The sequence below is a fragment of the Neovison vison genome, chromosome 1 (assembly GCF_020171115.1).
Source record: "Neovison vison isolate M4711 chromosome 1, ASM_NN_V1, whole genome shotgun sequence".
Lineage (NCBI taxonomy): Eukaryota > Metazoa > Chordata > Mammalia > Carnivora > Mustelidae > Neogale > Neogale vison.
Genome location: NC_058091.1, coordinates 301,288,953 through 301,865,668, shown reverse-complemented (window position 1 = coordinate 301,865,668; position 576,716 = coordinate 301,288,953). Strand labels below are relative to the sequence as shown.

Genomic DNA, 576,716 nt, shown 5'->3' with positions numbered 1-576,716 from the left:
ACAATGGTAGAAATATTATATTAGCAGCAGACTTATTCATAGACACCTGGCAGGCTAGAAAGAACTGGCATGATATATTCAGAACACTAAATGAGAAAAATATGTAGCTAAGAATACTCTATCCAGCTAGGCTATCATTGAAAATAGGAGAGATAAAAAGCTTCCAGGATAAACAAAAATTAAAAGAATTTGCAAACACCAAACCAGCCCTACAGGAAATATTGAAGGGGGTCCTCTAAGCAAAGAGAGAGCCTAAAAGTAGTAGACCAGAAAGGAACAGAGACAATATACAGTAATATTCACCTTACAGGCAATACACTGACACTGAAGTCATATCTTTCAATAGTTACCCTGAATGTAAATGGGCTAAATGTCCCAATCAAAAGACACAATGTATCAGAATGAATAAAAAAACAAAACCCATCAATATGCTGTCCAGAAGAAACTCATTTTAGACCAAAAGACACCCCCAGATTTATAGTGAGGGGGTGGAAAACAACTTATACTATTTATTGAAAAACAATTTAAGCTATTATACTATGGTACAATTTATGCATGCTAATAGACATCAAAAGAAAGCTGGGGTGGCAATCCTTAGATCAGATACATTAGATTTTAAGCCAAAACTATAATAAGAGATGAGGAAGGACACTATATCATACTCAAAGGTTCTGTCCAACAAGAAAATCTAACTAGCTCTAATCATTTAAATATATATGCCATATATCTGCTCCTAACATGGAAGTAGCCAACTATATAAACCAATTAATAACAAAATCAAAGAAATACATCAACAATAATACAATAATAGTAGGGGACTTTAACACCCCCCCTCACTGAAATGGACAGATCATCCAAGCAAAAGAGCCTTAAATGACACACTGGACCAGATGGACATCACAAATATATTCAGAATATTCCATCCCAAAGCAACAGAATATACATTCTTCTCAAGTGCACATGGAACATTCTCCAGAATGATCACATCCTGGGTCACAAATCAGGTTTCAAGTGGTACCAAAAGTTGAGATCATTCCCTGCATATTTTCAGCCACAATGGTCTAAAGCTAGAACTCAATCACAAGAGGAAAGTTAGAAAGAACTCAAATACATGGAGACTAAAGAGCATCCTACTAAAGAATGAATGGGTCAACCAGGATTTTAAAGAAGAATTGAAAAAAATTCATGGAAACTAACGATAATGAAAACACAGCTGTTCAAAATCTGTGGGACACAGCAAGGCAGTCTTGAGAGGAAAGTATATAGTGATACAAGCCTTTCTCAAGAAACAAGAAAGTTCTCAAGTACACAACCTAACCCTGTACCTATAGGAGCTAGAGAAAGAACAACAAAGAAAGCCTAAACCCAGCAGGAAAAGAGAAATAATAGAGATCAAAGCAGAAATCAATGAAATAGAAGCCAAACTAACCGTAGAACAAATTAACAAAACTAGAACCTGGTTCTTTGAAAGAATTAATAAGATTGATAAACCTCTGACCAGACTTATCCAAAAGAAAAGTGAAAGGACTGAAATTAATAAAATCATGAAAGAGAAGAGACCACAACCACCACCAAAGAAATACAAACAATTATAAGAACATTCTATGAGCAACTCTACACCAACAAACTCAACAATCTGGAAGAAATGGATACATTTCTAGAGACATAAACTACCACAACTGAACCAGGAAGAAATAGAAAACCTGAACAGACCCATAACCAGTAAAGAGATTGAAACAGTCATCAAAAATCTCTTTTAATAAGCAAGAGCCCAGGGCCAGGGGGCTTCCCAGGGGCATTCTACCATTTAAAGAAGAATTGATACCTGTTCTCCTGAAACGGTTCCAAAAAACAGAAATGGAAGGAAAACTTCCGGACTCATTTTATGAGGCCAGCATTACCTTGATCCCCAAACCAGACAAAGACCCCATCAAAAAGGAAAATGACAAACCAATATCCTTGATGAACACGGATCCAAAAATTCTCACCAAAATACTAATCAATAGGATCCAACAGTACATTAAAAAGATTATTCACCACAACCAAGTGGGATTTATTCCAGGGCTGCAAGTTTGGTTCAACATCCATAAATCAATGTGATACAATACATTAATAAAAGAAAAAACAAGAATCATATGATACTCTCAATAGATGCTGAAAAAAACATTTGGCAAAGTACAGCATCCTTTCTTCATCAAAATTCTTCAAAGTGTAGGGATAGAGGCATATACCTCAGTATCATCAAAGCCATCTATGAAAAACCCACAGCAAATATCATTCTCAGTGGAGAAAATCTGAGATCTTTTCCACTAAGATCAGGAACATGGCAGGGATGTCCACTATCACCACTGCTACTCAACATAATACTAGAAGTCCTAACCTCAGCAATCAGACAACAAAAAGAAATAAAAGGCATCTGAATAGGCAAAGAAGTCAAACTCTCACTCTTTGTAGATGATATGATACTTTATGTGGAAAACCCAAAAGGCTCCACTCCAAAACTTCTAAAACTCATACAGGAATCCAGTGAAGTGTCAGGGTATAAAATCAATGCACAGAAATCAGTTGCACTTCTACACACCAACAACAAGACAGAATAAAGAGAAATTAAGGAGTAGATCCCATTTATAACTGCAGCCAAAACCATAAGCTACCTAGGAATAAACCTAATCAAAGAGGCAAAGAATCTGTACTCAGAAACCTATAAAGTACTCATGATAGAAATTAAGGCATACACAAAGAATGGAAAAACATTCCATGCTCAGGGATTGGAAGAACAAATATTGTGGAAATGTCTATGCTACCTCAAGCAACCTACACATTTAATGCAACCCCTATCAAAATACCATCCTTTTTTTTTTTTTCAAAGAAATGGGACAAATAATCCTAAGATTTATATGGAATCAAAAAAGACCCCAAACAGCCAGAGGAATTTTGAAGAAGAAAGCCAAAGTTGGTGGCATCACAATTCCAGACTTCAAGCTCTATTATAAAGCTCTAATCATCCAGACAGCATGGTACTGGCACAAAAACAGACACAGAGATCAATGGAAAAGAATAGAGAGCCCAGAAATAGACCTTCAAGTCTATGGTCAACTAATCTTTGACCAAGCAGGAAAGAATATTCAATGGAAAAAAGACAGCCTCTTCAACAAATGGCGTTGGGAAAATTGGACAGCCACATGCAGAAAAATGAAACTGGACCATTTCCTTACACCACACACAAAAATAGACTCAAAATGGATGAAAGACCTCAATGTGAGAAAGGAATCCATCTAAATCCTTGAGAAGAATGCAGGCAACAACTTCTTTTACCTCAGCTGCAGCAACTTCTTCCTAGGAACATCAAAGGCAAGGGTAGCAAGGGAAAAAATGAACTATTGGGACTTCATCAAGATCAAAACCTTTTGCACAGCAAAGGAAACAGTCAACACAACCAAAAGACAACTGACAGAATGGGAGAAGATATTTGCAAACGACATATCAGATAAAAGGCTAATGTCTAAATTCTCTTAAGAACTTATCAAACTCAACACAAAAAGAAAAAATAACCCAATCAAGAAATGGGCAGAGGGCATGAACAGACATTTCTGCAAAGAAGACATCCAGACCACAGATGTTGGAGAGGATGTAGAGAAAGGGGAACCCTCCTACACTGTTGGTGGGAATGCAAGCTGATGAAGCCACTCTGGAAAACAGCATGGAAGTTCCTCAGAAAGTTGAAAATAGAGCAATGACCCAGCAATCACACTACTGGGCTTTTATCCCAAAGATACAAATGTAGTGATTCGAAGGGGAACATAGACCCAAATGTTTATAGCAGCAATGTCCACAGTACCCAAACTATGGAAGGAACCTAGATGTCCATCAACAGATGAATGGATAAAGAAGAGGTGGTATATATATACAATGGAATACTACACAGCCATCAAAAGAAATAAAAACTTGCCATTTGCAATGATGTGCATGGAACTAGAGGATATTATGCTGAGTGAAATAAGTCAATCAGAGAAAGACAATTATCATATGATCTCCCTGATATGAGGAATTTGAATGGCAGAGTGGGGGATTTGGGGGGTTGGAAGGAAAAACGATACAAGATGGGTTCGGGAGGGAGACAAACCATAAGAGACTCTTAATCTCTCAAAAAAACCCCTGAGGATTGCTGGGGGGAGGGGGGTATAGAGACCATGGTTGGGTTATGGACATCAGGGAGGTTATGTGATATGGTGAATGCTGTGAAGTTTGTAAGACTGACGATTCACAGACCTGTATCCCTGGGGCAAAAAATACATTATAGGTTTACAAAAATAATTAGTAAAAAATTATTATATGTAGTTATATGTAAAGCCACTAATTATATGTAAATACAATATGTTTATTGCCACTAATTATATGTAAAAAAGGAAAGAAAAAAAACTTAGGAAAACACATTAATATACTTCAAAATTTACATTATATATTTTGCAGATTTAATTATAATTTTGTAATACAAATTGTCTTCTTCAAATTCCTTGTTTCTCTATGTAAGAGCAAAAGCTACGAGTGATCACAGTGTATCTTAATCTCTAATTGTAAATGTAGCACTTTGGTTAAATTCTTATAGGTGTAAGTATAGGATATGGCCTTCGTAACGCAGTGTTAATACATTATGGAGACGAGTCAAACTGACCAGATTATATTATCTGTGGAGGTGTGATTATACAACACATGGGTCTGTGGTTTTAAGTAAAATCACCATACATGTAACAGTCCCATAGCCAGAGTGAATCTGACACAGTGTATAATGTCAGGTTCCATTTGATATGTTGTCCACCACACTGCCTGAAGCAATAGGTTGTCTATTTTAATTTGAATGAAGCAATATATTAACAAGTAAGAAATTTTTCTTATTTAATGTTAATTTGGGATTTTTTAAAGATTTTATTTGCTTATTTGAGACAGACACATACACAGAGATAGCGAGAGAGAGCACGAATGGGGAGGAAGGGAGAAGCGGACTTCTCACTTCTGCTGAGCGGGGAGACCGATGTGGGGCTCCATCCCAGGACTCAGGGATTGTGACCTGAGCCTAAGGCAGGCGCTCAACTGACAGAGCCACCCAGGTGCCCAAAATGTTAATTTGGGATTTTTAAGACATCCAATTAAGTATGTTTAGCAGAGTGGGATTATGTGGAAAAAATATAATGCAGGTATGTAGAAAAGATAAAAAAAATTCTCCATAGGAAGAGACATTGATTATAAAGGAAACTTGTGGGTGCCTAGCTTAGATAACCACAGAGGAAAATAGAAAATTTGAAATAGTAAAGAGAATGGCATTGTAGATGATCAGTTGTTTACAGAATAGTTTTTGTTAATCTTTTCCAATAGGTTAATAAAGTGGGATTATATCAAAATTTGAAAAATTTAGGGTCTTTATGAGGTTATTTTCACATACAAAGTTGAACAACCAAAGAAAGTATAAATCCATAGAAATTATTGGAAGCAGCACTTCAGTATTTAATACACAAAGCATTCAAACATAAACATATTTTATCCATCAGAACACATTTGCAACTTTTGAGACTGATTATCTGAGATAATTTTTTATTGTGTCACATATGAATTTAAAAAATCTTATTTCAAACCTTGAAAAAATTGCATTGACTCCACGGCCTCTGCTGAGGCTGTGTTTGCCTCTGAAGTGAAGAAGATGCAGCAGGAGAACATGAAGTCCTGAGAGCAGCTGACGTTAGAGTCGAATGAGAGAGACCACGCCATCATGGTGGGTATATACAGGCCACCTCCCAGGGTGAAGAACTGAACCCCCGGCCATCTGGACTGCCAAGAGATTATGTTGCTACTGTTTCACGTGTGTTTTTCTATTAAAAGACTCATCCAGGCACACCTGGGTGGCTCAGTCGCTTAAAAAAAAAAAAAATTGCATTAATTTAAATTAAATTAAGTTAAATTCAACTCACGATCTGGCTACATGTTAGCAAAGAAAGCCATATAGAATGTATATATAATTATAGAAGTTGTAAGTGCGATACTTTTAACACAAAATCTACTTATTTATTTCATCCACATAAAAGTAGAGTGTTATTGAGAAAACACAGCACAAGTCTGAAATGAAGGAAATTGCTCAGATTATCGTGATCTGGATTCTTAAAGTATCAGTCTCCAGAAACTTGCCTGAGCAACCAACTGAAAACCAAAATAATCCAAACAATATGATTCTTTGAGTACAGCTTCTGCAACGACTTACGCAAATGAAGTTAGGGACTTGCTTACTGGAATCAGAACAATTGGTATGGAAGAGTTATACCTGCTGAAGATAACTCAAAGCTGAATGAAATAAAGACCATTTAATTTGAGCCATCAAAACAGCAATTTCCACACTGGAAAAATGCTCCAGGGGCACTTCCTCAGAAGAAGAAGCTTTTTCTTTTTTTCTTTTTTTCTTTTTTTTTTTTTTAGAAAAAGAGATAGCATGTGTATGCATTGTGGGGGAGGGTCAGACAGAGAGTGAGAGAAAATCCTCAAACATACTCCCAGCTGAAGGTGGCACTTAAATGGGGTCTCAGTCCCAGGACCCTTAGATCATGACCAGAGCTGAAATCAAGAGTCAGCCACTTTCACAGGCTGAGCCACCCAGTTGCCCCTAGAAGAAGAAACATTTTTCTTAACAGGGGAAGGAACCAGAGAGAGAAAAAAATGCTTTTCTTCCCTTCTTTAATACCATCTCACAAGACTCCAACTAAAAAGGAAGTTTAGACTCTGGACATCTTGAACTTTTTTGCACTTTTTTCTCTTAGAAGATTGCATATTAATGGGTAATTATAAGAGTTAATAACTTATAGTATAGTGTAGTAAAAATGCTTCCCTATAAAATGAGAACCAAGACAAATGTCTGTTTCTTCCTTAGGAACATTAACTTACCAAACAAGAGTACCCATTATGGAAGCTTTCATAAAATAATCTAATTTCCAGTTATCTAAGATTTTCTATAGAAATATAAGTCGTGTATAGAGTGTATCAAGGGCAGGACAATATGTAAACCAGGCTTAGTTTTCTCTAATCACTGCCTTCTAATTTGCCCCATGTCGTACTCTTTTCTCAACTCTTAAATATATCTTGAGTAGATTCTGAATTTGTTTGGTCATTTTTACATTTTTAGTTATAAGAATAATCAGATTTTTGTCCAGGTCAATCTATCTAAAATTCTACTTCACAACAAGTTAAAAGTAATTACCATTCCTTCAAGCTTAAGGGCCAGCAGAAGAATTTTGTAAGTAGTAAATAGAATTTATTACTGTAAATAGACATATAAAGATGGAGATATTAAATATGGATATATATATATATCTCCATAATCTATTATGCATTATTTAATCTGCCCAAAATTATTTACAAAACTTGATAGACATTCAAAGAAAACATTGTAAGCTGATATCACTTACCAAGGAGATGGTATTCAGCTTTTATTTTTAAGTAATCTCTAGACCAAACATGGGGCACAAACTCACACCCTGAAATCAAGAGCCACATACTCAACAAACTGAGCCAGCCAGGTACTTCTTAAATTCTAAGCTTTTACCAGTTAGGAAGTGGGATAGTTAGATTTTCTTTGAAAGTCCCTTAAAAAGGATTGTTTTTTAAATGATGTTTATTTCTGTTAAAGTTTATTTTAGATAATCATTTTTCTATCATAAACCAAGTTTATTTTCTTATATTAATATATTTTAAAAATTTCCCTTATTTTATTTTGGCCGTTGAGAACACTGTGCTTAGTGTTAATGGTCTACTATTATTTTGTTTTTTTTCCTCAGTTTTGAGTTAAAACAACTGATGAAACAGCAAAAAGAATTAAAATCTTTCAACTCCAAGGAGTTCTTGAAATTTCATCTATAATTAGTAATCATCAGGTTTATGCCCTATTCCCAGTGGTGTTGGTAGAACACCTCCTATGACCTGACTCCACTTCCTAAATTCCAGGAAAGGAATATTAGAGATACAGGTTTATTTTCCTCTGAAGATATCCCCGACAATGAATAATGTCAATGTAATTGAAAATTATAATGCAGGCACTTATTTAAACTGGGAATTAAAGTGACTGACAATGACCACCCCTTAAAGTTTAATATCCAGTGACAAATTTGATAGGAATCAATACAACAGGAGAACAGTCTTTCCTGATATAATTATCCCACTTTGCTGCAATTGCAGTGCATTTATAATCTTGCCTGTTTGTATGCTGTTAGAATTATGCAGGATGGCTTTACCTGAATTCCAATCAAGATTTTTTTTTTTAATTTCCACTTTTAAAATCTTCACATCAGCACCTGATTCATAGGATCTAGGAATAAGAATTTCATCATATGAGAAACTATCTCAGTAGGTATTAAAGAATGTTATAGTTACCTCCAGAAACACATACCAAATTAAATAAAGCCTATTGTCAGATTCAAGTCAGCATGCTATAATTTAAAACAAAGTGAACAATAAATGTCTATTATCAAGATGAAACTAGAGAATAAAAACCATTTTTCTTGGTTGATAGTTTTGTGCCTTTTAATTTTTAATTTAATGAGAGCTAAAATATGATCCTACTTTTAAGAATATTTGAGATAAAAGTGGATTTGCATAACCAGTCATGATCAATAGGAACATTACGTGCATTCCCAATCATTTTTTAACTCAAACTACATAAGGATATATTGTACTTAAAAAAAATGCAGGATAATAGATTTTATATTATAGCTACTGCAATTAAAATAAAAGCCAAAATAAATCCAGTGGCTGCATATCTTTAATGAACCTGCACATTAAGTCCTAATTAATAGTATGCAATAGACAAGTTTTAAGTCAAAATTTGAATGCTTTCTGTGCAGTAATACAGTTAAAAGAAGCATAAGTCTTTATCTCATGGCTATATTAAAAGAAATTAGTCTCATTCTTTCTTTTTATAGGATTAGAAAGAGCGGTGCCTATGATCAGACAAATTTCATTACAAATCTCTATTCTAGCCATTCAGTTTAATTTAAATTAAAAACAATGATTAAGACAATCGAATTGGGAAGTTTGTGGCTCAGTTGCCTTTTGGCTGTCTTCTCAACCAAGGAAATTAGAATGACTTTTAAAGTGAAGATAAAACTATCAAAACAAGATTAAACCTGGAATGTCAATTCACAGTCTTATGTACAAGGTCTCTATTAGTCTTTCCATCAGTTTCTTTTTTCTTTAGGTTTTAATTCATTCAAATACTATTCTTCAAATATATTTTCTTTTAAATTGAACATCTAAAGCCATATATTTTAAAATGTATTGGATTTGTAGAAATGTTATTCAATTGATAGAAACTAAAAAAATCCACAATGCATGTAATTTATTTTATATATAATTATTATACTAGAGAAAGCATGAAAAATTATTTATACACTTAAAGATTCAGGGTAGCATTTCTATATTTGTTCAGTTTTGGGTCCCCCCCACCTTCTTTGGGCATCATATTCTTTTCCTCCTAATATAACTTTTTGGTCAGAAAAGGAAGATGTATTTTATAGCCATGCTTGTATAGTTGGGAAATTTTTCCACTTTTCTGCAGTGAGACTCCAGAAAATTTTCCAGATTCTCTCTGCCCCACCCCAAACAATCTTCTTTAAGATAGAAATTTGGCAGAACACAAGCATAGAAATTTTAGTTCTTTTGATTTTTTTGAGTCATTCTTGTCTTCTCATCCATTTAAAACAGAAATGTTTTTTATATACATTCATATAATTTCTTTTTATTATAAGCATTATACAATGTTATTTTGGGATTTCTCAACTCTTCGGCTGTTCACATTTTAGTTTTTAGCTTATTTCATATCAATTCAATTAGATTTATGTAATATGCACTAACCATGGAAAATTCAATCTAGATTTACTTTTTGAAAGTAGTATTTTCAAGTGTTAAAATGTTTTAACCTATTTTTCCATATACACTTTGAAATGGTTTAATTCAATGATGTATTTGTTTTTTCTTTAAATTTTTCTTTCTGCTTTTTTCTTTATTTCTTTCCTTTCTCCTTTTTCTCATTTTTAAAAATACTGATTGATTACCTATAGTATCCCATATACTAATGTAGGCAATTGAGTTACAATGATGAAAAGAAAAGAAGCCCTTTCCTTTAAGAAGCTTTATTTTTCATAGAAAATGAAAGTAAATTGGCTAGATTATGGAAGGTCTTGAATTCCTGAAATCTGATGACAGTGGAAGTCACTGAATTATTTGTGGACTATATCAAAGCCAAGCATACCATGTTTGAAGTTTTGGGACATTATCAGCAGTGCCTACTTCACCTGAAAGGAAGGATAGGAGTTTAATAGTCCACCTGAGCCTTCTCAATGACTCTTCACTTCCCCCAGACCACTCTCCAAGCCAGTTCCAGCCACCAAGTAAAACACCCTAAGCAAAACCAACCTCAGCTAGCAGGCACAGGTGTGATCTTCTAGTTTGGTTTCTGATCAGCACTGGAGCTGTTGGAGAGTATACCTCAGCTGTAGTTGACCATACAGCAGGCTTGCTCTTTCAGGAAGCAATCTGGCTTCACTATAGCATCTAATGGAAGAACACAGTGACCATTATGTAGCTGAGTGGGGAGAACCCCTTTGGAAAGACATGTTTGAGATGATGGATTATGAAATCTATGCAGGATTAGAAATAAGGCTGGAGTGGGGTGCCTGGGTGGCTCAGTGGGTCAAAGCCTCTGCCTTTGGCTCAGGTCATGATCGCAGGGTCCTGGGATCGAGCCCGGCATCGGGCTCTCTGCTCAGCAGGGAGCCTGCTTCCTCCTCTTTCTCTGCCTGCCTCTCTGCCTACTTGTGATCTCTGTCAAATAAGTAAATAAAATTAAAAAAAAAAAAAAAGAAAGAAGGCTGGAGTGGCTAACACTGCAGTGGATGCCTTTCTCTCCCTAGATATTAGCTCTGCCAAGTATCTGAAGTCTCCCTACAGCTCTGGAAGGTGGGCACCCCAAGAAAAGTGATGAGTCAGCCTGTGGGGGTTGTTAAGTAATGACTCCTCCTCAGATGAAGAAACTCATTTCTTTCTCGCTTCAAAAACCTCTATTTTCTGGGGCGCCTGGGTGGCTCAGTGGGTTAAGCCGCTGCCTTCGGCTCAGGTCATGATCTCAGGGTCCTGGGATCGAGCCCCCGCATCAGGCTCTCTGCTCTGCAGGGAGCCTGCTTCCTCCTCTCTCTCTCTCTGCCTACTTGTGATCTCTCTCTGTCAAATAAATAAATAAAATCTTTAAAAAAAAAAAAAAAAAACCTCTATTTTCTCTCCTGCTCCCCCTACCCTCCATAAATAAGTAAATGGGAACAAGAAAAACACAAGAGAAGACGTATAAAAGGTCTGAGGCATTTAATCCTTATAATTCAATAAGTAGATGTGATTATCCACCTTTAACACTTAGGAAAACTGAGGGTCAGAGATACAGGAGCTAAGAATAAGTGGCCCGAGGCCCTCAGGTAATGAGAGACAAAACTGGGATGTGAACATGACTTTCAGGGACCCAAGACTTTGCTCAAAGCCATGACATTGAAAGTCCTGCACTTCCCAGCTCACCAGCTCCAAAATAGCGTGCAGTAAAAGTCTCAGGACAAGTTATGTAAGAAGCATTGCTAAAGGCATAAGGGCTGGACAGCACCTGTGTGTTGTCTTTTGTACAAGGGCCCTGAGAGTTTTCAACATAACTCTGCCAAGGTGAATGGTGTATGGGGATTTTAAAGTTGTTCAAAACATTCAGAAGCACATGGCTGTGCTGTCTTCCTTCCAGAGTAAATCCTTTATTGGCCAACCAATCCACAGTTGTTTGATAGGGCTGAGCACTGTACTAGGTACGTGGTACTAAACATAAATACAAAAGTATATAAGACATAGTCTCTATCAGTTTGAGGTGTAAGATCCAAATATTTCTCAGGAATTACTCAATGGTTAAAAAGTCAAATTCAGACTTCTCAATATTGTAATAAACATTCTCCAAAGTCAATATTTTAAAGAAAAACCTGCTATTACATTTATCATGGTATGAAATTCCTTCTTAGTAATATCAACTTTGTGTTATCAATAATAAGGTTAAAATTTTGCTTTCAAATTTTCTATTAAAGTTTACCTTACCTTCCCCTCCTTTGTACTTTTTAAAGATTTTATTTATTTGTCAGAGAGAGAGAGAGAGAGCAAGTAGGGGGAGAATCAAGCTTCCTGCTGAGTCTGATGTAGGACTTGACCACAGAACACTGGGATTATGACCTGAGCTGAAGGCAGACACTTAACTGACTGAAACACCCAAGCATATCTCCTCCTTTGTATTTTGAATAATGTTTTTTTACAAAAGGAATTTTATTTTTTAAAGATTTTTATTTATTTATTTGACAGACAAAGATCACAAGTAGGCAGAGAGGCAGGCGGCGGGGGGGGAAGCAGGTTCCCTGCTGAACAGAGAGCCCAATGCGCGGCTCAATCCCAGGATCCTGAGATCAGGACCTGAGCTGAAGGCAGAGGTTTGACCCATTGAGCCACCCAGGTGCCCCTAAAAAAGAATTTATAAAAGTTTAGGAAGTGGAAGGGCTTAGGTACAAATTTTAGCTAACTGTTTTCTGGCCAAAAGAGCTCTAGACTACTAAATGAAGCTAGCTACCTCCAGGCCATGTATATTAATGTTTTGTGGACAAATAAAGTACATTTCCATGAGGACATTACTGCCATACAGGAGAGTCAGAAACATGGAAAGCAGTGTCAACTAGACAGTTTTCATAGTAAAATCTAGCACCAACTCAGGGAATACCAAGGGAATAAGTGCTTCATGAGCACTCATTAAGCGTGACTGGTTTCCATGGGCTCACCTAATATGGCACCCTAGTTAAGTTAGGGTGTCCCTAGTTTCACTGTTATCCCTTTTAGTTAGTTTCTTTTAGTTTAGTTACTTTGACTTACCAAATCTGACCAAAGAGAAATTTTTACCAGGACTCAACTTGGACTATAACATCCAAACTATTATAGTTACTAAGCCGGGAAATTAATAAAATGTTGGCAATGAGTGTTGGTTGATTAGCTTTCTATGATAAAATACTACAAAAAATATGCATGCATACACACACACTTAACACTGGCTTATGAGCAAAAAAGGATTAAAGGAGAAGTAGAGAGCCTGGAAATTATGGAATTTATAGGATTAGAAAAATGAACTGGTGCTTGTAATTATGTGTAAAAAATTTTTGAAAAAGTGCTATTATTTATACAGACCTGATAAGACTCAGGATAAGACTAAGACTCAGGAATAAAATGAATTCAAAAGAATGGCTACTATGCTGTTTGTTAAGATACTTGATTACCTTAGTGTGGCACCCCAATAAATATTTCCATTGTTCAAAATGGATCAGGGCCAAAATCCTAAAGAAGACTGGTAGGCTCTATCTTCTTGGCTATACTTCTAATCCAACCCTGATTGGCTCAGTCTTCTGGGTTATACTCCCAGCCAAGTAACTGCCAATTTACAAGCTCAGAGAGAAAGATCTGAGTGCAACAACATAGGCTGTTACTGCAGATAACACTTTCTTATAGACCACTCCATTTAATGATTCTTTTTGTTTTGTTTTCATATTAACTTGTATCTTTTTGTTTGTTTCAGGTGTAGCTCTTACCCATACTTACAATTATTTTATGTATTTGTGTATTTCTTATTTTAACTGCCTGACCCATCACTCTGCATATTCTGTGAAGACATGGGCTGCTCTTATCACTGTGATCCTAAAGTCTAAAACATTTAGGTAGTAGATATGCAAAAATATTTGTTGAAGTAATGCCTGATTGAAAAGTTCCTCTCTTACACAGTGATATCTTTCACATATGAATGTGTATTATTAATATACATAACTCAAGTAGAAGCTGGCAATGTATTAAAAATTTTAATTGGATGTATTTAAACTTTATTTCCATCTATAGGGTTAAAGATCTCTAATGGCAGTGACCCAGTCTCATACATCTAATATTATCTGTAGTTCCATGCCCAAAGAACTTTTCAATAGTTTAAAAAATTGATTATTCTGACTCTGAAAATAAAGCTACCTAGTCTCTCTGATACTATATGCTTGCAAATGTTTTTATAGGATTCATTTTTTCTCACTGTCATTCCTAGAATTTCCACTGGAATGAAAGTGGTACATCTCAGTGAAGTGATTACCAGGTGACATGAAGAAATATTACATCTATTCTCAGAGGTACTTTCTTCATTGCTTCAGTCATTTTTTTAGGTCTTTATCATTCAGTGCCATTCTAAGTCTTTTGGGTTTCCAATCATTCCATTATGGAGCTCTGAATACTACTTTCACTAGGATTTTAGTCTCTGTAGAGAAACAAGCTGGTAGAATAATGACCGCTTATGCCTTCCTACGACATCACACAATCATTTATGGGCCACATCATCTCCACACTGCAGACCAAAAAATTTTTTATATATATATATATATATATATATATATATATATATATATATTTCATCTGGAAGTGAATTTTTTTTTCTTTCTGGTAAGATTCAGCTAAATATTATCAAATTTCTCAAGTTAAGTTGGTCTTGTTCTTACAAGAACAGACATATAAAATCTGAATCATAATACTTTTCACCATCCCTAAAATTCTGCATCTTTAGAGTTTCCAGCTTTGCACACATCGTTTCATGGGGCTTTCCCAACAGTGCTATGGGACAGATACAAGTAGCACCATTTGAGAGGTAAGAAAACCAAAAACTATAGAATTTAAGTCAGGTTTCTAAAATCATGCAATATCTATAAATTATGACCCAAACTAGAGAATTATGAATGAAATGCAATAATCTTCTTATTAGTCCATTTTGTGGCTCTGTTCATATTCTTTACGATAGGTAGACAGTCACAGAAATCACTACTGCTATCTTTTCTCAGTAATGGGAAAAGAAAAGCTTATTATTTTAATTAAGTAGAAGGACTTAGTATTTTCTGAAATAATTTATCCAAAATGGAATATTTTGTCTTAGTCAATGCAATATGTATGTCAATTAAATATACCCCCTCTGGGCAGAAATTTAATGAATTAGCTTGTTGGTCACTGTGTTGTTTTACTTTCTCCTCTGTGATTATGAAAGCCTGTGTTTCCAGTGAATCTCAGCCTTGACCCTTGTTGATCCCAATAAGCCAAGTCTCTACGTGGCCTGTTCAGTTACTTTTTTGTTTGTTTTGTTTTGGTTTGGTTTGGCTTTTTAAAGTTAAGTTAAATGTATGTAAAATTTGTGGTCATCAGAATAAGTGATATGAATGCACCATTGTAAAGAAGGTGTGTTAAGTCTGGAGAGAGCCCATATTGTACAGTTTCTTCTTGGGCCTGGTATTATATTGCACAGTAGAACCGTGCTTGGCACATGAAATATTGAAAATTAACTTAATTTTTAATTTATTTATATTAAATATAATCAAGTATTCTCTGCTGTAATGTCTGGTATTGCATATATTACAAACATCAAATTTTAGGAAATGGCTATGGATTTTAAGAATTGTAAAAATGGGGGTACCTGGGTGGTTCAGCTGGTTAAGCAGGTGCCTTCAACTCAGGTCATGATCTCAGAGTCCTGTGATTAAGCCCCCCATCAGGCCCCCTGTTCAGCGGGGAGTCTGCTTCTCCCTCTCCTTCTACCCCTCCCCATACTTGTGCATAATCTCTCTCTTTCAAGTAAAAATCTTAAAAAAAATAAATTTAAAGAATACATTGATTTAGGGGCATCTGGATGGCTCAGTTCGTTGAGGGTCTGACTCTTGGTTTTGGCCTGTGTCTTGATCTCATGGTCCTGGGATCAAGCCCTACATCCGGCTCAGAGCGCAGCAGGGATTCCTGATGCTTGATATTCCCCCTACCTCTCCCACTGCCCCACTCTCCACCTCTGTTCACTCTCTCTCTCAAATAAATAAATAATACATTGATTTGCTGGAGGGAGGGGGATGTGAGGGATGAGGTGGCTGGGTGATGGACTTCAGGGAGGGTATGTGCTATGGTGAGTGCTGTGAATTGTGTTAAGACTGATGTATCACAGACTTGTACCCCTGAAGCAAATAACACATTATATGTTAATAAAAAATTCATTGATTTATAAAATAACCAAATAACATCCTAAGGACACTTCCATATGCATGTTGAATACATTTTTGTGAATATGTTTTCTAATTTGTCATTTATAAGTTTAAGAAAACTCTACTTCCAAATTTTGGTCAAATGACATAGTGAGAGCACTCTTTCTGGAGAAATTACTCAATGAATTATAATTTGTTAAAACACTCATATATACACACCTATTTGAAATAAAACTTATCAAAAAATATAGAATGCTATAATTTAGACTCTCAACATGTCTATTTAGATGGAGATTTTATTGAGGCACGTGCATGGCTCTGTCCTTTAAGTGTCTGTCTTCGGCTCCAGTCATGATCTCCAGGTCTTGGGATCAAGCCCTAGGTCAGCCTTCCTGCTCAGTGGGGAGTCTGCTTCTCCCCCTGCCTGTTCATGTTCTCTCTCTTTCTCTCTCCTCCCTTTCAAATAAATAAAATCTTTAAAATTATTCTATTTTATTTTATTTGAGAGCAAATGAGAGAGAGAGGGAGCACGTGTGTGCATGTGTGAGTCCAAGCACCAGCATGGGAGAAGGAGAGGGAAAAGCTGACTCCCCACTGAGCAGGAAGCCTAATGTGGAGCTCAGTCCCAGGATCTTGGGATCATGACTTGAGCTGAAGGCAGATGCTTAATGACTGAGCTACCCAGGTGCCCCCCGCCCCCCCCAAAATGCTATGAACTTTGGATACATAAGTAGTTGTCAAGGCTTTGATAGCTATTAATAATTTATTTTTAATTAAAATATGTTAATCTATCAAAATTTTTTTAAAAATCCTAAATGCTCAATGTAATACACATGTCCTCTCTTCTTGAAATGCATCAACATGTCTTCTATGAAAAAATGTAATCAATCATTTTTGTCAGGCTTCATGTTCATAAATTTTCCCAAATGAGTTTAATCAATTGAAGAATAATGAGTTATATATTTACAGGCAACTCAGACAAAATCTATGTTGCTTAATAGTCCTCAATGAAAATAGTTTCATAGTTTCAACTAGAAGTTGTACCACCTATGTTGCCTCTGATCATTAACCTGTGGATGTTAGAAACAAATCAGCATGATAGACATTTTTTTTTTGACAGGAGAGTAGAGAATTCTAAAGATATAAACATCATTATTAAATGATGCTTCAATATGAGCATAGAAGTAAATATTAATGAGCTTTTTGTGAATAAGGGATTAATTTGCTGTCAAGAAGACATTACCTTCAGAGTAGGTAATGTCAAAAAGGCAGATTTATAGAAGTAAAAGTCTACAACATAGGCAAATACTTCTAATGTACAATTACATTACATTAATATTGACCACAGCAGTGTTAACTCTAGAGGGATTTTGATCCATTTTGATCACTAGCATTTGTGAAATAAGAAGTGTTGGCTAGTTATTACCTTGGCCTGTGTTTCTTCCAGAAAGCAATGTCTAATAAGCTTTGTGGGCTTCTGAATTCACTCTTGGCTCCTTTAGGGCTGTCTAAAACAAACCCTTAAGTCAACTCCTGCAACATGTAATGTAGATTCTTTTTTTTTTTTTCTTTGCACCTTGAAAGTTTGATGGAAGTTTTTATCTTTTCAAACCCAGATAAATGGATATATGCCCAGACCTTTGTACAAGTATTTTTTTAAGGGGTTCAAAAAAATCCATGAAGTCTATCCATGCATCAATACAGAAGTCCTGGATTTAGTGATTTTGGCTGTTTTTTTTTTTTTTTTTTTTAAACCTGTTCAGGTACTTAGTTATTGTCTGAAGTTTGACCTCCAGACTCAGCATGTGCTGGCAAATTTGGCCTTGGCACATGAAGCCATAGGGAACATGTGAAAACCATGGTACATAAAGAAGTCTAGAATGGACTTCCCTAAGCTGAAGAGGTCTGCACTTGCTTCAGGTTTGTCTTTTTGATGAGCAGGGACCAGTAGGATATAAAGTGACTGGGAAAGTATGCTTAATATGTTGTGGGGCATTCCAGTGTAACCCTTTTTCTCTGAGTCACTTTACTTTCTTTATGTTCTCTATAGCTAACTAAACTAGTGTAAGGAACATGTGTTCTCAGTGAATTTTGGGATAAATTATAAAACTAGGTCCACTCATACAGATTTTATGGTCTAGCAGAAACTTTTATATATAAGAATGCATGCTCTCTCAAATATGACTTTTTTGAAGTTCCCCTAACATACCTTGGAATGTAAAATTTAAGTTTATAATGATAGTATTATAGATATTCTTGTATTTCTAAGGTAAGATCACACTGCAATGTATTCAGAATGTATCTACTAGTTCTCAGACCTTCGTCCCATGCTAATGAAGGCTGTTTAGTCTAGAAGCATGATGAAATACTGAAAAGGGTCAGAGTACTTGAACCTGGCTAAATCCTGTTCTCTTTCCTGAAATCGGACCTATATGTAATGGGGACATGTTCTGGAAGTGAGATGGAGATGTATGGTCTTGATTGATTGAGAGGCCAGAGCAGCCCTTATTAGGTGTGTGTAAACTGTAGGTAGGAAGAAGAACAGACAATGGGTATCAGGGAGACTGAGTAAATAAAGGACAGCTAAGTAGGAGTGTGGGAAGAAATTGCAATTTCAGTAGAGAACTATTGATAATCTCATAAAAATGAGAAGGGGGAAGAAGGGGAGAGACAAAAGAGAGAACAAGAATGAGCAGTCACTTATTTCCCAGAGATAGTGTCTTCTGATTATGGCTTTCCAGTTTCCTTTTATGGATACACTTACTATAAAACATTTTTACTTTATACTCCTTGAGTCCATCTTTGTTTCTTGCAGTTGAGAAAAGAAATGTCTTACTAGAAAACAGAAAATGAAAACCATAATTTTACGAAATATTTTCCATTGTGTGCTGCATTTTTAGAGTACAAAACTGAGAAGCCCAAGTGAATTAAAATGGTATTTAAGGTAAATAATTTTAATAGGGTATCACTTATTAAAATGTTTTCCAGAAGAATGAATGCCACCATGACCCACACCATGGTAATTGCCTTAAGACTTCATGTTTGATTAGTAAGAGACTTATCTAGTTTTTAATTTCTTTGCTTTCTTTGAATCCTTGGTTTCATTTAATATATGAAAATTATAAAACTTATTGTATCGGATTCCAATTATTTCTTTATATGTAATATAATTATTTGGTTGTCTATTTTTATAGATTGATGGTATGTTTCTCACAGACAAGATGATCTAATTTATTTTGGTATGTGCAGAACTAGCACAGGGACTAGCAAACAGAAGATGCTTTTTCAGTATTTATTAGATGAATAAATTATTTGTCCTATTTGTAAATTTGCTAACACATTTTTATATACTCTCACTTCTAGGATTCATTTCAAAATATAGATTTCTCCACAAATAAAAGAAAAACAAGTTCCTACCAATTGAAAGATGGGTGTGAAGAGATGAAATGGAAAAGGAGACACACACATACCAGGAAATTCTTTTTATTTTCTGCCCACTAGGAAACTGGCAGTCATACTTAATTTCATTCTCCATAGGAGACTATATATTTTATTCCTTGTCTTCCTTCCTCCTTATAGTTCAACAAACAATGGATTTTGTGTCAATCACTCCTTAGTTGGAGGCTTTAGAAACAGTGTATAAGCAAAATTTTCATAAAGTATCCCTCCAGCTTAACTACTTCATATGTATATTTCAAAAAGAAATCTGGAAAATGCAATCTGTTTCAGTAGGATCAATGTTAAAAGGTTTAAACTTTTCCACTGCTACAAAATTTGAAAGAAGTAAAGAAACATGGCATCTATTCAAGTAATGACCAGGAAATAGAGCCTTTTTGGGGAAAGGAGGACTGTGTTGATTCTAACATATCAACAACTTATTTGGTAAGCATTTAGTTAAAAATTTATGTTAATTCAAAATGAGTAGCAATACAAATATAAATCTAATTAGTAACAGCATACTTTATTGCTATGCTGACTTATGCTAATTCTATTTTATTCTGTTACACTAGCGCATCATTATTAACTCCAAGCTTAATAAACTTCACTGGACTCTGTCTCTAAAGCTTAAGATGGTTAGAACAACAAAACAAAACAAATGACAACAGCAACAAAACAGGTAAGTGAATTCTTAAAATTCAGGAACACTTAATATTTAAAAATAAAACAATTATCTTAAAATTAGAATAGAAGATCATAGGTTCAAAGGAATTGTTTGAAAATTTTCTAAGTAAGGAAGATCTGAAGCCGCAGGTATACCACAAAAATATAATGATGGTAATACCCTTAACAGGGGAGCCCAGTGGCTTTGAATTCTTAATACTTACTTCATGCTGTTTCTCATGCTATCTTCCCAAGAGAAAACCAAAAGCTTCATATGGTCTATTTATTACATATAACACATATAGCTATAGCATGCCAGTAAATATAATTGGCTTTAGGAAAGAAGCCATTATGTGTAATGTTTGTCAATTTCCCTGGTGTAAATATTCTCATTGTTAAAGGCTGAATTGTGTGTTCCCCAAAAGATATGCTGAAGTCCTTACTTCAGGGATGTCAGAATGTGACCTTTTTTTTTTTTTTGAGATAGATTATTTGCAGAGGTAATCAAGTTAAAATGAGATCATTTTTTTTAAGATTTTATTTATTTACTTGACAGACAGAGATCATAAGTAGGCAGAGAGGCAGGCAGAGAGAGAGGAGGAAGTAGGCCCCCCGCTGAGCAGAGAGCCTAATTAGAAGTGTTTTTTTAAACCAGAGTATCCCACAATACTTTTTTTATTTTAAAAATTATAACATTTTCAAATATTTAATTCCTGTAGCTATGTTTGTTTATTTTTACCTCTTTTAAGATAGTATATTTAACTTAAATTATTCTTTTTTTCATTTCCTTTACTATATTTTTTGGAGTGTTTCACTTTCCCTGAATTTAGTTTGAAATAATTCCTTTTTTTGGCATTGGTCATAATAAACTTTTGAATTATTATTAATTTGACTTTCGTCTTTTTTATTTGCTAATAGCTTCTGGCCTTCTGCATGGTTAGATTTGACTCTGGGTGTCTTTCACTGTTGACTTTTAGGGGAAGGAAGGTAAATAACTCACCTTCTGCTTATGGTGACTCCTCCTCACTCTGAAACAAAATCCCCAATCACTCCAATTCCAGGACTCATAATTCACAGATCCTCTTTTTTTCTTTTATTTTTCTAAGATCTTTTATTGTTATCCATTCTTCCAAATTTAAAACAAATTTCAATTTCTTCATGAAGTTTTTTCTGATTATGCCAACTAGTATGAACCTCTCCTACCAAGATACATTCAAAGTGCATGCTCTCTTCCAGCTTTTATAGTATATGACCTTTTATTTTTACTTGTGTTTCTACTCTCAATGTTTTAATATCCATTTATTAAACATTTTTCCAACACTTAAAATTATATCTCAAAAGTTTCATTTTCAATCATTTGTTGTTGGTGGTGGTGATTTAATTTGTAGGCAACAGATCTTTGTGTTGCCCTGTATCATTTTTTGCATTACCTCCCCGGGTAAATGCAAAGGCAATGTCTATAGCTCCATGTTGATTAAATTTGTAACTCATGGTTTACTCATTTTATAGTACCTCTTAATAAATAATGGGAAAATATTGTTCAATCTAGGTCAGTTTCATTTTTGTTAAAAGATAAACTGAGGGGGGCACCTGAGTGGCTCAGTGGGGTAAGGCTCTGCTTTCAGCTCAGGTCATGATCTCAGGGTCCTGGGATGGAGCCCTGTATCCGGCTCTCTGCTCACCAGGGAGCCTGCTTCCTCCATCTCTCTCTGCCTGTTGCTCCGCCTACTTGTGATCTCTCTCTCTGTCTGTCAAATAAATACATAAAATCTTTTTTAAAAGATCAACTGAGATATATTAAAAATATTAATTTATTGAGCAGAAATCATTTCAACTCAGGCAGCATCCCATCTAGTAGATAAAGAGAAGCTCTGAGGGGCTGAACAAAATGAAAGACATTTATAAACAGAAAACTTTGTGGCAAGGAATTTATATAGGCAAAAAAGCAGGTTGGTTGTTACAAGGTTATTTTCTTTTAGAGACTGGCGGTAATCTATAAGGCAGATGACCTAATTAGTACTGTCCAGGCAATTCCCGAGATTTAAGATAGCATTTCTGGGAGAACAGAAACCACAATTAAGTGGTTTTGGATTGGCGATAATGGGGTTTAGCATAAGCGACTCCAGTTTGGACCTGTTGTCTTGCTTTTGACAGTAGAAAAGTTATATTTTTGGTGATGAGTTGCTACAAGGACTTTTAATAACTTTTCTACCTTTTTAGTAAATATTTAGTTTCTATGAATTATGATCAATTATAAGATAAAACATAATGATCAACATGGGAAATTTAGGAAGGTGTTATTATTAACGAGAAGACGTATCTAAATATTAAAAATAAGTAAAAAATGGCTAGTCAGAATGCCTGGGTAGCTCAGTCAGTTGGTTAAGTATCTGCCTTCAGCCCACGTCATAATCCCAGGGTACTGGGATCAGGTTTGAGTCTGGCTTCCTGCTTGGTGGGGAGACTGCTTCTCTCCCTGCTGCTTCTCCCTCTGCCTGCCACTCCCCCTGCTTGTGTTCTTTCTATCTCTCTGACAAAAAATAATATCTTAAAAAAAAAATTCCCGGTCAAAATGCAAATCTCTAGTTTTCTTTTTGTTTTTGTTTTTCCTATTTCAATTTGTAGTTATGTAGTTGGAAAACTAAGATTTTTTTTGAAGTAGCTTTTAAATGCAGAATTATTTGCTTTTTAATAAAGAAAAATAGATTTATCCTGTTTCACCATTAATTTTCAACTCAATGTAAAATTCCTTCAGTGTTAGCATATGTTTAATAGCAATTTAAATGAGAAGTGATTGAAAAATGCCTTTTAGTTCTCAGCAGAAACTCTTTCAAGTTAGTGTCCTAAAAGTGAGCCTTAGAAAGTAGCAGAAGTGTCGGTTTAACAATGTCTTCAGACATCTTATATTTTACATTATTTTTTAAAAATTTTAAAGGGTTTTTTCTTAAATTAAATTTAATTATTTTATTTAAGTAATCTCTACACCCAACATGGGTGAGAACCCATGACCGCAAGATCAAGGATTGTATGTTCTTCTAACTGAGCTAGCTAGGTGCCCCTATTTTATATATATATTTTTAAAAATATTATTGGCTTTTGATTAAGTTAAAAATTAAGTATAGCTCACAAAAAAAAAACATATAAACAATGTTGTAGGAGATCTAAACATAAGTAAACTCATCTATAGGTTACCAAAAAGGAACATATTAAAACAAATTAATAATACATGCAAATCAGAAAATTTTTATATCAGTTTTCCACATCATTAAGAATATCTTAAATAGAACAGCACTGCTCTCTCTTCCTGAGTACATGGTTGACTGAGCTTTTTTCTTTTTCTTTTTTTTAATCTCCAAGTAGATGTGTTTTTTGATTATAAATATCTTGAAGCTTTGAAAGAAGTAATAACCTGACTTTTCATCAGAGTCTCACTTCATTGCACTCATTTCTTTTTGCTTGGCCTTAAGATGAGGAGCTTAGACCTAGGTAGAAAATGTTTTCATTTTCTTATATTATGGTTTCTCTTATCTTTAATTTCAGGAACTGATGTAATTTTTAAATTGTCTTATATTTGTCTGTTGGAGATGTTCGATAATATATGTTCCATTCATAACTGAAACCTTAGTTTCTCTGTCTTGCAGATACTTGACATTGTAAATCCACATATTTCCTTAAAATTATAGTGGGCAGAATTTCTCTTTGGCTTTATTTTTAGATCTCTTTACAGAATGTTGGCTTATTCTTGAATATCTCCTGAAGTGACCCCTGCTTCTATGTTATTTATTATACCTTCTTGCAAATTAAATATATATATGATATATATGATCATATATATATATATATATATATATATATAGAGAGAGAGAGAGAGAGAGAGAGAGAGTTATGGAAAGAATGGGAAACAAAGCAAACTTGCACAAATTGAAGAGTACCCCTTTCTGATATGGTTCATACAAGGGCCAATGTTGGACTGGAATTTACCCGTAATTATTTTACACCTTGGCCAGGCATTAAGGTGCACTGAACCACATGAACAAATGACCCAGTCTTCTAAGTAATTATTTTGATTTAAAATAGACAATTTTATTGTTTCTACCACTGCTCAGCAAACAGCTATTACTACTGCTAAGGTGATCAGGTAAAACTGACTACCAGTATAAATAAGAGGGGCCACTTAAGAAAATGTCAGAAAGAAAAGGTATTCTTTCAATTTTGAGTTACTGGTCCTTATATATATAACTCTAAAATATAGTTAAATTAAATTCATTGAAAACTACTTTAGTCATTCAGAATTGCCTGAATTATGTACCAATATCGGGTTTTTATGTTCTTTATAAATATTTTCAAATTATTTATGAAATAGTAACTTGTCCAAAGGTCCAATAAAAATCTGTAGTCACTAAGTCTGGCATTAAAGTTTGGCATTTTATATTGTGGCTATTTAGAAGACAGTATTTTTAAATTATATAGAAACTGAGCCCAATATTCTAAATTTTATTCCCAATTCCGAAGGTACATATTTCAATCTGTTTCTTGACATCCCTCACTTCTTTATAAAATATATATTGTACCAGATTTTCTAGAGTCAAGCATATAGAAAACAAAACTCTTAATTTCTATTTTTTACACTTTTTGTGGTCTTTGTTCTTTAGAAGCCTTTATCTACCGACTATGCAGTGTACATAAATGGTCTTTACAACAGTATCTTCTCTGTGCTACAATAAAACTGAAAATCCTATGAGAATGGACAATAAAAAATAAATACACTTAAAGTATTAAAAATAAAGTTCATGGGCACCTGGGTGGCTCAGTGGGTTAAGGCTCTGCCTTCTACTCAGGTCATGATCTCAGGGTCCTGGGATGGAGTCCAACATCAGGCTCTCTGCTCAGCAGGGAGCCTGCTTCCCCCTCTCTCTCTGCCTGCCTCTCTGCCTACTTGTGATCTTTCTGTCAAATAAATAAGTAAAATCTTTAAAAAAACAGATAAGCAAAGTTCACAAACCAAAACTCTAATAGTGAATTCAGGAACTGAAGTGTTGCCCATTTGAAATTATTGACTTATTGACTTAGAATATTGCCTTAGAAATATTGACTTACTGACTTAGAATCTGCTAGATGTAATAAATAAATAAATATACATATAAATTATACTTTGCCTTTAATTTGAATTAACTCAACTACAAGGTATTTCAGTACATTCACATACCAACAAGTACTGAAAAAATGGATTAGTAAACCACTTCTACCTGAATAAAATCATAAAGGATGACTGAAGTTTGACTCTGAACAGAACAGAGATGAATATTCACATCACAGTAAATCATAAAAATATAGGAGTATGAAATTGCAATTTTTGAAAATTACAGGGCAAATTAGTATGCATTACAAAGAGGAGTAATGAAGTAATTAGTATAAAATGTCACAACATAAGGAATGCTGTGTGTAAATTGTAATATACTAAATAAATGTTATATATTTCTATTATTTATGGCAAACAATTATAGGCAAGATTAAATCAAATAGTTCAAAACATTTCCTTTTCATCTGAATTTAGTTTTGCTCAGGAGCAAATCTTGAGACAAAGATTCAGGTACAATTAGTTTACTGTGGAAGTCATTCCAAGAGAAAAGTAGGGGACACATGAAGTGAAAAGGGAGGTACAGGTAGTTAACAATGTGATACCAAGGAAATTAGCACCATGAATGACCGGGGCTTAATCCTGTGGAAAAACCAAAATATGTGCCTTGGAGTTTCTCCATCCAGTGGGTGAAGAAAGTAAGGATATTTCTCCACTGATCATAGGTTAAGGCATGTTCTTCAGCAAAGAGACACACACATGCTAGCATTTGAAATCAGTTCAATGACATACATTCTAAAGACCAACAGCACCTGAGTAGTACCCCTTCATTGCTGGCTACATGCATATTTATTGAATAAACATCATATAACTATTTGCTATACATACAACATTTTAGAAATAGAGAGGTCAAAGGGCTCCTGGGAGGCTTAGTTGGTTGTGTTGGACTCTTGATTTTGGCTCAGGACATGATCTCAGGGCTATGAGATTGAGCTTACATTGGGTTCTACCCTGGGCATGGATCCGGTTTAAGATTATCTCTTTCCTCTCCTTCTGCCTCTTTTCTTACTCTCTAGGTTGTGTACAAGCTTGTGCTCAATCTCAATCCAAAAAAAAAAAAAAAAAGGAAAGAAAGAAATAGAGAAATCAAGAAGTCAAACATAGACAAAAATAACATAGCAAAACAATTATATATATTTGCAGATTTTTCCTATATTGTTATCTTAAAATTATTTTTAAATTGAGGGTTATTTTTACAATTATTTATTTTGACATTGTAATAGCGTATTAACATATGTACTTGATTTCCTGGTAACTATTAGTTAAATTTCAAAAAATCTTTGAATCAAAATTATTTCTCAGCTGTATCACTTTCCAATAAAATCTTTTCCCCTATTTCATAACTTAGACTTTTTCATATAGAATATAACTTCTTTTATTTGCATCCATTCCCTCTGCCTACAGAATACTCATTCTCAAATCATTCCCATTAGTTGCTCAAATATTCAACCTAACTACAATATTCAGTGTAAAGACTATACAATATAGACAATGTGACAAGAAATAGAAATAAGTTTTAAATTATATTTCATATTCTTATGGAAATTTTTAATCATGATAGTTGAAATTTTAAAACAAATCAGTAGGCTTTTCATGTAACTGGAAGTAAAAACAAGACCAGATGATGTTTACATTTTATATAATGAGAATGCTTTCACTCAAAATTAATCACTATTTAAATATAATTTTATATTATTCAACATGACAGAAGCAGTAGAATTTTCAAAGGCATTACATTTTCTTAATGTGTAAACCCTAATCATTTAGTTTTTAAGAGTATACAGGTAAGGGAAATTTACCTTGGTTAACTTGCATAGAAAAACAATTGGTTAGAAAAATATCAGGTATTTTGCAGAATCAAAGAGACTGAAGAACCAGGATTAGCAAAAGGAAACATTGGGAAGCTCTGAAAGCTATGCATGAGAAATTACTCAATAATCCCATTAGGGAGTTTCCACAAGTAAGGAACTTCTGTTTTATTTGCTTCATCATTAAATCATTTATCTCACGATTAAAAATCCCAGGGCAATGAGTCAGATTGATCTAATTTAATTCTCACCATCTATTTATGTGAGGGCATTCAAAAATCTCCTCAAAAGGGAAAGTATAATTCTCCAGCAGGGAATCAGGCTACTCTTAGAAATATGAAGGAATGGGTAGATACTGGGTCATTGGTAAGCAAAAAATTTCATTACATGTAAAAAGAATTTGAATCCTCTTTTTGAAATTAAAGACTAAGTCAATCAAATAACCCTCAACTCTTAATGTAATAGTTTTAGAGTAAAGGGGCAAATTTATAAGCAGAAGCTTTTGTGGTAATTCACTGAAGTCAAAAGAGGATAAAGATAAATATCCAATATCCAAAACCTGTTCAAATGTGAGCCCATAGTACTGAGAGACATTGTATTGATTGAATCTATAATTCTATCATGGTCTTGAGAGTTAGACTCTTAAACTTTTGATTCTTTTTTGGCTTGGAAAAATAAATGGTCGATCCCAGATGAGTTATGTGCATTGTATGAAGAAAAATACACAGATCATGAAAGTCATCTCCCACGAGCACAGGGAAAAAGGGTTATGGAAGTGAGGATAGGGAAATTAATTTATGGCTTTTTTTTTGTCATTTCTGTTTTCACTTCTTTCACATAACCAATGAAAATATTAAATTTCTTTTTATATTACCATATTAAAAATGATTCCATTGAAACACATAGATATTCCTACAAATTTTATTTCTGGTCTTGAGATAAGCTGTGGTCAATTACAGAAATGACCACAAAGTTGTCATATTCTTGCATCACGACCTTTGTCATATCATGTTGCAGTTCATCTTCACAAGAGTTGAAATCCAGTTCCCAACGCATTGGACTTGGACATGGCTTACTTTGGCCAAGGAGACATTAGTAAGTGTAAAACAAGCAGAGATTTGGAAAGCACTTGCACATTGGACATTCTCTTTTGTTACTCTTGGGACCTGATGTCAACATGTGAATAACTCTGGGCAACCCTGATGGATGATAAAAGACATTTAGTCCAGTTTCACTTGCCACATCAACCGATAACCAGCCAAACTCTAGAAGAAGAGTATCTCCACTAAACCATCAGCTGAACACAAATCCATGAAAAAATGTAGTTTAGCCACCAAGTGATTCTAGATCTAACTGCCAACAAATAAATTTATGGGAGAAATAAATCATTATTGTTTAAGGCCACTATGTTTTGGGATGTTTTGTTTTACAACAAAACTTACTTTCCAAAATCTTTAGTGGGTTTAATTGTGTCTCCATAAAATCCATATCTTGAAATCCCAACTCCTAGAACCTCAGAATATTAACTTATTTGGAAACAGAATCATTCCAGTTATTACTACTTAGGATGAAATCATTGTGGAATAATGTGGGTCCCCAATCCAATATGACAGGTGTCATATATGAAGGGGAATATTTGGACATTGACATGCACACAGGGAGAATGTGCTGTGAAGATGAAAGCTGAGATGAGTTATGTTTTCTACAAGTGAAGGAACACAAGAGATTGGTAGCAAATTACCAGAAGTTTAAGGGAGATTCCTGGAATGGATTCTTGGTCAGAGCTCTCAGAAGGAAGCAACCCTTATCAGCATTTCATTCTCACACTTCTAACATTCACAGTGTTAACCACTACATTTCTATTATTTACGTCCACCAGTGTGTGGTACTTTATTATGGCAGTCGTAGCAAGCTAGTACACAAACGAAACAGATTTTAAAATAAATAAAATCTGAAAAATAAATAAATAAATAAATAAATAAAATTAAATAAATAAAAAATCTTGAAGATATTTTGGTTACTATTTCCTCTGCCCAGAGAATAATCTTCTCACTTTCCCTTGCATTCAAATTCTAGCTCAAGTGTTGGCTTACCTTCAATTGTTTGATCACATAATCTAAATGATCCTTCCTTCAGTCACCCTCTATTACTTTCTTTTATTTTCTCCATTATGCTTATCTCTAATGAAGCTACTTATAATCTTTGTTTACCTATTTTTTAAGTCTCCTTTAATCAAAAGTAAGCTTCATGGGAACAGACTCCTTTATTGTCTTTTTATTACTATATCCACTAGACTTAGCATATAATAGGTCCTTAATAAATATTAATTACCTAAATTAATATATAGATAAGCCAGAAAGCACTTAAATAAGTTATCGCATTATTAAAATTTTAACCTACATAAGATATTATCCATCAGATACAATCTTGAATAATGTCATCATTTGCATGGAATTTGATTATTTTCTGAGAAATATGTGTAGTATTTACACATAATTTATAAGTAATGGAGCTAGAAATATCAAGCTTTGGGTTTTTTGCTTTTCAACTCTTAGTGATAATCTTCTCTTAATCATTCAGAGGCACAAATATAGTCTCCAGAATAATTAAAATATGAATTATGAGGATATGAAAAGAGACTCTGATTGACAAAATTGAATCTAGAGAGTTAAAGTCCTCAGAGATGTCAGGAGAAGGGATTAGACCTTAACAATAAAATTAGAAAGTATATAGTGTAAGCAAAGAATAATCCTGTGCACCCCCACATTCTCACTAAGGTTGAATAAGAGAAACCTGCTGAAGAAAGTGAAGGGATGGAGGTGTTGGATTACACTGGAGAGAAATGTGAATGAAGTAAGATAGTAGGTACCAGAAGATGATGTTGAAAAAAAATGGAGTCAGAACTCCATGACAGCAGACAGTTACTCACCATCTGAGGCTATATTCTACTAGTAGGAAATAGAAGCAGTACTGTACATCCACTCATGTTCACATCTGGGAACACCACTTACCACCCAGACAGATGCACATTTCTTCCTGATATGTCATTTCAATGACATTTCATTGTTGTGTATTTACTCATTTACTTATTTTTAAAAGATTTTATTTATGTATTTATTTATTTGAGAGAGAGAGAGAGCAGGAGCAGTGGGGAGGGGCAAAGGATGCGGAAGAAGCAGACCCTGACTGACTGAACAGGGAGCCCAACATGGATCTCAATCCTAGGACCCGGAGATCATGACCTGGGCTAAAAGCAGATGCTTAATGGAGTGAGCCACCCAGGAGCCCCTCATTGTGGCCTATTTAATCACCAGTGATCTTTCAAGTAAAATCACCCTCTGTATTTATTTCTAAATGGACCTCTGTCAAAATACCTCTTAGAAAATACCACAAGGTATTTCAAGCATCTGCCCCCACATGAGTTGAACTCCTGGATACCCACAGGAGATATCATAGAGAAAAAACAAGCTTTTGAATTTTTTCTTTAGTTCTATAGATTTCTGAGTGGGTTGAGATAGAAAAAAAAATCTACAGGCAAATGCCATTAGGTTTCTAGTTCATGAGTATTAATTAATTGGGTACCACTATAAAGATGTCATTTTAAATAGATACTGATCCTCTTGGCAGAAAAGAAAGTCAGTCCTTTTTTTAAAAATATTTTATTCATTTATTTGACAGAGAGTGATCACAAGTAGGCAGAGAGGCAGGCAGAGGGTTAGGGTAAAGCAGGCTCCCCGCTGAGCAAAGAGCCCAATGCAGGGCTGGATCCCAGGCCCCTGAGATCATGACCTGAGCCAAAGGCAGAAGCTTAATGCACTAAGTCACCCAGGCACCCCTGAAAATCAGTGTTAATGTTTAGATACGCTGGTGGTCATTTGTGCTGCTTTTTCAAACAATGTAATCTTCCCTGGAAGTAGCCGTGTACATAAACCTCAACAAAAATAATGCATTCTATTTAGGGACTCAAGTTTATTCAGAAATATAACTCATGACACAGAATTATAGCTATTCCCTCTATATATCTTATCCCATTACCTAGAAACAAGTGCATTTTCACCAAAAATAATCCAATATGAAAAGTTGTAACCATACTTCACCTTAGATCATAGTTTAACTTAGGTAACTTAAAAATTACTATCCAAAATGAATTCAGTGCTCCAAAATCTCTATTTATTTTTTAAAGGTTTTATCTATTTATTTAACAGACAGAGATCACAAGCAGGCAGGGAGGCAGGCAGAGAGAGAGAGAGGGAAGCAGGCTCCCTGCTGAGCAGAGAGCCCGATGCGGGGCTCGATCCCAGGACCCTGAGATCATGACCTGAGCCAAAGGCAGAGGCTTAACCCACTGAGCCACCTAGATGCCCCTAATTTCTCTATTTTTTAAAGGCCTTTATATTGAAATTGTATATCACTATGACTATCTTTATTGGTTTCCCAGAACAAAGATTCATCAAGTGAAAGAAATATTAAAATCTTTTCTTCCTGAATCCAGATACACAGAAAGCAGTTTAGAGATTTTGTATGCATATGAAGAGGGATGCATATATTAAAACTCTAAAATTCAACGCATGTATATTACATCTATATATTTGTATATAATGTACATGTTATATTTGTGCATATATATAATCTATATAGATGCTATGTATATATACACACACACACACACATAAAATTCAATATCACCTCCTCTCTCAATTCCATCTTATAGGTTTTACAACAGATTTAATAATTTTATGACTCATTTTGGAAGGAGACATTTTATATTCAACTGAATTGGACAAATTTTATAATGCTTTGATATAATTCTGCTCAAAAATAAGTTATGAGGCATTATATAAGAAATGGCATATAAATTTGAATAACAGTGGGCTCCATCTGCTTGGATACTGCAGGCTTAACAGTAGAAACATTAACAGTAATCACTACCGTTTGATTATTGCTTATTAAATATCACTTATGTTTTACTATATAACCCAAGTAGAAATTTTTAAAAATAGAAGTAAAGGCTCCAGGATTTACTCAACTCACATGAGTTCATATACCTCCTCAGAGACCTTACAGTATTTGGGAAATTTTTGAGAGGATAGTTTTTAATTTTAGAGACTGGCTATACCAACATGAAAATTTAAAAATATATTTTTAGGTGTATATTAAGGTAGTATGTAAGAAATGACTGTTACCCATATTTCCTGAAGGTTAGCTACTTAGCCACTAAAAATGTAGACCTACTTTCCTTCAAACCAAATCGTATTAACAATCTTGTGTGTGAGTGTGTTTATGCGTATCTTGTCAGTCAAAATTTAAATCCTGTTGCTACTGTTTTAGGAAACAACAATACATTTTCTCACGGTTTTCTGTGGAAAGTGTCTTCTCTACTTCAGATTCTTCATCTTTAAAAATGTCTCCATCTATTTGCTTTTGTCCTTAGCATAGGTTATGAAAATTAAGGTCACACACACAATGCACATGTACTGATACAGATAAAAATAGATAGATATAAATATAGACACATGGTATTTTGAAGAGCACTGCTGTATATTGTGGCATTTTTGTTGGACAAACATCTCAGTATCAAATGCTATAGAAGTCATAGTTTAAATCTTGAATACACATTTATTATGGAGAGTATTATATATGATCTCCAAACTGATATTTGTATATCTTCAGCATTTGGATTAAAAAATGGTGTTACTTATCTGTTGCTCACTAAGATGAACTCAATTCACAACAATTTGAAAATTGTCAGTCTTTTCCCACTCTTTGTAGTCTGTAACGTTTAGAGTCCGTTGTATCCTATGTCCACAAGAATAAATATGTCTGCCATCTTTATAATGATAAGTAATAGGAAAATCAGTTATGATTTATTGCCCATTCCATTCTAAACAGTTAGAGGGCCTGTCAACACACATTCCTGGATTGCAAGTTTATCTTGCTAATGCATGTAAACAACATGTAGATACATCAAAACAAGTAGACATTGGAGGGAATTATAAGTAGAGGCGGTCTATCTTTTATGCTATTTTGAAACCAGGAGATTTAGCTAATATTTTCTTCCTAAAAAAATTCAGTGGAACCCCATTATCTACTTTAAAATACTGACATGAAGTCAATATATAGCCTTACTTTGTAAATAACTCCTGCAGCATGACATCAGATCTGACGGGAACCTGAATTAGGTAACAGCAATAGAGAATTAAGAAATGTTTTGATATAAAACAAGTAACAGGGATGTCTGGGTGGCTCAGTTGGTTGAGCATATGCCTCCCTGATTTCATCTCAGGGCATGATCTCAGGATCTTAGGCAAGAGCCCCAAAATGGGCTCCCCACTCAGCGGGGAATCTGCTTGAGGATTCTCTCTCCTCCTGCCCCTCCCTCCACTCACTCACATGCTCTCTCTCTCTCTCTCTCTCTAATAAATAATCTTCTGTACTTGGTTATAGTTTTGCTGCATTGCAGAAGGAAAAAGAGATGTTTAAGGCAAGTTCAAGATTCCAGGCTCCATAACTCAGTATGATAATGCTAGGCAGTGATACATGAATTGCTCTAATAATTGCATAATTTAGGGGGAAATGCATTGCTTTCATATTTGTGCAAACGTGAGTTTGGTTGGAAAAGAGGATCTCAATAAATAATATTAATTGACTTCTTTGTTCAGATCACTGTGCTGTGTCCTACCACCACTAACAGCATCACCAGCACTACTATAAAGAGGAGAATAGGTAGAAGCATATTTAAAAATTGAACATCTTTACAGAGGCTAAACAGAATGAAATTATGGGTTACGAGCAGCACCTGCTGGCATACCCTTTTGGCCTTTGAATCCAGAAATTAATCTATCCATATGCCCAGGAGTTTAGATTCTCTAGGAAAATGTGAGCTGCAATGGAATAAGAGGAAACTTACAGATTTAAGCCTACCCTAGTGACAGTCCATTCATTGAGAAGGGGCTGACCAAGACTGAGACCACTCCGCTAGCTGCAGCTGATACTTACAAAGCTACATCTTTACTTGGGGTGGCTGAAGGGTTGTCCTTGGAAACCCAGCCAAGCAGCAATATTCCTGGAAATGGTGGGCAAGATATCCAAATATAAAATATGTTTGAAAATGGGATTTGTCAGAAGCAACCATAAGATGGAAAAGGAAGGAAAAACAAATGAACAAAAGGGAACTTCCCACTCAAAAGAGCTTGTAAATGACATTTTTCTAAAAAAAAGAAGAAAAGAAATAGCCCCTAAAATCACGAAATATGATAATGATTTAGTTAAAAAATCTAAAACATGTTGGCAAAGACTTACACAAGTTGATTGTGGAATATATAAAAAATAGTAAAATAATAGCATCCATAAATATGAACAGTAAGTTAAGCAACACAGAAAGATATGAATCAAGAAGCAGATATCCAAAAAAGTGAAGAAATATTTTTATTGAAAAGAAATCCAACATATGGGCTATATTATCTTGTATCTAAACAAAATTCAGTTTTTTATACACGAGAGGATGAAATTGAGCTACTAACAGTTAAGTGCAGTATTCAGCATCATATGATTAGACTGACCTGAGGTAGGATTCCAACTCAGGAGTCACAGAGTCCAAAACTTGTGTTATTTCCAGTTCTGTTACCTTCTTGTGGCATAAAATTAAGTTGAATTTATAGGACCAGAGCTTATACATAGAGTCACCACATAGTTTTTGGAAAATACTGGTTAACAGGGTCTAGAAAATACTTAATAATGAGTAAACAAAAAGGTTTATTGAGTTCTACTTTCATAATGCCTATTCCAAGCCTAGGTAAGCAGGCAAAGGGAAATGGGAGCTATCTTGTATTCCTTCAGCCTTCAAAATATTTTGAGCTTTTCTCTATTCCAGCCACTTGGCTAAAACCTGGAAGACAGGGTTGGACAAAAGATGCAGTCTTTTTATGAGTTCACAGTCTCAGCAGGAAGGAAGATACTAATAAAAATAATTATAAAATAAGTTATAAATGTGTTAAGTATCATACAAAATACAAGAGGCACACAATAAGTCAGAGCTAGCTTGGATGAATTCTAGAAGGATTTGTAGTAGAAAATTGGGGTAAAATCGCACATAGGGGTTCATAAACTGTGTATTAGGAAGATGAGTCAAGGTGGCATTGATTCATAGTGCCCCTGGGACTTGTTAATAGTGTAGGGATTTTAGGACATATACAGTTCCCTTAGCATGATAAGTGGAGAGTATGATACACGAAGGGCAAGAGATGATTAAACCTGTCTTGTTATGTTAAGTTCAGAGAAGTATTGCCACGAGTTCTAGCTCAAAAAGGACTATGACTAATAGACCAGCTTTCTAAAACTGAGGAAAGGCATAAATGTTGAAGGAGTCAAAGTCAAAACCTTATGAACAAATGTGAATGAAATTTCTTCCAAGTTAGGTCAGCATCATGAAGTGCATTATATTAAAACACACACATACGTGCACACACAGATATAAAGGGAATACAGTAAACCAATTTGAATAAGAAATTAAGAGTAGGAAAGAATTCCTGTTGATTTTCTTTTGAAAGAAAACACTTTGGGAAAGGAAAATCATGGGTTGTAGCGGGACGGTGCAGTGGTGTCACAGACAGGAAAGAGAAAATGCAACACGAAAGAAGGGAGTTACATAATTTCAGCACTGTCATTATCTTTAGTTAGAAATTTGCAAAGGTGGCTTTTAAGTGAAAAGAAATTGGCCATTAAGGAATGGTGTAAATGATTGCATGTCTAAACAAATATTCCCTGAAGAAATCTCAGAGAGATTTCGCTGGAACAAATATTATCTTAAATAGAAAATTATTTCATGAGAAACTTTATTTGTCAAATAGTTTATCATCTTTCTCCTTTGCTCTTATTTTTCTTTTCTTTCCCTCTATGTTCCCTCTCACACATACCCACAAACATGCACACATATTCTAGATTCAAATGCATTGTTCTTTTTCACAATAGTGAGTCTTTGCAATATTTTCTCAGTCCCATCTTTCCTTAGGGAGCTTTCCTTAAAAGACTACTTCATGTGGTTTTTCAAGTCATATCATTATTATAAGATGTTCATTTTAAATAATATCAATTCAATGTTGATAAATGCATATTTTCATTTAATGGGAGTATTTGACTAATGCCTCCCAACCTAAAGTTATCTTAATGCCACGATGATAGGCAGAATGACACCCTCTCCCAAATGTCCGTGTCCTAATCCCCAGCACCTGTGGATATGTCAGATGGCATGACAAAGGGGAAATAAGATGGCTAATCGGCTAACTTTAAAATAGAGAGATTAGATGGTCTTGGATTTGTGGAGACAAGGAAAGAAGAGGATATTATCGGGGTGTAGGGATCCCTCTCCAGGCCACTCTTTCTAATCCATCACAGGCAGAGCAGCTGGTCCAGGATCTGATCTGGTGAGTGGAAAAGCTGGACCAGACTGACCTTCAAGATACAGAAAACTAGCTCTGAAGGGAATGAGGTGCTCTTCTGTTTTGATGGGAAGGTGGATGGTGACAGTGATATGGCTTGCAGGTGCCACAGAGGATGGAAGTGTTGCCTTTGTGGTAGCATGATAGGAAGTGAGGCTAGAGAAGGTTGCTAATACTTTATCTGAACCCAGCATACTGAAAGAACCCATTGCCCGGGAGAGGTAGCTGATGTGCTCCTTGTCTGGGGACAACAGGGCTCAGATGGCTTTCAGTATGGTAAGGCTCTGTGAAATGGTTGATTCGGGACTGCCCAATTCAAGGGAGTAGGGTAGAAGTGCCTAGGGAGTGCAAAGCAGTCCAGAGTAAGGGCTGGTAAGGGCAGGAGATGGGCTCAAGGAAGACTGCAAGCAGGGAGAAGGAAAACCTGGGCCTCTCTGGATCATGCAACTTAGACTTGGATTGGAGAGACAGGTTGTCCTGTTTGACTCTGCTTCCGGGGTGGAGAAAACTGCCTCATCCTGTCTATGCCTTGGCCTTCTCTGCTGGCCATGAAGCTTGTTTTGATCCCATAGATATTTGAGCGCAACTCCTAGGTCCAAATGACTCGGATTCAAATCCTGAATCTACTGCTTAGTAACCTTAGGAACTTTGACAAATTAGCAGATCTTTCTGTGATTCTAAATGAGGGCACAACACAATACCTACCTTATAATTTTGAACAGGAAGTTGGTTAATTTATACAAAGGGTTTAGAGTGGTATTGTTGCAGAAAAATAAAAATCAGACCAGCAAGAGACCCAGTGACACTCGGAGTAGTAGGAGAACTCGGGTTTATTTTATGCTGGTGGACCCAGATGAGCTCAAAATTCTGGGCATAGGATAGGGGGATTATATGGCTTTTAAAAGGGAGTGAAGAGGGGGCATCTGGGTGGTTCAGTTGGTTAAGTGACTGCCTTTGGCTCAGGTCATGATCCTGGAGTCCCAGGATTGAGTCCCACATCAGGCTCTCTGCTCAGCGGGGAGTCTGCTTCTCCCTCTGACCCTCTCCCCTCTCATGTTCTCTTCTCACTCTCTTTTTCTCTCAAGTAAATAAATAAAATCTTAAAAAAACAAAATGCAGGGGGCCTTGAGAACAGAGCCTTTCCAGGAAGACACTGTCAGGCAGGTACGCGGTAGGTGTCCCTTTCTGGTCAGTGAATCTGGTGCTGTGGCCATGGGGCAGATGTGAGACTAGTCTCTGCGGGGTGCTGACCATCATATAAGCACAAGACCACATTTGTAGGTTTTCAGGTGGAATGTCCTTCCTGCCAGAAGGTGGTGAAGGGGAGGTGAATTGTGTACTTGGAAAACGTCTACAATAAACGAAAGTGAACATATTGTAGAAAGAATATTTTACTCAATCTTTAGGATTCAATTAGTGGGAAAGCTACATGACTGTCGGCTGGTGCCCGCTTTGGAAAAGGATGTCCTGTCAAACGGCTTAGTGCTTTAGTGCTTTATGCCATTATGTCACATTTCCCTGGTACTCTATTTTGAATTAAAAAAAAGAAATAAGGAGATTATCATGGATTATTCCGGTGGGCCCAATGTAGCCATAAAAGTCTATAGTGGAGAGGGAGGCAGAAAAGACATGAAGGCAAAAACAGATGTCACAGGGATGCCATATGAGAAGGTCTCTAACCTCCCTTGTTGCCTTCAAGATGGAAGAGCATTACAGGATGCAATGGAGGCTATCTCCGAAGGCTGGGAATGATAAGGAGAGGGTTTCTCCCCTTGATCCTCCAAAAATAAACGAAGTCCAAGTGGCACTGAATTTTAGGCCAGTGAGGTTGCTAACCCACAGAACATTAAGGTCTGTTAAATCGGTGGTTAACTTGTAACAGCAGTAATAGGGAACTAATCCAACCACCTCAGTTTTCACAGTCTTAAAACACTCTTATCGTGATACCCTTCTTAATTTTGTTTTTATTCCATCCACAATTAAGAATAAGCAAAAGATAGGCTAAAATACATTTAAAAGGGGCGCCTCGGTGTCTCAATGTCTCAACTGAAGCCTCTGCCTTTGATTCAGGTCATGGTCTGAGGGTCCTAGGATCGAGCCTCACATTGGACTCTCTGCTCAACAGGGAGCCTGCTTCCCCCACCCCCCCTGCCTACTTGTGATCTATCTCTTTCTCTGTCAAATAAATAAATAAAATCTTTAAAAAATAAAATAAAATACATTTAAAAGGACAAATTTAGTATTCTACACATTTATGAACAATGGTACTTTTTTTTTTTTTAAGTCAAGGAAGGTCATGATCTTGTCTCCAAATATAGTAACATTATATGACCAACTGGGTAATCTGCCTGTAAATCTTTGCAATCATAGCAATTTAGGATAAAACTCCATGTGTGTAATATATGTGGTGTTTGGACCGGAAACTCAAAAGTGCTAAGAGGTTGTGGCAAAATGTAATAAAACATACAAATAAACCAAACAAAATCAACTGATGTCAGTGTCTCAATAGTCTTAAGTAAAATTTAATCTCAATCATTATGAGGTTTTGGGGTTTTTTTGTTTGTTTGTTTTTTGTGGGTTTTATTTCTATCCAGGTTTTGTGGAAAATGTTGAAGTCTGAAATATTTTTAACTGAAACAAACAATGTTATTGCTGAAATGATCATTGTTCAGAGCCCCAGGGTCCACACTCTACATCCAAGATGTATTCACACTGTGTGTGGTCACGTCACCCTTTCTCTTCATCCTCCTGAGTCTGCTAAACCTTGTTCCATTCCTTCACTCATTCAAATATTGTATTTGAGTTAATAGCCCAACAAATTTTGTCCTGTATATTCTTTGTGCTGGAAATACAGCCCTAAATGCATCTAAATTCCTTCCCTCAAAAGTTTTAGTCTATGGTTTTCTTTGAAAACTGGAACTTACTGTCAAGCATCTTCTGCTTTGTGTTCTTTTTCTTATTTTTTCTGAAAATGAGAGCAGGAGGGGGCGTGGCTGGAAAGTTGATTAAAAAAAACTAAAATCTAAATAAATTACTCTACCTCGAGTGAAATGCATTATATCATATTAAGTAAATCAAATACTTTTAGTAATACAAGTATACCTTGGTGAATATCTGATATTTACCAAGAATAATAAACTTCCCCAGCCTTTGAGAGATCAGTTTTGTTAAAAGACAAAAGACTCGACAGGAATGATTTATGCTTTGGGGTTTACTTGCCACCTATGAAACCTTATATTATAAATAAAAATACTTAAAATTTGTTTTTTTCTTTTATGATAAACATCATGATAAATTTTGATCAGATAAATTTATAAATAATTAACTTTATTATATTTGAACAAATGTGAGTGAGCCACTTATTTCAGAGATAAACTCATATCATTAAATACTTTAGTTATTGTGGGCAGTCTCTCCAACCATCCCTAGTGATTTCTGTACCCTGGATCCATGTCCTTGTGTAATACTCACACTTTGAGTTGGGATTGGACTTATTTGACAAACTTTTACATAATAGAACACCATAGAAATGATGGGCTAACATTTCTGAAATCAGGAAAAAAAAAAAAAGACCAACTTTCATCTTGGGAACCCTCTCATTTACATGAAAAGACAGAACAGAGAATGGGCAAGAGGGACTATTCAAAGACAGAAATGCTGGACAACTTCCCAGATTTTAATACAGAAATGAATCTTAGGTAGGATGGGAAATATATTAGTATCTAGACATATTTTATTGAAATTCCATTTAATGAATTGCAGTTGTTGGGAGGAGCAAAAGAATGCCGAATTTTGAAAAGGAAAATAAGAACAAAGGAAATTGGATCAACCTAAAAAAAGTCAGGGAAGGAGAAAAAAACAACCATTGGTAAAAGCAAAATTTAAAAAGAAAAAATAATTATATATATATATATATATCAATCAATACAACACATTCAATACCTATTTTAAATACATTTTAACTTAGATGTGTGTGTGCATGTCTGTTTGTGTGTTTAATTGGCCTAATTTAGACAGAGAATCACAGAGTGGCTTAAACACCATGGGAGTATCAACTCAAATGGTATTCTGCTGAATAATTCTCTTGTCCTTTAAATTCATAGTTTAGAATATATTTTTAAAAAGTATTTCAGAATGTTTTATATATTAGTAAATCCTGATTTGATAAAAATAGAAATAGAACACTATAAATTTTCAGAAATAAAAAGTAGAAATGCAAATAAAACTTTGGAATATTTATGCAAAGTCCTATATAGGACAATAATCAGCTTAACAGAATTTTCTAAAAGAATTATAACCTATAGTCAAATGGTATTTTTATTAGAATTAGGAGAACATGTTTATCATACAGTTAATAAAAATTTCCAGAGATTTATTAATTCTGAAACATATCAAATAAAATCCCAAATCCACATCTGTAAAAAACAAAGTGAACAAATCAATATATTAATAATAGAAGCTACTCTCTTCGCTTCTCATAATTGCCCCAAGCTAACAACAAATATTCCTCAGCGTGGTGACCCTGCTAACCAACACTCCCTTTAAAACTGAGAACAAATAAACTTTCTTACTATCAGCATACTTAGTTTTCTTTTGTTAAGTTTACCCAATGTAAGGAGAATTATATAGAAGTAAGAACTACAAGCATATAAGAAACAGTAGTTTTCATGTGTATCAGAAAACACAGAAGACATATTGGGTGGAAATATCCCCTTAAAAGCAACAACTGAAAAAAAAAATAATCTACATATAACCCAAATAAGAAATGTAGAATATTATATCTATATATTATACTCTATACTACTATAGAGTAGTTGTATAATTTTTTTTTTTAAAAATCACACTAACTGGAAGACCTGAGTAGCAAGCTTTACATTAGCACACAAATGATAGGAAATCAGAAGACTGCAGAAATTTATAAGATGCTGTGTTTAGTTATATAAACATTCTCAGATCGCTTGCAAGGTTTTACCCTCGTTACATAATTAACGTACATGAGGAGGCAGAGGTGGAAATGAGTTAGCTTAAGTGGGCGTTTTCACCCAGAGCTGAAGACATTACTAGGCCTAAGCACATGCACACAGCTTCTCGTTTGGAGCATCGGTTCAAGTTAATTTGGTTTACGGCTATGCTTTAAGGAAATGACGATCTTCAAAACAGAGATTAGATGTACTGTAATAAGTTCTTCACCGTAATTTAATACTTTCTAGGAGGATTTGATTCCCCATTTGGTTCATCTACAGATTCTGTTTATCAGGATGTAGGCAAGATTTTTGTAAACAAGCTGCTACCACCTCCACTGAATGAACTTTCAAGGGGACATTTGCGGGAATATTTATAGGTACAGAAATGCTCTGACAGAGACAGCGCTGTCTCTTCTCTGTAACTTCTCATCAAATGATCTCACACTGATATTCATGTGAATAGGCCTACCTTGTAAACCTCATGGAATAATTCTAAACCTAAGAACTATACAAATCTAAGAGTATTGTTGGATGGAACTATTCGAGACTAAATTTGACGTAGCATCTCTCGTATTTCAAAACATTCAAAACGCTTGATGTCTGAGAATAACATCTAAGGGAGAGAAAGCAAATGAGAAAGGCCTGCATGGGGCCCCGGTGGCCTTGACTCCTTCAATAACCTCCCTTCTTTTGTATCTATTTGTGGGGTCTATTTGCCTGGGTTGTACGTTCTTTAAAGGGGTGTTAACCTTACTGAGCAGATTAACTGCCTTCTTAAGACATCGATGATCCTTTATAAAAGATTAGCTTTTAGCTACTGATGAAAGAAGAAAATAAAATTGGACAATACGAGCCTCTGAATGAGCTTTAGAAGTAAAGAAAAGAAAAGAAAATGACCAATGGAAGTCATTTTAGAAATGTTACATTGAAAATACCCACAGGCACTGCCGGTGGAAATGTGTGGACAAGGTCTATGACTCATTAGAGAAGTCTGCTCGGAGCTCATGATGTAAAGCCAGAGCATATTTGTTATTATTTTCTGCTTTATTTACTTGTTCCAAAATAAGTTAATGCAACATGATTTGGGGTCATTACGAGGATAATTATGATACTTTATACTTGGTAAATCAAAGAAACTACTAATTAAAAAGGCACAGAAAATAGGCCCTTCCTCGTGTATTATACAGACTGTTGCCTTTTAAAATGCAAGACCCGACGAACAGAAAATTAATGTCAAAATTCTCTATTCTGATATTCTCCTGTAATTTAGAAAAAAAAAAAAATCCTTCATTCCATTTAACTGAGGAGAGGCAAACTTTTTTTTTTTTTTTTTAACTCCCTCAGAGTATTTTCAGCTTCAAATCTGTGTTTTAACCTGGACTTTTGGCTCTGAGTTATATGAAATGCTGCTCTTGGGCAAATGCTTGCACTGAAAATGAATTATCTCTTCTTTTTTATTTCAGTTCCCTTAGAGCAACTATTAAAGGGAAGAGGAAGAGAAAAAGTCACAAGGGTACTGAGTGTAAGAGCCCCTTAATGAGGAACCAGAGGAGGTGCAGGGAAGGGCTTAGCACTCGGAGGGAGGGGACAGTTTGTTTCACTGCACCTTGTCTGGAGCAAATGTTGGCGATTTCTCTTATGACCAAGCAATCTGGCAACACATTTGACTCAGGAACTCAGGCGTTTTGCCATGTAGATTGTTAAATTTAAGAAAAAAAAAAAAAACTGATGAACGAAGGGGAATGGAAGGAAAAATAAGAGAAGATTAAAACAGAGAGGGAGGCAAATCATACGAGACTCATAACTATAGGAAACAAAGTGATGATTGTGGGGGATGGGAGAGAGAAAGAAATCAGGCAAAATTAATAGGAAAGAAATTGGCAGAAAGGAATTAAAAGAAAAAAATTTTTTTGTGATTCCTAATAGTCAAGAAAAAGATTAGAAGGTCACAATGTCAAAACAACCAGCTATTTAAGAAAGGATTAAAGGCATTAAGGAGGGTATGTGATGTAAAGAGCACTGGGTGTTATATGCAAATGATGAGTCACTAAATTCTACAACTGAAACTAATAATTCACTATATATTAACTAACAAATTTAAATAAAATCATATATGCATACATACATATAAATATATTAACATATATGTGTGTATGTGTGCTTATGTATATATATGGTTAAAGTTGAAGAAAATTTGAAAACCTGTGCTTAAAAAACATTTTTTTGGGAGCCTGGGTGGCTCATTTAAGCGTCTGCCTTCCGCTGATGTTGTGATCTCAGGGTCCTGGGATCCAGCCCAGCATCAGGATCTCTGCTTACTGGGGTGTTTGCTTCTCCCTCTCACTCTCTCTCTCTTGCAAATAAATAAAATCTTTAAGAAAAGAAAGAAAGATTCTTTTTTTTTTTTTTGGTATATTCTGTCCACATGGAGAAATTGAAAGTAGTAAGAGTCTGTCTAAACAGTACAGTATATGTGAAACTAAGCAGAGGATTGGTCTTCTGAAAATAACAAAACACATAATAAGTTATATGATGTGATCGATACAGAGCTGGCAGAAAATGAAACTGATGTAGAAAGATAGAAAAGACGTTAGGGCTCAGAACGGATACCAAGAGAGAATTCTTGAGGTCTTTGATGCAAAAAGGTGGTTTTATTAAAGCACAGGGAGAGGACCTGTGGGCAGAAAGGACTGAACTGGGGTCAAGAGGAGTGGCCCATGATATACTTTCCAGTTGTGAAGGGATGAGAGATAGTCTAAGTCTCTAAGGGATTTTGGAAGCAAGGTTTCCAGGACCTTGAGGGGAATAGCTATTGTTAGGAAAAGGTCATGTATTACTCTCTAAAAATCCTTGGCCACGAGACCCTTCAGATGTACATTGATGGGTCATATGCTTGGGGGTTGACTGCCGACATGTACCTTGGGGGAGGGGTGGAGATAAAGGAAGATTCCAAAGGAATTTTTATATGTTAAAGGTAGACTCACGGGATCCTGGGCTGTCGGTTGAGATTGCCTTTTGCTCTTAGCGAAGTGTCAACATCGAGGGAGCTGAGTTCCTGGGGCAAGGTCACTCTGCCTGTTTCAATGACCTGTCAGTGGGCCGTAAGTAGTAAGGAAATTTAATTATTCTTTTGCCTGTTTCCCACATCAAAACTACTAAACTCTGACTTCTACCTCAGTTTTTTAAATCAATAAGTTTAAAAAAAAACCCTTATATTCTCCACATAAAGGAAGAAATGCAACACAGATGATGAAATCACAACTATGACAGTCTCCTGTGTGTCGGTGTGGGAGTATCTGTGCGTGGTGTGCTTCTCTTGGAATGACTGGGGTAGTTGACTGTGGGTGGTTATCACTGAACAGGGAGCATCTGCGAATAAACTTTCTAGTTAATACAGTTGTTGAACATAACCTTTGTTCGCAAATGTTCTAATCTTGCATTGTACTACATCATCTTTCCAACCTCGAGGTACCTGCTGTAGAAAATCCATGGGACCGGAGATGTGTACTGACACTCTGCACCATTTTTATTTTCCACTGGGCAGAGCAAGGGGAGCTAGTAAATCATGACTCTTAATAATTGTCTGCTGCTCCTCTGCGCTCAGGAGCCCTCCTTCTCCCTAGCATCAATAAAGGTGAAATGATTAGAACTGTGAAAAGTTAAAATAACGGTTAGCTCATGAGTACCATCTCTCAGAGTTCCACAGGGGTTCCTTTCCAGTTCATATTTCAAGGGGCCATTTTAGAAATTACTGTCAGTGTATAATATCAACATGCCACCGCACTGTGATGAATGGTCTGGCTTACTAAGAAACTGTACAGCATTATGAAACAATGCTGGTGAATTTTCTTTCACAAGAAAAGAACCATATTTTGTTTTTGTAATTGACACTGAAATACATGATGCTGGTGCCAAAGTTTGCCGATAGCAAGTTGCTCCATATGTTGGTTAATATTTCTGATATTTGAAGGCAAGTGATTTCTTTTAGATCCTAAAATGTACTTATTTCTAAACAATTAATGTACTTCTTGAAGTCAAATAAAATTCTTACATTTTATTGTCAGTCATAATTGTTCTGGAATAAATTATGCCAAGCACACTGTTCTTTCCATATCTGTTCTAAGGAATCACTTCTGGAGATTCTTTTTTTCTTTTTCTTTAAGTCTTTTTTTTTTTTTTTTTTTTTAGGAAAACACTTGGCTCACTCTTTTTCATATTTGGGAATTTGTAGAAAAAATTAAATTTTTGCTTCTTAAAAGGATTTTGTGAATGTCCATCTTATAAACTTAAAACTGATGCCATATTACAAGTAATAACCTGACCTGAAATTCCCTTAAATTTTGGTATTATCACCCAGTGTTCCCTAAAAGGATTCAGTTTAGACTTGAAAGTTACCTTCTCTTATCTCCTTTCCTATGATCATCTTGGTCATTGTTAAAGGATAGCTCTGAGCTTTAAGGACTTTCAGAAAATTAAGAAAAAGTTAATCTTTTCTTCATTTGGTAAAAGACTGAAGCAATGCAGAAAAAGATCTGGCTATTGTTAAGTATTACTGTTGAAAAAGAACAGTAGGTTTGTGAAACCCATTGTTTGCTTTGTACCTCTTGGTGTCCTGATCTCAATTCCAATATATTCCAAGGTATCTTAGTATGGTCTGTTCCAGAAAAAATAGTAGGCACTCCAAGGTCTGAGAGATATAATAGAAATTGTAAGCTTGAAGAACAAATTGATGATTTCTGAATTAACAGAATAGAAAAAGCCGCACAAAATAGAGAATGGCAAAACTAATTCACAGTCATTGATATAATGAATGATGGGAGAGTAACAAAATACTGGAATGGACTGTTTTATAAATGATTTCTAAGCTCTTACAACACGTTATAATGGTTAAATTTGTTAACTTATAACGGTTAAGCATTGTATTGGTCCACTCTAAGGATTCACACAAAATTAACCCAATCTTTAAAGAGGAAGATAAAGGCTATATAGTATAGGGATTTTGGTAGCCATTTAAAAATATCTTTAGTTTACTTTGTGGAGAAAATATTTGTAGGCTGATAGTAAAGTTGGCATAAGCGCATGTATTTTGAGTGTATATCTCTAGAAGTTTACTGACTGTTTTTAATTAGATAAAACTATTTTATAGTCTTGTGGTAAAAGGAAAGTGGTGAAGGTTATTTTTTAAAAAGTACCAAAAATGTAGAATAGTTAGAAAAGATTTTTGTCATCAAACATTAAACCAACTCACTAAACAATTTTAGCAAAAAGAGTATAACATTTTAGTGATAACAGAGAATAGTTTAGAGAAACAGAATGAAGTTTCCAAAATTAGATTCTAGTATGTATAGAAATTTAATATATGACAAGATGGTATGTCATCTCTATGGGATATATAATTTTGCTGAAAAAATAGGCCATGAATCTAGATAAACACATTTGTAGTTTTGCTTCATAGTATAGAGAGATCAATATAAATTGCATGAAAGATAAATATTTAAAAAGAATCAAGAATATAGAATGTTAGTGGGATAAATGCATATGCAAAGGGAGATAAGTAATCCAGAAGTAAAAAAAAATATAAAACACTGATACAAAGTTTTATACTTCTAAATTTAAACCTATTCCATTCTACAACTTCAAAACAAAGCAAATGGCAAGTATTTAACAGAGATAAAGTTTTGATAGTTATATTGTCCAAACACCTGCTACTAATTAAGAAAAAGATACAGTGTGATTAAAAAAAAAATTGGCAAAGGATTTGAATTCATGAAAGGGGATATCCAAAGAGAATCCCAAAGCTGGCAGTAGATTGAAGGAAGGATAATCTTAGAGGTTGCCAAAAAAATTGAATAAAAATAACAATGAAATGGATTTCCTTATCATTAAGAAAAACAAATAATAAAACCCAGTGCTTGCAGGAATATAAGAAATGTGGCATTCTCACACACTGCTGTTATGAATGTGCATTGGTAAAGTACTTTTTAAAAGCAATCTGATAGTAGCAATTAAAATTAAAATATACATCCATCAGTCAAAAATCCCACTTTATATGAGAAATCTATAGAGATGAAAGCATCACTATATAAAGTAATACAGTGATTATTTTGGCATCTTTTATAGTAGAAATCTGGGAACTTCTGGAATATTGATTAACAGGCAAAGGTTAAATAAAAAATGGTACATTTTAATGGAGAACATCATGCTGCTATTAAAAATAAGTCACATATATGTAAATATACATTTAAAAATATATTAAAATACATGTACAAATTCTGTGTACAAGGTGTATATTTACACACAGCAGGTATTTTTGTAGTATTTTATTAAGTGAGAAATAAGATGAGAGAAAATAATATAGACTGATACTATATTTATTCCAAAATTCATATATATACATATGAGAGAGGAAACGAGAGAGAGTCTTGACACCATTTACCAAAACTGTAATGGCTTGAGTGGCATAGGAAGAAAAAAAAAGACCATAATACAATAGATTTCACATCATTATGATGTTTAAATGTTAAATGTGCAATAATTTTATGAAAACATTGTAAATATATAAAAATATATGTGTGCATGGTAAAGACTAAAAACTGACATTGGCAAATAAAATGGTTGTCTGTGAGGAACTGGATTTCTTGTATAGGCCCTGGAAAACGTGCCCAAATTTTGTCAACACCTTGATTTCCGCTCAGTGATGCTCCATACCTGTGACAGAATGAATTTCTGTCCTTTTAAACCAGGAGGTGTATGTTAACTGGTTACAGTAGCCACAAAAACCAAATTTAGGCAATAACTGGAAATAACTTTGATTCAGAGATACAAGCCTGAAGGGATGGGTCCCATGGAAGACAGCCAACACAGTATTAGTTAATTAAAATAATAGCGAGTTTAACCACTGGATTTTATCAGGGTACAAACAAGACAAACCCCATTTTGTGGCAATAATAAGATATTTTCTTGATAATCAAACCTTGGGAAAGATGGTGACATTTACAGACGTGGGTTCAATTTGAAGTAATATCCATGCCTGTTACTAAAGTTTAGGTGCCCGGAAAATGTTTTGGGAAAAAAGATGTATCAAAGGCTTATGAGATATAGAAGTCATTGGTTTAGACTGGAATTTAGTAATGATTCTGCTTCCCAGGGTGATAATTGTCATAGCAAAGGCTCCTTCATAAACATATGTGATGAGTACGGACACCACAGACGCATGTTTTAAGATCCAAGACTAAGCCCAGACAATGCCGTCTACTCATGAGTTTGATGTTATCAATTTTTATCCAAACTGAAGGCTCCTGACTAGAATTTGGAAAGGGTGGTGAGACAATGAGATAGGATTTGTCATTTCGACAAAAATCTATTAATGCAGTCAGGATATTTGGGAATTTCTCAGCCTATATGTCATCTTGAATTATCTTGAGCTGAATTCTGTATCTACTGCTATCAACATGTGCCTCATACCTTGAAGTTTGATACTCCAAGGTCTACAATTATATCATTGTTCTGATAGTCATTTTTTGTTCTTAAAATACAATTATTTCCATCTTCCATGTGCATGGTCAAATTGTACTTCACTACGGGCACCTGAGTGGCTCAGTGGATTAAGCCGCTGCCTTCAGCTCAGGTCATGATCTCAGGGTCCTGGGATCAAGTCCTGCATCAGGCTCTCTGCTCAGTGGGAAGCCTGCTTCCCTCTCTCTCTCTCTGCTTGCCTCTCTACCTACTTGTGATCTCTATTAGTCAAATGAATAAATAAAATCTTTTAAAAAAAATGAACTTCACTTCATTTTTGAAGTTTGGTGTGATCACATGATTTGCCCTGAAAAATGAAAGATCAGCAGAAATGCTAATATATTTCCCAGATGGAACCTTGAGAAGCCACTGTTGAATTGCCATTAATTTAATTCTCCTGCGTAAGGAATCATGGATGCATGGAGTGGCAGGCACCTGAGGCTTGATCCTTCACAAAGAAAGGTGGAATAATGCTCCCTTCCACTCAACTCCACTCCCTTGATGCCCCAATCTAATATTGATGGATGTGTGTGAGCAAGAAAAAATGGATATTTTTTAATCCAGTGAGATGCAGAGTTTATTTATTATGGTAAAATACCTAATGTATGTTGAATAATTCAAGCTTAAGCATTTTTTGGTTTTATGTTATAACTATAGATTAATATAATTTTTATTTATAATTATATAATTTATTTTAGCACTTGGAAAACATAGTATCTTATATGCATATTTGATCTCAATCACAATCTTTTTAACAGAATCATGGTTTTTATTGAAAAACAGGCGTGGGATATGATTATATCTTCAACATCTTTTTTAAAACTAATTTATTTATTTATTTGACAGATAGAGATCACAAGTAGGCAGAGAGGCAGGCAGAGAGAGAGGAAGGGAAGCAGGCTCCCTGCTGAGCAGAGAGCCCCATGCGGGGCTCAATCCCAGGACCCTGGGATCATGACCTGAGCTGAAGGCAGAGGCTTAACCCACTGAGCCACCCAGGTGCCCCATCTTCAACATATTTTTTTACAGAGCCCTCAAAAAATAAAGAAGAAACTTTGGAAATGCTTTGTGAAATCAGTAGCATCACGCTTTTTAAAATGACTCATATCTATTCATTTCTTTTAATGAAAACAAAATACATACTATGCTCCAAGTAGATTGCTTTTAGTTGGAGATAAAGGTTTTGTAAAATTGCTTTTTATAGTGTATGTCATATGATGCAAAAAGAATATCAAAATATAAAAATCTCATTCCCAAATCTTTTTCTCTCCTTCTCCGTCTTTCTGTTTCTCTCTTCATACACACAACACACACACACACACACACACACACACACTCACACACACTCACACACACATATAAACAGACATATGTACTCATACATACGTTGATGTGGATCGGATCCTAAATTTTCTCACAAAAAAGGGGAGCTGTAAGATGAGGACCATCTCCATCTTGTTCACAATTTGAAGTATTGTCTAGGGCCTAGAATAGGAAGTAAGGAAAGATAGCAAGAAGAAAGAGAGAGGGAGAGGGAGAAGGGAAAGATGGTGGGAGGCAGGAGGAACTAGTTCGGATTCAATAAATCAGAATTCAGACAAAAGCTGGGTGGGAGGAAGATAGTTTGAGAATGCACAGGATTCCATTTGACACACAGGCACATATAGTCTTTTTTTAAAAGAATTTTACTAATTTCTTTAAGGTTATTCAACTGTAGTTAGATCCAAATTACAAAGCCTCTTCAATGACTTTAAAGTCTCAGGCCTAGTGTTTCTGGGAACCTGCTAGAGAGGAATAAATTGGATTTTACAAACAATTTAATCCTTCTTTATTCAGTCACATTCACAAAAGTTTCAAAAGAAGTGAAATGAGAGAAAGGTCACCCTTTCTACTTTCAGCCTCACGTAAATTTAAGTAATGAATGCAAAGATTAAAAATTAAAATCCAGCACAATTCCTGGATTCTATAATGTTTGATCTCCAACTTTTTTTTTTTATTTTACAGATTAACCTGTCAATATCTTCTGCTTCTAGCTATAGTAGCATAAACAATATAAATAATATACATTGGATAATAAAATGGTAATATAATGTACACTGAATAATTACTTGAAGAAATATATATATGATGTTAAACATCAAACATTTTAATAATACCAAATATATTTTTTGCTTTAGTGCTAAAGATATTAAAAATAAATTTTCCTTTAATTTTTTTAGGGTTTTTATTCATTTATTTGAAAGAGAGAGACTGAGAGTGAGAGATAAAACCCAAGAGTGGGGAATCCCTGAGGGAGAAGCAGACTCCCAGCTGAGCAGGGACCCTGATGTGGGGCTCAGTTCCATGGCTCTGGGATCATGACCTAAACTGAAGGCAGCTGCCCAACCGACTGAGCTACCCAGGCACCATTTTTCTTTTAAGAAGATATGACAGCATAAAAACTAAAAGTAAGCAATATGGAAAAAGGCTTACTATACTTTATATACTAAACTGCTAGATGAGAACTACCGAGTAAAAACAAATGCCATGGCTATAAAAATAGATAAATATGAAAGAATATTGGCTTTTATAACAGTGAATGGTTATTTCAAAACAAAATGAAAAATGTTCTTTTTTGAAATATCAAACTACAAAATTGTATTTACTTGTAGAAGGAATTTCTGATTCCCATGAATTGAAGCTCACTTCAAATTTGGACATATTTAATATATGACATAGATTATGTACTTAAAATTATTTCAAATTATGCCTCAATTCAAATGAAATTACATGCATTTAAAATCTATTCTTAAAAAACAAAATAGTCAGGTGTAAATCTAAATATAATATGCTAGCCTTTATGAAAAAAAATTATATCCATCACAGAATAAGTGTATGTGGTGAATTTACTAAATTTTACCAAAGACAGCCTGCTATTTATACATTTTTTAACACGTTTTTCATTTAAAATCATATATTGGAATTATTTCAAAAACCTTACACAAAGGGCTTCCTTATTCTTTTTAGAAGTTCATAGTAGTTTGTTTCTTGTATATGCTGCAAAATGTCAGTGTTGCAATTCTTCTTTGTTTTAATTTATGTTTTGTGGTTTGCTTTCACCTGACATTGTATGTCATTTCAGGTGCACTGACCTGACACCTGATATGAAAATTGCTATTCCTCCTTTTTTAAATCTCCTTTTCCAATATAATTTTGTCTGTACTTAATATATCATTGCTCATTCTTTTATTTTATTATTTTCTGAATTAATGTGTTTTAGGTACATCCCTTACACAAGACACAAATTTCAGTTTAGTCATGTTATTCAGTCTGAACAGAATTTTTTTTTTTAAGATTCTATTTATTTAAGAGAAAAGAAGGGAGAGAAAGAGAAGAGAGGAGGGGGAAGGAAGAGGAACAGAGGGAGAGGGACAAACAGATTCTATGCAGATCACAGAGCCTTCTGCAGGGCTGGATCTCACAACCCTGAAATCTTGACCTGAGCCAAAATCAAGAGTTGATTAATGAACAAAATGAGCCAAGCAGACACCCCCTGAACAGGAATTTAATGGATGGTTTAAACACCTTTAAATTTATTGATTATTACAGTATGTTTGTTCTTAACTCACTTAAGTTTTTATGCTGTTTTCTTTTTTATACAGTTTTAAACTTTAGTTTGCGACATGTTTTCTAGTGGTTAACTTTGTAATTTATCTTTATGAATCACTTTGACTCATTAGTATTAAGCTCTGTATTAGTTCTCTAATATGAACAAAGAACAAACATTTCCTCTAACTATGGTATATACATCATTTTTGCCTTTACAATACTTCATATTTTCATAATTCCATTACTTGGTCTTCAGCAGGAAAATATTTTTGATCTATCAATCAATGAACGTTAATTTTATTTTTCTTTTATTTGTGTTGATTACATAATTTATATGGAGCCAAGGTATACGGCAAATATTCTATTCTGTCAATTCAAGGATATATTTGTTTTAGTTTAATTTTTGCTTCTGTTAAGTGCTCTCAATTTATCTTCCTCCCACTCTACTTTTGTATTCAGTACATCCACCAAGGATGTAAAACATGAAAACAAAAAAAAAACTTTTTTGAAAAAACTTATCTAATTAAATCCAATAACACATGAAATGATAATACATCATGCCTGAATACAGTTTATTATGAGAATATAAAGTTGATATAATATCTAAAAATTAATCAATGCAATTCACCATTTTAAACAACTTTTCCAAAACCCATATGGTTACTTAACTGCAGATGCAGAAAGTCGTTTGAAAAATATTCGACATTCGTGCTTCACTGAAAAAAAAAAATCAAAAGAAGAATAGAAAGAAACTTCCTCAGCCTGATAAAAAACATCTAAAACAATCTACAGATAATATCACACGTAATGGTGAAAGAGGGAAGGCTTCCCACCCCCCTGCCATGCTCTGGGATAAGACAGGAAGTTCTTTCTTGGATGCCTGGGTGGCTCAGTTGGTTGGACGACTGCCTTGGGCTCCGGTCATGATCCTGGAGTCCCGGGATCGAGTCCCGCATCAGGCTCCCAGCTCCATGGGGAGTCTGCTTCGCTCTCTGGCCTTCTCCTCGCTCATGCTCTCTCTCACTGTCTCTCTCTCAAATAAATAAATAAAATCTTAAAAAAAATTAAAAAAAAAAAGAAAAAAAAAGAAAAATATTCGACATTCGTGCTTCACTGAAAAAAAAAAAATCAAAAGAAGAATAGAAAGAAACTTCCTCAGCCTGATAAAAAACATCTAAAACAATCTACAGATAATATCACACGTAATGGTGAAAGAGGGAAGGCTTCCCACCCCCCTGCCATGCTCTGGGATAAGACAGGAAGTTCTTTCTTGCCATTGCTAATTAGATTACATTAGCTTCCAGTCAGTACAATAAGGCATGAAAAAGAAGTAAAAGGCAACCATAATGGAAATAAAGTAGCAAAACTGTTTTTACTAACAGATAACATAAACGTTGTAGGAAATCTAATTGTATTTACAAGAAAAAAAAAGTTACTATAAGTAATAAATAAATGTAGCAAGGTTGTTGGGTAAAATATCAAAGTGCAAAAATCAGCTATACTATAAATAGCAGTAAGAAACAAATTTTGAATTTGAGACAACATAATTTACAATAACAACAACAGTTTTAAGTATTTGGGAGAAATTCTGGTAAAATATGGGGAAAATTTTGTATTTTGAAATTATACATTATTGGCAAAGAAATCAGTGACCAAAAAAAAAAAAAAGAAAAGAAAAGAAAAGAAAAGTGAGAGATATATTGAGATTCAATATTGTTAAGATGTCAACTGTCCCCTAATTAATCTCTAGATTCAACTCAATGCCATACAAAATCAAATACTTTTTTTTTTTTTCCAAAATCAAATACTTTTAACTATTCTGGTGGGGGACTAAACTGACAACCAATTTTTAAATCCATATGGGTTATAAAGGAGCTATAATAGTCAAGACAACTTAGAAGAAAAATACAAAATTGGAGGAACAACATTTTCTGACATTTTTTTAAAAGGTTTTATGTATTTATCTGAATATAGACTGAGATCATGAGCAAGGGGTGAGGGGTAGCAGAGTCCCCTCTGAACAGAGAACCTGATGTGGGACTTGATCCCTGGACACTGGATCATGACCTGAGCCAAAGGCAGATGTTTGACAGACTGAGCCACCCAAGTGCCCATAATATTCTCTGACTTATTAAAAATTCTAGACTTCTTTTTAAAATGTGGTATTGGTACAAATATAAATAGAATAAGGAAACAGAATGGAGAACCCCAAAATAAGTCCCAACATATATATACACATCAGATTTTTGATAAATATTTAAAGGCAATTCCGTGGAGAGAAGATGATTAACATCTTTCAACAAATGGTGATGGAATAAAGACCTATACATGTGCCATACTGAAAGCTTTGATCCAGAGATTATGCCATATAAATGTTAGCTTAAAATTGGCTGTAGAGGGACGCCTGGGTGGCTCAGTTGGTTAAGCAGCTGCCTTCAGCTCAGGTCATGATCCCAGCGTCCTGGGATCGAGTCCCACATCAGGCTCCTTGCTCGGCAGAGAGCCTGCTTCTCCCTCTGCCTCTGCCTGCCTCTCTGTCTGCCTGTGCTCGCTCTCTCTCCCTCTCTCTCTCACAAATAAATAAATAAAATCTTTAAAAAAAAAAAAAATTGGCTGTAGATCTAAATGTAAAGCTAAGATTATATTCATGTATGTACATATATATGAAGATTATATTTATAGGAAAGATTATATACAACATATGGGAAATATTAGTATATATATTTCCATATGTATCTTACTATGTGTGTGTGTATATATTTATATGGAAATTTTTGTAGGACCTTATCAATATTAAAAAAAGAAACTGTAATATCTTGAAAAAGAACAGTGGTTGCCTGATTAAAGGAGGGTGAGGGATATGCTTGCTTTTTTGTGATGATAGTTTCATTGGTGATACCATGTCAAGTTATTATATTATAAATTTAAATATATGTAATTTATTATATGCCACTTATATCTCAATAATGGTATTTTTTTAAAAGATTTTATTCATTTATTTGCCAGAGATCACAAGCAGGCAGAGAGAGGGGGGAAGCAGGCTCCCTGCCGAGCAGAAAGCCCGATGTGGGACTTGATTCCAGGACCCTGAGATCATGACCTGAGCCGAAGGCAGAGGCTTTAATCCACTGAGCAACCCAAGCGCCCCAATAATGATATTTTAAAAGTGAACATTAAAGACCTTCTCAGATGAAATAATATTTGGAAGACTAAGAGAATCCATTAGCAGGAGACTTGCTCTAAACTACACATATATTATCAATAGTTCTTCAGGAAGAAGGAATAGGATAACAAATGGAAATTTGAACTATGCTAAAGTTAATAGTGCTGAAAATGGTTTTAAAAAAAGAAGGTAAACATAAAATATATACTTGCTTATTTTTAATCTATGAGAAAAATCGTCTAAATTAAAGAATGTATTATGGACATATCACATAAGCAGAAAAATAAAAATAAAATTGCAAATACTGAAAGAAGAAAACAGACATTTGCTATTATAAACTCTTGAACCTAAATAAAATGTGTTACATTATTTGAACTCAGACTCTAACAAATTAGGGTGGTCACAATCCACAAAAACAGAAACATTGAGAAGAAATACTGTAGAAGAAAAAAATCAAGTATAATATGAAATCACAAAAACTGAGGAGAAAGAAAAAAAAGTCAATCAATTACATTTTAACTATATTTTTCAATTTTGATACAATAGAAGAGAGCCAGAATGATGCAATTCAAGGAAATGAGGGGGTGAGTAATAAGGAAGAAGAGAAGATGGTATAATTGAGCAGAAATTGATTAGCCTAAATCAAATATAGGACTACTTCCACAAAAAGAAGTAGGCAAGTCCGGACATTGCTAAAAATGTGGAGGTCTTTGTTTTTGTTTTGTTTTTCCTTTTAATTTGTGGGTTTTTTGTTTTGTTTGTTGTTTGTGTTTGTTGTTGTTGTTGTTTTTTGGAGGCATAGTGATGAGAAGACAACTGTTATTGGTAATGAGACAGATGGAAGAAAAAGAACAGGTCCTCCTCCAAAGGAGAATTAAAGTTTTCAGAGTTGATAATGCAAGGATTTGACACATTAGTAAGAGTAACTAAGGAAGAGTGGAAGAAGCAGGGGTACAGAGGGGAAGGTCATTAGAGACCAAGGAAGACTGAATAAAACATCTCATATGAGATGAATAAATGTATGAATTCAAATTATTATTCAAATATTAGTAATATGTAAGTATTTTACTTCTACTCAATTTATTTATCTCATTAGCCATAACCAGCCACAAGCAACCATATAAGTAGATTTTAAGGCAGGAAATAATGTAATTTTCAATTTTAAACTCAAATTTTCCATTCTAAACATTTTGCTTAATTTGTTATTTTGGCATAGCCCAATTTATAGATAAATTCATAATTTAAAAATGTATTATTCACTAGGAAAAAACAAACAAGCTAATTCCACAGAACTGAAGCAATGGACACCCCTTTATGGCAACTGTCACTTCCTTATTATAGTGTTCTCTTAAAAACTGTAAAGAAGAATTAAGGGAAGATACCAAACTCTCAGCTATACTAATTATTACCTTTGTTAGAAATAAATTATTTAAACACATTTTATTTTTCTAACATAAAATATATCTACTTGGCAAAGCTACTGTAAAAAAACATAGGATAACTCATGTAGAACTCTTGGCAAAGAGTGATCTTAAATACAAGTTAATCTTCTCATTCTTTTATATAAATAAATTAAGCTAAATTGTTTCTTTCTTTTTTTTTTCAGAAAGCCTGTCTAGTTCTAATATTTTATTATTGAAAATAATCACATAGAGGAGAGAGAGAAATGGAGAATATTAGAAGATACATATTTCCCTCAACAATGTTCCCCCCAAGTATAATACTCTAATACGATGTAATCAAAGAAATGAAATTAGCACCTTGAAATTTTGGTAGTGTTATTTTGTATATAGAAGCTTCAGGAATAAAATCAGTAAGTGAAAATGGTGTTACAGATTTTTTCTTTTCTAAATAAAATAAATCAAAACTATCTCTCTGTATCCAAGAATTTCATTTAAGAAGTATATATAATGAAAGATTTCAAAATATTTATTTATTGCTTAAATACCACATTCTAATACCTACTTTATTGAATTGATTAAAGCAATTTAAATCATCTACTGCTCACTAGGCCAGTGCGTTTTCTTCATGTTTATCCTGGGATTCCTGCCTCAGCTTTGGTCTTGCTAGCAGTATCCTACGTAGGTATCACACTAAGAGTCCTGGCACAGAATGTGATGAGAAGCAGTGCTACCAACGCTTAGAGAGATACAGCATTCCAAAAATCAGCAGAATATCCACGAACACTATGTACCTTGCATTTGGCAGTACAGAATGTAAGAACTATGTCTACCAAAATTAATATAATGGTGTATCATTTTGGATACCCTATTTAAACCAAATTTTCTCTGTAACAAATTTCTCCTAGATGTTCCTGGCTTACTAAAAGAAGAAAAAATATTTGAAAGTGGCTTTTCTTTACTATTTTATAATTTTCCTTATTCTAATGTTATGCAATGTAGTCATTTACTTACATAGACTTTAAGGTATCCAATAGACAAAATCTAAATTTAAGTATTGACTTTACCATTTAAAAACTTAAACAACACAGATATCACTTAACCTCAGGTGTCAATTTACTTAATCATAAAATGAAAATATGTAATTCTAAATGTTATTTAATTAGTAAATATGACAGTGCTAAATAAAGCTTTGCAAATTATGAGAATATTTAAAGATATTGTTAATAATAATATTAAACATGCAACAATATTCTATTTACTAAGGTGAATGTATAATAAATAAGATATGTCAGTTTCTAAAGTAAAATATTGGAATTTAGTCCAATCATAGTTGAACAATTAATAACAGGTAATAAATCTAGTCAGAGACTTGGAATATAAACTATATAAGTTAGCATATACTGAACATAGGCTACAAAGAAGTACAGGGTATGAAGAGACAAATTTGTTGGAACTGAAGTGAGAATTAGAACAAAACTAAAAATGCAAAGAGCTGACCTCCTCTGATAAATGTTAAATTTCCCAGTTTTTCTGAAAAGGAGAGTGAACTTATTAATAAAAATGGGACTAAGTGCATTTCAGTTGTGTGAAAATAGAAAATAAGTAGAAATAGATACTCAAGGGGCGCCTGGGTGGCTCAGTGGGTTAAGCTACTGCCTTTGGCTTGGGTCATGATCTCAGGGTCCTGGGACTGAGCCCCACGTCGGGCTCTCTGCTCAGCAGGGAGCCTTCTTCCCTTCCTATCTCTATGCCTGCCTCTCTGCCTACTTGTGATCTTTTTCTCTGTGTCTAATAATAAGATCTTTTAAAAAAAAAAAAATACTCAAGAAAATAGATTAATGTATTGTTTTTCTGTTTAAGCTTTATTCATTTATTTATTTGAAAGAAAGTGAGCAAGCATGAGAGAGCACAAATGGGTGGGAAGGGCAGAGGGAGAGGGAGAAACAGACATTGTGCTGAGCTGGGAGCCTGATGAAGGACTTGATCCCAGGACCTTGGGATCATGACCTGAGCCAAAGGCAATTGCTTAACCAACTGAGCCACCCAGGGGCCCTAATATATTCTTTTTAAAAAAAATATTTATTTATTTATTTATTTGACAATGAGAGAAATCACAAGTAGGCAGAGAGTCAGGCAGAGAGAGGGGAAAGCTCTCTGCTGAGCTGAGCATAGAGCCCGATGTGGGGCTTAATCCCAGGACGCTGAGATCATGACCTGAGCCGAAGGCAGAGGCTTAATCCACTAAACCACCCAAGTACCCGATTCTTAATATTAAAAATAAATATTTATTTGTCAAATGCGAATTTTGGTGTTCTGTTGACTAGTATCAGACAATGACAACACAGGGTATCCATTAGCCTGGATGAGCACTGCAATGTAATAAGGTCATGTTCTCCTTGAGAAAGAACTCATGAACAGCGATTCATCTGTTGCTAATAAGACATAAATTCCACAGAGAGCTGTGTATTCCTGTATGCATACCATGAATAATTTAGGTAGGAATCCAGAAATTAAAAGATCAGTAGAAGCTTGTGGTAAGAAGACATTCAGATGGCTACCAGTAATCCCTACCTCCTGATACTCAGGTTTTCATCTTGGTTTATCTCTCTTTTTCTCTTTCAGATCCTCTTTCTCTCTTCCTGGTGGAAGCCAATTGTCATGTTGCAGGATCGTTAGCTGCCATGTCATGGAATCGCTCTGTGCAGATGTCCAGGTAACAAGAGACTAAAACCAGCCAACAGTTTTGAAAATGAGTTTAAAAGTGGACAATTTCCCTCCGGTGGAGCTTTTAGATGTGTCCACAGCCCCTGCCAACACTATAACTCTAAAACCATAACAGACTTTGAGCCAGAGGGGACCAATGACACCTGGATTCCTCACCCTCAGAAACTGTGGGATAATAAGTGGGATAATAAGTGTTTGCTTTCTTAACCTGTTAAAAGGTGAGATTTTTTTCTTTTTTTGTACAGCAGTAAATAAGTAATACAACCATCAATTGAAACAAGTATATTTTTGATTTATCAATCCAGTGTCATAAAAGAGAAAGTCTTCTGATTTAGCTTCTTGCTGTTTTTCTCAGTATATACATCCTAGCTCTCTGTAAAATAGCAAGTTCTGTCTATGAAAATTTGGACAAAGTAGCACTGATCTGATAGGAACAGGAGCTGTGCATACAGAAAATCAGTGATGTAGAAACGAGGATACTAGCCTCTGTAAGAGAGGTTGAAGAGTTTATGCTCTCAGAGGATTACGGCAGACATCACTCTCTGAGAACATACCTTGCTATTCAAGCATTACGTGCCTCTTTACTTAGCCTTACACATCCCAGCTTTTAAAAATATCTTTAGTTCTAAATAATATTACTCACCAAAACATAAAACTCATTGTTAAAATACTTTATCCTCCATAAACTTAATTTTCTCTTGATAATTTAAAAAAAAGGGGGGACTGAAATTTGACTATTTAAAAGTAATATTAGTGTCATATAAGAATATCAATCCAAATGCAAAAAGTGAATTAATTTAGTAACCCTATTTTGAACCATACTACTGATCATAATATCCTTCTCTTCCCATTTGCAATTATCTTCAGCTTTGTTTTGAAAAATATTGTTTTATATTTTTCCTATTGAAGTGAAAAAAAATAATAAAAAAGGAAATTTTAAAAATCTACATATCAACTGCCACAGAACTACAGAATATCAGTCTTGAAAAGGCCATTTTTGGCAAGGAAGGTCACGAGATGTTGGCAAGCAGTAATTTAGAGTATATTAAATATCTCTGCTGATGGTAACTTCTCAGTAAGCAATCCGATCCATTGTTTTAATGTTTGGATTTCTCACCATTACAATAAAAAATATTTTTAAGTTTTAATTGGAAACTGCTTCTCTATAACTTCCTCATTTTACTCAGGAGGGTAGTTCACACTAAGTCTAGTCTCTTTTCTTTACTCTGGGCTTCAGCTAGGTAACACTGGTTTTGCATACTTTTTCTTCAAGAAAAATTGGAATCTTGGGAACTGAGGGCAATGCTGTTTTCCAGAGTTGGCAACCCCTGCAGATTTATCAAAGATTATATATATTTTTAAATTATCACATTATGCTTTTAATAGTGATGTGTAAATTTTAATGAGATAAGCTATGTTTCTTAGTACATTGTTGGCTCATATTATTACCGTCAAGTAAATGTCCCAGGTCTGTTTTACATAAATCACTTCTAAGATAACTTTTTTGGTGTTCTTGAACATGGTGGTTTGTTAAAAACAAAACAAAACAAAAACAACAACAACAAAAACCACATACACCTAATAAATAACATTGCTATAGATTCACATCAAAATTGAATTATCTGAGATTATGTTAATCTGTATTCAGTTTACACCCATGATACATCTCTCAAAACTGTCCCCCATTCAAATTATGGCTTAAATCCTTGGGTGATCTACTTGTCATGGGACATTTCATAGTCTTTTAGTCTAAGATGAATCTCCTTTTCTAATAATTTAAGTCTTCAACCCATTCAAGTTTGAATTTGCAAGCAACACTTAATTTACTTTTCAGTTAAAACCCTTGCCATCACACGAGGTCAAGCTTAGAATCATATCTGCTATTAATCACACCTGTACTCTGCAAGCATATCAGAGATTCTTTCTTCGGGTAACTCTCTTTGGATCTCTTTGTTCATATGGAAAAAAAATAGGAGTCAAGCAGAATAAAAATAAATAGAATCACTAGATAGTGGTCTTGAAAGTACTTCTAACAGCATATTAAAGAAAGGAAGCCAGTTTGAGGATAAGTGGGATTACTACATAAAGAGGGTGTAAATGAAGTTCTTTTACATTAAAGGAAGATTGCAAAGAGACTAAATAGATTTCTCTCAATTGCCTTGCCTGAGGAAAATGTCAGGGAAATTCTTGCACTTGGTAATTCCTTGAAATGGGCAATTAGCAGTATGATATTGGCGTGACAAGCTTTTGTCAGTGATTTATATTTTAACATGGATTAATCATTTATGTACTAAGTATGTCCAAAACACTCTTATTAAACCATCAAGTCTTTTTTGAAAATGTGTAACTCATATTATCTGGTACTTACTACTTGTTATCAGATTTTACAAGTAGAAGACATTCCTTTAGATTGTTTTTATTCCATCTCTGTGAGATGAAATGTCATAGATGATGCGAGCTTGTTCTAAGATGAGAATGTAGTGCAAGAGAAATGGTGAATGTCATTTCATTTAGAAATTACAAATAAATGACATTGTTTGTTATGAATCATGTTGTTATTTCTTGACTCTCCAGTCATTTAATTCATATCCAAGATTGTTATACTTACTAGTAAACAGAAATAAATGTCAAAATCTTGGTTCTCAAATATTCCTTATAGAATTTGCATTAATCTTTATGCTTTCTAGGAAAATTACATATAAGATTTTTAGTAAGAATGATCACAGTGTTATTAATGGGCACAGATGTGTACTGAATACTTTCATTGAGGGACAATTCTTAAGGGATCTCTTGTATTTCTGAAAATATTGTGAAGCAGCCTTGATAGTCTGTGTTCCAGACTATTTATTTCAGGATGTTTGTCTAGCAAAGAACATTGGAACATGGATATGATATCTCTTTCTGGAAAAGAGGGCATATTTTTGTTTCCTGATGAGGATAATACAAAATAAATGCCTATCTCCCAGGAAATATGGGGCAGGTTTGCATATAGCCCACCTTTAAATTGGGGTTTTCCTGAACACAGAGTTCCTCAGCTGTGACCCAACCCTATTGTGTGGATAGCATTCGGCTGAAGTCCTCTACATTGCCCCAAGTAAATCTAGAGGGGGGCAAGGGGTGCTGATGGGAACATGATGCTGCTGCTGCTTTCTGTGAGTAGTAGCGGTCTTTGTCGCTGACCCAGGTGCCTTGTGTTTTTCACTAACACTTTGAAACTGGGAAGCTGACTTGTCAGCTTACAAATTGGATAAAACCTCAAACCCTTCACAGTTTTGGGCAATTCCTTCTTGTAAGGATCTGTGCTGTGTTTATGTCTCAGTCTATACTTTGTGGAACCACATTATATAACAGGAGGATTGTATTTTGCCATGATACCAAGAATTCAGTATTCATCACCAAAGTATGGTATTTACTAAGACCTTAAGCTTTTTATCTTTCTGAAACACATCATTTTGTTATATTAAAACTTCATGATGTTTTATAGCTGGACAAAAGTTTTACATAAAATATCTAATTTAATCTTTCCTTAAAATCTGAGGAATATTGTCAAGTGCAATTTTTTGATAAGAAAGCAATGAGACTAAAAACTATAGAAACAATAGAGGAACAAAAGTCAACAAATGGTATCATCTGACATTGTGTGCCTTCCCGTTGCTATATATCACCTTGCTTTTTATTGTATAACTATATTTTCTATATTGTATATATAAAAAAATCGCCTAATATATGCCATTATAAAGTGATTCATGAAACCCTACACAAACTACATGATATTTTGAAATTATTTAGCCCATTGTCAGAGGCATACATGCTATTTCTGGAAACATCTGGTATTCATGAGAGTACAAGGTATTATTAAAAAATAAACAATTTTCTTTAAACAACAAACAAATGAATAATGTAATATCATTTAGTGTATTTTGAAATGAATGTAATGAAAACACTATATCTAAAATTAGTCTGAAGTAAATAAAACAGTAGATGGAAATAATTTATTCTTAAATGTGAAATTAAAAAATAAGAATATAGGCTCAGGTCATGGTCCTAGGCTCCTGGGATCCAGCCCCCCATCAGGCTCCCTGCTCAGTGGGAAGCCTGCTTCTCCCTCTCCCCCTCCCCCTGCTTGTCTTCATTCTCTTGCTGTCTCTCTCTCTCTTTAAAATCTTTTAAAAAAAAAAAAGAAAATATTGAATATAAAAAGTCCTGAAGTGAAAAAAAATGCAGCAAATTAACCTTAGAACATAGAAAATGTGATGTTATTAGAAAAGAATTAAAGAAAATAAAATGTGGAACTAAAAAGAAAAGGAGGAGGAGGCAGAGGAAGGGGAAGGAGAAATCAAATTTGCCTTTTTGACAGGACTAGTAGTATTTTTAAGATCTCAAGACACATTAAAAAATAAAATGTACAACTGTGATAGATAATTTGGGTAATATGAAATAGGACTATAAATTGAATATATATTAAGTAGAAAAACCTACTGAAAATAGATACAATGTAAGGGCACCTGGGTGGCTCAGTGGGTTAAAGCCTCTGCCTTCGGCTCAGGTCATGATCTCAGGGTCCTGGAATTGAGCCCTGCATCGGGCTCTCTGCTCAACAGGGAGCCTGCTTCCCCCCCTCTGCCTACTAGTGATCTTTGTCTGTCAAATAAATAAAAATCTTAAAAAAAAAAAAGAAAAGAAAATAGATACAAGGTAATTTCCAGTAATGTATACACGTATAAAACCTTCTCAATGAACACATAAAAACTGAATTTCCTTATCAATACTAACCAAACTGAATCAGCAGTTTAGTAATTACTGAAAGATCCATCTACTCAGTTAATTTTATGAAATGATCAAGAAAAAGATAGTTCCAATCCCATAAAACTATTCTAATGTACATAAAAAAGGAAAAGGCTGCCAGCTCACTTGATGATTTCTAGTATGATCTTTATCTCATATTGTCTAAATTGTTAATAACTAGTAATCCACCTTCAAGGTAAGAGAAGGAGGGGGAGGTAAGAATCAAAGGGAGGCTGTAAATCGTGGCTATCCCCTTTGATCATAAATGCTACACTCTACCCCGTACCCCACTGGACTCTTCACCTGACACATGGCCTGAAGAACATCAGAATAATGTCAGGAATGTACTCCATTCATTTCGGAATGTGTCTGCTGGAAAGATTTGCTCCCCATCCTTCTGGGTGAGAGATGACTATACAAGGAGTCTGGACTTACAAAATGTTGCCACAAATGGAATGTTTTAATTTCTTTTATTTCCAGTCTTAATTGGAGAAGCACAGTGGAAATGCTAGGGACAAAACTGTAGTGAATTTAGGTTTTGGTCCTGTACCAGGTGGTGGGTATTATAGAGGTCCGTAAACATATATTCAAAGTAAAGTTCTTTCTGTCAGAGCCAAAAATTAAGGCCCAGCAACAATAGGGCTTAGAGCTGGTTGTGGGGTTTTATAACATTAGGTTTCCCCTGCGACTGAATACTGTACTTCCATTAGTCTAATGGAACTCGAAAAATGAATTACCCTTTCTTATCCAACTATGAATCATGTATGTGTTTCTTCCTACATTTCCTACATTCACTAACAATTCCTGATACTCCATTTTGGGATATTTTCCATTTTCTGATTATTCTACACAGGCCACAGTGACTGGGCTTTTCATATTTTTCTTTTTTAAGATTTTTAAAATTTTATTAAATGACACAGAGGGAAAGAGAGAGAGAGAGAGAGCACAAGCCGGGGAAGGCAGAGGAAGAGGAAGCAGGATCCCTGCTCAGCTAGGAGCCTGGTATGGGGCTCAATCCCAGGGTCCCAGGATCATAATCTGAGCTGAAGGCAGACACTTAACCAACTGAGCCACTCAGGCACTCCAGGTTTTTCTTCTTAAGCCATAAGCTTCCTATTATTTTGTTTCTAAAATCTATGCTAAGGCTTCCTGTTTCAGTTTTCCATTCCCCTTGGATCTTTCCAATTCTCAGCTTATATATATTAGTATGTTAGGGATAGAGTTAACACAGAACTTCTTTTACTCTTTATATCTGGTAATTTTACTCATTTTAAATATGTGTTTTCTTTAAGAATTAAGATTGTTGCTTGGCCCAGGCCCACCTCTATGTTAATATCACTTTTATTTTCCCATAGAATAGCTAATCTATCTTGCTTGGACCTTACTCAAGAATGAACATACTTAGATTAGTAACTCCAATTCTCTTGGGCTTAGGCTGTGGTTATTAACATAATTAATTAAAATGAAGAGCTTCTATTTATTAAAGAGCCAGACCTGAAGACACCGAGCCTTGTATATATTCTCTAATACTCACACACACACAAAATATGTATTAAAGCATTGCTTGTCTCTCTTATCCATAAGAAAAGTGAGACTCCAAGAAATGAAATAATAGGAACATTTTAAATTACTTGTGAGCAGAGTCAATATTTGATTTCATATCCACTTGATTTTAAATCATATGCTCACTTATAACTATTATAACTAATATTTTGTTTTTCTTTTCATCTATAAACCATATACTATTACATACATCTTTTATTTTTCTATATAAAGATGGGACAGTCAGTTGTTTTTAGATATGTTTATTATTTTTAAATATGTTTGGGTATTTTTCAGAATATTTCATATGAAAAATATCTAGTTATAGGCTATTTTACACAGAGAGAAAATCTTTTCAAATTATACAAAAACTATTCTGTATGATGATTTTCATTGTCAGTAAACTACTTCTTGTTCTGAACTGTTTTTTAAACCATTAGGAGCTTTTACTCAGAATGAAATCAATTTCTAATATCATCACAATTATAATATTTTAATTGAGAAATAGATGAGATTTAAGCAAGTCTACTCCACCTAAGACTACTCTAATTTTTTATTATGACCTAAGAATCACACTAAAAATAATGTAATATTACTTTCAGTATCTATTGGTCTACTTTGATCTTATCTCCAGGAATAGGAATAAAGTTGTACAAATTCAGCATAGATTCCTTATAGAAATTTCTATAAAGGAAATTATCAATCAATGTTATCAGGAATAGTCTTAAGAAATCAGAAAATTAGACCATAAAAGTAAAAACGAGGGATAGACTTCAAGATCCTTTTCTAATATATATAATGCTGAATCAAATTCACTACAGATCTGCCTTAAGCTATGATAGGGTTATCCTGATAAAACCATCATAAATTGACAATGTCCTAAATGGAAAATGCATTTAGCAAACCTACCAAACATCATAGCTTAACCTAGTCAAGCTTGAAAATGCTCAGAATGCTTACATCAGCCTACAGTTGGGCAAAATCATCTAACTCAAGTCTTATTTTGTGATGTGTTGACTAATGTCATTTATTTCATAATGTACTGAAAGAGGAAAACAGAATGGTTTTATGGGATAGGTACAGATGGTTGTAAGTGTACCAGTTGTTTTCCCTTCTGATCAGATGGCTGACTGGGAGCTGCACTGTCTGCCACTGTTCGGCATCATGAGAGAGGATTGGGTCACATTATCACTAGTCTGGGAAAAGATCCAATTTCAGAAAGTGAAGCACAGTTTCTGCTAAAGAAGTATCACTTTTGCACCCCTGTAAAGTTGAAAAATCATTATGTCCAACCATTATAAGTTGAGGACCGTCTATACTCTTATTGCCCCCATGTTATTACAACAGTGCCACTGTAAAAACTAAATGTGTGGATGGTTTTTCTGTTTTCTGCTTAACAATTATGCCAAAGTCAGATACATTCAAACTTCTCTTTTGCAATGACATAACAGCAGTTGATTTTACATGAACCTCTTGATGAAATTGTTAGACTGTGTATAGATCCAATCACTTTTATAACTTCTGGAGAAACAGAGGGGTAAAGATGTCAATCTAATGTCATCTTCTAAATGATTAGACAAAGATACTTGCAGAAATTTTCCAGGTGTACCTTCCGTTGCAGTTTTCATTTCTCAATATTCCTTCTTACATCGAGGTTTAATGATAGATATTTAGAAACACAAGTTTGGAAACAGCATTCTGATATTCTCTTTAATATAGGAATCTAGAGTCTCAATTTAATATTTTTCCTTATGGGGCTGACCCATAATTATTTGCTAAGGAAATCTTTTGTATTTGCCGATAAGTATTCCCTTGGTTTACTTCTGTGATACGGTTGGATAACAGTCTGCTCAGGGAGAAGTAATGGTTAGACTCATCAACTCTCATTAGAGGATTCAATCATTCATGCAACAAATATCTATTGAGTGTCGACCATATGCCAAACATACCATTCAGTTCTCTTGTATTATATTAGTAAGTGAAAGGACAACAATAATTGCCCTTGTGAAGCATATAAGTAGTGTTGTAGAAAGTGAAAACAAAACACTATTATCTTGCAGCATGCAACATTCATCTCTAGATATTTCTCAAAGCTGATAACCTCAAAAATACAACAACACACTATTTATCAAAAACGTGGTAGAGAGAAATGGTTATATTAGTTTGCTAGGGCTGCTGTAACAAACTACTACAAACGGGGTGGCCTAAACAGAGCTGTTTTCTCTCATAGTTTTGAAGGCTAAAAGTACAAGATTGAGGTGTTAGCAAGATTGGTTTCTTGGCTTGTAGAAACATCACCTCATCTGTCTTTATCATCACATGGTGTTCTCTCTTTGTCTCCTCAGATTGGCTTCCTTCTATGTGTATCTGTCTCCATGCCCAGATTTCTCTTTTTTAGGATACCAGTCGTATTGGATTAGGGCCCACACCAATGATATCATTTTAATTTGACTGTATTTACAATGACCCTATTTCAAAATAAGTTCACATTCTGAGATACTGAAGTCAAGACGTCAGCATATGAATTTTCAGAAACACATTCAACTCATGGAAATGTTTATAGAAGAATATCTAAATGAGGATCGAGTCAAGCCACAGGCTTGTGCACTTAAAACACAGTCTATGCCGGGGTGCCTGGGTGGCTCAGTGGTTTAAGCCTCTTCCTTCAGCTCAGGTCATGATCTGAGGGTCCTGGGATCGAGCCCCACATCAGGCTCTCTGCTCAGCAGGGAGTCTGCTCCCACCCCCACCTGCCTTCTGCCTACTTTGATATCTGTCTATCAAATAAATAAAAATCTTTAAAACAAAACAAAACAAAACACAGTCTAAGCCAAACTTTCATCCTCCACCTCTCCCATTCCAGCCATAAAAACAACTTTTCCTAGAATGTGTTTTGACTTTATGGTATTATTCTACATGGAGGGAATTTTAGACATAAACATACAAATCCTTGTCATATTTACCACAAGGGGTTTCTGGGTTAGTTACTAATTATACAGTGGTGTCTACTGATACAGCTGTGAAGATCTACCTAGGACACTCATTAGAGGTCTCAGTGTTAACGATATTTATAAACTTAAGATAAATAATTGATAGGCCATAGACTTTTTTTAATTAAGGAAAATTTAATTCACATGATCAATGGTGATTCTGTCTTTTATTTTGGCTTTTGAAAACTACAGTTATATAATTGATTTGACTCTGAGCTATTTTATAGCAATATATTGACTACGTACTAAAATTTCTGCCTTTATTCTATTTTTGTCTCCTTTCATTGATTCCTATTTGTTCAACTATTTTTTTGGTCATAATTTAGTGTATGAATTGTGCATATTGCTCTTTTTGGGAAAAAAACAGCGTGTGTAAATAATACATTATTCTAAATAAAATCATAATTATACCTACATTTTATGACTAACATATCATGTTTTCATTCAGTAAACATATGAGAAGGAACTTATTTTCTGTTTGTAAATTAGGTGCATCTTCAAAATTTTATAACCCTTTTTATTGCAGCTTTCTTCTTTTCTATTTTCTTTTCTATTTTCTATTATCTATTTATTTCTTTTCTATTTTCATTTCTATTTTTCTTTTCTATTTTTTTCTTTTCCATTTTTTTCTATTTTTTCTTTTCTATTTTAAGTTATTTTTTCTTTTCTATTTCTATTTTTTTCTTTTCTATTTTCTATTTATTTCTATTTTATTTTCTTTTCTATTTCTGGTTTTGCTCATGGTTAAAGTATTCAACTTCCATTCCAAGTTTTTAACGGTTTTTTTTACTATTGTCTTCATTTAATCCAAATGAGATTTTATTCAGGACTGTGACAAAACAATATATATGTGCCCATCTCAATGGACAATATCAGAGAAGTATTGGAAAGTACCTCCTGCACATTCAAGGAGTCATTTGTCCAATAGCTTCTACATCATTTATATTATTTGGGACCAATGAGATGAATGGGTCTACTATTCAATTTTTTAGGCATCTATCTGTGTAAATCAGAAGTGTTTAAATATATCATGATGGATTATTCCTCAAAATTAACAATTATTAAGAAGGACAAGTAGAGAAGAGTAAACCTCTATTTTTGTTCTGCATATCATTTTAAATTATATCAAAACAAACTGAAATGATATTACAATCACATCAATGTGCATTATTAGATAAGGTCATAACCTAAACGATAAATTCTAAGAGTTAACAAATTCCCTAAAGGTCTCTTTTGTTTAAATTAACTTTCTATTTTTTAAAATTAACTTTTGAAAATGTGAAAGTAACATTCACCTACATATTCATTGTAAAAATGAGAATACAGTTATGAATGTCTGTATGTGTGAATGTCTATCTACATATATATGTATTTTTTTTTCAAAATACTAATAGCGCAAAACTACTAATTGCCTTCCTAGTAGCAATGATATCTTGTGATTATTCTTTTTCAAAATACTTAGATACAACTATTACTTTCTTTTCATCTATTGCATAGTTTCACTCTATTTTTATTTAAAATAGATTTGCTTTATACGGCATCTATCTTGTTTTTGTTTTTTAGGTTTTTGTTTTTTCTTTTAAGATTTTATTTATTTGACAGACAGAGATCACAAGTAGGCAGAGAGGCAGGCAGAGAGGGTGAGGGGGAAGCAGGCTCACTACTGAGCAGAAAGCCTGATGTGGGGCTCAATCCCAGGACCCTGAGATGACAACCTGAGCTGAAGGCAGACACTTAACCAACTGAGCCACCTAGACACCCGAGTATTTTAGGTTTTTGATTGTTACTTAATCAAAAGCAAAACCTATTCATGGTTATTATTGATCTATTCCTCTTAACCCAATTTTACTCAATAATCTTTGTATGTTTACTATTTAATATGCTTTCCTTATTATTACTATTCTTTTACCCTATTTTATTCTTGATCCAGCAAGTAATTCTAAAATGTCTATACTTCCTCCATTTCTAGTATATGGTAGATTTTTTTTTATCAAAATGCTAAAGTAAATACTAATCATGGCTGTCAAGAAAATACTTTTATTAAATTCTAAATCTCCAAGTCACAATCTCTCATGTGTTAGAATAACTAGTGATTTTTTTTTGTAAGCTAAAATCATGTTTTTAATTTGTCTTCTTTTTCATAATTCTTAGATTTCAGCTGAAATTATTATATAATTTCTTTAGGTTTAACTGTAAATAGTATAGCTTTTATTCACTTTTTTTGCCTTATTTTCCCTTTCTCTTTTAAGATCTTTTTTGATTTATTGTTATACTGACTAGACTTTTATTTCCCAATAAGTCAGTTTTTTAATTCTCCCATATTTGAAGTATTTTTCTTTGTCCTTCTTATTAAGACATATTAAAATACCACAGATAACATCTTTATGGGAGAGCTTTTTTTGCTGAATGAGCAAAATGAGGGGATATATCGTACACAAGAAAAAGGTTATCTGGGTAAGATAATGGAAATAATATGTGTATTCAAGAAAATTGGAAATGTCAATAAAACCTTACCCAGAAAAATTACAATGCACAACACAAAACCACAACAACATAAAGAGAAGTAAGAGGAGGAAAGACATGCAGAACAACTGCATATTCTATATTCCCCAGCCCTACCCCTATCCTGGGCTCCACCTGGAATGGGTTAGAGAAGCCAAGAACTCAGCAGGAGTTTTCAGGTAGCACTATGTGTATGTCCCCTACTCTCGATGACCCATCAAAGGAATACGCTCAAATATTTATACTAATTGCAATTGATCTGTTACTCCATTTTCCTGATGAGAAAACTAAAATTCAGAATTATTTAAAAACTAGCCCTGTGTCATGCAGGTGAGTAGAATACCAGGTATTCAAAGTAGCATTCACTCTTTGGAAAGGCATCATTTAATATAAACATTGACTTCTACAATGTCACATCACATGGTTTCAAACAGTTATTAACTTTCCATTCTTTCTTCAGAGCAAAGACAACAGTTGGTGGAAAATCTTTTATGTTACCCAGTGAGATCAGTAGCTTTCTGAATAGTTGGAAGTGTGGGAAAATACTACAACTAAAGGAAAGTAGCGATATGTGGTATAACATCAAATGAAATGTAAAAGCTGCTTGAAAAACTCATTGCAAAATATGAGAGGTCTGTGGATCTCTGCCTCCAGCTGGAAGAATCGCTTGAGGAAAAATGTGACAAAGAAAAACTATGTTTTCTGCTCCTTTTCTGCTCAACAAGTTCAAAACTGAAGCAAAGCCATTCTTAGGAGAGGATTCAATCAGGGAACATGTCAAAGATGCTTGGATGTAATCCCCTATTCCCACCATTCTTTCTTCAGGAAAAGTCTTCTATGGATGATACAGATTTGAGGCAAGGAGGCTGGGGAACATATCAAAAGATTTCACATGTCAATACATTGCTATTAAAACTCCAGATCTTACCAGCTACACATACAACTTTAAGAGATTGCAATAAAATATGTAATCAAGACTGAATAAATAATCATTTTTGTTAGGCATGCTACTATTCCTATTTCATATATATCCATATATATGTGTATATAAAACCATCTAGGTTGACACATAACTATTTACATAACTAATTAAATACACATATAGTCAAGTGGTAATGTAGTTTGACAAATGACTGATGTATTTGAAGATTAAAATTGTGAACTCGGGGGGCGCCTGGGTGGCTCAGGGGGTTAAAGCCTCTGCTTTCGGCTCAGGTCATGGTCCCAGGGTCCTGGGATCATGCCCTGTATCAGGCTCTCTGCTCAGCGGGGAGCCTGCTTCCTCCTCTCTCTCTGCCTGCCTCTCTGCCTGCTTGTGATCTCTGTCTAACAAATAAATAAATAAAATCTTTAAAAAAAATTGTAAACTCTGGGGTATGGAACATTACTTGGGATTTAGGGGGGAGAAAGTGCTGGTGTCTGAGAAGGTAAGAAGAAGGTAAGTTCTTTCTTCTTTGTTTAATTTTCAAACCAAGTCACCCTCATCCATGGGATGTATCTTTCCCTACTGAAGAAGGAACTAAATTATCTTACAATTCAGGACAGTTTGAGGATACTGATGAAAATGAGAGTGTAAAGGAGAAGTTCAGGAGAAGAGAACAGAAAAAGTAATTTCCACACACACACAGAAGTGGAGCCATGCATTTTATGGAATCTATTATTAAATGCCAGTACGGGCTGTGTTATAGAAAATGTTAATAAAAATTCACTGCAGACAGAACAGGTCAAGACGGCGGAGAAGTAGCAGGCTGAGACGACATCAGGTAGCAGTAGATCAGCTACATAGCTTATCTAACCACTGCGAACACCTACAAATCCAACAGGAGATGGAAGAGAAGAAGAGCGGCAATTCTAGAAACAGAAATTCGACTTTCGGAAAGGTAGGACCTGTGGAGAAGTGAATTCAAAGTGATGGGAAGATAGACCGCAGGGGAGAGGCTAGCTCCCGACAAGTGGCGGAACAATGGAGTACAAAATCAGGACTTTTAAAATCTGCTCCATGGAGGGACATTGCTCCAGAGGCTAAACCGGGGGGAATCCCATGTGGGGTCAGAGTAACCCCAGGTCCCGCGGGGTCACAGAAGGACCGGGGGTGTCTGAGTGTCGCAGAGCTTGCAGGTATTAGAGTTGGGAAGCCGGCTACAGTGACAAAGCAGAGGAGTGAGCTCTCAGCTCGGGGTTACCTTGAACCAGTCACAGGCTGGTGAGCTCAGACCATGGCTGGAGGCCATGGACACAGAAGCGACCCGGCGCTTATCTCCAAGTGCAAGCGATTGGGCGCTTTCTTCCAAGCGTGACCAGAGGCCAGTGAGACTGGGGCGGTTGGGTGCTTTTCTCTGAGGGCACACGGAGGAGCGGGACCCCGAACTCTTGGCTCCTCCAGGCCGGAGATTGGGAGGCCACCATCTTCATTCCCATCCTCCGGAACTCTACGGAAAGTGCTCAGGGAACAAAAGCTCCCAAAAGCAAACCCGAGCGGATTACTTAGGCTGGCCACTGGTAAGGGCGGTGCAATTCCACCTGGGACAAATACACTTGAGAATCAGTATAAGAGGGCCCTTCCCCAGAAGATCAAGAAGAAACCCAGCCAAGACCAACTTTAGTCACCAAGGAGAACAGCGGAATTCCAGGGGAGGAGAAAGCAAATCTTATCTAGACAAAATGACAAAGCAGAAAAACTCACCACAAAAAAAGAGAACAAGAGGGGGCACCTGAGTGGCTCAGTGAGTTAAAGCCTCTGCCTTTGGCTCAGGTCACAATCCCAGGGTTAGAGCCCCACATGGGGCTCTCAGCTCAGTGGGGAGCCTGTTTCCTCCTCTCTCTCTGCCTGCTTCTCTGCCTACTTGTGATCTTTGTCAGTCAAATAAATTAAAAAAAAAAAAAAAAAAAAAAAGAACAAGAGGCTGTACCAAAGGCTGGGAACCTAATACCTAATAACAATGTCAATACAGACATTGGTAATATGACAGATCTAGAGTTCAGAATGACGATTCTCAAGGTTCTAGCCGGACTTGGAAAAGGCATAGGAGATATAAGAGAACCCCTCTCCAGAGAGATAAAAGCCCTTTCTGGAGAAATAAAAGAACTAAAATCTAAACAAGTTGAAATCAAAAAAGCTATTAATGAGGTGCAGTAAAAAATGGAAGCTCTTACTGCTAGGATAAATGAGTCAGAAGAAAGAATTAGTGACATAGAAGACCAAATGACAGAGAATAATGAAGCTGAGCAAAAGAGAGACAAACAAATACTGGACCATGAGGAGAGAATTCGAGAGATAAGTGACACCATAAGACAGCACTATATTAGAATAATTGGGATTCCAGAAAAAGAAGAAAGAGAGAGGGGAGCAGAAGGTATATTGGAGAGAATTATTGGAGAGAATTTCCCTAATATGGCAAAGGGAACAAACACCAAAATCCAGGAGATGCTAAGAACGCCCCTCAAAATCAATAAAAATAGGTCCACACATCATCACCTGATACTAAAATTTACAAGTCTTAGTGACAAAGAGAAAATCCTGAAAGTAGCCCGGGAAAAGAAGTCTGTAACATACAAGGATAAAAACATTAGATTGGCAGCGGACCTATCCACAAAGACCTGGCAGGCCAGAAAGAACTGGCATGATATATTCAGAATACTAAACGAGAAAAACATGTAGCCAAGAATACTATATCCAGCTAGGCTATCACTGAAAATAGAAGGAGAAATAAAAAGCTTCCAGGACAAACAGAAACTGAAAGAATTTGCAAACACCAAACCAGTTCTACAGGAAATATTGAAAGGGGTTCTCTAAGCAAAGAAAGACCCTAAAAGTAGTAGATCAGAAAGAAACAGAGACAATAAACAGTAACAGTCACTTTACAGGCAATACAATGGCACTAAATTCATATCTCTCAATAGTTACCCTAAATGTTAATGGGCTAAATGCCCCAGTCAAAAGACACAGGGTATCAGAATGGATAAAAAAAACAAAACCCATCAATATGCCGCCTACAAGAAACTCATTTTGTCCAAAGACACCTCCAGATTTAAAGTGAGGGGATGGAAAACAATGTACCATGCTAATGGACATCAGAAGAAAGCTGAGGTGACAATCCTTATATCAGATCAATTAGATTTTAAGCCCAAAGACTATAATAAGAGATGAGGAAGGACACTATATCATACTCAAAGGGTCTGTTCAACAAGAAGACCTAACAATTTTAAATATATATGCCCCTAACATGGGAGAAGCCAACTATATAAACCAATTAATAACAAAATCAAAGAAATACATTGACAATAATACAATAACAGTAGGGGACTTTAACACTCCCCTTACTGAAATGGACAGATCATCTAAGCAAAAGATCAACAAGGAAATAAAGGCCTTAAATGACACACTGGACCAGATGGACATCACGGATATATTCAGAACATTCCATCCCAAAGCAACAGAATATGCATTCTTCTCTAGTGCACATGGAACATTCTCCAGAATAGACCACATCCTGGGTCATAAATCAGTTCTCAACTGGTATCAAAAGATTGGGATCATTCCCTGCATATTTTCAGATCACATGCTCTGAAGCTAGAACTCAATCACAAGAGGAAATTTGGAAGGAACCCAAATACATGGAGACTAAACAGCATCCTTCTAAAGAATGAAGGGGTCAACCAGGAAATTAAAGAAGAATTGAAAAATTTCATGGAAACAAATGATAATGAAAACACAATGGTTCAAAATCTGTGGGACACAACAAAGGCAGTCCTGAGAGGAAAATATATAGCGGTACAAGCCTTTCTCAAGAAATAAGAACGGTCTCAAATACACAACCTAACCCTACACCTAAAGGTGCTGGAGAAAGAACAACAAAGAAAGCCTAAACCCAGCAGGAGAAGATAAATCATAAAGATCAGAGCAGAAATCAATGAAATAAAAACTAAAAAAGCAATAGAACAAATCAATGAAACTAGAAGCTGGTTCTTTGAAAGAATTCATAAGGTTGACAAACCCCTGGCCAGACTTATAAAAAGAAAAGAGAAAGGACCCAAATAAATGAAATCATGAATGAAAGAAGAGAGATCACAACTACCACCAAAGAAATACAAACAATTATAAGAACATACTATGAGCAACTCTACACCAACAAATTTGACAATCTGGAAGAAATGGATACATTTCTAGAGACGTATAAACTACCACTACTGAACCAGGAAGAAATAGAAAACCTGAACAGACCCATAACGAGTAAAGAGATTGAAACAGTCATCAAAAAATCTCCAAACAAACAAAAGCCTAGGGCCAGACGGCTTCCCAGGGGAATTCTACCAAACCTTTAAAGAAGAACTAATTCCTATTCTCCTGAAACTGTTTCAAAAAATAGAAATGGAAGGAAAACTTCAAACTCATTTTATGAGGCCAGCATCACCTTGATCCCAAAACCAGATAAAGATCCCATCAAAAAAGAGAACTACAGACCAATATCCCTGAAGAACACAGATGCCGAAAATTCTCACCAAAATACTGGCCAGTAGGATCCAACAGTACATTAAAAGAATTATTCACCACGATCAAGTGGAATTTATTCCAGGGCTGCAAGTTTGGTTCAACATCTGCAAATCAATGTGTTACAATACATTAATAAAAGAAAGAATAAGAACCATATGATACTCTCAATAGATGATGAAAAAGCACTTGACAAAGTGCAGCATCCCTTCCTGGTTATAACTCTTCAAAGTGTAGGGATAGAGAGCACATACCTCAATATTATCAAAGCCATCTATGAAAAATCCACTGCACATATCATTCTCAATGGAGAAAAACTGAAAGCTTTTCCGCTAAGGTCAGGAACATGGCAAGGATGTCTGTTATCACCACTGCTATTCAGCATAGTACTAGAAGTCCTAGCCTCAGCAATCAGACAACAAAAAGAAATTAAAGGCATCCAAATCGGCAAAGAAGACGTCAAACTATCACTCTTTGCTGATGATATGATACTATATGTGGAAAACCCAAAAGGATCCACTCCAAAACTGCTAGAACGTGTACAGGAATTCAGTAAAGTGTCAGGATATAAAGTCAATGCACAGAAATCAGTTGCATTTCTTTACACCAACAACAAGACAAAAGAAAGAGAAATTAAGGAGTCAGTCCCATTTACAATTGCACGCCAAACCCTAAGATACCTAGAAATAAACCTAACCAAAAAGGCAAAGAATCTATACTCAGAAAACTATAAAGTAGTCATGAAAGAAGTTGAGGAAGTCACAAAGAAATGGAAAAATGTTCCATTCTCCCGGATTGGAAGAACAAACATTGTGAAAATGTCTATGCTACCTAAAGCAATCTACCTGTTTAATGCAATCACTATCTAAATCCCATCCTTTTTTTTTTTTTTTCAAAGAAATAGAACACATAATCCTACAACTTATATGGAACCAGAAAAAACCTCGAATAGCCAGAGGAATGTTGAAAAAAAAAAAAAGCCAAAGTTGGTGGCATCACAATTCCAGACTTCAAGCTCTATTACAAAGCTGCAATCATCAAGAGAGTATGGTACTGGCACAAAAACAGACACATAGATCAATGGAACAGAAAAGAGAGCACAGAAATAGACCCTCAACTCTATGGTCAACTAATCTTCGACAAAGCAGGAAGGAATGACCAATGGAAAAAAGACAGCCTCTTCAATAAATGGTGCTGGGAAAATTGGACAGCCACATGCAGAAAAATGAAATTGGACCATTTCCTTACACCACATATGAAAATAGACTCAGAATGGATAAAGGACTTCAATGTGAGAAAGGAATCCATCAAAATCTTTGAGGAGATCATAGGCAGCAACCTCTTTGGCCTCAATGTCAGCAACTTCTCCCTAGAAACATCACCAAAGACAACAGAAGCAAGGGAAAAAATAAACTATTGGGATTTCATCAAGATCAAAAGCTTTTGCACAGCAAAGGAAACAGTTAACAAAACTGAAAGACAACTGACAGAATGGGAGAAGATATTTGCAAACGACATATCATATAAAGGGCTAGTATCCAAAATCTATAAAGAACTTAGGAAACTCAACACCCAAAGAACAAATAAGCCAATCAAGAAATGGGCAGAGGACATGAACAGACATTTCTGCAAAGAAGACATCCAGATGTCCAACAGACACATGAAGAAACGCTCCACATCACTTGGCATCAGGGAAATACAAATCAAAACCACAATGGGATACCACCTCACACCAGTCAGAATGGCTAAAGTTAACAAGTCAAGAAATGACAGATGCTGGTGAGGATGCAGAAAAAGGGGAACGCTCCTACACTGTTGGTGGGAATGCTAGCTGGTGCAGCCACTCTGGAAAGAAGTGTGGAGGTTCCTCAAAAAACTGAAAATAGAGCTACCCTATGACCCAGCGATTGCACTACGGGTATTTATCCTAAAGATACAAATGTGGTGCTCCGAAGGGGCACGTGCACCCGAATGTTTATAGCAGCAATGTCCACAATAGCCAAACTATGGAAAGAACCTAGATGTCCATCAGCAGATGAATGGATAAAGAAGAAGTGGCATACATACACAATGGGATACTATGGAGGCATCAAAAGAAATGAAATCTTGCCATTTACAATGACGTGGATGGAACTAGAGGGTATTATGCTTAGTGAAATAAGTCAATTGGAGAAAGACAACTATCATATGATCTCCCTGATATGAGGAAGTGGAGATGCAATGTGAAGGGGTTGGGGGATAGGAAAAGAAAAAAAAATGAAAGAAGATGGGATTGGGAGGGAGACAATCCATAAAAGACTTAATCTCAAAAAACAGACTGAGGGTTGCTGGGAGGAGAGGGGACGGGAGAGGGTGATGAGGATATGGACATTGGGGAGGGTATATGCTATGATGAGTGCTGTGAAATGTGTAAGCCTGGCAATTCACCGACCTATACCCCTTGGCATAAAAAAACCTTATATGTTTATTAAAAATAAATAAATAAATAAATAATTCACTGCTGAAGCAAGTGGGAATTGAAAAATTTTGGTGGCTGAAGTCTAAAACCCTGACACTAAATTCAGTGTCATTCAGTGGCCATTCTGATGGTGATTGCTACAGGACAAGAGCATTAGAAGATGTAGCAGAAGTTGAATAATTCTATATAAAATGACCAAAAATGAGAAAAAATACCACTCATACTTAATCAGTATATAATCCCTTTTAAATGAATGTTGCTTGACAGTTAAAAATTAAACCCACTTTATTTTTTTAAAAGATTTATTTATTTGAGAGAGTGACAGAGACAGAGAAAGCAGGAATGAGAAGGGCAGAGAGAGAAGGAGAGAGATTCTCAAGCAGACTCCACACTCAATGCAGAGCCTGATGTGCAGCTGAATCTCACTACCCTGAGATCACGACCTGAGCCAAAACCAAAAGCGGGAAGCTTAACCAACTGCACCACCCAGGTGCCCCATTAAACCCACTTCATATATAAATGGTATATAATTACTGCTTCCTTTATGTAAATAACATCTCTATAATTCTCATTTTATGATATTGTTTCAGTAGTCATTTCTTTGTATTACAAAATTCTTTGTTTTTTCTGTTTAAAAATACTTATTGAACATTTATTATCTATTTGGAAACCAGAACTATGCTAAGTTCTTTAGCAAATAACCCCAAATTCATCATCATTGTTAAGATTCTAATAATGCCCAGAAAGGGAAAAGAACCTAAGCCATGTCCTTAAGAAGCTGCTGCCTTAAAACATCTTGCTTCTGTCATAGTGCAGAGCATATTTATAGTATGAAACCATTTCAAAAGACAGTAGGAGGATTTTCTCTCAGTTTAGAAACTCAAGAACTGAACTAAATTCCAGAAGCATGTACATAGTAAAAACTCCGAGTGACCTCTTAATACATCTTAAATTCCTAAATAAATGCTTGGCACAGAATGCTGTGTAGTCATTTTTATAAGATGTTTCTAACGCCTTCACATTTTTTTTTCCTCAGTGCTAAAATCCCAGATAGAAGCAAAACATGGCCATAAGCATATTGGGAGAAAAACACTGCCTTTACTAACTCTGTGGTTTCAAACTGAGGAAAAAAACACATTATTCTCTAACATGTAACTTGACTTTTTTTTTCCCCCTACTTCGTGCAGCACTGAAAAAGTAGCTAGGTCTAAACTTATATACTTTTGCTGCTGCTGTGCAGATTGGTTAAGACAAATACTGTTTTCTGAAGTGGGTTTTGGAGGGGAGGGGAGTAGGGGGTTGGGTGAGCCTGGTCGTGGGTATTAAGGAGGGCACATATTACATGGAGAACTGGGTGTGGTACATAAACAATGAATCTTGGAACACTGAAAAAAAAATTGGTATTAGAAAGTATTGGTGAGAAGTATTTGTGACAGTCTGCAATAGGAAGGTTTATTAAGAAGGGAGATGGTCTCTTATCTATATAAGACTTTTTCAGCGGGGTTTTAAAAATTCACATTTAATTTTTCTTTCTTCAGCAGTTTTAAGAAATTTCATGCCATGTTAATAAAATTACTGCCAGTTTCTTATTTTTTTAATTTTTAATTTTTAAAATTTTTTTCAGTGTACCAGAATTCATTGTTTATGCACCACAGCCAGTGCTCCATGCAAGATGTGCCCTCCATAATACCCACCACCCACCTTCTCACCTACCACCCTATCAAAACCCTCAGATTGCTTTTCAGAGTCCATAGTCTCTCAGTCTCCCCCCCTCCAATTTCCCTCAGCTTCCTTCTCCTCTTCATCTCCCCATGTCCTCTGTGTTATTTCTTATGCTCCACAAATAAGTGAAACCATATGATAATTGACTCTGCTTGACTTATTTCACTTAGCATAATCTCTTCCAGTCCCATCCATGTTGATACAAAAGTTGGGTATTCATCCTTTCTGATGGAGGCATAATACTCCATAGTGTATATGGATCATATCCCCCTTATCCATTCATCCTTTGAAGGGCATCTTGGCTCTTTCCAGTTTGGCGACGGTGGCCATTGCTGCTATAAACATTGGGGTACAGATGGCCCTTCTTTTCACTACATCTGTATCTTTGGGGTAAATACCCAGGAGTGCAATGGCAGGATCATAGGGAAGCTCTATTTTTAATCTCTTAAGGAATCTCCACACTGTTCTCCAAAGAGGCTGCACCAACTTGCATTCCCACGAACAGTGTAAGAGGGTTCCCCTTTCTCCACCTCCTCTCCAACACACGTGGTTTACTGTCTTGTTAATTTTGGCCATTCTAACTGGTGTAAGGTGGTATCTCAATGTGGTTTTGATTTGAATCTCCCTGATGGCTAATGATGATGAACATTTTTTTCATGTGTCTAATAGCCATTTGTATGTCTTCATTGGAGAAGTGTCTGTTCATATCTTTTGCCCATTTTTTGACATGATTATCTATGTTGTGTGTGTTGCGTTTGAGAAGTTCTTTATAGATCCTGGATATCAGCCTTTTGTCTGTACTGTCATTTTCAATATCTTCTCCCATTCCGTGGGTTGCCTCTTTGTTTTGTTGACTGTTTCCTTTGCTGTGCAGAAGGTTTTGATCTTGATGAAGTCCCCAAAAATCATTTTTACTTTTGTTTCCTTTGCTTTTGGAAACATATCTTGAAAGAAGTTGCTAAAGCTGATATCAAAGAGGTTATTGCCTATGTTCTCCTCTATGATTCTGATAAATTCCTGCCTCATGTTGAGGTCTTTTATCCATTTTGGTTTTATCTTTGTGTATGGTGTAAGAGAATGGTCAAGTTTCATTCTTCTACATATAGCTGTCCAATTTTCCCAGCACCCTTTATTGAAGAGACCGTCTTTTTTTCCACTGGATATTTATTCCTGCTTTGCCGAAGATTATTTGACCATAGAGTTGAGGGTCCATATCTGGGTTCTCTACTCTGTTCCACTGGTCTATGTGTCTGTTTTTATGCCAGTACCATGGTGTCTTGGTGATCACAGCTTTGTAGTAAAGCTTGAAATCAGGCAACGTGATGCTGCCAGTTTTGTTTTTCTTTTTCAAAATTTCCTTAGCAATTTGGGGTCTCTTCTGATTCCATAGAAATTTTAGGATTGTTTGCTCCAGCTCTTTCAAAAATGCCGGTGGAATTTTTATCAGGATGGCATGGAAAGTATAGATTGCTCTGCCAGTTTTTTAAATAAATTTTTTTAAAAATATAAATACTACTTATGCAAAATGGAGGAGTAATTAAAAGCAAGTTCTTGATCTCTAAAGCCCAAAGCAGTCAAGTTGTGCTTAAATAAGAAATGACACCAAACTCAGAAGGGAGAAAACTAAGGAATTACACTGTTGTAAAAGATTCATGCCAATGGGTAGAGCATAAACAAAAGACAAACCTATTGGAATCGAGTTATGGGTAGTGGGGCAGTGTGGGAATGGGGAGGAGATAGTAAGTCAAATGTAGGGTGAATACATTTTATCAGAGGTGTAAGTGTAAACCCCAAATTCTTGATTCTGTACTTTTATGGACATCCTTCTTTTCCATGTTGCTTTCTGCATGTGAGCTGCAGTAGGTCAAATTATGAAGTAACCCTTACTAGATATCTTATTAAGTGGGTCTTAGATAAAAGAAGCTATTTTACCCAGAAATAACTTCGAACTTAAAACTAGTAAAAATAACTTGTCACCATCCAGCCACAATCATTTCTGCCTAATATACAGAAACTTAGGGGTGCCCGGGTGGCTCAGTTGGTTAAGTGTCTGACTCTTCAGCCCAAGTCTTCATCTCAAGGCTGTGAATTCAAGCCCTGTGTGGGCTCCATGCAGGGTGTGGAGTCTACTTAAAAACAAACAAACAGCAGAAACAAACAAACAACAACAACAAAAACATGGAAACTTGGTATGATCCTCACTGAGAGAATGCAGGTAATGGACATATGTGAAATCCACCATTTGATTCCCTTGAAAATGCAGTTGACTTTTGAACAATGCAGCGGTTGGGGTATCGATCCTCTGCACAGTCAAAAATCTATGTATAAGTTTCAGCTCCTCAAAAACTTAAATAATAGCCTATATTGTCCAAAATGTTATTGATAACATAAACAGTTAACACATATTTTGTATATGTATTATATACTGTATTCTTAGAATAAGGTAAGCTAGAGAGAAGAAAATGTTATTAAAAAAATTATAAGAAAGAAAAAATACATTTACAGTCCTGTACTGCATTTACAGAAAAAAAAAAAAAAAAACTCCACATGTAAATAGACCAATATGGCTCAAAACAGTATTTTTCAAGGGCCAGTGTATTTCAGTCATCTAGGAACTAAAATTTTAAAGATTTGTCCATTTTGGAATTACAAAACCGTACTGTATCTTTTTGCTTTTAAACTAAACTGCCATAATCCATGCCTGAGTTGTTCTTTTTTTTTTTTTAATTACTTGATAGAATGGAGGTAATTGTGAAGCAAATGCACTCTGCAGACAGAATCTATAGAATTCCAAGCAGGTCTGTTGAAAAATTAAGCTCAATTCAATAGGTTGTGAGTGGAAAAGCTGCCTTTGAATTCAACATTATGTATATAAACTATTTATGTAACTGATTATATCATTTTCATATAAAATTCATCCAGTTGAATAACATCAATTTCAAGGTATTGTAAAACTGACTAAGCATTACTTTGAGAGTCTTGAACACGTATTTTGTTTCTTTCCAAATTTGGCTGTGCCATTTGGAGTTTTACACTTGATATTCTGTAAAATAAAATTGAAGCATCTTTAACCATCTGGTAGTTTTGTGGATAATTTAGCATAAATCCACTTGTGGCAGTTTATTTTAGAGTAGTTCCCATTAAATACTGATCTTTAAGTATTGGAACTCCATTTTTAAGTACAAATGTGTTGTAATTATATACCTCCAGTTGTCCGTAGTCTTTACTATAATTGAGGTAATTACAGTCAATGAAAAGATAATTTGAGACTCTTTATCATTATGGAACTGCTGTTGCCTACATGTGGTAGGTAAAAAAAGAATGGTTAACCAAAAGATCCCCAGTTGCTGCAACCAGGGGGATATTTGTGAGGAATACAAAGAGACGTTTTTTTCCAGGTTCTGCTCAATTTAAATTTGCTTTCTGGCTGGAAGAAATCTTGAAGCATTCAGAACCCTTGTATCTCTGTTAATTCTGATGGAGTGAGAGCTCGGAGACCACACCCATGGAGAGCAAGCAAGGTCATTTACAATGGATAGACGGCAAATTCATTGTAGGTTTACTCATAACTAGAGCAAAAACATTTAAAAGTAATGAGCAACAGAAAATCATTTGCAATATTAGTTTATTAGTTGAGGAATTTCAAGAGACAGTTATTTTTCCTTTAATAGAAAAGGAATGATTCAAGGAAATGATCAGTTTCATTTTGAATTTTTCTAGCAGCCTAGCATATGGAAGAACGGAACATAAAATACTGGGTAAGAATGACTTCAAACAAGGTTGAAATAAAACCCTTCATGTGATATTCCACACTAAAGCCTGGGCTTGATATCAGAACCACACTGCATACTACTTGTAGTAAGAATAACTGTATAAAATATAGGATACTAACACTTTTTACTATTAATAAAGATGTGGAAAACTCATCATTTAACTGTCTAAATATCTCAGACCTTCCGGGAAGCAGAAATAGGATGAGTAAGAATCCAACAACCCATGTCTTTCCATTAGCCTGCACACAATTTTGATATACATACATGTTTTTGTACTAGAGGGGGTCATGTCCATGCATACCTATCATATTCTCTCATTTTCAGCTGATAGATAGATGGATATAAATATCTACATCAATATCCCCTTTATAAATGCATCATAATCTTCTAAGAAATTGGAACTTTCTTTACCTATGAATCATTTGTTATTCTGCAAATACTCCTTACTACCTCTGGCCTCTAAAATTCTAGGTAAAAATACTTTGTATTAGACACAGATAAAATTTATATTAAACCTGCTGTCTCTCTTTAATTTGGTATTTTGAATTAAAAACAATAATAATAGAAATCTATTTCTTCATTAGATACTAGTCATTCCATAACATTATTGCTCAATATATGATATCCTTGCTCTGGAAATAAATACCAGTAGAAAAATAAAACATTTAATGTGATAAGTGTACAAGATTATTTTTATAACAAGCTAAATATACATACTATCAGTATATCAGAAGCCATTATCTATTTTGGAAATAATAATGCATTTAGAATTTAGAAGTACAGTGATTACACCAGTATAGTATAATGTGTATGTGTGTGTGTGTGTGTCACAGAGAATGTAAATGTTTTTTTGTTTTTTTTTTTAAAGATTTTATTTATTTATTTGTCAGAGACAGAGGGAGAGAGAGCGAGCACAGGCAGACAGAGGCAGAGGGAGAAGCAGGCTCCCCCCCAAGCAAGGAGCCCGATGTGGGACTCGATCCCAGGACGCTGAGATCATGACCTGAGCCGAAGGCAGCTGCTTAACCAACTGAGCCACCCAGGCGTCCCGAGAATGTAAATGTTTTAATGACTATTATGACCTCTGTATATTTTTATATTAATGATAAAAGTCTGCTAACTATGATTTTCAAACAAAGAAAATATTACTAATATGAGCAGAAAAAATAAGAGATGATATTGCAAATGCATTAGAAATCAGACTACCTAAGATTCTTACCCCACTTGCTATTGCCAGAAAGAGAAAGATACATACATATATAAATACATTCATAGAGACTTACATATTTAGACACAGATTTATGGATAAAAGTATATTGCTCAAAGTATCATTATCACACAATGTAAATAACAGTTATCTGTCTTCCTTTTTCCTATAAATTGTATCTCAATTAGAGGCTTGATCCAATTTTGTCATTATTTATTTTCTTAGCAAGTCACCTTCAGTAGATAGTATTTTGTTTCAGAAAGGAGGGACATGACAGCTAGATAGCTTTCTTTTGGTTAGTAACAGTTGATGATTAATGATAGATCTATTGAAGTGATTCAAAGTTGCATAACTCTGACATTCTTATAGCATTTTTTCTTTAATTTAGGCTGAAATATTTTGTAGAAATGTTTTTCTCATCAGCTATTATTTGGTTATTTATTTAGCCTTTTCAAATTTGAACCCATTCCTATTTTATAGATCTTTAGTAGATTTTTTTTTTTTTTTACAGTTTTCTTTCCAAGAAAAAGATTTCCAAGTAGACTCATTGCCTTTTGGTGGAAAATAGTATTTTGAGTACTTGAGGTCCTCATTTGCTACTTGGTTGATATTTTTCTGTTTGTTTGTTTCTTTGTTTTGAAAATGATTGAATCATCACACAACTTACACAAAAGAGAATTACATTGCAAGGACATCTTAAGAGATTTCGGAGGGTGTGAAAGCAAAGTCTTCCCCCTTTTCTCAAACAGGTTAAATTCAGCTGATTTTATGGTCAAGGAAAATGCCTCTCAACCTAGGATCAGTAGCCATCTACAAATAGGAATATTTTCTGGGACTAGTAAAAACAGGGGGAAGGTCAAGACTAAGAGAGGGGTTACCCATTTTCTAGTACATTTCTACCCATTTTTGGTACATTTTCTATGTACCAAACATACATTAACCTAGAGTTAGTAATATCAGAAAAGCAAGAGGAGGAACTCGGGCATATTCTGCTTGGGGCTACACTTCAATATGCTGTAATAAAAAAATCAATATGAAATAATTTAGGTGTGCAGAAAAGTTGCAAAGACAGTGCAGATAATTTCTATAGACTTTTCACACATTTTTTTTCTAATACCAACCACACTCAAATTGCACACACTTTGATTTTGAACACTATTGCTTATAAATCTTTTTTTTTTTCTATACTAAAATTTGGGATTTGGGGGGGCACCTGGGTGACTTAGTCGGTTAAGCATCTGAGATTCTTCTCAGGTCATGATCTCAGGGTCCTGGGATGGAGCCCCATGTTGGGTTCTCTGCTCATCCAGGGGTCTGTTTCTCTCTCTCCCTCTGCCTACCACTCTGCATGCTTATTCTCTCTCTCACTCTCATTCTCTCTCTCTCTCTGCCAAATAAATAAATAAAATCTTAAAAAAAAAAGATGTTGCCTTCTATCTAAAATAATAATAATAAAATAAAATCTGGGTTTTCTTCCATAAAAACACCACTGTAAGTGCTCATGGTATATGGAGACCATATCAGTATTTCAGCATTGAAAATTTATCATAAAATGTCAAAATGAACCTAATTTATATAATGAATGTCCTATTTATTTTTATCATTCTTTGTACTCTGTCTCCTTGTCTATGATAAAACTAAATACTTTATGTGGGCAGAAATCATTTATTAGGAAAGTTTAGTTAGTATAGTTTGTACATTAAAAATATTCACTTTCTTCCAATAATATATTGAAAAGTACACTCTTATGTCAAAAGGTAAAGTAATTATTTGGATACAATGTGCTGTGATACCATGGTTTCTTTATAGCTTTGTGATGTCTGCCATTTATCAGTCACTACTCCCTTTATGATAGCATGGTTCTTTGGCTTGTTTCCCAACTTTAGTTGGAATAGGGCTCAAAAAGTCTTGATTAAAGGGCCTATAATAAAGCCTGAACAAAGATCAAAGAATGAAGATACTCAAATTAGCAGAAGAAGTAGAATATCATGGTTTCAAATGGCTAGCAGTTTTGATATATTTTCTGGAAAAGCAAATAAATAAATAAGTATGGAATAATCATTACCAGAACAATTATCTTACGTACAACCTCTTTTATTTGAAATTATGGATTATTAAAGAAACAACTAATTGCTTTTCTGAGTAATTAGAGGTTAATTCATAAATGCTCTGATTATTTTTCTTTCCTGATGTTGTTCTTTGGCATGCCACTCTGACATACATGGATCTATGAAGATACATACAGAGTTTGTGTTTGTACATGGATATTTATTTGTGTATGTTTTATTATATTAAATTTTTAACCATACCTACATATCACCACCTTCAAAAGGAAAGTGTCATCATGGTAGTGATTGTTATCTGTGTGTGAGTGTAACTAAGAGAATTCTGTGACCCATTGCTTCTACCCTGCATACTGTGAGGATATTTTTGTGACACATTCAGATTTCCTTTTTGGTACCAACACCTATTTTAAGGATTTGCTTTTCTTCTGCTGGATATTATTTGATAATGACGGTATGTATATTTGCTCATATTTCTGAAAACATAGAGGAACAAAGGTGTATATTTTGCTTATGGTTAAATTTAATAATGAAGGAATATTCAAAATTATCTATGATCTAAAGGCTAATTTAATAATTTAATAGTCAATATGTTTGGTAATTTGCATTTTGAGGCCCATCATAGCAGTTGAAAATTTCCTCATGATAGAACATAATTACCTGCATTTTTAAAATGTCAAGTTCTGGGAATAATTTCTGTCAAATAACAGAACACAGTAGTGCTCGCTTCGGCAGCACATATACTTAAAAAAAAAAAAAAACAGAACACAGTAAAAATGATTTGATGAAAAATATTCACTCTTCTGCTATGTATCGACAAAGGGAATACATACTAATGGTAGAAGATGTGATCTTAATTGGTTATAGTTTTGTATTTTAATAGGATCCTGAAACCCATACTATAATCCATAACACACAAAGACTCTCCTATAAGTATTCTTTGAAGAAAGGTTGCCTAGTTTAAAAATTATGGGCTGATTTATAACTCATATTTTGATTTCAAGTTAGTCAACATTAATTATTATTCTCTTTCTAAAAGAAATGCTGAGCATATGTAAACATAGCCTGCCAGAGTCAGAAATCCAGGTTTTAAATCTCAGTGTTACCAAGGAAAAGCTGTAAATTCTTGGGTAATATTTTTTACCTGCCTTAATCCCTATAGTAAACATTAATACCTAACTCATCAACTCATTATGAAGATGAAGTGAAAAAAATCTACGTTGTAGAGTACTTAATTAGTTTTAAGAATACTTCACATGTCCCTTCTAATATCATTTGCAACTAAGTTTTGGAACCAGAGCACTCAGACTATTGACTCTTCAGCATGTGCATTTTGCCCTATTTAAAACCCTCGAAGAAAGTAGCTGTCTTCAAACACAGGTACCCAGTCCTGAGAACTGCTGTGTCTGAAACACCATAGTTACAATGCCATGGAGTCCTTCAGCTGGGGTCAGTAGGCTGTGTGGCTACATTCTTTGCACTGCAGGACTACCAGGTATAAGAAATATTCACTTAATCAGGTAAGAAAATTTAATAAAATCAATATCAAAATGCTCAAGATATAAAATTATAAAATATACTATGTTTAACTTTAAGACATGTAAAACTGTCCTGTCACCAATATTAGAGATATTTTCTAAGACATAGTCTGTGAAATTTTAAAGTTCCCCAAACATGACAATGGAATTCAGTTGTGAACTACACGTGTGAACAAACAAAATGCGATTGTGTATCCCAAAACTGACTTACTTGTACCTACCTAAAAACTGCATAAATTTTGGTATGCATGTGAAAAACTGGAGTTCACTTCTCACAAAATGGAACATATGTACTAAAAACAAGAGCAACAAATTCCAAATATTAAACCCGTCATTATTATAATTGAGGTAAATTCAAGGAAAGATTGTATTCAGCCTTTTTTTTTAAGGTTTTATTTATTTCTCCAATAAATAAAGAGGAAGGGGGAAGAGAGAGAGCGTGCAAGTGGAGGACCAGGGGGAGAGGGACAATCAGACTCCACGCTGAGTGCAGAGACTGATATGGGGCTCAATCTCACGACCCTGAGATCATGACCTGACCTGAAACCAAGTGTCAGACACTTAACCAACTAAGCCACGCAGGCACCCCCAGCATTTTTTGGTTATTTTTTCCTTATTAAAATTTATGTATTCCATTCTAATAAATAGTTTTGTCTGATGTTATCATGGAAGAATTTGTCAATATTGTTAATTTTCTTCAGGGTCATACACTTTCTTCTTCGTGCACTTACATTTTCCCAACATGCTCACTTGACTTTATCATGGGAAGTTTGTGAAAGACTTTTTGGAATTAAAGAGTTCTGAGAAAACTGATATAGAATATTCCCACCTGCACATAAGGTTTAGTGTCTTAATGCTCTCATAATCCATTCAAGAAGCTGAATTTGAGACATTGGCAAGTATCACTTCACTTCAAGGAATTATACTTGACATCGGATTGCACAGGTGGCAATGAGTAACTAATTATATTTCTCCTAACCTAATAAGTAATCATAGCTATCGAAGAACCACAAACCATTTACAGAAAAATGAAGTAAAAATTTCAGAACAGATTCACGTGTTTTAGCATGTGTAGGGATCAGAGATAAAATATTCACATCTGCCTATAAAATGCAGACACTGGGGGCACCTGGGTGGCTCAGTGGGTTAAAGCCTCTGCCTTCAGCTCAAGTCATGATCACAGGGTCCTGGGATCGAGCCCCACATCGGGCTCTCTGCTCAGCAGGGAGCCTGCTCCCCCCCCTCCCCGCCCGCCCCGCCTGCCTCTCTGCCTCCTTGTGATTTCTGTCTCTGTCAAATAAATAAATAAAATCTTAAACAAAAATGCAGACACTGGGAAATTAAATATCCGGAAATCTGGAAATGAGCATGTTAATGAAAAAGCTGAAGTTTGTAGGTGCACATCCTTAGGAATATCCATTCTCCTTCATGATACTGATTATTAGATGTTTCAAATAAGATACCTTAAATGGAGTGAAATCAGATAAGAATTTTTTTTTTTTTACACTTGATCTTAGCCAAAAGGCCGAGAAGCCATAATGTAGAATTTTTGAGGCATGAACTAACGTAGGGATCACACGCCTTAACCATTCTCTTAAAGTTGAGTAGACTTACACTCAGTGGTATTAACAGTCATGGCTTGTCATCAGGGAAATAGGACTAAATAGATTTGTTCTTTATTTAAAGTGTGATATTCTCTCCATTGCAACATGCCATTTTCATAAGATTGATTGTTTGCCAAGATAATATCAATCACCAGACATTTGGTGATTTACACCCTATGGCTGCTACTTATATTTGGAAGTGAAGTTAAAGTTAAACTGAAATAGTATTCAGAGAATGGAGTGCATGGTATGAGGAAGAAAAGGGGTTTTTCTTTAGCTTTTCACTTACATACCTTGTGAATTTTCTTTCATTCCTGACTTTCACTTTCCTCTCTAATAAAATTAAAAAAAGAATACATTAAAAATTAAAAAAAATATTTTCTGCCTACCTTAAAAGCTATTAATGAATGATATTTTTGTAAATTGAAAGAGCCTAGACAAATGTTATCTTTCAACAGTAATTTTTTTTTGCTATGATGATTATACGATGTTTCAGAGGACTAGATGTACCCTAACTTATTATAAACTAATGGCTAGAAGTATCTGGAGTCCAGGAAAGGCAAGTGAATCATAGAGTATTGAAAGCAATCTCTAATATGCATACACACATCCACCCACCCACACATACATATATAAACATCTATTTAATGAAAATTCTAATGAATTGAATTATACATGGGTCCATACAGAATTCCAAAAGACATATCATTTCTAATTGCATACTTCTACTCTCATTTCCTAAAATGAAGTCCTATGTTCTTCAGAATTGCCATTTCCCAACACTTATCGATTAATATGTTCCTCAGGGACACATAAAATGATGTCTCTTATAAGCTTGACTTCTTTGGGCAGAGAGCCAAGTTTCTTATTCTGTGGTTATTTAAGTGCCTTGAATTCCATTCTACAAATGTTTATGTAGCATGAGCTAACTGTAATGGATTATATCTAAATGAAACTAACACTGGTTGACAAGGGACTACTTTCTATCTCCTCAGCATGCTGTGATGATTTAATATCTACAAGTTGGATACTAAAGATGACAGTGGAGATATTCTTTATGGACATTACTTTTCATTGATAATGGAGATACTCAATACCTTATTCCATGCAGAACATAAAATTGTTAAAATTTGTAAAATTCTTGTAATAGTTATAAAATTTATAATTTTTGTACGACTTTGTAAAATTTATAAACTTTTTGTAAAATATGACTTTTTATTTTGTTCATTTTCCTGTTATATATGCAGTTGAACTTTAAAGCATTCCCATAATCAAAATGCCAAATTTTCTGCTAAAGGATTGTGTATGTGTCAAAACTTATAAAAATGAACATTTTAACATGTGAACTTTATTTTATGTAAATTATGCCTTAATTCATTTTTAAAACTTAAAACAAAATTATAGCTATTCAAAAAAAAGTTAATTTAAGTTCTCATGGTAGTTATTGACCAGGAAAATTTTTTTCTTTTTAAGATTTTATTTATTTATTTGACAGATGGATATCACAAGTAGGCAGAGAGGCAGTAAGAGAGAGGAGGAAGCAGGCTCCTCACCAAGTTATCCAAGGCGGGGCTCGATCCCAAGACCCTGAGGTCATGACCTGAGCCGAATGCAGACGGTTTAATCCACTGAGCCACCCAGGCACTCTGACCAGGGAAATTTTTTTAATGTAACTTGTTTTGCTTAAACTAAATAATTTCTTTAATTCATATAATATTTGGAGATAAAAACATAAACAAAATTAACTAATAGGACTAAAGAAATATCACACATGGCATTACATTATTTATGCTGATTATGAAGAAAGGGAAGGAATGAGTCTATACTTACCATTTTTCCTAATTTTTAGGTTTGGGATATTAACCAGGTCTACATCATGGGTTGTTAGATAGGAATTAACAGTAGCAAGACAAAATCTTTGTAAACCATAAGTGAGAATAAATAGATTCTGCTTTCCCAATAGATATTTATTTTTGTCCTTGAAGAGTTTCTTGTTTCATTGATTTATTGAGCTGTGTAAGAATGATTCCTTATTTTGATCTATGAAGGGTGAAATTAGTTCCATAAAGTTCAAAACAGGACACATTTTAAAAGCATATGTTAGGGGCACCTGGGTGGCTCAGTGGGTTAAAGCCTCTGCCTTCCGCTCAGGTCATGGTCTCAGGGTCCTGGGATCGAGCCCCGCATTGGGCTCTCGGCTGGGCAGGGAGTCTGCTTCCTCCTCTCTCTCTGCCTGCTTCTCTGCCTACTTGTGATCTCCGTGTGTCAAATAAATAAATGAAATATTTAAAAAATAAAAATAAAATAAAAGTGTATATTAATATTTAAACATGGCATACACAACTAGATGATGCATTTTTTTTCTAATGGCTATGTTGATCTATAGCTGTGCTATTTAATATAGTAGCCATGAGTCATGAACATGACTATGCCAAGTTAAACCAATTAAATTTAAATAAAATTTAAAATTCAGTTTCTTGGTTACACTATAGGTATATGTGGCTTGTGGCTACCATACTAGAAAATGTAGATTATAGAGATGTCCATTATTGGTGAGTGAGTATTATATTGAACAGCACCATGACATAGTATCCAGAGATAAGTTATCACAATTTTTGGTTATTCCAGTGCATTGTCAGTAGAACATCTGAGGGTGTTGATTAGAAAGAGAAACATATTAATCAATGCACCAAGTACAGAGATATTAGACACAGAGTCCATCTTTCCACCAAGGCAGAGTCCAAAAATGGATAGCAATAGCCCCCAAAGAATGGGAATATTGCTAAGGGATAAAGCATTACATGCATTTTGTGAAAAGCTGTTTAGAAGACACACCAAAAATTGACAGTTTGTGATAGGCTGCCTCCATGCTTACAGTGTCCCAAAAATCATCTTTCTACATATTATATGGAAATGTCTGACCATAAACATCGAATGCTGTAATTAGATGCTGAAGGTCACATTTATGTAGAATCCAAATATGAATTGCAAAGGAACTGATCCAGACTTTAGGTAATAAAAACAAGGCTTGAGAATCCTTATTTTTATTTAGAATAAATAACTTCTTTCATTTGTACTACACCTAAACATTGTTTATTTTTATTTTTAAGAAAGTTGTTCATTGGGGGGTTGCTCAGTAGGTTAAGCATCTGCCTTTGGCTCAGGTCATGATCCCAGGGTCCTGTAATCAAGTCCTACAGCAGGCTCCTTGCTCAGCCCTCTACCTCTGCTTTCTGCTCCCCCTAACTGTGCTCTCTCTATCTCTCTCTCTCTCTGTCAAATAAACTCTTTAAAAAATTAAAACATGGTTCATTTATCCCCATAAATTGTGTTTAGCAAGATTATTCATCTTTTTTTTTCTCCCATTAATAACTGTTCCTAGATTTTCTCAGGTGTTCTACTTGGACAGTCAAATGATCCCAAATAAAGGCAGGTTGTTTTTTTTTTTTTCCCCTATAATTCTTGTCATTAAAATATCTTTTTTTCCCCTTTCTTCCTTCCCTCTTTTCTTTTCCCTTTTCTTTCTTTCTTTCTCCTTCCTTTCTCCCTTCCTTCCTTTTGATCAGACCTTCCATATATTGAATAGCAGATTCAGTATGAGCGTCCTACTCTTGCTTCTAACAGATTTCACAACAAAAATAATCATTTCTATCTTTATTTTCAGTAATGAGGTTTCATTAAATTTCCTCTCCTGTTATTGGTTTTTCCTCAAAATTCTGGCCTCAAAAAAGCTGAAGAGAAAGAGAGTAAATAAGTCAGCTGAGATTTCCTTTGCCCTAATACTGGTAAAAAAAAACAAAGATGGGATGCAAACTCTCTCCTTGCACTCTAAGAACCAGACCTGAATTAAAAAAAAAAAAATTACCAAATAACAACGTATTAAAGTGGGCAAGTACTAATATTGAATTGCCCAATATAGTAGACACTGGATACATATGGCTATTAAACACCTGAAATGTGATCAGCACAGCTAAAGATTATATTTCTTTTTATTTTATTATTTATTTATTTATTTATTTGACAGAGAGATCACAAGCAGGCAGAGAGACAGGCAGAGAGAGAGAAGGGGAAGCAGGCTTCCTGCTGAGCAGAGAGCCAGACTCGGGATTTGATCCCAGTGCCCTGTGATTATGACCCAGCTGAAGGCAGCAGCTTAACCCACAGAGCCACCCAGGCACGCCCTATATTTCATTTTAAATGATGAAAATTTGATGGCTGAATCGAAATGTGCTTTAAGTATAAAACACAGCCATTTAAGAAATACAGCAAAATTAGGGGTGCCTATGTGGCTTAGTCGGTTGAGCATGTGACTCTTCATTTTGGTCAGGTCATGATATCAAGGTCCTGACACAGAGTTCACGCAGGCTCCATGCTCAGTGGGGAGTCTGCTTGAGATTCTCCCTCTCTCGCTTTTCCTCTGCACCTCCCACTGTTTGCATGCTCTCTTACCCTAAACAAATGAAATCTTAAAATACATATAGAAAAATTAAAAATTGTATTTTTATATTGATTGCATGTTGAAGTGGCACTTTGATATATTTGATATCTTTTATCTGTTGCATAAATAAAGTATGTTATCAAAGTTAAATTTACCTTTTCCTATAACTTGTTTTCAGTATGGAAACTAAAAATATATAAAATTGCATTCTTTATGTTCATGTAAATATATGGTATGTTCATATATGTCTTACTTTACCACTTCATTTCACATTATATTTCTCTTGGATAGCACTAGTATTAAGACAGACAGAAGAAGTAAATATGATATCCAAACCAAGGCAGTCACTGAAGCAGAGAGACTACATTTGCATATTAATAGTGTTGGCTATATTTAGAAAGATTCAAGAGGACTCACACAGAGCCTTCTAGAACTTAAAATCAGCAACAAAAACCACAATAAAAGCAGACAAATTTGAGGGTGGTTAGTTATCATCGATACCAATTTAATACCAAATTGAAGGAATATCTAAAAACTGAAATAAAGAATAGAAAAATAAATACGAAGTAATACACTTTTAATAACACATGTTAATAGAAATATTGTTATGATAATAAAAGGAGCAGACAGAAGAGAAAAATAAATAATGAAAGACAATACCCACTTGTGAGATGCAGAAATGCCCATGCTTTCCAATTGAAAAGCAGAAATAGTGATAAACAATGCAAATTTAGGCATTCCCCAATAAACATCTTTAATTTCAGAAAATCTGACAAGCTTCCATTTAAATATAATAAATTATGATAAAAACTAAACTATTTAGTATCTGAATTCTCACCTAAAACACTAAAACCTGGTTGAGAAGAATATCATGTAAGGTTGCTAATGGGGGAAAAAAATAAAAGCACCCATTATATTATATAACTAGACAGTTTTTTTTTTCTTTTTAAAGATTTTATTTATTTATTTGACAGACAGAGATCACAAGTAGGCAGAGAGGCAGGCAGAGAGAGAGAGGAGGAAGCAGGCTCCCTGCAGAGCAGAGAGCCCGATGCGGGGGGGCTTGATCCCAGGACCCTGAGATCATGACCTGAGCGGAAGGCAGAGGCCTTAACCCACTGAGCCACCCAGGTGCCCCATAACTAGACAGTTTTTAATATTAAAACATGACATCCCTTGAACTTAGAATGCATTTTGTTGTACACCTGTGGAATATTTAAAGTAATATTTATCAGGCCATTGTCTACAATTTTTTAAATATTTAAAAATTAAATACATATTGTCATATTCCCAGATCATAGTACAATGAATTTAAGAATAATAAAAAAAGAATATAAGAATGAATATGTGACCTAAAATTTTTTAATATTTAGAATTTTAAAAAATGTGTGGAAGGTAATTGTATGAATTATTTTAATGGATGAATATAGTAATGCATTATTTACAAATTTAGCAGGGATTTGTGATTAAAGAGTGTAGGGAGTACTAGTTTTATTTGTGCATTTGTGTATGTACACATATACATTCACCACATGAGGAAGCTAAGCGGATGAGATAAGAAGGTGTTCGTCATACCTTTTCTGGTAAAAGCACATTTTTACATGGATTAAGCAAGGAGAATGTTCCCAACATAAGCACAGGCTGTGCTAAGAATTTCCCCTATGAAGTGATTGTAATCAACTACTATGAAAAATAATTGTTTTATGACCCCCCAAATCCACCGTAAATGTTAGTTATTTAGTTATTTGCCATATCTATCTAACTGTTTCAAAAAAAAAAAAAAAAAAAAGGAAGCAAGTGACGACAAAGAATATATTCTCAAGCTAAAACTTGTTGGATATGGTTCATCATACCCTTTCATTTGTTTTTTTTGTTTTTTGTTTTTTTTTAATTTGATGGAATTATAACAAGTGGTTTCTTTTGAGATGGAGCTGGCATGGTCAGTCACTAGCCATTAGAAAATTGTTTTAAATCAGAGTTTTAAAATAAGAGTGTAGATATGCAAACTAATTGTCTTTCAACAAGGGAATATGGTGTTTTATTTAAAAAAAAAAAAAACAAGGGAACATGGTGTTTTATTTAAAAAAAAAAAACCTCTTTGTGAAAAGCACTTCAAATATTTGATAAAATCTGAAGACATATTTTTTAAAAGCACTGTTGGCAGACAATTGTATTAAGGAAATCCTATCAGGATCCAAGCAGTGAAAATGCATGAATCTATAAAGGTAAACAAGCCCTCCAGCTGGCAGTGGTCCTTTGGGTGTCTGTTCCCTACTGATGACCTGGAAGTTATTTTTAAGAGGAAGAAAAAAAAAAAACAGTTGAAAATTCAGATTAGAAACCTCATGAATCTTCTATTTCTCATAAATCTAGGACCAGGAATAGTGAATTGTCAATGATCACACTCTGAAGGAGAAAGAAATGAGAATAGACCACCCCAGTTCTAGATCTTTGATCCAGATCAACAAACTTCCCCTAAGAATGGGAAACATATGCTAGCCATAAAATGAGGTTGGAAAAGAACATAAAATGCAAGTGTCATCAAAGATTATTTAGTTTGAGATTGTTCCTGATTGATTGTAACTCTAGTACTGAATAGGACAACCACAATAAAAATCTTCCCTTAATCTTTGTATTGTATTTTATTAACTCATAATGGATCATTTTAAATTTAATGGTTCACAATAACAACAATCATTTCTTTCTCTCATAGATCTGCATATGGGTGACATTTTGGAGGATAACCTGTCTCTCTTCCTCACATATCAGCAAAGTCACTTCAAAGTCTGGAAGACTAAGGATTTTAGAAATAAACTAAAACTTTAAAAAATCAATTAATGAAAATAGATGCAATCAATATATTGAAATGAATAAAAGGACTTATTAAATTTATATCGAAAAATTAGTGTATTAAGAATAGCCACTCTTAGTTTTAGCTCTGGCATGTACAAATTTGGGGAGTCATTACTCCTATCCTTATAAAAAAAAAACAAAGAACAAAAAACAAAAGCTGAATAAACTAAAAATCCATAACTTTTCTTGGACCTAGCAGAAGAATGTGTCTTCAGGACAAACTGCCACACAGGAATGTAAAGAGACATGCAAACACACAGACTAACAGCCAAGATTTGCTTGTTTGGATGAGAAGTCACTGGAGTGTGAACTGGTAAGGACAGCCAGTTGGTAATTTTGACAAATTGCTAGAGGTTGATTGTGACTAGCATGACCATGAGAACTCCTGGGGGCTTAGTCTTGAGGAGCCCACAATTTTGTGAGTTTTATTTACAGGAACTTTATTAGGTTTTTTGTTTTTTGTTTTTTTTTTTTTACATCACCCAAGGACCAATAAATATTTCTTCCTGACTTTAGCAAGGTGAGGGGAAAATCAACCCTTGACAAATAAGCACAAAGGTTTTTTTGTGAACAAAGAAAAGGGGGTAGGGATGGCTTTATCATATCTAGGGGGAAAGAATTTACCTGATTCCATTCATCTCTAGGGCTCAAGAAGGGGGTAATCTAAGAATTTGGGGAAAAATCACAGCCCAAGGATGGATGACTAAAATGCATAGATTTAATCATGAAATTAGAGGACACTTCTCCTTCCCTACTTCTTACCACCATATCAACAGGGTTATACTATAATGACAGTGGATTATAACTAAAAGAGCTGCAAGACACAGATTCTGTTGAAGGAGGAGTTCAAGAGAACATGAAAAGTAAAAACAAGGGCACTAGAGGATTTTGAATTCTCTGGCCTGTGCAGGTAACAAACATTAAATGGTATCCAACTCCCGACCAGATTAATATAAAACTTCACACTAAAGGGCCACTTATCTGAATTTTGGATACCTGATTGGTCATGTCTGGTCTTTGATAAAAAATTACCAGACATATTGAAAGGCAAGCAAACACACAGTCTGAACAGAACAAGGAAGCATTGGAATCAAACCCAGATATGACAAAGACTTTGGAGTATAAAAGAATTATGGGTATTATGTTAAGGGTACTAAAGGGAAAAATTGACAGCTTATAAGAAAAGAAGGGCAATGTATACTGAGATTACCCCATGGGTATTAAAAGGATACCAGAGGAATATTATAAATAACTTTTCATAAATTAACTGAAATGAATCAGTCTCTTAAAATATATAAACTGCTAAAACTGACACAAGGAGAAAGTCAATTTCAATAGACACATGTATTAAACTTTTTAAATCAATAATTAACAATCATCCAGAAATGAAAGAATGAGAACTAATGGATTTTCCTGGTGAATTCTACTGAACACATAGGGAATCATTATAGCAATTCTTGGAAAACTGTTCTGGAAAACAGAAGTAGAGGGAAAACTTCAGAACTCATGAGTTCTACATTGTCTTAATACAAAAACCAGATACTGCAAGAAAGGAAAACTACAGAGTGATAGATCTCATGAATATAGATGCAAAAATCTTCAATAAGATATTAGCAAATCAATGCAACATGGTATAGGCAATACCACAATACAATTCTTGCACTAGCTGCCAGAGTTAACCCAGACTTTACAGGTACAGGGCACAAGACTGCTCTCAAATCAGACACCAACCTAAAGTTCAGGGGTCCCTATTCCACTTTCTTTTTTTTTTTTTTTTCCTATTCCACTTTCACTTTGACTAAATAGCTTACACGTTCTAGGATTCCCACAACCCTGCCAGATTTTATAATTTAGTAGAATAATGTACCGAACTCAGAAAATTCCCATGATTTGAATTGACATTTTATTATCAAGGATTCAGATTAAGAGACCGACAGGAGAGGTCTAGAAGGATCCTAAATGTGGAGCTATCAAGTCCTCATCCTGTTGAATTGGAACATATTCTCCTCCTGACTCATCAACGTGATCACCAACCAGAACGGTCAATTGAGTTTCAGTGTTTAGAGTTTTTATTGGAATCTCATTATATAAGTATGGTTGAATAATTGTCTAAGTGACTATATATAATGTCCAGTGCCCCTTCATTCCCCAGAGCTTGAACTGATATCACCTGGTTCAAAGATTGAATCATCAAATCACATGATTGGTCTTACCAGCATGTCACCTCCTATCTTTTCTCATGCTGAAACTTTCTGGAGGTCCCTCATAAATTACTTTATTGGCATTAACTAAGGCATGATCCCAGGGTCCCCCTATGAATAACAAGGCTCCTATCACTCAGAGAATCTCAAAACTTTATAAGTTCTATCTCAGGAACCCAGACAAAGATTGGACAATTTTTTTTAATCATAAAACAGTATAAAGAAATTACTTGCTATGACTTAGTGAAATAATTTCTGATTTCCAAGAATTGTTTCAACATTTAGAGAGCACAATGGAATCCTCCATATTAATAGGCTTAAGAAAACACAAATTATGTACCCATATCAATTGATGCAGAAAAAGCATGTGATAAAATCTGATATCCATTATGGTTTTCTTGTGTGTTCCTTTGGAGGGTGTTTTGCATTTAAATCTGTGAACCCTAAGCAAATAGATTTCCCTCCACAAGGTGGGTAGTTTCATCCAATCCGCTGAAAGCCTGACTGGAATACAAAGACCAACTTCTTAGAGCAAGAGGTAATTCTCCAGTAGAATGGTATGCTTCATCATCTGTATCCCATTGTTTCTCCTGAGTTTCCAGTCCGCTCAGATTTTGGACTTCCCAGCCTCTAATAATGACTTGGGTCAATTTCTAATAATAAATCTCCATACACACACACACATGCATATGCACGTGTACACACACGCATGCGGGCGCGCGTATACACACACACACACACACACACACACGCACACGCATCCTATTGGTTCTGTGTTTTTAGAGAAACCTGACTAATATGTTTATGACAAAACCCCCTAGCAAACAAGGAATAATCGGGAATTTCCTTAAGTTGATAAAGAACATTTATAAAAAAACCTTAACTCTAACATACTTAATGATGAGAAATTGGACACTTTCTCCCCCCAAAAATGCCAAAGCAAGTTTTCAAGGAATAATTTACATTTTCTACCTCAGTGCTTTCCCTACAAAGGTCTGCTTGCAATTTGACCCTTGGATAACATCTAAGAATTTAGATTTTGGAAGACATCTCACTGTTCCCTAACTGATAATAAGCATGGTTAATAGTACCTAAACTGTTTGTGAAAAAAAAATACATGCAATTTATTCTGAACACCTCCTTTACTTCTGGGAGTCTGGAATTTTGACATGTGTAGGCAGAGGATGCATATATGACCAGTCCCCAAATGAGCTGTATGCAATTACATTTCATACCTTTTCTTGCATCTAGGTAAGCTGTATAGCAGATCTGACCAAATAGGATATGAATGGATTGCCTGCTTTTCCATGAAGGCAGCTGGATGCAGAAGGTCCAGCATGTGATTTCAAGACCTATGGGACACCAGAAATATAAAATGGAAGGTGACCGGTTGCATGAATCAATGCCTGGGCAGATCCAACTACAGATCAGGAACACAGACTTTACTAGGCATGAGATAAAACCCTGATAAGCCACTGAGATTTGGACTTTTGTCTGTTACAGAAGATAGTATTTCCCTGACTTAACAAATAAAACAATCTGCGGAGAGATTTGTATCTTGGAAGGCTAATATTAAAAAATACAAGAATCTTAATTTCAGTGAGTTAGGTTTTATACTTTAAGTATTTGATAAGGTAGGTTAATAATGCCAAATAAAGCAAACAATTTGAAAAAGCACAAAGCTGAGAGCAGAAATTAGGAAATTAAAAAAAATATATGTTATACATTTGAATACCATTCATTAAAAGGGACAAAATTGACAAAATTCTTTCAAATTTAATAAAAAAGAAGCGGGGAGAGGAAGGAAAACATTTTACAACAAAAAGGAAATAGATGCAAATTCACTATTCAAAGGATAGTAAGAATATATGAGTATCTTCTGGCTAAAAAATTGAAAATATTTTAAAAAGATAAATGTCTAGAAATGTGTCGTTTTAGCCAAATTGACTGAAGAATTAGAAAAATCTTAATATTCCTATAAACATTAAATTGAGCCAAGAATTAAGAATCTCACTCTTTTCCACTCTCACTTCCCCTCATGTAGGCCCAGATTATTTTACAGATGAGTTCTTCAGGATAGCTTTATTTCTTCTTGCAATTTCTGTCCAGAAATTCAACCACTGGAAGCTTCCCTAAGGAGAGACCCACACTGAGTTCTTTACCCCATTAACAAAAATTTGCTTTCTGAAGGTCATACAGAAAGTGACAGCCATTAGCTATCTGTCCTAATTTGCTAGTCTTTTGTTTTAGTAATTTGGACAATATGAAGCATTTTCATTCTTCAAAGATTTGAGGGTTGGGGTTTTTTTTTGTGTGTGTGCTCTCTGTTTTCATTTGATTTTCCACACTGATCTTTGTCAGCCTCTGTGCATACTGGTAGTGTAAATGTTTTTATTTAAAAGTATGAATGAACAGAATGAAATTCCTGTCTTACTCTCTACACTGCTGCCTAAGGATGCTTAGCTCCCCAGTGCAATAGGAAAACATCTCTGACTCCATATTCTACCTCTTTCTATCTAGGTCTGGCTTTAATCTTCTTGGCATGGTCACTAGGATTTTCTAAAACAGTAAGTCACAGGAATAAAAGGCACAACATATGGGACATAATCAAAGATACCGTCATAGCATTGAATGGTAACAAATGGCCGCTAGGCTTGTGGTGAGCACACACTACATTGTACATCTGAAACTAATTTAACATTGTATCTCAACCATACTCCGGAAAACACCCAACAAACAACTCCCCTCCCCAAACACACAATTCTTTCTTTACTTCCTTTTCCTTATAGTCAGGTTCTGTTCTATGGTAATATTGTCACAACTTTTATTTGGGTGATTAAAAAATTCAGTTCCCTTATATGTAATGAATGTTTCCTACAAAAAAATTCAGTGTAGCCTACTTAGTCTGTTGGTTAGTCCTCTTTAAGAAATCACTGGCAAAAATCAGTGATAAAATGTGTGATGGTGTAACACTCTCAGAAAACTGTATTAATTCAATAATATTTTTATTTGTTTGTTTTTTTTAATTTCCTGAATAATTTTCTTGGAGTAAAGATAGAATGAAAATTTGAGAGAAAAATTCTTTTTTTTTTTTTTTTAAGATTTTATTTATTTATTTGACAGAGAGAGATCACAAGCAGGCAGAGAGAGAGGAGGAAGCTGGCTCCCTGCTGAGCAGAGAGCCCGATGCGGGCCTCGATCCCAGGACCCTGAGATCATGACCTGAGCCGAAGGCAGTGGCTTAACCCACTGAGCCACCCAGGCGCCCTGAGAGAAAAATTCTTTAACTGACAGAAAAGTAAGTCACTACTGATGAAGACTTCAGAGGGGTTTTTGAAAAGTCCTAGACATCAAATTTCCTTGTGGAAACAAAATAAGATTTGGAAGAGATAGAGAAAGATGTGGACTTTCATTATTTGATTGAATTATTTGACTTCTACCTTTCAGTGAACAGGAAGATGGGGCTATCATTTAATAAAGAGGGGTTGGTGTATTGTTGGGATGTAGAGGAAAGCTAAAATTTCCTCAAAATGTACTGTTGTTTCCAATAAGACCTGCATTAATATTCTTTTTTTTTAATTTTAGCATTTTATTTAAATTCTATCTAGTTAATATATATGGTAAAATTGGTTTTTGGTACATTAATATTCTCAACTTACTGTGTGTTAATGAAATATATTGACTGATATTAATTTCCTCAAAAGGAAGGTATTTTTTTAAATTTTTTTAAAAAGAATTTATTTATTAATTTGACATACAGAGATCACAAGTGGGCAAAGAGGCAGGCAGAGAGAGAGAGGGGGAAGCAGGCTCCCTGCCAAGCAGAGAGCCCGATGTGGGGCTCGATTCCAGGACCCTGAGATCATGACCTGAGCTGAAGGCAGAGGCTTAACCCACTGAGCCACCCTGGCACCCCAGGAAGCTATGTTTTATGAAAACAAATGTTTCTTTTCCTTTCCATTGAATATGAAGTTTTATTGTCTGGCAATAAAGCAGCCTTTAATAAATCATTTTTAATTTTATTCAGTGCCTCCTTAGGGACATTGTTCTTTGATTATAATAAGATGATAGATTCTCTTATCTACTGGAGATACAACAATATCACAATAATGTATAAATAATAATCAGCAACCAGTTTTTCTTGGGTTGTGGGTCAGATAGAGAAGAAAATAGAATTTAAAGGAGATGTTAGGTTTGCTTCTATATTCCAAATCATATCTATTCTATTTAAGAATTTGCAAGCACTGATGACATTAGACTGTTCATTATTATGGGTGTTTATTAATTATTCTATAATACCATAGTGTTATTGTACATGATAGAGTCCCTGCAATTTTCCTCAAAGAGTCCCAGACATCATAGAAGTGTTTTTCTTTGATCATGCAAAATATACTCCATGGCTATGCTAATGAGCTTTGTTTCCCTTGAATTTTAAAAGTTTTTATAAACTGCCAAATATCTTTTTACTAAACATTTTTAAGATTTTTTAAAAAAATCACAAGAACTCATTTTCACATTTTGAAATAATTATGTAATGAGAGTTACTGGTGTTTATAAAAATATTCTGAAACAGAGGTCAATAAAGTGTATGTATAATTTATAATATAATTTTATTAGTCTGATCTTATATTTAGATTTTTATGAAAGAAAGATATTAAGGGAAATCCAATCCATATAGTTAAATAGAGATCATAATTTCCTTTGTACTCTGGATGGTGAAAAGAAGGTCTGAACAGGCTAACATCAGAATGGCTCTGTTTTCTGGCCTCCTCAGATGGAGATTTTGCATCTCTGTGCTTACACTGTCATGAAAATATCCAAAAAATTTATTCCTGTAATATATAACTCAGGTCATAATTGTCTGAGGCCAGAGACTGGGGAAGATTGAGGGTGCAAAAAAGAAACAATAAAAATAAAATAATCAATTTGCCAAGAACTGCATTCATTTCTGTGTTTTTCTGTTTGTTCATTTGTTTACTTTTTTATTTTTTTGAAAGATTTATTTATTGGGGCACCTGGATGACTCAGTGGGTTAAGTACCTGCCTTTGGTTCAGGTCATGATCTCAAGGTCAGCAGGGATCTGTTTCTCCCCCTCTTATTGCCCCTCCCCATGTCCCACTCTTGATCTTGCACACACTCTGTCTCAAATAAATTTATAAAATATTTTTAAAAAGATATATTTATTTACTTAAGATAGACAGAGAGAGAGAGCGAGAGAGAGAGAAAGAGCATGCACAAACACAAGGAGGGGCAGAGGGAGAGGGAGAGAATCTCAAGTTGACTTCCTGCTGAGCATGGAGCCTATCTCCAGCTAATCCCATGACCCCTGAAATCGTGACCTGAGCTGAAACCAGGATTGGATACTCAACTTAGTCTCCAAGGCACCCTGCATTTCTGTTTTATACACAGAAGTCATATCTAGTACTCCTAACAATTTTGTGAGATAAGTGTAAAAATATTATTATTTCTGTTTTAAACTGTAGGAGAATTTAAACAATGTTTGACATTTAAACTTATACAAGTACTTTCAGTCAAAATTCCTAACGATGTGTCGTGAATTCTAGATTCTTAAACCTGAGGGTTTATTTTCCCTCTAATATTGTCCAGTTTCATGTTTTAACTCAAGACACTGAGTTGGAATTAAGAAAGTTGAGTTGTGACCTGGTTTTCTCAAGACAATTTGTCCCAGTGAATAATATCACTGTCCATATATATCATTGATTCTTTCAAACCAAAACTGAGACAGCTGAGACAGGTGGAACAGGTGACTTACTTCAGACTGGCCAGGTGAAAGAAAACGGTAAATGTTGGCAGGAAGCAGGGAAAGGAGTGCATATACTTGCATGCTTCAGAAATGATATTCTGAGGAGAATTTAATGAAATACAAATTCAAAAAATGTTAAGCACTGTACCTCAGCTTAATCTATTAGAAACAATTAAAAGTAATTTTTAATGTGGAGTTTTATTGATATGCTAATTGTCATATACTGTGACTGTGTGATCAGTATGAAACATGAGCAATAGGAAACAAGAAAACATAGCTTAGGGGATGAAATTTGGAAGATTTTCTTTTAAATAAAGGAAAGGGTATCAATCCAATTATAGTTGTTTTTTGAAAATGATAAGTATACTTTAAACATTTAAAACATGATATTGAAAATACTTTGCAAAGAATAAAACATTATTTTAATTTGATTTATACTTTCAAAGTTTCAGGACATATATTCAAAGCCCCTGGAAATATTTGAAATAAATTTCACTTGAACAAAATGAACAAAAATGACCCTCCTCCCTCCGCCCCCTGCTATCTTTTAAGAGTCTAGAAATGTGCAGTGTTTCAAGAACTACAAGACAAAAATCACATCATGGAAGAAAACCTCAAGCTCAAAAAGTGACTTTCACAGAGTATTTTTCTGAATGCAATTTTCTTTTATTACTTTTTGGTGAGGAAGAGCATGATTAGTGACAGAGGGAAAGAAAATGCGTTGAAAATCAAAACCCTGAAAATAACATGATAACTACTTTCTATTTCTGAAAAACATTTTCTTGGATTTGTTCTGAAAAATACATGAAATATAGAAATTGCTCAAACATAGCTATTCAAGGGCTTAAAAAAAAGGAAGTCAATGTGAAGAAGAAAAAGTGAGTAATAGAAGATATAAAAATAGGGATTTTAGCCTAAGCCTACCTGCGATATTAACAAAATTACTTAATCTTATGTTGTATCATGGCCACTTAAAAAAAATAAATCCAAATGTAATTTTATATATAATGAAACACTAGAGTTTTTGACATCTTTTGTGTTAAGTATTAAAAATAATTATTAAAAATGACCAATATAGTCTTAATAAGGCCGCAGTTCAGTCTTTGGTGTTAATTTTTTTTTTTAACTTTAAAATATTTTCTTTTTAAAGATTTTATTTATTTATTTGACAGACAGAGATCACAAGTAGGCAGAGCAGCAGGCAGAGAGAGAGGGGGAAGCAGGCTCCCTGCTGAGCAGAGAGCCAGATGTGGGGCTCGATCCCAGGACCCTGGGATCGTGACCTGAGCTGAAGACAGAGGCTTAACCCACTGAGCCACCCAGGCGCCCCAAAAATATTTTTATACCTAAAACAAAGATTATAGAAGATAGACACATTTATCCAGCTAAGAATAAATTCACATGAATAAATTCTGTTCTTAAAAGTTTATTTCTTGACCTCATTTTATTTTTATTATAATGAATAAATTGATAAAATAAAATGAATCCAACAATCAAACCTGAAATCTACATCACCTATGACTTCTTTTTTTCTCAAGATATATTCCTAAAATAAGTAGTTGTACCTTGGAAATGACTAACATAGTCTACTATTTCTTCTGTAGGTTTAAGTAACTCTGGAATCTTTCCTTATCTTCACTGAATAACAGACATTAATAAAAGTTTCAGATACCTAAAAGGAAAAGTGTGTCCACCATTGCTCTCTTGTTTGGGGAAAATAAACTCAATGACATTGGTTAAAGAATAAGTTTCATTCAATCACCCTAAATCTAAATCCAACTTTGCTTAACATTTTGCATTATAATTATTTCCCTGCATGAATCCTCTTTTCCATATACAGAATAATCTTCCTTTGTACATTTGTCTACATTGTCCTCTCTGCTTCTACCTTCTGCGCTTTACCATTCCCCTGTCCTATAGAGTACCTCCAGTTTTGCTCCATGTAGGCACAGTATTGACACAATTTAACATTGATACAATTTATTGCATTGATACAATTGTATTGATACAATTTAACATTGTATCCCAAACTATTTTAGAACACTTGCCACTTTTTGCTTTATATTATATTTTCTACAACTTTTTATATGTAGGCCTTACCTCTGAAGTGAGACTCTAATTTCATTGATGATAACACCTACCACCAAGATTTTTTTCACATCTCTTTCAGTGTCTGAAACAATATCTGAGATGTAGTGCATGATTAGAATTTACCCGATTAATAAATGTTAGAGTGAATTTCTGTTTGAAACTAAGGCATTTGACAAAGTACTTTGAAAAGAATAGATGATTTTAGAGTAAGAATTTGATGCATTTGACATATGAAAAATTGCCTTGATGAAATTATTTGGGTGACGCTAACTATTATGGTCCATTTTCCTACTTTCAAAGCTAATATTGCTGGGCAATAAGACTAAACCATTTGGTGATCCCACTTAAATCTATAAATGGCACATGCATTCCTCACAGGATATAATTTTGAGAGGCCTTAAATGCCTATTTTCTTCATTCACTTTCACCCAAAACTTTAAAACCGGATCATTACTGAAATAGATTTCATGCCTTTGTAGCATTGAAAGGTAAAGAACCTTCATTTCTGTAGACTCGCAAGTGGATAAATGTAATTTTTTCCTACTAGCCTAAGAGTACTTATTTTATTTTTTTTCTGTATCAGTGCCCCAAAGAAGAATGTGTTCTGTTATTCTCTCATCTCTATCTTATTTAAAAACAACAAAACTACATCTTTCATTGCTATAAGTCAAACTTAAGGACACAACTTTTGACATATTAAAGAGTGTTCCTATTCATATTTTCACTTTAAAATGTTGTATTTGGATCTTTGAAATAGAGAGTGGGCTGTGTTCTAATTTTATTTTCAAATGGTTGCGAGCTACTTTTGCCCATAGGGTTTATGAGATTTCTAATTTTACATTGCAAAAAGATTTACCTTCTGCAGATGAGGTAGAAACTAAAAGTTGAAATGGTTTGTTTCCTTCAGATAACATTTAATTTGCCTTTAATCCTAAAGGATAAGAAAAAGAGAGAGAAAATTTGAATTCAAGTCACATTTCTCCCAAGAACTATTCTGAGATTTCTTCTATTCTTGAAATTGAAAGCCAAGTCAGGTAATTGAATGTTATCATACCTTGAAGCTAAGTACAATTTCAGTTTGAAATATGGGATTCTTTCCTCTTTCCAGAATAATCAGCTTTAGAGTTGCAATTTTTTGAATAGCTAATCAAGCACTGTCCACGCTAAAAAGCAAAGAAGACTTACCCCAAAGTATTGGATATGGGTATGCTTCAGGTGCTCCAGGATACCTATCACCGTACTCAGTTAACTGGAACTTCTGGATGGCTGTTGAGATGAATGAGTCTATCTGAATTTTGGTTTGCTTTTCCTATATATTCAGCAAACCAAAAAGAAGACAACAGATCAAACATATGGCTGGAGCAGTAAGAACAAATTAAACAAATTGTGTACTTCAGCTTTCTACATGGCTAAAAATGGTGGACTCAATACACCTTCTTCTTTCTACCCATTATTTCTGACTATACTGTGGTGTACAAAGTAAGTCAAAGCACTTGTTAGTATTTAATAGCTGCACTGTATCCATTAAGTCCTCTTTTATAAAATTTGGATTTATAGCTAATAATTTTGTCCGCTCTTTGTAAGCACACTTGTGAGTCAGCTCTCATCATGGAGAGTTCTGAAGCTTAGCCAGAGGCTGGATACAAAATAAAGGTTAAAAACTGTTCAAAGATTAAAAACCCAAGCCTGGGTGGCTCAGCGGGTTAAGCATCTGACTTTGGCTCTGGTCATGATCTCAGGGTCCTGGGATTAAGCCCTTCATTAGGCTCTCTGCTCAACAGAGCCTGCTTCCCCCTCCTTCTGCCTACTTGTGATCTCTGTCTGTCAAATAAATAAATAAAATCTTTTTAAAAAATATCAATTAAAAACTGTTCATTAGCTTTCAGGTGAATTGTTTATATGTCGGGTACTAAGATTTTGTATACACCACATATTTGGAACATATCAATATTCAAGTCACTTTTTTGAGTATTCTTTTATTCTCCAAATATTTTTTTCAAGAAGACATATATGTTTCTACATGTGTGTATGTCTGTATGTGGTTATGTGAATGCAATTTTCCTCAGAATAATTTTTCTTTTTAGAGCAGGTTATAGGAAAGTTGTAAGTTAACTTTTTATAGAACCTTATTTTAAGGATAACTTTGCCTTCAATCTCCACTTCAGATCTGTTTATACAGATTTGTCATAGAAAAACTTTCTGATGATACATCTTCAGTGATTCCTGCAAGATCTATTAATTTCCCAGTGTTTGCAAAAAGAATACTTGGAATTCTTATAAAAAAACCTTAGATAAAAAAATTATCATGATTATATATATTTCCTCTAGCTAGCAGCTACCATTTTGCGTAGGGCCTATCTGTAGGAAATTATTTTATTAGAAATAAGGAAGTTGATTTCAAAGTTATATTTTATTTAGATCTATAAATATCAGCTAAGGCTTACAAAATGTGTTGTCCAAGACACATGAGTGATTCCATAGCTGATTCTATATGGAATCACATATGATTCCATAGCTAATTATCTATGGCCCACTAAATACTCAAGAATTGATATACAAACTCTTTGCCCACTAAAGTCTTAGAGAATTTTCTTCTGATATGGACAAACTGCAGTTCTTAAAACAAGATATTAAGTGCTAAGATGACTTCAATCTATTTGCAGAACTTCTATATATCATTATATTTTTTTCTTGACTCAAAGTGGTGGAATCTTAAAAAATGATATTTGATCACCTTTATAATAATGATGTAATTGTCTAGTTTCAGAGTTCACGTAAAATATAACACTTGGAATGACTTCATTAAAAATTCTAGAATAAATCAACACAGAAACATAGCATTTTAGGACTACAGAAGCTCCATTTTGCCTCCATAATATATTTAACATTAGGGACTTAGAAGCAATCCATTATCATTATAATGTATAATTAAAAGAGATGGATCGGAGGTGCTTTTTTCATATAATCAGGGAAATATTTTCATACTGAAAACCATGCAGAGGACCTTGGGTTTTATGCAAATGGTTAAATGTACAGATACATTTTCAGCTTTCAAACCTCATCTGTAACATCACCAGGTGAATATTAAGAAAACAAAACAAACAAAAGAAAATAAAATAATCTGTGAATAGTTTATGAAAAATCTAAATCCAAAGCCAAACTGTGGTGCAATGGAATTCCCAAACCTGACCTTCCTGCTCCCCTTTGCATAGGAAAGTCCTAACACTAGCATCCACAGTAATTCTCCACAAGTGTACCTTTCTTTCAGTGTGAGTGTGGTCCAACATTAGTATAATCAGAGTATGTGTCTCCAGAGGTCATTCCCCAAGGCCCCTGGGTGGTGGTGGTGGTGGTGGTGTTTTTTCCTGATAAAGCATTATACAAAAATGCACACCATTATGATATTAAAAATTGATAAAGCAGCATTTGGAAAGCTAAAATGTGATTAAAAAATTAAATTAAATTTTATTCCTTGAGCTTATAACACATATTGAGAATTATTCAAACTAAGCTTACTTATTTCCCATACCTCTCAACTGAAATATGATAGCACAGAGTAATTGTAAACAGAGGCAAAATTTAAAATTTTGCACATAGGTGGAATCAGAAAATGCTACGTAACTTTTGAGGACACTTGATTATGAGAAATTTAAAGAGCTAAGGAAAAACTCCTTCTTGAGATAATTTTTAAATTGTGGGTTTTAAAACTTCAATCTATTTGAAATACATCAATATGGTAATTTTTGGAGACTAGGACCATTATGCTTATTCTAAGACCAATAGTGACAACAGCAAAATATTATTTAAACCATTTTAGGGGGAAAAAAAACCAAGAAATTTGAAGAAAATTAGTTTATTTGGGAAAATATCAAAATAATTAAACGTGTATTATGTTTAGTTAGCAGTTGCTACACTGTTGAAGGTTTTATGAAATTCTCTCATGATAATATATTTTATTCAAAAATGTATGTAACTATTTGTCAGCTAACAGAATTAGAAAATTAGATAGTGTCTGCAAGCCTTTACATGACAGAACACTTTGCAATTGGCAAAGCACTTTTACAGATGCTTCTTGATCCTCACACAACCTGTGAGACAGGAGGGAAGTCTTTGCCATCTCTATTTTGTGGTTTGGGAACCTGAAGCTCAGAGACTTTGAGGCACGTTTCCAAGAATAATAGGGTGAATCTCCTATTGTTTTGCTTCAGTTATATATATTTTCCTGTAGATCCCAAACAGATAAGGGCTAAGCAGTCAGTGAGATGAGGACAATCTGAACCTGTGTAAGGAATAAAGGTAAGTCAATCCAAGGTCTACAAGATTTATGTAAATTGGAATATCATCTTTTCAGATTACATTGTTACCATGTGAGGTACATATTTTCAATGACCACTTGTGTTATATAAATAAGCAAATTAGACTGAAGTATAAACCAAGCAGCAAAATGCCCAACAACTAATTTTAGTTATTGGCATGATCAAAACTGTCGATGTAAATGTCTTAAAACAAATGGAATGGAACAAGTCATTGAGTTTCCAACGTTTTATACAGGATAAGGTTTGTGACTATATTTTAAATTGAATCTTTCCCTGACATAGAAGATTATCTGAGTATATCTTACTTAAATCATTCATTCTATCCATTAAAAAAAGGGGGGGTTCTTTTGTTAAAAGAAAGGAGGACAGGCAGGACAGAGACGATAGTCTCCGTGCTTCAGAGCGGTGCACAACAGGTGCGCAGAAGTTGCATACATTATAGTGCAAGCAGCAAATCCCCATGCTCCATCAATTTTGTATGGAGAAAAGAAGTGGGGAGGGCAAAAGAAAATGGTACATACAAGTCCATGATGGAGTGACCTGGTATACTGGATATACCTCGTGTCAGTCGAACACAAGACAATGCTAATAAGATCCGTCATAGTAACAGAGTATGGTTCTCAAGAGTCCACAGAAGTGGAAAAAGAGGTCCTGATTACCTGCATAAGCTTCATTTTGTGGTGTACCACCCCTAATCATAAGTGATTTTGAATCTTTCTGTTTAGTTTTGATTTTTGAAAATAAATCACAAAATATTGAAACAAATATCATTGTTTGGCTTAATTCAGGTATTCTTAATTAAACAGTACCACAGACTTTATTGAGCAATTGAAAATATACACAAGGAACAATAGCTTTTTCTCTGTATTTTTTTTTTTTTTAATTTGACTGTCTTCTGATTAAATAACCAAGTTTCGATCATGGAAAGGGCACTTGTTTCTACAGTAGCTGTGTACAGCTTGCTCAGTTCCAAGTACTGTCTCCACGTTTCTTCTTTGTCATTGTTGAGGTTGTATCTCCACTTGCTCAGGAAGCAAATTCTACAAGATTGCAAGAATTAACCCCCTAAGTTGTTCTTTCAGATTCTATTTCTCCATAGAGTTCAGCTAACTTTTTAAATTCAGGTCCCCAGTCTCCAAGGTAGTGATAATCCTGGTCTGACTGTGTGGTCGCTGAATCCAGTGAGCTGATAGACCCAGCCTCTGATCTCTGACCTTCATAAGCATAAGTCTGAAGAGAGTCATAAGGGGGGACGCTGGGGTCTAGGTCGGCTTCTGCCAGTTTTTGCTTGATAAATTCCTGAACATCTATACTTTCCAGGGTGGACAATGTCTGGTGTCTGGGGGTGAGTTTCACTTCGGGTCTGATATCTCTCCGATACTTGAGCTCCTCAGCGGCAGATGGGTTCCTCAAGGCTGTGATGTCAAAGGCCTCGGTGTCTTCCTCTCCGCCACCCTCATCATCATAGGTGACCACATTCTCCCTCACATCCTCCTCAGAGATGATCAGCGGCTCTTTTTTGCTGCGTCTCAGGGTGATAAAAAGTACTACAATTGCTGAAGAAAAATGGAAAAGAGGATGGAGAGTTAGAAAAAAGGATGGAAGTTCTTGGAGATTTGACATCAGCAACTACATTCTATTTAGGCTTGCACTGTAACACCATCCTGATCTCTGCACTTTCTGGATAACAGTTGAAGGGGTTTCTTTTGTTTGTTTGTTTTGTTTTCTTTAGGTTTTTCATTTGTTTGTTTGTTTGTTGTTTTAAATCTCAAGGAATGTGAAAATAATTTCTCTACAAGGCCTTGGAAATCACTGATCTTTTCTAGAAAAAGAATATTTTCATTTGTCAGGCCTATGATTTCAGGATTCCTGGCTCACCATGGTCTGTCATCCAGTCTGCACACTGAGGGAAACAGAGGATGGAAGAGCGCCACGGAATTTTGCCTGGGAGAATAACGGTGGGTGTTGGTCTATGTATAGATTCTAGGCAGATACACTAAAGGAAGGACATTTTAAGTTTCTGTCAAATAGGAAGGAGCCCGTACTTTAAACCCTTTCCTTTTGATGCTTTGTAGGAAACCAAAGCAAGAATATTTTACATGGTTGATTCCTTTTGTTCAGTATTTTTTAGAATTATATTATCAGGCATTAATAATTGCATATATCTCTCAAACTGCACAAGATGTTACTTTATTTGTACTTAAGTTTCAGAGGAATTTTTCAGATTACCAAATGTTTTTTACATAACACCTTGATTTAATCCTCACAGCAAAGTATGGGTTTCCTCAAGGAAACTGAGGCTCAAGAGAAATTCCATGAATAACTAAGATCCGACTCGAAAATCACACAAATAGCAGATGGAGGAACTTAGACGGTAGCCTACAACTTCTCACACCAAAGGTGATGAAGCTTCCGTTATCGTACCCCATTTTTCTTATTTCAAAAATATGGAACAAGGAACTGAGTTGGGCATGTGGATTATTACCAGTAATGTCACAACCATTAGATGAAATGATGTAAATGGATCTTGGGACAGTTGCTTTGGCTGTTTCTCAGTATTTTCAAATCTTTCTATTTGATGATACTAAGCCATTACTAAATAGAAAGAATTACCTTACTTCTACTTTGTGCTATTAGGCCCGGTATTCTTTATTTCAGCTTTACAGAATGTTCTTGGTCAGCTGAAATCTAAGTTTTATGGTAACAGTTATTGGGACATTGATATTTTAAACATTCTTTATAATGTGATAATCAAAGATGTACACTCAAAAGGCATGTATATATGTGTGTGTATAATGTGTATATATATGTATAACATGGATAAATATGCATATATAGAAACAGTTTAGAAATATACAGCATGTGACATACTTATGCTATATACACACATACAAATAAACACATACAGACATGTATTTTTATCTGAAATTCACGTTTCTATATTGTATTTTATCTATTTATTTCTGTATACTGTATTTTATCTGGCAACTTTACTGATAGGTATCTTTAACAAAACTTGTAAAGCGACAAATACCAGGTTAGTTATCCTCTGATAAAGAACAAAGCTGGTTCCCTAGAAATTGACCTTTTATTTCATACCTCTAAAAAGTAACTTTTCTTACTTTATCATTATTATTTCCTTGTTTCTCTTTATAAGTCAATGCATTTTATGCATATCCCTAAATGTTATAATAAATGAGCCTTGCCTGTTTTTAAACTAGATATCACAGTGTATATGAACTTCGAAGATGACCATAGAAAGTGGAAAAGGAGATTTTCAAGCCAGAAGTGCAAAGGACAGATATCAGAGAATTTACTATACATGGAAAGAGATGGTCACAATGAACTGGAAAATCTAATTTTGCAGAGAAAGGGCAAGTGAGACCTATAGGAATGAAGAAAAAATATATATATATATATAAATATATATATATATATATTAATATATATATATACACATCTGTAGAAAGGGCCAGAAAATCATCTGGAAGTGTATGGAATAAAAGGACTCAGTAATGGCAGAATTGAATGAAGGAGATTCTGGTAGACATGTGGAAACAGTGAGTCCTTGTGTCTGGAGTGATTTTAGAAAGCTGAAATGAAATGCAGATGCCATATGTGGCCCTGCTTCACCAATATTATGTTGTTCGTTTGTTTATTTATTATCTAAGATTTTTATTCATACATAATCTCTATACCCCACATGGGGCTCTGACTTGTAACCGCAAGATCAAGAATCACATGCTCTACTCACTGAGCCCGCCAGAGACCCCAAATATTATGCTATTTAAAAATAGTTTCTCAAACCTGCTACTTATACTAGAAGACATTATCTAATATAGTACCTTATTTTGATACTTTTGCTGATTGTAGCAGATATGTATCTAATACCTGACTATTTAAAGATTTACTTACTTATTTTGAGACAGAGAGAGAGAGAGAGATTTGGGGAGGGGGAGAGGTGAGGGACAGAGAATCCCAAGCAGACTGCCTGCTGATCATGGAGCTTGACATAGGGTTTGGTCCCAGGACCCTAAGATCATGACCTGAACAGAAATCAATGGTGGACCCTTAACTGACTGAGCCACCCAGGTGCCCCAATACCTTACTATTTATTTCAGTGTAAATGAAATGCTTAGCGCATTCTAATTCAATGTCCCAAATAGCATCCCTAATAACTCATTTCATCCCATTCAGAGGCTTTGATTTATCACCCATTATATATTTCTGCTCATCTTTATGATTAAGGAGGTTGTTCTAAATAAAATATCTATTTATACAAACAAATTTTTTAATAGTAAAGTGTCTTGCTTTTGTCAATAAACCAAGTTATTTTTTTAATGTGAAAATGATTGATTGATTTCAAGGGAGTTTCTGTGCATGCATACCAGGGAGAATATGATTAATATTATTATTAAAGTATGGAGGTAATTTGCATCTTTCACCAATATCAGTGCCCTGTTAGCCTAATGAGATACAGGGGGTAAAGCTGGAATTATTATGGCAGTTCATATTTACTTATTTTCTCAAATTAAACAAAATATTCCTGATATATTTTGATTCAAAACATAGATATTAGTTAAGTTTGAACTCTGAGGTCTCACACTATCTCTTTCCTAAGGATGGACAGTCATTTGCCAGTGACCACTGATTTCTAGATTTATTCCATATCTATTTAATGTATCAACATACAATTAACCATATAATCTGGGACATTTTTAAGAGTAAACAGGGAGGGACGCCTGGGTGGCTCAGTTGGTTAAGCAGCTGCCTTCGGCTCAGGTCATGATCCCAGCGTTCTGGGATTGAGTCCCACATCGGGCTCCTTGCTCGGCAGGGAGCCTGCTTCTCCCTCTGCCTCTGCCTGCCTCTCTGTCTGCCTGTGCTCCCTCTCTCTCTGACAAATAAATAAATAAAATCTTTAAAAAAAAAAAAGAGTAAACAGGGATTTCATTTATAATTGCTCTAGGACAGCAGGGCAAATATGGACATGTGGTCCCTCTATTCAAAGATAATTTTAGAGAAACTCAGAGAAGAATGTGGAAGCACTGATAATTAGGTGTGTTTCCAGGGAATTGCTTTATATTCATGTTTGTTCAGTCAATATTTATGGAGCAAATCGCACACAGTACATACTCTGTACATAATTCTTAAGTGGACTAACAAAAGAATAATCTCTGTAGAGTGATGATGTGGCATAACCTCACTAGGAAAATAATTTTTAAATATAGTTTTAAGTCAGCTTATGGTCATTAATAATACCAAACACCTTATTTTGCTTGATAATAATTTTTAATGTTTGAAAGCCAAACTAAACATTTGCCCCCCAAAAAATCCACAAATCAAATATATTTTAGAGGATGAAGGTAACAATTACATACACAGTTTTGAGAGTTAAGCTCTTTTTAAAAATGGCAGCCAAATGAGTATTTTCAAATGACTTCCCTCCCCCTCACAGTCTAGCAACCCGTATTATGTGAAACAAGGTACCTCTTCTTTTTTTATTTATTTATTTATTTATTTATTTATTTTTTTCCAATTTATTTATTTTCAGAAAAACAGTATTCATTATTTTTTCACCACACCAGTGCTCCATGCAAGCCGTGCCCTCCACAATACCCACCACCTGGTACCCCAACCTCCCACCCCCCCGCCACTTCAAACCACTCAGATTGTTTTTCAGAGTCCATAGTCTCTCATGGTTCATCTCCCCTTCCAATTTACCCAAAAGCACATACCCTCTTATCTGGGGAAGAAATAACTTGACAGAGCCATGGCATTATAAAATAAATGAGATGGAGTGCTTACTCCTTTGTTCAAAATTATATAAGATTTTCAGTATTTTGAAATTTTACATAATCTGGATTGAAATATTAAACTGTAGTGTTTGGGAGGATTTTATTCTAATGACTATTTTACTCTTGGTTAGTATATTTCTTTTCCTTCTCTTTGAGTTTGGTTAGGATTTTAAATTCATTTTATTCTCTTTATTTAAGAAACTTAAAATGAATTTACTGAGTTTTATTCATTTATTTTATTCATGAATGAATTCAAATTTAGGGAAACATTTTTGTATTTCCTTTCTCTTATCATTCCACTAATTTATTAATTTATTTATCCATGATTCCACAGTGCTCGGACTTCTAAGGGGTTTTGCATTTCCATAACGTGAACTGTCATACAGCTTGCATTTGAATACGTTATATACTGACTCCCAACATATTTCCCCAAAATACTTTCCATAGTAGTTTTTTTTTTTTTTAACCCATAAATATCACCTCGTTCTTTTTCATACCATCTTATGTTGGTACCAAGTTTGGCAGAAATGAGGTGGCCCACGTCAGGGAGATTACTTTTACTAGATCCTGTTGTGCTCTTGGTCATTCCAGTCAATGGCATTTCTCACTGGAACTTATTTTTGCAGACCAAGGGGAGCTCATGCAGTCATGTCAGATAGCTCAGCTGACAAACAGGTTGGCACGTGTCTCCACACTGATTGCACCTTTGTTCTTAGTCCTTCACACTCCTCACATTAAATTTACCCTGATCCTTATTGATCAGGAAATTTATATCCAAGAGTAGAAACAATCCAGGAAGTGGACGCATCTAAGTCACCTGCTTATCTATGGTGTGTGGACTGAAGGGCAGGTGACAGAGGCCTGATTCAGAGACTGACTCAGTGGTTTATTGTGCTAAGCTGTGATTTCTGTTTGCTCTGGACCATCTTACAAGGGATGGGATGGAGGTTGGGAAAGAAATGTCCGATCCCCAAAAGGGAAAAAGAACTCTTGTTATCCCTCCTCTAGCACCAAATTCTGATTGCATCATGAAGGCTCACCCTAAAGTCTCTCCCCTACATCCCATCAAAAAAGGGTATTAAAAAGGTAATTCTGACAAATCATAACCTGACTCACGATGTGCACATGTACCATTCAAAGTGAGGCCCACTTATTTTCAAGCACCAATTTCAGATAATTGGTATACACACATGCATGGAATCTATAAGAAAACTAAATAAGGACCACAAAATTTTATAGATGACTCTAAGGTTCTTCACTAGTTGATAGTTTATTTTTATAGAGTTGTAAATAGAAACAAGAGACCGTAGAGGTCGCCTGAGATCATACAGTTAATTAGCGGGAAAACCAGGGCTGGGTTCATATAAGTCATTTCCACAAACAGCTGATAATCAGAACACTTTTCAATATTAAAATATTCATTTCACAATTTGTTTAGCTGTTAGTTTTTAATGTTATTTCAGAATTACAAAAAGTTCCAAAATAAAGTTTTGCTACCTCTGCTGTTGCTGATCTTTTCCTTGGAAATTATGAGCTTGCCCATTAACAAACATTATTTTAAAATTACAGATGACTACATTCTGAGTCTCCTGGCTAAGTATCTACTGAATAAAAATAAAAATCCTTACAACTGTCACGAAAAGTAAAAATTACATTATAAATGGTTGTTTAAACCTGAAGTAAAAAAAAATGATTCTGCAAGCTTTGGATAAAACTGTAAAAATACATTTGAGTCTCAATAAAAATTGAAGGAGTAAACATATTAAATGGCACCTCTGTTTTATTAGTCCTCTGGGGAAGCATAAAATTTAGAATGCTCTCTTATTTACCCCAAAGGAGAAATGACATTTTTATAAAATCTATTAAAGGGAAATATTGTTTCATGCTATAATAAAATGTTATTTTACATAACATACCTTGAATATACCTGTATATTAACATTTTTAATTAACTTTTTAAGCCTTTACCTTAGTATACAAAGATGGTTTGATGGTGCTAGATGAAAACAAAAGGCACAGATAAGTAACGCCTCCAAATGAACTATCTTTCAAAATCAGGACTTTGGTAGACCTTATACTAGAGTCACAGGGTTCTATTCTTTTTGGTTTAGGATAGGAACCCTGGAGGGATCAATATTTGTACTTGCTTTATTTTATTTTATTTTATCTTATTTTCCATTTTTGTTTTGTTTGTGAGCTTTTGTTTTGACTTTCAAACAGAAAAAAAGTAATGCATAAATGTCTAAAGCAAATAACAGTTGTAACCAATTAATACATAAAGAAATAAAATTTAGAAAACCGGATTTTACTGGTTTCCTTCACCTTGCATCTACTATAAGACTATACCGCAGTGAAATACTTCCAGTGGCGGGGGGGCACTGAACCTCCATGCTCCACTTTGCTAAGTGCAATTGGTACGTTTGTTTTTTATTTTTTTAAATTATTTATTTATTTGAGAGAGAGAGAGAGAGATCATATGTATGGGTGGGGGAGGGAGGTGGAGGAGAGGGAGAGGAATAAGCAAACTCCCAGCTGATCAGGGAACCCAGGGTAGGGCTTGATCCTGGGATCATGACATGAGCTGAAGGCAGATGTTTAACCTTCTGAGCCACCCAGACGCCCCTAAAATTGTATCTAAAATTGTATATTTTAGATATAAATCTAAATCTACAATCTAAATTGTATCTCTAAAATTATAGATTTCAGAGATACAATTTACTTAACCTTAGATCAGCTTTTGACACTGTTCAATGCTCTGTCCTCTTTGATATACTTTTTCACCCTTTGACTTGGATGACATCATACTTTAATTCCTCTTTCTTCTCTGACGTCCCCTTCACGCTGTCCTGCCATCACATCCTTCCTGACACGGTGACCATGCTGGAACTCATCACAGCTCATCCTAGTTTATTATCTCAACAAAGTGCACCTCTGGTGCCCCTAGCTCAGTGGGGAACAGGGTCTACATTCAGCAAGAGATAGAAAGTTTTCTTTGATCCTGTGCTAACTCAGACAATATCTAATTTATCCAAGATCTTTGTTTTTTTTTTTTTTTAAATTTCAGGTATTTTGTTTTTATCCCTTGGAAACTTGTTCCAAGAAAGAGACACCATATCATAAACATTAGGCATTTGTTCACTGACATAAAATGATCAGTGCTGTAGTTTCAAATGGAATCTCAGGGACTGCCAGTAAATATTTTGTTAAAATTTTGATAAAAAATGCTCAGCCCGGCATCTGCGTCATATTATCCAAGATCACTTTTGATTTCACCTAAGACATCTTGATATTATCTACTCTTCACGTCTGTTCTAACTCTGCTAGTCCAAACTATGCTGAGAGAGACTGCTGTCCTAATTTCACTGTCTATGTGTTCTGCCTCCATTGTGAGACTTGTTCTCTACTTCATTTATAGTCATCTTTTTTCAGAACACAAATCTTATGATGGACTCTCTTCTTCTCTTGCTTTAAATGTTTCTTTATACTCTAGAATGAAGCCCAACATCTACCATGCTCAATGAAGCCCAAACTGGTTTTTGTTTGCTTGTTTTGCTTTTTTTTTCAATTTTTTAATTTTTTTTTTTTTTTTTTTTGCCTCAAACTGTCTTAACGCTGCTGAAATAACCATCCCACTTCTCAGCCTCATTCTACCTTCCTCTGCAGTCCTTCCATACTGGCCATTTGTCTTTACCTCAGGAACAAAATAAGGAACATCACTTGCAAAAAAAAAAAGAAAAGAAAAGAAAAGAAAAAGTCTTTCTCAACAAAGCATGTTGTATTTGTTTTTTTTTTATTTTCCTTCCATGTGTGAACAGTACTGAGAAACAAGCAAAAGAGAAGGTTGCTAAGAGAAAGCATCAAAGAATAGAGAGAACACACTGGGTAAGTAAGTATGTACCCACTTCGAACAATGAAACAGAAAGATTCCTTACATCTATTTCTCTTGTTATAGAAAAATCTGGATTTGTGGTCTTGCTGAAACAGCAGTTTTAAAGAGTTTATAGTAATAGCTTCAAAATATGGTCATGATAACTTAGACTGTGAAAATGATAATCCATAATTAGAGAAAGTGTCCTGTTTTTTATTAAAATGAAATATAATGCAAATCTCAAGTAAAAATCCTATTAAACAATGAAATTTAACATCTCTAAGGCCAAAATTATTTAGATTAGCACTTTAAAATTCAGCTAGCATTGATGATTAAGTAATATTTTTGACCAATAGAAATTGCTACAAAAAATCTATTTTTTATTTGGTGTTTAGATTCATTTTATTTATTTATTTATTTATTTATTTATTTTGAAAAAAGATTTTATTTAGTTGACAGACGGAGATTACAAGTAGGAAGAGAGGCAGGCAGAGAGAGGAGGAAACAGGCTCCCTGCTGAGCAGAGAGCCCAATGAGGGGCTCCATCCCAGGACTCTGGGATCATGACCCCAGCTGAAGGCAGAGGCTTTAACCCACTGAGCCACCCAGGTGCCCCTAGATTCATTTTAGAATGATATCAGTTGTGTTCTTTGAAATCTATTATAAGAGCCGTTTTAGTATGGTATTTAGAATTTTTAGTATGAATTATTTTTAAAATAGATCCTTCCCTAATATTTCTCTTATAGTCTATCTTTTCTTCTGATATTTTGACTTTTCACCCCATTTGAATCAAATTATTTCTAGATCAGCTATGGTATTGAGAAAGCTCAACAAGAGGAAGTCTGTGCAGTTCTATTTTGTGGTCCAAATTCTTGGGTTCTGTCAAAACGACGGACTCTCTCTCTCTCTTCGAATGCACTGTTGGCCCCTGTAGGGTACGGTCCGAATCGTCATCTTACAACGCTAGGAGGCTGGAGGACTTACCTAGGAGAATGACAACACACAGCAGAATAGCGATTAAGGCCCCTGTACTCAAGCCAGCCGAGGACAGGAACGCTTCCGCGTGGCAGGTCCGCACTCGCCCGTCTCTCTCGCATGCACAAACCCTGACCGTGAGGGTACTGCTGCTGCTGAGAGAGGGGATTCCACCATCAGAGATCATAATGGGGAGATAATACACATCCTGAATAGTTCGACTAAATCGCCTCCGCCTTGTCAGAATGCTGGCTGTGTTATCTATGACAGACATAAGCAAAACAAAATGTACTTAGTAAAGCCGCCATTCAAGATTCACATTTCCTTTAATGGATAAAATGGGTGTCTATGATTTTTTTTTTTTAATTTTAGTTTATGAAATGGACACAGGAACATGAAGGGACAATCATTAAAGCATGACTAATAAATGGTCTTAAACTGAGATAGTGACTTGGAAAAATTAATTGAGCCCAAACTAAAAGAGAAGGGGAAGAGTAGAAGAGGCGTGAACAAGCAGTCAACATTTCGGACATGGACGTAATACCAAAAAGATTTAAAAGACGACAGAGGGCTTCAAGCCAATGGGTCCTGGCCTTTGAGAAGAGACAGCGGTCCCCATCCCAAACCTTATGACTCAAGGTAAGCAACAGGAACAGACATCTCTATTATTAGCAAACTACTCAGGCGATGTTAATGTACAAAAAGGGGGGCCACTGGTATAGATGATAAATTACAGAGGTCAGATCAATTGACAAACTTTTTCAGACTTAATTGTGATTTGAATCGCTCTTGTTATAGTAGATGCAACATGGAAAGTTAATGATGAATAAAATAGTTAATTCCATTTTTATGTACTTTAAAAATACTATATATTACATTAAACGCCTGCATGATCAATCTATGGATTAAAGATTTTGATCTATCCACAAAACATCATAAAGGAGAAGATGTTAAATTTCTAATTTTTTAAGAAAAATCATTTTTACTATAAATAATAATTTAAAAAAAATAACCTAAAACCCAGAGCATAAATTGCCCAAAATCAAAAAGCTGGTGAATAATCAGGATACAACCTCAATACATTCTAGAACCCTGCTCAAAACCACAATGTCATACTGCCTTTTTACTCATTATACTGATGTTCTCAAGTGCACATAGTATATGGTAATCTTAGTATTGTTATTCCTCATTCCAGCAAGCCTGTTGACCAAAAGACCCTTTTGGTATATACTTCGAGGCGCTGCGCAGATTCCGGGCATGGAGTAGCTAGTTAACCTAGCTGTGGAGTATCACCTGGCCCTATGTTGCATCCTTCCGGAGCAGCAGTTCCTTAGTGACTCATTGCTCCAAGGTTATAAAGGTCTAGCCATTTCTACTGAATGTAGACATAGTGAATGGCAGGTTTAGTTCCACAGCTTTACTCTTGGGTCAGCGGTGAGGCATTAAATTTGCATAGCAATTCAATTTCTCACTCTGCTCTACCTTCCTCCTCTCACTGCCCCACAGATGTTGATCCCAAGGGCACACTCCCGTTAAACAACCTGCCCTCTAAATTCCAGTTCAGAGTTTGCTTCTGGAGAACCTAACCTGACGCAACACCTGTGAGTTAATTATCTTTCACTAAAAAGTAAGTGAATCATTACACAATGACATTTAGGAATTCTTTTATCTCGTCAATTGTTTTATTCTGAAAATTGGAATTCTGTTACATATGAGGATGTTTAAGATAGTCATGATACAATAACTTACAGCTATGCTTTCTTGATTTTACATGGCCAAATTAATGCAATAGAAAGATAAACTTTTCAAATATTCAATATAATACAGGTAGTAAAACACATGAATTATATATATGTATTCATAATCATAAACACACATACACATATGACTATATACATATGCTTATACATATAATTGAAGGTTTGTTATAGAGCATAAATAGCTAATAAGAAATTACAAAAGATTTTCTTACCCAGTAGAAAAGGAAAAAAAATAATGTATCAATTGTGTATTTTTTTTAAAGATTTTATTTATTTATTTGACAGAGAGAGAGATCACAAGTAGGCAGAGAGGCAGACAGAGAGTGAGGAGGAAGCAGCTCCACACGGAGCAGAGAGCCCGATGTGGGGCTCGATCCCAGGACCCTGAGATCATGACCTGAGCTGAAGGCAGAGGCTTAACCCACTGAGCCACCCAGGCACCCCATCAATTGTCTATTCTGAAACAAGTTGCGAATAGGGAAAGAAAAATAGCATAAATTCATCATGTGTTTTATATACCATTCAGTCACAAGCACTCTCCCAGAAACCTGAACTTTTGGAGGAAGCACATTTCTTGGCTATAGGATGTTGCATCATGGGTAATATAAACTTGCCTATATGTACAACTCTCTAGTCCAAGGCAAAGGTATGAACTAAGTGTTCACAGGCACAAACATGTTTGAGAATCTCACTGCTGGCCTCTGAAGAAGAGATGTAAGGTACTGGCCCTTGATTTCAATAAACAGAATTAATAATGTGTAGAATGACCTAACATGCAACAGTGGGTATGGACTCCCTTTTATGGCTCTCACCTAATGTTCACCTTATATCCTTAATTTGGAAGCATACTCTGTTTCAGAATAATCATTTGAATGCAATCAGAAATGAAGAGAAAGCCAGGAACTGTTTCTACTACACCTTAAGTTCTTAAATAGAAAGCTCTCAGATACAGAAACATAAAAATATACTTTCTTTCTTTCTTTTTTTCCAGGTGAAGTTTTGACTTTTGAAAGGAAAAGAGGATTCATGAAGCAAAGAGCTTCCTACCTAGAAAGATTTAGCTGAGCAGAATAATGAGCTCCTGAAAAGGGATACTGTGTACCTAACCGGAACTGCAAAAAATGTACTTGACTGAAAGCTCACTGAACTTGAACAAGGAAACTTTGAACTAAAATGAAAGAGGTAAGAAGATATATATGAATATGTATACATATATATATTACTTACTTTTATATTTAAATACAGAGAACAAAATTTGTCTTGTTGAAACTGAAAAACTTGTTGTCAAGAGCAACAACGAATCTCTAAACTTGAAGTACAATTAAAACAGTATACACCATGAAACAAGATGGGATAGGGAGGGAGACAAACCATAAGTGACTCTTAATCTCACGAAACAAACTGTGGGTTGCTGGGGGGAGGGGGGTTGGGAGAAGGGGGTTAGGGTTATAGACATTGGGGAGGGTATGTGCTTTTGGGTAAATTGGAAGGGGAGGTGAACCATGAGAGACTATGGACTCTGAAAAACAATCTGAGGGGTTTGAAGTGGCGGGGGGGTGGGAGGTTGGGGTACCAGGTGGTGGGTATTATAGAGGGCACAGCTTGCATGGAGCACTGGGTCGGGTGAAAAAATAATGAATACTGTTTTTCTGAAAATAAATAAATTGGAAAAAAAACAGTATACACCAACTTTTATAGAAAATATTGACTTCCAAGTGGATATAAATTAATATGAGCTGAATAAAGGGCAGCTATAGTAGGATGGAACATCTGTGAATGAAAAGTGCTAATTATCGATGCCAAATAAAGGACACTCTCTAAGAATGTGTACCTAAGTTTGTTTCTTCTAATTCTTAATACTTCGGATGAAGAGAGAAGCTCGTAGAACTCTTAGAAACCAAGCAAATATATTTGGTTAGGATTTAAAAAGACACTGAACAGCTAGCACAAAGACCTTACACTAAAACAATGTGCAACAAAGATGCATATTAGATGGCAAAAATTTCGTATAAGAGAGATCTTGAGTAACAGCAATTATTTTGCAATATATATCTCTGAAAGCAGGAGTAAGGCCACAGGGAGGTAAAACAAAACAAAACAACAACAACAACAAAAACTAAAACAGTCTTGGAATCATTCAATAAAGGTATGAGATATCTATGCATCTCCTTATTGAGAAGACTGCACTGGACTAATGTGTGTACTTTTGAGTCTACTAGCTTAAAAGTGCTACTTTACCCCAAAAGGTATTTTAGAAGACTTTGGAAAGAGAAAAAACAATTAGAATAATATATCATGGAAAGAGTCTTTGAAGCACAAGTGTGAAAATTCTACATGTCCCATATGAACTCAGGTGACCAAATGGTCTCAGAAATTGGCCAGAAAAATTGGGAAGCTCTCTTAGTAATTCATGTCTTTCTGAGTATAATCAGTACATTCCTGGTATTCCCATCAACTACATCTTCAATGTAATTTGGAAATAGCCTTGAATCTCTTTTAAAATAGATGACAAAGAATTTTTTATCTTAATATATAGTCTATTTCTTTCTCTTAAAAGGATATGGGCACATACAGGAGGAGGTAGAGAGACTGCTGTGCATATGTAACTTCTGAATCATGAAGATACTTTATTTTTTTTTAATTTTTAAAAAATATTTCATTTATTTATTTGACAGAGATCACAAGTAGGCAGAGAGGCAGGCAAAGAGATGGAGGGAGGGATCCGGCTCCCTGCTAAGCAGAGAGCCTGATGCGGGGCTTGATCCCAGAACCCTGAGATCATGACCTGAGCCAAAGGCAGAGGCTTAACCCACTGAACCACCCAGGCATCCCCTGGACACTAAAAAAATAATGAAAGAGGTAAGATTTGGAGTCCTTTGACAAGTGATCATAAGAATAAAATTCATTTTGGAGCTCTAAGAACTCCAGGGATTTTACAACTGATTGATAAGTCACAAAAAATATTTACAGTAAAATATACTGTTGAATAGATAGGTACACTTGCAAGCTTTCTGTTTCTACAGGGACAGAAGGCTAAAGAATATGATAATACAATGTAAGTTGCATATTAGTTCTGGAATTCAGACAAAAGTTTCTGACATTACTACTATGTATCCTATTTTTTGTTTATTTAACATTTTTAAAGATTATTTATTTATGTATTTATTTAGAGAAAGAGCAAGCAGGGGGAGGGAGAAAAAGGAGAGGGGGAGACCCTCCAGCAGATTCTGAGGGCGGAGCCTAATGTAGGGCTTGATCCCATGGCGCAGAGATCACGACTAGAGTCAGATGATGAACCAACTGAGCCACACGGGTGCCCTTTTTGTTTACTATTTTGAGAGATTTGAAAGATTCTAATCTCTGGTGCTACTTGTGTAAACTGTAAAACAATTTAAGTTAAAATAGGGATGCTTTTAAAATACTCCCTGGAGCAAAACAGATCCTATATTAAAGTCCAAAATTGCCTTATATCTTAGTAAGTATCAAAACTGTGTGTTCTTCAAAACTCTTTAATTATTAGACACCTATACACTCCCTGCCATTTCATAGGATTCTTTATTTGATAATGCAGGTATGAAGATATGCTGTATCTCAACTGTAGCCAACAGACTATTAAAATAATATTTCCAAACCCACCAGAACAACAGAAGTGTCTGAGATTCCCCAGATGTGGATCTCTAATTGAACTGAACTTTTTTTTTTTTTTTTTTTTTGATGTTTAAAAAAAAGTCTGAAGTGAAAGCTGGGGAAATGGAAACTTCATTTTTACAGACAAATAAATATGCATGACTTCATATTGTTTTCATTTATTTTCTGGCCTAGCAGCCATGAGATCCATTCATAATTTAGCTGTGATTAGGGCCCATGCATGAAACAATGCTCTTTTGCTTTCCTGTAAAACTTCTCTCACATAATAGGTACTTGATAAATAATGATTTGAACTACATTCAGCAGGAACTTGTCTTCTGTTATGGTTTCCTTATTATGTTGACCTGTATTAAGACATTAAAATGAAAATGAACCTGTATATCCTGTAACACTTTAGCGGCATTATTTCCTCATGCTCTCTATTTAATGTTCTTTCCTTCTCTCCTGCTTCCTGGCTTCCTGTTCTTTTAGCCTCGAATTGCCCTAATAGCCATTTTCAGACTCCGACTCTGCCTGTTCATTTAAGTTTGTAAACATCCTCCTGGTCTCACTTGAATTTCTGCCAAGCCACAAATGTATGATCCAATATGTCATTATGTTCCTAGTTTTCACCCTGAAATGTCGTGCCTTTGACCATCTGCCACACTCCCTCTTGCTAATCTTTAAACCCCAGATAAACACCACCATCCAATGTCTAAGGTTTCTGCTTTCAGATTCATAAAAAAAAAAGTGTGTTGGTAAAATAGTTATGACCATCTCAACTGGCTCCACCAAGTGTGTAGAGAAACTTAGACTGTGCTCTCAAAGGAGATTAGTAATCAACCTATTAATATCCATTCTTTATCAGATGCCTGGCCGTAGCTATTGTGTTTCTTTTGCCATTTTCTTTTGAGCTCTCATCGTCCTCTCACAGCAGGAAAACCTCTATCCCCAAAAGAAGCTACCATCTATTATCAACTTTCTAAAACCACATTTGAAACTGCTCAATTCCTCTTTGACTTTCATTACGTCTGTATCTACAAGACTATGTATTCAAGACTTAAACAAGAACATAAGTACATCTGAAGCAAAAATATGAATCTTGAAGAATATCAGCAAATCTGCTCATGAATAACACATTAATTTGTATAAGTGTTAATAACAGTGGAGAAGGTGATGAAAAAAAAAAGAAGTTTTTAGAATAGAAATCCTACCCAAAATTCAGAATAATTCATGACCGTATCACAATAATATAATACTTATATACTTATAGAGGTAGATATAAGAGTAGTTTATTAAAAAATATATACGGACTATAAGAGAAACCCTTTACCCTTTACTGATAACATACCTTTAACAGCTACTATTATTCTTAGCAGGGAATGGATAAATCAAAGTAGATGATACTATGTTTGGAGTCACTATATTTATAAACACTGAAGGAAATTGTAAGGAAAAATCCTCAGCTTTAAAAAGTGAACACATAATCCTATTTATGAAGTTGTTTAATGTTTCCCCTGCCTCAGGACAGACGGTGGAGTGCGGGACTCCTGTAGGAGACATTGTCTCCTTCCTGCCATGCAGGCAGAGAACAGCCCTCCTGTTCACAAACAGAAATCAAAACAAAGAGGCACGGAATGGCAGAACTAGTCATATTTTTATTTTTTCTACGTTTATGTTTTTGCTCAAAGAATAGGAGTTAGCTCTCCTTTTGTTGTCACTATGCGTAGGAGTGTAAAAAGGTGAGAGACGGTGGAGTCTATCAATTATTTTAGGAAAAAATACATAGAGACGTTAAAAAAATAAAGATTAAAATAGCTAAGAAGAAAATAACAGAATATTTTACCAACTAGAGCAAAAGGGCCTCTAAAACAAGTCACTGCTTTTGCAAGTCATGCCTCCCCATTTTGGGGTCAAGATGGTATGTGAACTGTTTGCCTTCTCGCAAGTCCTGATTTGAGTCTCTACCTTGTCGTGAAGGACAGTGTGATTGTATCGGGGGTGACAGCCCTCGTGTTAGTAAGGAGGACCGTGATCTGACTGGGAGGGAATGGAGATCCCTAGTAGAACCAAAACAGCACGTCTCAGCCTCACCAGAGCGCAGCTAAGTCCGAGCAAGGCAAATCTACCATCACATCCACTAAGGCTGTGTGAGGGGTCATTAGTAACTATATTCTGAGTTCAGACTATGGGTCTGTTATTTTATTTAGGAATGGGAGAAACTGCTAAATGGTCTCTGGAAGCCCTGTGGATAAAAACAGAATTTTAAATGGTCATACTCTGTAGAGAAATTAAGCACATTACACCGCCAGCTGCGAGTTCTCATTTGAAGGACAAAAATAAACTATGGGAGTATTGACTACTATAAAACTGATAATGCCAAAGAAGTACAAAATCTCTGGTGGTTCCCAGTATGTATCAGACTAAATAACCGCATTTCACTACTAACGGACCGTGAAATCTGAAAGAAAAAGCTCCCAAAAGACACCTTTTTGTTGTCATTGTTGTTACTTTTTACAGATAGGACTTTTTTTTTTTTTTTTTTTTTTTTTTTATTCATCCATTTGAAAAGGGAAAAAGAGAGAGAGCAAAGCAGAGGGAGAGGGAGAAGCAGGCTCCTGGCTGAGCAGGGAGCCCGATGTGGGGCCCAATTCCAGGACCCTGAGATCATGACCTGAGATGAAGGCAGAAACTTAGCCAACTGAGCCACCCAGGCTCCCCCCAAAGACACCCTTTTAACTTTTTAACAGAGTCAAAATTGAAAATAGTCCTCATGTTAAACTTAGTGTAAACTTAGACATCCTTTCAATCAAACCCAAATAGCCACAAGTAAAAACACTATTTTCCAGCATTGCCTTTTAAGTATTTTGCTAAAAATCATAAAACAACTTATAAATAATATTGCTGTCACTTTTAGAAGTGTAAATGAATATTGCAAAGAAACAATACAAGGTGATAAAAAGAAGGAAAAAACCAAAATCTTCCAAATGCTGCAACAAGGTGAAAATGAGAGTCTACAGATTCTTTTGTTTAGTTTGATTAAAATGGTAAGCTTCAGTGCAGCTCATTCATTTAAAAATGTGGTATTTTGACTCATTCATTTTTAAAGAATGTGAGTATCTACAAAAGTAGAAAATGCATGATCTAAAGAAGAAAACTGAGAGACAAATATGAAGAGTAGATGTTCTTGAAAGTAAATTATCAATAAAATTATGATAAGGACTTTCAAATTTGGAAGGCATTTAGGGCCCTGCAAACAGAGATATAAGTGTACATATAGTTATAAATGATCTCTTCCCCTAGTAAAACCTCTAGGATTTACAAATGCACTTGGCAATTAGAGTTAAGCCTAGGAATTAGGCTGGCAAATCTCCTTGCATCAAATAAAACCTAGTCCCTCAAGAGGCAGCATAAAGACCATGAAGCAGAACAGATTTACCTGCTAGACTAATGATAATTTTAGATTGGGGGATTCGATTACACTTTTGTATTATAAAATGAATGAACAAAGTTATTGTGTGCCCAGAACCCTGGTATAAACTTATTCTCACGGACTTTGTGACATTATGGCTTCAGATGTTTGGTTAAGAAGTGGGAATGAGGGGGCGCCTGGGTGGCTCAGTGGGCTAAAGCCTCTGCCTTCAGCTCAAGTCATGGTCCCAGGGTCCCGGGATCGAGCCCCACGTTGGGCTCTCTGCTCCGCTGGGAGCCTGCTTCTTCCTCTCTCTGCTTACCTCTATGCCTACTTGTGATCTCTGTCTGTCAAGTAAATAAATAAAACCTTAAAAAAAAAAAAAAGTGGGAATGAAACAATGGAGTTTTTGAGGCTAAAATGAAGTTCATTGGTTGCAATTTTAAGATTAGGTGGTTGGGGATGCCTGAGGTCTGTTAAGTTGGACTCTTGATTTTGGCTCAGGTCATGATTTTAGGGTCATGAGATTAAGACCTGCGTCTAGCTCTGTGCTTAGTGGGGAGTTTACTTGAGATTCTCTTGTTCCCTTTGTCCCTCCCCTCGGCCCCCTCACTCTCTCTTTAAAATAAATAAGCAAATCTTTGAAAAAATATAAACAGAGATTTGGTGGTCTTTGGAAAAATTTCATTTTAATCAGAAAGCATTTTTTGCTTTTCTTTTTTTTGTTGTTTTAGAGTAATGTACTTTAAAAATGTTGTGACTTAAATATTATCTCTTGAACTCTTCTTTTTTATTTTAAAATTATTATTGATATGTTAGTTAATGATAAATAAGGTCATTATTAAACATACTGTATATGTTGCAAAAAGAAAAATTAGAAATCCTTCACTTGGTTATTTTCCAAATCAAAGTCTTTAGTATTATTAAGTAAGGGTCCTAATTTTCCAAATAAATATTATAGATTTTGGTTAAATACAAAATTTTCTCTCCACCACCGTTTGGTATTAGAGCAACTAAAGGGTATATTTTCAAGCGTAGAGTATAGCACCGTGCTTAATACTTATTATGTGCTCAGGAGTGAATCCAATGCCTGTGTCTCTGCTTTGCCACATCTCCCCGACTAGATCTTCTAACTGTTGTTGCATTCTGTCCTCTCTACGCTGTCTCAATTCTTCATCTAATTGAAAAGTGTTCTGAGGTTCACTTTACCTGGTGGACCAGGTTCTATCCTGTAAGGTCAAATCATGTTCTATGTCTTTTGAACAATACAATCTTTAGTGATCTCCTTAAAGGAACTCAAGTGTCACTGAGTTCACAAGTTACATTTCATCACATCCTCATTTCCCCAACTAGATGGCAAGTCCCCCATAAGCAGGAGCTTTGTGTTTTAACTCCTAACATTCTGGACAGCTTAGATCACTCAGGGCCTTATCCACCACAGTCAACGCATGCCCCTTTACAGATTAAGTGGTAGGAGAAAACCAATGTTAATCTAAGCTGACTACAGGATTTCTTTTAGAGGGGCAAAAAAAATAAAGCTCATTCTTTCTAAGAAGAGAGAACAAGAAGGGTGATGAATAGTAACATAGTGTGAGTCTTCTATAGAATTCTGGAAGCCAGTGTAAATGTCAAACAATGAAATAAGCTGTGTGTGTGTGTGTGTGTGTGCGCGCGCGCGCGCGCGCGCGCGCGCGCATTTCAGGTGCTTTGCTTCATTTTTAAATTAAAAACAATACATAAGGGCACCTGGGTGGCTCAGGTGGGTTAAGCCTTTGCCTTCAACTCAGGTTGAAGTTAAATAATAAATAAATAAGGGCACCAGGGTGGCTCAGTGGGTTAAGCCTCTGCCTTCGGCTCAGGTCATGATCTCAGGGTCCTGGGATCAAGCGCCACATCGGGCTCTCTGCTCAGCGGGAGCCTGCTTCCCCCTCTCTCTGCCTGCCTCTCTGTCTACTTGTGATCTCTCTCTTTGTCAAATAAATATATAAAATATTAAAAAAAAAAACCCAATAAATTAGTATGTTCTTATTGAAAACATCCAAAGACCATTTCATAGACATTTCTTTTTATTTATTTATTTATTTATTTATTTGACAGAGAGAAATCACAAGTAGGCAGAGAGGCAGGCAGAGAGAGAGGAGGAAGCAGGCTCCCTGCTGAGCAGAGAGCCCGATGCGGGGCTCGATCCCAGGACCCTGAGATCATGACCTGAGCCGAAGGCAGCGGCTTAACCCACTGAGCCACCCAGGTGCCCCTCATAGACATTTCTTAAGAAGCATGTTTTCTATATTATCATTATTGCTCATACATGTGATTAAACTCTATACTTAAATCATTATTTCTGTTTGATGTGTAATTATATATTGTTCATTTTATACTTTGTCTCTACCTTTTCAGATATTCTTATCTTATTTTCATGGGACTGCTGATATTTTATTTCATGGGGCTGCTCCAAATATTTTATCCGTGGAATTTTATTATACTTGACAGTTTTTTAGATTTTTCTGAGGCATTCAGCATTTTAAAATACTCTTCCCTAATTGTCATACGAGAGATATCCTAATAAGAAGAGGATTATTTTATTGTAGTTCTTTTGTTCAAATGTCACTAAAAGAAGACCCACGGAGTATTAGCTTGTAATGCTGCAAATGAGCACGTGAGGACCATTTATACACCTTACAATTTATATTCATTGTCTGGAAATTGGTAAAGTTATTTTCTTATCTGTCAACTTAAGGAATTTCTCTGGCATTTTATGTATATACATATTCTATCAATCTTAAATATTTCTTTACACAGAGTAATTTATTCGGGTATTTCATATTATGGTTCCATCGATGTATTTCTTTTTTAGTTCCCTTCAACGTACCCTTTATAACTTGTAACACTTCCTATGTAATTTCAAATTCTTTATATTTTGATCTCTCTTCAGAAGTGTGAAATAGTAATGATTGTCTCCATATCTCCATTTTACAAAAGAGGAAACCGACACACACTGAGAATGAGGACGTGGCAGTGGTTTCACACATAATCCGCAGAGAACCCAGGTTCAAATAGAGGCGACCTATTTCCAGACTCTACTAAAACATTCTTCTTTGCTGCTTTTCCCTCTTATTTTTCTTAACAGATACTTACTTAAAATTTCCTCTCTGTCAGATATCATGGTAGGAGTTAGGAATACAGCAGGTAACTAAGTCAGACAAAAGTCCGTGTATTCCTGAATCTTACAGTCTAAATGGGGAGAGAACCCACAGTGTGGCAATGGCTGTCATCAGAAAGATGCCAGATATCATATAACCAGCTGTCATTAAAAAAAGTGGATCTGCTCTGATTGAGGTCTCTTGGGGACTGGGTATTGGGTGACTGAGGTGCTGGCCAATTTGCTCTTAAAGGCATTAACTTTTTCCTGTTATGATTCAGAGAATGGATGGAGTCACGGTTTCCCCAGACTGTGGTGAAGAGAGGGAAGTGACTGAAGCTTGATAAAGGAGAGAAACCAGGAGAGGTAGCAAAATGCCACAAGACTCAAGAGCAGGAGGTGCCTAAGGACATGGGCCCCACCTCACATGCCCCTTGAGAGTATGGGAAAAGCACTGTTCTCTGGGGCAGTGTTGCTGCTTCTTCCATCTTTCTGATTACTAATTCAGTCTTCAGCACTAGTTGAGTTTTTCTATCTTACCAGAAATTTTAAATTGGCAAAGTTTTCATGTGTCCACTCAAAAAGTCTGTATGCTTTTCTCTTTCTAATAGCAAATGCCTCCCAATGTATACCAACTGCCTCTGTCTTTCAACCTATGTGACCCTTGCAATGATTCCACTTAGGGAAGATCTTCGAGCTCCGATTCCCCGCGATTTCTCCAACATCATAAGAGGTAATGAGCAGATTTGGACCAGTATTTAAATATCTTCTTGTGAATCTCAACGTCACTCTGCTTTGGGGGTGACTTTCTGAATCTCTCCCCAGGCTAAGTTTATTTAGCTGCAACTAGTTAGCCCTAAAGATTTAGAAGAATGAGTTTGAAATCTATTTTTAGGCTACAATTTCTTTCACCTATTATTCCTTTCCGATCTCTGCTAAGCTCGGCTGTTTTTTCACCGTCCTCTGTCCATCCACATCTTTGGTACTAATGTGTGCTTTCAGCACATGGTACTTGCAGGAGAAAGGCTGCAGCAGACATGGGACGCAAAACCAGGGCAAAAGAAAGCCAGGGAAACACAAAATAATCATTTGAGGTGGCACCCGGCACGAAGTGACAATGTTGTTACCCAATACCACTTTCAGAACTTTTCCAAAGGGTCTTGGTTTTACTCAGTATATAGGATGGAGTTCTGAACCCGTTTCCATTCAATTTTAAGGAATACATATCTGCAGCATATCAGTGAATGTCCAGGGAGCCAGCATCTCTGTGATAATTAGGTTATTACTGAACAACATCCTTTCTTCCGAGCCCATTTTATATGCCAACTATTTGTCAAAATATTTGAAAAATAAAAATACTTGACCTCCAATGGAGGTCCAGGTAACATGGTGTTTGACTGACAAATACTCTTAGTGATAACAAAGAGAAAAGCCTGAACATCCCAGTGAAGTGTCTGCTTAAGGACATTCAGGAACTCCTGAAGCAAGATAACCAGATGGGGCAAGATTCCGGAGAGGGGAAGCCCATGAACGCAGGGCTGCGGATTACAACCCATTTGTTTGTACTAGAAACTAATGGGAAGATGGAATTCCAGCCTGGGGACAGAGAAACGAAAACTTTTTGAAGTCTCCTGGGCCTACAGTCAAATGGAAATTGAGGGGCCTTAAACACCTGGCTGACTTTCCCTAAAGACATTTGTTAAATTGGAAGTTAAATTGAAAGTTGAGCAGAAACCTGAAAGTCTAAGTGGAAAAGGCCTGGAATACAAAGAAGAGATTTCTGCCCCCTCTGTTTGTATTGGACAGGTAATCGTCAAAGCTGGGGACCAGGGTAACGGTCCCAGTACACGAACAAGCCCCCAGATGAAAGTCCTAGAATGCCATGTCCTAGCAACAGGGCAAGAGATTGACTCTGAACAAAACTACAAGTCAACCTTGACTTGGTTACCATAATGATTGGGTTACCATAATGATTGGGTTACCATAATGATTGCCTTCTCTCCTTGTGTATCCGAGAAAATGGTGACTAATCCCTGAAGAAACACATTGTCATGTGAGACTCCTACATCCATACACTACATGTGACATCTCACATACACACACACACACACATGCACACAAATTGCTAGACATATCAAGAAAGACCATGTGTCCCAGTACTGTTTCTCCAATCTCCTCGATGAGAAACCAAAACCTGTTATCTTATCGAGACACTACAGGTAGTTGACAATGATTGTAAAATCGTTAAGATTAATATATTTAAGAAATAGAGGAAAAAAGGAAGGACAGATAATTTCACTAGAGATTTATATCTGTATAAAAGGAAAAAAAATGCTATCAACCAAAGCAATCAGTGTTTGGGCTATGCTTTCTCTGAATGGACATCCTTGCTTTGATAGGACTCTTGTTTCTTTGAGCAGAATATTAGCTGCATACTGGTGTTTTCTACCACTATACTTACAGTGTATGTCACAGGGAATACTGAAAAATAGGCCCCAAACAAAGAAATTTTTACGTAAATAGGATGGAACATGTGAAGAGACATGTGTTCTCCAAGATCTGACTTGCTATGAGGACATTAGTGATATTATATGCTTGCAGACATCAACATGGGTGAGTTATCTGTCTCTGGACTAAGCTTAGCATACATACATGAGTACGTTATAATAAATAAATAAATAAGTGTTTTGTTTGTTTGTTTGTTTTTTAACAACACTTTTTAGCAGGAATTAGTTCGATGATGTATAAGAGGGATTGAGATTTTACCAGACTCAGGTGCTAACAGGTTAGCCTGTTACAGATTTATGGATGCTGCCAGAAGATACGTGGCTCCTGGGTCAGGCACAAAGCACTTCATTACTCATGTCAGAGTATCTAGGACAGACTCTCATTCAGAACGTAGAAGACAGCGTTAGAAGATGGCGGGACTGCCTTCTTCCAGAGCAAAAGCAGGCTTATTTATCACCCCATTATATAAATACGAGGACAACCTCTAGGGCCAAGGCAAACCTAATTTCCTTGTAGCCTCTTACAGAATATTGGAACTCCCTAGTTGAAGGTTCCTCTGTTGTTAAGCAAACCCACTGCATGCATACCATGCACCTGGGCTGTGCCATGTCATTCTCTGAGACTTTGGGGTTAGAGGAATCAGGGAAAATGTGAAGTTCATACTACTTCCCGTGCCATGAAAAATGAAGCATTTCTCTCTGAACCAGGAGTACAGAGCCTTGTGCCAGCATCCGTGAAACTGGGTCAAGATTCACTGCGTATCATGTAGGTAAGGTACAATCTTAACATAACGGTGTGAGGGCTCTTATGACACATTGTCAATGACGACTTAGTTGTTGAATAATTGACATTCCTAGATTTTGTTTTTATTTTTGACTAATGGGATGGATGTAACATTTACGCTATTGTCTTCTGTTTGTGTGTAACATCCTTAATAGTTTTGAACACATGTTCATAGGTTTATTTACTTTTCTGTTCTTTTTCCTCTGTTAATTATTTGTATCCTTTCGTTCTTTTGTTTCCTATTTGGAATGCTTACTTTGTTTTGTAAATATATTCATGATAGTAATCCTTACTCATTTGTAAGTATGGCTCTTTTACCCTAGGCTAGAACCTGTTTTTTTTTTTTTTTTTAAGATTTTATTCATTCATTTGACAGAGATTAGAACCTGTTTTTAAGTTTTATTTAGAAATTGTTTGGTGCAGGAATAATTTTAACATTATCACATTTGTTAATGTTTTATGAATGTGCTATTTGTGTCTTTTATACGAAATCCTTTCCTATCCCAGTTATATGAAATGAGTGCACTTCATTTTCCTCTAAAATTCTTAGAATTTTTCTTGTAAAAGTAGTTCTTTAATATATGTATAATATATTTTTTTGTGCATGTATTTGAGATACTCTAATTTTAGTTTCTCTAGATATAGAAACAGTTGGTCCATTTCTATGTACTTTTTGGATTGCCCTTTCCACAATGGCTAAAAATGCTACCTTTGTCTTCTATCAATTTCATATGTCTATATATAGATTTAGATATCTATTCATTTTATTTCAGTTCCCTCAATGTGTTCTCCTCTTTCTCTATTTCTGTACTTTATTTAAGGAGTCCTTCATTGTTTGGTGCTGGTCTCAGTCTACCAATAACCAATGTTGTGGCTGGACCAGAACTTATGATTCTTATGATTGCAAGACACTCTTCAGCAATAAACATCAGGCAACTTTGAAAAAAAAAAAAGACATTACTTACATGTCCCGAAGATTACACGGTACACTTGGGTCCACACAGAGAGGTGGAGGGTAGAGAGAAAGAGAATCTGTGTGTGTGTGGGGGGGCTTGAAGTTCTGTTGTTTGGGGGTCAAGGATAGGTCCTATGGTATGGGGGGCTCACTCTATCCATGAATTTAACACATAAGAGGGGGAATTTAAAAAACAAGGAGAGAGAGAGAGAGGGAGGGAGGAAGGCCCAAATTATCAGTTATCAAAATCAATTAAGGTGTCTAAAACAAAGAGTCTCGGGAGGCAGGGTGAAGAGACCCGGATCTTCATCTAGTCCTGTGGCTGGCAACATGTTTATTCCAGCGAGATCTCTTTGAAGTGAACGTCCCTTTGAAGTAGATGCCTCTTTGAAGTGGATGCCTTCGCAATGGATGTCTAAGTCATGCACTTGCATTACCAAATAAATAAATAAATAAATAAGAAAAAGAAAAAGAAAATCCAACTGTCTGGGTTTACACGCACTACATTCATCTTTATAATGTCTTGATTTCTGTTAGGATATGCCCTCTTTTCTTCTCTTTCTGATAGCTATGTATCTCCTTCATCTTTTTTTCCAATACTTTCTTGCTTTTTTAATTCATTTTCCATTTGCATTTTATTAACAGATTACTAAATTCAGTTTGTCATTAAAATGATATTGAATTTATAAATTAATATGAACATCTGAGCACTCTGATTCATTAATTTGGTAAATATATTTCTTGCATGGTTTTACATTTTTGGTAACATTGTTCCTTACATAGGATAAACTTGAACATTATATATTGGATTTTTTTTTCTATAATGATTCAGAAGGATTTGAGGCTAATTTATTTCATTTGTTTTTGCCATTTTAAATTGTAGCTGATTTATTACTTATCCATATGTTTTAAATATAAAAAATCTATGTATTTTGAGGTATTTCAAAAAATTGGCAAAGTATCCCATTATTACTTAAGATGTTTTTGTAGGTTCTCTTAAATTTTCATGTAGGCAATTTCATCATCAAGGTTAATCTTGTAATTTGTTTCTACTTGTTATTGTTCTCCATTTTTTCCTTTCTTTCTGAATCGAGAATATTCTGTACAATACTGCTTAGTTGTAGTGACTGAAGTTACCCTGAAACCAGAAGAATTGCTTCGATGAACCTATCAGAAATTGCTCATTGTTAGAAATGTAACCTAAATAAAGATCTTGTTTTATGACACCAAGTTTTGGATTTGTTTTGTTTTTCTAACAATAGTTGCTTCTTTTGAAGCAATAAGCTAACTATTTCTAACATTTTATATCAAACTCTCTATATCATCTTGTATTTGGTATATTTCACCTAAGCAGTACATACACACACATTTAAATATGAGATAGCTTTGATTAAAAATTATATTCAGTTTGATAATGGCTACTGTATGTTTGAATAAATATCTACTTTCTTCTATCATTTTCTATGCTTTTATTTTCCATCTTTTATTCTCCTTTCTGGTCTTCTGTTCTACTGATAAAATAAGTTTTATTATTTAGTTTTCTGAAAAACGTTTCTTGCTTTGGAAAATACAGATTTTTATGCTGTTAATTTTTAGTGTTTACTCTTCAAGTTTTAACATATGAAATGAAACATGAATTCTAAGATTTTTTCTTACATGTTATATTCTGCAGAGATCCTGAAGGCAAAGACTAATACAATATTTGCCAAAATGTCAGTAGTTAAATGTAAAAAACTTATTTTTATACATTGGAAAACGTCTTTAATAATGAGTCCTCCTTCATTCCTAATAGCTTACTATTTTTAACTAACTGTAGAGAAGGCTAACATTAGCAAATTATTTTTCATCAGCATTTTGACCAGATGATTTTTATCAACTTATGCTATTTTAGTTTTTTAACCAGGAATCTAGTTTACTAATTATTGGAGTTCCTGGTGGCAAGTCAATTAAACAACTGATTCTTGGTTTTGGCTCAGGTCCTATCTCTGGGTGGTGGAATGAGCCCCTCCCAGGCTCCACACTCAGAAGAGAGCCTGCTTAAAACTCTCCCTCTCCCTCTGGGCTCCCCCAACCCCAGGTTCTCTTTAAAATAAATAAATATAATCTTTAAAAATTTTTAAAAATCTAATTATCATTGCATTTTAATTATTTTTCATTTTCTTTTTGATAGTATAAATTTCTTTCTCTTTATCTTTGAGGCTTAATAGTTTTAAACAATCATATGCTAGCATAGATTTAATTTTGTGCTTGGCTTTGGTGTTTACGTTTATCATAAGGATCCATATACTTATATGAGTATATTCATTTTGGTATGGCTAGTCCATTTTTAATCTTGTCTTTACATAGTATTATCTGTAGCTGCCTTGTGTTTAGAGAAAAATCCATCTTTTATATGATATCATTATTCTCCCAAGGTTCCAAAGTGAGTATTTTATTTTTTTTAATCTATTTATTTATGTATGCATTTATTTATTTATTTCTTCATTTATTTATTTTTGGAGGAGAGGGGCAAAAGGAGAGGAAGATGGAGAGAGAATCTCAAGCAGACTCCACGCCCAGCATGGAGACCCACACGGGGTTCAATCTCACAACCCTGAGATCATGACCTGAGCGGAAACCAAGAGTCGTACACCTAACTGACTGAGCCCAACCAGGCACTCCTAAAGTGCATATTTTAAAAATCGTAATTTGTGGATGTAAAAACTGAAGCTTGGAAAGTTAGGTGACTTGGCTTATCTAGAATAATCAAGTCTGCTTTCATAAGCACATGTTTTCAGCTATGCGTTTGAATCTTTTCTTGAAATTGTTGTTATTCAAAAGAAGTTTTCCTGTGTTATTTATAATTTTATCAATACCCAATATTTTTTAAAAAATAGTCTTACACATAGATTAAAACTTCTTTATCCCTACACAATTGTCTAGAGGTCACATACTTGACATAGTATAGCTGGCTTAAGCATTCACTGATATGGTTAAAATAAATGTTGAAAAATTTACGTCAGGGGGCGCCGGGGTAGCTCAGTGGTATAAGCCTCTGCCTGTGGCTCGGGCCTTGCATCGGGCTCTCTGCTCAGCAGGGAGTCTGCTTTCTCTGCTCTCTCTGCCTGCCTCTCTCTGCCTACTTGTGATCTCTGTCTGTCAAATAAATAAATAAAATCTTTAAAAAAAATTACATCAGTACAATAAACCCTTTTAAAAGTGTGCATATATTTGAGGGGACCTCCTTACAACTAGTGATGTCAAATCATTGAATTAAGCCCTTTTGAATAGACCCATGTATTAAGTTCATAAATTCTCGATATAAATTTTTTAAGACTTCATCTACTTATTTATTTGACAGAGAGATAGAGAGAGAGCAAAAGTAGGCAGAGCGCAGGCAGAAAAAGAGGGAGATACAGGCTTCCTGCCAAGCAGGGAGTCTGACATGGGGCTTGATTCCAGGATCCTGGGATGATGACCTGAGTTGAAGGCAGTCGCTTAACCAACTGAGCCATGCAGGCGCCCCGGATATAAAAATTTTTTACAAAGAACTTTCAGTCACTAAGTGGGTCTCGACAATAGAAAATTCTCTTGTTTCTTTTAAAAATACTTTTGGAATTATACTTACATAGGTTAAATAAGTTGAATATAACACACCTTTAAATCCAAGTCAAATCTTCATGATTGTATCATCAAATTAAAATTACTTAAAATGTAAAATAAAATCTTTATCAGGATGGGAAAACATGGGGGGGCACAGGGTGGCTCAGTGGGTTAAGCCTCTGCCTTCAGCTCAGGTCATGATCTCAAGGTCCTGGGATCAAGTCCTACATCAGTATCTCTGTTCAGTGGGGAGCCTGCCTCCCCCTCTCTCTCTGCCTGCCTCTCTGCCTACTTGTGATCTCTGTCTGTCAAGTAAATAAATAAAATCTTAAAAAAAAAAGAGGCAAAAGAAACAACTGAAATATAAATATAGGGATTGAGGTGTGATTTTAACTGACCAAGACAGAAAGTTGAATGCTCCCCAAATTACACAATTATCTGAAATATGGGAAATATGCATTAAGTTTTTTTACATATTTCTCATAGTTAATTACATGAAATATATTTGGGATTATAGAATGGGATCTCCAAATGTATATAGATGTAAAGTGATAAATTATTATAATTTGTCATATAGAAACATGCACAAATATGTATTTCCATATAATATTTTATATTATAGTATATTCCATATAGTATTAAGTACCACAAATACTATATTCCATATAGTATTTCCATAGGCAGAGTTGACCATAAGGAAGTTAAAATAAGAAAGAAGAATAAGCAGCTTTGGATTTTCATATAAGCTATGTTATGGTCACATGTACAATTTGGTATCCTTTGTTATGATAATTTAAAGAAGCTAAGGAAAATGGACATAATGTTTTAGTGAGTTGAGATTTAGTGATATTATATATATAATATGTCTCCCTGAAGGTACAGAAAGGGAATTAAATGTTTACTCCTAAATGTACCCACCATTGTTTCTCTTACAGGATTTTGAGGCCAGTATTAAATTCCAAATAATAACATATTCAGATAAGCAAGATCAAAGATAGTTTTAGGGAAGAAGAAAGTTGATACAGATCAGAACACTGCACATATTGACTGATTTAATGCTTCCTTTATAGGAAGGTGGAGTTTTACGCAACCTTGAGAAATCTACCGAACACGGAACCTAAAACATGAGAATCTTCTCTAGTTACTAAATTATGGTGTTCTTTTTTCCTTCACACAATACAGAAGTTTAAACAAAAGCAATTCAAAATTTCCACAATATTCTGCAATTATGCATATTTTCTACCCACATTTTGAAAATATTCATAATAACAAGAGGAAATATAATTTGTACACCACATCTTGATAGCCTTGCTAATGCAAGATGAGTTCAAACATTGCATTTCCTTTCCTAACTGTCCCTAGGACATATTTTTCATTTTTCCTAATTTAAAATTTTTCTACCTCCTAGCAATTGCAAGCAACTCTCATAAACATGTTTGTCAGCTAAGATTTCTCTTAAAATTTGCCCAAGAGCATATTACATGTACATCTCTTGTTTAAAGGGATGCTTCTGAATAAGCTCAATGAAAGTTATTTGTACATATGGCTCAATTTTAAATACAAGCTATTCACAGATCATAACACATTAACATCAAACTGACTTTGAATGCTGATTTGCAAGCTGTTCATGGGTATGTACGCATAAAGCAAAACTGCTCAGGCCTATTCCACATGAAGTCAAAACAGATATCACATAGGTTAGAAAGTATATGTAAATCACGTTCACCTTCATTGTCCTTCAGAGTGAAGTTTGGGTTTATAGATAGGCGTTCATCAAGAAAAAAGTTAAACCTTGGTCCATTTGCAAAATCGTCTTTATCAGTGGCACTGATCGTATGAATCACCTGAAGAGAAAAAGCAAAGACTAAATAGGAAAATTAATTTGGCTTATTCTTTGATTTTAATTATATTATAGCATTTTTCATTGCCATCACAAAAGGATTTTTAAAAGACCCCTTTATCCACCCTGAGTCTTTTCGAATTCAAGTAATAAATGTCCCAGCTAACTGGCCTGTTCTTGCATGAGATTTTAGGAAACAGGTTATGGAACAATTTATAATCATCCACGCTTTATTTTCTAGCATAGCACCAACACTTAATTTTTTTTTTCTTTATCACCTACAGTACCTTGGGGCCAATTAACTGGAAGGTTTTGTAAGAACACCTGTTTGAGGAAACAGGAAGTATTGTTTGTACAAATATAAATATCCTAGTGTTCCTGTAGAACAGCTTTGTAGTGTATGTCGTTCTCAGTAAGTAAATGCAAAAACAGTGGAGCCGTGTTATTTTTACCATTTCAGGGGACCTTTGAGAGCATGACCTAGCCCCTCTATGTTAACATAGTTAAGATAAGAAATGTGAGACCCTAAAGGTTTGTGATGTGCCTCAAATCTGTTAAAATGGTAGCAGAAGCAAAACCAGACCACTCACAGTTTTATGAAATACTTCTCATATACAGTGCTGAGAGAAAGCAATTCTAAAATTTGGACTATGCACATCATGGAGCAGAGAAAGTTAGAATATATAAATGGCTATTCCAGGTGGCTTAAAAATTCCATAGCGGTAGCCATTACATTCTTAGCAAGGAAGTATCCAAACTAATATGCAAGATAATATTTTCCTCTTAAAAAAAAAATAATCCTAATGCGTAGGTGTCCTTTTTTAAGTCCTTCCTTAGAGAAACTAAAAGAAAGAGAGGGAAAAGTAGCCGTAAAAAGAATGTTTCCTGGGGTGCCTGAATGGTTCAGGCTGTTAGGCATCTGCTTTCGGCTCAGGTCATGATTTCAGGGTCCTGGGATCAAGCCCTGTACTGAGCAGGGAGCCTGCTTCTCCCTCTCTCTCTGCCCCTCCCCTGCCCCCTGCCCCTCTGCTCATGTTCTTTCTCTCTCAAATAAATAAATAAAATCTTAAAAAAGAGAGTGTTTCCTGCATGTGAAATATACTGTGTTCATTTCAAAAATTGCTATGATTTCTAAAAACATCTCGCTCAATTTCATCCCATTTCAATCTTTTCCAAGTGAAATAGTAGACCAATACGTACAGCAGGTAAAAGCTAAATTCCCTCCATGCATCGAGTCCATTAGTTGGCCAGGGAGATGAAGATGAATGTAAAAGTACTAAGAAGGAGTCATCAGTGACAGTAGGACCAGAAAAGCATGTGTCTTCATGAAGGGGAAGTGAAGAAAGTGCTTTAGGCTATATAGAAAGTGATCTATTTTATCCGTATCTGCATATGGCTCTCTATTGCTAAGAATGTATTCTCAGCAAGAAATTTAGGTAGAAGCTTCCCCCAACCCCCACATATCCCAAGAAGTCTCTATCATTCTTCTCTTCTTCACTTCACTTCAGACCATTAATTTTAAGATGTTAAAATCTACATATCTCCTTGTTGTTTGCTTTCTTTTTTGTTTAAATTATAGTTGGTCTCTGGATAGATTCTTTTTTCCCCCTTCTTATTGGCTTTGCCTTGATAGTAGAATAAATTGACGGATAATCAGAAGCAATTTGACAATCTTTCTTGAGTGCATGGAAAGCTCCATGGAGTTCAGAGCACGTGTAATCTGAGAAACATACCTACGTTCTCTACATTTCAGGTATTTAATATTTAACTGAAATAAAAATATAGTTTTCAAGACTCTCTTCAGGGTTAAATGAAATAGATACACGTTTTTCTTTTTGAAAACAAATGTCCTATCTCCCCTAATCCTTGCTCATTGTCATTCTCCAATGCACAATCCTATTTTCTCGATTATACCTCATAACCTATTAACAGGTTTGCAAATTCACTTCTTATTTTGGAATGTGATTTTGGAAGAGATCGGCAAAGAACAGTTAACTTCAACCAACTAAATTATTTTATAATTCCTCTTATGACTTCTTTAGGACGACAATTTTCTTCCCATTTTAAATTTTTACAAACAAGTTATTCTATTTGTTAAACACTGATATAATTCATAATATAGCTTTACTATTTTACTGTTATCTTTAGTAAAATACACTGTCCATTTTTATACAAGTAATTTCAAATCTGAATTTACCAGGAAGCTCGGTCACGGCAAATTTGTCTTCTCAAAAACTTCTTGATCTTGTTTCCATAGCAAATGATGAGCTGATGGCTGCACTTTGTTTATGAGTGAACCATTCGTCTTGAATTCCTGCAGAATGTGCTTATGCATCCATACTTATTCTTCTATAATGCTTCTGAAAAATACTTCCAGAAACCTAGAATGTTGCTTGGCTTTTATCTAGAACTTGGAGATACCCTCGTATCCTCTTGACGGGGAAAGGTCTATTTAATTTTTCTGTTTACTAATCACCTTTCCTTTCAGGAGAAGACAGGTTTCAATTTATTGTTTCCTTCGACTTTTATTAGGAAAACCACCTCAGAAGTGAACATGTCTGTGATTTTTAAAAGAGCAGATCTCTAGATAAGTGCCATGTATCTGTCCCCAATATTTTTTACCCTTTTGTCAGTTAGGATTTATCTACACTGTGCTACCTGCGCCCTCCATGTGTGTAATTTGTGGTAACTTGTGGGTGATGTACAGTCCATAACAATTTATTTTCTGTCTCTCATCATTTTAACTGAACTTAGATTTTTTTTTATCTTGTGCATATTATGTAATTAGTGCATAAAGTATTTGATTATTTTGAAAGATCTGAGAGAAACCCAGTCATAAATTTATTCTACTAAAGGGAGGAGGGAGTCCAAATTGATAGTTGGTATTTATTAATAATTACAAGCTGCAGTTTTTGGTAATGCTCATAATAATGATTCACTTTTAGCATAAACTAATTAGAATCAATGTTGTATTTCTTTTATCAAATAAATGTATCACCCTCTTTTTTTTTTTTTAATGTATCACCCTCTTTAAATGTGTTTTCTATGGTCTGTTATTTCTTGACTACTTTATTAAAGGGGGAAAACATCAAAGTAGTCAGTTTCACAGATATACACAATGTTAGGTAAATGATCTAGTGCAACTAAACATTTAAATTAAAAGAATATTCTATGGAACACATTGTATCTTATTTTCTTTAATGTAATTTAATTCTTTTTCCGTGTTCCAAAATTCATTGTTTATACACCATACCCAGCGTTCTATGCAGTACGTGCCCTCCATAATACACACCGCCAGGGTGTATCTTCTTTAAATTAATCAATGAATTTGCTTTATAATATAATCTCAAGTGGGATCATACATTTATTTAATAATAACACTAGTTCCTGTTGGTTCAATGAGTTGATCTTTGTAAAATCTTTTCTTTTTTTTTTTTTAAGATTTATTTATTTATTTATTTGACAGAGAGAGAGAGAGAGAGAGAGATCACCAGTAGGCAGAGAGGCAGGCAGAGGGTGGGGTAAGCAAGCTCCCTCCCAAGCAGAGAGCCCAATGTGGGGCTCGATCCCAGGACCCTGAAATCATGACCCGAGCTGAAGGCAGTGGCTTAATCCACTGAGCCACCCAGGCACCCCTGATCTTTATAAAATCTTGTTGTAAAATCTCTAGTGATCAAGGTACTTTTTTCATACAAATTTTATTGTTAGTAAGTGGACATGACGGAGGTAGGTTGATGTTAGGTAATATGATTTTCTATGATATATGTTGTGTTTCCTAAGTTTACTTTGTAATGAAACACATACACACACACACACACACACACACACACACACACAGGGGAAAGTCAATATCAGTAAGATAGAAAGAATTCCCGTTATTTATATTTCCATTTCTATGGGTAGACCCATCTCATTTATTATGAATTCACTTTACTTCGGGAACTGACTTCAAATTTCATGTATGCATGGTTTTCTTCTTAAAATTTCTTTCGTGCAGGGTAGTTAAAATATATATGTATGTATATATATATATAGAGAGAGAGAGAGAGATACACAAAGAGAGAGAGAGAGAGATCTATATAATTTTTACAGAATGGGAAAATTTATTAAGTCAGAGAAATACATTGTTGCAGTTCAGATATATTGATACCCGATTCAAGGTGAATTCTGCTCTTATAGGTGGTTTAAACTTCTGCTTCACAAAAGACACCATTCTCTGCCATGGCCACATGCTGTTATATTTAGACACAAAGCATCCATAATAAAGATGCCTGTAATTCTAAAAGCCATTGTTACAGCAAGAGGAGACATTGTACAGCTGGGCGATACAAATATGCTTCAGAAAACCTATTTCAACAAATCATTATTTAAATAGAGTTCCCTATTCCTACTCTGTATCAAAACACACAAAGTTTCTCCAGAAATGCTACAAACATAAGGTTAAATGAACCAAAGGTGGCAAAATTAAAGAATAGAAAGATTCAGACCATTTCCCTTGTAACAGGTTAATCATACAAATTGACCACACAGATTGACAATGGTTTGTTTAAATAAGGGTGTAATAAACAATATTTTCAAATGGCTTTTCATTACCTCAGTAACAAGTTTTAATTCATTTTGGTGAAACAAACGTTTAGAGAAACAGATACTTAAGCACATAAAGAACCCAAGTATCTTTTTTTTTTTTTTTAAAGATTTTATTTATTTATTTGACAGAGAGAAATCACAAGTAGATGGAGAGGCAGGCAGAGAGAGAGAGAGGGAAGCAGGCTCCCTGCTGAGCAGAGAGCCTGATGCGGGACTCGATCCCAGGACCCTGAGATCATGACCTGAGCTGAAGGCAGCGGCTTAACCCACTGAGCCACCCAGGCGCCCCAGAACCCAAGTATCTTAATGTGACATCTAAAATCATACAATATTAAAGATAGCAATGATGCTAACAATGAATACACTTTTTAAAGAGATAATATCCATAATCACATAAATAAATCTATATACATTAGATTTTAATCTCTGAAGAAAAGAAAGAAATCTCTGAAGAAAAGAAAAATACTATCTAAATGGCTAAGGGGACCCAGAAGATAAAGATATATTTCTGTCACAAATTTAGCCTTCTCTAAAAAATGGATTGGCTTCTCATGCCCGAGGAGAATAAAACAATCCACATTTAAAGGCATTTGAGACTCATCTAATCATATACTCAAAATTTTAGGCTTGGAAGGGCCCTAAAATTCTGACAATTTTCTTTATTTTAGAGATGAAGAAAGCATTTGTCGATGTCGCATAAATCATTTCTTAGAAATGCTATGAAGCTTAGGTGGTCAGTGTGGAGGGTAAAAACAGAGGGTCCCAGGCTAGCAAGTTGGCACTGACTGGAGAGGATGACCAGGAGAGAATGCATGAATAAGCTTTCCTGGGATCAAGAGGTCAATGGAAAAGGTCAAGGTCACTGGCCAATATGGAGAGAGTTCAATCTAGAAAACTAATACCAGGGTTTTAGATTTGGGAACACATGTGAACATTCACAGGAGAAAAATCAATTAACCCAAGAACAAGGACTGAGCGTTATTTGTCCAAATTTCAATGCTTTTACCTGCAAAGGTGGCTAGGACTAGCAGTATGTATTGTTCCCAGTACAGTATCTCACTCTACCCTAAACATTTTGAAATTACCTTGAAGTTAAAAAAATAAATAAATAAAAGGGGAAAAGAAATGTATTACATTTAAAAGAGAATATCTAAAAATGGTTGATGCAATTATTAGCTTAAGTTTGGATTTTTTTGTATCACATTTTAGATGATCTAATTTTGAATTCTCTAAATAACCTATGGATCAAAAAAAAACAAGATTCTGTAGGGGATTTATATCCTTGATAGATTCTGATATTAAAGTTACGTTTTATCATAAAAAGAGTAGAAAACAAATTTCCCTTTTGTCCTTTTCAATGCAATGTATTTTCACTATTATTCCATTTAAATATTTTAAATTTTTATTGCTTAAATGATTCTTAGCTTACTTAGGTGTCCTTATTTCTGATGGATTTTTTTTAAGCAATTTTTTTCCCTAGCAATGCTTTTGAATTGGTATCTTGCTTTATTTATTTATTTATTTATTTATTGTCATACTGAAAATAATGAGGCCAATCCTGTGCAAATTATTAAAACTTTCTTTGTGGCCCTGACACAACTGAAATAGGCTTCGGTAAATAAATCATTAGATATCTGTACTGAAAAATTCCTTCCTGCTTTTGAAATGGTGGTACAGAAAATGTTTAAGCTTCTGAAGTGATCATCTTAATATATTGCATAATATATATTAATACATATATTAATATATTAGTTGTTACATTTTATAACATAATATAATATAATATATAATCAAGTTCGTTCTTGCTACAAAAATACATGGGCAATGCTTCTCAGTACTATAATTTAAGACAAACTTTAAAATGAATTAAAGTAGTTTTGGATGGCGGTGCCTGGGTGGCTCAGTCTGTTCAGAGTCTGATTCTTGACTTTGGCTCAGGTCACAATCTCAGGGTTGTGAGATCAAGTCCCATGTTCTGCTCTATGTAGGTGTAGAGCTTGCTTAACATTTTCTCTCTCTGTTTCTGTGTGTCTGCCTCTCCCTCTGCCCTTTCCCCCCTCCAAATTTTTTTGAAATAAATAAAGTAGTTTTGGATGAATAGTCATTCTGGCTTGCCAAAGACAGTAAAAGGGACCATCTGACTCCAATGGACCTAGACCTTTTCTATCTCTCTAGATTCACCTGTGACAGACTTTATTTTTATGGTTTTTTTGTAATTTTTAAAAAAAGATTTTATTTATTTATATGACAGAGAGAGACACAATGAGAGAGGGAACACAAGCAGGGGAAGTGGGAGAGGGAAAGGAGCAGGCTTCCCGCCGAGCAGGGAGCCCTGATGTGGAGCTCAATCCCAGGACCCTGGGGTCATGACCAGAGCCAAAATCAGACACAACGACTGAGCCACCCAGGTGCCCCTACCTGTGACAGACTTTAAAGTGCTCCTCGTGGAATCCATGCCTCCCCATAGTCCCTTCTTCATTAAGTCTGGGTGTGACCTGTGATTTGCTTCTGACCAATAGAATATGGCAGAAGTTTTGATACATCCTTCACCTGATGACATTACATTTTACAAGACTGTTTTCTAACAGACTTTACAGATCTCTCCTTACTTGCTGATGAAATGGCTATTGAGGAAACCCATACATATAGCAAGAAACTGTGGGTGGGATATTGAAACTCCAGGAAACATTGAAGAGCTGAGGAAAATCCTGAAGCTCTGAGGTCTATAGTTGAAGCAAACATAATGCTACCAATAACTAGGTGTGCTTAGAAGAGATTTCAAGCCTCAGGTAAGAACTTGATCCTTATTGAAACCTTGACTGCAGTGTTATGAGACCCCTGCAAAGATCAAACTAAGCCATGAGCAGACATCTGACCTACAGAAACTCTGGGATCGCAAATAAGTATTGTGTGAAGCTGCTAAGTTTGTGTAATTTGTTGTAAAGCAGAAAAACACAACAAAACAAAACAAACAAAAAAACACAAATGTGTGTCCCCTTTCAGACTTCTCCTTTCTTTATGTGCCACAGCCACACTGGGCTTTCCTCAGAACTGCCACGCTCTTTAAGCTAGCTGCCATGCTACATCCAAACTCATGACCCCCCTTCAAGGTCTTCTCTGCTTCTTCTGCTGTCCCCACGTTCTTAATACATATAGACCCTTTCTGTTGTTCCAACCTCATCATCTCTTAGTACCAATATTACTCAGTGGTCACTCACATGTCACTCCTGCAGGCCTTCCAAAATGGACCAATCAGTCCGTTCTCCAGAACTTTGTCTCAAAGCTTCATTAGTACAAGAAAATTCAGTTTCCTCCTCATTTAATACAGGGCTTCACACAAAGCATTCAATATAATTTTATTGGTATGATAAATGTATGCATGAATGAGTTCATTTTTAGATTTATATTTGGGTTCTGGAGAAAATTTTTTTTTCAGCGATTCTCAAAAAAATCTATTTGGTATTCAGAAGAAAGCTTTAGAACATTATTTTCAGCTGAGCACAAAAATAACATTGAGGGCTTTTGAGAATTATACCCAAAAATAATAGAAATAGAGCTGCTTGTTTTTCTTCCAGTCCAATGATAGGAAGGAAACAATGAACTTACCTGGCCAGGCTTTGAATTTTCACAGACAACAATATCGTATTCCCTGGCAAGTTCGGGTGGATTGTCATTGACATCCAGAACTCTAATACCCACTGTGACATGGCTCAGCAAACCAGGATTGTCTGCAAAACACACAGGAATTTATTTAGTATTTCCATGCACATTTTAGAGGCTTGGTTTAAAACAAATCTCCTTAATACTGTAGCTTGTCACTAGCTCCATATGCTGCAACAGGACTTTTGGCAAAGGGCAACTTTATGATGGCACTCTCTGCTAGAATTCATTAACTTACAGAAAAATGAAAAATGAACACCAAGGCATGACCTGCATGCTAAAATGATTATTTTGTCATCCCAAGGAAATTACATGTTATTCAGGAGCTGGAGTGGGAGAAATTCACTGTATGCTGTCAGAGTCCAAGGGATGAACAATTGGTTTCATCATTAATCTAATAAAAGCATAGGAGTTGGTTCAAAAAAAAATTACATAATCTTTAAGAAGTTTGAGTTTTTAAATTTAAATAAATTTGGTAGAAATAAAAAAAATTGCCATTTTTGCACAAAGAATAATTTTATTCTTATAGAAAAATTCATGTAGTGTGGGATGTTAAGTCATACTTGGGGAGAAATAATAATTGAAATCAGAACTTATCATAGAATTAATATATAACTCTTGTAGATTTCAAAATTTTATAACTAACACCTTAAAATATTTCTTAAACACAGTCTTCCCATTTTTCAGTAATTTTACTAATTCTGAGATGTAAGGAAAAGGCAAATTTTCAGTTTATTTTACAAGTTAAAGCTATAAATGCAGAATTAATAACAGGAAAATTATATATATATAAATTTTTTATTACTGATGTTTTTGTCATTATTTTTAAAAGTCTAAAGTTAATGTTAAATAGACTAATTTTTAAAAGGATTAATAAAACAAAAGACCTAAATTCTAGATAAATTTATCAGTTTATCAAAGTCGAACAAGAGAAGGTATATTTGAAAAAAGGGGGTATGGATATATATAGACATATATAGATGATACTAACACTAGTAAGAACATGGATGGAATAAAAAATGCCATAGGTGTCTCACAAAGGAATAGAAAATCCAAGGAGTACTATAGTAATTAAAGAAAATCAAATTTCATTTAAAACATAATTTTTCTAAAGCAAAAAAAAAAAAAAATCAGGTCTGGGTTATTTTACCTAAAGTTAAAGAAACAGGTAATTTCATTCCTAAACATCTTTTTCCCAGAAAAATGGAGGAAAGAGGAAATACTGAGAAGTTTGTTTTCTGTGGGTTATGACCTGTTGGTATCAATACCAGACATTCTCACTCACGAGCTACTTTACATGTAAATAGCCTAAACAAAATGATAGCAAACCCATTCCACCGTTGCATTAAAAAACAAAACAAAACAAAAAAACTGTCTTTATCAGTTTAGTTCCACACTTGCTTCATTTAGCATCAAAGGAAGGAAGATACAAAGGGAAAGAAGATACAAAGGAAGAAACGAGGAAGGACATTTTAAAAAGGGTAAAAATTATTCTCATGTTTAATGAATTGAAGGATGGACAAACAAAAGTAATTAAAGGATGGACATACAGAAAAACCAAGAAATAGGATGTAACAGCCATACATGATAAACTCAATGAAACCTAGCAAAACAAACAAAAAAGACCAGAAACAAAAAACCTCAACAAATAAGTAGAAATGTGCTTTCTCCAACTGATTAAGGGTACATCAAACAAACAACAACAAAACTACAGTGCACATTATTCTTAATGGTGAAAAACTAAAGTTAATTAACAGAGCTCTAAAGCTCTAAGAAAGCTATAAATAAATCTACCAAATGATGTGATAGACCTATATGCAGAACATTTTATTGAAATGTTGTATAAGTTGAGTTTTAGACTTTGTTAAAGAAATTAAGAGCTGTATCATGTGTGTGCTTAGAAAGATACAATATCACAAATAAAACCAACCCTTCTGAACTGATGTGTGTATTCAATGCAATCTGTGGCAAATCCCAATATCCATAGAATTAAAAGTTGATTCTAAAATTTATAAGTACTTAGATTATTTAGTGTGTATGGAAAATGACAATAAAGCATACTTGCTGTACAATTTACCAAGGCTTATTATATGGTATTTGTGGCCTTACTCTTGTCAGAATATAAACATATCTCTTCTACTCTAAATGTCATCTATGATTTTTTTCATGTATTCTTGTGTTTCCCAACTAGGCACTTGCTCACCTTAACAGAGCAGACAAAGTAATCTGTTCTAGAAGCCTGAGACAAGAACAATTTTATTGGCTCTAATCATTAATATCAGCAGCCTTAATTGTCCCTGAATAAATTTCCCTCTGCTCATTTTCTGAGCAAGCAGAATTAGAAGCAACCTTAGTGAAGTTAGGAAAGAAAGGAAAAGAAAGCAAAAACCTGTTTTGTAGAAGATTCTGTAAAGACTACATCTTGAAGAAAGGCTAGAATAAAAGAACAGCTGGCATCTGACCACTTTCAACATTTTGCCTTCTCATTGTCCCCACTTGTCTTGCTCTGGACTGGAACGACCTTCCACGATTCCATACTGGGGTACAAGAGCCTCAGTTCTTCTAGATGGAAATAGATCCTATGTTCATCGAATATGATTTTATTATTCCAATGTATAATTACTCTTCCATAACTTACTGATTAAAAGCACAGCGTTCAGCATCAGAGAAATGCCGGTTTGTCTGTAGACCTACTACCCTTTGGTGTTCTGTGGGGGAAGCTGAACTGAATTTAACCTTGGTGCCGTTGCGACTAAATATCCTTGTGCCATGTCCTGCCAGGCACAGCCGCGGGAGGTACTGATGAAGAGTCAGGGAAAACAGAATGTTGGAGTAAGCTTCCTGTCATTACCAATGTAAATTGAATACCTGCGGTCTATTTACTAAGAGTAGCATGACGTCTAAAAATTGTGCCTTTAATTCCAAATAATTAGAAGCTGAAAACCCACTATGGCTTTGTATCCTTCTGCCATCTAAACTGCCTGCATTCTGGTATTTTCTGTTCAATAACTAGATAATTCTAAATTAGCAAACTGGCAAGTTCTTTTGGGTTTCTCTTCTTTCCCACATTCATCTGGTGAGAATGTTACCCTTCGAATGACAATAACTTTACCTATAAAATGTAAGCATTTTCAAGTGTGTTGGAAGCATTTTCTTCCGTTCTTGAAGTTCTTAATGAAACATTTCTATTACTACTATTGTTACTTTTATCTTTATGCTTTATTTCTAGCAATCAGGTATTTTTTTTAATTGGGGTATAACTGACATACAATATTATATTGGTTTCAAGGGTACAAGAACAACAAAGTGATTTGCCAATTACAGACATTACAAAATGCTCACCGTGGTAAGTGTCGTTACCCTGTGTCATCATAGTTATTATAATATTACTGATTATATTCCCCAGGCTGCACTTTCCATACCTGCCACTTATTTATTCTATAATTGGAAGTTTGTACTTAATCCATTCATTTGTATTGCCTATCCATCCTTCTGCACACCTCCTTCCTTTCTGGCAAACATCATTTTTTTCTCTGTATTTATGAGTCTGTTTCTGTTTTTCTTTGTTTATTTAATTTTAAGTATTTTTGAGGGCACAGTAAATAAAATATATTGCAATTAGACAAATTTAAATATGAATCCCCTTTCCAGCCCTCTAGGAACATGAAATTTGGAAAGGAATTTATTATTTTTATGACTTCACTACTTAATCTGCAATGAGTTATTTGACTTGGCAAATTGTGTTTTTGAGAAACAACTAAGGAAATTATGTAAATTTGAATCCTTTCTGAAGATCACAAACAGAACAGAAGCAAAAACAAAACACACAGCGTGCTGGCAGTCCTATACATGTGATTTCTAGCAGAAGCTACACTGTTTAAAAATCATCCATGTTTTTTACCCAATACCAATGTGAAAGCAGCTCACATTGCTAGAGTGCCCTCTATGCAGATAGTGATGCAGTGAAAGTATTGGTATATGTCATTCTGTGCAATTGCAAGTTTGTTGCTATGATATTGGAGGATATTCCCTGACTGAGGAAGAACCCATTTTATTCAGCGAGCTCATCTGAAAAGTCTGTTAGATGCATGCCACTAGGACGGGCTCTAGAGAACACAGAACGGTGAAATATACCACTCCAGCAGATTCCCCACTATCAATACAGAATGAAGAAAACAAATTAAATATTAATGTTTTTTCCAATTTGTTTTCTTCAGAATTGTGACTTAAGTGTTCAATTTATTTCCATCCCAAAGTCGTTATGATTTAAGTATTTCCCTCCTAACTCTAAATCATGACCATTGGTATATGTAATACACAGTTTACTAGGGAATGCAATAGATTTCTAATCTAAATATTCATATTCCAAATTTAGTATTAAGTGCTTCTTTAAATTTTTTTTTCAAATTGCAATTGACTTCCACAGTTTCCATCCTTTTTTTATTTTTTAAAGATTTTATTTATTTATTTGACAGAGAGAGAGATCACAAGTAGGCAGAGAGGCAGGCAGAGAGAGAGGGGAAGCAGGCTTCTCACAGAGCAGAGAGCCTGATGCGGGGCTCGATCCCAGGACCCCGAGATCATGACCTGAGCCGAAGGCAGAGGCTTAACCCACTGAGCCATCCAGGCGCCCCTAGTATTAAGTACTTTTAAATATTTAAATTTAGACTAGTGTAAATTTTCTTATCTATAAAATGTAGATTATTTTCCTCGAAATGTGCTTCCATTCTTTTCTTTATAAAAATTCAGTCAAAATGAAAATCCTCATATATTACAACAGAAATTGCAGTGATTATGAATTTAATTAAATAATCACATTTATATTTGTCTATGATTCATAAATGTCCATGCATACGAGGATGTTTCCAACTGTGTGTTACAAATGTGTTTATGTTGGTTGTTGGTTTTTTGTTTTTTGTTTTCTGGTCTGTGTTTCTTTGATTTCTATTAAAAGTTTCTTTGATTTCTAAAAAAACAAACAGAACTTTTATGAATCATTCCCCTGAACTGAAACTAGACCATTTCAAAATGCTAGGCTAATATTTTGTTTATTAACAAATATGTTTCTAATATTCCCTTCAATAAATAAATATATAAAAATAAACTTTGCAAATCAGTGCTCAGATGAAACTGAAATTTTTTAAAGACTTATTTATTTTATAAAAGGGGTGCTGCAGAGAGAGAGAGAGAATCCTGGAGCAGACTCCCCCCTGAGTGTGGGGCCCGGTATGTGGCTTGATCTCACCACATGGAGATCATGACCTGAAGAAAAATCAAGTATCAGCCACTTAACTAACTGACTGAGCCACCAAGGCATCCCTGAAAATTTTCATTTGACACTTTTTGTTTTGAAATGAGAGTGGTTTGCTATTTTTAACTAGTATTTTGAAATTTTGTACATAAAATCATATATTATTTTAGGGGAAAAAGTAAGATAAAATAACTAATAAATAATTGATAGTCCTTACTAATATGAGTGTTTAATCTATTTAAGAACTGTTTTATGGATAAAACCATCACAATGCCTTGTACAAGCCTGGTGTGCTGCAAATGTTGTTTTTCTCCCCCCCCCTCTTTTTTGTATCTTGTATAAATGTTGAGAAACCAAATATTGTATTTAAAATAATTTGTTATAATGGATAAGAATTCATATCTGGTATGTAAGAATTCATATCTGGTATGTAATTGATTAATTCTTAAATATTTCTTTCTTCTTGCCAGATAAAAAAATTTAAAATAAAACATTCTGTGGCATTTCTAAGATAAATTGAACTGACCCTGTACATTTTAGATCACCTATTTATTTTATAGCAGTTCAAAAAACCTGGTAGTTGTCTAGAAGCTCTTTCAAAAATTAGAGTATTTAGAAACACACCACCCCAAACTCAATGTATCTATGTGATTTTTTTGTCAGTTTGTTGTATAAAATTTTATTAATGGCCCAGTCATCATAAAGAACTCACTCTGAAGTGAATTACCTAAAAGGAGTCTCAACTCTTTTACAGTATTTTTTTTTCTTCCTTACCCATAAATCCTCCCCAAATTCTCCAAATGTCTTAGTAGTTATGCCTGAAACTAACATAAGTGGGAAGACTCAAAAGTTTAAATTGTGCTTTTGATTTTAGGAATAAAAATCTTTAAGTTAGAACCATAAAGTCAAAGTAATTCACCTCTAAGTGAAATTAATTACATCAGGATGATGTATTTGCTAATAATTATGAAAAAAATCGAAAAATAGTTTTAAAAAATCTGTTAAAATTGGCCCATTCAATTGCATGAAAGAACCCAACAAATACACCATTTATTTTCTAATTTTTGTGATAATTCAGTTTTTATAAATATTTTACATCTAAGTTTATTTATCTACAGTGTTTCTGATATCGAGTTTTCATCCTTATTGAGTTCCCACAAATTCAACTCGTGACCAACTATCATGCTATCCTTCGAATTACATTTGCAATCATATTTTTTACGCTGCCAGAAACTCACTAATAGAATGGACCATCATTTTGCATTTTTGGGGTGGTAAGCAACGTAAGGATAATAAATTTTTTCTTATCTGATACAGTCAGCATATGAAAGTGGTTTTGTTAATTTCAGAAAAATAACTAACATAAGACATCATTAATGAAATATCCTAATGTTTAATAGTTCAGCAATCTCAACTCTGGTGTAGAGATAAGGCCTTATTTCTGAGAATGGATCTGCTGCTGCTTGGGGTTCAACATCACCATTCTTTTAAAAAAAATCATACTCACTGCACTGTCGTTGGGCCCCAAATTTATTCCAAGTAAAGGATGAACAATAGTTTAAGCCCAGTAGCATTTTAATGAAATTCCCTGAAATATTATCATAGTCTTAATTTTCTCCTAAATTGCAATACTTTTTTTTGAAGCTAAAATCCCTTTTATCAAGTCTTAGGAAAACTTAAGCTTGAACTACATAAATCCTGATTCCATTATGCACATCTATGACATTCTTTGGTGTAACATTTAAATAAATTAAATAATTACAAAAATAAGGTTAGCAGGTTTTGAAATAGAATTTAAGAAAATAAACTTCAGGTTTGGGCCAGAAATAGCAACTGATACCAGACTAACCTGTGTTATAAATGACTATAAAACTGAAATTATATGAAGATACTCTTCTCATACTTGGGTAAACAGACGCTGAAGAACTATGATCCTTGAGAGAAAAGAAACCCAAAGCTAAATACAAGATCTCCTCCAGCTTTAATTACGTTCATTATAACCCTGGGTGATACATTCCAGGAAGGAAAGGCTGGTTGTTTAACATTGAAAAACCAGTGAATATAATTCGCCACGTGCACATAATTATGTTGAGAGATGCAGAAAATTGTAACAAAACATAACACCGTATTTGATTTAAAGATAAAAAAAAAAAAACACTAGTAAAGTAACAATGGGAGAGACTTTCTCAGCCTGAATAATTGTACAACAAAACCCTCTAACTGTCGTAGTTACAAGTGAAAGACTGAATATTCCAACCTTAGGATCAGAAAAACAAAAAGCAGGGATATAGCTGTAGCAATGCTCTTGGTAATCATATTAAAGCTTATAGTTAGTGCAATTAGATAAAGAAATAAATTTTATGCCAATTGCAAAGTTAGAAACAAATCTATATTTCTTCAGAGGTCATCATCCCTGCAGAAAAGATTAAATAATCTACAAAAAGCTGTTACCACTACTATGAGAGTTACCGATATTGTAGGCAACTTGTACCAATGCAAACTTATAGTAACATCTATTTCTACAACAATAAAAATAAACATTTAAATAAATATCAAATTTATATAACATGAAAAACATGAAACCAAATAAAATATGTTCCATATCTGTATGCTGAAACCTATAAATACTACTAAGATAAATCTAAAATGCCTAGTTAAGTGGAGACATATATTATGTTAGATAAAAGACTCAATATTTTTGAGACATCCACTCTCCCAAACATGAACTGTAGATTAATTGCAATACCAATAAAAAATTCTAACTGATATTGTTGAAGAATCTGACAAGCTGATTCTAAAATTTATCTGAAAATATCCCTAAATTAGTCCACACAATTTTGATAAAAGAATGAGGTTGAACTTAATTTTAAGTGTTAGTAAGTATCCACAATAATCAAGACAATGGTATTAGTATAAGACTGTGTGTGTGTGTATGTGTATGTGTGTGAATGTATAGTGTTATATAATATATGCTTATATGATTAGTGGTATATACAAAAAGAGAGAGTCCAGAAATTAATCAAAACAAAAATGGTCAAGTGTTAATGGACACAGTTGCCATGATTACTAATTGGAGAAATAGCATTTTTAACAAATAATGGATTCACTGGAAATTAAAATGTGAAGTACATTAAACTTCAATTTTAACATATATAAAATATCCCTCAAAGTAAAGCATAGGCCAAATTATAAAACTTTGAATTTTAACATATAAGAACAGATAGGATAAATCTTTTGCTACCTTGTATTTAGTAAAGAACTCCCTAAAATGTGTTCAGATTCATATACAAGATATTAAAACATCCTTTCTGGAACCGTTAAATTCTTATAATTTCAAGTAACACAAATGCTGAGACTTTAGGACAGCAAATAAAATTTTAGAAATTTTAGAACAAGCATATTTTAGAATGGAAATTTTCTGCATAAGATAAAATATATTAAGAGAGCTTTAACTCAAACACACATACTAATTTCTAGGTCAATCATTGATTATAATTACATATTAAAAATATGTTAAACATGCCTGCCTCTCTGCCTACTTCTGATCTCTGTCTGTCAAAATAAAATCTTTAAAAAAAAAAAAAAAGAAAAAGAAGAGAAAAGGGGCGCCTGGGTGGCTCAGTGGGTTCAAGCCTCTGCCTTCGGCTTGGGTCATGATCCCAGACTCCTGGGATCGAGCCCTGCATCGGGCTCACTGCTCACCAGGGAGCCTGCTTCATCCTCTCTCTCTGCCTGCCTCTCTGCCTCCTTGTGATCTCTCTCTGTCAAAATAAATCTTTAAAAAAACACTTTATTAAAAATATATATTTATGTTAAACATCCTTTTTGAAAAACATTTGAGAATACTTTTAAGAATATATTATATGCTCTTGGTATGTGTACCCAAGTTACATAAATGGAGAAGTTTTTCATATTTATAATAGAAAACATGTACAAGACATTTTGAATCAGCAACATTAATAATATATGAAGCTATAACAACTGAAATACATTGGGATTTTCAAGCATGAAATAAAATAGATTTATTTTCTCATCATAGTGAAAATGAAAGAACAAACCAACTACAGCTGTATTTCTTTTTTTTTAAATATTTTATTTATTTATTTGACAGAGAGAGAGAGATCACAAGGAGAGAGGCAGGCAGAGAGAGAGAGAGAAGGAAGCAGGTTCCCACTGATCAGAGAGCCTGATGTGGGCCTTGATCCCAGGACCCCGAGATCATGACCTGAGCTGAAGGCAGAGGCTTAACCCACTGAGCCACCTAGGCACCTGCAGCTGTATTACTTTACCTGAATGAATCGTTAAAAACACAGCATTGAGAAAAAAACTACAGAGAGTGTATATAACATTAACCCACCTATATATAATTTCCATGAGCCAAAGCTATAGTATATACAAAAATATAGATATATAAATGTCCAAAATGTATTTGGTAAAACTATAAAGAGAAGAAAGCGACAAATAATACTAAATTCAATATTGATGAGCTCTGGTTAGAATGAAGAAAGATGTAATAGTGAGGTGTATTTACTTATTTATTTATTTATTTGAGAGAGAGTGATTGAGAGGGAGCACCACAGGGATGGGTAAACGGAGAGGGAGGGCGACAGAAAGAATCTCCAGCAGACTCCATGCTGAGATCTCACTACCCTGAGGTCATGACACGAGCAGAAATCAAGAGTCTGATACTTAACCAACTGAGCCACCCACTCACTCTTAGTGAGGTATAGTTAAAGCTTATTTTTTTGAGGTGATGTCTCTTAAATTGGTGTTCATTTTATTATTTGGACTGAATATATGCTTAAGATATCAATATAATATACATATATTATAATCTAATTAGAAAACATTTGGTACAATTACTTCAGTTTATCCTATATGCATGTCTACATAAGATACACAGCCCTCATAGATGGATACACAACTTCATTCATTATATCAAGTCATGGTCCAATTTCTAGCTACACACAAATTTCACTGTTTTATTTATCAGTGTCTTCCTTAATGGGTTGCACAATTTGTATCTTTATAAAATTTTCTCTATTCTGAAGTCATAGTAATGTTATCCTACATTTCTTTTAAGATTTAATGTTCATCTTCTACTGCTGGAATTACTTATTTTGCATAGTTGTAAGGTACTTTCTTTGCAGAGCCAGATAACATAGCTCTGTCTTCACCTGTTCATTGAGGTGTCCATCTGTTCTCCCTTCTGACTTCCAAACAACTCTGTATTGTAGCAATTTGACTGTATGGTTCTCAGAAAACGTATCTTGCATCAACACATTTTTTAAAAAATTGCTATGTGGTTTAGTAAGTCATTAATGTCGATATATTTTGCTTTGTATGCTTGAAAATGATATGCCTTCATTTGAATAGACAATGGTATGCCTATTCATTAGGGGCCCCGGGTGGCTCAGTGAGTTGAACACCTGAATCTTTATTTTGTCTCAGGTCATAGTTTCAGGTCTCCGGATGGAGCCCTATGTTGGGCTCTACGCTCAACGTGGTGTCTGCTCCAGGATTCTCCCTCTCCCTCTGTCCTTTCTCCTGCTCACACTCTCTAAAATAAATAGAAAAAAAAATCTTTGAAAATGTTATGTATTCTTTAAATGTATTCATTATATTTTAAAATATAGGATATATGCATATAGTCAAATATATATATTTGTATTTGACAGATATTCAAAGTATCAAGTGTTTTTATTTTGTTCTATAAAACACTTTTATCATTACTGATTTTTTTGGTCTTTTTCATAAAGCATTTCTGAGAGAGATGTATTAGCAGTTTCTTCCAAGATTATGTTTTATTTTGAAGATAGTTTATTAGGTTCATAAGTTTCAAATGATTACATTACTCTTGTGACATATACTACATGTCAATATGACACGACCTTATCATGATAGCATTTTGTTTTAAAATATATTCTGTCTTCTATTAATCATTTTTGCCTGATTTCTTTCAGTTAAAATTATTATTCTTTTATTTTAAAACTTTCTTTATCTTTATACCCCATATGTACCTATTACAAGTAGCATGTAGTATGAGACGATTTTATTTTTCCTTACTTTGCTTCAGTATGGTAACTTTTTTTTTTTTTAAATGGAGGGTTTATTGCAATTATACTATTTGGGTTATTAATATATGTTTTTGTCACTTCATTGTGTACTTCCAATTTGTCTTAATATTTTTTATTCCTTCTAATATTATTTTCCAGTACTTTGTTTAAGGTTTTATCCTTGTTATGTCTTCTAATTTTAAATCTATATACTAAATTTATTTTCTTTTCTTATCCCAGAAATAGTAACATGCTTAGGTATCTCTGGAACATCTTTACTCTCTTTCTATACATTGCAATAACTTTTAAGTGCTTTAATTTGGATCAAGTTTCTCAAATTTATGCCTATACGTGAAGAGGATGAGGATGATGATGATGACAATGATGATGATACTTGTGGGTTTGATAATCTGTCAAATTTGATGTTTTGTTTTTACAAAGAAAGGTGTCCTCATGTGTACCACTTTCTCATTATTCCTTATTGAAGCTTATACCATCTTTTCGTGATAAATTTCTTATTTTTTATTAAATTATTTAACAACAGTGTATTTTCTCAATTTTGGTTGTTTGAAAGTTTTTCTGTATCACATATTTTATGTTTCTGTTGTTACAAAATTACTGAGGCCAACATGATCTAAAATGATTTGTAAGAAGTGTCAAATTTCTGATGGTAACGTTTTCACATTTTCATTCCCTTTACTCAGAAGTAAAGGAAAAACAGAAGATACGTATTACCTTTATCCTTTGTTTGGCAGTGTCTATATGTGTGTCTATCTTGAGTCATTCATTGTAAGTGACATGTTTTGGAATCTTAATTTATTTGGGGATATCTTATCTTAACAGTATAGGAAACAACAGATCAGTTGGAGGGCATGTGTAGAAAAGGGAACACTCTTGCACTGTTGGTGGAATGCAAACTGATGCAGCCTATTTTGGAAAACAATATGGAGGTTCCTTAAAAGGTGAAAAATAGAACTACCCTATGACCCAGCAATTGCACTCCTAGGTATTCACCCAAAGAATAAAAAAATACTTTTCCAAAGGAATACATGCACCTTGATGCTTATAGCAGCATTATCAGAAATAGCCAAATTACGGAAAGAGCTCAAATATCCATCAACTGCTATATGGATAAAGAAGATGTGGGGTGTGTGTGTGTGTATGTTTACAATGGAATATTAGTTGGCCATCAAAAAGAATGAAATCTTGTCGTTTGCAATGATGGGGATGGAGCTGGAGTGTATTATGCTAGGCAAAATAAGTCAGCCAGAAAAAGACAAATGCCATATGATTTCATTCACATGTCGAATTTAAGTAAGAAAACAGATGAACACGAAGGAAAAAAGAGAGAGGGAAGCAGACCAAGAAATACAGTCTTAACCACAGAGAACAAACTAATGGTTACCAGAGGTGAGGTGAGTGGGGGGATGGGCTAAATATGTGATGGGTATTAAGTAGGGCACTTGTGATGAGCACTGGGTCTTGTATAAAAGTGATGAATCACTAAATTCTACTACCGAAATAATATTTGCATTGTGTGCAATGAACTGGACTTTAAATAAAAATTTAGAAGAAGAAGTACATGGTACTACTTATTTAAAAAGGAAATTTTGGTAGTTCTCTGGATAATAGATTAGAAGAAGCTAGGGTTAAGTGCAAAGACTATTTTGGAAGCTACTGCAACATTCCAGCTGAAGGCATGGTGGTTATTTGGACGGGGATGGGAGTGATGGTGTTATGAAGTAGTTGACTTCTGGATATTTTTAAAAGTAAAGCTAATAGAGCTTTCTGATGAATTGGGTATGTAACATGAGAGAAAAGGGGGAGCCAAATATGACACTGAGTGATCTTCAGAAGCCATCTGGGCTACAGCCATCATTATTGAGATAGGTGATGCCTCTGGAGGAGAAGATTTAGAGAGAAATTAGATTTTGAGGAAACTATTTACATACAGAATTTTCAGTTTGAGAACTCTGAGAAGAGATTTTGGAGTGGTTAATATGGAATTCGGGGAAAAAGTGGATGCATATGTAAATTTGAGAGTCATCTACATGCAGATGTTATGGAAACTCATTAGACTGAATGAGATCATGTGGGCAATAACTCCAGATAGTCTAAGCTTTGGAAATCAGGATGCCCTACTAGTCAATGAATGGAGAGATGAGGAGGAACTAAGAAGCATCCTGAGACAGAAGAGCCAATGAAGGAAAAAGAGTGTCTAGAGAATGCTATGCCTGTAAGCCAAAGTAAGAGCCTGTTTCTTGAAAGAGTTGCCAATTGTGCCAAATGTCGCTGCTTTGCTGAGCAAATGGAGGGAAGAATTAGACTTCATATTTTGGAATATGGAGGACAAGTATAATTTTAGTGAAGTAATAAAGACAAGCCTTTGATGATTTTTTTTTGTTTTTTGAATATTTTATTTAAATATTCAAATATTTTATTTAAATATTCAAATATTTTATTTAAATATTCAGAAAGGAAGCACAAATAAACAGAACTGCAGGCAGAGGCAGAGGGAGAAGCAGGCTCCCAGCTGAGCAAGGAGCCTGATGTGGGACTCAATCCCAGTATCCTGGGATCAGGACCTGAGCCAAAAAGGCAGACGCCTAACAGACTGAGCCACTCAGGTGCCCCTGAGAGTGAATTTTAAAGAGCATGGAGACAGAGGGAGCAGGGTGTGAATATAGGCAACTCTTTCGAGAGGTTTATCAGGAAAGGGAATGGGATAATGAAGTTGTAACTGGAAGATTCTCCGTTTTTGTTTGCTTGAGTACATTTTATTTTCAGGTAGAATTAAGGTCTATTTTTGAAGACATAGGAATTATGAAGGGGGGAAATGAAGAGATAGGAGAGGAATTGACAGTTCCATGACTGAGTGAACAAGAAAGGTGAGGCTTTAGGATCTGCATGGAGTGGTGGGCATAAACATGGTAGGGAGACCTCATTCACAGAAGGAAGCCAGAGATTTATGGAAACTAATGCCCACAGTATTAGTGAGGCTGTTAGATCTAATGACAGGAAACTATGGAAACCCCTTTCTGATTGTTCTTTTTGATAAGCATTAGAGAAGGAAGATGACCTAACATATGTAAGGAAATTGGAAAAGATATTGGAAATTTGAGGAGCCAGGGAAACTATAAAAGAAATATCTAGCAATGCTGCATATAATTGTTTCAGTTATTCAAGTTCCTTATGAATGAAATAATTTGTTCTAATTCCTCCAGAATTTGATACTGAAATTGGGATAGTGCAATTTTTACAAACCCTTAATGTATCGGCATATTATATAAAAAGCATCAAAAATTAGAACATAGTATATAACATAATTACCTTACCCAAATTCTCCCCATGGGTAGAACTCAAAAGAGGTCTGAATAGCTTTGAATGGAATTGACCTGCACTAAAGATAAGAAATAAGCCTTGATGGTCCTGAGCCAATGTGAATAACCCTATACGTTTTGCCATCACTTACCTACTATGGTCTCATATTATGTATTAAATACAATTTTTAAAAACAGTGAATGGAGATTAGTTCAGGCCTAATTGGAGATATACATATGTATGTATGTGTATATATATATATATTTTTTTTTTGTTTGTTTGTTTGTTTGTTGTTTGTTTGTTTATTTGAGAGAGAGAGAGCAAGCAAGAGAGAGAGCACAGTAGGGCGAGGGGCAGTAGGAGAGGGAGAAGCAGACTCCTGGCTGGGCAGGGATCTGGAAGTGAGACTCCATCAACCCAGGGATCATGAAGTGAACTGAAGGCAAACGTTTAACCCACTGAACCACCCAGATGCCCCTGGAGCAATATTTGTAATGAGTGTCTGAAGTGACAACCTCACCCTGGATTGTAAATGAGGGTGAATGTAACCCAATTTCGGGTGCCATTCATTGTTACCATGTGGCAAGTAAGTACAGTCCTTGTTGCTTGTTACTATAATATAGCAACACTAAAGCAAAGGAGGAAATAACAAGGAAAGCGGAAAACAAAAACTCACAGAGAAATAGATAGGGACATAATCAAGGTAACTCTGAAACCTAATTTGCCTGAGAACTTTACAGGTATGTGGACCAGTAAGTTTCTTTTAAGTCTTAGAACAGATCGAATTATTTTTAGATATTTTATACTTACCTGTTACATGGCAATAAGTAACTAAAACACAGACATATACATTACCGATAAATACTCCATAAAAGTATTTAATTTCCATCATCTAAAGTTACAATTAGATTAAATTTGAAATTTATGGATACTAATCTTTGAATATGTTTGCGATGTTGCATAAGAATTGAGAAATAAACAAACAAGAAGGATTCAACAACTAAACAGGACTAAACATTGGTTTCTGGACTGAGTTATGCATATAGTTTGTTTAGAGAAGTGGAAAGGAGAGCTGAGGCAAACATCATAACAATGCAAAAAAACAAGCAGTGTTGTTTAATTCGTGAACTCTGGTAAGAGCCAAAACTTTCAGATCCATTAGAAGTATCAATACAGTAACAGCTCCCTGACTTTGGCTCCTTTGGAAATATATCTATCAGGCAAGCAGTGAACACTGAGCGTCCCATTTTGATCAGGATAAACTCTTACATATGGTGCACAGAACAAGGAGAAATAAGATATTTTAGGCAAAATGGGAAATATATATAATTTAGTGATCATTGAACTGTATAGTAAGTTACAAAGTTTTTGGGCAGTTAAGGTAGGTACAGAAATGAAGAACAAAAAGTATTCATGTATCTAACAGTTTGATATGTCAGGAAATGTTCTTAGTATTTGTGAATACTAGGATAAAGAAACACTAGACCTGATTTTTAGATCTGAGATGTTCACAATCTAGTAGACAGGAACAACATTACAATAAAATGTGATGCGCCATATTTAAACCTAATAAGTGATAAATGCTCAATTTAAGGCATGCATAAAGTTAGAATAAAGAGGGAGGAGTTGTAAAATTTGCCTGAGGATTTCACAGATGTTCTGACATGTGAAATAGTTCTTAAAAGTAAACAGAGGTTTGTAAAGCAGAACAGAATGAACAGAGGGCATTGAGAGATGAAAAGATTATACAATTATTCAAAGAACATGGCCTGTTTGAGTATCTGTGACTAAAAGTATGATATACATTTTTCTGAGAAATTAAGCTGAAAACAGAGAAGGCCAAATTTTATAAAGAAAAATTCAGTACATATGTGTATACCTCTGCCTTTGGTATTAGTACTAAATGGAGCTATGATATAAATTAAGTTGTGATTGGAAGTAATGTTTCTTAATAATAAGTTGCTTTAGAATCACTTAAGCCCATGGTTTTCAAGCTTTAACATTTATGAAAATCACCTAGGGAGCATGATAAAACCCTAGATACTATACTACAACAATTTTTTCTAAATCATGGTATGCCCAGATATCTGGTCAGGCACTTTTCTGTTTGTTTCTGTGAGGGTGTTTTTGAATTAAATTAACATTTAAACTGGTGAACTAGATGGGCATCTGGCTGGCTCAGTTGGTAAAGCACGTGACTCTCAATCTTGGGGTCATGAGTTTGAGCCCCACGTTTGGTGCAGAGATCACTTAAAATAATAAATAAATCATTTAAAAAATTCTAGATTGAAGCAGATTGTTCTTCACCATGTGAGTGGGCCTTATTCAATCAGTTGAAGACCTGACTAGAAAAAATACTGGCTCTCCCTTGAATAAGAGAAAATTATTTTGCCTGATTGCCTTTGAGTTAAGATAGTGGCTCTTTCTGGTTTTGGCTTTTGAACTTGACTGGGATATTGGTTCTGCAAAGTTTTGACTTCCCAGCTTCTATAACCTTATGAACCAATTTCTTAAAAAAAGAAAAAAATCTCTTTATTGGTTCTAAATCCTTCTAGATTTGAATCCTATTGGTTCTGTTTCTCTGTAGAACCCTGACTAATGTAGGTATAGTTGGAAACAGAAGGCAGGCTAACCTTTCCTCACCCTTCATCTCAAGACTGAATCCATGCATTATCCTGTCCATGAAACCTTCACTGATCCTCTTAGAGAGGCTAAACTACCATGACTTTATGTTTCCCTAGCCCCTAAAAACGTTGTCACAATAATTATCCATAGTGCAATTATCCATTTACCTTGTCTTCGGCATGAGCCTCTTGAACTCCTCAAAAGTGAAACAGGGTCCTCAATATCCCTAGTGCCTAATGTACGGCACGGCCTAGCAAGTATCAATTATTAATACATTTTGAGTGAATTTATCAATGTGTAGTTTAGGGTAGAAATGATAAATTGTACCATACCAAAGTCCTAGAAGGGTGGCTAAGAAAGTAGAAAATAACAAGTGAAAAGAGAGTGATTAATACAGTCAAATAGCACAGAGACATCAGGGAGAGATCAGAAATGAAAAATACTCATTGGATTTAGTGATTAGTAAATTATGACCATAAAGTCAACTTCTGAAAAGCAATGTGGATAAAATTATACATTATCTTGACCTTAGGCATAAATAAGGAAATGGAGGGAGATGGTAGCTATTTGCTCTGGAAAACTATATTAATAACGATTTATTGAGTGCCACTATTGTACTAGTGAGTCATATAAAAGAAAAAGTAAGCCATAGCATACAACCTTGAAAGAATATTTGTTATCCAGTAAAAAGAATAAGCTTTCATTTCTCTCTCTCTCTCTCCTTTTTTTTTCAAAGATATTTTAGGGTCATAGTAGGCAGAATTCTAAAGACAACAGAATAAGATTCCTTTCCTTGGTTATTCAACCAAACATGAATCTAGATACTGCTGTGAAAAGATTTTGTTAATGTAGTTAAATTCCCAATTCTATTCACTTTAAAATACAGAGATTATCTGGGTGGGCCTGACCTAATCAGGTGGATACCTTTTTTTTTTTTTTAAGATTTTATTTATTTATTTGACAGAGAGAAATCACAAGTAGATGGAGAGGCAGGCAGAGAGAGAGGGAAGCAGGCTTTCCGCTGAGCAGAGAGCCCGATGCGGGACTCCATCCCAGGACCCCGAGATCATGACCTGAGCCGAAGGCAGTGGCTTAACCCACTGAGCCACCCAGGTGCCCCAGGTGGATACCTTTCTTTTTCTTTTTTTCTTTTTTACTTTTTTAGAGAAAGAGCATGCATGTGCAGATGCAGGGTGGGGAGGGGCAGAGGGAGAGGGAGAGAGAGAATCCTAAGCAGGCTCAATGGATGTGGGGCTCAGTCCCTAAGGTCATGATCTGAGTGAAATCAAGAGGTGAATGCTTAACCAACTGAGCCACCCAGGCAGCCCAGGTAGATACATTTGAAAGCAAGACTTTCCAGCTGGTAGCAGAAGAGAAAGTCAAAGAGATTCAAAACAGCAAAAGGACTTGACACACTACTGTTTATTTGAAGGAGGTAAAAACCACATGAGGAGAAATGTAGGTAGCCTCTAGGAGGAGAAAGGTGCCCCAGCTGACAAGAGATGAAAATGGAGACTTCAAAACTAAACTCAAAAACAATTTTTTTATTAATTATTTTTACTAACATATAATGTATTATTCACTCCGGGGGTACAGGTCTGTGACTCGTCAGGCTTACACATTTCACAGCACCCACCGCAGCACATACCCTCCCCAATGTCCATAACCCAAGCACTCTCTCCACAACCCCCCTCTCCCCAGCAACCTTCAGTTTGTTTTGTGAGATTAAGAGTCTCTTATGGTTTGTCTCCCTCCCAATTTCATCTTGTTTCATGTTTTCCTTCCCTACCCCCCCAAGCCCCCCACCCTGTCTCTCAAATTCCTCATATCTGGGAGAGCATATGATAATTGTCCTTCTCTGATTGACTTATTTCGCTCAGTGTAACTACATCTAAAGGAAGTAGACTCAGGCAACAAAAAGAATGCACGTTAAAGCAGTTTCTTCCCCAGAGCCTCTAGGTAAGAGCCCAGCCCAGCTGACACAGGACTTCAGTCTTGCCAGACCTTAAGCCAGGAATCCAACTGAACCTACCTGAACCTCTGACCTACAGAAATCATGTGGTTATTTGTTACTCAAAACCAGAAATGTAACAGAAATTTCTAAATAGCTAAATTACGGATTACATGGAGGGAAGGCATGCTATCTGTAACAGAAACATTTCAAGTATTTATTTTTAAAAACTTTCTCCATAAAGAACTGTGATATGGGATAAGAATACACTTTTTACTTCTCTAATGAAAGGCAGTTTATTGAATTCATCTGATTCTTAGTGTCTTCATTAAAATTGTAGAAATAATCTTCTGCCACAGGATGAATTAATAATAAAATAAACCTCAATTAGTTAAAATATGTGACCCAAACCTGGTTTCAATGAATATCAGCTTCCCTTAATAGTCATATTAGGAAGAGCATAGATCTAGGAGCCAAAATATTTAGATTCATATTTTGTATGAGTCTCAATTTCCTTATCTATAAAATTAAAATAATATCTGTCCTCTCTATTTCAGAGATTTTTATTAGGATGATATTTCTGTAAAAGCACACAGTACAAAAACAAGATAGCAATCAGCTATGTTTAGTAGTAGCTGGGAAGGAGGAAGGATGTCAAAGACCAGACACATGTTTTCTGCCTTTACCATATGATTGGGCAGCTGAAAAGTCACTTGGACTTAGAGCCAAAGGATAAAAGAAAGCAGAATGAAACACCATGTAGGGGTGCCCGGGTGGCTCCGTGGGAAAAGCCTCTACCTTTGGCTTAGGTCATGATCTCAGGGTCCTAGGATCGAGCCCCTCATTGGGTTCTCTGCTCAGCAGGGATCCTGCTTCCCCCCCTCTCTGCCTGCCTCTCTGCCTACTTGTAATCTCTCTCTCTCTCTCTGTCAAATAAATAAATTAAAATCTTAAAACACCATGTAAATAAGAGCTGCACTGTATTTGGGCCCCACCTACATGTTCAGAGGCCCACACACTTTTTTATGATATCCCATATTCTCACATTGGTCCCTTAGCATGTGGCCCATTTACTTGAAGGAAGGGTTTTTTTTAATTTGTTTTTCTGTATACAGAACTCCTTTGTTTTTTATTTTCTCTTAAACCCTGCTTCATTGCTTCATCTGCCCAGAAGGGGGCACCTTTCTCTTACTTGCACAACACTCTAGGTAAGCCCCAAAAAAGTTCTTTGAAATAATAACTTCTAAATGTCATTCCATAGAACATCAAGTTCCTCAGAAACTTACATTAAGAAGAGTTTTAAAAACCTGATTTCAATTCTACAAAAGATAACGTCAAATGAATGAAGAAACAAGACGTAGTCTGGGAGAAAATACTTATAAAATACAAATCTGAAGGACTATTTTCTAAAATGTATAAAGAACGCTTAAAGTTTACTGATGAGAAAACAAAACCAAAATAAAGAGTGGGCCAAGGACCTTAACAGACGCCTCATCAAAGAAGACATACAGATGGCAAATAAGTGTATGAAAAGATGTTCCATATATATGTGTCATCAGAGGAAAGCAAACTAACGCGATGAGATAGCACTCTATGCCACAGGGTCACCCAAATCTGGGGAACGCTTACAACAGCAAAGGCTGGGGAAGATGTGGAGAAACAGGATCTCTCACTCATTGCTGGGGAGGATGCAAAATGCTATAACGACCCTGGAAAACACTTCATCAGTTTCTTACAAAGCTAAATATACCCTTACCATTTCATTCACTAATTGCAGTCCTTGGAGTACCTGAAAGAATTGAAAACTTCCGTCCATCTAAAAGCCTACACATGAATGTTTTTGCTGCAGTAGTTTATTCATAATTGCCCAAACTTGGAAACAACCAAGACATCCTTCAGTATGTATGCTATAAAAAGACATGGAAAATCTTTAAATGTGCTTGCTACTCATGGAAGAAGCCAATCTTAAAGGGTATACACTATGTAATTAAAACTAAATGACATTCCAGAAAAGGAAAAACTATTGTTTGAGTAAAAAAATCTGGTTACCAGAGGTCAGGGTAAGTAGAGATGGATGAGTAGTACACATGGGGTTTTTAGTGCAGGGAAAATAGTATGCATGATGCTATAATAATGAATACATACAATCACACTTTCATCTAAACACAGAACACCACAAAACTAACCAACAACCATTGGGTGGTTGTAACCTACAAACATTGGGTGATGATGATGTGTCAAAGGTGTGACAAGTACATCACTCGGGTGGACGGTGTTGATAATGGAGGGTGTAATGCACGTGTAGGTGTGGGGGCTATTTGGAAACTCTCTGTGCCTACTTCTTAATTTTACTGTAGACCTAAAATTGTTCTACAAAAAAAAAAAATCTTAAAAAAATCATTTATAAAAAACATCAAGTACATTTTCAAAACAGGATGTATTAGTAAATACTTTACTAGTGTGGCTGAATTTGAGATTAATGTTTACAAGCAACTGTATCTAGAAGGGCCCCCAGTGATGTTCAATAAGACACTTAAGACAAGCAGTCAGAGTATGAATGCGCACTTCCTAAGCAAGTCTCCAGCATGACTATAAAACCTTATCTACTGCTCATTCTTTCTACATAGCTATTTATAATCAGGATTAAATTATTTTTACTAATGTTTAATTGAGGTGTCCCTAAGGCTTTTTAATTTTTTTTAATTATCCTCTATATAATCCAGTACAATACGATCTACTATACTGCTTTATTTAATAGATGGGTATTAACCATTCCCCATATGCAGTACTAACAAAAAAAATAAAAATAACTTATTAAGTATATATTTAAGATGTGATTTAAGTAAAAAGGAGCATTTCCTTTGGTCATCATTGCAAATAATATAATTTTCATTGTATATATGAACTAATGTATAGTCACAAATTAGTTTCTATTTGATGCAAATATTATTTGGACTAAGATGAGATTTAGAAGCAATCTAAAGTATGGTTTCTGGTTGAAATACCTCTGGAATTACATTTGAGCTTCTTTTAAAGTAAGTTTCTGGTTTTTTTTTCCTCACAAATATCATTTTCTCCAGGGATTCTTCCCTTCAGTCTTCTATACACAGAGCCTGTTCCCCAATAGTGCATAATCTTTTCTGAATCTTTTCAATGCTTTTCCCATTTCTTGGATATATTAACCTATTAATTCCTTTATTTTTTTTAACTAATATTGAATCAGCACTTATCATTTGACAGTCATTTAATTGTCATTAGGTGACAAAAAGCATGCAATTCTATTCCTAGTCTGGTTATTTTGAAAATGAAAATTAACCAGAATGATCATAAATGAACCCACTCATGTATTCTTTATAACAGTCATTTAAAAGTAATTAGTTTATGCTTATTTTCAAAGAGAATATTATGTAGAAAAAATTATCTAAATGGAAGCCACTTGAGCTAATTCTGCAGATGTAAAAACATAAAACTATAGGCAGGTTATAAAAGGCTAGAGTAGTCTAATTATTGATTGGTAACAGAGGACATTATGAAAGTGCATAAACTATAAGGAGCTATCACCCCACACCCACTAGAATGAGTATAATCAAAAGATATATAACAAATACTCGTAATCATACAGAGAACCTAGAACCCTCCACTGCTTTTACAAATATAAAATGTAGCTACTTTGGAAAACAGTCTGGCAGTTCATCAAATAATTAAATACAGAGTTTCTATGTGACTGAGCTATCTCACTTCAGGGTATATACTCAGGAGAAATAAAAACATGGCTACAAAAAGTTTTCATATTAATCTCACAGAATTTCTTTTTTTTCATGGTAGGCAAGCAATGGAAAGAAAACACAGAGCAAGCCTCACAATTATGAGGCAAACCAGATACTTTAGACTTAGGGATGGGGTTGAAGTGTTCTGTGATGTCAACTTTCCACCGGTATGCTGGGATTAAAGTAAAAAAAAAAAAAATGAGATTTATTCATTGTATCTGACAATGAGTAACTGCACCTAATATGTTTTGTACACTCTGTGAGATGCTGGATGCCAGCACCACAAATAAAAAGGGTAAGAGTCCCACTCCTAAGAAAAAACTTGGCATAAATCTTTATGTACAAGTGACAAGTTTTTTTATGAGACAGAAAGTAGTTTACCATTTTCTGAGGCAGCCACTGTGATGTTGTACCATGGAGTTTCTTCTCTATCAAGGACCTTTGTAGTCCTAATAGTTCCAGTATTGGCATCAATGTTGAAACATCTGTCATCTTCAGCATTGTAGTCAATGAAGTACCTTGGGAAAAAAAACAGATAACTCTTCTTTTCACTTGATTATATAATGAACAAAGTGAAACTAGACAACAGCAATATTAAATCAGACATATTCAAATATTTAAATGTATATTTTTAGTTTCTGTGTTTGCTTCCTAAGATTTGCTTGGCAACTTTATATTTGCATAGAACTGACATAAATTATTTTTATCTGTTAACTCCTAATTAATGTCTAATTAAATTACTAATTCAAATTTTAAAAAAATACCTTTTTGAATTCCATGAATAGAACAGTTGATGATAGGAACATTGGGATTAATAACTAAATATTAGTAGGACTCTGGGAAGTCTGTAGTACTTTGGAAGAAAAAATGAAAATTCTCACTGCTATATGTGCAAAGTTTTTAGGAAAATAGAAGATGTCAGAGATTAGTTTATCCTGGAATTTCATTATAGCTGAGATTTGAAGATAAATAGAAGATAAAGACCAAAACATTTCAATTAATTACCATTGTATGTGCATCACCTAGCCCCCTTGTTGAGTGAGAAAATGAGAAAACTAAATGAGAGGTAGGTTGCATGACTGGCCACAAATCATCTTCCCTCTCCAATTGCAGGGATTTCTCTTGCCAGAATTTGCCTCCAGCCTACTTTAGCAAAGAGATGAGGCCTGAGTGTGTGTAGGTGTCAAACCACTAAATTGTACACCTGAAATGAATATCACTCTGTAAGTTAACTAACTGGAATTTTAAAACAACAACAAAACAAAACAAAACAAAAACAAACAAACAAAATACTTTTAAAATTCAGAATGAGATGTAAAGTAATTGAAAGTGATTATCATCATCGGAAATGATGGTGTCCTGTTCCATATTTGGGCCAAGGTTTCATAGGACTTTGCCTATTGTTTCTTATGCCTTGCCACTGACACAAAAAGAACATGCTGGAGTCAGAAGGAAGATGAGAGACACAAGGACAAAGTTGTCCCAGTTTAGGAATCCTATCCTAGAGGAGAGCTACCTAGGAAATGAACAGGTGCATGACTGAATGCACTGGAGTTAAGCACAGTTGGCAAAGGGCAGCCTACTTTAGCTGATCTTCAACTAACTCAGACACATACACTATGCTTATAAATTACTCATTACTTTTCTTTCTTTATTCATTAATTGCTTATTTCACTACCCCTAAGTTTTAGAGTTTTAAATTATCCAGCATTATCCAACAGTTTATTAACATAAATATGAATTAAAAATATAGCAAACAATTCATCATATGCTCTAGAAATGTTCCAAACTATTTCTAGAACTATCGAAGGAAGTGTTTCCTCCTTTCCTTAAATCTCTATTATTTCTCCCTTCTTCCTTAACCTCAGTGTAAGTAACATTTTATCTAGACCTGCAGGACAAAAATGAACTGATTAGGCACAAAGTACTAGGGGAAGAATATTTGAAATCCAGGAAACCAAAGTGAAAATATCCAAATTAAAGAAAGAGCTTGATTTGGTCTAGAAACCAATGTGACTAGGCTAAAAGGATGTGGTATGCGGCCAGGGGTAGGACAAGCAATCCATGCAGCACATGCTAAAGAGTTCTTATCTTTAAAAAAAAAAAAAGGAGTGGGGGAATTTTTAAACAAAGGAAATAACATACTTAATTATATCCTGGAAAAATCACAGTGGCTACTTTGGAGATTTTATTTATGTGTGAGAGAGAGAGAGCACGAGCTGGGATAGGGGCAGAGGGAGAGGAGGAGAGTCTCAAGCAGATGCCATGGTGAGCATGGAGGCTGATGTGGGGCTCAATAATCATGGCCTGAGATCATGACCTGAGCCAAAACCAAGAGCTGGACCCTTAACCAACTGAACCACCCCGGCATCTCTACCATGGCTACTTTGACTCTTAGATTGCAGAAAGTTAAAAGCAATTCAGAAAAGAAATGATGTCATCTTGAATAAAGGTGGGAAAAGGAAGAAAATGGACAGAACCATAAAAAAATAATGCTATCTACTGGATACAACCTACAGAACTTTTTATTGGATTGGGATTAGTAAAGAGTGGGGGGCGGTAATTACAAAGGACTCCATTTTGGTGTGTTTGTGTGTGTATATGTCCTCGATCTATCATGTAATTGATAAGCCTGTTTACTGAGCTGGATAGAGGTAGAAGAAAAAAACAAACAAATTTTCTCCCTTTAGGAGAAAAAAAAATGGGGAGAAATCAATGATTTTGACACACTGTGCCTTAGAAGCCAATTAGATAAACATGGAATAAAAAGCAGAGAACTGAATATGGGTGCAGAGTTCAAGCTCAAGAACAGCAACATGTTTTTAAGATGCATCAGCCTAAATTTAAGGTTGTGCGGATAGCATGGTTTCATCTGGGAGAGAACTGTAGGAGAAAAGCGAAATACTGGGTACTACAGCACTCAACCCTTTGAGCCTAAAGCATGTCAGCATTGGTATAAGACCAGGGGGTAGCAAAAGGGGAGGAAGATCCAAGGGAGGAGGCAAAGTGGGAATGGGTGGCACAGAAGCCAAAAAAGGAGACTGTTTCAAGTGAACAATTATAGTAAATCCTGTTAAGAGGTTGAGTGAGGTTAATAAGGGTTGATTGGATTTGGGAAGATAGACAGCATTAGCTAACTTGAATGGTTTCAATAGAATATAAACTGTTTTGTTTTTGTTTTTAACAGTGGATTCAAGGGTATATTGAATGTGAATGTATGAAGCCCAAGAGTCCAGGAATCACAATGCCATATCTCTCCTGGGTGCAATGTGTTAACAGAGTATGTAGAACATGGTGCTAAGGTGTGAAATATTATAACAACCTGTGACTACACATGCACATGACAGAAGATATTAATAACATCATGCAGGGCCAAACCGTAGAGCATCCAAGGAAAAGCCATTCAGTGAAAAGAACACCTTAAAGAGCTAAAATATAACAACCCTTGCAACTGTGTGATCAAAAGAAGAAACAGACCGTTTTGCATAGACTGTTCTAATAATAACTATATGCTAATTGAAGAAAGCTAAACACAAAGAAGGAATTTAAACAGGAAGAGGAAGAGGTATAAAGCAAATCCGATTCAGAGAAAAGACAGGATCCAGACACTGCAGAGAAGTGGGAAAGAGCAATGTCATTGGGCTTTCCCAAAGCATTAAGTCCTGGTACCCTGAAACTGATCTTGACTTGAGTTCCTATCACAAAAAATCCTTCTCGTACTATCAGAGTCCTTGATGCTTCTTCCTCTGCCCCTCATCCCACCTGTCCTCTCAATCTCTCAAATAAATAAATAAATAAATAAATCCTTAAAAACAAAACAAAACAAAAATCAGAGGCAAGGGCAAAACTAAACAAAACAAGGCTTCAGAAGTGGTTTTGATCAGTCTGGAAATACCAGCATTAAAGAGAGGTGCATTATAGATCATCTAAAAAGTATATAATTTAATAATTTTACAAGAGAGGAACAGTGAGATATCTTAGATCTGGCTGCAGAAGTGGGTGGTGATTTTCAGACCATGTTCTATTGGCTACTAGACTAGCAAGAGCAAAAGAGAAAGAGAAGCTTCCTGTTGTAGCTTGTACATAAAATACAGAAAGAATTTCTTTCCTTCAGCCATACGTTAATGCTCCAGTCAACATGACTGCCCCTACACATACTGTTACACTTGAATAAGAAGAGCTTGCTTTATTTATTTATTTTTAGAATTTATTGATTTATTGGACAGAGATCACAAGCAGGCAGAGAGGCCGGCAGAGAGAGCAGGGGAAGCAGGCTCCCTGCTGAGCAGAGACGCCCTCCCTCCCATGCGGGACTCGATCCCAGGACACTGAGATCATGACCGGAGCCAAAGGCAGAGGCTTAACCCACTGAGCCACCAAGGCGCCCAAAGAGCTTACTTTAAAATAAAATACACTTAGGTGAGGAATGAAGATGGGTTTAATCATATCATCTACTAAGCCAGTGAGAAATTGTCACTATTCCCTTTGTGGCAGCAGTGGCTCGAGGTGCATTTTCAAAGGCTAATACACAGACAGGCTCTTGAACATACATAGAAAGGGAAGAAGAATGTGTTGGGGCCCTTATCAAGAACAAAATTCCCGATTTTCCGATACTATAGAGACAACAACCTCTTAAGGACACTGAAAAACTTTCGTATTCTTTTTCTCCGTCTACGAGATGTACCTCCTGGCCTTGATTGATTCAGAATGCAAAGATGAACTCTATGAAAATTTGTCTCTACAACAAATCCAGCATATGTGTGAAAATGGTATTAAGTAATAATGAAATTAACACAGGTTTGTAAGCCAAGTAAATGTGATGCTTATAAATCTTTAAACCGCTTCTAAGCTCCATGACTTAATGTATCACCTCTTTGAATCTCCTTTGTAAGCAAAATGCAGATATGACCCACATCCTCATTTTACTGTGAGGATTAAGTGAGGTAATATTTGAAAGCATTTTATGGTGAAGTATCAAATGATGAGCCTTCATGGATAAATATCATTTGCTTTAGTGTCTTTTAGGAAGGTTTTTTTCTCTTGGAAACCTTGAGTGTATTTTGACAGGAGAGTTCACAAATAGTAAGTGCTGTTTTTTTGTTTGCTAGTTCTTTTCTGTTTTGTTTTCCTGGAAAAATGTTGTAAGCACAATAGGATCTGAATAAGGATTATTATTGAGTGAACAAGAGTCTCCATATAAATAGCATGAACTACTGTTTGTTTCTAAAAAAATCTATCAGAAAATGAAATTATCTGTAATTCTTTACTGGGTGCATACAAGTCATTTTTATTTGGAAACTATATGAGAATAAAGCTCTTTTGCTTTCACCATTATGTCACAGGTGTATGACTTTGCCTTATAAGTGAATTAATAAACTAATCAATCATTCAACAAATATAAAGAACCTGTTGATATCTATTATGAAGTTAATTAAGACATTCCATAGTAGCTTTTACTTCTTTTATATCCATTTTGGTAGAAATAATCAAGCCAATAAGTCATCATATTTCACTTAAAGCAATATGCTTCCAGATAGAGACAGTTTTATGGGTTACTAATATCCTTCATACATATTCCTAATATTGTATTTGAAATTTGTTAGTTTAGGAAACAAACTTTTTTTTTTTAAGAGTAAGTCCTTAGCTTACTTTCCTCTGTCATTGAGAGATACCTAAACACGGAAAAAAGGACAGATTAATTTATACTTCCCACGGTATTTCACTGAACTCATCATTCTGGATATAATTTTAAGATGTAATACAGTGATACTCGATAGTATACCTAGTTGATTTCTGGGACCAATCTATAGGCATATGTGGACAAAACAGTTATTATCACAGAGGAAATGTTGAGGCAGATACAAGGCTACTCTAATATGATGAGTATGACACACCATTAGATCCTTACCAGCACTCTATGTTCTGCGTTCTGCATGAAATAATCAACTAAGTAAACACCTATATTAAATGCTATTTGGGAAATTATATGATCGATGATCAATAAGATGCTCTCTCTGAGGAACTGGTAATCTTGTGGCTATCTAGAGTAAATGCAATTAAGTTTGTGCCAGCTCAGATTTGTCGGGTAGTCCTTAAGGGCCCTCTACCTGGACCAGTTTCCTATGCAAACATTACCTAATTTCACACTGGCACATGCATGGACCCATTTAGCATCAGAGACCTTCTTGCAATGTTGCCATCGTAACTTGTAATTCTGGGTTATCATTTTTATTCCTACAATTACTCTCTTTTCTGTCATACAACATATCCATCATCTCTTATTTCTGGTAAATATGTATTAACCCAATAAGTAAAGAGAAAATGTATTACCCTGAAATATGATGAAAATTCATTATTCAAATTAGAATTTATGGATCAACAAATATGCAGTCAAGTTATGGTCAGAGCAAACAGTCAATCCTAATGATGATTCCCTTTATTCAAGTATTTTCCTTAACAGAAGAAACTTTAAATGAATCACCCAGTTCATCATTTGGCATTCAATTTCCCTTTGATTATGTAGCTAGAAACTCAAGATAATTATGAGTCATGTTAAAGTGCACTGGAACGTTATTTTTCATTTCAATAATAAAATTTCAGTCCTCAGAGGAACCTATTATTTTCATTATACTCTGTCCATTTCACTATAAGAAATTAATTTAGAACTTATGTAATGGAAATCTATTTTTACAGTGAATTACCTAGAGAAACACCAGTTGGCTTAACGTATAGGAGGCCTCTTTCAGTCGCCACACTTCAGATGCTTGTAGATATAGAATGTGAGTGGCAAAGAGAATTTATTTGAGATTTTGCCTCCCAAACAGCAGCTTTTATAAGTTTTACTGACTATGATCAATAGATGGGCTAAAGTTTAATCAATATACACCCTGTGGGATATTACAGCAACTTAGCCTCATCTTTAATTTAACAAAAAGTCACACACCTACAGTATAGCTTAGATTTATTAAATGATTTAAGGTTCCCTTAGCTGACTTTGGGAATGCAATTTACTCCACAATCCATGTCTGAGAAAATAATCTTTCTGAAAACAACAAGAACAACAACAACAAACAGAAAAACATAAGGACCGCTTGCCACCAGATAGGGTGTATTGTGCTCAATAAAATGGGCAGCACATAGATCACACAGATTTTATAGAAGCTTTTTAACTTCCTGAACCAAAATCCTGATCCAGTGAAACAAAAATATCTAAAGAAGAAAATTCTCTGCACAAAAGAATTGTTTCCCCTGTTATCCATGCCTCTAAGTAACTAAGATATCACAAATGTTACTGCTCCTGAGTTCTAGAATGCTATGGAACCACGTTAAGCAATTACCATTTCTTTCCAAAGACTACATGCAAGCTATTTGGGTGTTTAGTTTCCAGTCAGTAGACTGGCAAAGCGTCACTAAGCCAGAGTTTATGTATTCATTCCAGGACTCAATGAGTTATGCATGTTAACTCAGAAAATGAGCTCTTCTGGGATCAGGACTGTGATTTGGAGTGGGTACCACCACACGCGAGGCTGTCAGAGAAATATGACCCCAAAGTGGGAAAAAAAAAATCTGCCAGAGTTTTTGTACCTTTATTGAAGCCTTAATAATAAGGTCATAATAAGTGACCTTAATAATTGAGTGACCTTAATAATAAGGTCACTTAATAAAGTGACTACATTCTCACCCAGTCTCTATGATTAGTTAGTGGTGTGAGTTACTCAGCCTTCCTGGTCTAAGATACCAGCATCTTTATAAGAACAGGGCTGTCTCAGAGGCACCTGGGTGGTTTGGTCAGTTAAGTGTCTGCCTTTGGCTCAGGTCATGATCCCAGAATCCTAGGATCAAGTCTAGCATCAGGCTCCCTGCTGAGCCTTCTCTCTCTCCCTCTACCCCTCGCCCCCTGCTCATGCTCTCTCTCTCTCTAATGAATAAATTAAAAAAATCTTAAGAAACAAAAAAGAACAGAGTTGTCTCCATCATCTTTCGGTCCCTTCACATTCTCAAATATCATATTCCCATGACATTTTACAGGTATTAGTCAATGTAAATGTGCTAACCGTATATAATATGATACAAAACACTAGTCAAAGACAAAGACTTCTGGCTTTAAACGGGAACCTGCTTTCTCTACCTCTGCCCTATTTGCATCAAATGTCTCAATGTCTCTAATGAATTCTGTCCTTTTTTTTTTTTTTTTTTAAGCCTTTAATTGTCAGAGAGCGAGAGAGAGCACAAGCAATGGGAGCAGCAGGCAGAGGGAGAATCAGGCTCCCTGTTGAGCAAGGAGCCCAATGCTGGACGTCATCCCAGGACCCCGAGATGGTGACCTGAGCCGAAGGCAGACGCTTAACTGACTGAGCCACCCAAGAGTCCCAAGTCGTCTCCTTTGTACCAGAAGACTATGATAGTTTTGATGAAGGTGGATTAAAACTTGGTATTACGGATCCAATTAAGATCTTCTTGACTAACAATGAAAAAACTTTTACAAATAAATTTTGTCTATAGAAAAAAAACTCATTATGTATCAGATGATATCTTTTTTTGATTTTTTCTTTATTTATCTGACAGAGATCAGATGATATCTTTTACATGAATATATTTGAGACATATCTTCTGGTAAGTTTTCATCTTCCTTTCAAGAATAGGAATCTTCTTAAATATGCAAACCTTCTTAAATATTTGTTTTTACACTACTTTGCAACTTTGCGACATGACCTTGTCATTATTTTGAAATATTTCTAATTGTTTGCTGTTATGGCATTCAAAATTAATGCAATATGCCTAACTCCCGTCTCATCATGAACTACATGAAAATTCAGAAATGCACAGGAAAAACAAGTATATCAAGACCGATGTAGTGAATACACTCTAAATGTTTACTCAGTGGAACTATAGCTAAACTCAAAACAGATTGAACCAAACACTTCTAATTCTCTGGAACTAGTCGTCGTCTTCTTCTTCTTCTTCTTTTTAAAGATATTTTAGAAAGTTTTTTTTTTTTTTTAATTTTGGCATATATTTCTAAATCTGATCACAATTTTATATATTATGTTAGCATGTAAATGGGCTATTGTTCCTAAATAGTGTCATGATGAACGTTTGACACAAGTATGCAACATATTTAATATTTCCTCTGATTGTTTTGAGTTTATTATACAAAAAAAACATTAAAAATCTTGACAATAAGTAAATGTATACATAAAATCATATTATGAACCACAGCAGAAAAGAAGTAAAGATGGGGGAAATACTTAGTAATATAATTTATAGTAAAGCCTTTCATCCTATGAAAAATATTGAGGACTTCAATGGTTTTCTTTTTGTTGTAATAAATTAAGTAGTATATGTCTTAGACTTTACAGTATGAAGAGACTCTAAAATTAAGAACAGTTTTGCTCTTGAGATGCTAGAGTTAAAATGAGACTTGACCTTCAGATCCCTCGTCCCAGTGTATTGAAAGACATCGCCACGAATACAAGATCCCGGTGACTGGCATTTAATTAAAGGCTTCCTAAACATGCAAAATGTTCATCTGCTTCCTACTTTATGATATGTGACTTTTGTAAATGCAGTTTTTATTGTTGTTGTCGTTGTTTGTAAGACATACGAGAGACAGCAGAATGTTGCTAAAAACAGGGTTTTGGGGGAAAAGTAAAAACAGATCTCAAATCTGAATCACTTTATCACTAAGGAAACTGGGCCAAATTACTTAATTTTCTGAGCCCTCAATACTTCATCTGTAGAATGGGATGAGTAATATAGAACTTTAGAGTTCTTACAGGACTTTTTGGCATGCTGTATAAAGCCCTTGGCCCACAGACCAAGCTATGAACAACCACTATTTTTAACAGTCACTTTCTAGAAAGCCCTCTAGCTTCTCATGTCCAGCATAGGATTGCTCATTCCTCAGTGCTACACAGGAAATTCCCGAATTCCATTTGTAATACACCAGCAAGTGAGTGTAGTCTGTTTAAATCAAGGTTTTCTTCAATGTTAGTAAATAGCCTGGTTCTGACTTTATTTTCAAAATAAAAGGTGATGATTACATTGCTCCAATTTGCACATTCTTGTTTGGAGTTAAAAGAGAAAGAAGCTAAACCTGGTATGCTCTTAGAAATCTGAGGAATCTTACTAATAGTTTAGAAAATTGAAACACAAAGACTGAAGTCAGAAAGCTTTGCACAAATGCCTGTTAAGACTCAAATTCCCTTTCATTATCAATTCTGCAAACTTGCAGTTAATTGTATTTCAGGGCACATTGCAAGGTACATCTTTTCAAAGTACGTTTCCTTAATTAGTACAAACATTTGGTCCCTGAGAAGGTGGAAGTATAGCTTGCTTTTCTGTTTATTAATGTTTTCTGTTTTTTATTCACTGTTTACACCTAGAGGCCCCTGTGAATGACACATTTTTATTAAAATCAAGAATAAATATTATGTAAATTATGCTCCCAAACAGCAGCTATAGAGTGTAGTTATTTGAAGGCAGCACTGGAAGGATTCATTTTAGTTTTCTAACCAAAACAAAATAAAAAGGATAATGCATTTGCTAATGGATTTTTAGGTCTCTTTATTAGCCTTAGGAGATAATATACCAATCATCTTTGCATCCCAGAAACTGGGAGAATGTATGTAACATAGCAGGTGTTCAATTAAAAGTTTCTAATAACATGGAACCATCAATATCATGGGACAATCAAGTATATATAAATAGTTTATTTTATTAAATGATGGTAGATGTTGAAACATCCACATGGCTGTGCAAGAATTTGAAACATACATAGTGGTATGTAATCCTCACAAATGTATTTTCTGTCCATGAAAATAATTAGTCCTCAGGTTTTACCAATGGACTACCCAGTTCTGTTTGCTCTGTCAGGGTTTCCCATTTTCAGCATTATCGATATTTTGGACCAGCGACTTCTCTGTTGTCTAAACATCTAAATTGTATGATATTCTAGCACCATCCCTGGCCTTGACCCACAGATGATAATATTCCTCCCTTTGTTGGCTGTGACAACCAAACATCTCTTGAGATACTGCCAAATATCCTCTGGTGTGTGTGTGGTGGTGTCCTTGGGTAAGACCCACTGTTCTTTGTGGAATAAGAGTTTTTTTGTGTGTACGTTGGGATAGATAGAATAACACGGAAAGAAGTTTGTGTCTGATCTCAATTTTTCCTCCCTTTGGTCTACCATTTTGGAATGGTATATTTTTAGATACCATTTTTGGAACTAGTCTTCTTCTTTTTTTGTTTTTTAAAATATTTTAGAAAGATATCTTTAAAATTTTGGCAAATATTTCTAAATCTGATCATAACATTTTTAGAATGTGTTATGTTGTAAAAATATATTGCAGGATACATCTTTAATATCAAACTTAAGTTTTCAAAAGAAACTCATCATTATCTATCAAATATTTCACATCAAACTAAGAGTATGAAATACTCTTTTCAAAGTGTATTGTCTCCTTTTGATTAAGGATGGCCACATTTATGTCTCTTATACAATGCTATAGTTTTTCACATTGTTAGAAGAATTTTACTTATTATTATGTGCCAAAAATATTGCTGAAATATGGCATTCCATGGAATAATGAAGCATAGAGGGCTTCTCCTTCATTTGATGACTAAACATATTGACTTATATTATTTCTATCCTTTAATCAGAGATCAATTTCTGTAGTTGGGTTTTTGCATATTATGTTGTATAGTTTGCCTATCCTGAAACTTCAAAAAAATGCTTAAATCTTGCTGTAAGTGTGACAGAGGGGTCGCGAATTGACAAGGTGTTGTTTTTATACTCACAGATGGAATAGGATTGTTGAATATACACATTAGTGCACAGAAAGTGGTTTCTGTCAATGCATAAGTACAGCAGGCATTTCTTTTTAAACTGAAATAATAATGCTTATATAAAAGAAAATTGAAACCCTTTATAAACTTAACATAGATGCCAAGAAGAATATTTGCCATAATTGCTTTTTTTTTTTTTAAGGATAATAAATGAAGAATCCGAGAATAAGGACTTGATAGGAAAAGCAGGCAAATTTGTTAAAGATTTCAAACTTTCTAGGGCCTTGGGATTATCAAAGGGTATAAACACAAGGTAAATAAAGAGCCTTGTCTATGCATCAAACCTTTGATTTTTATCATCATTGAGGGAAAAAAAGAAAAAGAAAACACCTTTCTGATCATGCAAAAAAAGCTTTCATTATCACTACTGCATGACATACCATGATAAAAAATATTGAGCATTTACTGACTGTGCTTGGCATATTATATCAATTTAAATTAATTCTATCAACGTATTTACACAACATCATTATTCCTTGATCATATATTTGAGATTCAGCAAGCTTGATTAACTAAAAGATGGTACAGTTAGTAGATTAAGAGACCAGAATTCCCACCCTGATCTTCCCATCTTCAGGAAGTAAGTACTGCTCTAAAATAGCACTCTCTGCTTCCTTGGACAAGTTAGAATTTATCGAGGGACTACTAGGTGCAGGCAACTCTACTTAGCATTTCATGAACATTGCTTGATGCATTCTCACAATAACTCGCAGAGATAGATATTATTATTATTATTATTATTACAGGTAAAGGTAGATGATTTCCTAAATGCACATAACTACTGTAACAGAACCAGGAGGCAGAGATGAGTATAATTCTGAAATCATTAGTTTGTACTATAGCTATATTCCTATCACTAAGGACTCAAAATTCTCTAGTTTATAGTTAAATATTTCTACATAAGTTTTCCATTCAATTACACACACATTTATTAAGTCAAATAAAAAATGTAATCTATGTGGTCAACAATATACAATTGATCCATGAAACACACAGGATTTAGAGGTGTTGATTTCCTCAACCCACATAATGCAGAAAACCCACGTATAAATTTTGACTCACCAAAAACTTAAATACTAAGCCTATTGGAAGCCTTACCAATAACATAAATGGTTAATTACCTTATATTTCAAATTTCATATTAGGTACTGTATTCTTACACTAAAGTAAGTTAGGGAAAAGAAATTATTATTAAGAAAGTCATAAGGAGGGGCGCCTGGGTGGGTCAGTGGGTTGGAGCCTCTGCCTTCGGCTCGGGCCATGGTCCCAGGGTCCTGGGATTGACCCCCATGTTGGGCTCTCTGCTCAGCGGGGAGTCTGCTTCCTCCTCTCTCTCTCTGCCTACTTGTTATCTCTGTCTGTCAAATAAATAAATAAAAATTTAAAAAAAGTCATAAGGAAGAGAAAAAATATTTGCAGTACTATTATTTAAAAATCCATGTATTATAAGGAAAAATCCATGTGTTACAAGCAGATCTGTGCAGTTCAAGGTCATGCTATGGACCGTCAATGGCACTGAAGGAGATAGCTACATGCATTCTAAATTTGACAGAAACCCATCGCTATAATACTCAGCCAACGACTCAATTAATATTCTAATTTAATCACCTTAATAAAAATAACATGGAAATAAAATATTTCACGCTTTATTTTATTCATTTTGAATTATTGTGAGAGGCAATAAAAAACTTTATATGTCTAAAAGATTAAGACATACCATACCTTACTAAGCTATTAGCACTGTCAGGATCTTGTGCCAAAACTGTGCCAACGACAGTCCCGATTTTGGCATTTTCGTAGACTTCCATGACATAGGAAGGCATGGAAAAGAGGGGTGGTTCATCCACATCTCCAACAATGATCTTCAGCATGGTAGCATCTTTAAAAGGACCCAAGTGAGAAAAGCGGAAATCAAGATGTGTATTTGCTCCTTCTATGGTGAGAGTGTATGATTTCTTTTTCTCATAGTTCAGTGGCTGTTGGGAAAAAATATATAAAATTTCCAATATTATGACTGCCATTACATTTCAAACATCTTTTTGCATTTTTGAAAACAAACAAATGCGGATAGATTTAAGTCAATCTATTTTCATTTGTCAACAGACTATGAAGTTCGTCTTCACAATAACATCTAAGTCAAAAATCATGAAAACTCAAGTCTGAATCAACTGTAATTTTTCAAAGATATAAATATGATGATAACTAGGAACAAAAAATATTTCTTATAGACAAACAAATACTGCCTTTTGGAAACTCACCTGGTAATACCATTTTATGTATTTGTTTTGTTTTCATATTCTTTAATATAATGTTTTTAACGACTTTATTTTTTAAATTATCTTTTTTTATTTATACCATTTGCTTTTTAGCTTTGAGTCCATATTAAATGTTTCTCATAATCGTTTTAGTTTTTGTCTTAATTTTTAAAGTAATCCAACCAATTTTTTTTTGTGTGTGTGTTAACAATATAGGTCAGAAGTCATGGATTTGACTTAAAATAATGAATAAAGTCATCCAAGTGTTTTGCCTGAAGGAACATATGGCCTAATATAGGATATAACACAGTAAGTAGACATTGATATCACTGTACTTAATGCCATAAGAATATTAGATATTATGAAAATACTAAAGATACAGAATCAGAAATAGGAGTCCCTGTAAACAACTAGGTATTATTTCTAAGAGAGTACTTTTTCATATAACTAAATGTATATGTTAGACTTAATGCATATGATAGACTCTATAACCTAAAATGAGCTCAGATTTAGGATTAGCAATGTCAAAAAATTTCATAGTGATGTTGGTGCAAAGGATCCAGACATCAGCCTTTTCAGAGCCTGGTGAAGTATCCATTGATGCTGGTCTTTCCTGATTAATATCTATGAGAAAAACAGAATATTTTTTCATCCCTGTGTCTGCCACTAATTTGACACTAGAATGCTCCAGTCTTGGAGCTTTCTTTCTTTAAAGATCAGAGAATGATTACTTCCTAAGGAGGAACTCAGTTTCCTTTGCACTAAGAGCCTAGGAGAAGCTCATTAGAAAAGGGATCCTTGGGCACCTGGGTGGCTCAGTTGGTTAAGCAGCTGCCTTCTGCCCAGGTAATGATCCTGGAGTCCTGGGATCAAGTCCCACGTTGGGCTCCCTGCTCAGTGGGGAGTCTGTTTCTCCTTCTGACCTTCTCCCCTCTCATGCTCTCTCTCTCTCTCTCTCAAGTAATAAAAATAAATAAATAAAATCTTTAAAAAAAATTAAAAAAGAAAGAAAAAGTGTCCTTAAAAACAGAACGATTACTCCTACTGATGATTACTTCCCTTATTTCTTCTGAACTACCTTGGAAAATTGGTCTTCTTAGAGACTGAAGATGGCATAAAAGGAAAAACAACTATTTAATTTCTAAATGAAATATTAAGAACCTAGAACCTATCATATATCTCAGGGACATGGATGAATTTGGGCCATTGCAATTTTTTTTAAGTTTTTAGAAAACAAAATAAAAATGTCAAAACAAATTAAAGACTCAAATTCATAAAAGACCATATTCATAAAAGACCATATATGTGTGTATACACACACACACACACACACACACACATATATATGTATACATACACATACAAATTTATATATGACAAAATACTGTATATTTTACATTTATTTTAAAGAAGGGTTGATTAGTTCTGAAGTTTATGACTCCATCAGTTGGGAATCATTTCTTTCCGAGGGAATTTAAAATATAAAATACAAAAGGATAAAATTATCCTTTTTCCTTCCTTGACTTCTCTCCTTGATATTAGTAAATAAGAATCTGTGTCTTGGGACACCGGGGGCTCAGTGGGTTAAGCTTCTGCCTTCAGCTCAGGTCGTGATCTCAGAGTCCTGGGATCGAGTCCCACATCAGGCTCTCTGCTCGGCAGGGAGCCCGTTTCCTCCTCCCTCTCTTTCTGCTTGCCTCTCTGCCTACTTGTGATCTCTCTCTGTCAAATAAATAAAAAATCTTAAAAAAAAAAAGAAAAAGAATTTATGTCTTTGACTAATTCAGCAAATCTCATCCAAATTTAAATAGCCTATTCTAGGAACAGTACCCACTTGCTGCCTATCAGGAATTGGGTGGATGGAAATGATCCTTGATAGGTGCAGAGGAGCATGGGCTGTCAGAAGCCAGGTATTTTATTTATGGAAAGCAACACTGTTGGCAGGTTTACCATATGTTTAGATCAATGTAATTTTTTAAAGTCAACCAGCTGCATCTGGGAAACTTTATAATGATTAAGGTTTTTTTCTTTGAACTTACGTGTAGGAGACCTTAAAAATAAAACAAAACAAATACCCAAAAAGCAAAACAGGATTAATTTACTAGTAATGCTTAACATCTCTTTTTCATTGTAACACAGGATTTCAAAAGTCATCTCCATTTATTCATTGGTGTAGGCTTTTACATCTTTGTGACTCTCAGTGAAATTTGTAGAGACAATTTTGGCCACCTCTACACCATCAAATATTATTATCAAGCTGTGCTCTCAATATGACAGGCGTCTCTTGGTTTGTTTAAGCAGGTCCCTTGGCAACATAGATGTCATTTATCTTAACACTAGCCTACCTACTGCTAAGGTACAGGCTGTTTATGCAGATGCATGGTTTCATGCTTAGGATTATCTAATATATATTTAACTACATCAAGGCAGGGATAATCATTTTGTAGGACTTGTTTACCACAAGACGGATGGCAGATGGATGGATTGGAATCCAGCTAGAGCCACCAAGGAATGAGAAGATTCTTTAAGTGGAGACAGGGACTTTAGAAGGGAATTAATTAATGGAAATGGAAATATTTAATAGCTTCATTTATGTAGAAAATCTGGCGGTGCTAAATTGCAAGTGCAGAAAAACTGGGAAGAAATTCCACCATGTATTCTTGGACTGTAGGATTATGTATAGCATATAAAGTATGGTAACTTTGTTTTGCATTAAATTGTAATAGTATATAGATATTGGATTAGGATTATTATTTTTGCTACTTCTGTAATTTTGGCAAAACTGTTCAGATACTCATCATCCACACAGTTTCAATAGATCTTCCAGTAATTCCCTACTAATCATTTAGTCCTGGGAAATTATTTAGAACTCTGCTTATATATCCATAGCTACCAGATTTTTATTTTAACCTAAAAATAGTATATCAAAAACTTTGTACCAGGAATGGTGAAATCTATTCATCTAAAGCCTGATTCTGATAAGAAGACAGTGAAGGGAAAATGATTAAAAGAAAAAAAAAAAATCGAGGGGCACCTGGGTAGTTCAGTCGGTTAAGCATCTGCCTTCAGCTCATGTCGTCATCTCTGGGTCCAGGTATCCAGTCCTGTGGCGCTTTCCCTGCTAGTAAGGCTCTCTGCTTGGTGAAGAGTCTGCTTCTCCCTCTCCTTTAGCCCCTCCCCCATTTATTCTCTTTCTGTCTTAACTAAATAAATAAAATCTTAAAAAAGAAAGAAAATTCGCCCAGGCTATTACTGAGTTACCACAGAAAGCAAAAACATGAAATGTCTGGTTGATAGCTTTTGTTTTTTATTTTTATTTTTTAAGCAATGCCTGGCTTTGCTTAAAGGTACCCCTGGTTGAAATTTTTTAAAACACAAAACATGGGGCACCTGGGTGGCTGAGTGGTTTGAGCCTCTGCCTTTGGCTCAGGTCATGATCTCAGGGTCCTGGGATCAAGCTCCACATCAGGCTCTCTGCTTAGCAGGGAGCCTGCTTCCCCCTCTCTCACTGCCTTCCTCTCTGCCTACTTGTGATCTCTCTCTCTGTCAAATAAGTAAGTAAAATCTTTAAAAAAAAAAAATCTAAAACACAAAACGTGTTTTTCCTGCCTTAAAAATAATGAATCAAAACCATATAAAGAATAACTCCATACGCATGAGGTATTATTTATGGACATGATAAGGGGTATATTATAACCAGAGACTGTTCATGAGAACAAGAAATATTTTTTTTCCAGTTCTACATTAAAATGTCAACTGTTCATGCTTTTAGGTCTTTCTGGCTGTTCGCTGACAACATTCAGAAAGAAATTATTAAAACACTCAAGCTGAAAAAAAAATGAGGAAAGAGTTCTTCCCCTTAGATCAATCTGAAGATTTTATGAAAGAGAAGTTGATAATTTGCTTACCCATTATCTACTCCATAAATTCTGCCTCACCAAAATACTTGGGGTGGGGAACAGAATTTCATAATTTAAATATAGTTTATTTCATTTAACGAAACTGCAGAACTATTTCAACTTTCTATTTTGGAAAACTGTATGTCTAGATTATTGGTTTAGTGTTTAATAGGTAAGCATAAGACAAAGGTATTCTACTGGAGGTTACTAATATAATACTAATGTTCAGGAATAAATATTCCAGGAATATCACCAAATTCTTTTTCATTTATACATTTGCTTTAGGTATAATTCTCTGCACAAGTTCAGTTGTGATTCAAGCTCTGTGACTTAAAAACACAAACTACCACATCAGCTCATACTTAACAAATGCTTTGCTTAGTTGTTGCCATATTTAGTGAGTTAAAATTATTTTCTGATAGAGTATGTGTCAATTATCACATGGGACATACTTAGTTAAGAAATTACAATTTATTTGAAATTAGAACTTAACTGGGTGTCCTGTGTTTTCTCTAACAATGTTAACCATGATAAATCACGACTATCATAGTTAATAACTAAATATATCAGAAATATAGAATTACCACAAATACAGCATGGATATGTATTGACAACCTTCAACTATAAAAAAATAAATAAATGAGTATTAACCATATGAAATTGCTGTTGTCAACAACGTATGACATACACAAAAAATAATTTTATACAATTCAGTGTAAGATATTTGTTTTTCTAACATTAAACTATCCAAACATTCAATTACACCTGTGATATGCTCTGTTTTATTGGAATGGTGCTTAGAATGATTCCACAGATACTCAGAAATGAGGTTGCTTAATAATTCTATTGGTCTGTTAGGTTTTTGAGTTAATGCATTAGTTTCTGAGGACTGCCAACAGCAAATTACTAAAAAACTAGGTGGCTTGACACAACATAAATTTATTCTCTCATGATACTGGGGACAGAGTCTGAAATTTGTCTGGGCTGACCTTTCGCTGGGCTTTCGGGAATATAACCCGCTCCTTAGCTGTCCCAATTTCTGTGACTGACTTAGCATTCCTGGGGAAGAAGACACCTGAGCATGGTTGGGAACTCAATTCACATTCTAGTCCAACCACTTGTTGCATGAGACCCCCAGGTTTGGCGTTCAGAAATTTCCACTCTGCAGCAACGGCCATAAAGATTTCTTCAGGAAAGACATAGATTTCAGGTAGCTCATGCTACAATCATATTGCTTAGATGAGGCATTCCCCAATATAATGTTGCCTTATTTTTAATGTTCCAAATCGTTTGCCTGTGATCCCCACATTTAAAGGACAATGCAGTTAAATATAAAGCCCTTGATTCCCATTGATTTTGCTTGTATCTGCTACATATTGTTCCACGCATGCCTAAAAGGAATTTCCCATGCAAAGTTTTCTCTGACCCTTCTTCATCTTTGAAAAATTGTCCCTCTTCTCTGTGAGCTCATAACAATTTAAGTAAACCTATACCATGGACATTTGACATCTTGTATTATAATAATGTTTCACATCTACTCAGTTTTCTCTAAGAGAAAGAATATTATCTAATTCATCTTCATATTTCAGGTATCTGGCATAATTCCTAGTACATCGGGGATGATTAATCACTCTTCCTCAATCTCAAACATAGCTATATTTAGAGTACAGAAAGGTGCTACTGCATGGTTTATATTTGAAGATTGAAAAATTTTTATATTATTTCTAAAAGATGCATAGCTGAAGCTTATGTGTGACCTAAACAATTAACATATACTAACTCATTTAATTATCACATTTCCATGATTTATAATTGTTTCCCATTTACAGATAAGAAAATCGAGGCACGGAAAAATTCAACTTTTCCAGGAGCCACAACCAGTAAGTGCTATGCATGGGATTTGACCTCAGGCAGTGGGACTCTAATTTGCTGTGTCCTGAAGCACTCTGCTGTATACACGGCCTGAAATCTTGAGTACATAAACAGTGTAATATAACATTCGAATTTGGTGACTGAAGATGAACAGATTTTTAGTGTAATATAACGTCCTCACCATTAAAAAATGCATTTACACATGTTTTCAAGTATTTGCTGTAACACTAAAAATGAATCGACAACTTCATTAACTGTAATTTCATTAATTCTGGCTACCAGAACTCGGAGTGCCTTTATAATTTCCTTAATTCACAGACTCACAGAGTTAAGAAACTTAAATGCTTTTCACACAAAATCGTCTCTCTCTTCTGTCCCTGGTAGAAGGGCTTATTCTGGTATAATTTTAACTTCCCAGCCACTGGGGCTTCTCTTACTTTTCCTTAATTATTGCTGAATATCCTAATGCAGTTCACTGTCAATGAGTTGACTCCAATTTTCATTTTAAATTTTAGTTTCTTAATTTCATCCTATTACTCCTAGTAATTACTTTTACATATCATTGCTCTCTCTAACTTATAAAATAATACTTTTTCCCTCTTTAATATTAACACATTTCACATTACTGTAGATAGTTATCATTCCCATCAATCATTTTCCAGCCAGCTCTACATATTTGGGACTTTTTAATTGTTTCTCATTAATCACTTCTATTCTTTATTAAATGGCACTGGTATATTCTTCCACTGGACTTACATAACCAACAGAAGTAGAAAGATACTGAAAACAGCATTTAGCCAAGCTCCTCTATGAATCCATTCTTCTGGGAGTTCAAGAAGGTCCTAAAATTATCTTTTTCATTTTTTCTTTTCTCTCTCTCTCTCTCTTTTTTTTTTTTTTTGGAATTAGAGACTCCTTATGACCCCACCTTGGTCCAGTTTCTATATTCCACTCTCATCTAGGTTTTATAATGCAAGAATGGGTGGATAATAATGGAACTGATAGCAATAATTTAACAGATGCAAACGTAACTTCAGTTGTGCCACAAAATGGTTAAATTTTGGAATGGTAACTGATATTAATTTTTGCTTTCTGAAAGAATGTATTTTAAATAACTCTGCAAAAAAAATTAAAAAAGGAGAATTACATGGATTTGAATGTTTCTTCAAGTAGACTTTCTTATTGTGTCATGGTTGGTGGTCCTTGTCAGAGATGTTTCCTGGATGGAAGATGTTCTGTGGAAACTAGAATACACGTATAAGCTTTCTTGTTATAAGTTTCTCTGTGCAGAAGAGTATAATGTTCATTCAATGTGTATAATTCCAAGGATATTTATATAAATCAATATTAAATGTTTCCTTACTATCATTTGAACACTTGACAAATAAATGGGACATTTTTATCTCAAATAACAAATACACATATATCTTATAATATATAAAGTACATTTATATATCATTTATATGTATTTTTTATACAAGCATATATGTTTGTGTGTTTCCATATGACCACATATGAAAACTTACTAATAGTCTACGGATATGAATAGCTTAACTCATCAGGATGTTTCAAAAGATTACCAAATTCCATCTAATGTACTAAATTATATTATAGATATATATATGTAAAAATCATCCAATTAACTTCCAAAGTAGTTTCAACTTATATCTATCACTTCATGGTCATGACTATATATGAGTAGAAAGAACAAAAGTTGCCCCAAAGTAGTCCTCTGTCAAAAGTCACCGCAAATACGGTAATAGATTCCACTGAATTGAAATGTGGACTCCTCTCTTTAGCAACTGGTTTACCAGGAGAATTTCTTTCCAGATGTTAGACCCTTATAAATATAAAAATAGCAGCTTGGACAAATTTTTTGATAATAAAATCCCTAATCAATGTTCAATTTTTGTAAATAGTTTATTAGACTTGGAAACCTATTTCTTCTCATTTTTTTTTTTAAGGTTTTCTTTTCTTGATTTTACTGGGGGTGAGTGCAGGGGGGGGATAGAGGCAGAGAAAGTCTTATGTAGGCTCTGAGCTGAGTATGGAGCTCCAATTTGGGGTTCAATTCCAGGACCCCAAGGTCATGACCTGAGCCAAAATGAAGTAAGATGCTTAATCGACTGCACCGCCCAGGTGCCCTAGAAATGTATTTCTTCTTAAAATAAAGTGTGTTCATGTTTGTCTTTGTGGGGATTTGTAATAGATTGGGATGTCTTATTCATTGCACTTTGTGACTCAGAGCCCCAAAACTTTACAATCCAAAGGCCAGAAAAATCTGATTCTTATTTTATCAGTCAATACAAAGGTATACTAAAGAAAAATTCAATAAACAGGATCCACTAAACAACCAAAAATGTGGTCATTTGGAAAAGATCTAGTATGGTTATAATTGAACATATTTCATATTTTTTCCTCCTAGCATTAACTTAAACTTTATAAAAATACTGTAACCTTTTATGTTTATCTGTGATCTATTTCAAATCATTTGTAAAATAAAATGATAGCAATCTTATTACACACTGAATAGTATGAAGCTTAAAAAATACAGTTTTCAGCTGCAAAATAGTTCACCAGCATTGGTTGTAGACATGCACTTACAGCATATGTAGATACACATCCGTGGTAATTATCAGTGCATTCACAGTGAGTTAATTAGAATAAGGTCTTCCTACTTTATAAGATTTAGCAGAGTTAAGAGGGATCTAGAATTGTTACATTTTCCATAGCAAGAACTTAGTGAAATGCCTACACTGATACGTAAAATAGAAAAGATAATCCAGAGAGAGATATCTATGACTGATATATACCAGTAAATGTTGAACGATAAAGACAATATTAAACTGTAACTTTGAAAAAAAAATCTTTTAGAGAAGAAGGAAAGAGAAGGAGATTACCAGAAACACGAGTGACAACATGCATATACGATATAATATAACAGAGTACTTATTTTGCATTCTTATAGGGAATTGGATAACATTAAATAAAGGACACAATAATAACTACATGCAGTGGTCTCAAAAGTGTAACTAAAACTTGGTGCATATAGGAGAGAAAAGGAAGACAAGGAGAAAAGTAAAAATTAAGGTATTATTGTAATTTTTTGGCAGACAAAATTTAGATCCCAACTTTCACCTTATTTTATCCATGTTTTTAGTAATCACCTTGTTAAAGTGCTTAAATAAGAAAACAACAGGGGTGCCTGGGTGGCTCAGTGGATTAAAACCTCTGCTTTCAGCTCAGTCATGATCCTGGGGTCCTAGGATGGAGCCCCGCATCGGGCTCTCTGCTCAGCGGGAAGCCTGCTTCCCCCTCTCTCTCTGCCTGCCTCTCTGCCTACTTATGACCTCTTCCTGTCAGATAAATAAATAAAATCTTTTAAAAAAAAGAGAAAGAAAACAGCAGATTCAAAGACCTGAAATTACACCACAGATCTTTCAATGGCAGGACCAAAATTTGTATTTCCTTTGACAGTGGAGATCATATTTTCCACCACCCTTCATTGACTTGAAGACCAAGTTTAGATATTTTCGCTTAAGATAATAGACACTGTCTATGTATTTAAATACATCTGAAGAAAGAAAATGATATTACAGATGGTATTTGCTGAAAGTCAGGAGTCAATAGGGTTGGATCCATCCTTGAATTAAAAAAGAAATTGGAAGAAGCGCTATAAAGAGTGCAAGCTGATATGGAGTCCGCAGGAAGAGAGCCTGCGAGAGGCTGCTAAGAAGCCTGTATCCCTAGCTACAGGGTTTCTGCCAGAGGAGAATGCATCAGCTTGCATTCGCCCTTTCCTTTTCCCCTTTCCAACCCAGTCAGGCTCCATTAAACAATGAATGAAAGTTATCAAAGTGTATTTACAACCTACCACACCATGGACCAGTGAATTCAACTTGGCAATTTTCTGATAAAGGAATGATACGGACAGGAATGGGCAGAGGCTCCTGCAAGCAGATTTAGAAAGCAGTGCTGATTTTGATCTTTGGGAAGATTAGCTGTTCTGCCTTGCTGGTTAAGGTGAGCTGCCTTAGAGGATTAAATAAGGAACAGATTTTAAAGGGCTGTTTGATCTATTTCCTGCCATCTGAATGAGTATCTTTTTTTTTTAATTTTATTTTTTTAAGATTTTATTTATTTGAGATGAGTGAGAGGGAGAGCAAGAGAGAAAGCAAGAGCTGGGGAGGGGAGAAGGCAGAGGCAGAGGAAGAAGCAGACTCCCCACTTAGCAGGGAGCCCAAGGTGGGGCTTGATCCCAGAACCCTGGGACCATGACCTGAGCCAAAGGCAGATGTTTTATCGACTGAGCCACCCAGGCGCCCCTGAATGAGTACCCCTGAATAAATTACATAGTTTATGTAAACTATTAAATTAAATTGCAAATATTTACAGCATACAATATATCGCAATGAAGTAACTCACATTAGTAATCTTAATCTGAAGGATTCGAAAATTAGATGAATGCAAACAAGAATGCATCTTGGAAGTGCAGACTACATTAAAAAATGGTGGCTCAGTGCTCGGCTCAAGTCATGATCTCAGGGTCCTGGAACCAAGCCTCGCATTGGGCTCTCTGCTCAGCAGGGAGCCTGCTTCCCCTCTCTCTCTACCTGCCTTTCTGCCTACTTAGGATCTTTCTTTCTCTGTCAAATAAATAAAATATTTTTAAAAATTCATGGAAAAACAGTGAGGGAAAATTTGAACTCATTAATTGTGGAGGTTATTTTGAATACATTCTCACTACCATTTACACAATTGAAACAAATTTCATCTTGAAAATAACTATTGTATGTTAATTAGATGTATGTACATGCATATGCACACAAACCATTTTGCCTTTGTTTTTCACAAACACTGTCAAATTGAGACCATGTAGGATTGTAAAATCCCCATTATTCTTAATTCCATGATATATACGAGGATGATTTTCAGATCCTTTATGTAGTTAAACCATCCATCACCCTCACTTCTTGCAAACATGTTGTAACTTTCCACTTTTCAAAGACCATAGTGCTCAATAGGCAAGAACTGCTCCCCTCCCCCACCTTCTGCACACCGGCTGTATCATTGCAAGCTTATCAGCAACAATTTACTTTCCACTTCTGTTGGATTTTCTCAAGAAAGGAAGCATATCATCATAGGTTATTTCTTTCTACCTGTGATCAAGATTCTATACAGGGTCATCTTTACCCCAGTCCATCTTTTTAAATCAATTATCCTCTCATTAGTATGCTCAGTTTCTTGTCTCTATTGACTTTTACTCATCTGCGTAGAAACACATATTCAGTCTCTCCACTTACAACTATAATCCTCATTTTATCAAATTCTCATTTGTTTGGTTGTTCGTTTTTTAAAGTTTTTTTTTAAAGATTGTATTTATTTATTTGATAGAGAGAGAGAGTGCATTAGCAGGGGGCGAGGCAAAAGGAGAGGGACAAGAAGACTCTCCACTGAGCGGGGAGCCCAAGTGGGGCTCAATCCCAGGACCCTGAGATGACCTGAGCCAAAGTCAGATGATTAACTAAGTGAGCCTCCCAGATGCCCCTCTCATTTATTTGTTTTACAGGACTTCTTATTACAATCTCAGGAAAGAAAGATTAAAATGATAAAGTACTTTTTAAAAGATTTTATTTATTTGACAGAGAGAGAGATCACAAGTAGGCAGAGAGGTGGGTCGGGGGGGGCGGAAGCAGGCTCCCCGCTGAGCAGAGAGCTCAATGCAGGGCTCTATCTCAGGACCCTGAGATCATGCCTTGAGCCTAAGGCAGAGGCTTTCACCCACTGAGCCACCCAGGTGCCCCAATGATAAAGTATTATAAGTGAAGACATCAATATTTTACATAGATTAGAGATGACTACTCTTCTATATTTAATCACTCTAAAATCTACTTTGCAGCTCCCTTTTGTAGCAACTGAAAACAAATTAATCCTTAATTTTAATCAATATAAAATGATATTCATTAGAAGAATAAAATTGTATACAGTTCAAATAGAAAAATATATACAAAACACACAAAAATTATGTAGCTAGCTAAATGATAGATTGATAGATACATAGGTAGATGGATGGGTAGATAGATACAGGTAGATGATGGATTCACTTCACTGTCTATGGTAGCACATCAGGATAAAACTTCTCAGCCTATGTTTTGAATACATTCTACAGCAGAATCATTGAGAGTATTTGTTAAAAAGACCAATTCCTCAGCTCCACTTCAGTATTTCTGAATAAAAATATATGAAGGTAAAGTCCAGAGATAAGAATGTTTCTAAATTTCTAAGTTGAAATAATTCAATATTTAAGATACACTCCATTAGGAGTTATATTTAAATTCTTTGCTAATTTTCTGTGTTCCACTTCATTTTTTCAAGGACATAAACATATTGTACTCTAAAATCAAAAAGGTGATAGATAGATTTAGTCCACTGACAAATAAATTCTTAGCAATAAAAAGAGTCAGGAGGAGGTTAATGGTTCCACTAAATCTGTCTTGATGAATCCATTACTGTCCAAAAAAACCCTCTCCCAGTGAGTGTTAGCTAACATGACGGAGATTTTTACATTGGTTAGAAAAGTCTCTTAATGTTACTTGGATTAGTACAACATAGAATAATGGCATTAATAGAACTGGCAAGCATGATAAAGCTGTTATCTAAAAACAAGATGGCAGACACATTCACAGCATATTCCACAATAGATCTTCCCACTATTAAAAAAAAAAAGAAAAAAAATATATATATTTTCTAAGAGTGGCTCCAAAGAGGCAGACACGGTCATAATTAAGATGTAATTAAATGTTAAAGAGGAAATAGTTAACATTTTTAATGACCTGACAATATGGATAATTGACACCAATGTGGATCATTCATGGAAAACTGGGTGAATTACCTAAATCAGAGAAAGTATGTTCTTTTTACCTTCTTTAAAGAAAGGATCCCTTCTCTGGTCTCTTTGTCAGTGGAGATGGAGAATATCCCAATACCATCACCGTTAATGATAGAGTAGGTCATGTCAGCATTTGAACCAGTGTCTGCATCGTTTGCTTTGATTTTCCCAACAGCTGAACCAACTTGAGCTGACTCAGGAACATACAGCTGATAGTGTTCTGAAAAATATTTCATATTAAAATCATTTGATGGTAATACGGTTCACAAAAAAATGTGACAAGGAAAAGACATGAAAATGGTTAGACCACATATTCAAACAAACGTATTAAGTAATATATAAAATGGATATGCTTTCAGATTTTAAATATTAGTAAATTCTGTAGTAATGGAATACTAGATTTACACAAACTTTAAAACATATGTAAAATAACCTACATAAGAAGAATTTGCAGATATCTTAATATAAAATATTTTATTAGCTCTACATCCCTAGGCAACAGAACAAAAGACAAGGGAGATCAAATTTGCATTCTTATGTTGAGCAAATACTAAATTAGTCAAGTTCTAGTGTAATCCCCAATGCATTTCTCCTCTCATACAGCATGTGAAATTAAAATATAAGAGTTTGAAAACCTGAAATTCAAAACTTGAAATTCAAAGTGAAAACAAAGAAAAGAATATAGCATAACTATAAATGTGATTATTATTCTGATCAATAGCTTAATTTAGTGAAATGTATAAGCCATGACAAAGAGAGATAGTAAATTTATTTATGTATTTAATTGCCAAATACTCTAGGTCAGCTTCTGGAAAGAACTTGGAGTGGTTTTATAATAAAATCATAATTAAAACAAAATTACTAGAATTAATAGAAATAATGACTAAGTTAAAGAATGAGAAAAATAAATATAACTACATAGGATGATATAGTATTTGTGATTGAATTAATTTTTACCCTATATATATTAAAACACTATTGATTATGTAAACATCATGATATGATATGCAAAAATATATTTTTCAATATGTTTTGATATTAAATGTTTACATTGAGCAATTTAAAATTTTTCAGTCTGTCCTGATACTAAATTTCTTCAGAGAGAGCTCAGAACTTTCCTTATAGAAACTTATGAATTAGATATTAAGAAGCATAAATGGTCATGTTGTTACCAACTGTTTTATTGAAAAATTAGAAATATATCTATTGAAACAACTTATTTGTTTTAGCAAATCTAAGTAACAATGTAAATAGCAGAAACCTTGAATTAAAATGCAATTGTATAAGTGTTTCAACCAAGACTAAAAGAATGGTGATTTAACATCATACATGGATATAATTAGGCTATACAGATAAATGAATGTAGAGCTTGTATGAAAATAATTTCCCTAACCCAATATTTTGTTAGCTATGGTATGACAATATTTTTTTAAGTTAATATATCTGGTAAATGTGTGGAGTCCTCTCATTTACTTCTAAAGATACAATTGTATGTTTTAAAGTGCTACATGGGGATACCAGGGATTGATTTATGTATCTGTGTTTATTCATTATTCAACAAAGAGTTTTCCCAGTTCTCCTCTATAAACATGTGAGATGCTACCTGACATATTTTTAGCTCAACAATCCTCACCAACTTAACATTTCCTGGGTAGACTGCCCTTTTCTGTGAAACACATGATCCCCTAACCTTAATCATGTGTTTTTATCAGGATTTGTCAATTGACACCTCTTGATATGTTTAATTGGCCTGTGAAGAGTATAAGGTCCCAATTTTACAGGACCCCACCTTTCTGCTCTCAGTTGATTTGTGAAAGGATAGGCAGTTGACTCACCATGATCCAAAGAGAGTACATTCCCCAAAATGTTGGTACTGGAACTAGGAAAGAACTTTGATCTCTCTTTGTTGGCAAAGCTATGAAATGTTGGAAGGGACTTTGATGAGGTCATGTTTCCAAAATTCATGTTAAAGTACCTAATCTCAGGGCACAAATTCAGTAACAGAAAGAAGCCATGATTTTCAGGATATTTGTAAATATCATAATGTTCCTAGGCAGTTATGCATAACTGTTCTCTTAAAAAAAAAAGGGGGGGAAATAAATTAGACTGTATCTCTTATCTTCCAGCCCCTCCGGTAGAAAGGCTAGGATGTCAAGATCCTAGTTGCTAAGTAAGGTCTCTAAGTTACAGCTTAACTTTCCACAGTTCTATAAGCCTTCCAAAGGACCCTCAGCTAATTAAAACTGAGGTGATACACTTGCAAGCAAATGAAGTCTTAGTTCAGAGAAATAAGTAAGCAAATCACAAAATTATTATGACGGTAGTGTTACAAAGCAGGTTGTTTTTTGTATAAGTTGTCATAAAAGATCATATCCTAGATAACATTTAGATCACATCATATAAGAGGAAGCATCTCCTTGGAAGACAATCATGTTCAGGGAAAGAGCTGATACTTATTGATACATTCTAGGAATTGCAAGTATAGTAATTCTTCCACATTCACCATGCTCCATTAGACAAATTAGTATATATTAAGATTAATATTTAAACACTTATACACTCTCCATATAGTTGAGAACATGTGAACTGTAAACTGTATTCAAAATGTCTCCTAATAACTAACAAAAAATAGCTGATAGATAAGATTTATTTATAAATCAAAAGAAGTTTAGGGTATTTCTTTTTAATTTCTAAGGCCTGAATAAACAGCCAAGTACCTAAAAAATGCTATAAATTCCAGGAGAATAAATATGATGAGGCTCTTTAAGAAAATATATACTGTATATGTATATAGTATATAGCTTATATATATTTTTATGTTTACATATTTATATATATTTATTTATCAAAATTTAAAAAAATATGTATAGAAGAATGGTATATTGACATCATAAAAGCTGTAACAGTAAGCTCATAGCTTAACATCATATTCATTGATGAAAAATTGAAAATCTTCCTTCTCAGATCTGGATAAAAGCAAGAATGCCTAATACTCTACTTCTAGCCAACACAGTACTGGAAGTTTTAGCCAGAGAAGTTAAAAAGAAAAAAAAATAATAAGAGGAATCCTATTAAAGAGGAAGAAGTAATATTTCTGTTACCAGATGACAAGATCTTATAGGTAGAGAGCCCAAAGACTAACACACACACACACACACACACACACACACACACACACATATTACTATTAGAATGAACAAGTTCAGTCAAGTTGCAGTATATAAAATCAAAACACAAAAATCAGCTGTCTCTGTACATTAACAACAAACCATCCAAAAAGGAAATTCAGAAAACAGTCTAATTTGCAAAACCATTAAAAATAATAACATACTTAAAAAGAAATTTAACCAATGAGGTGAAATGACTATGTACTAGAAAATACAAAACATTGATGAAGGAAATTAAAGGAAATATGAATAAATGGAAAGACATCTTGTGTTTAAACATTGGAAGACTTAATACTGTTAAAGGGTCCATATTACCTAAAGCAATCTACAGATTGGAGCTGTGCCATTCTAATCACAATTCCATATGTGTTTTTCATGGAAATAGAAAAACAAAACAAAACAAAGCATCCTCAAAATACAGAAAATACAGAACTACAAAATACGGAGAATGAAGCAATTGAAAAAAAAAAAAAAAGAACAAAACTAGAAGCTTCAAATGTCCTGATTTCAAACTATATTACAAGGCTACAGTATTTGAAACAATATGACATAGCGTAAAGATACACATATAGCCCAATGAAACAGAACAGAGAGCCCAGAAGTAAACCCAAGCATAGACAGCCAGCTGAACTTTGATAAGAGTACCAACATTAAACAACAGGGAAAAACAGTTTCTTCATCAAATGGTATTGGGAAAACTAGATATGCACTTGCAAAAAAAAGGAATTTGCCCTCTATATTACAGCACACACAAAACCAACTCAAAACATATCAACAATTTAAATATAAGGCTTGAAGATTTGAATTCCTGAAAGAAAATATAGGGAAAATCTTCCTGATATTGGGTTGGCAATTATTTCTTGGATATGATATCAAAAACTCAGGCATCAAAGAAAAAATGGATGAGTGGGTCTACACCAAACTAAAAACTACTGCACCGTATAGGAGACAATCAACAGAATGAAAAAGCGGCCTACAGAATAGGAGAAAATACCTGTAAGCCATTTATGTGATAAGGGGTTCATTTCCATAATATACAAAGAATTTCAAGTCAAGAGCAAAATTTAAAATTTTTAAATAAAAATAAAAGAAGAAGCCATTACAAACTGGCAAAGGATTTAAGAAGACATTTCTCCAAAGAAGACATTCAAATAGCCAAAAATTATATAAAAAGATATTCAACATCATTAATTATTAGGGAAATGAAAAATAAAAACTACATGTAGAGATCACTTCACACCTGGTAGAATGACTATTATCAAAACACAAAAGACAAAAAGTGTTGGTAGCATTATGGAGAAATTGGAACCCTTACACTGTTGGTGGGAAGGTAACATGTGGTGCAATAGCTATGGAAAACAATATAGAGGTTCCTCAAAAATTAAAAACTAGAACTATTATATGATCCAGAAATTCCACTTCTGTGTACATATCCCCAAAATCTGAAATTAGAATCTCAAATAAATGTCTATATTAACATGTTCTCTGTAGCATTATTCACAATGGCTGAGATATGAGAACAACTCAAGCTCCATTAACAGATGAATCAATAAAGAAAATGAATAAAAAGCCTCTCTAATAAGATAAGAAATACAAGCAATTAGGAAAATAAAACCTGAGTGTGTGTGTGTGTGTGTGTGTGTAAAAGGGGATATTCTAGTGAGAGAACTGTAGGATTAATAGAAGAGGAAATTAGAAATGTATATGTAACATATATATAAGATTAATAGAAGAGGAAATTGGAAATCTATATCATATAATATTATATAGTAATATTATTATGTATTATATATCATATGCATTATAACATATAAGAATAATATATATTATATTGCATATATTAATTGATATAATATTTAAAATATTATAACAAAATATGATATGTATCTTATGAATTATATATATTATATATAATATATCTCATGATAAAAGGAGATTAAATCAATGACTTTGGATGTCTCTGATAATAAAGATCACAAAGAATATCAAAAATAGACTTGCTATAAATTTAATTTCAAAGAAACCAAGAACTTTGGGACTGGGTTCCTTCTAAAGAGCCTAGTGTTTTATTTTATTAATGTCTGACATAAAGACAACATTCACATGTACCTTTGCAACTTTAATCCAATAAATACCATTATGTGTCACATTTTTAATATAGCTTAATTAACCATGGGAGGAAATATATTGAATTATCCCACAATAAGAAAAGATATCAGACAAACCTTATTCTAAATACCAATTCTAACAAAAATGCTAATACCATTTATAAAGATATATAATATATAGTATTACCTTTAAGAATTCTGAAAGCTGAGAACCAACAATCCATAAACAATTAGATATTCTCATTTTTGAATAATAATAATAATTACATCTGAACCTTCATTTACCTGTTATTTATCAGAATTGGCATTCTTTATAGACTTGAAGTACACTTGGGAGAAACTTTAAAGGGTATGATTCAAAATGTAAATCTTTGACTAACAGCCTGAAGCTTTGCCATTTCTATCCATGATGTGGCTCAGTTGCATAGAAGGAGTCAGTTTACTATTTAGGAAAAAAATTCACTTTTATTTAAATAAGATTAACAAAGGCCATAATCCCTAGAATCTTGGAATACATGGTGAATGACCTTTTGCCTTTCATATTATTTTTACTCTGTAATTACTCCCTCTGGGGGAAAAAAAAATACCCATCTTGGACAATTTATAGCACAGCCTAATCAGCACTTCTACAGTTGCCAAAATATCCCTTAGAGTACTCTGCTCAAGTTCACGAAAAGGTTATATGCTGTGTAACATTATACATTTCCGAGAGGATGAAAAAGGATTAAAAACCTCACTGCACTTTCATCCAGGCATATAGGCATATGTATATAGGTGTATATCCATATATGCTTACACACAGTATGGGATTATAGATACAAACACATGTTGTATGAAGGCGTATCTCTGTTCCATTTCTGTATTAGTGGGAGACAGAAAGAGAGACAGGGAAAGAGAGATCACGTGTTCAAGTCTCTGAAACAAATTATATAATTGGATATGTAACAACATGCACAAATTTAAACCAAATTTAAACTTAATTTTTAATTCTTTCTATTGAAATTAAGGACCAAGTTTTTCCCAGATCCCTCCTTTCTATTATAGCATTCGTGAGAGAAAATTTATCATATAGTGTCGGGGACCGCCTCCGGCCGGGAAAGTCCCCGCCATTACAAGATGGCGCTTGGCTCACTGCCAGCAAAATATGCTGCAAGTAAACACCGAACTTTCTGGTGAAGCCCACCTGAAGGAGGACATAGTCATTGGCTGTTTCAAATTTAATCAGTATAATAACAGGACTCTCATTGGCTCTCCCCATTGTTTGGCCCCTTATTGGTCATCCTGACACACATAAGCTAAGAAAGTTGTCGAAATAAAGAGACGAAGCATTAACACCATGCCAGGCTGGTTGTCGTTCTTGCGGGCCGAGGGCAACAAATGGTGCCGAGACCCGGGAATAGTTAAAGAGTAAGTAAACCTTGCAAGGAGAAAAACCGCAGGTAAGCGGGGAAGGAACCACAATTAAAGTGGTGGCAATCTTGTACAAGACCGCAATAAGAAGCGGGCGGCCATAGAGCCGGGATTTTCTTCCGCGGTAAAGCGGGGAGTAAAGGTCGACTGAAGTATATGCGCGTAAAAAGTCAATGTGTTGGTTAGTGTCTTTAACGTCTGCGTCTGTTGTCTTTGTGTTCATAATGGGATCTGAAGTACCTAAAGAGTGGTCTTCTGCCTCAGAGGGGGGTAGTTCTAGTGAAGAGGAAGAAGAAATGTCAGGGGAAAAGTTAGACCGTAAAATGTACTCCAAGTTTGAACAGTTGAAACTGTCGACTCCAGCAACGCCTAGTGCCCCTCCGCCGTATAATCCTATGGCGTGCCAAGGAGCTTGTAGCTGCTGCACCACATGCGGTAGTGGCAGGGCTTCGAGCTGGAAAGATCATGACCTGACCTCTGCCTTTCCAGTTTTAGAGGACCAAAACAACCAGCGGTATCATCAGCCTCTTGATTTTAAACTAGTTAAGCAATTAAAGGAAGCAGTCATGCAGTATGGCCCTCAGGCAGCCTTTACAGTATCTCTGTTGGAGACCATAGCGGGAATGAACTTAGTCCCTGAAGACTGGGGTAATCTAGCCCGCGCAACCTTGTCAGGAGGGCAATATCTAGTATGGAAAACAGCCTGGCAAGAATACTCACAGGACACTGCCCGCCGTAATGCAGCGGCTGGAAATCCTCAGTGGGACCTAGAAATGTTAATGGGAATGGGACCGTACATGGGAAAGCAGGCCCAAATACAATACAACCCTGCAGTGTATCTGCAAATAGCTGCGGCGGCCACTAAAGCATGGAAAACCATTCAAGGCAGTGGGGATTTACAGGGTCAGCTGTCTAAGGTAATACAAGGACCAAATGAGGCATATGCTGATTTTGTAGCGAGGCTGATGCAAACAGCTGGTCGAATATTTGGGGAGGTAGAGGCAGCCATGCCATTGATAAAACAGCTGGCTTATGAGCAAGCTAATAAGTGGTGTAAAGAAGCCATCAGACCTTGGAAAAGCAAAGACTTGAGTACATATATTAAAGTTTGCAGGGATATCAATGACAGTGTTATTCAAGGGCAGGTTATGGCTGCAGCTATCACTCAAGGTTTACAAGGATTACAGGGAGCTCAACAATATAAACATAGGGATACTCCTGGAGTTTGTTATTACTGCAAGGAGCCAGGACACCTTAAGCGTGAGTGCCCAGAGATAAAGGTGTCTTATCAAGAGCCTAAAAAACCAGGTATCTGCCCAAGATGTGGGAGAGGTGCCCACTGGGCAAATAAATGTCGCTCAATAAGGGATATACGAGGAAACTCTCTGCTTCCAAGAGGGTCAAAAAACGGGAAGGGGGGCCCCACACCCCAGGGCCCTCAAATGTATGGGGTGCTCCAACAGGTGGCTCGCTCGCATTATCCGCCGACGAGCCAAGGCGAGCCACAACAGGGAGTGCAGGATTGGACATCCGTGCCACCACCAGACTCATATTGACTCCAGAGATGGGGACCCAGGTAGTCGAATCAGATTTTAAGGGTCCATTACCTGAGGACACCGTGGGCCTCTTGCTAGGACGGAGCTCCACGGCGTTATCAGGACTCATTGTTCACCCCGGAGTTATAGATGCTGATTATAAAGGAACAGTGAAAATCCTGGTATCTTCCCCACGTGGAATTACAGCTATTAGTCCAGGTGATAAGATAGCTCAGATCCTGGTATTGCCTAGTTGTCACAAGCCTTTTGGAAGCCATGAGGTTATGCGGGAACAAAAGGGGCTCGGTTCATCTGGAGCTCCTCTAGCATGCGTCACGCTAGGCATGGAAAATAGACCCCTTTACTCTCTTTGGATAAGAGGCAAGAAATTCATAGGCTTATTGGACACTGGAGCGGATCGCAGTATCATCAATGAAGCTGATTGGCCTAAGGATTGGCCTATGCAAAAGGCTGATCAAACACTTCGAGGATTAGGGATTGCTCATAGCCCCATGTGCAGTGCAGCTACACTGCCATGGAAGGATGATGAAGGCCACCATGGACTTGTGCAGCCATATGTCCTTAAAATTCCCATTTCACTGTGGGGACGGGATGTTTTGGCCCAAATGAACCTGAAGTTGACTACAGAATTATTCTATAGTGAGGAAGCTCAAGCCTTAGTGACTAAGTCTGGTTATCCTGGAACGGGAGGCCTAGGGAAACAGCTGCAGGGCACTCCTGAACCTACAAGAATAGGTGGGCCGGGGCTGGGTTTTTCTTAGGGGCCACTGAACCTCTAAAAATTCAATGGAAAAACAGTAAACCCGTGTAGGTTTCTCAGTGGCCCCTGCCTAAAGAAAAATGTGAAGCTGCCCACACGTTGATAAAAGAGCAACTTGCCGCCGGGCATATTCGGCCCTCCACATCACCATGGAATACGCCTATTTTTGTGATTAAAAAGAAGTCCGGGAAGTGGCGATTGTTACATGACTTACGAGCTGTTAATGAAAGGATGGTGGCCATGGGAGCAGTACAGCTGGGGCTGCCTTTAGTCTCAGCCCTGCCCTCTGGTTGGCCCTCTGTGCTAATCGATGTTAAAGATTGTTTCTTTTCCATCCCATTGCACCCCGAGGACACCCAATGTTTTGCTTTCACAGTACCTACCATTAATCATTCTAGTCCGGATCAACGCTATGAATGGGTGGTATTGCCTCAGGGCATGGCCAACAGCCCTACAATGTGCCAATTATATGTAGATCAAGCCCTGAAGGAGGTGAGAACACAATTTCCCCCACTCATTGTGTATCATTATATGGATGATATTTTGCTGTGCCATAAAGAAGAACAGTATATTGAGAAGGCCCTTTCCTTTCTTTTCAAACATTTTGAGAGATTCGGATTACACATAGCACCAGAAAAGGTCCAAATGACGCCCATTAAAGAGTATTTGGGAACTAGGTTAGAGAATACTAAAGTCAGACCTTTAAAGATAACCCTGCGGACAGATCACCTAAACACATTAAATGATTTTCAAAAATTGTTAGGAGATATCAATTGGTTCAGGCCCTACCTAAAACTCACTGATCAGGAATTGTCACCCTTATTTGAGACACTTAAAGGAGACCCTAACCTCACCTCTCCTCGTCAGTTGACTGAGGGGGCAAAAGCAGCCATCAGTTTGATCCAGAAAAGGCTGGAAGCTGCTCAGATAGACAGAATTGACTATTCCAAACCTTTGCTATTTTGTGTCCTTGCCGAAAAACGAGCTCCCACTGCAGTTTTTTGGCAATCTGGCCCCATATCATGGGTTAGTTTGGCCCACTCTCCAAGGAAGGTCTTGCCTTGGTACCCAAGCGCTGTTGCGCAAATTATACTTAAAAGGATTAAACTTAGTATAGCAGCGTTTGGTAAACAACCAGATACTACAATAACACCATATACGCAGGAACAAATAAAGTGCCTAGCAGCCTGTGATGATGACTGGGCCATTTTGATAACTATAACATGCGCTCAATTTGATAACCACTACCCATCACATCCATGGCTACAGTTCAGTTTATCCAATCCAATCATATACCCTAGGATCACTCACCATAAACCCCTCAGTAATGTAAGGCTTATATTCACTGATGGATCTAAGCAAGGAGTAGGAGCTATAGTTACCAAAGAAGAGAGTTGGACTTTCCTATTTCAAAGCTCCTCTCCCCAGGAAACCGAGCTGCTCACAGTGATAAAAGCATTTCAAATGTTTCATCAAGAACCCTTCAACCTTTTATCAGATAGTAGATATGTGGTGCAAGCTGTCTCTATCATTAAAAATGTGGGTTCTATTAATGCCAGGTCTACTATCTCTAAGGCATTACAAGAAATCCAAACATTAGTTTGGGACAAGAAGGTTCCATTTTATGTTGGCCACATAAGAGCTCATACAACCTTACCAGGCCCCCTGACACAAGGTAATCGGTTAGCAGACTCCTTAACCAGAGGAGAATTTGTCTTTGCCATTGAGGACCCGGTGCCACAGGCGAGACATTATCATAAGCTGTTCCATGTGAATGCTTTAACTCTTCGCCTCAAATTTAACATAACAAAAGCACAGGCACGGGACATAGTAGTCTCCTGCAGAAACTGCGTGACTTTACTACCTACACCGTCTTTGGGGGTTAATCCTAAGGGTCTGTTACCTAATCATATATGGCAAATGGATGTCACACATGTTTCAGAATTTGGAAAGTTAAGATATGTTCATGTCTCTGTAGATACCTGCTCTGGAATAATTTTTGCCTCAGTGCATACGGGGGAAAAATCCAGAGATGTTATCGCCCATTGCCTACAGGCTTTCGCGGCAAGGGGAAAGCCACGCCAGTTAAAGACAGATAATGGTCCAGCCTACACCTCACAACCCTTTAAAGCCTTCCTACAACAACTTGACATTCACTTGATACATGGAATACCCTATAACCCACAAGGACAGAGTGTTGTGGAGCGCGCGCATCTTACAATAAAAAATGCGCTTTATAAACAAAAAGGGGGAATAGGGGACACCTTCAGGTCCCCTAAAGATAAGCTCAACACCATTCTCTTTATTTTGAATTTTTTAACGTTGGATAAAACAGGTAAATCAGCTGCAGACAGACATGCAAGTGCTGTTGCTGCTCCCCCTAAGCCTTTAGTACTTTGGAAGGACATCCTCACAGGAAAGTGGAATGGACCAGATCCAGTGTTAGTATGGAGTAGGGGGTCTGTATGTGTTTTTCCACAGGAAAAAGAGGCTCCAATTTGGATCCCAGAGCGGCTGGTGCGTGCAGCCTTGCCTCCGAACACCAGTCATGATGCTGAAGATGCTGATGATAACGCTGGGGATGCTACACCTCCTGCGGCAGACTCAAGCCAGAGAGCTGTGAGCAGTGGTTAAAGCATGGCTATATCCTTTACCAGTGACTAATTCTTTTCTCATATTCCCTCCTCTCCCTTTGATGCATGGCAGGTCTGTAACTTGTTAGGAGCATGTACTGATATCTCAGCAGTGTCCCATGTTAAATGGTGGCAAATTCCTCAGCTGTTCTTATAAACAAAATGACTCTGGTACCTTTGAGACAACAGTTAATGTGTCTTGTCCCAATAATATTACTTACCAGCCCACTCCCATATGCGTCTCGCCACCGTTCCTTTTCCTCGTAACAAATGCTAGCAAGCTGAATGATACGTTGAATTGCACTAAGAATTGCTATCTTTCCCAGTGCTGGAATGTCACGGCCTTCAAGCTGGCTGTGATTATGCATATCCCTACTCCTATCCCAGTTTTCATTCCAGAGGACAAGTTACCGATGGTGCTATCCAGAAAGAAGAGAGACTTTGGTATCACAGCCGCCATTGTGACAGCATTGCCTATATCTACAGCAGCTGCCACGGCAGCAGCAGTCTCGCTTGCTGCAACTAGACCCACTGCGGAAGCTGTGAACACCCTTGCAGCAGGAACGGCGGCTGCCCTTCAAACACAGACTCAGATCAATGCACATCTGCAAGCATGAATCCTAAATAGTCAACCAGAGAGTGGATTTGGTTCAAGAACAAGTGAACATATTGGGGGCCCTATTGGGACTGGGATGTATAGCACCCTTCCCGGCAATTTGTGTAACTCCCATAGCCTATACTAATATGAGTAACTTACAGAATGTCTCCCGACAGCTCTCCCAGTATTTGCAGGGTGCTTAGTCTGACGATTTTCTGACGATTTTCAAAATTTCACACGAGTACGCGTGTGCAACCAACTTCCCTCCCAGAGCTATTTCAAACATTCAGCAATATGTTCCAGTTTACCAAACAATGGGCTGGCACAATTGGTCTTCTTGTCCTCCTTCTTATTGGCATTCTGCTTCTATTCAGAAAAGTTCGCCAATGGAGAACACAGCAGCGAGAGCAGAGCCGAGCTATAGTACAAGCCCTTATGTCAATAGAGGCTGGGACATCTCCCCAGATGTGGCTAAACATGCTAGATCGGTAGTCAAAGACGGGTAAGATCAGTAGAGAAACATACCAACCTAAGACAGGACAGAGATCATCGATATCTTGTGTCTGATGACGGGTAAGGATGTTTTCTGCTACTGACAACCTAAGACAGGCACGATCTCCGCCATAAAACAAAAAAGGGGGAGATGTCGGGGACCGCCTCCGGCCGGGAAAGTCCCCGCCATTACAAGATGGCGCTTGGCTCACTGCCAGCAAAATATGCTGCAAGTAAACACCGAACTTTCTGGTGAAGCCCACCTGAAGGAGGACATAGTCATTGGCTGTTTCAAATTTAATCAGTATAATAACAGGACTCTCATTGGCTCTCCCCATTGTTTGGCCCCTTATTGGTCACCCTGACACACATAAGCTAAGAAAGTTGTCGAAATAAAGAGACGAAGCATTAACACCATGCCAGGCTGGTTGTCGTTCTTGCGGGCCGAGGGCGACAATATAGATAGACAGATTATGTTTTATATATATATATAAATATATATATATAAAATATATGTTATATATATAATAGCTACAATGAACTTACACATTTAAAAATTTCATGTTAGATGTAATTGTAGATCTGGTTGATATAATGAAGGGGTTGATTTTAACAATACCTATCATAGATTATGTACCAAAAAACCCAGGTCATTCCATATTTGTTTTTAAAACACAGGAATTTATTTTTCAAATTCTTTAGTAAATAAAGCAGTCATTGTGTTGTTTTACATGTAGCTCTGCTTTTATAAAATATAATTATATCTAATAATGGTGTAGCCCCAGTACTCTCACCTTGGTTTTAGTTACACAAGCTACAACAGGACAGCTTTGCTTGCTTTAATAGTCATCAAGTAGGAAGGATATTCTATCTGAATTGTGTAGCAATAAAGAATCTCTGAAAATAAAATGCTTCCTGGTAAAACAAATTTTTGTTTTGTTGAATACTGAGGTAATTAATGACTTGATGTAAAATCCTGTGATACAAAAATGTCCCCTAAACGAACTAATGTATCCACATTTGCACTATTATATTCTGTAAGGAGATGGGAAGAAAAAACTTCAATCAGCCCCTGACTAATGTTATTAGGTGAGCTCTTTTCTTTCACTCCTAACTATAATAATTATTTTGGTCTCTATAATAAATATCACCAAGATGTATTTAATTCTGGATGGTGTTTTAATATTAAAACATGTTGAGATATTTTAATCTGAGTCCTGAATATTTTTTTTTAGTCATGGAAGTTTTCTTTCAAAACATTTTTTTAAGCTGGCTTTGAAGTGATATTTTTATTTTACAGTTTTCCTTCCCTGTCCTCTCCCACATGTTTTTTTATTGTATAGAGATTTTTCTTTTTCCCTACTTTTATTATTTTTATATCAGTTTTTAATATTATTGATTCTTTTCCTACTTATTGCTTCTAACACAGATCTTAATTAAGCATTTTCAATTTTCTAGAACTCTTAATTTATTTCTTATATCTCCTTTTACACATTACCATGGAGTCTATTTTTGTTTTTAATTATTTCAATTGTATTGAAATTATTTCTGTTTTTGTTCTATTAAAAATGGTAACTAGTTCTAAAAAGAAAGTTGAGTGTTTATAGTTGGTTTATCCCCAGATTTCTGTAAAGATGATCTTTTCTTTTATTGTAATAGTTTCATATGTTACTAACTTTTCTGATTCTGATGAAAGGTCTCATAAATTATATGCATAATTATTATAACTTATTTTTTAAAGCTTTTATTTATTTATTTTAGAGAACGAGAGAGAGAGTATGCAAATGAAGACAGGGGTAAGGGGAGGCAGAGGCAAAGAATCTCAAGCAGACTCCCAAGGTGAGCACAAAGCCACAAACAGGGCTTGATCTCATGACCCTGAGATCATGACCTGAACCAAAACATAGAGTTGAATGTTTAACTAACTAAGCCACTCGGGAGCTCCTATAACTATTGTTTTTAAAACACCATATGACTTGTCATTTCCCGAAGTTTACACCTTTTGTTTAAAATTATATTTATGTGGTAATATTGATCATTTTATGTTTAATGTATTTGTTTCTTTAATCTTTCCCCCTTCTAATTCCATGAAATAATCTTGTATTTTCTTTTAAAGCATAAACAGCATATAATGTTTAACCAATTTGTAAAACTTCAGGATGTCAATTTATCTATGGTCGCTTTGATGGTTAATACCAGTGTCTCCCGTTTTCTAATATATTGTGGAAATATACCAGGCCCCCGGGTATACATGTGTGGGCTTCCTAAGTACTCTGTGAAATCCACTCTATCTATTTGTCAAATGGATGTTGATAACTGCTTTTCTCTGCCCCATTCCAATTTTTTTTTTCTTTAAATGTTCATCCTTATTTATGAATTTGCAGTCACCCATTTGAAATTTGGGATCAGCCAAGGTTTTGTCAGCTTGTTCCATACATGTTACTTACCTCATGCTGGCACAGTTTCAGGTACTGGGAATACAGAAAACAAAACAGACAAAAGTTCTCATTCTTACGAAGTGTACATTCTCATGAAGGAGAGAGAAAATGAGCAAGATACAGGATAAAAAAATATACTAGATGACACCGTGATAATTCTAAAAATAACAGATTTAGCATGTTTATTAACTGTTTATGTGTTGATTAATCACCAAAATATCTCAGTAGCTTACAACAACAAATATTTAATTCTACCTTGTTTTATACGAAAACTATGAGCAGATGAAGACAAAAAAAATATTTTTTTACTAATTTGTTTTCTATTTTCTTTATCTTCCCAGAAAAACTAGTCTCTATGTTTTTTCTTTATCACATCTTTGACGATCTGAAATCCTATTTAGGCATGTACTTTATAAATTTTCTAGGATTTTCAATAGACTTCCTCCAGATTTAAATTGTAAATGAAGTCCTCTTTGACTAGTTAGGCTTGTTTATTTGGTATGTTGTGTTCTGGTATAAGGTCATCCCTTGATAGTATGATTATTAAAGTGTTATATAACTGAATTTCCTTGTAAATGCATTATAGTGAACTCGTATCAAATTTTTAATGATGTCCATTTTTAAGTCTTTGGTCATAGTTACTATTTTGATGCTCTTGTGAAATGTGTTTCATCTTCAAGGAGATTCGTGAGTAGGACTTTTTTTAAAAAAAAATTTATTTATTTATTATATCTTTTTATTTTAGAGAGAGTGTGTATGAACAAGGAGAGGGACAGAAGGAGAGAATCTTAAGCAGGAATCCTTGCTGAACATGGAGCCCAGTGCAGGGTTTGATCTCAAGACCCTGAGATCATGACCTGAGCTGAAATCAAGAGTCAGAAGCTGAACCGACTGAGTCACCCAAGCAACACAGATTCATGAAAAGAACTTTTAACAAATGCAGGTATTTGATATCTTTAAAATCCTAAAACTGAACTGGGTAGGAATTTCCAGAACGTGCATTCAAATGGAATAAATTTGGTTACAAGGGACTAAATGAGTTAAGGAAAATGATTATAGTCTTTGTGACTCTTGTTGGTTCTCTAATATTTGCTCTTCCAAATTAAGGAAATTTTCTCTTAAAGTATCTATGCTTTACAGAAATGTGGTAAAGTATTTAATTACGGATTAATTGAAGCCATTAACTTTTCTCTCTACCTGAACCCTCTGAAATTCAAAGTCTCAGGGAGTATTTCTTCTTTCACGGTAGTCATAGAGCCATTTGCATAAATTCAATAAAAATCTCCTCCTCATAATGGAAGCTAACTGGAAACATTGGTTGTTTTATTTTATTTATTTATTTATTTATTTTATATTTATTTGAGAGAGAGAAAGAGAGAGAGAGAGCATGAGAGGAGAGAGGTCAGCAGGAGAAGCAGTCTCCCTGCTGAGCACGGAGCTGGATGTGGGACTCAATCCTGGGACTTCAGGATTGTGCCCTGAACCAAAGGCAGTCACCTAACCAAGTGAGCCACCCAGGTACCCCAAAACATTCGTTGCTTTAAAAAGACTTTGACTGGGATGCCATATTTGAGGGAGACATGCATAGACTCAGATATGACCAGATAGATAGCTTTAAGGAACTAAGGTTGAATTTATGGAGCCATAAAGCCCCACTGGAAATGTTGGCCTGTTTTCTTGCTTACAGAGTTTTAAGTAGCCTTGCCAGTTAAGTAAAGAATGTTGCTTTTTGGCAGGTGCAGGAACCTCAGGATATTTGGGGACTTGAAGAACAAGAATTCACCCAAACTACAGATATTGAAGGCGTGTCTGATGATATGTATTTAACTAGGCTTCTGGCCCAGAGAGGATACTAAAAGTTCTATTGAGAATCCTTATAAAAAGCTCCAACAAAGCAGATTTTAAAAGATCTATATGGTCAATCAATATTCTTGCTGGGCTTATGTAAATAATTAGCCAATTTTGTTAAAATTGGACTTGTTTTACAAAGAATTATCCTGATTTAGCTATCTCTGGAAATGAATGTATAGAGAGAAAAATTATGTCTCAGTAACACTCCTTTGTGAGTCTTAAATTCTCTTTCTAATTGTCTTTGAATGCTATTTTCCTAAACTAGATAACTTGAGGTAAACTTCAGAGAAATTGCCACAACAGCTCATGTAAAGACAATCTTTATAATATTCATGCTTATTATTCTGTGGAGATGATAATGGGATCCCATGGGCATATGGTTACTTGAACAGCAGGAAAATGGGATGGATTCCTCCAACAGTTGTATAACTCAGCTATCACTGACCAATTTTGTATAGTTGGGGTGACAATATTTTTCCTTAAAAGCTGGAGTATACCCCACTTCATGGGGTTAACTATGGAATTATGAAAATAATGAATCACTTTCCTCATGACTGGGCTGGATATTGCACTTAGGGATGACCATATCCAGTCTTCTCATATTTGCCAGTGATTCCTCATAATGAGAATAGTGTTAAGGCTAGATATCACATAAAGAGGGCTTCATGATGGTTTTATCTCTTAGCCTTGTTTTGCAGGGGGGTGCCCAGGAGTTTCCTCTATTGATATAAAATTGCAAATAGAGGATTTATCCAAGCACACAGTGACCATCTTTAACTAAGCTTGACATGTACTAATTCAAAAGGTGACCCTCTAACACTGAACGGTGCCTTGATATCCTAACTACAGCTCAAGGAGGAGCCTATGCTTTATTAAAACAGAGTGTTTGTTTATACTCCAGATACCACAAAAATGTGACAGGCTTACTAAAAGACACAAATACTCCAATTGGCACGTAAACCATCCCTCTCTTTCCTTTAATGATTAAGCTCCTGTACCAGAGGAGGGGTTTTGTCAACTACCAAAGCACTCTTATTTGGGCTTCTTTTTCTTTTTGTTTTTCCTTTTTTTTTTTAAAGATTTATTTATCTGAGAGAAAGAGAGAGAGTGAGCAGGAGAGAGAGCGCAAACATGAGAGAGAACGAGCATGAGAAGAGGGAGAGGCAGAGGGAAAGAGAAAAGCATACCCCCTGCTGGGCAGAGGGCCCACTATGGGACTTAAACCCAGACCCCAGGATCATGACCTCAGCTGAAAGTAGAAGCTTAACCAGCTGAGCCACCCGGGTGCCCCCCTTTATGTTATTCTAATCTTGTTTTTCTCTTTTCTCCCACGTCTCTTTACCTGGTGCGAAGATTCCTTCAATGCCATGACTTTAAACTGACAGATGATCCTTTCTACATGGGGAGATTCATACTTGTGGTCTACTTTGGATTTAGCTGCCTCTGCCTTTTGTAACTTCTGTTTGTAAGTCTCCAACTGACCTATGTTGACCCATAGATAGAGACATCGCTACACCCCTCATTCAGCAGGAAGAAATTACAGAAGATAAGACATCCCACCCTCAGAAACCTTGAAGATTTTTTTTTTTGCCTTTTATTTTTTTATTTTTCTTATTTATTTATTTATTTTCAGCATAACAGTATTCATTATTTTTGCACCACACCCAGTGCTCCATGCAATCCGTGCCCTCTCTAATACCCACCACCTGGTACCCCGACCTCCCACCCCCCCCACTTCAAACCCCTCAGATTGTTTTTCAGAGTCCATAGTCTCTCATGGTTCACCTCCCCTTCCAATTTCCCCCAACTCCCTTCTCCTCTCTAACTCCCCATGTCCTCCATGCTATTTGTTCTGCTCCACAAATAAGTGAAACCATATGATAACTGACTCTCTCTGCTTGACTTATTTCACTCAGCATAATCTCTTCCAGTCCCGTCCATGTTGCTACAAAAGTTGGGTATTCATCCTTTCCAACCTTGAAGATTTAAGGGTCAGATTTCTTCATGGGGGAATGATGGGGAGGACAAGGCAAAAAAAAAAAATGTGGAAAAAAATTAAATTTCCTTATAAAAAGCAGCCCATTGACAGATACTTGAGGCAGGCAGTGACCTTCCTAGGGAACTTAAGGGCCTTCATGTTAATACTTTGCTAGAGGCAAAAGCAACCTTAGCTTGACATTAACCTGACCTCCGAGATCCTTTAAGTCTTCCTTAACATATCAAAATCCCTTTGCAAATTTCCTTTATTGCTACTCCTGCAAGATACATGTTAGCAATCATTCTCCAAACATATGGCCTGCTGATACACATCTGAATGTCTCATGACTAAAGTTTTACTAGATAGCAGTAAATGACTTCATCTTAACGGCAGCTAGCCCTGCAAGGTCCTGGAAGCCTTGCTTGCAAATTCCTTACAGATCTAAGCCATCCCTAACCCTCACTAACTAAAAATTACAAAATCAGTCACCCCTCATAATCCCAGTGTAGCTATTTCTGCCCAAGGGTCCTGTCCTGGTGATTTAATTAAAAAACCACCTTTTTGTGTGTGCATACGAACCACACACACACACACACATACACACACACACCCCAGAAGAAAAATATGATTAAACTATCACTCTGTTGGGATAGGCTCAATTCCAAGTGAATTTTCATTCCATAATATGACCAGAAAAAGCAACCACTGGAAGGAGGCAAGATCATGAAAATAGAAAGCTTCTGCTTAAACATGTCATATTCTGTAGGCCAAAGTCATTGTCAAAGCATAGAGTTAAAGCAGGGACATATTTGCTACCTACAGGAAAACATGATGAAAGAGGGGAAGGAACTAACAATTATGAACAAACAATACAATCTTTCATAGTTCATCCTCCAGTCACAAATATCTGTCCAACTCTTATAGATGAAATCCATTTATCTGCTCCCACCCCCAAATCTCTTTAAACTATGTAACCAGGCTTGAATTTCAAAATCATGGATACAGTCATATCAGAGTTTGATCCAGAGACCACTGAATTAGAAGGACAAATTATTTGCTCACCACAAATTCAACATAAAAGCAAAGATAAATAAGGAAAAAATAATAAAAATAAAGGCCCTATTTGAAAGGAAAAGAATGTTAAAGGCTCATGGTAATTCCGTAACTGTTCTGTGTGGTCGTTATAAGGATTTCTGTCCCTAAGGCTCTGAGGCTAACTTATTTGTAAATCCTTTAATTTTGTATTTTCGGCCCTGAAAGTCATGAAATTTTTGGTTTCTTCCTCCTCCCTTTAATGTCTGTTAGAGAAGCGACATATAGATGTGTGTGAGTGTGTGTGTGTGTGTGTGTGTATGTGTGTTTATTTTTTTTTCTGAGCTCATCTCTTAGTAGTGTCTTATCAAATGCAGCATATAGCAATCAACTCACACTACAGACATTCTTTCCTAAAACCTCTTCTCTTAAAGCCATGAGGTTCATTAGGTATATTTTCTACCTTCCAACTTATCCCATGAAAATGTTTACCAAAGCAGAACACAGTCATTTCCTAACATCCTATAAGGTTCACTTCATACTATTTTCTTCTTCAAACATAATTCCACATAATTTGTTGTTTTGGTGTGGTGGTGACAGAAACATGCTTTTAGAGATATAACATATAATGCATAATCATTTTATTAGTCAATTTCTGTTGCATTAGGAAATAAATTCCATCTCAATAATTCATAATCATAAACATTATTTCTTCTTACATTATGTAAGAACTCTGGCTTGGGGAAGGTCTGTTGGGCTCTGGTGTGCTTATCGCCATTAAACACTAATGCTTTCTCAGTAGACTAAAGGAGTATCTTTTTTCTAACTTATGTTCTTCTCAGACTGGAGGCCAAGAACAAGAGAAACTGAGCCAAGGCACCTGGGTGGCTTAGTTGGTGAGGCAACTGCCTTCGGCTCAGGTCATGATCCTGGAGTCCTGGGATCGAGTCCTACACCAGGCTCCCTGCTCAGCAGGGAGTCTGCCTCTCCCTCTGACCCTCCCCCATCTCATGATCTCTCTCTCACTCTCTCTCTCAAGTAAATAAATAAAATCTTAAAAAATAAATAAATAAATAGAGCCAAAGCATTCAAGCGCATTAAGGTTTCTGCTCAGATGTGATTCAAACCATGACATTTCAAATGTCATTGACCAAAGCAAATTAACTAGCTTATCCTAAATTAATGGGAAAATATTTCCTACTTATAAGAAAGTATGTCGAAGGCAGAGAGAGAATGGATAACTGTGAACAAATAATTGAATATACCAGGGCAGTTAAGAGAGACATCAAGATGAGAAGTCAGTAAAACTCTATTCCAAATAGAATTTCCTAGGGAAATAAGTCAAATGAGGATGAATGTTATGAATGATTACAATAGAAAACATACATCTTAAGCACTTTTCCAAAGATGTTCTTTGAACAGTAAACTCATTATTTTTGTTTTAACATATGTTTTTATTACATCCTAATTTTTAATGCAATTTAACAGGTTAAAGATTTCTAAAGTTACAGTTATATTTCATCTTCTCATCAAATTTGAGGCCAAGTTTCTATTGTCGTCTGTACTCCATTATTGTCAATGAGAATCCCACAGAGTGTCATATTCCTTTCTTTTCATTTTCAAAGTCTAAACTTCACCATAACACATCTAGATGATAATGTTTTTCCATCACATTTGAGATTTCTTATGATTATTTGTCTAAGGCTTAATGTCTACACTTATTCTTGAAAACCTCTAGTCTAGTTTATTGCTTGTTTGTTTTTTAAGATTTTATTTATTGTCAGAGAGAGAGGCAGACAGAGGGAGAAGTAGGCACCTTGCTGAACAGAAGCCCAATGTGAAATTTAATCCCAGGATCCTGGGATCATGGCCTGAGCTAAAGGCAGATGCTTGACAAACTGAGCCACCCAGGTGTTCCTTTTGTTTATTTCTTAAACATGGCCTCATCATTCTGCTGTCTTCCTCTGAAACTCCAATTATTATATATTGGAAATTGGGTGTTTTTTTGTTTGTTTGTTTGCTATATATTTTAATTCTTTTTTGTTTGTTTATCTTTGGTCTCTCTGATGCATTCTGGCTAGTTTCCTCTGACTTATCTTCCAGTTTACCTACTCTACATTCACTTGTATCTAATCTCCTATTCCCCTAGTTTGTTTCAGATTGCAATGTCAGCTCTTAATGTTACTGTCTATGTTTTCACTTCTGTTTATTGAGAGGTAGAGTTAACCATTTTTCATTTCAGAGCAAGCCCTGGTTTCATGCTAAACAAATAGCTCTAGTAACATCCCTAATGAATTCCTGTAATTGTACACTTTCTCCATTTTCTAGGGATAACAACCAATGATGTCAGGTTCTGGAGCCTATATTCTGCCTTATACTCCCTCTGTACTTTCACAACATCAGCTTGCCAATTTGCCATTTGTGCAAGGTTCTGGAGCCTATATTCTGCCTTATACTCCCTCTGTACTTTCACAACATCAGCTTGCCAATTTGCCATTTGTGCAAGGTTCTGGAGCTTATATTCTGCCTTATACTCCCTCTGTACTTTCACAACATCAGCTTGCCAATTTGCCATTTGTGCAAGGTTCTGGAGCCTATATTCTGCCTTATACTCCCTCTGTACTTTCACAACATCAGCTTGCCAATTTGCCATTTGTGCAAGTGCACCTACACCAGTACAATCACATAGAAATATAAAGCCTATTGGAGTGGAGGGCTTATAATTATATCAGTAACAGAATACATGTAATTCCCTAAACTCTCATTTTTCTTGGCTATGACACTTAGGATGCACAGAACTCTACAACAGAGCTCCAATAGGAAAGAAGCCTGAGTCCCATAATACTCTCTATATTTTCAGCATCAGGGAGACTGAGAGCACAGACAGTACCTACACAAATATGGAACAGTGAAAGCTTGCCAGCTGAAGAGGTGACTGTGTTAAAAAGGAGGTTCTGAAGTTCATTAGATGCTGTCACTTCACACTCTAGTGCTAAGTCATATGTACTAAGCCAACCATTTTCTAAAATACAGAAATCAGTGTTTGTTTATTATTTATTTATTTATTTTAAAGATTTTTATTTATTTATTTAAGACAGAGAGAGAGAATGAGAGAGGGAGAGCATGAGAGGAGAGAGGTCAGCAGAAGAAGCAGACTCCTTGCCAACCAGGGAGCCCTATGTGGATCCTCGATCCTAGGACTCCAGGATTATGACCTGAGCAAAGGCAGTTGCTTAACCAACTGAGCCACACAGGTACCCCAGAAATCAGTGTTCAGGTCCACCACAATTTGTCTCCTCATTCTCTAAACTTAAGTTCATTTTTTTTAAATTAGAAGCTAATTTTTGTCAAAGCAAAATGTTGATAATTTCTATACCTAAATTTCTTTTTGTATAATTAGATAACTTTTTAAAAAAATATTTTATTTATTTATTTGACAGAGAGAGAGAGATCACAAGTAGGCAGAGAGGCAGGTAGAGAGAGAGGGGGAAGCAGACTCCGTGCTGAATGGAGAGCCTAATGTGGGGCTCGATCCCAGGACCCTGAGATCATGACCTGAGCCGAAGGGACAGGCTTAACCCACTGAGCCACCCAAATTAGATAACTGTCATGGAAAAAATTAGACAATGTGTGAAAAGAATTTTTTTCCTCTAAGTGAAATGTCTTTTATATCAACTGTCTACTATAGGATCTATAGCATTTTAATGCTTGGAAATATTTCAAGGTAGAATTTTCTCTTATCTGGAAAAGTTAACTATATTGAAATAATTATGATTTAAATGCCTGGATGTAAGGTTGGGAATTGCTGAGATATAAGGTGGTACAATATATATTATAAAAATTCAGGTACCAAGTTATTGTAGTATATCAATAAAGTATATTTTTTCTTTTTTAGCTTCAATGTACATTCGAAATTTCTAAGTTGTATTTTACCTTATTATCAAGTTTCAAACACATCTTTAAACAGTGCTGTAATTATCCATTTTGGTTTTAAGACTACATAATTTTGTGTGGCAGAAAGATATAGATATTATTCCATGTTTCTCTTTCTGAATGAACTATAATTTCATATGCCATCATAATGTGATTCTTTCACATAATTTCTTAGACTGTATCCATGGACTGCTAATGATTAGATGAAGTACATTTAAGAAAGGAAGACTTGGTGAGAAAGATCAATGGCATTTTGTTTATTGAAGCTTGCTCCTTGTAATACACTATCCCCCCAAAGATAATATTGATCCTAATTGTTTTTTAAAAGACCTTGTTTCTTTGCTTCAGGAACTTTGCCAGATCAGTAAATAAGTCATTCCCTACAATTGACCTTAGGTCCCAGGCTACAAAAGCTGTAATCAATTAGATAATTGTATTTATTTTGACTAATTAATATTTTCCTTACCTTCATATTATTTACTTGGAAAAGTGACTACTGATGTAAGATAAATATTTATTTATAGATGATTCTGGGGGAAGGCTGACTGACATGTAAGTGGTTAGGCTGTGATATCTGACTTCTCCAGGGTGTCTGACATTACAGATAAGATTAACCAGAAAGTTTCTATATCTCTGCTTTAAATTGCTTTACACAGAAGATGCAGTTTACATTGGAAATATCTCAAATTATAAAGAAAAAATCCCAAGGAATTTAAGATTTTCCTGCATCTAAAAAACTTGTATTAAATACCTATCATTAATCATCATGTTAATCCCTGGCTGCAATGTTTTTACTATATAAATATAGTATGACTAATTCTATAGTCATCTGAATGCACATTACAATGTCACACATTAAAAGGACAATTGTCCTATGTTAGTATTCTACTGTACTCTGGAATAGTATATTTAAAATTGTTTACCTAAAAAATTTAAAAAGATAAAATAAAATCGCTTACCCTAACACATTTGCTGTTACAATATGTCAACCTGCATTGCTACAAAGCTGATTATGCTCTAAGAAATTTTTCTTCAAAGCACAAGTAAAGTGGGCTACTTTTTTTTTTTAGCATTCGCTCACTTTCTTCATAAATATAACACATAAATATGTGAGAAACTGTGTAAACTTATAAATTCTAATTGAAGATCATTCTTACTTTTCTTCAGCATTTTGTGAAGAATTAAAAAAAAATTGTACAGACTAATTAGTAATTATAAAATTTCTAAGAAATATATGCTTATTAGTAAAGCATGCATATCCACACAAAACTGGTAAGCAAAGAAATCAATCTATATCTTTGCCATAGCATACAGCCAAATAGATCAAAAACAAATCATAAAATGATTGACATTTTATCTGCAGTCAAATGCTCTACCACTGAGCTATACCCCCTTTATGATTGACATTTTATAACTGGCAAGTTACTAAATAGATAATCTTAAATTATTTCAAAATACTCAACTTTAAAACTAAAAGAATGTCACATCCTTATTTATTTATAATTATTCCCTTATATGAAAAATATACTCTAAATTGTCTGTACCCTGTTTAATGGATAAACATAAAATAATTTTCAATTATTCTTATTTTATAGACTAAATCTCATAACATTAAATAAACACACTTTGTATCTACAAAGCAGAATGAAAATATACCTCTAATATACCAAAAACTTGCAAGTTTTACAGTTAATTTGAGAAATCCAACTTCTCTTTGAATTTATACTTTCAATCTAACCATATTGGATATCAAATTGACATATTTTTCATGTATCATCCACGTTCTTTCAACTTAAACTTCAATGGGTTGGTGATTCCAGTCAACACGGCGAAGTGATAGGTATTTGGAAGATAGCTACAGAAGCTGGACAGTAACATACCATGGCTATTGCAAGTTACTGGAGAGTATTTAATGTAAAAAGGCCTGGATGAGATATGATCCTTTTTTTTTTTTTAAGATTTCATTTATTTATTTGACAGATGTAAAGAGAGAGAGCACAAGAGGTGGAGCAGCAGCTGACAGAGTGGGAGAAGTCAACACCCTGCTGAGCAGGGAGACTCACACAAGGGCTGGATCCCAGGACCTAGTGATCAAGACCTGAGCCAAAGACAGACACTTAACAATGGAGCCACTCAGGCACCCCAAGACATGATCCTTCAGAGAAAGTAAGAAAAACAATATATATTTTTAAAAGATTTTATTTATTTACTTGAGAGAGAGAGAGAGAGATGAGTGGGGGGATAGGCAGGGAAAAGCAGGCTCCCGCTGAGCCAGGAGCCAGACTCCAGGTTGGATACCAGGACCCTGAGATCATGACTTGAGCCAAAGGCAGGCACTTAATGATGCGCCATTCAGCTGCCCCAACAATATGAGTCTTTATATTGACAATGACTCAAGGTATTTTTTTAAATATTCAGTGCTAGGGGAAATAATCCAGGCAACAATTAGTTTGTGGAGACAGAGGTTGGGGTTCAGGGCTGGCACAGTCACACAAAAAAGAACAAAGGCATGGAAAGAAGAAACAACAGAGAAATAGTCCCCAAAATGTGAAGCAATATTCCTGTGATAATTGCAGATACATATACAACATGTGTATTTATGGAGACTCCAAGAAACCAAGACAAAGTAAAGCTGGAAGACAAAAGAGCTAACAGAGATTTCAAAAGCCAGGAGAAACTAGGAGTCAGTACTAGTTAATGCTTCAGTTGATACTAGAGAAAATTTGGTGTTTAGGAATAAGAGCTACTTCCCAGGAATAAGAGGAAATGAAACAAAGCAGTTCTAAGAAAATCTAACTAATTTAAGTAAATGAAATTCCATATATCTATAAGAAAATAACTCTGGAGGAAGATGACATAGGCAGGGACTTCTGTGTTTGTACATAATCTTCAGTCAATAATTCCAAAACAGACTTCTAATTGGGAAATTACCAAAACCAAAAGGAAACAAGATCAGTAAAAATACCCAGATAATGATTATGATGTTAGAATTGTTAGAAAAGAGTTTGGAAATTGATCATAATTAAGGTTTAAGAACCATAGAAAAAAAAATAGAGAATTTTAGCAGATACCAATAATGTATATTTAATAAGTCAAGTGAAAACAATAGAACTGAAATATTTTAATGTTGAAGTGTGTACCTAATAGGTTTAATAGACTAGTTATCAGAGAATAAACGCAGTGGAAAAGATTATTATACTAGAATATAAGTCAATATTAAATTTCCAGGTTAAAGAAGAGACAAATATAATAAGAAAACATGGAGAAAAAAGAATAATAGATTTATGGTACACAGCTAAAAGACCTAGCATGCATGCTTTTGCACAACCACTAGAAGTGATAAAACAAAACAAAAGAAATATTTGAATAAACGATGACCAAAATTTTCTAGCACTGACAAAAGATAGCCTAAAAATTCCTTATAACTGAAAAGCAGATTTTTTTTTTTAAGTATGTACTTCTTAGGAGCACCATACTTAACCTCTTACATATCAAATACAAATTAAAATATTTAAAATAAAATCCATTAAAGTAGAATAAACTAATCTACAGCAAAGCAATAACAGTAACACTGATAACTGATTTTCAACAGATAAGATGGTGGTCAGCTGACAATTAAATTGTGTCATTTAATACTAAAATAAGAAGCCTTTATTTTTTATAGCTTTTAAAAAATATTTTTATTTTTTATTTATTTGACAGAGATCACAAGTAGTTAGAGAAGCAGGCAGAAAGAGAGGAGGAAGCAGACTCCCTGCTGAGCAGAGAGCCCAATGTGGAGCTCGATCCCAGGACTCTGGAATCATGACCTGAGCCAAAGGAAGAGGCTTCAACCCACTGAGCCACCCACGAACCCCAATAAGAAGACTTTAAATCAGAATTCTACTCCCTATGAAAATGCCCTCTAAAAAATGTAAGAAAAATTGCAAGTTAAAAAAAAAAGAAAAGAAAAGAATTCAATGACAGCAGACCTGTACTAAAAGGAACAGCAAGAAGGGATATTTGAAGGAAATTTAGAATTTCCTTTGGAAACATAGCAATGCAGGAAAGAAGAAATACCACCTAACGGGATAAATTATTGACTTAAAAATTATTATTTACTACTTAATACTACAAAAATAATGACAATTTTATGTAGGGTTTAATATATAAGATGTCAAAATAGCAAAAAACAAATCAACGCAATGGGGTTAAACAGTTTTAAAGTTGTTCCATTTGTTTTGAATGATAAAATTATAATTTAAGGTGAAATAAAATAAATTATAATATCTCAAACAAATACTAAAGAAAAAAGAAATAAAATAAATTATTACTGAGGGATAAAATGAAGTCCATGAAATACATTGCTAATTTGAAGAATATAAGAAGAAAAAAAGGAAAATTTACAATTAAAAAAACTGTAAATACATTAAATCAAAATAAACAATGATATTGTGAAACCAGATTAAAATTAAAAATAATAATAGTAATAACAGAAAGTTAGTTTAGTGGCTCATATGAAACATTTAAAAAAATAAAAAGAATACACTTTGAAGGTAAAATGATGGAAAACATTATACCATCTAACCATTAATCAAAAATGTTTTAGAAATTGGTAGTTATATTACAGATAAAATGGATTTTAAGTTATATATGATTATTAGATAGATGTTCCACAATGAAACATTTTCAATCCAAGAGGAATACATCTTGCCTTAAATCTGTGTGCATTCAAATTATATCTAAGAAAATCCAAAACTAAAGAAAATAAAAGGATAAATAGAAAAATCCAGTGAAATGGTGTGGTACATTAACATATATCTCTCAATAGTTGACAAGCAAAAATTTTGTATAGATATAGAAAGTTGAACGGCACAATGAATAAACTTGAACTAATTTAAATACGTCAAAACCTAACTATAAAGCTGCAGAATTTATCTTCTCCTAAAGTACATAAGAATACTATCTCAATGAAATACATACTGAAATTTAGAAAAACCCCCAGTAAGTTTCAAAATATATAACTGTAACCAGACTAAAATGATATTACCTCCTACCTGTCACAATGGCTAGAATTAGCAACACAGGGAAAAAGAGATGTTGGCGAGGATGCAGAGAAAGGGGAAACCTCTTAAACTGTTGGTGGGAATGCAAACTGGTGCAACCACTCTAGAAAACAGTATGGAGGTACCTAAAAATTAAAAAATGGAGCTACCCTATAATCCAGCAATTGTCCTACTAGGTATTTATCCAAAGGATAAAAAATAAGGATTCAAAGAGACACATGCACCCCAATGTTTATAGAGGCATTATCAACAATAGCCAATTATGGAAAGAGCCCAAATGTCCATCAACTGATGGACTGATGTATGGATAAAGTGGTACACACACACACACACACACACACACACACACACACACAGTGGAATATTACTCAGCCAAAAAAAAGAGAGAAAGAAATCTTGCCATTTGCAATGATGTGGATGGAAGTAGAGAGTACTATGTTAAGTAAAATAAGTCAGAGAAAGACAAATACCATAAAGATTTCACCCATATGTGAAATTTAAGAGGAAAAAAAAAACTGATGAGCATAGGGAAAAAAAGAGAGAGAGAGAAAGACAAACCATAAAACAGACTTTAACTATAGAGAATTGAGGGTTGCTGGAGGTGAAGTGGGCAGGGGTTGAGCTAAATGGGTATGGTCATTAAGGAGGGTATTTGTGATGAGCACCGGATGGAGTATGTAAGTGATGAGTCACTGAATTCTACACATGAAAATAATATTACAGTGTAGGTTAACTAACTGGAATTTAAATAAACACTTGAAAGAAAAAGAAATAATGAACTAGATATCATTTTTGAAGTACACTAGAGAAATGTCAACTTGCTGATAATTAAAACATATACTTCACATTTTGATTGATCAAAGGAGAAGCTTTCTTGTTTTGTTTCTTTCAATTCCTGTTTTAAATAAAACATTAATGCTGAATATATTATATGCCATTTAGATTTTTTTTCATGAAAAGGTAAATAGTAATTTGAAAATATTCCTTTCCTCTAAAATATTTTGCTATCAACAAAATCATAACATTATCAATGTATTCATCAGTGATATTTTACTTTTCACCAACATTAACATTTACTCAAATCAAGTAAACATCTCTAACTCATAGTATTATAGAAAATACTGCCATCTATTGAACTTTTACGCCTTGATCCTTCAAATATTCCACAGCATTATATCAACTCCTGTCACAAAAGAACTAAAGCTGTTCAATGACATACAATTTTGCAATCACTTCAAGTTCTTGGGGGAAGTTTTTTAACTAATCAAGTTCTTACCATTTCATGGTGATTATTTGACATGCAGGTTTTTTTTTTTTTCTTTCCCAATTTGGATTTTTCATTCTTACTTAGTCAAAGGCAATTGTAAAAATACAGATCCTTTCACTTAAGAGTACAGAAGGTCTTCTTTATGAATTTTCATGTAAGTTATTGATTTTATATGCATATTATTTATAGAAAATAATGGAGGTCAGTGACTTTTTATCTACCTAAAAATAAATTAAGCAATAAGTGCAATGTAACTATAACATAGTAAAACCAGAAAAGGACACTGCAAGAATCTTAAGAAGTGGGATACATTCCTTTCAACTGAAGGACTAATATTGAGGAATTTTACAGCCCATGCATTTTCTGTTAAGGAGAACTGGGCATTGCTTGTGCCCTTTGAGTAAATACTCAAGCCATAGAAGGGTTGATTTGTTCTTCCACTCTGCATATTGTAAGGGTCTCCCTTTCTTAACATTTACCTGGACTCATGAATGCATTATGTGTAATTGAGCAGTGGCCATCCTCTCAGCTGGGCATGTACCAACTGGTCTCTATTCCACCCTCTGCCTTCCTGACAGTGACAGGCAGCCTGTGTCAGCCTGGATCTTTATTAATGTTGCATCCTAAGCCACTGCGTTGGCAACTACCTGGTGTAAAGTCTTCATAAAGGAAATTATCAGTTTAGTTCATTCCCTAGTTCTCAATCACTTCAAGTCAATTTATTTTAAATTAAAAAATACAGTGATTGGGCGTCTGGGTGGCTCAGTGGGTTAAGCCACTGCCTTCGGCTCGGGTCATGATCTCGGGGTCCTGGGATCGAGTCCCACATCGGGCTCTCTGCTCAGCAGGGAGCCTGCTTCCCTCTATCTCCCTCTCTGCCTGCCTCTCCATCTGCTTGTGATCTCTCTCTGTCAAATAAATAAATAAAATCTTTAAAAAAAAATACAGTGATAATCTTAAAGGACAAGATATAACAAACCGATTCATTTCCTCAGAGCATGGAAGGTTAACAGAAAAAAATAAAAAAGGAAAAAATGCTTTGAAGGAATATTTTTGCAAAGTGTTCTGTGCAGATGTTTATACTAGAGTTGATCACAGTAGTGGTGTTAAAACAATGAGTCTTTGATTCAAGTGAAATGAGAAAGAAGTCAGAAGGAGGCGTGTGAAAATGTCCCATCTTAAAAGAAACAAACTACTGGATCTATTTGATGACAGGATATAATCTTTAAATAAGTTGAATTGTGTAGATTCGTGCATTTCATGGTGCTTCCTGAACATAAGTCCTCATAATATATCTTTTTTTTTCTCCAAGCAGTTATAGTTTCCCATTATATATGTAGCCATTTGATAAGTTATGATGCTTTGAGGTAAATTAAAAAAATCATTTACTGCAAGTCATTCTTGTCAAGGTGACACTATTTATTCTGAAAACTTCATTGTGCTTAATGCAGTTTGAGAATAAAGTATCTTTTAAGCAAGTCAAACTGTGAGGTTCCGAGTGTGTAATGACTCTGTTTCAAAACTCTAAGCACATCTCACAGAGTGGCAGGGTTGGCATCTGCCCATCATTCTGCATAGACTGCTCCTGACTGAAGAAAGGGAGCCTCCTTAGATATGTGGAGTTCACTCAGAGAATGTACATTTATTCTGTTCCTTCGTCAGGTAAAACAATAGTTTTCACCATAAACTGATGTTTCAACAATAACACTACTATTAATCAAAAAATAAAATTAGGAATCATTTCTCCATATTTAGCACAAGCACAGTTTTTTTGTTGGTTTTTAAAATCAACTTCAGTGGATCATAAGTTTAAAAATTAGTTTATAGAGAGGAGGAGGGACAGAGAGAGTGAGAGATGCAATCTGCGTCAAGACCAAGCATTTATTGAATGTTTGTAGTGTATCCCTTAAACTTCATTCTATCCACTGTGATATTAATCTATATCTTTAAAATAGCCGTGATAGTATCTACTTGAAAATAAGGTAGACAAGTTCCCTTTGTAAACTGTAATAAAGTTTATGTTCAATTGAGCTTAGTATTATTCATTAAATTTAAAAAATCTTTGAACTTTAGTGCCTTTATCCTATTAAAGAAAAGCACTTGTAGAGTAGTATATGTAATACGCACGTTTTGTGAACTAAGTGATAAAGTAAATACAAAAATGCCCTGTAATGTGTAAAAGTACAAGACTGAATTTTGTGGTTTAATGTAATGTGAACTTATTTATGATTTATTATAAACCTACTTTCTTCATAGAGCAAAGGCCACATGAATGAATCAGGTCACATAATCTATCTCTAGAACAAATATATATTTTTAAATGATACATTTATTTTACAGGGAGGGGGATTGGCAAAAGGAGAGAGAATCTCAAGCAGAATCCACTCTCAGAGAAGAGCCCAATGTAGGGCTCAGTCTCATAACCCTAGATCAGGACCTGAGCCAAAACCAAGAGCTGAATGTTGAACCAACTGTGCTATCTAGGTGCCCCATCTCTAGAAACAATATTTTAAATTGATGCTACCTAACTATGAACTTTACTTGTATGTCTTTTAACAATGGTAGTTTGAAAGAGTGTTTAAATTCAGCTCATTAACTCATTCATTCATTCATCTAGCAATCATTTATCAAGGGCTGGCCACTGATCTGAACACTTAAGGTTACATAGACAATTTAAGTATCATTCTTACTTAGAGAGACTTACAGTAGTAAAAGTCATATGTACCTAAGGAAACAAACATAACATGAAAAACAAGAATTCATTAACTTTTAATTCTGGAAAATTATAACAAGACTTTTAAACAGAGAAATGTGAGTATGGAGAATTCTGGTTGAATTAAGAATGTAAAAGGTTCCCTCCCTATCCCATCTTGTTTCAAACCATAAGTGACTCTTAATCTCACGAAGCAAACTGTGGGTTGCTGGAGGGAGGGGGGTTGGGAGAAGGGGGGGTACAGTTATGGACATTGGGGAGGGTATGTGCTTTTGGGTAAATTGGAAGGGGAGGTGAACCATGAGAGACTATGGACTCTGAAAAACAATCTGAGGGGTTTGAAGTGGCGGGGGGGTGGGAGGTTGGGGTACCAGGTGGTGGGTAGTATAAAGGGCACGGCTTGCATGGAGCCACTGGGTGTGGTGAAAAAAATAACAAATACTGTTTTTCTGAAAATAAATAAATTGGAAAAAAAATTTAAAAAAAAGAATGTAAAAGGTATTATATCTTGGGAACAGGTAATATTCCATTATGGATAGCCCTGGAATCCATTATGGATAGCCCTGGAATGTACTAAGAGAAATATTAAAAGAGATACAGCGGGGGAAGACATATTACACGAACTTGTGAAGAGCCTGTATTGACATACCAGGTGTCTACTTTATTGCAGTTTTTAAACATCATGTGTCAAAAGGACATAAGGAATAGCACCCCTACAAGATTTTTATCTTAATTAAAGGCTATTCTATAAAATGTCATCCACAATTTCTGCCACATTAGAAATCCTGAAATATACTTTTTCCCATTCTGAGGATGTCATAAACGCCATTGACACCAAGATGTCACAAAACCTACATCTTCTCCCCTTACATTGCTTTAAAATTTGTGCCCCCCCATTCAAAGGATTTCCCACTTTATTGTATTAGCTGCACCTTGCTGTAGGATGCTTTTTGTATGCATGTGTATTTGTGGGGGCTGGGTATGGGGGTGTGGAGAGCATTCATTCTTAACATGAGAATATTTTTTTTTTCAATTTCAGTCACCAAAAACACATATGCATTTTTTTTTCAAGAGAAGAATGTTACCTTAAGAATGTATTTTGGGTATCTCCCTGTATATCTTAATAATACATAACTGCTCTAGCAAATGTAAGATATACTTATTGGTACTTAGTACCACTCTATCATTTTTAATATTTACCTGTAATGACAACTGAAACACATATTTTTTTAACATGGTAGCAATTATCCACCAGGTTCAGGAGACAATAAGCTGAGTGATTTCTCTACTCTCATGTATAGAAGGGAAACCATATAGCACAAACACAAAATATCCTCATTTAACAGTAACATGACATCATATACTTAAGTATTTCATTTTGTTTTATGCAAATAAAGAGTGATAAATATATATCATAAGAATCCGGTACATACTCTGAGGAAACCGTGGCGGGTTGTCGTTGACATCAGTCAGGGTGATGTTGACCGTTGTCGATCCAGAAAGCCCGCCAACTTGCCCAGCCATGTCTTTGGCTTGAATGACCACTGAATAGTGTTCTCTGGCTTCTCTGTCCATATTATGTAAGGCAGTTCTAATAACTCCTGTAATACATATTTTAAAGAAAACAATATGGATTACATATTAAATGAGAAACAGCACAGATATATCTTTCTTCTTTCTGTTTTAAGAAGTGCACTTTTAAATGAAATACTTTCTTGAGAAAGCAAGTTTTTTGAGACAAAGGTACCTTTAAAATGTTACTAAAACTATCTCATCGAATCCTTTATTTAAAACAACAGGTCCCAAACCGTTCTACTCATGGCAGTTAAGATGTCCATTTCTTTGTGTTTCTTGGGGTGCCTCAGAGGGCAGCTGCACAGCCCAAGCTTGTTCCTCTGCTGGATTACTGAATATTTCATAAATTGTGCTCCTCACAAGTGTCAGATGAGATGATTTGAGGAGAGGTTAATTTTCCTTTTTACAGAACAATTTACATATAGCTTCCTACCTAGAGTTGTAAAAGTTTGATAATGGAAAACATTCAAGAATTGTGTGTACTTGAACAAATGTTGTAGGCAGGAGTCATTTTAACATTTATCAAGACAAAGAAAATCCCTGTTTTTATCAGGAAATACAGTTACAGTAAGAACTAGATCTAAGTACATGAGCAAAACAAAGTGATGAAATTGATTCCAAAAATCCCATGTAAAAGTCACATTCTTGATTTCATAGTGCCAAAAGAGACATTAAAGGTACCTTTTTATGAACTAGTACTTGGGTTCAATAAAGATATAAAAAATGTTATGTGTTATATCCCCATTTGTTTTAAACATAGGTACATATAAATCATACAGCTTTGTCAATAAAGACTTAAATTTAAAAACTGAAACACATTTTCCGGGGGGTCAAGGACTATTAACTGTGTTATAAAAAAAAGTTCTCATGTAGATGACCTATCCATATGCATATATGTATTTATAATGATATTATACGTGTATATAAATATACAATATAAACATTTTTGCTACTCCACATATAGGTCAACATTTTATTACTACCTTTTCACTTTTTATTTTTTATAAAGATTTTTATTTATTTATTTGACAGAGAGAGACACAGCTAGAGAGGGAACACTAGCAGGGGGAGTGGGAGAAGGAGAAGCAGGCTTCCCACTGAGCCCGGAGCCTGAGCTGGGACTGGGACTCAATCCCAGGACCCTGGGATCATGACCTGAGCTGAAAGCAGACACTTAACGACTGAGCCACCCAGGCGTCCACCTTTTTACTTAAAAAACAATATGTATATTTGAATCATGTCACCTTTAAAAAAAATATTTATTTATATTTATTTATTTGAGAGAGAGAGCGAGAGAGCAAGCCAAGTACGGGGAAGGGCAGAAGGAGAGAGACAAGGAGACTCTCCTCTGTTAGCTCATAGCCTAACATAGGACTCTAACCCAGGACCCCGAGATCATGAGATTCCAGTACCTTGAGAGCATAATCCAAGCCAAAGTCAGAGGCTGAACCTACTGAGCCACCCAGATCCCCATGTATCATGACACTTTTTGAGAAAGGCACCAATGGCTTCAACTGAACAATTGAGTAGTTAGCAGTGCAATTCACAGGACAATGCCAATTATAATAACTGCTAACTACAGATTTTAACAAACACTCTTACAGACAGTATAATTGACATAATGAGAGAAAATAGGGTTGTGTTTTCAAGTTAAAAATAGTCTTTTAGAAATGGAAAGGATTAGTAAACCAGTTTGAACATAGAACACTGAAGCAGTATTTTTGTTTTACTGCATAGATTGTATGTGTAACGACTTTGAGATGAGAGCCTCAGCAACCAGCAAAAGCAATCCCACAACTTTCAATATTTGTGAATTTTTAATTGAAGGAGTTCAGGAGAATTTTCCTGAAGCTAAATAAAAATGAAAATTATTCTTATCAAAAGAAATTATAATAATATGGTAATAAATGATTCATCTAATTCATGCATATGGGAAAGCCTCAAGCATTCTTATTAAAAAGAACAATGTTTTATCACATACAATACTTATAAAGAAGGAATTGAATTGATGCAGAAATGAACAAGCTAAGAATTTATGAAAATATTTAATGAAAGAAACATATACTTTCTTATATTTGAAAACAAATAAAGATGTTCTAAAAAGAATACATTATAATTGGGACTTGCCTCTGGTATGCAGAAGTTTGAGGTTATTGTCCAGGATAATGTTTTACAATGAAACCATTTAAGTGCTATTTGCTGAATATAAAAATATAACAGTAAAATCAATCATTACAAAGTGAATGATAGATACATTTATATAATCTGAATGTTATTCATTAAAGAGAATCAGAGAAGAGGAATCAGCACAAGCCCTATTTTATAGTATGAACTTCACTAATTTCATTCCATTGCCATTATGCCCCTTCTTTTATAGTACAGCTACATCTGACACAAAGTGAGAAGAAACTTGTCAGCCAAATTTGCTTATGGAAAGAAAATAGTATGTCCAGAGTTGACACGTACTTCTCAGAAATGATTATCTAAGAATCCGTTTCAACTCACAATTCTCTTTAGGATGGTTCCGGGGATGTGCTTAGAAGGCACACAGGTAAGTGGAGAATGGCCGGTCAAATTGCCATAGAAATATGGTCTCAGTATACAATAATCTCCTTCTAACACATTGCCCAGATGCTTGTACGTGGGGAAGCCTAGAACACAGCTTATGCACAGTTAAGTTTTTTTTTTTTTTTTCCTTCTAAAAAGACCTTTTTAGAGCAGTTTAGGTCCACAGCAAAATTGAGAAGAAAGTACAGTTACCATGAACCCTCTCCCTATTCCTTCTCTGCAGTACACACACACAGCTCCCCCACTATCAATACCCTCCATCAGAATGGTACATTTTTTGTAACTGGTGAACCCACAATGAACCTCGTTTGTATGTCTTCTTTGGTGAGGTGTCTGTTAGGTCTCTTGTCCAGTTTTTAAACTGGGTTATTTCTTTTCTTATTTTTGAGTTTTCAGGGTTGTTGTATATTTTAAATAATAGTCCTTTATCAAATTTGTCATTTTCAAATGTTTTCTGCCAGGATATGACTTACCTCTTTTTTCTCTTCACAATATCATTCACAGTGTAGAATTAAAAAAAATTTTTTTTTTTGGAGTCCAGATTAACAATTTCTTTCACAGTTCATGTCTTTGGTGTTATATTTAAAACATCATTGCCATACCCAAGGTCATCTAGATTTTCTCCTGTGTTACCTTGAAGGAATTTCAGAGATTTATGTTTTATATTTAAGTCTCTGATCCATTTTGAGTTACTTCCTTTTTAAGGGTATAATGTTTGTGTCATCTTTTTTTCTGCATATGATATTCATTTATATTAACATCATTTGTTGAAAAGATTTTTTTCCCATTGTGTTATGCTTGCTCCTTTGTCAAAGATCAGTTGCCTATATATTCGAGGGTCAATTTCTGAGCTCTTTATTCTACTCCATTTATGTGTTTATCTGTTCTTTCATCAACACCACACCGTCTTGATTACTATAGCTATGTAATAAGTCTTGAGGTCAGATAGTGTCAGTCTTCCAACTTTGTTGTTGTTCTTAAATATAGTGTTGGCAGTTCTGGGTCTTTGTCTCTGCATATAAATTTTAGAATCACTTTATCATTACTCATGAAATAACTTGCTTGGATTTTGATTGGTATTCCATCAAATCTATAGATAAAATTAGGAAGAACCGGCACTTTTTTTTTTTTTAAGATTTCATTTATTTATGTGACAGAGAGGGAGAGACAGTGAGAGAGAGAATATAAGCAGGGGTAGGGGGAGAGGGAGAAGCAGGATTCCTGCTGAGTGGGGAGCCCAATGAGGGCTAGATCCCAGGACTCTGGGATCATGACCTGCGCCAAAGGCAAACTTATTTATTTATTTATTTATTTGGCTTACAAAATGTGCTCTATTTGAAAACTTTAAAAATAGAATTTGATTTAGAAAATATTTTGTGCATAAATTTTTGGGAACCACATAAACTAACCTCTGTGTTTATGTGGCATTCTTTTTTTTTTTCCAATCAACTTTATAAATGTATAATTTACACTTAATGAAAGATACCTATTGTAAATTTATAGTTCAGTGTTTTGTTTTTTGTTTTTTTGTTTTTCTTTTTCAGTGTTCCAAGATTCATTGTTTATGCAGCACACCCAGTGCTCCATTCAATACATGCCCTCCTCAATACCCACCACCAGGCTCACGCAACCCCCCAGCCCCCTTCCCCTCCAAAACGCTGTTTGTTTCTCAGTCTTCACAATCTCTCACAGTTTGTCTCCTCTGATTTCCCCCAACTCACTTCTCTCCTTTTCCCAATGTCCTCCGTGTTATTCCTTATGCTCCACAAGTAAGTGAAACCATTGCTAAGTGACTCTCTCTGCTTGACTTATTTCACTCAGCATAATCTCCTCCAGTCTTGTCCATGTTGATACAAAAGTTGGCTATTCGTCCTTTCTGATGGAGGCATAATACTGCATTGTATATATGGATCATATCTTCTTTATCTATTTGTCTGTTGAAGAGCATCTCGGCTCTTTCCACAGTTCAGCAACTGTGGTCATTGCTGCTATGTACATTGTGGTACATAGCCCTTCTTTTCATTACATCTGTATCTTTGCGGTAAATACCCAGTAGTGCAATTTGAGTGCCATAGGAAGCTCTATTTTTAATTTCTTAAGGAATCTCCACATCGTTTTCCAAAGTGGCTGCACCAACCTGCATTCCCACCAATAGTGTTCAGAGGGTTCTCCTTTCTCCATATCCTCTCCAACATTTGTTTTTTACTGTCTTGTTGATTTTGGCCACTCTAACTGGTGTAAGGTGGTATCTCAATGTGGTTTTGATTTGAATCTCCCCGATGGCTAATGATGATGAACATTTTTTCATGTGTCTGTTAGCCATTTGTACGTCTTCTTTGGAGAAGTATCTGTTCATGTCTTCTGTCCATTTCTTGATGTGATTATCTGTTTTGTGTGTGTTGAATTTGAGGAATTCTTTATAGATCTTGGATATCAGCCCTTTGTAGTGTCATTTGCTAATATCTTCTCCCATTCCATGGGTTGCCTCTGGTTTTGTTGACTGTTTCCTCTGCTGTGCAGAAGCTTTTGATCTTGATGAAGTCCCAAAAGTTCGTTCTCATTTCTGTTTCCTTTCAAAGGCAGATGTTTAATGACTGACCCACCCAGGCATCCCAAGAACCAACATCTTGATTGAAAGACTTAATATTTTAAGATGTTAAGTCTTCCTATCAAGGAATAAGAAATATCTCTCCGTTTATTTAGTTGTTTCTTTCTTCTGAATTTTGTAGTTTTCCTCATAAAAAGATTGTACCGTCTTTGTTAAATTTATACTTAAGTATTCCTTTTTGGGGGAAGCTAGGCTAAATGGTATTGTGTTTCTAAATAAAATTCCACTTGTTCATTTTTTTTGTACATAGGTAAGTGATTGATTTTTATATATTAACCTTACATCCTAAAATCTTGCTATAATGCTTATTGGTTCTAGGACATTTCATTGCTGATTCTTTTGGATTTTCTACATATACAATTATGTCATCTGTGAGCAGAGATCATTTTATTTCTTCTTTCCTAATCTGCATAGCTTTTATTTCTTAAGAAATATCTTACTGCATTAACTAGAATTTCTGGTATGAGATTCTAAAAGAGTGGTGAAGGGGTGTTTGCATGACTCATTTGGTTAAGCATCCAACTCGTGATTTTAGTCCAGGTCATGATCTCAGGGTTGTGAGATTGAGTCCCACATTTTGCTCTGCACTGGGCGGGGAGCCTGCTTGGGATTCTCTCTCTCCCTCTCCCTGTGCCTCTCATCCCCAGGTTGGGCACAGGCGCACTCTCTCTCTGTCTGTCTCTGTCTCTTAAAAAAATAAAAATAAAAATGAATAAAAATAAAAGAGTGATGAAAATAAATAAAATAAAATAAAATAAAATAAGAAGGGACATCCTTACCTTGTTCCTGTTCTCAGTGGGGAAGTTTTGAATTTCTCACATTAAACATGACTTTAGCTGTAGGGTTTTTATAGATTATTTTGACCAAATTGAGGAAACTAGATTCTTGGTTTGCCACACAGTAACTTTTAAAAATGGGGAATATACTTTTTTTGCAGAAGAGAGTCTTAGCACTTTTAAAGAAGGATGCCTTTCCTCGTTCAGATTATGCATTTTTCAGCAGTAAATGATAAATGGCATCAGTGAATGAATTATTTCTTAAGCAAATTTTGCAAATATGTTTCAGATTAATTGATTATTAAGATTAAAAAAACATAAAACACATTCTAATTTTATAGTTTAAAATACTAATGTATTACCCAATTACTTGAAGCAAATGTATAGTATTGGATCAAACAGGTTTTAACATCCCTTGTCCAAGATCACAAGATTTTTTGAAAAAATCTGAATGTTCCTCCTCCTTGGTCCCTCTTACTCTGCAGAACACTTGTGTACATGCTCCCAAGTAGCCAAAATTATCATGACCTCTTCTTGCTCTGTCCATCTATTATTGGATAATTTTATCATCATGGATAAACAATCATTTGTCTGCATTGGTGAATATTTGCATAGATACTGAATAATTAAGCTTTTAAAAAAATCTGATTTGATAGATTTATCAGAAAGTATAAAAAAATGTTGAAAGAAGTGAGGAAAGCAATGGCAGACATTCATATTTTCCCAATAGTTTGAGAAAGAAATAAAGAAAAAAAATCAAGTTCAAAAAGTAATCATAACTTACTTTCCATTTTCAATGCTGAGCACAATAGATGGCTTTTGTACAGAATTAAATATATAGTTTGAATAAGCATTCACACACACACACACAATTTTCCCCTACTTTTATCCAGGAATCCACATTTGAAAAGACTGACAATATTAAACAAAATTACTTCAAAAAATTAAATATGAGTAAAATGTGAAGCTGTCTACATAAAGTGACTTTATATTCTGATTTTCCCAATTCATTTTCAGAATATCCCTGTCTTTCCTTAACTATTAAAGCATTCCCTTTCTAAACAGCATTCTAGTCTGGATCATCAATTTCTGAGTCAGCCTAATTTTTTAAAACATGTTTCAGAATATTGTATTTATTTATTTGAGGGAGAGAGAGGGAGTGAGAGCAAGCAAGAGGATGAGCTGGAGAAAGGCAGATGGAGAGAGAGAGGCATATTTCCTCCTGAGCAGGGAGCCTGCCACAATGCTCTATCCCAGAACCCCGGGATCATGACCTAAGCCAAAGCAGGCACTTAAATGACGAAGCCACCCAGGAGTCCCAAGTCAGCCTAATTTTGACAGTATGGCTAGTGGCTTTAAAACTTGACTCTGATTCAATATTACCTTGAAATTATCTTGAAAAGTGAATTCCTTGTACCCAGGCACCAGAAACTATAATTTAGTACTTTGGAATGGGTCTGGCCTACTTGTACCTCTAACTGGTTACTGCATTAGTTGGCTAGGGCTGCCATGAAAATATACCCTATTCTCAGTGGCTCAAACAACAGAAATTTATTTCATACATTTATTTATTATTTATTTGTTTGTTTGTTTTTAAAGTCAGCCCCTTTATTTTTTTTAACATTTTTAAAATTATTATGCTCAATTAGCCAGCATACAGTACATCACTAGTTTTTGATGTCGTGTTCAATGATCATTAGTTGTCTATAACACCTTTTAGACTCTGAGAAGATCAAGATGTCAGTTTCCCCATGATAGCATTCTTTCTGGCTAGTGGGCAGCTGCCTTCTCACCATGTCTTCAAGTGGCATAAAAGAGAAAGATGGTTTTCTTGTTCTTCTTAAAAATCCACTAAACCTGTCATGAAGGCTCCACTCTTACGAACTAATCTAACCCTAATTACCTTTTAAAGGTCCCATCTCAAAATATTGTCACTTTGGGAGTTAGGGTTTCAACATAATAAATTTTGGGGGTATACAAATATTCAGTCCATTGATGATTTAAAAATTGTCCTGCATAGATAGAGACCAAAGAAAGGGGAAGACCCTTCCAGATTGTTAGGTGGCAGTTTTAATAAGCAAAGGAACTTGCATGTAAGACTGGCCTTGGAAAGCTGTAAGATGAGTATATCTCTATACCCACCCACCAGAATATTCCCTAAAAGTTTATACAGAGGGCTTAAGTGGTTTCAGTCATATATACAGTCTAGATAGTCTCAACCACGCACTGTTCACTCAGGCTGTTTTCTTAAAAAAACTGCTTCTACTATGGGAACAGTGGGTAGAAGCACATTCCAAGCTCAAGGGAGGAGATGAGTCTCTTATTGCCTAGGTTCAGCTTGTAGGTCAACTGGAGGTCATATCCTCTTAATGACCACTCCAACAGCCATTACAACTCCTTCAGGTGAGTCCAGTGCAAGTGGGTATGGGCCACAGTTTGGAAAGACAAAACTTAGAAGATGGAAGTGCTGCCACTATGTATTTATACATTTCTTTATTTTTATATCCATCTTTTCATGCTAATAATTGGGTATACATATGGGGATACACACATGCACACAGGCAACAAAAATATAGTGGTAATGTTCATTTTTCAAACTGTGAAGCCTAAAGTCATGTACAAGGCTTGGATCAGCTACATTTGCTCAGTCCAAGTAAGAAATGATGTCTGACCCTTTCTGCCATGTATCCAGCTACCATTGATTGTACTATAACTTACTTCTGCCTTCCAAATAAACTTGATAAAAAAGACATCCTACCACATGGTCTTTAAGTAATTCTTTTTAAGATTTCTGTTTTATTTATTCATTTGAGACAGAGATAAAGAGAGAGAGAGAGAGAGAGCATAAGCAGGGAGAGAGACAGAGGGAGAGGGAGAAGCAGGCTTCCTGCTGAGCCAAAAGACCCATGTAGAGCTGGATCCCAGGACCCTGGGATCATGACCCATGCCAAAGGCAGACACTCAAACATTTGAGCCACCCAGGTACCCCTAAGTAAATTTTAAAGAAAAAAATACAGAGAAGTTAAGTTAATTACTTAAAATTATTTCATTGTTTTATTTATTTATTTATTTATTTATTTAATTAAAAACATGCTAGGTAACTGGTAATGTCATATTCTGAATGTTTGTTGGGTAAGTTTCACTAGCAATGTTTACTTCAAAAATTTTAACTGGAAACGTTGCCTCTTATTCTCTTGTGTAGCTGGGGTGAATCAACAGGATGTGATTACCCTTGTATCATTTTGTTTTGTTTCTTATTACCTTCCTGATAAACGACTGCAGGTGCCCCACTGCCTGCAAATTACCTTCTGACTACTGCTTACCAATCACCTTGATATGTAGGGGCCTGTAACTGGGAATTATTCTCTGCTGAATACAAGTTCATAACGTTGAAACCTCATCTGTGGTTATAAGCATTACGTGTTCAACCTGGCTCACTGGCTTAACCATATGTTTTCTTCCCTGATTGATGACAGTCATATAGAGCAATATATCCTCCAAAATGTGTTCTTGCATTTTTAGCCACTAAAAAGATTTTAAGACAGAAATGTACAAATCTAGTTCCTTAGATAATACTACATAAGACAGCAAAATAAAATTCCTAAAGGTTAGAACAAATAAACAAACGTACACATTCAGCTTCCTACAGAAACACGTAAAATCCACATATGCATTTACAAGAGAAACAGGCAGCTTTCTTCCAGGTCTAAACTACTATATACACTTTGACTCTTTCTCATGTTTCCTTTTTAATTTACTCAATTACTCATACATTCATGTAAAGCCTAGCATATCAGTATGTAATATATATTAAAATACACAGGAATCCCCTGTATTTCTCTAACGGGGCACAAGAGCCACTTAATATCACAATCACATGGAGTGCCAATTAGCATGCAAATTTAAGGAAACCACCTTTGATCTATTGAAATAGAATATGGGGGAGTGGGTCAAAGTGCCAGTTTTTGTGACAAGCTCCTTCTGTGATTCTCATGAATGCTCAAACTTGAGACAACCATCTAGAGTTGAGAAGACAAGATATCTGTCCTCAAGATGCTCATATTTCATTGGAAGATATTTCTTTAAAATAATATGAACACTGAGAGATTTAGAAATACTCAGAAGTTTCATTAATCATTTTCTACATGATGATACTTAAAATCTTGGCAGTAAAAATTCAACTTTCCAACTGCCTGACTGTGGTGTACTAGGTATCTGGAAGATACATTATGCTAGCTATTCAAAAGCTGTTTGTTTCAATATTTAGTGTATCATACACTACATCTATTCAGCTATATATTCTGAATTTTTCCTACTGACTTGGTAAGGATATGTGGTTTCCATAAGCTCTTATCTATATTGAAAGCAAAAACATTTAGGCATTAAATCTACATGTATATATCAGCAACACAGCTCCAGAAATATATTTTCTTCATTCATCACCAATTCAATGTATGCTGAATGTGTTTCTGTTCTATATAAAATATGAAATATAGAAACATATAGGACAGAGTTTATAGCATTAGAATTTTATGATTAGGGTATTTACTGATAGGGAGATATATATAAAAATCTGGGAAATTAAGTAATACAGAAAATATATTTTATTAAATGGCCAACAAGGGGTGCCTTGGTGGCTCAGTAGGTTAAAGCCTCTGTCTTCGGCTCAGGTCATGATCCCAGGGTTGTGGAATCAAGCCCCGCATAGAGCTCTCTGCTCAGCGGGGAGCCTGCTTCCTCCTCTCTCTCTGCCTGCTTCTCTGCCTGCCTGTGATCTCTGCCTGTCAAATAAATAAATAAAATCTTAAAAAAAAAATGGCCAACAAAATCCAGACATCAGAGGTCCTAGTTATAAAAATGGAAGACTCTGATGGAAGAGTATACTGCACATTATGGTAGAATAAAATGGACTATTAGAATGCTATTATTTATTTTGTATAGTATTTATATTATAAATAGAATATTTGTAGATTATGGAAGCATGAATGGAGAAATAGGATATCCCTGCAAAGGGGATCTGATAAGAACAAAGGTGAGGGTATAGAATGTGCATAGCTATATAAAGAAAACTGGATTTATTGGAAAATGATTGTGGCAGAAAAGTAGAGATTAGGTACTCAGTGATTAAAATACTCTGAATATTTGTTTTGTTCCTCAAGTGACTGAAAGTTTGAATAGCTCTGTTGCTGCCCCTGTGGAAAGTGTGACCAAGCTTCACTACTTGTCAGATGTTATTACTGACTGTGGCTGAGCAGATGAGGTTATCTCTACAGCTACATTTAGCATATCTGAGACACTAAAGTTCCAGTGGGTAATAGATTACTTTAGGTTTTATTTATGTTTTTGTTATATAATTGATTTTATTTTTAAAGAAAAATACATAATATTCTATAAAACCATGGTTTCCCAGAATTAAAAGAAGAACAAATAGAAACCTTCAACATATTTAGCTTCAAGCTATGACTCATGGAATTAACAACCATAAATTCATGAAGGAAGACATTTTTATGCTTTAGTAGGAAGATTCAATTTTTCCTCCTCTATATTTTTTCTCTTCCTACCATTAAAATTGATGGTGAAGCATTTTATTTCTCCTGAGAGAAAAGGAAGGAGAATTCACGTTTTTTGAGTATGGACTATGACTCAGGCACTCCCTTTAGCTATGTATCTCATATATTTTGCCCATATACTCAATGAGAAGAAAAAGCTCAATGCTAAAGTCACTCTCCCCAGACCAGAAACTTGCAAACCTTGAAATATAACCCAGAACTTCCTGACATTAAAATCCCAATGCTAAAAACAAACAAACAACAACAACAAACAAACAATCCTAATGCTACAGTGGCATTATCTCAAGGAATTAACCCTATAGAGTCTATAGGAAAGGGTTGGCCTGTTTTGAAAGAGAGGTCAGGGGAAGGGAGTGAGGGCGACAGAGAAGAGAAGGAGAGGGGAACATCATCACAAAAGTAGGTATTACCCCTCTGTGGATTTAGAGGCATAAATCAGACAGATTCAAACAGAATATAGCTACATTCTGCTGTTAAATACCTTGTTAAAGGTATTCTATATAATTAAAGGTATGTAGATACCTTGTTAAAGATATTTCTCACTTTGGGTGGTTTGGATTTTTTTTTCTTTTCTTTTTCTTTTTTTGTTTTTTGCATTTTGCTTATTTTTATATCTGTTATTGGTATTTCAATGTAAGCTATAATTTCAAAAGGTCAGTATTGTTAGTTAATATATTTAATAAGTATACCAATAAAATCATAGGGCTGCCAGAGCATTTGTGATGACCAAACATTCTATACATTTTCAGGCTTTCAGCATAAAGGGTTGCAAGAAAAGATTATGATTAGGGTAGAGATATATAATAGGGTACAGGGTATAGATATATATTATATATATATCTATATATAGGGTATAGATATATATAGGGTATAGGGTATAGATATATATTATAGATAAGAAATATACAGGGTATAGTATATACCCTATATACTATATATAGGGTATATATAGTATATAGGTGCATATATATGTAGTATGTAGAAGTATATAGGGTATAGATATATATTATAGATAAGAAAACTGTCCAAGGACAGAGAGGTATGGGATAGTCAACATTTAGTCTGCAAAATTAGAATTCAGATTCTTCTGTCAAATCAGTTCCCTGTGTTCTGATTCCTTGTGAGTTTGGGGAAAATACTACTAAAATGGCTGAAATGGATTTTGGAAAGATGTCTGCATCTTGCCACTGTGTTTCAAAACCAATCTCTGGTTGCCTTGGCCTGGTTGGGTTCTAATAGCATTGGAATCCAAGTTCTGGGGAAAATCAGGATGTCAGACAAATCGTGGATAAATCTGGGTAACTGAAAGATGTGACTCCAAAAGCTAAGGATTGAGTCTTTTTTTTTTTTTTTTTAATGTAAGAGAGAAAGAGCACACAGAGGGGTTTGGGGAGTGGTGGAGGCAGAGGAGAAGAAGAGGAGAAGCAGACTTGCCACTGAACAAGGAGCCTGACTTAAGAGCTCCATCCCAGGACCCTGAGATCATGACCTGAGCCTAACACAGATGCTTAACCAACTGGTATTTGGTGTGACAGAAGAAAGACTGATAAACTTAGAAACCCAAGACTCATCTTGCTCCAAGTAGCCAATAACTTTATGTTTTCCTTTTTGCAGGGAATCGAATATCAATACCACTCATCAGGGTTGGACTATGATTGATTTGATGAATATGCAATTTAGACCCTGAACTTAAGAAGCCTGAGGACTTTCCCTTTGGTCTTTGAAAGCCCTAAGCTATCATATAAGTCGTTTAGCTACCCAGCAACGAGACCACATAGAAAAGCCCTCAGAGAGAAAGGGCAAGAGACCCATCTGACACCCTCCAGCTCTTCCCACTGAAGCAATAGGCATATCGACGGACACATCTTTAAAAACATCCACACAAGTCCAGGTGTCACCTGAATGCTACACATAACCAGGTCAATGCCACATGGGTCAAAGAACTTCCCGGACAAGCCCTGCTCAACTTCCTGACTTTCAAAATTACTGTTGTTTTGAAAGCTCTGGGTTTTGCTATACAAAAACGGCATTCAATTTTGGAATACACACACACAGATACATATACATGCATGCATGCATACGTACATGTGAACATTCGGACACATACACACATGTATACACACATTCATTACTCATAGTTGACTTTCTAGATCTACCCCAACACCATTAAATTAAGATTGTGTATTTCCTAAATACTACTTTTTCTTCTCTCTCTCTCTCTTTTTCTCTTTCTCTCACCTACCCACCCAACCCTTCTCTCCAGACCTGAAGTGCATATACACATACATATACATAAACACACACTTTTCAAATATTTCAGTTAGTGTGTGTATCAGTCCAGGTAAAAATAGTATTTGTAGAATAAAGAGAAGAGGTAAAATGAAACTGACTGCATATAATTGATATGCAATGAACACATAGATTATAAGTTCCTATAAATAATGGATTTTAAGATTCTTATCACCTGGAAATTTGCATGTTATGGGGAATAATAAGATTATGATATTTATGAGATTTTGTAATCAAGGAAATTAGAAATATAATTTCAAAGTTTTAAAATTTTAAACAAAAATATTTTATTACTAAATAGTGAATGTTTGTAGAAATACTGTAACTTAAATAGAAATGCATTTTGTTGGAAAATAATAATAAAAGAGAAATCTGGAAGTACTAATTAAGTATGATTATCCCCAAATAGCTTGCTCACATGATTTGTAAAAATATGATGGGCTCAAAATGCAAATACAAGTAACAAATATTAAATTTATCATGTTGGTACATTATGCCTGTTTAAACATTGGCATTTTTCTTTGCTTCTTAATTTCTCTACAATTTATTTTTTCTCTTTAGTTTGTGTTTATAATGCTTAAAACAAATTTTAAAAAAGTAAGATGATTTATATAGGATTTTTTAAATCGCAGTTACTATTTAAGAAAGGGTACTCAAAATGAATATATTGAAAACCTGGACCATTTGTTGAGACAACTATATTTAAACCCATTAATTAAGAAAAATACCAAAACATTGCTGTATATATATTTTTTCACTTTCATTATGTATATGACTGTCTAGTTCTATTGGTAAAGGTACAATTGACAACATAGGTCTAGAAGTAACCAAAAATTGATGATTTCTCCTATAGAACTAATTTATTTATTATGCTATCTGTTTTCTTGATTTTTAAAAGAAAGTTTTATTTTCCTTTTAGAGTATCATTTTATTTTATTCAGCATTATGTCATACCTTAATAATTTAAAAACACACTGTCATTTTCAATAAGCTATTTATCACATTATGCATGCTATATGTGTGTATATATATGAATATGTATGTATGCATATATATTATAAACATGTGTTATATAGGTCACATATAACAAATATGCAATACTAAAACAAACTCATATATCTAATTTTTAAAATTATCTTTAAGATTTCAAGAGTATGCCTATGTATATGTTTATTTCCTTTGGCACATAATCTAATATTGAATATTTAAGGCACTTGTGGACAATTCAACTGATTACTGAGCTTTGAGAATAAAATTAGAATGTAGTCAGATGATTATAGTACATTCAAGGAGCAAAATAAGAAAAGTAAATATAATTTTAAATTATAGAAAAGTAATCCCTCGGCTTTCAAGCAGGGCCATGCATTCTTGTCTTTGATATTTCAAATATAAGTCTGAAGTGAAAATGTAACAAAATGAATCATTTAACTGTGACACCATTTATATTTTCCTGGAAACTTTAAGAATGATAAGAGGGTAACATGTCTGACAATATTTGGAGAAAGATAGCACAGTGGTTGTGAAACGTGACTGATGAATCAATTTTGGATGTATAATTGTCATTAATTTATAGGTAAATTTATTACGAATCAGTAACTAATGAGTACCCATTGTGACTCCAGCATCACTGAGAGGCAGTAGAGTAAGATCACATGAATAGGGACACAAGTTATTAATCCCCCTTAAAGGCACAGAGGCAGGTCACAGAAAGTCATAAGAATATAAAGTAACTCAAAGAAATGTGAATATTTTATAGAGAGAATCTTATTCTTGGGAAAGAATTTTCCTCATGTGTTAAAGCCACATCTGTTCACACTCTTGAATGGTTCAAGTGAGCAATAATAGTAGCCTGGACACATTCTTAGCATCTACTAGATGTAAATGATGCAATAACTTAAAAATCTGGAAACATATTTAACTAGCAGCTAAATGATATTAATAGAATGTACAACATAGAAGGATAGGTGCTATATTCTAATTTAAATGATATTCCCCGGCCATGTTGCTACAAAAGTTGGGTATTCATCCTTTCTTATGGAGGCTTAATACGCCATAGTGTATATGGACCACATCTTCCTTATCCATTCCCAAAATACTTGAGTACTTGTTGAGTATGTGTTGAGCAAAATCCTGTTGTTTTTACAGTGTGATGGGAAAATGACATAGAATTTATTATTTTTTGATAACTTGAGGCATGAAAGCTGAATCCATCAATACATGAACAGATATCTCATCCTTTGATAAAGAGACTAAACAGAAAGACCTGAACACATGAAAGGCGAGACTGGAAGCATTTTTCTTACATGATTTGAGGAGTGGGGCTTTTGGTCAGTATCTGAATGTTTTTGCAGGAAGGGATTCCTAAACAATAAAAATATAGCTAAGGAGCAAACATTAAAAACTAGTTTTATTCTCTTAAGCTATACAATTTTACTGTGTTTTCCTAATATTTGGATTCATGGGAGTAATGTGTTGTTGATGAGTGAAATTGCAACTAAGGAAATGGAAGGAATGATTAAAAACTGATAAAAAGGGGTGCCTGGGTGGTTCAGTGGGCTAAGCCTCTGCCTTCGGCTCAGGTCATAATCCCAGGGTCCTGGGATCCAGCCCCGCATCTGGCTCTCTGCTTCCCCCTCTCTCTCTTGCCTGCCTCTCTGCCTACTTGTGATCTCTGTCAAATAAATAAATAAATAAAAATCTTAAAAAAATAAAAATAAAGACTAATAAATATGTCCTGCTATAGATTACTGAGAATATGGGATACTCCGATATGTTGCTCAAAAAGGAACTTGTTAATAAAACAGATTTATTGAGAGTCTACTCTATAGCAGAAGAAAAAAAAATTAAAGGAGAATATCTTGTATATGTCGAGTAGGAATATGAACCACTCAATATATGTAAATATGAACTGCTCAACATACGTAGAATAGTAAAAACAGACAGATGAAATAGAAAGTTTCCACCAAGTGTTAACTTTTACTTTGTTTTTCCAGTGATCATAAGTTCATAAACTGGTAGATTAGTGAAAGCTAACAGGCACTAGATCTCTCTGTATATGTATTGTGACTAATAAAAACACCTCTTTAATCTTTGCATAAATATGCTTTGGTATCTGTCATCTAAAAAATCTAAAAGCAGGGGCACCTGGGCAGCTAGCAGGTTATGCATCTGCCTTGGGCTCAGGTCACGACCCCCAGTTCCAGAGATCAAGCCCTGCATCAAGCTCCCTGCTGAGTCTGCTTCTCCCTCTCCCTCTGCCCCTCTCCTTCCCTCCTCCATGCTTGTGCTCTCTCCTCTCTCTGGTTCTCTCTCTCTCTCTATCAAAATAAGTAAATAAAATCTTCAAATAAAATAAAAAATGAGAGGCATTCAGAACCTGAATTTACGCAAATTCTTATACCCAAACCTATGAAAACAGTTCTCTATATACAGTAGGAGCAAAGACTGAACTGAGGATTTGGGTAGAGTGTATGGAAGGAGCAGAGAGGGAATGCACAAGGAGAGAAGAAGATATTAGACCAGGATGCACATCCAACAAAATTTAGGCTAATGCAGCAGGGATAGATTGCCTGAGTGTTCAGCCTTGAACTAAAATAGCCAGACTTTACACATCTCAGTCTCTAGATGAGGGTTATCCTGGAAATGATGTGACTTCAGCAAGGTTGACTATAGGCACCTTGCATAGATTTTTTTTTTTTTTAAGATTTATTTATGTATGTGAGAGAAAGAGAGGGAGAGACAGAGAGAGAGAGAGAGAGGGAGAATGGGGGCACATGAGTGGGAAGGACAGAGGGAGAGGAAGAGAGAATCTCAAGCAGGCTCCACACTAAGCATGGCGCCTGACCTGGGGCTCCATCCCAGGAGAAGATCATGATCTGAGCTGAAACCAAGAGTCTGATGCTTAACCAACTCTGCCCTCAGGCACCCCATACCTGAGCTAGATCTTAAAGGAGCTGACAGCAGGAGTAGCATGCTGAATGCATCCCCAAGCCTGGCTCCAAGTCCTTCCTCAAAGGACATTCAGCATCAAGAATCTATTTCTTCAAAATCTTACAATGTTTCAACTGATTTCCAGTTGAATCCTTCTGGGCTTTATTGAGGCTCTATAGTACATTGAAAACGCTCATGTGATCTCACATTAATAGTTCTCCTATGCCCAGTCCAGTGGATAATGTTTGCTTTAATCTTTCCATTAGCAAAGTAGCCACACTGTAATATTCCTAATTTCCCAAGGATTTCATTTGTCTTGTCTTTCTCAATTTTAGTCTCTTGTGTTTGTGCGGTCACCACACTCATCTACTTATGGTTATTCTAACTTACTTATTAATTTTGACAACTATTTGTCCTTTCCCACTAAAATAAAAGCTCCACAAGGTTGAGGATTTTTATTTGTCATGTTTTCTTTGCTGGGCCCTTATTGATTAAAACGATCCCTGACGCGTAGCTGTTCTTAATGAACATTAGCTGAATGAGGGGAGAGCTACCGACTGTGCAGAAATGCACCTGAGCATCAAGTTTCAAATTTAGAATAAAACTAGACAAGATATAAAACAAATAAAGCTACTAAATTTAATTTACTTCCTTTGAATATTAAATGTATAAGCTTGCCAGGGCTGTAACAAAGTGTTGCCAACTGGGACGCTTAAAAACAAAAATTTACTGCTTCATGCTTCTGGAAGCTAAAAGTCTGGAATCGAGGTATTGGTAGATATCCTTCTGAGGGCTGGGAGTGATGGATCTGTTCTAGGCCTATTCTTTTATAAGAATACTGGATCTATTCTCTGATAGCCCATCTTATGACCCTACTTTAACTTGATTACTTCTAAAGACCCTATCTCCAAATAAGGTCACATTCTGAGGTGCTGGGGGTTAGGACTCCAACATATAAATTTGGGAGTGGAGGCAAAAAAAATGCACCAAGAAAAAAATAAATATATTGAATATGTAAGCCTGTTCTTAGAGCTTATACTAGTGAAATTCTTTAAGCAAAATCATAAAAAGTGATTTGTGAAGGCACATGGTATGAAAATATATGTGAAAAACCACAATGTGAAAGTAAGACAAAGATGGAGAAGGACCTTTGTGACAGCAGTCTGACAGATCTGAGGACAGAGATTATACAAGCATATAACTAATAAAGAGTGTCTTTGGATTGATTCCTTCATCCCTTTACTTATAAAGCCATTCATTCCTCCAGCTAGTAGGTATAGAGCACCTACTAGAATCCAGGACTGTCCTAGGAGCCCTCATGAAGCTTATAATCTAGAGAAGGCAGATTAGTGAAAAAAAGATTAAAAACAAGATAATCACATATATTATATAGAGCAGATTAGGTTGCACTGATTGCTGGGTGTAAGGGATGAAGCATTTTGTTTGGGCTTACAGTTTTAACTAGGACTGTAATAGTGGTGTGTTGGATTTAGCTAGGACTAGATCACAAGAGCAGATTGTTAAAACTTAAAGAATTTGGAAAGTTGTCTAGTAAATACAGCCATTGCCAAAATTAAATCATAAATGTATAATTCAATATATTTAAGAGTAATAAATAATGAAATCTCATCACTTTCTAATTGAATTACTGTATTTTACTATTACTTATGTTCTTGATGTCATTTATGTCTATTTTATATACATGATTGAAATACTACAGATGGGATACTTGTTTATCCTTCCCCAGTTCCGTGTTCAGTGGTGTCATCTTAGTAAATTGAAAAACATTGACAGTAAAAGCATTTTCACCATGGAATTCAGCAAATGCTACCAATTCAAGGTTTAATTTACTGATTTAGTGATTGTAGCTCTGAGAAAATAAAAGAGAAAGCATAAATAAAGCAGATTAAACTCAAATGTGTAACTATTACATTCTGAATAAAACAAAAAGTTGAAAAAACCTTTTAATGAAAACTTAGCAGAGAAAAGCATTCATATAATTGACAAGAAACTGAAGTCCATACAAACATCTTTTATCTACATGTTAATGTAAACAAAAATATTAACCAATACCCAGGATTAAACTCATTTGTCAATGACCTGAGCAAATTCTGTGTTGAATCAGACAGTAATCAAGCATTTGTTGTAGGATTCTGTCAATATTTGTTGAATTGCCACAATAGGTTGTGAATGGATGCAAAAATTTGGCAAAAATCAATGTAATCATTCTGTTAGAATCAAGAGGCTATGTGGAATTTACAAAGGAGAAATGCATATTTTATCATTGTAAACAGGGTGCTACATGTCTTTTATGCCAGTAAAAATGACAATAAACATGTATTTATACACATGCATATGTATTTCTGATTGTTTAATATTTACTAGCACACCACGGACTGCCGGGGTTATACAGATGTGAAAGAGGTAAAAGAACAGAGTTCTAGGAATTAAAAATAGAGCTTCCTTATGACCCTGCAATTGCACTCCTGGGTATTTACCCCAAAGACACAGATGTCGTGAAAAGAAGGGCCATCTGTACCCCAATGTTTATAGCAGCAATGGCCACGGTCGCCAAACTATGGAAAGAACCAAGATGCCCTTCAACGAACGAATGGATAAGGAAGATGTGGTCCATATATACTATGGAGTATTACGCCTCCATCAGAAAGGATGAATCCCCAACTTTTGTAGCAACATGGACGGGACTGGAAGAGATTATGCTGAGTGAAATAAGTCAAGCAGAGAGAGTCAATTATCATATGGTTTCACTTATTTGTGGAGCATAACCAATAGCATGGAGGACAAGGGGCGTTAGAGAGGAGAAGGGAATTTGGGTAAATTGGAAGGGGAGGTGAACCATGAGAGACTATGGACTCTGAAAAACAATCTGAGGGGTTTGAAGTGGCGGGGGGGTGGGAGGTTGGGGTACCAGGTGGTGGGTATTATAGAGGGCACGGCTTGCATGGAGCATTGGGTGTGGTGAAAAAATAATGAATAATGTTTTTCTGAAAATAAATAAATTGGAAAAAAAAAGAATACACACAGATTTATATATATATATAAAAAAAAAAGAAAAGAGTTCTAGGCCCAAAGAGTCACATGAGCAAATGCTGTAATGTGACTGCGCTCCAGCTTATAGGAGGGGAATTTGTAAAGCCAGCATTTCTAAAGCAAAAAGAACAAGAGGAGATGAGATCAGAATGACATGATTGGCCAGATTATTTACAGACATGCACATCATTGTAAGACTTTCAAATAAATGAAATAGAAGCCATTGGCAGGTTTTGAACAAAAGAATGACATAATCCCATCTGTTTTAACATTACTGTTTGGGCTGCTGGGTTGGGAAAAGACTGTGTGGAAGAATGGTGGAATTGGGGAGATCGGTTAGGAGACATTTACAATGAAGTTAGTTAGACTATAAGTGAGGATACAGTTGGACATTGGACATACAGTCTTGAAGCTAGTGTTTGCTAATAAGATAGGTCTGTAGTATGAAAGCAAAACAGCAAGGTTTTGCTTATATAGATTGCTTATATAGATTTAGAAAACTGTGTGTGGAGAGTGATTTGAGTTCAGGAATTTGACTTTGGACAGGCACCGTAATAGCTCCTAAACACCAGACACAGAGGTGCAGCTGGCACACTGTATGTTGGGGTTTAGAGGAGCAGTCCAGACTAGCATTGTGTGTTCCATGGACACTGGGGAGGGTATGTACGATGGTGAGTGCTGTGAATTGTATGAGACTGATGATTCACAGACCTGTACCCCTGAAGCAAATAATACATTATATGTTAATTTTTTAAATGTGGTCAGCATAAAGATAATATATAAAGCCATTAAGCATAACGATATTAGCAACAGAATTAGTGAATAGAAGAAGCTCAGTATTGAACATTGCCATATGCCAATGAGTTTGGGAAAAAATATGGAAGCAACACATGACCAGTAATTATTGAGGAAAGAAGAAAATCAAGAGGGTATAACATCCTAGAAGAGTATTTCAAGGAACAGAAAATTACCCAAGTGACAAATGCTGTTGCTAAGTCAAGTATGATGTGATCTGAGCAGTGTAGGAAATGTATTAATGTCAGGGACATCCTAATGGGAGACATGGCAGTCAGATCTAAACTTAACAGTAGATATGAAATGAAGAAAATGATATGTGAGACATTCTGCAGTAAGTTTTTAAGGACAAGACTACTGATTGGAAGTGAGGTATAAGGGAAATGGAGTGATTCAAATGTCACTAGCATAGCTGGCTTAAGGACTTGGGTCAGTGATGGGTCCCTCTACAAGATTAGAAGTACGATAGAAAGATCAGTGAAGAGACTGTTAATTCATGGCTATATTGACTTTTATGTGCTTAAGGGCTATCTATGTGAAAAAGACTAATGAGTACTTGAACACATGGCATTCAGTGGAGAGGTCTGGGTTGGCAAATCAGTATAATAATGATAGTTATAAAGAGATGGATGGATATAAACTCACTCTTGCCCAACATAATGAAGAGAGTGCCACTTACTACAATTAATGTCCTACATTGCTCTTTATTGAGTCTTCATTCTTTGCATTGTACGCTAAAATATTAATAATCAGGACAGAAATTATTTTTATTAAAAAAAGCCAAGTGTAGGGGCACCTGGGAGGCTTGGTTAAGTGTCTGTCTTCGGCACAGGTCATGATTGCAGGGTCCTGGGATTAGCTCCACATCCAACTCCCTGCTCAGCAGGCAACCTGCTTCTCACTCTCCCTCTGCTTGCCACTCTGTCTACTTATGCTCTCTATCTCTCTAGCAAATAAATAAATAAATAAATAAATATTTTTAAAAAGGCAAGTGTGATAAAAGCAATATATCTAATCTTAATGCATATAAAGCAATAAAAAACTATTTTGACTAAAAATAATATTGCTTCCTTTCTTCTATAAATGTAACTATTGGATGGGGAGAATTAGGAGATTTACTCCTTTGTATTAGCCAGATATAAATCAGTTTTAAACATGATTTAAAGTATGATAACAGCTGGACTACACTAAATTTTTCTCAACCACATTTGGAGGATGTTTTGCACAATATAGGGATTACTTAGAAACTCTTAGAAAAGTAGACATGTCCCCAAAGTGAAAGAAAAAACCATTGTTGAAGAAAAAAAAAAAACACTAATTTTAGAGGTGGGGGAGTAGATTATTTTTTATTTAGTTTTCAATTACTGATGTAAACAGTCTCTCTACCTCCCAGCTCTGCCATTCACGTATTATCAACGTGGCCCTTCTTTTGTCAGGGTACATCCTATATGATTCCTTCCAGTTAGAACTAATACATATAAACCCTGTCCTATCATAGATTTCTGTATTTCATGAAATAGCATACAGAGTTAGTAGAAATCCATTGTTTTTTGGTTTGTTTGTTGTTTGGCCTGTGCATATGCATGTGTTTTGTTTCTATAGCTAAGAATGTTCATATACTGTAAAAGTGTACCAGGATCCTAGATTCTGAGAGTAGTTACTTTCTAATTCTCATCCCAAGACCGTTCTTTAACCAATAATTTGTTATTCAATACTTTCTTATTTTGTTTCTTAGTGGGGAACAAGGCAGAAAAAGGAAGTAAGCACCTAAGGCAGCCTATGAAGTAAGTAGAAAAACACTGCATTAATCAATGTAATGTACTGCAGACTGAATATGAAGATTGGTTTCCTGAAAATATTTGGGAATTCTTCGTATAGAGTTATTTACAATTTGAAGAGTGATTTATATTAGAGAACAAGACATAATCAGAGAAGGATATGGAACAAGGATTGAACGAGGCAGGAAATTAACATGGCAAATGAGGGCTGAGGAAGAAAGACCAAATGAGGCATTGATTTAGTTATTTGGAGACTTTTTCTATTAAAACAAACGTAGAAATCATACCACTTTTGTTGATTTAGCACCTTTCACTGCTTATTTCAATGCTGTTCACTCTTAGGGTTCCAGAGAACCTATAAATGTCTTCCCACTGATTCAAGTACCATTTATCAAAGTTACTGCATGAGCTCACTAGGCAAGAGTTTACACATCTCACTTGGCAGTATTTCCCTTTCAGAAATAATTCTAAAAGGAATTAACTAAAGAGAGAGCATCAAACAAAAGCACTAGTAAGTCATAAGCCTGAGATCTTTAATGTATGTGGATAATTGAGAAGGTGTATCAATTGGAGATTTTTGGCATAGTCTCAGTTAATTTAAGAAGCAACATGCATAGTTCTTTTCAATTTTACTCCTTTATATCATACGAGTTCCAAAATGCTTCTACTTTTGTCATTTTTTCTTTGCTTTGTAACAGTAATTTGTTTACTCAAACCCTTGATTTAAAAGTATTTTTTTTACTTTAAAAGAATTAAAAAGTAAATTTTTTTTTTTTTTTTTTTTTTTTACTTCTTAATATTTCCTTTGTAGTAACTTTAACAAGGTCACTGAACCAGCCATTTCTTAAACCCTGAGGTTATTTTCAAGTTATAGACTGGGTCAAGAAACTTTGCTATATACCACAAAAATATCCAGAGCTTTGTTGAAGGGCTTATAAAGTGTCTTAAAATGATATAAATATAATTTATAAGAACTGAGGACAAGATCATATTGTCTTTTTGAAATATTAAAGAGATACCAATAATAATCACTCAATACTATGTTTAAAACCACTCAGAGATAGTACCACATGTTGTTAATCTCATTAAAATTTATATTTATAATTGATTATTTTAAAAATATCTCATTTAGCCATAAGAAAAGGAAGAAATTTTGCCTGGGCAACTGGGTGACTCAGTCCTTGGGCATCTGCCTTCGGCTCAGGTCATGATCCCAGGGTCCTGGGATCCAGCCCTACATCAGGCTACATGCTCTGAGGGGGGCCTGCTTCTCCCTCTCCCACACCCCCTGCTTGTGTTCCCTTTCTTGCTATGTCTCTCTCTGTCAAAAAGATAAATAAAATCATTTTTTAAAAAAAGAGAATGAAATCTTGCCATTGCAACAACATGGATGGATCTCAAGAGCATTATACTAAGTGAAAGAAGTCAGAGGAAGATAAATACTGTATGATCTCATTCATATGTGGGATCTAAAATAAAAGAAAAACAAAAACCTTGTACATACATAAAACAGACAGTTGGTTGCTGGAGATGGGAAGGAGGGGGTGGATGAAATGAAGGGAATTATAAAATAAATCAAGGAGGTGTAATGTGACTATAGTTAGTAATACTGTGTGTTGCATACTGAAAGTTGATAAGAGTAGATCTAAAAAATTCTCATCATAAGAAAAAAATTGTGACTATGTATGGTGACAGACGTCAACTAGACATTTTGAGGTTGTCATTTCATGATATATACAATGTTGAGTCATTATGTTGTACAGCTAAAAATATGTGTCAATTATACCTCCCTAAAAATAAATTAAGAATCATTTTTATTCTCCTTTAATATTTTGAAAAATTTACTGTCTCTTTTGAACTCCATTTTTTATCATCAATTGCATGCTTTAGTCAGTGGGATTTTCTCTTAGCTATATTTGTAGACTAGTTTGCAAAAATGGCATACTTATTTTGGTGGTATGGCTGAGGGTCTAGGGCTCTAAAGTCAGTTGCCTAAATTCAAACCTTGGCTTCACCATACTCGCCTAACTTCCTTTAATTATAACATGGAAACACCAATATATATTTTATTTCATTAACGTATAATTCCATTACTTAATTCATGAAAATACTTAGAATAATATATATTACATAGCATATTCTCAATATAGTTATCATCCGCCTTTAAAAAAAAAAACACAACACATTTCTGTTTTTCAGTTGTTCAAAGATGAGCATGTACTTTTTTTTTTCCAAAGCAAATTTGCAAGTCAGAAACTTCACAGTTCAAGAAGCATTCTCTGATTTGCATTTCTCCCCTAGAGAATTTAGAATAGTAAGCTATTTGTTTTGTTTGCCTCAGCATTGGCAATATCTTAATCTGTACTTCCAGAGGCTTGCATTTTTTTTTTTTTTGTTTGTTTGCAATTCCAATTAGAAATGCATCTCTTAACCATGTTTTCTACAGGTTCTCACCCAAAGGTACAGTTATTTTCCCTTCATTCTTTCTGATCTTCTGGCTGATTGAGAAAACCTCTGTGCTACTTCCAAACCCAGGCTCTTTCCTTTAAAGAGTTTCTTTTAATCCTAACTACGTCGGCAGGCCTTTATTTATTTATTTATTTATTTAATATATGTACAGGCATGTTTCTTTAAGATGCATGCACAAGCTTGTGCCTGCCTCGCCCTACGATGACAAGGCTCCACTTTCTATTTTTTTTTTTAAAGATTTTATTTATTTATTTGACAGACAGAGATCACAAGTAGGCAGAGAGGCAGGCAGATAGAGAGAGAGGAGGAAGCAGGCTCCCTGCTGAGCAGAGAGCCCGATGCGGGACTCGATCCCAAGACCCTGAGATCATGACCTGAGCCGAAGGCAGCGGCTTAACCCACTGAGCCACCCAGGCGCCCAGGCCTTTATTATATACTGTCGTGAGTCTCATTAATCTCTAATTCTGTGCACATATACATAATTATGAATACCTTCCATGTGTCGTGCATTCTGTTAAATACGACTTTTTTTTTTTTTTTTTTTTTTCAATTATTTCACTTAATCACCTTGTGATCCAGGTCCTCACTTACTAAAACTTACATGTATAGAACACTTCAAAGTCTATTGTTTAGTTTAGCTGAGTTTGGGTACCATCAATTAGGGAAGAAGACGAACTTCATTGTATGTGTCCCACCCTCCCTGTGTTCTGTAGTGCACCCAGGCCTTTGTGTACGCATTCTTCCCTTGACTACTGGCTGATTCACAGCAGGCTGCAAAGATTGCTCTGATTGCTGGAGGCCTCTAAGTAAAAGAACACGGTGATGTCTTATATAGTGCCCAAAGTTGTGTGTTTCTCTATACTGCAATAATTGGCCTCTGGTGTACTTACCTAGCTCCTCACTCTAAAGAAAATTAGAAAATTCCCACATATCCTGGTCTCTGTGATGTCTCTTTCCTCCAGAGTAAGATTATATATTACCTTCAAATGTTGCTTTGCAGCCTTGCCAACAAACAGAATTAATAATGAAGCAAAGGAATCAGCCACATCTCCATATGTCAACAGATATTAAATGCGGCCTATTTCCTCCGATTGCATTTTGCATGTTAATACAACCAAATTCTAACAAATTACAAATCATCAAAATAATTCAGTTAATTCTTTCAATGAAGTACATTGATTGCATTATCACCTGTTAAGTACTCAGAATACAAAGGGGTACGGAAAACAGTCCTGAAGCAGATGTGCACACATTAAATTGCGTGACTTTTTTATTAACATTACATAATCAGGGTGCCTGGGTGGCTCAGTGGGTTAAGCCGCTGCCTTCGGCTCAGGTCATGATCTCAGGGTCCTGGGATCGAGTCCCGCATCGGGCTCTCTGCTCAGCCGGGAGCCTGCTTCCCTCTCTCTCTGCCTGCCTCTCCGTCTACTTGTGATTTCTCTCTGTCAAATAAATAAATAAAATCTTTTAAAAAAATTACATAATCATGTGAGTTTCATCTGGATAATTTTAAATATGGTTTTAAAATTTTATTTAGCAAATGAGGTGTTGAGTCTCATTTATCTCTAATTAGGCTTATCTCCTAATTAATACTTAATTTATTTTCTGGCTACCAAAACATGTGGGCTCTGATAGAAATGAGTGAGAAGACCTTGGATATAATTATACTGTTCTAGGAACTTCTTACTTGCAACTTGGAAATATTGGTCAAATTCAAGACAAGTCCCTTTTCCCTGAGGTATTCTTGTAATGGTATGCAGGAATTTAAGTTAAAGGAAAAGTTATCTCTCATCTAAATTATCATATTACATGATTTGTGCAGAACTATTTATAATGTGTGAAAGAATGATCTTGTAACTAACTATATTTTGATACATAACAATACCGCTATCTAACAGTACAAGATAATGCTTCCTTTCCTTTCCATTTCCACACTAGAAGTCTACCAAGACAGTATTGAAAATAATGTATCAATTAAAAACGTGGGCTCTGAAGATGGACTAAATAGAGTCCAAATCGTATTCTTACTGATTAACCGTGTGGTCTTAAGGAAATTAATTCTCTGATTCGGTTTCCTCCTTTAGAAAATGTGAGTTATGAGTGTTTATCTTGCCATAGATTAGTCTAATGATGAAAAAATGGGGCGCCTGGGTGGCTCAATCATTAAGCATCTACCTTCGCCTCAGGTCATGATCCCAGGGTCCTGGGATTGAGCCCCACATTGGGCTCCCTGCTCAGTGGGAAGCCTGCTTCTCTCTCTCCCACTCCCCCTGCTTGCGTTCCCTCTCTCGCTGTGTCTCTCTCTGCCAAATAAATAAAATCTTTAAAAAAAAAAAAAAAGCAACAAACAAAAAACATGCACAGGGGACCTGAGTGGCTCAGGTCATGATCACAGGTGCTCAGCAGGGAGTCTGCCCCTCCCTCTCCCTCTGCTCCTCTCTCTGCTCATGCTCCATCTCTCTCTAAAATAAATAAATAAATCTTAAAAAAAAAAAAAAAAAAAAAAAAAGTCACATGCAAAGCACTTAGAAAACTGCCCAGAAAAGCATAAGCAAACTCAGAGGCAAAATTTAACATCATTCTTACTGTTTTTATTATATTATCATGTGTCAGGATGACCAGATAATACAGTGAGTTTATAGAAAATATTCTCCCAGAGAAGATGCTTGGATGAACACTGTTCTTACGATTTGTTTAGTAGTTTGACGTTTACCAAGCTTTGTAACATAATCTAATTTTCAACTCAAAATGGCTCTGTGAGATGACAGGACAGGATATTTATGCATCATTCCTAATTTGTTGATGAGGACACATGCACAAAATATCAAATAACTTGATTGGATTAGCTAAAAAGTGTTCATTGATTTTCCATTGATTCCTGATGCCATATGTGTTTTCCTAGAGCCAATGGATAAATGTAGCATGTTCCTTACATAGATCTGCAGGCCTACCTAAGCAAAGTACTTTGTATTTTACTGTAGGCTACTCTTTTGACTGAAGTATATCAGATATCTATACAGGTCTGGTCATTAGGTGATTCTCTTTAGATTACATAAAAATAAGATTTACAAATGCAGATACATATGGGAACTCTAAAACCTGTCTTCTTTTGCTTTAGTTTTCATGCCAAAGATGTTGCTATCGTGATTTTTATTTGTATTTATTCATTCATTTTATGGAATCACTCCCTGAAGACTACAAGAAATGAGAGTTGAGTGTTCGTCAAACCTTTGATAATACTGTCCTTCATCTTTGGAAGCTGCATTCGATGGGTGGAAACATATGTGATAACTTGAGCCTATATCTAATTAATAAGTGATTTAGGTGAATAATTATCATAATAATTATAATTACTTTTGGGTAAAAAAAAAAAGAAGAAGAAGAAAGGATTATAAAGTCTGTGTGTGTGTGTGTGTGTGTGTGTGTGTGAAGATTTTATTTATTTATTTATTTGACAGAGAGATAGAGACACAGTTAGAGAGGGAACACAAGCAGGGTGAGTGGGAGGGGGAGAAGCAGGATTCCCACAGAGGAGGGATACCCATGCGGAGCTTGATCCTAGGACCCTGGGATCATGACCTGAGCCAAAGGCAGACGCTTAATGACTGAGCCACCCAGGTGCCCCCAAAGGGTTATAAATTCTTATAAATAGGCTGTGTGTGTGTACCTATCCATCTTTTATCCACTTCAGTTTTTTTCTTTTACATTACAAATTATCTCTGAATATGATTTTGAAAGAGGAGTTCACAGATATGTTTAACAAGCTTAACATGGTTTTACAGAATATAATTCTCCAAAGTAATTGCCTTGAAGAGTTACAATCATCTTTATGTGCTTTGGCAGAGAAAAAATAGACATTCCCATTAATTTTTAGTCAAAATGTGTATTTATTACAGGTGATGGCAGCAAGGGAAAATTTCCTAAAAGTAAAGAGGAATTTTTCTCTTAGTAAAGTGCCAATGAATTGTGAAATATTACCCATAAAACCACTATTTGCTGAAATAGACCTGGCTCAATCGATGATTTTCAATTACTGAGTTAAAAAGTCCTCCCCTGATTTTTATATAGTCTGATTCACTTAGGGCAGTAAACACTACAGAAAAGGCTGATAAGCTACAGATTTTACAACTAGGTCTGGGGCTTAATTAATAAACATTAATCACATCTTTACTAATCACTTCTTTAATGGTTCAAAAACCATGCACAAACATTTTACCGAGAATGCTTATTTTTTATTATTCAAATGATCTTCTTGGTGAAAGTGTTTTACTTTATTTTTTATGTTTTGTAATTGTAATTTTATCAATGTTTTGTAATTTCTATGCTTGTAATTTGTACAAAATTATAATTTTGTAATTGTTCACATGATATATCTTGAGAAAGAAATGTATTTATAATTTACATTTTAATTATTTACTTGTAAAAAGTTTGATTAGCAATTTTCATATACACTGCTATCTTCAATCTCCAAAATGTGTTATCAATACACATTAAATTCAAGCTATTTCATTTGTAAAGACAAAACTACTTACACAAGCTTGTGGAATTGCCAGACTCATTAAAAAAAGAACAACCAAAAAGCTAAAATCATGACGATGTGTATTCTTAGCTGAATCTCCACTCCTATTGGCAACTTGCAAGCATGAAGGTTTTTTTAATCTTATTTATGTGACTATGGATTTACCTTTTATAAGCAATGTGATTCTTCACTTTGAGCCAGAAACGACAGAATAAATACCATCTTCTCTCCAGCAAAACTGAGAGAAAAAGACTGAATCAAAACCATCTGTGCCTCTTTTCTTAATGGAGCTTTGCTCCTCTGGGGAAAATTAAAATAGAGCTTTTGGAAATCTACAAATTGCAGGTGGATTTTTTTTTTCCCCAGGGAGATTGTTTTTATTCCTGTTAAATTGGGCATACTATAAATGCCGATATTAACCCTGAGGCTTTATATAATGCCATACTTTGTTTGGTCCTAGTCTCCATGCTCCTGATCTGTACGTCTTTTTATTTTTTTAATTTAATTTAATTGTATTTAAATTCAATTAACATATAGTCTATTATTGCTTTCAGAGGTAGAATTCAGTGATTCCTCAGTTATATATAACACCCAGTGCTCATTACATATGTCTGTTCTAATCCCTTCTCTTATTCCTTTGAATCACCACTTCCTAGAATTATATGTAATTTTATTTTTATTATGTTTGTTATTGTGTCTTCTCTAATCTTCTCTTTACTAACCTCAACAACTAGCCTGTGAGCCAGGTGGTCGTGGATATAGATCTGTTTTGCTTGCTGGCATGTACCAAACACTGTAGGGAATGCCTGGTATATAATAGGTTGTCACTAAACACCTGTTACATGCAGCAATAACTTAATAAATGGAAAGATGATCATTAATGTGGCATTTAGTGAAATAACAAGATTCACCATAGTTTCTCTCAAAAATTCTAGACCTTTTATAGTCAAAGTGTGGCGCACGGAGTCACAGCAACAGCAGCACCTGGGAACTTGCTGGAAATGCAAACTCAGACCTGCCAATTCTGAATCTGTTCATTTTCATAAAATCCTCTACCTTAACCGTAATGTCATTTAAAAGAAACGTTTGACTCTGCAGCTCATGTGGGCCATTTTGTTAATTTATTCCTTTTTTGCCTTATTTTAAAGGAAGATATTCCTCTCTATTCTCTCTCCTGACAATATTACAGTAGGGTGCTAACTGAATGTAGATCAAACATTTCTTTAGTGCATTTAAGGATTTACTGAATATTTTGCATGAACTATGCATGTTAGAACAGTGTCTTGCCTAAAAACAAAACAAAACAAAAAATAAAACGAACAAACAAAAAAAAACCAGTGTCTTGCCTTCTAACTGGACTGATAAGAGGTAAGTGACCAAGTTTGACACAGCTTCATGATTTAGGTCCAAATCTGAGCAAGTGATAACTGGCTGTAGCTTTTGGAAAAGGTGGCAAATTGAGGAAACCACTCACTTGACCGAAGAAGTGTTCTAAGAGGGGAAAATCAACTCAACACTGTTAAACTGCTATCCAAGCAACATAAGCTTTTAGTGGTTAATCTTTAATGCAATTTGAAAACCAAATGATAGGAAAAATCTTAGGGGAAAAGTGTACATTTTTCCTAATCCTACGTGTCACAGGAAACACACCAACACTGTCTTAGTTTTACTTCACCAACAAACTCTAATGAGTAGGGGCTATAAGACGGATGAAAGCAATATTTTTAAGACCAGGTTTTTGTGCTGTGTTGCTAAATCGTTCTGAATCACCTGTGTCAGGAAGCCTAGAGCTAGCAAAGCCACAATAAACAGAAAGCAGGTAACTCATTAGAACTGTTGTTCCTTCTTCCTGGGCAGAGGAGTTCAAGGTTCTTCTCTGACATTGGGGGTCATAGCTATGAAAAAGTTTAGATAAAATTATCCCATGGAAGTTACAATAAGCCAGATACTAAAATGTTATTTTTCTGTATGTGAATCCTTTCCAAAAAAAAAAAAAAATTACAATAAACCCAAACGAAAAAATATAAATAAATAAATAAATAAATAAATAAATAAATAAAGGGGGGTAAACAGGAAAAAAAAATCATACATCTGTTCCCTTTGTTCAGATTTGCTGGTCCCAGTAGTATCTTTGCTTCCTAAGGCTACTGAACCTCTAACACAGTAATGCTAGTTTATATCAAACCAGTTTCAACTTCTGATCTTGGCAAGGGATTTCAACAGCTTTCAGATGAATAGTGTACAGACCCAAAGAGAAGTCATCTGTGTACTCAAGACAATTTCAGGCTGGCTTAGCATACGAAAAATCTGTTCTCTAAAATGAGAATCGGATCTTTTACTTAAGCCTTTGTGAACTTGGTTAAATACTTAACATCTTTGGGAAAAAAATACTTTAAAAAAAGATTTTATTTATTTATTTGAAAGAGAGAGAGGGGGCATGTGAAAGTGAGAGAGAGGATGCAGGGGGAGGGGCAGAGGGAGAGGGAAAATTTGACTCCCTGTGAAGCAGGGACACCCCCCTTCCCCCGAAATGTGGGTCTCAGTCCCAGGACCCTGGGATTATGACCTGAGCAGAAGGCAGACACTTAACTGCAGTATCGTTTTCATTATATTACTGAGATGCTAAAATGAGGTGAAATGGAAAATACTTTGAACAGGGCTTGAATGTGATAACTATTCATTGTTGACAACTGTCATTTAAAAATGTAAGCAATAGGCTATATAAAGATAAACTGTTGTTTTATTTTAAGAAGTTACCACGGTCACCCAGACCTTCAACAACCAACACCATGGTCAGTCAGCACTCAACAAAGTCAAGACCTTCCTCCAATGAAAAGATTGTAACTGCCTGAAAATGCAGGTGATCATTAGCATTTCCCTTAGCAATCAAGTATTTTTAATTAATGCATATACATTGCATTTTTAAGACATAATGCTATTGTATAGATAACAGACTGGATGCAGTATAATATGCATTAGGAAACAAAACAAAACAAAACAAAACAAAAAAAGAATTCATCAACTTGCTTTACTGCAATAGTCCAGAACCAAAGCTGCAGTATCTCTGAGGTATGCCTGTAGAAGAAATACAGGGAAAATGAAGTAACTGGAATGAGGATATATATAATGAAGTTAGAGGTGGTGAGATTTGCTGGTGAATTGGCGGCAAGGTATAGGAGAAGGGAAACCTCAGAATGATATTTGTTTGTTTTGCTATTTTGTTTGTTTGTTTCATTATTTTGTTTGTTTTTGCCCTGAAGAACTGGAACAGACTTGTCATTTGCTAAGATAAAGAACGGGAATAAAAATTAAAATATAGTTTAGGGGCACCTGGGTGACTCAGTGGGTTAAGCCTCTGCCTTTGGACTTGGGTCATGATCCCAGGGTCCTGGGATCGAGCCCTGCATTAAGCTCTCTACTCAGCAGGGAGTCTACTTCCTCTTCTCTCTCTGCCTGCCTCTCTGCCTACTTGCGCTGTCAAATAAATGAATAAAATCTTTAAAAAAATATGTGGTTTTATATGAAGAAAAATACATTTCAAAAACACAAAATTAATTACTGAGTCTGAACTAAATTAAAAATTGGGGCACCTGGGGGGCTCCGTGAATTGAGCATCCAACTCTTGGCTTCAGTTCAGGTCATGATCTCGGGGCCTTGGGATAGAGTCTGTGTTGGGCTTCGTGCTCAGTGGGGAGTCTGCTTGGGGGCTCCGTCTCTCCCTCTGCCCCTGTCCCGACTCACATGTTCTCTTTCTCTCTCTTCATAAAATAAATAAATACATTAAAACATTAAATTTAAAATCTAAAGGCAATAACCTACTGCATCGGTACTGTAAATCCAAATTAAAATCCAAATTAAATAAATGATGTAAAAATGTTGAAACAGAGAAGAGTTTTAAAAAGCACAGAACAAGAGAGAAAGGTTGATATAGGGGAAATTTTCCAGTATTTTGTAAATGAAAATAAAATCATTAAAGGTGATAAAATACAGAACATTCCATATTCAAAGATAGAAGGAGAAGAGGAAAAGACGGATGAGGAACAGGTAAAGGTGAAAACTTTCTGACTGGAAAATACTGGATTTGCAGATAAAAAGAATACTCTTCCTTAGGAAGTGTTCATGAGGATATGGAGAAAGAACACTCATGCACTGTTGGTGGGAATGCAAACTGGAGCAGCTACTCTGGAAAACAGTGTGGGGGTTCCTCAAAAGTTTAAAATACAACTATCCTATGATCCTGGAGTCATACTAGTGGGTATTTACCCAAAGAATACAAAAGCACTGATTCAAAGGAATACATGCATCCCTATGTTTATAGCAGCATTATCCATAATAGTCAAGATACGGAAGCACCCAAGTGTCCATGGATGTATGAATGGATCAAGAAGTGGTACATAGATACAGTGTGATTTCACTCAGTCATAAGGATGAAGTCTTGCCATTTACAACATGGATGGAGCTAGAGAATATCGTGCTAAGTGAAATAAGTGAGTTAGAAAGTAAGAAAAATGCCATATAATTTCACTCACATATGGAATTTAAGAAACAAAACAAAGGGACGCCTGGGTGGCGCAGTTGGTTGGACGACTGCCTTCGGCTCAGGGCGTGATCCTGGAGTCCCGGGATCGAGTCCCGCATCGGGCTCCCAGCTCCATGGGGAGTCTGCTTCGCTCTCTGACCTTCTCCTCGCTCATGCTCTCTCTCACTGTCTCTCTCTCTCAAATAAATAAATAAAAAATCTTTAAAAAAAAAAAAAAGGAGCAAATAAAGAAAAAGAGAGAGATGCGAACCACAAAACAGACTCTTTTCACTATACAGAACAAACTGATGGTTACTAGAGGGGAGGTAGGTGGTGGGATGGGTGAACTAGGTGACAGCAATTAAGGAATGCACTTGTCCTGATGAGAGCTGGGCGACGGAGGAAATTGCTGAGTTGCTATATTGTACACTTGGAACTAATAGAACACTGTATGTTAACCAATTAGAGTCAAAATAAACACTTATAAAAAGGTTCAAGATTAGGAAAACTAAAATAAAAATTAAATAAAACATTTAAAAATGCTCTTAGCTGAGAGTAAGAATAATAAAAGGGAGTTACTGAAAAACATTTATGCAAGTTTTTTGTTTTTGTTTTTGTTTGTTTTTAATTTCAATTAATCGCAGATTTGGGCATATTTATAACCCACCTCCCCAGGAAAGAAATGTGGTCTCACAAGATAAAGTTAGAGGTGTTATGGTTCTTTCTGACATTCCTAACTTAATAGCAAGAAATGCAAAATTTTGAATCCCTTAGGCAATTAGAGATAGATGTAATTTAAGGATGGCTTTGTAGCGGGTCCCAAAGGCCAGACCCAAGCAGGCAGAGGCAATTTAGAAGCAGCAATCTCCTCTCTCCAGCAGCACTTAATCAGGGAACTGGTCCAGGAAATTAGAGGTCAGTGTGCCTGAAAACCTAGGCCAACCCAGCCAAGCCGCAGATTGATCACACAAGACTTGCTCTGTTCCTGAGTTCACTTGTACTAGATTTCCACTGTTGATGATACACCATTAGGAGACTGGGGGGGGGGCGTCCATCCAACATGTCTGAAAATCTTAGCTTAACTTATCAGTATAAGAAAGTTGAGAAAATCAATAAACTATTTTTGTTAGATGAAAATAGAGGTGTGCAGGCAGAAAAAGATGATGTGATGTGTTTTATTATTTTTATTTATTTGTATTTATTGATTATTTATTATTATTATGTTCAGAGAGGGAGATGTGATGTGTTTAAAGAAACTTGCTGACAGAACTCTCAAACTATCTATTTGAATAGAGTCTTGGATTCTAGAACCATATTTAAACATATCTCAGCTAAATGCCTTGTGTATTTAGTGTCTTAATTATAAAGGGAAGAAATCAGATCAGACATTCTGGAAGGTCTATTAAGTAAATATTACCAATTAATTTTCACATTTTGTTTGGTTTGTTGTTTCTTTTCAGATTTAGCTTTTGAACCAAATACATCTCTGCCTAATTAAATCTTCCTCTTTCCTATTTTACCCCTTCGCTATTCTACTGATGCTCACATCATTTGTACATAAAATCTCTTAATCTGGTGTTCTTATAAATAGTAATAATAAAAAATATATATCTTTGTGCTCGCTTCGGCAGCACATATAATAAAAAATATATATCTTTGATGAAAAATTATTTTATAATCAGGTGTCCCTTTTCTTCATCATTTTAATAATTATTTCAAGAAAAAAATCCTTAAGGTGTTGTTGTTGTTATTGATGCAAAAGAGTTCTTTTATTAAAGGACAGGGACAGGATCGATGGGCAGAAAGAGCTGCACTTTAAGGAGTGATTGATTACATACTTTTGAGTTGGTGGAGGGAGTGGGGGAGTAGAGATAAAGAAAATCTCCAAAAGGATTTTTGTATGTTAGAGAGGACTTACAGGATCCTAAAGAAAAAAATCTTGGTTTTGAGCTAACATTATAACACTTTTAGTTTAATGACTACAAATATTCTCCTTCTTTCTTAATCTTCACAATAAATTACATTTTGTACATGGGGAATTTATTTTTAAGTTAGAAAAAATGTATGCATATTTAAATGTAATAAAAATATTTGCCTTATTTTGTGACTTTAGTTATATATTCTTGATGCATTTGCATATATTACTTATTTTTTCAGCAAGATAGTTTTATGGCAGAGGCTAACTTAAGAATTCAAAATGACTTACTATTCACCCTCCAGATATTTTCTTAATCTAAAAATTTTCTCGAGTTTTCAATTATGGCAGGAAAAAATACCTATGACAAGCAAATCAGTAAACCACTTGTTCTAACCTACATATTAAAAAAAATCCTCATAGTAAATACTAACACTAATACCTCTTAGAAATTTTTGCATGTCAACATAGAAAAGCCTTTGTTTAGCAATATGTTTGTAATCATAAAACAAAAAAAGAGTCTTCCAACAAGATCAACTAAAAATTAACAGTAACAAATATGGAAGCACCCTTTTATGTTATCCTTGTATTATATGCTTTCTAAATCAATGTAGGAAGAATGAATACATGAAGGCAGTATTTTCCAGAAAATTTTGGAGGAATAAAGTTGCCAGAAAATATCTCTGGTTAAAAAAAATAAATTAAAAAAAAGTATTTCAAAATTTCAAAAGTATTTCAATTGAATTTCTTGTCAAAGACATTTATCCATAGCTAGTTGTATATGTAGTTCTTAAAAAAAAAAATCATTACAAATATCAGGATAGAAAGACCAGGCCCTCTGTGAGAGCACTGTAATTGTTTAGAGGTCAGAATACCCCATCAATAGCAGCTGCACAAAAACTCAACTTCTTTCAAGAAAGTGTCAGGATGTTGAGAAAGAATAAGAAAACATAAACCAGAGACAGAATTTCATCTAAAACTCTGCCCCAAATGGAAATTTTGTGTGAGCCTTATCCAAATTATAAGGTAAAACTTTGTTTGCTTCCATAATCTGTGATGAGGAGAACAGTGAGCACATTTAGGAATTAAGCTAAAAGCATCCATCTGCATTTCCGTTTTTATTTGAGGGGAGAAAAGCCTATGAAAAGAAGATATAATAAAAATAAGAATTGTGGGTGATAAAGATTATTTTTTAAAATCGAGAAGTTAACTGCAAGAGTTTCAGAATCAGACAGAAAAGGGGATAGCTTTTTGTCTTGCTTGTTTATTAGCTCTGTGAATTCACTTAACCCCTCAGAAGAGCAGTTTCCTCATATAGGGAATGGAAAAATAAAAATAAGAGGTTTGAAAATTTATATAAAGTTCTTTTTAAGTTTATAAAACTTACCTGAGATTTAAGTAGGCATTTTATGAATACTAGCTATCATGTCATTCATGCTCTTAACAATTTATACAGTTTTTCATACAGTGAAAGATACCAGCCTTTTATTTGGTAGTTAGGATTTATCACTAATTTCATTACTTATATTTTATTTCCTCTTTTAACATTTTCATTAAATTCACATGTTGATGAAAGCAAATGATTAAATATAATTTTCTTTAGAAGCTTTATTTTACTGGCAATTTTCATGTTATTACCAGTGACTATTTAATTTATTACTTCCTTAGGACAGACCTAGTGATATGACAGTAACTGGCAGGAGGTTAACAGGGAGATATAGCTCAGAGTGATGGCTGAAAAAATGTTTGGGGAGGGCTTTCAAGGAAATCACCAGTTAGACCATTGGTCTAAGACCAATTCTAATGGAAAAGTAGACATTAGCAAGTAAAGAATATGGCAGAAAGAATCATGCAGTCGAACTCTTATTTTATAAACAGATGCATAGGCATGATATTTTGGAGGAAATGTTGGAGAAGTTTATTCAGTGATGCCACACATGATCCCCAAAAGGTAAATAAGAAACAGATCACAAAGTGCCCAATATGTGCTATAAAGAAGTATGGCTTATATTCTGAAGGTGCTGGAGGACAGGGAGAGGTAAAGATTGGAGTTTATGAAACAAAACTGAAATGACTGGACTCTGATTTTTTTTTTTTTATTTGACAGAGAGAGATCACAAATAGGCAGAGAGGCAGGCAGAGAGAGAGAGAGGAGGAAGCAGGCTCCCTGCTGAGCAGAGAGCCTGATGTGGGACTCGATCCCAGTACCCTGAGATCATGACCTGAGCCGAAGGCAGCGGCTTAACCCACTGAGCCACCCAGGCGCCCTGATTTTTTTTTTTTTAAATACTAGTTTGGAGAAAGTGGGGAATACAGATAGAAAATTCTGAGACCACATGTAACACAACAATTCAGAGTACCATGAAGCATGCTGGTGTATGAATTAAGGAGGTATTAGGCATGGCAGGGGGAAAGTACATCTACAATTAAGATTAGAAATATATTCTCTTAAAATTTTGATAAAAGAATACATTTCTTTACAAGGAAAGTTGCTAAATATTTAAATGGTTTCATACTTTTGGACAATGGATTTTGAAAAGATCTAGATTTGGTTTGCTTGTAACCAGAAACCAAACTACTTTTATTCCTATCATCCCTTTATATCTGTTTTGTGGACCAATCCTTTTTTTTTTTTTTTTTTTTTTAGTGCTCTTGGTTAAACCTCAGACATAGCTTTTCAGGCACACCATGTAATATATTTTATAAATAGTACCCTGCTTAGGCATAGAAATTCCAGACCCATATTAATTACATAACAGTAATCTGGTCCAGATAGCAGACCCCAAGTCTGGATCAATCCAAGGCCAATAAGCCTCCAGTGGGGCATGAACTAGTTGGATTCTTCCTGCTGTATCATTTTTTTCCTACTTCCTAGTCAGCTGTTATTTTAAACCCTTCCAGAATCTGACCCAAATAAAAGGGAGGATTTACTAAAAGCAACAAATCATACATGGAAGAGTTAGCTATAATCTTGGGTTGGTACCCTCTCATCACTGATAGACCCTTGCTGGATCTTTCCCAGGCTTCATCTTTGTGTGACCACCGTGACATAGATGATGCCCACAGCTTCTTCAGCACCTCATTTAACACTTCTCTCGTATCCTTTAGGTCCAGTGAACCTAACACTTTCCTCATGGAGATTGATTTTAAATTTTCAGTCAGTACTCTCGAGCAAGATTCCCAAGGTTGTGTATTTTGCTGTCACTGATGTATATTCATTTTGCAATGAGTAAAGTTTTGTTTTTTTTCTCTCTGCCATTTTAGCCTTTGCTTGTGTACCTTCTCCTACTGGTCTCCAGGGTCCTCAAGCTACAGTAAGCCCATGACTCACTTGCTGTGACTACCTTGGACCCTCCTTTATTTGGCTTAAGGGTGAGGAGAAGCATTTCATGCCTTTGCCCAAGACGGAATGGGAAGAAGTGGTTGGTGGGCAGTAGCCTGTCGAATTTCTTTAATAAGGTCCTGTCGTCCACATTTTCAACCACCACCTCTCTTAGAGGATGCAGGTTTGTAACTGGATGATCTTCACCAAACGACTCTTGAATCATACCTTTTGGAAGTAATATATAGACATCTCTTACTTCTAATTAGAGGGTGATAAAATAGGGCACTATTGTTTTTTCCTCAGCCTTTATTTAGCAGCCTCTGTGAAAACTTTGAGACAATAGGATGAGGTTCACTTACAATCTATTACAGAGGTCTTTAAAAATAAAATGTCTGTATTTTGATCCTGGTTTTGATTCCTGTGAATTGTGTGTGTGTGCGTGTGTGTGTGTCTGTTTGGGGGGGGTGTGTTTTCTTTTCTTTTTCTTTTGAGGGAAGATATAAAAGTGAGGAGGAAAAGTAGCAAAATATCTATAATATTCTGTTCCTTCTCTTGTATTATGTAGCTAAAACATCCCTGCCTCATCAAAGGTACTTGAAATTACTTTATAATATATGCATATACAAAACTGATTATATGTATATGTACCTGTCTAAATGATTGTGAATGTATATTTGTATACATTTCAGCATATAATAATATAACATAATATACAAAACATGTGTATCAGTATATGTAATGAAACTATGTGTGTGTAAATACATACATATATAAATGTATATACATATATATCTGCACATACACACTCCATGAAAGTGACAAGATATAAATATTGTTTACCCAAGAAAAATTTAGTCTTCTAAGATCAACCACTGTATTTAATAATTAAATGCATTTGTATATTATACAAAGTAAAGTTGAGGGGTATACAATATCATTTAATAAGGGTGAATTTTTCTTAAATTATCTTTTATCAAAATTGACTTTAATTAATAGTTGAAGAATAAATACATTATTTTGTCCACTCATATATTTGCTAGTGTTTAAATACTGTTATTATATTTAAGCAAACATGTTCTTTCTTATATATTTATTAGACTATCTGTATGTTATCTAAATATAGGCAATGGCAGTTGGATATGTCATACTAATTAAGTACCAGATTGGATATCTCCTTTCAAATTGTCCTCCCACATATTTGATATAAACCTTTCAAACTGCAGGAAGAAGTGACAACAAACCTCAGAGCTATGCTATGTGATTGAGAGAATCAGTTATCCTGGTGTCACTGGAAGCAAAATCAATTCATGTGTTCTGTCATCCTTAGAAAGTACTCTCTAACATGCTGTCAGCAATAAATTTTACAGGATTTCCCCAAAGTCAATTGCTCCTTCTATTTGGGATTAAGATGAAAGCAAATTGATTCTTCCCATACATAGAGGAAGCATGAGAAAAGAGATACTTTTAGTCGACTCACTTCTTTTTTTCTTTTTTTTTTCTTTTCTCTAACTGACAGTTTTCTCCTGGCTCATTAATACAAGGTCCTTAGTAATTGAAATTCTGGCTGTGAAGTATACTCAGACATAACCAACATGAATGCAATTTCCCTTAGAGTTACCTTTCATGGAGGTAAGCAGGAAACTTATTTCTGGGTAACTATTTTTTTCTGAACACTTTTTAAAAAAGACAACTCTTTCTTACATTTTAATTGAAATTACTTTCAAGATATCAAACTGTCTTCAATTTTATTTTACTGTATCTCCCAAAATATAGTGATAACCACATTTTTGTCTTTTTCTTTAGTTGAATTGAACAAATTTAGAATCAACATTTCAAATATTGAAACTCTTTTTTTTTGCTTTTTTTTTAAAATTTATTTTTTATTTTCAGCATAACAGTATTCATTATTTTTGCACCACACCCAGTGCTCCATGCAATTTGTGCCCTCTATAATACTCACCACCTGGTACTCCGACCTCCCACCCCCCGCCCCTTCAAAACCCTCTTAATAAAGAGCATATTTTAAAATCAAACTAAGATCATTTTCAATCAACCAAACAACTCTAGGTAGATTATATTGCCATTTAACAAGATTTATTGGGGCAAACTATAGGAATACTTTTTTTTTTCTCCTTTTGAGCAGCATAGACATGTAGATGAATTTAAGAGATTTTTTAACTGAATTAGATCTTGTTAAAAATATATAAATACATAAAATGCCAGATGGGAGTGACCAAACATTACCAAAGAAAGAAAGGAATAAGCACTCATACAAAAATAGAAACTGATGAAATTTTATGGAAAACACTAAATATCTGCTGACAAATATATAGCATTTATGCTGCCGACTCCTTTGACATTTGTACATAGAATAACGAATAGCATTAACTTTTGTAAAGTATCGTAGAGTATCTGGTGACAGGCTAGGCTGCAAGAAAACTAATGTCTAAATTTAAGATAGAAGCTAGAGTGACATCAGCAACATGGGTGAAAAGGTGTTATTTTCAGTAATCCCCCTCAACAACAATGGTTTGATTTCCGTCATGGCAAAAGTGTCTCTGGTAACTGTGAGGCTTAGCACCACACACCAAGGGATGTGGGTGGAGTGACACCTATGCATACATTGGGTGACTGCCCTGCAAACCTCAGTCACAGGTGGGAACCCTGCAGTAGCCCATCAGTGCCTTCACCCCCTGTCAGCCACTGTCTAGGAGCCCCTGGAGAATACTGTTTTTGGACAATACCCACAGATAAGAGAGTCTTTGTGGAAGTCCAGATTTCCAGCTGAGAAGCTCCAATACCACGGAAACAACAACAACAACAACAAAAACAAACAAACAAAAACAATGAATGTAGACACTTTGAAGAAGGTAAGAAGAACAGTCTGAATTTATCCAAGACATCCTTGCTTCACAATGGTGCAATTCAGTTTCAAATGAGATCTTCTAAGTCTGTGATTTTCCCATGGGGAAAGCGACAGCATGGGAGTGAGCGCCTGGCTTCCCTGCAGACAGTGAGGACGTGGAAGAGTCTGGGAGAGCCGCAAGCAGGACTGTGGGAGAGCATTAAGGGGCTGCAGATCCGACTGAATGTATCACAGACTCCATCAAGAAGCTGGCCTATAGCCGCTCAGGATGCATTACCTGCAATTCCCTCAAATGACCCACAGGTACCCCTAGTACTATACATGTCTCACCCTAATACTTCCCCATACTGTGTCCAGCTCTCTTTGTATGTTCACAGAGGTGGAGAGACAATAAGTCTTAGCAAATAACTAGGGAAAACATCCATAAAACCAGGCCTAAATCTGTGGACCACAAAGAAACCACAAACTTGAGCTTTAGCTTACCCTTGGGAAAGCAAAGGTTGGCTGTCAGCACTTGGCCTGATATGTTGCAGGATCAAGAGAAGGTATACAAAGTCAAGAAATCTACCATAAAAGGGACCAAGATGTGTGAAGCATGCATATCCACAGAAGGGCCAAGAAATTCTCAGAATCTATAGCATGGCTAACAGAGGATAATTCTCTCCTAAGGTCAGTCGGTTAAGACCGGAGGAGGTAATTATATCGCAGATGCAAAGACAGCATTCCAAGACTACAAGAAATTTGGAAAATCAAGGAAATATTACACTACCAAAGGATAACAACACCCAAAGACAAGGAGATCTGCAATTTAAATATAAAGAACTCAAAATAGTTGTTTTAAACAAGTTAAATTGGCTACAAGAAACTGTAGAAAACAATATAGTGAAGTCAAGAAAACAATACATGAACAAAATAAGAAATTTAGCAGATATAGAAATCATGAAAATGAACACATTGTGGAGTGGAAGACTATAACACATCAAATGAAAACTGCAACAGAAAAAAATCAACAGCAGAATGTATCAAGACTTTTTAAAAAATCTGTGAATTAGAAGCAAGAAATTTTGAAATTATCCAGTCAGAGAAGAACAACAGAAAAAAAGAATGAAACTGAAGAAACCCTGTGTGGTGTATGGTGTATCATCAAAAGAAACAATCATCGAATTACTGGAGTAGAAAAAGAGAGGGAGAAAATACAGAAACCCTATTTAAATAATGACTGAGAACTTCTCAAATTTATGGAGAGATTTGCATATCCAAGCCCATAAAGGTCATAGGTAATGTAACAAATGTAACTTAAAGAGAAATCCTCCAAGTCAGATTATAATAAAACTATTAAAAATTAAAGACAGAGAAAAAAGTTTAATATAAAGAGATCATCTTTTTTAGGCTATCAGCAGATTTCTCAGCAGATTGATACAGTTCAGAGAATGGGGTATTATATTCAAAGTGATGAAAGAAAAAGTTCCTCCCAACCAAGGATACTCTATCTTACTCTATCTGGTAAAGCTGTACTTCAAAAATGAAGAGAAGCTAGGAACTTTACTAGGAAAAAAAAAAAAAAAGGTGAGGCATTTCATCATCACCAGACCTGCTCCACATGAAATGCTGAGAGATGTACTTCAAACTGGAAGAAAAGGACACTAATTAGTGGCATGAAAATAGCATATTGATAAAGGTAAGTATACTACCAGCTTCAGAGCACTTGAATACTATAATATGCTAGAGTGCAAAAGACTTAGCTTCAATATAAAGATTAAAAGACAAATATCTTAAAAATAGAACTGAATTGGTTAAACATCTGCCTTCAGCTTGGGCCATGATCCCAAGGTCCTGGGATTGAGCCCAGCATTGGGCTCTCTGCTTGGAGAGGAACCTACTTCTCCCTCTGCCTGCTGTTCCCCCTGCTTGTGCTCTCTATCTCTCTCTCTGCTATAAACAAATAAAATCTTTAAAAAAATAATTGTAACTACAGATGAATGCACAATACAAAAACAGGTAAACTGTGACATCAAAACATAAAAAGGGAAAAATGGTATTGACTTTGCATATAATCAAAGTTAATTTGTATCAGCATTATATCAATAGATATTTTATGTAAGCTTTATAATAACCACAAAGCAAAAACCTCCAATAATACACATGAGATAGAGAAAAAGGAATCAAAGCAAAACACCAAAAAATCATCAATTCACAAAGGAGGCAGAGAGGGAGAAAGGGAAAAGGTTAATTACAAAACAATAAGATAGCATTAATCAGTTCTTACATTTAATAATACATTTTAATGTAAATGAATTAAATTCTTTGATTAAAAGGCATAGAGTGGCTAAATGGGAGGGGAAAAAAAAGAGAGAGAAAGAAAAAAAAAAAAGAAAAAAGAGAGACAAAGATCAAGCTATATGCTGCCTACAAGAGACTCACTCACTCTCCAGCTTTGAGGGCATACATAGGCTCAAGGTGAAAAGATGGAAATAGAGATTTCATGCAGATAGAAACCACGGGAGAGCAGGGGTAGTTATGCTTGTGTCAGAAGCATCAGACTTCAAGCTAAAAATGGTAACAAGAAACAAGTAAGTTCATATAATTACAAAGTGATCATATAATCAAGATGTAATAATCATAAGTATGCACCCAACTTCTGAATATACTAGAATATACTAGAAAGCATACTAGAATATACTAGAAAATACTAACAGATGTAAAGGAGAAACATACGATATGATCATAGTAAGCAGACTTCAATACCCCACTTTCAACAATGGATAAATCATCCAGACAGGAAATCAATAAGGGAATATTAGACTTGAACTATACTGTAGACCAAATGGACCTAGCAGACATATAAAAACATCCTATCCAAGAGCAGCAGAATACACATTATTCTCAAGCACACATAGAGCATTCTCCAGGATAAGTCATATGATAGGTCATAAAATAAGTCTTGGCAATCATACCAAGTATCTTTCCCTACCAAAATGGTAGAAAATTGCAGTCAATAACAAGAGGGAAACAGGAAAATTTACAAATACGTGGAAACTAAGTAACATACTCCTGAAAAATCTATGGGCCAAAGAAGAAACAAAAAGAGAAATTAAAATTAAAAAAAAAAAAAAGAAAAAAAACTTGAAACAAACAAAAACGACCTTACTGAAATTTAGTGGATTCATTAAAAGTATTTCTAAAAGGGAAGTTTGTAGTGATAAACAACTATGTTAAGAAAATACAGGGATGCCCAGGTGGCTCTGTCCATTAAGGGTTTGACTCTTGATCTCAGTTCAGGTCTTGATCTCAGAGTCATGAGTTTGAGCCCTGTGTGGGCTCCATAACCAGAGTTGAGCCTACTTAAAGATGAAGGAGGAGGAGAAGGAAGAGGAGAAGAAACAACATCACAAATAAACAACCAACTGTACACCTCAAAGGACTAGAAACAGAAGAACAAGTTAACCCCAAAATTAGCTATACAGAAATAACAAAGATCAGAACAGGAAATAAAGAAACAGAGATCAGGAAAATTATAGAAAAGATTAATTAAACTCAGAGTTGTTTACATAAATGATACATGAAATTGACAAAACTTCAGCCAAGTGAGGATAAGGAAAAAAAAGAAAGAAGCCTCAAAAAATTAAAAAAGAAAAAAAAAGAAAGTGGAGACATTAAAAGTGATACCACAGAAATATAAAAGATTATCAAAGACTACAATGAAGAATTACACAGCAACAAATTGGATAACCTAGAAGAAATGGATAAATTCTTAGGAACATACAAGTTTCCAAGATTGAATTATGAAGAAACAGAAAATCTGAATAAACCAATACAAGTAAGGAGATTGAATCAGTAACCAAAAATCTCCAAAGAAAAGTTCAGCTCCAGATGGTTTCCCTGGTGAATTATATCAAATATTAAGTGAAGAATTAATTTCAATCATTCTCAAACTCTTCCAAATAGTTAGAAAGGAGAGAATACTCCAAAAACTCATGTTACAAGACCAGTATTACTCTGATACAAAAGCCAGATGAAAATACTACAAGAAAACAAACAAACAAACAAACACCAGTTCAGGTCAACTTCCCTGATAAATGTAGATGCAAAATATTTTAACAAATATTTTAACAAAGTATTAGCAAATATAATCTCATAGCACATTAAAAGGATCATGCACTATGATCAAATGGGATTTATTACTGTGATACAAGGATGTTTCAACATATACAAATCAATAAATGTGACATACCACATTAATAGGATGTTAAAAATGATATAGCCATTTTTGTAGATGCAGAAAACGCATTTTATAAAATATGGCATCCTTTCATGTTAAAAACTCTCAACACACTGGGTAGCAAAGAATATACCTCAACATAATAAAAGACACATATGATAATCTTGTAACACATACTCAATGGTTAAAGGGTAAATGCTTTTCCTCTAAGATCAGCAACAAGATGAAGATATCCACTTTTATCATTTTTATTCAACATAGTACTGGAAGTCTTATCCAGAGCCATAAGGTAAGAAAAAGAAATAGAATGCACCAATTTAATAAGAAAGATGTAAAATCATATTAGTATAAAGATGATGTAATCTTTTATTGGAAAATCCTAAAGCCTTCACTAAAAGCAAACAAACAAAAAACAACCTATTAGAACTAACCAACAAATTCAGTCAAGTTGTAGGCTACAAAACATACAGAAATCAGTTGCATTTCTATACACAAAAACCAAGATACCTGAAAAGGACATAAAGAAAACAATCCCATTCACAATAGTATAAGAAAAATAATAAAGCACTTAGAAATAAATTTAGCCAAAAAAATGAAAGATCTATAAACTGAGAAGTCTAAATAGTGATGACAGAAATGAAAGAAGACACAAACTCATGGAAAGATATTCTTATTTCTGTGTTCAATACAGGAAAAAAATAACATTGTTAAAATGTCCATATTACCCAAAGCTATCTAAAGATGCAATGCAATGATTAATCAAATTTCCAGTGTCATTTTTCATAGAAATAGGAAAAATAATCTTAAAATTCACATCAACCCAACAAAAACCCTATTAGCCAAAGCATTACTGAGAAAGAATAACAAAGCTGGAAGTGTAACACTTCCTCATAAAACTATATTACAAAGCTATAGTAATCAAAACAGTATTGTACTGGCATAAAAATAGACACACAGACCAATGGAACAGAATCAAGACCCCAGAAATAAGTCCTTGCATGAAAGGTCAACTAATATTCAACAAGGGAACCAAGAATGCTTAATGGGGAAAGGATACTCTCTTCAATAAATGGTACTGGGGAAACAACACAATCATATGCAGAATAATAAAATAGCATCTGTAGCTTATACCATTCACAACAATTAATTTGAAATGGGTAAAACTTAAACATAAGACTTGAAGCCATAAAATTCCTAGAAGAAAATACAGTGAAAATATCTTTCCTATTGATCTTGGCAACATATTTTTTTTCGATATATCAAAAGCACAAGCAACAACATCAAAAATTAGTAAGTAGGATTGCATAGAAATAAAAAAGCTTCCACATAGAGAAAGAAATAGTCAACAAAATGAAAAGCTAACTTACAGAATGGGAGAAAATATTTGTAAGTCACATATTTGATAAGGGGTTATTATTCAATATATTAAGAAATTTATGTAATTTAATAGCCAAATAAACCTCAAAAACCAATAATTATATTCAAAATGGCTAGAGGAACTGAAAAGACATTTTTTCCAAAGACAACATAAAAATGGTCATCAGGTATGTGAAAAGATGCTCAACATCATTAATCAATGAAAAGAGCCATAGAAACAGAGAGTAGAACAGTGGTTTCCAGAAGATGGGAAGGAGACAAATGGGGAGATGTCGGTCAAAGGGTACGGACTTCAGTTATATGATTAATAAGCCTGGGGATCTCATGTACAGCATGATGACTACAGTTAACAATATGGTATGACATACTTAAGTGTTGCCAGGAGAGTAGATTTTGCATGTTCTCACCACAAAAGAGAATTGATAGTTATGTGAGACGACAGAGGTATTCAATAACCCTACCATGGTGATTATTTCTCAATATATATATGCATCAAATCACTACATTGTGCACCCTATAATTTATGCTATGTCAATGATATCCCAGTAAGTAGGGACAAAAGATAGATCCCTCTATAAACTCTGTGTGTGTGTGTGTGTGTGTGTGTGTGCACGCGCGCTCAAGTGTGTGTGTGTTGAGTGTGTCAGCAGAGAATAACAACTTAGCCATACAATTGCCAATGGCAAGTAGGGCTAAAATGGTTGTGATAATAGAAATACCAACAGCATGGTATGAAGATAACTAGGCAGGACAACGAAATATCTTGTGGTTTGGTGAAAGTATCATTGGTCTTGGGGCTTGCAGAATATGTAAGGTATTAAAAGGTTATAACAGCAGTAACCATTTTTTGTGAGATGTATAAAAACTAGGTGAGAATTTAATTAAACCTGTACTTTCTTGTGCCATTAATATACAGTTTGCTACCTAACTAGATCAAAATCTATATGTACATCTATAAGCTTTTTACTTGAAAAAGAATGTATTGAACAAGAAAAGACTGATAACCTATAATCAGAAATAATCATTTAAAACCATACTTTTAAAAAATAAATTAAACTGTATTACATGTAGAAGAAAGAAAGAAGATGCCAGTGTTCCAATAACATGAAATCTCCAAGGTCTTGTTAATATTATCATATAAAAGCCTTAAAATGTACTCTTATACTCTTTTAAAATAATATTGTTTTTAAGACATTATTTTAAATACAGTTGGGAATCTATAATAGAACTATTTATCAATTAGTTTTAACACATATGTTTAGATATTTGTAATCCATGGTCTCTGAAGAAATTTAAAGTTGTCCATTTCTTTTAAATATTATAAAGTTGCACACAATGGATCTAAAAGACAGTTTTGCTGAGTCAGCAAATGCATTTCCCCGCCCCCCCCCCAACGGAGACCCAAAGTATCATTCATCTCAATAAAACATCCTCTCCATGTTCAAGAGAATTGGGCTTCGAAAGAACCTGAAAACCATTATTCTCACTCTGGGAAGCTGGTGTTCATTGGGTGAGGTGAGGAATAGCAATTACCTCTACAGGAGTTTGTCCTTTCTAATTCTTAACAGAAGAGTTTGCAGATTGCCCAGAGAGACAGCACACCAGCCTGCTGAGTTTTGGAGCAGGAGGGCCTCTTATAATGTACAACTGTCATCATTAGTGTTAAAGCCCTATGCAGGGATAAATACTAGAATTGAGGATGCTTTGTATCTCGATTAGTCCATCTGACTACTAGAATACTGCCTTCATACAAAATTGGAGCTACAGTTGCAAATAATTCTAAACTAATGTATGCTTATTATACTGCATTAAAGTCATTTCTTTGTTGTTTATTCCCTTGTCTTGTACTGCAACTTAGTTTAGCATCCACATTTGTTTTGTTTATGTAAATGCGATGATTTTTATACGTGGTGTAGGAACTTAAAAGACTATTCTTCCCATCAAGCAATGACAGCGTGTGCATGCCCTGGGGTAAATGGGTGAGAGGCATTAAGGAGGGCACATGCTGGGATGAGCACTGGGTGCTATATGCAACTGATGAATCATTGAACACTACACATGAAACTAACAATATACTATATGTTGGCTAATAGAATTTAAATAAAAAAAATACACAGGAATATTTCATATTACACTTCATGATTGGTCAAAGAGGTGACTTAACTGCAACATTGGTCTTTAAGCAAAACAAGTTAAAAACTGGGTCTCAGTAATTTTCTTAATAATACTCAGTTTTCCAAAAAAAAAAAAATAATACTCAGTTTTCCAGATTCTAAAAGGGGGAGGGCAGCACTGTTGACCATTGAACAACTCAGGGAATAGGGGCACCAACTCCCTATGTAGTTGAAACTGATGTATTACTTTTGAGTCCCTACAACTTAACTACTACTAGCTTCTATTGATGGGAAGACCTACTAGTAACATAAACAATTGATCAACATGTATTTTATATGTTATATGTATTATATATTATATTACTTCAATGAAGTAAGCTAGAAGATATGAAGAAAATGCTATTAAAATCATAAGAAAAAATAAATGTACAGTGATATACTATATTAACTGAAAAAATTTGCTCATATACATGAACCCATGCATATCAGTATTGTTCAAGGGTCAATTGTGTTTACTTTCCTAGCCTTCAGTTATATTTACTTATATAAAGTACACAAAATGTTTGTGGAGCTGTTTGGAATACAGTTGGTACCTCTGGTGGTCGTTATTAATACTGATAATAAACAGTGCCAACTGCTTTTAATAAACAATTAATTGCTAATTGCTGATAAAATTGCTAATAATAAACAGTACCAAGTATAAATAAATTTCTTTTGTCTGGTATATTTATTTGATAATTATAAACTTCTAAAATATTTTAAGGATATTTTCACAATCTGTCCTTTAGAAGATCAGGTAAGTATTTTCAAGTCAAATCCAATTTTCTTCAAAATTCTATAGTAAAATAACAAGAGTGATCACATTATTAGAAGGATTTGGGAGGAGGGGTAGACAGGAGAGCCTCTCTCAGTGCCTTGTTAAATTTCCATACAATAAACACTTTCTGGATTTTTATAACATAGCTTTGTATCAGAAATTCCTTGAAACAAATAACTGTCAAAACAGTTAAATTACTCTGTATGGATCTCATATTAAATAGTGAGTGATAAAAATAAACACTTGATAGTTTGATCAGAAGAAGATGGTCTATATCTAGTGCATCAATTCCAAATGTTTTAAACACTGTTGAAAGTATGACAATCCAGTACCATACATACACTAGCTTCTTATCAAATTTGTTACTTCTTTAGCCATTGATGATGTCAATATCATGTTAGAAATATTTTTTCTTTTTTTTATTTTAAATTATTTTTTAATTTATTTTTTAATTTATTTTCAGCATAACAGTATTCATTGTTTTGTACCACACCCAGTGCTCCCTGCAATCCGTGCCCTCTCTAATACCCACCACCTGGTTCCCCCAACCTCCCACCCCCCCACTATTTCAAACCCCTCAGAATGTTTTTCAGAGTCCATAGTCTCTCATGGTTCACCTCTGCTTCTAATTTCCCCCAACTCCCTTCTCCTAACTCCCCATGTTCTCCATGCTATTTGTTATGCTCCACAAATAAGTGAAACTATATGATAATTGACTCTCTCTGCTTGACTTATTTCACTCAGTATAATCTCTTCCCAGTCCCGTCCATGTTGTTACAAAAGTTGGGTATTCATCCTTTCTGATGGAGGCAAAGTACTCCATAGTGTATATGGACCACATTTTCCTTATCCATTCATCCATTGAAGGGCATCTTGGTTCTTTCCACAGTTTGGCAACCGTGGCCATTGCTGCTATAAACATTGGGGTACAGATGGCCCTTCTTTTCACTACATCTGTATCTTTGGGGTAAATACCCAGTAGTGCAATTGCAGGGTCATAGGGAAGTTCTATGTTTAATTTCTTGAGGAATCTCCACACTGTTCTCCAAAGAGGCATGTTAGAAATATTTGAGAATCATACAACAAAATGGCAAACTAAGATGTTACTTTTTTTTTTAAGATTTTATTTATTTATTTGAAAGAGAGAAATCACAAGTAGGCAGAGAGGCAGGCAGAGAGAGAGAGGAGGATGCAGGCTCCCTGTAAGCAGAGAGCTTGATGCGGACTCGATCCCAGGATCCTGAGATCATGACCTGAGCCGAAGGCAGAGGCTTAAAGCACTGAGCCACCCAGGCACCCTACCTTTTTTTTTTTTTTTTTTAATATGGGAGAATTTCATTTCTTAATTTTGATATTTATAACTTCCCACTATTTATTATTATTATATTGAAAAGATTGTTTAATCCCTGTAAAGTCATACAAAATATTACTAGATTTATTGTGATGATGATCTTGCAATATATACAAATATGAAATCATTAGGTTGTATACTTGAAACCAAAATGGATAGAGAAAAACACTAGTTTGCAAATTTCTAAGTGATTTCATGTCACATTTTTCCATAAGAACTCTAATAGAATATTTATTAATACTTCAGTTCTTATAAGTAGTTTTAAAATATGTATTTTTTACTTCATTAGGAGTATTTCTCATTTTTCACAGTGAAATACTGACAATGGGTTAGTAAGAATTCCCAAAATGCAACATATGCAAACCTACCAAAGAAGAGAAGGTAGAACTCCAAAGTGTTTTCCATTTTTTCTCTGAAAATGTAATTGAGTTTTCTGGTTTTCATTTAGAATAAGAGAGTTAAGACTGACTGAGTGAATGGATGAACAAATGAAAGAAAGAGAAGAAAGGAAAGAAAGAAGGAAGGAAGGAAGGAAGGAAGGAAGGAAGGAAGGAAGTTAAGAACAACATTGGAAATTAAACAATATATTTCTAGGTAACTCAGGGGTTGAAGAACTAAATAAATTAAAAATAGTTTGCTTCTCCTTCTCTTCCCTGCTTGTGCTCTTTCTCACTATCTCTGTCTCTATCTCTCAATAAATAAAATCTTAAAAAAGAAAAAAAAACCACAAAAAAACTGTCAGTCTTCCACAATGACTGTACCAGTTTTCATTGTCACCATCAATGAAAGAAAGTTCCTGTTGCTCCACATTCTCACCACACTCTTGAAACAGTGTTCCATTATAGTAGTGAGCAATTATATTTCATTGCCTTAATTTGCATTTCTCTGATGACATAAAATGTATATTAGAATATGTATTTTTTTAAAGATTTTATTTATTCATTTGACAGACAGAGATCACAGGCAGGCAGAGAGAGAGGGGGAAGCAGGCTCCCTGCTGAGCATAGAGTTCAACGTGGGGCTCAATCCCAGGACCCTGAGATCATGACCTGAGCCGAAGGCAGAGGTTTTAACCCACTGAGCCACCCAGGTGCCCCTAGAATATGTATTTTTGACTGAAGGGCAGACATTAACTAAATAATGGTGCATAAGTATTGTTGAAGAATATCCTTAAAAAATAAGTTGAAATAATATATAATCAGTATACTAATCTTTTATACAAAAAAGCCCAAAAAACAAAAATCAAAAACACAAAGACTCAGCACAGTTTCTGACTTCTAACTATTTGAAAATTCTGTAAATTTGCTTTAGCTTTTAAGCTATCCATAAATGTTCCCCAAATAATCAGAATTTTGTTTTTGTGGAACTCAATTTAATGTAGTTCAGTTGTATAAGATGTATTTCACTACCAAAAATTGTGTGCCAGTTTGTAACAGACATTAAATAAGAAATGACTGACTTTTTAGGGAAGAAAAATCATGGTATTTTATGATTCTGTTACTTGACCACTTGTTAACTACACTGTAAAAATAGTTTCTTAATTATTCTAAATGTTATAATAATGCAAAATATATCCATTTTAAAATCTTGAAGTCATAATATTTTAAGTGTTTACTAAGAATTAGTATATTTTGAGATACATACACATCACTGCTTATTTTTTCAGAATGTGAGCCCCTATATAATTCCCCTACCGGTACTTCTTTCTTGAAGTAAATTAAATATGTGTATATCACACGTATTTGCTTCGAAGAGAAAGGAACATGTCCAAGACAAAAAAGCCCAAGTGTCTTAAAGTTTTGACTTGGAAAATAACTAATTTTCTGAGATGACCAACACAGCTTCCTGGTGTTATTCCTGTAATTATGTTATTTTACACTTTAAAGAGACTTTGCAGGTGTAATTAAGGTTACTAAACACTTGATCTTCTGATATTACAATCATCCCGGTGGGACTAAATAAATCACTGAAGCCCTTTAAAAGCAGAGAGGTTTTTTCATTGGTTTGTTTTTGTTTGTGTTCTATTTTGTTTTTGGCTGGTCCTTAAAGTTCTAATAAAAACACAGAGTTTTGAAGCAGCAATAATCTGGCAAGAGAGAGGTATTTTGTTGTTGGATCTGCAGAGTGAGGGAGCATGTTCAGGTACAAGGGACCTGAGAGCAACCTCTCCGAGCTGAGCGTGTCCTCTGGCTCTCATCCAGCAGGAAAACAGGGACAACAGTCCCTGGAAACAGATTCTGCCACAACTTGAATGAGCTCCTCTGCAGAACCGCAGAGCCTTAGGATAAGAACTCAGTCAGCTAACAGCTTGATTTCAGCTTTGTGACACTAAGGAGGTAAGGCAGTGTGCCCCCATACCCCCGGCCGCAGGACTGTGACCTGCAGAATGGTGACATAATATAATGCTATTTTTCCAGTCTGCTAAGCAACAATAGAAAACTAATACTAGGAACAGAAAAGATGGAAAGAAAAAGGAGACTGAGGATGTAAAAGTCAATTCCTATGGGAAAACAAAATAATTTAAAACAGGAATTAGTAGAAACTGGGATAAGCATATTAACTATAAAATTATCCTTCAATGGCTAAAATCAACAAGTCAGGAAATGACAGATGCTGGCGAGGATGCGGAGAAAGGGGAACCCTCCTACACTGTTGGTGGGAATGCAAGCTGGTGCAACCACTCTGGAAAACAGCATGGAGGTTCCTCAAAATGTTGAAAATAGAACTGCCCTATGACCCAGCAATTGCACTACTGGGAATTTACCCTAAAGATACAAACGTAGTGACCCAAAGGGGCACATGCACCCGAATGTTTATAGCAGCAATGTCCACAATAGCCAAACTATGGAAAGAACCTAGATGTCCATCAACAGATGAATGGATCAAGAAGATGTGGTATATATACACAATGGAATACTATGCAGCCATCAAAAGAAACAAAATCTTGCCATTTGCGACAACATGGATGGAACTAGAGCGTATCATGCTTAGCGAAATAAGTCAAGCGGAGAAAGACAACTATCATATGATCTCCCTGATATGAGGGAGTGGTGATGCAACATGGGGGCTTAAGTGGGTAGGAGAAGAATCCATGAAACAAGATGGGATAGGGAGGGAGACAAACCATAAGTGACTCTTAATCTCACGAAACAAACTGTGGGTTGCTGGGGGGAGGGGGGTTGGGAGAAGGGGGGAAGGTTATGGACATTGGGGAGGGTATGTGCTTTTGGGTAAATTGGAAGGGGAGATGAACCATGAGAGACTATGGACTCTGAAAAACAGTCTGAGGGGTTTGAAGTGGCGGGGGGGTGGGAGGTTGGGGTACCAGGTGGTGGGTATTATAGAGGGCACAGCTTGCATGGAGCACTGGGTGTGGTGAAAAAATAATGAATACTGTTTTTCTGAAAATAAATAAATTGGAAAAAAAAAATTATCCTTCAAGCTTCGAAAGAAAAGTTACTATTACCTGTAGGTTATCTAACTGGAATAGTACTTATTTTCTAATTTTTTTAAAACTTAGTTTTACTTTTTTAGTTTTCCACATAAACACCTTTATTTTTAGATCATAAAAGGATTGAAGTTGCTGGACAAATTCTATTGCTTAAGACACTTTAATAAAAAAGAAAAAACTTGAATGATAGTGTATAATAATGTTTAGCCTACTTGAAAATCAAAAGAAATATATTACACTCATATGATGTAGTTCATAGACCAGAAGTTATTTCTTTTAAGATGAAATATTTCAGTCTCTTCTACTTTTCCCTTTCAGAACACTAGAGAAGAGATTTTTAGTAAAAGTTCACTTAATTAGTCAAGTGAAGTTTAAATGTTAGTAGTTATATTTTGAAAATACATTGCAAAATAAAATAAAATTACAATAAAATGCAGAGTTAGCTATAGAATGGACTTTGGAAGAAAAAGCCTTTTATCAAATGGAAAGCCCTATTTTGGAAATGAGAAGGATTTTACAAGGGGAAATGAGACCTTCTAAGAGTCTAAGCTACACACATTCAAGCTCAGATGGGCAGTAAGTAATGAGTTTATTCTCCATTATTAGTCTTTGAACTGAGGGATCACCTAATGCTTGATACTCCTGCTCCCTTGCTGAATCCTGGGTTACTTTTTGGATTTGTGAGAAACCAAAACCCAGTGGGGATGATACAAGTCAGTCTTTTCATTCACTTCACATCAGGGGAAGAAATAATTCATAATAAGCAATTCTCAGTTCACATTAAAATTCATGTGTGTTGAAACTACCAGGCCCACTGGGTGACCAAAATAGAAGGTTTCTAATAAAATGCAGTACCACTTTGGCTTATTTTTTTCACTGATTTACTCTTTTATATTTTTTTGATAAGTTGACTTTTTTATGTACCACGTATTTACAGATGTTTTATTTTTTTACAGATGTTTCAAATCTCATCATACAAAAAAAAAGTTTGCTCTTTTTTTTTTTTAATGGCCATTCTTTACACATGAAAATATAAGCCCTTACCCAGATTGTTCAAGATGCTATTACGCCTTTAGAATTTATCTTGCTATGCTGGCATTTACTTCAAGCTAGCATATGCTACCCATATGAACAGTAATGTTGATGAAATGCCACATAGATATTTTGAGGGGGAAAAAAAAAGAACAAATGGGTCATCTAGTCTCCAGGTGTGCTGTTTCTTACTGTGTGTAACAGAGGTAAATACCACCATATAAGAATTCTCTCTGTAACTTTATGCTTCAATGCCAGAGAGATATAGTTTATCACCTGAAAAGTACACAATTGACAGAATGAATTTTCTCCATGTTTTAGTTCAAGAAGCTTGAGACTCGCCATCCCATTTGATAAAATATTTAAAATGACTTTCCTATTAACTATTTTTCTACCTTTCCTATATGATTTATAAAAATTTGATAAGCCATAAGTCACATGGATTTGTACTTTTTTTCCCTATCTATGCATTAACTGTAAGATTTTTGCTTTATTCATGACATACATAGTGTGTGAAATTAATGCAAAATGCACACCATGAAAATGTATAGTTGTATGTGAAATTATAGTATACTTTTATGTATTGCTTTCATTCCCATAACAAATAAAATACTATGTATGTGAGAATAATAAGTAGGCTTATGCAGCTGGTATAAACAACGTAAAATGAACAAGGACGACTTGGGGAAATTGATAAAAAAATTTAGAGGAGTGAATGTATTTATTTTAATTCCCTATTTTGTTGTAACATTGATGAGAAAAGGTCACTCAGAAGTCTGAGAAGCTGAAAATTACACTAAAGTACTCATCGAACAGTTCTGCGTTTTGGGTTGTTGTTGTTGTTTTTTTCAGATATTTAAATGTTACAATAATGCAACTGGGCATTAAAGCTAACAAAATTAATGTTTTCAAAAACTGTTTTTCTGTATATTGCTAATGAGCATTTGGGCATTTTGGGGACTTTCAAATAATGACAGAATTTTATCAGAGTAGAATACCTTAATGAAGAAATAAAATGGTCCTATGTCTCTGCAGTATTATAATTTACAGTTTTATTTTTGCAATGCTTTATAATATACAGAATATACATTGATGCTAATTAATATTTACAAATAAGCATAAACTTGATCATCCTCTTCACCTTCCGATTTTGTAATAAACAAGTCCTTCCAAGTACACAGCCACTGCTTGAGGAAAGCCATTTGATTTTGAGTGCTCGTAAACTCACAGCCTAAATTCTTAGCCTGCTTCAATGGTCCTGGGAGCAGTTCTAAACTAAAGATCTCCTAAGCCAGGATTTTCCAAACGAATTTGGTAGAAAATCAAGCTTGAAAGATAATCTCTGACGGAAAGAAAATGAGACATTGCTTAATGAGTAATGCTCAGTGAGTAAGGAAACAGAAGCTTCCATACCTACCCTGGACTACTTCACTATATTTTACATGCTATGGCACTGATAAGTCTTATACTGAATAAATCTATTTAATCTGGTTTAACTCTAATTCTCATTTTTTTGAATGAAGTTTTGGAAAAAAGAAAAGAAAGAAAAAGAAAGAAAGGATATTTAAGAATTTTAAATTTCTGTTTAACTTCAGGAACTATATGCAAAAGTTAAGGTACTGGAGTATCTAACGTTCTAAAGAGATGATGCTGAGTGAAATAAGTGAAACAGACAGAGTCAATTATCATATGGTTTCACTTACTTGTGGAGCATAACAAATAACACAGAGGACACTGGAAGACAGAGAGAAGAGAGTTGGGGGAAATCAGAGGGGGAGACAAACCAGGAGAGGCTGTGGACTCAGAAACACACTTAGGGCTTTGGAGGGGAGAAGGGTGGAGGGATGAGTGAGCGTGCTAGTGGGTATTGTGGAGGGCACGCATTGCATGGAGCCCTGCGTGTGGTGCATAAACAATGAATTTTGGAACACTGAAAAGAAATAAAATAAAATAAAATGGGGGATAAAAAGATCCAAAGTCTGATGCACTATAAAATACACATTAGATTTTGAAGATGTGCAAAAAAAAAAGCAAAATATCACACTAATATTATTTTATATTGATCGCATGTTGAAATGATAATAATTTGGATATAGTAGGTTAAATAAAATATGTTAAAGTAAGAAAAAAAAAGAATTTTAAATGATTTTTGTAATTAGCATTTTGACAAGTTTATTTCCTGAAACTGGTTCTACAAAATGAATGCGAAACATGACATGGGTCCTTACAATACAGTGTGCAAGAATTTTGGAGAAATGCATTAATGCCTGTGATGTAACTTGCATTTGACAACAAGTCCTGGCATAACACTTAATTATATCGTGGGGTCTTAAAAATATATAGTACAATAATTGTAATGATGTATTTGACATGATCAAATAGTTGTTTAAATAATAGTTGTTTGTTCTTTGTTCCAAAGAAAATAATATTTAGGGATGCTTAAAATGTCCTGAATTACTCTCCCACGATCAAATTTTCTTATGGGAAAATTAGTTTGAAACTCAAGATAAATTTCTAGCAGCATTTAGAAAGGTTTTTGAGAATTAATCAGTTCTGTGATGTTTATTATTGCATTTGTGATTAATGTGTTGACATAGGTAGAAGGCTGATAAAATGTTTACAACTATGTAAAATTGAGAGGCGTTCCAGGTTCATTAAATCAAAATCTAATCCAAGTAGAAAAACTGACCATATCTGAAAGGATGAAAAATAATTTGAGATTTCAAACCTAGGTACAAAGAAATCAACTGCATATATTTCAAAATGGCCCCAAAGCAAATACAAAGACATTTAGAATGTTTAATAAAATATATGTTCAACGTGAGTCTCTTCTACGATGTGGACATCAAAAATATTGATGCCATAATAGGCTGCACTGAAATAGGCTAACATTTATTGAGTGTATCTTATGCGCAAGACACAATGCTATACTCTTCACTGCATTAAATCAATTAGTTCTTAAAACAAAAATAAGGTTGTTACCATGATCTTTAATTTAGAACTCTGGAAAATAAGGCATGGAGAATTTCTGTATTTTTTCTTGAGGGAAAGGAGCATCCTAGTTTTATTTTTTTAATGTCTATGTCCTTCTGTCGAAGAATGAATGACACAGAGTCAAGTGTCCATAAGCGTGTTCGAAAAAAATGAATGGCTTAAGGAAATCTAGACATCATCAAGAAGACTTGTACAGGATAGACAACAATTACGTCATTAGTAATTGGTACAATGTTTCCATAAAAGAATTCCCAACATATTTATAAAGATAAGTATTTTTAAAATGAGAATAAACCTTAGAACTATACTATCACCAAGCAGGAATGTTGTAGAAAGAATTTACACAATTTTTTAGTATGGTAAATGCTAATCACTTCCTGTTATGAAGTATAAAATTATAAAGACACATAAACGGTCTCAAAGTAAAATGAAAAAAATCTAGGGACGCCTGGGTGGCTCAGTGGGTTAAAGCCTCTGCCTTCAACTCAGGTCATGATCCCAGGGTCCTGGGATTGAGCCCTGCATCGAGCCCTGCATTGGGTTCTCTGCTTGGCGCGGAGCCTGCTTCCCCCTCTTTCTCTCTGCCTGCCTCACTGTCTGCTTGTGATCTCTGTCTGTCAAATAAATAAATAAAATCTAAAAAAAAAAAAAAATCTAAATCCCTTTCATTATTAGATTCATTTTTGTTCTCTGGGGTAAAAATTATTTTCTGTGTAAGTAATAAAGTGGGGAATGAATTATCAAATAACCAAAATATATTTATACTTTATTGCCTAAAAATTTTAAATTTTAAAACGATGTATTAATATTCATATAGTTGCTATGTGCTCAGTGTTAATTCTTTTAAGATGGAAGACAGAAAGATACCTGCTAGCTTAATAAGGGCTTCTTCTTATCAGCACCTTTAAATTATGTTGGTTAGGCAGTAGTGACCTACAGGAATAGAACTATTACTCATTCCATCATTATAGGTTTTTATTTAAAAAGGCAAACTGTTTGACCTTCAAATTTTCAAAGCCTGGGAAATATTTAAGTTATGAGCAGAAAGGGAAAATGGATTAGGATATTAATATAAAAAGAGGTACTTCTGAAAGCAGAAATCATTTGCACAGGGAAATTCAGTTTTAAATGAGGGAACAGTGAGAAAGTTAACCTAAGGAATAAATAATGCAATGATACAATGAAAATTATTATTATTATGGTGGTGACAAATTAAGAAATGTCTTGAAATATATAGAACTTCAGATTTTAAATACCAGCCATAAGATACTGTGACAGGAACACAAAGTAGTGATTTCATATGAGAAGCCTTTATTGTTAAGTAGGATGGTTTGAGAAAAAGGAGTCCAAATTCAAGTTGAGCTTATTTAGACTAGTACGAAAAGCTAAGGAAGATTCGATACTGACCTTTAACAGAACTGAAACAAAACTTATCCGTCACATATTTTATAGGAAAAATGAGAAGTTTTGATGATCTATTCTAGAGGACGAATGGAACGAAATAATCAGATACATCTCCCAATATCTGGTCTGGGAGAATAGATGGAATTTTACAATATCAGTCAATGAAGAACATGTGACTAAAACAATATTTCAAGGAGAAATGATGGCTCTTGTACTTGAACAAACTAACCTTATAACACCAATAAAAAAAAATTAAGCAACTTGTTTTGTAAGCAGATAGAAATAACGTTAGGTCAATTTTCCAAAAATCAATTGGATTCAAACAAATCTCCCCAAAGCAAATTGATTTTTTGGCAGAATGTTCTGCATCCAAAGGAACTAGAATATTCCAGTGTCACAAAACCTGTAATAGGGATGGGGAAAGAGATACAAGAAGGAGGGGAGGAAGAAAGAGTGAGGGGGTTACAAGCTCACGCAGACAACTCGATTTAATGGGAAGTGATCTGTGCCCTTGTGTAAGTTTCTGTTGGATGGTAAGGGGAGATATACAAAGAGAGGGAGAAGTGAATCAAAGAAAAATTAATTCAGTCACAAATTCTTAAGTTTAAAATTACAGTATGAATTGATACTCAAATACGATTTTTCCTAAATGTCAAACTCATCAATTTCAATAAAGGTTTGAATTAAATCCTGATTTCTTAATCTTTCAGTTTGAATAAAATGTTCTTAATTTTTAAATTAGTGATTTAAGATTTCACTGAGAAAATTATTTTCCCCATAACTAAATTGACGAGTAACAGAAATAAATACTATGATATGTAGATCAAGTTATAAGTGTAAAATTAGCAAGAATACATATTAAAGCTGACTCAAGTAATTCATCTGTACAAAATAGACCAAATGGTTTCATACTATGTAGGTGTTCAGTGAATTAAACATTAAATACTTTATTGTTAATATTATTTGTATTTATGAATGACTACAGTTAATATTTAATTAGTTATAGAAATAGATTATGTATCCTTCTCATCCTAAAACCATAAGTATCTTTCAGGATTTCAAAATCTAATACATTTCATGAGACTTGTAACTACAGTGTTTGTTGGTTAAGTGACAGTGTATAACATATATATGAATGGGGTTGCTACTCCTGAGTGACACAAACATAGGACTAATATTAAAAGTAATATTAATACTAATATTTTTAATACTAATATTAAAATTAATTAAACAATTTCAGTATCATGATATATTTCAGATTTTATATGTATATATGTAACTTTCTAGTTTAAAATAACTGATAAGTGTATACATATACTAATTTTACACAATATATTTACTCAAATGTCCTGTTTTATGAAGTTTCTATATTTGAATGTCCTTATATTGATGAATTATTTTAACCTTATATTAAAATCCAATGGATAATTGTTCTCACCTTAATGTGGCTGATAGACCTAACAGGTACACTTATAAATCCATTTACAGTAGTAATTTACTTTCTATGCCAGAGCACTATTTTAGTTGCATTTATTACTCCCTAATTAGTCATGTTACATGCACAATTAAATAAGTTAACACATATTTTGAATATTCAGTTTTACCAATAATAAGATCAAAATAATAATAATCAAAAGTTATACAGCACGTTTCATTTCCTTTCAAAATTATGCTTGGTTTATTGATTTATTTAGGATGATGACAAAGATTTTGTCAGTATAAAAATATCAGTTAAAATACTTAAAATGGGACAAATTACCTGAAATCACTGCCTGGGTAGTTACAAATTAAAAATTTTATACACAATTACATTTTATTTCCACTATGTGTTTTGAATGAGACAACACTAGGATATTCTCTGGGAGTATGTGGTCTTTGAATGCACTGGTGAAAGCGTTTGAGTATATTGTGATAATATTTTCACCCAGACTTTTAAATTGACATAAAATCCTCATTAATATTCCATTAGTTTCTATGATTCTCATTAGTATTAAAAAAATAAGATGATAATGACCTTCCACTTATTTTAAAAGTTTCTTTATTCTTCTAGGGCATTAGACCACTATCATCAAAAGACCTGTTGTAGTAATTTAAAATGTAAATGCTACCCATTTAATTAATAAGAGATAACTATCTAACAAGAACGGCTGCAGAGAATTATAGTCAGTATTAAATAAAATAATAAAAGACTTATCAGCTTAGCTCAGTTTTGAAAAAAAAAATGAAAGTCAAAGAACCCAATGTGGTTTAAAAGATGTATGAATGAGAGCGATTTTTAAAAATAATTGAACATAATCTTGTAATGAATGATGTTTCCTAATTAATTGTCAAAAATATGAAATAAAGGTGAATTCAAGGGACACTCTCAGTATGTTCCCTGACTGGATGACGTGACAGCCATAAAATCTTTACGCCAGTATGAACTCACTTTCTTGTGTTAACATTATATCTGTATATCAAAAAAAATTAAAAAAATAAAAATATATATATATAATTTAGTAATATCAGTTTTTTTCAAACTAATTTGTTTCATTGAATCAAACCATAATTTTTGAGGCTATATTTTAATAAGGAATAAAATACCAACAACTCTGAGTCCTTGTCCACTTAGCCAATTTTCTGTGATGCCTTGAATGTAACACTGTGTTTATACAGACATTCATAAAGTAACTGAACTCTCAGGAAAAAAAAAAAAATTACATCAAGATTGAATAGGCAATCTTGGGGCACGTGGGTGACTCAGTCAACAGAGCATGCAATTCTTGACCTCCAGGTTGTGAGTCTGTCCCACGTTGGGTGGAGACATTACTTGAAAATAAAATCTTAATTTTTTTTTTTTAAAGATTGGATGTGCAATCTTTCTAATGGTTACTTTGCCTTAGAAAAGGAGAAGAAAATATGTATTACTGAAAATTCAGTATATCTCAATTATGTATGTATAAGTATATATGTGTGTATATACTCTATGCCAGGCCTGTACAAATATTGTAAATACAGTAGCTAAAAATAATCAAAATGAAAAACCGAAACCAAAAACAATCAATTTCTACCTTCTGAATATGGGTGTCCGGGTAAGAGTATCTGATAGGGGTCTGAGAATTTGCCTTTCTGAGTTCTTAGGCAATGCTGATTCTTCCAGTGCATCTTTGCAAAGTAGTGAAATGGGAACCTGAGGACATCTGGAAGTCTCATTTCAAATATGTCTGAAAAATTAATAAGTGAGCTAAAGGAAGAGGAGAAGGATATTTTCCCCTATAAATCTAGGTAATAATACAGAGAGAATTGTGTACAAAGGGCTAGCAGAGAAGGACAAAAAGAAGCCTATGTTGATAAACTCAATGAAGATAATGCCTTTTATTAAAAATCACTAAATTTTTTCAGGTAAAATATGGAATTTAGTGGCTTAAGGTAATTAAAGAAATGGCGAAAATGAGTTGTACTTTCAATACAGAAAATTTAAGTTAATAGCAGATTCTATTAGTGTCAAGGGAAAAGTATATTATATGACCATCAACTTTAAGAAACATAAACACTTATCATAAGGGAGTAAAGAAAGGAAACTATAAGTTTGTGCTACTGAAGGATGCTTAAAGGTATGGCTAGAGACTGAACATTAGAACATGAAGGGGCTTCTGTGACATTTAGGACAAATTCAACTTTTAACTTTAAGGACTGGGAAATTTTGAAGAATTGTAAGGAGGCACATGACATGATAGGCTATACATTAAAAGGGTCATTCTTGCTCTGCATGAATATGTAGAAGTATATGAGTGGAGGTAGAAATAGCAATGATTACAACAAATTTCAAAAGATTCATACACCTTTTGAAGCCCACTTCAGGACTTCTGCTCAACAGATATAAGAGGCTTTGGGGAAATCAGCCTGGGAAACAGGAAACAAATGAGGGGACTTTTAAGTGAAATGACAAGGGACACTATATTCTTAATGAGAGTAAAGAAGAGTTGGAGAGAATCAAAACACAATGCAGAGAACAGACCAATACTCTACAAAGATAGCTTAACAATAAGGAGGTAAAATAAAAGAAAAAGTCTAGAAGAATGTCTAAGCCAAGTGAATGAGTGACAAGAAAGGAAAATAAAATGTAATAAAACAAGTCCCTTTATCTCAGTTTAATTCATTTACAGTTTGTAGTCCTGATGCATGTCCAGGTAGACATATCTGACAAGCACCTAGATATACCAGCTTGAAATTCACTCAAGGTTTATAGGTAAAGAGATAAGGTTTTGTAAATTATGTTTCTCAAGTAATTTATCAGCATAAGAAAGGGGTCAAGAATCCATGAAACAAGATGGGATAGGGAGGGAGACAAACCATAAGTGACTCTTAATCTCATGAAACAAACTGGGGGGAGGGGGGTTGGGAGAAGGGGGGTAGGGTTATGGACATTGGGGAGGGTATGTGCTTTTGGGTAAATTGGAAGGGGAGATGAACCATGAGAGATTATGGACTCTGAAAAACAATCTGAGGGGTTTGAAGTGGCGGGGGGGTGGGAGGTTGGGGTACCAGGTGGTGGGTATTATAGAGGGCACAGCTTGCATGGAGCACTGGGTGTGGTGAAAAAATAATGAATACTGTTTTTCTGAAAATAAATAAATTGGAAAAAAAAAAGGGGTCAAGTTCAGGGACAAAGCAGTTACTCAAAGAAAAAAACTGATGAGAACTGATAGACTCTCAGTCTGCAATCTGTTATGTTTCAGTTTTATCAAATCTAAGATAAGTTGAATAAAATAAGTTTTTTCCAATTCAAGTAGAAAATAGTTAAGAAAAGTTAACACAGAAAGCTATAATGGCTAAAAGTATTGCTTATAAAATATTTGAAATAAACATATCATTGATAGTTACTTTACTTAGCTCATCCTTTTTAATTTCCTAATATTTCCATAGATAATCTAGGGCTGACATTAACCAACGTCATTAACCAATGACATTAAGTTCATGGGTACTTTCCACATCTGACTCCTCTGTTGGTCCCATTTTAAGTTATGAAAGTAAACAAAGTTTGCCTGGTGAAAACTGCTGAACCTTATGTTCATTGTGTCAAGTTATATAATTTTGTCTGGAAACATGCCAAATAGAAGTCTTAAAAAGTTCATTTTAAATTTAAATAACTCAATTTCTAGATTTGTCTAGATTTGGGTTTTTTGTTGTTTATTTTTTTAAAGATTTTATCTATTAATTTGACAGAGATCACAAGTAGAAGTAGGCAGAGAGGCAGGCAGAGAGAGAGAGAGGAGGAAGCAGGCCCCCCGCCAAGCAGGGAGCCCGACATGTGGCTTGATCCCAGGACCTTGGGTTCAGGACCTGAGCAGAAGGCAGAGGTTTAACCCACTGAGCCACCCAGGTGCCCCTAGATTCAGTTTTTAATAGAAAAGTTTATGATGGATAAACCAGATCATGAAAACGGAGAACACACATCAACTGTAGAAGAGAATGAAGGCAGAAGTATATGTACAATAGAGAAACGTAAATTTGAAACTCCAAGGTATGTAAATGGAACCAGATGTGTGTCTAGCTCAATTCAGAAGGCAGGGCAACAGCATGACTGGAGTAGACCCGAAAACATTCTATCTGATGATTGCTTTATAATACCAGAGAGTCAACACCAGTGATGGGGAAAGGAATTCTGGAGGGTAGGGACAATGACTGGACATCCTGCAATGAGATACAAGAAGATACATTTTTTTATTATTATTGCATGGCATAGTCCTAACATATATCGCCTCATAAAATTAAATAATGTGTTGTCTTTGGGAAGATTGAGAAACATACAATAGATGTTAAGACCTCGGTTGTTGGAACAGTATTCACAAGTCTGTGGACTAAGAGGACTGCTACTTCTAGACACAGGAACAGCAGAGGCTAATAGAAGAGCAACATCACCTAGTGGCAAAAGGCCAACCTGCATACTTTGAGCCACTATCCACTACTGCTCATCTGCGTGACCGTGGGTTAGTATTTCCCCTTGCTTGTGTTCCAGTTTACTCATCAATAAAATCCATATAATAATGCTATAGCATTCATAGGGCTGCTGGGAGCATTAAATTAAAGCACTTGGAAGAGGGCCTAGTCAATAAATACATGATGACTTCTTTCCTCATGGGATAGAACCATGTCTCTCATGTTATTCTACTGATAAGATGTCTTTGACATTGAGAACGTTCATTGAGAAAACTAAGGCATAACTCTTCATTTTCTCCTAGGCAACTGACCTGTGTTCACAATTTTCTTTCTTTCCCTCTCTCTCTCTTTTAAAAGATTTATTTATTTGTTTTACAGAGAAAGAGAGCACAAGCAGGAGGAGAGAGAAGCAGGACCCCCACTGAGCAGGGAGTCCAACACGGGCTGGATCCCAGGACCCTGGGATCATGACCTGAGCTGAAGGCAGAGGCTTAACCAACTCAGCCACCCATGTGCCCCACAGTTTTTCTCTACATGATTCCCATTGCATTTAAAAAAATTTTTTTCCCATCAGCATTTTAATCCTCAAAAATATTTATGAAGGACCAGGTAATTTAGTACAAAGTTTCCACTGGAGGGTGGTGTTAATGCCCTAAGTTTCTTTTTAAATTCAAGAGCATTTAAGAAAGACTAGCTCTATAGGATTAATGATATGTCTGAAAAAAAAGCAATATGGTAACAGCATAAGTATTATCTGACAGAAAGATAAGAAGCTGTAAGAAATATTTTGTCAATACCTGTGTTAATCTACTGACAAGGGGTATTTTATATACCAAAATTTTTAGATATTTTTAGATTCAAACCCCATTATTATAGAGAATAATAAAGAGTTCTCAACAGTTATTTTCAGAAGTAACTTTTTAAAGACACATACAGTTTGGGATACAATTACATGATAAATTTCTTCAGGTGATGCCCATTTGCAATCAGCCAAAAGCAAATAATTTATTTCACTTAACAGCAAACAATATGATGTTACATTAAAAATTGCTTTTTTTTCCAATTTGAGACACTAAGGATATGAAAGCTTTTTTTATGTGTTATTTTTTTTTCTTTAGCCTCTTCTTAAAATGCTAGGAATTATGAAGAGTTAAATGTGATTAGGTTAAACATCATCAGAAACTAAATTATTTACCAAGGAGTAATGGCATACAGCTTTATGAAATACTTAAAAAGCCAACAGTTATCTATGAATTTTCAGCTATTTGTTTTAGCAATTAAAGTTATATGCTTTTTAAAGACTTTGTCCATTTTAAGTAATCTTTACATCCAATGTGGGGTTCAAATCTATAGCCCTGAGTTCAAGAATCTCACACTGCATGGACTAAGCCAGCCAGGCTCCCCAATTAAAGCTATATTTTATTGATATAACTGATGATTATAAATGAGGAATGGTATAGTTCTGGTTTATATGCAGAATTTTGTGGTTTTAAATCTTTCTTAGCCCATGTATAAACTAAGATAAACCAGAAATTTAAAATAAATATAAACATATTTATTTATATAAATATAAATTATCAGATATTTCTTATGGTTATTTCTTTTTATTTATTTATTTATTTTTTATTTGAAAGAGAGAGAGAAAGCCTCAGCAGGCAAAAGGGCAGAGAAACAGAGACAAGCGGACTCCCTGCTGAGTGAGGAGCCCAATGTGGGGCTCCATACCAGGACCCTTCGATCATGTCCTGAGCCAAAATCAAGAGTCAGGCTTTTTTTAACTGTCTGAGCCACCCAGAGGCCCTTCCTGTGATTGTGTCTTTGGACCTAAAATCCAAATATCTCCATAAAATATTTTACTGAAATATTTATTTTAATTCAAGTAACTTTAGCCACCTTTCTGCATTCCAGTTTTTCACTATTTAAATTTCACAAGAATATCTTCCTCTTGTGCTCAGACTTACGTTTAAAATGCTAGGATCATTTGCTATGCAATAAACTCTTCACAATTATAGACACACGTACTTGTATCAATAACTCCGTGCAAGAGGTGCTCTTCTCCATTTCACAGAGAAAACGGATCCACTGGCAGAATAGATTACTTGTCCAAGTTCACATGGCCAGAAAGCGTGAAGTCAGACCCAGGTCCAGGCATTCTGACCTCAAAACCATTACACAAATCACACTTTTAACAAAATCATTTATGCAAATCAGATTTCACACTATCTTCAAAAACTAAATAGAAAATGAAGAAAGAAAAGGAAGAATTTTCTAGATTACTGCTTCTATTTTTTTTTTTTTTCCTTGAGGTGGCAGAAGAGATAATACTGTAAATTTACATTATGGTGGTTTTTGTCAGGAACAGAGGGTTCACAACCCAATGGGAAAAAAATGTTGACTTTGTAAAGTGAAGAAACTATTAAAAAGACTAATTTTCATGTAAACATTTAATGAAAAAAATCCAAATACTGTTACCAAAAAAAAAAAAAAATCCAAAGAAAGGGAGGAAAAAAAAGAAAGAAAATCAGTAGTGCTTACCCATACTTTGTCTAATAAAAGTTTGTTTTCTATAACAAAATGTTTTATTTCTCTCTACCTGTTATTTTTTTTTCAACAGTGCCTAGGGATTTCTCTCCAAAAATTTTTCTTCAGATGGAGGTTTTTATCACTTGTACCTGCATGTCTTAACTTTAACGACTTTAACCATATGGGTCATTAATTATTGTCTCCAAACTACATTAACTATATTGGTCCCCAGTCAATTATCATCATAGACTTCGTACTACAACATATGGGTAAAAAGGATATTAGGTATATCAAATGTGAACATGAATTAAATAGCCAAATTCTTTGATAATTCAGTTATTAAAGGTCCAGGTAAATAAAACTTGATCATTAATTTGGAAAGTTTAGAAAGCCTCTAAAACAGTAATACTTTGTAGTTTGTTAGACAGAACTTTCTATCTGGAAGGATACTTAGCTTTCTTACCCACTTATTTTTCTTACGTGCAAACCCCTCTTTGGTATCACTGAAGACTTGAGCGGAGCAGTTGAACTGCCAGTGAGCTCCTCCTACGTGAGTATTTATGGCAGTCATTACAAACGTTCTTATATTGTGGCAGTACATCAACAACAACAACAACAACAACAAAAATAGTGCATTTGCTGGACTTTGGCCTCTTGCACCTGAGAGCTGAAAAGCATTTTAGAAAAATTGCTTCATAAATAGCTGCGTAATAAGATAAAAGAATATGAAGCTCTAAATGACCCCATGAAGTTGAGTTGCCCTGTCCACACCAAAACAGCTGGGCTATTACTGGAGAGGGAAGTAATCTATTTTCAGTAATCTACTGTATTTTCACTCTATACTACAACATACTAACCTTACCATAATGTAGAATATTCACCTTTTCCTTAAATATTCTCTGTCCTAAAAATTCTTTGCTGTCATTTTTAATGACCATAGTGTTCATTCCTATAAAAGTATTCTATCCTAGGGGCGCCTGGGTGGCTCAGTGGGTTAAGCCGCTGCCTTCGGCTCGGGTCATGATCTCAGGGTCCTGGGATCGAGTCCCGCATCGGGCTCTCTGCTCAGCAGGGGGCCTGCTTCCTCCTCTCTCTCTCTCTGCCTGCCTCTCTGCCTACTTGTGATCTCTCTCTGTCAAATAAATAAATAAAATCTTTTAAAAAAAAAAGTATTCTATCCTATAAAATTATTCTCCCCTACTTAAAGATTTAGGTCGTTTGCAAATATTTCGTCTTATACACAAAACTATGGAAAAAACGCCTTTGTTCATATACTTTTCTTCATATTTTTAATTATTTTTTTAAAAGATTTTATTTATTTACGACAGAGAGAAAGAGAGAGAGAGAGAGAGAACACAAGCACAGGGGATCTGGAGAGGGAGAAACAGGTTCCCTGCTGAGCAGGGAGCCTGACTCGACTCAGGGCTCCATCCCAGGAGCTGGGATCATAACCTGAGCCGAAGGCAGACGCTCAACGGCTGAGCCACCCGGGAGCCCCAATTTTTAATTGTTTTTATAAGATGGAGTCCTAGAAGGGAGTAGAAAGGATTTCAGATACTTGATACATTTGGCAATTTGTAAGCTATTGTTTCTCAGCTCCAAATTTCTGTTTACATCTTTATTTATATGTTGATTCCAGGTGTTCAGGCTCAGTATCTGCAAACCACAGGTCAGCTTTAACAGTGACTCCCTCTTAGATCCTGTCCACGGGGACACAAGAAGGAGACAGGCGGTAGGTGGACAAGCTCCTTGCTTCTTATTTCTGTTAGCATGGCATTAGACAAAACCTATTACCGTGGCTCCATCGGTCTGCTCCTATCGCCCTTTCTGATATTGTTTTTATTGTTTGACACTTCCAGAACTAGCTCGTTGGATTCCTCAAAGGTATCAGTCCTAATAAGCCCATATCACTGCTTTGAGGCCCATATCACTGCTTTGAGGTCTCCTCAAGGTCCCACGTGTAAGCTTCTGACATACAGAAAGCAGCTGGAATGCACTTTTCTCTGAGGGCTGTTTCCCCATTCAGGGGCCAGAGTTAGCTGAGGCCTCTTCCCTAATGTTCTGTGTTTCCTTACTCCAATCTCTCCCCCTTGTTGCCCCGCCTTCAGTGGCCAAGAGCAGAGGGTAGCTGCTTCCCGTATTTACGCTGAGTTATTCAATATCCTTTTTTTAAACCTTTAGAATTCTCTAACACACGTTTGTCAGATTTCTTATCTCATTTTCTCTCTGTTAAAATAACGGGTAAATAACTTTTTTTTTTTTTCCCCCTGACAAGATATGCATTGACACTATGTAATTTATATACGCAGGACATGAGGTGTTGGTTTCAATAAGCCTTTTGAGCTGCGTCATGTTAACTCAATTGATAGGGGAAAAAAATCACTTCATAGGTAGAGAAGAGAATCACAACTACCAGTTACTACTACTGGGGTTGCTCATCCCTTTTATGATTATTATTTGCCATATTCTCCAATGATTTACTGCTTAGCAAGTTCTTTCCCTTTTAGATACTTGAACAAGATGCTCATATTTTCTTCCATTTCATAAGGTTCTTTTTCAAATATGTTTCACTCTTAAATCTTTCTGGAATTTTTATTGTGCTATTAATCGCAAATCCATTTTTGGGAATAGGAAACAAACCCTCATCTGACATTGCTGCTTTGAAGAATCTCTCATATCTTCTTAGCAACTATTTCCTATTTCTATAAATCAGAAATTATACTGTAGGATGCTAGTAATTTTTACCACATATTATTTTCTTAGTATATGGTGGGTCCTTTACATATGCGAGTTCTAGTTTCACACTTGTGGCCCCTTCTGTAGCTCTACAGATACCCATATAGGGTTTGTTCTTGTGATGTAGTTTTGCTTTTCCTTCTTTTTTATTACGCATTTGTGATTACAATGTGACTAGAGCAGGGATGGGAAAGGAAAGGGTAGTATTTTTTACTGGTTAGCAGCATGGACTTAAATGTCAGAGACTGTTTTAGAATGATTTTCAATCTTGCTAAATTTATTATCTTAAAGGGGTCATTTAACTCACTCATGCTTTGTTAATTATGTTCTCATAATTATCATACAGGGTTTTAATACAAATTAAATGAAATGAGTGTTTCGTCATGAAGGGGCCATATATTCAGAGCACAACAGGCAGTTGCTATTAAAGCTATTTGTCACTTTTGGAACTCATTCAGCTTCATCTTCCACGACCCTCAACCTTGTACTTGAAGTATCATCGGCAAGAGTTTCCTGATACACATTCTCTAAAAATCTCCTTGCGCAAATTTTTTTAAATTTCCTCCACAGGGGTTCAAATTTTCTCCCTCTATGCATTACCTACTCTCTGTCCACTGCATTACTATTGCTCAAATTCCCATGCACTTCTTTTATGCAACGCTTGCATGCCTGTGTTGTCAGGGGTTCCTAGAGAACTAAGAAACGGCAAATGGTCAGTGAGTGAGAAATGAATATTGAGGCACTGTGATCCACAGAGTGTTTTATAACTTCATCACCATTTCCTTTGCCATCACATTTTCTGAAAGTTTACTTGTGATAGCGGGTCTGGAAGAGCTGTAGTTTGAATTCCAGTCAGGTTCTGGAAGGGGCTTCTCTGCAATTGGATGGGGAAATGGCAACAGCTGATGTGGATAGGTATGCCTCATTACACATGCAGGGATGTAGCTGGTTGGTGTTTGAAGTGTGTGCTTGTGTGTGTGAACATTTTATATATTCAGTGGGATGAGGCTCTCTGTCTTCATCTACTATTTCTCACGGATGAAATTGTGCATAAACATATACAAAATTTGCACTGTGCAAAAATGGTTCCTTAGTATATCAATCATGTTGGAACACATTTGTATTTATAAAACAAGCTTTATAGCAAAACCCACGGTTTTTAAAATTAATGAAATCAAGACTTTTTCATTGTCACAGAGAAATAGGTAATTGTAATTACAACTAAAGATAGTGCAAGTGTCTTCCCCACCACAAACACCCAATCAAACATCATCTAAGGTTAGTGATGAGAATTTGTGGAAGCAAATGTGTGGTGGGTTACAACAAAGGATGAAGAAAAACAGATTGTATAGTTTGACTATCTAGAAAATGATGCAATTTTAATGACGCCCTTGTGGTATATGTACTTTTATATAAATAAAGTAAAGTAGAAATGACTGTAATAATTTGAATTTATTTTAAAAAGAAAGGAAATTGGTGCCTATTTAAATTCATCAAAATCACCTAAGAAGGAAAGTGATTCAGTGTTCACTGAAGTGACTATAAAAATATTTTTAAATATAATTTGAATAAAGGGAGAGATTACACATATAATATTGAAGGGGAAGTTGATTACATGATCTCAAGTATTATAAACTCAAAGTTTATATCTAGGTTTCTAAGATACAGAGTAACAGCACTTACTTTTTTTTTTTTTACTTTTTTTTTTTTTTAAGGTTTTATCTATTTACCTAATGGACAGAGATCACAAGTAGGCAGAGAGGCAGGCAGAGAGAGAGGAGGAAGCAGGCTCCCTGCTGAGCACAGAGCCCGATGTGGGGGCTCGATCCCAGGACCCTGGGATCATGACCTGAGCTGAAGGCAGAGGCTTTAACCCACTGAGCCACCCAGGCGCCCCCAGCATTTACTTTTTAAATGTTTTTAAAGATTTTACTTATTTGAGAGAGAGAGAGAGAGAGAGCACGAGCAGGGGTAGGATTGAGGGAGCAAGAGAAGCAGACTCCATGATGAATAGACACCCCCCTCCCCAATGAGGTAGGTTCCATCCCACCGACTCAGGACCCTAGGATCCTGACCTGAGCCCAAGCCAAAGGCAGACAATCAACTGAGCCATCCAGGTGTGCCTCTATTCAGCATTTAAATAACATTCTTCAAAACCATGAAGAATTCTAAGGGAAAAAGGCATTGTAAAATAACATTTGAACCATCTTTGAAGTTTATAATGTTTACAGTCAACTCTTAACAATTAAGATTTAATGCATATAATTATTTTGACAGCAATCTTCTTACTGTCTGTTACGTTTGTGCTACCTCTAAATCTCTGCTTCTAGAATTAGTAAAAGATAAACCATAGTTTTCAATTTCAAGCAACAAATATTTGTAGAAATTGTGTGAAAGAGATGAAATCAACTTAATCTTTTGAAAGTTAAAAATAAAACTATGACAACCATCTAAGCTAATTAAAGAGCATCTTTCTTGGGAATTTTTGATTGGGAAGGATTTTATGATTTCTATATAATTAGCAATCTGTAACTCCCTGCATAACAGGTCCTTAAAATTCTTGGTTTCTCACTTTGGCACTTAATTTTAATCATCCCCAGATGTAGCTGGACAATATCACTGGGAAATATTCCCAGGAAAGTTGAAGCCAAACGATCTGAATCAAGTCCCATTCCAAAGTTCATCTAATCTGTCTCAGAGAAAGGTCAATAGTCCATTTCCTATTCTGCACACTTCATATCCATAGCATGTACTTACACATATATGTCCAAAACTGACACACAAACCCAGCCTCCATAGATGGGAAGACATTTCTACCCCACCATTAGGTGAGTCTCCTTGATGGTTAATGCAAGGGCATATTTAAGTTTCCAGGCTATTTTCTCAAGCTGCACATTCTCCCCATTACCCTCTAGTGTTTTAAAGTTTATTTTGAGAAATGATAACGGAAAAACACAGAGGAGGTACCCAAAACCTTTTCTACAAAACCGAATAAAATATTTTTTAAAGAAAACTAATAGAAAATTATAATTAAGAAATGGTTTCCTCCATGCACAGACATATTGTGGATTTGTGATTATCTGACAAGAAAATTGAAAAAAAATTCTGGACATTTTTAAAGTACATTTAGTCTTATATAAGGCAAAATATAAACTTGTTTGGAGTCCATATACATTTAAGTAGACTTACAGTCATATTGATGCAGCGCCTAGGAGATAGGTAGATTGTCAGGTTAAGTTATAATTAAGCTGTGTTTGGTGGGGAATGGGGGTTGGGGAGTAATCTTCCTCTTTTACCTGCCTTGCCTACCACAGTCTTTAATGCTTTGCGGAAGATTAATGTTAATGAAAAGTTATTGAATGTAAGTGAATATTTGTTGAATGAACAAATGAGGGCAACTATATATGATGGGTGACATAGTGTAATGAGGTAAGAAGGCTCTCCGATGACACTTCAAGAAAGAAATCTAGGAAGAGAAAGGATGGTAAGAGGAAAGAAGATCTTGCTACAGCTCAGAAACAGTGAATAGAAATAGCTCGGACAGTGCCTGAGATTGAGGCTAAGATAATTAGTGTTGAAAGACCTCAGAACTCGGTCCTTTTATTCATTCCATTACCTGTGAGACAACACAATACTTGTTTTCTGGTGCATGAATGTGTGCACATGTTTGTGTATGCGTGTGTGAAAAGGATAGAGAATAGAATTATAGCTTCAAGTCTGTGTGTATGCATAGAAAACAATGCATCAATTTGCTGGAAGGATACACTCATAATTATTTTTTTTTCTGCATTGACCTTCTGTCTCCAAACGAATGATTTGTTTATTGAACAAATACAAATTAGGGGCATAAATTGTGGTTATGTTGTATCTTTGCTACAAAGGGTAATTTTGAAAATATCACTGTAGTGTTAAATCTAAGGATGCCGGGCTCTTGAATATTAAATAACATCTTGCTACTCAGAGAGAGACAAAATGAAGGATTAGTGATCTGCTTATACAACAGAAATAGCTAGTCTACTCCATGTAAAGTTTAGAACACATTAAAAGCCCAAAAATGTATTACTTTTTTTTTTTTGCCTAACATGTGATAACTTATAAAAATAGTCACAAAATTGCAATTATTGTTCCCAAGTTCACTGACAATGATGCATGGGCTTGTCCTTTACAGAGGTTTCCACACAGCAATCAGCATCCTGGGTGTTGCAATCAGAAATAGTGCTCTGGGAGTTGACACTTCAGATAACTTCAACTCTAAGAGCTCAAGTCACAATTTATTGGGAGCACTGAGTACAATAACTTTTGACTGCAACTACAACCAAAGTTAATATTCTTATGCACATAAGGAGGATAGATAACTTCCAGAAGTGAGTTCCCCTTCAACATCGCCACTCAAAAGCTGGAATATAGCTTCAAACACAGAAGTCAAAATCCAGTTTATTGCACTGCTCCTTTACTTACTCCCAGATAGAATCATATAATTTAGCACTTATTTAATTATAATATACATTGCAACATTAGTTTATTGCAATTAAAGTTTATTATAATGATAATTCCTTGATGTGCATAGAGCTTTCTCCCCTCGCCCCCAAGACAACACAAACAGATGGAAAGATATTCCGTGCTCTTGGCTTAGAAAAAAAAATATATTGTTAAAATGTCTATATTACCCAAAGCATTCTACAGATTCAATGTAATCCCTATCAAAATACCAACCAGACTGTTCACAGAACTAGAACAAACGAACCTAAAGTATGTGCGGATCTACAGAAGACTCAAATAGCCAAAGCAATGTTGAAGTATCACAATTCTAGATTTCAAGATGTACTACAAAACTGTAGTAATCAAAACAGGATAGTTCTGGGCGCCTGGGTGGCTCAGTGGCTTAAGCCGCTGCCTTCGGCTCAGGTCATGATCTCAGGGTCCTGGGATCGAGTCCCGCATCGGGCTCTCTGCTCAGCAGGGAGCCTGCTTCCTCCTCTCTCTCTCTGCCTGCCTCTCTGCCTACTTGTGATCTCTCTCTGTCAAATAAATAAATAAAATCTTTAAAAAAAAAAAAAACAGGATAGTTCTAGCACAAAGATCGACATAAAGATCAACAGAACAGAATAAAGAACCCAGAAATAAATCTACACTAATATGGTCAATTAATCTATGGAGGAGGAGGCAAGAATATACTATAAGGCAAAGACAGTCTCTTCAACAAATGATGCTGGGAACACCGGACAGTTACAGACAAAAGAATGAAACTGGACCACTTTCTCATACCATACACAAAAATAAATGGATTAAAGACCTAAATGTGAAACCTAAAATCATGAAACTCCTGGAAGGGCATACAGGCAGCAATTTCTCTGGCATGAGCCAGAGCATTATTTTTCTAGATAGGTCTCCTTAGGCAAAAATACAAAACAAAACAAAACACAAAAGCAAATATAAACTACTGGGACAACACCGGAATACAAAGCTTTTGCACCGTGGAGAAACGAACAACAGCAACAACAATAACACCCTCCTGAATGGGAGGAGATAATTGCAAATGATATACCTGGTAAGAATTAATGTCAAAATATATAAAGAAATTATGCAACTTATCACCAAAAAAAAAAAATCCAATTAAAAAATGGAGAGGACTTGGACAGAGATTTTTCCAAAGACATGTCTAGAGCTGTATACGAACATGCCTTTGAGCCCTATGTTATTTTAAAAATACCCATAGCTATCCCGACAGATAATTAGAGGAGGTATTTTTATTTTCATTTTATAGGGAAAAAACTGAAGCTCAGGTCATGAATTGACTGAATCCAGCCACAAGGGGAATACACAGTGGAGCAGAAATTCACCTCTATCATTTGAATCTGGGTCTGATGTTCTGTTTTCTATAAACTTCTGCCCACATAGCTGAGCAGTTTTGTTTTTTTTTTTTCCTTTTAACAGATTAAGGCTAGACTTCAAAAAAGAAGTATAATATCACATCTCATTCAACTGACTCTTTAAATTGAATTCCTAGAAGCAAATTTGAACCTAGAATCTTTATTGGAATTTGAGGGAATTCTGTTAACATAATTTTATGAATCCTCATGGAAAAGAACTTTTAATTAGTAAAAGCAAATCAATTGTTTCATCTCATAAATTTTGGAAAATTGGGTAACTCTAGATCATTTATGAGCGTTTTAGTTAACCATACTAGATGACCCGTTCTTGGGGTGACACATTCTGTGTACCATATAAATATCTTATGGGACATGAAAGTCTCATTACTCTATTGTGCTATGATCTAAAAATGGTTTAATAGGCTGTGGTGGTCATGATCCATGGAACTTAATTTTTAATAAATACCATAAGCTTCAGTATAGACATTTTCACATGTCTAAATCTCTCAGGTAAATAAATCATTAAAAAAAAAAAAACCTTAGGTTTAAGATGTATATCTCAATTTGGAGGTTAAAAATGTATTCATGATAAACCTAGAAGTGTCAGTATAGTCTATTGGCGAAGACGTGCTACCGAGCGTATGAGGTATTGCATAATCAATGTCAGATTTCGTGATAGAGAAGGCTGAATTTGCCTAAATGCTGTCAACACTGACAATATTTTTCAAAAGAACTCTGTTTTAAACAGGATTTATCATCTATAAAGTGATCATAGGAGTTACCCAGTTGTTCTCAATAAAACTGAACACATTCACTGTTTATAGAAGTGGCTTTAAAAAAATACTGAACGTGGGGCACCTGGGTGGCTCAGATGTAAGCATCTGCCTTCAGCTCGGGTCATGATCCCAGAGTCCTGGAATCAAGCCCCACATCAGGCTTCTTGCTCCATGGGAACCTGCTTCTCCCTCTCCCACTCCCCCTCCCCCTCCCCCTGTTTGTGTTCTCTCTTGTTGTCTTTCTGTCAAATAAATCTTTAAAAAAAAATAATGACCGTGTTTGTCTTATTGCACTGGGAAAATGTGATGAACATTCTTGATACGAATATCTGAGAGGGCCAATTTGGAATTTTTGGTTTTGTTTCCTGGTAATGAAATAATTACCTATAGATCAATCTCAGTTTTGTATTTCATATTATTTATGTTCATAGAAGGACATACAACTGATAATGTTATTTAAATTATATTTTAAATGCAAAATTTTATATTAAATATGTATTCATTTTGGTTGTAGACATACTAGCTTTCAAAAGTGATTTATATTCTTAAGATATGATTTAGAGAATTCCATTTTACTAGTCAGAGCACTAGCAAGCTGTAAAGCATGAATCATTTATTCTTAAATCTGACATATATTCTCACAATACTATAGAAAATCATCAGACTAAAATTTGACACATTGGTGTGATTGAATATTTTTTTAAAAAGGCCCTCGCTGGGGCGCCTGGGTGGCTCAGTGGGTTAAAGCCTCTGCCTTCGGCTCAGGTCATGATCCCAGGGTCCTGGGATCAAGCCCTGCATCGGACTTTCTGCTCAGCGGGGAGCCTGCTTCCCTTCCTCTCTCTCTGCCTACCTCTCTGTCCACTTATGATCTCTCTCTGTCAAATAAATAAAAATCTTTAAAAAAAAAAAAAGGCCCTAGATTTTGACTAAAGAAAGAAAATATTTCTAGAATTTTATATATATATATATATATTAGGTCACAGGAAGAAAAACTGAAATCCGTTCATTTTAATGGGTCCATGAGGGCATAAAAATAAAAAGACTTTATCAAGTTTAGAAAACAAACAAACAAACAAAAAGTGATGTGACCAGCCTTGAGTGTATTTTGTGAGTTCCCAGAGAGAAAAAGTAGAGTCAATCCATCTAAGTCTTTATGGTGCTTGTTCAGTGATCCTCCTCTACCTTCCTTAGATGAATATGGGCCCCAGCTAGGGAAGCTTGTTTCTAGTCTCCAGATCTCTTAGTCAGAAATGCCTTAAGGCAATCCACATGGAATCTTCCTTCTGTCCCTGGCCAGTGAAAACATTTTTAAACATTGTAAATGCTTCAACTATTCCATCTCAGATAAATTCTATCTATGCCCATTTATACATGCCTATCTTATCAAACTCAGAACCTTTTTTTATCACTTCTGCAAAGAGCTGTATTCACTTGGGAACCACAAACTCTAGCCTATATTCCAGAATAGGTCATATTTGTACTTATGAGATTATTTTGGTGAAATGATTGATGAGGACAATTTTAAAATCTAGAAGTCTTTTTAAAATTAATTATTTACTTCATCTATTTTTTCTAAGAACAATACTACCATTTTATAATTGTGAACATTGGGATGAAAGGCTTGCTATTATTTTGTTTATAGTCCACTGTGTTATAATTTAGTTAGTATACCAAATAATAAAATCTATATAGCAGTCTTTGGAATCCAGAGATCAGGAAAGGAGTGGTTTTCTAAATTGAATGTGAATCTTGACTGTATCAAAAGCTAATCTGACTAATAAAACATTTCCAAAATATTGATAATTATCTTTAAAACAGCTATATCTTTGAATGAACTATGACATACAAGTTAAAATTACCACAGATTTATAATTCTGGGATAAACAGAATGTTGTAAAAATAGGAAACTATAAAAATTGAAAACAGACATATTCTCTATCCATCAAAAAGTTGAATACGTTAAATATCTGTGTGTAAAACTAAATAAAACACTGCATCTATATAAATGATATATGTATTTTTAAAAACAGGGGCAATGGCAGAGATAGTTAAAGAGCAAGTTCAAAATATATGCATTTCAAAGTTTATGTGTTCTGAAGAGATCATGATAGGGGATGAGACCCTTTTGGACTTGAGAGGAACGCTTCATGATCTAAGATTTGACTTGAAGATAAAACAGCCACAACTCTACACACTCAGTACAGGATAGAATTCTGGTTTCCTCCACGAATATTCTGTAGCACAGTCATGGCAGTCTGCTTCTCTTCTCTACACAATCCCCAATATAAGGAATCGTCTTCTTTATAGGACCCTAAACATAAATGAAGTCCCCTCCTTTCCAAATGTAGCAGAGTAGAGCCCTAGCTGGGCCCTAACCAGAATTCTGAATTCCCTCTGTCCTGAAATAGGACATGAGTTATATTCTAGCATGATACTTTTTATTGTCTAATACAGAAATATTCCAGTTATCAGTTTTCATTTAATAGGTTAATTCAGCCTTAAATACAGATGCATTCACAGGCCTATTCACTGATTATATGTGCATCAATAATCTCTTATCACACTCATTGTGCATTGGGCTATTTATGTTCATTTTAGGTGTCTTTTTTATTTTTTGAAAGATTTTATTTATTTTTTGAAAGATTTCATTTATTTATTTGATGGAGAGAGAGATCACAAGTAGGCAGAGAGGGAGGCAGAGAGGAGTGGGGAGGGAGAAACAGGCTCCCCACTGAGCAGAGACCCTGATACAGGGCTTGATTCCAGGACCCTGAGACTGTGACCTGAGCCAAAGGCAGAGGCCTAACCTACAGAGCACCCAGGTGCCCCATTTATTTATTTATTTGACATAGAGAGAGAGACAGAGAGAGAGCAAGAGAGCATGTTGGGGGAGTGGCAGGCAGAAGGAGAAGCAGACTTCCTGCTGAGTAGGGAGCCTGGCTTGATCCCAGGATCCTGGGTTCTTGACCTGAACCGATGATAGACACTTAACAGACTGAGCCACCCAGGCACCCTGGGTGTCTTATTTAATGTTGCTAATATCCTAGATCCGTGAAAGTCTAAATAGTTTTGTCAAATAATGTTTCCAGTATAGAATCTACACCATAATGTAAATGCTTAAATCTAGTGTTCCTTCCATTATGAACATAGTCCATATTCTGAAGACATGTCTTAATACCTAAAGTGTTCTTTATGTTCAATTCATCCTAGATCCTTTAAGGTACTCTTACAACATTTTCCCTTGAAATATCCCTGTCCTCTTTTACCTTCTAAAAAAGATGGGTTCAATTATTTACTAAACTAGTCATTATCATATGGCCTAACAAAGTTACATTTAGCTTCTGAATGATTAAGATTCTGTACAACTTATCTATGAATAAGAATTATGAATTAAACTTTAAATGTTTGCTAAAAATACCCATGCTACATTGCATGGAGCAAACAACAGCAGTGTTGTTCAATGACACACAGCTAAAAAAATGGAAAATTATATCAAAGGCAAGACATTTTTTTAAAGTTTTTATTTAAATTCAAATTAGTTAACATACAGTGAAATATTAGTTTCAGGCATACAATCTAGTGACTCAATACTTCTATACAACACCCTGTACTCATCACAAGTGCCATCCCCCCTCTGGTAACCATCAGTTTGTTCTCTATAGTTAAGAGTTTTTTGGTTTGCCTCATTGTCTCTTTTTTCCCCTTTGCTTGGTATTTACCCAAATAATACAAAAAGATTACCTCAAAGGGATACATATACCCTAATATTTATAGCAGCATTACCCACAATAGCCAAACTATGGAAACAGCCCAAGTGTTTGTCAACTTATGAGGGGATACAGAGGATGTGGAATTCATACAATGGAATATTGCTCAGCCATAAAAAAGAATGGATTCTTGCCATTTGCAGTGTTGTAGATGGAACTAAAGAGTATTACACTAAACAAAATAAGTCAGTTAAAGAAAGACAAACATCATATGATTTCACTCATAGGTGGAATATAAGAAATAAAGCAAATAAAGGTAAGAAAAGTTTTAAGGAGATGAGAAAATTAATTAAAGGGGAATTTTGTTTCTTTTCCATTTCAAAACTGTGGTAATACACATAACACAAAGTAGCAACAGACAGTTTTTAGTCACTCATCCTAATACAGTGTTGTATGCTAGGAGGTGTGGACAAAGGTAAAATAGGTATGTTTCCTCCCAAGAATAATACATTTTATTTCCTTATATAGTATGGAAATATACATAATGACTATATTATTCAAATATATATAAAGTATATATCAAATATATATAAAGTATATATCAAATATATATAAAGTATATATATATATATCAAATATATATAAAGTATATATATATATATAACTCAAATATATAAATATATATTGATATGCACATTAACATATAATATATATAAGTATATATGTTATTAATGACTATTAAGCAAATGTTAGGAGCCATCCTGATATTGTGAATATATTAGCCCTAATCTGCAAAATAATCATATAAGGTACTCATTGGTTTTCTCACTTTATGGATAATGGAAGAGACTCAGAATAAATTACTTTTCTGAAATCACAACCATTAACTCTATTAAGCCATGCTCGTTTTCTTACATATCGTTATTGGAAATCATGATTTTATCGAGGTAGTCCATAAATAATGTCCCAGAATGGTTCACTGAGAAAGAGATGATGAAAGAAATTTAAAAAAAACTCAAAGCTTTAGCCTTCACATTTCAATACATTATTTCATTGTTGAGAATTATATTCTCCTGTGCTACTCAAATATTTTCTGTTTTTGCACATTGAAAATCATCTTTTTATTACTCCTGAAAAGGATATCTTACAAATACGAATGAAAAATGGAAATGGTGAGGCAAAATGAAAACTGAGAACTACAGCTATATAAAAAGTAGTATACACTTAAGGAATATTGATTAGAGAACAATTAATTCTAAAAATCAAACTTGTTTCCATAAGTAGTTCAAATTGCCTGGTTCTTAAATTAGACTTGGGGAACCCAAGGTATTAAAATTATTATTATTATTTAAAGACTTGACTTATTTGAGAACGTGCACACATGCGAGCACAGGAAGGAGTAGAGGTGGAGGGACAGAGAGAAGCAGACTCTGCTGAGCACCGACCCCGACCTGGGGCTGATCTCAGGACCTTGAGATCATGACCTGAGCTGAAGTCAGACACTTAACTGGCTCAGCTCCCAGGTGTCCCCTGTCGGTATTATTGATTGTATTTACACATGGTCACCTTGTCCCTTAAAAGACTGTTCCTTTGGGTTGCCACTCCTTTCAATCAGCTACAAGCAGTCACCTGGAGAGAGCAGCTCACCAATGTTTGGCAGGAATAAGGGGATGAAAACAACAGGGAACTATTTTGACAGACATAATAGTGTGACTTTGTTTTCAAATGATGATATTAGAGGAAACAGTGCACTGAGAGTGGGCAGAGGCTGTGCCAGTAAAACTTGAAGTAAAACCATAAATGCTCCATTAACAGAAAATGCCACGTGTAAGGAGATATATTTGATATTTATTCACAGTATGAATGAATATGCTTCAAGAATAGGAAATGAATATCAACGATGGGCCATAATTATGTATGGCACATGTGTATTTTAAAAATTACATGTATAATATGAATTTAATAATGTAGAGATAGATACATGCATTACATATAGGAGAATGTTTATATATATGTGTTTGTGTGTGTGTGTGTGTGTGTGTATGAGAACGTTTTTCAAAGCTGTTTATATGATAGATTTTCATTCACTTTAATTTTCTGAAGTTTGCATGTATAACTTCTGCACAAAAGGATTAGAGAATAAAGCCTTCATCTCTTAATACTTATGTTGCTGCTTGGATGAATGTTTCACAAACTAAGAATGACGGTCTCCTGTGGGCCTTTCGGATGGATGGATCTGCCAATGGCAAAGCCTTCCTGTCGGTACATTTTGGTGGACTCCTGGGCCTGTGAATGTATTTGTGAACCTGAACATTCCCACCAGGAAGGGCTTTTATTTTTTTCTTATAAGAATAGCCCATGGGTCTTGTTGTTACATAACCATTTTTTATAAGTAATTCTCATTCTGTGAAATGCCTTAGTTATAAAGTTCAGAAAAAAAATTGTAAATATTTTATTTAAAGTGATCATGATAATTGAGTGACTAGAGTGGGGATATTCAGTGAGAAAAAGAAAAAAAATTGAAGAAAAATAGGGTCAAGAAATACTATGAGAACAATTGTTTTAAGTTATTTTAATAATAAAACTGACTAGTATTAAAGGTACAAAAAGGGGCGCCTGGGTGGCTCAGTGGGTTAAGGCCTCTGCCTTCAGCTCAGGTCATGATCCCGGGGTCATGGGATCGAGCCCCGCATCGGGCTCTCTGCTTGGCAGGGAGCCTGCTTCCTCCTCTCTCTCTGCCTGCCTCTCTGCCTACTTGTGATCTCTACCTGTCAAATGGATAAATAGAATCTTTAAAAAAAAAAAGTTACAAAAAAAGGATTAAGAATGTCTAAAATATTAAGCCACACATGTTTTGGGAAATAGCAGAGTGGGAAATGTTCCAATAGATGGCTGAAGTTGACCAGGTAGCTTACGATTGGAAGGACAATTCCTCTTAGGGACAAAAAATCCCTAGTCCATGTGTCTCTTGGAGAAGGGTGAAGCCTGCTTGTATATGTCAGAAAAACAAAAGTGAGGCAAAAATGGTCCTTTTTCCTTTATATAATAACAGTCAAGTTTCTGTAGAACATTCTGAAAGATGTTGAAAAGATGAAAACAAGAAAAAGTGGCCCAAAGAGGAAAATGGGACCACGGTGAAATGAAAGCCCCACTTTAAATATCCTGTGACAGTGTTTTTAATGAAGATTTTGTAATATTTAGTTTCCAATTTCAAGTTAATTCCTACTTTCATGGATCATAATTATCTTCCACATAACCACAATCTTCAGAAAATTCTGTCTCCCCCAAAATTCCTACATTAGCAGGATCTGAGGCAACAAAGAAATTGGGACTCTATTCCCCAGCAGAAGTAGAGAGAAGGTAGTAGCCCTTACAGCTAAAAGAAAAACTTAGGACCTGGGAAACAAAGAAGATTTCTCTCAAATTCCTTTCCCCGTCCCTTCATATCAGAAGAACTCAGAATACTGGGAAGAGCACTTTTCCTCCCACACTGCATGGGATGGGAGCTTGGCCATTTATTTAGATTTTAAAGGAAGGATTTATGTCAAAAACTTAAAAGAATTAGACACCTAAGGCTAAAGAAAAAGCAGAGAAAAATAGAAAAAAAAATTCTTAAACCCACAATTTCATTATTCTTTTCTGATTCAGATGTTTAACTTATCTAAATTCAATATATGAAAGGGGAAATTTCCTGAAACATGAAATCATTATGGTCATAAAATAAAATAGAAGTTATTATTAAAAGATGGTGTTATGGGGCACTTGGGTGGCTCTGTCAGTTAAACACCTGACTTTCAATAGGGCTATGATCTCAAGGTCCCAGGACTGAGCTCCACTTGGCGCTCCCTGCTTAGTGGGGGAATCTGCTTCTCCCTCTTACTCTGCCTCTCCACCCTGCTTGTGCTCTCTCTCTCTCTCTATCTCTCTCTCTATCTCTCACTCTGCTCTCTCTCTCTCAAAAAACTAAATAAAAATCTTTTAAAAAAGAGAAACTGGTGTTGCTTTGGAAACTACCTTCCAAACCGTATTGTAGATCTATAGAACTAGTGCTTTCTTCTAGAAGTCACACAATTCACTGATCATTATGGAAGATACAAACATAAGTAATGGAATTTCTCAAAGAACTTACATTCCAGGAATTTGTTTCTCAATTATATACATAGAAAACATGTTTTTTTTGTTTCTTAGGGATAGTTTTATTGGTGACCTTGCAACTTTCTATGATTTTTTTTTGACGTCCAAATCATTTTGTTTTCTCACAGCAGTTAAATATGAATATTATAACAATCACTTGACAAAGATCATATATTAGAAGGCTACATAAATGACAGAAATAGAAAATTACAAATATGTTTATAGAAGACCAGAGATGAGAAACTGTTAAATAATATAATAAAAATAACATTTAAATAATTAAAATAATATTAAAATTATTTAAATTTAAATAATATTATAATAATATTAATAATATAATATTATAAAATAGTTTTAAAAAAGTTAAAATCTTCAACAAAAGTAGGAATTGTAAGAAATGTAAAAGAGACTTCTTCAATATGAAAATTAGCAAAAAGATTCACATACACACATGCACACTAAAGGCTTATTCTCACTGGAAAGGTGAATATACAATAAAGGTAGTGGGTTAATCATTTATAAAACAACTTTTGAGGTTAAAAGACAAAAGTAGTGAAAATATTTGTAACTAATACTATTACCTAAGGGACACACAAGATAAAAAGATGTAAAATTTGACAAAAACATAAAATGGCAGTGTGGGAGTATAAGAAGCTTTAGAATTCAATCAAGCTTAAGTAGACATGAGGCATTATACATAAACCTTGTTATGGCCACAAAGCAAAATCCTATAGTAGTTAGACAAAAGATAGAGAGAAAGGAATTAGGGGCACTTGGGTCCTCAGGTGGTTAAGCATCTGCACTCCCTTTTCAGGTCATGATCCCAGGGTCTGGGGATTGAGCCCTGCATTGGACTCCCTGCTCAGTGGGAGTCTGCTTCTCTTTCTCCCTCTGCTCCTCCCCCTGGCTTGTGCTCTCTCATGCTCTCTCTCTCTCAAATAAATTTAAAAATAAAATCTTTATGAGAAAGAGAGAGAGAGAGTGAGAGAGAAAGCAATTAAAACACATTACTAAAGAAAGTCACCAAACCACAAAGGAAGAGTAAAAGAGAAGAAATGAATAAAAAGGAACTATGATACAATCAGAAAACAATAAACAGAAGGAAAATTACCTATCTTCAATAACTGTTTTAAATATAAATTAATTAAATTCTTCAATCAAAAGACATGCATTTGTATGGATAAACACACACACACACACACACACACACACACACACACACACTTCTATATGCATACAAGAGACTCGAAACAGATGTAAGGATATACACAGACTAAAAGTGAAGAAGTGGAGAAAGATATTTCACACAAATAGAAACCAAAAGAAAGTTGGGGTAATTTATATAAGAGAAAATATAATTTTTAAAAGATTTTATTTATTTGAGAAAGAAACCATAAGCATCCACAGAAACATGAGTGGGGAAAAAGGAGAGGGAGAGAGAGAAATACAAGCAAATTCTGCAGAGTCCAGAGCCCAATGCGGGGCTCCATCTCATAATCCTGAGATCATGAACTGAGCCTAAATCAAGAGTTGGATGCTTAACCAACTGAGCTACCCAGGTGCCCCAAGAGAAAATGAACTTTAAAGCAAAGACTATGAGTGACACAGAAGGGCATTGCATAATGATAAAGAATTCAATCCAACAGAAGAATGTGACATTTGTAAATATTTGTGCACCTGACAGAGGAGCACCAAAATATGTAAAGCATATACTACAGACCTAAAGGGAGAAATAAATGGCAATACAATCATAGTAGGGGGGTAGTCAAGACCCCATTTAAAGCAATGGATGGATCACTTAGGAGATCAGTAAGAAAATACTGACCTTAAATGATGTGTTAGACAATACAGAGGTAACAGATATACACAAACATTCCATCCAAAAGCAGCAGAGAATAAATATATTTTCTCAAGTGCACATGGAACATTTCTCAAGATAAATCTATTACACTGGAAAACAAGTCCAATACATTCAAGAGGATTGAAATCTTATCAAATATCTTTTCTAACCATAATCATATGAAACTAGAAATCAATTACAAGAAGAAAACACAACAAAAAAACCCTACAAATATGTGGAGATTAAACAACATACTACTGAACAACCAAATGGCTCAAAGGAGAAATCAAAACAGAAATTTATAAATACTTTATATGTTGAGACAACATATAAACTATTGTTGAGAACATGTTGAGATAATGTTGAGAACATTATGTTGAGAATAACAAAAATGGAAATAAAAAATACTGAAATTTATGGCATGCAGCAAAAATAGTTTAAAGAAGTTCATAGAGATAAACGCTTACCTCAAGAAACAAGAGAAATTTCAGAAAACAATCTAACTTTACACTTCAAGGAACTAGAATAAAAGCAAAGCCCAGTGGTAGTACAAGGAAGGAAATAACAAAGGTAAGAGCAGGAACAAAATAGAGACTATGAAGACAAAAGGGAACAAAAAAATCAGTGAAACTAAGAACTAGATGAGAAAAGAAAAAGGTGTTACAACTGATATCACAGATATACAAATGATCATAGAGACTACTATACAAATTATATTCCAAAAAATTGACAACCTACAAGATATGAATAAATGTGTAGAAACACAAAATATACCAAGACTGAATCATGAAGCCATAAAAAATGTGAACAGGCCAATTACTACTAAGGAAATTGAGTCAGTAATCAAAAACCTCCCAGCAAAAATCCAGCACCAGATGGCTTCATTGGTAAAGTCTATAATGATTCAAAGAATACCAATCTTTCTCAAACTCTTCCAAAAAACTAAAGAAAAGGGAATGCATCCAAACTCATTTTATTAAGCCAGAATTACCCTACAACAAAACCAGACAAGAATCACCATCAAAAAGGCCAATAACCTTGAAGAATGTAAATACAAAAAATACTCAAGGAAATATTAGCAAACCAAATTGAGCTATACATTAAAAAGAACAATACACCATGATCAGTTTGATTTATTACAGGAATTCAAGGATAGTTCAACATTCACAAATCAATTAAATACCACTATGTTAACACAATGAAAGATAAAAACCATCTAGACACAAAATAGTATTTGTCAAGATATAAAATTGATTTATGATTAAAAACTCCACAAAGTGGACATACAGGAAACTTACCTCAACATCATAAAAGCCATAAATGACAAATCCACAGCTAACATCATATTTGTTATGAGGTAGGAAGGGTTAGTAATATATCCCCTGTACTGAGAAGGCACTTTAAAGCTGAAAAACCAAGCAAGCCACTCCATACTATTTACAGGGTTTTATTCAAGGTAACTTACTGATGGGGCAATCAAGTGTATCTGATGATACAGAGCACTGTGCAGCCATCCTCACTCCTATCTGGATCTCAATACCCAGCCTTAATGGAGTAAGGGTCATGGTGGTGAGGGCACAAGGTAGTTATCTATAGATGTACTATCTGTGCATTAGAGGGTATCTCTTCTAGTTATCTGAAGAGGCTATCTCTACTAGAAATCTAAAGTGACACCACCTGTGGGAAGGGGCAGCACAAGATGGAGGGTCAAAGATAGTGTTGTCAGAATTCCTACAGTCTTCCCCCAACATTTTTATGGCTGTAATTCATTTCTCATTTTGTCATTTCCACAAGCCCAGCCAAACCCATCTGGATATAAACTTAACACCTACTTCACATGTGTCATTAATACTCTTACCCGGTTTACCACATTTTTGCTCTTAAGAAAGAATCTAGCTGGTTAGCACCCCAATTCCATGAAGTTCCCTTCTTAACCAAGGCATAGACAGGTGTTAATATCTGTGCTTGAGTATAACATCTCCAGTAACCCCATAAACCAACAAAAGCCTGTAATTCCTTTACAGTCTAAGGGAATGGGAAAGTTTGTATTTTAATCAATGACCACCTTAGGCATCATTTTCGTATTACCCAACCAGATGACACCCAGATATTTTACTGGTTGACCTGGACCACGGATCATGTTGGTATTTACCTCCCACCAGTGAGACTTTAAGTGTGCCTGTAATGGCACCGATGCTTGAGACGGGGAGGATAAATCATCACACATTATGGAATCTGAATTCACCCATCATTGTAGTTAGATGCAGATCCTACAAAACATCTACACCCAAAATATACTAAGAAATGGAAATGTGCAATACAAAACAGCAAGGAGGAAGCCTGCTGATTTGTAGCTAAAGCCTAGTTTGTCGGAACCTCGAGAATTTGTCCTCTGCAACCATGGGTGGCCTTTATTTACCTCTGAAATTTTCAAGTGTTTCCACAGATGTGTGCTTTCATCTCTAGTGTCTATTAGAGCTAAAACAGTCTGTTAGTGCAAGACCAATAAATGGCTAACTCCACAAGGGGCCTCTGGTTGTTCCTTACAGCATGAACTAGAGAGCAACACTGACCTAACCCCTAGTCTCTAGGGCATGGGGGGTATCTACCCCAGAAATTCCTCTATTATGGAGGAACACTCTGATGACACATTTAGCTTTTTGAACCTTCCTCCAAGAGAGTAAACTGCCTTCCCTTAGGCAATGCCTTCCATAGTAGCAAGAGCAAATTGGGTTGTCTATTTAAATTTTCCCTTGGGGTCCCTGATAATATCAGATATTGCCATGAGTTTACAAGACACCATGATGGACCCCCCTGCTGACATTTTGTGATCAGCAGAATAATCTGTTTTTCCCTGGTTTTCATTATATTTCCCCTCATTATGAATTCTTTTAGTTTCAGTTAGGTCGGCCACCATAGCTGCTACTATATCAGTGGGCCTATTAACCATAGAGGCAAGACACTAATGTCCTATACCAAGGTCCCAGGACTGACTCTAAGATACAGTCTTCCACACCAGAGGAAAACAATTCTCTGTGGGCTTCTAAAATACTAAGTATCATTCCCAATTCATGTATTTCTTACGGTTCTTCCATAGAAGTCCAGCAAAATGGAGGGGATAGAACATTCCCTTCATTAAGCCAGGTAATCTTAATGCTTAGTATTTATCCAATCAATCAAATTAGCTAAGCACCGGTGACCCTCACCAATGCCTATGGTATATACTTTTGTCACAAGGCAGGTCCAGAAGTGACCGAGGCAGTTTTTGACATTTGAAGCTCATTTAACAGAATACCCATGCCCCCATCATCCCACAGTGTTAACCCCTAAGCAGCCACCCTTTCTCAGTCCTTTTGCTTAAAATTAGCTGGTTAGCTCCACCAAGCTGCAGAACATTCTCTCAGACCTGTTTTCTGACTAGTGGGAATTTCTCCTTCGTCATCTGTGGGCTCATGAGTGGCCTGGGTCTTTGTTTGCATCAAAAGTCATGTTTGAAAATAATTTTCCTCCTCTATGATGATGTCCTCATCAGAGGAATCATTACCCCAGGGGTCTCATGATTTTGGTCCCCAATTCTCTTGAGACCTAATAGTTGTCACTCTAGTGTGTGGTCATCTGTGTTCATATATCTTTGCAACCTTACATGCCATAATTTCTAACTGTTTCTTTTGCTTTTGAATTAATTTGGATACAATGTCTGTATAAGGGGAATATGAAGCTTATACATCTTTTCCCAAAGCCAGCGCTCTTTGAGCCTGTTCAGATTCTCTTCGTACTCATAATTCCTTTTCTGTGATGTATCTTAAGGCAGGGATCAGTGGCCAAGCCACTGCTGCAATGGCATGTTCACTTTCCCTTCTCTACTTCCTTTTCCCTACTATTTTGAATAGGATATTTAACCATTCCTTGTTTTAGGAGCGCCCCTGTACTCATATAATGGTCCAAAATGCTCAAAAAACCAGACCAAGCCTTCCCACATGGAGGTGGCAGCTCAACCTGATTTTTCCCCTACCTCCAATGGGCTCCCAGGCTCCACCTTCCCCACACTGACCATGGACAAGGAGCTTTCTCCCGGCATAATTCCTTTATGCATGCTTGTTTAGTTTTTCTGTATCCTGCTGACTGTGCAAATTATTTCAAGATGAAGGAGGGTTAGTAATGCACTGTCCAGACTGAGAAGACAATTTCATGCTGAAAATCCAACCAAATCACTCCATAGCATTTATACAGAATTTTATTCAGGGTAACTTACTGATGGGGCAATCAGGCAGACGGATGAACTAGCCCTAGGCAGCTAGTCTCAGCCCTTATTCTCTGCTCCTGTCTGGAACCCTTCTGCAGTGATGAGGATGGTGGTGAGGTCACAGGCTAGATAGCTAAGACTATACCATCTGTGAGCCAGAGGGTCTCTTCCGATTATCTAAAATGGCACCATCTACGCCCCAGTGGGGAAAACAAGATGGAAGGTCAAAGATGAAGTCAGCGTTGTTAGCTCTCCTACAATACTCAACAATGAAAAGCTACAAACTTTTCCTTTAATACTAGGAACAAAACAGAATTGTCCTCTCTCACCACTTTAATGCAACATAGTTTTAGAAGTACTAACCAGGGCTATTATTCAAGACAAGGAAATAAAATGCATTCAGATTGGAAAGAAAGAAGTAAAACTGTCACTATTTGCAGATGAAATGCTGTTACATATAGGAAACCCTGAAGACTCCACCAAAAATCATTAGAATTCATAAAAGAATTCAGTAAAGTTACAGGACAGAAAACTAATTTGTAAAAGTTTGTTGCATTTCTATAATGTAACAACAAACAATTGGAAAATACATAAGATAAATCTATTTTTTTACCAGGAAGAAATAGTATAAAACAGGTTAACATTAACCAACATTGATTCCTTTCACTTCCTATCACTATTATTTTATGTTCAAAGAGATTACTTTTTTCGCTTTCCAGGAAAGAGTTGGTCAATATAGTTAAAAGAAGTTGATATTTGAGGGGAAAATTGATTCAACTGGTTTCCTTTTTTCATTTGCTTGTTTAAGATTTATTTAAGTTTAGTTTGCATACCATTAAATTCACTTAAGTGTCCAAACCATGTCAATTATATGGATCTACCATATAACTGTAACTGTAACAAATAGTGTACCTAATGTACAAAGCTAATCTACATATTTTTTATTAGAACTATACCCATAGCAATTAAATTTGATAGATATTATTAATTCGGTTGATGTAAATAGGACATGGTATCTCCTTTTGATGGAGTAGGAGAGTTATCTAACATCTATAATGTTGACAGTGTATTTGCTACCTTTTAACAAAAGCTAAAATTATTTTTAAGATATACATTTTCAATGGAATGACAGGTAAAATTATCTTCGGTTTCATTCTCCGATCTCCCCAAATAATCAACAATTAATATGCCTTTTGATATTCAAGTCAGTGTGAAAAAATCTCCTTTCCTAGTTTAGTGCTGGCACTAGAACTGTAAAATACCTACTCATAGGTAGGTGCACTGTGCATTTTCTCTGGATCCTGGATTTTGGGTTGAGAGGAATGAAAGTAGTTTAGGCAAACCAGCTCTATACCTCTGTGGGGAGTGCATTGTGCTGTGAAGGTGATGTACTCGTCTGCAAAGCACATTTCACAAAAGTCAGGTATCAGCACTGTGCTGGCACAAAAATTACTCAGAGTCACTTCACTACCGGCTTTTGCTCACCAGTTTCTTCCACATGACTTTCATCTCATGTGCTCATTGTCACATGATTAGATAGCAGCTATACCTCCAATGATTATGCAAATGTTTAAATTCAGAAGATGGGAGGGCAAAGTAAGGAAACATTGGCACCTACATAGAGATACCCAAAACCCTCCAATGGTCTTTCTTTTATATTTCCCTCGCTAGAACAATGTCATAATATTTACAGGGAAGCTAAGAAATCTAGCTTTTAAACTGGGTATGTTGTTAAAATGAGCAAAATTAGAGTTCTAATAAGACAGCAAAATTAGAAATTGATATTAAGTGGACAACCACTAGTGTCTTCTACAGTTCATTAGCTGTTTACTTCTTAAGTGCTATATAAAATGGGATTCTTGTGTTAATCTCCATACACTCTGCTACATTTCAGGAACTATTTAGAATTCTTCCCTAAAGAAAATAAAGTGAAAAGGAAAAAAAAAAAAAGAAAAGAAAAGAAAAGTGAGATAATGTTTCAGTAATTTGGCAACATGACTCAGTTCTGAATTAATGCATGATTTTCTCTCCAACAGAAGAAAATTCTTTAGCACTGGGATTACTAATTAACTATTTTTAAAAGTCCATTATGCAGTTAATTATGGGAAGTTATTTTTAAAAAGTATTTGTGCAATTATTATTGTTATAGAATTAGATTATGAATAAGAAAAAAATGACAAAATATATTCTACTATGGACTTTTTTCCTTCTGCAGATTTTGTGAAATATAAATTAAATATTTTAACTGCTTAGCTATTAATAAATATAAAATATTGATTTGGGGGAAAACTATTTTCAATTAGATTTTTATTTGGAATTATGTAAAATTAATATTTAAAATGCATAAAATGTTTAAAAAGAGATGCTCTTCATCTTTTATCCAAACATAAACAGTGATCTTCCACAATTTTTTGTTCACTGTTGAAATAAACTGAAACTAGAGGTTAAATAGAGACAGAGTTGTTGATGAATTCAATTACATCATGTACATTGGATAAAGAATGTTGAAAGCCTTGTTTTCAATTGCATTCTAAGAAACTCACTGAGGCCTTCCACTAAGTGCATTTTTATAGCTTTTTGCTACAAAATGTTAAGGAAAGGCCTTTTTCAAGAATCAGAGTTACTGTTGGTCAAGACCTGTGCATTAGTAGCAATCGTTTCATGAATAGCATGCCACTTTATCTCATCCAGAGACACTATTTTGAGTTGAGACAGTCAATTCTGATGATAAAAGATTGGTTATTTTATTTTATTTTTTTATAGATTTTTTATTTATTTATTTGATAGAGAGAGATCACAAGTAGGCTGAGAGGCAGGCAGAGAGAGAGGGGGAAGCAGGCTCTGCGCTGAGCAGAGAGCCCGATGCGGGGCTCAATCCCAGGACCCCAGGATCATGACCTGAGCTGAAGGCAGAGGCTTAAACCACTGAGCCACCCAGGCACCCCAAAAGATTGGTTATTTTAATGTCCAACTTATTTCCTTTTAAATTGTCATTCAAAATTTTCTACAAGTGTATTTGTCTTAATAGAAATACTTATAAAACTTTAAATGCCCCCCAAAAAAGAAAAAAATAAATAAATGCCTTAAAAGAAAGCAATTTAGTTATGTACCAGTTAATATGTGGAACTCACACTTTTGTATAGTTAAGTGAACTAAAAATTCTTTCAAACAGTATTTTTTTTTTCTATTTTATATAAGGTTATTTCAAACTCTTATTATGACACACTATGTAATTTTGGAAATTCTTCTTAGTTTTAAAGTAAAAGGGGGTGAACAAGAGAACTTTACTAATTACTTATACTTTCCAAGGACTGGGCTAAGATCATCGCATTAATTTCCTCTGTTAGTCTATATTTAGCTGTTAGTCTAAACTGAATTTAGCTGTTAGTCTAAACTGACATACAAGTAAACAGAGGTATAACATTTAAGTAACTTTACCAATTTAGTATGATATTAAGTAACATACTAGGATTTGATCATGAAGTATCCTTTAAATCATTATGGAATAAACCTTAGTATTTTGGAAAAATAATAAGTATGAATTGCCATACTATACTATATTAATTAAACTAGAACATAACTAAATACATCTTTTCATTGGAAGGACAAGAAAACAATTTCTTTGTTTACAATAGTGCCTTGTGAAAATTAGTAATAATGGTTGTGACTTTAGAACCCACAGACATTACTAGGTACAGTATATTTTATTAGATGTCAAGTGTCCTGTTTCCTTTGGAATGGCTATTTTTAGTGCAGAAGTGTTTGACAAAAGATTTGAAACCCAGTGACTACCCTTTATTAGAAACATGTAGCAGAAACCACTTGAGAGCTAACATGCCCTAGGAATGTTAGGGGAAAAAAAAAAAGAATATCAAGAATGCTATTTGTATATAATTAAAAGGTGGCCTTACCTAGTCTTATTTTTTATGTACCTGAAAATTAAATATAGACTTTATCAACAGAAATGTTTTCAGCTGTTATATTTTTCTTTTAAATATTATTTAATGAGTAAAAATATATGAAGTTTGTATGAAAAATGACTCAAGTTAAAATATAAATACATCTATATTAAACTAGATAACTTTTCCAATCCTCTTTATTAAGAGTGGCAAAAACTCACTGTGAGTACCATTTACATAGGTACAAATATGCCATTATTGACTATTGCTGATTAATATGTTTCATATTAACTATGGTCAAATTCACCCCTATTAATGTTATAAACGATTGCAAATAAAGCTCATCTGAGATTTTATAAACCAGCATATCCCTTTGTTTTCCCTGACCTCACATTGATAATTCAGGTTTTCAGGTTTTCTGAACTTACCATCAGGAAGATTCAACAATTTGTGTGAAATAGGCAGAGACATAGCATATATGCAGTAGCTAAAATGACGCAAAGTAATTAATAGATTATTGACTGATAAAGCAGAATTATCAAATGGCTATAAATGCCATGGCCATTAAGAGATTTGGATTCTTAATTCAAAACCGCATACCCACTTCTTGTGTAATCCCCCAATTCTGTTCTAAAGATCCTGGAAAGTTAGGTGGTTGCTTTCTGGCTTTGTCTTCAAACTAAGTCAAGGGAAGTGGTTCTTTTTTTTTTCTTTAAATCATTCAGCTTATGCTGTCACCACCTGACAGAAATTTCATAGGTTCTAACAAGGCATAAAAACCTTGAATATATTGGTTTATTTTTAATGCAGTTGACACTCTATTAACTGGATTAGAATCAGCCCAGATTTCTTGACTTTGGTTCTCTGACCATTTCCCTGGCTTTCTCACTCATCAGCCTTCCTCAACATGTCTTGCTTAGGGTTCAGGGTTTTCGTGAACATGAAAGTGGTTACTTCACTTACTAACTCTGAAACTGTTCTCTCACCTAATTAAAATCAATATCTTCAAATAGAATTATACTCATTAAGCTTAATTAACCTGTTTTTCTACATGAATCTGGACAGTAGTATGTAATGTTATATCTTTTATATTTGTCATTTCCTTTCGTTTATTCTCCATAGTTTTCTGCATCTTTATTTTTATTTATTTATTTATTTTTTTAGTTTTCTGCATCTTTTAAATTGCAATGCTTGGGGTGTGTGGGTGGCTCAGTGGGTTAGAGCCTCTGCCTTTGGCTCAGGTCATACTCCCAGGGTCCTGGGATTGTGCCGTGTTGGGCTCTGTGCTCAGCAGGGAACCTGCTTCCACCTCTCTCTCTCTGCCTGCCTCTCTCCCTACTTGTGATCTCTGCCTGTCAATCAATAAATAAAATCTTAAAAAAAAAAAAAACTGAAATGCTAAAATATCACTTTTTTATTTTTTTAAAGATTTTATTTATTTATTTAACACAGAGAGAGAGATCACAAATAGGCAGAGAGAGAGGAGGAAGCAGGCTCCCTGCTGAGCAGAGAGCCGGATGCGGGGCTCAATCCCAGGACCCAGGATCATGACCTGAGCTAAAGGCAAAGGCTTACCCCACTGAGCCACCCAGGCACCCCTAAAATATCAGTTTTTAATGGGGACTCCTCTTTTGCTGCTATACATTAAGCAACCAATTAACTCATTAACCCAACGTTAACATTAACTCAACTACATTAGCTCAACCAAACTTATTTAAAATAATAGATGATTCATTCACAAGACTTATATTCATTGTACTGATTTAAAAAATTTTAAGGTAAAACAATATAGACTTTATTAAACCAATTATGAATAGTAGAGCAACTCCAGAGTAACATAGTTCATTTCTCTGGACACAGCAGTTCACGGATGATTTACATAATAGGCAACAAGATCTTATGGGTGACTCATCTTAGGACAACTATGGTAAGTATCAACTATATCTTTTAACACAATAAAAACAAGGCAACCCAAAGTCCGGATTTTAACCACGAGTACTCACAACTCTCTTTGGGCATAAAGTTCCTTTGATATAATTCATCTTCATTGAAAATAACCAGAGACATACTGAAATAGAGTCATGCCAAATCAGAAGGTAGAATGAAAATGACACTATGAAAATGTACTATACTAAGTAACCAGTATCCCAATACTTCTGATATAACATCTTATCCATAGCAACTGATCTTTTAGTTTTCAGTACATTTGTGTTTTATTCCAGTCATTTTCAGCACAATTTACTCTAAATTCATTAGTTCTGAGGATGTTTAATTGCACAACAATATATCTAAGCATAAATTGCCAAAAATGTCTTACTGAAGAGAATAATGAACATTTTGTTTTGTAATGCTTTCTACAAACAGCTATCTCAGAAACTGGCATATTTAAAGAATCTTTATATTAGGACACATATCCATAGATTCTTATGATGGTTTAGTCAATATAATATTGAAATGAAAACATATCAACATGGAGGTATACCTCTTTTTAATAAATCATCTTGCTTAAAGGAGCAAAGGAATGCAGTGACAATACCATAGAGCCGTATTCGAATAGTAGCTTAGTTATGTTTCAGATCATTTTTATTTATTTAATAAAGTGCTTAATTAGCTTATGATAAACATCTATAACCAAGTGCAATTTTTATTTGAATATGATGTTACTGATACACTTTCTTCACTAAAGCACCAACTAGAGCAGAGTGCAACACTAGTCAAATCTTGTCCTCGTGGGGTGCTTTATCCATCCAAAGTACCCACGCACACAAAAGCAAATGTATGCATGTCTTCAAACAAACACATGCGACATTCCCAGACCCTCAGACACACAGATACATATAGAATTGGTATTTTTTTTAACAAATTCAAAGCGTATGGTCATTTTAAAAAATCTGTATATGATGTCTATATATTGGCAATATGCTGTTAAGTAAATATAACACAAATATTTGGCTATGCATAGGAAGTAAATGGACTGAAACCATGTGTGATTTTGCACATTTGTGGGTGTGTGTGTGGTAACTGAAACACAATGTATCCTTGTTTCTTTCCTGCAGGACGATGTTTGTTTGTTTATTTGTTTTTTTTTATTTATCTATCTATAGACAGAGACAGTGTGAAAGCAGGGGGACAAGGGGCTGAGGAAGGAGAGAATCTTTAGCAGGCTCTATTCTTAGCCTGGAGCCCAGTGCAGGGCTTGATCTCACAACCCTGAAAACCTGACCTGAGACAAAATCAAGAGTCAGACATTTCACCGACTGTACCACGCAGGTGTCCCAGGAGATGCATTTTTAAAATGAGAAATATAAGGGGACCTGGGTAGCTAAGTTGGTTAAATGTCTACTTTCATTCAGGCCATGATTTCAGGTTCTGGGTTTGAGCCCCATTTTGGGCTCCCTGCTCAGTGGGGAGTCTGCTTTTCCCTCTCTCCCCTGCTCATGCTTTCTCTCTCGCTCTCTGTCAAATAAATAAGTAAACTCTTTTAAAAAATAAATAAATAAAATGAGAAATATATATTTCACATATAAAACTGTCATGTTTATTGGGAAAATAGAACAAAATGAGCAGCACCAATATTAAATAATCATTTTTATTTGTCTTAAGATTTTTTATGGCCACATGGCAATATTATTACCATATAAAAATGTATCAAATATTTGGTGCACCTTAAATTTATGCAATGTAATATGTCAACTATATTTCAATAAAAAGCTTTTTTTAAAAAATCTAATCCCTCTTGCCAGAGTAACAATGTATACAATATATGTATATTTTTTAATCCTAGAACTCTGACTACTATATTAACATTTTTATTTCTGAGGATTTAATATTATCTTGGTAGTAAAAGGACTTGCCTATCCCATACCTTTTTAGGTCACATTATATTACTTTTTATCATCTCCTGATTTTTATTTTTTACTTCATTTAATTATATGTAATTTATCTTATAATTGTAACACATATACTATATATATGTATATATGTATGTATTCTTCATTTACCTATCTATACATATTCAATATGTTCTTCATAAATTATTATAGTAGGAAAATCTGTATATCAATCTGTATGATTAAGATCTATTCTTGACCAGTGTACTTAGGTGTTGGCGCACACCAGGAAAAGAAAGAAGACAAGTAAGCTGATGGATTCCTCCTGAAAATATGATAATGACAATACTCCTAGCATTCAAATGATATTAACTACTGAAAGTATGTTAGCATCTTTTCAGCTGGATGTACCTTGTCTATGATAATGGTAAACAAACCTGGAATCTATAAAGTTATGAAACAGGGTTCCTTGAAAAATGTTTTGTAAGCTATGTGATTATGGAAATATAAGGGGATATTTATAATCAAAGATGGCTTTCTTCTGTGTTATCTGGCTGTGTCCATTACTAGATAATACCACATGTTAATCTGATTCAGGATGAGTCTAATGTAACTAGAGAAGACCTAGGGACCTCTGGAATATCTTAGATCACTCTCTTCATCTGTGTCTCGTGATTATATATATATTTGAAATTATTAGTAAAACTTAAAACTCATTTCTTACTGAACATTTGGCTGCTTTCAAAATGTGTTTATGTTCAGTCGATTTTTTTTAACAAATTATTTGCCAATGGGACCATGAGCTTTCTATGTTTTTTAGAATATGTTGCTGAACATAATCCTATAACGCAATATTGAGTATCCTTCATTCCCACTTTCACATCACATAGTATGATATGATTATTTTGGACAGAAAAAAAGAGAGGAAAGAGAGAATTCCTAATTTTTTTCCTTAAAAAAAAGTTTACATGTTTTTATCTTTACTTTCAGTAAATTTCTCATACATAATGCAGTATTTAAAGACTGAAGAATTTTCTCTTTAGGGAAAAAACCTCAGTTCAAGACATAACAATTCTGCCAATGTAATATATAACAACATATGTGACAATCAAATACAAATGAATTATGGAAACTCTCAAATAATTATTTACTATCTTTGGCAAAGAATTAAACCTAATATGTAAACACAACAAATGATACACTTGAAGATCTCATTGAATGTAACATTCCATATTTGTTTTAAGCAGAAAGCAATTGATACAAGGATGTGCAAAAGTAAGAAATTTTTACTGGTATAACTGCTGAATAATCAAAATGCTAAAAAAAACAGTGAATTTGCCTTCAATTATTCAATCACATCATGTTAGAAAAAGCGAGGACATTTTAGAATGTGCTGAAACAACAATGTTTGATGTGGGAGAAGACACAGAAATAAAAACACTGTTTTCTTTTATTCCAGCACACAGGCACACAAATTATACAAAAATGCACTAACCTGTTTTAGGATCTACGGAGAAGTAGGGCTGTCCCTGGAGAATACTGTACACCACACGAGCACTGTTTCCATAGGTAGGGTCATCTGCATCAGTAGCTGTCACCTGCAGAACAGAGGTACCTGTGCATTCAGGAAAACAAATTTTAGTGTGTGGTAATATTTAGCACGTGACTTATACACAGAAAAAGGTTACACTGACATACCTATGGAACACTATAATAGATGTATCTTAGGAAACTTAATTCTTGGTTTATCTGTTAAACATCTGTCCCCTGCCAACAACTGTATCAGATGAGAAGCCAAAAGAAAATATTTGATTTCCAATATTTTAATATTTTTGTGTGTGCGTGTGCCAATAACACTGTGAAAGGCCTCTTCTGACACTCACCTAATCAGGGGTAGTTTGGACCGATGATCAAGAATCAAACTGGTGTTCAACTGCGAGGCAAGTTTAAAGGTAAGGTGAGAACATGCATTATGCATTACCTATTATATACCTATTCAGAAAATGGCAGGTCAGATGGTTTGTGATTACAGGGCAATGCGGGTGAGTTGACATGAAATTATCAGTAGCATCAAAATAGCAGATTCAAACCATTTTCCATTATGTATGCCATTTTTATTTTAGGACTATTAATGAGTGCCCTAGCTGGTTTTCAAGGCTCAGTTCTCATTCCTTTGGGTTCTTCTATGTAGTACTAACATAATCATCTTTCTACAATGGGTATCAGAATATGCCTATTACACTGGATTTTTTAAAATTAAAGTATACATTAAAGGAATTCATAAACTTTAAAATACTGTATTTTGAGGTAAAATTAGCAGGGGTATTCTGATTATTTCTTTTCTGTTTATATATTTCAAATAATATTTGCATAATTAGGTACATTTATACCATATTTCAGTTATTCTCAAATGAAGACTGATCTAGGTATAACAAGACAACCATCTATTAGGGCCTATGTAACTCACTGTAAACTTAGTGGGTTAAGAGCTCTCATTAATTCATGAAATGTACTTGATGAATTATCTAATAATGCATACTTGATATTTTATTCTGCCTAACTAGAAAAATTCCACCTACTAATTCAGGTTATGTAGCAAACAAAAATATTTTCACAATCAAGTAATTCTGTATGAAATTCTGCATTCATCTTGGTATCTGGCGATGGAAGCACTGACAATTTTCAGTCTTTAGTTTTAATAAGTACTTCAATTATTTAGGTATGGAACAATTATTAAGGGTCTAATATCTGTTTAACTACAAAGATTTTCTTTCCTGTTGAAATGCAGAGTCAACTTCAAGCAATGCTTGTTCTTTGTCTTCAAGGCATCCTAGAAAAGTTAATAAAATTAGTATGCCTTGTTCTTCTGACAATCCTTATTAGCAGATTATAAATGTACATGAACTTTTAATAGTATGTTAAGATTCTGGTCTCTAAATGGTATTTTACATTGATATTATAAGCAGAAATATGATTAGCAATTATACATACTCAGAAGGGGAGGGCTGTGTGGTGTCTAAAAGATATCCTTAATAATGAATAATAAAACACAATGGTGACACTAAATGCTGGCAAGAATACTGAGAAACTAGGTCACTTGTACATTGCAAGGGGAAATGTACATTTAGCAGATTCCTATAATAAAATCAAACACACATAGAGCGTACAACCCTGAAACTTGTAGTCTTGGGCATTTATGCAAAGGTAATGCAAACACATGTCCACATAAAACAGTGCTTGCAAATATTCATAGATATTCACAGCAGCATTATTTGTAGTAGCCACAAACTAGAAATGACCCAGATGTACGTTACTGGAAAAACAGTTAAACAGACTGTGGTACTCGATGGTATGGAATACTACTCAGCAATAAAAAATAAACATGCAGCATGATACATGCAGCGATTTGGATGAATCTTCAAGTAATTATACCCAGTGGAAAAAAGCCAGTCCCAAAAGGTGATATATTATATGATTTCATTTATTTAACATTCTTGAAATGATGACATTTTAGAAATCATTAACAGACTTCCAGTTGCCAGGTGGAAGAAGTGGAGGTAGACTTAGGGGATACTGGTTATAAAAGAGCAACATGACGCATCCTCATGATGTTAGAACTACCCAGTATTTTGATTATGGCATGGGATACATGAACATATACCTGTGATAAATCACATAGACCTAAACACACATACAAGTAAAACTAGGGAAATCTAAACAAGACTGGTAGATTAAATAATTGTAATTATCTGGCTATGATTTTTTTATAGTTTTGTAAGATGATAATTTTGTAAGATGGTACCATGGAGAAAAAATGGAATAACAAAGAATCCCTCCATACCATTTATAATGACTGCATGTGAAACTATGATCTCAAAATTAAAAGTTTAAATACGAAACAAAAATGTTTTCTTGCCTCAGTGATATTCCATTCCTAGAGAGCCTTATTTAGGCTTGTATGTGTACCATGGTTTTTCTCATTACATAATGCACTACACTTTCTGGTTTGATTAAGCTTTGGAGATTTAGTTAAATGTATACTACCTCTTACACTCCTAAGTCTAAAGGCAAGGGAAACAAAGGCAGAAATAAACTACTGGGACTTCAAGATCAAAAACTTTTGCACAGCAAAGGAAAGAGTCAACAAACCAGGAAACAAGTGACAGAATAGGAGAAGTTTTTGCAGGTGAAATTGATATGGTCTAGTAACCAAAATCTATAAAGAACTTATCAAACTCAATACCCAAAGAACAAATAATCCAATCAAGAAATTGGCAGAAGATATGAACAGACATTTCTGCAAAGAAGACAACCAAATAGCCAAGAGACACATGAAAAAGTGCTTCACATCATTCTGGCATACAGGGGAATACAAATCAAAACCACAATGAGATACCACCTCACACCAGTCAGAGTGGCTAAAATTAGCAAGTCAGGAAACAACAGATGTTGGCGAGGATGCAGAGAAAGGGGAACACTGCTACACTATTGGTGGGAATGCAAGCTAGTGCAGCTATTCTGGAAAACAGCATGGATGTTCCTCAAAAAGTTGAAAATAGAGCTACCCTATGACCCAGCAATTGCCTACTGGGTATTTACCCTAAATATACAAACGTGATCTGAAGGGGCACATGCACCTGAATGTTTATAGTAGCAATGCCCACAATAGCCAAACTATAGAAAGAACCTAGATGTCCATTAACAGATGAATGGATAAAGAAGATGAATATATATGTGTGTGTATATGTGTGTGTGTGTGTGTGTGTGTGTAGAATGGACTACTATGCAGCTGAAATATTTTGGGTGCATAGTACTCCATTCCATACACACACACACACACACACACACACACACACACAGGAATACTACGCAACCATAAAAAAAACACACAAAATCTTGCCATTTGCAATGACACAGATGTAACTAGAGTGTATTATGGTAAGTGGAGTAAGTCAATCAGAGAAAGACAATTATCATACGATCTCACTGATATGAGGAATTTGAGAGGCAGGGTGGGGAGTCATGGGAAAAATGAAACAAGATGGGACCGGGGAGGAAAACAAACTATAAGAGACTCTTAATCTCAGGAAACAGAGGATTGCTAGGGGGGATGGGAGGGATGGGGTGTCTGGGTTATGGGAGGGTTATTGGAAGGGTATGTGCTATGTGAGTGCTATGAATTGTGTAATACTGAATATTCACAGACCTGTACCCCTGAAGCAAAGAATACATTATATGTTAATAAAAATACAAATAAAATAAAATAAATATTAAAATAAGGGAAAAAATTTTCAAGGACTTTTTCTGTGATGTCACAGTTGTTCTATACCTCACATTCATCTCTCCAACCTATTCAGAGAGTAACAGTAGGTAGACATCTACAAACAGAAATTGGTTTAGGAGGAAGTTTTGTTGATAGCATATTGAAGAAAATTAAATCTGTGGTAAGTGCCCAGAATAAACTCCAAAAAATATGAAAAGTCCATATTGTAACTATACTGTCACAAAATTATATTAGTCAAATCTTTGATCTGATTTGAAAAATGCTGTTCATATTGGGCATATACAAGAATTACTGAGATCAAAAGAGAGAACGGTATAGACAGAAAACATTAAAATAAAGACCATCTTTTAAGAAGCCACACTTATAAAATCCTCAAATTTTAAAATGTTCTCTGGCTTTGCAATAGTTATTTAGGTTTAAATTGTATTTAAGGCCTTAAAAATAGTCCCCAAGCAATCATTCCAAAGAGAAAGCTGAGAAAGCTTGGACAAATAGTCCAAGATCACACCTCCTTTGTGGTATCTGGCTGGGACACCACATGACAAAAATAAATAAATTAATTAATAAATTAATTTTAATAAATTTTAATAAATTAATTAAAATTAAATTTAAAAAAAATCTGCTCCACTTGGCTTAATGTGTTTATAAAAGTCCAGCCTTGTTAAGTGAGAGTTGAAAGGCAGGGAAAGTGAAATGAAAAACAACAAGTAAAGAAAAAAAGAAAAGAAAAAAGGTAGACTGGTAGTATTGACTAAGTGATGGTAAAAGTAGCACAGAGAAGTGAGCAGAGACAGGATCCAGAAGAGAAAAAGAAAATATATTAACTCTTTACCCTGGTCAGAATGTATGGTCACTAACTGTTACACATCTCTATTTAGTCAGTCTCACAGGTCTTTGGCAATTCTGATTGCTTGTGTGGAGTAAGGTAGAGCCAATGGCCGCTATCACTTTGCTTGGATGGCATTTGAAGGTATCAGATCACCACTGTAAGGACACAGATTGCTGGTCCAAGGGAGCTCACATTTACGTACAGCACAGCCCAGCTGAAAGTCAGCCTGTCCCTTGAACACAGTAAGGGTAAAAATAAAGAGCCAGAATGGAAAATAAGTCCCTTGGCTAATTGTTCTAAGAATTTTTTGCCAAGAAGAATTGGTAAGGGGGTTTCAGGTCAAAAGAAAAGAATATATATATATATACATATCTCATATTCTTTTTTTTTTCTCCCAATTTATTTATTTTCAGAAAAACAGTATTCATTATTTTTTCACCACACCCAGTGCTCCATGCAAGCTGTGCCCTCTATAATACCCACCACCTGGTACCCCAACCTCCCCCCCACCACTTTAAACCCCTCAGACTGTTTTTCAGATCTCATATTCTTATTGACTTGAAACCTAGATGGCAATATTTTAAGAAGCATTAGTGCTTTTAGAAGTTCTTTTACATTAGAAAAAAGGCTTTGGGGGGTCTGGGGGGCTCAGTGGGTTAAGGGTCTGCCTTGACTCAGGTCATGGTCTCTGGGTCCTGGGATTGAGACCTGAATCAGGCTCCCTGCTCAGCAGGGAGTCTGCTTCTTCCTCTGTGTTCTCCCTCTCTTTCTCTCTTTCTCTCAAATAAATAAACAAAATCTTAAAAAAAAAAAAAGTAAGAAGAGTGCCTTTTTTTTTTTTTCATTAAAGATAGATAATAAAAAGACCGCTTTAGGATATATGTTCAGGGTTGAATTGTTTCCCCTCAAAGTTCATGAATTGGACATCTAGACTAGCACATCAAGGCAATCTTATTTGGAAATAGGATCATTGTAGATGTAATTAACTAAGACAAGGTCAAGCTGGAGTCGTGTGGACCCCTACTCTAATATGCCTGGTATCCTTATACACATAGGAAATTTGGAAACACACGTAAGCACACATAGAGAATACTTTATGTGAAGATTAAGACAGAAATAGGAGTGATTCCTGTACAAACCAAGGGCAGTCAAAAATTGCCAACAAACCACTAGAAGCTAAAGGAGAGACTTGGGACAGAACCTATTCTAGTATTTTAGGAGGGAACATGACCCTGCTGACACTTTTGACCTCAGACTTCTAGCTTTTGGAACAGGGAGACAAAAACTGTTGTTTAAGCTACTCAGTTGTACTTTGGTACAGGAGCCTTAGCAAACTAATAAAATACGTTACAGCTATAGTGGAAAGAAATTACGTTTATTCTCAGAATTTACAGGTGTTCTTTCACTGAATCTGGATAACAATCTAAAGTTACAATTCACAATAAAATGATGGATAATTCCCTTTGCTATTTGATGCCAGCTATATCATAAGTGAGATAAAATAAAAAGTTAATCTCACAAATTGATAAAATTAAATTAGGTAGAAATTACTGGTATTTGATTATTTTAAACATTAGGCACTACTAGTGATATAACTGTTGACATTTTTAAGTAAATTAATGAAATATATTAGTTATGTTAAATAAGGATTTTTATTCCTGGTTTAAGGTTTAAGAGAAAAAAAATCAGTATTTATGTATTCTGAGAAGGGTATCCCACATTAGACAATTCAATTCCTCTACTCATGCTACGTGTCCTAATTATATACATAGTAGAACAGAGAAAATTATTCTTTATAATATTAGATTTCTAAATAAAAATATATGAAGTAATACCCAAAAGTCCACTAGTCTACTAAAATATTAAAGTAATCTAAATTTTCTGGAAATGATTATATACATTTGGTCAATAGATATTAAACCAATAGCCCTATATAACTAGCTTCTAATCAAAGAAAACTTTAAAAGTGCTTTATAAGCTTTCTTAATTTTTACAACCATCTCCCACGAAAAACAATCATAGAAACATTTCCTTTTAAAGTATCATTGGCTACTTAGTACACAATATTTTCATGTTAAATATTTCCTGTGGCACACACTTAGCTGTTTCCATGCTAAGGATTAGTACTTTTCAGCTGATGTTTTATACAAAAAAATCTAAAAAAAAAAAAAATTAAAGTACATAAAAAAGCTTTCAAGATATCTTTCCTACTATAAAACGTAAGCCCTGTTTCCTTTGGGAATTGCCCTGTGTCACTCTTTTCATTTGGTTTCTTTTTATACTATGCTTTATAAATAGCATGTATTTTGGGGAAAGTTACCTATCAATGGTGAAGCAGAAGAGTGGACTTTCTTCAAAGTCTCTAAAGACCAATTTCAAATATTTAATAAAGCATTTTAATACAAGCAAATATTCTCTGAGATTGAAATCATTCTGCATGACTTGTTGGAGTTCACAGCCCTGTGAAAATCTCAAGTGAATTAATGTTGAGCAAGAACTTTTGAGTAAAAATCAGCTGAGGATGTGTGAAGGCAGAGAGCATCTCTCTGAAGGAGTCTCATAGGACTTAATTCTCAGAAGGATTTTCCAGGGATTGGGAAAAAGCAATAGTTACCAAGATACAACTTAAATTTCATTCTACACAGGGGGACTGTAATTTCACCAACAGAGCAATAACACAGGATTCCAGTCATCGTGTAATTTGATAAAGCTTTGAGTATTCACCCAGGACTCATTGGATTTTTTTTAAAAAGTTGTTCTGCAAGAACACTTCTGAAACATCTGGTACCAAAACAAAAATCACTGTTGTAACCATGCATTTTAAATCATGGTTATCATTAAGTTCTGTGTATTTTCAATTAGATCCCTTTTATGGAACTGCTTAGTGTAAAATTGCACATTATTCAAGTAAATTTTATATTATAGTCTTTAAATAGAAAAAAATCATTAAGGCAGTAATACGCCTTTACTACCAATGATGTGAAAAACACTCCTTTATATGCCATTCAATTTAATAATGACATTAATCTATTAAGAAAATTACATTTAATGCTATTTTACAGATGGAGGTACAGAGGTTCAAAAGGTTGTGTAGTTGACAATTAGAAAAGGCAGAATTCAAGCCTGGTCCTCTCTGCTTTGGTATATGACATTCTTTCCTCTGTATTCTATCTCTCCAACAAGTCAGGATGGAGTTTAAGAGATCCATTCAGTTTAGTCTTCCACATTTTGGCATGCATGTATGTTTCCTTGATGGTATGTGATGGCAGTCCAAGTGCATCTATGTCGGGAGAGGTAGTGTTATATTTCACCCCTCTGTCTATGTGCTCAAAAGCCAAGTCATTATATACATTTTATAAAATAAAGATGTGTAATAGAATAGTTAGGGGAAGCATTTGCCTGGTATTGACAACACTGTTGTGCTTTTCTGCAGTCTTCCTCACCAAAAAATAAAAACAGATGCTAGAGGAAAATTGCAATATTTCAATACAGGAAAATTGCAACACAGAAAAGAAAGGTGTGTCTACCCCTGTCTCTGTCTGCCTCTCCTCCTCCCTCCTTCCTTCTTTTGGCTTAAGATGGTATCTCCGGGGCGCCTGGGTGGCTCAGTGGGTTAAGCCGCTGCCTTCGGCTCAGGTCGTGATCTCAGGGTCCTGGGATCGAGTCCCGCATTGGGCTCTCTGCTCAGCAGGGAGCCTGCTTCCTCCTCTCTCTCTGCCTGCCTCTCTGCCTACTTTTGATCTCTCTCTGTCAAATAAATAAAATCTTAAAAAAAAAAAAAAAAGATGGTATCTCCATTAGTGTCTTGTTTTTCTGCAATGGTCCCAGCTCCCTCTTCACTTCCTTCTTCCATGGGTCCAGGCAATCAAGCCCAGCTCCTGGGTCAGGTAACCCTACTCGTCCAGACCTAGGGATACTAAACTCCTTCCCTGGTTGTCTCATGGTCCACGACTTTGTTTTTCACCTCTCTCTTCATTTCTGTAACTGATTCCACTATGTAACTTCTGCTCTTGATCGAACTGCCAGTGGATTTATTTTCCTGCTTAAACTCTGTAATATAGAAGGTATTAACAGGTTTCTCCCCAACCATCCTTCATTGCTTTTGAGTAATGACTATACTTTACCAAGTAAAAGGTTAGGCTCTGTACTTGATTCTAATATACTTAGTACTTTTAAATAAAAATCTATGTGTTCTTTATATTCAAACTTTAAATTAGTTAACATATTAGAATCTGATGAACATAATTTGGAGAGTTGTTCATTGTATGCAAAATAAAATTATGAGATCTTTAAGAGAAAATGCTCTTTGAAGTGGAGAAAATTTTCATATATGTATGAAAATATCATATATATATACACACACTAATTGAAAATTTCAATACTTTTCTGAGTATTCACCAATTATTTATTTAATGTACTGTGTGTGGTAATTAAGACCATGTACTATTGCTGATTTAACATGTTTCTTATAAAAAAATTAGAATTGTTTCTATAAAAAGCTTTACTTTTCACTGTTTGAAAAGGATTCTATTAGAAAAACTAAAAAAAATTACCAAATTCAGCATTGTTCTGAATAATGCAATATTGTTTCAGCTGAATTTTCATTCAATAATAACAAAACCAGAAACAAAACCAAAAATAACAAAAAAGACAACACAAAACAGAATATAAAAATAAGGGACGCCTGGGTGGCTCAGTTGGTTGGACGACTGCCTTCGGCTCAGGGCGTGATCCTGGAGTCCCGGGATCGAGTCCCACATCGGGCTCCCAGCTCCATGGGGAGTCTGCTTCGCTCTCTGACCTTCTCCTCGCTCATGCTCTCTCTCACTGTCTCTCTCTCTCAAATAAATAAATAAAATCTTTAAAAAAAAAAAATATAAAAATAAAAATATTTTGTCCTTGCTTGATAACAAAGTTGTCAATAAAAGTTCAGAAGAATTTACTTAAAGATTATAGCTTATACTCATAATATATACACTGTTTATTATATATACATATTATATAATGTCTTAATATTTATATTTACACAGATAATTCATATTCAATCACTACCTTTAATCACTGAGTAAAAAACTCTAATTTATTTATTTATTTTAACCAATTAGTTAGGAAAATGGATTTCTAGAATAGCATAGTAGCACAGTCTATGTATTTTTAAAACAGTGAAAAACAAAACAAGTTACAACTAAACCATATATACATACAATTAGAAGCCTTTCTACTTCTTAGTTCCTATACCTACTCTCACCAGATTCACTTTTGAGTGTACCAAATTTTGGCCTACTGCTTGTTGTTTCATTAAAATTTAAAATTTTAATTGTATCACAATTGAAAAATATTCATTGATATACCATAACTGAAAATGACGAATTCACTGCATCAGAGTTATCTCCCAATACCTCTCCCATTACATGATTTAATTACATTATTAATTTTAATTACATTAGTTACTTTTATCACTATGGATAAAATGGTTAATTAAATTCCTATATTTTGCTTTAATAATTTTGGGCAGCAAATATGCCCTTAATGATTTCTAAGGAACTATCAATACTTTACTATCTTTTCACTTTTAATTTTTGTCAGTTATATGTTTTAAGTCATTGTAGTATACATTATATTATGTACTTCCTCTACAAAAAATGATTTTTGTGATTTTTCTATGTTTTTATTTGAGAGGCTGGATATAAATGGACAATGTCTAGGCCATATATAAAAATAGAACTCTGACTCATAATCTGTAGCAAGCAGTCCAAGAAATCAACCTGCTATCTACAATAAAGAACCCAGGAGACAGGCTACTTATTTCCATAAATCATGCATGCAGGAGGTTAAATGATTCTCCTTAACAACAATCCAGGAAGTCAAACGTACAACCCCAAATGACCAGGACCTGATCAATAACTTACAATAACTGTACTTTCTCTGCAGTTTTCCCCATTTTCAACTTAAAAGCAATCAGATAAAGCAAGACTCACATTCTTAACCAATCATAAAAGATGCTCTGTTTCTAGGTAGCTCACCTACAGCTTCTCTGTGACAAGAGCTTCCAATCATAGCACACTCAAAACTTTCTCTTTTGTCCACTATAAACCTCTCTCACTCTTCTGCCTGCTTTTGAGTCTCTGCCAAAATGCAAGTGATTGTGGTTAACTTTCCTCTTACAGCAAACTCTGAATAAATAGACTTTGCTCTTTAGCATTTGGTTGGTCTTTGTTTATTTCCATAAATCATTTTTTTAAAAATCAAGAATAAGCACTATTTGATTATATAAAAATATTCTCTGCAAAACCAGTTAATGTGACCCTAATAATCTGAAAAAGATGCAAAAACCTTTATTTCTAAGATTTGTCACAAAAATGAGAATGTTACAAGTGTCAAGATCAAATGATTTTTCACAATTCTTAGTGCATGTAGCATATTTCTACTTTTTTTCTAAACCCAATATATTCTTCTTTCTTGAAATCCTGTATAGTTTAGTAATTTGCTAAAGGTCAGAATATGAATTTTTACAGTATTCCTGCTTAGGCACTAGATGTGGCTGCTGATTTTTCCTAATCTTTCCATGTCTGAAATTTTCTGAGTCCTTTCATATCTAAAAAAAATTATTTTCTCTAATATTTGATAATTTTGTTGCTGGGATTAAAATAGAATTTTTAATATAGTTTGCTATTGCCTTTTCATTTCTATCTTTGCTCATGAAAACTGTAATATAGAGAAATATTTGTCCTTAAAAATATTTTCTATGTTATATTTTAAAATTTCTTCATTATCCAAGGATATCTGATATGTGGGTTTTCAAATTAGTAAATTAGTTTTCCTGTTTGATACTTATTTATATTTCTTTAAGTTGAAAACTCAGGTTTTCTTTTGTCCAATATTTTTATTCTCCCTTCCACAACAAAAGTAAAATATTTCCATAACCCTACCCCCCTTCTTCCAACCCCCCTCCCCCCAGCAACCCACAGTTTGTTTCGTGAGATTAAGAGTCACTTATGGACATTGGGGAGGGTATGTGCTTTTGGGTAAATTGGAAGGGGAGATGAACCATGAGAGACTATGGACTCTGAAAAACAATCTGAGGGGTTTGAAGTGGCGGGGGGGGGGAGGTTGGGGTACCAGGTGGTGGGTATTATAGAGGGCACAGCTTGCACGGAGCACTGGGTGTGGTGAAAAAATAATGAATACTGTTTTTCTGAAAATAAATAAATTGGAAAAAAAAAAAAGTAAAATATTTCCAGTTGATCTCGCATGTCTACTACTGAATCATATAGGTGTTTCTACTTTGCCTGGTTTGTGCTACACAATGCCTGATGTCTCTGGTTTTATTTTGAGATCTCCAACTTAGTCTTCAGCTATGTTCATCACATAGTTCAGTCCATTGATTATTATTTGTTTTAATTTCAGCATTTATTTTAATTTTATAAATCTATTTCTTTTTGCTCCTTGAAAACTTTACTTTTTATTTCAATGTACTCTTGTTTTGTTTCGTTTTTTAAGATTTTATTTATTTATTTGACAGACAGAGATCACAAATAGGAAGAGAGGCAGGCAGACAGAGAGAGGTGGAAGAAAGTTCCCCGCTGAGCAAAGAGCCCAACGCAGGCCTCTATCCCAGGACCCTGGGATCATGACCTGAGCTGAAGGCAGAGGCATTAACCCACTGACCACCCAGGTGCCCCTCAATGTACTTTTGTTTAATGAATGCAATAAAATCTCAGATTTCAATTAAGAAAAGTAGACTTTTAATTTAAATTGTTCTATCTGAATTATTCCTATTATCTGTAATAGATATTTATTTGATTGTTTATTGTAAATCCTGTTTTTTGTATTTAAAATATTAAGGTGAAATACTATTTTTAAATGCCCTTACTAACCAAAGTGATCTACAGATTAAGTACAATACCTCCCAGAACCTCTAAATTCTTGTAGAAACACAAAAGACCCTGAATAGCCAAAGCAAACTTGAACAGAAAGAACAAAACTGGAAGCACCTCACTTTTCGATTTCATGATATATTATAAAGCCACAATAATCAAAACAGTATTGAAACAGATACATAGAGTAAAATAGAATAAAGAACCTGGGAGAAAATATAGAGGAAGCTTCTTGACATTGGTCTTGCCAATGATTTTCTGGATATGACAACAAAATATGGAAAACAAAACAAAAATAGACAAATGGAATTGCACCAAGCTACAAAGCTTCTGCACAGCATAAAAAACAGTCAAAAGAGTGAAAACACACTGGAAATAGGAGAAAATATTTGCAAACTATATACTTGGTAAAGAATTAATATCCAAAATATAAAAGAAACTCACACAACTCAATAGACCAAAAAAAAAAAAAAAAAAAGTAGTCTGATTAAAAATATACAAAGGATCTGAAGAGACATTTTTCAAAAGACATGCATTCAACATAGTATTAGAAGTCCTAGCAACAGCAATCAGACAACAGAGAGAAATAAAAGGTATCCAAATTGGTAATGAAGAAGTCAAACTCTCTCTCTTCGCAGATGACATGATTCTTTATATGGAAAACCCAAAAGACTCCACCCCCAAACTACTAGAACTCATATAGCAATTCAGCAACGTGGCAGGATACAAAGTCAATGTGCAGAAATCAGTGGCTTTCTTATACACTAACAATGAAAATACAGAAAGGGAAATTAGAGAATCGATTCCATTTACTATAGCACCAAGAACCATAAGATACCTTGGAATAAACCTAACTAAAGATGTAAAGGATCTGTACTTGAGGAACTATAGAACACTCATGAAAGAAATTGAAGAAGACACAAATAGATGGAAGACCATTCCATGCTCTTGGATCGGAAGAATAAACATTGTTAAAATGTCTATACTGCCTAGAACAATCTATACTTTTAATGCCATTCCGATCAAAATTCCACCAGCATTCTTCAAAGAGCTGGAGCAAATAATCCTAAAATTTGTATGGAATCAGAAGAGACCCCGAATCGCTAAGGAAATGTTGAAAAACAAAAATAAAGCTGGCGGCATCACCTTACCTGATTTCAAGCTTTATTACAAAGCTGTGATCACCAAGACAGCATGGTACTGGCATAAAAACAGACACATAGACCAGTGGAACAGAGTAGAGAGCCCTGATATGGACCCTCAACTCTATGGTCAATTAATCTTTGACAAAACAGGAAAAAATATACAGTGGAAAAAAGACAGTCTCTTCAATAAATGGTGCTGGGAAAACTGGACAGCTATATGTAGAAGAATGAAACTCGACCGTTCTCTTACACCGTACACAAAGATCAACTCAAAATGGATAAAAGACCCCAACAAGAGACAGGAATCCATCAGAATCTTAGAGGAGAACATAGGCAGTAATCTCTTTGATATCAGCCACAGCAACTTCTTTCAAGATACGTCTCCAAAGGCAAAGGAAACAAAAGCGAAAATAAACTTCTGGGACTTCATCAAAATCAAAAGCTTCTGCACAGCAAAGGAAACAGTCAAAAAAACAAAGAGGCAACCCACGGAATGGGAGAAGATATTTGCAAATGACAGTACAGACAAAAGGTTGATATCCAGGATCTATAATGAACTCCTCAAACTCAACCCACACGAAACAGACAAATACATCAAAAAATGGGCAGAAAATATGAACAGACACTTCTCCAATCAAGACATACAAATGGCTATCAGACACATGAAAAAATGCTCATGATCATTAGCCCTCAGGGAGATTCAAATTAAAACCACATTGAGATATCACCTTACACCAGTTAGAATGGCCAAAATTAACAAAACAGGAAACAACATGTGTTGGAGAGGATGTGGAGAAAGGGGAACCCTCTTACACTGTTGGTGGGAATGCAAGTTGGTGCAGCCTCTTTGGAGAACAGTGTGGAGATTCCTCAAGAAATTAAAAATAGAGCTTCCCTATGACCCTGCAATTGCACTACTGGGTATTTACCCCAAAGATACAGATGTCGTGAAAAGAAGGGCCATCTGTACCCCAATGTTTATAGCAGCAATGGCCACAGTCGCCAAACTATGGAAAGAACCAAGATGACCTTCAACGGATGAATCGATAAGGAAGATGTGGTCCATATACACTATGGAGTATTATGCCTCCATCAGAAAGGATGAATACCCAACTTTTGTAGCAACATGGACGGGACTGGAAGAGATTATGCTAAGTGAAATAAGTCAAGCAGAGAGAGTCAATTATCATATGGTTTCACTTATTTGTGGAGCATAACAAATAGCATGGAGGACAAGGGGCGTTAGAGAGGAGTAGGGAATTTGGGTAAATTGGAAGGGGAGGTGAACCATGAGAGACTATGGACTCTGAAAAACAGTCTGAGGGGTTTGAAGTGGCGGGGGGGTGGGAGGTTGGGGTACCAGGTGGTGGGTATTATAGAGGGCACGGCTTGCATGGAGCACTGGGTGTGGTGAAAAAATAATGAATACTGTTTTTCTGAAAATAAATAAATTGGAAAAAAAAAAAAAAAAGAATGTGCAAAAAAAAAAAAAAAAGACATGCAAATGGGGACACCTGGGTGGCTCAGTTGGTTAAGCAGCTGACTTTGGCTCAGGTCATGATCCCAGTCTCCTGGGATCGAGTCCCACATCGGGCTCCTTGCTCGGCAGGGAGCCTGCTTCTCCCTCTGCCTCTGCCTGCCATTCTGTCTGTCTGTGCTTGCTCTCTCTCCCTCTCTCTCTCTCTGACAAATAAATAAATAAAATCTTAAAAAAAAAAAAGACATGCAAATGGCTAATGAGTACATGAAAACATAAAGCACTTTGTAAATTGCACCCTCAGACAAGTATAATAAATGTCTTCCTTTGTAAACTCCATTGTTATTTCTTCAGAAAAGCAATCTTATGGTATTTTGTATGTCTTTCCATAACTCTATTTTGGTTCATTCAAAAGTCTATCATGTGATTATGTATATTCTACACAAAACACTCTGCAGCTTCTTCTATACATAATAATATGTCATGGATATTTCCATGTTCAACTAAACAAATATAATTTCAATATCTACATGATATTCTACATTGCTTTTTTATGCATATTTAGATTTTTCTAGTTTGTTGCATTTTTATAGCTGTGGAACAAATTATCATAAAGAGTTGAATAAAACAAAAGACATTCAATTTTCTTATATTTGTGTGTGTGTGTATATGTGTTGCTATATACACACGATACTGTGATGAGCTTTCAGAGTAGTGCCCTCTTCCAAAGGAGCACAGCTTCTCTAATATTCCATGGTGCTTTAGAGGAACAAGGTAATGGATTTAAGAGATCATTTCATTTATGAAGGCAAAAAAAATGTCTGATCTGATCTTCTGAGTTCTCTCCTTACCAGTGGAGGGGAAGAAAATACTTTCCATTTACTAAGATGGGAAGTGAAGTTAGCTAAGAGAAACTCAGGGGATCTCAAGAGGACTTGCAAATGAAAACAGAGAACAGGCAGCCATGACCATCAAAGACTGATAACTGAAAACTAGTAGGAAAAGAGACATCTGGTAGATGGCACCAGGAATCCACAATGGCACAAACATTCCTCTTCCTCACTGTGTCATCTTTATCAGATCACTTTCCCTTTTATCTCTGCCTCATTACTGTACCTTCTAATTAGAACCGATCACAGTGTTTTTATTTAATTATTCATTGCTATGCTTTTCCCTATGCTTGATCACTATGACTTTACTCTGTATCTAATGGTTGAGCTTACCATACCTCATGCTGAGCCTTCTCTCTATACCTGAACACTGAGCATTGCACTTCACACCTGATTGCTATGCCTTTACTCTAGACTGGGTTATTATTCCTTTGCTCTGTATATGACTGTGAGAAAATGAAGAAAAACACCCAAAATGGTGTCTCAAAAAAGTAATCTGAAATAGTAGAATGAGGAGTCAAGTTCAGTGAAAAGTGAGGTTAAATGTATTGCATGTCTGAGTTTTGAGAATGAAATTTCAACATATATGCCCTAAAACAGTGATTTCACGCACAATTTTTTTCGATTTATAAAACTTTACAATAATTTCATTGTATGTGTTTTCATTAAAACATAGGGTCAATAGCATGCATTAATTAATTTAATTAATTAAGTTGTGTTTATTTAAACAAAGCAAAGCATTATCTCCATCAAGAGACATGTCAAGCTCCAAGGCCAATTAATATAACAAAATGCACCACTGGCCACTATGGAAGTTTCATTTATCATATTTTTGCAACTACACACACATATGACTTGCATTTAGAACTGCCAAAACTCTGATTGCTTTGTTTTGTATTCCAGTTTTGTACACTGAGAGGCATACACATAAAAATCATTCTTTGAATATATTTTCTGAAAATATATTAAGGTTTATGAATTGAGTCCATCTTATGATGAAAAAAAAAATATCCCAGTGAAGTATTTTCCATTATAAATTGATCAGTTTTCTTAGGGGAATTCCAAGTCTAGTCTACTTTCATAAGGAGTAAGTGGAGAAACTAAGGAATCAGCAGTAGCATAAAGTGGAATCTGCTGATTCGTATATACCTCCTTGAATAAAAATGAGAAACTAGATTGGCTTAAGTGGTCTTTTTTGCATTTACAACTAACTTTATTATATATATAAGAAAATATTAATCATTACTCATTGAAGCAGTAATACATTTTTACTAGGTATAGGAACAATGTTCAAAAAATTAAGAGGCAATATTTCTTCAAAATATTTCCTCAAAAAAAGAAAAAAACCTTTTCTTTGAAAAGGGTCAACATGCAATTATTCAATAAAGATTGACAGACTATGATTTCAAGTGATGTGGTTATAATAATATAACAAAAGTAAGACAGCAAAACTTCTGATCCCCTTCTTCAAGAACCCTTGAAACTTGCACTTTTATACTAGTGAAATGCTGCTCTAGGAGTCCATATGAAATATGTTCTTCCAATCATTTCATTTCACTTTGTCAATGTTTCCTTTGCTGTGTAGAAGCTTTCTTAGTTCGATGAAGTCTCAGTCGCTTGTTTTTGTTTCTGTTCTTTTGTCTTTGGTATTAAATCCAAAATATCATTACAAAGACCAATGTCAAGGAACTTACCCTTATGCTTTCTTCAGGAGTTTTACAATTTCAGGTATTTAATCCATTTGAGATGATTTTTGTTTGTGATGTAAAATAATGATCCAATTTCATTGTTTTTCATGTGGCTGTCCAGTTTTCCCAACACCATTTATTGACGAGAATATCCTTTCTCCAGTATATATTCTTGGTTCCTTTGTCAACAAATGACCATATATACATGAGTACTTCTGGTCTCTCTATTCCATTGATCTAGGCATCTGTTTTTTGTCAGTACTATACTGTTTTGATTACTACAGCTTTGTAATATAATTTGGAATCAGGAAGTGAGGCCTCCAACTTTGTGGGCCCCCCCCAAAGATTGCTTTTGCTATGAGGTGTCTTTTGAGGTTCCATGAAAATATTTGTATTGTTTGTTCTAGTTCTGTGAAAACTGCCGCTGACATTTTATTAGAGTTGCATTGAATCTGTAGGTCACTTCAGACAGAATGGACATTTAAACAATAGTAATTCTTCCAATCCATGAACATGGAATACCTTTTCATTTATTTGTGTCCTCTTCAGTTCATTTTATTGATGTTTTACAGATTTCAGTTCACAGATCTTTTACCTCCTTAAATTTATTCCTAGTATTTTATTCTTTTTGATGCTCTTATAAATGGGATTGTTTTCTTAATTTATATCTTTCTTGTAGTTCAATGTAAAACGGAAGCTGTTTTGAGCCCTTAAGTTGTGGGTTGATCTGTTACAAAAGACTAGCTAACCAACACAAGAGATAAGTTATGAAAAGAAAACGTTGTGAAAATCAGAAATTTTTGTTCAATTTTCACTCTTTATTAGTTGTCCAATGTGACTCCTCACAGGAACTTTTAATTTACTGTGTAGCATAGCAGTGTCAGCCTCATTTCATTGAAATTAGTTGCTTCTGAAGTTATGCCCCAGAGTAATGATTTTAAAATGGCTACTAGAATCCTGGAAGCTATCCAGGGTGAAGCTCCCAAGATGTTTGGCCAGAACTAAATCAGTCCCCCAACAAGCAGTGCAATAAAGTAAGCACAGCTGGTGTCTCTTCTTGTTGCTCTGCAACAAAGAACACAGCTGCAAATGGAAATAGGCCTGGGAGTTAGAGATTGGAGAAGAACAAAGACATGAAAAAGAGTAGGATGTTTCAATGCATCTCCAAGGGCAAGGCACCGTGTGGTTCTTGAGGGTCATACAGTAAAACTTCTTATCTTTTTTTTTTTTTTTAATGCCAAACTAAGAATCAGTGCTCCACTGAAGTTGAAGCTTATAAATTACATACTTATAGTCTTAATAAAATGTAATATTTTGGTCTCTCTCTCATACATCGAGATCTATTATTTCTATAGTCTGTTATATCTTAAATATTAGTAAATTATTTTTACTTATAGGTATCTTTTATTAATATACAGAAGAAAAAAGTAGAGATTTATATGATTCCTTATAGATACACTGTAAAAAAAGATGTGAAATTTACTTTCAGGCAAATCACACTGTGATCTAGTATAGTTACTCTAGAAACAATTGCTAGATATAAAGTAATTATTTTTGAAAATTTAGAGTGGCTGAAAAATAACTAAAACTTGACTGAAAAACAATTAAAACATATCAAAAACTGTTTATACTAGGTAAAAGGAAGACTATAATTGCAAAAAATTGGGGTATATTTCTGTAAAAATGGAAGAGGCAAAATTATCCTTTAAAACTATTATTTTTTGAAGGAATTGCTCAATATACTTGATAAAACACCTTTACCAGCTCTTTATAACAATATGACATTCCAGTATCACTAAAGGTCTTGAGACACTTACAATGTCCTTTCTGAGAATGGCAATGCTGTTTATGAGTACCTTTCTCCTGATGCTATTTTCATTTCTTAAACACCACACATGCACTAGACCGCTGGCTCCAAAAGCAGGTGTAATTTCATCCCATAGTTATTTTCCTCTTTGTGTCATGATAATCAGTATTATTTACTTTTTATTTCATATTCTTAAAATTCATCTCTGAAGAACTTAGATTTTTAATCAAGTTATGTTAAACCAAAAAGTTAAATAAGTACTTCTTTAAAGTTCTTTGAATCACAAAGAAGAAAATTCTTGTATAGAATAATTGCTAGAGGTGGTAAAGTCATAAAGACTGGCATGATAATGTACTACATACCAGAAGAATAAAAAGAAAGAAAAAAATGTTAAACATTCATTGATAAAACATGTGCAAGTGTCTTCATGGACCTATCCAGGTCCATAATATTATGTCATTCTGTCCACCCATGTTCATTTTGTTTTATTTGAGGTATTTTTAGGTAAGTAAAAAAAAAAAAAATTGTAGTAGTTTCAAGGCATTCATCATAAATTAAATGGTCCTATTCTAACCCAACACTATAACAAGCAGATTTTCTTTTTTTAAAATGAGAGTCTTAACGACTCTCTAATAATCATACAGTTACACTTTGTTCTGTGCGCACAAATAACCTTTACTCAATAGTGTACCTCACTGTTTTCATAATATAATGTACTTTAATATGACAGTTAATGTTAACCATGAAAATTGGTGACCTGGGCAGATAGAATTGGTTTTGGTCATAAAATATATGAGTATTCTAAGACTATGAGATTCCCTTTGGAAGTGACTATAAATTTAACAAGTAGCATATTCTCCAATTCATGTTTCTACTTTGAAATGCGTTAAAAAATTCTTCCCCGCAGAGAGCATTTGGCAATGTCTGAAGACACTGTAATATGGTGGTGATAGAAAGGATGCTACTAGCATCTAATGTTCGGAGGCCAGAGATGCTGCTGAACATCCTACAAGGCCTAGGGTAGTCCCCCAGCAAAGAATCATCTATCCAGGGACGCCTGGGTGGCTCAGCTTGTTAAGCAGCTGACTTCGGCTCAGGTCATGATCCCAGCGATCTGGGACTGAGTCCCACATCGGGCTCCTTGCTCCGTAGGGAGCCTGCTTCTCCCTCTGCCTCTGCCTGCCTCTCTGCCTGCCTGTGCTCACTCTCGCTCGCTCTCTCTGACAAATAAATAAATAAAATATTTAAAAAAAAAAGAATCCTCTGTCTACTATGTCATTTGGTGGCAAGGTTGACAAAGCCTGCTGTAGAGGGGTATGATTCCTAGATAATAGTTGAAATTACACGATGTAAACCGAAGAGGTAAAGAAAAACATTGTATTAAAACATGTATCTAAAAACACTCATTCATTTTGCACCTTTCTTAATTAAATCATCCAGGATGCCACAGACTTTGCTGATTATTATTATTCACTGTCAAGAAACATGCAACCACATTTTGCTTTAATCACTGGTAATAGAGCACACAGCAATTACTTGGAGGCTTCATGACTATTACTTAGCATGAAAGATATACAAGAAACAATAATCTGATAAACACTTGCACACCCAGGGGTCTCTTGTGCTGTCTTCTCTGCATTCTCATAGCACGTTCAGCTAAACTGTAAAGGGAATTCACCATTTGCATGACAATCCTGTTTATTTTCCCCTTAACACATGCGCACACACACACATGCACATACACTCACACGCATGTGTACACGCACACACACACACACACCCAAACATCCCTAAGTAGACCATAAACCCAGAAGGAAGACAAGATTTTTTTTTCATCATTGTATCTTCTATGTGGAGTCCTTGTCTAACGACCAAACCCCTGCACACTATGTAAGATTCACTGAGGATATCTTCTCTAAATTTGCAAGTGAATTCCCTGTCCACTTTATGGTTCCCTTATATTTTGCTTATCAAACACTATATTGAGATTTTCTGTTTATATGTCTGTAGCCTGTTCAAGTTTAGGGATCTTGTTTCCTTTTTCTTTCTTTCTTTTAATTTTTTTATTTTCTTTCTTGTTTTTTACCATTTTATCTCTAACCACTATTAGTTCTCAGCACCTAAAAATGACTTCTCTCTCTCTCCAGGAAGAATTAAAGTCATACAAAAAGACAGTTTTTTTTTTTTTTTTTTAATGGCTAGGTAATTCAAAACCCAATTAATCAGTTTGTCAGGCACCATATGCTGAGAAAAATTTTTGTTATCACCTGTCTACAGTACTAGCCATTATTAGTATTAGAAACCTATATATCTTTAAGTATTACTGTTATTTAAAGTGGTTTTTCATCATAAGCCTGCATTTCACTTTTTATTATCACTATATATGTGTGTGTACATATATACACACACACATACATATTATATATAGTTTTTAATAAAGAAGAACGCATTTCTCTGATAACAGATAAAACCACAACCCATTTTTTGAACTAAGTGCCTTCACCAGTATGTTTCTTTTTTTTTTCAGTATGTGTGTTTCTTTGAGAAAGTCCTATGTGCACATACACTGTATAACACACACTTATCTGTCTAAAATAATCCATTCCACATGTACTTCTGAAAACTTTTTTCTCATTAAAACAATATAGATCTTCATACATCACTATATACATACAAATGCATTCATTTTAGGACTATATAGGTAACCCGTATATGTTTGAAGAGTCATTTACTTGAAAACCTCCTTACTGGTAAACTTTTCAGTGTGTTTCCAATGTTTCGCTATTATGAATAACACTGTGATGAACATCCTTTTACATGTATCTTTTTAAACTTTGTTTGTTTTTATTATTATTTATTTAATTTATGTTAGTCACTGTACAATACATCATTAGTTTTTGATGCAGTGTTCCAAGATTCATTGTTTACATATAACACCCAGTGCTCCATGCAATCCGTGCCCTCCTTAATACCCACCTCCAGGCTCGCCCATCCCCCAACCCCCTCACCTCCAAAACCCTCAGTGTGTTTCTCAGAGTCCACAGTCTCTTATTTTTCATCTCCACCTCCCACCCCACCCTTCACTTTTTCTTTCCCTCTCCTAATGTCCTCCATATTATTCCTTATGCTCCACAAGTAAGTGAAACCATATGATGACTGACTTTCTCTGCTTGACTTATTTCACCCAACATAATTTCCTCCAGTCCCATCCATGCTGAAGCAAAACTTGGGTATTCACCCTTTCTGATGGCTGAGTAATATCCCATTGTATATACGGACCATATCTTCTTTAGCCATTTGTCTACTGAAGGCCACCTTGGCTCTTTCCACATGTATCTCTGTGTAACCATGTGAATGCATCTCGTGGTCTATAATCCACGAGACCATGAGCTCATTCGGTCTATAATCTAGATTATGTAACAAAAGGATATATTCTCAATTTAAAATACTGTTAGATTGCTATCCAAAACAACTGTGGGACTTCACCTGTCTGTTAATGGCTCTGTACTTTAACAACTTTGTGAATTATCAGACTTGTATACTTCAGTAGGTGAATGTTTGTTTCTCCTTCTCTTTCATGGTTTCTTAAATTACTAATGAAATTTGAGGTTTTCCTTTGAATAATTAACACATATCATTTTTCTGTGACTCTCCTGCTAAAGTAATTTCCCCATACTTTTATTTGATTGTGACTATTTTTGTTATTAAAAAATCCCCTTATGTAATAAAGATTAGTTCTCTGTCAGCTAGGCATGTTAACCGGTATTTTAGTTCATCTTTCATTTATTAGGTTTGGCATAATTATTTGACACCTGTATTTTCAAATGTTTACTCATCCAAATTCATATCTTAGTGATTGATGCTTATTGCATCTTATCTTACATTAGAAAAACCCTTCATATACATGTTTGTTTTGTTTTCTAGTGGTTGTGTTTTCATAAGCAGATTCAAAGTTTCAGTTTTTATAGTTTAATCACAGATTTATTTACTATGAACTCTGTCCTTAAGTGTGGGGGAAAATCACACTATCCTATTGTCTCAACATCATGAGCACACTGGTCCTCCACCTGAGCCCACTCCTGAACTCAGTTAATGAGGCCACTTTCCACTGCTCGACAGCCCCATTTGTTTCATTGTGCACAGTATCTGCAATCACAAGGTTTTTCAGCTTTCGGCACACATACCTACATGTAAACTGTCCATTGTCTTTATCCACACTATATCTACTGTACACATTTTGGAGTTGTTAGAAAATTCTCTTTCTAAAGCATATCCTTATTGGACTCCCTAGGGATTAGATTTCCAATATAATAAATGTCTATTTCCTTACTCTCGGGCTATGTAAGATTAATTTTCTTCTTCATGGTATGTAGCCATCCCCAAATCCAATTCTTTAAAACAAAGAGGAACATCATAATAACATCAAACTTATCCTCACAAGTCAAGAAAGGAAACCCCCACTTCTGACTCAATAAACTGCACGGATTCTGGAACATCCAGTATTTTTGTTATAATTATTCCATAAATAGCCTGATCCAGATTTTATATTTTTAACTATATTTAAAAAAAACTGGGAACTTAAAGGCTGAATCTGTCTCTGGCTTAGCAATCTTTTCCAGTTGTACTTCTTACTAACCATGTAGTCTTGGTCAAATTATTTAATTCTATGTATCAGTTTAATCCTCTGCAAAACAAGGATAACCATAATGGTGCCCTTATGATGTGAGCACAAAATTACTACAAAGTACATCCAATGCCTGGCACATAGTAATTGCTCAATAAATATTCCTTGATTTTGTTTCAGTGATCCTTACCATGATTGCTTTGACAACTTGTAGTCAGATCCTGGCAAAACTAACTGGTTGTTTTGGGGTGATCAACTTTTGATTTTCTGCAGAACTCAAAGTCAACATTGAAATGTTCAATTTCCTTTTCCCTGCTGATCAAAACTTCTGTGAATGCAATTGATTCTACAGCTGATTGCAAGCAAGATTTAAAAATCTGAAATCAACTGTTAGCTGCAGCATAGGCAAAAAGGGACATAGCTGTCCTAGGACAATCAACCAGCACCACAAGTGCATAGAAAGAGAAATAAGTGCTGACTTATGTGTCATTCCTAAATCAAGGCACTTCATGGAAAATGGCATCATTGTTTCTTATCTGATGCTGACACCATTCTCACCATTCTTTTGGATTCAGTATTGGCTTCAATTTTTTGCTTTTGGGGTCCTTGCTAAATCTAGAATTTGTCCAAGTACCAATTCATATTCCATGTAGCTGTATGTATCTGAGATCCAACAAAAGAGCTTAAATGAAAAGGGGTTTACTTTGTTAAAAGGATGATTTTGGCCTTGGCAGGCCTGGGATAGAACATCAGCTCTGGAACAGAATCACTCTTCCAGACCCGTTTAACTTTCTGCTCCATCTCCCTTACTAGGAGGCTTCCACCCTTACGGCGCCCGTGGGCTGCGTTTCCGTACCACATCTGCACTATGGGCCGGGGGTGAAATATGTGTGTCCTAGATGAAAGGGAGTGGTGAGACATGAATACGTGATTCTGCATCATGTCACCCTGAACAAAACACATTTGTGGCAACACTAAAAGAAAGGCTGAAGAGCAGGTAGAGAACGAACAGTATCCACCTAAAGGGAAGAAGCCCAGTCTTAGCGTTTATAACAAATAACACATGTTCGTGTGCATGTGTGTATTCAGCAGGGCAGGCAGAACAGCAGCTGTCCTCGGGGAGCAGATGCCTCGTCTATCAGAACCGTGATGCTAACCTCCATTACTCCCACCGCCCCCAGGCTCATCCCCTGCAAGTCCTTACAATGGGGATTGGCAAACTTTTTTCTGTGAAAGTCAACATGGAAATACTTTGGGCTCCGTGAGCCAAATGGTCTCCACTGCAGCTTCTCAGTTTTTCCACTGTAATGACCAAACTACCTTAGGCAATATTTAAATGAATGGGTGTGGATGTATTCCAGTTAAACATTATTTACTAAGCAGACAGCAAGCTGAGTTTGTTTGTCTCCTCTGCCATTGTTGGCTGGTCCTTCCTCTGTAATACTGCTTTTTAATTCTAAAATCAGAGTCAATGCAAATATCACACATTCTACAGTACACATGTAAGGTTAGTTCCTCCCTCCACTAACTTTCAGAGCACCTCCTATACATCCATATTAAAATGTACATTAGATGTTATGATGATGCTTTTTTATCTATTTTTTTTTTCTTAGTGAGTTCTTTCTCTCTCAGTGGAATCATGCCTAGAAGCACAGTAATACAGTTACACTTAAAACCTGCTCTGTTTTGTTCTTTTTTCTCTACTTTTTATTTTTTTAATGGATGCTTTTTTTAATTTGAGAGAGAGAGAGAATGAGAGAAAGCAACCTCTGTCAGGGGTGGGGGAGAGGGAGGGCCCAAGGGAGAGGAAGAAGCAGACTCCCCACTGAGCAGGAAGCCTGACACAGGTCTTGATCCCAGGACCCTGAGATCATGACCTGAGTTGAACTCAGACGCTTAACTGACTAAGCCATCAAGGTGCCCCCTTTTTCTCTATTTCTTTCACATATTATATATTTCTCTCCAACCATACTCATCTCAGTAGAAGAACTCAGGAATATTATTTCCCATTCCCATCCTCCTGGATGAACACAGAAATGTGGCTTGTTCCTATGTCCTCAAACTATAGCCTGTGCTGCAACATTTCCTTTAAGCTTTATAATTCTTAGATTGTACGGTATCCTGTAGCACCCTCAAATGTACCCATTTTTATTTAATTGTGTATACACAAAAACACGTATTTCAGGGTACATTTCATATATATATATATTTTTTTTTTCCCCTCTCCTTGTCATTTTCCTTAACTTTGAGGATCTGTATTTGGATTCATTTCAACAATTTTTAATTTCAACATTTTCTCGAATATATTTTTAGATAAGATAAGGTGATGAGCTTCTTTCTGGATCCTTCCCCAAACATTTCTTTTACCTTGAGAAATGAATCATATTTTGATGAACAAGGGATTTGGGGCTTCAGTTTGTTTGTTTCTTTGTTTTTTCTTTGTATGTTGTACATTCAACTGTCAATCAGATTCTAATATTTCAAGTGACAAATATGATCTATATCTAGATATATAAATTTGTAGGTAATTTTAAAATATCTAAAAGTGTAAAATTTTCTTTTATTTGGGTTTTAGGTAATTGGCCAGGACTTACCTAGGTTTAATTCTTATTCTAACCCCTCCTCAAAAACTGTATTAAACTCATAAATTCAGTATGTTCTTCACCTCAAGGAAAAAAAAATATTGTCCATTCCTTCATTTACTCTTGCTGCCTGGGAACATATGTCATTCACATGAAAGGTCTAATGAATCTTATAAATCTCATCTTGTACCCCAATTCCCAAATTGGGGGTATTTTTTGCTCTCTGATTTTTAGTTACTTCTTCCAGTCTGATATATTATCAAGTTCCAGGACAACAATTTGGATTATATCAATGATCATTCATACCCTAATCATATACTGATACTTTGTTGTTTATGAGTTGCTGAAACATGGCTCTCAGTTACATAAATCTCTGTGTAGTACCCCGACAACACCAGCGCTCTTGATATCCTCTGCTCAGTACACTTGCTTGGTGATAACTGTTCTGCCTGTGTTTTTCTTTGCTCTTTGTGCCCCTGGTTATAGCAGTAGCCTCTAGAAGAATCCTTACCAATGGCATTTTCACAAATGGTGGAGTCACAGAGCTCTTGTCTTGTGAGACTAAAGGAGGTTAGCAAATGGGGTGTCAGATCCTTGACAAGGTGAGAGAAGGAAGTCTGTTCTAGAGTTTCCACATAAACTCTCACCTGCCAGGCTTCATGGTGTTGAGCTCCTCAGTTTCCCTTCAACTTTCCTAATAGAACAATAAGCCTGAGTGACTTCTGGGCCTCTCCCCAAGTTCTCCGGCGCTGATTCCTCTGTTCTACTCTGGTAGAATCGCTTTCTACTTTGAGACTCTGATCAAGAACTAGTCTTATCTTTCTAACCTGTTTCTCCAACAGCTTCAGGAGTCACCTGCCTAGCTCATGAGAACTAAAATGGACTCGAGCAGGGAAGGGAAGAAACTACAATCTTCCATTAACAACCTATATGTATACAGGATGAAGAATGTTAGCTAAACTTGTTGTGGTGACCATTTCATGGTGTAGGTGTAAGTGAAGGTATTTTGCTGCACATCTTAAACATATACACAGCTGAGTATCAGTTATATCTCAAAAACATTTTAAAAATCAAAATTTAAAAAGCTTACATATATTCAAATACCTAACAATTTGATTAATAGCTATAATAACCCTAACTCAAACTAATAGTCATGTAGACTTACATATATAATAATGTTCACATATAAGCTCAAATATATAAAATCTTTACTCAAAAATTGTGTTCTAAATCCCACCTTAGAGTCTTACAGAGATAGTCAAAAAAGTATCATAGCTGAACTTCAATTTAATGATTTAGAAAATCTGTCATAGAAGATAAAAGCAAAATATAAAGTAGCTACAGGGCAGAGATTTGTAAGTGAAGAGAAAGCCCCAGATCATCAGAGTGGCTAGAGACCTGGATCATAACCCATCAACTGCAGAATAAGCTCTACATTCAGGAGAACATGGTGTCAATTTCTTCTTGGCTATTTTCTAAATATACGAATTTGGGGAAATCACCTCAGTATGGTATGGTGGCTTATACATCGTTAAAATGGTATACAAAGTACTTTAATGATTATTTTGTGTTTTAAAATAAGGTATGTAAAAGCTTATGAGTATTTAAAAAGTTTTATTGAATATGGTAGCTATTACTTGCCTTTTTAATGTTATAGTTTGGTCATATACTAAAAGCTTAAAAGACATGTAGCAAAAGATTTCAGACATTATAATGTCTATTTTTATTCCTGCAAATTGTCACCTTGAATGTGTTGATATCTTTGTAGCATGACGCATGAGGAAATTGTATTGTCAAAACCTGTGTCAAGCAAGAATTGCTGGTGTTTTCCCATTAACGATTTTTTTTTTCTTTCCCTGATACCAAACCATTATCTATACTTATAAGTTCATAAATTAACATTAATAATATTATAATCTAGAGCCAATATCTATATCTAGACCCAATATCCTTGAACATTTTAAGCTACATATAAATATCAAAATATTTTGAAATTTCTTCATATTTCTGCACACACAAATAGAAAATAAAAAACTGGTCTTCAAATGATAATTTTTTTTTTTGATTCTCAAAAATATATTAACTGCCAAAGTAAACAATGATTATTCTTACCCATATCCGACATTTCAGGCACAGTCACGATGTATGGTCCATCTGTGAACTTCGGAGCATTGTCATTGATGTCTTGTACTTTGATTATGAACTCGGATTCAGGTTCAAGAGGCTTGTTTGTTCGTCTGTCAATAGCTTGGGCATGAAGCACATAGTGGGTCTTCTGCTCTCTGTCTAGGCTTTTCGTTGAGTGAATGTCACCAGTGGTATCATCAATGATAAATATAGTCCCAGCACCTTCTCCAGTAAGAATGTATTTGACAGACCCATCACCTTTGTCTGAATTGGAGTGCAGCTAAAAAATAAAAATTAAATAATTTAGCTTGCAATTATATTACAACCTAACATCATGTTACCTTAAAATTATCTATATATAGTTTTTAATTTACTTTGATCATCGCTTTTATCTCCACAGAGTCCCATAGATTACTACAGTCATTTATTTTTCTACAGTTTTTCTCTTCTTGGTACTGATATGGATATTTTTATCATGACCTAAAAAATGCAATTATTGACTTATGGGAAATTAATAGATAATACTAATTAAAAGAAAAATAACAACACTTAATGTTATTCTACTAAATCACCACATCACTAACTACAGAAAATAGAATTGGAAAAAGAAATCACCAGTAAACACTTTCCCTTCAATACTTTCAGGAATAATGATTTTTTAAAATTAATTGTTTGGCATTTTGTTTAAAATTTAAAATTTTAAAAAGAAAAATATATATGGTAGGAGAAAATTCATATTGTTAAAAATTTTCACAAGAGAGGCACTTATTTGTTACAGAGATATTAATTTTATAATTTGAAAAATGTTTACAAAGAATATTTTCCAAATTAATTGTTCAGATTTAGAACATTAAGAACATTAAAATAGATAAAAATGGAACATTTTATTTTTTAAGTTTGTCTGTTTGTTTATTTATTTATTTTTAGTAATCTCTTTTCCCAGTGTGGGGCTTGAACTCATGACCCTGAGATCAAGAGTCACATGTTCTACTGACTGAGGTCAGCCAGGCATCCTTTCTCTTTTAATTATGAAACTCTAATTCAAAATTTGTATCATATTATTTTTATAATTAATTAAAATAGTAACAAATTCTCACTCATTAAAATGAAAATAATGGAATATCATTTTAATAGATATTGTAGAAGTAATATTTCAGCAGAAAAGAAGTATTTAGTAAGAAAGATAAATATATACTAAGATAATTATAAACCTTTTTTGTTATTTAAACATCAGGAAATGTTTTTATTTATTTATCTTAAAGAGAAAGACAGAGAGAGTGAGAACACAGGTGGAGGGACAGAGAAAGAGGAAGAGAGAATCTCAAGCAGACTCTGCACTGAGTGCGGAGTCCAACACAGAGCTCAGTCTCATGACCCTGAGATGACCTGAGCTGAAATCAAGATTTGAATGCTTAAGATTTGATTCAAATCAAGATTTGAATGCTTGGGAAGCTTTCCAGGCACCCCAAGAAATGCTTTTATATTGCATTTAATTCATACTTCATAATGCATTACAACTTGTGCCATCTTAATTAAATATTTTCATAAGGGCCTCTGCTATATTTTTTAATTTAATTTAATTTTATTTTTGTGTTTTCCAAAATTTATCATTTATGCTATATTTTTAACTAGAAACAACAACACAATATTTTCTCAAATCTTAACATACATTTGAAGAATTGTTTCTCCCAAGAGATCTGAACAGTTACTCTTGATGTGAAACCTTTTTGTTTACATAACCTTAACTACTCACCTTTTGCTCATTTCTGACACTTGGAAACATTGAAAAATATAACCTTGTTCATATAGCTTTTGGGTTTCTTGCCATAATAAAGAGAAATTTTTCAAGGATTATATTAAAGTCTCTGAACTCTTAAAAGACATTTTTTAAGAAGATAAAATAAAGAAAAATATAATAAACTGTGACAAAAGAACTCTTCTATGATAAAAGGGAGGCAACTGAAATATGAATTATCTATATAAAAAATAATCCTATCTCTTCTTGAAAATGTGTAAGACATTAACAGGGACTAATTTTGAAGGTAATCACTTAGCAAGATTCAGCAAATTACATCTCCTTAAAACTTTTTTTTTTAAGATTCTATTTATTTATTTGACAGACGGAGATCACAAGTAGGCAGAGAAAGAGAGAGAGGAGGAAGCCGACTCCCCGCTGAGCAGAGAGCCCGATGCGGGGCTCGATCCCAGGACCCTGGGATCATGACCGGAGCTGAAGGCAGAGGCTTTAATCCACTGAGCCACCCAGGTGCCCCAAAACTTTTTTTTTTTGAGCTTTATAAAGAGGCGTAAGAAATCCATTAGCAAAATATTAAAAACATAGCTTTCAAAGATTCACACTTCATTAGTAAATTAACTACTGAACGAAGAATGCAGAATAGGTTGTGTGGAGATAGTTATATGCATGGATGGAAATATATTTAGTCATCTTTTTATGTTTCTTAACCTATCTTTTTAGCACCTAGAGGGAGGATTTATCATTTATGAAGCAGACACCTGCAAAATATCAAAAGAGCAGCTTCTTTCACATTCTGCAACTTTGCTTTAATCCATAACCAAATCATAGCAATGTAAAGCGACAAATTCATTAAACGTCTTTAAAAACACTTTCTCAAACACTCTTGTTATTAAATAAAGTGTGAGGCAGTTTTATTAGCTATTGTTATACTATATATAAGTTATAAATCTACATACATAATTTAAAACCCTTTTGGGAGAAATGTGTTATGCTTCTAACAACTAATTTCAGAAAGATAGCAATGGTGACAACTGACTTTTATTTTCATGTTCTTCTATGTACTCAGTGAGGTTATTTGTTTTGTAAGATTTTATTTATTTATTTGACAGACAGACATCACAAGTAGGCAGAGAGGCAGGCAGATAGAGAGGAGGAAGCAGTCTCCCTGCCGAGCAGAGAGCGGAATGTGGGGCTTGATTCCAGGACCGAGAGATCATGAACTGAGTCGGTGAGGTTATTTTGATGTTACTTTATTTTGGATCAAAGATTTTTATTAAAAAGTTAATCATTTTATATATATATATATATATATATATATATATATATATATCTAGATGAGCAATGGAAGTTTGTAAAAGAAATAGTAAAGTTGTCAATCTAAAGCATGTATTAAAAATGTAACACACTCTTTCCTTTTAATAGATTGCTAAGCAATTCATATAAAAGAAAAAAATGTGAGTAATTTTATGGCTTTAGATTTTAAGACTTGAATCTCATTCCACATTCATAAAGTGTTTATAATTAGTGTTTATAATCTCGTTCCACATTCATAAAGTGTTTATAATTAAACAACTAAGCCTAAATATATCCAAAGTTATGTCTAATTTGAAAATAGATGTGCAATAAAATCAGTGAATTATAATTTAGCAGTATTTATATTATTGGATAACATAATAAAATTTATATTAAAATGTTACAAATATGTATCTGAATTATATAAGGTGTTATTAATGCTTAGCTTGAGTGTTTAAATAATGTAGATAATCATTTCATTAATGGATTTTGTAAATCTTTCAGCAGGCCTAGTTGAATCTTGGAATGATTAGCTTTTATTTTAACACTGATGGGAAACTATTACAATGGTGTTTAGCTTATATGATTATGATGATAAACATTTGTGAAACAACAGCTATCCACTGTCAGGATTATCCTTTGTCTACCATACACCCATCTCCAAATGTTCCGGTTAGTTTGGAAATCATATCTGCAACAGAGGTGGTTCCCAAGAGAACCACCTGCTATTTTGTCTTCTTTTGCTTAATGAGTGAATTTTAAGACCCTGGAAGAGCACATGTTGTATATTGGGATTTTTTTTTTTTAAGGCAAGAAACAGTGAATGAGTAAATGAATGAATGGATGAATGAGCGAATGAAGGAATGAAATGGGTCAGCAGTGGAGGCAAAAATCTTAAGATATGGAGAGAAAACTCTTTGATACAGACAATCAGGTAAAACAGATAACCAGAGTAGAAATGTACTATCTCTGAGTGTGGGCAGCAATGACATCAAACCAGGCGTAGTGCACATATAACAGAAGTACTCTGGGTATAGATATGAGACTGATTTAGTAAAGGCAAAATATGATGCTGTAAATTAAGCTAGCTATTGTAGTAGTTAAGAGAAGTTTCATTGTATCTGACATCAATACACGTAAAAATATTTAGGAGAAAAAGTTTTCCTAGTCATGTATACTGAAACCTTTGTAGCAGACATTTTAGAAATACCACCGAGAAAAGTGTCAGGGTTTTATCAAAACAGAGTGGTAGGAATATACTTTTAGAAGTCATGATATTTTGCAAAGGAAGACACATTTTTGTGTGAAAGGACAGATGTTATTTTGTCCTAAAGCAAGAAGAGAGAATGCTCGTGTTATGTGATCACATGATAAAACAGGGTTAATTAACTGCTCCTTAGAGAACAGGAAAGGGGAGGAGAATGAAGAAAGAAAATATAACCACCCAAGTAAGGCAAAACGACTACTTCTCTGGCATTACTTTAATAAATTATCTCTTTCTAAGTGTTAAGTAGTAACCTATGGCACTTAGGAAGCTCATGCGACTCACATGAGTTCCCCCTAGAAAACTATTTATTCACCCTGGACCACATTAAGATCAGGACCTAAAAATTTATGGCTTTCACTCCAATGCAGAGTTCCTTACTAAGATAATATTCTATCCCTTGGGGAAGAATAACTTTAAAAGGTTAAGAAGATGGTGGCAGAGCAATTAATTTCAAAAGTTGCTTTTAGTGAGGACTTCAAGCTATGTTAAAAAGATAGGTCACTGACTTAAAATTGTAATATTTTAAACTACATGTTTTATGTATTTTTTTATGAGTAGGAAACTTATATTTACAATATTCCAGTGGAATCCAGGAATAAAGTCAGAAATATCTTATAGCAATTCCACTACTATTATTTTCCCAACACATAAAATATAAGTGATGCAATGTGACGATCGTAGGAAATACATGTTATTATAATATTTATTATGCATCCTTCCTTCCAGATGTGTTATATTTTTTGCAGAATCTTTTATATTTTAAACTATAAGCAGATGAAATGAAATTCAGTTGAACTATTAATAAGTAATTGATGTAAAGAAGAAAAACATATCAAATCATAATAGGCTCTTGATAATTAACATATCAGTCTTGTGCAAAAAAAATGTAACCATTGGTTTTAATTAGGCAACAACTAATATATAAAAAGTTATATTAAAAATAGTAATGATTAAGTATTTTGTTCAAACACAAATCTAACATTAATTGATTAAAATGTTAAGAAATTAGGTGAGTAACGAAATGAGGTATGTGTTTTTTTTAACTAGAAACATCAGAGTTTGCAGACATGAAAAAGTCTCCTGTTGAATTTCAGTTTTTATCATTTAAATTACCAAGATGCATTTTTAGGGAAGGAAACTAATGAGGGAGGAGGAGGAAGGAAAAGGAACAAGAGGCAGTATGTGTTTATTATGTCCCCTGAATCCCAGGTTAGGGGTATTAATGTGCAAGATTAAAGAAAAAAACTATAAAATATCTCTGAAGTCTGAAGTTGTCATAATTCCATTTCAATCAGCTACTTTAGAGGGCCACATTGCAGTGTACCAAATATTTTGTCACTGCAGGAGGCAAGTCAGTGAGAATTTCACTATTAATTGTTAGCCTCAAAAACTAATCCATTGATTAAAGTTGGAGATAGATGAGGCATAGGAGTACCTCTTCTCTATCAGAGTTAATCTGTATTCTTTTATCTGCCAATTAGGATCCAGCTGAGAAAGAGATAGCCCAGGCAGCTGGTTTTAAATGAAAAAAAAAAAAAAAATCTGAGTGTACTAACATTAGTACAATTCCAGCACAATACTGGCCCAAACCATTGTCCACATATTTGCATATGTTGTGATTTCATCTCCATTAAAACTCTGTCATTACTGTTCATTTTGCTCTTTGTTCAAATAAAAAAGCAGTAATTGCATATCAAAGGAAGAGGGAAAGAAGATGACAGAAATGTGAATGGCTTCAATCATTTAGAAAATTCAACTGACAATAAAATGTAAGATTATCATTTGATCTAGTAATCACTTTCAGAAGTACATATCCAACAAATATTTTTGGAGCCCTCACTGTGTTTCAGTTCTGGTACTCAGTATTTAAACACATCACTAATGCAGAGATTCCCACCCTGGGAGAGCTTACATCAATCCCAGTGGGAAGAAATATACAGTAACCAGAAAACACGACTGATACGTAACATGGTAAAAGATGGCAGGACCCACACTCTCTTTTAAAAAGAAAGAAACCAAAGGAGAAGAGCTATCAAAGGTGGTTGGGAATGTGTACAGAGATTGCAGTATTAAATATGGAAGTATGGTGGGCAGAACACAGGTCCCTCAAAGATGTCTACATCTTTACTCTGGAAACCTGTGAATATGTTACTTTATATGGCAAAAGGACTTCATACACGTGATGTAGGTTAAGGTCCTTAAGACAAGGAAATTACCTTGGTTTCTCTAGATGGGACAATTCTGATCACATGGGTCCTTACAAGGGAAGAACTGATCCCAGCTGGGTGAGAGAGAGAGAAAAACGGAAGTGTGAGAAGGATTCAGCACCTCATTCTGGTTCTAAAATGTAAAAATCTTCATGCAAGACCTAAAAGAGGTCTCTAGAAGCTGGGAAAAAGCAAGGGGATGGATTCTTCCCTAGAAGAATGAAGCCCTGCCCACACCTTGATTTTAGTCAACTATGTGAGAACTATGTGAAACTTCTGGACTGTCAGTGTTGAAAATAAATTCATGTTGTTTTAAGGCACTAATTTTGCAGTGATTTTTAAAGCAACAATAAAATATAATAAAGGAGTCAGATAAGGCATATTCAAAGAATGACATTTTAGTAAATTCTTGAAGGAGGTGAGGGAGTTAGCCAAGTGCATATTATAGGGAAGAGCATTGCAGGCAGGGAGACCAGAAAGAGCAAAAGGATCAAGTTAGGGACATGACCAGTGGATTCCAGAAACAGTGAGGAAGCAAGTGTGACCAGAATTGCAAGGATGGAGAAGGTCAGTAGGAGAAGATATCAGAGAAATTCAGCATCCCCCTCCTCCTTGTCTGTGGTTTTGTCTTCCCTGGTTTCAGTTACCCACAGTCAGCTGTGGTCCAGAGGCCAGAGCAGATGATCCTCCTTCTGACATATCACTAGCAGGTCAATAGTGGCTTAACCATATGTCACACTACCCACATACCTCATTCACCTCACTCTGTCTTATCATGCAGTCATTTTATTGTCCCACCTCATCATAATAAGAAGAGTGAGTAGAGTACAATAAGATATATTAAGAAAGGACCATATCCACATTCACATAACTTTATTTACAGTGTATTTGTTGTAATTTTTTATCATTGCTGTTAATCTTTTATGCTTAACCTATAAATTAAACTTTATTATAGATATACATGTATAAAATATAACACAATATATACAGGATTGGGTTTTATCCAAGATTTCAGGCATCCATTGGGGGTCTTGGAGCATATCCTCCATGGATGCAGGGGCACTGTAATTGGAAGCAAGATCATGGAGGACTCCTGGATGAGACAAAGGGAGACTGGAAAATTTTGAGCAGTGGAGCATCATAATTGATTTATGTCTCAAAAGGACCATGTCCACTTCATTACTGAGAACAGAAAATAGAGGAACAAAAATGAAAACAGGGAGAACTGATAGACTGCCACCATGGTGATATGATGATTGATGATGACAGCGTAGAGGAGGGGAAGTGAAATGATAAGAAATGGTACAATCAGTTGGTGCAGCCTCTTTGGAGAACAGTGTGGAGATTCCTCAAGAAATTAAAAATAGAACTTCCCTATAACCCTGCCATTGCACTACTGGGTATTTACCCCAAAGATACAGATGTAGTAAAAAGAAGGGCCATCTGTACCCCAATGTTCACAGCAGCAATGACCACGGTTGCCAAATGGTGGAAAGAACCAAGATGCCCTTCAACAGACGAATGGATAAGGAAGATGTGGTCCATATACACTATGGAGTATTATGCCTCCATCAGAAAGGATGAATACCCAACTTTTGTAGCAACATGGATGGGACTGGAAGAGATTATGCTGAGTGAAATAAGTCAAGCAAAGAGAGTCAATTATCATATGGTTTCACTTATTTGTGGAGTATAACAAATAGCATGGAGGATATGGGGAGTTAGAGAGGAGATGGGAGTTGGGGGAAATTGGAAGGGGAGGTGATCCATGAGAGACTATGGACTCTGAAAAACAATCTGAGGGGTTTGAAGTGGCGGGGGTGTGGGAGGTTGGGGTACTAGGTGGTGGGTATTATAGAGGGCACGGATTGCATGGAGCACTGGGTGTGGTGCAAAAATAATGAATACTGTTATGCTGAAAATAAATAAAAATTTAAAAAAAAGAAATGGTACAATCATGGGGGCGCCTGAGTTCTCAGTCCATAAGCATCCAACTCTTGATTTTGGCTCAGGTCATGATCTCTGGTGTTGTAAGATGGAGCCCGCATTGGGCTCTGCAACCAGCGTGGAGTGTGCTTGAGATTCTATCCCTCTCCCACGGTTACTAAGAGTTTGGAATTGTAATTAAATGAGATGTGGAAAGTTACGGGTATAGGAACTAGGATGGGGAAGACCAGGAACTGAATTCTGACAAGTTAAATATGTATTTCTATTGGCGATCTTAGAGATATAGAGGCCATTTTCATAGGCTATCTGTAGTTCAAAAGACAAATATGGTTGGTTTTATAAATTTGGGAGACAACCAGCACAAAAGTGGCATTTAGAGTGATGAAACAGTATGAAGTTATTAAATAAATACATGTAGAAGAAAAGAGAAGAACTGAGGACTGAAACCTGTAGTGCTTCAAAATAAAAAGACAGAGGGACCAGAAAGAGAAGGAGTAACCAGTTAGGTAGAAGGAAAGCCAAACATATGCCAGTGTCGTGGAAAACAAGAGAAATGAAACATCTATGTATAAGGATATCTCTATACGAATAATACTTGTTGATTATTTAGGGACAAACAATCTAACTGGAGAGGGACTGTTTTATAAATTATGAATTATCATTATAATAATATTATGACTATGTTAAAGCTGAAGAATTCTCTATAATTTGTTGTGGACTGAGAAAACTATGTCATGCAAAAAATAGAAGCTGAGATCTTACTTAGATAAAAATATAAATAACAAAAGGTACATATGTGGGATATCCATATTTATTAACATGGACATATGGATAGTTAGAAGGGAATATAATCCAAGCCAGTGAGGCCTGAGGGAGGGCAGAAAAAAGCCAACACTGCAGAGATCTAGTCAATTTCCTTTTACAAATCTTTCAATTTTAATTGATTGAATAAGTATTACTTTTTTATATAAATATTCTTGTTGTTATTAAACAACATTTCTAGGTTTTATTATATGGAAAAGCCACAATATCTTGCAACCCTCTCTCAAAGCAGTAGGAATCATTAGACAATCTCAAGTACCATCTCATTCCCATGCATAGCCTCTAAACTTTGCTTGATTCTCATTCTGAGATGCTTAAGAATTTGATTTTTTTTTTTTTTTTTTTTTTGGCTATGTCTCAGGTTGCTAAATTCTGTCCTGAATGTAGACATATCTCGGTTGTGTTTTTTTTTGCGTTAAGTTGCCCAGGTACTGCTAGGTAATGCTTATTTAATTGTCTATCTTGTCTTGCTGAAGCCTGTCTTGACATTTTTGGATCTGTATCCCTGCCTATTTCATATGCCCCTCACATAAGCCTGCAATTTCCACATTTCTATTCAGTTTTGTTGTTGGTGTTTGCTTTTGTTTTTGTTTTTGTTTTGTTTTGTTTTGGTCTGTAACAATGTGGTAGTTGTGTTTACTCTAGGTTTAAGACCAACTCAATGTGACTGAATGGAAGAAAAACAATTGCATCCATCCCTACTATGTATCAAGCAATGTGCTGAAATAAATCAGGTCCCTTGTCCTCAAGAAATTTTTAGTGTAGAGAGCAAGAAAGAGCAACAGATCCACAGAGTAGGGACAGTTCTGACAGAAGCCTAAGGTGAAACTAATTTTCCCTTTTGGGGAAGTTTTTCCAGAGTAAAGGACACAAAGTCTCAATCTATATTCCTGTTTCTCCATTTCTATAAAAGGATAAAAGTTAAGCCCTTGCTAAAATTTAACTATCATCAAACTTTTTCCTTATTCATGTGTGTTCTCGATTTAATTGTATCACTCAACATAAATTGTTCTAAGGTTACCAAACACCATCTAGTGATAACTTCATTTATTTGTCTACTTGTTTTTTGGAAAAAAGCTAATAAAAAAATAATAAAACTACCTCAGCACAAGGCAGTAGAATGCAAAACTCTCAAATATTGGATCCTAACTTTAGAAATGCAAGACATGGAAATACTGAAGTTTTTCAATGGAGAGAAACTGTGGATTGAAACTCAAGGAGGATACAGTGCAAAGTATAAGTTATTTTTGCTAAGTTTTCCTATGATGTATGGGGCTACTCAACCCAGAATTGAGCACACATAACTCTGCAGGTTGAAATAAAAATTCTGTGGTCTGCTATTGTGCACAATTTTTCCTCTCAGTTAAGCTTTTCAGAATGAAATGCTATTCTGAAATGTTTGAATCATAAAGACCAATTTACCCAGCTGCAAGTCTGAACTCATTCTTTACTCTCTCTTGTGTTTCTTATCAGATTGAATAACGAAAGCTACCACCTTCTCAGTAACTCAGTATGAAATTGTATGGACTAATAATGATTTTTCTTTTTCCATTTCTCCTCACTAAAAACTTTCTAAATTCTTGTGATTCTGTCTCTTTAAAAAATCTCCCCACCCTCACCCCCTTCTCTCCATCACAATTACCAGAGTTAATTCATGCCCTTGTATTTTCTGGGGTTATTGCAGTTTCCCCTAAGTGGTCTCATTACCTGTCTTCCTGCTTCTGTTCCATGCACATTCCATTTACACCATTTAGTGTGTTATCTCTAAAATGTGAATTTTATCCTTTCCTAAATAAAATAATTGACAGTTCCCCACAGCCTTCAGACAGAATACATCTTCACCTGGCTCCTGTCTATGTGTCTAACCTAATCTTTGGGCGGGCACTTCACCATACACACCAAATATTTAGCCAAACTAAACTGGATAATTTGGCTCCTCATGTGCATACTGTCCAATTTAAATTTCCTCAGAATAGATATTTTCTCTCTACCTGCTCAGAATTAAGTCATTTCCTATGTTCTATGAAGTTGTCTCTGAATTTTTCATCTAAATAGTCTGTCTTTCCTTTGTGACATCGAAGATCCCACTGCTAACTATTGTTCAGTAGTTACCATTTCATGGTATATTTCGGATGAAATGCCCAACATCTTCCACTTTACTTTGTTCTCATTAAGAACAGCAGCCAAAATTCATTCACTATCATGTCTCCAATATACAATACATATCTGGTTTTCAATAAATATTACTAAAAAATGAAATATGATGATTTGAACTTTCATAAATAATTCATGACATATTAAAAGATAGCAAATAAAAATAAATAAGGAAATTAAAAAGTTATAAATAAAAAAAGGAGAGTCCGGGTATTAAAGTAATACCTGGAGGAAATTTGGCTCACCTGGAAGGGATGAGGAGATTCCAAAGTGGTCAGTGAAGAGGGAAGCATTTTAAAAACTATGTTTCAAAAATTTCAATTTAAACAGACAACTGAATATTTAAAGCAGAATTAATAACTTTGTAAGGGGTTTGTAAGGTAATTTGACTAAAAGGTATGACAGAAGTAGAAAAAAAAAAATGAAATGGGCAGGAACAAATTATCCTGTCTTAATGGAACTGCATTCATGAAGGGGATTGTTGGAATGTGAACTGGAAGTTGGAACTTAGAAAGTATCCAGCATGAGGCAGAGGAAAGAACAGCAAATGTGAAATGTCAGATGTGTTGTGGAAAAACATGGATTCCAAAACAGACTGTGCCATGCTATGATGCATATTGTTTAGGACTCGGACAAACATTACAAATTAACAAAGTGATGGATTACTAAAAAAGTTTACAGAAGGGTTAAAAAGAATTACTTTAAAAAATGCGAGTAACTAAGATAAGGTAAGAAGCAAAGAGAAAAAAAAAAAGAGTACAAAGCAAGAGCAAAAACAATACTGATATCTACCAGCCTGATCAATTATTATATTTTAAAAATGTGTTGGAGATGTCAGCAAAACAGGTGGTTTAGGGACTCTAAACAGTTCTCCTCCATCAAAGCAATGAGAATACTAGCAAAAATTATAAGAATCAACATTTTCAGATCTATGGAAATTAAAAAGACTTGTAGATTTCCAGGGAGAATATAAGTAAGAAAAACAGCAGAGTCTTGCTGTGAACAGTAGTTTGTGTGGTACTTTAATGTGCCATATTCCCATCATACTCTGATCTCTACAACTCTACAGTAGTCTTGAAAAGCAACATCCTGAGAAAATCGACCGCTTTCTGGAAGATAGGACATGTGGAGAAGTGAATCCAAAACAACAGGAAGATAGACAGCAGTGGGAGGGGCTGGCTCCAGGCAAGTGGTGGATCAGCTAAGCAAAAAATCAGAACTTTTTGAGAAGTTTGCTCCCCTGGGGGGCATTGCTCCAGAGGCTAAGCTGGGAGGTGGAGTCCTCATGGGACAGTAAGGTCTCAGGACCCACAGGGTCACAGAAAGACCAAGGTGCCTAAGTGTGGCAGAGTACCCAGGTATCACAGCCGGGGAAGCCATCTATAGAAACAGAGCGGAGAAGTGAGCTCTCAGCTTGGGGTTACCTTAAATTGTGACCCAAGGCACAATTGGACCACTGCTCTTTGAGCAGTGACCCCACAAGTGGCAAATCCAGGGAGACCCCCTCCTTCCTTCTCCAGGAGAAACAATGTGGGAGCATGTAGTAGGAATCTGCTGGGTTTGGAGACTCCAAACGGGGATGTTTGCTAGAGATAGAAACACTTGGTCACAGGCAGGGTGAGCATGGAGCATGGCCAGAGACCAGGGAGACAGAAGTCATTGACTGCTTTTCTCTGAGGGCAACTAAGGAGTGGGGCCCCAAGCTTTTGGCTCATATGGGGCCAGATATTGGGAGGCTTCCATCTTCATTCCCATCCTCCAAAGCTATACAGAAAGCATTCTGGGAACAGAAGCTCCCGAGAGCAAACCTGAGCAGATTACTTAGCCTGGCCCCTGGCAAAGGAGGTGAAATTCTGCCTCCTGAAAAGACTTCTGAGAATCACTGCAACAAGCCCCTCCCCCATAAGATCAGCAAGAACACCCAGCCAAGACCAAGTTAACTGATCAACCAGAACTGCTGAACTCCAGAGCTACCAGAAAGCAACACATAGAATGCATAGCTTTTTCCCCATGATCCTTTAGTCTTGCAAAGTTAATTTATTTTATTTTATTTTTTTCTTATTCTATTTTTTTTTACTTTTCCTCTCCTCTTCTAACATTCTTAACTATTTTATCTTATCAATACCTTTTTTAAAAAATATATTTTTAAATTTTCATTGTTATAGTCATATTTTATCCCATCATTGTATTTAACCTTTTATTATTTGTATACATAAAGGTTTTCTTCTTTAAAATTTTGGGATAAACTTTTTTTTTTAATAGATCAAAATATACCCTAAATCTAGCACATGGCTTTGTTCTAGTCTCCAGCCTGATCATGTGCTCTCCCCTTTTTTTTCCTTTTTCCAATCAACTTATCTTATCAATTCCTTTTTTATAATCTTTTTAAATTTTCATCTTTACAGTCATATTCCATCCCTTCATCCTGTTTACCCTTTTTTGTATATATATGTATAAGTTCTTTTATCTTTAAAATTTTGGGAGCTAGTTTCTTCTAAGAGACCAGAATATACCCAAAATCAATAGAGTGACTCTGTTCTATTCACCAGACATATATATATGTATATATATACATATATATATTTTTTACTTATTTATTTTTATTTATTTTTCCCCATTTCTTCTCAGCCTGGCTTCAAATATCTTCTGATTTGGTTAGCATATATTTTTCTGGTGTCTTTGCTACCCTTTTAGTATTTTATTCTCTCATTCATATGTTCTTTTCAGGATAAAGTGACAAGGTGGAAAAACTCACCACACACATAAAAAGAACAAGAGGCAGTACCAAAGGCTAGGGACCTAATCAATAAGGACATTGGTAATATGTCAGGACTAGAGTTCAGAATGATGATTATCAAGGTACTAGCTGGGCTCAAAAAAGGCATGGAAGATATTACAGAATCCCTTTCTGGAGAAATAAAATCCCTTTCTGGAGAAATAAAAGAACTAAAATCTAAGCAAGTTGAAATTTAAAAAGCTATTAATGAGGTGCATTAAAAAATGGAGGCTCTTACTGCTAGGATAAATGAGACAGAAGAGAGAATTAATGATATAGAAGACCAAATGATGGAGAATAAAGAGGCTGACCAAAAGAGAGGTAAACAACTTTTGGACCATGAGGGAAGAATTCAAGAGATAACTCATACCATAATACAAAACAATATTAGAATAATTGGGATTCCAGAAGAATAAGAAAGAGTGAGGGGGCAGAAGGTATATTGGAGCAAGTTATGTTAGAGAATTTCACTAATATGGCAAAGGGGACAAGCATCAAAATCCAGGAGGCACAGAGAACCCCCATCAAAATCAATAAAAATAGGTCCACACCCCATCATCTCATAGTAAAACTTACAAGTCTTAGTGACAAAAAGAAAATTCTGAAAGCAGCTTGGGATAAGAGGTGTGTAACATACAATAGTAGAAATATTAGATTGGCAGCAGACTTATCCACAGAGACCTGGCAGGCCAGAAAGAACTGGCATGATATATTCAGAGCACTAAATGAGAAAAATATGCAACCAAGAATACTATATCCAGTTAGGCAGTCACTAAAAGTAGAAGGGAAAAAAAAGCTTCCAGGACAAATAAAAATTAAAAGAATTTGCAAATACCAAGCCATTCCTACAGGAAATACTGGAAGGGGTCCTCTAAACAAAGAGAGAGGCTAAAAGTAGTAGACCAGAAAGGATAGAGACAATATACAGTAACAGTCACCTTACAGGCAATACAATGGCACTAAATTCATATCTTTCAATAGTAACCCTGAGTGTAAATGGGCTAAATGCCCCAATCAAAAGACACAAGATATCAGAATGGAAGAAAATAAGACCCATCAATATGCTGTCTACAAGAAACTCATTTTAGACCCAAGACACGTCCAGATTTAAAGTGAGGGAGTGGAAAACAATTTAGCATACTAATAGACATCAAAAGAAAGCCGGGGTGGCAATCCTCATATCAGATAAATTAGATTTTAAGCCAGAGACTACAAGAGATGAGGAAGGACACTATATCATACTCAAAGGGTCTGTCGAACAAGAAGATCTAACAATTTTAAATATCTATGCCCCTAACATGGGAGCAGCCAACAATATAAACCAATTAATAACAAAATCAAAGAAACACATCGACAACAATACAATAATAGTGGGAGACTTTAACAGTGCCCCCCCCGCAATGAAATGGGCAGATCACCTAAGCAAAAGATTAACAAGGAAATAAAGGCTTTGAATGACACACTGGACCAGATGGACCCAATGGACATCACAGATATATTCAGAACATTCCATCCCAAAGCAACAGAATACACATCCTTCTTTAGAACATTCTCCAGAATAAATAACAACCTAGGTCACAAATCAGGTCTCAACTGATAACAAAACAATGAGATCATTCCCTGCATATTTTCAGACCACAATGCTCTGAAGCTACAACTCAATCAAAAGAGGAAAGTTGAAAAGAACCCAAATACATGGAGGCTAAAGAGGATCCTCCTAAAGAATGAATGGGTCAACCAGGAAATTAATGAAGGATTTAAAAAATTCATGGAAACAAATGAAAATGAAAACACAACTGTTTAAAATTTTTGGGACACAGCAAAGGCAGTCCTCAGAGGAAAGTATATTAGGATAAAAGCCTTTCTAAGAAATAAGAAAGGCCTCAAGTACACAACCTAACCCTACACATAAAGGGGCTGGAGAAAGAACAGCAAAGAAAACCTAAACCCAGCAGGAAAAAAGAAATCATAAATATCAGAGCAAAAACCAATGGAATAGAAACCAAAAGAACCACAGAAGAAATCAACGGAACTAGGACCTGGTTATTTGAAAGAATTATTAAGATTGATAAACCCATGGCCAGACTTATCAAAAGCAAAAGAGAAAGGACCCCAATTAATAAAATCATGAATGAAGGAGGAGAGATCACAACCAACACCAAAGAAATAAAAACAAGTATAAGAACATATTATGAGCAACTATATGCCAGCAAATTTGACAATCTGGAAGAAATGGTTGCGTTCCTAGAGACATATAAACTACCACAACTGAACCAGGAAGAAAAGACCCATAACGAGTAAGGAGATTGAAGCAGTCGTCAAAAATCTCCCAAAAAGATCCCAGGGCCAGACAGCTTCCCAGGGGAATTCTACCATATATTTAAAGAAGAATGAATACCTTTTCTCCTGAAACTGTTCTAAGAAATAGAAATGGAAGGAAAACTTCCAAACTCATTTTATGAGACCAGCATTATCTTAATCTCAAAACCAGACAAAGACCCCATCAAAAAGGAAAATTACAGACCAATATCCTTGATGAACACAGATACAAAAATTCTCACCAAAATACTAGTCTATAGGATCCAACAGTACATTAAAAGGATTATTCACCACAACCAAGTGGAATTTATTCCAGAGCTGCAAGGTTGGTTTAACAACCGCAAATCAATTAATGTGATACAACACATTAATAAAAGAAAGAACGAGAACCATAGGATACTCTCAATAGATGCTGAATAAAGCATTTGACAAAGTACAGCATCCCTTCCTGATCAAAACTCTTCAAAGTGTAGGAATAGAGGGTACATACCTCAATATCATCTATGCCATCTATGAAAAGCCCACAGCAAATATTATTCTCAAGGGGAAAAACTGAGAGCTTTTCCCCAAAGGTCAGGAACGTGGCAGGGATGTCCACTATCACTGCTGCTATTCAATACAGTACTAGAAGTCCTAGCCTCAGCAATCAGACAACAAAAAGAAATTAAAGGCATTCGAATGAGCAAAGAAGTCAAACTCTCACTCTTTGCAGATGATAGGATACTTTATGTGGAAAATCCAAAAGACTCCACTCCAAACCTCTAGAACTCATATCGGACCTCAGTAAAGTGTCAGGATATAAAATCAGTGCAAACAGTTGCATTTCTATACAACAACAGCAAGAGAGAAGAAAGAGAAATTAAGAAGTCGATCCCATTTACAATTTCACCCAAAACCACAAGATAACTAGAAATAAACCTAATCAAATAGGCAAAGAATCTATACTCAGAAAACTATAAAGTACTCATGAAAGTAATTGAGGAAGACACAAAGAAATGGAAAAATGTTCCAAGCTCATAAATTAGAAGAACAAATATTGTTAAAATGTCTATGCTACCTAAAGCAATCTATATGTTTAATCCAATCCCTATCAAAATACCATCATTTTTTCAAAGAAATGGAAGAAATAATCCTAAATTTTATATGGAAGCATAAAAGACCCCAAATAGCCAGAGGAATGTTGAAAAAGAAAGCCAAAGTTGGTGGCATCACAATTCCAGACTTCAAGCTCTATTACAAAGCTGTCATCATCATGATAGAATTTCCTTACTACTTACAGCCCACTGACAAGTCCTTGAAACAGGCAGAGTGATATTCCCCTAGGGACTCAATTGCCTGAACATAGACACTTTGCTAAGGCAAAAGACAACCTTAGCCTGACCCCAGGATCCTGTAAGTTTACTTTAACATGTAAAAATTCCTTTGGAGGGGCGCCTGGGTGGCTCAGTGGGTTAAGCCGCTGCCTTCGGCTCAGGTCATGATCTCAGGGTCCTGGGTTCGAGTCCCACATCGGGCTCTCTGCTCAGCAGGGAGCCTGCTTCCTCCTCTCTCTCTCTGCCTGCCTCTCTGCCTACTTGTAATCTCTCTCTGTCAAATAAATAAATAAAATCTTTAAAAAAAATAAAAAAAAATAAAAAAAATAAAAATTCCTTTGGAAACTTCCTTTATCCCTACCCACCCCCTCCAAGATACATGTTGGCAATCATCCCCCAAGTGTATGATCTATTGATATACAACCAAAGGGTCTCACTGAGTGAGGAATAGGCAGGCCTAGGTAAGGAGACACATGTAGAGGACTATGTGATCAGGCTCACAGAAATCCCAGAAATGCTGAGGCATAACAAAACCAGAGATAAAGGAAAAAAACAGACCATCCTGCCCTGGCATCCGAGGTGGCATCTTTTTATAACTGTCACCAGGTGACCAATAAAGGATAACCAAACCCCCCCAAAAGAAGTAAACCCTTAAAGATATTATCACCAGTCCTTACTGAAACCAAGACATCACAAAATTTTAAGCCACAAGCTCCGTGGTCAGCTCTAAATAAAAGACTATCTATTGGTGGAGACCCATGTTGGCAAACTGGTCAGAGGGGTCTTCTTACTCTTGAGAGTTTTTTCTGTATCCTTGCTTAACAAAACTCTATTGCTTTGCTCACTCTCCTTTATCTGTGAGATTCATTCTTTGACTCTGTGGGACAAGAACCTCACTCTTCTGCTTCAGTATGACCCAGAAAAGGGGATGTTAAGGATGTATCCAAGAGATATGAAAACATATGTGACACAAAACCTCTAAACAAATGTGGCTGCCAAGGGCTGGGGTCGGAGGAGAAATGGAGACTGACCACTATTGAGCATGGGATTTCTCTTCCATGGCAATGAAAACATTCTGGAATTAAGGAGTTGTTATGGTTGTGTACCTTTAAGAATGTTTTAAAAGCTGATCAACTGTACATTTTAAAAGGATGTATATATTATAAATCATAATTCAATAAAAATTAACAAATTACATAAATATACTAAACACAGTGATTAAAAAGTAGGAATTGTTAGATTGGGAGTAAAATAATGTACCTTAAATGAAAATGCTTAAGAAGGCTAAAAGGATGAAAAATGATACAAGCCAACTATCAACATAAAAAAGCAAGTTTGTGAATATCAAAGTATATTCCAATACCAAGTATATGACAAGAGATAAAGGAGAAAATTTTATGATTTATTAAGAGCATACAAAAATCCTAAATACACATAGACCTAATTGTAGAATACAAAAATTCATGAAGCAAAAATTGACATAAGAAGAACAAGGAAATACACAGTGGTAGTAAATTTAACAACACACGCTCGGTAACTGATATAATACACAAACTTATAAAAAGAGAGAGAAAAGCTTGTGCTATCCATCAATTTGACCAAGTTGACTGTACAAAACACTAAGCCTGAAAACGAGTCCATATAAAACGAGTGCATATAACACATTCTTGTCAAGTACAGAGGGACTGTTCACTGAGAGAGCATATATTTGATAACACAAGTCTCAATAAATTTCCAAAGAATAAAAACTTAGGAGAGTATGATATTAAGCAAGGAAAATTCTATAGATCAGAACCTCTTATAAAACTGCATGACATAGAGGGGCCTGGTGGCTCAGTTGGCTAAGTGCCTGCCTTCAGCTCAGGTCATGATCCCAGGGTCCTGGGATTGAGCCCCGCATCGGGCTCGCTGCTCAGTGGGGACCCTGCTTCTCCCTCTGTCTCTGCCCTTGCCCCTCTCCTTACCCCTCCTCCTGCCCGCATGCACTCACTCTCAGTCTGTCAAATAAATAAACAAAATCTTAAAAAAAAAAAAGAAAGACATCTCATATTTTTTTCATAATAAATTAGCAAATAGAATGCAGAATTGTATAAAATAAATAGCGTACCATGAGCAAATGACGTCTATCCCAGGTTCGCTTTACATTAAAAAATCAAACAATGCACACATCAATAAAAGAAAGAACAAGAACCATATGATACTCTCAATAGATGCTGAAAAAGCATTTGACAAAGTGCAGCACCCCTTCCTGACCAAAACTCTTCAGAGTGTAGCAACAGAGGGCACATACCTCAATATTATCAAAGCCATCTATGAAAAACCCACTGCAAATATCATTCTCAATGGAGAAAAACTGAAAGCTTTTCCGCTAAGGTCAGGAACATGGCAGGGATGTCCATTATCACCACTGCTATTCAACATAGTACTAGAAGTCCTAGCCTCAGCAATCAGACAACAAAAGGAAATTAAAGGCATCCAAATCGGCAAAGAAGAAGTCAAACTATCACTCTTCACAGATGATATGATACTGTATGTGGAAAACCCAAAAGACTCCACTCCAAAACTGCTAAAACTTGTACAGGAATTTAGTAAAGTGTCAGGATATAAAGTCAATGCACAGAAATCAGTTGCATTTCTCTATACTAACAACAAGACAGAAGAAAGAGAAATTAAGGAGTCAATCCCATTTACAATTGCACCTAAAACCATAAGATACCTAGGAATAAACCTAATCAAAGAAAACTATACTCAGAAAACTATAAAGTACTCATGAAAGAAGTTGAGGAAGTCACAAAAAAAATGGAAAAATGTTCCATGCTCCTGGATTGGAAGAATAAACATTGTGAAAATGTCTATGCTACCTAAAGCAATCTACACATTTAATGCAATTCCTATCAAAGTACCATACATCTTTTTCAAGGAAATGGAACAAATAATCCTAAAATTTATATGGAACCAGAAAAGACCTCGAATAGCCAAAGGAATATTGAAAAAGAAAGCCAAAGTTGGTGGCATCACAATTCCGGACTTCATGCTCTATTACAAAGCTGTCATCATCAAGACAGCATGGTACTGGCACAAAAACAGACACATAGATCAATGGAACAGAATAGAAAGCCCAGAAATAGACCCTCAACTCTACGGTCAACTAATCTTTGACAAAGCAGGAAAGAATATCCAATGGAAAAAAAGACAACCTCTTCAATAAATGGTGTTGGGAAAATTGGACAGCCACATGCAGAAAAATGAAATTGGACCATTTCCTTACACCACACACAAAAATAGACTCAAAATGGATGAAGGACCTCAATGTGAGAAAGGAGTCCATCAAAATCCTTGAGGAGAACACAGGCAGCAACCTCTTCGACCTCAGCCACAGCAACACCTTCCTAGGAACATCACCAAAGGCAAGGGAAGTAAGGGCAAAAATGAACCATTGGGATTTTATCAAGATCAAAAGCTTTTGCACAGCAAAGGAAACATTTAACAAAATCAAAAGACAACTGACAGAATGGAGAAGATATTTGCAAATGACATATCAGATAAAGGACTAGTGTCCAAAATCTATAAAGAACTTAGCAAACTCAACACCCAAAGAACAAATAATCCAATCGAGAAATGGGAAGAAGACATGAACAGACATTTCTGCAAAGAAGACATCCAGATGGCCAACAGACACATGAAAAAGTGCTCCATATCACTCGGCATCAGGGAAATACAAATCAAAACCACAATAAGATATCACCTCACACCAGTCAGAATGGCTAAAATTAACAAGTCAGGAAATGACAGATGCTTGCGAGGATGCGGAGAAAGGGGAACCCTCCTACATTGTGGTGGGAATGCAAGCTGGTGCAACCACTCTGGAAAACAGCATGGAGGTTCCTCAAAATGTTGAAAATAGAACTGCCCTATGACCCAGCAATTGCACTACTGGGTATTTACCCTAAAGATACAAACGTAGTGATCCAAAAGGGCACGTGCACCCGAATGTTTATAGCAGCAATGTCCACAATAGCCAAACTATGGAAAGAACCTAGATGTCCATCAACAGATGAATGGACAAAGAAGAAGTGGTATATATACACCATGGAATACTATGCAGCCATCAAAAGAAATGAAATCTTGCCATTTGCGACAACGTGGATGGAACTAGAGGGTATTATGCTTAATGAAATAAGTCAAGCGGAGAAAGACAACTATCATATGATCTCCCTGATATGAGGAAGTGGTGATGCAACATGGGGGGTTAAGGGGGTAGGAGAAGAATAAATGAAACAAGATGGGATTGGGAGGAAGACAAATCATAAGTGACTCTTAATCTCACAAAACAAACTGAGGGTTGCTGGGGGGAGGGGGGCTGGGAGAAGGGGGGTGAGGTTATGGACATTGGGGAGGGTATGTGCTATGGTGAGTGCTGTGAAGTGTGTAAACCTGGTGATTCACAGACCTGTACCCCAGGGGATAAAAATATATTATATGTTTATAAAAAAATTAAAAATTAAAAAAAAAGATTAAAAAAAAAGTCAAGCTAGGCAAGGTAAAGCAACATACTTGAGAAACAATTACTGAGTGGTAGGACCACTGTTCAAAGCCAGATCTTGTGACCCCCCCCACCCAAAAAAAAATATTTTATCAATTTCACCATGTTTTCTTAGACCTATTTCCCTGTCTCTAATAAAAAAGTATTAATCAAAAAAAATCAAAAAATGCAATTAACCAAGTTAAGACAATTTAGGAAAATAATTACATGGTTATCTCAATAAATTCATAAGAGGTATTTCAACAGAAATTGATGTGCATTTATGAATACGAACACTCAGCACATTAGGAATAGAAGGAAACTCTCAAACTGATAAGCAGGATTTATAAAAAGCTAATGTTAACATCATACTTTGCATTGAAAGATAAATATCCAAATATCTTTCCTGCTAACACCAAGAAAAAAAGAAGTATATCCATTTTGCTACTTACTTCAACATGGTGTTGAAAGTTCTAAACTACAATAAAACAAAACAAAAAAACAAACACACACACACACACACTCACTCACTTTGGAAAAGAAAAAGTAAATCTGCTTGTGTTCATACATTTTGTTTAACTATAAAATACTAAGGAAACTACATTTATAGACATACTCCCCCACACACATACAGGGTAGCTACTTTTCTGATAAATTTAGCAAACTCAAGAGTATTCAAGGACAATATTTGAAAACTTAATGCATTTCAACATACTAGCAACAAAAAATTAAAAATAAAATTAAGACACTGAACAATACTATGTTTGATGGCATCAAGAAGCCTAAATAATTGGGAATAAATTTGAAGAAAGATGTGTAAAGATCTCTTTACTGAAAACTATAAACCACTGCTTGGAAAATTAAAAAGAGCAAAACAGAAAAAGCTATAGCACATTTGAAAATTGAAAGTGACCACAAAATTATCCTCTTCCTTCAAATTGATCCACAGAGTATATAGAATTCCAATCGACTTTACAGATTAACAGGCTGATTCTAAAAAAAATTATTTGAAAATCACCAGTGACTTACAATAGCCAACATAGTTTTAGAAAAGAAGAAGAAGAAGAAGAAGAAGAAGATGACGACGAAGGAGAAGGAGAAGGAGAGAAAGAAGAAGGAGAAGGAGAAGGAGTAGGAGAAGGAGAAGAAGAAGGAAGAAGGAAGAAGGAGAAAGTCGTCCAGCCGCCAGAGGCTGGACTCGTGAAAATTATTCCTACACCTTGAGAACTAGTTAAGGAACATCTAGTATCTGCTTGACTGAATTTCACACAAAATCCCGTGGAGCAGTGAATCCTGTGTGTCTCCAGCTTCGTTTTTGAATATATGGTCGTTTGTTTTGTTTTGTTGGTTTTAATGCCTGTCCCATCATTGTGTGTGTGATGGGGAAATAGCACATTTTTATAGTTTCACATAACTACAGAGAAAAATAATTATATTTAAGGTTATGAACTTAAGGACTTATATCCAAAGAGCTTCATCTACACTTGGACTTGGAATAGATAATGAGATCCAGTATTTTGAGCTAAAACTATAATGGAATGATACTTGCAAAACTTTGGGTAGGGATGAGTGTATTTTGTAGGAGGAATATGAATCCCTAGGTTGTCAAGGGCAGATGAGAGTGGGTAGCCACTGGAATTTCCTATAATAATTGCTGCCCCAATCATTTACACACATATATAATTTACACACATATGTAAATTCTTCTTAAGTGTGGGTGAGACATAGTAACTCCTAACTAGATATGTGATGGGTTGTCATTCTGAAAAATAGATTATAAAAAGACACTGGCTTCCGTAATGCTGTGCATTCTTGTCATCCGTAACTCTACTGTACTTTCTCTTTCCCTCTTGGTGCTCTGGGAGAGGCAAGCTGCTTGTATGTGAATCCCTATAAAAAATCTCACAGGACAAGAAACTGATGTGTCCAGCCAGTAGCCAGCGTGAACCTGAAGTTTACTAACAGACATGTGAGTGAACTTGGATGTGAATTCCCTGCATGATTTATCCCTGAGATAGCTCCAGTCCCACCGGATAATACCTGCTGTTTTAAGTCACTGAATTTTTGAGCAATAATGAATGCACTAATGATGCATAAGGATGTATATCAAAACAGAATGCTGAATGAAATCAGAAATCAGCTAAATAGTACATATATTGATTCCATTTGCTAAATACGTAGAATATAAATGTGTAGACATGCAAAGTATAAGCTGTAGTTAGAGAAATCAAATCAGTGGTTGTTGGAACCAAAGGTATAAGTTAGTGACTACAATATTTTCATTATCTTTATTGAGATGATTTATAAAGTTTCAAAGGTCATTAAGCATGCACTTTATATATCCTTATATGCCACATAAATGTACCTCTTTTATTGTTAATAATTATAAAAATTTATTAAGCACCAGGGCGCCTGGGTGGCTCAGTGGGTTAAGCCTCTGCCTTCGGCTCAGGTCATGGTCTCAGGGTCCTGGGATCGAGCCCCGCATCGGGCTCTCTGCTCAGCAGGGAGCCTGCTTCCCTTCCTCTCTCTCTGCCTGCCTCTCTACCTACTTGTGATCTCTGTCTGTCAAATAAATAAATAAAAATATTTTAAAAAATTTTAAGCACCAAGAGTATACTGCAATGGTTGCTATATAAAACATAATTATCAATACAGCCTCCTTGTCATTGAGCTTACAATAAAAAAATACAATGCAACAAGAATGCTATAAGCCCATTTCAAATTTCCTTAATTTTGAGATGATTGCTTTAGTAAATGAGTGAGGTAAAATGACTTGTTCTTTCGGGTACAATGTTAACAAGGCTTTGAACGTGATCTAAAGAATGTTTTACTTATACCCACACATTTCCCTCAATTATATTAGGATTGGTAAAAAAGAGAATATTTGTAAGTTTGGTAAGGACAATTAATTACATCATATTGCTTTGCAGGACCTTAAACTTTAAATTTTAAAATAAACTGTTTAGCTTCAAAAGTGAAGTTTTATGAGTTTTCTATAGCTTGTTAGATAAAGAAATACTCGAATTATTTTCCATTCTGTATTTTCATTGGATCTAATTGGACATCTTTAAAATGTTCCATCTAATCCCTTATAAAACTAGGGCTCTTCAATCAATTCACTGTAATCTGGAGCAAACTTTGGCAAAATAGAACATGACTGTCAGTCTTTCTCTTACAAAAAATTAAAAGCTACATTTATTTTTCACTTACTATACTCCTCCAAATGTCCATGCCCTATTACATTATTTTACTTAAAAAATGGATTTTGCTAATGCAAGTAAATTAAAAGAGATTGTCCTTTATTATCCCAGTGTGCCCAATGTAACAAGTGTTTTGGTAAGATACGTAGGGGGAGTCAGATAAAAGATAGGATTAAAGAAGCAGAGAGTCAATGGAAGAGACAGACATGTGGAGACTCTATGTTGCTTGGCTTACAGATTTTAGAATGGGCTACAATCTGAGGAAAAGAGGAAGCATCTTAAAATCTTGAAGAGAAACAGATTTTCCCCTAGAGTGTCCAAAATGAATGCAACCATGTCAATACCTTAATTTTAGAACTTATGACCTCCAGAACTCTAAGATAATAAATTTGTTATTTAGTCCACTAAGTTGATGATAATTTGTTATAGCAGCAGTAGGAAGATGATAAGTTGTATATGTCATACTTCCTGTCAAAATATTAACATATTTTAAGTAACTTTTGAGGTAAACATTATTATTATGCTTATATTGTTTAAATTAACAAGCTGAATCTTTTTGTTAATTTGTCCAAAGTTATAAAGCTATTAATTAAGAGATTTTTAGATTTGAATACTTTAATTTCAGAACCTGGAGGCTTACACTTTAAACAAATGACATTTCTGTACACACACATACATAGTTATTGAAAAGACTAAATGAGCACTGGGTGTTGTATGTAAATGATGAATAACTAAATTCTACTCCTGAAGCCAATATTCACATTATATGTTAACTAACTAGAATTTAAATAAAAATCTAAAAAAGACTAAATGTATAAAACTGTAGACATACTTTCATATCTTTTGCAATAATCATATATTAAAAAGCAAACTTAAGATTAAACGATAATGATATGTCTCCTTTTAAATAAATGTTAACAATTGGAGGCTGATGAATTATTATACAATATTTCCATATATTTTCTTCTCATATTCATAATGTACCTTGTATAATTTATAGAGATCTCATCTATATGCATGATTGGAGGAGCATATACATGATTCTTGGGTCTGCTTCATATTTTAGAGGCTATACACACTGAACAATTACTAAACACCAGCTAACTTAAACAACTAGTAAGAATCAGGTTATATAAGAGTAACTATAAATGCAAGAGCAAAAAAAGTGTCATTCATGCTTAAGTTCCAGAGCCTATAGAACAAGATCAAATCAGGAGTAGTCTAAGGGGGTAGAGTACAGCTTATGTCCTTGAATGCCATGTCAAACACTTTAAAGTTTTTGCTGAAAAAAAGAAAAACAATCTGTGAAAATGTGCTGACCTTGAAAGGAAGATATCTATAGAGAGCACACACCAAAGACAGTAACACAATTTAATTCTAGGGAGATAGAGCAAGGTGGAATTTAAGTTAAAAGAAGCAAAGCTGTAGAAAACCTGGCAAGTTAAGAGTCCTGTATTAAAATAAAAAGCATGTGTGTTTGGGAGGGGGCAGTTTCAAGATGCAACATGGGGACACATTACAGAGACAGTAAATAGGCATCATATTACAAAATTAGAAATGGACTGATTTTATAACACAAGAAATAGGAATAAGTAGAGTCAAGGGTGGCAGTCTGTTTATTATCTTGAGAACCAAGGAGATAATTATGCCTTTTACAGTTTAAAAATAATTTAGGAGATACTGAAGGGTAGGTGATGGTTTTAATATAGAAGATGATATGACAGTTGGGGCTTACTGAGTTTTGAGCTATCTAGAAACTCATAAATAGATCTGGATAGTTGACAGGTAAGTGGGACACCAAAAATAAAAGATATTTATAAATCTAAAGGCTTTTATAGATAGTAATTAAATTCAGAAAACAGGTAAGAGAACGAAGAACCCTTCTAAAAACTTGGAACCACTGATACTTCTAGACAGAGCTGATACACACACACACACACACATACATTAAAAAATAACAGAAGAAAAACAAAACAAAACAAAAAAGAACTTTCTGGAGAGTTTCGTGAAACTCTTTCTCTTTTCAACCAGATCTAGGATATCACTTGGAGATATTGCTGGTCTTTGGGAATCTCTCCAAAACAATATGAGTTCGGGATGGTGGGAGTTGATGAGAAGCTGAAGCAGAAAGACGCCTGGCCTTCAGAGCTCACCAGCCATGGCTCAAAATTCTTGGAGCCTGGACAGGAATATGTGGGCGTCAGGGTGGGCAACCTGAGCCAAGGTGGCAGATGCTGGGAAGCAGGGCAGGAGCAGCAATGAATCAGAAAAGCCAGTAGCCAGAAGGGACAAGGAGTCAGACCGGAACAACAGGCTGCCAGGATGAAGATGCTTGGAATGTTTACTCCCCTCCCACTCTGCCGAAATTAGCGGGAGAGAGTTGAGTTGAGGCAGTCAGGGGCAGGGGCGTGCCCCTATGACCAGCTGAATCAGACGCACATGCTCTATGGAAGAAAGTTTCACTAGGTGGGGCCCGTAGGAATAGGATCTATGAAAACTAAGCATGTCTTCACAACAACATCAAAACATATGAAACGCATGAAAAGGCAGACCAACAGAAGTGAGAACTGAAGTTGAGAAACAACTGATTTTTAATGATCAAAAACTGCAGATGTACAATCAGACCACAGAAAAATTACACGGCACAGAGTGATTAGAAAAATACAGGCTGCAAGTACAAAGATGCTCAGATAACAAGAAACCATGAGGAATGAGCAGGCTTTTGAAAAATACCATCTGGAAGTAAAAAAAAATAAAAATACAGGAATCAAACTTTTCACAGATGAATTGAGCAGTGGATTTGACACAGTGAAGAAAATCAGAGTACACTGGAAGGGAAGGGCATAATGAGTAGAATCAAAGAGAAGTGAAAGCAAGTTTGCTTTTCTACCTTCCAGACATATCCCTGTTTCTGGCAAACACTACAGTATTAGGTATCGGACTTGAAGACTTAGGACTCCCTAAGTGACTTCAAAGTCACTTAGGGAGTGGAGGAGGGATCACTGCCTAGAGTAGGAACAGATAGATGCAGAACACCAGGAACGGTTCATTTGTTATTTATTGACATGATCTACTCATAGGTACTCAAAACTGAAGAAAAAAGGAAAAGAGAAGGTTGGGAGAGAAAGAGGAAAGGATGAAGAGAAGGAGAGAGAAAACAGAGGGAATGGGGAAAAATTCAAGCAGGGACTAGCGATAATACCAGGATCATCTTAAAATGGAGGAAGAACCATGGAGTAATGAAAAGTTTCATATACTGTCAGTGGTCTAATTTAGAAAATTAGTAGACAACAGCTGGTTATATTTACATAAATAAGCCCACGGACTTTTCTTATGTAGAAACCATATTAATATATGATTTATATATATATTAATATTATAATAATATATTAATACAATACATGATTATATATTAATCATATTAATATATGTAATATTACGTATTAATATATGTAAATACAACAGCTGGTTATATTTACATAAATAAGCCCACGGACTTTTCTTATGTAGAAACCATATTAATATATGATTTATATATACTAATATATGATTATATATTATATATATTATTACTATATTAAAATATGTAAAATATATGTAAAATATATTTGTAAATAAATATGTAAATATATGTTAAATATATATGTAAAATATATTAAAATATTATTACTATATTAAAATATGTCTTTAGAATGGGTATTTTGGAGTATATCTCTGCAGTATTGAATAATGGAAATATCCTATCCTTTCAATTTCTTTCACTCAAAATGTATAAATAGTAGCAATTAATAGTCAAGATAGTCCTGGGGTAAAGACCTGTGATGCCAGTAAATCACTTCTTATAATGCTCAGTAAAAATAGACCAGTGCTTCAAAAGTAGATATTCATAAAATATTATATAACAGAATACTTTGGCAGTCACATATTTTTACACAAATGTTGAAAAAGAAAATGCAAATATAATGCAAAAATAGGTTTACATGGATAAATGGGTTCCTGTTGTTTTGTTTCTCTTTCTACACTATGCATATTAAAAGTGATAGATGTTCACAGGTTAAAAAGCAATGTGATTTGGACAGGTTAGTCGTTACAAATTGAGCTCAAATGTACTGCTATGCCAGTACAGATGGTGTCTAAATAATGACCTGAGACAACCGAAGGAAGAATCAAATGGGTTGGTGTGGGCCACCGTCTGCTTATCTAGCGCATCCAAAAACCTACGGCATGAAGAATCGGGCATTGTGTTTCAAAGACTTAATGGTCTAAGTGGTTGGCACTATGAGAAGCATTGAGATGAAAGTTCCATTCCTCCTTGATCAAAGTAAAAACAGGTAGAGAATCACCCAGTAAATATGGCTCTAAGTTTTCATGTAGACTAACCTTTATCTCTTCTGTGCTTCTAAAGTAAAGTAGGTATTAGAACAGAAGTTCTTTAAAACACTAGAGATCTTTTATAAAGGATGCTTTAAAAATAATTAAAATTTATTTTTTTTAATTGTATTTATTTATTTGACAGAGAGAGACACAGCGAGAGAGGGAACGCAAGCAGGGGGAGTGGGAGAGGCAGAAGCAGGCTCTCCACCGAGCAGGGAGCCCAATGTGGGGCTTGTTCCCAGGACCCTAGGATCATAACCTGAGCCAAAGGCAGATGCTTAATGACTGAGCCAACCAGGTGCCCCAAAATATTTAAAATTTCTAAAATTAATTAGAACGTTAGCCAGCTCATGATGAGAAAGAGAGGGTAAAATTCTTCAATACTTGGAATGAAAGAACATAATTTAAGTTTTACAAATAGTAAAAGAATATGAGGATATATGAACAACTTTCTTCCAATAAATTCAGCAACTTATGAAATGAACAAATTCCTTGAAGATACAAATTACCAAATTTCATTCAAGAAGATACGTACTACAAGTAGCCCTGATCTACTAAAACTTGAATTTGTAATTTGAACTTTTTAAAAAGATATGTAACATATGAAAAGACCTTCAGGCTCAGATGACTTCACTGGTAAATTCAATCAAACACACAAAAAAATAAATGAATTAATAAAAATATTAACAATTCTATCCAAACTATTCCAGGAAATTGAAAGAGTGAACTAAAATTTATTTTCCAACTCATTTCCACTATTATTCTGATACTAAAGTAAGACAAAGATTTAACCATAGAAGTATAAATAAATATCATTTGTGGGCACAAATTCTAAAGAATATTTCAGAGAATCAAAGTGAGCAATGTCTTAAAAAACTAATACATCATGACCAAGTTGAGAATATCTCAGGAATGCGATGCAGATTTAACATTTGAAAATCAAATGTAATTCAGTGCATCAAGCTAAGAAAAAATATAAATATTTCAATAGACACACATAAGCGTTTGCCAAAATCTAACATCCATTTTTGATAAAAACCGTAAAATAGAAACAGAAGGAAGCATATTCAACCTGACAAAGGGAATCTATGAAAAATTTCATCTACCTTGTGATTATGAAAGATGAATGTTTTCCTCCTAAGATCAGGAACATAACAAAGGTATATGTGATCACCACCTGTATTTAACATTTTATGTAAAATTTTAGACAAGGAAATAAAATAGAAAATACAAATATGATGTCTCTGTATTAGAAAATGATATGTAAACCTGTGTGAATTCACAGATGATCATATTATCTATGATAATATGTTGATTCCATGATAATATGTTCTTAAAAAAGAACACTGAATCAACAAACATGCTATTGGAAATTATAAGACAATTTAGTCAGATGGAAGACTATGAGCTCAAGATACAAAAATATCATTTTTATCCCTGTAAACAAATAACCAACAAACAAAAATTAAAATCAAAATATATATTTTAAAAATAGTATCAGGGTATAATGTAATTAGGAACAAATGTTGAAAAAATATGAGATTAGTACATGGCTAAGAGAAATTAAACATGGCCAAAAAAAAAATAAGAAAAAGAAAATCTTATTATAGAGAAAAAATCCTGAGTAATGGGTCAGAACACTCAATCAAAATTATGTTAAATCAATTATGTTAACCCATCTGCTTCACATAATTCCATTCAAAATCCCAGTAAGGGGCACCTGGGTGGCTCAGTGGGTTAAAGCCTCTGCCTTCGGCTCAGGTCATGATCTTAGGGTCCTGGGATCTAGGCCCGCGTCGGGCTCTCTGCTCAGCGGGGAGCCTGTTTCCTCCTCTCTCTGCCTGCCTCTCTGCCTACTTGTGATCTCTGTCTGTCAAATAAATAAATAAAAATCTTTAAAAAATAAAAAAATAAAAACAAACAAACAAACAAAAAAAAACAAAATCCCAGTAGGATTTTTTCTGTAAATCAGTAACCTGGTCCTAAGTTTCAAATGATAATGCAAAGAACCAAGAACAGCCAAGATAATATTGAAAAAGAGAGAAAAAAAATGTTGAGGATTAAGACTAACTTCAAGACTAGTTTTAGAGTTATAGTAATCAAAATAATATGGTATTGCATAAAGATAGACAAATACAGTAATGAAAAATAGTGTGCCCTTAAATAGATCCATACATATGCTAACTGATTTTCAACAAATGTACAAAGGAAATGCAGGGACAAAATGATAATCTTTCTGGAAAATGAAGCAATCATTATCAACATGCATGTGTAATTAAATAAACTTCCCTCCATAACTCACATATATAAACAAAATAACTCAAATGGACCATAATAGTAACAGTGAAACCAACTATAAAACTTTACAAAATGAATTTTAAAAGTTTACAAAAAAATACATGAAAACATTTGTGATCTTGGGTTAGGCAAAAATTGTTTGATCTAACACACATGTTCCTTGCTTACGCATTCAATATATTAAAAAATCGGACTTTATCCACATTTTTAAAAAATATGTTGTTTGGGTGATACTGTTAAAAGAATGAAAAGACAAGTCACATACTGGGCGAAATTCTACGCAAATTATATGTATGTATTCATGAAGGAATTTTTTCCAAAATCTGTGAGAAACTAAATCAATAATAAGAAATTAATCCAATACAATAAGTAAAATATTTGACCAAACAATTTACCAGAGAAGATAAAACACAAGCACAAAGGAAAAAAGTTCAGGATTATTAGTCATTAGGGAAATGCAATTAAAACCACCACAAGGTACCACTAAAAACTTTCACAGTGATTACAAAGGATGAGCACCTCAAATATTGGCGAGGGTCTGAAGGAATAGTGGGATTCACAGATGTTGCTAGTGGGAATGGAAAGTGGTACAGTTTGCCCATGTCTCAAAATGATAAACATACAGCTACCAGAGATCCAAGGTTGACCCCTCAGGTATTTTTCAAGAGAAAAAAAAGCATGTGTCCATATAAACACATATCTATAAATGTTAGTAACTTTATTTTAATTCAACACGTCAAACAGATCAAGTCTCTCTCCATAGGCAGGTGGGTAGATAAACACATTGTGGTATATATATTCTGTGGGAGAGCATTCAGCAAAAGACACAAAACATATTTATATGTGCCACAACCTTAATAAATCTCAAAATGGTTATTCTGTTAAGCTAGATAAGACAGAGTACTTACTGCATGATGTCATTTATAAACAAACACTAGGAAATGTACCTTATTTATTCGTGATGGTGGCCAAATAAATGGTTGCCTAGGGATGGAAATAGGCAGATGAGGTTTCCCAGGGGTATAAGGAAACTTTTGGGTTGGTGGATATATTGCTCCCCTTGATTGTGTATAGGTATGACAAATCTTATAAAATCTCATGCTTTAAATGAGTTGATTCTATGTCAATTATACCTTGATAAAAAACAAAAGCAACAACAAAAGTGAATATGAAACTCTTCATATTCAAGAATCTGCATAATTTAAACCTTGATAAACATTTATTCATCCACCCATTCAATCACCCATTATTGCTCATTCTTTTATTTAATCATAGATTTAATAATTTACTGATTTTTACTTTTTATTCATTTTTTAATTCATTAAAAATATCATTGTGTGGCTATGGTCATCTATGTTCTGAGCATATGACATAGAACATAGAGACAAAGTCTAGGTTCACATAAGACATTCATAGTTAAGGATTCATAGTACATAACTAGCAGGTATATTTGAGTAACTGCTCTTCCAGACCTGTAATAAGTAGTATTTAATCATGATTATTGACAGCTATACCCATATAAAACTGTGTGTGGATAAACTCTAGTTTTCATCTGTGCCAGTCTTACAACTGGACTCAGGAAACTTTCCACAATGAATCACCTTCTATTAGTGTATACAATCAACCTACAAGTGATTTTGAATGGAGACCCAAAAGACCGTACACTACAAAACACAGAAACAAAATAAAATTTGCCCTGTTCTCTATAAGTCCCTCATGGACTCTATAGCTAATAAGGGCTCATCTTCTCCTACTGGCATCTCATCCCTGGCCACTGAAGTGTGAAGGAACAGCCAGTTCCCTTTCTATTCAAATTCCTCAAAGATCCCTCCTCTTTCCATTGGATCTGAGGCTGCATTTTACTGTCCAGGATGCATACTTAAAAATTTTGTCTCTGCATACACAAAACATGCTCTCACTTGTGGCTAGGGATAAAATAAAACTTACCTACAATACAATAAGTTTAGTAATATATTGTCACGGGGCGCCTGGGTGGCTCAGTGGGTTAAGCCTCTGCCTTGGGCTCAGGTCATGATCTCAGGGTCCTGGAATCGAGCCCCACATCAGGCTCTCTGCTCAGCAGGGAGCCTGCTTCCCTTCCTCTCTCTCTGGCTGCCTCTCTGCCTACCTGTGATCTCTCTCTCTCTGTGAAATAAATAAATAAAATCTTTAAAAAAATATATTGTCACATTTGAACAATTTTATCTTTTTATTAAATTTATTGTTTAGGTACTACATCACTTAAAAAAGGGGACACTGAATCTATGGAGAGTTATCTGAGCCATGTGGGACAGAAAATTGATAGCTGAGGCAGATATGCAAAAAGGATTCTACAACACCAAAATCTATAGTCTTAAATTTTATAGGAAAATATCACTAAATGTAAGTAATGTCTTTCGTTATTGAATTATCAAAACACCAGTGTAAACCTGGTTTTATCTTCCATTTTTTAAATGAGGGAACCTAATATCAGAGAGATTAAGTAACTTGCCTAAGGTCATTGTTTTAGATACAGAATAAGTTACTGTAACAAGTACAGGTGAAATAAAATATAAACTTCATCTTTTCTCTCGCTGAGTCCAGATGGAAGCAGTCTATTACTAGCAAGGGATCTCTGCCATCTTCAATGACTTCTACGTCTGGGTCCAAGATTTTCATTCTCGCTTTTGCCATGTCAGAGCCAAGGGGAAAAAACAAAGTAATAGAGACTGGAAATCTTACATACAGTTTCCTTCTTAAGATTTGTATGAAAGCAACACATAAGACTCACACTAACATCCCACATCTCGCCAAAACTTAACGATGGCTATGCATGACTAATGAACGCTGGAGAAGGTATTGAAGCTGACAGACATGTAAGGGGGTGTTTATATCACTAAAATGTACAGCTATAGGACTTTGGGGTACCACTAGCAATCTATTCTTATCATCATAGACCCATTACTCCAGGATTCATAGCATAGCTTTGAGGGCTTTGTCTAATTTCAAAACCCAAGTTCTTTTCCCCTCACATGACATAGACTAAAAAGTTTAGTCCATTTCTTTCTTCATGACAAATCAATGTATAGATGCTCCCACAAAAGAGTAGGAATTTATGTATTATACATAATGTAAGACCCCAGGAATTCTTGGTAAAGATGTAGGAGGGAACAGTTAATGTTTTTTCCTATATAACCTTCTTAGCTTAATGTACCTTTTACTATAACATTCTTAGCTACTTACCCCTTAGGGTGATAACCCGGCAGTTTGGTCCCATTTAGTGGTCTCCCTCTATAAAGGAACTTTTGGACTGGACCTGGTGTTTGAATGTAAAATTAAGAGGATAGGATTCTGTTTCCTCATTTCTGCCTTAACCAGATCACCTGAGATTCCTTTCAACTTCTCTGTTCCCAGCAACAGGGAACCCTTGCCTCGTGTAGTGGATATGTGAATCAGAAATTAGCTGAAGTCATTGATATAATTATCAAGCTAGGATATGAATGAACTGAGAAGGGGATGGGACCACAAATTCCTATAGATTCACCAAATAGTAGTAATAATAATACTCTGCTTCCTAATCAATACATAACTGTGTGTTTTTGTTTTTGTTTTTTTAACCGTCAATCAAGTCACCCATGTCTTCATGTACCACATCCACATTCACAAATACAGAAGGCACTTGTCATTTAACTGAATATTGGTACAGATACCAACACTCATTGGCATATGTCTTAAGTCTAATTGTATAAAACTAATATCTAAGTGTTTGCTAAACAAAAAGTAAAATAAATCCTTATGCCAGTATTTTTCCATGTCACAATTCTCCTATTCCTTTTAAAACAAACTCACTTTCATGAGTTATTTTTATTATTTGATTAATATGTTAAGTTTTGCTATTACTATCTTCTAGATCATTTTTTGCTATATATAATATACATATATATAATAAAAAAACAAGAAAACAGTTTTATCATGGAAACCCTTTACACTGCTTCTAGACATTTTTCCCCCTTGGTTATCTAATCTATCAAATAGCAGAACATAACAACCTGGTTCATGTTGACTCTTTTTTTCATTTCTGCTTCAATAACTTCCCTGAAGAGTGAAATGATTTTCCACCACCAACTGCAAGTTCACAAGAGACAAAATTTACCTTTTTTTTTTCTTACCATTATTGTAATCTCTTCTTCTGATGTTTTCTATATGACCACAATTTCTAGATTGCTCATAATGACTCCTAAACTAAAATATAGATTAAAATTAATTTTAAGTCACATTTTATGCTGGCTTTGGGCAAAGGTTTGGTCATGGGAACTGTTATGGCACACAGTAGAGGTGCTTAAACTTCCTAAGGGAGAATAATGCTACCAGTGAGCAAATCAGGTCGGCCTAGGAGTTTTCTTATTGAGTAATATAAAATCAAATTGACGTTTCTGCAAAGAAGACATCCAGATGGCCAACAGACACATGAAAAAGTGCTCCATATCATTCGGCATCAGGGAAATACAAATCAAAACCACAATGAGATATCACCTCACACCAGTCAGAATGGCTAAAATCAACAAGTCAGGAAATGACAGATGCTGGCGAGGATGTGGAGAAAGGGGAACCCTCCTACACTGTTGGTGGGAATGCAAGCTGGTGCAACCACTCTGGAAAACAGCATGGAGGTTCCTCAAAATGTTGAAAATACAACTGCCCTATGACCCAGCAATTGCACTACTGGGAATTTACCCTAAAGATACAAACGTAGTGATCCAAAGGGGCACGTGCACCCGAATGTTTATAGCAGCAATGTCCACAATAGCCAAACTATGGAAAGAACCTAGATGTCCATCAACAGATGAATGGATCAAGAAGATGTGGTATATATACACAATGGAATACTATGCAGCCATCAAAAGAAACGAAATCTTGCCATTTGCAACAACATGGATGAAACTAGAGCGTATCATACTTAGCGAAATAAGTCAAGCGGAGAAAGACAAATATCATATGATCTCCCTGATATGAGGTAGTGGTGATGCAACATGGGGGCTTAAGTGGGTAGGAGAAGAATCCATGAAACAAGATGGGATAGGGAGGGAGACAAACCATAAGTGACTCTTAATCTCACGAAACAAACTGTGGGTTGCTGGGGGGAGGGGGGTTGGGAGAAGGGGGGTAGGGTTATGGACATTGGGGAGGGTATGTGCTTTTGGGTAAATTGGAAAAGGAGATGAACCGTGAGAGACTATGGACTCTGAAAAACAATCTGAGGGGTTTGAAGTGGCGGGGGGTGGGAGGTTGGGGTACCAGGTGGTGGGTATTATAGAGGGCACAGCTTGCATGGAGCACTGGGTGTGGTGAAAAAATAATGAATACTGTTTTTCTGAAAATAAATAAATTGGAAAAAAAAACAAAAAAAAAATCAAGTTGACTAAACCAAATATTTAGAATGCTTTCAGAAGGAAAAAAACTCACAAATAAATGTGTTATTCCATGTCACATGTTAGAAAAATAATTTAAAATTTACATATGGCAGCAAAAATAAGTACCATTAACTCCATAGACGATACTGGGAAATAGAAACATATGTATGAGCTAGAACTTTCTTACAAAATGATGATCATAAAACTTAAATAACAAAAGGATGGATAATGTAAGTTTTATTCAAGTTCTCTAAAACTGGGCTCTATGTAAATCCAAAGGGATTAAGTATGATTTAGCTAAATGTTGGATTATTTATCTTTTATTCACATACATTTGAGTTATAGTGAAACTGCTTTAAGATACATTACCTTACAGTGTAAAGAATGATTAATAATTTGACAGCTTTGGGGTGCCTGGGTGGCTCAGTGGGTTAAGCCTCTGTCTTCAGCTCAGGTCATGATCCAGGGGTCATGGGATAGAGCCCCACACTGGGCTCTCTCAGCGGGGAGCCTGCTTCCCCCTCTCTCTCTCACTGCCTGCCTCTCTGCCTACTTGTGATCTCTGTCTGTCAAATTAATAAATAACAAAAATCTTTAAAAAATAATAATTTGACAGCTTCACATATTTTTTCAACATTAAAGTTTCTAGCATACAAATTAAACACTCAAAATAGATGAAGTCTGGAGAGAACTATGGGTGAAAATGGAAAACGTTACAGGAGCAGAGAGGGAAGAACAGTGGCAGCTCTCATTGTACGTGAAAAACAAGAAGCAGCATTACACTTTCCACATCTGTAATTTTGGGGGGTACTTTTTGTAGTTCTTTGCTACAAAGATCTCTCTCTGTTAGCTAGTCAACATGTTCTCATATTTATAATGAATTGATTGTTTTTCTGCAAAGAAAATGTATATTCTAGCCTACAGGTCTATTTTATTTTAATTTTTTAAAAGATTTATTTACTTGAGAGAGAGTGAGTGAGTTGGGGGGAGAAGCAGAGAGAGAGGGAGACAATCCTCCAGCAGACTCCCTGCTGAGTGTGGAGCCCAATATGGGACTCAGTCTTAGGGCCCTGAAAACATGACCTGAGCAGAAATCAAGCATCAGACACTTAACTGTCAACAACCCAGGCGCCCCTAGATCTATTTTAAACTTAAGTATTAGACTAGCATGGCACCTACTGGTGCAAAAATGAAAACACACCTTTCCATGGAGGTAAGAGAGAATAATAAGGGTGTGCATGTGGTGTAATCTAGGTTAGTGGGGTTGTGATATAGAACACCAGGGAAGAAGCAACACAGCAGAATGACAATCAAGACTCTAATTCTGGTGGCAGACTTCCTGAATTTTCATGAGGATACTTACACTTCCTTGCCCTGTAATCTGGAATAAGTTACTTAACTTCTCTGTGACTCAGTTTCCCCACTGTAAAATGAAAATGATACTCACTCTCCCTACCTCCTAGCTATGCTGGGGCAAACTCCATTCCTAATGACAAATTATTTTTCTCCTAGTTTTGATAAAAGCTCTGCATGGAGAAGGCAACCTAAACCTTCCTATAACTTTAGGCATTACTCAGTTTATCAGGAAAGCATAGGAGGACTAGACTTTTACTTTGTGTTGCCTACAAATGCAGAGGATATATCTGTATCTGTGAATGTAAAACATATAATTCCACTAAATACCTCACGACTCTTGGAAGCAGCTTAGTGTTTTGGGTAGTCTGAGACTTTTGCATATGATACCTGGCTCAAAAATGCAATATGTGCCCTCAGTGTGGGGCATAAACAGTGAATCTTGGAACACTGAAAAAAATTAATTAATTAAAAAAAGAGCGCAAAATGTGTTTGATTGAAAGTTCTTTGCTGTTTGCTCTAAGCTGAGTTAACTTCATTTTTGCCTAATAAATATGGGCAAGTCTTGTTAGAACCCTTTCAAAAGGTTTTGCTGGTATATGCTTCAGAATCATAAATTAATCTGCTGCACTCCTATATGTGACAGGAAGGGAGGGTTCAGCAACGGAAAGAATGTGTAATTGAGAGTCTAGCAGGCTTCTTCCACATCCTGGTTCTACCATTTACTAATAAGGCACACTTAGATATGAAATTTCTTAACCTCTCTGAAATGAGTTCCAGAGCAAGCTTTGGATATGGGAAGAATGGATCATACAGAATAAAATCATAAAAGGCATGAATTAACATTTGCAAAACACATATACTTCTGTCTCATTTCTTAGACCCCAATAAGAGTTGTGTAGTCTTATATCCATGTATTATACTTACATTGGGACAGTAATACAATGTCATTACAAAGAGCACAATTAAATCCTTCCTGAATTCAGAAGACAAGAAAACATTTACTAGAGGAATTTGAAAAATGATATGAGTTATATGTGACTAATGGGCCTTTCGTGAATTTAATTTATTTATACAGTAACATTTAAATATCCTGTGTTATTTATCAAGTGCCTACTCTTTGCAAAATACAATCTGTGTCCTTTATATATAAAAAAACGCATCTCCACAGCTACTATTTTCTTCATTTTACAGATGAGTAAAAATGCATTTCTAGGTTTTGTCCTCTAAAAGTTCATTGATTTATTCATTCAATATTGATTAATAAATTTTAGTTATATGACATGTCTATAACATTGTGTAAGGTTTTAAGCAAATTTATGTTTTTTAAAAGATCATAGCATGTGGTTACTTAAGATTACAATAGTTAAACAGAGGGGAATATATATACAAAAACTCAATTTTAGAATGTAAAATTCAATAAAGTATAAGAATATTTCCAAAAGTTATAGTTATTTAAGAAATAAACCAAGAATTCACCTTATAATGTCTGACAATGGAACTCATAATTATATGACAAATTAAATATTTAGGTAATCATGTGGACTGTAATTCATAGACACTGTAGATTTAATTTTTTTACTCAGCATCACAAATTATGTAGTTGTTAACTTAAAATATATATATATATATTTTTTTAATTTTCTCTGACGTAATGAAGATTTATTAGGAAAATACATAAAAACCAAAATAAAAATAACAAAAGGTGGGGGTTTGGGTTTATAAAAAGACAAGGAATGATTCAGTTGGAAACCATTACACCGGTGGACAAAGACGACCATCATGTTCGTCCTGTAACCAGTGCTGTCATAACGTGCCCTCCTTTTTCCTTTTGGCTGAGAACAACATATTCCACCATGGGTGACAGTGAACCAACCTAAAATATATTTTTTAAGATTTTATTTATTTATTTGACAGATGGAGATCACAAGTAAGCAGAGAAGCAGGCAGAGAGAGGACGAAGCAAGCTCCCTGCTGAGCAGAGAGCCCGAGATGGGGCTCGATCTCAGAACCCTGAGATCATGACCTGAGCCAAAGGCAAAGGCTTAATCCACTGAGCCACGCAGGTGCCCCTAATTTAAAATATTTTATATCTCAGCGTATTATAAGTGCTTGTTATTTAATTGAGGTTAAAGGAGGATTAAATTAGAATTAAACTATTTAAGAGTTAAAGAACAATTTTCACTTGATCAATAAGTTTTGGGGAAATAGTTTACATAAAGTCAACAAATGTTGAAGAGCTAAACATCTGGCATATAGCATGTGATGATGATACATTTGTAAATAAATGAATGTTTTCATCTTGGGTGACAGGGTACTTCCATATTTGACACAACAGAAGACATAATTTTGTTCATGTGTTTGGAAAACCAAGAGGATAAAATGCAATGTGATATTTCCCTCACTTATTTGCAGATATAATCCCTGTTCTGTATGTTTGTGGTATGTCACAGAACTAGTATTTTTCAAAACATATTTTGTGTTTTTTTGAACTATTTTAGATCACTCAGAAATATCCTGTATATATATATATATATATATATATATCCTTAATGACTAAATCGCTTTCTTTAATTTGTATTATTTCTGTCTGCAATTCAGTGAGAAACTACTATTTGCAATTCTATATATGTACATATACAAATAACTGTATATGTATATATAATATATGTATATTATATCCTTATGCACACATATATTATTATGTATACTATACAATTATATCTAACTTCCTTTCATTTATTCAAAATGTGTTCAGCATAAACTATAAGATATAAATTTATGTATATTATATAATGTGCTTAGCTAAATGTTACATATTTTATATAATGTGTTTAGTTAAAATCATCTTAATTTTACATTATGAAATATTCTAGATACACAGAAAGGTATAATTATATAACTATTCTCTTGAATGCACTGCCCAGTTTTGACACATACAATTTATTACCCCATACCATTTTTAAGGAAAAATTAAAACATTAAGATATAGTTTAATCTTCACATTTAAATTTCCCTAATGTAACTATGCTAAACACTCTCATGGATGGCTTATATTTTTCTATATACATATGTATTTATAAGCAAAATATAGACTTTATTTTTTTCCTTGTGGTTGAACATTTTTATTAAAAAGATATCATTCTTGAGGCTTCTGGGTGGCTCAGTTGGTTAAACATCTGCCTTGGTCCCAGGTGATTATTCCAGGGTCCTGGAATCAAATCCCGCATTGGGCTCCCTCAGTGGGGAGTCTGCTTCTCTCTCTCTCTCTCCAACCTACCCCATGCTTTTGCTCTCTCTCTCTTTCCTGCTTTCTCTCTCAAATAAATAAAATCTTAAAAAATATATCATTTTCTATGTGACTTCCTGTAGCTAGAAATTTCCAGTAAACCTTTTCTTTCTGACAATTGATTATGTTGAAACATGTTAGTCATAATCTTTTTATATTAATTTTGACATGACAGGACTGTTACATAGCATTTCATCATGTAAGATTGCCATATTTTGCCTTTGCTCTTTTGCTTTAGATTGTTTCAATTTGGGGCTACTAAACAACGCTCAAACCTATTTGCACATTTAAGCTGTATACATGTCAGTCTTCCTTGCAAGTGGGTTACTGAACAGAACATTTAATTGTATGAACAACTGGCAAAGGGCCCACCAGTGTGATTTCTCAATGTATATTTCTTATTTATAACCTGGCAAAATAGAATTCATTTTTCAGACCTTCGTCCATATTGACTACTTATGGTATAATTCCATGTGAAGTACAAAAACGAATGTCAAGAACTTTAGAGACATTCTGAGTTTATCATCATTTCTCCTCATGGTTACCATCCATGTGATAAAAAAAGGTTTCTTTTCAGTTTGTATTTAAAACTTTGTGATCATTGTTCTTCTGCAGTACCTTTTCCTTCTTTCAATATCTTTTTTTTTTTTTTTCCCACCCGCCACTGGAGATTTTTGAACTGCTACATACTAGGTAAGGCTATGAAACTGACAGGTTGAGAACTGAAAGATCTCAAGCTCCCAGCTAAGTTACAGAATCCAGGTAGCCGAGGCTACTTTCTCTAACTTCTTACAGGGACTCATGATCTAATTCTACACAGCCTCCCTAACCGAATTTTCTATCAGCTCATACACTCCTAGGCAGAATCCTGCCTTAGGGCTTTTGCGTGTGAGAACACCTGCTGTGCTCTCACAATGGATGCACGCACGTGGCCCACTCTCTCCATCTCTGGTCTTTGTGCGAAGTTCATTTATTAGTGAATTCTTGACTGTTCTGCTCCATATGCCTGTGATGCTCTCATGCTATAATTATGCATGTTTCCCTCCCTCTCGCCCTCAGGGCATTATGTAAAGGTCATTTATCAGTGAATTCTTCCCTGACCATCCTAATAAAACATAGCATCCCTAGCCACAGACTTCCTTCTTCCTCTCTCTCTCAGTTGCTTGTTTCCTCTATACCAATTACCATTATATGTCTCACTACATGTTGCTTTTTAGTTTCTCACCTGTCTTCTGACTGGAATGTATGTTTTGTTAAAGCATCCTGTACCTTGTTTACTGCCAAAACCACAGCAGCAAGAATATTGTCCTGTCACAGAGTATGTGATGAATCCATATTTGTCAAGTGAAAAAACATCTCTAGCTTTCATGATTGAGTAATCACATATGGTATTTTTCAAGTTGGGGAACAGAAAGTTTACTACCTCATTAGCATCGTGCCATGTTTAATAAATGGCCATAAAAAGCACAAGTTTTTAGAGTCACAGGAATTTATATCAGAACAAGATGACCCAGAGCACTTCAACAAAGTAAACCAAGGATATCCCAGAGACTAAAATAAGCATAAAGAATTAAGAGAATCCTATATTGCCATAAAGAAATGACCCTGCCATAAAGAAATGACCTTGGGAATATGAATACATTTTCATATTATAAAAAAGACTGCTACCCTCTCCTTCCTTCTGCAGGCAAAAGCTTCCCAAAACAGTGATCTCAAGTAGTCAGACTTCCTATATGGTCCCTGGCTTGTCCCAGAGTGAATATACCCCAATAGGATTGGGAGGAAAGTCCACGGTCCCTCCTGACCTAGCCTCAGAAGTCACAGGGCATCACCCTCACTGTTTCCCATTCGTCATAGTCACTCACATTTCCAACTAATGGGAAACTGCAGTAAGTCCCTGAGGTCCGCTTAGAATCAAGACTGAGTCACTGAGACCAGTTTAGAATCTTCTCTAAGAAGAAGAACATCAGAAGATTTTCAGACATATTTGAAAACTTCCATAGTCACAGTCTGTATTTCTGAGCACTCCCATGCTTACGCTCGCATATGTGTGTGTGTGTGTGTGTGTGTGTGCACGTTTTGTTGTTATTGCTGTTTTGCCTATTTATTGTCTAACTCATTACTCCTAAAAGATCTCCTGTGTAGCACAGAGTCTATGGTTCACAATACTGTATTGTACACTTAAAAATTTGCTGAGAGGATGGATATTATATTTAGTGATCTTATCACACACACACAGAAATAAAGAACAGGGTCTGAAGGAAACTTCTGGAGCTAATGGAGAGGTTTAGGAGGTTTATGACATTGATTGTGGTAATGGTTTCATAGGTATCTACTTATCTCCAAATACTGTAAGTTGTATTCATTAAATATGTACTGATTTTTTGTATGTCAAGCATATCTCAATAAAGTGGTTTTAAAAAGAAAATAAATGTATGAGTTGAAGATTTTTATGCCAATACTCAAGAAATAAATTGAAAATAAGACCACATATCAAACCTGCTTTTATTTTTTTCTTATATTTTATTTTATTTTTAGAAATATTTTATTTATTTATTTGACAGAGAGAGAGGGATCACAAGTAGGCAGAGAGGCAGGCAGAGAGAGAGGGGGAAGTAGGCTCCCTGCTGAGCAGAAAGTCTGATGGGGGGCTTGATCTTAGAACCCTGAGATAATGACCTGAGCTGAAGCCAGAGGGTTAACCCAGTGAGCCACCCAGGCATCCTCAAACCTGCTTTTAAAAGAAATCGAAATAGAGCTTCCCCATGACCCTGCAATTGCACTACTGGGTATTTATCCCAAAGATACAGATGTAGTGAAAAGAAGAGCCATCTGTACCCCAATGTTCACAGCAGCAATGGCCACAGTCGCCAAACTGTGAAAAGAACCAAGACGTCCTTCAATCGACGAATGGATAAGGAAGATGTGGTCCATATACACTATGGAGTATTATGCTTCCATCAGAAAGGATGAATACCCAACTTTTGTATCAACATGGATGGGACTGGAAGAGATTATGCTGAGTGAAATAAGTCAAGCAGAGAGAGTCAATTATCATATGGTTTCACTTATTTGTGGAGCATAACAAATAGCATGGAGGACAAGGGGAGATGGAGAGAAGGGAGTTGAGGGAAATTGGAGGTGGAGGTGAACCATGAGAGACTATGGACTCTGAAAAACAATCTGAGGGTTTTGAAGGTCGGGGGGGTGGGAGGTTGGGGGAACAATGTGGTGGGTATTAGAGAGGGCACGGATTGCATGGAGCACTGGGTGTGGTGCAAAAACAATGAATACTGTTACGCTGAAAAGAAATATATAAAAAAAAGAAATTGAAATATAACTAATAAAGAGGTTGATTTGGATTCAAAATTCTTACCATCACGTAAACACCAGACTCAAAGGTTTTCATTGGTGAGTTCTTTCATACTTGTAATGAACAATTAATATTATCATATACAACTTCAAATAAATTGATTGCTTTATCTCCAAATCTGACTAATGTATTATAGACAAATATTCCCTATCAATATTCTTAACAAAACTTCCACATTATATGCAAATGATAACACATTATGACAGGTAGGTATATCCCAAGAATGGAATGAATTTCAATAGATGTAGATCCTCCCATTAAATGAATAAATAATAAAAGTCATAATAATACTCCATAGATGCAGAAAAGCCGTTTGAAAAAAAATCAATATACACTCATAATGAAACTGTCAAAAAATTAAAAAGAAGGGGAAATATTTTATCATAAATATGTGTTTCTGCTAAAACATACAGCTAAGCGTAAACTCATTGATAAAAGACTGAATGACTTCTCCTTAAGTAAATGAAAAAGGCAAGATGCTCACTCCGATCCTTTCTATTAAAACTGCACCGAACGACGTAAGAATCCAATCAGAAAATTCTAAAGACCTACAAAGATTTGCCAAAATTAAATACATTTAGTAAATTAACAGAATAAAAATCAATATTTTAAAAGATACATTTCTATATACCAACAGAACATTAGCAAACCATATTACACAAAATAATACTATTCATAATAGTATGAAGAAAGCCTTATAGTTAGAAATAAACTTTATGAAAAACATGCAATACTTCCACACTGTAAACTTCGAAATATTGCTGAGATAAATTAATTACAGAATATCTAAATCAATTAAGCATTATGCCATATTAAAGAATTTGAGTACTCAACATTTTAATAATGGTAAAATGTAAATGGTAAAATGTCCTTTCTCTCCAAATATATATAATAGTTACACTTATGTATATGAATCCAAAATCAAATCCCTAATTTTCATATGAAAAACATGTAGATTGGCCAAAACATTTTATGAAAAAGAAAGAAATGTATTTGGGGGACCTTGATACCAGGATCACCTGACTTTAAGACTTAAACCAATGGACAGCTTGTTGGCTGGCTGAGTCAGGAGAGCGTGTGCTTTTTGATCTTGGGGTTATGAGTTCCAGCCCTACACTGGGTGACTTAAATCACAATAATCAGGGCGCCTGGGTGGCTCAGTGGGTTAAGCCGCTGCCTTCAGCTCAGGTCATGATCTCAGGGTCCTGGGATCGAGTCCCACATCGGGCTCTCTGCTCAGCAGGGAGCCTGCTTCCTCCTCTCTCTCTCTCTGCCTACTTGTGATCTCTCTCTGTCAAATAAATAAATAAAATCTTTAAAATAAATAAATAAATAAATAAATCACAATAATCAAATATATGTTAGTGAAGTAGAATAAGAAAATTAATAAGGAGACACACATGTATATATGATCACCTAATTTAGACGAAGTCAACAGAAAGCATATTCCTTTAACAAATAGCAGTGGAGAAACTAGGTATCTGCATGGGAAAAAATAAACACAACCTGATACAAAGATGAATTAAAAAATGGATCCCCATAGACTTAAATAAGAAAGCTGACATGCTAATCATCTAATAGAAAATATGGAGGGGGGTTGGGAGAAGGGGGGTAGGGTTATGGACATTGGGGAGGGTATGTGCTTTTGGGTAAATTGGAAGGGGAGGTGAACCATGAGAGACTATGGACTCTGAAAAACAATCTGAGGGGTTTGAAGTGGCGGGGGGTGGGAGGTTGGGGTACCAGGTGGTGGGTATTATAGAGGGCACAGCTTGCATGGAGCACTGGGTGTGGTGAAAAAATAATGAATACTGATTTTCTGAAAATAAATAAATTGGAAAAAATAAATAAAAAAAAAGAAAATACGCAGGCAAATTTTGAGGCTCAGTAAAATTTGCCTGTATATTTTCTATTAGATGGTTGCATTTCATTCATATATATACATATATATATATATGTATATATATATGTGTATACACACACACACACACACACAGAGCGAGCGAGAGAGAGAGAATTCTGAGACAGGATCAAGAAAAAAAACACTACATAAAAAGCATAAATTAAATTTTATCAAACTTAAAAACTTCTATTCAGAAGATGAAAATGCAACCCACATCCTGGGAGAAAATATTTTTAACACATACATCTTGCAAAGATCTTATATCCAGAATATAGAAAGGATTCTTGTAATGCAATAGTGAGACAAACTTCCCAACAAAAGATATGCAAAATACCTGAACAGACATTTCATGAAAAAAGATATATAGACAATATGTACCTGAAATGATGTCAGCAGTAAAATTAAAACCACAATGACATACATCCTCACACATCCTAAAAATAGCAAACATAAAAGAGAGACAATTCCAAGTGAGGATGCCAAACAATAGAAACTGTCACATATTCTCTGAGAATGTGAATGTACAACACTTTTAGAAAATAGTTTGGCAGTTGGTTATAAAGTTAGACATATGCTTACCATATGACCTAGAAATTTCAGTTTACCCAAAGGGGGGAAAAATATATGGGCATAAAGACTTATATGCATGATTGTAGCAGATTTTTAAAAAAAATTTTTAAAGATTTTTATTTATTTATTTGACAGGCAGAGATCACAAGTAGGCAGAGAGGCAGGCAGAGAGAGAGGGGGAAGCAGACTCCCTGCTGAGCAGAGAGCCTGTTGTGGGGCTCGATCCCAGGACCCTAAGATCATGACCGGAGCCCAAGCAGGGGCTTTAACCCACTGAGCCACCCAGGCACCCCGCAGATTTTTTTTTTTTTAAGATTTTATTAAGATTTATTTGAGAGAGAGAGCATGAGCACAAGTGGTGGGGAAGGGCAAAGGAAGAAGCCGACTCCGCGCTGAACAGGGGGCCTACCGGGGGCTGGAGCCCAGGACTGAGATCAGGAAGTGAGCTGAAGGCAGCCGCCTGACTGAGCCACCGAGGTGCCCCTGGCTGTAGCAGTTTTTATTTATATGAGCTCAGGAACGGAACTGACCTAAAAGCTTATCAACAAATGGACTCATAAAAGCCAATATATGTATAAATGGATACAAACAGCAACAGGGATAAAAACCAAAGGTAAATGGAGCAAAGTGATCTGGACACAAAAAAGTACACACAGCATGATTTAATGTACATGAAACTCTAGAATAGGCAGAAAAAAATCTATAGGGATAGATAATATCTGGGGAGGTAAAAATGATCTCCATCAATGCTGACCAACTGAAATATAGTGCAGGCCATAAACGCAATTTAAATTTTTCCATTAGCCACATTTAAAGGTGTAAAAAAGAAACAAGATAGCTTATTTTAATAATACTATCATTTAGCCCATTATATCTCAAATATTATCAACTCCTCCTATAATGAAAATCTAAAAATCAGTGTACTTTTATACACTTTTCAAAATCTGATACACATTTTATAATACAGAATATCTCAATTTGAATATAATACTTTATCTGTTGAATCAATACTTTGTCTGTTCAGTAGATACTTGTGACTATAGTATTGAGCAATGCATTTCCATACCTTTATTGAGGGAGTGGATCCTAGACTGCAAATAGTAATTTACTTGTATTACTAAATGTGTGAATATTATTATATTTAAACCATATATACTAATCATCAATAAGTGAATAAAGTACTGGATATTATTGAAAGATGAGAAAGGAAATTGTCTAATATATATGTATATATACATATATATATATGAAAAAATTTAAACTATAATGAAGATGAAATCTTCAATCAGGGAAGAAAAAAGATGATGTAATTGAAAAAAGATACAAAAATAAGAGTTCCTTTCTTGGAAAAAATAAACTTAAATCCCTTTACACAATGCTCACAATGAATTCCACTGTATTAAAACTTTAAATACAAAATATTAAAAAGCTAGAAGAAATACTGGTTTGGAATTGGTCTTTTAAGTGTAATTTGTAGTCTTTAAAGAAAACAGCAGGGGAAAAGATTTATTTGAACCCAAATTATTAATATATTTTCATATCAATAAAAACAAATGTTACTAAAAGAGTAAAAAAAAAAGGTAAAAATGTAAAATTTTGGTCGATTTAAATGATAGGTTTATTTTATATATATTTAGTAATTTGAAAAGGAAAAAATAGATATGTGAGCCTACAGAAAAGTGACAGACAATTCAGGAAGAATAAATATAAATAAGTTTTGGGGATATAATGTACAATATGGTGGCTACGGGTAATAAGGCTATCTTTTAAATCTGAAAGTTGCTCAGTGAGTCAGTAGATCTTAAAAGTTTTCACAAGTAAAATATTTGTAACTATGAGGTGATTGATGTTAACTAGACTTCTGATCACTACACAATAGATACAGATATTAAATCATGTAGTATGCCTGAAACTAATATGTTGTATCTCAATAAATATATAGGTATATTATATATTTTATATTATAGATTATATACTTATATATATATTGTATATATATATATATATATATAGAGAGAGAGAGAGAGAGAGAGAAGCAGGAAATAAAGAAAAACAAAATGCATTCCATTTTGTATTTGGTGTACATACCTGAGCCCATATTAAATGTATATATGTTTGGCAATAGGAATGAAAAGCCATCAAATTAAGCATAGCTTCTGTGCCAGCAATTTTACTTTAACAATATCATTTAAAGAATTGTTGAACAGAAATATGCTTGCCTCCCCTCTAGGACACAATGTGTTTTTTTTTTAATCTTTTTTGTTATTTTGTAAATAACCATATATATTTCCACTGTTTCATTCACTACAGTGAATTAAAATTGGTCCCTGACATTAACTGGGATCCCTTTCTGTTGTGTGCCTTGTTCTTTGTCTGTAAACAGCTTCAAGTTCTTGGAGTCACTGTCCTCTCACGGTACTATATTGATTTCTATCACTCTTTTACTAATGTAATAAAAAGCAATAACTACACTTTCTGTGATCCAAAGGTTCTATTTTTTGTTTTTGTCTTTGTTTTTGAACCAAAAGCTTGTAAGTAGCTTTTCTGCATACAGCCATGTAATCTTTTCAACACTATTAAGAGATTGATATCACTACACATTATAGAGATAAATTAACATGAGCCAAAAATTAAGGAACGTGTCCAAGGTCATATAGCTAGCTAATAATTCATGTGTTGAAGATACGACTCCTGAATCTGCACTTTTAAAATCATTGACACTTGTCTGAGGTCATAATACATTCCTTGCCATATAAGAAGTGTCAAGTGAATAAATAAATAAGCTAAAGGGATAAATAAGCTAAAGAGGGGTACAATGTTGTTGTACATGAGGTTCACGGCCATATTCTATATAACAATGAATCACTGAAAACAAAGTGTTGACTAATAGGTAAGCATTTAAATGATAAATTATGGGATATCTGAAAATGGAACATTATCTTGAACTGAAGATGATAATCACTCAAAATATTTATTGATAGAAAGATTATGATGTAAGTTTTTGAATATTAAAGAAAACCCTGGAAATAATTTGGGCAGGAATGATTCAATTTTTCAACATAAATATAATATAGGCACAGACAAAGCTCTACAATGGCCTAAAAATGTTAATGAAAAATATTTTTAATACATTACAAATGGTAATTTAGCTCTTTTTACTTATTTTCCTGCATTTTTCAATGTCCCTACAACAATACATTACTTGTGAAATAAAAACAAAACAATATACCTATAGTCTTTATATCAAAATATGCCGTAACTGACATAATTCTTATGTAGATACTGTTATTTTTTCTCTTTTTCTTAAGATTTTATTTGATGGAGAGAGACTGAGAGCAGAGGCAGGGCAAGGGGCAGAAGGAGAATGTAGGACTAGATCCTGGAACTCTGGGATCATGACCTGAGCCAAAGACAGAGGCTTAATGAACTGAGCCACCCAGGCACCCCTGTTTTGTTTGTTTGTTTTTCTTTCTTTGTTGGTTTCCAGTAAATTTCAGGAACTCAGCAATAATGGATATTCCATTCTGTGTTTGTATTTCAAAAAGCAGGATAAAATCCAAGGAAACCTGTGTTGGGCACTTGGCACATACACAAATAGAGTATTGCTCTCATCAAAATGTTGGGAACAAGAATAAACTCAAGAGAGAAAATTTTAAGCACTCACAGATTGTAAAAATAGTGCATATTTTTGATTTGGTTTGGTTTGGTTTTTCAGGTTGCATAAACAACAAAAATGCTAAGAAAAGAATCTTGAGGCCACAGCTTCCTCTCCATGGCACACTTTTAAGACTATATTAAACTAGTATAATCAATTAAAGAAAATAAAACGAAAGTCAATGAAGAACACTAAGAATAATGTAAACAGCCCTCCATTATTCTAAATGAAGATGGCCCTGCTGTGTCACCACTGATGGAAAATGTCAACATGACAGACTTCTTAGCTGCACTGAGTGTTATTTGTAGTACCCCATATGGCCACAGAATACATTAGTTTACTTTGTATTTGATTTTAGAGGAATAGAGTAATTGTTTCACCTACATTTTATGAAGCCAATCTATTAAAGTGAAAGTAATACTTTCTGGTTTGCTAATAAGGTTTGGGGTTACTATCCAAATGCCAGCATTCAGCCCCAAAAGCTATTGACCTGCATCTCTTATCAGTCCCTTTAGATAAATACTTTCACCCTAAAAATTAAAGGAAAGTGCAGGTAAGTAGATAGTTCAGTCTAGGTTCCTAGCAGTTCTAAACATCCCTCCCCCAGTACTCCTGACATCACACACTTGAACTCAGACTCTTCCTGAGCTCACTTGCACTCCACAAAGATACTTAAAGGCATGACGTGTAACCATACTCTGCCCACTGGATTTATTAGTCAAGGCAGAGCTACAACGAACCTTAAAATCTCCGCGGATTACCATGGGAGATGTATACTTCCCACTCACAGAGAATCCAGCCTCTGTAAGGCCGGAAGGAAGTGGGGGGTTGATTCTAGTCCAGTAAGTGATAAAATGTATTGCTCTTTAAACAACCTTAATCTAAGAAAATATTCCAGGGATACTTCCATAATTTCACTTAGCTGTAAAACTCGTGTTATTCGTTTTCCATAATATATATTCATCCAGACTTACACTTCGCATCTTCACTTATGAGATTCATCTTACCTGTTGCTTTGGCTTTAAAATAATGGGCTTTATATCAGGTTATATATTAGTGCTTTGTCATTGATAAGCCTGATGTCCAGTACGCAAGTGATATAAGACATAGGGTCTTGGGTAATCAAAATATCAACATCATCCAATGGAATAAACGGGGGATTCTATATTCTTATTGCAGCAATGACTACGACTTCCATTATATTTTAGTCATGATCTGAAACAGTGACTTGTGGTTAATGGAGAAATCTGAACTCTTTGAATTGATTTTAAAAATATATTTATATCTCAGCATTCACCACGGCCTGTCCCTCCTGTTCCCCTAAGATGGGATTTTTTTTTTTTTCCTAAACTGGGATTTTTAGCTGCTTTTTGCCTGCTTAGCAAATAAGGATGAGTTGTGAAAGTGACAATAAATTCACATTCAAGAATCAAGACTCTATTATCTTCCCCCACCTCCCTGTGTTCTGAGTGAGTTCAAGTATATAAGAGATCAGACTGCTCTAAAATGATTGCTCCGTCCCCCTGATTGTTAGGCAATTACCTTTACAGGTATTAATTTCTCAAGGTTCTGAGGCCAGACCATGTCAGCAAATGCTATTTCATTTGCTGGTTGTATAACCTTGTAGAAATTACTTAACCCCACTGGATTTTAGTTATTGTATCCGTAAAGTAAAAATAGTACTATCTCCCTCAAAGTGCACAATGAGGTGGACAGCAGTTGATGCATATGAAGTATTAAAATGATGCCTAACATTAATAACTGCTTAATAAATGTTAGACCCTCTAATGTTAATGATTATTAGTAATAACATATTTATAATTTCAGTTCATTTATGTTATTCAGCATCCAATTAATAAATCAATTGCAAAGCATTTAACTCAGTAGTCAATTCAAAAATAAAAATACAAGGGCCAATAAAAAATTCAGAACAACTTTGCTATATCTTATATGCAAAACTTTGCTATCTCTTATATGCAAAACGTTTTTAGTACCTTTTTAAAACTTTTATTGTGGACAAAATCATTTTAAAATAGCAAGAGAACCAAGAAAAACTATTAGAAGTAGAGACAGAAAACATACTTGGGTGGCACTGCATCTCAAAATTTGTGAGAAGTGCCGTTTCCATTTTTTGGCTATTGTAGGTAATACTGCTATAAACATCAGAGTACATGTATCCCTTTGAATTAGCGTTACAGTATTTGGGTAAGTACCCAGCAGTGGAAGCCCAAGTATCCATTTATCGATGAATTGATAAACAAGATGTGGTATACATACATATATATACAGGTATGAATGTATAATAGAAAATTATTCAGCCATTAAAAAAGAATGAAATCTTGCCATTTGCAACATCATAGATGGAACTAGAAACTAGAGAGTATAATCCCAAGGGAAATAAGTCAGTCAGAGAAAGACAAAAACCATATAATTTCACTCATATGTGGAATTCAAGAAACAAAACAAACAAGCAAAAGGGAAAAAAATAAAAAGCAAGACAAATCAAGAAAGAGATTCTTAATTAGAGAGAACAAAGTGATGGTTACCACTGGGGAGGGTGGGGGGGCTGGGATAAATAGGCGGTGGGGATAAGGGAGGGCACTGCTCTGTAGGAGCAGAAGGAGTTGTATTGGAACTGTTGAATCACCATATTGTATACATACAATTAATATAACATTGTACATTAACTAACTAATGTAACATTGTATGTTAACTGGAATTAAAATAAAAACTTAAAAGTAAAATCTCTGAGAAATATTTAAAATATTTAAAGAAACCTTATTGTATATATATGCATATATGTATAAATATATACATACATTCGCATGTATACAAAGGCAAATATTAAATACAATATATGCATTTGTCAATATAGTATATAAACAAAAAGAATATGATATGTATATAAAATGTATACAATCATATAGTAATCTCTACATAGATGCATATGTTACAGATACATACATACATAACTGCTCTTATTGTTTACTATTTTTACTAACATTGCTACTTTATGACCACAGAGAGAATTCTGAAACTAGTACTACTGGCCAACACCAAGTCTCGTAAGTTCAGTAGTTGGAAGGAATAGGAAAAGTCCAGGCAGTTTATGTTTTTCTGAAATTTTCCCATATGTTTATTTGGTCTAGAAATTCACATTGTCATCTCTTCTTGCCTATTTATCAATTTTCAGATTCTTAATAGTTGCTCTTGTATTTTTTACTATTATTAAAAAAAAAGTGTTCCTCTTAGTATATGAACCTTTTAATGTACTACTGAATTCACTTGTTAGTATTTCATTATGGATTTTCCTTTTTTTTTTTTAAGATTTTACTTATTTATTTGACAGAGATCACAAATAGGCAGAGAGGCAGGCAGAGCGGGGGCGGGAGGAAGTAGGCTGCTGAGCAGAGAGCCTGATGCTGGCCTCAATCCCAGGACCCTAGGATCATGACCTGAGCCAAAGACAGAGGCTTAACTCACTAAGCCACTCAGGCACCCTATCATTGTGGACTTTCGCACCCATGTTTATCAATGATATTGGTGTGTAATTTTCTTTTCTTGTATTGTCCATCTTATATCTGTGTCAGGTTGATGCTCGTTTCATAAAAAAAGTTTGGGATGCAAACGGGGTTCATCATATGCAAATCAATCAATATGATAAACTATTTTAATAAGACAAAAGATAGAAAAATGATAATTTTCAATATATGCAGAAAAAGCATTTCACATATTTATATCTAATTGCCATTAGTATTACACTTCTACTTACATAATATATACATACACACCATAAATGTCAACATCACCAGACACATTGCTCTGATTTGTGGTTTCCACTATCTTCCAAGTGTCTCATGGGCAGAGTATGTGATCAGAATACCCTGCTATCTTTTAAGTCCTCTTTATTCTCCTCCCTAAACATCCTTAATTTTTCAAAAATCTGACTTTAAACTCTCCTAATCAATGTACTATAAATGGTGAAACAAGAAAACATAGAAACCAGGAGGCCTGTGTTTCAATCTTGGTTATTTGCTTTACTATGTGTATAAATTCTGAAATTCTACTTCCTTCAACTTTCCTTTATTCAGTTACTATAGACTATCTAGTAGGTCCAGTGCATGGCTATCTGCTGACTGTTCAGAAGTGCATGGTGAACAGAAGACGGATCGTACTGGTACTTAAGGATTTTAGGATTTAGTGATGAATCCAGCTGTTAATACACACATAACGAAAACATTCTAATTTGGAAAGTTCTATTAAAACACACACACACACACACACACACACACACAAGACGTTGCTATGAGGGGAGGAAAAAAGCAAGTAGAGCAGCAGTAGACAAGACTGGGAATGTATCCAGAGGCCAGACCATGCCGTTCCGTCTGTGTTGTGGATTTGGAATTTAATCTAAATGCACTTGGAGGCTACAGGATTTTACACCCTAGAACCATGGGACCAGATTTCTGCTTATAAAGGATCAGTCTGACTGCCAGAAAAGGAAGCATTTAGATGGCGCAAGAGAAGTGGGATATCATTTACGAAGCTACTGCTGTATTGGAGGTAAGAGACAATGACAAAATAAATCAGAATGGAGTGGGATGAGATGACGAGCCCAGACTGATGGCAGGTGCATTTTAGATGAGGAGCTGACAAGGACTCACTACAGACTGCGTTTAGGGACAGGGGAGTGTAAAGGAGGTGCTGAGAACGGTTCTCAGGTGTGTTGCATGAACACTCAGTAGCGTGGAGGTGTGATGACGGAAAGGAGGAGTCTGGGGGGAACCGGACAGGGACAGGCTGATGCAAAGAGAGACTTAGGGTTCAGGTCTACAAAGGTTAATTTTGAGGTGGCAGCAAAGCCCTCAAACCCCTATATTAAATTTATTATTACCTAGAGGTGAGTGATGCTTAGAAGGAGGTTTAGTTAGAAACATAAATCTCTAAATCATCACTATATAAACCGTGTATAAAAAGTCAGTTTCCGGGGCGCCTGGGTGGCTCAGTGGGTTAAAGCCTCTGCCTTCGGCTCAGGTCGTGGGGTCCTGGGATCAAGCCCTGCATCAGGCTCTGCTCAGCAGGGAGCCTGCTTCCTCCTCTTTCTCTGCCTGCTTCTCTGCCTACTTGTGATCTCTGTCTGTGAAATAAATAAATAAAATCTTAAAAAAAAAAAAAAGTGAAATAAATAAATAAAATCTTAAAAAAAAAAAAAAAAAAGCCAGTTTCCTCACTTGAAAATGCAGTTGTCACTCTGTGTGGTAGTAACCATTTACTTGTTTACACACCCATACACATACACAGGCATAGTATACATCCACCAGCCAACTCGTATTTAGTAGGAGCAGAAAGAAAAAATATATATATCTCACTTAAAGGTGTATGCCTTGTTCTTTATATTCAAAAAAAGAAATGTATTGCATATATAATATTTCTATTATGTGAAAATGCATTAACTTTCTGGAATTATCTTCCCCTTAACAGCTGGCCCATTACTTGGAACTGGATAAACCAGACACTCAGGCTCACTAAGTAGGAAGTTACTTGCAGTGGTGTCCGTCAATCCTGCAACTGCACATGACAGAATTTCTGTTTCACAGGAACAAAAACACAGTTCCAATCCCAATTGGCTTTCAGTTCCAGAATTTTGAAAGTAATTATCTGACACAGCAGAAGCCAAACAGTACTCTATTTTTATTTTCCATTTCAAACTCCGAATGTGAATCAGATTCTCACAAGAAATGTGACAGAAACAGGAGGCAAAGAAATAGATTTCCTTACTCATTCATTTACACTAGCTCAGGCAGGGTCGATACTCTGAGAAATGCGGCGAGATATTTCCCACTTCCCCACAGCTCGTGTTCCATTCTACTGCATTTTGTGGTGTTCCACCATGGGCTGCAAGTTTATTGTGATAGGTTTTTTTAGAAGTATTGTTAACACAAAAGGCAAGCTGGATCACAAGTGCATGAAAAAGTACAATTCTGTTAAATATCTACAAGAAGGAGGACAACAGAAGTAGAACACAGACTTACAGGTGACATACAAAAACCTCTACTTAATGTGAACAAACAATTTTTCTCCGGAGATGAGAATCGACTATAATAAAAACTTTACTTCTACTTTAACAAAAGGAAAAATCATTTGGATGTCAATGCATAGAGGAACTTGTGAATATCAAATTACAGGCATTGTACATTAAATTCATTTCACTCCTATTTTAGTCACCTTATAGCATGACATTCAGAACAAGAGGCCATTGAACCACCCTAAAGTCTGGCTCTGGATAATCAATAAGTGATAATTACCATACTTCTACAACTATTATAACTGTTCCACTTACTATGGAAGAAAATTCTACGATTCCATAATTCTTCCCCTACCTTCTATTCATATTTTGCTGTTTTCTTCTAAAGACAAAGCATATACCTTGGGGAAAGTAGTCAGTTTTTACATAGTGATCTGGGCTGTTATTTGTGGTAAAATGATTCCATTTGTTACCTACCCTAAGCCTAGAACCCAAAGAGTTACTAATTATTAATACTTTACTAACTTTAAAATAAGTAGTATAAGTGAAATACTAAACTTTATGTAACTGGTTGTAATATGTTAAGGGATCATTTCATCAATATTCTTGGTACTATATCAAGAGCAAGCATTTATTGCCCTTATAATTCATCAGCAAATGTTCACTCCCTTTTATTTTGGGAAACCAGGTATGAAGTAGTTGTAAACCAGGCCCATCTGAGGTAAAACAGAAGCATGGTTGAATTCTATAATAAAACCATTTTGACTATCTTTTATCCCATTGCATTCATTGTGGGTTTTGTTGGTGTTAGAGGGCAATAAAACATTTTTAAGAGAAATTTAAGCTTATATGGACAAGAGAACACATATAATTTGTCTGCAATGCAATCTTAGAAATGAAAGAGAATAAAAACAAATAAAAAACAGTATCTTGGGGCATCTGGGTGGCCCAGTTGGTTGAGTGTCTGCCTTCCGCTAAGGTCATAATCCCAGGTTCCTGGGATCTGGCTGTATCAGCCTCCCTGCTCAGTGGGGAGCCTGCCTCTCCCCACGCTTCTACTGCTCTTCCTGCTTGTGCTCTTTCTCACTCTATCAAATAAATAAATATATAACATAATATAATAATAAATAACAGATATTACATCTATTATATATTATATAGATATTAAATTTATTATAAATAATAAATTTATAAATAAATAAATAATAAATGAATAGCATACAAAATGGTGTCTGCCTTCAGCTCAGGTCATTGTCCTGGGGTCCTGGGATCCAGCCCTGCACTGGGCTCCCTGCTCAGCAGGGGGCGCCTGCTTCTCCCTCCCCCACTTCCCCCTGCTTGTGTTCCCTCTCTAGCTGTGTCTCTCTCTCAAAAAAAAAAAAAAGACATCTTTAAATAAATAAATAAATAAAACAGGGTCTCAGTACTGCATTCAGGAGAGTCTCAGAGAGAGTCCGAGAGAGGGAGGGAAGGCACTTGAAAATCCAACCCCGGCTTGAATATATTCCGGAAAATTATAAAGCTCCACTGCAGTATATTTTGGAAAGAAGAACTAGAGAACCCTCTGCACACGTGCAAAACAATCACCTAAATAGGAAATAAATTTTGTATTAAAATATCCCCTATTTTAAATAAGTTCTGGGATGTTAAAACTGGAAAAGTGGCCCAAGTTAAAATACTTATCTTCTTGGAAAATCATTGAATATTTAAATATACAGCAATCAAATATTTTCTCTCAAAATCCAAATGGAATTATTAAGTACTATATGTAGCATTATATCATGAAATGGGATTAATTCTAGCTAGATTTAACAACACATATTAATGGCATACATATACATGAAATACTGGCAGGACACCCCACACACACACACAAAAAAAATAAATTATTAAATTGATAAATAAGACATTCATCTTGATAAATAAGGTAATTCAATGTATGAAATGTATGCTAGAATTTTAGCACAAAAAAAGTGCAGACTCAATTTTCCCCTATTCCTGCCTCATAAACACAATTATAAATCCTGGAAAGGGCAAAGGGGCAATCATCAGTGAATACTAAAAGGTGGTAAGAGGAGGAAGCCTCTCTGTGATCCTGGGTCTGAAGGGAAAAAACAGCAGTAGGGTGTCTTACGTCTTCCAACCCCACAGAAGAATGCCACCCAGAACTGTTGTTTCCGACATATAACCCTGATAACAGAAGGCACCTGAGGAGGCTGATTTCTCCCCTGAGTCAAACAGAAGTCCCTCTGATAATAACAGATAAGCAGATAACCCTGACAAGGGGGATTGCTAATGGGAGCTCTGGTTCTTCACAGAGTGTTAGATTCCCCTTTTCCACTAAGAGCCACTGAGGCAGGTGACCAGCAATGCTGGAGAGACCCGACAACCTCCAGTCTAGTCCACGAAGCTTCTTTGACTTAATGGTCTTTAGATTCTCCATCCCTGTTCAAGGACACTAGGGAAGTCAGAGGTCACCAGTAGGAGCATTTCACCACAAAACTCCCCCATCAAGAGACACTTAGCAGAGTGTTAAGGGTTAGGGAAAACTCATTTTGCCCTCATAGCCAGTGCCATCTAGGACAAATAGGCACCCTGGTGACTCCACACTAACTAACAGAATACCACAAAGGTACTGAACATTTACTACCCACTTGAACCAGAGGCCATAACAGTAAGCTAAGACCCACTTGCTAAACCTAAACCGAGTGATGGTCTGTTGAAACAGAACACTAAAGTAAGACTCAAAGGCTCCTATAATAATTAGGGAAAAAAATGTCTAGAAAAGAATAGAAACTAACCCACTATACAAAGATCCAAGAAAATCACAACTTGAATGATCAATGACAACAAATGATGCCAACACCATGATGAACTGATAGCTGGAAATATCTGACAAGGATTTTAAAGTAGCTTTTGTGAAAATGCTTCAGTAATAAATTAAAAATTATCTTGAAACCAGATAGAGAAAGATAGATAATCTCAGCAAAGAAGCTATTAAAAAGTAGCCAAAAGAAAATTGTAAAATAGAAAAATACAATACTACGAAAAATGCTAGATTGGCTTACTAGTAGAGTCAGAAGACAGAGGATCGAGTCAGTTCACTCGAGGGCAAAATAAGCAAACTTACCCAATGTAATCTACCATATCAATCAGTTAAAGAAGAAGAAAAAAACCATGGTCGTATCAGTCAATGCAGAAAGATATCCAGGAAGCTACAATGTCTACTCATGATAAAAACTCTCAGCAAGTGAGAAGTAGAGAGGGATTAACTACCTGTGATGAATACCTTCAATAATAAACCTACAAGCGTCATCATCCTAATAATGAAGAGCTGATTTCTTTTCCCATAAGATTAGAAACATGGTAAATGTCATCTCTCACCTCCCTCTCTCTCTCTCTCTCTCTCTCTCTCTCTTTTAATATTTTGTTTATTTACTTGTTAGAGAGAAAGAGAGAGCACACAAGCAGGGGGAAGGGCAGACAGAGGGAGAAGCAGGCTCCCCTCTGAGCAAGAAGCCCAATGTGGGACTTGATCCCAAGACCCTGGGATCATGATCTGAGACACAAAGACAGATGCTTAGCCAGCTAAGCCACCCAGGTATTCTAATTTTTCACCACTCTTATTCATCCTAGTACTGTAAATCCTAGCTAGTACAGCAAGAAGGCAAGCAAAGGAAATAAAAATGCATACAGGTTAAAGGGTAGAGTTAACATTCTTCTATTTGTAGAGAACATCATTATCCAGGCATAAAACCTACAAAACAAATCAAAAAATTAAAAACTCTTAGAACTAATAAGTGAGATCAACAAGGTGGCAGGATAGGACGTGAATAACAATAAATTAATAGTAACAATGAACATGCAGAAACTAAAATTAAAATAGAACACCTTTTACAATCACCCTAAAGAAAGTCATAAACCGGGGTGCCTGGGTGGCTCAGTGGGTTAAGCCTCTGCCTTCGGCTCAGGTCATGATCCCAGGGTCTTGGGATCGAGCCCTGCATCAGGCTCTCTGCTCAGCAGGGAGCCTGCTTCCTCCTCTCTCTCTGCCTGCCTCTCTGCATACTTGTGATCTCTGTCAGATAAATAAAGAAAGAATCTTTAAAAAAAAAAGAAAAAAAAAAGTCATAAACCTAAAAATGGTATAGTAATAAAACATGTATGGGATGTTTTACGCAATTCATGCTGAAAACTGTAAAATGCTGATGAAAGAAATTAAAGAATAAATAAAGATATAATGTTCATATCATGAACTGGAAGACTGAAACAGTAAAATGTCAATTTTTCTAAAAGTTACCTATCACTTTAATGCAATGTCTATCAGAACTCCAGCAATATACTTTATAGATACAAATAATTTTATTCTAAGATTTCTATTGGAAGACACAGTTCCTAAGTTAGTTAAACTAAACTATAGATCAGTGGAATATAATAGATGACCCAGAAATAGACTCACACAAGTATGCTCAACTGAATTTTAATAAAGGTACAAAACCAATTCAGAGGAGGAAGAATAGCCTTTTTGAGAAATTCTATACAAAATTTATCTCAAATTGCACTGTAGACATAAATGTTAAACCTAAAAGTATGAAACTTTGCGGGAGTGGGTGGAGAAATTCTTGGTACCTAATAATACTAGGAGAGGATTCTTAGATTTGGCCCCCACAGCATAATGCATAAAAGGAAATTTTAACTAAGTAGTTGGATCTTACTGAAATTAAAAAGTTTTTCTCCATGAAAGCCTATGTGAGGAGAATTACAAGATAATGTAATTGTTCCCTAAAGACTAGAAGCATTTGCCAACTACATACCCAACAAACGTGTCTAGAATATATAAAGAACTCTCAAATCTGAATAATTAAAAATATATATATATATATAGAAAATGAACAAAAGACTTACACAGCCATTTTACTAAAGACACAGATTGCAAATAAGCACATAGAAAGTTGTTAAATATCACTAACCATCAGGAAAATGAAAGTTTAACCACAGGGGATCAGAATGGTTAAAAAAAAAACAAAAAAACAAAAAACTGGGGAAGGCATGAAGAATTGGGTCACTTGTATACTGCCGATATCACAACCACAAATATCACAACCACTCTAAAAATAACACTTTGACAGTTCCTTAAACAAATAAACATGCTATCCCGATGTAACACATCAATTACAAACTCTGGAATTTATCCACAAAGAATGACAATTTATGTTCATACAAACACCTATAAATGATTGTTTATAGCAGCTTTGCTGGTAATAGCTCCAAAGTAGAATCAGTCTAGATGTCCTTTGACAGATGACTGGTGAATTGATAACATGTTATAAGCCCAGCAAGGAGCTTATACAGCAGTGAGAAGCAATAGACCTGCCAATTGAGTGAATCTCCGAAGACTTACATCTAGTGAACAGCAGTCAATCCCAAAAGGTTGTATGTTATATACTTCCATTTCCATTGCACTTTAAAAATGGCAATACTGTAGAAAAGAAGAACAGATTCATGCTTGCCAGGGTTTAGTGATGGTAGGAGGGTAAGGGGATATAGGGGAGGTGGCAGGAGGAAAATCACTGTGGTTATGGCAGGGCAACATGATGGACCCTTGCGGTGCTGGGTTCCTTCAGCTGGGTGAATGTGCCGGTGTGGACACAGGGACCTACACTGGTGAATAATGTTCTTATAGAACTTAAGACAAACAGATGCAAATAAATGATTATAAGGAGGCTTGGGGAAGTTTGAATAAAACTGGTGGATTGTATTAGGGTCAATAACCTGGTTGTGATAATACACTGTAGCTTTACAAACGATTGGGAGATATTGGGCAGAATTTATATCTCTCTGTATTGATTCTTACAAATATATGGAAAGCTATGATTACCTCAAATTTTTAATTAAAAGAGTGTACCTTGTTGAAAAAAGAAAATACTATGATGAATTCTCAGAACTTCAGAAATACTCATAGCAGATAATTATCTTTTTTGTTAACTGGGTTGGGGATGGGACAGAAACAAAATGAGCCTCTGCTTACTAGCATGAATAAATAAAATTTATTTCTTCACCTTAAGACATGTGTTAAAGCCAGTTCAGAACTATCTAGAGATTATATTTGTCCCATGTTTTTATCAGAATTGAGTATATACTAATTAATTTCCCCTCATTCCAAAACCAATGGATATATCTTAGTGTCTTTTAAAGCTATACTTTTCTTCTAATCTTTAATTACAGATGTTGATTAAATTCTATAATTTGGATGTTTAAATACATTACAAAGCATATATGATATGATACAACATCTTAAGGAATTATGAAAAAGGAATAGAATATAGAAAAATTATATAGTATATGTGAATACAACTATTTACTGCTGTGAAAATGTATGAAAGCACCTTCATTGCTTCATTACTATGCCAGGAGATTTTATTTCCTATTGTCTAAGATCTAAGAAAATGAAAAACAATGAAGTCAACATGTTGGTTAAAATTGGTGACTATGCAGTTGGTTCTGATCAAAATGCTAATACCACATAGTATCACACAGTATCTTTCACCTTTGTATAGCCCCAATATTAACACATGTAAAGTTTGCAAACTGTCTATAATTTTCAAGAAACATTATAATATAAGTCACATTTTCTTTTATGTGAAGTTCCCTTAAGTCTTTCTGCTCAAGATGGTAGTTTCAACACAAACTTTTTTTCTTCTCCTTAAAGACTCATTAAACTCTAAAAAATATTTAAAATATTTAAACACTATGCAAAGTAGTTTCTTAGGTTTTCTCTAAACACAAAAGACATTTCATACGTTCTTAGGGTAAATTTCAAATGAAATAATGATGACTGACATATAAGGACAAAGGAAAGTATATTTTTAAAAATGTATAGGACTGTGCTATGCCTATCTTACATACTTACTGAAAAGCCTAGGAGACTAAAATGCCAAGCATAATGGAGGGTGGGGGTGAAATGTTCTAAATCATAAAGGTTAATGGAAAAATTATAGAAAAAGTACTTGATGTCTCCATGCAGAATACTCAGCAGCCACTCATATACCTCTCTCAACAATAGTGAATATTCTCGGAAAATGGAAAGTAAACATTTATAAGAAAAATGTAAATTGCAATGTCTTGGAGAACTAACAGGGAAGCTAGTGATAAAAGGAGTCCAAATATAAGACAAAGATAAGACAAAGACTGTCTTATCTTTCAATGCCTTCCAAAGCCAATGGTAGGATTTTCTATATCCTAATCCTAAAAAAGTGGGAAATAATGGTAGTCTTTCTATGGGTAAGAAGAGAAGATGTAAACATGTCAGTTTTTATATACATTAAAAAGATAACCAAAGAAAAAAATTAAAAATTAATGATAAGACAATGTAGGAAGAAGGAAGAAAGAGATAGGATTAGTAAACCAGTAGATTCTTCATATAACACAGCAGGCAATTAAAATAAAGTCCAGTCATGTTAAAATATAAGAACTAAAATATTGCAAATCAGTTTTTATCTGTAAAGAAGGCTGTGAGTAGGGAATAGTAAGGAAAAGAAATACCAATTTTGTTAAAACTGCTTTTGTACTACTTGACATTTCTCCCTAGGTGCATTACTATATCAATAAAAATGAAAATCAACCTAATAAAATAATAAGGTGACATGAAAATATCTACACAGAGAAAAAATACATGATGACATTTAATCACATGTTTTTCAAAGAGAAAAAATAATTTCATATAGATGTTCTAGCATTATTCAATACTATTTAAGACACGGAACACGTATATACTACATTACAATAACCATCATTTTACAGATGTCAGTTAGTAAATCAAAGTGACAATTTCCAACACCATTAAAGATTCTTGTCATTTTGTTCAAGGTATCCTTGGGTATCATTAGCAAACTGAGCCTACAAACCAGCAGTTCTGAATGATATAAAATTTAGGACCATTTTGGTAACTTTAAAATATACTGATATCAGGTTCTATTTCTCAGACTCCCTGACTTAATTAACCTGATGTGCAGTCTAGGCTTGAAGATTTTTAAAAATGTCCACCTGATCTGAATATCCAGACAAAGTTGAAAATTACAGTTATGTACCTTACTGCTATTTGTGCCTAGTAATATATACCAGATCAAAGCTTTGTTTTGAATACATGGTTTAAATACAGCATATACTTATCTTTTTATTATTTTTAACATTTCTTACAGACACCGAGGAGAATGCAGCTGCAAAGCATGGAATAGAAATTACTTAGATGCCAATTAACAGCTCTTCAGAAAGAGTCTTTAGTTTCCCATAGCTGCACATTGGCACTCCTCGCCCCAGAAACATAAATATTTACTTAGTGTTGCTTGGTAGATAATTGATACGTGATTAAACATTATTTTACTGTTCTTCATCTCAATATTTATAAAAAATAGTGATAAATCTGAAACCCCCTCATGGTCAATTTAATTCAATGGAACAGTAGTAACAGGGTTCAAAGAACAAGACTAATAATGGCAATGCTAGAAGGAAGGGGAAAAAAAGAGCATAAACTCATAACATAAGTCATATAAAAGAAAGGAGAGTAATTCCAAGTAAAATATGTATAGGTCTCTCTTACTGCATTTCCTTTCTGCTTAGAGTCTCCTTATTTTAATTAAAAGTAGTTTATATTACCTTGAATACTACAGATGTGTTTAATACTTTCCATAACTTTGATATAACAACACAAAGAACCCATGCATGCGAAGCAGCTAATGAACTGAACAAGCAATTACCAAGCAGACAAGATGTTCCAGAACAAGTTTATGAATCATTACGCTGAGCATGTATAGAGGCATATATATAATGAAATAAAATCCCTTTCTTCAAAAAAGTCAGTGGACATCCTCAAAATGAGTTCAGAAAAAGGATAGTGAACTCTATTCTGAGTTTTTTTTTAATAAGGTGAATTATATTTATCTTGAAGACACAATGCATAAAATAATGAAGTAAAACAGGTCAAATACATTAAATTTTTCTATACAGTTGGGAATTATATTAAACTATATGCAACTGTGTATTTTTTGGACCCCCTGCTTATTTTTGAAGAATCGACACCCCATTGTGAGATTTTTTTTTTTTTTTCCATTGTGAGATTTTTGATGGAAGAGAGAATCCCATTTCAGTTATGGAAACAACAGGAGCCAGACTGTATCTCTCTACTTGGTGCAGCCAGACTACCGGCACATGACTTAGACTGGGCTAACACATGCTCTTATCTAGAGCTTTAAAACGTCACCAAGTGACAAAAAGACCAAAGGGCAGATCAGATGTTATCTGTGATTGTGTTATCAAGAAGACAGAGACAGGGCACCTAGGTGCAGTCAGCTGGTTAAGCATCTGCCCTGGGCTCACGTCATGATTCCATGGTCCTGGGCTGGAGTCCTGCATCCGGCTCCCTGCTCCTTGGGGGGACTGCTTCTCCCTATGTCCCTCACCCTTGTTCGTGCTATCTCCCTCTCTCCTGCTCTCTCTAAAATAAGTAAATAAAATATTAAAAGTAAATAAAATCTTAAAAAAAAAAGAACACAGAGACAATAGCAATGCAAATCTAGAGGTAGAAATATCATCAGTGGCAACGTTCTGACTTAGTTGTTTCTGGGAATCAGCTTGGCTGCATTTACAACCACTCAGCCTCCCTTGGTTCCTGCTTTACTTCAACACTGACTCACGAGCCTTCCTGCCAATTCTAGTGATTTATCCAATACTCATTTGGAAAGTTACTTTTATCTTTAAATTACTCAGAGTAAGATTTTGCTGCAGTCAAGAAGGTGATTTTCTAAATCAAGCAAGCCCCACTGCAACCACACACAAACAAATCAATTGAACGGTAACAACGTATGCTACTTGAAATCAAGAAAAAGAAAATCAGGTTTGACCTTTCCAGTCTTCAGAACTTTTTTATGCATTGGAGTCAGGCTATTAAATCCATTGTTTTTAATTTCATTCTCTATGGCTGTAATTTTATGTGGCTTTCATAGACTCATACTTTTGTGTGTATATTATTTGAGTATGAGGTTAGGTTTCCTTTCTGGGTAGTCTAAACCTGCACTCTTCAATATTGTAGCCAGTAGCTACCAGTAGCTATTTAAATTTAAATTAATAAAATGTAAACATTCAGTCCCCTAATTGCACTAGCCACATTTATTTCTTTGTAAGACTTATTTATTTATTTGACAGAGAGGAAGAGAGTGCTTGCACACACAAGTGGGAGAAGGGGCCAAGAGACAGGGAGAATACTGAAGCAAACTCCCTACTGAGTGCAGAGCCCCACCCTGGGCTTGATGCCAGGACCCTGAGATCATGACCTGACCCATAATCAAGAGTCTATTACTTGACCAACTTAGCCACCCAGGTATCCCTACCCTAGCCACATATAAAATGTCTGATAGCCACATATGGCTAGTAGCTACCATAATGGACAGTACAGATATAAAACACGACCAAAACTGTAGAAAGTTCTACTGGACAGCATTTTTGTAGAAACACATGATAATTCAACCTTTTTACTTATTTATTTATTTATTTTTAAAAAGAGTTTATTTTTTCATTTGACAGAGAGAGAGCACAAACAGGGGAGCAGCAGAGAGAGAGGGAAAGGAATGAGCAGGCTCCCTGCTGATGCAGGGTTCAATCCCAGGAGCCCAGAATAATGACCTGAGCAGAAGGCATACAACCAACTCTGCCTCCCAAGTGCCCCCAATTCAACCTTTTTAATGGTTAAATCAGAAATGCAGACTTAAGTTACTTGGCAGAGGTTGACAGTCATTAGTTCAGCCTGGTGCTTGAACAATGGGCCAATAAAGCTCAAGGAAAGGATGGATATTTTCCTATAAAATGAATTGATCTTATCTTATATTTTCATATCTTATTTTGTTTCTATTTGTTAACCAGTGTAGATTTTTTTCAACCAAAGGACTCTGATTGCTAGAGAAACTTGTTCCTAGAAAGGGGAGGTTTTAAAAGATAGACCCTAAAACGTGGAATTGAAAAATATCTGGGCACTTAAAATCTCTCTATATCTAGCTGCAAGCAAGGAAATCCTTTTTATAAAACAGAGCAAAGAAACTGAACTGTCGCTTGCAAATCTTGGGTCTTGGACTTCACATATTTTATGAGTTTGCAGCTTTAGGGAATTGGTTAGAATCCTAATCACATCATTTGTATTTCTGATTCTGCCTGTGCCTGAAGACTGTTCTGTTCTTCAGATATGCAAACTGGCAAATTACTTCCCATTGTTAAACTAGTTTCACAGAGTTTCCTTCAACAACCAGCAGGGAATTACTGACCAATACAAACATAGTGTCAATCAGTAAGGTAGATTCAAAGAGTTCAGGATTAGTAGCAGGCGGAGGAATATGTAAATGTTTACCTGCTCTAGACAACTAATGGCTAGCGGGCAACGGATAAAGGGCAGAAAGACAGCAATAGGTACTACAAGTAAAGTAACTAAATAATCCACACATTCCCCTTAAATATAACCTTCTTCCTCTATGACTGCTCAAGACTCTACAGTACGGGTCAGCCCCTTAGGCACAGCTAATGCTATTAAGGAAAAAATAACCTCATCTGTTAAAAAAAAGTTTTTAAAAAAATCCAGTTATTTTTTTCTCCGTTTAAAAATGTTTCATAGTTCCTGTTTTTCTGTTTTGTTTTGTTTTAAGATTTATTTATTACTGAGAGAATAAGAGCAGGAGGAGGGGAAGAGAGAGAGAATCTTTGAGCAGACTTCCCATTGAGTATGGGGCTCAATCCCAGGACCCTGATATCATGACCCTGAGATCAGGACCTGAGCCTAAGCCAAAATCAAGAGTCAGATGCTTAACCAACTGAGCCACCCATGTGTCCCCATGGTTATGTTTTTAAAATCACTTCCTTGAGGTATAAATCACATACAAAAAGATGTACATATTTAATATATACAACTTGATGAGTCTGGAGATAAGTATACATCTGTGAAACCATCACCACAATCTAGTCACCATGAAAAGTTTCCTCCTGCCCTCCTCAGTAGTAGCAGTGGTGGTAGTGGTGGTGGTAAGAACACTTAAGATGAAATCTACCCCTAACACAACTTTTAAGTAGATAATACAGTGTTATTTTATCCTCACTGAAGCATCAAAGTTCATTGTCCACTTCCTCCTCCTTGAGACATTCTCCTTCCTCATCTACTATGATTCCTTCCACCACTTAAACTCCAGTGTCTCCCATTTCTGCATTTATCCAACATCCATTGACTCTGTGCCTGTGTACCTGTGGGCCCGCAAAGCACCCTGGACACACCCAGTTCAAACCTAACTGTACCACTTTCACAACCAGACAGGATCCTCCTCTTTTACTCTTTACTACCACAATATGCTAAGTTTGCCAACCATCTTCAAAAGGTTTTGCTTCCATTTCTCACTCTTCGTCAAGATGATATCTTATCAATTCTACATCCTAACACACTGTTTGGTTGATTTCTTCTTCTGAAATTGTTATTATCAAATTTAAGTTTAGATTTGGACATTGGTAAAGCATCTTTTCTGCCTCCAAACTCATTCTAAATGTCTCCTATCACTTCCCACTTGCAAACCCTTCCATTCATTCATGAACACTTCTGGATAGTCTCCTTTGCGTCTCCTCCTGGGTCAGGTCATCTGGGACCCATCATCCTCTCTAGCTTCACCTCACTCCGTCTTCTCAACATTTCCTCAGCGCTCCAGCTACTGTTCTTACACATTTTTGAATGTTATTTCTGCACCTTTGTTATGTTGCTCCTAAAATTCCATTGTAGCTCTCTGAACCAATAGACTCTGTCTCGTTTTCTATAAATAGCAAAATACTAGTTCAAGCCAATTTAAGAGAATTTATTTAAGTATGTCACATCTCCTCTTGTACTATCAACCCTTGTCCTTAACACTGTTATTGTACCATTAGCGATGGGATGGGATCATTTGTCCTTGAATTTGCCTCCTGTTCATTAGTTTCATTAATGACCGGGACTGGGTATTTCATTAGCATAACCTCCACATCTAGTACAGAGTGTGGCATACTGTGGTTTCTTAAAGCCATTGAGCTCATGCTGAAGCAGTGAATTTTGAAGTGAATAGAATCCCTGCAATCATTTCCTTCATCTGCCTTATTCATGTGCATAATAAAACTCCATTTGGAAATTCGGACTTACCAAGGTTAAACAATTACATAGTAGAAAAATCAAGGCTACCTATCTGATGTGACTTCCACCACTGTTACTTATATATATGTCTCAAGTCTTCTCCTGAGTCCAAAGTGCATTATACAGTCCATGAATCCATTATCCCTTGAGTCGTTATGGAAATGTAAGTAAGCAAACTACACTCTATTTCTTTCAGTTTCTATATTAGCTCCTTTACAGAAATTAAACTACTTTTGATTTTCCTGAGCTTCTTCCCTGCAATTCAGTTGTTCATAGAGCAAAGTGATTGCCCAATAATAAAAACAATGATGCCATGTAATTTTCTTCTTAAAAGTCAACAATGTCTCCCTATTTCTCTAAATATGAATTATAGGTACTTGGGTCTTTCTTTGAACCTCAAATCCAAAGAGTCCCTTCCATGCCAGGATCTTTACATGTGTTACTCCTTCATCATGGACTGGTCTTCATTCCCAGGAGTCATGAGCATACCACTAATGTGGACTAATTAGCTCCTATTCACTTTTAGATAACAGCCTGACTATTCTTTCCTCAGAGAGTTCTGTTATCACCAGTCTAAGGTTTACACTACAGAGAGCACATTTTTTTCCTACAATCCTCATCATGGTTCTTAATTAAATGTGTCTTTGTGTGAAAGTCGGTTTAATGTCAATGTCTTCTAATATATTTCCTTTGTTTGTAATCATATAATCAATACCTAGGGTAATGACCAGAGCAAAGAAAGAACTCAATAAATTTTGAATGAATGAATATATCTTAAGCAGTCTTCAATGTTTATTAAAACAAGCTCACCTGTAATCAAAGTATAGTTCTGAACAATGCAAACCGAAGGCTATGATTAAGTTAGTATAGTTTAGTTTTGTTTTATATTTTGTAGTATTTTTTAGTGTAGAAAATGACCTCATACCATATATAGTTTTAATTTCTATGAATACAGTTACAAATCATATATAGGAAAAATAAATATCCTACAGGAAAGAAATTGATTACCGTTCATTCTAATTCTTAAAATGAATGCTTAGTATCTTCTTTATGAATTTTCAAAACAAAAATGAAAACCTGGATGAAGACCCTGTGGCTCAACGTTCAAATTAAATACTTTTATTATGTGAGATCCAGTGCAATGCAGTGTTCAAAATCAGTTGAACTTGAATCAGTGTTCAAAATCAATTGTTCAAAATCATTTCATTGAATTAAAATCAATGAACTACTGAAAAAGGTATCTTGAGAATAATCTAATACCTATGTCGAAAATTATTCATTTCCTTAGGAAAAATACATGTTGAACTAAATCAGACTTTAATTAGTTAAGAAGTGAGATAAGGTTTTCGGAATGTATATTTCTACTCTTTGATATTTTGGAAACATTTAGATTAATCTCTACTTTTGCATGAAAATATTGAAGCATGGTAAAACTAATACTATTATTTATATCCGGAAGAGATACTAAGAAGATTATCTAATCCAAATATTGTTTCTGTATAAAGAAAAACTAGAGGCAAGATATGACCAATAAAATGCCAGACAAAGCTAAAGAAGATTTGTATCTTACTATAAATGGTCAAAATGATGTATAGAAATTAAACACTGAAGAATTATATGAGTGAGCTAAAAACAATGAAAGACAATTCCCAGGAGAAAAGGGAAGGAGAGAGAACTTAATACCAGGTGGCTTTCCATTGATATTTCTCAAGCTATATTTTGGAGGAAGCCAACCAAAATCCTTATTCCCACTATGTATACTATTGAGTACAAATGAATTGTAAAATTTTTAAAGGCATACTGGGATCATATCTCCATAACAGATAGTGACTAAACAAAAGAATTATGAAAACACATCAAGCACAAACACAGATTAGAAAATTTGAACAAGATTGTTAATTAGTGGTTTGCAATAATTAAAATCCTAAGAGAAGAAACAGAAATAAAAATGAAAGAACAGGTCATTACATAAAGAGGAAAAATGGAACCAAATACAATTAGAAATTTTAAAATATAATCAAATTAATATTCACGTGTAAGTCAAAGAACATACTAAACATTCAACTTAGAGGATTTATATACTAGAAATAAATTTGACAGAAATTATATCAAACAGAAATTTCAGAATGAAATAACTGAGGAAATTAAAAATTGCAAAGAAACAACATATACTGACATTTTATAATTAAATATAAAAATCTCAATAATTATATAGGTACTGATTCTACACTGCTATGGGTTGAATTTTGTACCAGCAAAATTCAAAGGTTAAAGGTCTAACCTCCTCTAACCTTTTTTTAGAAATAGCTCTTTACAGAGCTAATTAAGTAAAAGTGAGGTCGTTAAGTGGACTCTAATCTGACTGATGTTCTTATGAAAAGGGGAGATTTGGACACAGAGATGCAGATACATGAAGAATACCATGTAAACATAAAGATAGCTATCTACAAGCTAAGGAGAATGCCATCAAAAAAGTCTTCCCTTGGAAACCCCAAGAGGAATCAACTCTGCCAACATCTTGATTTCAGACTTCTAGCCTCTAGGATGGTGAGACAATAACTTCTTGTTGTTTAAACCACTAGGTTTATAGTACTGTGTAATGGCAACCCTATTTACTTAATATACAGACTGAAAGAAATTAAATGTCTGATAAAGGAAAATAATAAAAGCTTAGATACTTAGTACATCTACAGGCCATAAAGAAAACAACAATAATCCTGAAATCAACCTAAGCAAAAGAGGATATTAAAAAATGAAATCACAACAGATTTCCCATCAAAAATTGAATTCACCATATAATATATCTTTAATAAAACAATAATGGAAAAACTCATCATAGAATCCCATACACACACACACACACACGAATGATACAGTTTAAAAAAAAAAGGTTTTACTACTCACACGCAAAATGGCAAAATAGAAGTTAAATAAAGGATTGCATATAAGCAATAAAAAAAATCAAACCAAAAAGAAAGAAGGGTAGAAGCGATGGAAAACATAGATATTGGTAAATCTGAATAAATTCAAGGAAAATCTAACGTTTAAATAATTTGAATCATGAAATATTTGGAAAGTACTTTCTAATGAGGAATAAGATATTTGACAAATATAAAAGTTGAAAGCAAAGAGGGTTTAAATATCCTAAGTTATCTTTATTGTTTAGGATTACTGTAAAGGTATTTATTTGAACTTTATAAAGCATATCAGTTAACCAAAAAATCCTAGATGAGAGCCCAGGCAGTAATTTCTCTGAAATTTGCCAGGGCAACATTTTTTTTTTCTTTTTTCTTTAGAGAGTGAGTGGAAGGTGGGAGTGAGGGGGAGAGAGACATTTTTTTTTTCTTAAGATTGCATTTATTTATTTGACAGAGAGAGAGATAGATCACAAGTAGGCAGAGAGGCAGGCAGAGACAGAGAGGGAAACAGGCTCCCTGCTGAGCAGAGAGCCTGATGAGGGGCTCGATCTCAGGACCCAGAGACCATGACCTGAGCTGAAGGCAGAGGCTTAACCCACTGAGCCACTCAGGCACCCCGGGAAAGAGAGAATCTTAAGCAGGCTTCACGTCCAGCACAGAGCCCAACGTGGCTTGATATGATGACCCTGAAATCATAACCTGAGCTGAAATCAAGAATGAGATGCTTAGCTGACTGAGGCACCCAGGTACCCTGATAAGAAAATTTTTCCTGATATGTCTTTTCAGGCAAGGGAAGTAAAAGCAAAAATAAACTATTTAGACTACATCAAAATGCAAAGCTTCTGCACACCAAAGAAAACAAAACTAAAAGGCAACCCACTGAATGGAAGAAGATATTTGCAAATGACATATCCAATAAAGGGTTGGTATCCAAAATATATAAACAACTTACACAAATAAACACAACTAAACATCCTAAAAACAATCCAATTAAAAATTGGCAGAAGACATTAACAGACATAGCTCCAAAGAAGAAAATACAGATGGCCAACAGCACAGGAAAAAAATGATCAACATTCTCACTATCAGAGAAATGCAAATCAAAACTGTAAGATATCACCTTATACCTATCAGAATGGCTAATATAGAAAACATAAGAAATGACAAGTGTTTGCAAGGATGTGGAGAAAAAGGAACCTTCTTGTACTGTTGGTACCAATGCAAAGTGGTGCAGCCACTGTGGAAAACAACATGAAGGTGTCTCAAAGTTAAAAACAGAGCTACCCTATGATCTTGTAATCACACTACTGAGTATTTACCCAAAGAATGCAAAAACACTATTTTGAAGGAATACATACATCCTGAGTTTATAGCAGTGTTATTTACAATAGCCAAATAAAAGAAGGAGCCCACATGTCCCTTGATTGATGAATGGATAAAGAAGTGATATATAAAACTCTATCTTATCTACATACATACAATGGAATATTACTTAGCCATAAAAAAGAATGAAATATTGCCTTTTGCAAAGACACGGATGGAGCTAGAGAATACTATGCTAAGTGAAATAAATGAGTCAGAGAAAGATAAATACATGATTTCATTCATGTGTGGAATTTAAGAAATAAAACAAAGGATGAAAGGAAAATAAAGAGAGCTAGAGACAAACCAAGAAACAGACTCTTAACTAGAGAGAACAAACTGATGACTGCTTTATTAAGAGCAGCAAACGCATAGAAAATAAGCAAGGAATTTCAGTAAAATAAAGGAGGTAAGAAATCACCTTGATAAATTTTTCAAGCAATCGAAAACCATGATGCTCAAAAGAATTAAGTGACCTCTTCTTGGTGAAGGAGGTGGATAGCCGGTTGGGTGAAGTAGATGATAGGGATTAAAGAGTTCATTTGTCATGCTGAGCACTGGGTGAGGTGTGGAATTGTTGAATCCCTATATCGTACACTTGAAACTGACACTGTTTGTTAACTGCACTGGAATTAAAATTTAAAAATCAAGTATATGAATTAAAAAGAAATGGAACACAGTTATATTTCAGAAAGAAGTACACTGAACCCCAAATCAGAGTCACATAAGAATTTCCATGGGCCATTTTCCTTTTGGGTCCCATTTTCAATTAAAATGATAAAATCTGTTTATATTTATATTGATATACAGACTAATATAATACAGCCTGAAAAATACTTATTTTTATATTTTATTCTGATTTGAAAATGCATTAAAACATTTTCTGGGCCCTTTAAGCACCATGAACCCTACTGATGATGCCAACTATAACAGACAATTTCCCCCTGGCAAAAATTTTTCTAGACATTGCCGAATCTCCCAGGGTTGAGTATCATCTCTGGGTTAGCACCGCTGATACACGCACTCACACACAAACACACACCCAGATGGATATGTTTATAGAGTAATATAAAGTTCACAATGTGAATAAATATAAATGTCATGGCCATGGCATATGTATTATGACCTTTAAAAAATTGTCAGTGTAGCATTAGGAAATGCATTAATTAACTTAAACATTTTAAAGTTATATTTAAATACAAAAATGCCACATATTCTCTAAAAATGTAATTAACCTTAATGAAATCTGATTTGTTCAAAAAAAGATTCTAAATCTCTACAAATTAAATGAAATGCATACCAAATCAAAATCCTCTTTTATGCATCTAATTTATAGTACTGGATCTAAATAGTTAAATCTCCGTGATAATTATTTGAAAAGTTCCATTTCCATATAGAACCATGTGTCATAATTTCACACGACATCATGTCATCACATTGTCATCTGTACAAAATTCAAATGCCATGTTTTGATACATGAAGTTTTCCATTTCAAAGAAGTTATGATAAAACGCTCATAAAATTATCATTTTGACAATATTAGATGACAATTGGGACCTTTCCCTGCTGCACACTTAATTTTTAATTCAGAGCTCATAATGACATTAAAGATATCATACATTCTTTTCTGAAAGCTTAAACCTTCCCTATCCTTTCTCCATGATTTATTCTCTTTTTAACCTCAAAATCATTTATTTAATTAGAAACTAATGCACATCATATTAAAAGAGTTTTGAAGGTTCTCTTTTACAGAAAGAAAATAATATAGAATAATGGCAGTAATAGTGATGATGAGAGAAGAATTTCATGCACTGTTTACTAGAAATTGATCCCCATTAAAGAATTAGATACCTTACAGTTCCTTCTTTGGCAGAGCCATAACTAATCCCATGAGCAAGAAGAGGTGGCTTAACTGTTCTGAGCATTGGTACTTCCTATTACTTGAAAAATTTGGCAAGATGATTTCTTAGGTCCCTTGTTTTACTAAAATTCCTTGCTTATCTTCTATGTTTTTTTGTTTTTACTAAAACAATTTGAGAATAATTGTGTATACTCATCTATTCAGGATAGGATGCAATTTTGGGAGGGGGAGTGGTAATATTTTAGTAACTAAACTCTTTTTTTTTTTTTTTAAAGATTTTATTTATTTATTTGAGAGAGAGAGACAGTGAGAGAGAGCATGAGCGAGGAGAAGGTCAGAGAGCGAAGCCGACTCCCCATGGAGCTGGGAGCCGGATGTGGGACTCGATCCTGGGACTCCAGGATCACGCCCTGAGCCGAAGGCAGTCGTCCAACCAACTGAGCCACCCAGGCGTCCCAGTAACTAAACTCTTAATAGATGTAAGCAATAGCTTTTTATATCTAGAAAAATTTCTAATAGTTACAAACGGAGAAGATACACTGTAAATGTAGGAAATTCATTTGCCTGTTCTGAAAAATTCTAAGTTTTCATTAACCTTTATTATTAAATATATCTTCAGTGTCAACAGAGCCCTACACCTAAACATAAAATTGTGAATAGACTAAATATCTTTGCCTAAAATGCACTGTGAAGTAGAAGCTCCTTTTTTTAGTGTCTTACTTATTATTTACGATTTTTATTCCACTCTCCTTAATTATCAAATAATGCAATGTAAAAAATATCCCCTTACAGATATTCTGGAAAAACAGTTTCCTTTATTTTTTATGTAAGACTGCCTGGCTAGTTAAAGAAGTAATCTTCTATTATATTATTCAAATGAAAATCATACATATTTACGGAGCAAAGCAGATAGCTAATCACAAGGAGTTACCACTGGAAATATATGAAACCTATTGCCAGCAGTTGTGGATTATTTTCAATGTGTATTTTTTGCATTATTTGCAATGTATATTTTTAGGTAAATTCTACCAATACATATGTTTACATATTTGCAACATGAACTAGTTAGAGTCAATACACTTTGCAATGACAACCTGAACATCTAGGGTACAATCTATTAGGAAACAGGAGACAAGGAAAACAGCCAAAAGCAAGTAGCTAAAAAACAGAAATTCATCTGTATTCTAAGTTGTAATTTCTGGTCTCTAACATAAGCATTCCCACTTTCACACCATTTTTTATTTGATAAACAATATATCCTAATATATGTGATAAATGATATATATTAAGGCCTGAAGAATGTTATTTTTATCTACTGTCACTAATTCTGAACACCAATGGCCTCACATTTCAAAAGATTCCAAGTCAAATACAAATATGGATCAGTCAAGGAGAGCCTGGGTGGCTCAGTGAGTTGAGTGTCTGCCTTTGGCTCCCATGATGATCCGGACATTCTAGAATGGAGCCTCATGCTGGGCTTCTTGCTCAGTTGGGAATCTGCTTCTCTCCCTCCATCTGCCCATCTCCCCCATGCTCTGTCACTCACTATCTCAAATTAATAAATAAATAAAATCTTTTAAAAATATATGGTTTAGTCAAAGAATGCTAGGACTTTCTTGTCTTTCTGATCCTAGCCATTCTGACAGGTGAAATGAAATATTGCCTTAACTCTGTCAGAGTGGCGGGAATCAAAAAGAAAAATAATGGCAAGCCTTGGCAAGGATTTGAAGAAAAAGGAACCCTCTTGCCCTATTGGTGGAGGTGTAAACTGATACTGTCACTGTAGAAAAGAGTATGGAGTTTCCTAAAAAAATTAAAAAATAGAATTATCATATGATCCAGTAATTGCACTAGTGGGTATTACCCAAAGAAAGCAAAACACTAATTCAAAGAGATATGTGCACCCTTATGTTTAGTCAGCATCATTTATAATAACAAGGATATGGAAACATTTCAAGTGGTTGATGGATAAATGGGTAAGGAAGATGCAGTGTGTGTGTGTGTGTGTGTGTACCCACACACACATATGAAGGAATATGATTCAGTCATAAAAAAGAATGAGCTCTTGCCATCCACAACAACTTGGGTGGACCTAGACGATACAACGTAAGTGAAATAAATAAAACAGAGAAAGACAAATACCAAACGATTTCACTCGTATATGGAATTTAAAAAACAAAACAAACAAAAAAAGAGATCACGGAACAATCAAATACAAAGAACAGACTGGTAGCCACCAGAGGAGAGGTGGGTAAGGGGATGTGTCAAATAAAGGGTATTGACAGTTCTCTTGTCAGGATGAGCACTGAGTAATGTGGAGAACCACTGAATCAGTACACTCTACAACTGAAACTAATATAACACTGTATGTTAGTTATATGTCAAAAAAGAAAACATTAGGACAAAAAAAAAACAAAGAACAAAAAAATAATAGGAATTTCTATGTTAAAATAATAAATTTTTATAAAGCAGAAATTATAAATGAAGTCCAAAGACAAATATCAACTGTTGAAAAACTATTCATAACTTATATCATTGGCAAGATATTATTATACCTACTATATAAAGAACTATTACTGATAAGTTAAAGAGTCTAACAAAAGAATTTAATATCAAAGGACATGGACAGTTAGTAAAAAAAAATTTGTATCTCTCAAATATGAATTTCACTCATTATGGGAGAAATATACATTAAAAATACACAAAGATGCTATTTTTACCTATCATATTTGCAAAATTCCAAGTTTTACAATCCCATTATTGGCATTGCTGTCAAAAAATAGTCACTTTTACATCAGGAAGAGAAGTGCAAAATACTACATTACCTATGGAGGGGGATCTAGTAATACTACCAAAATTAAAGATTTATTTATCTGAATCAGAATATCACTTTTGGAAATTTCTACCACAGACATAATATATGTTAAATATGTGTAGAAGAGCACTCATTACCTAGTTGCATGAAATAGGAATGAAACAACAACAATAAAAATTAAAACACCACACTTAAACATCCATTAAAATATCTATGAGGCAATTGTACCCCAGTGAAAATGGTGAAGTCAAAAATCTCTCCATTTGAAAATTTCAAAATTTTCAAAAATTCTCTACACCATAAAAGCAATTATGAGTGAGAATTGGTTTCAATAACTTCAAATAATTATCACAACCATTAACATGACTACAGAAGTTTATATCTCAGGGAGCACTTTTCTTGGATTAGCGTTTGATCATTACAGCAGGCACTGAGATAGATACTCTAAGTGTTAAGACGAAGTAGTCCCAGGACTTGCTTCTAAAGAATCCACAGTATACTAGGTGAGGCAGGCATCCTAACTAGGAGCTCACAAACATTTCCTGCAAATGCCATTAGTAAATATTTCAGACTTTGAGTGCCTTGCTTTCTCTGGCCGCCTCTTCATCCTACCAATGTGGCTTGAAAATAGCCATATACAATACATATATGCATAAGTGCGCCTGTATTATAAAAAACGCATTAGTCATGGAAACTGAAATTTGAATTTCATATAATTTCCATATGTCACAAAAACTATTTTTTTTAAAAAAATCAAGAATTTAGAAATGAGAACACACAACCCAAAACTTGTTTAGTATGTAGGCAGTACCAAAAATGTGCACGGGCTGAATTTGGCACACAAACTATAATCTAACTGACCCATGATCTAAGCCATAAACTAACCTTTATAGCTGAATTAGTATCAGAAATACCAAACAATATTTCCCAGTTTTACCATTAAGGACACAGAAATACAGAGAATTGAAGAACCCTCCCTCTATAATACAGATAATAAGCAGAGAAGCTATAACTCAAACCTAGCTTTTCACTTACAAATCATTGGTATCTCATGAAGGCAGTGAGTCTACTCCAATGATAGGTGGTCTTGGTGGATGGCATACATTTTAGTTGTGATAGCTTATATAAAACTATATCCTAATATGGATTGAGTTTTATAGTCTTTTAAAAATCTGTGATGTTTTTATGTATGTATATAGTAAGAGGGGAATGGAAAGAATCTATATAATCAAGTTAGAATTTCTCATAAAAAAAAAGATTAGAATAGAGGAGAAAGACCAAGTGAGTGGATAAGGTCAGATAGTGAGTAAGAGAACCACATCCTTGGGTATAACCATTATATTTGTCTACTGTTACTACAAACAATAGAGCAGATACCAGTTTCTTCAGAACCTTCACAAACATGAATAGCTTCATAGACCTCCACTCCCACGTGGTGGGTAACAAGCTTTCAACCCTATGTTCATCAGCCCTCCAGCCCAGAAAGAATGTTTGAAATTGACCTACCTTCATCATTTACCAAATGGGATGATGCAAAACGAAATGAAAGTTGTCTAATCTGTCTTTTTTGATCAAATTTTTTCACTTAGATTGAACTGACAAGAAATATACATAACAATATATATATGTATATGTATATATGTATAGTAAAATATGTTTTCCTTTGGGTATACCCCTAATGGGAGGAAATATTTTTTTCTTATTTTCCTCCTTTCAAAGGATAATAAATTATTACAGAAAAGTATTTTGAAGTTCACAAGCAAAAAACTTTCAAGTAATTCCATATATTACATTTTTATTTCAGCACATTTGTTTTCATTTACTTTGTGGAATACTTTGCAGGAAAAAAAAAAGAAAATGATAAAGATGAGTTGTTTTGTCTCATTTTAATATGCATATAAGAAAATGATTGAATGGTTTCAGATCTTTTTTTTATGTACCACATTCTGACTCTGAAGCTCCTGCTGGCTATGGAAAATACAGCTGCCACCCAGTGCCCCCCTGTTGGATGAGGGGTAAAGCAGATGGCTCGTGATCCTGAACTGCCTGCACGTGAGGGAAACACCATGGCTTGGATGGAGAACTTTTTTTTTAACTACCAACAGTACTAAAGTGAAAATAAATAGTCAAGCAGGGAGATGGAATTCACTGAGCCTGCAGTCATGGAAATTCTACTGCTGTGCTTACTGTTTCTCCCAGAGGTACTGAACTAATCTAAGTGGTTGTCTCCCACGATCCATAATTCATCAGAAGGTCTCTATACCTCCCATGCTATTCTCTACCCTGGAGCCTACATGACACATGGTTAAGCTGTCCCCTATTACTGAGCGCACAATTTCCTAATGGGTTTGATAAGCGATTAAATTGTCTTGTATTTTCAAGAGAAAGGGAAGGTGGTCTGAAGTTACTGATTATTTTATCAATTCCATTCTTTTGGAATGTTAAGAAAATCTGTACCTGTTGTGTATATTGAATGTGTATTTAAAATATATCAGCATTTGAGTGGAAATTAATTTGGGGAATGGAAAAAAATGCCCATGTGCTTTTTTTTTTTTTAATTTATTTATTTGACAGAGAGAGATCACAAGCAGGCAGAGAGAGAGAGGAGGAAGCAGGCTCCCTGCTGAGCAGAGAGCCCGATGCGGGACTCGATCCCAGGACCCTGAGATCATGACCTGAGCCGAAGGCAGCGGCTTAACCCACTGAGCCACCCAGGCGCCCTGCCCATGTGCTTTTAAAAGATGACTTAAATTCAAACACAATTTCTGTAACAATTAATAAAAATAAATCAGATGTCATGAAAAAGTGTGTTCTTTTTGCTTCATGTGCATTAGCAATAGATTAAAAACTGTAAATATCAATGTGCCAATAAATGACTTTGTGAATTCCAATATACCTTCATAGTAATAAAGGCAAAATTGCCCAATTGTGTGTTCAATTAAATATTTCCATTTTATGCAAAAGAATGTAGAGAGTAATATGCCAGTGAGGATCCAGTCCAGCATGGATGAACGAATATTTAGGGAGAGGTGACATGACTGCTAAAGTTTTGTTTTTTTTTACAGTCATTATTTTAAATCATTTAGCATAAGAAATAGTATTCCAAAGTATATTTCATTCTACTTTCCATGTCTTTTCCAAAACCAACCCAACACCACTCTCGTCTTATCCCATAATTTCTTAGAATAGGAAAAAGAATAAGAAAAACTTACTTTTCCAACATACTGAGGATCTGGTCCCATATGTTCTTCTAAAACAAAGAACTGATTCCAAACCCATCCCCTTTTGGGACGGTGGTGGACTTCGGTTTCTCCTTCAATATGTTTGGTCTGGTTTCTGGTCACCTTGATGGAGCTGTGGTGAGCAGTTCCATAACACCTCTGCACAAAACAGAGACACACTAGGACTGGACAGATGCAAGATGTGCTCGTAATTTTCATTGTAAGATAGCTTTCCTGTTCACAGTCTCCTTTCTTTTCCTTGTCAGTTACAAATGCTTAGTGCGCATTCAAGAGAGAAGCCAGAGCATCTTTTGAAAGGACAGTCCAAAGTAAATTGTTTAGCGTGTCCATGATTTAACTGCCCATCAGGGAAAGGTCAGACTATATTTACATCCTGAAACACTTGGGAGAATCAAAGCTGTAGTCGTCTGATTTCAAATCTTCACAGTAAGTGAACACGGACAATCATTTTCTACCTAATGGAAAGAGAGAAAATTATATATATTAAAAAACATGGTCACTTTAAGTATTCATTCGGAATGCAAATTATAATATTTTATAGTATGAGGCTGATAAGAATCTATACAAATTCTTTTGGAAATACATGAAAACATGTAGTCATGCATAAGCCTACATACTGCAAACATTTTTATAAGGACCTCCTTATCTGTGCTGTTTTCAATATTTAAAAACAAATTTATATAAATATATATGTTACTATTTATATCTATATATGTATATATTTGTATTTTTTTAAAGACTTCATTTATTTATTTGACAGAGATCACAAGTAGGCAGAGAGGCAGACAGAGAGAGGGGAAGGGAAGAAGGCACCCTGCTGAGCAGAGAGCCCGATGCGGGGCTCGATCCCAGGACCCTGGGATCATGACCTGAGCCATAGGCAGAGGCTTTAACCCACTGAGCCACCCAGGCGCCCCTATATTTGTATTTCAAAACAATTTATGTATTTGGATATTTTCTCATACATACATATATATGCATATTGTGTATTTATATACGTGTGTATATAAAATCTTTTGAAATAACAGAAATGTAGCTCTAGGGAATGCAGAAACATATGCTCAAAAACTGACCATGAGTATTTGAACATGTGTAATATGATCTCTGATAATATGTGATCTATTAGGCACTCCATAGTAACTGTAAATTTTATTTGCTTTTGTGTTTATTTTGTTTTGTTTTGTTTTTTGTTCAATGTGATACAAATTCACAACACATGCTACGCTTGGATTACATACTACATGTGACTCACTGTACATCAACAAAATACTCAAAATTCTTTAGCATTGAAAAATTGTCACAGATCAAGGAAGCAGGTACTTGAATTTCTTAGTACATACAATAGAAGAAAATAAAACACAGCAGAAAAGATGACTGAAAAGAAATGTATGCAATTTAAAATAACTCCGTATATGGGGATCAGATTGGCACAGCTAATATGAGAGCATCAATAGGCTGAATTATCACTTGACTGGACTTTGAGAGGCCTGTGAGGTGTGGTCTTCACATACAGGCAGAACAGATTTCAAGACTGAAGATGACATTCAAGTAATTGTAACGGCTATGTAAAGAAAAGTAAAAGGAACTAAAGAATGGTGGCAAAAAGAGCAGGAGGAGATGCTCTGATTTTTAAATAAGAAATATTGAGGAATTGCGCTTAGATTTTAGTATAATTGACAATAAAGCAAAGCTTTAGAACCATTTCTGGAAGAGAAGAAACAGGAGAAGAGAAAAAAAAAGGTTGACCCTAAAATTATTAGCTTATAAAAACATGAAACTGTGTAGCAAATTTTGCTGTATTTTTTATATGTGTGATTTCTTTATTTTTTAAAGATTTTATTTATTTTACAGAGAGAAAGACAGAGCACAAATTAGGGAGTGGAGGCAGAGAGAGAGGGAGAAGAGGCTCCCCTCTGAGCAGGGAGTCTATGAGGGGCTTGACCCCAGGACACTAACTAAGATCATGATCTCAGCAGAAAGTAGATGCTTAACTGACTGAGACAACCAGGCACCACTCTATGTGGGTTTTAATACATATTTAGAAAAAAAAAATTGTATTCAAGATTATAGCTATTCTAGCTAGTAAAAATATTAGATGAATCACTTTCTCGTTTCATGAAATTCACCCCTGTACACCAACACAAACTGGAATGTAGATCTGAATGAATTACAAGGTGAATGACATGATGATAAAAGGATTTAACAAACGGAATATACATAAGTAGCCACAGGATAATTCTTTTACCCTGAGATAAATATTTGTATCGAGTCAGGAATTAAACAAAATCTCAGATGGAGGGCGCCTGCGTGGTTCTGTTGTTAAAGTGTCTGCCTTCGGCTCAGGTCATGATCCCCAGGTCCTGGGATTGAGCCCCACATCAGGCTCCCTGCTTAGCGGGAAGCCTGCTTCTCCCTCTCCTGCTTCCCCTGCTTGTGTTCCCCTCTCGCTGTATCTCTCTCTGTCAAATAAATAAATAAAATCTTAAAAAAATATATCTCAAATGAGACTTAGAATATGGTGGTTTTCTCTATCAGTATCACTCCCTATAATTAGGGTTAATTGTTATACTTTTTTTACCAGTTGTGCAAGAATCGTATTGGGCTAGAACTAGGATTTAATTTTAATTATCTGGTAAATACAACTTGAAGTTTGCCATTTTTTACGGAAGCAAAAGATAAATATTTCACTGACTGAAATTAAAGTTGACCCAAAAATCCATTTTTAATTTATTTTTACTTTTTTTTTAATTGGCCAAAGACCTTAACAGACATCTCTCCATAGAAGATAAACAGATAGCAAATCAGCATATGAAAAGATAATCCACATATGCCAATAGGGAAATGCAAATTAAAACAATGATAAGATACCACTACACACCTATTAGAAATGGTAAAAGTCTGAAACACTGACAATACCAAATACTTATGAGGATGAAAAGCAACAGGAATTCTCATTTACGAGTGGTGGGACGCAAAATAGCAATACTATAAGTCAATTTGGCAGTTTCTTATAAAACTAAACATACTTTTATCATACAACCAGCAATTGTGCTTCTTGTTATTTACCCAAAAGAGTTGAAAACTTATGTACACACAAAAACCTACATGCAAATAGTAATAGCATCTTTGTTCATAATTGCCGAAAGTGACCAGGATTTCTTTCAGTAGGTGACTGGATAAACTGTGGAATGCCAGACAATGGAATATTATTCAGCACCACAAAGGAATGAGCTATCAAATCATGAAAAGACATGGAAGAAACTTAAGTGCATATGACTAAATTAAAGAAGTCAATCTAACATATTTTTAAAAAATACCATTGTAGCTCCAACTTGATGAGAGCACTGGAAAGTCAGAAAAAAAGCAAGTTTTCTTTCCTTTGTTTCCCCCCAACAATGCACTTGCAGTACAAACATGTGAATCATCTAATTTTTTTGAATCTCAATTTTCTCATCTACCAAAATTTGTGGCTTAAATAATTGACTTTAATATTTTTTAGTCTAATAAATTATTTGGATAATTTTATATATTTTTTATGTATCAACAGACAATTTTCAAGTCACAAATTTCAAAAAAGAAACTTTAGTTGTTCTTAGAAGTCAAGTTGATGAATATATAAAAGGTGCTATCTTAATACTTTCACACCATTTGGTGTGATTTTGAAATGAAATTAACATCTTTGCCCTTTATGCTAAGTTGTTTAACAAAGCATAATTCATGAGTGAAGGTGAAGAAAGTAGTTTTTGTAGTGCATTACAGATATATACGATTAATGTGTTCTTTATAATATTGATCTTGTCTGGCATTCCAAAAATATATAAATGCATTTTAATCTGCAAATTTATCTTTAGAATCTCTACTATGATAATTATAAAATGATATATAAGGCTCTGTGGAATGAAAGAACAAATGTAAATATTACTACTGTACTTATGTAAGTAAATTCATTTACGATGAGGAGAGAGAACTCCAAATATAAAAATATGCTCTATTTTAAGAAATTGATCCTTGCATACGTTATAAAGAATTAAAATACAAATTACAATAAAATATTGAGGGGCGCCTGGGTGGCTCAGCGGGTTAAAGCCTCTGCCTTCAGCTCAGGTCATGATCCCAGGGTCCTGGGATTGAGCCCCACATCGGGCTCTCTGCTCAGCAGGGAGCCTGCTTCCTCCTCTCTCTTTCTGCCTGCCTCTCTGCCTACTTGTGATCTCTGTCTGTCAAATAAATAAATAAAATCTTTAAAATAAAATAAAATAAAATAAAATATTGAGACTAACCCAGTAGAAACATGTTGCAGACATCTGCCATCTTCTGATTAAGCAGCACTCAAATACCTTCCCTACTTTCATGGAACAATCCACTATATGAACTCTCAGAACCCTTTCACCTCTGAACTCTTAGGGATCTGACACTTTCTTCTTACAGCCTTTTAGTTAGAATATATACCAATGACATATGGATGTTAATTATATTTTCCAGCTCCCTGAAACAAATGATGGGTGAATGGAGACCACTGAGAAATTTTTCACAATGGTGGTGAGGTTCTCAAGGTCAAGATATAGTAGACCTGATTCCAGCAGCCTTGTGGGCAAATCTAGTGGCAGTTGCATGAACTAAGAGTCATTCTAGCTACACTGTTTCAGTGGTGAAACATTGCTTCCAGCTACTCTGCTCCTTCAGCCATAGTAGCATTAGTAACAGTGTACTATGAGTCAAAGGACCTCAAATGTTCTTCTTGCACAACACTATCACATTTTTATAAGCAATTTTTTTCTCTGAGCTTCACATTTTTAATTTATGAATAAAGATTCTCATGAATTATCTTTGAGCATGTGCAGCAACCTGATTATTTGAATTTATGATTTAATAACTGAGTATTATTTATAAATTATTTTCCTTACACTGAGTTACTCACATGACCCAAGATTAAATAGGCGTTTAGATATTCAGTGCAGACATTCCTTCTGAGGGTTCCAAGGAAACAATATTCTTATATTCTTAGAGAAATGGATTCTCACATTTATCCCAAATGTTACTGCTCATAACATGTGCATTTCACTGGATTTTTTTTTTTTTAACCAACTGGTTCTTAACTTATAAACTTTGAACTCTACAGAGGTCTAGGGAATGTCTTTTGTTTGTTCTTTCTTTCTTTCTTTTTAAGAAAGTGCTGTCCTCTTTATTATTTTGAAAAAAAAAAAGTCTTTGCTAAAAAAAAAAATACTCTGTAGACTTTATTTCATGATTTTATCATTCCAGTCTCCATAGGTGAAATGTGAAATTCCACATATTCAAAAATCCTAGAATTATAATTGCCACCAAGTTCTAAACTCTAGAATTATATGTTACTTAGTAGGAATTTATCTGATTTTGCACAGAAGCAAGCCTAGCTTAAACATAAAATGTCAGGAAGATAAAGCATAATGGAAAGTCCATATTATTTGGAATTACTTTCAGTGTGAGATATAAGAAAAACATCCTGTGTGGAGGAAGTATGAGTCAATGGGAACATGATGTTCAATACACCTAAGCAGGGCTTCCCAACTGTCAAACCTGTATATTCACCACATGAGAAAGCTGTTCTTTGTGTCATCTTGAAGCTAAAGCAATTTAACTTCTCCATGATGAATTATTTAAAGCCGTCATACTGTCAGGCAGATTTAAATATAAGGGAATTCATTTTATGTTTGAATTCTGGCATACTTATACAGATGAAAGTTATAAATACTGAACAAGAGCCATTTTAAGTTTAATAAATAATTATTTAATACATATCTATATAGCCATATGTGTGTGTTTGCATTACCTTCAGGATGTTCTAATATCTTGAGGTTACAAGCATAACTCCCATTGCTGGCAAGATGCGTTCTCAGGCATATGTCTGATGCGGGAGCTGTGGTTTCCATCACTTTTGGATTAAACTATCAAGAATATTGGTATCATTCTCATCACTAGCCATCAGGGAGATTCAAATTAAAACCACATTGAGATACCACCTTACACCAGTTAGAATGGCCAAAATTAGCAAGACAGGAAACAACATGTGTTGGAGGGGATGTGGAGAAAGGGGAACCCTCTTCCACTGTTGGTGGGAATGCAAGTTGGTGCAGCCTCTTTGGAGAACAGTGTGGAGATTCCTCAAGAAATTAAAAATAGAACTTCCCTATGACCCTGCAATTGAACTACTGGGTATTTACCCCAAAGATACAGATGTAGTGAAAAGAAGGGCCATCTGTACCCCAATGTTTATAGCAGCAATGGCCACAGTCGCCAAACTATGGAAAGAACCAAGATGACCTTCAACGGATGAATGGATAAGGAAGATGTGGTCCATATACACTATGGAGTATTATGCCTCCATCAGAAAGGATGAATAGGGGCGCCTGAGTGGCTCAGTGGGTTAAAGCCTCTGCCTTTGGCTCAGGTCATGATCTCGGGGTCCTGGGATCGAGCCCCGCATCGCGCTCTCTGCTCAACGGGGAGCCTGCTTCCTTCTCTCTCTCTGCCTGCTTCCCTGCCTACTTGTGATCTCTGAGTGTCAAATAAATAAATAAATAATCTAAAAAAAAAAAAAAAAGGATGAATACCCAACTTTTGTAGCAACATGGACAGGACTGGAAGGGATTATGCTGAGTGAAATAAGTCAAGCAGAGAGAGTCAATTATCATATGGTTTCACTTATTTGTGGAGCAGAACAAATAGCATGGAGGACATGGGGAGTTAGAGAGGAGAAGGGAGTTGGGGGAAACTGGAAGGGGAGGTGAACCATGAGAGACTATGGACTCTGAAAAACAATCTGAGGGGTTTGAAGTGGCGGGATGGGGGGGTGAATGGGAGGTTGGGGGAAACAGGTGGTGGGTATTATAGAGGGCACGGATTGCATGGAGCACTGGGTGTGGTGCAAAAATAATGAATACTAAAAAAAAATGAATACTGTTATGCTGAAAATAAATAAAACAACAATTAATTTAAAAAAAGAATATTGGTATCATTCTCTTTTTCTAAATCTAGGTCTTGTTCAATTTCTAATGATATTGACTTCTGAGTTTTGTTTTACCTTCTTGTCCTTCACTGTTTTTACTGTGAGAAAACAGTTGTTTTTCTCTTTCAATTGGTAATTTATCTGTTTAGCAATTTTACTCTTCTCAATCTGTGTCAACTGGAACCCCTCTTACAGTCAAAATGCATATACTCCTAAACCACAGAGACTGTGGAGGGCTTTGCCTAAATTTGTTTCATCACTAGGTTGATTGCCAAATCAATATTTTCAATCACAATCTGACCTTTTCAGGACATTCCTATAGCCCCAAAGTTTGAGCTGACAAATTGTATTTGCTTAAAGGAGGTACAGACATAAATATATATATATATATATATATATACATATATATTTAAAATCATCTCAAAGTATGCCTCTCTCTAAAATATAATATAAAAATAACATAAATCAGAAAGCATTACCTTTTTCATATTGTGTTTTTCTGTTAGAGATAATATTGTGGGGCACTTGGGTGACTCAGTCATTAAGCATCTGACTTCAGCTCAGGTCATAATCTCAGGGTCCTGGGCTCAAGCTCAGGTCATGATCTCAGGGTCCTGGGATCAAGCTCTATGTCAGGCTCCCTGCTCAGCAGGGAGTCCGATTGTCCCTCTGTTCCTCCCCCTGCTTGAGCTCTCTCTCTCTCTCTCTCTCAAAGTCTTTAAAAAATATTAATATTGTAAGTGAAACAGATATTAAGTTTCATGTAGGTGGTTATGAAAACATTATGTGTGTACAAACAGGCCTTACTCCCTCCACATGACTCCTTCCTCTTTCTTAGCCTTAAGAGCCTTACTCTCCAAATTCCACTTAGTAATACCTATCCTCTGAGGACTAGCCTAACAAATATTTCCCCACAAAGCCCTCTCTGTTTTGGAGAAAAAAAATCTCTTGGGGTCTCTTGTGTTTCTATACATCTTCTGAATGAGTGGCATTGACAGCTTTGTTTGATGCTATTTTTCCTTGGATACCTGTGTAGCAAACAGCCGTGGAAGAAAGTTAGAACTTCCCTTTGGGGCAGAAAGTGGATTTATTTTCTGACTGGATTATGGTGTCCTCTTTGAGGATAAGGATTAAAGAGGTCTGTTTGCAGACCCAATATAACACTGAAGATTCCAAAGCTTGGGGTTCCTTAGCCATGACCCATAGTGTGTGTATGACTGCTTCACGTTCCCCAATGGGAGGTAAGAAGTAAGGGGCAAAGAGAATTCATGCCACTTACTATAATATGGGTAAGAAGGTCATTCTTCTCTGCTTCTGAGTCTCATAGGTTCTGTCCGCATCTCCAAAATTACAGCAGCCTAACTTGTTAACTTGATAGTAGGGTAAAATCTCAAACCATTCACTTGCAAGCCTGGATACCAAACCTCAGTGGAATCATCTGATCCTCTAAATTACCATAGCATTAGCCAATCCTGTTTCATTATGGCACACCAGCATTCTAATCATTTACATAGATGTTATCTAATTTTCCCTTTGTGCATGGTTTTTTCAGTTTTATTATTTTGTTTGTTTTGTTTTGTGTTTAGTCTCACACTGTGTATTTTCTGTATCCTGTGAAGTACTTCTTATAAAGAAGCCAATAAGTTAATGTTTGTTGAATGAAAGCTAAATGACGAATAGACAAATTAATTCAGAATGTGTGCTGCAAGAGTAGTGTGAAGATATCAAATTTCATGTTCAAATATTTAATCTTAAAAATGTTTTACAGAAAAACTTTCTAAAAGCATGCTTTGATTTTGGTTAACATTATACTTCGCTTCACTTCAAAGACTATCACAATCAAAGACACAAATATTGGATAAGAAAATCATATTTTATCAATAAAATCCTGCTTTTTCACTAAGTTCCTCTTTACACAGAGGCAATTAAGGAAGCTATTCAAATATTGAGCCAAATAGGCATTCGTGAATTTGCAATGTTATTCTATTATTTATAGATCAAAATACATGCACGGACATTGCTACTGTGTTGACTAAGAATAAATAAATAAAAGGAAATAAATTAGAGACTATCATTCATGGTGTCACTATTTTTTCTGTCTTGAGACAAATTCTGTTACTGTTAGAATAATGTAAACATATTTATATGGAGTTTTATTTTAATATTTTATGTATTCCTGAACTTATACACATAGTAGGAAAGACAATGTCCTGAAGATATATGAGAATGTAAGATGATAATCACAATATTGCTCTACTTGGCTGCAGTAGCTAATATAAAATTACTCCAAATTTTCATGGGGCTGACTCTAGTCTTCCTAAAGTCTAGCTAACACTGCTCAAAAAATTAGAAAACAAAAATAGAAGAAAATGGTAGTACCAAAAACGATGTTTCTGACCTTATCCGTACATGGCTGAGTAACAAATAGATATTCTGAATTTCTTTGTCTTCTAAAAGTATTTCCACATATCACACTATTTTTATGTTTAGTGTATATTCCTGTTGTACACAACACACACACACACACAGTATGCATACACATATCATCTAAGTTGATAGATTTTCATGAAATAAATTTCTAAAATGGTTATTCAGTTTGATTTAAAATATCAAAAGTACTACTGTAGAGACTCCTGGTGGTCTAACTCACTATCTGGTTTCCAACACTGAGCCCTCCATACATCTTGCCAGGCATTATGTCCCTGTGCCTCACTTACCCAGAATAAACACTATTTTTCCTAGCCTCTGTTGTGGCTGGATATGGCCTCATCACTAAGTTCTAACCTATGGCATATAAGCAGAGTATTATCTTGCAAGATCCCAGGAAATTTCCCTAGAAGACGTTGATTGGTGTTTTATCTATTCTTTCCCCTTCATCTTGACACTTGAACCCTGAATGTGATGGTTAAACCTCCCTTTGGGACCATGACAATGAGCATCACAGCGTGGAGAAAGAGAACGCAAGCAACTTTATCCCAGAGAACACTGTAGCGTTCAACCTCCATGAAATCCCTGAGCTGCCTTCCTCTGAGCTCAGTTAATAGAGAAAATATTTCAGTTCTTTTATGTTTGTTACTCAAAGCTGAATTTAACCGTAATTTAAGAACCATAAAACTGAAAGTGTATGTTTTCCAGTCTTTGGATTTCAGGGGTGAGGGTGCATGGGAAATAAAGTACAGAGGAAAGAAAAAATGGGAAAGGAAAACGGGGGAGTGTGTGTGGGGGGTGTGGTGGTAAGAAGACAGATGACACTCTACCCTAACTTACAGAACACTTATTTTTGGTGACAGTTTTTGGTTTTTTTTTTAATGCAACTTTTATCACAAATATTAAAATCCTGTTTTTCTCTTTTTCTTCTGAAGTAAGAAACTACATCCCATGCTGTATCTGTGCCATTCATAGCACACAGGACTATGAAATGCAAATGAAAGGTGTGATGTGCAAAGTTCCCTTCAACCCCTCTGCCTTTGAAGTCTGTCCTCTCACTGTATAGAATTTCAACTCCTTGCTTGAAATTGCCCCCATGTCTCAGCATCACCTCCAGGAGAGAATCAAAACACTTTCAGAGGAGATTCATGACTTATCAATCTGCGGCACCTTCCCACTTTCCCTGTCATCGTCAGTGTCTGCTCAGAAAACACCCACTCATATTTTCCACACTGGCTCCTGTCTATGCTCGGCTCTTGCTAAGTCTTCGTGCCTTTGAGCAAGCTGTTTCATCTAAAGGAAAAGCCCATTTTTTTCTGTTTTAATGATCAGTGAGTCACCAGTCTCCCAAGTGAGTCTCCAGAGCCCATCCACTCTGCCACCCCCTGGTCCCTCTGTTGTCATGAAAGAGTCCAGAATATGCCCCTCGGGCATGTAGGATATTTTAAGTTAAGGTTACTTGAAATGGAACAGATGCAAAAGGGTACTCTGATCTTCCTAAAGGCAAGAGATAATATCCCAATGTGGAAGAAGTCCTCTCTAGAGCAGAAGGAACAAAACATTCTTGTCACCAAGGATGAAAAGTTGAGGCCAAGACAAATCTGTTAAAAGAAAAAAAAAGGAAAAAAAAAAGAAAAAAAAAAAAAAGCCTTGCTAAACTAACTCTTACCTTTCTAGTCATGTCCTTCTACCCAGTGAACTAACTAGCTCAAGCCCCTTTGCCTTGGGACATTTTTCACAGTTTACTACTCCTCATCCAATTCTCTAATGAAGAGTCTGGCTTAAATGCTTTTTATCAATTTTTATTTCCTGAGATAGGTTCCTATGTCATGTAAAACTTACATGAAATACATTTATATGCTTTGCTCTCGTTAATGGTTCATTACAGGAAAATCCAGACAAGAACACGTGACTTGGGCATTTACTTGTCTTCCAAACCCGACTGTAACCTCCAGCCAGAATTTAACTTTAATCTTGATGCTCTAAGCTGATTAGCCTAGTCTGAGGCTCACGGTCAAGACTCAGCTAAATGAACAAATAAGACGGGGCTTGGCTTCTCTGAGTTCTGAGTGACCCACTGAGTAGTCAGGTGACCGTCGCCCAATTTTCCCATAAGTCAAATGGGTGTCATAACTTCCCGAGTCTCTGTAAGAATTAATCAGAGTTATGGTTACAGTCAAGAATACCTGAATGACTTGAAGGCCAGTGACACTGTTGAGAAAATAAAAATTAAAGAATGTCTGTTAAATTAAGAGTTCTTTACATGAAATTTGTTCCATGCATCACTGCAAAGTTTTATTGGATTACTTCTCATGAGTTGGATATAAGAAAATGTTTTAATTATAATTTGAATTTTATATTTCTTAGAATAAATTAAAGCTAAACATTATTAAAATACAGAATTGTTACATAATGTCTTGATAATGAATACTTAATACTTGTTTATCTTTTGGAGCTATGGTTTCCTATTTAGAGCTACGGTTTTCTATCTGTATGATGTACATTATATATAATTTAGGAAAAAGAATTCCTGTATAAGATTTGAAAATGTTTTTAAAACATGCATTTTAGAAAGTAACTACAATGAATGTCTCGAATTGAAGTATACCCAAAAAGATACTCAGTGATGAGTATAATAAAGCTCTAAAAGTTGAAAGAATTTAGCTTTTCTGTAGTGTTTTTTTTTGTTTTTTTGTTTTTTTGTTTTTTTTTAAGAGAGAGAGGGCGAGCGAGCTATCTGGGGTATGGGCAGAGGGAGAAAGAAAAAGAGAAGCAGACTTCCCGCTGAGCATGGAGGCTGACATGAGGCTTGGTTGATCTCATGACTCTGAGATCATGACCTCGGTTGAAATCAAGAGTTGGACACTCAACGGATTGAGCCACCCAGGCTCCTCTTTAATCATTTCTACAGTCAAGTGGCTCACCTTTCCTATAACAAGTAGGAATATAATTCTTCCTCTTTTGAGGTATTTTAGTTTCCTTGGTTTATATGGAATCTTCTAGGCTTAATTAAAATGTAATATGGAGCATCACGGTTCTTATTTGTAAGAAAATTAAGTGTTAAAATTTTTTTAAGATTTTATTTATTTGACAGAGAGAGAGCATAAATAGGGGGGGAGTGGCAGGCAGAGGGAGACAGAGAAGCAGGCTCCCCACTGAGCATGGAACCTGACTTGGGGCTTGTTCCCAGGACCCAGACAAGGGGCTGGATCCCAGCACCCTGGGATCATGACCTGAACCAAAGGTAGACACTTAACCAACTGAGCCACCTAGACACCCCGAGTGTTAAGAATTTTTATGCTATTTATATATATATATATATATATATACACAAATATATATGCACACGCACACACACATACATACATATACACATATACATATATACATACACATACATATATAAATAATATGTGTATATACATATACATACATATATATACATACATATATAAACATATATGCATACATATATAAATAACATGTATATATACATGTGTGTGTGTATATATATACACACACACACTGAAGTTTTATTTTAAACAGTCAAACCAACTGTTAACAGTTTTCCTTAGAAAATAAAAATCGCTAAGGAGCCATAACAATTTTTAATGCTAAGTATTATATTTGTGAATATCAATTAATGATAAAATTGGATAAAATGTCCTAAACAGAAAAAAAGGCATGTGTAGTGTTTTTATAAATTTATATTTAAAAAACTATGTTCAAATGGTCAGATATTTGATAGAGCTTCATATTTCTACTCTGGTTCAAATTCACCCTTTATTGTTACAATCATGCTCTTACCAATATAGCCAACTCCTGTAGCACAAAATTATAGGAAATTTGTCCATTTTCATAAACTACACGTAAACAACATGGCTAAGAAAATATTTTATCATAGGCCATAGCTTCATGAAACTCTCTACTCCACATGCTCAATAGTGACAATAGTATGAACACACAGTGCATGTTCAAGGGCTTTGCACACTCTACGTCTTCTGAAAAGCCCTTAAAAACGGTCAACTTGTCCTTCAAACACGAGCACCATTCCCTCCGTGTGTCCCCCACTTGCAAATCCCACCACCACTCATGGGTCAGGCCCTTCTCTGCACCTGCAGCATACTGTAAAAAGTATTTTATTTTGCACTATAAACTTCTACCACATATTTTTTTTTTTCAAACTAGACCGTGAACTTCTTAAAAACAGGATAGAGGGGCACCTCGGTGGCTCAGTGGGTTAAGCTGCTGCCTTCGGCTCAGGTCATGATCTCAGGGTCCTGGGATCGAGTCCCGCACTGGGCTCTCTGCTCAGCAGGGAGCCTGCTTCCCTCTCACTCTCTCTGTCTGCCTCTCTGCCTACTTGTGATCTCTGTCAAATAAATAAATAAAATCTTTAAAAAAAAAAAAAAACAGGATGGATATCCATTGTTACTTCTCAAATACTTGGAGTAGCAGGATGCGCCTACAAAGGAAAATGTCCTTTGAATTAATTTCTGAATCATCTAATAATAAGCATGAACTTAATTTAATAAATAGTTCAAAATAATGGCCTTAATGGTATAAAATACAATCTTGGTTTTCAATGAAAATTGAATTTTGATATGGCTTAATGATTTATAATTTTTGATAATAGTAATAGAATCTAAACCATTGCAAATCTAACACTATAGGCAAATTTGCTGTCTCTCTGTTATTCATTCAATAAAAATTATTTTTCAAATTCTATTACATTGGAAATTACTGCACTGTGATCTCTCAAGATACCAATACTAAAAAAAAAGAAATGAAAGAAACCTGTAAGTTTAATCGGAGACTAAGAGAAATAAAACATATATAAACAAGATTCAATATTGTCATAAAAATATTTATCCTGAATTACAATATGTAAGTGCATTTATCATATTTTTTATTATTTGATTTCTACAAGAATACTGTGAAGTAACTGGAAAGAGATAAGATGATAAGAAATGTATGAATAACATGCAAAATGAGTCCAAATGAGAAATAATATTTTCATCAGAAAATACCATGTCATGTGGAGAAAGGGGAACTCTCTTACACTGTTGGTGGGAATGCAAGTTGGTGCAGACACTTTGGAAAACAGTGTGGAGATTCCTTAGGAAATTAAATATACAGCTACCCGCAATTGCACTGCTGGGTATTTACCCCAAAGATACAGATGTGGTGAACAAAAGGGCCATCTGTACCCCAATGCTCATAGCAGCAATGGCCACAATTTCCAAACTGTGGAAAGATCCAAGATACCCTTCAACAGACGAATGGATAAAGAAGATATAGATAGATAGATAGACTGATAGATATCACATGGAATATTATGCAGCCATCAAAAATGAAATATTGCCATTTGCAATGATGTGGATGAAACTAGAGGGTATTATGCTAAGCAAAATAAGTCAATCAGAGAAAGACAATTACCATATGGTCTCACTGATACAAGGAATTTGAGAAACAAGACAGAGGATCATAGGAGAAGAAAGGGGAAAAAATGAAGATGAAACCAGAGAGGGAGACAAACCATAAGAGACTCTTAATTTCAGGAAACAAACTGAGGAGTGCTGGAGTGGAGGGGGGTGGGAGGGATGGGGTGGTTGGCAGGTGGACCATGGGGAGGGTATGTGCTATGGTGAGTGCTGTGAATTGTGTAAGACTGATGATTCACAGACTTGTACCCCTGAAACAAATAATACATTATATATTAATAGAAAAAGAACATATGATAGTTGTCTTTTGGTAGGAGAAGAATAAATGAAACAAGATGGGATTGGGAGGGAGACAAACCATAAGTGACTCTTAATCTCACAAAACAAACTGAGGGTTGCTGGGGGGAGGGGGGTTGGGAGAAGGGGTGTGGGGTTATGGACATTGGGGAGGGTATGTGCTATGGTGAGTTCTGTGAAGTGTGCAAACCTGGCGATTCACAGACCTGTATCCCTGGGGATAAAAATATATTGTATGTTTATAAAAAATAAAAAAAAAATTAAAAAATAGAAAAAGAACAGATTACTTGTAGAAAGAGTATTTAACAAACAAAAAGATAATAGCTGTTTTAGCAGGTATCAGGTAATATCTTATTGTAGTTTTGGTCATTAGTTCAATTCAGCACCTTTTCATGGACTTGTTGGCCATCTGTATGCCTTTTTTGGAAGTATATCTAGGTGGATCCTCTGCTCATTTTCAGTCTGTTTCTTTGTTTTACTAGAGTTATATGAGTGCTTTACACATTTTGGATATTAATCCTTTTTCAGATATATGATTTGCCAATATTTTTTATCATTCCATTTATTGCCTTTTCATTTTGTTGAATGTTTGCTGTGCAGAGACATTTTAGTTTGGTGTAGTGCCATTTTTTTTTTCTTTTACTGTCTTTACTTTTGGTGTAAAATACAAGAAATTATTGCCAAGATCATGTCAAGGAGTTTACTGCTTATTTTTTATTCCATGGGTTTTGTAGTTTGGAGTCTTACATTGAAGTATTTAATCCACTTTGAATTAAATTTGTAATTAGTGCAAGACAAAGTTCTAATTTCCCTGTTTTGCAGTTTCCCTAGCATTATTCACTGACGGGAGGATATTTCCCCATTGTGTACTCTTGGCACTCTTGGATAGCCATTGAGTTTATTTCTGGCTCTTGATACTGTTCCATGGATTTATGTGACTGTTTTTATCCGAGTAATGTGCTGTTTAGTACTGATTTCTAGTATGTTTTGAAATTAGGAGTTGTGATACTTCCAGCTTTGTTCTTTTTCAAGATTGTTTGGTTATTAGGGCCTTTTTTGGTTCTGTGTGAATTTTAGGATTTTTTTTCTATTAATGTAAAAATGTCATTTGGATTTTGATAAGGGTTGCTTACACTAAATCGGTAATTCACTTTGGATGGTATGGGCATTTTAACAATATTAGGTCTTCTAATACATGAACATGGCATGTCTTTCCTATTTGTGTCTTTCATTTATTATAATAGTATTTGGTAATTTTCAGTGTACAAGTCTTATGTCCTTGCTTAAATTTATTCTTGTGTTATTACTTTTGATCCTATTGTGCATGGAATTGTTTTCTTAATTTCCTTTCTGGATTGCTAGTGAATGGAGATGCAACTAATTTTTGTATGTTCATTTTATATCTTGCAACTTGGTTGAATTTGTTTACTGGTTCTAAGCATTTGTGTGTGGGGGGAGGGATATTCAGGTTTTCTCTATAAAAGATCATGTAATCAGTGATTAGATATAACTTTAATTTTCCTCTACAATTAGTTGCCTTATAAAAGGCAACTTTTGGTTGTCTCTTTTGGTTGCCCAGTTGTTCTGATTAGGACTTCTAATAATATGTTGAATACAAAGTGGTAAGAGTGAGCATTATTGCTGGGTCCTGACAGCATTCTGAGACAGAAGAGTCAGAGGCCTGTCATTTGGGCATTACCCTAAAAATGATCACAATGTTGGACATATTGTCTAGTCTTTCCTTTCCCTCCCCAGGGAGAGGCTGGGAGCTTAGAGTGTCTTCCCAAATGCATGGTACTCTGTTCCAGGAGGAAGGATTACGGTAAGAAGGTAACACAATCTTCCTACTACTTTTGATGTGTTTTGGTTTCATATTTGCCTAAGGTGCAGAAGCCATCATAACTAGTTTCTGGATTTCTCAGAATGGGAATTTGAATGAATGTCTCCATGTGAGGAAATATGGTCTAGGACTTCCTACTCTGCCATCTTGCTGACAGTCATTCAAGACATGTAATTTTTCATGAACTGACATGAGTAGACACTGGAGAGTTTTGAAAAGTGTATAACATAAACTGATCTAAAAGAACACTCGTATCCATGGAAATAATGGAACATGAGTGATCAATAGAATTAAATGAAGAACATAATCTGAAGAACAGGTTCTATTTACTCTAGCACCAAGAACCATAAGATACTTTGGAATAACTTTGGAATAAACCTAACCAAAGAGGTAAAGGATCTGTACTCGAGGAACTACAGAACACTCAGGAAAGAAATTGAAGAAGTCACAAAAAGATGGAAGACCATTCCATGTTCATAGATCAGAAGAATAAACATTGTTAAAATGTCTGTACTGCCCAGAGCAATCTATACTTTCAATGCCATCCCGATAAAAATTCCACTGGCACTTTTAAAAGTACTGTAACAAACAATCCTAAAATTTGTATGGAACCAGGAAAGACCCCGAATTGCTAAAGAAATGTGGAAAAAGAAAAACAAAACTGGGGGCATCATGTTGCCTGCCTTCAAGCTTTCCTACAAAACTGTGTTCACCAAGACAGCATGGTATTGGTACAAAAACAGACACATAGACCAGTGGAACAAGTAGAGAGTCCAGATATGGACCCATAATTCTATGGTTAAATAATCTTTGACAAACCAGGATAAAATTACACTGTGTAGAAAAGACAGTCTCTTTAATAAATGGTGCTGGGAAAACTGGACAGCTATGTATAGAAGAATGAAACTCGACCATTCTCTTATGCCATACTGGCATACAAAGATAAACTTGAAATGGATAAAAGACTTCAATGTGAGGCAGGAAACTATCAAAAGCCTAGAGGAGAACATAGGCAGTAACCTCTTCAACATTGGCCACAGTAACTTCTTTCAAGACATATCTCCAAAGGCAAAGGAAAGAAAAAAAAAATGGACTTGTGGGACTTTATCAAGATAAAAATCTTCAGCACAACAAAAGAAACAGTCAACAAAACAAAGAGGCTACCCACAGAATTGGAGAAGATATTTGTAAATGACACTATAGACAAAGGGCTGATATCCAAGATCTATAAAGAACTCCTCAAACTCAACACTCAAAAAACAGATAATCACATCAAAAAATGGGCAGAAAACATGAACAGATATGTCTCCAAAGAAGACATACAAATGGCTAACAGACACATGAAAAAGTCTCCATCATCATTAGCCATGGGGGAAATTCAAATCAAAACTGCATTGAGATACCACCTTACCTCCAACAAGTGTTGGAGATGTGGAGAAAGGGGAACCCTCTTACACTGTTGGTAGAAATGCAAGTTGGTGCAGCCACTTCAGAAAACAGTATGGAGATTCCTTAAGAAATTAAAAATAGAGCTACCCTATGACCCTGCAATTGCACTACTGGGTATTTACCCCCAAAATACAGATGTAGTGAAAAGAAGGGCCACAGGTACCCCAATGTTCATAGCAGCAATGGCCACAGCCACCAAACTGGGAAAAGAGCCAAGATGTTCTCCAACAGATGAATGGATAAAGAAGATATGGTCCATATATACAATAGAGTATTATGCCTCCATCAGAAAGGATGAATACCCAACTTTTATATCAACATGGATGGGACTGGAAGAGATTATGCTGAGTGAAATAAGTCAAGCAGAGAGAGTCAATTATCATATGGTTTCACTTACTTGTGGAGCATAAGGAATAACATGGAGGACATGAGGAAAAGGAAAGGAAGAGTGAATTGGGGGAAATCAGAGGGGAAGATGAAGCATGAGAGACTGTGGACTCTGAGAAACAAACTGAGGGTTTGGGGGGAGGAAGAGGAGGGGTTTAGGTGAGTCTGGTGGTAGTATTAAGGAAGGCACATGTTACATGGAGCATTGGGTGTGGTGCATAAACAATGAATCTTGGAACCCTGAAAAAATAAAATAAAATTTTAAATAAATAAATAAATGAATAAATAAATAAAGAACAGATCTAAAGACTACTTCAGAAGTGCAAGTGGGAGACAATGGTAGCTAAATATAAGGCATTATCATAGGAAGGATAAAGAGATCCAGCTTGCTCAACAGGTAGAATATTTATATACATTTATGTTAAGACTATGTGTTAAGCTTGAGGGTGGATGGGTTAGAAGGCAGAAAATTCAAATAGAATCATAAGAGTTAAAGAATAACAAGGCAAGAATGTAGAGTCTATTTTCACTTAGTAAATGTATCCTACCTATAAGACATCCGAAAGGAGATGTTGAGTGGGCCATCACTTAAATTAGTCTAGAGCTCAGTGGGGAAATCGGAGAAGAGGTATTAGCATGTCAGCAGGATACTGAGGTAACTTAAGGCTATTGGTTAATAAGGTCATGTTGGAAGACATCGAAGTAGCAAAGAGTGTAGGGTGTAAGACTCAGTATTAGGAATTCAACATTTAGAATTAAAAGTAAAGGATTAGGAGGGGTACCTGGATGGCTCAGTCAATTAAAGAACCAACTTTTGATTTTGGCTCAGGTCGTTATCTCAAAGTCCTGGGTTGGAGTCTGGCATCAGTCTCTTCATTCAGCAGGGAGTCTGCTGGATGATTTCTCTCCGTCTCCCTCTGCACCTACTCCTAACTGTGTATTCTCTTTCTATCTCTATCTCTCTTTCAAATAAATAAATTTTTTAAAAAAAGTAAAGAATTAGGAACCCGTAAAAGAAAGAGAAAAAAATATGTGGTTTAGTGGTAGTGGTGGAGACAGGAAGCAGGTGAGGTATCATAGAAGCCTAGAGAACAAATAATTTAGAAGGGAAAGGATTGCATAACCACTTAAAGCAATGTGTTTATTGATAAAAGACCAAGATTCCATTAACCTATTTTTTACACTGAATTTATGTTTGTAAATATTGATGGAGTAAAGTATAGAAATGATTATTTTAAACATATCTACCACGTGATATATAATGGGCTATATCCTTAAAGCCATTCTCTTATTTAATTAAATAGTTTTATGATCACTTTCTACTTGAAGATACTAAGACTCTGGCATTGAAATAACTTCTCCTAAAAGCTGAGGTATGAAGACAGTTCTATTTGAGTTCAGTGTCTTTCTCCAACACTGGATTTAAATAGACATGGCTTAGAATCATTATGCCTCTAACTATCTGTCATCAGTCCTTGAGATGTGAGTTATTTAATATCTTAAACTCTCATCCCCAGATGTTGGATGATCTCATAATAGTAACTAACCCATAAACGGTAGTTAGTATTATGAGACCCAAAACAAGATAAAGTACTCTTTCTCATTCATAATAAGCTCTTGAAATATGTTAGTAATATTCTGTTATATGAATATCACACTTTAGAATTTAATTCATATTTATTTTTATGTTACATTTTTTCTATCCACAAATGTTAAAGATAAAAATAGGGAAGTCCCTTTATTTAGTATTTCTAGTGAACTACTACAAAAATGTAAAACCTGAATGTATATACTATGATAATCAAAGGTATATAATATTTAGGATAAATGTGATTTTTCTCCCACATTATTTCTCTTTACAACTTAGCTTAGAAAAAAATCAAAGTCATACATATTCAAATGTCTTCTAACAGTTTCAGTGAGCTAAGGAGCCTACAATTTAAATGAGTCTGATTCTCTTATCCTGGTAAACTAGGTTAAACTCTAAGAACAACCACTACATAGGCAGGGTTTTTTAAATGAATACAAAATTTCTTCTGTGATGGTGACTTATTAAAAAAAAAAAAGGACATGGGGAAATTGTAGAGGACCTTCTTGAACTATTTTGCTATCAATCTCTCAGATCTATAAAAATAAGATTAATCCTAACATTTTCAAGAATTTAGAGATTTTTTAAGATATTAACAAAATGAGACATTAAATATCTAATTTTTGAGGTAGCTAAGAAAGTAAAGGGTTTTACTTTTAATATTCTAAAACTCATTGAGTTTTTATTTGCGATTTGTTGCATATATTTCCAGTTATTACATTATCCTGTTTATGCTTTTATAGCTTTTAGCAATTAGAGAATAAAGTAGGTAATATGTTTGCATAATATAATCATTTAAAAGACTGGATATATAAAAGGTTCTCCCAGTTGTATTAAAGTCTCTGTGGACATTCCAGTTAACTCTTGTAGGCTACTAAAATATAACTTTGTTGCATTATGTGAAAGCAAAACAACAAAATCCTGTAAGGTACTCTGGAGTATTATTAGATAACATGCTGATATGTTTACATGGGGAATTTGCCACACTGTTAATATAATAGCTACTTTGTGATCCTATAGAGGTGTTTCAGCAAATATATCTTTATCTGGAATATTCAAAAGGTGTTTATGTTCACTTTCCAAATAATTAAAAATATATTCTCTAGGTCTAGATATTTATCCTGAGAATATTATGATGATGATTTTATTATTCGCTTTTATTATAAAAGTGTTACCTAGTCATGGTAAGGAAATAAATAAATAAAAACAACACATTGCATATAAAGAAAAAAGCAAAAATCTTATTAGTTACTTCCTCTGATGCTCATTTCTACTTTCCACATATAAAAATTAATATGCATCTATAATGTTGAAGACAACTTATAATAAGTAATAGGTATATCAACAGAGCATAAAGGAAAAAAGCTAAATTGATACTTTTTAAATCTCATATTAGTATTTTGCAATTATTTTTGGCCATAATAATAGCTGCATTTTATGTTTATTATAGCCCTGGCTTATTATTTTTAACCACCACAGATCACACAATTTTAAGAATGTACAATAATTTCAATATTGAACGGTGAACATACAGACATGATATGTTTGAAAAGCAGAAATCCAGATTAGTCGACAGCAATCATCTTTTGTTTCAAACAATTCACTTAAAATTTGTGAGTTTAAATAAAAAGAAAACAAGGGTTTTGGTTTATTGGCTGACAGAATATTCTGTGAAACATGATTTTTAAAAAAGCAGTACAAAGTAATGTGTCTTTATTAGCATGGTTTTGTATGTATAGATAACTAAGCTCATTTAAGATGTAGCTAAATAGGAAGAGAAAAGAAATGTTCATAATATTTTACTCACATCATGTTAAATTTATAAATTATCAAAATAGAGAACAAATTCTTCATTATATACCTCACTCTTCCTAGAAAGACTATCTGGATTAGTCAGGTGGTAAACTTGAAAAGTTTTGGAGTCAGGCTGATCTAAGCGTGAGTCTTGGCTCTGTCACTAAACCTTAATAAAGTGGTTTATCTGAGTGAACTAAGTTCTGCTGGAATGAGTTTGCCTACTTGAAATGAACATGGCAACACCATTCAGTATGAATGGAAAAATTATTACATGATATAATGTCTCCTAAGAGCCCTGCCTATATAAATTTCTCAATTGTAATTAGTGATAATAATAATATTACCAGTAAAACTATGAGCATTCTATAACAATAGAATCTTTTGGGGAGGACAAATAGTTGTAAGATATCTGCCTGCAGGGCTATACCGTGTGGATTCACATGTGAGTACATACACCCACATAGGATAACCATGAGGTCCCCAAATTTTTTTGTTTCATATCTGCTCTAATACCGATATTTAACCTCATATATTCTCGATATCCCATATCTACCTCAGGATTCAACATTTCCAATTCATCATGGACAGTGTAAGCCAAGATATACCACACTATTTCTGCTTTGGTGAGGAATCCAAGAGGTCAAAGATATCCTCTTATTTTCCTATTGAAACTTACTCAATAATCCTGTTCACTTTTGTGAAAAATCATGCTCTATCCCTCATCCAATAGCTGATTTTAAAACGTGAGAATCTTAGCAATGGTCCCTATAAAGCCAGTTAGGCTAAACAGAATACATGTGCTTTTGTCCAATAATCAATGGCAACAAAGACTACTGATAACTTTTAAATAGAATTACCACAGAATTATCTGATAAAAAAAAACTCAACATATATACAAAAGTACTTCCATACCCAATTGAATTACACTAAAAAGCATTAAGTGCGACAACATGATCAAGGAAAGACAACAAACAAATTACCGATGTCTTTTCCCATAGAACTATGCTGCACATGAGCAAGTCAGCTGGGTCTATTCTAACAAAATACCACAGAATAGGAGGCTTAAGCAATAGCTAGCTCAATCTAGCTAATTCAGTTTCTGGTAAAAAGCTCTCTTCCTAGCTTGTAGCCCACTGCCTTCTCCATATGTCTCACATAGCCTTCCCTTGTTTCACGTGCACAGGAGAGAGGAAGAGAGAACATCTTTCTTGTGTTTGTTTGTTTGTTTGTTTTTGGGGGGTGTTCATTTTTATAAGGACAATGAACCTATCAGATCAGGGTCCTATACTTATGAACTCAATTAATTGAAAAGAATCAATTACTATTCTATTAATTAATTAAATTACATGTACAGAATTCATTAAATTGCATGTAAGGGCTTCCAAAAACTATAGAAATGAACTAAAGTAATTTCTGTGTACTACATGAAAGGGAATAGAGGCAAAGAACCCTTGAAAGAGATGTCAAAAGCAAATGGAGTCGTTAATAATAAATCTCAGCAAAAATAAACTGAGGGTGAGTATACACGCCCAGGTGTAAAACCTTGTCTGCAGTGATACACTGGGTGGGAGGAAGGTACCAGGTTGATAGAAAAACCGTTCAGAGCTCAGTATGATTCAGAAAAAGCAGAGAAGCCAAGACAGCACCCAGAACCACACACACACACACACACACACACGACAGATTTCCTAAAAGCAATCTATCTTTGGAAAGAGATGAAGATTCTTACATTTCATAAACAAGTAATCTGGACAACTATAGTCTTAGCCACATAAATATACTAGGCTATAATGTGGGAGTTTTTTTTTAACCCATGAAATCAAAAGAAAAGCCTGTTAAAAACCAATCCATAAAATCTGAAAATGTCTACATAGCATAATTATGGTAAGCAAGCAAAGTGCTCAGTAATCTCATCTCCCCAAATAGGCAAAATGCATAATGAACAAATCACTGGGAAGAAAACATAACAAGGTTTTAAACATATTAAGAAAATCATCAATCTCCTAATAAGGAATATAGAAATTAAAACTACACTGACATCTAATTTCTCACCCAATAGACTATAAAATATCCAAAGGTTGACTGTGGGAGGCTTATGGTTATGTAAAATAGGTCAATCCCTTTGAGGACAATTTGTCAATTTCTACAAAAGTCATAAAAGTTATATTGCTTGAGTAATAAATTCTACTTCAGTGAGTTGTCCTACAGACTAAGATATATGATTTAAAATAGAATATAATAATAGAAGGTCATCAGCATAATCTTTTCCAGTACTATGAGGAACTTTTTCTGTAAGAATTACATACACAGAAAAATGATCTATATAATATTCACACAATTTTAACACCTTGTTACGTGGATTTTTTTTACAGCAAATGTAACCTATTATTACCTATTACTGTCTATCTACATACAACTGTTAAAAGGGATTATGAGAGGTTGATGCAATGAAACATTAGGCATAACTTTATATGGGGTAAGAAAAATCTCCAATCCATTTCATTTCTTTTAATGAAAAACTGTCTTCTTTTAGATAGTTTCAGAATAGTATAGTATGCCATTAAATATTCTTAAAAGTGAGACAAAGTATACATTTATATTTACTTCTTTATGCCAAAATATCTTCAAAAGAATATACGAAAGTTTATGGTGCCTCCCATTTGAGGAAGACTGGAAACTAGGCAGAACACACTGGAAAGAAAGGAGGCATTTTCTTGTATGTATTTCATTTTCCTTTTTTAAATTATCTAAAAAAAATAACAAATTTTGAAATATTAAGAGTGTTTGGTGCTTCCCCACCCTTCTGCTCACCCATCCACGTGTGTAAATAATTCTAAACAAGTGACGAGGAATGGAGCATCTGGTGCTTGAGGTGGTGTGCAGCTTCCAGCTGTGCCTGATCCTCAAAACACAGTATGTTTTTCAGCAGTAATGTTTTAATAATTACTATCCTCTTTATCTATAACAGATAAAATTGCATGTTGATTTAATGACACTAAAACAAATAAGAGTTTATCAGCTATCATGTAGATTAAGAAGTTACAATATTTGGGAAGCCAGATTATAAAAAAGAAAAAAAAATCAAACTGATAATTCACTTATGATATATTCAAGATGGTTTTTAGACAAAGAGAAGAATTTAGGTATAGTGGTGGAAAAGGCAAGGTTATTCTTTTCTATAGTAAGAGGAATTATGTTTGCTTAAAACCAAGGGAATTCTCACAACAAAAGACTTTTCCTATTAATTATCTCAAGGTTTCATTTTGTTTCAACAAATAAGCTAAATGAATTCATGACATTCCTTGGGATAAAAATTTTTAAAAATTACTTGAGTCAGTGTGTATGTCTTCGTATTTTGCCATTTAAATTGTCTTCTATTCTCAGATACCACTCCAGACTTAGTATATCTCTGGAGATGGGGCCAAGGGTCTATTTCAGAAAGTGATTCTGATATTCACTAGTGTTTAAGAAATACTGCCCCTAAATATTATAAAACTAAAATGACAGTGTGTCCTATTTATGATGTTGAAAACTCATTAGCAATCTTACTATAAAAAATTACAAGGCTGGGCACATGTGTAAATACACACTAGCATCTGTAATGATGATAAGCTGCACATCTTCCTAATACCAAATACTGCGGAAATACAGTGAGTTCGAAGTTGGGATTATGGAACCAAAGTTTCTTAAGAGACCACTGTTAGAGGCTAAATTCTGCCCCACTCCCAAATTCATTTGTTAAAGTCTAAACAACCAGCATATCAGAAAATAACTTTATGGAGGAAAGCCCTTTAAAAAGATGATTAAGTGAAAAGGAGTTTGGAATGGGCCCTAATCCACCAGGATTGCTGTCTTTTTAAGATGAAATTTGTTTTTTCCTGTGAAGAAGCAGTGAGAAGGAGACCACCTACAAGCCCAGGAGAGAGACGTCAGGAGAAAGAAACTCCTACCAGAAGTTTGACTTGGACTTCCAGCCTCCAAAAATGTGAAAAAGAATATTTCTGTTGTTTGAGGTACCCAGCCCATGGCATTTTGTTATGGTCTTCCTACAAAAGTAATATAACCACAAACTAATTTTGTTCTTCTCAATGTAGCAAAATAATTAGTCCTGGATTACAAAAATTGAGGCAATTCTGCCATTGTCCATGACTGAAAGCATAAATAAAATTTAAAATTAAATCATGTGATTTAAGATTATTGTTTGGGAAGCCAGTCTATCACTTAGGACTGGAGCAAATTTCAACTTGTAAATGGACTTCTCTGAGTTTTCGTTTCTTCAATGTGAAATGATGAGATGCAGCGGACACAAGCTGAGTCTTATGAACATGCAAAACAGATAATGGCTTTAAAACATGTGGTGTAATTTGTGGGACATAGCAGTGCTCAAAGAATACATTCCATTTATGTTTGCCTGGTTAAAAGCATCATGACAAATATAATCAAGATAGTAAGGAAAAAACGACATTCAGGATCAAGATTTTTAGATAACAATGTTAAATAATGTTTAGGTGATGATTTGAACCGCTGTGGGGATTTACTTGGTTTTTCAGGGTATCTCTCATATATACAGGGTATCACTCATATACAAGTGGTATGCACTGTGAAAATAGAAGAACCCTTACTAAAAATTGAGCTAGGAAGCCCTGAAGGGGGCGCTCTCACTCATTGCCACCAAACAGGAGGAAGTTTACTTTATATGCACAAGAGGAAGAACCAATTGCTCCTCCCCCAGAAACAGCTCAACCAATGAGAAGCTGTCCCTGTGAACTCTCCAAAACAGCCCTCCCAACTTCCTCCAGAGAAGCAAGCCCCTAGGCTTTGATCTCCAGACTTATGTATGGTTTGCCATCATTTGCTTGTCCTAAATCGCAATTCCTCTGCTGATGCCAAAAAAACACAAAATTTGCTGGCAAAATAGCTGGATCTCTATCTCTCCTTTTTTTTTAAGGTCACCAACATGTTGATAAACTTTTATTTATTTTTCCTGTTTTTCTTTTATTACAAGTTCTCAGCCAAGAACCTCCGAAAATAGTGGGAGAATTATTTTTCCTCCTCTATACTCCCAAGAGATGTAGTGTAAGTCAAATCAAAGGCGGGGGGGCGGGTTCCTATTAGTATAGATATGATTCAAAAATCACCAAACCTTACAAATATTGTACTATTTCACTGGATGCAGTGGGTAAAGGTAATTTTTACTAAAAATCACTTATGAGATAGGAGGACACTGGCCAAATGATAGCTTTGTTCTTTCCATTTAACACTTTGGAATCTGTGTGTATGTTCTTTATTTTAACACTATATACCAACTTTACTCCCTCAACCCATATTATTTTATTGCCTCTTAAGTGAATGGACTTTAGCAGTGCAGACAAAGTGGTACAAGCAGAAGAAAACTTCAAAGAAAATAGAATTAGACTAGAATCTGAGCCCTGCCACTTAACAGGCATGACTTTAAGCAAGAGTCTTAAAGCTATCTGTATTAGGGAATGCCTGAGTGGCTCAGTGGGTTAAGCCTCTGCCTTCAGCTCAGGGTCCTGGGATCGATCCCCGCATCAGGCTCTCTGCTCAGCAGGGAGCCTGTTTCCTCCTCTTTCTGCCTGCCTCTCTGCCTGCTTGTGATCTCTGTCTGTCAAATAAATAAATAAAATCTTTTAAAAAAAAAAGCCTTTTGTATTAAACTTTGTGGACTGCAGAATGTGTTACATAATTGCAGGGCACAGTATAAAATGAAAATGCTGTCAGGCTCTAGCCAGTGGATATTTTAAAATGTACTTGGGAATTTTGTGTTCAGATATGGTGAAGCCAACAGATTGGGAGATGAGTGTCATTAAAAAGATAGTTTATTACTCATAATTTCGAAGAGTAGGGGACATGCCACACCATGCAGAGCAACATTAGAGAGCACTGAGGTTGGTTGGTGAGAGAGAATAAGGCAGATAGATTACAAAGGGAACTGCTAGAAAGCCTTTATTTTGGCTTTCTAGGAAAATAATGGGCAAAGTAGGGTGAGTAGGCTAAATAGGTTTAGGATTGGCTAGCTGAAAAGACTTCAGTGGGCTCCTAGCGTAGGGAGGACTGACCCTATGATCACCTGGTGTCGCCTCCTGTCGGTGGTCCTCCCCCGACCACCCTCAATCCAGGCACTAGTACATGGTAGTTTGTAAGACTCACATCAGATTTACTGGTTGGGGCCACCTGGGTGGCTCAGTGGGTTAAAACCTCTGCCTTTGGCTCAGGTCATGATCTCAGGGTCCTGGGATCAAGCCCCATGTCGGGCTCTCTGCTCAGCAGGAAACCTGCTTCCTCCTCTCTCCTACTTGTGATCTTTGTCTGTCAAATAAATAAATAAAATCTAAAAAAAAAAAAAAAAAAAAAAAAAAAGACTCACCTGGCTGTAGTAGTTTGGAACTGTGGGAAGAAAGATGGACTTGCCCACTCTATTAACCAGGTTTTTGAGTTTCTGTGGCTGATGATGTATATCTGAAGTTTTGATATCTGGCAGCTTGTGGACTAAGGAGGGACTGTCCAACCAAGGTTCATGTATTCCTAGAGTTAGTAAAGGAGACTCTGATTTTCATTTGCAAAATAACCAGTGTGAAGTACATACCACCCTTCTCGACCTGCTTTATCAATCTTGACACGTGCTTCATCTAGCTGGAGAGTGTAGTGTTATTTTCCAGCTGTCAAAAGGCAACAATCTGGGCTAGAAAATAACCCTTCATCAGATACAGAAACTAGAAAACCTGGTTAATACAGAGGGTGCTCAGGAGACCTCACAGAGTCTCCTACCAAACGTCCAATCCATGGCACCAGGGATAGAATAGCAACTTCCCTGTCCTCCTCCCCAAGGCATATGGACAGCTGTCTGTGCCCATCACCACATCCCACATCCCACGTCCACCGGGACAGAGGGCAATGACAGAACAGAATCCTCCCTAATCCACCCACCAATGCAATCCAGTCATCATCCCAGACAGAAGGTGGCAGGAGTCTTAATCTGGAAAAGAGCAGGAGCATAAAGCCTGATGGTGCTCAGGGCTCTAGAACGAAGGGAGTGGGCAGCCTCCAATCAGGCAGCCACATGGGGACTCTGGGGAGAGTGGGATCCAGTGTGAGCTGATACTCCAATCCCAGTGCACGCTCCACTGACCCATATGATGTCCCTTACAAAATACAAATTCAAATATAACATTCATAAGAATTTCACAGAATATGAATTCTCCAAATCAGGGGCTTTCTGAGCACAGAACCTTGTGTGAATATCCTGGTTGCATTCTCAGGAAACCAGCTCTGGATCCACGGGACAACTTTTATGTCCTAACTTCCATCTTCTAGACCAAACTTTATTCTGGCTCTTGTAGCAGCCAGCTGTGCTCAGATTTAAACTAAGCAGTGCCTTGCCTTCGCTGCTTAGCATATGTCTTCTTTTCTGTTCCAGGATTTCCTGCCACTCATGCACGTGGACACCATGAGACCCAACTTAGCCCTTTTGGCACAAACTTAGAAGAGGGAGAACACAGCCAATGAGGAAATGTCATGTGACGGACAACACAGCATTCCTGCCCTTGGGCCTTGGGCAGACAATATGAAGTACTTTCTCCACACTTCCTCAGGATCCCAGCTGGATCAAGTCACAGCTTCCCACAAAGCCAGCTCCATAAGACACTCTTAGCTTTTCTTTTTGCCCTGGTTCATTCTTTCTACTGCCCACACATGTTCCTTAGGACTGCATCACAAAATAAACTGTTGGCAAAGTCCTTAAATAAAGCCACATTTTTTGTGGGAATTCTGAATAATATTAAATATGACTTATTTTGAAGGACTAAAGAAATAATATATGTCAAATACCAAACACAGAACCTGGTAAATCATAGCTATGTAGTATCTTTGCATTCTTAAACCTTTTTTCTCTCAATTTGAAAAGCTGTCTGATCTAAAATCTATAGCCAGATGTACAGAAAATGTAGCTTTTATCTAAAAAAAAAAAGCCATAATATCTATTTCAATACTGAATTGACTCAAATCCTGATAAATTCTGTCTATGCAAACTAAAATAGCATTTTCTGGATTCTATACTTTTTTCAAGGTGACAGGTGGGGACAGCAGAAGAGTACCTAGTGTCAGGTACTCAGGGATTCATCTCTTCCCCAGGCTGAGGCAAACATTCCAACTTATTTCCAAGAAGAATTCCATATCCCTAGTGTATCTTTGAGTGGGCCTCCTTGCAGGACTCCTGGTGTCTTTGACGTATCTCAAAGCTCCTCAGTATTTTTGTGCTACCCGTGTACTTCTTTTGGGGAAGTGGGAAACTGGCTCATATCTGACAGCCCCTATGTGCTGCTGAAAAATGAAGAATGAAGGTTTGACCCCCACCTCTGCTCCTTATGCATTATCCGGCATGTAGGTATTCAATGGCCAAAACTTGTTTCCATAGCATCCAGGTAGGAAACAGGTTAAGACCCCTGAACCATGAATCAACAAATGTTTCAGAAAAAACCCTTTCTCAGTTGTGTTTCCTACATGATGTTCAGGGATAATAGCAACCATGACTATTTCAGACACCCCCTACCTTGGGTTCTAACTTTATGCTTCCTCTTTTGCTTTCTCCCTGCCATAGCCAGCAGCATCTTTGCCAAATCTGGGTATATGGAAAAAACAAAAATATAAACAAACACCTTCTCACCCTTTAAGGCATAGAGTTCTCCACAATTGCTCTTGAAAACAAAAATCAAGTCTCTTAAAACACATAAGGCATTTTCTAGCTACAAAACTAACTATGCCTTGAGGCATTTCTATAATAAAACTCTAAGAGCAATCAGTTTGGAATGGAGATTGTGTATGAAGAACACATAATCAGTAAAATCAAATTATTATCCTGTCAAGAAGGAAACATGTCCTTACAAAACCCAGCATCAAGGAAAACCCAGCAGGCATATAGTGACTGCCAAAGTCAGCCTGCAAGCAGAAGACAATCTTGTGCTGCCGGACACCATTTGGAGTTGCGAAGAAGAACGGCATTTAACTAAGTTTTGTCCAATACTCAAGAAAGAGAGAGAGATGCCAGTTGCAAAGACAAGATGAGTAAAGCCCAAAAGTACAGAAAACCTGTACCAGGTAAGCAGGACAGCATTTAAGGTATCAGGAAAAAATCCAAGAGAGAATTTCCTATTTTTGGTTCAGGGTTTTTCAGTGGGGGACTACATCCTAGTTTGCCCTGGACAGTCCCATTTCATTCTTGGTATGTTAACATGATTAACATTTCCCCATTTTACATTTAGAAGTGTCTGGGTCTGAGCACGTTTCACAGAAGGAGAACAATCTTAAAATGTATATGGAACCACAAAAGACCCCCAACAGCAAAATCAATCTTGAAAAAGAAAAGCAAAGCCGGAGGCATCACAATTCTAGACTTCAAGTTACATTACAAAGGTATAGTGGTCAAGACAGCACGGTACTGACACAAGAAAAGACACACAGATGAATGGAACAGAATAGAGAACCCAAAATGAACCTATAACTTTATGATTAACTAATCTCTGACAAAGCGGCAAAGAATAAAAACAGAAAAAAGACAGTCTCTTCAAAAAAAGGTGTTGGGAAAACTGGACAGTAACATGTAAAAGAATGAAACTGGACCACTTTCATACACCAAAGAGGTTCCAAGGAATAATGTCTTTGACTTTTGCTGTAGCATCTTCTTACTAGATATATCTCCTGAGGCAAGGGAAACAAAAGCAAAAATAAACTATGGGCACTTCATCAAGATAAAAAGCTTCTGCACAGAGAAGGAAATGAACAACATATCTAAAAGGCAACCTTCAGAATGGGAGAAGATGTTATTTGCTAATGACTTATTCAATAGAGGGTTAGTATTTGAAATATATAAATAACTTACAACACCCCCCCTGCCAAAAAAAAAAAAAATCCAGTTTAAAAATGGGCAGAAGACATGAATGGACATTTCTCCAAAGAAGACATACAGACAGCTAACAGACATATAAAAAGATGCTCAGCATCACTCACCATCAGAGAAATGAAAATCAAAACTACAATGAGATATCACCTCACACCTGTCAGAATGGCCAATATAAACAACACAGGAAACAAGTGTTGGCAAGGATGTAGAGAAAGGGAAACCCTTTTGTGCTGTGGGTAGGAATGCAAACTAGTACAGCCACTCTGTAGAACAGCATGTAGCTTCCTCACAAAGTTAAAAAAAAAAAAAACAAAACTACTCTACATTCCAGCAGTTGTACTACTAGAAATTTACTCACAGGATACAAAAATACTGCTTCAAAGAAATATATGTCCCCCAATGTTTATAGCAGCCTTATCATCAATAACCAAATTATGGAAACTACCCAAAATGTCCATCGAATGATAAATGGACAAAGACGCAGTGGTGTATGTACATACAATGGAATATTAGTCAGCCATACAAATGTTTGAAACCTTGCCATTTGTACTGACTTGGATAGAGCTAGAGTGTATTGTGCTAAGTGAAATAAGTCAGTCACAGAAAGAAAAATAGCATATGATTTCACTCACATGTGGAATTTAAGAAGCAAAGCATGTGGACAAGGGGTATAAAAGAGAGAGAGGCAAACCAGAAAACAGACTCCACTGTAGAGAACAGAGAGTTGCTGGAGGGGAAGTTGGTGGGGGATGGGATAAGTGGGTGATACGTAGTAAGGAGGGCACTTGTGGTGAACACCGGGTATTGTATGTAAGTGATGAATCACTAAATTCTATACCTGAAACTAGTATTATACTGTATGTTAAGTGGAATTTAAATAAAAACTTGAAAAAAAAAAGTGTCTGGGTTTGGAGGATAAATTATAGAACCATTCTATCTAAGAGACAATCCAAGCAAGTGGGTCAGCATGTAGAAAAAGAACTTAGCCAACACTCCTCCAGCCTTTCAAAATAAACATTTCCATGATATGATTTGATACTTAATTCTAAAAGAACACTGAAATTGATATCATAGAAAAAATCAGATTGCTATTTTACTTCATGTCACTAACACTACCAGGAAAATACCTTACAAAAAGTTCTGTGAATTCGGGGGCGCCTGAGTGGCTCAGTGGGTTAAAGCCTCCACCTTCAGCTCAGGTCATGATCCCAGGGTCCTGGGATCGAGTCCCGCATCAGGGCTCTCTGCTCAGCGGGGAGCCTGCTTCCCCCTTCTCTCTCTGCCTGCCTCTCTGCCTACTTGTGATCTCTGTCTGTCAAATAAATAAATAAAATCTTAAAAAAAAGAAGTTCTGTGAATTGAATAAAATTAAATGTACAGACAAAATTAGAAAGTAAAGGAACACACACAATAAAGTGATGGAAAAATATTCAAAATCAACATAAATATCTACTCATCTTTCATACATATTTAGAAGACATATATGTGGCATTTCTAATGTATCTCAGACATTTTGTATAAAGCAAAAGCTTGGAATAGAGCTTATGACATAATGTCCTACCAATGTGGTTTATTCTTAAAGAGTCTTATCTTAAAATACCAAATATGAAATACGATATACATATAGGTGACCTAGCTAACCCATATTTACTGATTATGAATGATCTGTTTACTTAAAAATATATTTAGTACTATACTATTTTTCCTGATATAAATAATTTTCCTGATATAAATAATTATATTTCAGAATTTTCCTGATATAAATAATATTATTATTATTTTCTGATATAAATAATTATATTTCAAGTGAAATATAATAATAGTAGTATAAAATACAGGTTCAAAAATTAATGACACATGATTTTCCACTACTTTTCCTCTATTTCCCCAAATTCACCACCTCCTACACCAGCTCCTATTTCTGTGTAGATCCAACTCCTAGGCTTTATTTATGATGACTTGGGTACTGGCCCAAGTAGAGAGAGCTAGAGGAGCCAGCATGATTAATATTTTAAAGAGCAGAGAATCATCATCCAGATATATTATAAAAATGTGTCACAATCTAGATCTCAGAGAAGGGTATAGATCACACTAGGTCACACATATATCTATATACATTTTCAACTGATTTTAATATATTTTATTCCGGGGCTATATCACTTAAAGTACATTGATTTAAAAATAAGTTGGGGTGTGATGCCAGAAAGAAACCCATCACCGCGTGAAAACCATGCATGTTATATGAAGGGAGACCATCACATCCTTAGGGTTTTCTGATGGAAAGAGACTGAACTCATGAAAGTTGGAATATCCTCCAACATAAATGTGTGTCCGTCTCCATGGCTATTCTTTCTGAATACCCAATCCTAGAGGCCAGAGAGTCCGGAAAAAAAAGAATAAAACCCCATACTACATCCTAGTTAGTCAAAGAATGGGGGTTCTGGCTCACGTCGGCACACACCGGGCGTAGAGAATGGACATGGAGAATATGGGATGTGAGAAGAGGAAAAAATGGGAGCAGTAAGCATGTGGTTAAGACAGAAACAGATTACATTTGATTTCGAATGTAATGTTTTCTACTGACCTTAAAAAAGAGAAGACTGTATAACTAAAATGGCCAGAAAAATTGTGAAGCATGACCAAAGCATCACTAAGGAATAAGAAACTTGGAGCAGTCAGTTAAGTGTCTGATTCTTGATTTTGGCTCAGGTCATGATCTCAGGGTGCGGAGACGGAGTGCCTTGTTCAGTGTGGAGCCTGCTTAAGATTCTCGTTCTTCCTCTGTCCCTATGCCCATCCCCCACAATCCCTGCAAAAGGCCCTCTCTCTCTCAAAAAGGAAAAAAAAAAAAAAAGGAAAGAAAAAAAAAAGACGAGAAACTTAAACTTAGAAGTGACACAGCAGGTGTCAAGGCCATGTATAGAGGAAATAAAAATTTAAAACGTGACTTTGCTTACTTTACTGCACTATGCTGTATATACTGCATTGGTGTGCCTTTCAGACATTTTTCAAAATAAGCAGAGAATTACTAATTTATTAATCTTGCTTAGACACTGAAACTTAGTAGTGTCATCCTACAATTAAGAATTTAGCACATTAATCAGCATACAGTTGTGATAGGCAGAGTCCCAGGCTACTTGGTGTTAATTTCATTCTATATAACCCCAGAGCATTAGTGGCCAATTATGAACATCTTGTAATTTCATCTGTGGGGTGATCCACCCAAAGGAATATTATAGGCATCTTTTGATTCTAAGTACAATGTACAAGTTATTTTTTATATTCTCTTCCAAAAAACTAACAATTTTCCTTTGTAACATGTATATTTGCTCTGATTTTAATGATAATAACTCTATCCAAAATTGCTAACAATAAAACTTTTGCTCTCATTTATGACTTGCTATACCATAGAGGAAGAAGTGAGGATTCAATAAAATAATCCATTTCATAAACTAAAAGGTAGCTTACATCTAAATATATGGCATTAGTGGTTTCACTCAATTTGTTATTAGGTAATACTGTATTTGCATTATCTGGACTAAGGTATCTGGAGTGAATAATGGACAATTCTATTTAAATTCACGTTTCAAGATAATCCTGTTTTGCCACTTCCCCAACTATTAATGGGAAAATCTCAACTTTTCCTATCAGTTGATGTTGTTCCTTCCCGTGAGATTTGCTAGAAAAATTAACGTATTAATAATGCAGTCTCACAATTGTAATTGTTAATGTTATTTACTTCTAGTTACTCACGAGGCAAAGTCGTTCTTCAGATTTTGAGGAAAACACAAAATGTTTTAACATTAAACTCTGGCATTCTGAATAAAAGTTTATACATTTGTATAAACCATTTGATAAGTCAAATGAACATGTTAATATTAGCAACATACAAATATGTCTTACTTGTAGATGTATATGAAATCTTATGTAGGTAAGGAAACTGAGTTGATTTTGTAGCTCTTCTGATAACCAATATACACCGTGCTCTAACTCTGAGTTGATTTCATGATTCTGTGAGGAATGTCAACATCATTTTAGTTACTCAGAAATCATGTAGTTCTTAAAAGAGAGAGAGAGACCATGTAGGTCTTGTTTTAAAAGGTGGTGCATTTTCACTCTCCTAGATTTTATTAGTTGTTGATGGGGATACAGTTTGTTGCTGTAAATTTGGTCTGTTTGTGCTAGCCCAATACAATTAGGTAAGAAAAGATTTTTCTAGATATTCCAAATCATAGGTTGATTTGTTGTTGTTATTTCATAATATATTTTTTATGAGTGTTTTACTCTCTCCTTTTGATAATACAAGATTATTTAGATTTTGATTTTGTTATATGAAATTCTGTTAGCTCAGCTGTGGAGTAATGCCATTGTTATAAAATTTTCAGAATTCCTCAAATATTTGCGTAGAATGACATTCCTTCATGTAGAGCCATGTATTTTCTTGGGCGACTTGTGTTTTTATTGTGCCATAAGTCTAGGCACTAATAAAAACCATTAAAGGTGATGATTCAAAATGCTTAAATGCCCAGGCATATATAGTAAAATAGGTAATCAATGTGAATGTGGACTCTGGAAAACCAGATGTTTCACATTTGAAAGTCTCAGCCCATTTTCCATTTTAATCATCATAGATGTAGAAATAATGTTAGTCCAACAATATACACCCATGGGCCAGACTTACCCCTACATACAACAACTCTATCAGCATTATATATTTTAGCCAATTTTCCTTTGTTTGCTTCTTTCACAGAGCACTAAATTTTATGTTTTAAAAAATTTAAAGAGGTAAATTTCCTATTTAGAGTTCACTACTTATATTATTCTTGTAATTACCATCATCATGGTTATTTTCTTTAGCTGGTATTTATTACTATATTATATGCAGGACACTAAATACTCACTCTGAATTATTTCTTTATAGCTTTACAATAATCCTAGGAGATGGGCACTAATATATCATCCACGGCTGTGGAAAGGTGGAATAACTTATCACAGCTCTGTAACTTGTGAGTAGAATAATCGTTCTATTCTGTTATCACATGGCTCCAAAATTCAAAATCCAATTTCCTAAATTATATTTTTGTTTTGTTTTGATTTTGTTCTCTTAATTTTTTTTCAAATTTTTATTTAAATTCCAGGAAGTTAACATACTGTGCAATATTGGTTTCAGGAATACAATTCAGTGGTTCTTCACCAACATATAACACCCAGTGGTCATCATAGCAAGTGCCGTCCATAATGCCCCTCACCCATGTAGCCCTCCCCCCTCTCTCCATGATGCCTCAGTTTGTTCTCTACAGTTAAGAGTCTCTTATGTTTGTTTCTCTCTCTCTCTCATTTTCCCCCTCCCATATGTTCACCTTTTTTGTTTCTTAAATTCCACATATCAGTGAAATCATATGGTATTTGTCTTTCTCTGACTCACTTATTTTGCTTAACATAACACACACCTTGGTTAATTTTTGCTCTTTTTAATTCATTATTGGTGATCAGGGTATCAGCTTTGTATTCTCAGAATCTAAACACTGTCTGGCATAAAACCAGCACTCAGTAAATAGTAAAATAGCAAATCAAGAGCTAGCCCCATGCTTATTTTAGTTTAACAGTTCTGTAGTTCAACTGATACGATACACTAAAGTCTTTTAATCTGTTCATAAAGTTATCACATCATTATTTTTTCTGTCTATAAATCTCTCTTCATGATCTCTTCAGTTTTTTTTTTAACCACAAAGACAGCATCATCCAAGAAGAGGAACCAGAGCATAACATTCGAACGTAGACTCCAGAGAAAAGAAACTTGCATTCCAAACTTCTAGGGCATATTATATTCCTAAAATTGAGCATGTTTCATAACCCCTTTACATTTACTAACATAAGAAGATACATCATTGGATTTTTGTAAAAATAAAAGGAGAAAGGGCACGTTTGGGGAATCTTATGTCTCATTGGAAACTGGAAACCCAAGCCCTTTCAGTTAATGGAAACTGGAAATGGTTTTATACAATTATTTTTGGAGTTTATATTTGAGTAATTAATTATTTAATTTAGACCATAATGTATTTAAATATCTTATTCAAACACAAATATAACAATAGATCTAGCAGGGTAAGACTCTACTACTAAGAGTCTATTGTTGGATGAATTAATCACTATCTGTATTAAAATACAGGTAGGGTGCCTGGGTGGCTCTGTTGGTTGGGAGACTGCCTTTGCTTAGGTAATAATCCCAGGGTCTTGGGGTAGGGCCACATTGGGCTCCCTGTTCAGCGGGGAGTCTGCTTCCTCGCCCTCTGCCCCTCCCACTGCTTCTACTCTCTCTCTTAAAAAATAAATTAAAAAAAAAATATATATATAGATAGATAGATAGATATAGATATAAATATAGGTATAGGTAGAGTTAAGAAGCTCCCTGTGGCAGACATACCCAATGAGTTGTCTCCTTCCTTGAGTGCAGGCATAGTCTGTTAATTGCTTCCCGTCAATAAATTATGGCTATAGTTCACTTACATGGTAAAAGGTAAAGGAATTTGCAAATTTAACTGAGATCCTAAATCAGTTGGCTTGATGTGTTCTAAAGGGAGATTATCCTGAGTGGGTCTGTCTTAATCAAGTAAAAGGACAGACAGAAGTCAGGTAAACTCTCACTGACTGAAAAAAAAAAAAAAAAAAAACACGCCACCATGAGTTCTATAGTCACAAGAAAAAGAATTCTACCAATAACCTAAATAAGCTGAAAAGGGTGTTTTGTTTTGTTTTTTTTTAACTAGTCAAGATTTCAGTTGAGAACACAGTCAAGGTCTGCAACTTGATTACAGCCTTGTAAGACCTTGAGCAGAGACCTTGTTAAGCAGTCCCTGACTTCTAATGCATGGAAACTAAGAGATAATAAATGGGTTTGCTTTCAAATGCCTAAAAGTGTGCTAATTCATTACACAGATATAGAAAACTAATACACGCTCCATTCCTCAAGTACACAGGCCCAGAATAGCTCTGGAGATAAGAATCCAAATCCGTTTATTTCAGCACCCCTCTGCCAAATGAAGGAAAAAACAAAGATATAAGAGCATATCTGAAAGAACTGGATGGATGTGAATGAAGAACAAGTTCATAAAAGGACAAAGTTTCCAGAAACAGCAATATATGACATAAACACAAGGTGGGGGTGGGGTAGCACCAGGCTTGGAGATGTAAGGTATTACTAGTTTTGTGTTTGTTTGTTTGTTACAGGGTGGGGGGATCATCATTCTTGCTATAGTTCATGGCTGATTTTGATTATCAAGGCAGACACCATGGTACTCTATGGAAATTTTAGGGAAAAAAGAATCATTCATTGAAGCAGAGAATTTTAACTTTGGAATTCAGCTGTTATCACGTGGCGGGGGGAAGCCCCAACTAAGCATGACTTAGAGAAAAGGAAAACATTTCCTCTTATCTTGAAGTTCCATCATTGTCCAGATCTGTATCACTGAAAGTATACACTGGGTCTGTGTAAGTGACAATTCATCAGGACTGACAGCAAAGAAAATTACAGCACTAGAGTTTTCAGGCATAGTCAGTGAGGGACAGATTTCTCTGGGAACACCAAGAATGTCCACAGAACTCTCAGGAACACAAGATACCTGGGTGTGACTTTAGGGAGTCACAACTTTACCTGCAGCAAAAAATGCTTGTGCTCATTCTTGTAGATGCAGCTCTTGGGCATCTGCCATCACAGACCACAGGCTGATGAGTCAGACCACTGTTGGCACACCCAGCAATCTCAGAAATATATTATGGGTGCACCCACTCCAGAACCTGAACCCCCTGTTCGAAATGTGGATGTGGTCTAACTCATACTCAGTAAACATGGTTGCACATGGACTTAACAAATTGAGAGACTAGGGGGATATTTGAGTTGACATACCATAAAAGATATAATAAAATTAAAATGCAATAATCAAAGAAAGGAGGCACAAAAAAGACAAGTTGAAAATGAAAGTTTATGTTAAATGCAATCCCTAATGGCTTATGTATTTCCTAGTAGTGGACAAAAACTGGACAGAAAGACTTGAATTCTTTGGACATCAGATTAAAAAGGATGCATTGTCACATTTTGTATTTCATAGTGTCAAAATATAAACAAGCTATTGTTCCTGATAATACAAAACTCAGAAATAATTTTCTTTTGAATTTGTGGAAAAAATAGGATACAATACAGGACTTGAATGCTAGCGGGTAGTGTAGGACACTTCGAAACATGTCACTTCTTCAACATGTATATGAAATATAACTTATTTTAAAATATTGAAACCTTTGGAGATTTTCTTAAAAATCCAGACTTCTACCTTCTCTCAAAACACCTGGAGATATGGTGAAATTTGGTCTGTACTCAGTTTGGCAATGATTTCTGTGAGCTCAGAAATACAGACTCCCTTGAGAATGCCCTCTAATCTTCATGTTAGCACAATCTTCTCCAGATTTCTCTGCATCCAGCCCTAATTGCTTATTTAAATCATCTGCCTGCTTCCTTTAGGCTACTGAGTTTGGGATCTCTTAATGTCTTTAATAATATCTTCCACAACATCTCTATGAATATACAACAAAGCATGTCCTATGTTTCTATAGTAACAATCTCAATGCAACTAATCATACTTTCCTTTTAATCTTGGCTCAAAGAGAGATAAGAATAAAATCTAATTCTCAATCATATAATCTATATTTACCATCATGATGAACAGACTTGCTTTCTTCCTTTTATGGTCTTGATCTTTACTATTGATTTGTTCCCCATTAACTGTATCTTTTTAGGCTTTCTGGGGGGGAGGGGGGAGGCAGATTCAATATAAATAGAGAAGTAAAACCATGCCTGTAGAACTGAATTTTTTTTACATTATTTTACTTTATGCATCCCTTTACTGAATGCCTGTAAGACCATCTCTGCTGTAACTTATCTGTAGGAATTTTTATTTTTATAATGTGTATAGGACATAAAGCAGGTAAATGAAAGAAAAAGTGCCAACACTCAGTTGTTATATTTACTGTTTACTGTTGTGATTTAGAAAGATGGTCAGGATGCGGTAGGGGTGGGAGAGTAAGCATATTCTCTCACACATCATAACTGTCCCTAAAGGGTCTCACAACACCAGTGTTACTTAACCTTTAGCTTGCATCAGAATCACCCAGAAGGCTTGTTAAAATTGTGGAAAGAACCAAGATGACCTTCAATGGATGAATGGAAAAAGAAAATATGGTCCACATCTTTTGATATGCCTCCATCAAAAAAGATGAATACCCAACTTTTGTATCAACATGGACGGGACTGGAAGAGATTATGCTGAGTGAAATAAGTCAAGCAGAGAGAGTCAATTATCACATGGTTTCACTTATTTGTGGAGCATAAGGAGTAACACAGAGGACATGGGGAGATGGAAAGGAGAAGGGAGTTGGGGGAAATTGGAGGGTGAGAGGGACCAGGAGAGGCTGTGGACTCTGAGAAACAAACTGAGGGGTTTGGCAGGGAGGAGGTTGGGTGAGCCAGGTGGTGGGTATAAAGGAGGGCACGCATTGCATGGAGCACTGGGTGTGGTGCATAAACAATGAATTCTGGAACACTGAAAAGAAATAAATAAATAAAAATTGAAACAAAACAAAATAATACAAAACAAAACCAAACACACACACACACACACACACACACACACACACACAAACAAAAAACAGATGGCTGGTGGGGCCTGGGACTGCTTGTCTCATGAGCTCACTGATGATGCCCATCCCAGAAGTACCGCCAGATAACCATGAGCCCAACTCAAAAGAATAAATAAGAGGAGTTTTATTGATTCTTAAATTCTCATTAAGTTACACTTTTCCCATATGGGAGTTGCTTAGTACATAACTATTGAAGGAATTAAGGGTTTGACATTGTTACATAATAATATTTAGCTAATAGGGTTTTTGTAGGGCCTCAATTAATAGGAAGTTCAGCTACTAAAAGAGAAATACCTCATTTCAACTGTCAATTTTGCCTTTTTCTAGTATATTGTGGAATCTCAGCTTTGTATTTGAAAACACATTGTGTCTTTTCTTCTATGAGGGATGTATATGTAATCAGAATTTTCTTGTTTTTACTTTTAATTTTTAATTTTTTAAGATTTTATTTATTTGAGAGAGAGAGAGCATGAGCAGGGAGGAGAGGGAGAAACAGGCCCACTGTGAGTAGGGAGCTCAGTGTGGGGCTCCCTCCCAGCACCCTGAGATCATGACCTGAGCTAAAGGCAGAGGCTTAACTGACAGCCACCCAGGCACACCCAGAATTTTCCTGTTTTTAAATGCAGTTTACCCAAAATAGAACTGGATCTGTCAAATTGTTAAATCTAGGAGGAAGACTATGTTTAAGTTTTAATTTCTGTTGGTGTGCTATATACGAACATATTTAAACTCCTTATGTTTTTAAAACTTTGTAAATGACAATTTAACCACTTTCATTTAAAAAAAAAACTATTCATGGATACATTTTTCTTTTTTTTTTTTTTAAAGATTTTATTTATTTATTTGACAGACAGAGATCACAAGTAGGCAGAGAGGCAGGCAGAGAGGAGGAAGCAGGCTCCCCGCCGAGTGGTGAGCCTGATACAGGGCTTGATCCTCCCAAGACTCTGGGATCATGACCCTAGCTGAAGGCAGAGGCTTTAACCCACTGAGCCACCCAGGTGCCCCCATGGATACGTTTTTCATATTAACTTCTTATCTTATTTTTTGGTAAAATAATTTTTTTTAAAAGAACCAAATTGTGTCTTTATCCTTCTTTATATTCAGACTGTATCTTAACTTCAACAGGCAGCTAAAATTAACTGAAAGCTGAACTGTAAAGTGTTTATTTTATCTTAGCTGTTAAGATAACACCCGGCTCATGTTTACCAAAATTATTTCTTTCCTCCTGGACATTCAGCTGTGTTACCTTTCCTTCCCCTTCTTGCAGGTGCAATTATGATTACTAAGTTCTCGTCAAAGGAATATGGCTGAAGATGGTAAAAATTCTACCAAGGGCCATCCCATGAAGGACTCCCACAGGATCCTGCACCCTTAACATAGAGTAAGACACCCAAGAGACTGAAGAAGCCTTGTGTGTGAATGACAAAATGGAGCGGGATTATTCTTAATCTTTTTTTTTTTTTAATTTTTTTTCCAATTTATTTATTTTCAGAAAAACAGTATTCATTATTTTTTCACCACACCCAGTGCTCCATGCAAGCTGTGCCCTCTATAATACCCACCACCTGGTACCCCAACCTCCCACCCCCCCGCCACTTCAAACCCCTCAGATTGTTTTTCAGAGTCCATAGTCTCTCATGGTTCATCTCCCCTTCCAATTTACCCAAAAGCACATACCCTCCCCAATGTCCATAACCCTACCCCCCTTCTCCCAACCCCCCTCCCCCCAGCAACCCACAGTTTGTTTCGTGAGATTAAGAGTCACTTATGGTTAACTAGTCTTTTTCTAAGCTGGAAACAAACTTCTGTTAAACTACTAAGATCACAGGGCTTGTCAGAACTGCTGGTATTCCTTCAATTTATATGAAAATTAGTACCTTGCCCTTGGGTCCTGTCACCATGTTATGAAGCAGCACATTTTGGTAAAATTACCAGCTGCAGTAACCTGCAAGGATGACAACATGCGAAGTGACCAGACTCAACTGCACCGTGATGGCTCTCGATGGCTGCATCACAAAAGTATTGTAAGAATAAAATTAGCTTGGACTTTCTTTCTTTCTTTCCTTTTTTGATATTTCTTTAGTTAAAAAAAAAAAAAATATATATATATATATATATATATATATATTTATTTATTTATTTTAGAGAGCGAGTGTGTGCATGAACAGGGGGTAAAGCAGAGAAAGAGGGAGAGGGAATGACATCCCTCCGACTTTGAAGCTTGATCTCAGGACCCTGTGATCACAAACTGAGCTGAAATCAAGAGTTGAAGGCTCAGTGGACTGAGCCACCCAGGCGCTGCAGTATTTCTGTATATTTAAGAAGGAGAACAAAAAGAATAGTGGTAGTCCAGAGCTTTAAAAGTTTGTAAAACCTTTGAGTGCAATATAGACCTCAACAAATGAATGTCAGGTATGAAAGTGTCTTTGAGATTTAAAAGAAAAAAGAAAAGCAAGCAAGCAAGCTTGTTAGGATGTGTTAAAAAAAAAAATGATGGTTTTACATAAACAATCAGATTGAGAGTTTTACCTCCACACTTAGATCACCTCAAGGCACCCATCAGGAATTTGAGAGAGGAAGGGACATTGAGGGGAGAGGTAAAGAAATAAAGGAGAGCTTACATTTTGTCTAATACTTAGTGTTTACTGCCAAATGGAAATGATTAGAAACAAATCAATCAGAGATCCCAGGCTCTCTGCTCAGGGAGGAGCCTGCTTCCCTTTCTCTCTCTCTGCCTGCCTCTCTGCTTGTTTGTGATCTCTCTCTCTGTCAAATAAATAAATAAAATCCTTAAAAAAAAAAAAAAAAAAGAAGTTCAGACTAAATATATTCTGGTACTTTGAAACTCAAATCAAGTTTGAATTCTGAGGCCTGTATATCCAGGAAGCAGGTAAGGAGAGGGATTCCTCAGGGTAAGAGAGGGACTAGTACCAACTTTAGATGTAGCCATGGAAGTAAAAAAGTAAAGCTAGGCGTCTTATATTCTATATAACCGAGAGGTCCTGTCATTTGATAGAATGCAAGTCTCAACCCAGGAATATTTCAAAATTAATATGAAGTGAGAACTACAGCTTGCCCCCCATTCTTCTTTTTATAAGGATTTTTGTTTTTTGTTCTGTTTATCCTATCCTGGTTCTGCCCTGGACTCTGGATGTGTGTAATGGGTGGGTGGATAAGATTATCTTTTAGACCTCGGTCTTTTGGAAAAGACTATTGCCCAAAAATCTGGGACACCTTGCATCTGGGATGCATACTGTCTCCTTTGGGATGAGATAAATATGTTATATGTGGAAAATGAACATTGAGACAAATATTTGGAAAACTATGGTAGGGACTGGCTCATTGTTTACTATACTATGTTCCACTTTTCTTGGACACATATCTAGACTAATTTCTCATTCTCTATTGAAGTTAAAAGTGACCTTATGACAACAGCATAGAAGACAACCCAACAAAACTAAAAAGCAACCTACAAAATGGGAGAAGATATTTGCAAATGACATACCCAATATGACATATCCAATATCCAAAATATCCAAGACTTTTTAAAATTCAACATCCAAAAACTGAATAATCCAGTTTTAAAGAAAAATGGACAGAAGACATGAACAGACATTTCTCCAAAGAAGACATACAGATGGTCAACAGAATCATGCAAAGATGCTTAACATCACTCATCATCAGGGAAATGTAAATCAGAACTACAGTGAGATGTCACCTCACACCTGTCAGAATGGCTAAAATAAGAGACACAAGAAACAACCAATGTTGCCAAGGGTGTGGAGAAAACAGAATCTTCTTGTTCTGTTGGTAGGAATGCAAACTGGGGCAGCCACTCTGGAGAACAGTATGTAGCTTCCTCACAAAGTTAAAAGCTGAACCCCTACAGTTAGGTAATTGTATTTACTGGGTATTTACCGAAAGGATACAAAATAAAGATTCAAAAGGATACACACATCCCTTTGCTAACAGCAGGATTATTCAGAAAAGGCAAATTAAGGAAACAGCCCAAATATCCATCAATAGATGAAAGGATAAAGAAGATGTGCTATATATACAATGGAATATTACTCTGCCGTGAAAAGAATGAAATCTTGTCATTTGCAATGATGTGGAAGGAGCTAGTATCATACTAAGAGAAATAAGTAGGGAAAGTACAAATATCACATGATTTCATTCACATGGAATTTAAGAAACAACTCAGCATAGGGAAAATTTAAAAAGAGGCAAAACAATAAATAGACTCTTAACTATGGAGAACAAGTTGATGGTTACCAGAGGGGAGGAGGTAGGGTGGATGGCTGAAATAAGTGGTGGTGATTAAGGAGGGCCCTTGCCATGAAGAGAACCGTGTGCTGTCTGGAATTATTCATTCATTCACTATATTGTATACTTGAAACTAATAGAATACTGTATGTTAACTATACTATAGAAGTTAAAATTTTTTAAAAAGGTGGACGATTAACTCACTTCTAGGCATGCCCATACCTTGTGATTAATTCTCCATTTGCTCACCCCATCTGCTGGATGGACAGAGAAAACACTGAGGCCCTAGTGGAAGGCTGAGCCACAATGGAAGGGACTACTAGATTAGGGGTACTCCATTAGACAATTTATATCCATCCTTCTACATAGCTTTGCAATTGTTCAAGGAGGAAGGTATAACAAATGTTAATTATAGCCATGACAAAAAATCAAAGCTCAGAAACATTAAGAAACTTAACTATAATTATACCTCTTTTACATGGCACTAGCAGCATTTATTTTAAGGATCTATGATAAATGTCTCAAATCAAGAAGAAATTTTGTGAAAATATTTTCTTGTGGCACAAAATAATAATATACATTTTAATAAAAAGAAACTAATTCTCATTTAAAATGTTCAAATTTTCTAAATTCTTAAACAATAAATACCATCCAAAAAAATCCAATAAAAAGAAAAATGTGTGTTTTTTGCTTACAACTATGAATTCATTTGTTCATGCATTCAACTATCCACCATTAGACATAGTCTCACTTTGATAAACTAAAGAATATAAACTTGGATGTGACATTAATGTTACTTTTGGACCCACTGAATGATATTCTAGTCTAATCTTTTAACTAAAATTAGCTTAACTGGCTCAATATATTTAGTGTTTTAATCTAAGCAGAGTCAAAAAGGGGAGGGAAAAAAAAAAAAGCAAGTGTAACATTGTAAAGAGAGATTTTTATAGGGTGGTAATTATGCCCTAAGTGAATTGAAAAGTTTAGTGAAATTTTTTTTTTGGAAAAAAATGCGAATTCTTAAAATGAAGATGAAAATATAACTCTTTAAAAACATTTTTTGCCAATAACTTATTTTTCTTAGTTCTAATGTAAGGCAGTAAGAATTGATATGTCAAACACTGACCTTGTAATAATTCCTGTATTTGTAAAGGAAATGATGAAATAGAATAAAATGTGAGCCCAAAAGTTCCAGGTTACCATTTAAACTTGTATGGGAAACAAAGGCAAAAGAAATTACTCACAAGTCCTACTCTACAGCCACTCACAAGTCCTTGAAACAAGCAGGATGACCTTCTTCTAGAAACTCAGCTGCCTCAATGCTAATCTCTATAAAGGGCAAGAGGCAATTTTAGCTAGAACCCCAGGATCCTGTGAGTCTACTTTATCATATAAAAAATCCTTTAGAAACTTCTTTTATCTCTAAACCCAAGACATATGTTAGCAACCACCACCCCCCAAGCATATGATCCACCGATGTACATCTGAAGCCCTCACAACTATGGTTTTATTAGACAGTAATAAATGATCGCTAGCCCCCTTAAGGTCCTGGCAATCCTGCTTCCAAACTTTCTTAGAGACTTATACTATCCCTAACCCTTTCCCAACTTGAAAGTATATAGTGGGCCACTCCTCCTGACCCCAGTGCTTCTCTTTCTGCCCATGGGTCCTGTCCCCATGTTTTAATAAAATCACCTTTTTGCACCAAAGATGTGTCAAGAATTCTTTCTTGACCATCAGCTCAGAACCCCAACCATTTCCTACATTAAAACGCAGTTCTGCCATGTATTACCTGTATGTTGTTGGGTAAATTTCTTGAAGTACCTACTTTATTTCCTTGGTTGTGATATGACATTAAATCTGAAATATGTCATTGTTGTGAGTCATCAGAGCAGCAAATACAAAGTAATTGCTGGAGAAATGCTGTGGCTGCAGCAAACATTTATTAACTTTTAGAAGTGTTTACATATTAAAACCGTTAATATTAAACCAGAATATTAAACTATTAAAAGGAAATGGAATACATGTGTGTGTCAGAGGTCACAGATATTTAAGTAACATATCTGATTTGTCTGATTAGTTGTTTCTTCAAAAGCATGGTTGTAGCTCTTAGTTTGGGTCTAACTTGTTTGAATTTCTCTACAATGGTTTCTTCTCAGTGTTTCATGTGACTTCATGCCTATTTACATCTTAAATAAATACTTAAATAAAGACATTTATATCTTTCCCAAACAGGACTTCATAATTGTTTACTAGGAACCTCATTATACCTACCTACTGGGTGAGTTAAAGAACGCAATTCACTCAAGACCAAATTTTAATACATTGCTTTGGGGAGTGACATGAACAAGGGTTTATTTTTGAGAAAATGACCAATCAAATCACGATATTCACATTAATCTTTGTGGGCATTTTCTCTCTTTTCTACTCTTTAATTACCCGTGAATCAAATAATTACTCTACATTCAGTGGAAACAAGAGATGAAATAATTTAGAAGTTATTAAAAAAAAGTTCATCACAAGCAGAGTCTTATCTACATTAGGCACTTAATAATTAGATTTTATTTAAACTAGCCTTCCAAACAACAAATACCATCCACTCATACTGAGGTGAATGCAAACTGAGTAGTTTTGAACAAGAAGCATTTTTAGAAGCCCTAAAATGAAGAATAATTACACTCATTTAGGTAACCATCATATCTATAGGATTTAGCTTTCAAGTGAATTAAGCACTGATAGATTTATTTGACAGTTTGCTGAAGCGCTCCTCTGGATTGGAATATTTTTGGTTCATATGCATGTGTATAAGACCAACTACTCTGAAAATGAAGTGCTGAGAAAAATGTCAAGAGATCAATTTGGTGCAATCATTGCTCTGGACTTAAGTACTGTGGGATGATGTACAGTAAATTATTGAAGTGTCTCATTTTGAAGGGCACATTAAATAGCATTTAATTATATCTGTTCAAAACATGAAGGAATTTTTAATGCAACATCCAAAATATCTAAAATTAGAATGAAAAATCTGTTTGAAACATTTGTAAGCTCACAGAGAAACACTAAGAATGTCAGAACTTTCCAAATAAAGCTTCCATTAACTCTCAAAAGGAATATTTCCTATTTAGTGGCTTATCTATTACTAATCTCACCTCTAAATTCTTATTGACTATGTCTGCTCTAATTGTTGACATCTCAAACAATTTCTATTTACTCTTACTTAGCATGATGCCTATAGCCCTGCAGGGAGTCCCTTTGAATTCACACTCTTAATTACTTCCTTCTCTCCAGGGAAGTGTTATTCTGGCAAAAGGAGAGGGGAGAGAGTTTATTAACTGGTGTCATAAACTAGACAGTAATATTATAGAAGGCATTTGAATAAAAGAAGAGGCCAGAAGAAATATGCTTAAGAAAAATTATACAAAACATGGAAATAAGTCAAAAGAAAGATAACACATCCCTTCAATTCTTTATTTTAATGCAGTGCTCAAATATTACCCAGATATCTAGAAGACTATCTCCTTGTTTTTGTGCTATTTACCCTTGATTAAAGATTGATATTCTGTAAAGTTACATGATAACTTGTAGATTTTTTTTGTCATGCCAAATGCAAATGGTTTTGTCCATTAGAAAAGATACCATCAAAGGTTATGGTTTTGTTGTCCTGAAGGACATGGATCAGTTTCATGTCCTAACTTTCATAGTTAACCAAGTAATCTTATTTTAGTCCAACATTCACTTTCTAAATGCTGATAAATACTCAGATCTTCAAGGTCTCTTTGAATCACCTTTATTATTCTGCTATATTCCTCACTGATGGGTTTAATCAAATGTTATACATACCCATTCACAGTACTTGATCATCAAGATAGCCTGTACCCTGGCATGTAGATAAAAGTGACTATTTTTAAAAATATTTATTTAATGATGAAACTAAACTTTACTAATTTGTATCTGAATTCAGGTGATGCCATTTCCTAATATGTGAATATCAAATTTTTCAATAATACTTTATCAAGATTATCCATGTCAACAATTAGAGCAGACATATTCAATAAGTCATAGATGCACCTCACATATGACACAAACATTCTTATGAATGTTTAGAAATTAATGTCTGGAGACTAATGTTTGGAGTCACTGGTCTTAAGGAATGGAAAAACAATTATTTGAAACTATTATTGAGAACAAGTATGGAAGACTCCACTACACCATTAGAGAGAAGTGTTCAAAGAACATAAAAAAAATATAAGCAGTTTATACTAGAAAACAAAGTCATGCGCCTTGAAGATCACACTACACTAATAGCCATGAATCATTTATTACACTAATTTCTTTTTTTTTTTTTTTTTTCTTTTAGGTACCTGGGATTTGACTTCTAAGCATGAGTTTTGCTCTTATATTTCTAATGACTTAGATAGTTACAACTGTTTTGTTCAGTGTATTTTCAAAGCTATTTGTCTCTTCTTTCAGAATCAGGGACATTTATTTCAATAGATCTAATTGAAAGGCACAGTTTATATATACTAAGTCACATCTAGTTATCATCTTATTCAAATTACTGTTTTGGAATTGGTTATTTTTTTGTTTCACAATTTTCCATAGTGTTTAATAACGTGATTTTTATAAGTTTAATGTCAAACACTGCATATGAATATTATATTTTGAGTATTAACTAGAATTTGAAGATATGTATGAACTGGAATCTGAAAAACAGAGGGTTTTAATGTTTAGATTTTAAGGCCATATATGTATTGTAGTTGAGTTTTTACTTCTACATGCAAAAATAAATCTCCACTTTTAAATATACAAAAATAGAGTTTACAGAGGAAATGTGCTTACTGTTTAAAATATTAAAACAATTCTATTGCTTAGTGTTATGTCATTATAATATATAATGTTAAGCTATTATTCATGTCATTTTTGTTTAAATTTCATTTGATTTTCTGAAACATGACTTAAGGAATACAATTTGTTCTATGTGTTTTATAGTCCATAAAGTGTTTATTTCTTTTCAATGTGTGATTATTTTTATGCGCAGTAAAGCATGGGTTGTCAGCTGAATATGTTGAAATGTATAATCTTTAAACCTTTTATGGAGAATTCTACAAATAGCATATCTTTTCTATATATTTTCAACTGACAGTCAATGGGAAGTTAAAATTATAGCTACAGTTGGAGCCCATGTTCTACTAAAAAGGCTGAAAATAAATTCAGCAGCAAGGTTGCCTGCTTCTGATCATCCCTAGCTATAAATGACTGCTAACAAAATTATTTTCCCTTAACGGTTGGTGATGTTGGCAGTGGAGCCTCTGAGGTAAACTCAAGACCTATTAATAGAACAGAGTGAGAACAATGAAGGAAGGAAAACAGTTCTGAAAGAAAGTAGAAATACAGAAGAGTTATTAAAAGTTGCTTTAAAACAGAGCAACTACTGTTTCCCTTGAGGCTAGTTCCTATTTTAACTTGAAATCAAATCCTTTTGTTTCTTACTAAAAGGAATACCTAGGCAAAGTATTAAAATCATAAAAATATAATCAAATTATCCAAGAGGGATAAATATATAACACATCATTATCCTTGAATAGGGATAACAGACATAAGATTAAAAATCAAGTGTGAAAGGCACCTGGGTGGCTCAGCTGGTTAAGGGACTGAGTCTTGAGTTCCGAGCAAGCCATGATGTCCTGAGATCAAGACCCTCTCCCTTTTCCACTGCCCCTCCCAACACCCTGCTTGTGCTCTCTCTCAATAAGCAAATAAATAAATAAGCAAATAAGTAAAATTAAAAAAAAAACGGGTAAGGAATAACAAACACTCTAAACTATTCACATAATTTTGAAAATACCTATAATAACTTTTATCTGTGTAAGTAATCCTCAATGTTCTTTCATTAGTCCATTGGTAATAGAAAGGAGAGGATGACCTTAGCAACTTTCAGTTAAAAATTTCACTTTTCTCTTCCCCTACAAGTGAACCTATCAACCTTCCTTCCTTTTCTCACCCCTCCAGCTCTAGACTTCTTTTTCTTTTTTTTTTCTTTTTTAACCACTAAAGCAGCTCAATTTTACCAAAATAGGACAAGGATGTCATCAAATCACATCATTTACAGACAACTGACCACTGAAAACAAAGTGGGAAAGGGATCGTTTACCGTTCATACCACACATTATCAAGATATGACACATTTTTTGCTGTGTCATTTTGAGACACGGTAGTCATTCAAATAATTAAGTATCACCAAAGAACTATACATTTCTACCACATTTCCGCCTCCTTTTCCTACTCTATACATGACAGGTGAACAGAGAAGATGCAGTAGTTGTAATTCAGTGGTCAGTGAATGAACTCTGAGGCTAGACGACCTCAGCTTGAATTCTTGCTCTATCCCTGACTACCTCCCTGGGGGAAGACAAAGTGTCTTCATTTCCAATTCCTTCATCTTTACTTGTAAAAAGGATATAAAAATAGCACATTCTTCAGAAGGTTGTTGTGAACATTAAATTAGCATGCCATCCAGCTCACTTTAAACCTCGCTGAAATATTAGTATGTTAGCCAGCCAAGTAATACTGCATATGACATGTTTCTTAAAAAGAGACAGTAAATCTGTAATGTGCTTTCATATGAGTCCAAGAAAGATATAAAATTGGAATCATTATTGATCTTTAACAAGATTATATAAAAATAACATGTTAGGTTATATTAGAAGCAAATGTGTCAGTTAAGAAACCATGCTACCATTTGTTATGCCCCCCCCTTTTTTTTTCCTTTTTAAGATTTTATTTAATTGAGAGAGAGAGAGAAAGAGTAGAAGCAGGGGAAGGGGAAGGGGTAAAGGGAAAGGAAGAAGCAGACTCCCCACTGAGCATGGAACCCAACAAGGGGCTCCATCCTAGGACCCTGAGATCATGACCCTGAGATCATGGTAGACATTTAACCTACTGAGCCACCCAGGTGCCCCGGTTGTTTATGTCTTCATTGCCAAACAAAGACAGTGTACCATAGCTAAGAATAAGAGCTCTTTCCAATTGTCATATAATCTCTCCGATATGAGCAATCTGAGAGGCAGGGTGGGAGGTCGTAGGGATTAGGGAAGGAAAAAAAGAATGAAACAAGGTGGGACTGGGGAGGGAGACAAACCATAAGAGACTCTTAATCTCAGAAAACAGAGGGTTGCTGGGGGGGTCTGAAGGGGAGAGATAGGGTGGCTGGGAGATGGACACTGGGGAGGGTATGTGCTATGGTGAGAGCTGTGATTTGTGTAAGACTGATGATTCACAAACCTGTACCCCTAAAGCAAATAATACATTATATGTTAATACAAAACAAAACAAAACAAAAAAACAAGAACTCTTTCACTTGTTTGCCAGAGTGGGTATCCTATTTTTTTTACTGACTGGCTGTGATATCTTAAGCACCATTTTTGTATCAGCTTCTATATCTATAAAATGGAACTCAAGCTGAAACTGAATTCATCACTGTGGGTTAATTCATGTCAAACAAAGACAGCAAAGCCTGAAGCAGAGTGAAGATTCAATGAAAGAGCAGCTCTATTACCAGCGTCACTAGTGGTAGCAGTAATAATGATGAGTAGCAGTCAATGATTCCGTGTTATTTCATGCCATCTTCAAAATCATGTCCCAATAATTTTGTGAGGTATTAAAAGAACCATTTGGCAAATAAGGAAAATACGATTCAGAGAGACAAAACCATAACTGATTCAACTGGAATTTGAATCTCAGAAGTAAGTTCTTTCTAGTACATCAGCAGATCTCAGGGCTCTTCAGGCAATCATAGGGTCTAGGAGATCAAAACTATCTTCCTTTTCTTTTTTCCTCTTTTTCTAAACTATTTTCTTAACACTGCTAAGCTGTCATGTCCCTTTTTCACTTCATTCCCTCTCCAAGGCACAGTGGAGTTTTCCAGAGCCTCTGGGACATGTGAAATTGCAACAAACTGAAAGCAAAAGACAAATGTGAAATGACTTCCTTTCATGAAGTCATATATTAAAGAGATCTACACATATGAAAAAGAGTGCTATTTTCTATTTTTTTCATTTTTGAGAATACATTTTTTAAATTTAAAACACACGACATGCAAATACGCAATGAGTCATTTTATGGAAAAGAAGAAATACTTCCATAATTTCTAAATTTTACTTTCTAAGAGGGCCAATATTGATACATATAATCTATATAAACAAGAGCTCTTGTGGTGTCAATAAATTTAAGACTGTGTTAGAACAAAAGGTTTGAGAGTCACTGTGGTGTTCAATTTATTTAAATCACACACAGATGTAGCAAGCACAACAGGTAATTCACTTCACGTTCTCTAGTTGCAGAGAGCTGATCATGGCATGTCTCATCCTCCATAACTGTGTGAGCCAACTGCCATTGTAAATCTCCTTTTATCTATTTATCTATTTGTTTGGTCATCCATCCATCCATCTATCCAATTGGTTAGTTTTTCTGGTGGACCCTGACCAATACAGAAATGTTTATATTATTTTATCAATAAATATGTTGCTTGTTTTAGGTTATCTGGTAAAGAAAAGGTTCTCACGTAGTTTTCTAAGAATTTTATGACAATTGATAAATTTTATCTAATATTTTTATCTATTGAGAAACGTGAAACTTTTCTCCCATATTCTATAAAAACTCCCATATTCTCCCATATTCTATGAAAAGCAGAGTTAACCAACTCAATTTTGCTATTCTCATATGCTGTTAGATTTATTGTGGTATAATTTTTGCGGGGGGAGCAGGTAAATCAGCTTTTATTTCATAGCACTTTTTAAAGTTTAGATTTAAATTCCAGTTAGTGAACATGCAGTGTAATAACAGTTTCAGGTGTACAAGACAGTGATTCAACACTTGGATACAACACCCAGTGCTCATCAGAGCAAGTGCCCTCTTTCATTCCCATCACTATTTCACCAGACCCCCTGCCCACTTCTCCTTTGGCAACCATCAGTTTGTTCTCTATCACTAAGAGTCTTTTTATTGGTTTGTGTGTGTGTGTGTCTCTCTCTCTCTTTTTTTCCTATGCCCCTTTGCTTTGTTTCTTAAATTCCACATATGAGTGAAATCATACAGTGTTTGTCTTTCTCAGATTTCACTTAGATTATATTCTCTAACTCCATTCATGTCTTTGCAAATGGCCTGATTTCATTCATTTTATGGCTGAGTAATATTCCAGTGTGTGTATGTGTGTGTGTGTGTGTGTGTGTGTGTGTGTGTGTATGTATGCACACCATTTCTTCTTCATCCATTCATCAACTGATGGACAGTTGGGCTCTTTCCATCATTTGGGTATTGTAGGTAATGCTGCTATATAAATATTGAGATGCATGCATCCCTTTGAATCAGCATTTTTATATTCTTTGGGTAAATACCGAGTAGTGCAACTGCTGGGCCATGGGTAGTTCTATTTTAACTTTTTGAGAACCTCCAAACTATTTTCTACAGCAGCTGCACCAGTTTGCACCAACGGTGCAAAAGGGTCCTCTTTCTCGCATCCTTGCCAGCACTTTTTCTTGTATTGGTGATTTTTGCCACTCTGACAGGTGTGAGGTGATATCTCATTGTAATTTTGCTTTGCATTTCACCAATGATGAGTGGGCTGAGCATCTTTGTATGGGCCTGTTGGGCATGTGTATGTCTTCTTTGGAGAAATGTCTGTTCATGTCTTCTGCTCATTTTGTAACTGGATTATTCATTTTTTAGGTGTTAAGTTGTATAATTTCTTTATATATTTTGGATACTAACCCTTTCCTGGATATGTCATTGCAATTATTCTCTCCAATTTTATAGGCTGCCTTTTAGTTTTGTTAATTGTTTCCTTTGCTGGGAAGAAGTTTTTTATTTTGATGAGGCCCTAATAGTTTATTTTTTAAGTTTGTTTCTCTTCCCTCAGAAGACATATCTAGAAAGAATTTGCTACAGCTGATAGCAAAGAGGTTACTGCCAGTGTTCTCCTCTAGGACTTTTGTGGTTTCAAGTCACACATTTAGGTATTGTGGTATTATTTTTTAGAATTTTTGCATTTATTTTTAGAGACTGGCTTATTTTTTCCTTCTCTTGGAGTGTTACTTGGACTTAATAAGCCATTTTTATTTTCCTATTATCCTGGAACATTTATCTTAAAAAGCTGTTATTTCAAGCTTAAATATTTGGAAGAATTCACAGCCGATACAGGCCTGAAGTTTTTGTTTGTTTATTTTAGTTTTACTTTTTTGGGGGGAGAGGGCGTAATGATATTTGAACTTCAAGTGAAAGACTATCCAAGAACAAAGAGATAAAGCTTAATAAAAATGAAATAAATTGCTGTAACAGATCATATGGCTACATGTCACCATGATTTTAAAGTACACATATAAAACAGAATCTTATAAAAAGAAAAGTGAGCTGTTGGATTGTGTCTGTGTGCTGTGTCAGAAGAGAATTATGTGTGCTATATGTGTATATACATTTAAAATTTTTAAAAAAAGCTTTGCAACACAAGATGGAGTTGTTAACAACAACAACAACAAAAAGAGATCAATTGAGTCTCATCTAAGAGTTTTTAAAATATGAATTACCGTATTAGTTTTCAATTACTGCTATATCAAGTTACCACAAACTTGGTGGCTTAAAAGAAGAGAAATTTATTATTTTACAGTGGTGGAGTTCAGAAGTCCCAAACGAGACTTAAAGGCTAAACTTCATTTATTGACAGAGCTGTGTTCCTTGTGGCTGCCCCCCTTCTAGAAGTTGCTGGGCTTCCCTGGCCTGTGGCTTTCCCCTCCATCTCAGTCTTTACCTGTAGTCACATCTCTCTCCTCTCTTGCTCTGAATCCCCCACTTCCCTCTTAAATATACACTTGTATTTACATTAGGCCATCTGGATAATCTACAACATTGTCCCCATCTTAAAGTCCCTAAACACATCTATAAAGTCCTTTTTGGTTTTTAGAGTAATGTATTTACACATTCTGGAGATTAGAATTGGAAATCTTGTGGGGGATGGCAGGGAATGGACCATCATTCATTCTACCACAATGAGTTCATTGAGCATATAAAATGTTCAGTGGGTTAAGTTCATCCCAAGAGGATTGGATTGGGGACAAATAACATAATTTTGACACCACCCAGAAAATATGGCCATGTCACATTAACCAAACTCAAGATGATATTAGCTCAGACCAGTAATTTATATGTTTAAAATGCCATACAGACTGCAATACTTTATCTAAAATTACTACACTTATTTCTTATAGATGGACCTACAAATGAAATAAATTTAATCATGGTTTCTGTATGCATATGGAATCAGAGATTTAGTTACATAACAGAAAGATTTACTACTTAAAAAAAAAAAAAGATTTATTTATTTGAGAGAGAAGAAAGATGGGGAGGGAAGGAGGGGTAGAGGGAGAGACTCTCAAGCAGATGCCCCATTCAGCATGGAGCCTGTTGTAGAGTTAGATCTCATGACCCTGAGATCATGACCTGAGTCTAAACCAAGAGCTGGACACTCAACTGACTAAGCCACCAAGGCGTCCTAGAAAGCTTTACAATTAATAGGAAAATATATAATGAACCCTCCATTTCTGCAACAATGAATACATTTCTAAGACTACAACATCCAGGTTTATTAACAAAGATTGTTCCCTGTGCACTTCTAACATGGGCATTAGCAGCTTTTGGCTTTGAGGTTCGCTGTTATCATTCCATTTTATGTATCCCTCTTCTAACAGATAGACTAGTAGAAACGAGCATATTGAAGCCTAAGAACCCTTCTATTTTCCTAAAGTGACATTTCTTCTCTAAAGAGTGTGCTGATTTTATAGTTTCACTTTCTAATGGCAAGAGAATTCCATTTGTTTCCAAATTCTCCTATGGAGTTATAGAGGAATGAAGGTGTATCTGAGGTGCAAGTGGGGACATTTCCTGAACCATAAGTTCTGGCCAAGAGCACGATCCTGACTTATGGAAAATAGTTGTGAGAACTAGAGACATTAATTCTGGATGAGTCTTGGTTTAGAGATAGGTTATGCATATAAATGAAAAATTATCACCCTTAAAAAATGTAATTTTTTGACTCAGTATAAGGAAGAATTCTGAAAACAACCTTACTAGCCCAAATTGATCAATTTCCCTCAGGATATAATTAAGGAACCTGTAATTAAAAGTCCTCAAATATTAAGTGGATTATATTTGGCAGAAGGAAAAGAGAAAATTCTAGCATCCAGTTGGTGCATGGTCTCTATAACCTTTGAATTTCTCCCAAAGCAGAGAGGCTCTGTTTTCAGAATAGAAACATCAGCTTTGGAAAAGATACAGACTCTAGCCTGGGCAGATCTGATCTCCCTGTTATATTTAAACTCGCTTTCTAACTGACTCATACATTCGCCAAGAGAATGGAATGCAATTACTTATTTCATTTTTAAAAGTGTTTCCTAGGAGCAAAGTAGGAGAGAGAGACTTAGTAAGAGGAAAGAAAGACAAAATGAAGACTTACCACAGATAAAATGCCTTCAAGGGCATTGTCCTGCCAACATTTTATTTGGCTGTATTTCCAGCTAACTTCTCTTTCCTCTTTGTCCTAACACTTTGTTAGAACTGAGGATGGGTAGTAAGTGCACGACTGGGTGAATATCAGAGAGGATAAGGCAAAATAAAAACTAGATTTAATTTGCACATTTGATACAATAATCAATGATAGAAATAATAATAAACACTATTCAAAACAAAAGTTAGAAGACCCTGCTTGACTTGGCTAAAACAACCATCTACTGGCTTAGGTATACAAACAACAAGTGTATCTTTAAAGTCTAATAGTTAATATTAGTTTACCTTTAGTAGGAAACTTAATACTGTTATATATAATATTCATTTCTTTCTGACATACTAAAATCATAAATAATAGAATATAATTTTATCTTCTATGTTGAAAAGAAGTTGGAAGCAAGCATTGTGTAGGGAAAATCTTTGTGAAATTATTACCCTTATAATGACCAATTATATTGTCTAAAATTCTTAACATTAGAATTAGGCATTTGAGCTAAAATAGCATCACTAATGATCTGTGACCCCCATGGGTCTTGCTTCTTGATATTGATGTTCCTATAGAGTCCCTTCTGACATTGAGTAAAGCCAAGCTGTATAACCTATAAGGATATTGTCGAAATTATAGAGTGTAACTCTTGGGAAGGCTTCTACCTTATGTTCTCTTGGACTGTTCCCTCTGGGAGAAGCCAGCCACCATATCATGTGAGCACTCGAGCAGAAAGCCCAGATAGGAAAAAACGGAGGCCTGTCAACCACCAGGAAAGCATCTTTCAGAAACAGAGATTTCAGAAATTGGAGTCCCCTGTCCACGCACTTCAGAGGTACTCTCATTGAGAACCTGATACACATTAAAAAAAACATCCAATTTAGCTACTGATGTTTGGCCACATAAATATTATGTAAGATATTAAATATTTACTGCTTAAGCTATTAACTTTTAGAGTAATTTGTTATGTGGCAATACATAACTAAACAATATTATAAAATATATTTGTATAAATACAGTAATATTTATACAAATTATGTTAATCAGTTCACTGAATCAGTATCAAAGTGAAAAAAAATCCTTCAGCCTTTGCAAATATCCGTACTATTCTAAGACACAGAACGTTACTAATTTTCACAGGGGAACTTTGAAAAGAGCAAAGTGTACATTCAAGTCCACACAGACTGACACAATAATGACTTTTAAAAAGGATCCCTGGTTTATAAACAACGGATGTTTATCATATACACAGATATATACACATGATAATTTAAGCTTCACATTATAGCAAGTTCAAGGAAAAATAAGCAAGGGGACACTGTAAAAGGACATTAGTCTTGCTTATTCCATTGAAAGAACAGTAGAGACTATTCAAGGAAGTTTTATTGAAATTAATGTGACCTTTCAACACATATTGGGTTTTTGGTGTTATTTTTGTTTTTTCTTGGCTAAATTCTCTAGTAGGGAGTTGTTATTGTTCAAATTTGGTAGGGGACAACTTCTGGTAAAAACACATATTTAACCTCTTTGTATTAATTCATTGTTTAATACTAAAAAAATTGTGATAAGGATCAAAGATGGGGAAAATGTTCTCTTATTTTATAGCAGTAACTTATATCATAAATCTTTTTACTTTTGCTTTGTATAACTCATCATTTTGCATTTCTTGAATTTATTTATATTTTTAAAGACTTTAAGAGAGAGTGAGAGAAAGAACACAAGTTGGGTGAGGGGCAGGAAGAGAAGCAGACTCCCCATTGAGCAGGGAGCCCAGTGTGGGGCTCAATCCCAGGATCCTGGAATCACGATTTTGGAGCCCAAGGAAGATGCTTAACTGACTGAGTCACCCAGGCACCCACAATTCCTTGAATTTAAAAAAATACTTACTTTAAAATAGAATGTACCGGTCATGGAATAAGATTTTCATCTTTTTTTTTTTTTTTTTTTTTTTGATAAAGGGAGAGATGTAAGGCTTCTCTAAATTCTGATCATCCTGAGACACATTAGTATAAGAATAATGAATCACTATAAGAAAATTCACCAATATTTTCAAATTGGATCTATTTTATTTTTATTAGCCTCCTCTTTAAAGTGAAAAAAAAATAGATCTCAATGTATACACATAAAAAAGTAGTGACTAGTTGAATATTTTGATACAATATTTAAATACAACTAATATTTTATATGAATATGCTTTCATATATCTTTGTAGTATTTTAATTACTTATTGAATATGAGAAATAGATACATTAAGTAATATTACAAAATGACAAAATATTAGATCTCTAGAATTAAGTAGATAGTGGCCACATCCAAAATATTAGGAAGAAGAATCTAAAAGTTTATAACTTGACTTTTAAAATTATTAAAACACATGTTTTATATTCCTTTTATTTCCTTTTTTCTTTATGCTTTCTATGGAGATACTTTCTATTATTAGAGAAAATTAATAAACCATGTATGTATTGTCAGGAGTAGGAAAATTGGAATATTTTTCTGTTGTCATATAACTGTTTTCAAATAAATTCCTATTTATCTTCAAAACTCTTTGCACAAATATTTAGGGGCTATAAAGTCAGTAACATTTGACTTCTGAACGTTTCTATCTTCTTTCAGACTCATTCAATATTAGAGAACACCAAAAAGTAATTTATCATTGTGTCACAGTGGCCTGAAGAATTTCTTAGGGGCCTAAGAAGACTGATGAGGTTAATCATTAAGACCAAGAAACCCCTGAAGGTGAATTTTTCTCTTTGATGTACACAGATAATTCTGTCTTTGTTGACGATGGCTCATGAATCTTTGTTCTCATCACCAACCTTTAGGTTTGAGATAACCTACTGAATATCCTTGTTATTAATGGAGCCTTGAATCAAAATGTTCACTTACACATCAATCTAGGTAGTAGATAGTTCAGTCTTGGTCTAGACTATGTTCACTGTTGGAGTAGGGGCAGGTCAGGTGAACATTGGGGGAAATACAGAGAATTGTCAGTGGGAATATAGAACTGAGATTCTCCTTTGAAAGGAATTTTACTTGCAATGGATTAGTTTTTCATACTATGTCTCGAAAACTGATATGGCCCCCAATAAAGGTATGTTTGCAAGAAGCCTATTGAGACTTCTGAGAGAATAAGTCACAAATGCTGAGCTTAACCTTATTAAGTCATAATTTTTATAAAGGAGATTATCTGAAGAAAGCCATGAGATATAATTGAATTTGTCCCTGCTGGAAAACCTTCAGTATCAAAAAGCAAAGGATACAAAGACTTAAAAAATGACAGAGTTCTAAACCTCTAGCAGTTCCAAATGACCCAGCAATTATACTCCTGGGCACTGATCCCAGAGAAATGACTACTTATTTTCAAACAAATGCCTGTAAACACATGCTGATAGCACCATTACTTGTTATTGCCTAGAACTGGAAATAACTCAGATGTCTTTCAAGTGAGGAATAGTTACACAAACTGTTATACATCAATGCCATGGAAAACTACTCAGAATTAAGGAGGAGGGACTACTGATAAAGACAGCAGTCAGGAATAGGTGGGATAAAGAAAGATTCAGGGAATTATGTTAAGTAAAAAAAAAAAAAAAAATCTCAAAAGTTTATGTATGAGTTCACATTTATAACATTACCAAAATGATCAAAATGGAGAGATGGAGGTGGAGAATGGATGGAGTAGTTGCCGTAGACTAGAAGAGAGTAAAAGATGGGTGAGAAGCAGGTAGGTATTATTACAAAAAGGTCACAACAGGAACACGTGTAGTAAGGGACCTGTTTTGTATCTTGACTGTGGTGGTAGGCACAAAGACCTACCTGCGATAGAATGACAAATGGACTCCAAAGTGGTATCCATGCTTCAATCCCTGAAACTCATAAATGTTACCTAATTTGGAAATGGGGATCATTAAATTAACCCTAGACTATCCAGGTGGACCCTAAGTACCATCGTAACTGTTGCTATTAAAAAAGAAAGGCAGGGGAGATGATGCATACAGAAAAGGAGGCAATGTGGCCATGGATACAGAGATCAGAGAAATAGGACTACAGGTCAAGGAACAAAGCCAGACACCAGAGCTGGAAGAGCCAAGAACACTGATGAGGATTGTTTCATTAAAAATTATTGGGGGGGGGGAAGAACTGGGAAAAATCTTCATGACTCTAATGTATGAAAATACAAAACATGATTCAAAAACACATGTTAATTGTAAGAAAATAAAATACGTTAACAATAAGAAATTTAATTTCTTAAAAAAATTAAGAGAATGAAAAGGCAACTGATAAAATGAGAGAAGGTTTGCAATTTAGGTTTTTGACAAATTAGTCATACGTAAAGAGTTCCTACAAAACAATTAAAAAGTCACTGTGAAAAAAGAAACAGATAAAAATTTTAAATAGAATGTCTTCACAAGAAAGCATATCTAAATGACCAGTAAACATAAAACAATGATTAATTAGTCATCAAGGAAACGTGAATAAAGACCATGTGTTAACCATTGTGCACTCATCCAAATGGTTATCTTTAAAAAGGAAGTTGATACTAGCTGTTTGTTTGTAGACAAACTGAAATTTTCTCACACTGACAATGAATTTAAATTAATATATTGATTTTGAAAAACTGTTTTGTACTATCTAATAAAGTTGCATGTACACATTCTTTATGTTCCAGCAATTTCAATCACATATATATCCAACAGAAGTAAGTAGAAATGCATACACATATGCTTAGAACAATATTCATGCTGTTATTAAACTGGAAATGACCCAAATGTTGTCTACATTTTAATGACTAAGTAATCTTATATTCATATATAGCAATATTATAAAGTAATAATGAATAATTATAAGCGTATATATAGTCAAGGATGAATCACTCAAAAATTGTTAAATGAAAAAAAAACAGAAAGAAAAATTCTATTTATGACATGAAGAAAATACAGAAAAGGGATTGCACCAAATTTATAAAATTGGAAATATTTTTATTCTTATTATTTTGGTTTATAAAATCTGGGCATATGCTATATCTTCACACTTATTCAGTATTTATTTTCTTCAGAGAAAATTCTCATTTTTTTTTTTTATAGATCACATAAAATTTAGGTTAGATAATTTTCTTAATTTTATATGTATATGAGGAATTGTTACTGTTATAACCAACACATCAATATATCACATTTTCTAATTTACTACTAATAATGTAAGGAAATATATTCAAAATTTCATAATGAATTATATAAAGTTAATCAATATGTAAATACGGAACTTTATGGAGGTTCATCCCAACCTACTTATTGAAAATGTAGGGAAAATGATTACTAATAAATAAATAAATAAATAAATAAATAAAATAGGTACAGTCATATAGAGGAATATAAGTCAATAAAAATAATGTAGTATATGGGGCTCCTGGGTGGCTCAGTTGATTAATTTTCCGACTCTAGATTTCATTTCAGTTCATGAGATCCTACCCCGTATCAGGCTCCACACTCAGTGTAGAATCTGCTTGATATTCTCTCTCTCCCTTTCTCCCTCCCTCTGCTTACATACTGTTTAAATAAATAAATAATGTCTTAATAAATATGTATTTTGTGAACCCTTCATTATATGGAAATGAGAAATCATTGCTAAGTGAAATGGCATATTACAAATGTCATATATAGTATGAGTCCACTTAAATATATGTAATTCAAAAAAATGTTCAAGTGGATACATAGTAATTTTGACAACAGTGATATATCGATGTCAAAGTTAAGATCAGTTTGTCCTTTTTAATTATGTTTTCCTGAGTTTTAAACATATAGTTTAGTTTAGTACCAAGATTTTACAAGCTATTATGTTTTCAGTGGAAATCTGCCTTTCCTCCATTTTAAGAACAATATATACACTTTTTAAAAAATATCAATAAAGCTTCTGCAGAAAGGAAATCTGCCTTTCCTCCATTTTAAGAACAATATATACACTTTTTAAAAAATATCAATAAAGCTTCTGCAGAAAAAGGATCTCCCCAAAATATCATGGGCATAAATGAAATCAAGCAGATCAGGTTAAAATTCTGGTTTGGTTGGAGTGCCTGGGTGGCTCAGTGGGTTAAAGCTTCTGCCTTCGGCTCAGGTCATGTTCCCAGGGTCCAGGGATTGAGCCCTGCATCAGGCTTTCTGCTCATCAGGGAGCCTGCTTCCTCCTCTCTCTCTGCCTGCCTCTCTGACTACTTGTGATCTCTGTCAAATAAATGAATAAAATCTTAAAAAAAAAATGTGGTTTGGCTTTTGTGACCTTGTGCCTTGAGAAATTTACTTCTATGATACTTGATTTCCTCATCTATAAAATTTGTGAAACAAAATAATCACGTAAGACTTGGTCGTCTTGTCTTAAATAAATTTTTATTTTATATTATTACTTTTGTCATAATTATTAATATAATGGAGAAAACTTTGGGAATCATACTTTACATATTGATAACTATTTCCTATAACCACAAATCAACACACTAAGATATGTTATTTATCTCTTATATAATTACTTTTCAAAATGTTGTCTATCATTTCAAGAAAGAAGAAAATAAGTTTCAATAATTTTATAAACATAGGGGCACCTGGGTGGCTCAGTTGGTCAAGCATCTGCCTTTGGCTCAGCTCATGATCCTAGGGTCCTGGGATCCAGCCTCATGTAGGGCTCTCTGCTCAGTGTGCAGTCCGCTTCTCCCACTCCCTCTTCCCTCCCCCCTCATGCACCTTCATTTCAGTAACTGCATGTTTTCTGTTACACTTTTTCCAAGAAATCTTTCTTCATTTTGAAATAAGCCAAACTAATTATCCTTCAGTTTATCTACTCACATTTGAATCCCTGACATTAATTGCATTGGAAGCAAAATGAGCCTTTGAGAATAAGTCTTAAATCTGATATGGAAACCATCAAAATCCTCGAGGAGAACACAGGCAGTAACCTCTTTGACCTCAGCCACAGCAACTTCTTACTAGACACATCTCAAGAGGCAAGGGAAACAGAAGCAAAAATGAACTACTGGGACTTCATCAAGATAAAAAACTTCTGCTCATTGAAGGAAAATATCAACAAAACTTAAAGGCAGCCTACAGAATGGGAGAAGATATTTGAAAATGACATTTTTGATAAAGAGTAGCATCCAAAATCTATAAAGAACATATCAAACTCAATATCCAAAAAACAAATATCCAGTTAAGAAATGGGCAGAAGTCATGAATAGACTTTTTTCCAAAGAACACAGATGGCTAACAGACACATGGTAAGATACTTAACATCACTCATCATGAGGGAAATACAAATCAAAACTACAATGAGATATCACCTCACACCTACCAGAATGATTAAAATTAACAACACAGGAAACAACAGGTGTTAGCAAGGATATGGAGAAAGGGGAACCCTCTTACATTGGTGGGAATACCAATTGGTGCAGCCAGTCTGGAAAATACTATAGAGTTTCCTCAAAAGTTAAAAATAGAACTGCCCTATAATCCAGCATTACACTATTAAATATTTATCTGAAGGAATCAAAAATACTGATTCGAAGGGACATATGTACCCTGTTGTTTATAGTAGCCTTATCAACAATAACCAAATTACAGAAGGAGTCCAAAGGTCCCTATGTCCATTAACTGGTGAATGGATTTTATATACATGAATATTACTCAGCCATAAAAAATTAATGGAAATTTGTCATGTGCAAAGATGTGGATAGAGCTAGAGTGTATTATGTTAAGTGAAATAGTCAGCCAGAGAAAGACAAATACCGTATGATTTCACTCATGTGTGGGATTTAAGGAACAAACAAAAAGCAAAGCGATAGAGAGGGAAACTAACAAACAGACTCTTACCCACAAGGAACAAACTGAGAGTTACTGGAGGGGAGGTTGGTGGGGGTGAGCTAGATGGGTGATGGATATGAAGGAGGGCATTTGTTGAAATATGTAAGTGATGAATCACTAAACTCTACTCCTGAAACCATTATATTGTATGTTAACTAACTAGAAATTACATAAAAACTGGAAACCAGGGGCGCCTGGGTGGCTCAGTGGGTTAAAGACTCTGCCTTCAGCTCGGGTCATGGTCCCAGGGTCCTGGGTTCAAGCCCCGCGTCGAGCTCTCTGCTTGGTGGGAGCCTGCTTCCTCCTCTCTCTCTCTCTGCCTGCCTCTCTGCCTATTTGTGATCTCTGTCAAATAAAATAAATTTAAAAAATCTTAAAGAAAAAAACAAAACCTTGAAACCAACAAACAAGAAAAGAGTATTTCAAGCTCAAAAGAAAAATCTGATATGGATACTCCAAATATTAGAAGCTCTGGACTTTTCACTGAGTTTGTCAAAAACAAGTGTGTAAGTATAATATGGTATGCCTCTGAAATATATTTAATATTAGAGTTCACATAAAAAGCATTAAAAATCAATGAAACATAAACTCAGAATATATTTCTTGGTAGAATTTCAAACATCAGATAAATATACTTTATAAACAAAATGTTAGACTCAGAAACACCCAATTTTGACCTTTTCTATGGTTTATATTATGGCATTTTGTGAAATAAATGTAACTGCCATATCATGTGTTTAGTTATTGGACAGACATTTTTTCACATGATGTTTAAAGCACAGAATGAGTGTCATACAGATCCTAGTATCTCAATCAAAAAACAAATAAATAACACATACACTAATTTAATATTAAAGAATAACTAGTTCATCTGCCTCAGAATAATATCACGACACCCTAAATACATTTTTACCAACTGTATCATGGCTTTGCATAGCCTTAATTTTTCTTGATTCAACCAAAATACATACATTAAGCCATCCCAGTGTTAATTTGCTTCTAGTATTATAAAAATATTAGGGCAATACTTATTTTAAGTTTAACATGTTCCTAATCCTCAAAGGAAAAAATAAAATGTGGTATTTTACATGTGACAAAACACATATGAAAGCGGCTTATAACATGAGTGTGGAAGTCTTAAAAACATATCCACAAATTTTTGAATCCTCTCCTAATATGATGGTGCAAATTCATTTCGCACTCCTTGATTTCGTGCTAGACTGAGTGGCTGCTTCTATAGGAAAGTGTGGCGGAACTGACGACATAGCATTTCCGGGACGGTTACAACAAGGCTGTAGCTTTCGTCTTGGGCTCTCTTCCTGCGTTCTTGCCTCCCTCTTGGATCACTCATTCGCAGGGAAATCAGGGGCCATGTCATGAGCTGCTTTACAGAGAAGCCCATGAGGTAAAGAGCTGGGAACCTCAGTCCAACAACAGCAAGGGACTGAAGCCTTAAGACAACCAGGAAAGCGAGCTTCCAAGTGGATTCTCCAGTCCTAATAGGGCCTTCAGATGAGTGTAGACCCAACTTGTGAAAGATCCTGAGCAAGAATCAGCCAAGATACCCACTCCCAAGCTCCAAACCCGCAGAAACTGTGAGATAATAAATGTGGTTTTAACCTGCCAATTTTAGAAAAACTAATAGAGGCAGGAAGAGCACAGAATGTCCTGACGTAATTTGGCTGCCTGTATTACTTCATCACTGCAGGGGGATGCAAGATATAGATAAATAATGTTTAACTCTTACCAAGCATCTGGTACTGTATCAAGCAAATGGTTATCAAGAAAATAATAAATGAAATCTATTATAATGTTACCATTTTTTTCATTTTAAATATTATTTCAAAAATGTCTTATATGTTGAACTATTTGAAATAAAAGAAATAAGGAATTGCAATAACTCCTCTCTATCTCTATATGCCAGCTTCCCCCAACAAAGGTTTAACTCGAATAATTTTAATAGATCTTTTAAACCTGTATAAAACTTAGACAAGTCAAGAAAGAGCTATTATTCCAGTCACAGAATGTAAAACATCCCCATACAGTAATAAAGCATTAGACATTTTAAGTCTAAAATTAAAAGGGAAAGTATTAAGTCATAACATCTTTGCCTCAGAATTTCTAATACCAGATTTAGAAATTTTGTAGGTGATTAATCTTATCAGAACAGTATCTCTCCCTTCTTTGCAAATAGTGCTGAGAATAACCTTTGCTATCTGCCTGCTTCTAAGTGGTTTTGAAAAGGTAAGAGGAAAAAAAAAATTATGTTTTATTATGAACAAAGCAACATTACACTTTGGTAGTTAAAACTCAAAATAATGACGTATCAGGAACATTTTTAAAGATACAATCAGCAGCTTTGGCCCTCACTTTAGTTTTTTTCAGTAATACAAACAAAGGTTTTGTTTTTGTTTTCTTTCTGAAGGAGTGTACATTTAAAGGATCAGAGCAGAATTTTGCAATAAGCATACAAAACTCACTCAACCATCTGAAGAAGATTCTGCTTGTTCCTATGAGAGAAACAAACAAAAAATTTTCCTCATATTCCTTGCATTACTTCAAAGGACATAGGGAGGTTTTTTTGTTTTTGATTTTTTTTCCCCCAAGTACATGCTAACAAAATGGACTGTGCCCTAGGAAAGTACAGTCTTCCTAAGTATCTTTTGATCATTGGCTGAATATGATCACTGAAACACATAACACTCAGAATCCTTTTAGACAATTTATTTATTTATCCTTTTAGACAATTTATTTATTCATTTATTTATTTATTTATTTAAAGATTTTATTTATTTATTTGTCAGAGAGAGAGGGAGAAAGAATGAGTGAGCACGGGCAGACAGAGTGGCAGGCAGAGGTGGAGGAAGAAGCAGGCTCCCTGCCGAGCAAGGAGCCCGATGTGGGACTAGATCCCAGGACGCTGGGATCATGATCTGAGCTGAAGGCAGCTGCTTAACCAACTGAGGCACCCAGGCGTCCCAACAATTTATTTATTTTTTAAAAATTTTATTTACTTGGAAAAAGAGGGAGTACAATCAGGGAGAGTGGCAGAGGGAGAGAGAAGATTTTTTTTTTTTTTTTTTTTTTTAGATTTTAGAGAGAGAGGATCTTAAGCAGTCTCCATGCCCAGCACAGAGCCCCACACAGGGCTTGATCTCACAACCTTGAGGGCATGACCTGAGCTGAAATCAAGAGTCAGACGTTTAACCAAATGAGCCTACCCAGACGCTCCTGTGTTAGACAGTGTAATCACTCCATATTATAAAAGTCTTTATCCAATAAGCATAATTAGTAGCAGATAGGAAAGCAGAGAGATTAATGGGTGACCTCAAGTTGTCAAAACTTGTTAGGACTAAGAATGTAGGGAGGCACTTATGGGTATAAATATATAGGACTGCTTTAGGAAAATAGTATCAGAGGCAAAAAAGCCCCCGAAACCTCTTTATACATAAGTTTTCAGTTAATGTGATACAACACTAATCTTTCCTCAACTTCAGCTTTGTAAATGAGCTAAACGCATAAGCTTCGCTAAATGAGTACTACTTTTGGCTTCTGTGTTTCTCATTTGAAAAACAAATGTTTTTGATGTTAAAGTATCTTGGGATCAATTCTATTCTATATTGTTAATCACAGAGTTAATTTGATTACATTTTTAAAAAGATGTTATTTATTCATCAGAGAGAGAGAGAAGGAGAGAGCACAATCTGGGGGAGTAGCAAGCAGGGGGAGAAGCAGCTCCCCACTGAGCAAGGAGCCCAGTGCAGGACTCAAGCCCAAAACCTGGGATCATGACCTGAACTGAAGGCAGGCGCTTAGCTGATTGAGCTACTCAGGAATCCCATTTTGATTATGATCTAACTAGGTATGGTTTACTTTTCAATATCTTTGTTTTGTTGAGGAAGGAAGTTTATCATTCCTCTGAGAATACAGTGACAACTGTGGATCAGCTTTCTTGAAAAGTGCAGATATACAAAGATGACCGCAGAACAGAATGCAGTCTTAAAGGCAAGTCACAGAGATAACCACAGGATTTATGAAGACCTTGCAACTGTAAATGTTTTCTTTTTTTTTTTAATATTTTATTTATTTATCTGACAGAGATCACAAGTAGGCAGAGAGGCAGACAGAGAGAGAGGAAGGGAAGCAGGCTTCCTGCTGAGCAGAGAGCCCAATGCAGGGCTGGATCTGGGGACCCTGGGATCATGACCTGAGCCGGAGGCAGAAGCTGTAATCCACTGAGCCACCCAGGCGCCCCTGTAAAAGTTTTCTTAACAAGAGAGCTTTCTCCATACTGATAAAGGAGCTCAATTTATATTATTTGAAGTGGGAGCTTCTGAAAGGTAGGGCTGGAGAAGGACAGGGAGAATTCTGCAAACAAGGGGAGATACAGAGAAGAAAGATGAAGCTCAAGTGGTCCAATTTCCAAGTTAGAAATTGGAGTCTGTTTCCTAAAGAAGCAGCTGGATAAGTAATGGCCAGGTTCTATAATAATCGTGGTGCTACATTTTAATTACATTTTGATTTAGGTAGAATCTTGCAGGTTGGCTTTGTGTCCTAACCACATTCATCACATAGGTTTTATGAGGAAATATGTTCCAAATTCTAACAGTGGCTTACAAATGAACTTGTAGAGCACAACCTGTTTGCAATTTGGGAATGACTTGCAATCTTTTTGTTTTATTAATAGTTCATTAAAATATTGGCCTTGGGATAAGGAGTGAGTTGGAATATGTTTAGAACTATAGCAATTTTATATTAAATTTGAATGATTTATATGTTTCTACATTTATGATTTGCAATTTAGTCCAAAAATCACTTTTCAAAAATTTTTCTGATCTTCATCAAAAAGCACTGGTCAACATTAGCTATAGGTAAGCTAAAAAATCTAATGGCTTCTCTGCTTCTATATACATTTTTAATCTGTTTTTTTAAAAAAAGGCAATGAAAGTTTCAGCATAGACTAATTATATCACAGGCCATGAAGCAATTATTAAAATAAACAGGACTTGTAACGTTAAAGAAAAGGCTAGCAGAGAATCCAGGAAAAAGTTGACAAATAGCAATTAAACTTATATAGTATTTGCTGCAATTGGTATTATTAAAACTTTTTTTTCAAGTGTGGAAAACCTAGATGTAAGCACCGACACTAGCCATCCTTAATACCACTTGTATTTTTTTAAAAACAATCCTGTTCTGAACCTAGAACACTTATCTATTAAATGAATGAAATATTTTCTTTTTCTAACTATTAACATACTCTTCAATAATTTATGTTTTTATAAATTAGTAATATAATAGTCCCTAGAGATAGTGGAAAAATCCATTAATTAATGAAGAGCTAATCCTTAGAAAAATGAAAACCAGATGTCAATACTTCTCCTTTATCTAGTGATATCAGAGGTAAAAATAATTAATGGTACTTGGTACACATTCTATGAAGAGAAAGGATTTCATAAGACTAGTAAATGTGACCCATGGGCTTTAACTACATCATTCTCAAATTCTCATTATGAAACAAAACAAAAGCAAAAACAAAATCAATCTACTCCTCAATTGTTCCTTCCTGTTAATATTAAGTTTAAATGTATAATACATGTTAAAAAGTTTAAATTTTCATGTGAAATACCTAAGGAAATTTTTACCTTTTCTAAATAGAATATATCTATATCTATAGCTGTATCTAGAAATTATATAAAATATTTAATCTAATTAATATATTTCTTATTAACCCAAACAACGTTATTAGCACTGAGTTCTATACCTTGACAACATACTCATTTGCAAGCTCTTATCCTAAGCTTCTTATGCAATATTATCAAACTGAACTCCTAACAGTATCCAAAATTCCAAGACTTTATATAAAATCATAATAAGCTAAAAATTTATGATATGTTTTTACTATTCTTTTTCTCCTCCACAATTTTTCTTTCTTTCTTTCTTTTTTTTTGTTTAATTTATAGAAATGTATTTTGTACTCCACGTTTAGGAATAAAATCTTTCATAAAGTGATAGTATGTACAGTGTTATAGACTTTTTTTTTTTTTTTTTTAGTGTTATAGACTTATAAATGCAGATTGGGACTAAATAACATCCCACAGAAGGCTGTTGGTAACAAGAGTATGTCAAAATGTCCTTTTAATCTCTTTTGTGTCCTTAGAGAGTTATGACATAAACAAACGGTATTTAGAAAAAAATATACAGCATTAGGATAGATAGGTATCTTTTCTAAAATTTTATATCTTAGGTAATGAAAAAAACCTGATTTTAAATTGTTTAATATCCTATTTCTAGTAATTTATTTATTTTTATTTTATTTATTTACTTTTATAAACATATAATGTATTATTAGCCCCAGGAGTACAGGTCTGTGAATCACCAGGTTTACACAATTCATAGCACTTACATAGCACATACCCCACCACCCTTTCCATACCCCCCTTGTCCCCCAGCAACGCTCAGTTTGTTTTGTGAGATTAAGAGTCTCTTATGGTTTGTCTACCTCCCAATTCCATCTTGTTTCATTTATTCTTTTCCTACCCCTCCAAGCCCCCTACGTTGCATCTCCACTTCCTCATTATCGGGGAGACCATATGATAGTTGTCTTTCTCCCGTTGACTTATTTTGCTCAGCGTAATACCCTCTAGTTCCCTCCACATCGTTGTAAATTCTTCCATGGTTTCTGATCATTTTCTTTTTTTCTTGACCATGACTACTTGGTCTTAAAAAATTAGGAAAACCATAGTCACAAAATAAACGGATATAAAATTATATCACTGTGCTTTACACCTTGGTTAATTTACTTAGCAAATTTACTAAGTTCAGAAATTGTTATACTTTTTTGAACTTTATAAATACCACAATTTCCAACCAATATTCATTCAGTATTTAGGAGTAATATTTTATATTACTGACTCAAAATGAAATAATATCTTATAATTATAGTGACCTGATATGTATGCTTTATATTCTTTGAATGTAGATAAGGAAGAGTTAATCAGAAATGTCTAATATATAATTTGCCTTTATTATTTCTCAATTATGTATCCTAGCAACAATGAAAGATTAGTTGTTGCTTTACTTTCCTCTCTTCTTGGTAAGGAAATAAAAATCTTATTTCAGAAGGCTTATTTACTATCACTATAAAAATTATCAGAAATGCCTGCATTACTTTTTCTTTTTTTTAAGGGAAAAAGCCAACAGAATATAATTAAATGTTCAATGAAAAATAAAATTCAAGTACTGATACATTTCAAAGCATGACTGTTTTGGTGAATTCTAATATTGACAATGACAATGTTTCTTAAACATACATAGAAATTTTAATTAAAATAAAATTAAAATTTAATTTTAATTAATTATCTGGGGCATCTGGGTGGCTCAGTGGGTTAAGCGTCTGCCTTCGACTCAGGTCATGATCTCAGGGTCCTGGGATGGAGGCTTGCTTTGGGCTGTCTGTTCAGGGGGAGCCTGCTTCCCTCTCACTCTCTGCCTCTCTGCCTACTTGTGATCTCTCTTTTTTTTAAAATGGTTTTCTAGGGCGCCTGGGTGACTCAGTGGGTTAAGCCGCTGCCTTTGGCTCAGGTCATGATCTCAGGGTCCTGGGATTGAGTCCCGCATCGGGCTCTCTGCTCAGCGGGGAGCCTGCTTCCTCCTCTCTCTCTCTGCCTGCCTCTCTGCCTACTTGTGATCTCTCTCTGTCAAATAAATAAATAAAATCTTTAAAATAAAATAAAATAAAATGGTTTTCTATAGTATGAACATCTGCCATAGCCTTTGCCTAAAGCTCTGTATGTGCAAGGAGAAGACAGGGTAATTAGATGTATTTATTATGTATTAATTATATATAGTAGGAAAAAATAGACACATTTTACATCTAATGTAGTTACAAAGAACATTAATATTTTCTATTGTAAAATTCTATTCTAAAAAGAACTTGTATAATTTTAGGAACTTTGTTTTTCTATAGTTAAAGGATATTGAAATGTTAAAAAAAATTCTAGAATTTATTTATGCCTTTCCAGGTGATCGACAGCTCTTCCTGATAGAGTGTACTGTCTGTGTATGCCAAAGACATTAGTAACCAGCGGCCAGTCGTGGGACCTATTTTCCTCTGAGTTGGGATTTTTATTTCTTCCAAGGAAGCAGTGGTATAAGGATCATTATTTACAGTAGTAAATTTAATTATATTTTATCAGCCCTGAATGCTAATGTAAAAATCTAATATTGAAATCTCCTTGCTAGAGAGGCTTCCCAAAATCTGAAATACAACAACAACAAAATAATGTCTGGTTATTAGGTTGTGAATTCATGTCAAGAAGGAGATGGCTAAGTTCCGCGGTAAGAGCAGGGTCTGCGGTGCGGATTGTTCAGCCACGCGTTTGCAGCCCGGCTCAGTCACACACTGGCTCCATCCTGTTACATTGGACACCTCTCCCCTCCTCAGAAGCATCAGCTTTATTAACTACAAAATGAGAATGACAGTACTGGGAAGAAAGGAAATTGGTGTTTTCCACTTTCTTTGAGGAAATAAAACACACATTTTCCCCAGAGAACTAGAACCTAAATGAGTCAGCAACTCCACGATCATTTTTTTTTAAATTATGTGATGTTAGTCACCATACAGTACATCATTAGTCCGTGTTACAGTGTTCCATGACTCATTGTTTGCCTATAACACCCAGGGCTCCACGCAATATGTGCCACCGCCGGGCTCGCCCATCCCCCCACACCTCTCCCCTCTAAAACTCTCTGTTTGCTTCCCTAAATCCACAGGCTCTCATGGTTTTTCTCTCCCTTGACTTCCACGATCTTTTTTTTTAAAGTGTCTCAGCCACCTAAACACTAACCCTACAGAGTTGTTGGAAGGGTAAATGAAATAATGCAAGTAAAGTGATTTCCTGCATTTCTGTTAGACTAAAGTTCTTTGGTAAATGTCACTATTTTAATAATTATTATTGCATTAGAAATCTGATGTCAAAGATAACCAATACATGAAACAGCAAAAAAAAAAAAAAAAAGAAGAATTACCAAATAAATGATAAAAATAGACAAGTGCTGATATCTGTCGGTGTAGTTACTCTTCTCTTACATTATCATTTACTTCAGATTTGCCAAAAATGATAGTAGTCCAAAAGAACTGTAAACCTATTTGGCACATGTTTTAAATCTGCCTTCCCTGAAATGATCATTGTAACATAAAGAACATTCCTTCCAACTATCATCCATCCTTACAAATCCTAGTAGATGCGTATCCTCCTGTCAAATAGGTGACAGCAAATATATAATTGATTCAATAATCAAAACACAATAATCATGGTATGAAGATGACTTGTGCCCTCTTCTGCTTTTTTTTCCCCTCTCAAGGATAATTACTATAGTTTAGAACTTAAAATATATGCACTGAATCATATGTTATTTTCGTCTTCTCTCTCTCTCTCTCTCTCTCTCTAGTATTTTACTTATTTGACAGACAGAGATCACAAGTAGGCAGAGAGGCAGGCAGAGAGAGAGGGGGAAGCAGGCTCCCCACTGATGCTGATGATCGAGCACCAATGCAGGCCTCGATTCCAGAACCCTGAGATCATGACCTGAGCCGAAGGCAGAGGCTGAACCCACTGAGCCACCCAGGCGTGCCTTCCTCTTCTCTTTGATACATGGATACTGACTTCCGTTCAACCTGTGAGTTCATTCTTGCCATATATGGCAAACATCCTGTAGGAGTTCACTAAATAGATTTTCTCTTCTGCTAATGTATCAGTTAACCTTCAAACTGTGGGTAGTTTATTTCTTCTCAGGAAACAAATCAGTCTCCACATTGCTCAATAGCTGTGGCCAAGATGGGATGTAATAAGAGGGAAATAGAAAAAGTACCGCTTGCAAATTGGTGTTATTTACATTTATTGAGGAAATACAATATACGATGAAATATATCCTAGTGAACTGGAACTCAAATTAGTCAGCAACACTACAATCACTCTTTTAAAGTGTCTCAGCTACCTAAATAGAAATGACTCTGTACAGGTTTAGATTACCCCAGAGTGTAAACAAGCACATTTTCCTTAAGGACGCAGCAGCGGTGGCCTGTGCTCCATTAAGCTCTGTATTATGAACTGAGGTTGCGGGATCCATTTGCTTTTTTCTGTCTTCAGAATTGGATGCTCACAGCTGCACCCTTGTACGTGAGTTTGCTTATTATGGATTCGCAAATGGATATGGTCAGAGATATTTCTAGGCAATCAATCAATACTCCTTTACTTATATTAATAATTAATAAACATTATAGACATGATGGCAAAGAAACGCAGAGTTGACATAAGTGCTCTAAGAATGTACTGTACTACCAAAGTCAAATAAAGCCACAAATATGTCCGATGGCAATGCATAATACAATATCTCTTCGAAAGTATTTGAGTCAAGTGCACGATGTGTCCCAGAATGGGAGATGAAACATGTGCCAAGTAGAGAAAGACCCTGCTTTTTTGGATGATGCAGACCAGGCCGTGGGGTGCAGACAGACACCAACCAAATAATCATGCAAATAACCATCACAAAACATTCCAAATTCGGGGAGGGATGGATGTACAGTGGAAGTATATAAAAGAGGGTTTGCTCTGGCCTGGGGAAGGCGCTCATTCTGAAGTGACACCGGAGCTGATGTGATGAAGGTAAACACGCCGGAAGCAGAGAGAACACTCCGGGCAGAGAACAGAACATCTTCAAATGCCTGTAAGCATTTCACAACTGGAAGAAAGCTCTTGTGGGTGACTCTTGAAAGAGCAAGAAGCGGGAGAGGGGAGTCAGGTGGGGACAGGAGCTGGAGCCCTGACTGCCCCTCTTTTAGATTATGTTCTTATCCCCAAACAGTGAGAAGGCGTGGAAAGACAGTTTTTGGTGGCTCATTGTCACGATTACACTCACATTCCCATTTCAAGCTCGTTCTTTTGGTGTAGCAAGAAATGGGGAGGGAGCTACGAGTCTGGATGAAATAGGACGGTGATCTGAAAGAGGGTATTGCTGGTGAAGATACAGAGGGGGCAACGGGTCCCAGAGATCATTAGGAGACAACACCTGTTATGGACCGAGTGTACCTTCAAAAGGCATATGTTAAAAACCTAACCCCTAATATGATAATATTTGGAAGAGGGACTTTGGAGGAGATCATCAGGTTTAGATGAGATCACGAGGGTGGGGCCTTGACGATGAGACTGTATCTTTATAAGAACACTGCACAGTTCAGTCTTTCTCTGCCATCTGAGAACAAGGAGCAGGAAGTTGTCTGCAGGTCAGGAAGAGGGCTCTCACCAGAACTGAATCTGCCGGCCCCTCCATGACTTCCCAGTTACAAGAACTGGGAGAAGTAGAGATTCTGCTTGCCACCGGGTCTAGAGTATTTTATGATAGCGATCCAAACAAAAAACAATACGCACAGAGAAGGCCAAATACAGGAGGAGAGAGGGAGTTGCCAAGAATTATTTTTAGGTAACTTGCTTTAGTAATAGATGCCGTATGAGAAAAGGAACCCCGGAAGAACCTCTGTTTAAGTTGGTGGGCGCTGGGCGGTAACCACCTTCAGATGGGGTGGAACCGGAGCTGTCTCTGAGGCTAAGTCATGATCTCAGCTGAGCAGCTAGATTTACAGCTCTGCAAATCAGAGAAGGTGTCTGGGTTAGAGATACACTTCAGCAGTCATCGATTCCAGGTAATAATTAAAGGCATGTTTAAGAGTGCTCAGGAAGAAAGGACAGAGTGAGAAAAAAAGAGACCCCGGATTGTCTGGCTATTAACAGTCTATAGCATTTTAAAGCTTTGTAAAAGCAAAGAAGATTGAAAAAGGGCAGCCACCGAGAAAGGGGAGGAAGAGGAGGCACATTCACCGTGTTCATATAGAAGTTTCCTTGAAGAAGGCAGAGGAATGCATCCATGTCTGAGGCTTTCAAAGATTAAGGGGGATGAAAACTGAAGAGTGCCCACGGATTTAGTCACCTGGAGGACGCCGTCACCTTAAACAGAATCATTTCAGTGTATCGACGACGCCACACACTTGACTGGAGTGGGCTGGGAATCGTGTCAAACTTAGAGAATAAATTCAAAGAATTTTCTGACTGAACCAGATTTTAGAGATCACCTCACAGTTCCTCTGTTGTCAACACTGCCCTTCACCCCTGAAATGTTATTTCATTTGTAAGTGAAGAAAGAAGAGAGGAATTATCTTGGTGATGTTTATTTGGGGTTCTGAATTTATACAGCGCAGATGCTATGGGAAAGATAACGCGTGCAGGGAAGGGTGATGAAAAGCTGCATAAAAGAGATTTGTTGGAGCTGAGTTTGAAGAATTAATGGAATCAGATGAAAGGCAGTGGATAAGAGGGAAGGCTAAAAGTGCTCAGTGTTAGAGTCACAAGTACAGGAGAGCGGGAGTGAGAAGACAGGGAGTCAGGAGGGTACTTCAAAGGGGAGACTGGACCGGGAGCCTGAGGAATTAGCCGGGTCCAGATGACTTTCACAGGGCTTGAATGCCAGCCAAAGGGTTTTAGACATTGCTTAGATAGAGTGAAGAGCCTTTGAAGCATTTGGTCAGGAAAGTGGCAGGAAGAATATGAGTATTTTAAAGAAAATCAATCCCTTTTGCCCATCACTGTGGAAAGAAAGAAGGAATCAAGAAAAATGACAGAAAAGAGGTACTGATTTTTTTTAAAAGCAGAAATTGATGTTTTCTGTGTATGTACAGGACACTTTCCTATTTTGTGCCAAAAAAGAGTTTCTTGTTATATTAGCCATTGTTACAAGGATATCTTCAAATATGAATAATTTGAGAAAATAAAGAAAATACAATGCTTGTCACACTTTTCTTATGAAATTTCTGATTCTAGAAAGAGAAAAATACAAATAAATGTATCAGTCGAAATAGTTATTCTTCCATATTTTTGAAGGAGGAGAGAGGGATTTGATATGCAACAGAAAAAAAATTAGAAAGAGATTTTTCTTAAAAATGCTAACGAGTTCCCAGGGTCCTGGATTTTCAGCGACCCTGACTTTGCTTGACTTGTTGGTTACAAAACAAAACTAAGCAAACAAGAATTTTCTATCATGGTTACAACCTGGGTCTGAAATTAGAGAACTGTAATGAGTCAGTGGCAAGTCAAGAAGATATGGAGTGTGTACCTGTACAATTAAAAAGTGGCCCCTATGTGCCCCATAAGAAAATGCAATTAGCATGACATCGACAGGTGAGGTCATCAAATGTTTGCATATATTCATATTTGGATATATCCATCCATCTAAATATACACATGTACTACTAAATAGTTTCATTGTTGGCAAACAATAGTTAAAAATATAAACAGGTAACTAGTAAGATAGAGGAGAATATCACAAATAATAAAAGCAACTTGAATAGTATGCTTACTGGAGAATGGGGTTCAAGAATCACTTTTTGCTACAAGAAACAAAGCACAACCCCAAGTCAGTATTTCATAGTAACTGGAGTCAACACCTCTGGAAAGAAATACTCACACAAACACAGCCACATTTTCTGTTAAAAATAAATCATTGATAGAAGTTGGTCACTTAAGGTTTGTTTTTTTTTTCCCATGTTGATATAGAAGTTAGTTCCCACATAGTCTTAATCCTTTTTTATTTCTTTTTTGTCTGTCTGAACAAATTAACAAAAATTACCCCATAACAGGTGTAATCGAGGCCCATTTGGAAAGAAATATCTGTGATAGGAAGGAGAGTAGTACCCACTTAGAAAATCAGCGAAATGGGAAGCTTTGAAGTTGCACTAAAACGAACTGCTTGATTTTGAGGAAAAAATGAAAATTTAGCATTTTTGCCTGAGTTGGCTTTTGATGTCTTAGTCCGGTTAGAGAATCTTTTACTAATTTTCTTTTTTAAAAATATTTCTTTTGGGGGGCACCTGGGTGGCTCAGTGGGTTAAGCCTCTGCCTTTGGCTCAGGTCATGGTATCGGGGTCCTGGGATCGAGCCCCGCGTCGGGCTCTCTGCTCAGTGGGGAGCCTGCTTCCCCCTCTCTCTCCACCTGCCTCTCTGCCTACTTGTGATCTCTGTCAAATAAATTAATTAATATTTTTTAAAAATAATAAAACATTTATTAATTATTTTAGAGAGAGAGCATGCATGTGGGTGGGGACAGGAAGATTAGAGGGAGAGAAAAAAAATCTCAAGCAGACTCCCCACTGGGTCTGCAGCCAGGCTGGTTTCTAAGACCCTGAGATCATGACCTGAGCCGAAATTGAGATGCATGCTCAACTGACTGAGCCACCCAGGTGCCCCTTTCTTTTGAGAAATACCCTCTCCCATGGTCTTCCCCCATTCATTTCTCAGTGGTCTCTTCTTCCTCTACCTAGCTTTGTCCTTAGCATCTTAAACTTTCCATCTTGCTAAGTGTGAGACCGCACACCGCATCGCTTTCATGTCTCTGCGTGCGCAACCTACTTCAGTTGCCCTCTTGCCTTTTCATTAAATTTGACCTTTTCTGAAACTCAAATTGCCAAAATGTTGTCTTTATTTCCTGCCTTTTTTATTCTCCAAACTTTGTGGCTGGAACTCTCAAATGGTAAATACTGCAATTTTAAAAAGGGATACCGTTTGTCAGAGTTGGAGTTGGAAGATTTTGGTCTTTTTTTTTTTTAATCCATGGGTCGTTTCCTGGGAAAACTGGCAAAGAGAATGCTCCTCACATCTCCTGGTGAAGTGAAATGCATGTGGGAGCAGGGAGCGTCTCAGCCTTTGACCTCAGCAGATGCTAAGTTCAGCCAATGGTGGAAGAGAGATCAAGGTTGATCTGTGAAGGCTACACACAATTAAACTTTAATTTGAAAAAGACTGACCATGAGGTACTTGATTATTTTCTAAATTCTTAGAGGCATAGAATATACAAAAAACTGAATACCAGTGATGGACTTAACTTTAAGACACTGTACTAATTCTCAGATTATCCTCTGTATAACATACCCGAGAGTGGTATTTAATATTGGAAAGGGCCCTTCAAATTTTCACTGTTTCCCAAAACAGTCTGGGACATCTCCATTGAGACTGCATTTACACATATGTATCCCATATCTGCTTTTTTGTAAAACTCACCATTTCAGAGGAAATAGTACTTTTTCAAAGAAAGTGAAATATTAATGCTTCAGTTGTATTAAGACAGCCTAACTGCATGAAACATTAATATCTATCTATGTATGCCTGTACACATGCATGTGTATGTGTTTTCATCTTTTATTTTTCTTTTATGAATTTTTCTCCTAATTTCCTCACTGGATATATTTTTATCAGAGGAGATAAATATTTAATAAGTGCCTGGGCCAATGTCCAGATGGTAGCTGGGGCTACATCTATTCGTTATTTCATCTTTTATTTTTTATTTTTTATTTTTTTTAAATTTTATTTATTTATTTGAGAGAGAGAGACAGTGAGAGAGAGCATGAGCGAGGAGAAGGTCAGAGAGCGAAGCAGACTCCCCATGGAGCTGGGAGCCCGATGTGGGACTCGATCCCGGGACTCCAGGATCACGCCCTGAGCCTAAGGCAGTCGTCCAACCAACTGAGCCACCCAGGCGTCCCTCGTTATTTCATCTTTTAACAGAACTTTTGTTTTTTACTTCCATTAAGCTTACAAGCAATACCACTGCTTGGTTTTACTCCATCAATCACTCATTCCTTTGTTTTAAACTTCTGAATATATTGTGGATGCATTCATGTTAAACGCTTCAGTTCGTTCGGGCCAACATTATCTGAGAGAGCCTCAACTCTGATCCCTCACTCACAACCCCCCACTAGCTTCCTAAGAAATTTTCCTGCTTCTGTTGTGTCCCCTTCTACAGTCTAAACTTAACATAGCAGCAAAGGGAGGGACCCTTTTCAATCATTAGTCAGATTACATCACTCCTTAGCTGAACACCATCAAAAGGTGAAAGTTCTTTATGCTGGCCCACAGGATGCTGTAGGAGCTGACTTCGTAATATGAACTCACGTACTCCACACCCATTACATATGCCTTCTTTGATGTACTGGACTGTACCAGACTTGCATCCCTTCCCTGAGCCCAGCTCTAGCTATTCTTTTGCTGGAAAATGTTTCCTTCCAATATCCACATGGGTTACTCTTTCCTCTTGTTCCTGTTCTTGCTCAATTCTTCCCTTCTCATGAGACAACTCTTAACCCAGGTAATTTAATACAGCACCCCCCAGCTCCCCAGTGTCTCTTGAGCCAACCCCCATAACCCTCATTCTGTCCTAAATTTCCTTTAAACATAAACACATCACTTTTAAAATGCTATACACCATTCTTATTATTTATTTTATGTGTGTCCAGCTAAACTATAAGATCCATGGTACATGAATGCAGGGGTAGCTGTCCCTATGTGTCATAGATGTAGTCCAAGTCCTTGAAATAGTGCCTGAAAATTAGTAAATACCCAATATTATTTTTAATTCAAGATTTCACATTTATTCTTATACAATTTTATTTTGTTAACTTATTGCAACCATTCCAGTCTATGAAGGGCATTTAATTTTTTTATCCTGTCATCCAAAATATAAGCTAAACCTAGCAACTCTGGTAAACTTGGATATTTTATATACATGGTTTCAACAGAATTTGCTGCTAAGAATTCTGTTTTTCACAGCCAGTGCCAAGTATAGAGCTGTGCAACATGCACATGTTAATCAAGATGGCAGACTTCCTATAAGTAATTCTCTGTGAATATTCTATTAAAATAGTATAAATTAATGATTGTACAATCCATACTTTTAGAACGTCTATAAATTATTTTCCGAAAATATGTCAAATTCATGATTGAAATCAACATATATCATGTCTATATTTTAAGTTCATTTTACTAGTTACATGACAACATTTGTTTTTTTCAGTTTGAAACAACTGATTCATGGTGACTTTGAAAAATTATTTCCTTTTTTAAGATTTGGCAAATTGAAGATTAAAAAGAATCTGATACATAGTGATTGGATTCCACTTCTCTATAAGCTCCAAAAAATGAGGATTCTTTTGTGTTAACTCCATTCTGGGCTTTTTTCCCTCTTTCTCCTGTATTTCTCCCTCTCTCCCTTCCTCCCTTTCTCTCTCTCCCCCCACCCCCGGCTCTGAGGACTTAAAAATCATATTTGCATGTTCTTCTAGAATCATGATCCTGAAGTTTTAAAATACTTAAAGCAGCTGGAGAATTCAGCTTCTTATCTGTGAGACAGTCTAGAAGAATAGACAAGACTTTAGGATAAGATTTAAAAAGGTGGGTTGCACCTTCTTGGGTCCCCACGTAATAGTCCAGAGACTTGGAAAATGCTGTTATATGTCTCTGAGGAGCAAATTCTATATAAAGGTACCAAATGATATTCATTCAGTTTACCTCTCATGAGAAAACAAGAGTTAATCGATGCAGATGCATATTAATACACATCATATTAAGGCAAGAACTTATTTTTGCAAGCTCTTTTAAGGAAGAAAACACTGCATTATGTATTGTCATAGTTTATCAATACCTAGAATAATATACAAGTTGATACACTAAAAATACATGCTGGGGGCGCCTGGGTGGCTCAGTGGGTTAAAGCCTCTGCCTTAGGCTCAGGTTATGATCCCGGGGTCCTGGGATCGAGCCCTGTATCGGGCTTTCTGCTGAGTGGGGAGCCTGCTCCCTTTCCTCCCCTCCCTTCATTTCTCTCTGCCTGCCTCTCTGCCTGCTTGTGATCTCTGTCAAATAAATAAATGAAAATCTTAAAAAAAAATACATGCTGAACCATAATGCATTACAAAATGTGGCTATAAATTCCACTTTGTGGCTATAAATTCCATAGTTTGATAGAACTAAAAAAAAAAAAAAAAAAGATTGAACTGAGCCTCTAAAATGGGCAAGTACTAATAGGTATTAATTCTTGGGCAATTGAAGAGAATAGTAAGATATGGAAGAAAGGGAAATCCTGTCTTCAGGAGCTCACAACTCTGTAGGAAAGTGAAAAGTATTATAAGTCTCTAAAATGATACTCTTATTAGTCTAGTAGCATCCTTTAAAATACAGAGAATTTTATGTACTGAGGAAAATTTGCATATGTACAGGACACAAATATACAGCCAAAATATGACAGTGTCAGGCTTAATCTCCGACTTTAAATAGAACAACTTCAGAAAATGAATACCTTCTAATATGATAATTCAGTTACTGAAATTTGATACACTCCAAGATAATGTGAATTTACATTTATTTTTAAACAACTTAGCAATTACTGATTAGATTTTATTGCACTGTGTCATCAAAGTTTATTTTTTTATATATAAAAATAAGGTTTTATTTGTTATTTGTTTATTTATTTATTTATTGCACTGTCATCAAAGTTAATTTTTCATATATAAAAATAGGGTTTTATTTATTATGTATTATTTATTTAATTTATTTATAATTATTTATTATTTATTAATTAGTTATTATTATTATTATTATCTTAAACAGAATCATGGAGAAACTTCAGGCAACATAGGACATGGTCTGTGAATTAGTAAACATAATGCATCATGGCACGTGTTTAGGTCTTGCCTCGATGTATCAAGACTCACAGACACAAATTAATGCAGAGATTGCATTTGTTTGTTCAGGAGTGCATTAATAAATGTGTCTTCTGTGTCCTGCAATAAAAAAAAAAAATCCACTACCAAAAAATAGAGTAAATAAAAAAATAAATTTTATGATTAAACAAATGAAGTGATTTTTTTTTGTTTGTTTTATCAAAATGAGGCCATTCCTTGAAAAAGTAGCAAGAGATCTCAAAAGTATCATGTAGGCTAAGTTTTTGTTTATTGTGTTTATTGTGGTAGACTAGTTGTCCTATTTAAATTTTCACAGATGTCAAATGGTTTGGTGGAAGAGAGGATGCTCATTTCTACTTTGAATATATGACTGAAGTTCTGATACTCGAATATGAAGTTCCAATATGCTTTCTGGGTTATGTCTTCCTATACACAAACGGAAACAAACAGTGAAAGAAGACATAAGTCCATAAAACAGCAAACATGTTAAATCGTCTCTATGTTAATTCTCTTCCCTTTTCAGTTACATCGAGGATAGCTATTTCTATACTATTAAGGGAACAGTAATACCTTATAAATGGTAAATTCAGCATTAATAGATCACTTCATAATTCTATTTTATCTTTCAAAACCCATTTTGAAGAATTCTAGACTCAACATTAGGAAATACTCTTTTCTAGACCATAATATATATATTATGCTATAGCATAATAAATATCTCTGGTTAAATTCTTATTATTTTTTCAAACTTAACTATTTTGAAACAGAAAATGCTATTTTACCTTTGATTTTCTATTAGATAATTTGTATGTCAAGGGCGCCTGGGTGGCTCAGTGGGTTAAGCCGCTGCGTTCAGCTCAGGTCATGATCTCAGGGTCCTCGGATCGAGTCCCGCATCGGGCTCTCTGCTCAGCAGGGAGCCTGCTTCCTCCTCCTCTCTCTCTCTCTGCCTGCCTCTCTGCCTACTTGTGATCTTTCTCTGTCAAATAAATAAATAAAATCTTTAAAAAAAAAAAGAATTTGTAAGCAAACTAATCATTTAAGCTATCTTTTTTTTTTTTTTTATTTCATTTATTTATTTGAGAGAGAGCATGCGCGAGAAGGGGGGAGGGCCAGAGGGAGAAGCAGTCAGTGCAGATCCTTATGTCGGACTAGATCCTCAGACTCTGGGATCATGACCAAAGCCAAAGGCGTCACATAACCAACTGTGCCACACAGGAGCCTCCCATTTGAACTATCTTAATAAACAATAATACAAAGAGATGGAAACTCATTGGATATACAATGCGTATGACTTGTGGAACGGATGGTAAGAGGCACTAATTCGGGGTCCCAATTGTATAGTTAATATTGTTGCTGTCACTACCACCATCTTCTCTAAAATCACCATTTATCCAAAATATATTCACATAAAGTTCTCTTTATCAAATAATATATAGTAGATAAGACATAAAACTTATTTTTCTCATTTCTGAAATTAAAAGGGAGAGAACAAGGCAAGCACATGCAAACATGAGGGGATTTAGTGCAACATTAAAAATACTATTTCAAAGCAACAAGGAAAAGATAAAACATCTCAAAATTATATTGTGACAATTTTTTCATCATTTAGAAAAAAATACAATTAGATTACTACTTCAAACATGACACAAGAGTAAATTTTAGAAAGCACAAAAATTTAGATGCACACGAATAATGCACTTGAAAAAACAATAGGAAGGGCCTCTGGGTGGCACAGTGGGTTAAGTGTCTGACTCTTGATTTTGGCTTTGGTTATGACGTCAGGGTCATGGGATCCAGCCCTAAGTCAGGATCTGCACTGAGTATGGAGCCTGCTTGAGATTCCTTCTCACCTTCTATCCCTGCCTGCCCATGCCAGAGAGTGGCACACTCTCTCTCTCTAAAACAAAAATAAAAACAAAAGCAAACAATAGGAAAAACTTATGTGTCTTTAAGTCACAAAGAACATTGTAATTATAAACTAGAAAATACAAATGAAAGTACTGACAAATCCAACTTTATAAATAAAAAATACACACAAATGACAACATAGTCTAAGTCAAACTACAGACACTTTGTAACTCATCTCAGTGACAAATTATCTTGAAACATATAAAATTCCTGAAGAGTAATGCAAAACTCAATATACTACTGTGCAAAGAATATAAAGATTTTACCACAAAAGAAATGTAAAGTCTTAGGAAAAGAGAGGCAACCTCAGTCATAACATAATTAAATCTATATGATATTTTCCACTTACAATGGGAAAGAAAAATTTTAAAGAGTATACTGTTAATAAAATATGAAGAAAAAAATTTTCAAAAAATCCCTTTGTTTTGCTAACGCAATTAGTATCAATAAATGAAGCCTATAAAAAGTAAGGCTCTTTGTTTTAAAGATTTATTTATTTATTTATTTATTTTTAGTAAAGCAATAGAAATTTATTAAGTGAAGATACAGAAAAGGCTCTCAGGAGTGAGAGGGTCTCCAACAGGGTTGCCAATGAAGGTCTTTACAGTTGGTCTTTTATGGAAAGCTAACCAGGAACTTAAATAAGGCTCTTAAAGCCATCAAGAATATTTAAAACTGGGGCGCCTGGGTGGCTCTTTGAGTCAAGCCTCTGCCTTCAGCTCAGGTCAGGATCTCAAGGTCCTGGGATCGAGTCCCGCATTGGGATTTCTCCTCACCAGGGAGCCTGTTTCCTCCCTCTCTCTGTCTGCCTGCCTCTCTGCCTACTTGTGATCTGTCTGTCAAATAAACAAGTAAAATCTTTAAAAAATATATTTAAAACTATAAAAAATAGGTCTAGAAACAAAGATGTTTGAAAGCCAGTGGCTAGTGTAAAGGTCTCTCACATTTATCTCTGGCTTTTGTTAAGGAAGGAGGATAACATTAACACCAGAATTGAAGATGGGGAGTATTCCTGAATTAACAGTTCCACAGGCAAACTTCTCCTCTCAGTGTCTTGTCCAACTAATCTCAGTTTGCAAGGAAAGTGTTTTTTATTCAGAGTAACTAATCCCATCCTTCTAACACAAACTACTAATGGAAATACTTTAATACAGGAATATAAACAAAATCATTTCTAGTTCTGTTCATGTTTCATGTATATTCTGCTTTTGCTCGGTCAACTGAAGCAGTATTAATACTTCTCTCCGTCAGGTTGTGATATGGTTAAATGAGCCTGAAATTACTACAAAATGGTGCTTTAAAAAATGATCAAAATGGTCACAAATGTTAAATGCAGAAACAATTTTTTTTTTTTTTTTTTAAGTAAAGAATTGTGTGGAGAGGCACATGGGTGGCTTAGTCGGTTAAGTATCTGACTCCATTTTGGCTCAGGTCCTGATTTCAGGGTCCTGGCATCAAGCACCACAATGGGCTTGGTACTCAGTCGGGAGTTTGTTCAAGATTCCCTCTCTCTCTCTCTCTCTCTCTCTCTCTCCCCTCATCCCTCTGCCCCTCCTCCCAATCACACACTCTCTCTTTCTAAAGTAAATAAATAAACCTTAAGAAAAGAGAATTGTGAGATATTATAGTAGATTAAAGCCTGCCAAGTAAGCATCAAATGCTACCATGCAGCTTAATATTTTAAATTGTACTGCCAGACCTCTGTTTTTGTTGTAAAAATCATCCCAAACCTCCTCCCTGCCTATTGTTAATAAGATTCTTGTTGGCTTGCGATGGGGTGGGAAATATATATATATATATATATATATATATATATATATATATACACACACACACACACACACACATATATATATAATATGTGTGTGCATATGCACATACATGTATATATACATATATATGCATATATGTATGATTACTGAGATGCTACACACTTAATTAATTTACTTTTAATCTTATTTCTCTACCTGGGAATTATTCTCTCATCCCTGGAAATTTGTGTACATTCTCTGTGTTTAATTTTACTGGGCTTTGAAACATTTACTTCATTATTATTCTTCTGAAGACTATATGAATAATTCTGAGGAATCAAAAAACTGACCCAAGAAAGCATTATATGGCTTAAGTAGCATTAAAATGCTCAAGATGCTCCTGCATTGTGAGCTATTTTTTGGAGGAAAGGAAAACATTGACTTACCCTCCCCCCAAAAAATCAACTATAGATTGCTATATTTTTAAGTCATTATGAAGTCATTATTGCTATATTTTAAGTCATTATGAAGACAGCATTTTTCTTTTTCTTTTTTTTTTTTTTTTTTGAGATTTGGTGACAGCTTTGACATGAATTCTGTAACAGTCCTGCAATAAAATAAAGTGGTATCTCTGTACTGTGCACTCTCAGATCTGGGCAGCTTTGTGGTTGCTTTGTGCAACAGGGCACACAGAAGTAACACTCTGATTTGGCAAGAGTAGGTCTCAGAAGACTATGTGACACTCTGCTCATTGAGACTCAAGCCACCATGTAAGTCCATGGACTGCCAGGTGGTAACAAAGCCCAGGTCACAGGGAGAGGCCATGTATCATCATTTACTAATAGGCCCAGCTGACTGCAACCTTCAAGATGTATCAGCCTCAACCCAAATACATCAGTGAAGAAGCCCTTGGATGATTTCAGCAGCCAACCAGTTAGGAAACTTCAAGCCTTTTATATCTTCCCTTATGGGGATCCAGAAGCATGAAGCATGGTCTATTGACCATGACCTCTGGGCACTGTCTGATTTCCTTATCCATAGAAACTGTCAACATAAGAATAAAAGTTGTTACCTTATACCAATAAATATGGATTTTGTTAAGCATCAATAGATCTAGAAGAGTTTATTTCCTTTAAGTATCTTTGTCACTTGCATATGGATTGAATTTGCTTTCCCTTTGTCACTACACTTCCAACTTCACACATATTGCAGAAAAATGCAACATCTATTCATCTAGACTCTACTCTAATGAAATTACAAGAATGCGTCCTCAAACAGTAGTCAAGTGAAAGCTGGATGGTCTGACCTCCCTATACTTTTTATCACCATATCTCTAACTCAGTCCAAAGAACTGAACTGAATATGTAAAGGGACAATGCAGTTATTTTGAAAACCCCAAATATCATGTTCAAAACTCTTTAAAAATCTGAAACCATAATTTAAGGATTTGCTATTATATCATAATATACTCTTCTCAAAAGGGTAACTTGTAAGAGATTCATATTTAGAATGGAGAAACTCTGACAACTGCCTAAAGCTGTTTACCCCTTTCAGAAAAGTGGCTATGGACTGCGCCCCTTACGAACATCCAGTGAGACATGGTACTTATAGGTGTTGTGCTAAGGTTGTGTTGTATGGAAAAACTAGAACATAAATATTTCCATGGGGGCACTGCTACAGTTGCATTTACTTCTTATCCTATGGACTTCTCATATGATGAGAAAAGCTACAAATGTAACGGGCTTAAATCATGAATCTATAACAAATACTTATTAACAGGAAAATATAAGTCATATTTAGTTGATGAGACAAACAATTAGGGGAGAGAGACAAGTCCCGAGGTTTAGTCTTCTGATACTGGATTTTTTTCCCCCTAAATCAACAATATATTCTGTCCCTTCCTCCCCTAACCCAGGGCCCAGTTTCACCTCCTACTTTGTCTTTTAATATTTTTTTAATATTGTTTACTATTTTTCTTTTCCTTTCCCCCATTAAAGAATTTTATGTTTTGTTTTTTTAATTTACATATAATGTATTATTTGCCCCAGGGGGACAGGTCTGTGAATCATCAGGCTTACACACTTCACAGCACTCACCATAGCACATACCCTCCCCAATGTCTGTAACCCAACCACCCTCTCCACACACCCCTTCCCCCCCAGCAATCCCGTTTGTTTTGTGAGATTAAGAGTCTCTTATGGTTTGTCTCCCTCCTGCTTCCATCTTGTTTCATTTTTTCCTTCCCTACGTACCAAACCCCCACTTTGTCTCTCAAATTCCTCATATCAGGGAGATCATACGATAATTATCTTTCTCTGATTGACTTATTTCGCCGAGCATAATACTCTCTATTTCCATCCACGTCCTTGCAAATAGCAAGACTTCATTTCTTTTGATGGCTGCATAGTATTTCACTGTGTATATGTACACCACATCTTCTTTACCTTACTCCAACACAAGTTTAAAATTACCAGGATACAGGAAGCGAAGAAGTAATGTGGGTGAGGAATCTGAGTGAGCATGAGAGCAGAGTCATGACTGAAGAGAACTGGGGACCTGTGCAGAATCTAAAAGTGTGCAGTTCCAACACCTCCCCAAATGGAACACAACTTGAATACTTCCCATACACCTGACGTGGCAGAGTAGATTTTCAAGCATATGCTGCTAAAACTATGAGATTCAGAGAATCAATAAATGTTACTCTTAATTTCATTTGTATGGTATTTTAAATAATTTTTAAGACTATAATAAAAATGAAATACCAAACATGTTTTATACCAAGTTAACACATGGGCAACAATTAATTCACTGTATTATGCAGTTAACTTTTGTGGAAACCTCAGGATAAAGCTGCTTCAATCATTCCTATTGAGTGTTTAATTAAATTGAATTTATTGAATTGAAGAATATTCTGAGTTTCCTAAGTGTGGTCTTGAAACGCTTAGTACATGTTATTTTGTAATCAAGATTTTTTTTTCAATTAAAAACAAAACAAAACAAAACAAAACAAAGCAACAGATACTTTGGAGACTGAAGTTAATATCACACTAATATCTCTTCTTTTAAAATAAAATATTTATTTATTTGAGAGTGAGACAGAGCACAAGCATGGGAAAGGATAGAGGGAGAAGCTGACTCCCTGCTGAGCAGGGAACCTGACATAGGACTCAACCCCATGACTCCAGGATCAGGACCTGAGCTGAAGGCAGATGCTTAACTCCCTGAGCGACTCAGGCTCCTCTAACACTAACATCTCTTATTCATAAGCCTTAGTTTTCAACTTTTCTATCATTCAAACCTGTCTCATTTTTCTAAATGGATAACTCTAAACAAATTGTAGGTAATAAAATTAACTCTCAAATATGATTATATTGCTTTGACATATTTTCTGTGTAGAGAGTCTACGAAAGATTTGATATGGCATAACGCTTCAGTTTGCCACCAAAATGAGTCCCTGATCCAATTTCCTAATTTTACATACCATTTTTATTTTCTTTTTCTTTTGGATAAGCTATGCCTAGGAATTTCAGAATGTAATGGCTAGCAACCAAATTAATTAATTATTTTAAACATAAATAACTTTTATTTTCAATGTGGAAATCATCAACATAAATTAAAAAAAAAAATCCGTATTTAGATGAAGGATCCAAAGAGCTAGATCATAGTCTAATTAATCTAAACATTGTGTCATCTGTAAAAAAAAAAAAAAAAAGCAAACAAAAATTAAATGGATTGCTACAGGGTTGTTTTTGTCAAGCAGCATTCTAACGGTCTTGATAGTGCTGGGAATTTTACATTGACATCTTTATTTTTTTTAAAGATTTATTTAATTATTTTTAAAGACACAGCACACATGGGGGGGGGTGGTACAGAAGGAGAGGAAGAGAATTACAAGCGGACTCTACACTGAGCACAGAACCCAACTTAGGGCTTGACTCCATGACAATGAAATCATGACCTGAGCCAAAACCAGGAGTTGGTGTTCAACCCACTGTGCCACCCAGGCACCCCTACATTGACTTTTTTAAAGTAAATACTACTAATACTTACTTTAACAACAGTTATTATTTACTGAGTGCTAATTATGTAATCAAATAACTGTAAAAAAGATTTAAGATTTTACCTTGCTTATAAGCCAAGTTAGCCTGCTTATGAGGTTTTCATAAATGGTGGCATAGGGCGCCTGGGTGGCTCAGTGGGTTAAGCCGCTGCCTTCAGCTCAGGTCAAAATCTCAGGGTCCTGGGATCGAGCCCTGCATTGGGCTCTCTGCTCAGCAGGGATCCTGCTTCCCTCTCTCTCTCTGCCTGCTTCTCTGCCTAGTTGTGATCTCTGAATCTCAAATAAATAAATAAAATCTTTAAAAATAAAATAAAATAAATGGTGGCATAAAACCTGGGGTTCTGAACCCCAGGCTCGGAACCCCAGGTTCTGAACTCAGACACAAAAGACATCATTACTTACTTGTCTGTGCACACACACACACACACACACAAAGAGAGAGATCATTACTTAGGACACAGAACACAGGATGAGTTTCACATTCACATTAGTTTTCCTTGCCCCATGAATGTTATGGGAACTGTGTGAAATAGTTCGCATGCATGTTGCACATGTATACATATCTTGAGGAATCCCAAGCTTAGAAAATTCCTATCTTTCAAAGGTAGCTCCTAGCGCAAACACTCAATCTTTCCCCAGGATGGAGATATTATCTTAATATGTGGTAAAAAATTAAATTCTTCCTCTTTCATGAAAAGAGATCCAATCTGTATGATCTATGGTTATTCCTATCTCTCTCTATCCTATCCCTCATCTATGGTCTAGACAGGGATGTCAATGTCTTTTTGCTCAGAACATGTGCAGAAACATCAGAGAGTCACAGAAAATGTTCTCCCTTCCAGGAGGCATGCTAAATAGTTTACATATAATAACTCAGTTCATTCTCACAAAACTGAGACAGTGATTCTTTAATTCACTTTATAGAGGCGGTTATATAACTTGCAAAGTCAAGAAATTATATTGCGGTGAAGTCTTTTTTTTTTTTTTTTAAGATTTTATTTATTTATTTGACAGACAGAGACCACAAGTAGGCAGAGAGGCGGGCAGAGAGGGAGGGAAGCAGGCTCCCCGCTGAGCAGAGAGCCCGATGCGGGGCTTGATACCAGGTCCATGAGACCATGACCTGAGCCGAAGGCAGAGGCCTAACCCACTGAGCCACCCAGGCACCCCGCGGTGAAGCCTTGAATTGTACTCAGACAGTGACCAACTCCAGACACCTAATTCTTAACAAATGTACCATCTTGACTCTTAAAATGCATAAATGAAGCCAGTCCCTTAGCAAGAGCAATAATGTATTTCTTTTTCTTTTCTTTTCTTTTCTTTTCTTTTCTTTTATTTGTTTACTTGTCAGAGAGAGGGAGCACAAGCAGGGGGAGTGGCAGGCAGAGGGAGAAGGAGAAACAGGCTCCCCGCTGAGCAGAGAGGTCAATGTGGGACTGGATCCCAGGACCCTGGGATCAGGACCTGAGCTGAAGGTAGCGGCTCTACCAACTGAGACACCCAGGTGTCCCTATGTATTTCTTTTAATACTAAAGGTATAAGATTCTGAAACACAGTATGAAAAGATAGATGTAAGAAATTGTTGTGATGTTATTTTAATAAAATCATATTCTGGTGAGAGCAACTGCAGGTTAGCTGCTTTCTAATGGGGGAAGGCAATTTTGTCAAGACGACATATAAAACCTTAAGGGAAAAATACGAATCCGATGTGAATTAAGAAATGCTTGTGCAATTGAGCCTCAAATTACCTTTAGAATACTGAACAATTTATGATGTACACATTTATTTGTAAATAAGCTACAAGTGTTTGCTCTCTGACCCAGGAGATGGCATGCCTTTTCTAAATTCTGTTTTTTTATTGTGATTCTGAGCTTTAAACAGAATTTGGCCACTGAGCCTATAAGAGATTTCATGTCTACTAAATCCATTCTATTTTATTGTGTTTATTTGAGATAAATCTATTTATTTACACAAATTCCTCTTTGATCATGCAGAGATCCTAACAACACAGTATGCCAGGTTCTATACCTCCTGATTTATTGCCATGGAGAAGCTCAAGCAATACTCAGACTCTGTGAGGAGGACAAAAGCGTTTCCAGATTACCTGCAAAGAAACCCCATGGCTCTCAATGGCTGCAGTCCAAATATGCTTTAACTGAATTAAATTGCACCCAAATGCTAAAAACAAATATTAAAATGGGATTCCACCAAATATGCTGCTCACCAATGAATTACTGTTTCCCAGTACTAAAAACCACTGATAGAAATGAATTAATGTTTGCAAATACTCTTATCAGGATCCGTCACAGAAAGCTTTATGTAAAAACTATTGAAGAGTTTGTTAAAAAATAGAAAAGTTAGGAATTCTAGATATGGTCAAGACTACTACCTTTTGCGTTTGATTTAGAAATTGCCAAACATTATATAGATTTCACATGGAGAAGTGATGACTCGTTCCTCAATACCTGCATGCAAGGAACAAAGTATTTTTAAAAGAAAGGAATGTAAAATGGTCAAGAGTAGAAGAATAAAAAAAAAAAAAAAAAGAAAGAAAGACACAGGGAAGAAGCACAGGGCTGAGCCTGGGAAGATAAGAGCCTAAAGCCGGTATTGCCATGAATCATCTGTCAGCTGAACACAGCCCTGACCCTCAGGATCTGTTAATAAACTTACTGACCGCTCAGAGAGAGTCAAGCTCTACTAAGCTCTTTAAAACGAGACCTTGTTTAATCCCCACCACACAGGTGGATACAGGGACTGTGATTATTATCCCATTTTATGGCTGATGAGCCTTAGTCAGAGGCAGTTCCAGAAACAGGGCTGAAAGAGGACTAGAGCATTTTCCAATGTGTTTGAGATTTCAGCCTCACACGGTAGTTTCTATTCTTGATTATATAACGGAAGTAGACTTCCATACAATATTTTGGGAGTTCACTCAAGGCTATAAAACATGTTTTCTACTTTTTATAATCATGGGGAATCACTACGCCTGCCAAGTACACATACGTTCATATTTTCTATGATCAATGGAAAAGAAAAAAAGTCCCAACTCATCTTTGTGACAAACCTTAGAATAGTTATGAGTCACCAATGCTTCTATTCATCGGTACTAGACGACTTGAAATATAGGTCTTTGAACCTAATTACTTAACCATGTAGGTTTAGTTTGGCATCAAGTGTAGCTCCTGACGGCACCTACAGATTAAAGGCCTCAGGGGAAAGGCTGACTTACTAGACAGGCTCGAATGTTCTCTATGGGAAATGGGACTAAACCAGAGGGGAGGGACAGTAGCATAAATGGATTTTAGGGTGACCAGTAAACAAGAGGTGTTGGGAATAAGGATGGATATTCAGGTGACACCAAACTAGAGCAGACAGGAAGTATTACAGACATGGCATGTTCCCGCACTTATAATTCGCCTTGTCAATCAACGTTTTAATTTTGGTGCATACGGGTTAGGTCTCCATTAGTCCGCAAAAACATCTGGGTTGCACAAATCTGATTTTCTAACTCAGAGTAGATAGACATGCACTAGTTACTCAATGAATAAATGGATGGATGGGTCAATGAATGAAGCAATCAGTGAATGCTTTAACGAGTTCTCAGCATTATTTTCCTCAGATTCTGAACCCCATAAATTGGAATCATCTGCATGGTATTTTTTTAATGTTTTTATTTATGTATGGAGAGGGGGGGTAGCAGAGGGAGAGAGACAAGCAGCGTTTATGCTGAGCCCCTAGCTTGATGTGGGGCTCAATCTCACAACCCTGAGATCATGACCTAAGCCAAAAGCAAGAGTCAAGAGATGGACCCTTCACTGACTGAGCCATGCAGGTGCCCCTGCATGGTATTTAATGCATGATTTACAAGGACTTTAAAATCAAGAAAGACCTTGATTAATCAGAGCCTTACATTTTGATGCACCAATATGACTACCTTAAGCCAAGTTTTGTAGCCTAGGCACTATGTTTTATTTGCACTTTTAGTGGTAAATGGACTTAGCTAAACTTATTTATACTTGTTGAATTTTTATATTATATCCACAAATATTTTAGAATCTCCAAATTTCCAATGATTTACTAAAAATGAAGACACAATGGCTTTCTGTGGCAGTGCTAATGGTGGTAAGACTCAATCACAATGAGGAGTAGTGGTGGAAGTAGAAACTGAGATGGAAGAAATAGTTTCAGATGCATAACGAGAGTGACAGAATTAAAGTCAAGAATGGCACCTGACATCCACCAAGAGGTTTAGTGCATGCCAGGCAATATTCAAAGCACTTTGCAATATTAATTTATTTAGTCATAAGAGATCCGGAAGGGTCACTTCCTGTAATTATCATCCCCTGTATATGGATGCAGAAAATGGAATACAGAGAGGCTAAGTGCCACACCAAAGACCTTCTTCATACATCCCTGATCATTAGTAATGCTGGGATTCCAACTCATGGAATGTGGGGCCAGAGTGTGCATTCTTTATGACAATACTGCTCATGGAATGTGTTAAAAAGCTAAATGTCGAGAAAGAAAGGAGACAAACGCAATATAGACACACTGGAGAAGCAGAGTTAAAACATAGGAATAAAGGAAAAAAATGAAAGGTAAATATGTTGGCTGTGAGGAATTTTCAAATACTCAAAATCAAAACCCCTCTATCCCATGAAAATGAGAAGTCCTTCTTCCATTTTCCACAGTGGCATTTCATGTTCCATAATCGTATCAGTTGAGGAGGAAATATTGACCAGGTGGCTACTACTTGAGAGGCTCCATAAGGCTTCAAGGGACACGTGTGTGAGAAAGCAATAAAACTGGAAGGCAGCAAGTGCAAGGAGTTCAAGGAGCTTGATCACAGGAGGCCTGGCAGGCTGCTAGGGAACAAGATTCATGAAGGCCAGCCTTGCCAAGCTTGTAAAACAGGCCTTGTTTGTGTTATGTAAGATCCATCATATGTCCAAAGAAGAGCATCATCATCAACGTTCACAAGATAAAACGATGTAAAAATAAATACTCAAAAAAAAAAAAAAAAGATATCAGAGATGTTTCTGTAGTTTAATAATCCAATTCAAAACACGTAAGAAAAGTATGTCAGAAAAAAATCTGAGAAATGAAAAATAAGTCAAAACTTGGAAAATCTGAGATTGGAAAGGGGATCGAGCCTTGTCATGTGCTACATCTTGATGAATATAATTTAAATAGATGCTGCACACATGCGTTGGAGCACTAGGTGCCCAGATACTGAAATATTCATGTGGACAAACAGTATCAGACACACAATGCCAGTGAACTCACATGAGGTACACCGCTTACATAAATTGCATTACTAATTTTGTCATAGTTAAGAATTATTTAAGAGTATCATAATCCTTCACACATTTGATTAACAAAATGATACCTGTTAGTTCAAACACAGGATTCTTCAATGACAATTCTATGTCTTTTCAATCTAATCTCAGTTGTGATTTCATCTGTCAAGATAACATCAACTTAGTTAATATGCTAACACATATCTGTAGCTAATTTTTTTTTCTCTCAGTTTTATAGGTCTTACAAAGGAAAAAAAAATCACTGACTCCAAAATGAAATTTTATTTTTTCTTTTTTAAAGATTTTGTTCGTTTATTTGACAGAGATCACAAGCAGGAAGAGAGACAGGCAGAGAGAGGAAGGGAAGTAGGCTCCCCACTGAGCAGAGAGCCCAATGCAGGTGCGGGGAGGGGTGGGGTGGGGTGGGGGGCTCGATCCCAGAACCCTGGGATCATGACCTGAGCCAAAGGCAGAGGCTTTAACCCACTGAGCCACCCAGGCACCCCAAATTTTTATTTTCTTTTGAAGTTAACATGCCCTTTTAAAATTGTGATGGATATTTTTTTCCCAACAAATGTGATTTAAATTGAGACCTGGATATTAGAGCTATTGATATCATTCCCTAATGACAATATTTTTCTGCTTTAAATACAGCACGGACTCCTTTAAGCTTTCAGATGCAGGGCATTTTAAAGCAGAAATTCTAAAATCTGTTGGTGGTCTCTGACTGCATACAGATTAGGTACAAAAGCTTTCTTATTAATATTTGTATATGGTGCAGGTGCCCAAAACTTGATAAAGTTAAAGATTTTATTTTTTTTTTAAATTTTATTTATTTATTTGTCAGAGAGAGAGGGAGAGAGAGCGAGCACAGGCAGACAGAGTGGCAGGCAGAGGCAGAGGGAGAAGCAGGCTCCCCGCCGAGCAAGGAGCCCGATGTGGGACTCGATCCCAGGACGCTGGGATCATGACCTGAGCTGAAGGCAGCTGCTTAACCAACTGAGCCACCCAGGCGTCCCAAAGTTAAAGCTTTTTAGGAAACTTTAAAATTAAGTTATAATTAAAATATAATATATATTAAAATATTAAGTATATATTCTATATATATTTTAATTAATAATTTTTGCTTAACGCTGAATGTTACTATGAGATTTTGCTCAAAATCTCTCAAGTCTTTCATGGGTATCTCTGCTCTTGTATTAACTCCAGCACCCGATGTCCTTTTCTTGGCCTGTGTATCTCTCCAACCTGCTTTCTGAGTGTTTATCTCTCTAGGAACATACCTATACCTTCTTCTAAGTTTCATTTTCTCCTTTTTCTCTCAGTCTACCCCTTTCCTATGCCATCTCTCTTCCACTGTAAGGAAAGATAACTCCAACTGCACCATTCTGACCTCTTTACCTAGTCTGCCTTTCATTCAATTAAAGTATGTGTATATATATATATATACATACATATATATATATATATATATATACTTTTTTTTTTCTGGGAGTTGAGTTTATGGATTGAAATTTATGGACTAAAGAAGGGCTAGACCATATCACTTTGCAAGCCAGTAAGAATGAACGGTATGTCCTATATTCGGGATTCTTGGTTCTCTGATAAACCAGCAGTTAGGCTTTTGAAGGATGAGAAAGCAGTAAGCATGTAAGTTCCAGACTGCTGCGAATACATTGAAGATATCACAGTCAAAAACACTGGCACAGGAAAGGCTCTGTTAGATAGAAATGTGAAGGCATATTTAGCATACAATTTCTATGTACAAAAGAATGTATATTATATAGTCCCCCCAAACCTGCTTTTTCAAGTCCTGAATCACTCATACTGTGCAATAATGCCATCTAAGTCTACTTAGATGGCCCTCCCAATAGTGAGTTTTTCAATTTCTTGACCTCCTTTACTCCAATGATACTGCTCTGCCCCATACCTCAATTCCTCTCTATAATGGTCATCCACTAGACTTAATCTTTTAATTCATAGGCATCACTGTTTTCTCACCATCCCCAATCTTTGCAGCTCATTCCCTTTAATATCCCAATTTTAACAATTCTTTAACCATCCCTGAACCTATGGTCCAGTGATTCTATCATCTTTTCATAATACTTTACCTACATCCAGCATGTCCTCACTTTCCTGTTTATCCCATGTAGAATCATTAAAAATATTCTCTTGCATACATACTCGACTCATTTAATCTTCTCTTATTTAAATGAATCATTAGACTAAATTGTAACACTGGTAAGATTGAACTTTTTGTCTACTCTATGGTTGTGTCCATGCTCACTGGTTTCTCACTAAATTTATGACGATTACTCTAAAATGTACTCGCAATACTCTAGAAACCATACAGTCTTGCCCCATTCAATATCGTTTGCTACTAGCTGATCCTTTCGTACTTTCTTCTATCTTAAGCTTCAGCCATTTTATCCCCTATCTTGAAGACTCAACTGATAATCATAGTTCATATTCTACAAGAAGCAACAACCAAAAGAAACACAAGTTCCTATGATCACATGTAACTGCCTATTTTTATCTTTTCCATATTATCTGTTTTTCTCTCTTTTTTAAAAATTATCAATAAATGTATTTGCGACACCACCAAATTCCACGTAATCTACATGTGCATTAGACTTCTTGCATTCTTCTTCTTCTTTTTTTAAGATTTTATTTATTTATTTGACAGAGATCACAAGTAGCCAGAGAGGCAGGCAGAGAGAGAGGAGGAAGCAGGCTCCCTGCTGAGCAGAGAGCCCAATGTGGGGCTTGATCCCAGGTCCCTGAGATCATGACCTGAGCTGAAGGCAGAGGCTTAACCCACTGAGCCACCCAGGTGCCTCATACCAATTTTATTCAACATTTTGTTATCATCACTCCATTCAAATTGCTAAGATGACCAGGGACTTCCCTGTTGTTAAATCCAATAGTTGGTTCTTGGTGTCATCTTAGACCAAACAGGCATTTAGATAGTTGATCACTCTGCCCTACTTCAGATTTTTCCTTTTGCTTCTAAGAATTAGATCCCCTGGATTTTCTCCTACCTTACTGGCATCTCTTCTTGGCCTCATTTTCTGAGGCTCTTCCTGACCCTTAAAATTTTGAAGAGGACCAGTTCTTGGACCTATTTATCTTTGTATTTTCTAGGAAAGAGATCATATGTATTCTCATGGTTTCAAATAATAAACATGTATTATTGCCTTGACAATTTTTACCTCTATTGTGGCTTTATCTGCTGAAATAGAGTAAAAGGTTCAATTTCCAAAATATCATATCTATTTTTGTCTCTAATAGCATTTTAAATTTTGATATTCCTCAGTTCTCAACCCCATTTCTCTTGAATCCCTCCCCATCTAAGTAACAAGTTTTAAACACCTAAATTTGATATGTATATAAAATTTATGAGAGGAAGGGCTATTATCCCTTTGCATAAAAGTTTGCATAAAAGGATGAACAAGTTAATGAATGAATAATTTCAGGATCATTAGATCTGGGAAGAGTTTTAATGAGCTGGGCTCTTTTTTGTATACCTCAGGGCAGTGGAACGAGGTAAATCTGAGTTTATTTATAATACTCTGATGCACTTCAGTTTCTGAGAACTAAACATCTCTCGTGTAGGGTTGAACATAATCCAGTGGATTCCTATTTCATCTTTCCTAAGTGTTTTAATATTTTATGCGCCAGCCTTCCCTTTCTAACAGATGGGGGGAAGCCACTTGCAAACAAATGGTTCCCTAAAGAATTCTTACTAACAGTGAAGCCTGAAGCATGCCAGAAGAAATGTTTAAACACGTTTTTAAAAAATGTCCACTTTCACTTCTATTTCATCAGAAAAAAGAACTTTCACATAGACAGAAAGTATGCACTGGAGGGACTTTGATTAGAAAAAAATGTAGCTTTGGGCTGCGGATACAGGAGAGTCTTAGGTGATTCTTTGAACAACGTCGCGCCGCTGCACGTAGGATTGCTTTTATTTACGTAAGCATCATTTGTTTTTGTTTCTTTCTTCCTTCCTTCCTTTTTTATTTTTTTTTTCTTTTGCAAGTGCTTAGACCATGGTTTTCATATGATTAATCTATTTTTGAAATTGAAAAGATAACTTACAGGATCCAAAGGTCTAGATCCATCAAAGTGGTCAGTTTGGGCCTTTCCAATCATTTTTCTTTTTTTTTTTTTTTAAAAGATTTTATTTATTTATTTGACAGAGAGAGATCACAAGTAGACGGAGAGGCAGGCAGAGAGAGAGAGAGAGAGAGGGAAGCAGGCTCCCTGCTGAGCAGAGAGCCCGATGCGGGACTCTATCCCAGGACCCTGAGATCATGACCTGAGCCGAAGGCAGCGGCTTAACCCACTGAGCCACCCAGGCGCCCTCCAATCATTTTTCTTAAGACCTGGGTTGTTCTGTTAATATAATCCTAGAAAAAAATGTGGGAAGAAAACAATGGGTTTCATAATACCATTAACTTATTTAGCACGTTTCCTATGCATAAGCTTTCAAAGACACAATTTGGAAGTGGGGAAAGAGAAATTAAGTTGTTATTCCAGAGAGTAGTCTTTTGTTGTTTGCATTTTGCACTGTCCTTCAAAAGGGCTATTTCTTAAGGGCTTCCAAAATTTCTTAAGGGCTCTCACACACCACTGGCAATACACTTGTTAATGACTAGCTTACTAAAAAAAAAATAAAAATAAATAAAAATAAATAAAAAATAAAAAAAATAAAAAAAAAATGACCAGCTTACTGCATTTTGAGAGCAATGTTTCATTTACTTCTTCTAACCTGGAAATATGAGTATTGATAAATAGGGTTTAGATGGCCTGTGTTAGTACGCTTCACTATATTTTCTATGGGCATCCTTAATTAGGCCAGGTAATTTTAATTACGTGAGAACTTTTTTTTTACTTAAAAAAAAGGAAGAGTCTTAATGTATTTGTTATTCATAAACACTGAACTAGATTTTAGGAACAATAAGGATCTCTTTTCCCTCCTCTCTGGTTCTCTTCTGAATGGCTCCCCCATGCTTGTTTCTACTGGTGTGTGTGTGTGTGTGTGTGTGTGTGTGTGTGTTTTCCTGATTGGTCGCCTTTTGTTAGGATGATTGCTCTAAATGTTATAATTGAAGTGGTGAGCATTTTCCAGGTTCTGTAGATCACATATAAGATGTACTACATGGTAACGGTGACACAAATTCATGTTAGACAATCTATATGAATTCAATGTGATGCCACATATTATGCTATCACGATGACATTTTCACTTCTGATTCTATTATACTACGAATCCCAAAGAGTTGCTTTAGTTCTCCATATCAATGCAGTTGAATCAAATGTAGTGTTAAATGTTTTTATTGTTTTGTTTTGTTCAGACATTTGTTGCCTTGCTACTATTAAACATTTCTCCTTAGGCATAAAAAGAGTGACATATTGGGGGCACCTGGGTGGCTCAGCAGGTTAAAGCCTCTGCTTTCAGTTCAGGTCATGATCCCAGGGTCCTGGGATCGAGCCCCGCATTGGACTCTTGGCTCGGCGGGGAGCCTGCTTCCCTCTTCTCTCTCTCTGCCTCTCTGCCTACTTGTGATCTCTGCCTGTCAAATACGTAAATAAAATCTTTAAAAAAAAAAAAAGAGTGACATATCCTTTATGGTCTCAGTTATGTTTTTCAACAAGTAATACTGTACAAATAAGTGAAAAGGCATCATTTTATTTATTTTATTTTATTTTAAAAAAATAATTAAAAATAATATTTGTTTTCCTGGCTAAAAATTTGTACAAAATGTTTAAGAAAAATATGGGAATGTTTATATGAAAAGTCTTTTAACCTAAATTGTTCTGAATCTTGTTTTTAAAACACTGTATATTGCGTATTTAAAAATTTGAAAGTGATACAAAAATGATGTGTTCTATACTTCTGTAAAAAGAGGGATCAAATAGCTACGCTGACACTTTCAAAATAATGAAATTAATGGACACTGCACATATGCTACAATTTTGTTTCTTGGATATCATTATTTTTTTAAAATATTTTATTTATTAATTTGAAAGAGAGACAGAGTGTGTTAACAGTGGAGAGAGGGAGAAGCAGGCTCCCCACTGAGCAGGAAGCCAAATGCAGGGCTCAATCCAAGGATCCTGGGATCATAACTTGAGCCAAACACAAATGCTTAACCAACTGAGCCACCCAGGTGCCCCTTGGATGTCTGTAAAAAAAAAAAAAAAAGAAAAAAGAAAAAGAATAAGAAAAAAGAAACAAAAACTTGATAGTCTGGAATAATATAAAGGTTTACATTTTGGGGAAAACCGTGATTCTTAAGGTATCCCTTGAAATTTTAAATAAAATAGCACTAGAGCTAGCTTTATTTATTTAGCATGTGAATATAAAATTCTTTTTTTAGGAAAGGATTTAGAAATAAAATATAGAAGCTGTCAAATATTTCAGTTAAAATGGATCACGAATGAATACAGATGTAGTAATATGTGTATATAGATTGTGATATTTTGATCTTAATTTCAAATATACTTTTTGTGGATAATAATGCCTCTGTAAGTATCAGGATGACTAGGTATGCTATTTTCAAGTTATTATACATACTTATATCATTATAAATAAAATAATTCTTTGAAAAATAAAGTATTAATCACTTTTGATTATCTATTTATTTTAAATGTCATAGCTGTTTAAAAATATCAATATCTATCAAGATTCTTAATTTCTATGCTTAGACTATTGCAGGACAGAAATTTGAGAATGAAAGTAGGAAGGATCTATTTTAACAATATAATTGTGATTATGGAAAAGTGCCAGTTCTGGATACTTATCATTCATTCATCTGGTTAGGCAGTAGTTTTCATTTTGTATAATAATACACTTTGTATAATAATCTCTCTTGAGCACTACTCAAGTAATAGAGACTGATATTCTCAGCAAGAAATCAGAACCGAAGTGTTAAGTTGGGTAGTGAAGCTATGATTTAACTTCAGGACTGACGTGGTGAGGCACAATGGCCAAATAGGGTTAAATGAATGCCAGAAGTGGAGGGAGAACTTGAGCGACACAGGTAGAATATAAATGTAGATTAGAATAATGTTTTTCAATTATTTGGGGTTAAATATTTTATAAAGCAAGTCAGGACCATAAACATAAAAACTAAATACACATGTGTAGAGAGACACACACACATACTCACACATACACAGAAATACACATATAAAACTTCAACAAAAATATAACTAAGGAGTATCTATCTTCATTATGGGTCATACAGGTCTCTTATTCTATTCCATTTTATTTTTTAAGGAGGGGTTGAGAGAGATGAGACTTCCTGTTTGAAATAACCATGTCTCCAAGAACAAAAAGGTTCCATAAGTTTTTCTTATTTAAACAATAGACACATAAACGCGTCCTTTGTTATCCACTGTTTAAAAACCATTCCGTTTAACAGCATATATCATGAAACCATGAAACATTCAGGAAACAGGTGACATCTCAAGACCCTGACAAAAGGAAGGGTAAAGTTTGAGGGATCGGGGCCCAGCGACTTCAGGTTTGGGGGGAACTTACTCTGCTGTTATGGTTTACTTTTTTTCATATCCTTTGGTTTACAGTTTCCTGATTAAAAACCAAAGTTATTTTTAAATTATTATTATTACTACATCAGATATCTTTGATCGAATATTATTTAATAGAGATGCCAACTTACAACACTTAGATGCATTATCATATAAAGCACTTCATATCCCAATAAGATACATAATTATATAATTCAATTTTAGAACTAGTAAAGTAAATAAAATCAAAATAAATTACAAAGGTCACCCACAATTTCAAGAATATGCCTTTCTATTATTTTTGTAGGATATATTTTCCAGTTTATTGTACTCAATACCTTAAGCAAATTGATTTTGCATGTAATAAGTTGTTTCTGAAATAGTTCTCAGGACATAAAGTGTATATGGGCTTGCTGCTCAGCTGGGGGACTGCTTGCAATTCTCTCTCTGCTTCTCCCTCTCCTCTCAGTCTCTCTCTCTCTCTCTCTCTCTCTCAAATAAACAATTTTTTATAAATAAAATTTAATAAATTTTATTTTATTTATTTTTATAAATAAAAATTAATAAAAAAGAAGTAAGTGAATGAATGAATGAATGAATAAATAAGTAAATGATGTCCTTGGCTAATTTATGTCTTCAGAAGTTATGAAGATACTCTATGCAAAGACATGTTTTCATTTTTTTAAAAGACAAATTTAATGTAAATTTAAATGTACTTAAACACACTTTGAGTATGTCTTTAAAATTTTTTTGAAATTGGAGTTAAGATTAGTGGAATGCTACTTCTTATACACCAAGAAAAGCAATAGATTTTAATGATAATTTCAGGAAAAAGTAATTCATTTAATAACTGGCCTTTCATAATTGAACCATTTTTTTCCTTTCCCTAATGAGATAAAAATATTTTCCAGTAAAATTCACTTAAAATGGGCTCTTCAACCACAATCCAAGTTAATTTTTTCCTCTTCCCTACTGTAGGTCTACCGGTACTAAATATCAAGGTTTATTATTATGTTTATTTTTAATTCAGCGACATTTTAAATATAATTCATGAAGTAAACATCTCTGTTATTTATGAAATTCAGTAATGAAATGTTACCTTTCTTAAAATTATAAGTAAATAATAAAACCTGTCTAGCATTTGATTATACTCTTAGTAATTTAATTTGTATAAATATGTCCATGTTCTCGGATTATAATCCAGCTTTATTTAGCTTCACAGTTTACCACTGCATCATTGACAAAAAACTGTCCAATTCCCTTATTTACTGACTTTTTTGAGATAGTTTTCTGTCCTGATTATATTTATATCTGTGTGTATGCTAATTATTAATTAAAACATAATGGTAGAAAACTGGGGCACCTGGGTGGCTCAGCTGGTAAGCATCTGCCTTCAGCTCAGGTCATGATCCCAGCGTCCTGGGATTGAGCCCCACATCAGGCTCAGTTGGAAGCCTGCTTCTCTCTCTCCCACTCCCTCTGCCTGTGTTCCCTCTCTCACTGTGTCTTTATCAAATAAATAAATAAAATCTTAAAAAACTAAAACATAACATAATGGTAGAAAAGTATTTTGTCTCTTAGAGAGTGATTAGACCTAAGATATCTTCTTTCCATCCTTGGGTTGGAATGTAATTTATTTACTGGAGACCAAAGGTTTCATCTCAACCTATGGGATGTTATATTATTAGTGATCATTTTGAATTATTAAATTAAGGACTCGGAAAAAAGTTTTCAATAGCATAATGTTTCCATTATTGTGTGGACTGAAAAAAAAATGCCATCTAGTTAGAAGGCACTTTATTTCACTTCAACTTCTTATATTGTAATTTTAGGAGAGAGTAAATAAAAATTAAGATTTTTAGATTTATTAGTTTTAGTAATGCTTTCTTCTATTCATATTATTTACTCCCTTTGCACAGGAAAAAGCCATGGCTCCTATACCTTAGACAAGTGTTGGCTGATTGTTCAAAAAATGCTGAAACTTACCCATGTTTGCAACTTTAGCAACCTGACACTTTCTTATTTACAGAGAGACTATAACAACCCAATACTACAAAAAAATAAAGGAAAAAAAAGAAAAGGAAGAAAGTAATCCCCATAATAGATGGATATTATTGTATTTAACTTTTTGAAGATAAAACCTCCTGTTTATACGATAGTCCATCAACACTAAACATGGAGCATTGGTAGTAACAATAAAATATAGATATATTCTCACTGAGTTAGGTATGTTTAAAATATTGTGAAAATATAGCTTAATTATGTCTCCGGTCCTCTGCCATCCTTCTAGCCTACACCAGAATTGTGTCTTAAGTCACTGCACAATTCTCCTAACTAGAGGTCTTTAATCTTCAGATGCTTCTTCTCTCTACCCATTCTCTAGCACATCAACTGGACCATTGTTTTAATATGTGTATCAGATGGTGTCAATACCCTTTTGCACCTGCACTTAGAAAAGCTTCTAACTCATTATTTGGTTTTCATTCCTCTGCATAAACTAATCCCTGTATAAATCTCCAAATGTATCCCTAAATCTTTTGTTAGTTGAGCTTGACTCATGCAAGCTCCTCCCGCCCCCCTGCCCCCCACCCCCCACCCCTGCTTGCTCCAATCAATCCAGACCCCATACTGACATTTCTATTTATTGGCCTCTGGATACAGAGGAATTCTTTCCCTAGTTTCTTTTCACTTTTCATAGTATTCTTCATAGCATTGCCTCGGAGAGCGTTTCTCCAGCTATGGCTTAGATGGGACTCTTTCCCCAGTGCTTTTTCTCCAAAAGTCTGTTTATTTTCTTCATAGCATTTGCTAACAATAACAACAAAGTTGTTCCATGATTTTGTATTGTTTGTTTGCTTATTTTTCCTCGAGTAAAATTCAATTCCCAGAATATAAGAGCTACATTTTTTCTTATTTTACTTATATATTTCCAATATCTATTATAGGATTCAATATATTTTCAATTTATCATCACCTTAATAAAAAAGTGAATGTAAAAAAAAAGTTTGGAGAGAGCAAATAACTTGACAAAAGTCATACAATAAATATTTGCTTGAGACCGGGTTGAATTCAGGTGGTCTGACTTCACTGTCCATGACCTTAACATTCTGCCTTGACCTGTTCCCTAATTACGATTAAGACTGTATCAACCATCCTATTTTTTCCTTTGTTTTACAAGAGAATAAGGAGAATGCTTCATTGACATATCTCCCTAAGAATGTATTTCTAGCCAGATGAGAAAACGTGACTGATATAAATGGCTTGTCTTCCCAATCCTGCTCATTCATCATTCTACACTGTGTTCCCTTCAACTCCTAGAGCTTCATGTAAGCCTGGAGATGACAGTTGTGTTTAGGTCAAGCCATGAAGACACAATCAAGAAAATGGATTTCAAATGGTAAATAAGACATATAAGACAGTTAAATAATTGCTCAGCATCAAAGAGCATATTAAGCCAGGAATCAAGATCATTAAAACCTGTTCCAAAGGCAGAGGTCCTAGGCATGTCCCACCATTACTGAAATTTCAGGAGTGTACAGACCCCTTTATTAAAAAAGAATGTGAGAACTTCACTGAGACTATTTCCCCTAAATTGAGTCAGATATGATTTCATTTCAACAGATTCTCATCTTTACCTGGTGTAACTTAAATCATCCTCAGACTTCTTAAAGCCTTGGCCTTTGAAATTAAGTAAAATATACTTCTGCCACTGAATCCCTAACAGACGAATACAGAACTCTGCCACTGAGAAGTGACTGTGTGGACCCAGATCTATGTACAAATAAAATATTTTCACTTATCAAAGGAGCTATATTTCCACAAATAATCAAATCTGCCACGGAAAATATGCCTATTCTAAAACTCTAGAAGATGATTTTGATCCTTGACTTTTGGCTTTCAATCTGGCATTTTACTAACATTCTCCTGGAACAAGTCAACTTATAGGCTGAATCCTTCCAAATGGATTCCACAAGGTTGGCAGACATCACCCTGCTTCAACTACCCCCTTTAAGGCTGGCTGAGACAGAGTACAGAATATGACTTTAGCTTGACATCAGGTCAAAAGTTTGAGCAGAAAACAGAGGTGAAGGCAAAAACATGAGTAAACCTCCAGAGTACAGGCGATGTCAAGAAATTACCCTGATTCTCAGGAACAAGCAGTCAAAGCAGCGGTTGGACAAGACTTTAGCTCCTGATAGGGACTGATGACTAGCCCACACCAAATTCAGGATTTGGAGACGGGACTGAGTGAACATCACATACACACATCACATTCCATCACAAATGGAAAACCTGTCTTATGACATACTGTCTGCTAGGTGATAGCATGATATTTCCTTAAGACTATTTTTAGCTAACTTAGTTTGATGTAAAGAGATAATTTTAGAAACAATGATGATATAATAATTTATAAAGTGTGTTTACATCATCTTATCTCATCTTGAATTATGATCTTCACAAGACCATGAGGTACACAAAACAGAAATGTTTATAATCTTTGTTTTCCAGTAAGGAATGGAAGACTAAGAATAGTTAAAACCTTTGACAAGCCTATACAGTTGCTTTATGGTGAAGTTTGAATTCATATGCAGTCTCTTGAATCCAAACACCATTTCATTCCACTATACTGTATCAATCTAAGTAATTCAGTTCTCAAAGTGAATTGGAAGGAAACATGAAGTTAAACGTAATATTTCAAGGAGATATAGAATGATTCTAAACATATGAATCCTGAGGTAGAATTCAGATTGTAAATAACCAGTCTTGTCAAGATATAAAAGCCATTCCAAGCCATAAACTGAGATGTGATTTAAATGTCGTATTTGAGTAACAGCCCTCTGATCCTCTGATCCATTATCTGCCTTATATTTTATGATCCAATTTTTGAGAAAATAAAAACAAGTTAACCCTTTTTTGTTCATATCAACGTAAGAAAATGTATAATATCCTATGAATCCTTGAGAATCAGAATCTAAAGTTTCCAGTGAATACCTTTATTCCCCAGTAAATACTTTTAAAACCATTTGTTTTCCTGATCCCTTATCCCTTAGACCATCGCAATGTTCCATTTGTAATAAACTATTAAATACAAAAAAGACCTATCAGAACACATTACTTTCCCATAAAGAAAAACATACCTGTTGCTGTGCTATTTGTAGAAAACTTATTAGACATTAACTTATAAAGAAAAAAAAAATCTATAAGAATGAGATTTGGGAAGTTGTTTTGTTTTCCCAAGAGCTATTTTTTACTACTAAAAAGCCATTGTTACACATACTTGTTCTGATTTCAAACATTCTAACTACCATTATCATAAAAATTAGGTTAACTAATTCAGCCAATAAAACAAAACTTTTCACTTACAATTTAAAGATCTATATGAGTTGAGCTGGGGATGAAAAGTACCTCTTGTCATCTTTTCCCTCTTCCTTTTCTACTTTATTTTTTATTTATTTATTTTTTATAACAGTGAAATGGGTAGGTTCAACAGATTATTTTACAAATTAGAAATCATTTTTTATTTTTTATTTTTTTTTCCTAAAGACTTTATTTATTTGACAGGGAGAGAGAGACAGTGAGAGAGGAAGAAGCAGGCTTCCCACTGAGCAGAGAGCCTGATGTGGGGCTTGATCCTAGGACCCTGGGATCATGACATGAGCTGTAGGCAGGCGTTTAACAACTGAGCCACCCAGGAACCCCCCTTTTTTATTTTAATAGAAAATAGATGATTGTCCAAATGACTGTTCTGGTCTAACATTCAATATTCTAATGAGTAATGGAATTTCCAATGTTATCAAGCTTTATTTTGCTTTCATTTTAATATCTAAGTACCCTACATCTAGTAATATAATGATATTTGACCAGAAACAGAAAAAAAAAGAACAAAGTCCACTATTCAACCTTAATTTAGGATTAGGGAAAAAAAAAAATAACTCTGTACTTAATAAACAAAGTATAAAACTCGGAAAATTCTACTCCTTATGGTCTATATGCATTAAAGGTACACAGCTCCTAATATTAAGATTTTGTTTTCAGCAGCAACTGCTTTTGACTTGTTTAGAAGATAGAAATATATGAATCCCCTCCGCTTTCAACACTGCCTATACCTAGAGAATGCACTGTTCTATGGTACCTTCCATTTCACTTACTATCTTTGTTAAAAATAAAATACTCAAAAAACAAACAAAAAACTCACCTAAAAACTACTATATAATAAGATGGTAGAGATCTAGATACACTCCTGCTACTTCATTTCCTCAATATGTAGGATACATGCCCATATTAGATGGTGTAGATTTACTCATCACTCTTCCCTCTTCTAAATATAACTAAAGACTAGAAATAATCCAAAGGCAACTATAAAAGGATCTGAAAGTGACAAAGTCAATCTGTGCCTGGGTAGGAATGCTAGGATTCAAGAAGTGGCATGATAGTGAATTATCTAGTGTTGTTTTTTTTTTTTTTCCCATTTACCCTTAATCTTAGTTTGCCTTCCAAAGAAGCCTACAACCTAGAAACATCAATAAGAAACAAGAAGAACTTGCCTCTCTCTCCAAATCACTTGGAAAGGAGAAGTCAAGAAAACATCAAGGGAGCAGGTAGTGTAATGGGGCAGATTCTTTCACATTGCCAGCAGATGCTGGCAACTCTGAACCTCTACTTACTGGCATGTGGAGACCCAGGCCCAGCACCTGTCAGCTCTCCACCAGTGAAAGAGACTGCTTTTCCCCACTTGGAGAAGGTGGCACAGGAAAACACTATGTGATCCCGCAGGCAGCACCATGGGAGACCAAACCAGAAACCCAGAAGCCCCAGGGGGGAAAATGAAGCAGATAAGAAAACATTACAAGGGACCTGAAGATTACATTGAAACCACATTCTACAAAGGATGGCTAGAACATATATAAAACACTAAAAGGGCAACTGGTAACATAGTCGATTTAAACAGGATTGAGTTTCCTAACTATAATCAAAGGTCCAAGATAAAATCCCTATTCTTTTACCATATTAACAATGAAAACATTCATGATTTAGTGAGAAAAAGACAATCAACTAATACCAGTATAAAATGAATCTGATCTTGAAATTATCTGGTAAGGATTTTAAAGCATCAATCAAAAATATTTCAATAATTAATTATGAATCTTGAAACAAATGAAATGGTAGAAAATTTCAGCAGGTAAATAACAGTTATAAAAAAGGATTAAGTGGGAAATATAGAACTGAAAAGCACAAGAAGAAGAAAAACAACACAATCTGGATGGGAGCAATAGTAGAGGGAAATGGCAGAAGACAGAATCAGTGAACTGCGGGACAGGTTAAAATAATTTACTGAAACCTATCAACAGAAGGAAAACAGACTAAAAAAACAGCAGAGTCTTAGGAATCTGTGGGAAAATATGAAAAGATGTCATATTACCATGCATACATCAATCTGTATATTGATATCATTGTAGTTACAAAAGACAGAGTGTGGAAATAAAAATTACTCATATCCATCATGCTGAGAATCCCCCAAATATGTAATACATAAACCTACAGATTCAAGAAACTGGGTGAATACCACAGAAAATAAACCCAAAGAAGTCCATACCAACATACAAGAATTAAACAACTAAAAAACAATGTGAAAGAAAAGAGTCTTAAAAGCAACCAAAGAAAAATGACTCATTACCTACGGATAATACCAATTTGAATGATAGCAGTTGTCTCATCTGAAAACATAGAGAACTGAAGAAAGTAGAACAGCATTTTTCAAGTACTAAAAGCAATGTCAACCGGGCATTCAATCATTATTCAATGACTCCTTCCAGAATGGGGGTAAAACCCATTTTCAGAGAAGTTAACTCATTTGTTGTCGGTGGGACTCTCCTTTAATCACAGCTAAAGGAATCAAGGTAAATCAAAATAAAACATTAATGGAAAAAAAGAAAAAAATGTAATGGGTAAAAAAAAGGACAATATACAATATACTATCTTTCTTCCCATGAGTTTTTTAAACCATATTTCTTTGCTGAATCAAAATAATTCCCCCATCAGATGTGGTGCTCAACATATGTAAAAACAATACTTACGACCATGTATGTCAAAAATGGTGGGAAGAAAGAGCCTAACTGGACCCAGATGCAACAGCTAATAAGCCAAGCACCAGTAAAGAAATTAAGTAACTAACTTGCTCCCGTAAAATAAATCCTCAAGTCATAATGGTTACACTAGGGTAGCTACCAAACATTTAAGGAAGAATTGACACCAATTTTATAAAATCTCTTCCAGAAAATAGAACGTGAGAATACACTCCCCGACCTGAGGCTGGAGGTCCCGACACCAAAACCAGACACAGACAGTCTAGAACAAGAAAATTACATAATCATGTCTCTCATGAACTGAGATGTAAAAATCTATACCAAAATACTAAAGAATTTGATCTTGCAAAACATGAAAAAATTATATAAAATAATCAACTGGGACTTATTCAAGACATGCAAGACTGGTTAAATAATCCAAAATCAAAACATAATCACCACCAGGTTAACAGGATATAGAAAAAATTGTGATCATGTCAGAAAAAAGCACTCGATAAAGTCCAAAACCCATTTATTATAAAATATCTAGTAATCTATGATTAGAAGATACTTTCTCGGGGCGCCTGGGTGGCTCAGTGGGTTAAAGCCTCTGCCTTCGGCTCAGGTCATGATCCCAGGGTCCTGGGATCGAGCCCCACATCGGGCTCTCTGCTCTGCGGGGAGTCTGGTTCCCCACTCTTTCTCTCTGCCTGCCTCTCTGCCTACTTGTGATCTGTCTGTCAAATAAATAAATAAAAATCTTAAAAAAAAAAAAAGAAGATACTTTCTCTAACAGCTAAAGTACAGCAAAAAAAATCTACAACTAATATATTTGATGTTCTAAGAATGAATGCTTTTACCCTGAGATCAAGAACAGGGCAAGAGTGTTTGCTCTCACAACTTTTATTCATCATTCTGCTGGATGTTCTAGCCAGACCAATAAGGGGAGAAAAGAAATTAAAATATACATACTGAAAATGGTTTAAACTTCATACCTTTATAAAAATAAACTTACAATGAATCAAAGGTTTAAATCTAAATATAAGACCATAAATTAATAGAAAAAATTTTGAAAAAAATCTTTGGGAGATTTACATATGTATATATATCTTATAATATTGTATATTATATATCACATATAATATGCATATGTCTTATATATCTTATATCTATGCATATATGTATATTTATAAAGAGTTTTTTAACTTAACACCAAAGCACAATCAATAACAGAAAAAAATTTGATAAGTTTGACCTCATGGAATTTAAAAATCATTGCTCTTTGACAGTTTTTGTTAGTAGTCAAGAAAGACAAAATACAACTGTGGGAAAATATTTGGAAACCACACGTCTGATAAAGCGCTTGTATCTAAAATACATAAAGAACCCTCAAATCTCAACAGTAAACAAAAAAGCAATTCAATTAGAAAATGGGCAAAAGAAATGAATAGACATTTCACTGAAGAACTCTTTAGATAAGAAATACAGATAACATATAAGCACTTGAAAAGATGTTCAATATCATTAGCCATTAAGGAAATGTGAATTAAAGCCACAGTGCAGTATCACTAACAGCTGTTAGACAGCCTGAAACAAAATATGCTGACAAGAATGCGGAGAAAGGGATCACTCATGAACTACTGGTGTCAATGTGAAATGGTACAACCACTCTTGAAAATAGACTGGCAGTTTCTTTTTACATCTTTTTAAATGTAATGGAAAATACATTTACCATTTGAAGGAGCAATTGTACTCATAGGCATTTATCCTTGAGCAATGAAACTTTTGTTCATACAAAAATCTGTACATAAATGTTCATTGCAACTTTATGATAATCAAAAAGGGAAAACAACTCAAAATGTCCTTTGATGGATGAAGAGTAAACAAACTGAGTTATCCATACCAAGGAAACCACTCAGCAATCAAAAGGAATGAAAACATTAACATATGCAATAACTTGGATAGACCTCCAGGGAATTATAAGCCATGTTTAAAACAAAGTAATTCCAGAGACAGAAACACATTAATGGTTACCACTTGAATGGGCTTGCATATAGATGGTAGCGCTAGGGAATCTGGGTAATAGAGCAATTCTGCATTTTGACTGTTGTTGTTACATACAGCATAGGACTATACATACACACATACACACATAGGTACATATTTTACAGAATCTGAATCTGTTCTGCGGATTGTACAAATGTAAATGTCATGGTATAATGCATCTATGCAGGATAGTAATGGCAGAAGAGAAGTGAAAAGTGAACTGGGCCTCCCTGTACTTATTTCAACTTTCTAAGAATCTATAATTACCTTAAAATAAATGTACAAAAGAAATGTATTCCATGTGCCCAAAGTTTTCTCAAATACTCAAGTGAGTTAAAGAAAGCTAGCTGATTATGTAAAGTTTAGTCTGTATTGAAGTGGTCAGAACTCTTCTTTTCCGTAGTACTTACGTCTAAGCAACAAATCAGCTTTCCATTTTATACATGATTGAATGGTTGACCTACTTCATAATCACAAGAAAGTTATGTTTGACAAATAAAAGCAAGTGCAGCTACACAAATGGAATCAAATATTATATTAACCATAATAATGAAATTATATGTTCTCAGGATGTTTCTTCCCTGGTCATAAAAGGAGTAACACAAAGTCTATTTTTAATATCTCCCAAGAGACTCTGCCCTAAAACGAGTATTCCTTGGTCTTGTACTTTGATTCTAGTCTTCTGTTTAGAAAAAGGAAAACAAGTTTTGAGGTATGTGCATTTTTCCCCCTTTCAGCGCTTGGTAACTGAAACTCATCTAAGTTTTTGACACACTAGAGTTTGCAGCCACTTCCAGGCTTCCTGACAGAATCTTTGACATAGAAGCATCTGTGTGTGAGATCTCACTCCTATTTTGAACTATATAAGCTAGACACTATGTAAGCTAGACCTACACCCTCAAGCTCTGTCCATTTGCAAACTATGTGTAAGTTTTAGATTTAAATAACATTCCACCTCACTTCTAAAGAGAATCTAAGCAAGTCAACATATCTTTCTTTTCAGAATTTAGGCTCAGAAAGGGTATTTAAAATAAGTACATTACGCTTTTTTAAATTAAATATTTGTTTTAATTTTGCTGGGAAGCACGGAAGTTAAAATCTTTGACTAAGCCAGGATACACCAGCTTTGCTTAATTGATAAAATATGGTTACAAATTATTTGGTCAGTTTCATTCTGACAACTGCCTCCAGTTAAAGAAAAGAAAAGCCTAGGTTTATAGTATCTATTAAATAGTAATTGTCAAGATAATTCTACTCCATAACATGTGGAAAATGTTGACTACAATCGTGAAAATTTTCTCTGACCCAAATTTTTCTCAATACCAATTGTCTCTCCTAATTACTGTCTGAAATTTAAATCATCAAGTACACTACACAATGTTGATATCAAGAAAAAAATTGCATGCGTTCAATCATAAAATTAAGAACATTACCATAAATAGCTATTGAAAATGTGTATATTTGATATTTAATTTGTCATTTTACATTGCATATAGATATGAATGAATGGAAAACAAGTACTACTTTTATGATAAGGCTTAAAATTATTTATCACAAGTTTGTCAGCCTACAACTATTTTTAAACCCATACTTCCTTACTAAAATCATACTAAATAAAATGAGCAGAATACTTTGGCCTCACTTGGACTGGGTCATTCATTGCTTGGGTTCAGTAATAGTAACTGTTTTAAGAATCGGTTTAACTTGTGCTTTTGTGCACCAATTACGTTTGATTAGATACGGTGTGAAAGGTTTCAACTTCAGAGTCTGCTCTTTTCAATTGGCTGGAACAGCCTTGAGCACAATTTTCTTCTTTTGGGGAACAGTATTTTTTTTTTTAACACAATTTTGAGTAGAAATCCAGGGCTCAGTGGGAAAGATCAGAGATAACTTCCAAGTGGGTGAAACCCATAGTGTCATACTGTTCAGCTACATATTGTTCACCTTGGGTGAAACATCTAAATGCTGTAAATATAAACGAGGTTGAAAGTTTGCATATCTGTGGCACTGTAAACCTCATTTTACTTGAAAGTAGAAATCATAAAACTATTAATCTCTTTTAAAAAATATTTTTATTTTTTTAAGATTTTATTGATTTATTTGAGAAAGAGAGAAAGCACAAGCGACAGTGGGGAAGGGAGAAAAGGCAGAGGGAGAGGGAGAAGCAGACTCCCTGTTTGGGTGGGAGGGAGGGAGCCCAATGCAGGGCTTGATCCCAGGACCCTGGGATGATGACCTGAGCTGAAGGCAGATGCTTAACTAACTGAGCCACCCAGGGGCCCCACACCCCACCAGCGCATCTTCAAAGGAATGTTTTTCCAGAGTCTCTATGTTTTTCCTTTTTTTTCCTTTAAACTATACTATTAATTGACAGCACAGTGAAATCAACACTTCATTTTCATTTGCCTCGAGAATTTAGAAACTATTGGAATGTAGTCTATTTAATTTGGAACCTGCTTATGTTGTGCCTGAGAAGCCTAAACAGAGCTAATCAGGGATCTGATATCATAAAACTGAATTAATTATCCAAAAACAAAAACAAAAAAAAACCAAAAAACAAACAAACCCAACAAAACAAAACAAAACAAAAAAACCAGACTCTCAACTATAGAGAAAAAACTGATGATTATCAGAGGGGAGGTGGGTGGGGAATGGATGAAACAGGAGATGGGGATAAAGGGGGTTGTATGGAAATACTGAATCACTAGATTGAACACCTGAACTAACACAACACTGTTAACTATACTGGAATTAAAATTAGAAAAAAAAAACGGAATTATCGTAACTTTATTCTATAGTGTATAGAACTCTAGATTAATACATTTCTGGTAGGAGTGCTAAAATTATTGTAAGAACATTTTGCATAAGAATACGCATTTGCATCTTAAATGTACTCTCTGCTTTTCAATTATGTAGTGGAGGAAGGGGGATGTTTTCATTATCTTACTTTGCTTTTGACTTCTCACCATTCAGAGGTATCCATCCAGATGGTCATAAATATTTACAGATCTGAGGCATTTCAAAGTCATGAAATCTGTTATATTCTAAACCCAAAAGCAACTCACTTAATTTGAAAATCTAGAATTAAAATATATATTCTATATAAATACAAATATATAAATAAATAAATATACACACACATACACCCATGCACACATTTGTTCTTTTCCTGAATGTTCACTCCGATTATTCTGTTTCTGTTTCAAACTCCAAAAGAGGCTGAACTGTGTAACCTAATGACTTTACCTCCCAGAATATTGTTTGATAGCTTCTCCTGGCTTACTGATCCCTCTATGTCTCCATAGTCCTGCTGACGCTCTAAAGCCAAAATACATATGCACACATACATATACATACACATATACATATAAAGATACACACATACATCATATCAGTAAATGATGTGGCTCTCTCTATACGACTCTTCAGTAATCACTAGCTCATACAGAGTCACTAGTTTATTTCATAGACTAGTCAAACATTAATATACTTTAAGATAAAAAGTTACTAAAGTAACTTGTGAAATTCTATTTCATTGCATTTTTAAATTATCAGCATTTTTGCAATAAATTTAACTGGCGGTGACACAGCAAAATCAGTAATTCCCGGCTTCTAAATATTCAGTGTATATTCAAACTTCACATAATATATTTACCCATAGGAGAGAAATGTAGAGGAAAAATTCTGACAGAAATGAAGATCCGTCACAACAGTGAAATGTATTATAAGGTTGTTGAATTGCTTGAAACTAGAAGCTCAAAAACAGAAAATGAATCTATGGAAGTTTTTACCATCTGAACTGTCACAAATACCTATTTTATCCATTTTTACTGATCCAACAGGGAAATAAGATTGGTGAACACATATTTACCACATAACTAAATAAAGCAATTACTTGGGTTCTATTTCAAAAGACTCATCTTCTAGGAAAGAATTTCATAAACAGCTATGCTCAAAATATCCATCATTGAGCTTTAGGACAGAAAAGTATGCACGATTCTCACAGATGACTTTGAAAGAACATAAGATCTCAGCTGTATCCAAAATACCTAGAATATCTATGATTAAAAGATCTACTTATTCTACTACTTATTCATAGTAGTCTATAAATTATTTAGAAAGAGTATATAAAAACATATGACATCTATGCACAGAATTAATGCTTAGTATCTTTAAAAAACAAGGCATAAATGTGTTTCTGGTACCTACAGAAATATTAATTAATCCATTCACTCATTGGAGTAATGTTTATAGTCTTTTTCTTGGTTTACATTATTTTGTCTCAATACAATGGATAGCAACAATAAGTAATCTTCAGAGTTCCTCTGGTTTGTTAATTATACTTGATAGGCACTATTGGAAGGCAGAAAAATTCTATCTGAATAAAATATGAAATGATTAGTGTTTAAAAACAAGTACAGACAACACCATCACTAATAAATATCATACATATTCTTCTAGGCCAGAAAAATGAATCCACTCTGCTGTTCATCTTTAGTTTGACAAAGTGATGTATAGCTTGTTTCCTGAAGTAGATTTAATAGTGTAGATTATTTTGCAGACCAGAAAATGGCACAGAAAATCAGTGTGTTGCTTTATGTCATCCTGACATAGCTTTTTGTCTTGCCACCAAAACACAACTGGCGCATCTGAATCTAGTCAAAATATGGGAATGTTTGTCTGGTTTGATTTTTGTCTGTTTTATGAGTATTTAAGGGAGGCAGAGTGAGGCTGGGCAGTCAGCTGTAAAAACAAATTATTGTATCAATCGAGTTATGGCAGTTCTATCTGTTTTTAGAAAAGGGGAAATTCTGTATCGATAGTTACAAAATTCAAATCTATAGCTGAAAACTGAAAATCATAGGATCATTTTAGAGTATCTGTTTTAAGGAAACTATAATCAGTGAATTAATAGAATTTCATCCTACTGTACCTGAGCATTTCATTTCAGGCCCTATTACATTATCTATACTTAGTAAATACTTTAAAATTATCACCTAAATATAGCTTTTGGGTCATTTAGGATTCCTAATTGATATATATGAGCAATATATGTTGCTTTTCAAAAAGCTATTACTGATCATTTACTAGCTCCGTGTTGATTTCTGTGAATATAATAATCTTAACCTTAGGAAAAGAAAAGGTGAAAAGGCTGGAATCAGTATTAAATTGACTTTTTTTGTCTTGGTTGTTTAGTGTGTGCATTTAGAAGTGTGCATTAATGTTGTGAAGAGAAGGAACAAGATTAAGTGCTAAAAAAAGTATACTCAATATGAAAATTGAGAGAAAACCTAGAAACATTGATCCATATTTGGAAGATTACAAAGGTCTCATCAGATACAGCAACAACAACAACAACAACAAAATACACACACACACACACACACACACACACACACTACATTGGGTTGTCATTTTTGGGATATGACCCAGCACAACTGTAGATAAAATTATACAGAGATTTATATTAAATATATCCTTAATTCATAAATACATTGGAAGACCAAAGAAGCCACTTCAGTTGGAATAAACAAACAAAACACAGCAGAAAGAAAAAAACAAGATAACTTGAACAGATTTCTAGAATGAAGTCAGCATGTTCTAAATATAGGTATATTTTATTCTAAATATTCTAAATATATATATTTATTTCCTAATTTTTTTATTTGTCAAATATGCTACATATTTGAAAACAGCATATATCAACACAAGAACCATGTATTAAGAAAAGTAGTAATCTCAGAAAAAGGAGTACTTGGGAATTAAGGACATTACTGTAAAATGCACAGAAGGGAAACTTAGGGGGATAGTGGGTTCAAGTGCTCATCATTTCATGATAGTGTCATGATGGTAAAGAAAGAGAAGTTTCACAATTGTAGCATTATGGAAATAAGCAACAAAAAAGAACAAAATACAAAAAAATAGTGCCTATTTTTATAATTTTAACATCTTCATCAATTATGGTGAAAGTGGGAAATTAATAAATTTTGATCCACACTTCTGTATTTTTTTAAAGATTTATTTATTTACTCACTTATTTTAGAGAGAGAGAGTGAGCGAGCAAGGTGGACAAGGGGTAGAGGGAGAAGGAGAGAATCCACAAGCTGACTCCCGGCTGACCCTGAGCTCAAGGGGCTGGATCCTAGGACCTTGAGATCATGACCTGAGCTGAAACCAAGAGTGCACTGCTCAAACGACTGAGCCACCCACGTGCCTCACACCTTTGTATTAAGCATGTATCGTAACCTGTGCTTATATGAATTTTATACTATTTAAAAAATATTTTAAGAGAATGGTTAAGAGATAATACCGCTCTTAATTTTAAATATAATGGAGTGGCCTGGCAAGTCTGAAGACAAAGGAAGCAGGAACACTTAAATTTTATAGCACTTAATGAGTATTACCAGCTACGAAATAATTTAATGGAATGTATAGATAGTAGAATCAGAGTTGAAAAAAATTGGAGCAGAATGAGAAAGAATTTAAGAGTGAACACGAAAATTCACAAGCCACAAGTGGCCACAAGTTCATGGTTAGTAGCTACACAGCGCAGGGTGTGTATATAAATCTATGGATCTAGTCATCTACTAAATAAGCTTGCTGACCACGAGAAATATGCCAGTTGTAAATATCGATTTTTACGAAATATTTCATCACAAAAAGCAAATTTACATATAAGGTTTCAGATATCCAGTCATGAATACACTACTTTATTTTTTCTCAAAATACCAAATTTTGAACACAGTAAGGGGCATTTTAAAATAAAAAACAATGCCGACTTCAGAGCGGTATGCTAATTCCATCATACTATTTATATTACTGTGACATACTTATAAGGGAAAGTAAACTTCCATAACTAAGCTTTATTCAAATCAAGAGGAAAATCAGAAAATATCATCAGAAATGTAAGTTTTCTTTTCTCATTTGAAGTTATATATGGGGTATATATACTTATATGGGTTCTATCTTTATATAGGGTTATACCTATGTATAATTTAGATACCAAACAAGTGAACCTCAGGTAACTCTTTCCATAATCTTTTATAAATAAAATCTATTTATATATATAAAATGAAATAAACATATGCTCATTTTCAACCTTTTTCATCTCTCTACTCTAAATAATTATTCATAGTAAAGAACTCTGAAGGTAATCCTCTGACTACATTTCTTAGCTGTAGAAGTAGGTTATTATAATTTTTAATCATCAGCAGTTAGTATTAATCTGGCATTAAGTTAGTACTAGTATTAACTAATAATAAATATAGTATTTAATTCCATGGTGAACATCCCTATTTATTACCACACAGAACTTCCTGTAAAATTGACTTGAAATATTTAGTGATAGTTTATATCCAATACAGGGTGAATTTTAAACTAAAGATATGAAGAAACCAGTTGGCATAAATTATTGTCCTTTTAAAATCTATCAAATAACTAAAACATATCAAATATATATTAGTGATGAGATATTTGTGTCATTAAGAAAAATATGTATATAGGTGTATATATTTTTTATGTGTATATGTGTGTCTCTCTATATATATATGCTCACATATGTATATACACATAAATATAAATATTTCTTCTGCATAATGTATTGAACAACCACCAATAATGGGTTCAGAATAACAGGAAGACCAGACGCAGGCACTGGTGAGTTAAACAAGGGTAAATTATTTCCTAGTACAGGTAGGGGTCGTAGCAGTAGGACACACAGCAGAAGGGTCAGCAACATTGGTCAGGACACTGCTGCAACTGACCTGACAAAATGATACTGCATCACACTGTTTTAAAAGCTTAACATTATCCATAAAAATGAACAGAATATGGTGCAAAACAGAGCATCACACATGACTTGATGTCTTATTTTCACTCGTTATGTTGACCAAACTTATATAAACTGGCTCAAAAATCTCATTTAAAGTTGCGACCCAGGGATCCCTAGGGTGAGGCTAACAGGCTCTTAGTATGATAGAGGGGGTATTTTACACAGCCACTTGCTCTCATTTTTGCTATTTTATGTTTTCTTTCAGCCAATATTGCTTGGTTTGGGGCATATGCTAGGCACTAAGAGCAGCAGGGACTCAGGTTAGAGCAATGCTGGACTCAGGGAGCTTATGGTCTATCTTCGGAACTTCCCTAAAGGAGGTTGTAGATCCCTTATACGTCGTTTCCAGTGCAACTGAGACCAGCACCAACCAGATTTCAGGGC

General features: G+C 35.1%; 1 protein-coding gene across 4 annotated transcripts; it reads right to left on the bottom strand.

Moving 5' to 3' along the window:
• Positions 1-114,082: 114,082 nt before the first annotated feature.
• CDH18 (cadherin 18) lies at positions 114,083-453,247 on the bottom strand. Of its 4 annotated transcripts, none has more exons than XM_044233538.1 (11): positions 452,775-453,247; positions 369,609-369,903; positions 340,789-340,908; positions 237,932-238,099; positions 203,550-203,737; positions 190,325-190,578; positions 177,134-177,270; positions 153,728-153,849; positions 145,421-145,538; positions 123,938-124,189; positions 114,083-114,844 (listed from the first exon to the last, which is right to left on the bottom strand). In XM_044233538.1, exons 1-11 carry the CDS (start codon positions 453,000-453,002, stop codon positions 114,354-114,356), a joined length of 2,373 nt encoding a protein of 790 aa, XP_044089473.1. In that variant the 5' UTR covers positions 453,003-453,247; the 3' UTR covers positions 114,083-114,353. The 4 variants fall into 4 exon arrangements, with proteins under 4 accessions (XP_044089473.1, XP_044089480.1, XP_044089485.1 ...); XM_044233550.1 differs by having other exon boundaries at positions 114,761-114,844; positions 123,938-124,083; XM_044233559.1 differs by having other exon boundaries at positions 114,761-114,844; positions 123,938-124,080.
• Between the last annotated feature and the right edge of the window lie 123,469 nt (positions 453,248-576,716).

What these genes read in the sequence shown, in the direction of transcription:
- CDH18 (XM_044233538.1), bottom strand. Translation starts at nt 453,002, where the DNA reads ATGAAAATTACGAGCACATCTTGCATCTGTCCAGTCCTAGTGTGTCTC. An exon ending in AAAATTCAAAGCCTGGCCAG is followed by an intron (nt 145,539 to 153,727) that starts GTAAGTTCATTG and finishes TTTTCTCTTCAG; the next exon opens with GTGATTCATACGATCAGTGC. An exon ending in CACTCTGAAGGACAATGAAG is followed by an intron (nt 124,190 to 145,420) that starts GTGAACGTGATT and finishes TGTCTGTCATAG; the next exon opens with ATAACACAGCCAGCATTCTG.